Genomic DNA, 576,716 nt, shown 5'->3' with positions numbered 1-576,716 from the left:
GAGATCACAGGGTGGGAAGGCTGGGTGAGCATGGAGAGTATGTCTTGACTATGTTGATAGCATCATGGAAAAGACAGAACCCTGAACTAAAAGGGTGGAGGGATGGGGTGCTGGGAAATTTGGGCTATAGGTACACATTTTATTGAGTACCTACTATGTGCCAAGCCCTGTTCTGGGACCTGGGTGTTTTCAGAGAAAAACGTGTGATGGAAAGAAAGTTAAGAATTCAACATCATAGAAACCTGGACTTCAATTTCAGTTCTATCACTCATTACCAGTTTGATCTTGGATGGTTTATTTGGGTCGCCTCATTTGTAAAACGTGTGTGTCCTTTTGTCCTTTCATGTTTATAAATAGCCTACTATGGGATTCAGACACTATGCTAGGCACTGGACACCCAAGAGTGAACAAGACAGATATGGTCCCTGCCCTCCCAGAAGCTTACTGAGTAAGGGAAGAGACTGACAAGTTATTAGAATAAGGCATTTGCTGTGGGACCATTAGCAGGGCTGAGATAACACTTGACATACAGGACTACTAGGATTAAATAAGATTAAGTATTTGAGAGCCCACCACATCTTTGATAAGAGCACAGGACAGGACTGGAACAAGACTGCCTGGGTTCAAATCCCAACGTGGCCACTTATTAACTATATCACTTAAGGAAGTTACTAAACCATTTTCCTCATCTATAAAATGGGGATAATGACAGTACTCAAATCATGGGGTTGTTAAGAAGATTAAATAAGTTAATATATGTAAAGAGTTTAGAACAGTATCTGGCACACACTAAATACACAGTTGATATTTATTAATTATTGTTTTTGCCATTGTTGTTTGCACATGCTGGCCCATGTGGGTGCTCACAATTGCAAGTTCCCTTCCTCTACTCCATTGCTCTTCTGAAAGTCCACGGCCCTGGCAGAGAACAGAAGTCCATGTTCATGTTCCATCATATATCAAAGACTCAGACTGGGAACTACAGAAAGGATTGTTCTCAGTATAATTTGTAATTTATTCCTGTCCAAGCAATTTGCCTTGTTGAGCCTTTGAAGAGCACAGAGTTCTTTCCTGTACTTGGCTGAACCGAGCACAAAAGGTCATGGTAAAATTAGAGCTACAGGGATGAGAGCGCCTGGAAAAGAACTTGGGCCCCAAACGGATGACAACTGGCTCCTTCCCTCGGAGCCTCATGGGAGAAAAGGCCACGTGTTGATGTTCAGCCATAAGGGGCCTTTGAGTCTCACACACTTGTGAACGATGCTTGGCTCTGCAGGTACAAGCTGTGCAATCTCCTGGGCCATGTCTACATCTTAGGATCACCGTGAGGATTATATAGAATGACTAATTTTCAAATGCCTGGCAGTCGTCCAGCCTTGTCATCAAACGATGTTCATTAAATTCTCAGAGTAAGAAGAGCTTGCTTCAGGGAGATCAGCTCAGTGCTTTGTGTCCACCTAGAGGGGTGGGATAGGGAGGGTGGGAGGGAGGCTCAGGAGGAAGGGGATATGGGGATGTATGTATATGTATGGCTGATTCACTTTGCTGTACAGCAGAAACTCGCACACCACTGTAAAGCAATTATACTCCAATAAAGATGTGAAAAAAAAAAAAAGAAGAGCTTGCTTCTTCTCAGCACTGAGTGGTGGTTGCGGCGGGGTTACGGTTCTGCTAGTCAAACAGCTAAACAGCTTTCCTCCTCCAGTGTCTGAAGATCTGGTCTACACCCTCCTGGGCATGCAGCCTTAGAATTAATGGTCAAGCTCCATGAAGGCAGGCACTGGTGAGTCTTGCTCTGCGTTGTGGTCCCAGATGCCCCCTGGCATGCAGCAAGAATGCAAAGAATACTTGCTGGAAGGATAAACTGTCAGGACAGGCATAGAAATGTAGCACGTTTGGAAGGAGGCTGGCGTGGTGAAGGGACTCAGCCAAGCCACTGTGCAAGGAACATCTGTGGAACTAAGGCTGCAAAACTGGAGAAGGAAGGCTGGGGAGACAGAGGTCTTGTGAAAGGTGATTGAATCAGTCAGAGTTCAGCCAGTAGGAGAGACAGATAACTGAGATAGATAGGTAACAGATGACAGATGATAGATAGATAATAGATTCATTAAAGAAAAATTAATGTGTTTTTTATATATATATATATATATATATATACATATCTCAAATCATCATGTTGTACACCTAAAACCAATACAATGTTATATGCCAATTGTATCTCAATTTTTAAAAATGTTAAATAAATAAATAAAAGGGAGCTGTTTCAATGACACTTGGGAAAGTTAGGATCTGTTGTGTCAATACCAAGAAGTTCATGTGCCTGATTTTTGTCTCTTTCTTGCTTGATTTTATTAAACAATAGCACTCCAAAAAAAGAAAAAAAAAAGTGAGAAAATTTACAATCCACATTGTTACAGGAATAGCACAAGTTTGCTTTTTAATAGAATACCAACTAGGTGAGGGTAAAATCTTCTATAACCGCAAATCCCATCAATTTTTGTCTGAAAGCAAGCACAGCAAATCAAGGAGAAAGCAACTCAGTTTATTTATAGATTTAAAAACTCCAGTCATGTTTCATATATTCAATGAACTAAGGGCTTTTGATTCACGTATAGGAAGCATATGCAAACAAATTGAAGAACAGCCTTAAACTCTGAGGAAAACCTATTACATAGGGACTCATTTGTAGACCAACCCCCGAAATAAAATTTAGCAAGAAATGTACTAAGTATTCACATTTTTCTAAGCAATGCATTAATAATCGATTTTATATTATCTGTACAACAGATTAAAAAAAGAGGGAAATCTTTTAAAAGGAAATTTAGTAATTTACAATTCTTATTGTTATTACAATTGTTGTTAATGATCCTGTGTAATCTGGGGAGCTGGCTAAGCAAACATGTCCAGGTAAGCAGTCAGGAAGGGAAGACCCACAGGGAGGTGAAGCCACTGAAGACCCTGCCAGCTGTGTGGACCAGGAGAGACTTCCTGGGGAGTCAGGGTTAGAGCAGGGACTTCAGAGAAAGGTTCAGACAAACAGAGAGGATGGGGAGGACATTTCAGGTGGAGGAAATAGCAAGGCAAAGGTGCAGAGGCGGTGGGCTCCTGATATGTTCGAGGGGCGTACAAACTGTGGGAATGGGAAGGCACCAGACTTAATTCAACCCTGGGGGCTGCGTCTAGCTGATATCACACAGAGGCCGTGTGGTTTCCCTGAGCTTCAATTTCCTCCCTCGTGGACTGGATGTTATATATTATCTGCTTCATCTGCCTCTCAGGGAAGAAGATTTGGACCCAATTGAAGAAAGAAGTTCCTAACAGGTGAGAATGGGTTTCTGAGTCCTTGCTATGGGCAGGCTTATTGGGAGGGTGACCTGTGAAGACCGCTCCCATGCCCACGATTTTGTGATCCCACGAGTCAGAGATGCAGGCCCTGCTTCTGACGTTGCCCCTCACACATCAGCCTCGTTCAAATATTCAGTCAACATTTGTTGCTGGCCTGCTCTGCACCAGGCTCTGCACCAGTCAGGTCTGAGAGGCACTTAGATGAAATGACACCTGCATCACTTCAGTTTTAACACCCAATAAATCTCTTCCTAGGAATTGAGAAGGTGCCACCGACAGCCTTAAAATTACATCACAACAAAGACAGGACAGTTAAAACCATGTACGTCAACTTGTGGGGGGAATGCCAGATTTGTGGATCACGTGGCCTGGGGCAAAAGCTTCGACCTCACCCCTCGGGCAAACACAGTGGTGGCTACATTGCACACGTCGGTCTGTAGTGAATCAAGACCTCGAAATTCTACATGAGGATATCGAATCTCTTCAAATTGCAAAAATATTTTAGACACTCTTTCACCTCTTGAAACCCCTGCACCTATTATTGTATCCTCTTCCTGAAACCCTTACAGCCTGTTTCAGGTATATAATGCTGCATAACAAAGTGCCCCACACATAATGCTTTACAACCACAAAAATCTTTATTTTGCCCCCAAATCTGCAATTTAGGCTGGCTGAGAGGAAACAGTTCACCTCTGCTTCACTCAGTGTCAGCTGGGTGCCATGAAGCCTGGGGGCTGGAATTAGCCAAAGGTGGGCTCCTGGGCATCTCCTTCTAGTGTGTGTGGCTTTTCCACGTGGTGTCTACAGCATGGCAGCTTCAGGGTAGCCAGACTTCTTACCAGTCAGCTCAGGGCTCCCGAGGCATGTATCCCAAGAGAGAAAGAACCAAGGAGAAGTTGTATTGCATTTGGGTGACCTGGCCTCAGAAGTCATATGCATCGCTTCTCTGCCCTCTCTGGGTGGAAGCAGTCACAGGCTGCCACCCAGATTCAAGAGCAGGGAACACAGAACCCCCTACTTCCCCATGTGAGGCATGCCAGTCCCATTGTGAGAGGAGCACGTGGGACGGGAGATATATCATGGTGAATATATCTCTGAAAAGTATAATCTGTATCCACTCTTTTTCTGTCTGAAAAACTCGTGCTTCAAGACCCAGCTCAAATATCACCTGCTTTATAGAGCTCCCCGCCCACCCCCGCCATCTCCCTGAGGGCTAGTTACCTCCTCGATGGGGCCTAATTGCACCTGGTACATCTGCCTTCAGAGCACTTAGCACCCTGAAAGGGTGCTGTCTGTCTCTTTCTGGAGACTGTGAACGGTGAGTTCTTCAAGGTCTGGAGCTGTGACATGTATTTCAATGCTCCTAGCTTTCGGTCCTGGGGAGGTGCTTAGGAAATAGACGTTGCTACAAGCTAGACGGGGGTTCTCATACCCTGGACTACCTGCAGCAGAATGCCTGGGTGCTTAATCAAAATGCAGACTCCCAGATCTGCATCAAACCTGCTGCACTGACTCTTGGGGGCGGGGCCATAGAAGCTACATTTATTCAACTCCTTGGATGACTCCAATGGGTATCAACCTTTGCAAGCTATTGTATCCCCAATGCCTAGTATCATGCCTGGCACGTGCTTGCCACTCAATAAATACCTGCTGAATGAATGAGTGAATGAATAAATATTTTTAGACTCGACTAGGTACACAAGAGTCAGTTTGCTCTTTTGGCTAACATGACATCCAGGTCTGCCTCCAGAGTCAGATAAGCAGACATCCCTCTAGGTTAGGCCCAGGGGACTCAATGCCCCCACTGCCCCTTAAATGGGCTGGCTTCCTGGAGGAGGTGGCTGAGCCAGTAGAAGGGAGAGACTCTTGGCAGGTGTAAGGCTGGTGCATTATCTCACCCTCTACCGTTAGGCTCCTTTCCCACCCCCATCTCCTGCTCATCTCCCCACCCCCAAGCATCCTGTCACATCCCAGATCAGAACCATGCTGGAAGCAGTATTTGCTCGTTTGACATTTCAAAATAGCATCGAGGAGGCTAAAGATAGCTAGGTTACAAGGGAGGTTAAACAGCTTGCCAAACGACGCGGAGCAAATTCGGTCTTCTCCGCGTCGTCCAAAGAGCGCTTTGATGTTTTCCCTGTTTGCGGGAGTAGAGTACTGGATGAAGGGGGAAGAGGATATGAGCCAGGAGCCGAATTCACAACCTCGGTGTGAATTCAGTGAATGGTAAAGGAGTGTGTATTTCAGAGGTCTAGTTAACAAACTCTGCTTTCTCTAGCTGTCTGGGACAAAAAGCCTGACATGGTAACACCCTGCTTGCTGGGCTGCCTGCATGGCCCCGGGTCTACCTATGCATCTGGTTTCCACTGGGACCAACACACCATGAGGAAACGATTTGTCCATTTGAGATAGTAAAATTTTTAAAATGTCACTAGCCTTTTATTTCCTTTTCATTTCTTCCTGGCTCGCTCCCATTTTAACTCAATTGCCCCAAGCCAGGACTACGTGACAGTGGATGTGGGAAGGTGGAGGCCAAGAGCGTGGTGACAGCGCGGAGATGCCGTGTTCTCCAGGAACCAAGTATCCACAGAGAGATCGGCGCGTCCAAATAATAATACTTCCCATTTATGGACTGTTTACTGTTTGCCAAGCGCTCTTCTAAGTTTCTTACATCCTCTATTTCATTAATTCTCACAACAGCACTATGCCTTAGGTAATATTGTGGCCTCCCTATAAACGAAGATCTGCCAGTGCTGTAGAGATGGGATTCCAATCCAGGTGCGTCTGACTCCAAAGCCAGCTCTCCTCCCAACCATGTTACAGCATCTCCCTTTACAGAGACGGACAAGGTCCATCTTCCCCCACAGGCCCTGCATTGAATCCATTCCAGAAATCACAGCAGCTTCAAAGAGCAGACAGGTGCCCCTTGCGATGGGCGGGCCACCATGGCAGAACGGTGGGGAGGGACACTCACACCCAGTGACTCAGCAGCCCAGCCCACTCGTCTGACCTTCTCCCATGTCACAGATATCTAAGGAAAGGGTCAGCCCTGCTTGCGCCCTGCAGCCCCAGGGGCAAGTGGCAACCTGAGTCACAAGAGACGGACTGAATGTCAGAGTTGAAGTGCGTGTCTCTGCCTCACCCTCTCTAAATGTGACCGCAGCTGCCCATTCAGCGGTGGCAGTGGTGTCACAGACAGAACATGCTGGCAGAGAGGCGGGCAGGGTGCCTGAGGGGGCAGGATGCTGGTCGTCTGGCTACAAAAGACGGGGCCGGGGGGGGGGCGGGGGAGGCGGCCCAATCATGCCTGGCTTTGGTTCCAAGCTCTATAATCGGATTCAGGTGCTTCCAAAAGCTCCTGCCTCTTCCGAGCAAATTCAGTGAAGGGCAGGGGGAGTGTGCGCTAATGGTTTCCACATTGGGGGCCCTCAGCAGCGAGGCCTCTCGAGCTCAAGGGCGAGGAATCTGACCTCGCCTCCTAGTAAAGCCCTGCTCTATGGAACGCGAACGTGTTCGTTAAGCACCTCTTAGGAGCGAGGGTCTTCGGCCTTGTGGGCTGGACTCTGGGAATATGGTAATAAGCACACGCAGATGCAGCCCGCCCGGAGCTTACAGCTGGCGGGAGAGACAGAGGATGGACCAGAAAATTGCACTACAGAGTGAGGAAGCCTGCAGGCACTGCAGGAGCCAAGAGAAGGCCACCTACCCAGATTTAGGGGTTCAGGGGAAGGGTTGGTTCCCTGTGTGAGTGGCTGAGGCCGTGGACTGAAGAGGAGTGCATCAGGGAATCTGGGGGTTCCAGGAGCAGGGAAAACAGCCCATGAGAAGAACATGAGGTGGGGGAGGTGTAGGGCAGGCCAGAGAGTAGGTGCAAAGGCCCAGAGTGTAAGGGGTTAAGTTAGGAATGCGGAGTGGTTGGTAAAAACTTTCAGCAAGGGGAACGACTGAAGGATTATAAGAAGGCCAGAGATATAAGGAGATCTGTTTAGAAAGGTCAGTCTGGCCAGGATGGGACAAGCTGCGTGCAGGGGGGGCAGTGAGGAAGCAGTGGGGGTGATTCAGGGCAATGCCAGTGATGTCCCAGACTCGGGCGGAGAGGAGGGGAAGGGTACATCTAGTTATAAGGCCAAATCGACAAATTATATGGTCCTTGCCTTCAAGGAGAAAACAGTTTTAGCTGAAAAAACATTTTCTCCCTTAATTCATCCCAGCCTTATGTGACCGGAAGGGAGCTTAGGGGTCACTGAGTTCAGTCTCCTTTGGCAAGAAGTCCAGTGGTTTTCAATCTGGGTTTGAACTCCTTCAGTGCGGGGAGGGAATGGTGGAATATTGGGCAGCTTGGGAAGAGTCTGGGCGGGCAGCTGGCCTGGACACAAGCTTTCTTGAAGTTTCAGAAACCCTTGGACCTGAGAGACTGTATATCCTCCTGGCAAAGCCCCTGGTTCCATGCAATGGGGCAGTTTTGAGGAGACATCTATTCTGTCAGCTGTGATGGCGCACGCTGCTGCCCTCCCCCAGAAGAGGGGGGCCGCGGAGGTTGGTTGGGGGCTGAGGCCCCTTTTCTGCCAATAGACCTACCCACAAGCGCTTGCTGAGTGACTGCCCCGTGCCCAGCCTTGTTCCTGGAAACTGCTGTGATAACACTCTTGGGTGAGAACCAACACTGGCTGACCTTTTACATGGGCAGGATCCGCAGGAAAAAGTTGTTGAAAATTTAACGACAGCAATTCCTGAGGCTCGTAAAACTCTTTTAACTTTCTCTAAGCACAGATAACAACATCTTCTCTTACCCTGAGTCAGGTTCTACAGCTCTAAAGCACTCAGTCACTCAGGGTCGTGCTTGATCCGCAGACAACCCAGGCAGAGGCAGAGATCCTGGGCCCTAGAGCCCAGTGACCCGGACTCAAATCCTCACTCTCCCTCACATGACAGTGTGACTGTGGTCCTTACCTTACCTCTCTGAGCTTCCTCTTCTGTAAAATAGGGATAACACACCTATTTTGAAAGGTTGCTGGAAGCATTAAATGAGAAGATACTGCCTAGCCCAGTGCTTGGGAAAGGCTCATTTCCTCTGCCTTATTTCTCTCCCATTCCTATATTCCAAACAAGGGCATATCCAAGGGTGCAAAACTAGAAGAAGTGGTGCCTGGCATACACTGTCTTAGTCAGCTCAGGCTACGATAATAAAATACCATAGACTGGATGGCTTAAATAACAGACATCTATTTCTCATGATTCTGGAGGCTTGGAAGTCTGGGTGCCTACATGGTCAGGTCTGGTGAGGACCCTCTTCCTTGCTTGAAAATGGCTGCCTTCTTGTTGTATCCTCACATGACATAGGGAGGAAGCTCTGATGTCTCCTCCTCTTCTTATAAGATCACTAATCCTATCACAAGGAGCTCCACCCTCATGACTTCATCTATACCTAATTACTTCCCGAAGACCCTACTTCCTAATGCTATCACCTTGAGGGTTAGGGCTTCAACATATGAATGTAAGGGAACACACAATTTGTCCATAACACAGTGGGTCTGAAATAAACCTTAGTTTTCCTTTTCCTCCACTTCAAGGCCCTGAACTAGGGCTATCTCTTCTCCAGCCTTCTTTTTATGCGTCCTCTTGTGCTTCCCGGCAACCCCCTGTGAGAAGGTAATGAGAGCCATGGAGCCTCTCTCCTGAAAATGCACATGTGTATAAATAGGTACCATGCACACCTTCTTACCTACCCAATTTTGCTTACAATTTTGCAGAGGTCACAGATCCCTGAAGCTCATTCATGAACTCTAATTTAAAACCTGCCAGAGCGCCCACATGACACAAAGTACCTTTTGCCACAAATTGTGGTTCAGTTTTCTAATTTCCCCAGGTGGATTATAAACTACAAGAAATGGGGGACCAGCTATTCTTGTTCAAGTCTGTATGCCATATAATGACTAGAGAGAGGTAGGTATATAGTGAATATTAATTGAATGCTTTGGTGGATAAATGGATGGATGGATGGATGGATGGATGGAAAGAAGGATGGATAGATGGATGGAAAGGTGGCTGGTGGGCATGTGGGTGGGTGTGTAGACAGATAAGATGGATAGATAATAGATAAATGGGTAGATGGATGGCGGGTGGGTGGACAGATATGTGGGTGCTTTGGGTGGGTAGATAAGTAGAGGGATGGTTGGGTGGATAGATGGGTGGATGGATAAGATGATGAGCATGTTGTCATGCTCAGAGAAGGGCCCAACCAAGCTCTCCTTGAGAAGATAAATTCATGGTGGGGGGGACCTGAATACTGGAGGACATTGAAAGCCCTGGCTAAAGAGCTCTGAATTAATTCAGTAGAGAATATAAATATAAATTCTAGAGGGATCAGAAGCAGAGGATGCATGGAGGGAACATAGCAGCCTGATAGCAGGCTGGGTCTGAAGCAGGGCTTTGGGCTGAGGTGGGAGAAGAAGACCCTGAGTCAGAAAGCCAAGTAGGAAGATGGACAAGAGGTGGGGGAACCTCTGATGGAAGTACTGAATGGAAAGCAGAAGCTGCAAGACCCATTTCTAAGGCAAACTGGAGAGAAGGCAGGACCCAGTAGGGAAGGGAGAGGGCTGAATGGAGACACAAGAATTCATCGTCCGTCCGTGAAATTCTCTGAGCCATTCATTCAACGATCGTTTGTTGAGCCCCTCCTGTGTGCCAGATTGTTGTAGGCACTGAGGAGAAGTCCCAGTCTTTGCCGTCAGATAAGAAAGACAGAAACACTAGTAAAAGTTAAAATTTACAGAGCACCTACTATGCACCAGCCACTATTCTGAATGTTTAAAGTGACTCTCCTCAACAACAACCGTACGAGGGAGGTATTATTATCATCCCTACTGAACAGGTAGGGAAACTGAGGCACAGAGAGGGTAAGTTACTTCCCAAAGTTAATACAATCAGTTAAAAGTGTGAGGGTCAGGATTGGAACCCAGGTTCCAGAGCCTATGTGCTTCATCACTGCGCTATATCGCTGCCTTAAATGAATGATGAAGCAGTAGTCGTAATGCAAGGTGATGAAAGACATGTTGGCAGTCTGAACTGGTACAGTGGGTTATAGAAGGGGCGGGGGGTGGGGTGATTGACTCAGGTTGGGTGAGTCCAAGAGGATTTGAGAGAGGAGACCCTTTGGAGCTGGGCCTTGAAGAATGAGTAAGGTTTTTTAGGCATCCTGCAAGTAAGGGGTACAGGTGAAGAATGAGGGGAAGGGCATTCCAGGCAGAGAAATCAAGCTGTGCAAAGGTGAAAGACACTGAGGCATGAAACAGCAGAGACCCGTGCAGGTGATCGTAAGTAGTTCTATGGGACTGCTTTGCAGGACTGGGAGTTGGGAAAAGGGGAGACAAGCTGCATGTTGGAAATAATGCTTGGGGATGTTCCCTCATACTTGTGTGAAGATTTACGATGTTCAACACATTGTTCTGTCTCTTTTGATCACTCTGAACAACCCCAACGAGTAAGCAAGTCAAACAGTAAGTCTATCCCTGTTTTGGAGATAAGGAAACAGGTCAGAGAAATTACATGACTGGTCTAAGGTTGTATCAGCATGTAACAGAGACCAAACTAGACCCTCTGACGCCTAACTTGAATAATCTGGGCACTTCTGGCACACAAAGCATTTTGCTGAGCATTGGTAAAAAAGATGAATACGATTGAGTTCTCTTGTGTTTTCTGCTACAAAGGGAAAGATAAGGCAACTCAGATCACCAAAGGACTGGATATAAAGCCTTGAGAGAAAAATAACTACCAAGAATAATCAGCATGGGCACAGTGCTTCACAGCTGCAAAGCACATGAACAAACAGAACCTTACTTGTTATCTAGGAAGACAGTCTGTGGCAGATTGTACATATAATATTTTTGTTCCCATTTTTTAGTTGAGAAAACTAAGGTTCAGAGATAGTAATCGATTTGCCTAAGGTCACACAGCTTGTAGGTGATAAAGCTAAAGACTCGAACATAGTTCTTTCTAACACCAAAGTACAAAACCCATGAGATCTGTTAATATGATAATAGCCAGGATCCTTCCTATGATTACTATGTGCTAGCCACTAGGTTCAATGCTTGTCATTTCATTTCTGCAAACATACCATGAGATAGATGCTGCTGTTAAGCTCATTTTAAAATAAAGAAAATTGAAACTCAAAACAGCTAAGGTCCTCCCATCACTAGGATGATCAACCAACCACCACACAAAGCCCCTGCTCTTTGGCACCATGCAATACTGTCCTCACTGACTTTGGACTCTTGTCTAGCCCACCTGAACTAAGGAAGAAAATGCTTTGAGCTTTGCACAAAACCTCTGTGAAAGCAGGTACATTTGATGATGAAAAGTTTCTAACTATTCTATACAAAACTATCCCCTTTGTGGGTGAGCCAGTTAAAAAGGCTTTGACTGAAAATCCACTGGGTTCCAAGACTCCTGGGATATCCCTGGTTCCTTCACAATCAGGACTAGAGACCATGACTTTCATTGCTCTGGGAAAGAAAGGGCTTAGACTGGGCAGGAGCCAGGCACGAGATAGGCCTGGGCTGCAGGGCACTGTGTCCCTGGCCTGGGCGAAGAAGTCGGCAGGCTAGAGCTGGGATAACAGAAGAACCAGCTAACATTAACTGGGTGGTGACTTTGTGCTAGATACCCTTCCTAACCTTTAACAGAAATCATTCACCCTTTCATCTGCCCAGTGAGGCAGTAACCATGACAGCAATCTTCCAGATGAGAAAATTGAGGCCCAGAGAGCTTAAGTGACTTGTCCAAGATGATACAGCAAATCAGTAGTGGAAGCAGATTTCCAGCCCAGCTCTTCTGGCCCCAGAGCCTATGTGCTAACAACCTACATGTTACACCTGGAGGAGGCTTTTGTAGCCAGCAAGCGGAGCTCTCCATTTAACCTTTAAGGAGGGCCCAGAGAGGTCATAAAACTTCATCAATAACACACAGCATCACCCAACTCTCAGTCCAGTACTCAAAAGTTTCCACTCCAGAGCCATTCCACTCCTCCTTCCTCACCTCCCTCTTCTTTGTGGTAGCCTTGCCTCCAAGCTGGCCTTGTAGGTTAATGGGAACCAGCTCAGGAGTCAGTCAAACTGGGGGTTAAATCTTGGTTGTATAACTTACCAGTTGTAGGTACTTGGACAAGCTGCATGGTCTCTCAGCCTCAGTCTTCATATCTATCAAATTGTTATATAGTCTTATTCACATAGAAGGGGGATTGAAAGGGTTAAATGAGGTACTGTTGGGTCCTTCTGCATCATTGTGAAGAACACCACCTATTGGACAGCGCTCATCCTGAACGACGTCCAGCACAGACTAGGTCCTCAATAAATCACTGAATGCATGCATACACGTTCTTGAATAAATGAGTGTCCAGCACAAAGGCCAACGTAGGTAAATAAACAGTTTCCCTAGGTGACCTCAGAGGATCCGGCTGTCTGCATTAGGCTAATAAACTAATTTTGGTTGAGGTGTCCATGGCTCCTAACAGTTGAAACTAGTGTCATTCTTCAAGATCAGATTGACATTTTAACTGCAACTTTCTAGTAGTCGGACAAAAGTAGCCTTTTTAGTCCTACCATGGGACCTTCCGGAAGAAAAATTCCTTGAGATACAACAAGGAGAGGTAGAGGGAAGAACAGCAAATTCTGGGAGGGCAGGGGAGAGCTGGGGTGCAGAGGGAGCAGCAGAAGATGGGGAGAAACAGATTAAAGGCCCTGTAAGCCCCCTGCCCGCAGGTTCCCTTGTTTCCACCGCTCACTCCCCATAGCCTAGGACCATCCTGGGCACGTCGTGGGCGCCTCATCACTTTTTGTTTAAAAAAAAAAAAAAAAGCGGGATGAGAATGAAAAAGGAAGAGTGGGGGCCTTCCCTGGTGGCGCAGTGGTTGAGAGTCCGCCTGCCGATGCAGGGGACACGGGTTCGTGCCCCGGTCCGGGAAGATCCCACATGCCGCGGAGCGGCTGGGCCCGTGAGCCATGGCCGCTGAGCCTGCGCATCCGGAGCCTGTGCTCCGCAGCGGGAGAGGCCACAACAGTGAGAGGCCCGCGTACCGCAAAAAAAAAAAAAAGAAAGAAAAGGAAGAGGGGGCGGGGAGAACAAATCGGGCAGGGGGAGACCAGAGATGAAGAGAGAAAAATCAGAGATGGAGCTCCAACAAAGACCCGGAGACTACAGCCAGAGGCAGAGAGAGGGTGACAGGCGCCGGGCGGGCAGGCGGAGGGCCGCCGCGAACCGGAGCCCAGCGGCGGAATCCCACCAGCGCGGCCGAACCGGGCGGCGGCGGCGGCGGCGGCGGCGGCAACGCTCCCGAGCGCAGCACTTCCGGCCGCGGGCCCCCGGCAGCCTGCAGTGGGACATAGCCGGCGGAAGGTCATGGCTGGGCCGGGGCGCTTTCCTGGCGTGGGGGTGGAGGACCTGGGAGTGCTGACCTTTAACTTCCCAGGTCAGACCACCCCGCGCGGCCTCTGACGCAGGGAACCCACCCGGTGCTAGCCCGCCCGCTGGGACTTGTCCTCTGGCGTGACCTTTTAAGTCCCTCCCCTCCTTTAAGGTTCAAAGTCCCTCCTTTCCCCCAGCCCAGAGGTTCTCCAACTTGAGCGCATCGCAGTCACCGTGAGGCTTTGTTCATTAATTTAATCGAACGATTTAATTAAGTCCGTTGTTTAATTGTTGTTGAACCCATTGTTGCCCGCTCACCCCACCCTACTGTTTCTGATTCAGTGGGTTTCGGGTGGGGCCTAAGACTATAAATGTCTAATAAGTTCCCCGGTGATGCTGAGGCCTCTGTTCCAAGGCTTGAGAACCACTGCCCTGTATGGGACAATTGTCTCCCTCATTTTCCTCCTTAGTCCAGAGTACCTCGTTCAGCCTCCCACTGAGCCTGCAACCCTTGACAGCTAAAGAAACAGGCAGGGGAGAGGGGATCTGCATTTGGGCAAAGGCAGGAGGGAATCGGGGAATCCCAACTCCCAGCCCAAGAGGCTGGCCCACAGCATCAGCTGTCTCTAGGGAGACATATGCGTGGGATCCAGAACAGGGCAGAGCCCTGAGTAGTAAAAGCTGAGTGGAAAGCAAGGTTAATCAAATCCCGCCCCAGGAAAAGGAGAAAGAAAGTCCTTTTCTTCAGGAGAGGAGAGAGTGCATGGAGGATGCCTATCCATCAGCCAATCGTGCCCCAAGCAGTGCCACTGACACTCAGTTATTCCAAAAAATGTTAGTTGAGCAGCTACTCTATGCCAGGCACGGTCTGGGTATTGGGGATAATGGAGGAAATAAAACTGAGGTCATTGTCTTTAGGGAGAATGCTTTCTGGTAGGGAGATTAACAATAAACATAGTAAAGAGTAAATTATTGAGTATGTTAGAAGGTAATAAATGTGATGAAAAAAAGAAAAACAAAACAAGAGTAAGGTATGGGAGTGCCAGTGGGTACAATTTTAAACAAGATGATCAAGGTAGGCCTTGTGGGGAAGGTGACAGTTGAACCAAGAGTTAAGGTAGTTAGCCATGTGATAGCTGAGAGGAGAACTTTTCGGTAAGGGGAACAGCCAGCGCAAAGGTCCTGAGGCAGGAGCATGCCTGTGTGTTTGAGGCCCCACGAAGAGGTCAGTGTAACTGGGGTGGAGGTGCGGTGCAGGAAGAGCTGAGTTGGAGATGAGGGCAGAGAGGTAAGGGGCAGGCAGGAAGATATTATAGGGCTGGGTGGGCCATTCATAGGGGCTTGACTTTTACCCCAAGATGTTCCTCCATTTTTCTTTACTTTTTTGCCCTGACTGTTCTTGCCTCTTCCATCTACAATACCGGGTCTAAGAATAGTGTTAATCTGGCTCACAGCTGGAGCCGGTTCTGAGAAAGAGACAACTTTCAGTAAGTCAGTCAGCCCCACCTTCTCAGATTGGGGGCTTACAAAGTTTGTAGTAATAGAAAGTTAGAAAGAGTAATTAGATAGAAGGATAGAAGGTTAGCAGTTCACGTTTGCCTCAGCGTCCTCAGCATTCTCTTCTCCCATCATTCTCCACGCCTCCTCCAGGTTCTAGTTTCCCTGATGCCCCTGCTCCCTGACTCTCCCCAGCCTTCTACATCAGCATTGTCCAATCAAAATATAACATGAGCTGCACATGTAATTTAAAATTTTCTAGTGCCCACATTAAAAAAATAAAAAGAAATAGACAAAATTAATTTTAATAATAGATTTGATTTAACCCAATATAACCAAAATAGCATCATGTCAACATGTAATCAGTACAAAAATTAATGAGATGTTTTACTTTATTTTTTCCTATGCTCAGTCTTTGAAATCCAGAATGTTTTTTATACTTATATCACAGCTCACTTCAGCCTAGCCTCATTTCAAGTAGTCTAAAGCTTCATGTGGCTAGTGGCTACTTGGACATCACCACCCAGACTACACTCCTGATCTTCCCTGGCCTTCCCCTCCTCAACATAACTCCTCCTGTTTCCAGAACAAGCTGACACTTCCTTCAGGAAGACTTCATTGATTTCTTCACTTCCCTCATTGGTCTGTGAGAATTAAATGAGTTAAACTCTATGAATATAGAGTACTTAGAATAATTCCTGGCACAAAGTAAATTCAATTGAGCTTTTAGCTATCATTATTATACCACTTACTGCAACTGTATGTAATACACTGATTGTTGTATAACTCTTATTTCCTGTTTTCCTCTCCCAGCTACACTGAAAGCTCCATGAGAAGAAAATGGCTGCCTTTTTCACTGCTCTACCCTCAGGACCTTGTGTCTGGCACAAGTAGATGAACAGTCAATATAAATGTATTGAATGAATGAATAAATGAATAAGAAAATATGCTTGGAGTTATGATTAACTATTTTAATTCTAACATTACAGTAGATAATCATAATCCTGGACGACATGATATCAGGTTCCATTTTTACAGAAGTTCAGACAGTAGGTACTAAAGAGAAATGAAGTCTGGTTTCAAAAATGAAAAAAAAAAAAAAAAAAGCAGGGTGGTGTGGTGAAAGGGTCCAGACTCTGAATTCAGACAGACCTGGGTCTGAAGTTCTGTTACCTCACTCACTACTTGTATGACTTTGGAGAGGTTAGTTAATTTCCCTGTGCCTCAGTTTCCCCATCTGTAAAATGGGGATGTGAGCACTTCTTTACGTTATGTACCTACATGCATAGTTAGTTTGTAAGTGGCAAGAACACAGGTTCCAATCTCAGCCCAGCTACACTTTGGCATGTTATTTACCCCTCTGTGCAGCAATACCTGGGTGTAAGTGTTTGTGTGTGTATTGTTAGTATTTCATGAGATATGATACTATACATACAAAGGTTTGATACACATTAGATGCCCACATTAGGGTCTTTAGTTTTTCTTTCATTTCCCACCAGAGGCATGGGATCTTTCTATTCTCCTTCTCCTTTTCTTCATCAAAGGAGAAAAGGTCAAGCAGTTTATTTACTATTTTGGGGAAATTTCACCATCCTGCCTAGTAGGTAGTGTGAAACAGGTTCAAGTTAAGAAAGGCCCTTTGTCAAAACTGTAAAACATGCCACTTTAGTCTCCCTGCCCTTTTGCCTCTTTCTTCAGCCTCCCTACTTCCAGAAAGTCCTTCTTTTGTACCATTTTGATTCCTGGCATTTTCTTCTCTCTCTGGCTCCCAGAGACAAAAGTAATTCCCACCCACAGTGAATTTTGCTGCGTGTTGAAGAGGAATTCCAGGCACCTAGAAATGGTTGCTACTCATTCCTCAGCATTCTCAAAGCTCTCTCTAGCTCTGCTACAGTGCTTTTTCCATTACTTCCTAATGTCTGTTGAATGCATTCTCCCCCACCAGACCCCTGAACGGTACAGGCAAATACAGCCACGTCTCTCAGGATCCCAGCCCTTAGCAATCAGCTAGACACATAGTAGGTGCTGGACGAACGTGTGCTGAACACATACGTGCACGCATGATGTCTGAGTGACTGTTTCTCATTACCTCCCCTTGGAAATGCCCAGAAGACTGATTGTTGTGTGCAGTGAGAGCTGTAACAGGAGGAGGTTGGCTGCTTGTTTAGAAATGAAATGGAACACGCCGCAAAGCTCAGCTCCACCGTCTGCTTTCCTTTGGTGTTCTCTGGGGACGAAGGGGAGGAGGGAGGGGGTGGGGAGCCCAGGAGGGCTGATAAGGTGCCCTCTTCAGCACTGAGTCAGCAACACCCAGCCCTGTGGACAGAGGAAGATCCCGCTTTCGGGGGCTGAGTCACATGAATAACTGGAATAGTTGTTGTTTGGATCATAATGAATTCCCAGAACCTTTCCCGGCCAACCAGCAGGCACTTGCTCTCTCCCTACCCTAAGAGCTTTTCAGCTTTGTGACTTAGCAGAAAGGAGCAGCCAGGCCTGGGGTTCTGAAGCGGAAGGGCAGCAGGGGAGTGGGGTACAAGCATCCTTGCCATTCCCATCAGCCGGCACTGCAGGTTGTTTCTGGACCTTTTTGTGTTTCCAAGAAGGTGTAGAAGGAGGTTGGCATTGCGGGCACAAGTCCTGCACAGTCCACACAGCTGTCGTGTCAACTGGGTAAGGTGTGGACCAGAGGCCCTGGCACCTCTCAGTAAGCCGTTAGGGTGTCAGTGGATACTAAATGCCTCAGGAGTCCAGACAGGTTATCCTCTGCTGAAATGTCATTAGAGGTCTGTGTACCTTGGATGAAACAAGATATCTATCTGCAGCCCTAGAAGAAAGTGTATGGGGGAGGGGAGAGGTCGGCACCCCAGGCATTGTGGGATTGGTGCACAGGTCCACAGGGTGTATCTTCTCAGCTGCAAGTCCCGAGACCAGCAGCTCCCAGAAACGCCTGTTCTGAGTGTCACAGAAGCTCTCAGGGAATGCCTCATCCAAAATATCGGCCGAGTTCAAAGCTATGTCTCAGTGTTTCCTTCCTGAGAGCATCCAAAGAAGATCTCAGGCTTCCAAAATTTTTCTCTACCTTCTTTGATACCATAACTACTGTGAAAGTCCCACTTAGGCCAGCAAACTGCCCCTAATGCTGTACCACTCATGCTTATGCTTGTGCAAGGGCAGTGGTTCTCAGACTTGAGCATACATCAGAAGCCCTGGAAGACTCATTAACACAGAGTTCTGGACTCCACCCTCTGAGTTTCTGGTTCACTAGGTCTTGGGTGGGCCTGGGAAGAGGCCTTCCTAACAAGCTCCCCAGAAATGCTGAGGCTGCTGGTCCAGTATCACACTTTGAGAATCACTGCCCTAAGGCAGAGTTCTGAAATGTATTTTTAGGTCAAAAACCCATTTGAGAATCCTTGATAACCCATTTGATAAGACTTGTCACCACTTCCCCGAAAAACAATACACAAATGCTGAAAAGCTTTGATTACAACTTCAGCGTTCATTAGATTTGCAGAAATTCATCCATGAATGTCTAGGTTAAAAGAACTCCTGCTTCAGGGTCCAAACCAGAATTAACAAGTAAAATGCAGATTAATACAGTACAGGAAAGCAGCTTTCATGACTAAAAGCAGAGGCGTTTCTTAGCAAATTGGTTGAGTATTCGTTTTCTAAAACTAGACAACCTGGTTTCAAATCTGGCTCTGACATTTGCCGGCTGTACTTCAGTTTCCTCATCTGCAGATGTGGGTTGATAACTGAACCTATTTCACAGGGTTTTGTAGGGATTGAATGAGTTCATACATGCCAAATGGGTAGAATAGAGCCTGGCACATAGTATACATGCAATAATTGTTCCCAATTATTTCAGCTCAGTTGAGTCCTACTGATTCCGTACTTCCTGACATATTCCAAGTTCCTCTTCCCCAGCCCAACATCCATTATGACTACATAATATGCTTCCTCTAACACTTTAGTGCACATGTACATTCACGAATCTGTGGAAGACACTGCTGGTTATTCTCCCAATATCAGCTCTCATCTTCTATAGTACAAGTCCATTTTCCAGACTTCCCTGTAGATAGGGTACTGAATGAAAATTAAGTTCTACCAATAGACGCACTTGAATGAGATTTGAAAAGTAAAAATGAAACAAAGGAAATCCTGCTGTTTTAGATCTCTTCTGCTAGCAAGCCCAGTTGTGGAGACATGAAGTTTTTCTGCATTGTATTACAGTAACTCATCAACAGTTTTACAACTTTCAAGAGTCAGTTTCAACAGTATCAATAACAGCTTCCTGCAGCTGCCTTTCTGATTCCCTAGATAAAAATATGGGACTTGTTCTAGTTCTAGAAGCTAGAACTCATGATTCAGTTTGGGTCCTCCTGCTGTTCACCTTTCTGACGGGGCAGAGGTAGCAGGTCTCTCTGGAAATTATCCCGGAGCCTGCACTCCTCCAGCCCTTGCAATGATCCTATGAGCCTCTAATCCCCATGTTGAAAGCCTTTCTGCTCAAAATACCGAGACTGGCTTCCATTTCTTGAATTGAACACTGAATAATAAAGTCTATTTCCCTGGCCCTGTTAAGAGCTATTACGCTAAGATCATGTCTCATTCATCTTTGTATCCTTCATGTCCAAAATTGTCAAGAGAGGCTTCTGGAAAATGAACCCCTTAAAGAAGTGGGTGGAGCCACTAACCTAAGTTAAAAAGGGGCTCGACTGCCAGTGGACTGAGGCAGGTCATTTATTTGTATTCACCAAATGACCTTTGAGGGCAGAGCTGCTATCAGACCAACCAATGAACAACACACTACCATCACCAAAATAACAAAAGGCAGGGGTTGAATGAATAGCTGAAACAGCAGTGCCAGCTTTGAAACAGGAAGGTGCAGACCTTCCTTGCTCCTCACTGGGGGGCAGTTCTCTCCTCTGCAGATGCCCCCGGCCCCTCAGGAGCCCAGGGAGATGTCAGGAGATAATAAAGGGGAAGAGACTGTGGGTAGTTCCAACAGCCGGGCTTATGAATATGCACCAGGAAAACTGCAAAGAATCGAGAAAAGAATAAGTACTGCTGGGCACAACCCCAAGGTCTGAGGCCCAACATGGCTGGAGACCAGAGGGGTTGCCTGTGTGGGGTACAGGTGCGTGGAATGAGGGACATAGTGCAAAAACCTAAGACGCGTACAGTGACAAATCCATGCACTTTGGAAATCCGACTGACTCATGATCCAGTCCCAGGTCCGTTGCTAATCTCTGTGTGACCTGAGACAAATTCTTCCAGCTGCATGAGCTTCTGCCCCTCACTCCTAAACTGAAGATTATAATCCTTATCCCAGGGGATTAGCACCCCAGCAGAGGGAGCACCTGGCGCACAGCCCTCCCCAAGACCCTTCAGATCCTCAATCTCTGCACATCCCTCAAACCCAGTGTGGTATTCTTTCTAGTGTTAACACTTTGCCCTATAAAATAACTGATTTAGTGTTTTGTTTTCTAATGATGGTGCCTGAAGGTAAGTCACTGAGGTTTGTGTGAAGGGCAATTTCTCAATCCACTCATTTTGTCTGAAAATGCTTAAGGCAGGAAGTAAGATTCCCGGAAGTTTTTAAGTGCAGAAAGGATGGAAGGTAGGAGGGAGCTGTTCCAAGAAGATTGCTCCTGCCAGCTGGGGAGAGAGTGCAGGACTTGGCTTTGCTGTCCCTGTGTAATCATGTTGTCCACGCTCATCAGTGGGGCTATTAGCATTTGAGTGTAAGCCAGTCTTCCTGTGGCATCCCGGAGGATGGCTGCCTCCTTCCATGTACACTTTGTAATCTACTGCAGGTTTATTGTGATGAATTTCTCTGCCAGAAAGAACAGAATGTTTCCACTTAGTGAGAGAGATGGCTATCTCAGATATCTCACCCGTATTTCCTTCGGGTAGAGAATGTCTCAAGTTCTTCAGGACAGGTCTAAGCCCTAAAACACTGGGAGGACTGTTTATCCTTGTAATGAGTCTGTGATGTTCCATGGGCTCCTTGGCATCTTCTATGAAGCCTGTTGTTGGGTTTGCGGACTGAAAAAAATGCACAACCTAAAAGTTGAGAATTATGTTTTATTTGGAGGGCTAAACTGAGGACTTAAGCCCAGGACACAGCTTCTAAGATAGCTCTGAGAAACTGCTCGGAAGAGGCAAGGGAGGAGCTGGGATATATAGGAGTTTTTGCAACAAAGACCAGGGAGTCGGAACATCAAAAGATTACTGTTAATTAAAGAAAGCCAGATATCTCAAGTTAAGGAATTCAGCGCTTTTCTATGTATGGGAAGATGCAAGAGTTTGGGCTCACTGAAATCGTTCCTTTGATGTGCACATCAGCTATGTGCAGCCAGTATCCTGTGTTTTCCCACCCTGAGTCTCCTCAGGGTGCATCATGGGGGTTGGCTGTAGTGACTGAGGACTTGGCAGTGGGCAGCCCATTTGTCTCCATCCTGAGTTCCTTCAGGGCTCACCATCCGGGTGGCTGTAGTGGCTTGATGGCTGCAACATCCTTTACTTGAAACGGCAAGCAACATTTTTTATTGACAGGTTCATCCACGACAGGTAGGACTAAGGGAATTAGCCTCATAGAAATTGAAGTACCTCCCAGCAGTGAAGACACATATACAGAACCTCAGGAACATCAACCATAGGGAAACTTGGAGAGATGGCCCTGATACCCCTTTGGAAGTAGAAATCAGAATTAGGAAGAAAACTACCATTACTGGGCACCCATTATGTTCACAGCGTTGTGGCAGGGGATTTTGTAGCTCTCGCAGACTGGGCATGAAACAGTTAAGCTGTCAAATTCTAAGCTTCAGCAGCCAGTGGGAATATTTGATGTTACTGCACAGGAAGCTTATCCTAGACTGAATAATTCCTCCACAGGAGGGGAGCCTTTTTGCAGGTTGAACCCTGTCTGGAAGGTGCTCTTTTCTTGTCAAAGAGCCAGGGGCAATAGCTATCATCCTGTTCTCCAGCTCCTGCCCCTCCCCAGCCAAGAAAGTGGTGCAGGCAACTCAGCGCCAACAGAGAAACACACAAAGCTCCAGGCAGAGATCCCCAGAGCTCCTACTGTACTCTGTGCACAATGGAAGAAAACAGACCTCCTTATCCGCTGTTGATGACCACCTGCATCTTTAAGCCCCTGCAGACCGAGAGACTGGGAATCCTCTACCATCGCTTTAAAAAATTACCAAGTGGAAGTGACCATTGTTTTGTCTACCTGAGCAGGATATAGACAAGGAGGAACTCAGAAAGGGATGAGAACAATGTAAAAACAGGATGACTAAGAAGAGCCTCTAGATCAGAGGGCTCCCAGATCCCTGGTGAGAGACTAATACAATAAAATGTATTGGGCTGTGATAGTATTGGGGTGTGTTAGGTGTATGTGTATGAGAAACCTGTTTTGCAAAGTGTGTGTATTATACATACAGAAGGGAAGAAAAGATTAAATAATGAAATAATAAACAAGATGCCATTCCAGATATTATTCTATGTGAATATCTGGCATTGAGGGTATTCTAATAATTCTTACAATTAAAATTCTCATAAGAAGCTTTCTTTTCAGGACTTGACATTAACAAGGGTTATTCTCATTATTTTATGCCACTTGTTTAAAAAGAGTGCTTCAGTTATTCCTCATAGAAACACTGGGAAATAGTTCCCTATATCCATTTTACAGACAAATGAACTAAGGTGCAGGGGTGTTAACTGAGTTGCCAAAGCAACATAATTTATCAAGTAATAGAGCTAAACTGCAAGTCCAAATATACCTGATTATTTACAAACCTGTGCCCTATTTACTAAACCATGCCCTCGTCACCCCCATCTGTGTCCTAATCTGTGGCATGTCCTCTTAGACAAAAAGGAAGCCAACTCCAGGGGGAAGAACTAGGACAAATAATTTTTTTTAATTAAAGAATCCAATAAAAATAAAAGGAACAAAATATTTGTCAAAATAAGCCTTTTGACAAAGGAGTATACGTGGCAAATAAGCACATGCTTAACATCATTAGTCATTAGGGAAACACGAGTAAAACCCACAATAAAACACCTCTACTTGACAGCTAGAATGACTAAGATTAAAAAGAATGATCATATCAAGTGTTGGTGAGGATAAAGAGCAGCTGGAACTCTCAAACATTGCCGGTGAGAATGTAAAATAGTACAACCACTTTGGAAAACTGTTAGATAGTGTCTTAAAACGTTCAACATACACCTCCCATACAACTCAGCCATTACACTCCTAGATATTTATTTACATAAAAGTGTGTGTCCACACAAAGACCTGTACATGAATATTCAATGTAGTTATATTTGCACTGATGTGCACACTGTTATACATAGCAGCGTCCATACAAAGAACAAGGTATTGATATACTCTAAGTCACGGATCTCAAAATAATTATGCTGAGTGAACGAAGGAAGACAGAAAAAGAATACATACCATACGATTCCAATTACAATTCTAGAAAATGCGAACTGATCTATAGTGACAGGAAGCAGATCAGTAGTTACCTAGGGATGGGGGGAGCAGGAGAAGAGATAGATTACAAAGAGACATGAGGAAAATTGGGGGAGGGAGTAATGGATATACTCCTTATTTGAATTGTAGTGATTTTTCATGGGTGTGAACATATATCAAAACTCATCAATTTGTACTGGTTGTTGTATGTCAATTGTACCTGAAAAATATCAGTAGAGATAGACTGCCAAGAAGATACAGCAGTAAGAAATAGGAGAAAATGAAAGCAAAATCAAGCAAGGGAAGTAACCTAAAAATAAGTGCAATATAACAGTTAAGAACACAAGCCATAGACTCAGCTCTCAGCAAGACACTTAACTACTTCTGTAAAATGCAGATGATAATAGTATGTACCTCACAGGGTAGTTGGGACAATGAAATGAGTCATACACATAAAGCCCTAGACCAGTGCCTGGCACTTAATAATGATTCAATAAGCACTAGCTATTATTATTGCAGAAACCATTGTTTTTCATCTAAAGTCAACCCTTTTCCATTGGAAAAATCTTAAAGTCCCATCCAGCTGATAAATCCAGAAATAAAACCAGGGGCCAGTGATTTCCAAACTCAAGTTTTCTGTTGAAGGTCGATTCCTCCTCTTGAACATGGCTCGCTGTGGCTCCTTGAGATTTTGCAAGTCAAGTGCTAAATAATGTATTTAACTGCCCAATACACTCACTATCCAAGCATCAGGGAAATAAAGGATAACAAGACTCCCTTAGTGAGGGTGAGGGGAAGCAACAAGATACTGGGTCACTGGGGTAGAGCATCACCTGGATTCTGTTGCACTCTCATGGATATATATTTGTACCTTGACCAATTATTCTAGCTACCTTGGGTTCTACAACCAGAAGGACTTCCTTTGGCCAGTGTTAATCAGTACCAGAACTGAGAGGAGAATTGAGGAGCATTCCATCATAAGGCACTGTACCACCTTGGTAGTTCATTTCTATTTGAGTCATGAATGTGGATCAAGGGTTGCTTTCAGGGTTGAACAAGCACAGGTCTCTGTTTCCTAGGCTCGAGTCTTTCCTACAGCACAACTCTTTTAAGTCCTTTCTTAGCCAAGCCTATTGATTGCATTGGGTTAGAGGAGGGAGGAGGCAAGGAAGACTCAGTTTGCCGGTACCACCCAATACCAGAAATCTTGCCCAAATTTTACTTTTGAATTTGGACCTCACATTTGTAGCATCGGTTTCTTAATATCAATCTTGGGGACTCTGCACATCTCCCTAAATCTTAGATTATTGGCTTCTGCCTCCAAGTTTGAAGAATAATAGGCTGGAGTAGTGAGGAAAGGCTCATTTTTTCTGCCATGTAGCTCCTGTCTCAACTTCACTACCCATCCAAATGTGCATTTCCAACTTTCCCAGGCAGGAATGCACAGAAGAGCTGCTCAGAAGCAATCTGGGGTCATCAGGCTTCCCAGATTCTGCTGGATCCTCCCAGATATACAGTATCCTAATTGAGGCACCAACAATTAGCCCATATTCTTAAGGCGCTTGTTTATCTGATTCAACAGATTCAAATTCCTAACTACAGGTAGAAAGAAATTAATTCTTTGAACAGGGCTGTAAATCCACCCAGCTATTCTCTGTCAGCTATCAGACGGGCCAAAATCAATAACTTACTTGAAGACGTAGCCAGAGGTGGCAATATTTTGACATTTTTCTACCAGGTTCCTAAAGTTCCTATTTTGTGGACAACACTCTGAGTTCTAGCAGAAAATTGATAATCTTTTAACCAACTGATTTTCTACCACCTAACAAGGATTGCTGGTACCTCAGCCCCGTATGGCAGAGTCCTCACAACTCCCTACTCTATCCTGACTCAGCCAGTTTTATATTAGGGGATCTGTCAGTGGCAACATTCCTGCATTAGTCAGGATTCTTTTGCTTAGAAGTGACAAAAACCCGTCTCAAATGAGCTTGGGCAAAGGGATAACTTATTAGAAGGATTTGGGAGATCCCATACAATTGAAGGAGAAAAGGCTAAGACTTCTGAGGGTAGTGACTTAGCCAGCTTTTGTCACTGTTGTAGGCCCAATACCTGGAATAGATTCTGTTGAAAGTTAAATGAATAAAAGACCAAACTACAGTAAGGGCAAGGTTGCTACTTGGCCTTGATAATAACTAAAACAGCACTTCATGCCCCAGGAAGAGAGAGGAGATGGGACTTTATAATAACCAGCTTTGGGTTGTCTCCCCAGTCCATCTATTGTCAGAACTTCCCTGCTTCTGTCATCTACATGGTGTCCAGGGATCATCCCCAGGAAGCCAAACTCATACTCTGTGATCCTTCCTCCTGGTCAGTGTTGAGTGTTGCAGCATTGGCCACAGGATTGGAGTGTGGCCAATCACATCTGCTCTGTAAGAAACTTTATTTGGGCCTGAGATTCAGTCTCTTTTTGGGTGGTTGAATTGGTTACATGCAAATGTAGATACTGATGGAGGCTGTTATTCAAAGTGAGAGAGAGAAGGTTGACGGAGAGAGGAAGAGAAGGAAGAAGACGAAGAAGAAGAGGAGGAGGGGGAGGGGAGAAGAAAGGAAGAAGAAGAAGGAGAAGAGGAAGAAGAGGAAGAGGAAGAAGAGAAGGGGGGAAGGTAGGGGGAGGATAAGAGGGGATGGGGAGGGAAGAACAAGGAAAGGAGGAAGAGAAGAGAAAAGAGAAGAGCAGATAGCATTAGAGAGAAACAGAGTGCCAAATGCTTTTGAGGTCCTGGTCCAATTCCACTGCCAGGCTCGGCTGAATCCCTGTACTTGGGTTCCAAGAGATGTCTTTTATTCCTATAACAATTTCCCCTCATTCACAGAAGCTAGCTCAAGTTCTTTTCTGATACTTTCAACCAACAGATACCTCCCACCAATAAAAATATGGACACTGGGAATTCAGAAGGATACAGATTTGCCTGTTAGTGAGAGAACAGACAACGAGCGCCATGGCCTTTACTACTCCCTCACTCCTGAAAAGAAATTATTCTGGCTGCAGATAACAGAATACAACTAATAAAAGCTTAAGAAACAAAGGCATTTTGTTATTGAACTAAGCTAGGAGAGGGGAGGCAGGCCACTGACAGGTTTTTTGCAAGCCCCAGTAGTGTCACCAAGCACCTAGCCATCCTCAGCTTACTGGTTTTCTACCTTTATGTTTTCGGTCATAAAAGGCTACCACATAGCTGGGCATCTTGAGCAAAATCCAGTGGCAAATCCAAAGGGACTATGCTTGCCCCCATTGTGTGACAGGTCTGATATCATGTTCCTGGCCCACCATCAGCCTCCTTCAGGGCCCATCCTGTAAGCAGCTGTGATATTAAGAGAAGAGTCCATGATGGAGGTGAAAGTCTGGCACTGGAATCTAAGCCCTTGTTTTTTCTTCTCACTATTTTATGTTGGAAGAGTCACTGAAGCTTTCTGTCTCAATTTCCTCTTTTTTTTTTTTTGCGGTACGCGGGCCTCTTACTGTTGTGGCCTCTCCCACCGCGGAGCACAGGCTCCGGACGCGCAGGCTCAGCGGCCATGGCTCATGGGCCCAGCCGCTCCGCGGCATGTGGGATCCTCCCGGACCGGGGCACGAACCCACGTCCCCTGAATCGGCAGGCAGATTCCCAACCACTGCGCCACCAGGGAAGCCCTCCTCATATGTTTTTTAAAAAAGGAAAATCGTTATCCTCGATGGTTGTGAAAAGTAAATGACATAATATATATAACTGTGCCTAGTTTAATGCCTTGGAATTGACACGTTTCTCAAAGAATGAGACTTTCCTTCCAGCCTCCTAGGTCTCCTAGGGGAGAAAGTACAAGAGCCAGCTCAGAAAAAGCATGGGCTTTGGAGTCAGACAGATTTTATTTCAAATCCTGGCTCTGCCATTTATTAGCTATCTGGCTTTGATAAATTACTTCAGCTTGCTCACTGGCAAATATTTACTGAGCACCTACTATGTGCCAAGCGCTGTTCTGCCTGCTGAGGATACAGGAATGAATTAGAAAGACATACTCCCTGCTCTTTAAAGCTTATATTCTAGTTTGCTCATTTATTAAGGCTAACAATACATTACATTCTATTATTGCCGTAAGGATTAAACAAAACAATTCATGCAGAATACGTGTGAATAGCAGATGCTCTCTAAAAGTGAATTCTCGTCCCTCCTTCCCTTTCTTAGGCTCTATTGGATGCTGGAAAAAGTATTGGCTTGGCTGTTAGAATGCTGGCATTCTAATCCTAACCCTGCAGTTGACTAGTTAGTTGTGTGATCTTAGGCAAAGACTTTAACCTTTCTGGGTCTCAATTCCTCCTCTATAAAATAAGAGGGCTGTTTGAAATAATTTTTAAGACTCCTTTTGTTTGGTTGAGATTCTGTATTTCTCAAAAGTAATCATTCACCTTGATATATTGTGGCAGAATGGGTATATTAGACTATGTGATGATTTAAAGACAAATTTATAACTAACGTTCATCAGGGACTCACTAGGTCCAAGCATTGTGCTGTATCCCTATTTTCTGCTTTAATCCCATGACAACTGTATAAGGCAGGTATTACAATCTTCAGTTTATACGAGGAAATGGAGCCTCAGAGAAGTACATTTGGTCAAAGTCACTCAGCGAGTCAGAGGCAAAAGTGCCATTGATACCCACACCTGTCTGACTCTAAAAGCCATTAGCTTTGTCCTTTACTGCTACTGTGTGGCCACTGAGAACTTGTTATAAGACCAATTGAACAGAGTTAGTGACTCTATAAATGAATCAGGATGTCACGTCGGGAACGAGTGCCTCCTGCACAGTTCATCCATGGGAAGACACAGATATAAGTCTGGGCCCCTTCTGCATCCCAGGTCCTACTCCTGGCTTCCCCTACAGCTGCCTCTCCCTGCCTCCATCTCTGCGGATGGGTCCATGTGATGGCTGGGAAACCAAACATTATTGTTCAGGAATGATGTTTTTCAAATTGGACATCTGCTGCTTATTTGGCTGGGAGTTTGGCAAGTGTTTCAGTTTGTTGTGGTGGTCAGACCTAGAGGAAATAATTAGGTAGTCATGGCAACCAGCATCCCAGGAACACCGCAGTGACGCCAAGAAGAGAGCACTGAATGGAGGGTCCAGATGTCCACTCTGCCATGAATGCTCTGGCCTCAGGTTCCTCAGCAGAGTGTCTGGAACTTCAGTTCTAAAAGTCTCTCAATAGGAGAATGAAATATTTAATTCCATACGGAAAGAGATAGGTCCTGAGATCCAAAGAGCACCTGGACAGGTGGTTCAAAATTCATACGAAGCTGAGAAAGACTAAGGAGGGGTGCAAAAATGCATCTGTGAAGCATCCACTATGTCCCAGGGACTGTGCTCTATGTGTTGTACCATCGTCTCAGTTCATCCTCATGATATCCTTTGGACAGAGGAAGAAACTGAGGCTTAGAGAGGTGACATGACTTGCCTAAGATCACACAGCTAGATAGTAAAGGAATCAGAATTTGAACCCTGGTCTAGTTGATCCTAAAGCTTTGCTACAACACCTATACTTATCAGTGATCAGAACCTTTCCTAAGATCGCTTCTGCTAGAAGTGGAACAGGGGCTGAGTGGAAGGTAAGATGGCATCAGTCCTGAAGGCCATGTCACTTGATATTCTCTCCCCTATGTTGCCCAACTTGGTGGGATTCTGCCCTCTGGCGTAGACCTAAACCATTTTAGCATAGGTTGAACATTTTCTCACCCCAATTAGTTTAAATCCATGTTCTCTCTACAGTATTTCTGTTGTGCCCTAGGCAGTTTGCAGTTGAGTTTGAGCCCAACTCTCTCTCTTTCTTTGCCTTATAGAAAAAAAAAAAAATGACAGAATGTGCAAGATGCTCTCCAATTCCTGAATCATGGATCACCCCTCTGACTCAGAAGTTGGATTGCTTGTTACCTTATACATCTTTGAAAATTCCTGTTCCCCTTGCCAGGTTCAGAAAAATCCCACTCTTCAGTGATTTTTCTTCCTTTTTCCAGCTTCCTCTAATTTTTTTAGAGTCTCATGATATTATTATATACCCTTTTCTTGGGAGGGAAGGTTATCTGGCACTCATGCCTCGTAAGCTCGAGGAACAGATGAAAATTCTGATATTCCTGAGAAGTGGAATCAGAGGACCTGCCTTTGAGTCCCCTTTCTGCCACCAACTAGCCCGTAACTCTGAAGAAGTCAGTGGACATTTTTCCATGTGCCAAATGAGAAGTCAGACAAACTCCAACTGAAGGTGTCTTTCAGTGCTAAGATGTGGTAATACAAGTCATCCTTCTAGTAAACAAAATTTCAATTCCCACTTGAAAGTTAAGATTGTTCAACCTGCTCCTCACTTCAGAATGGACAGGGTTACCTTTAAGATGGATGCAAATTCAATCTCCTCACCTTGAGCTTTGGATTTTTCTACTTCACATTCTCTCTGAGTTCTGAGGAGGTAATCTACGAGTTTTTAAGAGAGCTGTCTTTCTCTCTCCTGATGGGTAGAACACTGAATGAAGGGCAAATAGAGATGGTGGTGGTGCCAGGGAAGAAAGTAAACAAGTTAAATGATACCTTTAAAGAATTGAAGGCAAGGGTTGCCTGGGTCAGGCTGTCCTCACTATTACCATATTTCACTGTGCTTTGGCCACAGTGGATGATGGTGTAATAGAAAGGGCATAGCCTGTGGATCTGGTTCTGTCACTCACACCATCTATAAAAATTAACTTGAAATGAATCAAACACCTAAATATAAGGGCTAAAATGATAAAACTCTTATACAAAAGCATAGGTGTAAATCTTTGTGATCTTGAATTAAGCAACTGTTTCTTAGATATGACACCAAAACTACAAGCAACAAAAGAAAAAAAATGGATAACTTGGACTTCATCAGAATCAAAATCTTTGGCGCTTCGAAGGACACCATCTGGAAAGGGAAAAGACAACCCACAGAATAGGAGAAAATATTTACAAATTATGTATCTGATAAGACACATACCTTGAAAATATAAAGAACTTTTACATCTCAATAAAAAAAGACAAACAACCCAAATAAGAATGGACAAATGATCTGAATACATATTTCTCTAAGTAGTCCCCCCTTATCCATTGGGAATAAGTTCCAAGACCCACAATGGATGCCTGAAATCGCAGATGGTACTGAACCCTATATATACTATGTTTTTTCCTACACATGTATAGCTATGATAAAGTTTAATTTATAAATTAGGCACAGTAAGAAATTAACAACATTAATTAATAATAAAATAGAACAATTATAAGAATACACTGTAATAAAATTTATGTGAATGTGGTCTCTCTCTCTCTGTCTCTCTGGCTCCCCCTCAAAATTATTATACTGTACTCACCCTTCTTCTTCTTGTGATGATGTGAGATGATAAAATGTCTACATGATGAGATGAAGTGAGGTGAATGATGTAGGCATCCTGACGTAGTGTTAGGCTCCTGTTGACCTTCTGATGATATATCAGAAGGAGAATCATTGGCTTCAGGTGGTCCTGGATCTTTGATCCATGATGATGTTGATGCTTGGATGTCAGGAGCAGACGACCTGGAAGCTTGCGGGGTCCTGGGTGAGACGGAATGGGACTGCAGGAGATTTCATCGTGTTACTCAGTACAATGCACAATTTAAAATTTATGAATTGCTTATTTCTGGAATTTTCCATTTAATACTTTCAGATCATTGTTGACTGTGGGTAATAGAAACCGCAGAAAGTGAAAATGAGGATAAGAGGGGACTACCATACAAATGGCCAATGAGCACATGAAAAAATGCTCAACATCCTTGGCAATCAAGGAAATGCTAATAAAAACAACAAGGACAGAATTATTATTAGGGCAGTCAAAATACTCCGTATAATACTATAAGGATAGATATATATCATTACACATTTGTCTAAACTCATAGACTATACAACACCAAGAATGAATTGTAATGTAAACTGGACTTTGGGTGATTATTGTGTCAATATAGGTCCATCAGTTGTAACAAATGTACCATTCTGGTGGAGGAGGCTAATAATAGCAGATGTTATACATGCATGGGGGCAGGGATTACACGGGAAGTTATACGTTCCTCTCAATTTTGAGAACATAAAACTGCTCTAAAAATAAAGTCCTTAAAAAATTAAAATAAATAAATAAAAATAATAAAAAGTGTTGGGGAAGATGTGGAGAAATTAGAATCCTTATACGCTGCTGGTGGGAATGTAAAATGGTGCAGCCACTTTGGAAACCAGTCTGGCAGCTTCTTAAAAGTTTAAATGTAGAGTTACCATATGACGCAGAAATGCCTCTCCTAGGTATATACCCAAGAGAAATGAAACTATATGTCCACTTGTATATGAATGTTCTTGTACACAAATGTCCATAGTAGCAATTTTCATAATGGCCAAAAAGTGGAACTCAATGTCCATCAACTGCTGATGGGATATATAAAGTGTAGTATATCCATACAATGGGGTATTATCTGTCAGTATAAAGAAATGAAGTGCTGATAGATTCTACAAGATGGCTGAACCTAGAAAACATGATGCTAAGTGAAAGAAGCCAGTCACAAAAGACTACATATTGTATGATTCCATTTATATAAAATATCCATAATAGGAAAATCTATAGTGACAGAAAGTAGATTAGTGGTTGCTTAGGGCTGGGGGAAGAGAGATGCAGGGACAGGGGGTGATAGCTAAAGAGTATGGAATTTCTTTTTGGGGTGATGAAATGTTCTAAAATTGATTGTGGTGATGGTTGCACAGCTCTATGAATGTACTACAAACTATTGCATTACACACTTTAAATACGTGAATTGTACGGCATGTTAATTGTATCTCGGTAAAGTTGTTACTCAAAAAAGTAATAACCTAGGTTGGAGTTGTTGGTGGAGAGTAAGTGAGGGAATAGGGGAAACAAAGTTGATTGGCTAGGATTTGATCATGTTGAGGCTGGTGAATAGGTACATGCAGGTTCATTATATTATTTTCCCTACTTTGCTATATGTATAAAATTTTCTATAATAAAAATAAATTTAAATAAGTAAATAAAACAGCAAGACATAATAGGCTGGAAATAAATGCAACTATTACTATTATTATTATATCCTAGAGCCGAGCACTGAATTTAAGAATTTAAGCATATACCCCTAAATAACCCATTATACCTCTCACAGCTTTCCTTTAACTTGCCTTTAGCAGGAGTTAGCTCTTTTCACCATGGCCCCAGAGGAGCAGGAGAACAACTGGTCACAGACATGAAGACAGCATGTAACCCCTGATTTGCCCCCTTCTTTATCTCCCCATGGCTAATCAGTCACCCGCTCTTGCCAATTTTCCTTCCAAATGACTCTTATCTTCAGCCACTCTTGTTACCCATGCCACCTACCTAGACCAAGCCCTTGGCAAATTCTACTTAGGCTACAGCAACAACTCAGCTTCTCTCACAGACTTTCATCATTCCCTCTCCTGAGTCTAGTGCCCATCTCTCCTACACACCACCAGCAGACTCTTCCCATGAATGTCCTTACTTATTCCTTTCCCCTGCTCAAAGATTAACAGGCTCTGCATTGCTTATGGCATAAACTCTTAATTTTTCTATCTGGATTCCTAACATCTGATGCCATCCTGTGAATCCAAACTTATCTCTATTTCAAAATTTGTCCCTATTGCTTTGATTTAGCACTTCCATCCACTGTGTCCTTTCAGGCATCCATGTGCTTCAAGGGCGGTAAATCTGAAATAGTCTTATCCAATCACGTTATTCCATTTTTCTTCCCAGTGACTGGTTTGGGAATGAGCATGTGATGAAATTCTGAGCAGTAATCCAGGAGAGGAGGTCTTTTGGGGAAAGTATATCTTGGGGGAAAAAAAGTATTACTCATAAAAAGACATGGAGGAAGAGACGGGCCCTTTCCATCTGCCTCCAGCCCTAGACATCTAGGCATTGAGGAACAAAATGTGATGCCTGGAATTGCTGCAGCCCTCTTGTGACCATGAAGAGAAGGCCAAGAGAATGAGAGATGCTGTTGAGCTGGAGACATAAACCCACTGAGCTGCTGAATTAAACCAAACCTGGAACTGAGCTACTTCTGCACATCTTATTACATGAAATAATAGATGTCTTTACAGTGCAACACAGTTTTACTTCAAATCCTAAATCTTCTTGAACCATCTCAATATAGAGTCTCCCTGACTCTGGTTTAGGAGACAGCAAGACTCTGATTTCTAAGCCTCTTCCTGTGACTTATTAGCTCCTTGAATTTGGCAAGTTACTCACTTTTTCTAGTCCAGTGCTTCTCATATGTTAGCCTGCATCAGAATCACCAAGGGGGCCTGTTAAAACACAGATTCCTGAACACGACCCTCAGGGATTTATTTTCAGGAGGTTTGTGAAGGAGCTGGAGAATTTACATTTCTAACAAGTTCCCAGGTAATGCTGTGGCTCAGAGGACCACACTTTGAGTAAGAGTGTCCTAGGCCTAAGTTTCTTTGTCCACAAAACAGACATGAGAGCATTCCCTAGTAGGTTTTATGAGGATTAAACATGATAATACAGATACAGTGCTTGGCCCAGTGTCTGGCACAGAAGTAGAGCTCAGAGATGATAGTTATTAATGTTAACTTGGGAAAGTATTAATCCTGCAGCTGAGGGCTCAGTTTGTGCAAATTCCAGGCTCAGAATCATTTCTCTGGAGTTCTGGAGCCTTACATAGCAGGCTTTCCCAGACAAAAGAGCCAAAAGAAACCTGTTGACTGGGGATATTAACTAGGTGGCTGCGGGAGAATGACATGAGTGATTTGCTGGAATGATTAGAAATCATCCGAAGTATGGCTAGGTTGAGAAGGAGTGGGGAGGAAGAATGGCCTTCACTTATCAGACTCCCATTAAAATGGTTTGTAGTGTGTCCCAGCTTTATCCAAATGATTAAAGAGGTGAGACCTTGAAGAGGGGTGGGGGAGGGAACCAGACTGGTCTCTGGCTTTCAAAGAGAGAAGGCAATAAAAGATTAGTTATTAAATAAATGAAGTTCAGGAAATGATCCAATGTCTTGGGAGTGTTCAATCTCAGAAGACGAGAGGCTTCTAACCTTGTAGAGTCAAAGAAAATTCACAGAGACACACACTACCTCAGGCATGCCATTCTCCTGCAGTTTCCCAGGGTAAGGAAAAATTAAGAAGACTGAGAAATCTGAATTAAAAAAAATTTTTCCATGAATTCTTTTCCTAAAATTTCCAATAGATCTTACTTTGTTTTACTTCCCAGCAGTAAAGAAAGGTTTCTATCGCTGTTGTTGCTGGTATGTGGCATAAACACAGCCACTTACTGAGTCCTTAACATGTGCCAACATGATGCTAACATTTACCTGCATTATTTCATTTAATGTCATTTAAGTGTCATTTAAAGTCATCTTCTGACTTTGCTGTGAATTTTCATGTATGTATGAACCCTAGAGAGCCGGAATGACTATATCAGAAATCTTTCTTCTTTTTTGTCCCTATTTCCTCTTAATGAGTCCTCACCACCTACAACTTGCAAAAGGTCAGACATTACTATCTCGATATTAGAGATGAGGAAATTGAGTCAACGGAAATGTTAAAAGCATTTTCTACCACACAACCACACGGCTTTAGTCAGTGTTCTTTCTGATTTTAAAGCCCGCACTCTTTATAAGTCTTTACCTTGAGCTGGCCTGAGATCTGATCTTGAGAAGAGTCAGAATCTGTCCACAATCAGCTTAAGATCAGACTGCTCTCAAGCAAATTGCTTATCTTCTCTGGTGTCTGTTTCCTCTTTTGTAAAATGGAATTTCTGTTAAGTTTGGAGGTAACATGTGTAAAGTGCTGGCTACTGTGCGTATAGCAAAAGACATCAATAAAAGCAGATTTTATATATATGTATATATACACATATATATGAATACATACATATACATACATATATATATAAACTTATAAAAGTGTTACAGTGTTAGCTCTTATGTTTAGATTTGATCCATTTGGGGTTAACTTTTTTTTTTTTTGAGTTAATTTTTGTATATGGTTTAAGATAAGGATCCAACTTTTTTTTTTTTTTTTCACATGAATATCCAGTTTTTTCAAATACCATTTTGTTGAAAAACTATCCTTTCCCCTATTGAATGGTTTGGCATGCTGGCTGAAAATCATTTTACTATATGTGTGAGGGTTTATTTCTGGGTTCTAATTTTGTTCCATTGGTCTATATATCTATCTTTATGCCAATACCTCACTGTTTTGATTACCAAAGCTTTTCAATAAGTTTTGAAATGAGGAAGTGTGAAACCTCTAACTTTGTTCTTCTTTTTCAAGATTATTTTGGCTATTCTGGGTCCCTTGAGATTTCATATAAATTTTGGAATGTGCTTTTCTATTTCTGAAAAAAAATCATTGGGATTTTAACAGGAATTGCATTGAATCTATAGATAGCTTTGGGTCATATTAACATCTTAACAATATTAAGTCTTCCTGTCTGTGAACACAGGATGTCTTTTCATTATTTGTGTCTTTAATTTCTTTCAGCAACATTTTGTAATTTTCAGTGTACAGGTCATTTACTGCCTTGATTAACTTTACTCCTAAGTATTTTATTCTTTTTGATGTTATTGTTTTCTTAATTTCATTTTCAGATTGTTCATTGTTACTATATAGAAATGTAACTAATATTTTGTATGTTGATTTTTTTTAACGTTTTATTTTATATTGGAGTATAGCTGATTAACAATGTTGTGATAGTTTCAGGTGCACAGCAAAGTGACTCAGCCATACATATACATATATCCATTTTCCCCCAGTGCATGTTGATTTTGAATTTTTCAACTTTGCAAATTTATTTCCTAGTTCTAACAGTTTTTGTGGAATCTTTAGATTTTGTACATATAAGATCATGTCATCTTTGAACAGAGACAGTTTTACATTTTCCTTTCCAATCTGGTTGCCTTTTATTTCTTTTTCTTACCTAATTACTCTGGCGAGGACCTCCACTATTATGTTGAATAAAAGCAGCAAAACCAGAGCCTGTCCTGCTCTTAGAGGAAAAGCATTTAGTCTTCCACCACTGAGTATGATGTTAACTATACATTTTTTCAGATATGGTCTTTATTATGTTAAGGTAGTTCCCTTCTATTCCTAGTTTTTTGAGTACAGATTTACATTTTTTAAAGACACTTTTGCTACTCAGTGGAGAATGGGCTGGTTGGGGATGAGCTGATAGCAAGGAGACCCTTTTGGAAGCTGTCATACTAGGGTTTTGTTTTGGTTTTGGCCACACTGCGTGGTTTGTGGGATCTTAGTTCCCAGACCAGGGAATGAACCCGGGCCATGGCAGTGAAAGTGCCAAGGCCCAACCACTGGACCACTAGGGAATTTCCTGTTATACTAGTTTAAGCAATAGGTAATGTCATCCTGAATTCAGAAATTATCAGAAAGAATGAAGAGGAGAGAATGGTTATAAGAAACTTTTAGGAAATAATGTTAGTAGATCTTAGTGATTGATTTGATGTGCTAGAAAGGGAAGGGTCAAGGATGCTTTCCAGTTTTCTGACTTGGGAAACTGGATAAAGAAGAGCCCTTTGAGGAATAATTTTGTGAGGAAAGATGATGAATTAGTTGAAGATGAGGCACTCGGGGACAAGAAGTTAGACGGAAGGGTCAGAAGCTTGACAAGAAAGGCACAAACTGGAGAAGTTTTGATGTATTTCCGTCCAGGTGGTAATCAAAACCATGTGTATGGATGAGTTGAACAAGGTTTACACAAACAAATTCTTGGAGAGGCCAGGCAGGGAACAGCCATAGTGAATGGACCTGATGCTATACTCTAAGGGGCCACAGGGACTGGGGCAAATGACCATGCATGTCCTGCCCAAAGACTTTCCAATGTAATCAGCCAAGCAGAGACTGCTGGCTTGCGTGCAGGTCTTCTTCCACCCCATTGTTCTCCCTCATAGACCTAACAGAATAGGTTCCATCATCTTAATGGAATTTCAGGGAGCGTGACCAACCAATGGGGAGGTAATTAGAGTCCAGAGACACCCCTCGCCTTCCCCCTTGACATCATTCTACAGAGGCAGATGTGGCTCCAGCTGCAATTGGCTCTGTTTTTAGCAGCATTACTCAGAGCAGTGGCTGCCGGGAGCTCAAATTTGAGAGCCTGGGGGTCTTTAATATGAGAAAGCCAAGAGATCTCAAGGCCGAGGCCAGCAGACCTGCCTCCTGTTTCAGGGTCTGGAAGCACAGTTCTTCAAAACATCAACGTATTAATGACCTGCTGAAGGCTTGGCTTCCGGTGCATGGGATATGTGGAAAGAAACGGTTATTTTTGTTGTTGTTTTTATACATAAACAACACAATCTGACTTTTCAACACTACAGATAGGTCTGGGCAGCCAGGATGGAAGACCCCCCACCGGGGTGACTTTCTGCAGCCAGTTCTTACATGAGCCTGAAGCTCCAAGGGGATTTGGGCCTGAGCAGACAGAGGTCAGCATCTCTGTTCCTGTTTTTCCTACGAATGGCAGGCCAACTAGGGCAGGAGATTGAGACAATTGGCCTACATTGTTGAGGCTGATATTTGAAATGCTGTATTGAACAAACTTAGCAAGTCTGTGATTTTTGCCTCTTTGATGGCTATGCGGACCAGGGAGGAGATTTTAGGAAGCTCTTTCCAGTGATAGAAATAATTAGCTCCATTAAGCAACTAGCAAGCAAATACACTCATCTTTAAAATCCTAGCTCAGATGTCACCTTCTGCATCCAAACCTTTGCCCATATCATTCCTTTGGGGCCCCATAACATTTACTTCTGTTTTGAGCCTAACTAGACCATACTTTGGGCTTCTCAAAGGCAAAGAGAATCGTATTTTAATTCTTCATGTATCTGCTCCAGGGACAAATGAGAGGTGCCTCATACACATTGTGTTTGAATGAATTAATGTATGGCTTTACTGTTTCATTAAGGCATTGTTCCTTCCCTCACAGTGCCTACTTCCTGTGGCTCCCACATAACTTTTATTTCTTTTAGCGATTGTATTAGTTTCCTAGAGCTGCCATAACAAAGCACTACAAAGTGGGTGCCCTAAACAACAGAAATGTATTGTCTCACTGTTCTGGAGGCTAGAAGTGCAATAACAAGGTGTCACAGGATCAGTTCCTTCTGAGGGCTGTAAGGGAGATTCTGTTCCATGCTTCCCTCTTCGCTCCTAGTGGTTTGCTGGAAATTTGAAGTGTTCTTGCTTTGTAGGTACATTGCCCCAATCTCTGTCGTCATGTTCACATAGCATTCTCCCTGTGTGCACATCTAAACTTCCCCTTTAATAAGGACCCCAGTCATATTGGATCCAGGGCCTACTCTACTCTAATATGAACCTCATCTTAACTAATTTCATCTACACTGACCCTGTTTCCAAGTAAGGCCATATTCTGAAGTTCTGGAGGTTAGAACTTCAAATTATGAATTTGAGGAAGACACAATTCAACTCCTAACATGTTTTAAACCTAGCAATTTTCACAGCACTCTCCACTCTCATAGCTTTTTCCAGGTCAGGGATTATGTCCTGTTCTTCTCGCAAGGCTGAGGTGTATTAGAAGGAGCTCTCTGTAGAACAAGTCACTCCTACTTCCTGGCCTTGGCTTCCTCATATGTAAACTGCAAAATTAGAATAAATAATCCTTCAGGTGACTCCCAGTTCTGAGATTCTTGGATTTCTCTGGTACTCACTAGCCTCAGGGCCTGCTGTCTTTTCTAGGCATTCTTCCCTCATCATTAACTAGCAGCAGACCTCACCATCTGTATGTGACTGTTACCGATCAATGGCATTTCTCATTTTTTTATTCAATAATTTCCATAATCTTCTATAGCTTGTTAATCTACATTTTTTGCTGGGTGTGAAGGTATACTCACAATGTAATTTTTAATAACCTTAAAGAAGATGTTATCCACACAGTCCGAATGTAGTTCACACTCAGTTGTCCGAATGACGATCTAGCCTTCTCTGAATTCCTGTTGCATGAATGAACAACTAGGTCTGGTATCTGCCTGGTAACCTTGCAACCCAGACACCTATTGTTCACCTCTATCAGCCAGTTCTTTCCTTTATGCACATTTCTCTAGCCACATTATATGTGTATGTCTCTGTGCATCTCTGTATGTATCATCATTATTAATATCCATTCCTACCTTTATGCCTTTGTTTTAGACATTCTTTACTCCTCACATATGGCCTTTTCCCACCATCTCCTAATCATCAGTCAAGATCCTACTGAAATGCCACCTCTTCCATGAAGCCTTCTTTTACCTCCCTAGGCCAAAGAACTCGCTCCATTCTCTGAGCTGCCATTGTACTATATGTGTATTTTCTTTCACATTTAATCACTTTCTACTTTGTACCTGCAGAGGATTCAGCCTCACCACTTTTCAGCTCCAACTCTGAGTAAATCAATTGAACTTTCAAGTCTCGGTTTATCCATCTGCCAAGTGAGAACCATCATGCCCAACATTTAGAGTAGTTATGAGAATTATTTAATACAATAAATGCGAAAGTACTAGAACACAGTAGGTGCACAATAAATGTTAGCTCCCTCTTTGTCATCACCCGTGTCAGGTTGGTGCATTTGTTCATTTCTGTACCCCGCCCATCACCTTCTAGAACAGAACCTGGTATTTGCTGGATGCTTAATAAAAGATGGAGACATGGATGGTAAATTGAAGAATCTGTGAGAAAAGTTGAGAATACTCAATTTGGGCTACTACTTTTATATCAGCAATGCTGGAGTTGAGTCTTCATGGTCCAAAACCAAGCAAAGAAAAATATTTCTGGTCCCCTACATACAGTCCCTCACCCCATGACCCAGCTCCAAACTCACACATTATTTATTTATTCACTCCTATTCAGACACTCAAAATGCTAAAGCTGCCTCTTGGCTGCTATATTCAAGCCTGCCTTTCTCTCTGGACTTGACTTGTTCTGTGTATTAGTTCTTGTTTCTATTTGTCCATCAAAGTTTACATGCTCCCTGTACTGATCACTTAGGATTCCAACTGTCACCAAAAAAAAGTCTTTAATTAGTAGCAGGAAGGGCTTAATGGTAAGGTAGCCATCCTCCAAAATGGCCCTGAATGAGCCTCACTTTATGATATCCATGCCCTAGTGTAGTACACTCTCATGTTGAATAAGGATGACTTGGGTGAGCCTTAAAATATTGAGAAAGTGACTGTGTGTGATGTCCAAGGCGAGGTCATAAAACACATTGCTGCTTCTGCCTTGGGCTCTGGGATTGCTCACACTGGGGGAAGCCAGCCACCATGTTGTGAGGACACTCAAGCAGCCTAAGAATAGACTCATGTGGGAAAAATACTGAGGCTTCCTGCCAACAGTCAGCATCAACTTCTCAGTTATATGAGAGACCCACCTTGAAAGTGGATCTCCTAGCCCCAGTCAACACCTCAGATGACTTTAGCCTAGACCAACATCTGATTCAATCTCATTACAGTCTTAACGTTTGAACCACCAGCCAAGTCACTCCCCAATTCCTGACCCACGAAAACCATGAGAGATAATAAATATGTATTTTTGATTTAGGCCACTATATTTGGAGGGGATTTTTTTGTGTAGCAATAGATAACTAAGACATTGGGTTACCCAAGAGCAATTGATTCCTTATACCCAAAGACTAAGAGTACAATTCCTGCATTCCAGGAGGTACAAGTCCAGTGAGAGAGAGATTGGGAGCAGAGGGAACTATCTTGAGTTCCTACAAATTAAAAGCAGGCAATACTTCAGTTACTTTGTAAAACTTCATGAGAGTATCTACAAAAGGTGAATATGTACAAATCCTAACATTCAGAAATTCCATTCACAGATATGTACTCAACAGAAATGCATTCACTAAAGACACATGCAAGAATTTTTAAAGCAGCGTTATTGATAATAGCCCAAACTCAGGAACCACCCAGATGCCTGTCAACAGTAGAATGGATCAGTGAATTGTAGTATATTCACTGGAACACTGTGAAGTAACAAGAGTGATCAAGCAAGCCACAATTACACACAGTATGGATACATGTCTCAAACATTGTGTAGAGTAAAAAAAGCCAGACATAGTAACATCTATCTGTGATTCCATTTGTATAAAGTATAAAAAAGGCAAAATTAATCTGTAATGTAAGGTAGTAGTCACTTTCAGAGAGAGTAATAAGGGGGCTGCCAGGGTGCTCGTGATGTTCTGGTTCTTGACCTCAGTGCTAATAACATGGGGCAGATTCCCCATTTGGAAAAATCAGTGAGCTATGCACTTATGATTTATGCACTTTTCTGTATGTGTGTTTACTTCAATAAACAATGTACTTTTCAAAAAGGACTTAATTTTTAAAAACAAATAAGTGTATCTGAGAGCAGTACAAATTTAAAAAGATCTTGCTTTATATTAAGGAGGGAGAAGGGAAATTCCTGGTCTGCCATTAACTTGCACTGGGCCTCAGTTGCCTAACCATAATAAAATAACTATTAATACTCATTTTGTATCAACTATACCTAAAGTATTATATCAGAAAGCAAATAAGTATGACATTGTAATTAATTATAAAACAATATTTCAGGACAGATGATATTACACTCATTTTATAAATATGGAAACAGAAGTCAAGAGAAATTGAGAAACTTGCCCAGAATTACACTGTGTATCAATGACATGGGTTGCATTTGAACCTAGATCTCTGGCTCCCGAGACTGCTTTTTTCACCAACGCCATGTGCCTACTGAAAAGATGGAAGTAACTAGGTGTGACTTCTCTTCCTCCAGTACAAGATTAGGATCTATGCAAGTGTAAATCTATATTGCATGTGTATGTAGGTTTGTACACATACACAAACACACCCCCCTATGTGTGGGGGGGTGTATGTGATTGTTCATGTACTGAGTTATGAGGCCAAGACTCTGTCTGCCCAGTGCCAAGATCTAGACAGAAATTGAAAAATGTGAAGATTCACAGGGATGATTCCAAACATTTGATTTTTAGCATTGAATAATTCAAGCAACTGACTAGACCCTCCCTCTGCTGTTCATCCAGATATTTACTCAGTACAGACACTGACTCAGGTTCAGTGACCTCATGGGTGAATTGATCTGTACAACCGTCCTTTGGTATCTGCAGGGGATTGGTTCCAGGACCGCCAACCCCAGCACTAAAACCCACGGATGCTCAAGTTCCTCATATAAAACGGTATAGTATTTGCATATAACACATGCACATCCTCTTGAATACTTTAAATCATTTCTGGATTACCTATAATACCTAATAAAATACAAATGCTATGTGAGTAGTTGCCTGCACAGCAAATTTAAGTTTTGCTGTTTGGAGCTCCCTGGAATTTTTTCCAAATACTTTCCATCCTTGGTTGGTTGAATCCACAGATGTGGAACCTGCAGGTAATGAAGGCTGACTGTATTAATCTCCCTGATGTTTTTCTTGCTTCTGCTATTCCTGATCTTGAACTTAGAATAATAAAACTCCCAAATTGAAGCTGGGCACATGGTCACTAAACTAGAGGCTACATTTGTCATCCTTCCTTGAAGTGGGACATGAATGAGGGTAAATGATGCCTGGAACCTCCAGGTTACCTCCTTGAGGATCATGCCCTTTATGCAGGACTTGCTTTTTATCCTCCCTGCATGCTGGAAAGTGGACGAGACAGCAACCCAGCCTCAACCAGAGATAAGGATGACACTCTAAAGATGGTGCCGAAATCAGCTGGAAGAAACCTGTTCACATCAGCCCAATGTGAGGGCTCTGTTCAGCCTCCCTGACAAGTGTAGCTTTAGAGGAGGGTGTTAATGCACAGAGACACATGAACAAGCACCGTGGCCCATGGCCAATAGCTCAGCCCTCAGAGAGCAGACACTTGGGTCCCCAAGTTGGAGACCACTCTGTGGGAGGCAGCCTCAGAGGAATGGATAATGTCCTCTTTCCCCCGTGGTTGACAACACAGTCCCATCTGCACCTTTTTATTTGATCCGCACCACAAACATATGGGTAGAAATTAACTTTATTCCATTTTGTCGGAAAACTGGGTCTCAAATAAGTGTCTTGGTCACGTTAATAAGTGACATGGAGCCAAAAGCTTTTCATCATTCCTGGTCTCCCTGGAAAAGGAGCTACATGGAAACTTGAGGCCAAGGAAGGGGTTCCTGACAGATGGCTTTTCACCATTCCCACAGAGCCACACAATTCAGAGTGGCAGTCCAGGCCTCCTCTGCAAGAAGGTAAAAAAAATGCAGGAATTTCAGGAATCTGACTCTAAATCAGCCTCGCTCTCTGTCCTTTGCCAGCCTTGGGTATAAGCTGGAATAATTGGAAGCCTTATGATCATAACCTAGACTACGGCACAATCATTCTCACTGGAGCCTCGCAACAAACCTGTATTTTTAGTTTTCTCATTTTTTTATAGATGGAAAACCTGAGGCTCAGAGAGCTTAAGCAACTTGCCCATGGCACCCCAGTGAATAAGTGAGATTCTTCACAGCAGACTCTCAGCTCTGCCTGAGCTCTGGCTCAGTGTCTGGCTCTTTTGAAGTGTACAATAAAATGTGAGTTACTATTTGGAATGGCAGGTAGTGATTAAATTGAAGTCTCCTGGACCTAAATCCACTATTCCACTTGGCCTCTGTCCTGATGCTTTTTCCCTGTCCCTGAGGCTGCCTTGGTAACCTAGCCCGTAATTATGATGGCATCACTGGCATGGTGTTTACTGTGTGCCAGGAACTGTTCTACATGCTTCATTTATTAACTGTGCCCATGCCCTCCAGACAAAGACCACGAGGAACAATCTGTAGTTGAACGTTGGGTTGATGGACTCATTGAAATGAGGGAGCGTTACATCACAGGGAACCATTGGGTGTTTCAGCAGAGGGTGACAGGAAGGACTTATAGGATGTGTACTTAAAGGAACTGAAGTCAGGTGATCTTGGAGAGAGTTCAAGGAAGTAGGGGTTTGCTCGGTATTGGGTGCTATCAAGAAGCAAGGATAAGGCAAAATATTATACATAGGATGAATAAACAACAAGGTCCTACTGAATAGCATAGGAAACTATATTCAATATCCTGTGATAAACCATAATGGAAAAGAATATGTAAAAGAATGTGTATATATATGTATATATATACATATATATATACACATATATGTATAACTGAGTCATTTTGTTGTACAGAAGAAATTAACACAATGTTGTAAATCAATTATACTTCAATAAAATTAAAAAAAGGGAAGAAGAGAAAGAGGCTAAAGAAGTAATGAATAAAGAGGCAGCAGTCACTCACGCATATTAACGGGGAAAGGCGGATGTCTGGTATTTTTGTGGTTTGCATGGTGACCCCGTTCCTGTAAATGTTTAGAAAATATATAAAGTAGCCCTTTTTTGGTCTCATTTGTGAGATGATTTATGTTCAGCAAGAGAACACTGCAGCCTGGCTGCAAGGGCGAGGCCAGCACCTAACAACCTTGCTTTTAGTGCTGGGCCAGTTCACAGATGTCCAGCAGCTTCTTCTCATCTATTTCATCTTCACAAGAATTCTATTTATGACTTAGATCCTATTAGTATCCTAGATGCGGAACATGAGATACAAAGGATGTGAGTAACTTGCCAAGGTCCCACAGGTAACAAATGGAAACACTAGGGTGAGAACCCAGGCAGTGTGGCCTCAGAAATCTTCCCTCCTGACTGGTGGGTGTAATATTCCACCTCTCCAGTTATCTCCCCGGGGCCTAATTCTATCCGTAAACCCTCAGCGTTTGACCCTAATGGGACACTCCTGCTGACTCCTCGACCCTATGCTGTGGATTCCCTCCAATCCCATGGCTGGATTCCACAGATCCTCGGTGGCCCAAACTCACTCTCTGGAAAACAGCTGAAACTCCTGACCTGAGAGCCTGCCTGGACCTTTCGCTCATTCCCACCCCAAACTCTCTGGAAACCTGCTCCGCCTGCTTTGCTGGACAGCCCCCTCATCACCTCCCATGGCTCCCCGATGTCCTCCCCGCCCTGGCGAATGAGGCTTGTTTCTGGAGGGGCCAGACTTAGGGCCTGCCCAACCCCAAGTGCCTGTTGTGACATCCTGAAAGAATCTGATGAAGGCCCCCCTAGGGTGTTAGACGCTGCCTGCCAGCTTGGAGGTGGGGTTGTATAGGAAGCACTAGCTGAGCCCCTATTTAACAGATCTGTGTCCTCGGGGCAAGCTACTTCACCTCTCTGAGGTCCATCTGCTGTCAAACTAAGGGCACGAGGGGCACTAATGACCCCCTCCAAGTGCTGCTGGAGCATCAGATGAGATACAGTATTCTTCTTTTGGTGGAAACTGAGGAAGGGATTAAGTTTTCTTTCTGGGTTGATATGGAAGAGACTGGAGAGAGTGAGCAAGGCAGGGCGACACAAGCTAGAAACCATCCTGTGCAGGGGGAGCCTTCTAGAGCTATTCGTCTTCCCCTCCACTTAGGGGATAGAAGGAGCCCCAGGTTGGGGACTACACCCTAGAGGTTATGAGCACAGACACTGTCACTGGGCCTCACGGTTCAAATCCTTGTGCCATCAGTGCTAGTGTGTGGCCTCAGGCAAGTTGCTTAACCTCTCTGGGCTTTTCTCTCTTCACGTGTGAGACGGGAAATAACACCACTTCCACAATGGTTGTGAATGAGCAGTGGGTCAGCATCTGTGGAGTGACTGGACCAGGACAGGCTTTCGGCAGAGGGAGGTTCCCTCCATTCTCCCACCTTGCGAGGGTGTTTGTATTTGAAAAGAGGCTGAAGGGGAAAGGGCAGTGTCTAACTTCAAGGTCGGAAGGGCTGACACAGCCCTTTCAGGCTTTTGGGGTGGGGGGAAGGAGGGCATCCCAACCCCCATTCAGTGGGTGACCACCTATCGTGAACAGCTCAGTGCAGGGCCAGGCTGCCAAGGTGAGGGTCAGGGGCGGGTTTCAGTCTTTGGTGGGCCTGGGAATGCAAGATATTGAATATAGTGGGAAAGTATTGAATTTAACCTCAGAAATACTGAGTTCTAAATCTGGTGCCACCATGTTCTGGGCTTGGGAGAGTCACTTAACCTCCATCTTTTTCTCCTCTCCCTCCTCAAGAACTGAAGGGAAGTTCCTATAAACCCAAGGTTAAGTACTTGACTTCTACTTTTTAGTCTTCACCACAACGATCTCCAGTATGTAATATTGTTATGCCCATTTTACAGAAGAGAAAACTCAGGCTTAGAGCAGTCAAGGAGCCCACCTTAAAGATACACAGCCAATAGCGGCTGGGCTGTGACGGACCCAGGTGGCCAGACTCTAGAGCCTGTGCTCTCAACCTCTCCCACGAGCACAAAAAGCATCTCAAGTTTTCCTCTTTCTTATCTGAAACCCTGGAAGAAGAACTGCCCCCCTGCTTTCTTCCAGGAAGCTCTGAGGATCAGACAGGCGGATGGATGTGACTGGGACGTGCCCTGCTGACTGCAGGATGCATGGCAGAGATTTGGGGGTGTCCTTGCTCACTGTGGCTTTGGAGGGCAGCGTCAGCCCAAAAGAAGTCCTCAGCATGGATGAGAAAAGCAGATTTTAGCTCCAGGTAAGGGGCAGTCTTTCTGAGGCAGGAGATAGATGGGCCGCAGGCTGAGCAGCTGGAGTTTGTCCCCTGTGGACAGGTACTTCAAGATGAAGACGATAGCAGGAGGGAGGAGAAACTGAGCCCTGCCCAGATAAGAGATAAAGAGACCACATATTCCTCATTCTCAAGGTCAAGGAGACCTTCCCGACTACACATGTGTAGAAAGGCTCCTCAGAGGTCAAAAGGGAGGGAGCACCAGCCCATAGTAGGTGATGTCAACCTACCCATAGCCCTCTTCGCTAGAATCCATCTTGGCTAAGAGATGTGTGCACGCACATGATAGGACACTGAGATAAACCAAATATGGACTCAGAGCCAGGCAAAGCAAGATGATTAGCCAGAAGAAATGCCCCATATAAGTGATTCAAACTACCTCGAAGGCACAAATCTCTCTCTGAGTCCGCCCATGTGTGCCTATTCACATGTACTGTTTTTCCTCCTAATAGACACTTTGTTTCACTACTTTCCACCTCTTTGTGGAAATCCATTTCTACAAAGCTGACGGGCCAGGCGCCTTGTCACTGGCCACTGGTCCCCGGTGGTCACGTGGCTAGGATTCAGCGCTCTCACTGCCGCAGCCTGACTTCAATCTCTGGCCAGGGAACTGGAATCCTGCTTCAAGCCACTGCAGGCCGAGGCTACCCAAGATCATTTCCACAGTGCATGCTTCTGAGTGAGTTGGGCTGCCTCTGAGGCAGGAAGCCTTCCCAGCAAAAGAAGCACCCAATGAGAAAGCAAGGGGGTTCCTTAAACACCTAAGGTAGGTACTGGAAGCTTCTAGCACAGGGCTCTGCCCACGGGAGATGCACCATTCAGTGGAGTTTCCCTCCTCCTCCTCTCATCTCTTCTTGTTAGATGTTCTCCAGCCACCATTTCCCCTCAGATTCTGTGAGTTCTCCTGTTTCCGTGAGGTTGCCTGAGCCCGACTAGATCTGAATGTCGTTTGCCAACTTCCTCACAGCCTCTGGGGCAGGGGTGGATCTGCGGGAAAACATTTTGCCTGAACTCTGGCTCGGACTCCTGCAACATCTGTGGAAAACAAGGGAGTTTACCACACAGCCCTCTCCCAATCACACACTCATTTCATGCTTAGCTCCCCAGAGCGACCTTTCTCAAGAAAAATACCATTTAAAACTTTTTCTCCACCTCTTTCCCTCTTTCTGAGAGGGGGAGTTCTGAGGCCAACGATGGAGAAAGAGTCTTTGGTTTCTCCCTGTAAATTGTTGTTCTAATAGCCTGGGCCAAAGCAGGCAGAAGGGACCTCTGAGTGTACCGTGGTGTGATCTCCACGAGGTCACAAGGCAGCAGTGGCTCCTTGACAGCTTTCCCTGTCACCAGAAGACAGGAGAGCCCCGTTTTCTCAGGAATTCTGGGAGAGGAGGATGAAGATGATGATGATGATGATGATGTGCATGATGAAGAAGAAGAAGATGATGAGAGAGACAAAGACAAAGAGACAAAGAGAGACAGAAAGAAGGAGAGAGAGAGAGAGAAAGAGGCACTACAATGCCAAAAGGAATTTTCCATCCCTTTGAGACCCAAAGCCCTATGACTCAAGGTGTGGTCCACAGACCAGCAGCATCACCATCACCCATGAGATTGAGCTTGTCTGAAATGCAGAATCCCAGACCCCACTCCAGACTGACCAAATCAAAACCTACATTTCATCAAGACCCTCCGGTGGTTTGGAGACACATTAAAGTTTAAGAGGCACTGCCTGACATAAGATTGCCTCCAAGCTTCTAGCTATGTTCCATGGAAGTCCAAATACCTAGTGCACATTCTATGGAAGTCCAAATTCCTCCCCAAATTGTCTGTGAATTCCCAGGGAGCTCACTCTCTGAGAGTCACCTTTGGTAACTCTGGAATAATTGTTATTTCCTTGCATAAGACAGTTTATAGCTTCTTTTGCCCTCTGACATATATCAAACCAGATTGGAAACTGAGTCCCTTTCTCAGTTTCCACTAAAAAGCAACTCATACAGAGCATTTGTGTGAATGTGTAGGAGATTTTCCCCAAATGTGTTTAGTAGTGGGGATGGGGTAAAACAACAACTGTAACCACTTTATACTGAACGCTAGACATCTCTGATCTTTGACTACACAACACTGGGAATTCTTCACTGGCCCCTCACCCCAGGTGTTCCCTACTTCACCTCATCTCCCCAGATCATCTCTTTCTATCTCTCCTCCCTGGTCCCAATCTTCTCTTCTCTCCCCATCCCTTTCAGGAGCTAAGCTTCCCTCATTTTCTCATACGGAGCAATAATGACATCCCTTCTGTTGTCTTCATACTATGCTCCTAAGATTCCCCATCTCTCCTTCATGTCTCAAAACACCCATCTTTATAGCAGCACTATTCACAATGCCAAGAGGTGGAAGCGACCCAAGTGGCCATCGACAGATGAGTGGATAAACAACATCTGGTATATGCACACAATGCAATATTATTCAACCTTAAAAGGGAAGGCAATTCCAACACATGCTACAACAGGAACGAGACTTGGGAACATTATGCTAATAAAATAAGCCAGTCACAAGAAGACAAATACTGTATGATTCCACTTACATGAAATATCTAGAGTAGTCAAATTCATAGAAACAGAAAGTAGAATGGTGGTTGCCAGAAGCCGGAGGGAAGGGGAAAATTGGGAGGAGTTGATTAATGAGTACCAAGTTTCAGTTTCACAAGATGAAAACTTTCTAGAGATGGGCTGCACAGCAACATGAATATATTTAACATTACTGAACTGTACACTTAGAAATGGTTAAGATGGTAAATTTTGTCATTTTTTTCCACAATTAAAAATTAAAACAAACAACAAAACCTCTGGGCAAAGAATGTATCCTTCTGAATCTTAGTTTCCTCACTGGATATTGAGGATGAATATATGTGCTCTCCTCTAAATACACCTCACAGGACTTTTGAAGCTCATGTAAATTGATGACTTTGAAAAAAAAAAAAAAAAAGACAATTCTTTTCCCAAGAGGAATTCTGGTGCCAGGGGTTTAGTTCACTTTCCTTTGTAGCCTGTATATCTCTCATTTCCCTCCCCTGTCCTTCCTAGGATCCACCCCTCCCCTAACCCTGCTCCTCTTCCTCTACCACTTCCCCTCATGGTGTGCCTTAGCGTTCATTTCCTTCCTTCTCTTATGCTTCTGATGCCTCTGGGATTTCACTGACTTCCAAGGCTTCAAGTTGCTCCATGGGTAGATGAACACCAATCTATAACTCCTGTCCAGATCTCCTTCCTAATTCAAACTAGTTTATCCTATTGTCTACTGGACTCCTCCCTTACGCACCTCAACTTGGCATGTTCAAAGCCAAACAAGCCACCATTCCCCACCAACCATCTCCTCCAAGGTTCCTACTCTTATTGAAAGGTCTAAAAGCCATCTCCCTGGTTGCAAAAAAAAAAATCTGGGAATCACCCAATGACTGCCCCCCTCTCCTTTCTACCCTCACTCCTTAAAGGCCTACTCAAGGGAGAGGGTCTCAGATGAATAATTTCTCAAAGGTTCATTTCTCTCTTAGGTTGCTGCCAGAGGACACTGCAGGGTGGCTGTGTCTGATCTGCATGTCTTCCTCATTCTATATCCAAGCTGAAGAGACATGCCATTCTTATGGCAGAGGGGAAAAAAGACATGGCTGAAATTTGCAATGGCTCTTAATATTTCTGCTTGGTCTTGGCCTAAATCACTTCCACTTTTGTTCCATCAGCTAAATCAAGTCATATGCCCACATCTGATGTTAGTAATCTATTTCCTTATTGCACTGAAAACAAAGAAAATAAGGCATGCAATGATGAGGAGGTAAATTTCAAATAAACAAAAGGCAATTCTGTTACCATGGCAGGAGACAGACTCGTTAAACTCATTGACCCAACTGGGGAATAGGCTTGAGAATCTGTAGTGCTTTAATGAAACCTGGTCTAAGGCAACTTCAGACAATTCTCAAGCCCTCTCATTCCAGGGGAATCATGATAACCCACACTCTTCAGTGCCTATTGACAATACAATCTTTTGTTTTTAACCTTAGCTTTGAGGGTGGCATGACTCAATCAGATATGAAATGGGAGAGGGCAAGGAAACTGAGAATGACTGTATGGTCCTATATCATGGGACCTCATGTCATGTTACAGATAGAACATGGGAGCTCCAGGAGATAATGTGACATGCCTTCACTCCAACAACCTGGAAGTCGGAGAGTTAGAGAGTTGGACTTCAAATACAAGTCTCTCTAACCCCGAAGTCCCTGCTTTCCTCCCCATACCTTGAGATGTCTTACAGAATTAGATAGCTATTACTGCTTAACAAATGACCCAAAGTCAATAATTTGAAACTTATTATCTCACAGTTTCTGCAGGCCAGGAATTAAGGACCAACTTATCTGGGTGGTTCGGGCTCTGTCATGAGGTGACAGTCAAGATGTCAGCTGGGGCTACAGCTATCTACAGGTTTGACTGGGGCTGGAGGATATGTTTCCAATTGCCATGGCTGGCAATTTGGTGCTGCTTGTAGATCCTCTCCATGTAGACCTCTTCATAGGTTGCTTAAGTGTCCTTACAGCACGGTGACTGACTTCCCCCAGAGCGAGCAATGTGAGAGAGACAGCATGCCACAGAAGCTATCCTAGCCTCAGAAGTCACATAAAATCACTTCCGCCACATTTCATTAATTAGAATAAGACTGCCCTACATTCAAGGGAGGGAAATTAGGCTTCACCTTTTGAAGAGACGAGAATGATGGACATATTTTAGACCACTACACTTAGCAAATGAGAAAGAATTTGCAGCTCTGGTGTGAGTTGCCTAGGCTTTGTTTAAAATGAATTAGAGGTTTCCAACTTCTCTCAGGTTAAAGATAAAAATCCTCAACAAGACAGCAAGGCCATACACGCCCTACACACTGCATGCCCCCAGCCTCAAACCAGGTCTTTCCCCTTTATGTTACACACCTGGAGTGCTTTCATTTCTTCTTAAATACTGCACTCCCACCTGCCTGAAAGCCTCTCAGAGATGTTCCCTCAGTCCTCTGTGCCCTCCCCCAACCTCCTCTTGCCTTGCTAACATTCACTCATCCTTCAGGTCCTGGTTCAAAGTCGCTTCTTCATCAGATTTCCCTGATCCCTCAGACCACATCAGGTCTGGTCAGAAGCTTTTATGAATCCTTGAGTTTTTTTTTTAATGATACTTTTTATTTGCAGTTATGTATGGATGTGATCATTTGATCCACATCTCTCTTTTCCACTAATGTTCAGTTTGTATTGAGATTAATTTTTTATTCACTGTTGCATCCCCGGCACTTTTCACAGTGTCAGGAACGTAACGTGTACTCAATTACAAATGTGTTGAATAATAAGTGCCCAGACAATGATCTTCTCGTAGCAGAAGGTGTGCAAACGGAGGTGGAACCACCTTGTTATACGTGTGTTTGAGGGGAGGTTCAAGCGTCAGATCAGAGCTGACTGGATGACTTTTAAGGTTCTTTTCCTTCAGGGGAGTCTTTGAGATTCTGTGAGTCCGTGATTCTAGGGTTTCCACTCACTGGGAGACAACTCTGCCTCCCTGGATGACTCACCTATGGCCCAGGTCTCAGGTCTCCTGGCTCCTAAGACACACCCTCTCAAGGGGCAGCTAACTCCAGGCTCATGTGGCAGCCTGGTACTCACATCAATCACAAGGAAAGGTTATGCTGGAAACCTTGGGAGCAGCTGCCTGTGGGCTCTAGCAATTGGACCCTCCGTGGTTCCTTTAAGAAGTTTTACAAGGTTAAGGTTTGCTCTAAAAATAAGCCCACAAGGCTTTTTAAAAAGCTTCTAAAACCATAGGTCCACAACAGCCATTTTTGAAGGGCCAGTGAGCCTTTAATAGCTTCAAAAGCCACTACGTGGCCTGCCTGCCACAGAGGAGAAAGTTCAATATGCAGCGTGTTTAAAAACAGACCTGCTTTTAAGTCTTCTAGAATCTGCACCTGAAACATGCTGCTCCTATCAAAGGGGTTCAAGAGGGAGATCAGTATGTGTGAGGCTTGTTTCCCCGGAGGCCAGGTTCTTTGCACAGTAATCAAGTGCCCCAAATAACCACAAAACTGCAATTAGTTGCCTATAGAGAGATTAGTTCAGGTTTTTCTTTCCTGTTCCCTCTCTCCTCCTATAGGTCTCTTCATATTATGGGGTACTGTGGATTATTCTGTTAAGTGCATACAAACACAGACACACACACACACACACACACACACACACACACACACACACAGGATCCATGGTGTGTCAAAAAGAATGTGCACCCAGATGGAGTGCCTATCAGATGATCGGCAGCAAATGAGGAAGGGCACTTATTTGTTAAATTGTTCTTAAATGCAATGTGTGGCACATAAAAGGTAGGCAGTTATATTTATAGGTATTGAATACCTATATTCAGGTGGGAAGGCAGAGGTTAGAGATGAGTGGAGAGCAGTAGAAAGAATATCTCAATGAATCAGAAATATGTTCTCCCCCAGTATGGAGATTCCTCAGAAAACTAAAAATAGAGTTGCCATGTGATCCAGCAATCCCGCTCCTGGGCATATATACAGAGAAAACTCTAGCAGCACTATTCACAGTAGCCAAGACGTGGAAACATCCTAAATGTCCATCAACAGATGAATGGATAAAGAAGATGTGGTATGTGTGTGTGTGTGTGTGTGTGTGTATATATACACACACATACACAACGGCATACTACTCAGCCATAAAAAAGAATGAAATAATGCCATCTGCAGCTACATGGATGCACCTAGAGATTATCATACTAAGTGAAGTAAGTCAGAAAGAGAAAGACAAATACCATATGATATCACTTATATGTGGAATCTAAAATATGACACAAATGAACCTATTTATGAAACAGTAACAGACTCACAGACAAAGAGAACAGGCTTCTGGTTGCCAAAGGGGAGGGGGACCTGGGAGGGTTGGAGTGGGAGATTGGGACTAGCAGATGCACACTATTATATATAGAATGGATAAACAACAAGGTCCTACTGTATAGCATAGTGGACTATATTCAATATCCTGTATTAAACCATAATGGAAAAGAATACAAAAGGAATTTATATATATATATTTATATATATATATATATGAATCACTTTGCTGTACACCAGAAACTAATGCAACATTGCAAATCAATTATACTTCAATAAAAAAAAGAAAAAGAAAAAAATGTTCTCCCCAAAGACATTTTACAATTTGCAGGGAAATTGGAGAGGGGTACGGGTTACGATGAACCATATTTAAGCTCTTTGAATCCTTCAAGCCTCAGTAAGGAATTCCCTATTGACCCCTCTACATAATGAGGAACCTGAGAAGTTAAGATGATCTCACAGGTCTATCAGCCTCTGTGCACAAATGTTCTTCATTCTGGTATAAAGGGATAGTATGACTGCTCTAGACATAGACTACTGAGGTTTGAATCCTGGCCTCACCACTCACCAATTGTAAATCTTTGGGCAGTTTTCTTCACCTCACAGACCTTCAGTTCCTTTATCTGCAAAACAAAGATAATATCTAACATAGAGGGTGATTAAAGAGATAAATTGCAGTAATCTGTGTGAAACTGTTATCAGCACACCTGGAACATAGTAAGCATGTAAAATACGTTACCTCATATGAGAGGATAATTACTTTATCCTGAGTAATAAAGCATTTCTTCCCTGTTTGGGGGCAGAAAGGAAGGAGCAGAGAGCTCATTTGGAAGGATTACAGCATTTAGGAGTCAGAGATGGCTACAGAACTGAAATGTCTCAGGTGCATTCTGGATTACCACGGAGAGCAGAGATTCTTAGACGTGAGCATGTACCAGAATCTTCTTGAAGACTTGATAAAACACAGCAGGCTGGGCTCACCCCCAAAGTTTCTGATTCAGTGGGTCTGGGGTAGGACCTCAGAATTTGCATTTCTAACAAGTCCCCAGGTGAGACTAATGCTGCAGGTCCAGGGACCACTCTTTGAAAACCACTGTCCTAGAGCTCAACGAGTGGTAAGTAGTAATTTAACAATGATCCTCCCCAGCACTGAGCACATTCATTTTATGTCTTGTCTCAAGCAATCCTCCCAACAGAACTCCAAAGTAACTACTTACTCACTTCCTTTTCAGAAATAAAGAAACTAACATGGGAGTTTGGATAACATGGGAGTTTGGCCCTTTATGACACAGTCCAGTGGCAGAGCTGGATTGGAAATCCAAGTCTGATTGCCCCAAAGTCTGTGCTCTTAATCCCCATTTAGCAAGTGAGTAAACTGAGTCATGGAGCAGTTAAATCTTGCCTAGATCCCCCATATAAAAGGTAGCTGAATTCACTTTCATATCTAGATCTGTCTGACCCCAAAGTCCAAGGCCTTAACTCAAGCTTCTGTGCGAAGCAGGGTATGTTTAAGGCTGTATCCATTCCAGCATGGAGCCCAGGACCTCTTCCCTGGTGCACGATTTTCCTTTGTCCTTTCCTTTTTGCTTGACTTCTCTGGGTAATTGCCTCCTTCCTCCAGGCCCTTGACTGGGTAGGCAGTCTTCGTGGGGATCGAATGACCACAGAAGGAAAATAACTTAGAACAGGCGATTCTTCATTCTTCCTCAGCTGGTGTTTTCCCGTCAGAGCCTGGAAAGAAATGTGGCCTCTGCACACTTTAAATTGGACCATCAATTATTTGTGTCCTGAATATGTAGAGCTCATTAGGGCTGCGCTGGCCACAGTAGAGCACCTGGGCTGAGAAAAGTAAACTTTCCTCAGCTATTTCATTCCATGCTGCCCCTCCAGAGTGGAGCCTGGCCTGGGACTGCCAGTCACTAATGTGACCAATTATTTCTGTCCTCAGTTACTAGGTCATAAATCCTGCCCTGGCACCAAGTCCCTGGTTTCTGGTGGAAGAACGTTGGGTTTTAGGAACGACTCTACCTTCTGGCTGCGGAGTGGTGTGATACTGTGGTTAGGACTCTTGGACTTGAAGCCAGAGTGTTGCTGGGACCTCATTATGGCCTGTCAATAACCAGCTGTCACATTCCTGCTCTACTTGTCAGCTATCAAATGGGTCCAGTGCCTCCCAAGTTTGCTCGTGACACTGTGTTTGAGAAAAGAGGTCAGGCATCTATAAGGGACCACTGGGAATATCTAGGTTTATCTGAAATCTCTGATGTGGTTTCCTAAAAGGAAGGTGCAGAGTCAATCCCAGGCTTCTTCCTGTTCTAGGGCCTTTGCACTTACTCTTACCTGCCCAGAATGTTCTTCCTTCTGCTGTTTGCATACCTGAATTATTCTCACTCTTCAGTTATCTCCTCAAACTTCCCCTCTTCAAAGAGGCTTTCCCCAGCTCCTACCTAAAGTCCCCTTTCCTTTCTGTGCTCCAGTTACTCTCTGAAACATTACCCTCTTTTCAACCTCTTCGGCATGGAACACAATCTATACTTACCTTGTTTATTTCTTTGATTGCATGTTTGTTACCCAATGATGTCACATGCTGCCAGGTTAAGCTGTCTTTGTGCAACATTCTGAATGAGAATTTGCTGTCCCCTCTGTGAACTCCACTACCCCGAGATTAGGAAGCTTGCTCTTTAAAAACTCTGACAATTGCTCATCAGGGCAATTTGAGTTTTTCAAACCAAGCAACCAAAACAAAGTGCAGAAGTAAATTGAGTGCTGAGGGTGACACCTGACTGAAAAATGTTTGTGTTCATTAACTTAGTTTTATTGTTTTTATTGATGGTCATTAGATGTTATAAATTTGATCTGTTTTTAAAAAGGCAGGGAAAACAAAATGGAAAAAGACAAAAGACAATCCCTGCTTTGAAGGAATTCCGTTAAACGGAGAGATACACAGAATAGCAGACCACTGCACAGCCATTTGCTAAGTTTGCCAATCGAGGTAATAAAACCGCATGGAGGCTTGTGAGGTGAAGAAGGGCAGAAAAAACCAGCATGAGTAAAGTCAGGGCTAAGAAACAGGACAACATGTTCAGGGACTTAAAAGTAGCTCAGTGAAGGCTGAATGTGAGCAGAGGGGAGTGAAGGACTCATAAATACCTCTAGTGCTGCCCCACCCCATCCTCACTCTGGGTTATGGCTGTGTGATTATTTGTCTGTCTGTGTATCTGTCTGTAATCTGAATCCCAGATTCCAAGCACGGTGGTACTTGGTGGTCCCTAGTACCAAGCACAGTGCCTTCCCAAAATCAATACTCACTTATCATTTTCTGAATGAGTTTTGAATAAATGGCCAGGTTTCCAGGGCAGTAGAGGTGGCAGGTGGCAGACATATTTGCAAAGTTGCAGACAGGGCTGAGAAAACTGGGGAGAGACAAAGGGAGCCTGGACTTTGGTTGATGTGTAGGTATTTCACAAAGGTTTTGGCCAGCAATTTGGCCAAACTAGAATTGAAACATGGGAAGAATAATTCTAGTTTTATAAGCCATAACCAAATGTCATTAAAATATGGTAGATAATTAATACCCAATAAAGGAAAATTAGAGTTATTATTTTATAATTTCCCCCAAATCTTATTATATATAAGCAGTATCTAGGTTCAGTTGTCTACTTCAACTTAATGGTTTTGCTAATAAATGACTAAAGGAAAAAAAGATCCTTTGGTAATGAAGTTTAAAATGCAGGATTTGAAATCAAATGGATTTCCTTTCTGACCAAAGCTTTGCCACATTCCACATGACCTTAGACAATTAACTTAATGTCTCTGAACTTCAGATGTCCTTCCCATAAAACGGGGCTAAAATTGCAAGTCTTATTGTGGCAATTAAATAATGTGTTTCAATTATCTACTGCTGCCTATCAAACCACCCCAAATTTAATAGCTTAAAACAAAAACTTGTGATGATACCTTACAGTTCTCTGAGTTGCCTGAGCTTGGCCAGGTAGTTTTTGCTTAGAGCCTCTCATCAGTTGTAGTCAGATGTCGGCTGGGGCTAGAGTCATCTGAAGGTTCAACTGGACTGGATGTCCAAGATGCCACACTCATAAGGCTGGCACTTGCTCTCACCTGGGAGCTCAGCTAAGGCCTGCTGATTAAAACACCTAAACATGTGCTTTCCATGTGACATGGAACAGGAACACAAACAACAGCACAGCAACAGGGCTGGGTTCCAAGAGGGAGCATCCCTAGAACCAGCACTACCAAAGCATCTTGTGACCTTTTCCTGGCAGTCCCAAATCATCATTTCTGCTGTTCTCTGTTGGCCAAGTAAGTCATTGAAGCCAGACTAGATTCAAGGAGAAGATAGAAGTGGACTTCACCTCTTGATGTGAGGAGCAGAATGCATGTACAGAGAGGGAAGGAATTGGGGGCAGCCACCTTTGGAGACTATCAGGCACACAGTACATGGCGTAGCTTAGTCATGGATGAACATCTGTTCTCTCCTCCCCATCTTCAATTTAACTCATTACTTTTTCAAAATCCTTTTGATATATACTTTTAGAAAGTCAGAGCTAGGCAAAATGGCACTTTAAAGATGATCTAGGGCTTCCCTGGTGGCGCAGTGGTTGAGAGTCCGCCTGACGATGCAGGGGACGCGGGTTCGTGCCCCGGTCCGGGAAGATCCTACATGCCGCGGAGTGGCTGGGCCCGTGAGCCATGGCCGCTGAGCCTGCACGTCCGGAGCCTGTGCTCCGCAACAGGAGAGGCCACAACAGTGAGAGGCCCGCGTACCGCAAAAAAAAAAAAAGATGATCTAAGAGATTCTTCTCTTATTCTATAGACAGGAAAACTGAAGCCCAAAGAAAGGTAATACTCAATCCATGGCCTCTGTCCTTAGGCTGTGTCCCAGGTTCTCAACAAAATAGATCCTTAGTAAGTGTTTGCTCATGAAGCAAGTGGCTCTCCACACCATATTACTGTTTATAAAGTATTTCCACATAGACCCTCAAAGGCAAAGTGAGGCAGTGAGACGTTACCAGATTTTGGAATAAACAGATCTGTCTTAGAATTCTAGCTCTTCTACTCCCTTTATGATTCTCAGTGAATTGCTGAACATCTCTGAGCTTCAGATCCCCTTAATCTAGAGATAGTCTCATGAAGCATGGGTTTCTAAGACACTGTGAGTGCTGAGGTCATTAATTCAAGTAGCTGATACAAACCAAGTGCTCAGTATATGGCAGCCATGTTTGTTTCTTATTAAGTGTCACAAAAACCCTGTGAGGTAGGCATTGTAGTCCCACTTTACAGATTGGGAAACTGGACCTTGAAAACAGTAAGTGCTTTGCTTAGCACAAACAGCTAGCAAATGGCAGCTCTGGGACCTGAAAATCAGGTCAACCTTGGAAGCACCTTCCTACCCATTACCCCCACCCTCACTGCCCACACATCTATCCTTTGTAGTCTACTCGAAGAAGCAGAGGGGAGATCCTGGGTACCAACAATTTACGAAATTAATGACTACTTAGGACTTTTTTCCATTAGGGGAGGGAAATCTGCAGATCATAGTCTGCTCATATTTTAGTACTTTTTCTAGCACTTTAGAGAGTTTTATTTTTTTTTTTTTAATTAATTAATTTATTTATTTTTGGTTGCGTTGGGTCTTCGTTGCCGCGCGTGGGCTTTCTCTAGTTGCAGCGAGTGGGGGCTACTCTTCGTTGCAGTGCGCGGGCTTTTCATTGCGGTGGCTTCTCTTGTTGCGGAGCACGGGCTCTAGGTGCACAGGCTTCAGTAGTTGTGGCATGCGGGTTCAGTAGCGTGGCTCACGGGCTCTAGAGCGCAGGCTCAGTAGTTGTGGCACATGGGCTTAGCTGCTCTGCGGCATGTGAGATATTTCCGGACCAGGGCTCGAACCCATGACCCCTGCATTGGCAGGCATATTCTTAACCACTGCATCACCAGGGAAGTCCTAGAGTTTTTAAACTTTCCATATTTCTTTGATCTTCAATAGCACATGAGATAGGAAAGGCCAAGATTATCATGTCTATTACATAGATGATAAAATCAAAGCTTACTTTCAGCAAAATGCCCATGGCTTCCCTTCATACTCTAGCGAGAGGAGGCTGATCACACTGTTTGCCACAAGGCAGATAAATTAGAGGGAATAAAGAAGATAAAAAGAAAACTTGGAATCAGAAGATTGTGAATATAGCTTTTTGATCCTCATTCAACTGGTGTCATATCGCCATTTGAAAGGCCAAACGTAAACCTTGTCAAAAACTGTGACATTCCTGGAAGGGCATCATAAGCCGAAGAAAATTAGAACAAGAGTAAGACAGAAACCATGGGGGAAGGGAAAGGGAACCAGATACCCAATGGACAGACTCGGGCTGGCCCCTAAAGAAATCTTCACTTCCTGATCCACTGGACAGGGAAGGATTATAGCCCTGTCCAGCTCCTCCCCACCCACCCCCATCCACTCACCCACCCCGTTTAATTGTTGACTCCACTCTCCATGCAGATATTGACATTTGTGTCAGCTCAACACAGGGCCAGTCCCCGGGATGAAGGCTACACCCCTCTGTGCATGGTACACGTTTTAAAAAGGTTATTTGAAAATATGTGTTCTAGATCCCAAGAGAGAGTGACTTGAGAGGAGAAGAATTATTTTATTGTTTTCTGGGTTGCTTTCCTCCCCAACTATCACCCTTTCCCCTACTATGAAGAAAACTCACTTGAGAATCTTCCCTCTCGCCTCTCCTTTCCTCTCCAGAGCAAGATCAGAATTAGCAACATACTCTCATTTCCAAATGATAACAAAGTGGAATGATGTCTGGGGAGGGGGCTCTCTGGCCTGGCAGAAACCCAGCTTGTGTACAGTGTTTCTGTTCACTGTCACCAGGCAGTCAGAAGACTCAGGTTGGAGGACCAGCTCTACCCCTTTACCAGCTGTTGGCTGGGGACAAATGACATACTGCCTCTGAACTTCACTTTACTCAACTGTAAAATGGGGATACTCCCCAGAAGAGTGAGGAGACTCTTCTGTAAGATGACTCCAGGAAACATGTTTCATAAAATGTTCTCCATGTAAAGCTGTTACAGTGAACTTGGCAGGTCCCCTCTCCTTCAACTCCAGAGCTTTCTTTCTCCTCTCACTGCCAACTTATACCCAGATATACCCATGGAAGAAATGTACTGTCCCAAAGACAATAACATCTTGAAAATGGGATTAGAAGGGATAAGGGAAGGGGAGAACAAGCCTTTCAAATGACAGCAAGTGGGAAGTCTTGAACTGCTTTTTCTTCTTTTTAAAATTACAGTTTACATAAGGGTAAACCTGTTGAAAAGAACATTGTTCTGGAATCCTGGAAAATGAGCTCTGCTGGAATTTACCACATGACCTTGGGCAAGTCACTCTGCTCTGTGAGCCTCACTCTTCTACAAAGGGGGTCCCTAAAGAGGACTGTTGCATAAAATACACTCTAGACACAGACAGACGTGGCTTCAAATCTCAGTTCCTGTGGTTTACCAGCCATATGACCTTGACCTCTCTAAGTCTCAGCTTCCTTGTCTCCTAAGCAAGGTTATTAAAAGTACCTATCTAATATGGTTATCCTGAGGATTAAACAAAGTAAACTACATAAGAGATTTAGTAGCTTGCTTGGTTGATAGTAAGTACTGAAGAAAAGGAAGTTATTATATTATTAGAACTATCATTATTATTATTAGTGTTATTGTTACTGTAAAACTCTTTGGATTTCAAGGAAGTAAAGCTCTATCCCTAAGTTCTCTGCACTCTCTAAGTTGAGGTCAGTCTCAGCAGGGGTATATTTTGAATGGCCCATTCTCTCCAGGGCTCACAGCAATACCGCAAGGAGACGGTGTCCATCCTGTCTGGCACACAACTTGGGAAGGGAAATTAGGCCCTTCTGTGCCCTCTCTCTGGAGTCTTATATTTTCTTTCTGGCCCTGCCCTGCCTGGCCCAGGTCTGATAGCTGGAGTTGCTGTGCTCTGGGCTCCCACTAGTCAAGCAGCCAGTGGGGAGAGGAAACCAGAATAAACATGTTTTGCAAGAGCACAGTCACTTTAAGTGAAAGCAATTTTAAGTAAGGACAATACAGAGCCTTGGCCTCCTGTTGGCAGCTTCCTCCACAGAGGGGTTTGCCGTGAAAAACCAAAGGTTAGACTGATAAGCTGGGGGTGCCTGCAACCTGGCTTGCAGGAAACTCATGACAGGACCTCCTCATTCATCATCTGAACCCATCACAGGCCAGAGGGTGTGGGACCAGGGGTGGGGAATCCAAAGACCCAACTGGAATCCAGTCTCAGCTCCTCTATTGTGATTTATGGCCTGTCCTTTCACCTTGCTGAATCTCAGCTGCCCTATGTATATATATTTTTAAAAAGGAATAAAATCTGCTCTGGGCTCCCATGAAAACTTTAAAAATGTAGTTATAAACTTTAAAGTGATTTGCAAAACTCCGAAGTTTATCAGAAGTAGGTTTTAATCTCAGCTCCATTGTCTGCTAGCCATGTGACCCTGGGCAAGTTAATTTGTTTGTTTGAAACTCAATTTTCTACTTTGTGTGTTTCATACTTGTCCTGGTCTAGTGATCCCAGAGGTCATCAAAGCAGCAAAGTATGCTAAGTTGGTGTAGTTTCTTGTTGCTTAAAAGGTCCAGAGATCTGAAATCCAAAATTAGGGTGTCTCTCTAGAAGTTCCAGGGGAAAATCTATTCCTTGCCTCTTCCAGCTTCTGATGGCTGCCACAGTTCCTTGGCCCATGGCTGCATCACCTCAGTCCCTAGCCCTGTGATCATATTGCCTTCCCCTCTTCTGTGTGTAGTCAAATCCTCCTCTCTATTCCTCTTATAAGAACACTTGTGATTGCATTTAGGGCCCCGCTGGGTAATCCAAAATAATCTCCTCATCTCAAAAATTTTAATTTAATCACATCTATAATGTCTTTGCTACATAAAGTAACATTTACAGATACTAGGGATTAGGGCCTGATACCTTTGAGTTCTATTATTCAGCTACACGTAGGGATATTTAAGTAGTAGTATTCCTACTACGCTTACTAACTTCATTATTAAAGAGATGGAGGGCGTCAAAAGGATTTCACCATTAAAAAATATCTTGTGATTGAAGCTGAGGATTAGGGAGTCTTGAGGTGTACCAGAAATAATGTTGAAATTCTTCATATTTCTATGCTCTGCATAGAAGCCCATCTTAGTTATCTCTTTAACCCAAGCAAGTGACTGAGCAGAGACACTCAGTACAAACTTGATGAATGGATGAATGAATGCATGGAAATACTTGCATAAATTCGAATTTCATTTGAGTATAGAAGAGTATTTGTGTGTGGAGACTAAAATCAGATGACCTGAATGAAACCATGGCCTCCTCACTTACTAGCCATGAGATTTGGGGCAAGTTACCTAGCCTGTCCAAGAAGTTTCAGTGTTCTCAGATATAAAATAAACATAATTAAAGTATCTACCACATAGGGTTTTGCAAGGAATAAATGAGATCCATATAAAGGAATTTTCATCGTGCCTGGCATGTGATAAGAAATTGTATAATATACACATTAGCTATTACTAACTTTTTAAAAACATCTTTATTGGAGTATAATTGCTTTACAATGTTGTGTTGCTTTCTGCTGTATAACAAAGTGAATCAGTTATACACATACATATGTCCCCATATCCCCTCCCTCTTGCGTCTCCCTCCCACCCCCCCATCTCACCCCTCTAGGTGGTCACAGAGCACGGACCTGATCTCCCTGTGCTATGTGGCTGCTTCCCACTAGCTATCGATTTTACATTTGGTAGTGTATATATGTCAATGCTACTCTCTCACTTCATCCCAGTTTACCATTCCCCCTCTCCGGGTCCTCAAGTCCATTCTCTACGTCTGTGTCTTTATTCATGTCCTGCCCATGGGTTCATCAGAAACATTTTTTTTAGATTCCATATAAGGTATCACCTCACACTGGTCAGAATGGCCATCATCAAAAGCCTACAAATAATATATGCTGGAGAGGGTGTGGAGAAAAGGGAACCATCTTGCACTGTTGGTGGGAATGTAAATTGATACAGCCACTATGGAGAACAGTATGGAGGTTCCTGAAAAAACTAAAAATAGATCTACCATATGACCCAGCGATCCCACTACTTTGCATATACCCTGTTACTAACTTTTAAGTTTCCAAGTTTAATTCATTCAATATATCCTTTGTATATGCCAAGAATTGACTAGTTTCGGGGGAAGGGAGAGATGGTTAGTTTAGAGAGAAATAGAGGAACTAGAAATACATCTTCAGACTTACACTAAAGAATTCTAATTGTTTTACTCATCTTCAACCCAGATTACCACAAGGACCAGGATTGGGCTTTGCCTCTAGGTTTTATTCCTTGGTAAAACAAAACAAAACAAAACAAAACTTAGATCAACTGAGGTCTTTCTTTCTTTTAAAAATTCCTTCAACAAGTATTTTCTGAGCACCTATGACTTAGAACCTTCCTGAACTCCTTTCCACTGGGGGCAGGGACTGAACCAGCAGTCGAGAGTTTCATGGTCCAAGGCAACAGCCTAGAGTATGGCATGGCTCTAAGCCATAGCTGTGGCTCAAATGATCGGATGGAATTGGGTAGGGACAAGACTGGCGATTGAAAGAATAATATCTTCATCAGGGAGGACTGGAAGAGATGCCAAAACATAGATACCAAGGCCCAAGAGATCAGAAGGCCTGGGGACTGATAAGGAGTTGGGTGAGAAGAAACGCCCAGAATATATGTTGTTGCTGTGCTTGGCTTTTATGTGTTGCTTTGTTTGGAAGAGCAGACTGCATTTAAAGGACTTATTTTCAAAGACTGTAGGCTCTACCAAGAAAACAGATATGTATACAACAAATTTAAGATGGACTGTGAAAAAGGCAGCTTTAGAAGTGTGACAGGGCAGGGAGATGAAAGGAAAAAATTCAGCTCAAGGACAATGGAAGGGGATGAAACTGGGAAAGTGTTCCAAAGAAAGTGACATGACATTTCAATGGGTTTCATGCTGTTTCCTGTAACCCCTAGCCTTTCAAAACATACTTTGAAGAATCAAACACAAGAGACCAGTAGAGATTATCTGGTTTAGACCTCTGCTTTCAAGGGCCTGTTTATCCCTATTTTATAGATAAAGGTGCTGAGGCCCAAAGAAACACAGGAAATGTTGGCGGAGAGAAAATGATAACATAGATCTTTCTGCTTCTTAATATTCTCTGCTTCTAGACAGGTTAGATAAGGAGGAAATACAATTTTTTTAAATTGTAATTGCTAGATCCCTTGTATCAGCTAAAAGTATGAACAGTTGAGAATGACAAAACTCCAAACAACAATGGGTTAAATAGACAGAAACATACTCCTGTCTTGTGTCAAAGAAATCTAGAGATACTTGTACACAAACGTCTATAGCAACACTATTCACAGTAGTCAAAAAGTGGAAACAACCCAAATGTCCATGAACAGATGAACAGATAAACAAATGTGGTATATACATATAAGGAACTATTATTCATCCATTAAAAGGAACAGAATACTGATATATAATCCATCCGATGTGCATGAATCTCAAAAACATTACACTAAATGAAAGAAACCAGACACAAATGGTCACATATACTACGATTCTATGTATATGAAATGTCCGTAATAGGCAAATCCATAGAGACTGAAAGCAGACTCATGGTTTCCAGTGACTGAGGGAAGGAGGGAAGGGAGAGTGACTGCTTAACGGGTACGGTGCTTCCTTTTGGGGTGATTAATATATCTTGGAACTAGATAGATGTGATCATTTCATAACCTAGTGAATATACTAAGTGCCAGTGAATTGTACACTTTAAAATGGTTAATGGCCAATTTTATGTTACATAAATTTTACCTCAATTAAAAAAAAAAGAAATCCAGAGTTGGGAAATTCAGAACTGGTAGGCAACTTTACGACAACTTTAGGGATCGACACTCTTTCTATCTTACAGTTCTGCCACCTACAGCTTTAACTTTTACCTCATGGTCCAAAATGGCTGCTCAAACTCCAGTAATCACAACTGCATTTCAGCTATCAGGAAGGAGAAAAGAAAAAAGAAGTGAAATAGGGAAGGACCCTGAAGAATGACATATACATTGAGATTTGAAGAATGTACAGGAATCAGCCAGAGGAAGAGTGATGAGGAAGAGCTTTCCAGAAGAAGGACTCAGAGGGTACAAGTCTCGGGAAAGTTTGGTGGAGAAGTCCAGCACAGCTGGCACATGGGGAGTGAGGAGGAGAATCCTGGAGCATGGACTGGATTTCCTGGCCCACCATAGGCCGTCTGGCTCTGGAAATCTGCTATCTTTCCTCTTGCCACCACAGTTCTGGTTCATTTTACCATATCATACTCCTGAGCCTTAAGGAAATTGATTCCATAAAAATAAATGAGAGAAGAGTCTAGAGATGGCCTTTGGTATGCATAAAAGCACACATTTTATCTTCCAGTCAAGGACTTTTTGAAGTTATTTACCTCTCAAAGACAGCCGCCAAGGACCCCATGACTCAAGGGTTCTCTCCCGCCTCCTGAAGGCATGTTTTACTGCTGTCCTTCTAGAGGTCCTCTCCACTGTCTCCCTCCTTCTATGACCTCATTCTCAGTGCCAGTGAGAGCCAAGGTAAATTGTGCGGACTTACAGCCAGGGCCAGCTGCTGAGATGTGATCTGGTTATTTGTCTCTGAAGGTCCCAGGGGAGAGGCCTTTGGTAGAACGAAGAGGAGGAAGCCCTTGCCTTAGGTCACCAGTGTCCACATCTCTCTGTCTTGGCTTTGAATGGAGCTGGGATTGTATGTGCCAAGGGGCACAGCTGGGGCCAACCTGCCCTGGATGAACCTCTCACACCTAAAGAGAGAAAACAGGAAACTGCTGTGCTCAGCTAGGGCTCCAGGACACTTTGGTGTGCCCTAAAGATACCACGGTTTGTTGTGATGACAAGAATGGCAGAGCTGGAGGACCTGAGTCCTGAATGGGTGACAGGATGTTCCCAAGGCAGAATTTGAAGAGTTAACCTGGTCAGCTCAAGGGTTACAGGTTATCTCATTAAATATCTTTTGGTGTTAACCCAAGAAAACTCCCTCCAAACTGCTAGATTTTTGACCAGGAAAGTTGGGGACAGAGAGGAGACAAGAATGCAAAGATTAATAGGGAATGAGAACTTGAATACTGCTGCGTATATGAATGAACTCTTAGCCGGGAATAACTGCTGCCTATTGATTCCTAACCACGTGCTTCACTCTAAGTGCATTCATCACACGTTTAAATTCATTTTATCATTGCTCCAATGCTGTAAGGTGATATGATTATCTCCATTTCACAGGTGAGAAGCTGAGGCTCTAAGAAGTGACATCACTTGCCCAAAGTCACCCAGCTATTAAGAAATAGTGTATGATCTCAAGGTCCAGGATCTTAGTTAATATCCTTCACTGTTTCTCTTTAAACTCTACTAACCAGCATTTCCCTATTCAGGCAGACACGGTGTTTCACAACACAGGAAAAGATGTGAAGAAATCGCCAAGCTCCTCTTCGATTAAAAGCAGAAACAAGGTAGCTGAAGATGTGAGATGCCTGGCTGAAGGCTGGCGATGGACAAAGGGTGGAGGAGAAGTAGGGCCCTCTACTTCCTGCCATCTTGCACTAATCTGCAAAACTCCTGATATAAACTGGGTAGTTTCCATTCACCCTTGCAAATCCCCTTTCCACCTCAGTTTCTCTGGGCCCCAGAAGCCTGGCCTCCACAGTCCCCATCAACCCTCTGGCTTCCACTCGGGTTTGACCAATGGGAGGCAACCTCAAGAGATTTGAGAGCAAGTGAGAAAGGTCAGAGTATTTATTCCCTGCTCCCTCCTGCGAGGCCACAGGTTGGCAGTGGTTGTGCTCCTCTACCAAAGGCCTCAATTCCCATCAGGGAGCTCACTGCTGAAGCTACCGCACAGCTCCTACTATCTCTAAGGGCCCCGTTACCCTTGTTTGTTTCCTTTAATTTCATTCATACCTTTGTTAATAGTTCCTTTGTTAAACTGTCCTCAATAACCCCATTCCAATGAGTCATCTGTTTCCCATTAGGACCCAGGGTAATTCAGTATGAGAGTTTTAGGTCTGGAAGGCATGTCAAGTGTCTACTACTAACCTGCTGTATAAAAAAATAAAATAAAATTCAAAAAATAAAATAAAACCAAAAAAAAAAAAACCAGTCTACTACTCCGGTGGTTTTCAGTTTTTCTATTGTTACCTGCAGAGATCTAGTCAGAACCATAATTATAAAACTGATGAAGTTCTGGAAGGTCACAGAACACTGCCGGCTCCGCAACCCACCAATTCCTCTTCTCTGCCTGCCTCCAACCGCTCCTTGAAATGTTAGGGCTGTAGGGAGCCCACGTCGGAACCAGCTGACCTAATCCAAACCCCTCACTCACACCAGGAGAGAGGCAGTTGGCAAAGTTTCCAAAGTGTCCTTTGTTGGCCCGAGTGGGTCTGATTTATGCCCTGGGCCTTCATCAACAGTTTGCCTCTATATCTTCCAAAGTGTAAAGTCCCGTAAATCTTCCCGGGGAGTGACAACTCGACCGCCGGCCCCTGTTATACAAATACACAGAAATGTCATTAAGGCAACCAAGAGCCCCACTGGCTTTGGCAGAGGTCTTTTCTGCCAGGCTCAAGTTACCTAAAATCAATATTTGAACAAGGACAAAACCACATGTTTTCAAAACGAAATTAAAGGGGTCTAATACCAGGCCTGGAGATGTGGTTACATCACGCATGCTCCAGCAGGCCCTCTGGGGGCTCTGCCATTGGGCTTGACCCAGCTGCGCAGGCTCCCACCCCTCTGCAGTCATCGGACTTACCTGTCCTGAGTGTGTGACTTCACCAGACAGGTGACACCGAGGGACAGACTGAGCAAGAAATAGGAACTTAGGAGGAGAGGGGGAAGATGGTGGAAGAGTAAGACGCGGAGATCACCCTCCTCCCCACAGATACACCAGAAATACATCTACAAGTGGAACAACTCCTACAGAACACCTACTGAACGCTGGCAGAAGACCTCAGACCTCCCAAAAGGCAAGAAACTCCCCACGTACCTGGGTAGGGTAAAAGAAAAAAGAATAAACAGAGACCAAAGAATAGGGATGGAACCTGCACCAGTGGGAGGGAGCTGTGAAGGAGGAAAAGTTTCCACACACTAGAAGCCCCTTCATGGGTGGAGACTGCGGGTGGCGGAGGTGGGAAGCTTCGGAGCCGCAGAGGAGAGCACGGCAACAGGGGTGCGGAGGGCAAAGTGGAGAGATTCCCGCACAGAGGATCGGTGCCGACCAGCACTCACCAGCCCAAGAGGCTTGTCTGCTCACCCGCTGGGGTGGGCGGGGCTGGGAGCTGAGGCTCGGGCTTCGGTCGGAGCGCAGCGAGAGGACTGGTGGCATGAACACAGCCTGAAGAGGTTAGTGCACCACGGCTAGCCGGGAGGGAGTCGGGGGGAAAAGTCTGGACCTGCAGAATAGGCAAGAGACTTTTTCTTCCCTCTTTGTTTCCTGGTGCGCGAGGAGAGGGGATTAAGAGCGCTGCTTAAAGGAGCTCCAGAGACGGGCGCAAGCCGTGACTAAAAGCGCAGACCCCATAGACGGGCATGAGACGCTAAGGCTGCTGCTGCCGCCACCAAGAAGCCTGTGTGCGAGCACAGGTCACACTATCCACACCTCCCCTCCCGGGAGCCTGTGCAGCCCGCCACTGCCAGAGTTCCGGGATCCAGGGACAACGTCCCCGGGAGAACGCACGGCGCGCCTCAGGCTGGTGCAACGTCAGGCAGGCCTATGCCACCGCAGGCTCGCCCCATACTCCGTGCCCCTCCCTCCCCCACGGCCTGAGTGAGCCGGAGTCCCCGAATCAGCGGCTCCTTTAACCCCGTCCTGTCTGCGCAAAGAACAGACGCCCTCCGGCGACCTACATGCAGAGGCGGGGCCAAATCCAAAGCTGAACCCTGGGAGCTGTGAGAACAAAGAAGAGAAAGGGAAATCTCTCCCAGCAGCCTCAGGAGCAGCGGATTAAATCTCCACAATCAACTTGATGTACCCTGCAACTGTGGAATACCTGAATAGACAACGAATCATCCCAAATTAAGGAGGTGGACTTTGAGAGCAAGATTTATTATTTTTTCCCCCTTTTCCTCTTTTTGTTAGTGTGTATGTGTATGCTTCTGTGTGAGATTTTGTCTGTATAGCTTTGCTTTCACCATTTGTCCCAGGGCTCTATCCGTCCGTCTTTTTTGTTTTTACTTTTTTTAAAAAAAAATTTTCTTAATAATTATTTTTTATTTTAATAACTTTATTTTATGTTACCTTACTTTATTTTCTTTTATCCCCTTTCTTTCTTTCTTTCTTTCCTTCTTTCTTTCTTTCCTTCTTTCTTTCTTCCTCCCTCCCTCCCTCCTTCCCTCCCTCTCTCTCTCTCTCTCTCTCTCTTTCTTTCTTTCTTTCTTTCTTTCTTTCTTTCTACTTTTTCTCCCTTTTATTCTGAGCTGTGAGGATGAAAGGCTCTTGGTGCTGCAGCCAGGAGTCAGTGTTGTGCCTCCGACGTGGGAGAGCCAACTTCAGGACACTGGCCCACAAAAGACGTCCCAGCTCCACGTTAATATCAAACGGCGAAAATCTCCCAGAGATCTCCATCTCAACACCAACACCCAGCTTCACTCAATGACCAGCAAGCTACAGTGCTGGACAACCTATGCCAAACAACTAGCAAGACAGGAACACAACCCCACCCATTAGCAGAGAGGCTGCATAAAATCATAATAAGGCCACAGATACCCCAAAACACACCACAAGACATGGACCTGCCCACCAGAAAGACAAGATCCAGCCTCATCCACCAGAACACAGGCACTAGTCCCCTCCACTAGGAAGCCTACACAACCCACTGAACAAACTTTAGCCACTGGGGACGGACACCACAAACAACGGGAACTACGAACCTGCAGCCTGCAAAAAGGAGACCCCAAACACAGTAAGATAAGCAAAATGAGAAGACAGAAAAACACACAGCAGATGAAGGAGCAAGACAAAAACCCACTAGACCTAACAAATGAAGAGGAAATAGGCAGTCTACCTGAAAAAGTATTCAGAATAATGATAGTAAAGATGATCCCAAATCTTGGAAATAGAATAGAGAAAATGCAAGAAACATTTAACAAGGACCTAGAAGAACTAAAGATGAAACAAGCAACGATGAACAACACAATAAATGAAATTAAAAATACTCTAGAAGGGATCAATAGCAGAATAACTGAGTCAGAAGAACGGATAAGTGACCTGGAAGATAAAATAGTGGAAATAGCTACTGCAGAGCAGAATAAAGAAAAAAGAATGAAAAGAACTGAGGACAGTCTCAGAGACCTCTGGGACAACATTAAACGCACCAACATTCGAATTATAGGGGTTCCAGAAGAAGAAGAGAAAAAGAAAGGGACTGAGAAAATATTTGAAGAGATTATAGTTGAAAACTTCCCTAATATGGGAAAGGAAATAGTTAATCAAGTCCAAGAAGCACAGAGAGTCCCATACAGGATAAATCCAAGGAGAAATACGCCAAGACACATATTAATCAAACTGTCAAAAATTAAATACAAAGAAAACATATTAAAAGCAGCAAGGGAAAAACAACAAATAACACACAAGGGAATCCCCATAAGGTTAACAGCTGATCTTTCAGCAGAAACTCTGCAAGCCAGAAGGGACTGGCAGGACATATTTAAAGTGATGAAGGAGAAAAACCTACAACCAAGATTACTCTACCCAGCAAGGATCTCATTCAGATTTGATGGAGAAATTAAAACCTTTACAGACAAGCAAAAGCTGAGAGAGTTCAGCACCACCAAACCAGCTTTACAACAAATGCTAAAGGATCTTCTCTAGGCAAGAAACACAAGAGAAGAAAAAGATCTATAATAATAAACCCAAAACAATTAAGAAAATGGGAATAGGAACATACATATCGATAATTACCTTAAATGTAAATGGATTAAATGCTCCCACCAAAAGACACAGACTGGCTAAATGGATACAAAAACAAGACCCATATATATTCTGTCTACAAGAGACCCACTTCAGACCTACAGACACATACAGACTGAAAGTGAGGGTATGGAAAAAGATATTCCATGCAAATGGAAAACAAAAGAAAGCTGGAGTAGCAATTCTCATATCAGACAAAATAGACTTTAAAATAAAGACTATTAGAAGAGACAAAGAAGGACACTATATAATGATCAAGGGATCGATCCAAGAAGAAGATATAACAATTGTAAATATTTATGCACCCAACATAGGAGCACCTCAATACATAAGGCAAATACTAACAGCCATAAAAGGCGAAATTGACAGTAAAACATTCATAGTAGGGGACTTTAACACCCCACTTTCACCCATGGACAGATCATCCAAAATGAAAATAAATAAGGAAACACAAGCTTTAAATGATACATTAAACAAGATAGACTTAATTGATAGTTATAGGACATTCCATCCAAAAACAATAGAATACACATTTTTCTCAAGTGCTCATGGAACATTCTCCAGGATAGATCATATCTTGGGTCACAAATCAAGCCTTGGTAAATTTAAGAAAATTGAAATTGTATCAAGTATCTTTTCCGACCACAATGCTATGAGTCTAAATATAAATTACAGGAAAAGATCTGTAAAAAATACAAACACATGGAGGCTAAACAATACACTACTTAATAACGAAGTGATCACTGAAGAAATCAAAGAGGAAATCAGAAAATACCTAGAAACAAATGACAATGGAGACACGATGACCCAAAACCTATGGGATGTACCAAAAGCAGTTCTAAGAGGGAAGTTTATAGCAATACAATCCTACCTTAAGAAACAGGAAACATCTCGAATAAACAACCTAGTCTTGCACCTAAAGCAATTAGAGAAAGAAGAACAAAAAAAACCCAAAGTTAGCAGAAGGAAAGAAGTCATAAAGATCAGATCAGAAAAAAATGAAAAAGAAATGAAGGAAACGATAGCAAAGATTAATAAAACTAAAGCTGGTTCTTTGAGAAGATAAACAAAATTGATAAACCATTAGCCAGACTCATCAAGAAAAAAAGGGAGAAGACTCAAATCAATAGATTAGAAATGAAAAAGGAGAAGTAACAACTGACACTGCAGAAATACAAAAGATCATGAGAGATTACTACAAGCAACTCTATGCCAATAAAATGGACAACCTGGAAAAAATGGACAAATTCTTAGAAACGCACAACCTGCCAAGACTGAATCAGGAAGAAATAGAAAATATGAACAGACCAATCACAAGCACTGAAATTGAAACTGTGATTAAAAATCTTCCAACAAACAAAAGCCCAGGACCAGATGGCTTCACAGGCGAATTCTATCAAACATTTAGAGAAGAGCTAACACATATCCTTCTCGAACTCTTCCAAAATATAGCAGAGGGAGGAACACTCCCAAACTAATTCTACGAGGCCACCATCACCCTCATACCAAAACCAGACAAGGATGTCACAAAGAAAGAAAATTACAGGCCAATATCACTGATGAATATAGATGCAAAAATCCTCAACAAAATACTAGCAAACAGAATCCAACAGCACATTAAAAGGATCATACACCATGATCAAGTGGGGTTTATTCCAGGAATGCAAGGATTCTTCAATATATGCAAATCTATGAACGTGATACACCATATTAACAAATTGAAGGAGAAAACCCATATGATCATCTCAATAGATGCCGAGAAAGCTTTTGACAAAATTCAACACCCATTTATGATAAAAACCCTGCAGAAAGTAGGCATAGAGGGAACTTTCCTCAACATAATAAAGGCCATATATGACAAGCCCACAGCCAACATCATCCTCAATGGTGAAAAACTGAAAGCATTTCCACTAAGATCAGGAACAAGACAAGTTTGCCCACTCTCACCACTGCTATTCAACATAGTTTTGAAAGTTTTAGCCACAGCAATCAGAGAAGAAAAGGAAATAAAAGGAATCCAAATCGGAAAAGAAGAAGTAAAGCTGTCACTGTTTGCAGATGACATGATACTATACATAGAAAATCCTCAAGATGCTACCAGAAAACTACTAGAGCTAATTCATGAATTTGGTAAAGTTGCAGGATACAAAATTAATGCACAGAAATCTCTGGCATTCCTATACACTAACGATGAAAAATCTGAAAGTGAAATCAAGAAAACACTCCCATTTACCATTGCAACAAAAATAATAAAATATCTAGGAATAAACCTACCTAAGGAGACAAAAGACCTGTATGCAGAAAATTATAAGACACTGATGAAAGAAATTAAAGATGATACAAATAGATGGAGAGATATACCATGTTCTAGGATTGGAAGAATCAACATTGTGAAAATGGCTCTACTACCCAAAGCAATCTACAGAATCAATGCAATCCCTATCAAACTACCACTGGCATTTTTCACAGAACTAGAAAAAATAATTTTTAAATTTGTATGGAAACACAAAAGACCCCGAATAGCAAAATCAATCTTGAGAATGAAAAACGGAGCTGGAGGAATTAGGCTCCCTGACTTCAGACTATACTACAAAGCTACGGTAATCAAGACAGTATGGTACTGGCACAAAAACAGAAATATAGATCAATGGAACAGGATAGAAAGCCCAGAGATAAACCCACGCACATATGGTCACCTTATCTTTGACAAAGGAGGTAGGAATGTACAGTGGAGAAAGAACAGCCTCTTCAATAAGTGGTGCTAGGAAAACTGGACAGGTACATGTAAAAGTATGAGATTAGATCATTCCCTAACACCATACACAAAAATAAACTTAAAATGGATTGAAGACCTAAATGTAAGGCCAGAAACTATCAAATTCTTAGAAGAAAACATAGGCAGAACACTCTATGACATAAATCACAGCAAGATCCTTTTTGACCCACCTCCTAGTGAAATAGAAGTATAAACAAAAATAAACAAATGGGACCTAATGAAACTTCAAAGCTTTTGCACAGCAAAGGAAACCATAAACAAGATGAAAAGACAACCCTAAGAATGGGAGAAAATATTTGCAAATGAAGAAACTGACAAAGGATTAATCTCCAATATTTACAAGCAGCTCATGCAGCTCAATAACAAAAAAACAAACAACCCAATCCAAAAATGGGCAGAAGACCCAAATAGACATTTCTCCAAAGAAGATATATAGACTGCCAACAAACACATGAAAGAATGCTCAACATCATTAATAATTAGAGAAATGCAAATCAAAACTACAATGAGATATCATCTCACACCAGTCAGAATGGCCATCATCAAAAAATCTAGAAACAATAAATGCTGGAGAGGGTGTGGAGAAAAGGGAACCCTCTTGCACTGCTGGTGGGAATGTGAATTGGTTCAGCCACTATGGAGAACAGTATGGAGGTTCCTTAAAAAACTACAAATGGAACTACCATATGACCCAGCAATCCCACTACTGGGCATATACCCTGAGAAAACCATCATTCAAAAAGAGTCATGTACCAAAATGTTCATTGCAACTCTATTTACAATAGCCAGGAGATGGAAACAACCTAAGTGTTCATCATCGGATGAATGGATAAAGAAGATGTGGCACATATATACAATGGAATATTACTCAGCCATAAAAAGAAACGAAATTGAGCTATTTGTAATGAAGTGGATGGACCTAGAGTCTGTCATACAGAGTGAAGTAAGTCAGAAAGAGAAAGACAAATACCATATGCTAACACATATATATGGAATTTAAGAAAAAATAATGTCATGAAGAACCTAGAGGTAAGACAGGAATAAAGACACAGTCCTACTAGAGAATGGACTTGAGGATATGGGGAGGGGGAAGGGTAAGCTGTGACAAAGTGAGAGAGTGGCATGGACATATATACATTACCAAACGTAAAATAGATAGCTAGTGGGAAGCAGCCGCATAGCGCAGGGAGATCAGCTAGGTGCTTTGTGACCACCTAGAGGGGTGGGATAGGGAGGTTGGGAGGGAGGGAGAGCAAGAGGGAAGAGATATGGGAACATATGTATGTATATATATAACTGATTCACTTTGTTATAAAGCAGAAACTAACACACCATTGTAAATCAATTATACTCCAATAAAGGTGTAAAAAAAAGAAAACAAAAGAAATAGGAACTTAGAGGAAATTAGGTGTGTTCCTTTGTGCATGCCTCAAGCAGTGATTCCGGATCTGTAACAGGCTCTCCACAAAGGTCTGGGAGCCCAAGGGTGAACAAAGTCATGAGTCTCTGCTCCCAGGGAACTCACACTACAGCGTGGGAGGAACAGTAGACGATGGGTAAGTTGTTTTTTAATTGAGGTATAGTTGATTTACAACGTTGTGTTAATTTCTGCTGTACAGCAAAGAGACTTAGCTATACCTAAATATACATTCTTTTTTATTTTCTTTTCCATTATGTTTTATTACAGGATAGATAAACCGAAGTCATTTCCATACCGAAGGACGAGTACCAGGGATTCAGGAAAGTTCAGGATGCCTTTGGAGGCAAACAGCAGGGACAGGTAACCCAGGGGCTGATTAGGGGGCCTGTCAGAGAAGCCTTCCAACAGCAGATATGCTAAAAGGTGCTCTATCTAACCTATTATTCTGGCTTTGTATGTGTGAGGCCCAGGAAAGAAAGGCTGTCAAGGAGAGGAGAGAAAACCCTGCTTTCTCCCAGGAGGGGCAAGTGTGAGAGGAAATTTGAGCTTTTCTCCCTGTTGGCAAGCTGGGGACAGAAATGGAGCACGCCCAGCTCAGCCTTTCTGGGCCCTCTCTATTTTAGAAACAGTCTGCCACAGACACCCCTCACCATCCTTTCCCCAGATTCTCTGCAAGAGTGTATGGTAAGGATGGGCAGGGTTTTTGCAGCTGGGCCAGCCCACTGGTACCTGTTGCTGTGTGGGTATATCTTACTCAGAGGGCAGCAACAAGGCCTCTGGCTGCACAGCTGAAGCCACGTTCTCTGGGTAATAAAGCTTTCAGTAACTTTGCTCTCCATCTGCCTCTTGTGTCCTGAGTCTCTCTTAAAAGGGAAGTGTTCCCAACAGTTTCCTTCCAAAACAAATAACATGCAAATTGGTTCAGGGTATATTATTAGACACAACTATGGGACACAAAATTTTTTTTTGTATTGTACTTAGAAAAATAAGATAAAATACGGCAGTATATGAAGCATGGTTATATTTATGGGTAGTGATACAAGGTTTTCTTATTTTTTAAGGTAGTTTCTTTTTAAAAAAATCAGTATGTGCTATTTTTCATCTTAAGGGGGGAAATAGGTAAGTGTAATGAAATGGCCTTTCAAATTTGATAAAAATATAAGAGGAACTTGTAAATCCTGAAAAAGATATTGAGGATCCTGGATGGAGCAGTCCCAAGTGGCTGTCAGAGCAGGCCCAGCCTGTGCTCACTCTCTTTTAACTTCTTAAGGAACTTTGTGTTCAGTGTGCAGGGCTGGAGTCCCTCTCCTCCTGAGGGTAGTATTCCAGGCAGGAGCCTGTGACCTGTCTATGCTCATCACCTGCCAGGACCCACATGCTGTATGACACGTCTGTCCCTGGGGAGTGAGCTCTGTCACGTCTCCGTGCAGGTGTGCACACCCCATACCTTCGGCTGGAAATACCTTTCCCCCAAGGCACATGATGAAGACACGATCTTCAGTGTCCCCTTCTCCAGGACATCTTCCCTGTTTTGTCTCTATTTTCCCTAGGCAAACTGGACGTGTTCTACTCTCTACGTGTGTTTAGAATTTAGCTGTGAAAGTACCTGGCGCTTTGCATTGGAACTGCCTGTTTTACTTACTGTCTCTCAGCGTCAGATCTGCATTCTGTTCACTCCCTGGCTTCTTTAACTATTCATTTCCTTCAACCAGAACACTGATTATGCTCTACGACAGGCCAAGTACTGGGCACTGGGGGTACAAAAAGGAAAAGACAAAGATTCCGGCTTCAAATGGCTTATTGTCTAATACAAAAGAATTAATATTTCTCTTCCAGAGTAAAGTAGAGCTTGGTTGTGAAGGGAAGGTAGAATTTAGCCAAGCAGATGGCAACAATTTTTAAAAGAAAGAAAGATCAAGGGAGAGTAAATAGCAGACAAGACCCAGAAGCCTGAAATGGCCCATTTTATGTAGGAACTTATAGGTAATTCAGTATGGTTGGGACAGTAAGTGAAGCGAGGATGGGACAGAGGGGGCCGGGTGAGGCGGGAAGAGAGTGCAGAGAGGCCATAAAGTGAGGGGTAGGCCTGAGCCAGGATGTCGAGCGCTGTGTGTGCCATGTTAGGGAGCCTGTACTTTATTCATTAAGGGATCGAGTGCTGTCGGAGGCTTGGCGGGTCCTAGTCAGATTAGCGAGTCAGGAACATTGTTCACCACTGTTTTTCCAGTGCCATGAAGAATAGAATATTAAGAAACATTTGATGCTGAATCAGAACATCCTCGCCTGTCCTCAGACACTCCAGGATCTGAAAGGCCAGGCCATTCTGCCATGGGGAGGAGCAGCCACCTTCTCCTGGTAGGATCAGAACTACAACAGTCCTGGCTTTAACAACTTGAACTCCATTCACGATGGTGCTTAATTCACACCCACCCCCAGGTCTCTCTACTATTACCTACACTGTGTACACGTCTCTCCCTCCCCCACTTGGTCCATCAACCACCAAGACCTGTGATTTCCATCTCACTTTACCTCCCAGATCAGCCCTTTCCTCAGCATCAGGCTAAACCTGCCAGACTTTAGGCCTCTGTGACAGGCAGCTTCTGCAGTGGGTCCCAGTGCTCCCCTGTATTAGCTGGTAGTGCTGACCTAACAAAGTAACACACAAATGGGGAATTTATTGTCTCACAGTTCTGTAGGCTAGAAGTCTGAGATCAAGGTGTTGGCAGGGTTGGTTCCTTCTGAGTTCTGTGAGGAGAGTCTGTTCCAGGCTGCTCCCCTTGTAGATAGCTGTCCTAAAGTTCACATGGTGGTCTCCCTGTAAGCATCTCTGTCTCCAAATTTCCCCTTTTTATGAGGACACCAGTCATATTGGATTAGGGCCCACCCTAGTAGTTTCATTTTAACTTGATTACCTTTGTAAAGACTCTCTCCAAATAAGGTCACACTCTGATGTACTAAGGGTTAGGACTTCAACACATAAATTTTGGGGTGGGAGTGACACAATTCAACCCACAGCCTCCCCCAGTGGTTAGGTCCTCATGTAATCCCCTCCCCTTGAGTGTGGGCCTTTATGCCCCTGCCGTGCTTACTACCAGTGACTGCAGGTGTGTGATTCCAGGTGAAGCATTTTTCTGCAGCTCAGGCTGACCCTGGGGGATCTGACCACACTCCTGACAGCTGGGAGGCATGTCTCTGTGTCTGTCACAATGAGTGGTCACATCACTCAGGTAGGAGTGGCATAGGGAAGACTTCTAGGGGGAGGTGACACTGAATTCTGAAGGATTTTGCCTAAAGGGAGAGCAAAGGGCATTCGAAGTTGAGAGCTAAAATCAGGAGAGACAGGAAAGGAGTAGGAAGGAAAAAAGACAAGAAGTAAATGAGAGGAATGGCTACGCCAGCACTTCTCCACTTTCATGGACCTTCTCTTGTTGTCATGATCCTGGTATGATAAAAGGCTCACCTTTCACATCACACCCCCTCCTCATTAAACTCACAACCATCAGGGCCTCCTAAGTGCTCCCTCAGGGATTTTTGTCCATACAACTCAGGCTTCATGGGTGTTGTGTCTTGAACAATGCAGCAAGTTGGGCAGGCAGGGAGGAGGCTGGTTTTAGGGTAGACCTTTTATGGGTACACAGGTGTACCTACAAATTCTAGGGGGATGTTCCATCTGGTGAGTGGAACAATTAGACCATGAGAGACTGTGGTGACAGCAGCAGGTTATAGTCTAGAAAAGCAAATAACAGGGCCTGGCATTTAGTAGATTCTCCATAAATATCTGTTGATGAGTTGTTCTGCTCTGTGACTTCCTTGACAAGAAGAGGGGTACACTGACAAGTGCATGGGATATGCACTAGGGATATGGAACCCTGAGTTAGGAGATACTAGGAAGTCTGGAACAGTGACCAGCATCAGGTAGGATTCTGCAAATAACTGAATCCCAATCAGTATTTCAGCTCAGGGCCCTGGGATTCAAGACAGTGACCATGCAGGGGAGCAAGCAGAAATATGGTCAGCACTGCAGTACCAGGGACCATGGCCAAACCAGGGCATTTCACTTTTTTATTCATCAACACATCCTGTCCTTCATTTGTTCATTCATCCAACTATCCATCCATCCTTTTCTAAATGAAATCTGTCCATAAAAGTTAGCATTTGACTTCCCTCTCACTTCCTTCTTTTCATGCCATAAATCCTTTGCAGAGAAGTGATTGTTTGTAAGACAGAATAAAGACAGAAGGGTGTGTCAGCACAAAAATACATCGAAGATTTCCTAAGAAATTTGGTCAATATTAGGAATCAAAATGCTGATTTGGCTTTGAATGTTGATGTTCCACTCTGAAGAATTGGAAGACCCTCAAGCTTTATAGATTTACTGCTGCCCCTTCGGGTTGAAGCTGAGATTCTGAGCAGAGGAGGAGGATGTATAGGCAGGAAGTGGGTGTAAGAAAAGAAGATAGACAAGGAAGGAAGAAAGGCCCTAGATCTCAAATATCTGTATCCAGTGGACTCTGGCATGGGGGATGGCAACATGAGAAAATAAACGTTTCAGATCATCTTTATGTGTGCTCAGAAATAAAAAGGATTTTCATTTTGATGATAAGAAATACTACAAGTTATCCTGGTATTTTGTTCAAACTAGGACCAACCTTTCCTAGGCCCTGGGGACACCAACATTTATTACGATACAGTCCCTGCTCTGGGAGTTCCTCACATTCTAAGGGAGATGGCAGACAAGCAGACAGAGCAACGTGACGGAGGATAGTTCTGTTGATAAGATGGGCATTGCATCCAGATTTGGACTTTCAAGAAGACTTCCCACAGGATGTGTGGTGGCTGAGAGGCTGAATTTTGAAAGAAAGGCTGGAGTTATTCAGACAAAGAAGTAACAAGAGTTGTAGGCAGTAGGAAAAGAGCCAGGGCATGAAATGCTGGTGGTGGTGGTTAGAGAAGAGGTATGAGCAGGAAGGAGCAAGGTGGTAGGGCAAGAACTAGGTCAGGAAGGATCTTGTATGCCAGGATAAGCGTTTAAACTTTATTCTGACTGCTGCTGAGAGCCATTTGAGGAATATTCCGCAGAACTGTGATATTAAGTCACTGAGATGGAACTACTGGAATTTCTTGGATGCCTCCAACTGTTTACCTCTGGGTCCTAGGCTCTCATGTCTGGCCTGAAACTCATGCAGCCTTTGGCTTCATCCTGTGCCTTGGGAGCAAGGACTGACACCCCTGGCCCAGAGGATGGGCTCATTTCCATGATGTTGGGCCACTGGGTGGAGCCTCACTAGGTGGGGCCTTCCAGAAATGAGCGGTACACCCATGATGTCAGAGGAGTGGCACATGGGGAATAGAGTAGGGTGTAACTGCTGCTATCACTGTCCTCCCTCTTTCCTCCTGAGAAATTACAAATCCCTCCCCAGGATGCTGATCAAAGAGTCCATGCACTTCTGGAGAAATTCAACCTTCTGTAAAATCCAAATTACTTCTGGAAACTGTAGGATTGTGAAAAGACCTCAAGCTTTGTACTGAAGTTGATCTAGATTTGGATCCTGGCTCCGTTACAAGCTGTGAGACCTTAAGCAAATTAATTACTTTCTCTGAGTCTTAGTTCTTTATCTATGAGGTGGAGATAACAATGCCTCTCTCACAGGGTTATTAGGAGCATCACAGAAGAAAATATTTGTAATTCTCTTTGGCAGCATTATATTAGCTCTGCCTCCAGAGAACTTTCTTCTTGTGGAGTTTTGCTCTTTTATTGGTCATCCAGGGCTCACTCAGTTCAGCTGTTCTGCCCTAGTAAAAGAATTAGGGAAGTATTATTTGAGAACACGGATGCCATTGGCCAAACTGAAATATTTGGCTCATCTTGAATTCGTTAGTAAATTACACTAAGTCAGGCACCACGAATTTATGAAGTGGGAGTGCAAAGAGCTTTGGAATCAAGGTACAAGTCCTGAGCTCCTTTTTCTGTCTATGCCCTTGGCCAAGTCCCCCCTGTGGAAAATGAGGTCCTTTCCGGTCCCTTCCAGTCTTGATGGTCTCCAGAACAAGCTAATAAATGATGAGACTCCAATGAGTCATGCTTATGGGGGAAACAGGAGATGTAGCACCAAGAGTGTCCCTCTTTCTTTGTTTATGTAAGTTCTGTGCATTTCCATGCAGGCCTGCAGCTAAGAGGAAATTCTTCCATGGGAAAAGAGTTAAGAAGTTCATGCTCCAAGGATGAATCATTAAATATTCCAAGAATGTCAGAGAGAAATAATGACCTACCCCAGGGGACCCCCAGGGGGAGTGAGAGAGTGAGTAACTGAAGTTGCCACACTCTGAGCCTGGTGCTTTCTCCAGTCTGATTTTAAAAAGATTAACATGATGCAATGCCAGGATGGGACTTCTCTCCACCTGTCTCTATCCCTGTCCTCTGGATACAGAAGTCCTTTCCAGGGCAAACCCATTGACGCTATCTTTGGAATCAGACATCTGGATTCAAAACCCAATTCCGCCACTTACTGTGTGATTTTGGCCAAGTGAATTCATCTCTGAGCTTCAATTTCTTTACCTGTCCAAAAGAAATACACATATCTATGCCCCAAGATTTTTTAAAGGACTGAATGAAATAACATAATAAAGCCTTTAGCCTAGTATCCTAGGAGAGACTCCATCAATGGCAGTTAATATCTTAAGAAAAGGCAGCTGGGTGGAATGGCCACATGCTGCGTGTATGGCTCAGGCCCTCTCTGAATCACCCTGGGTCTCAATGGATGAATACAAATTATGAGGTTGGTTTGGTTTCCAAGCATAGATCTAGAGGTCTCTAAAGTATGGGGAGGGGAAGCAGAGATTTCTTCCAGCAACATAAAGGGAGAAAGAGAGCTTCCAAGAAGCCGAGTGGCCAGAGGAGCACGCCTGGCTATCTGCCTGAACGTGGACCTGCAGCTGGGCCGATGCTGGGAGGGTGGGGCTCTAAGGGGTGTGGTAAGCCCGATGGGATTCATCCAGTAATCGTTCAACAGTTCTCTGCTGGGCACCTACTATGTGTTAGCCCCTGGTTCTGGAAACCAGAGACATAGAAGAGAACAAGTCATTGCCTCTGCCTTCTTAAAGCTGACATGTTAATGGAGGAACAGAAGTTAAACAAAAATAATTAACTGATATCTTTCAGGTAGTATGTATTTCCCTGATTCAGACAAATTAATCTCAGGTTTCTGAAGGGAGGCAGAAGGGCTGGCAGGGGCCCACACGTTGGCAGCATCCTCTGTCCCCAGGTGGGCAGTGTCTCCAGATGGCAGCAGGAGCGATTCACCGTTACTGGGGTTGAAAGCACAGGTTCGGAAGTCAGACAGCCAAGGATGACACCTCACTCCACCAATTTCACACTCTGGGTCTTGGGTGCACTACTTAACCTCTGGGAGCTTTAGTCTCCTGCTCTATAAAAGAGGTGAAAACACAATTACCTTTGGGGTTGCTATGAGTTTTAAATGAGATGATAGATACAAGGGCTTAGCAAGCACCCAGCTCAGAGTAAATGCTCAATAAAGGTGAACCATTAATTAGACTGTTATTATCCTATTAATTAGCATGACCAGAATGTATGGGTTCATCTGAAATGGATTCCTACAAAAAACAGCAATGGGGTGCATGTGCAAGGAACCCCATGATTTAGGGCAGGAGCTCTGTCCTGGATCCAGCAATGAGTGGGAGAAAGCAGAGGGCACTTGGGGTGAACATGAAGGGGGAAAGAAAGTGGGACTCCAGTGATCAATGCCAAGTATGGAACCTAGGCACATTTGGCAGCAGAGCAAAAATAAAGAAGAATTTGCAGACAACCTGAGGTACAAAGAGAAAGTCGAGATTCAAGCCAAAGAGTAGCTAGTAATATCTCATTTTGACTGAACACTTCCATGTGCCAAGCCCTGTGTGTTTGCTATACCGTTTAATCATTCAGCAGTTCTCTGTGGTAGGTATTATTATCCTTTATTCTACAGATGAGGAAACTAAGACTCAAAGAGATTGTAACTTACCGAAATCAACCGGCCAGCAAATGTTCTTAAACCTGGATTTGAATCCAGAGGTATCTAATGCCAAAGCCCACGTTCTCAGACATAAGGCCATTCTGTTTTTCCCAAACCCACTTGGCCTGCTTTAATCAGGATGGTTACCTTCATTCAACTGACAAACATTTATTAAGCGTCCACATTGTGCTAGCCATATGCCATGGACTGACCTGAGCTAAAGTCCTCAATAACTCTTAGTAGTATGCAAAGAAGGATGTGCAATTGAAGGAGCCCTACTTGGAAAATGGACAGATCTTTGTGACTAGTAAAGGGACAGTTTCTGACAGCTCGATTCCTCAAAAGGTACCTCAAAGGCCACCTAGCTCATGTTCTGGCATGTTGTATTGCACTGAAAATGGTGTTGCAGAATGAATCTGGGTCTCTGAGCCAGAAGACCTGTTGCAGGTCTTGGACATGTCATTTAGCCTACCAGAGCCTCAGTGTCCTCCATTGCAAAACCAGAATTTAAGACTAGAAGCCTAAACAAACCCTGGGATGACAGAAGGACTTTTGGCCTTGAATTAAAATCTTTGAGCTTCAAGGGAGAGCATCCAAATGGTGGAATAGAATGATGCTGAGCTTACCTCTTCTCATGAACACACCAAAATCACAACTATTTGCAGAACAACCATTGATGAAAAAGACTGGTACCTACTAGAAAAGATCTTCTACAGCTAAAGACATAAAGAAGGAACTACAACAAGATGGGTAGGAGGGGCAGACTCATGATACAGTCAAGTCCCATACTCCCAGGTGGGTGACCCACAAACTGGAGAATAATTATATCACAGACGTTCTCCCAGAGGAGTGAGTTCTGAGCCCCACGCCAGGCTCCCCAGCCCAGGCCTCCTGTACTGGGAAGTTGAGTCTCCAGGGCATTTGGCTTTGAACTCTAGTGGGCCTTAGCTTCAGGAGTCCCACAGGACTGGGGGAAATAGAGAATTCACTCTTAAGGGCAAATACAAAATCTCACACACTCTGGGACCCAGGGCGAAAGCAGTAATTTGATAGGAGCCTGGGCCAGACCTACCTGCTGGTCTTGGACAGTCTCTTGGAGAGGTGGGGGTCAGCTATGGCTCACCCTCAGGACATAGACACTGGTGGCAGCCATTCCTGGGAGCTCATTCTATCATGTGGATGATGGTGCTGGTGGGCACCGTTGTGGAATCCTCCCTTAGATCATTCATGCCAAGACCTAGCTCCAACCCAACAGCCTGTAAGTGCCAGTGCTGGGACTCCTCAGGCTAAGCAACTAACTGGGCAGGGACACAGCCTCACACATCAGCAGACAGGCTGCCTAAAGATCTTCTGAGCCCACACCTGCCTCTGGACATGGCCCTGCCCACCAGAGGTCCCAGGACCCAGGTCCACCCACCACTGGGCAGCCACTGGCTCCAGAATCTCCTGAGCCCTGGCTCTGTCCTCCAGGAAGCCTGCTCCAGCCTCTGGACCAGTCTCACTCACCAGAGGGCAGACACCAAATGTAAGGAAACCACAATCTGGCAGCCTGCGAACCCAGCCTGCTGACAGCAGAGCAGACCCTGCCCTGGAACCAGCTGGGCCACGACCCTGCCCACTAGCAGGCCAACACAAGCTTTGAGACACCCCAAACCCCATATCCAACTGCATCAAGAGCCAGCCCCACACCCCCACCAGATCTGACACCAGGGATTCCTGGGCCCTGCAACCAGACTCATAGACCTGGCTCTGCCTGACAGTAGATCTGTCCAGCATTAACCCTAGGACCTGGTTTCACCAACCAGTGGGTGGGCAACAGCTGCAGAGTCTTCTGAACCCTGACTCCACCCACCAGTGAGCCAGCACTAGCCCCGGGGCCTCCTGGGGTTCTGCAGTCAGCCACCTTGCGACCTGACCCTGCCAACAAGCAGCTGGCAACCTCTGCGTAAAGCAAGGCCTGGCAACCAAGCAGACTGGAGGCCAACCAAGCCTACCAGACTGTTTACATAGTCAGCCCAACACAACAGAAGGACCCATGAAGCCCTTATGGGGGAACCCCTGGAACACATAGCTTGGGTAACAAGAGGGGAGCGCACTGCTGGGACGCATAGGATGTCTCCTATGGAAGACCACCTCTCCAAACCTGGGAAATGTAATTAACCTACCAGATACCTAAAAATACAAACAGCAACTTAGGCAAAATGAGGTGACAGAGTAACATGTTCCAGATGAAGGAACAAGACAAAATGCCAGAAGAAGAAGTACGTGAAGTGGAGACAGACAGTCTACCCAAGAAAGAGTTCAGGGTAGTAATCATAAAGATGATCAAAGAACTCAGGAGAAGAACAGATGCACAGAATGAGAATTTAGAATTTTTTAGCAAAGAGTTAGAAAAGATAAAGAACAACCAAACAGAGATGAAGAAAAACTGAAAGGAAAAATACACTAGAAGGAATCAACAGTATACTAAATGATACAGAGGAATGGATCAGGGAGCTGGAAGACAGAGTAGTGGAAATCACTGCTGCTCTACAGAAGAAAAGAAAAAAGAATGAAAAGAAATGAGGACAGCTTAAGTGACCTCTGGGACAACATTAAGCAGACTAATATTCGTATTGTATGGGGTTGCAGAAGGAGAAGAGAGAGAAACAGGCTGAGAACATATTTTAATAGATAATAACTAAAAACTTCCTGGGAATTCCCTGGCAGTCCTGTGGTTAGGACTCAACACTCTCACTGCCAGGGGCTTGGGTTCAATCTCTGGTTGGGGAACTAAGATCTCGCAAGCTGTGTGACAGGGCAAAACAAAAAACAACAAAACAAAACAAATAGCTGAAAACTTCCCTAACCTGGGGAAGGAAACAGTCATCCAAGTCTAGGAAGTGCAGAGAGTCCCCTACAGGATTAACCTAAAGAGGAACACACAAAGACATAATGTAATCAAAATGTCAAAACTTAAAGGTAAAAAGAGAATCTTAAAAGCAGCAAGGGAAAAGCAACAAATAACATACAAGGGAACTCCCAGAAGACAATCAGCTGACTTTTCAGCAGAAACTGTGCAGGCCAGAAGGGAGTGGTATGATATATTCAAAGTGATGGAAGGGGAAAACCTACAATCTAGAATACTACACTCAGCAAGGCTTTCATTCAGATTTGATAGAGAGATCAAAAGCTTTACAGACAAGCAAAAGCTAAAAGAGTTCAGCACCACCATAGCAGCTTTACAAGAAATATTAAAGGAACTTCTCTAAGTGAAAAAGAAAAGGCCACAACTAGAAACATGAAAATTACAAAATGAAAAAGCTCATCAGTAAAGGCAAACATACAGTAAAGATATCAAATTGTTTACATACAAAGCTAATAGGAAGGTTAAAAAACAAAAGTAGAAAAATAATCTATATCCACAATAATCAGTTAAGGGATACACAAGTTACATGTAAAATATGATATCAAAAGAAGTAATCATGAGGGGAGGAGAGTACATATGCAGGGTTTTTAAAATGCATTTGAAATTAAGAGATCAGCAACTTAAAACAATCATGTATCTATATAGATGGCTATAGAAAAACCTCATGCTAACCACAAACAAGAAACCTATAATAGACATACACACAAAAAAGAAAAAGGAATCTAGATGTAACACTAAAGATAGTCATCAAATCATGAGAGAAGAGAACAAAATAAGAAGGGAAAAAAAGTTCTACAAAAACAACCTCAAAACAATTAACAAAATGGTGATAAAAACATACATATCAATAATTACGTCAAATGTAAATGGACTAAATGCTCTAATCAAAAGACATAGAGTTGCTGAATGGATACAAAAATAAGACATGTGTATATGCTGCCTACAGGAGAGTCACTTCAGATCTACAGACATACACAGACTGAAAGTGAGGAGATGGAAAAAGGTATTCCATGCAAATGGAAGTCAAAAGAAAGCCCGAGTTGTGATACTTATATCAGACAAAATAGACTTTAAAATAGAGACTGCTATAAGAGACAAAGAAGGACACTATATAATGATCAAGGGATCAATCCAGGAAGAAGATATATAATTGTAAATATATAAGCACCCAACACAGGAGCACCTCAATATATAAGGCAAATATTAGCAGACATAAAGGGAGACATCGACAGTAACACAATAACAGTAGGAGACTTTTAACACTTCACTTACATCGATGGACAGATCATATGGATAGAAAGTTAATAGGAACACACTGACCTTAAATGACACATTAGATCAGACTGAGATTGACTTAATTAATATATATAGATATACACACAAAAAAAGAAAAAGGAATCCAGATATTCCATCTGAAAGCAGCAGAATACACATTCTTTTCAAGTGCACAGGGAACATTCTCCAGAATAGATCACACACTAAGCTGCAAAACAAGCCTTGGTAAATTTTAAAAAATTGAAATAAAATCAAACATCTTTTCTGACCACAATGCTATGAGACTAGAAATCAACTACAAGAAAAAAAAATGCAACAAACACAAACATGTGGAGGCTAAACAGTATGCTACTAAATAATCAATGGATCAATGAAGAAACTAAAGAGGAAATCAAAAAACACTTGGAGACAAAGGAAAACGAAAACACAATAATCCAAAATCCATGGGATGCATCAAAAGCAGTTCTAAGAGGGAAGTTTATAGAGATACAAGCTTACCTCAGAAAACAAAAACCTCAAATAACAACCTAACCTTACACCTAAAGAACTAGAGAAACTCAAAGTTAGTAAGAGAAAAGAAATCATAAAGATCAGAGCAGAAATAAGTGAAATAGAAAATAAAAAAAAAAAAAAGAAAATATCAATGAAACTAAAAGCTAGTTCCTTGAAGAGATAAACAAAAGTGATAAGCCTTTAGCCAGACTCAAGAAAAAAAGGGAGAGGGCACAAATCAATAAAATCAGAAATGTAAAAGGAAAAGTTACAACCCACACTACAGAAATACAAAAGACCATGAGACTACTATGAACAACTATATGCCAATAAAATGAACAGCCTAGATGACATGGACAAATTCTTAGAAATGTACAATCTAAAATATGAACATACCAATTATCAGTAATGAAATTGAATCAGTAATAAAAAAGACTCACAACACAAAGGTCCAGAACCAGATGGCTTCACAGATGAATTCTACCAAACATTTGATACCATATGAATTCTACCAAATATTTGATACCAAAACCAGACAGAGATACTACAAAAAAAGAAAAGTACAGACCAATATCACTGATCAACATAGATGCAAAACTCCTCAACAAAATACCAGCAAACAGAATCCAACAACACATTAAAAGGATCATACACCACAATCAAGTGGGATTTATCCCAGGGATACAGGATTTTTCAATATCCACAAATCATTCAGTGTGAAGCACCACATTAACAAATTGAAAAATAAAAACCATATGATCATCTCAACAAATACAGAAAAAGCTTTTGACAAAATTCAACACCCATTTATGATAAAACTCTCCAGAAATCAGGTATAGAGGGAACATACCTCAACACAATAAAGGCCATATATGACAAACCCACAGCTAACATCATACTCAATGATGAAAAGCTGAAAGCACTTCCTCTAAGATCAGGCACAAGACAAGGATGCCCACTCTCACCACTTTTATTCAACATATTATTGGAAGTTCTAGCCACAACAATCAGACAAGAAAAAGAAATAAAAAGGAATCCAAATTGGAAAGGAAGAAGTAAAACTGTCACTGTTTGCAGATGACAGGATACTATACATAGAAAATCCTAAATACACTACCAGAAAACTAGTAGAGGTCATTAATGAATTATGTAAAATTGTTGGATACAAAATTAATATACAGAAATCTGTTGCATTGCTATACACTAACAACAAATTATTGAAAAGAGAAATTAAGGAAACAATCCCATTTACAATCACACGAAAAAGAATAAAATACCTATGAATAAACATACGTAAGGAGGTAAACGACCTACAGTACAAACAGATGGTAAGATGTACCATTTTCTTGGATTGGAAGAATTGTTATTGTTAAAATGACCATACTACAGATTCAATGCAATCTACAGATTCAAGGCAATCTACAGATTCAATGCAATACCTATCAAAACACCAAGGGTATTTTTAACAGAACTAGAACAAATAATTTTAAAATTTGAATGGAAACAAAAGACCCTGAATAGCCAAAACAACCTTGAGAAATAAGAACAGAGCTGGAGGAATCATGCTTCTGGACTTCAGACTATACTACAAAGCTACAGTAATCAAAACAGTATGATATTGGCACAAGAACAGATACATAGATCAATAGAACAGAATAGAAAGCCCAGAAATAAACCCATACACTTATGGTCAATTAATCTATGACAAAGGAGGCAAGAATATACAATGGAGAAAAGATAGTCTTTTCAAGTGGTGTTGGGAAAACTGGACAGCTACATGTAAAGGAATGAAATTAGAACATTCTCTAACACCATATACAAAAATAAACTCAAAATGGATTAAAGACCTAACTGTAAGACTGGAAATCATACAATTCCTAGAGGGAAACATAGGCAGAACACTGACAGAAACCGTAGCAAATTTTTTTTGGATCTGTCCTTTAAAGCAAAGGAAATAAAAGCAAAAATAAACAAATGGGACCTAATGAAGCTTACACTTTGCAGAGCAAAGAAAAACATAGACAAAATGAAAAGACAATCTACTGAATGGCAGAAAATATTTGCAAATGATATGACCAATAAGGGGTTAATATCCAAAATATATAAACAGCTAATACAACTCAACATCAAAAAAAACCAAACAACCTGATTAAAAAATGGGCAGAAGACCTGAAAAGACTTTTTTTCCAAAGAGGACATGTAGATGGCCAATGGGCACATGAAAAAGATGGCCAACATCACTAATCATCAGGGAAATGCAAATCAAAACCACAATGAGATATCACCTCACCTCTGTCAGAATGGCTATCATCAAAAAAACCACATATAACAAATGTTTTGAAGAAAAGGGAATCCCAAACACTGTTGATGGGAATGTAAATTGGTCCAGCCACTATGGAAAACAGTATGAAGGTTTCTCAAAAAACTAAAAATAGAACTACCATATGACCCAGCAATTCCACTCCTGGGTATATATCTGAAAAAAACAAAAACACTAATTCAAAAAAATACATGAACCCCAATGTTCATAGCAGCATTATTTACAATTGCCAAGATATGGAAGCAACCTAAGTGTCCATCAGCAGATGAATGGATAAAGAAGCTGTATATACAATGGATATATATATACAACAGAATACTACTCAGCCATAAAAAAGAATGAAATTTTGCCATTTGCAACAACATGGATGGACTTGGAGAGTATTAGGCTAAGTATAAGTCAGACAGAGAAAGATAAATTCTACATATCACTTATATGTGGAATCTAAAACATACAACAAACTAGTGAATATAACAAAAAAGAAACAGACCCACAGATATAGAGAACAAACTAGCAGCTACTAGTAGGGTGAGGGAAAGGGGGAGGGGCTATACAGGTATAGGGGATTAAGAGGTACAAACATTTATGTATAAAATAAGTTACAAGGATATATTGTACAACACAGGGAATACAGTCAATATTTTATAAAAACTATAAATGAAGTATAACCTTTAAAAATTGTGAATCACTATATTGTATACCTGTAATATATATAATATTATACAGCAACCACACTTCAATAAAAAAATAAATAAAATAAAATAAAATCATTGAGCTCAAATCCCACCTCTACTGCAAGTCTACTCTGTGAATTTTGGTATACCCACACCATCCCACATCCTGGGTTTCTCTGTTAAACAGAGGTAATTGATTAATCCACATTCAGTGAATCTTTCAAGTGGTGGCTGTTTCCTCCCCCACATTCTTGCATCATGGGGACGAGACTGGAGATTGATTAGATGTCTTCCTTCTTACACCCAGCCCATTGTCCCACACCCCTCCAAAAATTTACCAGCTTAGGAGCTCATCAGACACCTGACAGCTGGGAGAATGAGTGCCTGATCTGGGGGTACAGCACGACAGTTGTACCACTCAGCTCTACTTGCTTTGAATAATAAGTTCAACTTAACTGAATAGCTCCTCTCGGAGCCTGTTTTCTTTTCCCAGTGAAACTTATGAGAGGAAAATTAGTGGGATGAACTAGTCCCTGCCACTGCAGTTGGTCTCCTGGGGGCAACAGATTTGCCCTGGTCATCATGTCCTTCCTGTCCATTTACTATTAAAATTGGTCACTGGAGTACCAGAAAATGCCTCCGCGATCCCCCTGGGTGTCAAACCACTCCCTCCATGCCCCCATTGTATAATGGCAGCCCCACCTCCTGCTGGATCATCATCCTGCCGATGATCAGAATCAATGAACTCTAAGTGGTGATTCCTTTCCTCGCCTGCTGGTCTTTTGACATAAAAAGCCCAAGGTGACCAGGAGGTAGAGATAGCTTAAAGTTTATTGGGATTCTTAGAGTGCATCCTGGTGGAAGTATTCTTCTTTTGGGAGCCAGTGCCTCTAAATCCACAAAGTCCAGGGCTGTGGGGATTAAAACACAGATTCTCCAAGTGGATCTCTAGGAGCCATGGTAGACAAGACACTCTTGCTTCTACTCCTTTGTTCCTGGACCCCTGAATTCTACCTACTGGGAACACAGCACCATATAGTGGTCATTGATTTAACATGTTTACTGCATCCTGGAAGATAGTGCCCATCTCTGCAAGGTGCCATTTCAAGCCTGGTACTTTAGATGCTTCTTCAAAAGGCCATTCCATCACTCTATCAGGGGGCAGCTTGTGGATTATACAATATATGATAGGACCAATGGACCTCATCATATGTCACGCCTTATGTCCTTTGCTGTAAAGTGGATTCCCTGGTGTAATGTGATATTAAGCACAGTAGACTCTCTTATTAATGGATTGAACACTCTGTAATCTTTGGATGGTGGTCCTGGCCAAAGACTTGCAAGTAGAAAAGGCAAACCTATACCCAGAATATGTGCCACCAAGTGGCCCCTACTATTTGAGGAATCTGTCATCCCCACTGCTATCAGGCAGCCTAGTTCTGTGATACTATCTTCTACCATTAGCTCAGACCCCAGTAGGACAGGCAACTAAGCTTCTCAATAATGATTGTTCTCCTTTGTCCAAATCGTTCCCTTTCGTGTTGGTAAACTGAGTGTCCTTCCACAAAACATGATTAATTGGTGAGTTTTCTAGCCTTTTCTAGCCTTGGTACCCACTACCAAGAAGAGATCTGGCACAAGACAGACCCCCAACAAATAGAAATGAAATACCAAATATTTATATAAACCTACTCCGTGCATCTCACTGGAACTGATGTGAGCACTAAAATCTCCAATGTGTAGGAATCTAGCTCACAGTATACACTTAATACAAATAAATAATACAAAAAAATATAAATGTAAGTAAAGAAACATTTGTGAATATACGCCTTTATATGTGGCCTTGGGATAAGGAAAGGACCTTTCTTCTTTGAGGAAAGATGCTGCAATTTGAGCAATTCAGCAGCATGGAACAGAGACTGAACTCCTTCTCCAGAGCTTAAGGGCAGGACTTTGACTCTCCGTAAGGTAGAGAGATTTAAGGCTAGCTTTTATTTCTTCCAGCACCAGCATTTAATTGCAGACTTAACAGGGGCTGAGGTCTATGAAAGATTCGCCTTGTTTCTCTGAATGTGTACATTATTTACCATAGAGTCTATAAAATATTTACCTTTTTCTCAGCCGACTGCACCCTGCTCAGCCTTAACTACCTCACTGCTGCTCAAAGCTGATGAAATAGGTGGCTGGCATCTCTCCAGAAGTGGATGGAGTGAGCAGCTGGAAAGGAACCATATTTGATGCATTTGTCAGAGCACATAGCAGTCAAGGGTGTTGAAAGCCTTTCTGAAGGTACTAGGGAGAGGTGTGGGTCTTTAATCCCTTCCCACTTCTAACTACCTACCTACATCTATTCAGGGTGCACTTATAGAATAGCTACTGTCAGCTAGAGGTCTTGAGAAGATGGATGGGAGGAACACACATTCCTATGTCCTTGTCGGAGAAGACAAGCCCGATGATAAAGAATCCTGACAAGAAGAACACCCAGATATTGGGCTAACTCTCCATATGACCAGAGTGTGCGAAGCACGTGGCCTTATGAACTAGATTTCTAGGTTGAAATTCCACCTTACTCCCTCCCTTATGAGCATGTAACCCTGGACAAATTGCCTGACTTCTGGTTGCCTGAGTTTCCTCAGGACATTAATAGTCCCAATTTCATGGGGTTACTAAGCATACCGTACCCGACACATAGAAAGCACTCAATAAAGGTTAGAGGTGAGGAGAAAGGGGAGGACAATCACAGGACGGCTCTACGTGGTAAATATGTTACGACCCCCACTTTATAGATGAGGAACTGAGATTTAGAAAATTTAGTACTTTGCCAAAATTTACTTATAAGTGGAAGAGCCAGGATTCAAGTTCATGTCTGCCTAATTCCAAAGACTCTACTTATAATCACTGCTTACACAAACACACACACACACACACATGTACACATTCATACATAGGAAAACATGGCATAATCATCATGTGTACCATGGTTTCGGTGATACTACCAACCAACCTTCAATGAGATAAGATTTTCTTGCTATTTGCCCTTATAGCACCTCTTTCACTACAGTCATCATGATTGTAATAATTTATCAATTTGATCATTATTTGCTACAGTCTGGGTCCCTCCCTAAACTGTATGCAGACAGGTGCTTGTATTTATCATGTATTCCCAGTGCCTTGATGAATATTTCATACACACTGTCATTTAATTTCCACAATAATGTAAGCAATATTTTTCTCCCATTTTATTGCTAATGAAACTGAGGCTCAAAGAAACCAAATAACTCATAGAAGAGCCCACAGCTAAAAATAGGCGAAAACAGCTCAATCTATTCCAAAGCCCATGCCCCTCTATTGGGCCATACTCTCCCCCAGAGGAAGGAAGAAGCCAGTGTTCAAGGGTAGAGGAACAAATTTCTACGTATTAAGTGCCACCATGGCAGGCATCATACTGAAATTCATTATCGACGCTATCTCTTTTACTCCTCAAGACAAGTTATTGTTCAAAACAAGATTTTTTTCTAAGACAAGTTTTTTTGCAGACTCAGGTGCAATTCCTGCTGGGCTGAGCTGGTGTGGGGGGAAGAGGAGGCTAGCACTGAGCATGAAGTGACTGGGGAAAACTAACAAGGCTACAAAGCCCTTCAGTGTAGCTTTGCTCCAATACTTCACGTTCAAAGAATAAGGCCAGCTCAGTTGGGGCTCAGGCAAAGGCCAAGTTCAGGAGCTCAGTCCTGGCAAGGTGGGGTGAGGGAGGGATCAGGAGAGAAGTCAGATGCTTTGACCCCATCATTTTGACTCTGACTCATACAGCACTACCTGTTTGCTATACTAATGCTCTTTCTCCTATGCTTTTAAGAAAGAAAATACAGGTACCATTGATTTTCTCCATCTTTTATGTTCAATTGCTGGTTGATTCTTAATGAACACTACTGGTAGAAGTACTTGGCACAAAACAAAGTTGATAATGATAAAACCACACATAGTATAATGTGTTATTGACTACCAGTTAACAGAAATATCAATTCTTCTTAAATAAGAATAGATTTTCAAACTGAATTTTATAGAATTAATGTTCACAAAAGTAAATTGGCAGTGGCAGAAGCTATAATCAGTTCAACTGAACATGGAAAAAATGATTGATTAATATAATATTCATTTTACAATTCACAAAGAAATATTAGATTCTAATAAAATTTCAGTGGGGGCTTTCCTGGTGACACAGTGGTTAAGAATCTGCCTGCCAATGCAGGGGACACGGGTTCGAGCCCTGGTCCGGGAAGATCCCACATGCTGCGGAGCAACTAAGCCCACAACTACTGAGCTTGTGCTCTAGAGCCCACGAGCCACAATTACTGAGCCCACATGCCACAACTACTGAGGCCCACGCGCCTAGAGTCTGTGCTCCACAACAAGAGAAGTCACCGCAATGGAAAGCCCGTGCACCACAACAAAGAGTAGCCCCCGCTCACCACAACTAGAGAAAGCCCGCGTGCAGCAACGAAGACCCAACGCAGCCAAAAATAAATAAATAAAATAAAAAATTTTCAGTGGGACAGTCAGAAATAGTGAATTGTGCTGTACAGAAATTCAATCAAAATTATAAACTGGCTCAATAGAATTTGCTCCAGAAAACAAATTTTTGGATCAACATGAGTACAATTTTGATGAAAATAGTTGTTTCATATAGTAACAGCTTAAACAACTTTTGGGTAAAATGCAAGGTCTCTGAATATCTTATTCATCTTACCCAGGGTCTGGTGCTGCACTGGGGACCTTACTTAACATTATCTGTAATCCTTAAGACAACTCTTCGTTATAGGACAGCAATCCCCCGGTTTTCAGATAAGGAAACAAACCAGAAAAGGTAAGCAATTTGCCTAGGGTAACCCATGATTTAGTACCAGGGCCAGGATTATTTGTTGATTAAAACAGAATAGTCTCATGGAATAATGGTCACCTGGACCTCCCTTCCTAGATTTCAGGACACTTTGCAAGGGGCGGAGGTAACTCTTTATTTCTTGGCCTCTCCAGAAAGGCAGGTGTGGCTGTGCCACTTTTCAGGTGGAAATGTTGAGACTCAGGAGAGAAATGCACTAGCCTAAAGCTTCACGTTGTATGAAGGGTTTGAGCTTTCCCTGATCCCCAATCCACCATTCTCTTTACTCGATGAAATGACCTGCATTATAATGCTATCTCTAGAGGGGTGGGATAGGGAGGGTGGGAGGGAGGGAGACGCAAGAGGGAGGAGACACGGGGATATATGTATACGTATAGCTGATTCACTTTGTTATACAGCAGAAACTCACACACCATTGTAAAGCAATTATACTCTAATAAAGATGTTAAAAAATAATAATAAAATAAAATAGATAACTAATAAGAAAAACAAAAAAAGTAACTAGAAACAGGGAGCTCTCTACTCCAAGAAGGGTAGAGTTGTATGGAATGTAAAGTGATTCATTCAGGGCTGACAGCATTCAGGGAATTTTGTCTCCCCACCAACCCCCATCCCCCAAAGTAAAACTATCCATCAAAGATACCCAAATTAATACATCTTTCAAAGAACAGCCCATGGTCCCTGTGCTCATTATTCAACACTCAGGCAGTGAAGGGAAGGAGCCTAAGCTGGTCACTTGCAACATATTAATATCAATGTCTTCTCTTATCACTGGTTTCTCCACGAAGCAGACTTCTCCTATCTGTTCAACAGCTATCTAAATTGGGGTTTCATGAGGAAAAGAACTAAACACATTTCAGGTCTCTGGGGAAAGAAATTAAATGTTTCTATTATGATTTCCATTTTTTTAAATCCAAATCAATAAAATCATACTGAACTTTATTTCACATTCCTGGCGTGACACCTTAGTGTCCTGTGATGAAGAAGCAATTTTATAGGACAACTTAGGGGATCACCTGCCCTGGTTCAGGGGATCACCAGACCTTTCAGTTTTAAAACTGAACACAGTGTCAGGCAAATCTGGATGGTTGACCACCTTACTTGTTCACTACTGTATTATCAATACTAGCAACCATGCTACTTCCTGGTGTGTAATGACCCTCTGCTACTCCCACTAGAGTTCTCAGCGTCTTGATTTCTTTCCCTGTAGAATGGAAACAAAGGGGGGTAATACTTGTCCTGTCTCATTCACAGTGTTATTGTTCTATATAGTAACATTGAGGAAGGATTGTTACTGTTATTTTTTACACTTATTATATCTAGTAAAGTAAAAGAGAATTTAAATAATCTCTGAAAAATGCTATCCAGAGTGTCAGCTTTTTGAGACTGGAACAATGTTTTACTGTATTATGGCGTGCAGCACAGTGCCTAGCAGAAAAGATGCTCAAAAACCTAGTCGGATGAATAAAAGAATGAATAAGTGGATAGTCAGATGAATAACTACATGAATGAACATAAAGGGATTAAATTAACTCATTTCATAGGATTATTTTCAGAGACAGAAGTTTAATCCAACCCCTGCATTTTTCAGAGCCCACATACAAACAACAAATTCTTGATAGGGTTAAGATTAAAACTGGGTCATTTTAATATACTAAAATATGGTAAAAAAAAAAACTCAATTAACTGTACTCATTTTCCTCAGTGATATTTTTTTCCCCCAGCAGCAGAAACTTTAATTCAACCTGTAGTTTACAGCTCTTCTTTCAACAGAAGCCTGAGGGCTTGTCTAACACCAGAGCACTTGGGTTTGAATCCCACCTCACATCTACTCTCTGCTCTTATACCCAGATATTGATAAGCTTCAGAGATGGCTTCAGAGAAAGACCTGAGAAGCTGGAGGGGGTTATCCAGGAGCCCAGGTCATCGAAAGACATTAGCATCAGCATCAAAAAATTGCAAGTTGTACCAGAAGCCTGACCAAAGCAAGCTAGCAATCTCAACCTGCTTCCATCCTTTCTTCTACGTTGCCTTTCCAAATCCAATCTCCTTCTAGGCCCCCATCAAATTTCTCCTCTTGTCTCTTTGGCTTCTGTCATAGTTAAGACTCCATTAGACTCTGAGTAACTTGAGGACAAGGACCTACTTTATTCATCTCTAGATTCCAGAACTTAGCAAAGTGCCTTGTAGCATAGGAGCTCAAAAGATATAAGAATGAATAAATGAATTTAATGCCTAAAAGTTCCAGTAGTACCCCAAATTACAACATTTGTGCCTAGCTTGAAATGTGGTTTCAAGAAGTGTTAAATAAATGTGTAAAATAATGAATAAATGATTGATATGAATGACTACTATTAATGGACTATTGATTATGTGCCAGGCACTGGCTAGGAACATTTTGTATGCTATCTTATTTAATCCTTTCAATCATTTTCTCTGTAGTGCTTAGCACTATCTAACATACCATATATTTTAACTTATTTACCTTGTCTACTATCAGTCTCCTCCACAAGAATTTAACCTCCACAAGGCCCTAAATCTTTGTCTATTTTGTTCACTGCTGCTTCCCCTGCTTAGAAGAGTGCTGGTACCAAATTTATATTCAGTAAATATTCATGGTATGAATATTGAATAAATATTACCATCCTTACCTTGCATAGAAAAAGCTAAATTTAGTGGTGCTAAGAAAAAAATCCCCGATCTTGTGTCAGACATTCCAAGTCTTGCACGCTTTCACTGAAAACTGGTCACATATTGTGATGTAGGTAATATCATTATTCTAGCAGGGTGGACACTGAGACTCAGGAAGATAGGATCCCGGCTCGAATCAGAGAACAGTTCACCTAATAAAGGGCTGGGTCACAATTCAAACCCTAGTTCGTGTGGCCTCAAAACTCTTGCTCTTGCCATGACCTCAATCCACCTTGCACTGAGAAGACAACCCATCCCTGAATTAGAATATTCACGGGAAGGTGTTGCAAACCTAGAAAAAATCGAGAGACCCCATTACAACCCAAGTCAATTTAGAAAGACCCCATTGAACAAAGAGCACCCTTTTAACATTAACGATGCAATAAATGCTGAATGCAGGAGATTAGAAAGAAGTTATTAGGAGGAGAAAGACATGCCAATAACTTGAGCTCTTAATGAGATGCCCACCGCATCTAGGACGAAGCAGTTTCCCAGAGGATTATTTGATGTGGAAGGAATAGTAAGCAGCTCTTTAGTGGCACCCAGACACATCCTCTCACATACACACCTGCTCAGGGCTCAGTGAAGACAGTGCGTAAATGTCTGGAATATTACATAAAAGCTGTCTGCCCAACCAGTCAAAGCTATTAAAATCCATCTTGCTGAAATGAACCCTGAGAGCAGGTCAAACAAATCTAATTTTTATTGTTCCTTAAGGAGATGACTGTGTCAGAGACAAAGGAGAGAGGCAGGAGGCCAGTTAGAAAGAAAAAAAAAAACCCTAAGAGGCCTTAAAAAATTAAATGTTCAAAAGAACCATGGCAGGCAAGATAAATGATATATTACAGTGCTGGTTTAAACCTAATTGATGACTAATGTTGTAATGCATCTGAACCTACACTGATCTATTATCCGTCTGGTTCAGGATGAAGGGACACTGGGAGGAGAAAAATTGCTAACTGTTTTAACCTGATGGAACTTTAAAAAAATAACCAGCCCAGTTACTTTAAAAGATAAATGGCTTGGTGGTGACCTCCTAATGTATATCAGGGTCTTGCAACGCAAAATCAAATGTTAATTAAATAGAATCCAGTGCAGGAATGATTTAGAAAGAGCGTGGTTTAGAGCCCAAGAGGCCATAGGGAATTGTGTTGTCGGGTTTCAAAGAAACTACCAGTGGAGAGGCAGTAATGGCAGACCACATAGGAGTAACTGAAAAAAATCAGATGTACACACAAACACCATCTAGATAACACCTACATAAAAGTTATACAGAGTAGCCTGTGGGCACAGCTAAATCACAGTCATTGGAAGGGCAGGGTTACCAACAGAGTTGCTTAAATTCACTGAGGTGGATCAGAGAGGCTTTATTTTCTTGATCTGTTACAGCACAACCTCAACATAACCCTCAGAAAACAAAACAATGCAAGATGTAAGAATACGTCAAAAGGATTCAAGAGACAACTTGAAATGGCTCCAGATGGCCAAGTCTAGGATGCTGTTAGCCACAAAAGAGTGAATGTAATAAATTGTAACAAAAGACTAAAATAAGAGTCAATGAGCTCATACTGATATTAATAAATGAATATATGAATGAATGGATGAATGAATGAATGAAGAGAAGGGAAATCTTGTTGGAGTAGATCCAACTAGTAAGTGTGTAAGATATGAGGGAAATAGAAAAGCATCATTTCACATTCAGCAAGATAATAACTGTTTCAGGCAAAAACCACAATAGAGTCTAAAATTAGTGAGCAAAAAAATGTGAGAAACAGAATATTTATATGTTTCCACTGTATCTCCACTTTGAAGACAGCTGGACCAAGGGACCACAGTTATCACCAGTAACGGTGTAGATGGACATCATGTGCCTCCTGTTAAAATGCACTGAGAATACCACAGTGATATTCTTGATAGAAATGCATAACCAGAACTTAATCATGAGGAAATATCAGAAAAACTGAAGAACATTCTGACCAGAAATTGACTAGTCAGTTCTCCTCAAAGGTATCAAGGTTGTATATCTAGTATCAAGTCAAAGAATGACTCAGGAAGTGTTCCATATTAAAGGAGATCAAGGAGATATGGCAATGAAACACAACCTGTGAGGCTGGGTTGGATGCCGGACCAGAAAAACAGACATCTGTGGGACAACTGGAGACGTTTGCATTAAGTCTGTGGATTAGATACCAATATTGTATCAATGTTCCTCCCATAAATTTGATAGTTATACAATGGTTATTTGGGAAAAAAAGTTAACATTTGGGGAATTAGAGTAAAATACAGACTTTCTTTGTTCTAATTTTGAAACTCTTTTGTAAGTCTGAAATTATTTCAAAATGAAAAGTTAAAAAAATTAATACATAGAAGGCCATCATTGCACTTTCTCTGAGGAACTATACCTAGAACAAGCTGTTCTCCTCAGAGGTGGGGAGAGCTACCACAAAAGCCTGTATGTCCTTGCTCAATTGGGAAAGGAAAGAACCAAGAGCAGAAAGAGGTGATCACTTTGATCAAGTTCATCAGAAAGGGTTAGGTACCTACAAGGCATGAGCAACCACAGAACAGTTTTGCCTGGCTTGCTCATGCCCAGGATGGTATCTGACCCTTTAGGTGCAGGGGTTGCAAACGGGTACACTGAGAACAGCTCTCTACTGACTGTGGCTTAGGAGAGAGAAGAGAGGGAATCATTGTTAACAACTGTAATAATAATTACACCATTTAATTTGCACTTACTGAGTTAGTCTCTGTGCTAATGTCCTTAATATATTATCTAATCTAAGATGTATAAAAGCCCATGAGAGAGGTACTGTCCACATTTTAAGAAATGGGAGAAGAAATATTTGTTTTGTAAAACAGACTTGTTTCACTAAAAGAGAGATTTAGCAGTATTGTTAAAATGACCATACTACCCAAGGCAATCTATAGATTCAATGTAATCCCTATCAAATTACCAATGACATTTTTCACAGAACTAGAAAAAATAATTTTTAAATTTGTATGGAAACACAAAAGAGCCCAAATAGCCAAAGCAATCTTGAGAAAGAAGAATGGAGCTGGAGGAATCAGGCTCCCTGACTTCAGACTATACTACAAAGCTACAGTCATCAAAATAGTATGGTACTGGGACAAAACCAGAAACATAGATCAATGGAATAGGGTAGAAAGCCCAGAAATAAACCCACACACTTATGGTCAATTAAACTATGACAAAGGAGGCAAGAATATACAATGGATAAAAGAGAGTCTCTTCAACAAGTGTTGTTGGGAAAACTGGATAGCTACATGTAAAAGAAATGAAATCAGAACATTCTCTAACACCATACACAAAAATAAACTCAAAATGGATTAAAGACCTAACTATAAGACCAGATACTATAAAACTCATAGAGGAAAACAGAGGCAGGACACTCTTTGACATAAATTGCAGCAATATGTTTTTGGATCCATCTCCTAGGGTAATGGAAATAAAAGCAAAAATAAACAAATGGGACCTAGTTAAACTTAAAAGCTTTTGCACAGCAAGGGAACCATAAAGAAAACAAAAAGATAACCTATGGAATGGGAGAAAATATTTGCAAATGATGCAACTGACAAGGGATTAACTTGCAAAATATACAAACAGCTCAATATCAAAAAAACAAACAACCCAATTTAAAAAATGGGCAGAAGTTCTAAATAGACATTTCTCCAAAGAAGACATACAGATGGCCAATAGGCACATGAAAATGTGCTCAACATAGCTAATTATTAAAGAAATGCATATCAAAACTACAATGAGGTATCACCTCACAGCAGTCAGAATGGCTATCATCAAAAATTCTACAAATAGGTTCAGGGAACTCTACTCAGTGTTCTGTGGTGACCTAAGTGGGAAGGCAATCCAAAAAAGAGGGGATATATGTATACATATAGCTGATTCACTTTGCTGTACAGTAGAAACTAACACAACATTGTAAAGCAACTATACTCCAGTGTAAAATAATTTTAAAAAAACATTTAAGAGAAAAGAAAAAGTTTACAAATAATAAGTGCTGGAGAGAGTGTTGAAAAAAGGTGTACTCCTACACTGCTGGTGGGAATGTAAATTGGTGCAGCCACTATGGAGAACAGTATGGAGGTTCCTTAAAAACTAAAAATAGAGTTACCATATGATCCAGCAATCCCATTCCTGGGCATATATCCAGAGAAAACTATAATTTGAAAAGATACATGCTTATTGAGGTGAGATTGAATTGCTATAAACTTCCCTCTTAGAACTGCTTTTGCTGTGTCCCATAGGTTTTGGGTCATCGTGTTTTTGTTGTCATTTGTTTCTATGTAGTTTTTTATTTCTTCTTTCATTTCTTCAGTGATCTCTTGGTTATTTAGTAGTGCACTGTTTAGCCTCACTGTATTTGTGTTTTTTACAGTTTTTTTTTTTCCTGTAATTGATTTCCATCTCATAGCATTGTGGTCAGAAAAGATGCTTGATATGCTTTCAATTTTCTTAAATTTTCCAAGGCTTGATTTGTGACCCAAGATGTGATCTATCCTGGAGAATGTTCCATGTGCACTTGAGAAGAAAGTGTATTCTGCCACTTTCAGGTGGAATGTTCTATAAATATCAATTAAATCTATCTGGTCTATTGTGTCACCCAAAGCTTGTGTTTCCTTATTTACTTTCTGTTTGGATGATCTGTCCATTGGTATAAGTGAGGTGTTAAAGTCCCCTACTATTATATACAATGGAATATTACTCAGCCATAAAAAGAAACGAAATTGAGTATTTGTAGTGAGGTGGACCTAGAGTCTGTCATACAGAGTGAAGTAAGTCAGAAAGAGAAAAACAAATACTGTACGCTAATATATATATATGGAATCTAAAAAAACAAAATGGTACTGATGAACCTAGTGGCAGGGCAGGAATAAAGACATAGAGAAGGCACTTGAGGACATGGGTGGGAGGGGGAAGCTAGGGCAAAGTGAGAGTAGCATCGACATATATACACCACCAAATGTAAAATAGCTAGTGGGAAGCAGCAGCATAGCACAGGGAGATCAGCTTAGTGCTTTGCAATGACCTAGAGGGGTGGGATAGGGAGGGTGGGAGGGAGGCTCAAGGGGGAGGGTATATGGGGATGTATGTGTGCATGTGGCTGATTCACTTTGTTGTGTGACAGAGGCTAGTGCAGTATTGTGGAGCAGATATACTCCAATAAAGATCTATTTAAAAAACAAAAAAAAACAAAAAAAACAAAAGAAAACAAAAAAGATACATGCACCCCAATGTACATAGCAGCACTATTTACAATTGCCAAGACATGGAAGCAACCTAAGTGTCCATCAAAAGATGAATGGATAAAGATGTGGTATATACGATTCAAAAATGATACAAATGAACTTATTTACAAAACAGAAATAGGTTCAGAGACATAGAAAACAAACTTATGGTTACCAAAGGGAAAAGGGGGGAAGGCATAAATTAGGAGTTTGGGATTAAAATATACAAAATATGATATATAAAATAGATAACCAGCAAGGACCTGCTGTATAGCATAGGGAACTATACTCACTATCTTGTAATAACTGATAATGGAAAAGAATCTAAAAAATAAAATATATATATATATATCTGAATCACTTTGCTGCACATCTGAAACTAACACTACGTTAGAAATCAACTATATTTCAATAAAAATTTAAAAAAAATAAAAGAGAGATTTATCAATTTGGCAATGGATGGAAGTGATAACTCCATAGTCTATGCTTATTATTCTTAACCCTGGTATACTCCACAGCCTCAGCAAGAGTGCAGAGCCCACTTACCAATGACTTTTAAAAAATTTAACTAGATTTGATCCATAGTTTAGGGTGAAAGTTAAAATGTGAAAAGAAAAAAAAATACCCAAACCAAGGAATTTCTTAGCCAAGTATACAAATATATAGGCAAGAGTGCTACAGGGTCATTTAATCTACTTATGACACCTATGATATCCAGCACTTAGGTAGAACTTCACTTGTTTCACAGTAATCATTAATGTGCTAATTGCTAATGATCTTCATCTGTTCTTTTGAGTCAATAAGAATTTAGTGAACATCTTCTTGTGCAAAATATAGTGCTGGGCCTCGAAGGGATAGGAAAAAAGAAGTTACCTATTTGGACCTACTGAGGGCAAGCCATGTTAAGATCTATCATAGCAATATTCCTTCCTCTCCTTCTCCCCCCCACCCCGCCATCCCCCTCCCACCCTTCTTCTTCTCCTTCTTCCTTCTTCTTCCTTCTTCTTCTCCTTTCCTCCTCCTCCTTCTTTTTCCTCTTCTCCTCCCCCCTTCCCCCTTGTCTTTCTCCTCCTCTCCCTTTCCCTCTCCTCCTTTTTCTTTCAAACTATAGAAGCACAGAAAAGGGAGGAATTCCTAAACTGGAAGATTTAGGAAGACTTATGGAGTGTAGAGCCCTGAGCAGGGTCTTGAACAGGAGGCTTTAATATGCAGGGATGAGAGAAAAAGCTTTTCAGGCAAGGGGCTCATTGGAGCAAAACAATATTGGTGGGGGAAGTTCAAGGAAATAAGAACTAGCGTGAGTGGTCAGAGCATGTGTACATGAGATGGTAAGTGTACGGAGGAAAGAGCAAGGGGGTAGGAGTGGTGGGACTGCCGAGGGAGGATGTGGCTGATCCTGAAGAAGCCATTAGTTCCCTCAGGAGGGCTCTGCATCTAGCCTTCTGGACCAATGAATGGTTACTTGTAGGAGGGGGTAAGTGATGAATAAGCAGATTCCTTGTCATCATCCAAGACCTGAATCTAATTCATGAAGGTTAGGCTCAGGAATCTGCATTTACACTCTTGAGAGAGTCTCACAGACACTAAAATGACTATGAGACCTCCACCTGGGCACAGGTTGTTATTATTACATTCTTTTTAAAGAAATGATTATATGTGCTCTTGTCCTTCAAGGTTCTCTGTAATCCAAACTTTTATAATATAAACTGGCTGTCTCTCTGCTTTATAAGAACCAGTAGAGTTTACTCATAAGGGCTCACTTTCCATGATATATCTTGATGGTAGTGGATGATATGAGTGTCCAAAGTTAGGAAAATAAGAAAAAACACTCTTGGGAAGAATTACTAGCTTCCCTGTTAGTGCAGGAGCTGACAAACAAGCTCCCCTATACAGAGGCACTGGCTACTTTCCAGGCTGGCCATGACCACTCAAGCTCCCAGACCACTGGCTAGAAAGGTCAAAGTCGTATTTTATGAAGCTCAGCTACTTCAATGACACATAGTGTTGAAAAACCTCAAGTACTCTGTAAATAGATTTCTAGGTTTTCTTGAAAGGTTTATGAGAACACCATGGCTTAGCACAAAGTTATGTGAGTGAAAGGACCGGAATGCACCTTTGAAGGGATGCATGTCACTTTGTAAATCTGTGCCTAGCCACCCAGATAAGAACACAAGTTTTGGGGTCAGGAAGACCTGGGTCCAAATCACAGGTCTTTCATTTACTTGCTGTGTGCGGAGGCAAGTTACTTAATTCCTCTGAACCTCGGTTTTCTTGGGGCTATAATGCCTAGTTCTCAAGGTTATTTTGAGGGCTGTTCTCTTCCCCCAGATATCTATATGACTCATAACAACATCTCTTTGGGTTTTCACTAAATTGTACTTCTCAGTGGAGATTTCCCCAAGCTCTATATTTTATGCTGAAAGCACCTCCCTACCTGACCCCAACACTTCTTATCCTCTTCCCATGCTTTAATTTTCTCCTCAGTACTTAATATAATACATTATATATTTTACCATTTTTATCTTCTTTATTTTCTATCTCCAACAGTAACATTTTAACAACAGAAGAGTGGGGATTTTTGCCTGTTGTGATCACTGCTATAACCTCTATGCCTAGAATAGTATTTGAAACAAAATAATAAATACTTACTGAATGAATGCTTACTGAATGAATGGATGGATGATTAAATGGTTAGTCAATGGGAAGATTCCAGGGCCAGAACTTTTGGTCAGTATGGCTTGATAAGTTCATGCTTCCACTGTCCTTGAGTGCCAAATATCCAGAAATAAGAGATCAACTACAAAAAGAAAAGAAAAACATTAAAAACCTAACTGTGTTATACGAGAGGTTAAAATTAGGAGAAGAAGCTGGTGGAAGGTATTTAGGAACTTTCTGTACTATCTCTGAAACTCTTCTGAGAGTCCAAAAATTATTTAAAAGTTAAAAAAAACAACTGTGGTTAAAAAAAGAGAAAGATTAGCATCTCTGTGGCCTAGAAATAGAACCAAAACACAGCAATAATCAGGGGCTAAAGGTGTGGCCCACTAGGCTCTTCACCTAGCCCGCCAAGACTGTGGGTAGTTGAATTTCTGCGGCAAGGAGAATCACATGTGGCAGGGACCCAGAGTGAATCTCAAAAGCTAAAATTGAGAATCTGGGCAGGACTCTCCAATCCACAAAGGGAGGCTTAAAGTCATACTACCTGTTGTCCAGGGCTATGGCTTGTGTAGTGCTATGGGAAGGAGACAAACAGCTGTTCAACTAGGACTTGGGCCAAGCTATTTGTTATTGGCCCACTTCTAGACAAAGGTGGAAAAGCAGTATTTGAAAAGATAGTGGATGAGAGTTTTTCAGCATGAAACATAGATCATTGGACTCAGACTGAAACACAAGGAAGGCTAAAGATAAATAAAAATTGAATTGTACTTACATAAAAAGGGCAGAACATCATAGATACCAAGAAAATCTCCAAAGCTACTAGAGAAAGAGGACAGATTGTCTACCACAGAATAACAGTGAGGTGGATGGCAGGTAGCCCATCAGCAGCAATCTCTGCCAGAACTCAATAGATACCTACAAAGTGCTGATGGGGAAAAGGACCTCCCCTAGACTTCTATATTCTGTCTTACTATCAATCAAAAGTATTAACATATTAGTTTGCTTGGGTTGCCATAACAAAATACCATGTGCTGTGTGATTTAAACAACAGAAATTTATTTTTTCACAGTTCTGGAGGTTGGAATTCCAAGATCCGGGTATTGGCAGGTTTGATCTCTCCTGAGGCCTCTCATTGGCTTGCCTTCATGCTGTGTCCTCACATGGTCTTTCCTCTGTGTATGTAAATTCCTGGTGTCTCTTTTGTGTGTCCAAATTTCCTCCTCATATAAGGACACCAGTCAGATTGGATAAGAGCTCAAACTAATGGCCTCATTTTAACTTAATCACCGTTTAAAGGCCCTGTTGCCAAATACTGTCACATTCTGACGTAGCGGGGGTTAGGGCTTTATCATATGAATGGGGGGGCACAATTCAATCCATAGCAGAGTAAGAGAAATAAAGACATATTCAGATCCACAAAAAATTAGAGCATTTATTACCTATAGACACTTGCTTCAAGAACCATTAAATGCTGTTTATCACTAAGGAGAGAAGAAAATACAAACAATACTAGAAATACATCCAAAAAGTGGTAATTAAGTTGATTATAAATGAATTAAATTCATCTGTTGAAAGCTAGAGATTATCACATGGGTTTTTTAAGACATCCTGTTACATGAGTCATAAAAGAGACATATCCAAAACACAACGACCCAAAGATTGAAACTAAGTGGATGAAACAAGATATAACAGCCACATATGAATCAAATAAAGCTGGTACAGCAATATTAGAATTAAGCCAAAACAACTTAAGGAAAAAAAAAATTAGTGAAATAAAGAATACTAGATAATAATGAAAAGAAATTCTGCCAAGAAGATGTAAAAACCGTAACTTGTATTTATCTAAAACCTAATAAAAATATATAGAACAAACACTGACATAGCAGATGTGTAATCATGACTGGAAATTTCAGATCATCTCGCTCAGAGATGATTTAACAATCTTGAGTATATATACATTTATTCTCACACACACACAGATACATGTAAGTTTCTAACATAGAGAATATATATGTTCCCCTTGAAAGTTCTCTCTGCCTTGTTAATCTGGCATAAACTTTTAAAACTTCAAGACTGAATCTTACTTGGGTCTCTTGGGAAGAATTAGTCATTACAACTCTGGGTTCCCTTAATATCGTCCACATATCTTCTATAGCACTTATCTTAGTATTTGTAGAAAGGTACCTATTTGTTTCCACTAGACTCTGAGTCCCTTGTTGGCACTGGCGTGTTGTCCATCTCTGCAACTCCAATTCCTGGCACATAATACATGGTTGGCAATTGCTTGTTGAATGAATGAATCCATAGTTTCTGCCCTTGAGAGCTCACAAGGTAGAATAATAAGCAGCTAACATGCATTGGGAAAGTCTAGGTGCTGAGCACTCTTCTAAGTGCCTTATAGGTAGTATCCCATTAGGCATCACAGCATCCCTACAAGGTTAAGTGTTCAGATTATCTCCCTCTACAGATGAGAAAATTGAGACTAGTGAGCTTTTGTGTTGATAACTTGTCCAAAGTCATACAGCTAATAAATAGCAGAACTAGAATTTGGTTCCAAATTCTCTGATTTTGGGGTCTGAGCCCTTCACCATCATATTATGCTACTCATATTTTATATATGAAAACACAATCACTAATAGAAATGGGTACTGGCCAAGCAACCATTGAACTAAATAGTCAATAAATTCAATGCTATTTTGCTGAAAAGATTAGTTGCACAGATTCATATCTTGACAAACTGTAAAGTGATTCCCACATCTTTCCCTTTCCCTCTTCTCTGGAAAGCACTCCTCTCTCCCACTTCTCTGGAAGGATGTCTTGCATGAGAGATAAGGGAAGAAGTCATGTGGTCACTTTCCTTGGACTCCAGCTCCTCTCTGAGGTCATTCCAGAACCCTCCTGGCTACCCTACAATTCTACAGTCTTGGCAGGAATTGCAGAGTGGTGCCCTGTGACTCTCAAATCCATCTGGCTTGATGTTTCTCCGTGTCCTTAATAGGGACAGGAGAGATGAGTGGTACTAAGGGCCCATGTAGACAACTGGAAAGCTGCTTTTTTCTCTATAATATCGAGAAAGTTCAGCTATAGGTCACTCAATATAGGTCACCCTGGGGTGGAGGGGAACAAGACAACCATTTGCTTCTTAATCCTCATTATCATGAAAACATTATGAACTATTTTATATTTTTGGTGCCTGGATCACATGGGTCATGAACTAACATATATACACATACACATATACAGATATACACCATCGACAGCTTTATTCTCACCGAAGTAACAGTCAAGAAGAAAATACTGCTTTATTTGAGGAGATACGTATCAACTTCTCGAGTTCTGGAAGCCCTCATGCTCCATCCAGTGTCACTGAGAAATTATTATAAAGCTTACGTTGCCCATTGTGTCTGTTATACGGTACATTTGACCACAGTTTATGAGACAATTTACCACCGAATAATTTCCCGCCAAATGTGGAAGCTAGAGGCAGTTTAATTCATGTCTAACTTCAAAGCTGAAGCAATTGAGGGCTGCAGCTGAGCAGTGAAACAGTTGGCAGGTGAACATTGTAAAGGCTTTGTCTACAAGATTTAGAGTGCAAATTTCTGGCCAGTAATTCAACATCAATGATCCCTTTTAAGAAATCATCTTGAAAAGCTCCTCTGGTTTTCAAGGTAGATCTCTTAAAGCCCCAGATTGGTGAGAGAGATAATAATCAAAATAACAATACTCTGTTTTTTGGTAGAGAGGGTTCGAGTTTTAAAATGTATTAACAATTTAGTCCTAATACGGATTTTGCTAAGGCTTTATTCTCCCCCCAAATTAAAAATGAGAAAACTAAAGTTCCCAGAAATGACTTATCTGTGCAAAATCACACAGTTGTTAGGAAGTATTATAGATAAGACTTAAACCTAGATTTTCTTGTCTAATACAACACCCTTCCCCCTATACCAAAGTTTGTCGGTTGTACTTTACTTTGTGGTTATTTTTAACTGCCTTCAGATGTGGGTCCCTTAGCCACAGAGCTAGAATCTCTGCTGTGTTGCACAAGGGAAGGACAGTCAGAAGATAGCTGAGCTGAGAGGGACCTTAGAGACCATCTAGTTCCATATTTTTGCTTTAAGATGAGAAAAGCAAGACCCAGAGAGATGGGGTTACTTATTGAGACGAGACCAGGGTCAGAATCCATCTTTCCTCATCTTCAGCCTTCCTGCTACTCCCTGGCACTTCGTCAGAAATGTATCACCTCCAAACTCTTGAAATTGTATTTATTTATTCAATCTACATTTACTCATCACTTGCTATGGGACAATTAAAATGGTTTAGTTACTGAGAACACAAAGATTTATACTACAGAAACTCTTAGTCCTTTAGGGAAGATAGATACATAAACAGTTATAGTTACTATTGGAGGTTTACACAGATGAAATGGATTAGGCCTATGCAACAGGGGAAGACTTAACCAAGAAGTAACAGTTGAGTTTTCAAGTAAGAGGAGAAGTTTACTATCCAGATCATGGAGAAAGGGTTTTGCATGAAGAGAGAATTATTTGTGTAAAGGAATTAAGGCTGTGAGAAATCACCGAGAAAAACATGCCAGTCCTTAGGTATGGGTAAGTCACAGGAGACTCAGAGTGACAGGAAAAGAGAGTGGAAAGAACAGAGTCAGATGAAGGCTTCATATGTCATAGCAAGGAATGAGGACTCTCTCCACAAGGAGATGAGGAACTTTAAAGCATGGAAGGCAGCAGATTTGATTCACAGACTGACTTTGTTAGGTGAGTATTATTATTCCCAATTTTAGAGATGCAGAAACTATTGGGTTCACAGAATAAATAACATGCTCTCATCATCCAGTGTGTGTGTGTGTGTGTGTGTGTGTGTGTGTGTGTGTGTTAAAGAGCCTCAATCAAGACTCGGGTACTCTGAATCCAAATCCCAAGTTCTTTAGACATCACCATGCTGCCTCTGAGAGTAAGTGCTTTTTAAAGCGAGAGACCGAGTCCTGAGGTCCTTCCAAAGATGTACAGCATGGAGAGTACAGAGGCCCCATACGACTCCTTCCCTGATGAAACACCCACCTGACCACTGCTTACTTCCCAGAGCCTGCTTTACTATTGGTCTGTAGAGCTTAGTTTATCTTTCCCCAGCTTCTGAAAAACAAGTGAATGAAACAACTATAGTTTTCTCTGCCTAAGACCCTTAAGGGTTTATGTTGACAGGCCAGGCAGTAAGATGTTAAGAGGAAGAAGGCACTGCTCTCTCCAGCTCGGCCCTCAAAAGAAGAGCTCAGCCAATGCACAAAATCACTCCACGTTCATATTCTGCCTCTCCCTCCCTCCCTGTCTCTCTTTGTCTCTCATATTATTTTGTCTCCAGACTCCTTCCCAAGAATCAGCATGTCAAGCCTGTGCTTTCTACATGATTCTAGGATGCAAACAAATTTATTTATCCTTTCTGCTCAAAAAATGCATTGATTCTATGTTTCATTTCCTCTGTGATATACTTTCTGCTCTTTGTGGTTATAGAAATGAGAAACAAAGAATCCCAGATCAGAAGAGTTTTAGTAGCAACTCCGTCCAACTGAAGCATCTTTTGTAGCTTTTGTATCTAAAAATCATTTGTGGCCAATGCATTGAGAGTTTGTACCTGACCTACAGTAGACCCTCAATAATTTTTAGTTAAGTTGCCCAAATGCTTGATTTCCTCTCTAGCATCTTGGGTAAAAACTGGAAGAAAAAAAATCATAACAGCCATCTATGTACAGCTGAGCAAATTTCTAAAAATGTAAAAGAATACAATCAAGAAAATAATAATTACCAGGCCAGTCAAAGTCCAGTTAGAAAACCAGAAGCTAGACCCAGTAATTCAATAGAGGGAATTTAATAGGAGAAACTCATTTCATGTGTCTTGGGAGAACTAAAGGTACAAATGGGATAGAGGAGTAACCCAGCAATTAGCAGGAACCCACTGTCACCCTTAAGGATGGCAGGACAAAGAAAAGAAATGGTATCAGAACTGAGAAGCAAAGCCACATAGAGGGAGGGATTGCCAGGGGGAGAAGAAACCATTGCAGAATCACAGCCACCCTGGAAATGCTGCCTGAGTGAGCAGAGTACTGCACTAAGGCAGCTATTCAAATAGCCAGGCACATGAAAAACTATTGGATTTCATTAGTCATAAGGGAAATTCAAGATAAAACCACAATGAGATGCCACATAAAACCCATCAGAATGGCTAAAATTAATGACTAGCTATATCAAGTGTTATCAAAGAAGTGGAGCAACTGGAACTCTCATATATTAATGGTACCATTGTAAACTACTTCAAGCACTTTGGAAAACTGTTTTTCAGTATCAATTAAAACCAAGATGCAGAAATTCCAATACTGGTATTTACTTAAGAGAAATGAAAATACATATCCACTAAAGACATGTACAAAAAAAATTTACAGAAACTTTATTCATAATAGACCCAAACTGGAAACAGCACAATTGTTCATCAGCAGGAGGAATGGATTAGCAAATGGTGAAAAATGTGTACAATGGAATAGGACACAGTGATAAGAAAGAGCAAACTATTTACATTCACAAAAATGGATGAATGTTATAACCATGAAGCATGATGAAAGGATCAATCACAAAAGACACTATATGGCTCTATCTACATGAAGTTCTTGAACAGACAAAATTAATCTATGTACATGGAAGTTGGATAGGGATCACTTCTGGGTATGGGTTATTGACAAGGAAGAGGAAAGCAGGAGACCACTGAGATAAAGGAAATGTTCTATAGCTTGATCTGAGTGGCAGTTACATGGGTCTATACATATATGAAAAAATTCATTGAACTAAACACTTAAGATTTGTGCACATTACTGTAAGTAAATTACACATTTTAAAAGTACCAAAATATTCCCTAGGATAAATAATATGGTAATGTATATCTTTGTGTATAGATCATAACCCACATATCTGTCTACATAAATAGAAGAGGCCACGAAATATAGTGTTAAGCATGCCAACTCTGAAGTCAGACTGCCTCGGTCTATGTTCTAGCTCTGCAAACTACCACATGTGCAAGTGTGGGTGTGGCATGTCAACTCTACTTTTCTTACTTTTTCCCTCATCAGTAAAATGGCAATAATAATAGTACCCACCTCACAGGGTTTAATGAGATTTAGTTGTCCTAATACACATAACTCACTTAAAATATTGCCGGTACATACTAAGTATTTGGCTCTTGTATTCAAATTCTCCAGAGAAACAGAACGAATAGAAGATTGATTGATTGATTGACTTTTAAATTTTTTCTTTTCTTTTCTTTTTCTTTTTTTTAAGGAATTGGCTCATGCAGTATGGTAGCTGCCAAGTCCAAGATCTGCAGTTAGAAAGCTGAAGCCCTAGGAGAGCCAGTGGTGTAGTTCCAGCCTGAACAACAGTAGGCTTGAGACCCAGGAAGAGCAGATGTTTTAGTTTGAGTCCAAAGGCAGGAGAAAAACAATGCCCCAGCTCAACAGTAGTCAGGCAGGAGGAGCTCCCTGTTATTCAGAGGAGGGTCAGCCTTTTTTTTCTATTCAGGCCTTCAACTGTTTGAACGAGGCCCACCACACTAGCAAGGGAAATCTGCTTTACTCAGTCTGTCAACTTAAATGTTAATCTCCCCAAAACACTCTCACTGAAACAGCCAGAATAATGTTTGTCCAAATATCTGGGCACCCTGTGGCCCAGTCAAGTTGACACATAAAATTAACTACTAATAATTAGCTACTATTATTAGTGAAATTCCTGGATTAAGGAATATTGACATATTAAAGATTCTCCATACACATGTCACACAATATCTTTGAAATGGTTTGTACCAGTTTACATGTCAATCACCAGACTACAAGAGGGCCTGGCACACCATTTAATGAAGAAAACTATGTACAGATGTTACAGAATATTAAAAGGAAAGAACAAAGCACTCTGGTTAGGCAGTAAGCACTGAGACTTGCAGCTTTAAGGGGAGCGCAAAACCCTGAAGAAGGCTGGATACGGTGATTTAAAACTAACTTGCTCTTAAAAGCTCCTTGTTTCACAGATTCCATCTTGAAATTACTGTCACTACTTTTGGTACTTGTTCTGCATTTTGAGCCCCACTCCTGTTGACTTGCCTCCCCAATCCCTCTCCAACTTGGCTACTGCCTACTTGCCATCCTCTTGTCTTGCCCTGGCACTCTTAATACACAGTTTCAGCAACTGCTATCAAGCAGCTTTCTTAAACAGATGGTGGAAAAGGGGATTCTAGATAAAGGAATTAGCACAAGCAAAGACGGAGAGGAGAACTTTTATTAAAGGTGAAACATATGTCTACCCCTGGGCTCAGCAATTTCAGTACTAGGTATTTACCATATAAGAAATGAAAGCATATGCTCTAGTGGTGGAAAGAGAGTTTATGGCCTTGAAACTCACGGTGCCTGGGAGGAAGGGTGTCATAACTCAGAGTCATCTCTCACCTGTCCCACCACTTCATCACCTTCTCCACTCGCTCTCCAGTCCCATTCAGTAACAATTTCTTAATGTTCCTGAATCCTGCTCTGCTTTCTTTTGTCTCTGAACCTTTGCATATGCTCTTCCCTCAGCTTGGAACACCATTCTTTTTTTTGGCCATGTGGCATAGCATGCGGGATCTTAGTTCCCCAGCCAGGGATCGAACCTGCGCCCCCTGCATTGCAAGCACGGAGTCTTAACCACTGGACCTGCCAGGGAAGTCCCTGGAACACTATTCTTTTTTTTTTAATACATTTATTTATTTATTTTTGGCTGCATTGGGTCTTTGTTGCTGCGCACGGGCTTTCTCTAGTTGTGGCGAGTGGAGCCTACTCTTCGTTGCAGTGTACAGGCTTCTCATTGGAGTGGCTTCTCTTGTTGCGGAGCACGGGCTCTAGGTGCGTGGGCATCAGTAGTTGTGGCACGTGGGCTCAGTAGTTGTGGCTCATGGGCTCTACAGTGCAGGCTCAGTAGTTGTGGCGCACGGGCTTAGTTGCTCCGCTGCATATGGGATCTTCCCGGACCAGGACTTGAACCTGTGTCCCCGGCATTGGCAGGCAGATTCTTAACCACTGAGCCACCAGGGAAACCCCGGAACACCATTCTTAATTGTTATCTGTTGACTGGCTCCTACTGTCCTTAGGGCTCATCTCTTGAGCATAACCATGCCTATATACCTGTAAGTCAGGATGGCTGAGAGAAATGTACATCCCGAGTAACCCTTCAAACTTGGGAAAAACCTAATTAAAGCTTTCAGATGATTCCTCTTTGCCATTAGGATCAAAATCTGGAAACATGTGGCCCAAAACAATCTGGTTCTGATTGCCTCTTCAGTTTCATCTCTCAGCACTTCCCCTTCATGCTCCAAGGCCAAAGTATACTGGAAGTCTTTCAGACCCTTGACACCTACTGTTGCCTCTGGGCCTTTGCACGTGTGCTCTCCCCACCAGGAACACTCCTCTCTCTGCCACTCGCTCCTCTAGGTGGCTGGCTTCTATTCACCCCCAAGTCTCAACTTAACGGTCACTTTCTCAGGGGAATATTCTGTGGGCCCTAGATTTGATTAGCTACTTCCCCACCCAATCCAAAGCTTCCTCTCTCCTTAAGATAATACTCATTATGCTTTATGGATTATTTACTTTGTCTTTTTCTCACTAGACTAGAAAGCCCATATGGTGAAAACTGTATTTATTTATTTTACCCTTTCACCTCCAAAGCCAAGAACACTGTCTCCAGCAACTTTTATCTCTATTATTTACATAGTAGGTACTTCAGTTTATTGGCTAAATAAATGAATGGTGTGGAGGTGTGTGCATGTGTATGCACGTGTACACACACACATAAGAAACTTTGAACAGTTATAAATGCCAGATGTGTTGGTTAATCTCCATTTACCCTCTCTCCAGATCCATTTGCTGCCCTACTTTGCCCTGCTCTATGCTTTGGGAGGCTGACTCTGTTAAGTTATATCACATTTGCAACCTGGCTTCCAGCTGGATTCAGTCAATGGGAAGCACCAATGGAAAATTAGGAAGCTGAGCAAAGAGAGGCTGGGACATTTCTTCTTCTTCTTGCTTTGGTGCCTTTCCTCTGGCAGCAGCTGTGACCCTCTATGGCTGTAGCCCCTGCTGAGAGGCTGCTCTCCAAGGCTGCAGCTCTTACCAGACTCTAATAAACTATTTCTTCCTCTTGCACCTTTGGGTCTAGAAGAGATACTGGCTTCTCACTGTTAGTATTCTCAAGGTGCTCCCAAATCCATTGTTTGCTCCCATCACTCTCTAAGTAGTCCCTTCATTACATTCTCTTCACTTAAACTATCTGAATGAATCCTGGTTCCTTATTTTCCTCTCCTCTCCCAACTGCCAGCCCTCATTTGCAGGACTCGCCCGGTTGCCTAGCACTTACTATGCTACTTACTGATCTCTTGTCTCCATTGGATGATGAGTGCCTTGAGGGCAGAGAAAACATCTTATTTATCTCTGCATCCCCAGGGTTTAACACAGCACCTGGCCTATACTAAATACTTAATAATAATTGATTGTTGGTCCCCATCTCATCTGTAAAATTGGACTGAACTATGTCTAAAACCATTTTTAAGTCTTCCCAAGCAAAAGAGGCAAAGAAAAAGTTCTTTTTAGATCTCCCCTCCTGGAAGAGCTGCCCAGGAAGATGCAAACACATTTGCCTTTTTTGGGATGATGTTGAAGCTGTCTCCAGTGGGGTAGATGCCTAAAGAAGCCCATCTTAAGCAATTTATGTTGGAGAAAAGATTTACCACAAAATATCACAGTTCAGATCAGATTTAATAGACCAATAAATGGCTGCTTAACAAGGACATTTGGTTACTGTTACATTAAGTTTCCTAAGGGACTTTGTTCTGTTCTACTAAAAGGCTGCAAAGGGCTATAAAAGTACAGGCCTTCCAAATTTAATTTTTTTTAAAAATTCAGTCTTTTTTGGAAATTGTTTTTCTTAAGTGACAGTATGAAAACAAGCCTCAAACGTTTTCTTTTCTAGGCACTTCCTTCATGTATTTTGGAGAAAGTTTGGCCTGACTTACAAGGAAACCCCTTAATTGTCCCTTAAAAGTAGAATTGCGTCATTGTGGATAAGATATGGTGTCCAAATAGCTCCCTGGGGGCTGGACGCTTGGAAACTCAGCATGATTTTAATTGTAAGCAGACAATTTGTTTTGGATTGTATGCAGAGCATGAAAATATAACTGCTATAGAATCTAACAACATATAAGAGGATTAAAGTCTAGTATTTCTCCACTGCTTTACTTCTTGGTCCTAGGCATTTTTGCAAGCCAGGAATTCACCGTCTAAAGTTATTCTGTGTCCTTTTGAAAATCTGAAATGTATTAATTATTAGATCCTATCTCCTTGAGGGGCAATGCCAGTCTTGTTCACTCCCATGTCACTGGTGCCTAACGTTATTGCCCATGTCATCTGTGCCCAATAAATATACTGCATTTCATCGATTCTAAGACATACTTCTTTTCATAGCTTAACAGCTTTGAAATCAGAATGCCTTATATCATCAATGGCATGTCACAGATTAATTGGCTTTTCCTTTTTCAGTGATACCTAAAATCATGATACCTGTTACAACTGATGGTATCTTAGACTCAGTGAAATGTGGAATGCCGAGTGCCTATGCTGAGCCAGATTCTATGTCAAGTCCTTTAATGCATTTTTCATTATACCTTGTGATAATAACTCTTTAATGTAGGTACTAATATCTCCATTTGACAGACAAGGCTCAGAGTAGTGCAGTCAATGGTCTAGAGTCACAATTTCTGATAGAGTTGGCCTCAAACCCGAGCCTGATTTCCAAAGCCCATAATCTTCCCATTATATTGTGCTGTCTCCCAGTGGAGACTTCAGATAAATGTATTTTAGAAACTATATATGTTAAAATCTGGGATGCTTCATTGCAGATTTAACTTTCTCTACCCTGGTTATCCTTAATTCAAGCAATGATGCCATCTCAAAGAGCTCTCAAAAGAGATCAAGATGTATTAATTAGTTTGTATTCTTGGTGACAGAGTGAAAGAAATATTGAAAGTATCCATGGATATCTCATAGCTCCAAGGCTAGGTGAAGGTTGGATATAGTTGGGACTCAGGAACTACTGGAACCAGAGACTCCAGGGCTGACAGGACAGTATCTTGTCTCTGCTTCTCTCTGTGTACAGCTTCATTCTTCTCTTTTACTGGAAGTCCATGATTTACACAAAGCAAAACAACGGCCCTTGACAGCTCCAGAGTCATACATCTTAGAGCTTCAGCTAATGAGACAGGTTGAAAGAACCCGTTCTAACCCAAACCTAAAAATCACAGAGCATGGGCTCATTGGCCCAGAGTTCAAGTATCTGCCCCACTCACCCCTGGAGCTGGAGTCTTGGGTGTTGTCAACCTGGACTCATGTGGCAGGTCCCACGGCAACTATGTGGCTGAAGTTGGAGGACAAGCAGGGCAAGTCCCAGAAAACAACAGTGGTAGGCAAGAAAATCCTCTGATATCTGTTCTACAAAGCCACCAGAGATGTCCGGAAACCATATCTGCAGATGATCAGAGAAGAAGGGCAGAACTATTTCCAGTCAAGGAGATTGGTGGGAAATAGAACTCCAGATGGACCTGGAAGGATGGCTATGATTTGGGTGTGTGGAGATGTGAGGGGAGGGCTTTTCAGGTAGGGAAGCAACGTGACAAATCCGTAGTCTAGTTAGGAGCAGGTCATATAGTAACACAAAGACATAGCTGTAAATTAAATCTAGTGGCATTGAGGAAAGTATATAAGAAGATGTGATAAAAGAGACCTGACTCTGTTTGAGGAATGAGAGGCAGCTTCCTTGGAAAAGTGAGATGTGAGCTGTGATCAGAAGGATGAGCAGACGAAAACAAAGTGAAGACCAGGGATGCTGGAGGGAACACCTCTAGGCAGAAGGAAACATATGTAAAAGAACCTGTGGTGGGGAAACCAAGGCAAGTTTGTGGAACTAGAAGGACCAGCTGCTTCGGATCTCTTTCTGGGTCTCTGTTAAAGCCCACTGAGGGGGCTTCCCTGGTGGTGCAGTGGTTGAGAGTCCGCCTGCCGATGCAGGGGACGTGGGTTCGTGCCCCAGTCCGGGAAGATCCCACATGCCGTGGAGCGGCTGGGCCCGTGAGCCATGGCCGCTGAACCTGCGCGTCCGGAGCCTGTGTTCCGCAACGGGAGAGGCCACAACAGTGAGAGGCCCGCGTACTGCAAAAGAAAAAAAAAGCCCACTGAGGGATTCCCTTATGCAAACCTAACCAGGTCATTTACCTGCCTAGAGCTCTTCTACTACTTTCCATTACTTTCCAAATGGCTTACAGTGTACTTGAGATACTGACCCCTCCATCCCTGGGCCAAGCGTCCTCCTCCATTTACTCCACTGTGCCCTAGGGAATAAAATATACTCTAATTTTCTATGTACCATGATGAGACAAAAGCTGAAAAGCACCAAAGAGAATAAAGTTCAAATATCTAGCTTACAACTTAGTTCTCCTCTCTAATTTCACTGCCAGGCACAACCATCACAGTCTTCCAATTTTCACCTCTAAGATATAAGAGACACATGTGAGGCTTAAGGGGGAACTGGGACAATGTAATTTCCGTCCACTTTCCCTCCCTACTTGCTTTCAGAGTAGCATTTGTAGGTGCCCTCATGAAACTGATTCCTGAGGATTAGGCCTTTCTCTGCACTCTCCCCTTTTCTATGCATATGAGGCATACAAAATTTCTTTAATATTTTCCCCCAGCCCTCCTCCAACCACAGCCCCGTCAAACAAAATTGTTTCACACCTCTGTGACTTTGCACTTCTTTGGTCTTCCTGGAATGCCTTGATCCAAATCCTTTGGAGCCCTAGTGCTGAGGGATATTAATAAGTATCGCAAAAAAAAAAAAACAAACAGACATGATTGCATCTGGGAGCAAAGAAGATGAGGAAACCCTGGCTGACCAGAGTTAGAGGGTGACTTCACCACAGGATTTCTCAGAGCTCTCTGCATGGTGAGTTGCACTGTGAATTTCTAGGAAGCGTAGTTATTTGGGATCCTGGGTTTCCCAAAACTCCTTAACCAAACAGCCATTGTAGGTGGGACATCTGTGGGATGAGGAAATGTTCCCAAGGTCACAGAGATGGGAATATGAAGAAATATGGGGTTTGGGTTTAGGATGGAGAGAAGTAAGGGTGGAGGAAGAGGGTGAGACAGAGAAGGCAGAGGAGAAAAAGGAGGAAGGGGAGGAGACATCTCTACCAGAATGAAGGCTCCCCTTCAAACCCTGGAGATGTGCCAGATCGTCCCTTCCTACAAGTGATTATTTTCCCCTTGGCTGAATCCTCCAGGGTTGGGCTGTGTGGGGCATAAAAAAATAAGCAAGCAAAGCTGCCTCCTGCTGCTACTCAGGGACCTGGTAAATAACCAGCCCTAGACGGTGAGGAGTGTGCCTCTCCTTTTTTTGTCAAGGTCCCAGCTGCAAGAAGGATGGTCATTGCTTGCTGTTGGGCTGTGACGATGCCTTCTGCTGCAGCCTTTCCTTCCGTATCTCTAACAATAGCTCTTCATGCTCTGGTCAGAGTTCACTTAAGGAATGAGAGTCAAAAGACAGATGATGTGGCATCACTACTTAATTATTCTACCAGGACTGTACTTTAACCACTTGAACTAACAATATACTAATATTAATAATAATGTTATTGATCAGAGTTACCATACACTCAGCATCTTTTATGTATCAGGAACAGTACAAAACGATGTGCATAATGAGTGTTCAAAGAATGGTAGCAGGATTATTATAAATATGCCTTTTTTTGTCCTTGTAACTGCATGAGCTGCTTCACCAACTTGGGTTGCAATTAAGGTCACATTTTCATGATTAAAAATTAAGATGAGCATGGCTCTGGCTCCCCTCTCTCTTTTTGCTTCCTCTCTTTGAATTGCTTTCCTCATCCAAACACTCAGTGCTATTTCTAATAACTCTCAAAGGGAGAAAAGGAGGCTTTGGTCCGTGTATGAGTGGCTCTACTCAGCTTCTGACACTACTGCATTAGGTTATCACCACAGCCTGGTCCCGCCTAGTTACCTTCATGCTCACCTCCTGCCTTAGTGCCATTCTTACTATTTTAGACCCTTTCAAAGCTGCAGAGTTTTTTTTTAAGGAAGGACAATACTATCTTCCCAGGGTTATTCTTGGCCAATGTTGCTCCACATATGTGGTTCCAGCTATCCTCGAAGCATTCCCACCAGCAGAATCACAGGCCGCACACTTGACTGAAATGACCCTTCCTTTGCACCTTCTGAGGGCTAATACTGAACCTGGATAATCAGTTCAAAGATTTTTTCATGGGGTGTATTCTTTTAAGCATCCCTCAGTGTCCTTTCTGCCAGTAGAGTTTAGTTGGACCATCTCTAGTCATTGGAAAGAGCATAATGCAGTTGAATATCCAAAGGAGAGTTCAGATCTCAATGTCTTGAGTCTCTATGCAAATATTCCTACATCCACCCAAGAGATCCACTTCAAATATGAAGGGAGGGAAGTCTCCCAAAGCCACAAATAAAAGGCTTTGTTACAGAATTCCCTCTGGCACTGTGTGCCCACTTGCCTTATGTTTGTGCAACTAAAAAGGGCCACCCACCGTGTGAGAGACTCCTTTCAGATCAAAGAAAGATGACTCCACTGGTGCCCAGGCTTTCTCCTAGACAGAGAGGCAATTTCTAAATGGCGGCTTACTTTAAAAAAAATGTTTTGGACCCCACTCAGGTACGCCACTACATTTAGGCCACTGTCCTTTCTCTGTCTGCTTTGCTGGCTCTTTCTGTTCCTCCTGCGCTCTAAATGTGAGTTTATAACCCTCTGCTTTTCTCTTTCTCTTGACATCTAAGTTCCAGCTTCAGCATCCACCATGTTGGTGACTCTAAGATTCTCATTTCCTTACCAGAGCTCTGTTGGGTACCTACCTAGAGTCTGGCACTTACATGGTGCCCAATAAATTCCTTATCTCTAAATGCCAAAGGACATCTTCATTTATATAGCCCCTTTCATCAGAAACTAAACCTGTCTACAATTGAGTTTTTCTTCCCATAGAAATTGACGTTCTCCAAGTCCCCTTCTCTTAGTGATGCCACCGGCTTCCCAATCAAATTTCAAGTCGGTGGGATTATCTTGGTCAATTTCTCCCCTCCACTTGCTGCTCTATTTTGGCCCATTTCCACACTTGTAAAATGGGATAATAATAGTGCCTCCCTCATAGCACCCAGCATAAGGAGGCAATAAATGCTAGCCATTATTATTGTTTATATTCAGGAACCAGAATTACTATATTTGGCGTGACCAGGAACTTGTCATGATCCCCTGAGGATGGATCCCCACTTAAATTGTGGTTCTTAGTGTGATGACACTGTACACACACTAAGAGGGTTATTATAAAAGGTGTATTACTCACATAATGAGGCTTTCGCGGAAGATCAGAGTGGCTGGCAAGTACATCCAAAAATGGCTTGAGAGAGGGCAGGGGCAGGAAACTTGGTTGGGTTTTTATGGTGGTTGGGGTGGTGAGGGTTCCCATGCATGATTTAAACTTCCCACTGGTGCCAAAGGAGGGAGTACTGGGCTTTCTTACCAGCTTGGCCAGATGTGGGGAAGAAGACGAAGGAGAGGGAGGATGAGGCTTAAAAGCATCCAAAAAGTGGAGTCAGACTTTATTATAAAGCTGGGGGCTTCCCTGGTGGCGCAGTGGTTGAGAATCCACCTGCTGGTGCAGGGGACACATGTTCGATCCCTAGTCCGGGAAGATCCCACATGCCATGGAGCACAACTAAGCCCGTGCACCACAACTACTGAGCCTGGGCTCTGGAGCCCACGAGCCACAACTACTGAAGCCCGTGCTCCTAGAGCCCGTGCTCTGCAACAAGAGAAGCCACCGCAACGAGAAGCCCACGCACCGCAACGAAGAGTAGCCCCCACTCGCTGCAACTAGAGAAAGCCCACGCTCAGCAATGAAGACCCAATGCAGCCAAAAATAAATGAATTAATTAATTAAAAAAAATAAAGCTAAGAGGGCAGACCTCAGCCAGTCAGCTACCAAATCTTCTCAACTTTTAGTTTGAATTCTCTCTAATATGCACCTCTTCTCTCCCCTCTTATGAACCTGAATGAATGAAGGCTCCAATAACTTTTTCAATTCAAGTAGCACAAAACCTCCTTTCTGGCTTCCCTACCTCTGTGTCTTTGACCGCCTCTTGCCATCTTTGTCCCAGCCACCATTTTGCTAATGTAATATCTCAAATGTGAGTTTCCTTAAGTGGTTCCCCATGTAACTTTTTAAGACATAGTCAGAAAATTCCTTGACACTTTGCCTAAAAAGAGGTGGGGTCTATGTCCCCTTCCCTTGACTAATGAGGTACAGCAGAAGTGATGCTATCAACTTCCAAGACTAGGTCAGTAAAGGCCATGCAGCTCTACCTGGTTTTCTTGGAATGCTTGCCCTGAGAAAGCCAGCCACCATCTATGAAGTCTGGCTCCCTGAGACCACCATGCTATAGAGGCTAAATACAGGGGCTTTGAGGTATTTGTTTGGGAGGCTATATACAGGGGCTACTGTTGATAGCTCCAGCTGAGCTCCCAGCCAGCACCCAGCTCAACTGCAGCCTGAGAATGAGCCATCTTGGACACCCAGACCAATCAAGACTATCGCCTACAGCCTCAGAAGACATCCGACTCAAATGGTATGACAGACCCCAGACAAAAACTTCTCAGTAAGCCCTTCCCAAAGTTCCGACCCACGACATTGTGAGTAAATTAAACGGCTGCTGCTTTATGTCACTAACTTTAGGGTAGTTTGTTATGCGGTAATAATGGCTAGAAAACCCTCATTTTGGGCATTAAAAATTTGGACTGTCAAAGTATAATTTTTTAAGAATATCAACAATTATATATGTGTAACCTAAAAAAAGGGTACAAATGAACTTATCCACAAAACAGAAATAGAGTTCCAGATGTAGAAAACAAACTTATGGTTACCAGGGGATAAGGGGGAGGGAGGGATAAACGGGGAGATTGGGATTTATATAACACACTACTGTATATAAAATAGATAACCAATAAGGACCTCCTGTATAGCACAAGAAACTACTCAATACTCTGTAATGAGCTGTAATGGGAAAAGAATCTAAAAAAGAGTGGATATATGTATGTGTATAATTGATTCACTTTGCTGTACACCTGAAACTAACACAACATTGTAAATCAACTATATCCCAATAAAATTTTTTTTAAAAAGAGTATCAACAATTATAGAGTGAGCACAAGAGTAATCTAAGTTATTAATGAGGGAACCAGCAGATTACTAAAAATCATTCACATGTGAGACATGTTTTATGTGCTGAAGAAAGTACGTTGGAATAAGACTGCTTGGTTAAACACAAAACTGGTTAATGTTCTACAAGGCAATAAAACCATAATCTTTGGGGTTATTTTTCTTCCAAACAAAAATTATTTACATCTGTACTGGAAAACAAATCTATAAGTTATTATCTTTCTTCACAGACTCTGGGCCTTAAACAATAGTAAATCATGTGCCAAACATTAGAAAATTAATAATCCTACAGTAGGCCTATTAGACAGTGCTCCAACATGATACTGAAAGAACACACAGCTAAAGTTTTGTCTATGTTTTCAATAATTTTTCTTACTAGGACCTACACTAGATCTCACCTTTTCCTACAAGCTTTTTGAAGGTTGAAAACAACCAAGGCACAAATGGAGGAGTAGTGGAGCTTCCGTCTCTGTGGCAGACAGTGGGAAAGAGACATTAATGGGTGAAGATGTTCTAGCACCTTCAAACCACATCATAAAATCACCTGCCTCTTTCTTGTATTGCAGCTGTTATATAGCTAAATCTGTGGTTTGCAGATATTATATGGGTTAAAAAGCTGACTGAGTTTTTTTTTTTTTTTTTTTTTTTTTTTTTTGCGGTACGTGGGCCTCTCACTGTTGTGGCCTCTCCCGTTGCGGAGCACAGGCTCCGGACGCACAGGCCCAGCGGCCATGGCTCACGGGCCCAGCCGCTCCGCGGCACGTGGGATCCTCCCGGACCGGGGCACGAACCCGTGTCCCCTGCATCGGCAGGCAGACTCTCAACCACTGCGCCACCAGGGAAGCCCTGACTGAGTATTTTTACTTTGGAAATAATGGAACTCTTAGTAGTGAGGATGATGTTGGGGGAATGGCCTGAACATCAGGTTTTCAGACTCTAATCCTAAAGTCTTTAGCATAGTGTGATATATTTAATCAAAGTAGGAGATATTTGTACAGAAAAACAGAACAGGCCCTGGACTAGGAGTCCTTTTTACAAGCCACCATTTACTAGCTGAATCACAAAACCTGGTTTCCTGGTCTGCAAAACTGGGCTAACAGTACTTATTTTCCTAACTCAGAGAGAGTTTTGGAAATGGTACAGCTCTTTTTACAAGAAAAGGATTATTATTATTATTACTACGACTACTATTATTGTTATTACCCAGTTGAGGATACAAATGGGGGAAAGGAGGATATCCATTCTAGTAGGTTGCTGGGCCTGTCCAAGCAGCTGGCAGAAGTTCTTAGTGCAGCTGACTACTACCCATGGAATTGTCTGAGTGAACAGGATGTTCTGACATATATTGACAGGGGCAGCTCAGGAAATCCCCTCTTCACCCCAGCAGTGACTCACGGGGACTCAGAAAAACCAAAAGTGAGCTGAGGGAGTCTCCTGAGCCTTTAACACACTGGATCGAGAGAAGAACTGGTCCTCCAAGGAAGGGAGGAAGTACTGCTGCAGGCTTTTGATTCACAGAGAATTGGATTAAACCCTGGCTCTGCCACTGTGTGGCCACGTGACAGCAGGAAAGTTTCTTTTCCTCTTTGAGTGTTAGTGTCCTCACCCATAAAGGGAAGATAATAATACCCAGCTCAAAGAGTTGGTGGGAAATTTGAAATTGGAGAGAGAAAAAAAAATCAAAGAGTTCTTCATAGAGTAGGTAATCAAAGAAAACCCCCAATCCCCACTGACAGCAGAAAGGCTAAATACATGGTGATCTAGCTACACAATAGAAGATACTCAGCAGTAAAAGGAATAAACTACAGCCATATGCACCAGCGGGGGTGAATCTCTGTAATATAATAAATGCAAATGTGTGTGTGTATATGTGTGTGTGCATACTGTATATTAAAAGTAGGGAATAAACATTGCAAGAGTCAAGAGCGTTTGGAAAGTTGTTAATTTGGCTGGCGGTAGAGGGAGAAGGAAAGAAGAGGAACACGTGGGTAAACACCAACGTTCCAGTTCTAATGTTTGGCGGCAGGTTCAATAATATTTTAACTTACTATTAACAATGATGATGGGAGTTTACTCACTGCTAACATGATAAGAGCATATCATGAACTAAGGATTACAATTAATTCAGTTTTTTCAACAACAACACAGAACAGGCACTCAATACATACACCTTCCTGTCTCCTGGTCTCCTTCCTAATCTCCTCCTTATTGAAATTTTTATTTTAAGAGCAAAGCATTTTCTTTGTTGTATTTGTTTGCTTCACACTGCATACAGAGTCCTTTGTCCCACACATCTTTAATTAAAGCTAGAAATTATTGGTATAGCTATGCTTAATTGCTTCCATCTTTGGTAACTGTTTTAATTATACAGTTGTCTGCTTCTCTTCTCTATAATGCCTTTTCTAACTTCTATTTCTCACTCATGTTTGTAATATAATAAGGGGGACATGCAATAAGATATTCAACTAATTTAAAAGAAAATGCTATAGTGCAGACAAGCTAAAGCCAAGACCTCAGAGCCGACACATAAGGCCTTTCACAGTCTTGCACCAAACTCAAGACTTAACCCTCAATACACATCCCTTCCAGTCAAACCGAAAGACTGTTGTTCCCCAACACATTGTGACTGTTTACACCTCTATGCTGTACCCTTCTCGAATGCCTTTAGCACCATTTTTTTTTCCCCCTTGGAAAATTCCTGCTCTTCTTTCACAACCACACTTAAATATCACCTTCCCCATGAAGGCTTCCTGAGCACTCCCAGGGAAGTTGTTTCTATCTCTTCTACGCTGCTACATTACTTGAAAAATACCACTACATTAGCCCTTAACACGGTGATTGTAATTATTTCTTCACACGTAGTTCCCCTACCACTCGAGAGGAGGGACTATACCTCGTTCACCTCAGACGTGTCTGGTGCATTACAGACAAGAAAAGAAAAATGTGTAGGAGTGAGTGAGAGATTGTTATATCAAATATTTCATACCTCCTCTGCTCTCAGGCAATTCTTCAACTGACTTGGGGGTGCTAAATAGATCAAGTGTCCATCCAGGGAGGCTTCTTGGAGAAGGGATTTATCTGGAGCCTGGAAGGATCAGGAAGGATCAGAAATATGGAAAAGGGGGTATCTTCTCTGAGGACTCCATCAGTCCCGAGTTGCTGTCTTTCTCGGTCTGCACCTGGAAGACCCATCCCCTTCCTGGTAACAGAGCGCCTGAGAGCCCCAATAAGGGAGATTACTCTCTTGTGACACAGTTTCACAGGAAGCACACAAACACTTGTGGATACAACTTTGGGTGGCCTGGAAACAATTTCCAGAGGGGGAAAGTTGTAAGATATTTTTGTATTACTCCTATTTGGTGAAATATGTTCCATCTTCTGAAAGTGTCCATCAGGAAGGGAAGTTGGTGTAACCGAGCTCAGACTACAAAGGAGGTCAGTCAGACAGTGAACACTATAGCAGTCCCTGGTAAGTGATATGAGTGCACATCAGCAAGTACTACAGCCTACCAAGAAAAAATAGTATGGTGTAGTGACTAAAGAAGAGGATTTGGAACTAGAATTGGGCTCAAGTTCAAGTTTCATCTACCCAGTCAAATATCCTTGGACAAGATACTCAACTTTTTTGATCATTTAGTTTGTCACTGATGACACAGTAAGAAAATAACATTTACCTCACAAGATTGTTGTAAGATCAAATGAGTGTAGAAACAAGGAGCATATCAGAAGTGTTCAATAAATGGTAGCAATTACTATTATTTAAACTCTCTGAGTCTGTTTGCTTCGAGAAAGAAAAAAGGTGAGGGGCAGGCAATGTTACCTACCTCCCAAGAGGTAGGTGACAAAGCATTCAGTACAAATATTTAGAAAAGTGTTTAGCACATGGCCCAGCATTCAGTGAATACCTGAATCAAGAAGAGAAGAAAGCTTAAAATGAGGAAGTTGATCTAAGATTTTTTAGTATTTTTTTCCAGAGGTGTAATCAGAGACCCTCTTTAACAACCTTAAATAGCTATGAGCCATTTCGCCAGGAAAAAAAAAATCTAATGTCTGTATATACTTTAAAATTCTAATAAAATTGTAGTGACCCTCTGAATCCTACTTAAAAAATAGAGTGCTTGGATCCCCAGGTTTAAAATCCCTGGTCTAAATAAAGTTATAAAATATAGGCCAGAGGAAATGGGAACTACACTGTAGATTTTCTTTTCCTTGGTTTTAAATGAGTGGGTCTATTATTCATTTTAAAAACTCTTGTTAACTGAGGCAGGCAGACTGTTAAGTATAAATTAATAAACTCTCTTGGTGAAAGAAAGAGGAACCAGTGGCAAATATTTAATCTTTTCTCTTCGAAGTTGGAGTGGTTTAATCTCTGCCCTTTTTGAGCATGCTATAGATTTTAATCCCCTTTTGGCCTCTTCTTTTGATTAGAGCTAATGGAATTGTTCCCACCTTATGTCCTCATTTTCCATTCCTCAACCTGTCTGGACTTTTGCCTCCTAAGGTTAACATCACTATGAAGTAATGTAATCCATCTTTACTAGTTAGACAGATTTATTCAGAGCTCTTTCCCCACAGCTGTCTGTAAGCACGGTGAATCCGACATCCAGGATCACCCACTGGGGTTGGATATTATATTTATAGTATCTAAGCCCAAAGCTAAGAAGCAAAGTACACTCAAAATGCCCACAACTTTAGTGAACTTCGTTTCAATTAATTTGCCTCACTTCAGAGCACTGGAGTTAGCCTTACCAACATTTCTGGGTTGGAGAAAATGTGCAGATTCATAGATTCACAAACATTAAAGTTTAGAAGGCTGTCTAAGGGACAGCACCATTTCTTATGGAGCTTCCCCATGAAAAGCTTCTCAACAGAGGCCCGGGTAGCTACTATCAATTAGTTGGAAGTACCTTAGGACCAGAGACCTCTTTGCCATTTCTGGTATTCTAGGGAATGCCTTTGGGGAATATCCTTGTCATCACCTCCACACTTGAGTCCCTCTTTGGAAGGGGACCTCCTAACAGCCTTTTCCATGGTGGGGCCATAGAACTTTCTTATACCCAAGAGTCAAAACCGGTCTACCCCGTTGGAACTGACTTCCTTCTTGAGGAAAAAAAAAAAACACATCTAATCCCTCTTCCACTTGACAAACGTTCAGTGAACTGTTTAATTGATTGCTCCACTTACTATTTGTTGAGCAGTAACTATATCCTAGGCACTGTGCCAGACACTTGGGGTACTGTGGTGAGCAGGATAGACCCCGGCTCTTATAGAGCTTATATCTCAGCAGGAAAGAGACTTGATGACAACTGTGATTCTTCTGATCATCAGGCTAAACACTCATAATTTCATAAACACTTGTATGCAGTTCCTTCACCATCCTGCTCAGCCTCCTCTAAATTCGGTCAAATTGGTCTAGGACCCTCTCAAAGGTGGGACTAAACAGAACACCAGGAAGAAGGCAGGGGAGAGCTTGGCCTATCATGACTACCCTGGATTAATTGCTTTTCCCTATGAGTCTCTGAAGTTCAAATGATTATCAACCTTACGTCTGAGTCCCCCCAGCTGCCCTACGGGCTAGGGGATGAGGGCAGTGCCTAGACAATCTGAATGACCTGGAATAGCTGTCAGTTTCATTCTGATCTTGGGGCACTCCCACTGTAGGGGTTACTTTGCATTGAGACCATGGACTTCTGGATCAAAGAGATCTCGGTGTTAAGTCTCAACTCTGTCACTTACTAACTTAAGCAAGCTGGGCCAACTTTATGGGCATGTGACCCATGCAGTCATGAGGGTAAGGGAAGGGAGGAACCATGCTCATAAGGAGTCTGAACTTGGTTTAGTGCTCTGCTGTCACCATCTTGAAATTCTTAATAATTTCTCAACATGGGGCCCTGCATTTTTACTTTGCACTAGGTCCCACTAATTATGTAGCTGTAAGCAAGTTATTTAACCTCTCTGAGCTTTCACGTCCTCGACTAAGACACGGAAGATGATGATATCTACTCCACAGGTATCTGCGATCTTTACATGAGACAGTGTGTGTACCATGCATATTCCATAGTAAGGGCTACCCCCAACCAGTGTAAGTTAATGGCATTGTTATTTAGAATATCTCTTCTGAATTTATTATCTATGCTGCTAAAGTGAGCACTTCTAACTTCTATGTGCCCTTAATTATCCTATTTGTACCTCTTCTATTCTTCTAACTTAATAATACCTGCTTGGGAAAGGGGAGTTAATGTGGTTTTCTTGTTTGTTTGTTTCTTTACTGGGCATCTGATTTTTTTGTTTGCAAATACCACGTCTGCGTAGCTTATGCAAAAGGGAATTTTTGGAATGATAACATGATCTCAAAACAAACAAAAATGATAGTAAGACTGGAGAATCAGGCTTGGAAATGAGTAGGAACTAAGGCAGCTTCACTCCCAGGCAGAACAGTTCTGAAAAGGGTGGAATGCATGAGCTCCTACCATTTTCAGTCTGTGTCACTCTGCTGAAGTTTCAAATTCCAGAGAGAGCATGGCCATGACCTACCTTGGTTCACAAGCTCACCCCCAGGCCAGGGAATGGCAGGGCATCTGATTACAGTATGTATCATAGATTGGAGGTGGAGGGGACTCTGCAAATTAAAAATGAGGTGCTAGTAGAAGGGGGACATTGGTTTGGAAAAATAAAAACAGAACAACAAAATTTCCCCGGAGTGTCTGCTATGTACCCGTCACAGTGCTAGGGTCTTTTGCATAGTATTCATTTGACATTACATTTACTAGCATGAGGTAGGCACTCTGTAGATATTTGTTGAGTAAGTGAATAATTGAGTGAACTTATTTACCTCTCATACAACTCTTGGAGGTAGGTAACAATAGTTCCATTTTACAGAAGAAGAAACTGAGGCTCCGAGAACAGTTTGCTCAAAATGACACAATCTACAAGTGGCAGAGTTGAGATTAAAACCTGATTCTGTTTGATTCCAAAGCTTATTTTTGTGCCACTGCATGCTGCCTGCCTTCCTTGGGGTATATCTGAGCGACCGTTCTAAACCTCAGGACCTCCTGCAGTGCTGCCCCAAAACAGAGGAGCTTGATGAATTATCGTCATTGATGGGTTCTAAAAGGTTTATCTGGGCTGGGAAAAGTTCATTTTGTGATTCTCCACTAATTACAAAAAGGAAGTGGTGCAAACTCTTTAACCTGGGGCAGGATCTTTCAGTCTCTTCAACATTAAAAGGGTATGATAATGGTGTCTCCTACAAGGTTATTGTGTGATAACTGAGAGGATGTTTGTAAAGCCTTTAGCACAGTTCCTATAACAGAAAGCCCTCAGAAATGACACCTTATCTATAGGCTCCAAAAAGTATAGAGAAACAGGAAGAAAGTGCTGGGGAAGGCATGAGGTTTCAGTATCATATTTCATCAGTTAAGTCTTAATTTACATATCTCTTAGAAAGAAAAAGCATTGCCAATTAAGTTGTGACGATGCCTTCTTATGATTTCAAGTTTTTTAAACTTTTATTAATACTGAGAAAATCTCTTGTAGACACAATTAAACATGATTTAGATAATTTTTAATGAAAATCTCTTTTAGACTTCTTTGACATGTTTTTTAATCACATATTGCTCTTTTTAAAAAATTTATTGAAGTATAGTTGATTTACAATGTTGTGTTAATTTCTGCTGTACAGCATAGTGATTCAGTTATACATACACACACACACACACACACACACACACACATATATATATATATACATTCTTTTTCATATTCTTTTCCATTATGGTTTATCACAGGATATTGAAGATAGTTCCCTGTGCTATACAGTTGAACCTTGCTGTTTATCCATTCTGTATATAAAAGTTTGCATCTGCTAACCCCAAACTCCCAATCCATCCCTCTTCCACTCCCCCTCAGCAACCACAAGTCTGTTCTCTAGGTCTGTGAGTCTGTTACTGTTTTGTAGATAAGTTCACTTGTGTCATGCTTTAGATTCCACTTATAATTCCACTTATAATTGATATCATATGATATTTGTCTTTCTATTTCTGACTTACTCCACTTAGATAATCTCTAGGTCCTTCCATGTTGCTGTAAATGGCGTTATGTCACTCGTTTTTATGGCTAAGTAGTATTCCATTGTATATATATACACCACATCTTTATCCCCTCATCTGTTGATGGACATTTAGGCTGCTTCAATGTCAATCACATATTGCTCTTGTGTACATGTAAAAAGGAAAATTTAAGCAAAATACAATGGTTAAGGTATTCGTAAGACTTCACATTCAGAATGGTTCGTCTCTTCTGAAGCACTTTCCTCTCAGCTGTTGATATGTTTTTCCACACAATATTGTCAACTAAGCCACCAAGAGAGTTGGGGAACGCAGCATTTCTTAAAAGAGAGCTACTCTGCTGTCTTGGAAGTTTCTGTCAAGCCACCAGTACCAATTTGCCAATTTTGATGCTGGTGCTATTTTCTTATTCTACTAGAAGGTACAAATAGAAGGTTTCCAGACAACAAATGGAATTCATATTTGATCCTCCAAAGGACCGCAGGTGGTTTGTTGATTAAAACGTCAATGACTGTGCTTATCCAGTCATTTTGTCCAGGAATAATAACCAAGTACTTCCAGGCAGGCAATGCAACTATGCATTGCTGGAGCCTAGTTATCTGACATCATCGATTGTAAGGCGTGCCCTGATTTCTGTGACGTTAAATGTTAAATAAGAATATGCGTCTTAGAATACATGAAATAGAGCATTAAGAAAGTTCTGGGAATGAGATGTCTTCAGACCTTTGTTTTATTCCTTGATTTGTCACAACTAGCTTGTGACTTCACAACTAGCTTGTGAAGCACAGTTGTGCTTCACAGCTGTGAAGCATTTGAAGAGAACTTAGGTATAATTTTGTTGAGTCCTCTCACTTCACAGGTAAGAAAACTGAAGTGCAGAGAAGCGTTGTGACTTAGATCATCCAAGGACACTCTGAGTGGGAAATCCTAACTTCGGTTCCTCTGCCCTGAGCACTCCACTCTGCTGACTCCTATGAGAAAAGGGTTATTTCAGAAGAGTACATATCATTGGTGATCCAATGTTGTTCTGTCACTAGAAGTACCACAAGGTTCTCTAATGGGCATCTATTCTGGGTATTTCCAACTGCTTTAGTCTTCTTGGCCTTTAAGTCCCAAATCAAATGTTCTCTCTTCTGCAACGTCTTTTCCAAGAGTCACTCTCAGCCCCCTGTCGCTACCTCCAAATCCCTAGGCAGGTAATTGCTCCAGGTTTTCTGGTTTTACAACACTTACTTCCTGTTCCTCTCATAGAAGTCATCATATTGTTAGATATGAATTTATTTGATTAAAAAATTTTTTTCACATGGAATATTACAAACATACACAAAGTAAACAGAATAGTTTAATGAACCTCGATGTACCCATCATCCGGCTTCCACAATTACCAACATCCTGTCATTCCTGATCTTTCTACACCTCCCTAGCACTCTCTACACTCTAAAAATTTTTTCATTTGATGTAAAATTCACATGTAATGAAATGCACAATTACAAATAGAGATGCTCATGTAACCCACACCCCTAGCAAGGTTTTGAGCATTTCCATCACCCCAGAGAGTTTTCTCATATCTTTTCACAGCTAGGCTTCCTCCTAACCTTCAACTTTCCACCCATCAGGCAAATGCAGGTAAGTTTATTTTCCATAATAAATTATGATGAATTTTACATAAATGCAGTCATACAGTGTATGTTCTTGTATGTCTAGCTTCTTTCTCTCAACATAATTTCTATGAGATCCATTCATGTCATTGTATGAATCAGTACTTGATTCTCTTTTATGACTAGTATTCCATTGTACGGATATATGACTGTTTATCCATTCTTATGTTAATGGACATTTGGGTTGTTTCCAGTTTGGGGAATTAATAATAAAGCTTCTGTGAACATTCATGTACAAATCTTTTTTATAAATATGTATTTCTATTTCTCTTGGGTTAATACCTAGGAATGAATTGCTGGGTCACAGTGTAGATACATGCTTTTGGAAAATGGTTCTACCATTTTACATTCCCACCAGGAAAACAGGGGAGGTCCTGGTGCTCCACATTACCTCCAGTATTCATGTCAGTCTCTTTTTAATTCCAGCCATTCTAGACGTTATGAAGTGCTATCTCATTGCAGTTTGAATTTGCATTTCCCTGATAGCTAAAGATGTTGAGCACCTTTTCATGGGTTTATTAGCCATTCATGTGTCTTCCCTTATGAAATGTCTGTTTAAGCTTTATGCTCATTTTAAAATTTGGGATTTTAAAAAATTATTGCATTGTAGTCATTCTTTATATAATCTTGATTAAAATCTTTTCTCAGATATGTGTATTTCTTCCTACTCTGTGGCTTGCCTATTGATTGTCTTGTGTCTTTTGATGAAGTTTTATTTTATCACAATTTTTATTTTGTGGTTATTGCTTTCTGTGTCCTGTACTATTGGCTTACATGCCACCTCCATCACTAGGCTGTGGGTTACTAGAGGGAAAGAGTATAAATATTTTTATCTTGTGCCCCAGTCTCCAGCACAGAGCCTGACCCATGAGTGCTGCACTAAGGCTTCTGGAGGTAGGGAGGAAGACATACGTATTCTCCTTCCTGTCTGACATCTCTTTGGGGAATAATCCCCAACTCTCACTATTCAGTCCTGCTGGTACAGGTTCAGAAGCTCAGCTTTTCTGAATCCATCCCTAGGAATGTGCACTTGACTAAAAATGGGCCAATCAAACTTTGCTCAGCATTCTTGCAAGAAATAGGAGCATGGAGATACCCTCACCCTCAGCTTCCAAGATTTAGGAGAACATTGTAAGGCTAAAGCAATTGCTAGCCATCTTTGCTACCACATGCACTGCTCTTAACTTGAATATGAAGTAAACATGGGAATTAAGAAATGAAAAATGGAGAACAAAAGACCCTTAAAGACATATTTGAATCCCTGGACCCAGGTTTTCCTAAAGTTCACCTCCCTTCTGAACTGCCCAAGTACACGAGACAATAAATTGCCTTTTGGTTTATTTGTTGTTTATTTAATCAAGCTTGATTTGTATTTTTATTTCTTACAACCAAAAGTCCTATTTAGCATACTCCTTAACGTTACACCCTTGCCTTCAAGTTCCCGTCTCATTTCCATAGCTCCAGAGGTCCTTTGGGAGGTGAAGGAGATGGAGTGGAGGCTGATATTTTTAAGTATCTGAAAGTGTATAAACAATAAAACAGGAGTTCTGGATCTATATATTATGTAGCAGTGTTGAAAGTCACAAATTTTTCATTATGATAAAAGCAAAATGAATTACAAGACGTATCATGGAAAGACCTGCCACTAATAGGTCTGAGTGTACCCCACTTCCTACTATCATTTTATTTCAACATATTGTCATCAAACATTTGATCAATAAATGAATTTTAAAAAATCCTCAAAAAGAACAAATTCTTTTAGTAGTGAAATGTTTGTCACATAAAAATTTTGAAAATAGCATTTATCATGTAAAATTGATAAAGTAGAGTTGTTCTGGTTAAAGATGTATGTATGTGTGCATATCTGTGTATGTGTGTGTATATCTGTGTGGTTTATGTGCCTGTGTGTTGTGTTTATGCATCTATGTATGGATGTGTTTGTTTATGAGTGTGCAGTGTATAAGTGGCTACGAGACTGTGTGTGTATGTATGTGTCTTTGTGTGGCTTGTGCATCTGTGTATCCATATCTGTTTGACTCTGTGTCTGTATATTTGCGTCTATATTTCTGTGCATTATATTGTGGTCTAATTTGCATTTGTGTGTGTCTATGTGTGTGTACTGTATGATATATTCATGTGTCTATGTATATGTCTGTGTGCTCTTTGTATAATGTATATATGTCTGCATGTGTGTTTGTATAAATATGTATACATGCTTATGTGTAAGTCCTTGGGAATGTCTGTGTGGCTATATGGGTGTATGTGTGTGCATGTGTGTGGTTGGGGGCAGCAAGAGGGCAAAGTTACCACTATCCTATTCTGTACTTTGTGCAAATTAGGAAAATTTGCCCTCTCTGCTGGGGCAGAGCAGCCTCGCAGGCCCAGAGTTCAGCTGGCAGAGTGGGGACGGGGTTTCAGCCCCCACCAGCCCCCTCCTCTGGTGTCTTGAAGAAGAGAACAACCTGGCAGGGGAGGGGGCATTGTGGAAAGCCTGGGAGCCCATTCAGCCTCTTCTTTGCTGTGCAGGCACCTTCCGATAGGATCCAGTCTGAAAACTACTCAAACCAATGTTCTTTTATGGTTTCCAAATGCCATGATTCTCGAGAAGTGAATGGCAGTGGATACTGCACAGGCTCCAGGGGCCTCCTTTGATTCAGCCCCTGAGGCCTGGAGCATGTATGACCTAACAGGCCGACTCCCACCCCTCCTTTGGCCTTGTCATCATCTCATGGCCCTGGACTCTCTTCTTCCACCTGTTCCCTCGTTGTAGAAAAACAGTCATTGGAGTTTAGGGTTGCACATTGTTGTCATGGTTCATCACACAGTTTGCACTTTTGTTGAAATGGCTCATGGCCAAGAGGCTGTGGGGTTGAAACTAGGCAGCGTTAGGGGAGAAGGATGTACGTGGTGTGGAACTGGTTAGGATGGTGAGGTTTGGGAACTGGGGAGTGGGTGAGCAGCTCACATATGGAAGACAAAGTTGGTGTTGCAGGGCGAAACCAGTGAGATTATTAGGACTTGCATTCATCCGAAGCCTTATATCCAACATGAGCATCTCTGCCCACTTTAGCTTCTCAGCAGAAGCTGCCTCTTCATTTTGGCCTGTGGCGTCTTTCGGTAGATGACTTCCGGCAAGTTGCTCTGCCTTTCTGAGCCTTCACTCCTGCAGCAGGAATCCCTACTCCCTCAGGTGCATGGCTGGGAGGAATCACTGTGACACTGCATGTGGAAGTGCAGAGCCAGTGCCCAGTAAATGTTAGCACAGTCTTTCCTTTCTCTTTGTACCCAATACCCGCTCTTCTTCTCACCATGGGTTGCCCCTAGCTCTTTCTCTGTGCTTTTAGTATAGCAGCCAGCTCTGGCCCAGCACTTAGCAAGTACTCAGTACATGTTTGTTAACTGAAGAGATGAAGGAAGGCAGGCAGGCAGGCAGACAGAGGGCAAGTAATAAAGTAAGATGGAACATTCCCCCATCTTTGGAAATGAGCTACTGGCATCCTTTAGAGAAGAGAGTTGAATAAACTAATGATTTTGCATACAAAATATGGCTCTAGGTGATGGCCAGGATGGGGAGTTTGGCAGCCTTTCTGGTCAGTGGTTTCCCCTTACGGACCATCTGTTGGGTGTCCAGTGAACTATTTCAGTTATTTTCCTCCTGAGAAGACAGTGTGGATTTGGAAGAGAGAGTGTATGCAGTGGCACCTGTTTCTGACCGAGGATCAAGTTTAAGGGAGGCTTAAAGGAGTATAAGTTGAGAAAGAAAGAAAGGAAGAAAGACAGGAGAAAACAAGTTGGATTAGGAGCAAGGGACCCAGGAGGCAGGTAAAGGCTGTCACCGCCATAATTATGTGCCAATGATATACCCACTATTACAGAGCACTGTGCTAGTTGCCGAGATTATAAAGTAGAAGGCATGGTCCTTACCCTCCAGAGGCTTTCTGATCTAGGGAATGGAATTGGGTAGAAGACTAAGAAGTGTGGAACACTTACTATCTGTTCAGCCCTGGGACACATGTTTTAAGATCTATCTCAAGAAATAAATATTACTTTTCTCCAAGGAAACTACAGAGAGGTTAAGCAACGTTCTCCAGGTCACTCAGCAAACAAGTAGGAACTAGGAGAAGAACCCAGGTCTGTCTGCTCTCATGACTTCGTGCTGCCCACAGGACTGGGAGCAAGGTCACCAGTGCAGGCATGTAAAAAGGAAAATGAACTTTACAAGGTGTCCCGGGGCCGGTGCCGCATGAGTAATACATGATGATTGTTGCAGAAGCTTAGAATACGAGATGTGCTGAGGCCTCAGATAGAAGAGGAAACTTTGCCGAGAAAGTAGGCCCTCAACTAGACGCTGAAGGCAGACTATGAATCCAACAAGGGAAGGAGGGCGGGGGAGGCTTTCCAGGTGGAAGGAGGCATAGTGTGTGCAAAGGTGGGAGCTGGGAAAATTCACACCCTCTGGGTTTGTGTTGTGCATTGTGGAGTATGGGAAAGAGCCCAGCCTGCTCCAAACTTACTCACAGTGCAGCCTTAGGCCAGTCACCTAATCTTCCTAAGCCTCAGTTTCCCTATCTGTACAATGGTTGTGATAGTAGTCACTTTACAAGGTTACTGAAGACCCTTAGGTCTTCAATGCATGTAACGCACCTGGTTCCTCAGAATCACCCATCTCAGTTAGACCTCAGTCTAAATCACGCCCCCTCTCTCATAAGATCCTATGTCTCTTCCTACTTGCAACTGAATCCATATATAGATACAGATAGATATATTGATATATGCTTAACCTCTCTGTACTTTATACACACACACACACATATACACACACACACATATACACTTGCATGCTTATTTACTGAATGTCAGTTTCGTGACTGTCAGTTCCACGATGACACGGACAATATCTGTTTTTCTCAACACCATCTCTTTATAGAACAGTAGGCACTCAATATATCTTTGTTAAGTGAGTGAATACATAAATGTCTGAATGAATAAATGAATTCATGAGTAAATGAATAACCACACCTATTTCTGTGCCATGACTCTAAGAGTCTCGGGGAAAATAAGTCTTTTCTCTGGTGAGGGGCAAGTTGTTAATGTAGGAAAAGCATTCAGAGAATGCAGTCAGAGTAGCAGAAGGCCTCCACAGGTCCCCAGGGAGAAGGCCAGAACTCCTGTCTGCCTCCTGGTGTTTCATGAAACAGTCTGTGAGCAGGAAGGAAGTGACACAACGTCCAGTTCAGCTGGTTCCAGGCTTTCACAACCTAGCTCTTTCTGTCTCGTTTAAGCCTGATGTGCTGCTTCACGGGTGTGACTTGTGACCTGTCTACTGGACAATGACCGCATGACACCCACGCTGCCCGGCAGCGACCTTGAGTGGGCATCTAGACTTTCCAATAATTGAGTCTTTTAATCCAATGCAACACAATAACCCTTTATATCAAGTTAAGGACGAGGAGTGGGGATAAACGGATTCACTAATAACTACTAGGCATTTGATACGTTCTAGGAGTTCCATGATAGAGGTAAGGACGGGGGGCTGAAGGATACAGAGGAGGCTATATGGCCCTGCCTAAGGTGAAGCAGTGAACACACAGTTGAATAACATTTATAGCTTTCAAAATATGGTCTGTATATCATGTCATCTCAGTCTCCCTGTAGCCATGGAAACTATGGAAAGTAGGGATGATATTTGCATTATTTGCTCCTAACATATAGGGAACTGAGGCACCTGGGGTTGGTTCAGGATATAGATCCTGTTTCAGGGCAGATATGAACTGAGTGCTCAGATCTCATGATTATCAGTTTAGGGATCTTTCTTTCTACTGGACCTCACCGTCACACACTGGACTTTATATTGGTCAACTGTGTGAGGGTGCCTGCAAAGTCACAATCCCCCTACCCCCTGTAATGTATTTCCAATGCACTTTTGTGATGGGACATCAGAATCTAATAAATCAGAGGTTGGCAAGCTAAGGCCCACCGGGGCACACTGGCCATTGTATGCTTTTGTAAGGTTGTATCGAAACACAGTCATAGCCTCTCGTTTACTTTTATCTATGATTGCTTTGCCCTACAAAGGCAGAGTTGAGTAGTCGCAACAGAAACTGTATGACTCACAAAGTCTAAAATATTTACTGTTTGGTCCTTTATAGAAAAAGTTTATCACCTCCTAGAATAAATGAATAGAATGGAAGTAAGTGGAAAAAAAATAGATTCATTCATTCACAACAGGCATTTTCTTTCCATTTAAAAGAAAATGAGAATGGGCCACAAAATTACGCCTCTGTCACTTGGCTGGATGACACCGAAAAAATCATTTATACTCTCTGAGTCTGTTTCTGCACCTATCACCTTATAGAGTTGCTGTAGGATTTCCGTGAGGTAAGGTATATGTATCAGTTATGATTAGGTTTGGCCCCATGGACAGAAAACACAAAATTAAAGTGTCTTGCACAAGAGAGCAGCTTCTTTCTTACAAGTAGAAGTGGGCAGTGGGTGTTCGTCTGGTGCTGCATGGTGTCAGAAACTTAAGCTCTTGCACCCTGGGGCTTTTCTGTATGTAGCTTTCATTCCTGAAATCCTCTCATGGTCCAAGATGGCTGCTGGTGCTCCAGCCACTGTGCTGTTGCTGCTATTACCACTAATGATAGCATGATGATAAGAAGAAACAAATCTCAGATCAAATACAAAATGCCTAGTAACAGAGATATCTATAAAGACCAGGAACCAAATCCATATTAATTCAAGTTTAGCCAAGATGAGACCTCCTGCCATAGTTCCTAAGGCAACCAGTATATTTCATTTATTCTATTCCTGAGGTACAATGAGGAGGGTCTGGAAGCTGTCTTACACGTAGCCAGCATCTAACACTTTACAAAGTATTTCCATATTTGTTACCTCATTTACTCATCACAATACTCTGGAAAGGTAAGATGAATAGGTCTTAATATTATCATTCCTGTTGTACATGATGATTCACACAGGTGCCAAGTAACCAGATCCTAGTACCTCCTACATTCCCGAAGAGTCCATGGTTAGATCTCCGGATATTTGTTGGAAATGAAGGTGAACAGTCATGGTGTGGAAGAAAGAAAATGACCCTGTACAGGAGCAAAACTTGCCACCCCAAAATGTCTCTTTGGCACGTGAATTATTTACAGCTGAAAACAATCAAGGCCCAAAAAGACTCAGGAAGAAACTCGGATGTCCTCCTTAGCTGCCTAAAGAATGTAGACAGAGGACCTCTTCCAGGAAGACAGCTATCATTGTACTATAGTATGAACTAGATATGGTAGACCGAGAGGAATCTAGGAAGGTTTTTTTGTTTGTTTTTTTAAAATTCCTGTGTCCCACTGTCTTAGCACACCCAGCAAACATTTGTTTACCAAACATTTGCTTTTCCATCTTCATGTAAACTGCCTTCCTCCCTTTTGAAGACATAAACCATTACCCCCTACATCCTTTTTTTGTCTTTAGTGGAAGATGTCTTTACAGAGTTACTCAGTTTTGCTGGGTCTCTCCCATGTACACGTGATTAAACTTTCATCTGATTTTCTCCCGTTCATAATGTCAATTTAATTCTTAGACCAGCAGAAGAACCTAGAAGGATAGAGGAAAATTTCTTCCTCCGGCATCCCCAAACCAGGGCCCCTAGCAGATGCAGCTAACCACGTAGCCTCAGCCCCACTGAGCTACTATCCTCGCCTGTAAGACCAAGATGAGAGCATGTATTTGGGGTTGTTATGAGGATAGCAGTGTGACTATCATGCACATGGCCCATATCCAGTTCTGTGAAATCAGTTATTACCGAGGCTTACCTCTCATGACCAGTGTGTCCTTCGAAAATCACTTCCTTTTACTGCACCTCAGTCTCCTTTTCTAGGAAAATAAAGAGTTTAGACTTCTTAAACTATCTTCCAAATCTCAGTCCCATCAGCTTGGGAGCCTGCCTTTTTAATAGACATGGCTTATGTTTGAGCTCAGGTTGGAATCTTCCCTCCTGTTACTTATTGTGAGTCTCAAAACAAGCTAAAAAACGTTTCCTACTCTTTGCATCTGTAAACTATGGACAAATAGTACCTAGCTAACTGGAAAGGTAAGGATCATGAAGATTAAATGACATAGATGTGTCCAGGACCCACCAGACTGTAACTTCCTTAGCGGCTGAGGTTCATTTGTTTTGTACATTTAAAAAATGACACCTTTTCAGAAGGTTGTTCACAAAATTGGTTGAGAACATTTTCGTAAAGTATCTCGGGAACAAGACCTCATGCAAAGTAAGCATTCAATAAATATTATTATTATTAATTTCTTTATTTTAACACCTGTCTGCAAGAGTCTTGGTGTTCAGTGCATGGTTGAGAAGCGAAGTTACAGGATACACGTCGGACACATACCCAACAGCGGCTGACGGGAGTCTGCGTGGGTGAGTTCTGCGAGAAGAGCCCCCAAACTAGGAAACTCTCGGCCTGAGAGGACAGAGCCCACTTCAGGCCTTTAAAAGCTCGGGGGAGGCCTTCCCTGGTGGCGCAGTGGTTGAGAGTCCGCCTGCCGATGCAAGGGATACGGGTTCGTGTCCCGGTCCGGGAAGATCCCACATGCCTTGGAGCGGCTAGGCCTGTGAGCCATGGCCGCTGAGCCTGTGCGTCTGGAGCCTGTGCTCCGTAACGGGAGAGGCCAGAACAGTGAGAGGCCCACGTACCAAAAAACAAAACAAAACAAAAAAAAACCCAAAAACCTCGGGGAGGCGGGAAGAAACCGGAAGAGGATGCAGTCCACTCCAACCGACAGGCGACCGCCGCAGGAGGCCACGGCAGGGCGCAGGCGCGGGCCAATCCCGGGTCCCGTTCAAAGGGCCAATCGGGGCGAGTTTTACAGGGGCCGTGGCCGGCGGGGGCGGGGGCGGGGCCGCGCGGAGGGCGGGTCGGACCGCCCAACCGAGGCTTGGTGCGGTTCCGCGCGGTTATCGGCAGGGCCGCGCTAGCTAAAATGTAATTTCAGATTGGACAAGTAAGTGACCCTCCGCCCAGTCCCACGTGTGTATCAGGGGCTTTAGCAAAAGCGCAGGCTCGTAGCGCGCACGTTCTCCAGCTCGAGAGCGCACCCGGGCCCAAGCCTCCCTCCCCTTTCCCGCAGTCGCTGCCTCCTCTTCCTGCTCTGGCCGCCTGAGTCTTAACGCCAACGCCAGCGGTGCGTTGGCCCCCGAGACCTTGTTGAGTCCACTGTGTCCGCTCCTGGGTGAGGCGTACGGCCACTTAAGAGAAGGGTGGGCCTTTACTGCATCCCCAACGCTGCCTAGGAGATGTCTGGAACCCGGGGTCCCCTGTCATCACTATCCAGTTAACTATGTTAATTTTCTCTCTCCCCCCTTCCCACCGTATTTTGGGACATTTCCCCAGGCATTTTTGAACCTTTTAATTCCAGTCTGGCTACCTAAGGCATTTTAAGGCCAGTGCTGCTTGTAGCTTTCAGCAGCTTATGGTAATGTTTGAGGTGCAATTTAGTTTAGATGGTATAATGCTCTTTGGCTACAGTTATCCTGGGTAGGAAAGGCCTAGGAGTGTCCATTTTTATTAAAGTCCTTTTTTTTTAAGCTGAACAAGATGCAAAATGGTGAATTCCCCTAATCATTGGCTATTTTCCACTAAAGCACTTCTCATGTCTTAACTAATTTTGTCTCTAAATTAAAAAGTCAAGTCATTTCCAAGATAGGGAAGAGCAGTCATTATTAGGTTACTTTTTAAAATAGGATATCAGGAGGGAGAGAGTGATTATGCTTTTGAACCACAAGTCAGTAAGAAAGAAGGCAAGCCTTCTCTTAGTTTGTAACTGGTATATAGATGGTAGAATTCTGCTTTGTTTTGTTTTGCTTGCTTTTCCCCTCTTTCCTATGATCCACCGACTGCATATCCTGAAATTGTACTTTTTAAGTTGCCAGCTGGGTCTTCCAGCCTTTTGACTGCCTCCTGGTCTTCTGGGAATCTCCTGTTAATGAGGTCCTGTGGTTGGCTTTTGACTTGGTGGCCACTGGCCTGGCTCTTGGAGGGAGCCAGCTGAGGAGGGCCTCCTGGTGGGAGGCTCCAAGAACTCTTATTAAGGATGATTGAGGGAACAGAGAGGGTGAGAAGGGCCTGGAGATTGATTTTGAGGGGGAGGGAGGTTGGGAGCCTCCCTGCTGGATTTGGAAGTCAAAACATGTGTATTGGGAGAAAGGAGTAACCCAGAGGGTGGAGATCTGTGTCTTTCTGGATGAAATTAAGAAGTTTACTGGGAGGAGACTGAGCCTTCTTCCAGGCTGTGTTAATTTTTACTGTGGGCCTTGTCTTTTCCTGGAATCTGGTTCTCTTTCCCTAACCTTTCACTTGGTTCAAATCACAGTCAATTACCAGCTGGTTCTGAAAACAGTTTGAGGTAGTGAATCCTGCCCTTAAGCTCACGGCCGGAGTGGGACCACCGCCCCCCCACGCAAAGTATTTGAAATAATTATTTTACCAGAGTGTACTACAGAGATTATTCAACCTCTTACCTGCGCATATTTTTATAATGTGGAATTTAGAGTCAACCCAGCGGATGTAAGAGGCGGTCATCCAAACCAGCTCTTGTGTTCATTCGTTTGTTCACTAATTTGGGAATGTGTTCTTAGCCTGGCATTGTGGTAGGCTCTGGGAAAGCAAGGATGAACAAGACTTGGTCTTTGCTTTCAAGCTTTCATCCAGTCTGCTTCTGTCTAGTCTGGCAAGGGAGATTATATGATAGTGAGCTTAGTGCTGTAGCAAGGTAGAAGAAGATTCTCCTCTCTAATGGGCTGTATGGGAAAAGAATCTAAAAAAAGAGTGGATAGATGTATATGTAGAACTGATTCACTTTGCTGTACACTTGAAACTAACATAACGTTGTAAATCAAGTATACTCCAATAAAAATTAAAAAAAAAAAATTCTCAGGAGTTGAGAGAAGTCCAAATGGCCCAATATAGGCTTTTATTGAAAACTTCTCAGAGGAGTTAATACCCAAGTTGAGTTGCAAAGCATCGGTGTGATTGGGTTGGAGAAAGACAGAGGAAAGGGGATTATCTGACTTGGAACAGCATGGGCAAAGCTATGCAAGTCTGGTGCATTGTTGATTAGTATGGGCGGACTGGAAAGGGTAAGGGGAAATCACCAGAAAGGAGGTTCGGGAGAGTGAAAAGCCCAGATCAGGGAAGGTCAGGTGAATCAGGTTAAGAGAGTTTGAAATGCATCTCCAGAGCAAGCAGCAGCTATTGAAGTGACACTGTCAGATTTGTGTTTTAGAAAGTTAATTCTGGCTGCAGGGTGGAGAATGAATTGGAGTGGTGAAGATTGGAGAGAGGCTATTATAATGCAGGTGAGAGATGGGTTAGTGTAGTAGCTATGTGACTAGAGGAGAGAGATTAGAATAGAATGGTTAGGAATTAATTACTGATTGAATGTCGGGGATGAAGAAAGGGTGTAGCAGTCAAGGTACCACAGGAAAGAAAAGGCATTCCCCACTAGGATATTTTTCAACAGCTTTATTGAGGTATACGTGACATACAGTAAACTGTACATATATAAAGTGTCTAATTTGAGAAGTTTCAACGTATGTATTTATCCATGAAACCATCATTACAGTCAAGATAAAGAACATTTCTAATACCCCCAAAGATTGCTCATGCCCCTTTCTAATCCCTCCAAGAACCAGTGAGTTGTTTCTGTCACTATTTAAACTCTTTTAGGATTTTATCTGTGGGGTCATACAATATGTATCTTTTGTGTGCGGTGGCTTTTCCTTAGCATAATCCTCTTGAGTTTATCCAGGTTATGTGTGCATACATAGTGGTTTTTTTTTTTTTCTGAGTACAACTATACCATATTTAGTTTATCCACTAACCCATTGATGGACATTTGGATTATTTGCTGCTTTTTGGCTACTACAAATAAAGCCGGTGTCCATATTTGTATAAATGTCTTTGTACAGCCTTCATTTCTATTAGTTAAATACTTAAAAGTGGAACAGCTAGTTCACATGGTAGGTGTATATTTAACTTAAGAAACAGCCAAACCGTATTTCAAAGTGATTCCAGTTGCTCCAACTGGTGTGATCACTCTTGTAAATTTTAGCTATTCTAATAATGTGGAATCCTCTCATGGGGTTGTATTGTGCACTTCCCTGATGACTAATAATTTCAAACTTCTTATCATGTTGCTTATTTCCCTGTGTATATTTCATATATCTTCTTGGCTGAAGTGTTTATTTCTTTTGTCCACTTTTTAAAAATGGGCTGTTTGTTTCCTTATTGACTTTCAAGAGGTTTTTTTTGTTGTTGTTTTTTGCGGTATGCGGGCCTTTCACTGTTGTGGCCTTGCCCGTTGCGGAGCACAGGCTCCGGACGCCCAGGCTCCGCGGCCATGGCTCACGGGCCTAGCCGCTCCGCGGCACGTGGGATCTTCCCGCACCGGGGCACGAACCCGTGTCCACTGCATCGGCAGGCGGACTCTCAACCACTGCGCCACCAGGGAAGCCCAAGAGGTTTTTATATATATTCTCATTAATAAGTTCTTTATCACAGCTGTGATTTGCAAATATTTTATCCCATTTCGTGGCTTATAGTTTCATTTTCTTAGCAGTGTCTTTTGAAAAGCAGAGTTCTTAATTTTGCTGAAGTCTAATTTATCAATTTGTAATTTTGATAATGTAAATTTTATCAATTTATTCCTTTATGGATCATGGTTTTGGTATCTTAGAAATCATGCCTAGCCTGAGATCTCAAATATTTTCTCCCATTTTTCTTTTAAGAAGCTTTATTGTTTTTTATTTTACATTAAATCCAGGATCCATTTCATGTTAACCTGTAGGACCAGATGTGGACAAAGTTTTTTTTTTTCATATGGTATCAGTTGTTCCAGCACCATTTGCTAAAAAATCTATCCTTTCTCCATTGAATTGTCTTTGTACCTTTGATCAGAATCAATTTACCATTTGTATATGTGGGCCCATTTTTGGATGTTTTATTTTGTTCCATTGATTTCTTTGTCTGTTTTAATGCTAGTACCACTTAGTTTTGATGACTGTAGTTTTGTAATAAGTATTAAAATCAGGTAGTATAAGTCCTTCAACTTTGTTCTTTTTAAAAGTTATATTGGTTATTCTGCATCTGTTACATTTCCATTTTACAGTCATTTTGTCAGATTCAAAATAAAGGCCTGTTGAGATTTGAATTGGAACTTCATTTAATTTATACATTAGTTTGGGGAGAGAATTGACTTCTTAAATATTGAGTTTTCTGACCCATGGACACAGTATATCTGTTCATTTATTTAGGTCTTCCTTAATTTCTCTCAGCAGTGTCTTTTAGCTTTCAGTAGATGGGTCTTTGTCAGGTTATCTGTAGGTATTTCACATTTTTTGACGCTATTGTAAACAGTATTGTCTTCTTAGATTTCAACTTTCAATTGTTTGTTACTACTTATATATTGATCATGTATCCTGCCATCTTGCTAACTGACTTATTAGCTCTAATAGCTTTTTTGTGGGTACCATCAGATTCTTTATGTGATCATGTTATCTGTGAATAAAGACAGTTTTACTTTTTCCTTTCAATGAGGATGTCTTTTATTTTTCTTGCTATAATGCGCTGGCTAGAATCTCCGCGCAGTGTTGTGTAGAAGTGATGAGAGCAAATGTCTTGCCTTGTTCCTGAGCTTAGGGAAAAGCATTCATATCTTCAGCATTATGATTTATGATGTTAGTTGTATATTTTTTGTAGAAGCTCTTTATCAGGTTTAGGAAGTTCCATTCTATTCCATCTTTGCTGAAAGGGTTTTAGGAAGTTCCATTCTATTCCATCTTTGCTGAAACTTTTTTTCTTTGTTTTTTTTTAAATGAAGAATGGGTATTGCATTTTGTCAGTTGCTTTTTTCTGTAACTATTGAGATCATAATTTTTCAGAGTCTTAATATGATTAATTACATTCATTTTTTGGGGGGGGAATGTTAAATTAACTTTGTATTCCTGAGATAAATCCCAGGACCTATATTATCCTTTTTATATTTTGTTGGATTCTGTTCTATTTGCTAAAATTTTAAGAATATTTGCATCTGTGTTAATGATGGGTATTGATATAGTTTCTTTCCTTGTATTTTAAGTTTTGTTATCAAGATAATTCTGGCCTCATAGAATGAACAGGCAAGTATTTCCTTCTTTTCAGTTTTCTGTAAGAATTTGTGTAGAATTGCCATTATTTCTTTTCTAAAATATCTAGTAGAATTCATCAGTGAAGCCATTGGGCTTGGAGTTTTTTTATGGGGGAGAAGGAGAAGTCAAATGATTTAATAATATAGGACTATTCAGATTATCTGTTTCTCCTTGAATGAGGTTTGATAGTTTGTGTATTTCAAGGAATTTGTACATATCATCTAAGTTGCTCATAATATCCCCTTATTATCATTTTAATATTTATAGAATCTGTTGTAATTTCATCTCCTCATTCCTAAGACTGGTTGTCTCTTTTCTCTTTATTTTCTTGATCATTCTGGCCAGAAATTTATTAATATTATTGATCATCTCAAAGAACCAGCTTTTGGTTTCATTTATTTTCTTTATTGTTTTCCTTTTCTTTTTTAACTTACTGATTTCTGCTCTACAATTTATTATTTCCTTTCTTCTGTTAACTTTGGGCTCCTCTTACTCATTTCTTTCTAATTTATTAAGGTGGAAATTAAGGTCATTTACTTGAGACTTTTCTAAGATAGGCATTTGATGCTGTAAATTTCTAAGTATTGCTTCAACTGCATCCCACAACTTTTGCTGTTTTTATTTTCATTCAGTGAATATACTTTCTAGTTGTTTTTAATGTCTGTTTGACCTATGGTTATATAGAAGTGTGTTATTCAGTTTCCAAATATTTGAGGATGTTCCACATATCTAACTATTATTGACTTTTAATTCCGCTGTAGTCACAGAGAGTACTTTGTATGACTTGAATCCTTTTAACTTTTTGAGACTTGTTTCATGGCTCAGAACGTCTGTCTTGGTAAATGTTCCGCGTACACTTGAAAAGAATGTGTAGTCTCCTCCTGTTGGGTAGAGTGCTTTTTACATGTCAATTAGGCAGCTTCATTGACTACTCTTAATGTTTTATATACTTGCTGATTTTCTGTCTATCTGTTCTAACAATTATTGAGTGACATATTTAATTCTCTCATGATAATTGTAGACATATGCATTTCTCCTTGCAGTTCTATCAGATTTTGCTTTATGTATTCTGATGCTCTGTTATCATGTGCATTAATATTTAGGATTTTTAGGTCATCTTGGTGAATCATCCCCTTTATTATTTCATAATTTCTGATGATATGTTTTGCTCTGATAGCTACTTAATCATTATTCCTGATAATATTTTTGCTTTAAAATCTACTTAATGTTATGTTAATACAGCAAACTTCAGCTTTCTTTTGATTGCTCTTTTATGGTATATCTTTTCTTCCTTCTGCTTTTTAACCTATTTGTCTCCTTATATTTAAAGTGGGCTTCTTTTAGGCAGCATATAGTTAGACTGGGTAACAAAGCAAGGCCTAACAATCTCTGCTTTTTAATTAGGGTGTTTAGACTATATATAATGCAATTCATATGGTCTGTTTTAAACATATCATCTTGCTTTTTTTTTCTGTTTGTTCCATCTGTTTCTTGGTCTCTTTTCTCTCTTTTTTTGTCTTCTTTTAGATTAATTTTTTTAAATTCCATTTTCCCCCTTTATTGGCTAATTAGGCATATCCTTTTTCCAGATATTATTTTAGTGGTTGCTTTAAGGTTTATAGTGTACATCTTTAATTTATCAGAGTCAACTTTCAAGTGGTATTATACCACTTCATATGTAATGTAAAACCATATAACAATGTATTTCTAATTCTTGTCTCATAGCCTTTGTGCTACTGCTATTTCATGTTGTATATTTTACTTCCATATATGTTTTAAACCCCACAATACATGGTTATTATTTTAGTTTTAAGCAACTCTCTTTTTAAGACATTCAAAAAGTATTTAGAAGTCTTTATATGTACCACATAGTTACCTTTATGCTCTTCCTTGCATTTTATGGATCCAGATTTCCATGTGATATTATTTTTCCCCACTTCTTGTGGTGCAGTTCTGCTGGTGGTGAATTTTGGTATGTCATTTTTGGTATGTCTGATAAAGTCTTTATTTCAGCTTTAGTTCTGAAAGATTTTTTCACAGCGTAAAGAATTCTAGATATAAAGTTTTTTTCTTTTAGTCCTTCAAAGATCTTGCTCTACTGTCTCATAGCTTGCATTATTTCTGATAAGAAATCCATTGTCATTCTCACGGGTTATTTTTCTTTGTTGCATAATCTGCCACCCCCCACCCTGACTGCTTTTAAGTTTTTCTCTTTATCATTGGTTTTGAACAATTTAATTATGATGTTTCTTGGTTTAGTTTTCTTTATATTTCTTGTGCTTGGGGTTCATTGATATTCGTGATTATATGGGTTTATAGTTTTCATCAGATTTGGAAAATTTGTGTCCATTATGTCTCATATATTTCTCCTGGTCCCTTCTTTGTTCTCTCTTTCAGGTATTCCCATTTCACATATATTAGGCCACTTGACATTTTCCACAGCTCACTGATGCTCTGTTTATTTTTTCAAAATCTTTTTTTCTCTTTGTTATATTTTAGATAGCTTCTATTACTGTGTCTTGAAGGTTACTAATCTTCTGTGTTATCTAATCTCATATAGTTAACTTTTCATCTCAAACATTTTAGTTTTCATTTCTAGAATTTCAACTTGAGTCTTTTTTGAAATCTTGCATGTGTGAACTTTTAAGTTCACTCTTTCCTTTAGCTTTTTGAACATATGAAATTCAGGTATGATAGCTGTTTTAATATGTGTCTACTAGTTCTATCAAATGTGTCAATTCTAGGTCAGTGTCCACTGATGTTTCTCATTTTAGTAGTATTTTCCTGCTTCTCTGCATGCCTGGTAATTTTTGGTTGAATATCAGACATTATGTATTTTACCCTTTTCAGTGCTAGATATTTTTTGTATTTCTATAAATACACTTGAGCTTTGTTTTGGGGCATGAGTAAGTTATTTGGAAACAGTTCTATCCTTTTGAGTCTTGCTTTAAGCTTTGTTGAGTAGGGCTAATTCTTCTTCACTGCTGAGGTAAAACCCTTCTGTGTACTCTACCCCATGCCCTGTTAATTATGAGGTTTTCCACACTGGCTGGTCTGAATAGGCACTATTCATGGCCCTGTGTGAAATCCACTGATTGTTCTCTGTGATCCTTTTGAGTGCTTCTGGCTCAGATAGTTTCCTCACATACATACAGTGATTGGTACTCTCCTGAATACTTCAGGAGCACATCCTCCTGTGCATCTCTCTCCTGTCTTGTACTTTGCCCCAAGAATTCTAGCCTCCTTGTTCTACTTAGACCTCTAGCTCTGGCTCCTCAATTCGGGAAACTGCAGGGCTTGGTATGGATTTCCTCTTCTGTGTCCTCTGTCCCAGGCATTAAGCATGAGCAGTTTTAGGATACCTCATTTTTTCCCCATCTCTTTGAGATTACTGTAGTTTTTTGCCTGATGTCCAGTGTCCCGAGAACCTTTGTTTCCTGTATTCATTATTTTAGTTGTTTTAGGTGGGAAGGTAAATATGGTGCCTGTTACTCCATCTTGGCTAGAAGTGGAGGTCCTCAACTGGAATTTTTGAAGAAAATTTTAAAAGGGACTATTTGAGGTTATGAGGAAGGGATTTATATAGGACCCTGGAGGTCCTATAACCCCTTCATCAACTTAAATTATTTAGAAAGTTCTTAACAACATGGATGACAAAATGAAGCAGAGTTCATACAGCAGGTACATATGCAGTGCTGTGTGTGTGGGCTGGGTTTAGGCAGAGTGGAAAAATAAAGTAGAAATCATTCAGGCTAAATGTCTGTGTTGCCAGTCCCTTGGGCAATCTGGATTTTGGGCTGAGTTACACTGAAATCTGTTGCAGACCAGGCTGAGGGCTGAGTATCTTGAATTCTGCTACACTGGCCATGGGATGAAGAGATTAAGAAAGGACTCAGTTTCTGGTCGGCTATGGGGGATGAAAGTTGAGAAGGCAAATTATAAAATCAAGCATGATTTATATACACCAAACTCAATGTAGTTTACCAAATTCTGGGATTGTAGAATTATGTGGCCAACTTTGACATTAGAGTGTGGCTATTGGTCAGCTGTTTTAAATCATCATGTGACATAGTGGACAGAGCATGGGGTTGAAGACCCTCTCTGTTTTTTACCGACTCTGTGACATTGGGCAAGTGACCTAAATGCACAGAACCTTAGTTACCCCATCTCTGGGTTGTGGACCCTCCAAAGTTGTTGGGAGGATCAGCAAAGCTGTCTACTAAGTCACTAGTACCAGTCCTGGAAGAGAGAAAATGCTCACGCAAAATCTGTTGATCCAAGACGAGGGTTGGTACAAAATATGAGTTTGAGAAACATTGCGATTCATGTGAAGGTACCTATTGACAGGACATATTAATAGATAACACTGATTTCTAGGGACCTATTAAAGGAAGAGTAGGGTATTTGAAGAGGGCTACCTCAAAGCCCACCTTCAAAGGGACTTTGTGAAGACACCCCAGGTCCCCTTCCCTTTTCTCCTGAACAAGTTGTTCTGATGTTAGTGTCCGAGATTGGGTATTGGGCTGGATGGGCTACTGATTTGTCCCAACATGTGTTGCATCTAGGGGGCCTCCAGGAAGGTAGAGAAGACCTGCTGTGTGCTCACGGTGGGCTACTAGCCCAGCTTCCCTCATCTCCACACAGCATCATGTGGGAACATGGGTATCTGAAGATCATTCTTGTTAAATGTACCAAGTGCCCCGTATCCCTTCTTCCTCCCTCTTTATTTTAGGAAAAGCCACGGCATGGAGGGGTTATAGGAGCTAAAAGTATATAGCAAAGAGGAAAGAAAACTCAGGAGGTCGTGAGAGTCATCTTAAAACGTTTGAAGGGATAGCTCACCCAAAGGAGGTTAGGTGGCTGATCCCGTGGGATAAAAATGAGGACTAGAGGGTGGAAGCCATATAAAGTAGAATTCAACTCAGTACGAGGATCCTTCTTCTTATTATAGTACTAGCTGCGTATTGTGAAAATTCAAACAGCACAGAGAGGGGAAGTTAAAAATTGCCCTTCAAGCTTCCACCGCATTTCTTTTCCCTAGATGTCACTGCAGTAAGCAGGCTTTTGCATATTCTTCCTGAAGTTTTGTATGTTAGGTCCTTATACAATACAGTGGTTCTCAAACTTTAGCATCTGTCAGGGTAGCCTGGCAGATGTGAGCCGCACTCCCCAGAGTTTCTGAATCAGTAGATCTGGGCTGGAGCCTGAGAATTTGCATTTCTAACATGTTCCCTGGCGATGCTGTTGCTGCTCCTCTGGAGATCACAGTTTGAGAACCACTGTTGCTTTTCCTCTTTACAGAGTTAATACAAATGCGTTCATACTATGGTGTCTAAGAACTTGCATTTTTACTTAATAAAATATAATTAGCAATTTTCTTTAGCTTTTCATTGTTTTTAATAGCTGCTTCTGTATCAGTTTTAGCAATTCCCCTATAAATAAACATTGAATTTGTTTCCAGGGTTTTTGTGAGTGTGCCCTTGCCTTTAAAAAAAAGAAAGTTGAAATGGACATTTTTGTATACATCTTTTAGATGAGCCAATCTTAAATGCTTAGAAGTTCAACTCTTGGGTAAAAGGGTAGATTTTGAAAACAGAAAGGAGGTTGAACCAATTATTCTCCCACTAAAAGTGTCTGAAACTGCCTTTTTCCCCAAACTCTTGCCAACGACGGGTACTAGCATTTTCATTTTCTTCCCATTTTTTAAGGTGTACAATTATATCTCAGTATTCTTTGGATTTGCATTTCCCTCCATTATTTGTGAGGCTGACATGTATGCATTGTATGTCTTTTTCTGTGAACTGCAAGTTTTTATTTCCTCCATCACAAGGAGGAGAGAACAGTATGAACAGAGGCACCAAACCTTCATTTGAGGGACTGCTAGTAGCTTTGTAGAGTTGGAGCCTCAGGGGTTGCAGTCAGGGAGGAGGCAGGGAGGTAAGGTGAGAGGCACAGGCAGAGCCGTAGCTTTGAGGGCCTTGTGGGCCAAAGAAAGAACTTGGGCCTTACTTTGGGCAGAGGCAGTACTGATGGTGTTTAAGCTTACGGTGTAGCTCTTGGCAATTTTAACAGGGCGTGTTTCTGGAGGGGCAAGCTGTCCAATAATCTTCCAGTAACTCATTCTTTAGGCCTTTCACCCTGGGCCTTGAAGCCACCTGGCCATTCTTGATAAACAAGTAAACACAAGACTAGACCAGAGGCCTCAGCCAGCCTCAGGCTGGGCGCTGTCTTCAAGGGAGGAATTTTGCAAGATCGTGCAGGGACTGGGTTTTGTTGCTCTACCTAATACTGTACTGCCCTGAGCCCTTCCTGAATTTACTGACATCTGACAGCAGTCATCAAGGTTGGTGGGTTCTTCTGTTGTTTTTATTTGAGTGACTTTCTGAGAAAAGCTGTGGATTTGGGCCAATATGCTAATGATATTGCTTTGAAGGTCTGATTAGTTCTGTAGAATATTATTTTATAGTTAATTATGTCAACAAATCAACAGCAGCCTCTTGGAGAAGAAAGTGAAAGAGGGAGATAAACTACATATATATTTAACAAATTGTTCAGAACTCCAAGAGAGGTAGGAATTCATGTGTTACAAAGAAGAGTCCACTTAACAATAAAAAATCACTAAGTTTGCCTGTAATTTTCCCTGTTATGTGCATAGCTTTGTCATTGGCTTATGGGGTTAAACTATAATAACTTTGCATTTAGAATCAGGACACCAGCCCTGGCTCTCTGTGTGTCTGTTCTGCCACTTTTCTGCTTCCAGGGTCCTGGCATGAGAGTAAGAGGCCGTCAGATTCAGGCTTTGGCTTTTAGTGAACTCAGGCTGTGAATTGGGTTTGTGAAAGATAGACCCCATCTTTCTTCTCCCCTCCGTGCATGTGTCTGTGGGAATGGGGCTCTGGGTCAAGGAGGATGATTGACCTGGGAAGGGGTGCAGTGCTTTACACACAAGAGAGGCTTGCTGATGGTGCTTCTAGAACTCTCCAGGGACGGAGAGTTTTTAGAGGCTTTTTATTTCAAAAGGTATTTGACTATTTTATACATTAATAATTTCTCCCTCCCTCACATCCCAGGAATTCCCCTATTACTGCATGACACACGCTGTGCTTGTCTCCAGGTAGAAGGAAGTAGGGGGCCAGAACATTCTCAGTTAATATCTAATGTTTCTCACAGTAGCATTTATAGTGACATAGGTGGTGGTTATTAATCAGAGCATGGAGGGGGCGTTTCTGATGGTTGAGTGTCTGAGAAGTTTTCACAGGATGAACAGACTTGTAATTGTGTTCTGAGTGTGTCCAGGATGAAAGCAGCTTGGTTAGGGAAGGAAAGCCAAGTCATTTCAGGGATGGATAAGAGTCCTGCTCTGGCTTAGGCAAACCTGAATTTGAGTACAGCCTTCTTCCTCTCCAGGCGTCGTGACCATCCGCCGGGTATCACTCCTCTCAGGATTTGAGTGTCCTCCCCTGTAAATGAGGGAAGGGTGGGTGTCATAAATGTGGGCCCCCCTCTCCCTTTCTCTGCAAAGAGAATAGCTTGGAAGGGCTATTAAAGGGCTTGGAAGGCATTTTAACAAGTCAGGAGCTGCTTTATTGGCTCACAAGTATTGAAGAGAAGAGAGCGTAAGCAAGGTTTTATGGAAGGGGACATGGGAGACTCAAAGTTTAATCTGCTTTGAGGTGGTGTTTGTTTTTGGAGTTTGGGGATGTCCTTTGATGCGTCAGATTTTCCATCCATGATTTCGTTAGGGCCTATACTGTGCATTTGGCCTCAACATGGTTGGGGTTTGTGTTTTCTTTGCGTCAGCTGTTGTGCTGTTGCCTGTGTGGCTCTTGGAGGGTGGTGGGTTTTGGCTACCATCCAGGGCTGCCTCAGAGTTGATCCCTGTGGCTGCCACATTGTGAGGCGGGCATGAGGATTTGGGGAGTTTTGCCTTTTCTGCCTGTTGGAATCCATCTTTGCATTTAAAAGGACAGCCAGCCGTTCTTCTGTCTGATTTAATAACACATCCCTCCCCCAGTCACCGCGTATTTGTCTTTAAAAATGGGCTCAGTCCAAAGCATGAAGATCCTCAACATCCTGAAAAATACTGGGTTTCTGATCCCATGATTGGAACAGTGATGAAAACAATAAACTGGTGCTTCTTTTACCAGCTAACGTCTCTGTATTCTGCAGAGAAAGGTGGAGTTGGAATAAGATGCTTGGCTTCAAGAGTATAGCTGAGATTCCGATGGCAATCTGGAGCCAGCTTACTGCCATGTGTAATATTACCAGGTGCATTAGGTTGAGCTTGAAGTACATCAACAAGGCATAACTTGAGGCATCACCATTTGACTTTCAAAAACCAGCTTCTTACATTAAATTGTCAGCTCTTTAAAATCAGAAATGATATATTTTTCAGCTTCCTATTCCTAGTGTCCTGGCACAGAAAAAGCACTTAACATTTGTTTACTGGACTTTGAGCTGTTAGACATGGTGAGAATACCTAGGTATAGATCATGCATATTAAGTAATTGCAGATGTCCAGAGGTGATTTGATGGTGAAAAGGGAAGGTTGGCACATGTTAATAGTCCTAATAGTTGCTGCCGTTTACTGAGCATGTACCATATATCAGGCACTGTGCTGGGCACTTCGGTTATACAATCCTAGTTCATTGTTCAAAGAATACAATGAGATTGGAGCTGCAGGAGACAGCCTTTCACTTTCAGAGAAGTACCTGTCAAGAAGCTGTACATTTTCTCCCATGAGTATTTTTGGTAAAGCCAGTGGAGAACCAGATATTATTGCCAGATTAGCGCTTTCCTTCCCATCCCGAACTTTCTCTCCATCTTAGAGCATGTGTGCATTGTTTAAAGTGGTATTTAGTTCCTTCTGTCAAGGAGACTAAAGTTGACCAGTGTACTCATTGCTTACCTTTTTCTTCCCAAACCTACCAACCCCCTGATTGCAATATAACTAAATAAAAGAAAAAACTTGTGTGGGTCTCGTGTACTTGAGCTCCCAGCCAAGACCAAAGATCAAAGTCAAGAGAGGATATTGAGCTCCCTCCCAGGTCCCTGGGACGCTGTATGTGCAGACACTGTTTCCACGTCAGTCCTGGAGGAGTAGCCCTTTGAGAAATAGGACTGCAGGTAAGCTCATCCACTTTGGAGCCTTGTAGTCTTAGGAAACATTGTTACCGGTCTTTGGTCACTTAGGGGAAGAGAAGGAGGAAAATACAAGAGAACAATCCCCAGAGGTTGGTTTTCAGCACTGGTATTTGAGCATGACCCCTTAGAATCTCTGGGATAGTTGTGCAGAGAACAGCCTCCCTTGTCTGTGACCCTCTTTCCTTTTCTCACGTTGCCTTTGAGCAGCTTGCATGTTTGTTAAAGAATCAGCCATGAAGCCTCTGGTTTTCTGTGGCACATTTCTAATAATATTTGTAAAGGCTATTATTTAATGAACCGCATACATATTTACCATCAGAGCAGTCTTTTGATGGTGAACAGGGGCTAAAAGCCAGTCCAGTCTGCGCTGGGGACTTGGCTGGGAGGCTGTTTCTGCCCTTCAGAGCCTCCTATAGACTGAAAAGTTAGGTAAGGCTCGGGACGTGTGTGCAGCCAGCTTGAATTTCTCCCTGTAGCTTTTCTTTGCCTTGGCCTTCACAATCTATGTCCTTATTTCTCCATCTGACCAGCCTCCCTATATTCCCTATTAGTTGTTTTTGTTTTTAGAGAATTTATCTTTGACTGAAATGAATGAATTGGAACTAATGTTCTGACTCTCAGCATTCATCCATTGGGCTCTGGAGCCATACCGTCCTGGCCTGGAGTCTCAGCTCCTCTGGTTTTGTGCTCTATGACGTTAAATAGCTTTATTGCTGAGAACCTCAATCTCCTAAACTGGAAAATGGGCTCATAGTGCCAACCACACGGGATTGTTACAAAGGTGAAGTGAAATCACAAGATCAGGTGGGCGGTTTGCAGAGCAGAGCTTAATAAATGCTAGTTGTTGCTGCCTTTGTTGTTGATATTGATATTGAAGAAGTTTTTGAAGGATTTGTTTTTCACTTTTAGGTTGGTGTGTAGAAAGAGCCCTAAACTTGCCTTAAGAGGCCAGGGTTCAAATGCAGGTGCTGCTGTTGTTTGCTGTTTGTGGTACTAAGGGCAAATTTCCCCATCCCACCAACATATAAAATGGTGATAGGGTTACCAGCTTGACTGGGTTTCAGTCAGAAGATATGAACACATGTGTAAAAGTGCCAGGCATGCGGGAGGATCCTAATCCTTTTCTAAAAAAAGAACAAATTGGAAGAGGGAATAATGTTTTCCACTTTGCAGTTACTTTATTTCTTGAGGCCAAGAGGGACTGGAATACAGCTTGGAGTCTAGGACACAGCCGAGAGTACCTATGACCCAGGAACAAAGGGCACAGAAAGGGGAGACAAGGAATCTGAGTTGCAGAAACTCCTCTGGCAGAGTTTTTATAACTCACAGGGTTGAGTTTCAGGGAAGCTGCCTAAGGGCTTGAACTTCTTTGTTTCCCTTCTTTCAGGGTCCAGGTGTGGAAACAATCATAAAGAGATCACTTAAAACTATAGTAATGGGAAACATGGTGAACTTGAAATATTTAATTAGGATCTATTTCTTACAAAAACATGAACTAGGAGGTCTGTGCGAACAGTGCAGGGAGGGTAAGATGCCCTTGTTCCCGTGGGTTTGACTCTCTTCCCAACTGATGTCTTAGTTAAATGGTCTAGAAATGGGTAGTTTGCCAGAGAGAGGCCACCTGGTGTTGAGGAAGGGTCAGTCTCTGAAGGTGGTCAGCCTGAGTTCTGAGTTAGCCGGTTGTAGACAGAGTAGGCAGGAATACCTAGCAGAGTCCTTGGCAAATGGGCATTTACTGAATGGAGGGTATCAGGCAGTATATCATCCTGAGAATGGTTAGGGATTTGGGAGCCGGAGGGAATGAGATTGCTCTCAACGCCATCACTTGCGAGTTATATGACATACTGGAGCAAGTTATTAACTAGTCTAGGACTCGTTTTCCTCATCAGTAAAATGGGGATGATAACTAATTATCCTCAGGGGTCGATGTCAGGATACAAAGTGGATTAAGAATGTAAGCAAGCTGCTTAGCAAAGCATCGGATACACAGTACATTTGTACCTTTTATTATTTCCCTAAAGATAGGTTTTAAAGGTGTCCACTGAGTCTCAGAGACTTGGTGAGTTCGTGCTATGTGCCAGGCACTGGGCTAACACTGGGGATACAGCTGTGGTCCAGGCAGCACTGGAGTTAATGTCTAATGGCAAAGCTCCACTGTCCATACGAGTGTGTGTGTGTGGGCGGGGGGTGGGGTGGTGGTGGTGGTTCTCCCAAAGGATGGGCTGTTTCCTGTTTAGCCAAGAGATGGGTCCAAAACCCAGAGCTGGGGGAAGCCCTGAGTCAGCTGCAGAGTGGAAATCTGCCTCTTTGGACTTTATTGGAGGTAAATAAGGATGTCTGGGTAGTGGGTGGTAAGATGAGGAATTCCTTGTAGAGGAAGACAGTCAAAAGTGAGGGAGCCAGGCCTGAGGAGCTGGGCCAGCCCCCTGGGGGACTCTTTTGTCACTGGCACTGGCAGGAGTACAGAGAAGCCTGGATGATGGCTGGCCAGGTCTGTGTAATCCAGAATGTTTGTATAGATTCTTCATTTCCTGTGTTTTTCCCCTTGTTTCTCCCTCCAGTGTTTAGAATAATCTTGGATAATTCTAGCCAAGGACAGAGAGTTGTTGGCTTGTCAGGATCAGTGTTGGGGAGCAGCATCCCTGGGCCCTTCCAAGTGGTGACAGGGGGAAGCTAAGAGAAGGAACCCCGAGTACAGCAAGAGGATGTGTATGTGGTCAGTTCGGGGAGGTGGAACAGCGAGCCCGGTCAGGCTTCCTCCTCTTTGCAGGTAAAGAGACCGAGGAAGATCTGAGCCATGGCACTGTCCCGTTTTGTCCTTCACTGTATCCTCAGCTCTTAGCAGGGTGCCTGGCACAATCCGCATTTCTTTGAATATCAGTCATTGATTGCAAAATGCATCATTATTTCATGTACCACTAAGAAGGAAAGAACATGCTACTGATCAGTCGTAAGATGCCATTGGTTGCCCAGTCACTAATTTTGAAGACGCTAAATGTGAAAAAAATGAGTGTCTCCGAATTAATAAAATGTAGTTGTAAGCATCCAATAAATATTTGTTAATTGGATGGATGAAGCATACAGAGATTAGAATCAAGGAAAAACACTAGTGCAGATAAGTACAAACCTAGGAATCCAACTATTAAAGCATTAAAGCCCGAACCTGTTCATCCTTGTTTTCTGTGGATTCACTGATCTAGGTGTTCATTCCGTAAACATTTATTGAAAACCAGTTATGTACCAGACACTGTACTGGTTTGGGGATATAGAAACTGTAGGAGCTGGGGATCCAGAAATCAATCAGTTCCTTTCTTCAGGTTCAGGCCAGTAAGGGAGACGGACACAGAAACAAAAAATTCACAGTCAGAGTGGTCTTCAAAAAGTTGGCAAAGAAAGTAGGGGCACAGTACTCTGGTGGCAGCAGGGCGTGGAGAGAGGCAAGGCAGTCTTTCCTGAAGAGGTGGTGGTTTAGCTGGATCTTGAAATGGAAGTCAGCAGGCACACAAGAGAGGAGGGAGGTAGCAAGGGAAGAGAAGCACGAGGGGAGACAGTCCCGTAGCAGTGCGGTACACCTGCGGTCCTGCGAGGGGTTCAGGATGTCTGGAGCTTGGTGTGAGAATGGGCAGGACGGAGGTGGATGTGGCTGGACAGCAGGCAGAGGGCAGCTCCTGGAGGGCCTGGGATGCCGTGCAGAGGGCCTCAGCCAGTGGTTTTCAGCCATCCTGAGTCCTGAGGAAGGACCCAGCAGAGCGATTGCTGGGGGCAGGCTAGAGGGCCAGGCAAGGGTGATCTTTGCTTCAAACAGAGCAGCTCTGCTTGGATCTGTTTTATTTCAATTTTTCCGAGTAATGGCTTGAAGGAAAGATATCCCTTTTGGATGCTTGAAGGAATGCATGGTTTGAAAACTGGTGCCACTGGTCATACGGGCGAGGAGATGAGAAGGCACTTAGGCTGGAGCCTGGGAGTTGCTCTGTGAAGCTCAGACAGAGGTAGCACATGCTCTTAACTACAGATTCCCCATTGGCCTCTACACCTGCCTGTGAACCACAGGGGGCCACACACCTTTGGGAAATCTTCGTGATCAAGTCAGAAGCTATCACTTGTAATGAAGCTGGTTTTGACTGGGATAAATAGCCAGGAAGCTGTAATGGAACATCTGCTGGCTGACTTCATTTTAGAATTCCCAGGTGTGACCTTGCCAAGGAAACATTACCTTTTTGAAGTGGAAGGGTGCAGAGCGCTGCTGCGGTTGAAATGAGACCCTGGGCGCTGAGGCCGCCCCGAGCTCACCTGGGGAGTTGTAGCATGTTCACCAGCATGGGTATCTTGGGGGCTTGTTCTTATTCTTTAAAAGGCCAATCTGGAAAATGAAAGCCTCTGTGAGATGTCTGTGTCATGGGGGCTAATCTGACCAGAGGGACTCAGAGCCGCAGTGCAGGCCAAGGAATTCCTGAGTGTTCTCTGGTCAGATTTCCTTGTAACTCGCAAGGGGTCTGTAAAGAAAACAGATTGTTTAACAAGTTCCTGATCCTGTCTCCCTCGAGGCTCCTTCCCAATTCCCAGTCACTTCCTGACATGGCTGCAGTATATTTGCCTCTTCTCCAAACCTGTATCGCAAGCTGCTAAGAAGGAAAGGAAGGGACATGAGACAGATGTGGGACCTCGGGTCCAGGCTGCTCTTGAGTGGTGCTGGCTAAATCTTTTAACTTCTGAGAGACCTATTTGCCCATCAGTATAAAATGCATCAATGTGCATTTACTGTTCTTAAGTGTGTGGACCTAGCATTAAGAGAAAAGTTACATATCTCTTGGCGTCTCATCTTAGTCACCTGTAAAATAGATTTTTAACTATACTCACCTTCAGGGGGAGAGGGGAATTGGATGAAGGCAGTCAAAAGGTACAAACTTCTGGTTATACGATAACTAAATGCTAGGAATATAATGTGCAACGTGATACATAGAATGAACACTGCTGTATTTATATATGAAAGTTAAGAGAGTAAATCCTAAGATACCTCATCACACAAATTTGTTTTTCTGTTTCTTTACTTTTAAATCTCTATGAGATGATAGATATTCACTAAGCTTATTGTGATAATCACTTCTTAATGTATGAAAGCCAAATCATTATGCTGTACACCTTAAACTTACACAGTGCTCTATGTCAATTATATCTCAATAAAACTGGAAGAAAAGAAGTAGTCTCACCTTGTAGAGTCGTAGTGAGTAGAGGGGCTGTATGTACTTTTTACAGTGCTTGTTGGCACATAATAGGTGCTCAGTACATAGTTTTTTGAATGAATGGCCGCCTGGGCAGATGAGGTTCCTTTTCAGCGCCATGGGCATTGTCCTTGTTTCGATTCAAATTCACTGAGAAGAGAATGCATATCTATTGCCTCCAGATTCTCAGCTCTATAACCCTTTATTTATCCTCATAGCACTTTTCACCCAGTGTCAGGACTTTGCTTGAATAATCAATGCAGTTCGTAAATCCTCACCATCTGACTCCCTTCCAAGAACAGAAACTCCATATCTGAGGCCATGCCTGTCTGTTCACCCACTACCTAGCTCAGTGCCTGTTAGCACACTGGCAACAATGAATGTTTTGTTGGATGAATAAATAATCAATGGCTACCAGTTCATCAGCTGCATCCCTTCATTTCCACTTTCAAGTTGTGCCATGCTTGGCTTTGCAGACCCACTTGGTCTTCACGTGGTTTTGCCCTTGATACCCGCAGGTGGAGGGACGGCAATGCCCGGCGGAGATCGGGACCTCGGGAGCTACTACGTGGGTGTGGACGTGGGGACAGGCAGTGTCCGTGCAGCTCTGGTGGACCAGAGGGGTATCCTCTTGGCTTTCGCAGACCAGCCAATCAACCAGTGGGAGCCTCAGTTCAACCACCACGAGCAGTCCTCCGAGGACATCTGGGTTGCGTGCTGCATCGTCACAAAGGTATGGCCTCAACTCTCGCGTTCTCACATGTGTTCTCCTGCTCCCACCTGCTGAGTGTGTATAGTGTGTCCATCTGGTGCCAGGGACAACGTCGGGGTAACTTTAGACACAGGCTTTGCCTTTAGGGAGCTCATGGTCTATGGCAGAGACCAACAGACAGCTGGGATGTAACGTGATATGTGCTGGGAGCAAAGTGACTGTGGCTAGAGCTGAGGAAGGGGCCAACACTGAGGGGCTCCAGGTAGACAGGATGGAGGATGCAGAACATGTAGACAGAGGATTCAGTCAGATGTGACCGAATGTGAAGATGTCACTGATAACCATAGATGACCTCTACTGCGCCCTCAGGTGTGCCCAGTGCTGTGTAAAACATGTTAACATGCATTATGCAGTCAAATCCTCACAACGACCCTATAAAGGTACCCTCATTTTATTGAGGAGGAAACAAAGGCATAGAAAGATTAGGTAACTTACTCAAGTTCATGCAGTTAGTAAGTAGGAAAGGCAGTCTGACTCCAGTGCTGCACCCTTAGTCACTGGACTCTCCTGCCTTCCAAGTGGACAAATGAGGGGAACCTCATTTTGTTCAGAGGGAACTGCATGTGCAAAGGCACAGTGGCCTGAGAACACGGTGGGTTCTGAGAAAGGAAGGAAGTCAGGCAAGACTAGCGCATCTCTGAGTTGTGCTGGGTAGACGTTTATCTTGAGTGGCCTTGGTTTGCGGTCCGCTTGCTGGCTTGGGAAAAGGAGTGATGCTGGTTGAGAATTGTTCCCTTTTAGTTTCACTTGACTGGTTTTACATCCTGGTGATCAGGAACGACAGAGGTGCTTTTGTAGTTTTTTCCAGAGGGAAAAATAAAGTCCTGGGTTCTCTCTTCTCCCTGTTCCTAGTTTAGTTCCTTAAATATTCATGAAGGGCTTGGTAATTTGCAGATGGACAATTCACCATTCTGTCCGTATTGATCAGTCTGTTTAAACTTTAATGAGCTCTGGGCTGATGTTAGTGCCCCTGGAGAAGAAGGCAGGGAGCGAAGGTGGGGGTGGGAGGCACTGGAGCATTATTATATAGGAATAAAAGGGGGGCACATCTTCTCTTCTGCCTGTTTAATTTTCCTCCTCCCTCCCCCGCCCCGTCCCAGCCCCGCCTTGGTGAGAATCTTCTACTCTTTGCCCTTGGGTCTCCTTTGTTCTTCCAACATATAGCATTTCTTGCCATTAAGGAAATTGTCAAGAAAAAATTTTATCCCCTGATGAAAAGCTACTTTAAAAACAGGTCTGCTCTAAGTACAGCTTGGTTTAATGTTGGATTTTTTAATCATCTCCCGGTGGCAGCCACCTCATCATCTGCTTGCACCCCATTAGCCACGTGAGTGCTCTGGGCATTTGTCCTTAGCGAGGATGTCTCTCTGTAGCAAACCTGGATAAAGCTATTGGGTCTTAGGCTGTTCCCCTCGCATGGGGTATGGCCATGTGGCCGCATGTCAGAAGCCATATGATAAACATGACACACCTACTCACAGCTATATTGCTATGTGAGGTTGAAGGAGGGGAGCATGTTTATATTAGAGAGGTAACACACCAGAGAGCACAGATTCTGGAGCCAGACTGCCTGGATTGACATCCCAGTTTCAACATTTATTAGCTTGTCTTCTTGGACAAGTTACTTACGGTGTCTTGCTTGAGTTTCATCATCTGTAAAATGGAATGATGACTGTACCTATCTGCATTGGGTCCTTGTGAGGATTAAATGAGTTAATACATATAAAATGTCGTAACAGTGCCTGGAAATGAGTAAGCACTATGATTCCTATGGCGATGATGATGACAATAACAGAAATGAGTAGATTATGGAGGGGAGTGAATTTCTAAGATGAAATACTGAAAAGTCAATGTCAGTAAGGGAGGCACCTCATGGGAATATTCACTCCTTTTGTCGTTAGGGTTCTTTCCATGTAAGATTTTGAGAAGCAATGGTCTGGGGCAAGGGGTGACATAAAATACATCCCGAGCTGTCTTGTCTTTCTCAAGGACTTAAGGAAGTCAAGAGTTTGAGAGCAGTTGTACTTACTGCTTCCTTTTCCCTAAGTTGCTCACATTGCCTCAGACGCTTTCCCCTTAGTCAAGTTAATGAAAACAATAAGAACAACAGTAACAATATGATGATGATGATGGCAGCTAACATTTCTTGGGCACTGATTATGTTCCAGGTACCATGCTGAACACTTTATACCAATCACTTCATTTTATCCACACAACAGCCTCTTTTTTTTAAAAAAAAAAAAACTGAAATATAGTTGATTTACAATGTTGTGTTATTTTCAGGTGTACTATTTTTTTCGGATTCTTTTGTCTTATTGGTTATTAAAAAATATTGAGTAGAGTTCCCTGTGCTATACAGTAGGTCCTTGTTGGTTATCTGTTTTATATATAGTAGTGTGTATATGTTAATCCCAAACTCCTAATTTATCCCCCTACCCTTTTCCTTTTGGTATCCATAAGTTTGTTTTCTGTGTTTGTAGGTCTAGTTCTATTTTGTATCTAAGTTCATTTGTATCTTTTTTATTAGATTCCACGTACAAGCAATATTATATGATACTTGTCCTCTGTCTGGCTTAGTTCACTTAGTATGATAATCTCCATGTTGCTGCAAATGGCATTATTTCATTCTCTTTTATGGCTGAGTAATGTTCCATTGTATATATGTACCACATCTTCTTTATCCATTCCTCTGTTGATGGTCATGTAGGTTGCTTCCATGTCTTGGCTATTGTAAATAATGCTGCAGCGAACATTGGGGTGCATGTATCCTTTCGAACCATGTTTTTCTCTGATATATGCCCAAGAGTGCTGGATCTTATGGTAGTTAAGAACCTCCATACTGTTCTCCATAGTGGCTTCACCAATTTATTATGAACTCTGTTTTAGAGCTGGAAGAAATGAGCTGTTAAGAGGTAAAGAAACCACCCAAAGTCAGGGGTTGGGCTGCTGCTGTCTCCCTCTTGCTCTGTTTTTGTCTCTCTCTTCAGCCTCATCTTATTCCACATGCCCGCATCTTGGAAATCGTATTAAGCTACCTGAATTTTTTTTCTAAATTAGCACTGAATGGAGAACTTTGAACTTATCCTGATTGTTATATTAAGCATTCTGAATTACAAGTGCCTTTACCCAGCTGTCTGCTTATGTGGAAAATGTGTGCCCCCCCCGAGCAGGGGTCATATCTTGTTTACCTGTATTTCCTTAGAGTTCCTCACTTGTAATGTGCCCCATTCATGTCTGTTGAGTACGTGAATGAGTGAAATATCTGTTGTTTTCATTATCTGGCATGCTCTTCTCTCATCTTTTTTTTAACCTGCCCAGTTCCTGGGTACCTTTTAAAGTAAAATTAAGCATTACTTCCCCCTGGGAGCCTTCCTCTGGATGACCTCTGACAGTCCCTGCCTGCCCTTGACAGCCTCAGAAGAAAGAGGGTGAGAAGTCCCTCTCTGCTGCCCCAGAGCCCACGTATTCACCTGTATCAGTATCTGGTCCTTACCAGATTGTGTTTTAATTGGTGACTTGTTTTAACCATGAGCTGAACTCTTGGAGAGTGTCATCTCTGTGTCCACAGCACCTAACACATTGCTTGGCACAAGTTTGATGCTCAGTAAATGGTTGCTGAATAAGTGTTACTTAGAGCTAAAAACAAGCAAACAGAAAACATTCTGACATCCCTTATCTTGTTCAAATGTTGCAATAACTCTATGACATAGTTTTCCATACTTCCTATTTGACACGTGAGGATATTAAGGCTCTGAAACTAATGAGTATTAGAGACAGACGTAGACCTCTACTGAGATGGCTCCAAATCCTCTTCTCTGTTCTACTCACCACTGCCCCTGAAACTGTCAAGTCTTCATTGGGTTGATACCCACACATCTAAAAATCTCTATGGAAACGCACAAGTCCTAGAGCTTATGTCGTCCTTGATTTTAAGAGTTTATATCCCTTTTTGGAGCCGCAAATCTTAATCACCTCAACAAGGCAAGAACATTGCAAGGTAGTGTCTAGTAACAGCTTCCATTAGGAAGAAGATAAGCTGGAGGTACCATTCAGCCAGCAGGTATTTGTCAAGTGTCATTAGTCTGCGAATATTTATTGAGCACCTACTATGTGCTGTGCTCTTTGCTAAGCGCTAGATTATATATGGGCGTGAGGGCTACAACAGGTTCTCTGCCCCTAAGGATGAAATAGTTCAGTTGCATGGAAAAAAATAATACCCATGAAGCCAACGAAATACCATTTTGTTCTAAATTGTACCAGCTATGTGAGTAATGGTTGGAGAGAGAAGGAGCGGAAGAGGGAGTCACCCGTGTGGGATTGAGCAATCATGTCAACCTCCTATATTTATAGAACTTTTATGGTTTACAAAGTACATTCCTATCCATTTGATTGTCATACAAGGTAGGTAGGGGAGGGGTTGTTACTCCCATGTTAAATTGAAAAGAAATACTGAAATCCAGAGAGTTAAGTGACTTTCCCTAAGTCACCCAGGAAGTGGGTGATAAGCCTGAACTCAGGCCAGATCTCTGCATTCCCTCCATCTCCAACACCACATACCTTCATCTTTTGTCTGGATTAGCCTTGGAATGTAACTGACCTCATCTATGTCTGTGCACTTCCCCTCTCCAATTGTGCTCCTTCTTGAGCTGGAATGATAGATATCTGTTAATGCTAACTTGATCAGGTCACTCTTTTGCTTACAGCTCTTCTGTAGCCCCATACTACTGCTTGGATAGAACTCAGAATCCTTAAATGGCCTGTAGGCGCTGTGTGGTTTGGTTTCAGCCTGCTCTCCTGGCTCATCTCATGATGCTTCTCTCAGCTCTGCCTTCCACCCATATTCTCCTTCTGTCATAATCCCACACATGCACTGCTCCCCTTGTCCTCTGGCCGGGCTTTTGCACACATTCTTTCTTCTTCCTGCACACTCTTCCTGCCTTCTGTTGACATATTTCACTCCTATTCATCCTTAGATCCATACTGTCCGATACAGCAGTCACTAGCCACATGTCACCGTTTAAATTTAGTTAAAATTAAATAGAGTTTAAAATTTGGTTCCTCCATTGCAGTAGCCACGCTTCAAGTGCTCGGCAGCCACGTATGGCTGGTGGCTGCTGTGCTGGACAGCACAGGTACAGAGCATGTCCATCACTGCAGAAGGTCCCTTGCATAGTGCTGCACTGGATCTTAGTTCAAAAGGCAGTTGTTCAAGGAGGAAGCCGTTTCTCGCCCAATGTTACCTCCCAACTAAGTCCTATTTTACTCAGTGTTTTCACGTCTCTTGTACTTTTTTGTCATAGAACTTCACATGGTTTGTGAATCATTCATTTTTTGATTAATATCAAATAGTAAAATCATTCTATAATCAAGGAATAACATAACAAAATAAATGAAGTAAAATAAAATAATTCCCATTTGTGGATTAATAGCTGTCTTTTCTACTAGATTTTGTACTGCAGGAGGGTAGGAACTGTAGTTTGCTCACCCAGGTCCTCACGTATAGTAGACCCGGGAAATGTAAAAAGAATGAATGGCTCAAGACATTGGGACCTCCCTACTCCCAATCAATGAAGAAAGCTTGAGGAAGGATGTAGGGTTAAAAGTGAGACTGGAGAACACTAAGAGTGGTTGTTCAGGAGGAATATTACGGACAGAAGCGCTTAGGTGGAAAAGTTAGAGTCATCCCTGGCTGGAGCAGGTGGTTTCCAGTAGGAGGAGGAAGGGAAGCTGGAATTGGTGTTGGGGGCATACCTGGGGTGGCGGGTTCTGAGGCCAGTTGGGAGCTCTTCTAGAATCATCCTGAGTTTCAGACTGACCAGCAACAGATTCAGGATGGCTTGGAGGAACAGAAACTAAATTCAAGGATGCCAGTTAGGAGGCAATTTCCTTCTTCTGATAAAGGTCTGGAAGCTGAGATTTGTTTGAACCATAAGGTCTGGGAGGCCTGGGGCTATGTCTCTCTTGTTGAGCATGTGTCCTCTGTGGTGGCACATGTAGGTGCCTAATACTATCTCTTTAATAAATGAAGGGCTGGGTTAGGATGTTGGCCGAGGAATAAAGAGGCGGCACAAGACTGAGAGACTTTGGAAGGAAGATCAAACAGGACCTGGTGACGATGGAGAGGAAGGAGGTAGAGGCAGTGTCAGAGTTTCTGTCCTTGGAGGAATGTTGATGTCACTGACATAAATGGCAGTGTTTGGCCTCTATCTCTCTACCTTATGTTCAAGGGAAAGTACCACACCTGAGCTAGGATGCTGTGTAGGTAATGGACCAGGACTGGATTTGTTCATTTTACTGGTCACTAGAGTAGATTTTGTAAAGCTGAAGGCCTCCAGGGGCCTTGCAGGTAACATACACCCCACACAAGCTGTATTAGCCTTGTTGTTATTCCCACCTTAGGGCCTTTGCACTGGCTGTTCTCCTGCCTGAAACACTTTTTCTGCAGTTTTCTACAGGGTCAGCTCCTCAGGTCCTTCAGGTGTTTCCTCAAATCTCACTTTCTCAGCAACTACCTTCCCCTTCTCCGGCATTCCTGATCCCCCTGACATCACTTTCTAGTATACTGTACATACACGATATAACCTTTTCGGTTTATTGGCTGTTGTATATACTTACAATGTAACCTCCAAAACAGTAAGGAATTAAAAAAAATATTTTGCTTTCCATTGTTTCCCAAATACCCAGAAGAGTGCACAGCTTGACCTTAGAAGGGGCTTGATTGTATTTGCTGACTGACTGAATGCATAATCGAATTGTGTAGGCAACAGGGAGTGATGGGCCTGAGGGAACTGGGGATTTCATAACCTCATGCACACCCCCAAAGCTGACAAAGGCATTCAAATCAAGATTTAAAAGAATACAGTACCAGCCACATGGAACTCTATTGCAAGCTGGATTCTGTGAGGCCCCAGGCTTTGACGCTTGCTCCAAATACAGCCAAAGATAAAACCAGGTATGCCTCTGACCCTCCCGTTCTCAGTTCGGAAGATTTCTGAGGAACGCTGTCTCCCCACCCAGTAAGGCACAGCCTGCTGATTTAAAACACATGTGGAATTGAACTGGTTCCCACAGTCAGAACAAAGCGATGCACAATCCCTTCCCCAAACATTTGTTTGCTGCCCCATAGCTACGAGTTGACAGTTGCGAGACATGGACCAGGTTACCGAATGAAGTTGCAGAAGTCTCCTTCTCTGGAAATTCTTTAGCAGAGCAATGTGCTTTCTCTCTAGCTGAGGAAATTCCCTTGATGCCAAGCTGTTGGGGTGAGTTTACTAGCCTGCTTTCTTCTTCCATTAATGAGCATATAAAAAAGAATCCTCAGGTCAGCAGGTCGAGTCCCAGGGGCCTTCTGGGTAGTGTGACCCTGACAGCCATCTCTCTGAGATGATTTAGATGGGGGTGGGGTTGGGGAGTGGAGGGGGTCCTCATGATAAGCCTGATGAGCATGGTCATAAGGCATTTCCATATAAGGTTGGGGAAATGACAGTGGCTGCCCAACCAGATCAGGTTTAAATGCATGTCACAATTATTCCTCCAGTTCCTGGTGATAGGTTTTCGTTTTAGAGATGGAGACACTGCACTTTTGAGGCTGAAAGGCCATGGTTAGAATATAGAACTCTGTAGGTCTTCGAGGGGATTCATAAAGTAGATTGTAGAGAATATTTTCTTTGCTTCTACTGGAAAGTCAGTCCCACCATAATTCTTAGGAGGATTTGAGTTTATCCAAACTTTTCAGTTGTTTATCCTGTCATTTTATATGTGCTTACATGACACACAGAGCATGCTATGCTTCATACATCAGAGAGATTCCATGAACACAATTAGTAAGGCAGCGAGTGAGTTTTCCATCCTTCATATTTCCTACAAAGGTTTATCGGTTCCAGAGTACTTTCAAACCAATTGACAGTCTTGATCCTTACCTAGGAGTTCTCTCTCTCTCAGGAACCTGAGGCTCAGAAAGGGGATGAGATTAGTGCAAGATTACCTGATCCGGAAGTGGTGGAGTTGGAACCAGAAGGTGGCTCTTTTGACACTGTAGCCCATGCTTGTTTCTACTCCAAAGCTGCCTTGTGGTATTGAGTTTTATTGCATCTTCTACATGTTCCCTCCCAGTTCCTCTCTTGACTAATTGCAGGCCTGTGTGGGGTGGGCTTGCCCAAGTCAGGCATGCACTCTCTGGGCACAGAGACCAATAGGGCCTCAAGGCAGGTAGACGTTAGGGCTGGCTTGTTGATTGTTAGATTGATGCTCCATGAGTTCAAAGAAGATTGGAGGCAGCTAATTTCCTCAAATAGTGGCTGCTACTTATTGCGCACCAAATGCCAGATGTTGGGCTAATCACACCTTATTTTGCTGAATTCTCATAACGTCATTAGGAGATGTAGGTCTAAGTAATAGCTTTGTGTAACCAAGGAAACTGGTTTTCTGGCTTCCCAAAGTCACATGACTGGTTGGTGGCAGAGCCAGGTTTCAAACTCAGGGCGTCTGCACCCAGTACCTTTGATCTTAGCCACTACCCAGGGATTTCCAAGCCAAGTTGGAAGGACATTCCAGGTAGAGGAGGCCATGCTTATAAATGCTACAGAGACATGATCCAGCAAGGCAAGGGGGTGATTAGAATGGCTGGAATTGTGTAACATGCCCTGGGTCACATAGCCAGAGTGACAGAGCTAGGATTTGAAACCAGGTCTTTGTGGGTCATTGTCATGAGGCCATGCTGACAGGCACTTGGGTTTGCGGCTCACATTCTTCTGAGTCTTGATGGATCAGTGTAGTAAAGGTGTACGGGGCGTTCACCTGGTGATGTGGGGCAGAGGTATTGCCAGGCATCACAGATGGCTGACTAGCGATGTTCTTGCATACAGCACTTGCCCTCTCTGCAGGGTGAGTCTCTTGGGCAGGCAGGCAGTATGGTGGAGTAGGAAGAACACAGACTCTGAGTTTGAATTCTGGCTCTGCCATCGACTGACTGGCTGTACGACAGGATTAAGTTCAAATTCTCAATCTTTGGAGCCCACTTGCTGTTCCCTTCCCTCCCCAGTCTTCCACTTATTTTTTTATGAAATGGAAATACTAAATGTTTCCTCAGTGGGTTTTGTAAGGATTAAATAAGATGATGTTTGTAAAGTACCTGACACTCCATAGGTGCTCAATATATGGTGACATTTTATAATTTATTGTGGTTATTATTTGAAAAAATTAATGCTTTTCTTTGTTGAAAAATCTGTAATAATTGTGTGTAGCTCTTATTTGAGGAACCCATTAAATAGTAAGAAACAGAATCCTAAATGACAAGTCCAACATTCCAAAACAGGAAAAAAGAAGACTTGAGCATTTTATTTTATTTTATTATTATTATTATTTTTGTGGTACGTGGGCCTCTCACTGTTGTGGCCTCTCCTGTTGCGGAGCACAGGCTCCGGACGCACAGGCTCAGCGGCCATGGCTCACGGGCCAGCCACTCCACGGCATGTGGCATGTGGGATCTTCCCGGACCGGGGCACGAACCCATGTCCCCTGCATCGGCAGGCGGACTCTCAACCACTGCGCCACCAGGGAAGCCCGACTTGAGCATTTTAAATGGTGATGGACACATTTGAGTTGACTTTTGTGGTATTTAAAAGGTTATTGTCATGTTTTAAGTTGGCAGGAAATGTTAATGAGTATGATCACTCATGCTTTTTCACAAAAGGAAACCATAGAAACAAAAATTAAAAAATAGAATTCATCAATAAATCTGTTATTCTCCAGCTTAAAAAATTACATGACAAAGTGAAAAATCTCCCATCTCCTCCAGCTGTCATTTCTGTTCTCAGAGGCAACCACTATTATCAGTTTGTTGTATATTTTTTTTGTTTTTTTTGTACCTTATTAGTATATCATGGATGTATTTCCATTTCATCTTTTATAGCTCAACTTTGTAAAAAAAAATTTAACAGCTTGAGGTATAATTTACATACCATAAAATCATCCATTGTAAATGTATAATTCAGTGATTTTATTAAATTTACACATTGTGCAATCATCACCATAATTCAATTTTAGAATAGTTCTGTTACCCCCCAAAAGTTCCCTTATGCCTGTTTGTAGTCAGTCCCCAGCCCCAGTCATAGATAACTGTTTTCTGTCTTTATAGTTATTCCTTTCTAGAAATTTCACATAAATGGAATCATACAACATGCCTTCTTTTGTGTCAGACTTCTTTCACTTAGCGTAATCTTTTTACGGTTCATTCATGTGGTTGCACAGATAGTACTCTTTCTGAGTACTATACTTTTGTATGGATATAACACACTTGGTTTCAACATTTGGTTAAACCATGGTGAACATTTGATTTGTATAGATTTTTGTAGATGCTGTTTATCAGGTTGTAGAAGGTCCCTTCTATCTTGGTTTATTGAGTGATTTTTATTTTTTATTTATTTATTTTTTGCATCTGTTGGTGTTTGTACTTTATTCTATTAGTATATGTTATACATTAATTGATTTACGGATATTGAATGACTCTTGCATTCCTGGGGTAACCCCACATGGCCATGGTGAAAAATGAATGTTTTATATGTTGCAATATTGGTTTGTTAATATTTTGTTAAGGATTTTTACACTTAGGTTCATGGCAGTTATTGGTCTACAGTGTCCTTTTCATTTGATATCTTTGTTTGGCTTTGGTATCAGGGTAGTACTGGCCATGAAATGTTGGAAAATGTTCTCTCCTTCACTATATCCTAAACAAATTTGTATAGGAGTGGTATTGTTTATTCTTTGAATGTTTCACAGAACTTCCCAATGAATCCATCTGGTCCTAGAGTTGTTGTTTTGTGGGAATGTTTTAGGTGCAATTTTATTTTTCAAGAAAGACTGTTTCTTAGTTTCTTGTGTAGCTTTGGCCAAGTTCCATAGCCCCAAAATGGTTGTTTTTGATGATGTTGTTCAGTTTTATGCTTTTATTTTGCTAAGAAGATTTGCCAACCTCTTCATACTATCACACCCAGAAGATACTTCTCTATCTCTTCATTTTATTTTTATTTTTTTGGCGGTACGCGGGCCTCTCACTGTTGTGGTCTCTCCCATTGCGGAGCACAGCCTCCAGACGCACAGGCTCAGTGACCATGGCTCACGGGCCTAGCCGCTCCGCGGCATGTGGGATCTTCCTGGACCGGGGCACGAACCCGTGTCCCCTGCTTCGGCAGGCGGACTCTCAGCCACTGCGCCACCAGGGAAGCCCCCTATCTCTTCATTTTTAGTGACTGTAGAAAATTCTGTTTTACAGGTATACCATAATTTATTTAATAAAAATAATTTTTCCAATTTTTAGGTATATTCTTAAACAGTTAACTTTTGTTTATATGTAATTTTACTTACTCATGCTAATAATTCACTAAGATAGGTTCCTAGAAGTAGGATTGCTGGGTCAAAAGTTATGCATTTTTTAATTTTAGTAAATACTATACTATATTCTTTAAAATTTGTACTAAATTATCACACTGTTAGGATAATATAAAAGAAGGTCCACTTCTCCCTGTCTTGCCACTACTATATACTCTTAATTTTTTAAATTTTTGCCAATAAGAAAAACAAAGATTGGGATATTTTTATTTGCATTTATTTAATTTTAGTGGAGTTGGGAATCTTTTTATATACTCTTTGACTATTTCTTTTTATTTTATGAAGTGACTTGTCATGTCCTTTGCTTAATTTCCAATTAGATTGGTTGTCTTTTAAATTAATTTATAGGATCTTCTGATATTTTAGTGACATTGAACTTTTATTTGTTTTCTGTTGTAAATACTTCATTCTGCCATTCATTTCCTTCTAGTCATAACTGTTTTCAGTCTTTTAAAAGCCTGTATTTTAATTTATGTTTTTTTTATTTGTTTTTAAAACAGAAAGTTGTACAAGGGATTGATTTAAACCAAATTCGAGGGCTTGGGTTTGATGCCACGTGTTCTCTGGTTGTTTTGGATAAGCAGTTTCATCCTTTACCAGTGAATCATGAAGGTAGGACCATTTCTCTCTCTTTTCTTGGTGGTGGGATACTGGCCGGGGCCCAGTTGGAGCATGATATCAAGTGTTATCACTGTTAGTGAGATTTACAGGTGGAGCATGGAGCCCCAAAATCATGTCCCTAGAGGTTAAAGCTTGGGCAGCAGTTAGTAGGAGAGGGATGACATTGGGATTAGGTGGATTAGGAAGAGACTTGGCTCCATAATGCACAGGAGCCACAGCAGAAAATCTGATGTAGGATGAACATGGGATCATTAGCTCAGAGTGAGTAGCCTTGAAACAGTTAACTGGTCTGGACCTTTTCAAGGAAGGGAGTGTTGTCTGTGCCTGAAATTGTTTTGCATATGAAGCTCCTCCACCACATTCATTTGAGTGGGTGAATCAAGTTCACTTAAAGAAAATAGAATAAGACAGACAGGACCATATATCACACAAAAGCTGGAAACAAATGGCTTCTCTATTTTCAATAGCCAGACCAAAGACATTCACATTTAATGACGTTGTTCTAATACACTCTCATTACACTCTCATTGCACTCTCTCATTACACTCATGAGTACTGTAACGAGCTGTTTCAAATGTAAGTGCCAACTTTTATCCACTGTCAGAAATTTCTCATGGGTGTGTCTCTTTTGGGATACTCTAGCCAGTAGTGCTAGCACCAAGGTTGCAAACCCAAAAGTCAGGTAGGTAATGTAAATGAATACAGCGTGCCAGATTTGAGAAAAACAACAGCACATGTGCAGAGATAAAATTCAACTGACATTTAACCTTTTGATGAGTGGCAGACATTTGGGAGCAGTGGAGACTGTGGTGCACTGGAAATTGCAGGCTCCATCTAAAGGAGTGTGACTCTGCATTTTCAGTCGGTTGTTGCCAACATAGGTATCACAAGCAAGGCTCGCCTTTGGGCGAGGCTGTATTAAAGAATCCTTGGAGGTGGACACTGCTGTAGCAGCACCTTTCTTAACTGGCGGCTGTGGATACTGGGGCACAATGGGACACCCTGGCATTGGAGTCAGGCAGTCCCAGATCTTAGCCCTGCTGCTGTTGAGCTGTGACACCTTGAGTGAATCACTTAACATCTGCATGGCTTGGTTTCTCGTCTGAAAGAATTGGAATAATGAAACAGTAGCTTTGCTGTGAGAATTAAGTGAGAGCCGGACGCCTGAATGCTCAGAAAAGTTTCTTAAGTCCGATTATGAATTCCTTAAGTTAGGAGAATGTGTCTTACTTACTCCTATGGACCTAATGCATGGAACAGTGATTTTTATAAATGACATGCCCTGCAAAAGTATGCAAATGGATGAATGATTAGAGCACAGTGGTAATGGTGACCATCTTTTACACATACACACACACACACACACACACACACATTTTTTTCTATTTATGCCACATTAACTACCCCCCCCCCGTGTGCCTATCCCTGTCTGATTAAGTGTTGGGGCTTCAGAGACGAATATGAGTCGTCCTTGTTCTCAGTGGCTGACCACTGGCTCAGCTGGCATTGTTCCAGCCCAGGAGGGCAGGGCAGCCCCCGTCTAGACCACTTCAGAGAGCAGAGACCCAAGGAATGGGACTGAACCTACAGACCTCAGCTCAGGAGCAGCAAGCCCTCTCCAGCCACGGAGTGGGCTGCTTGGGGAGGCTGCCAGCACTTCTTTGTTGGCTTGTTTTAAGTAGTGGTCAGGTGATGGTCTGTTAGGGATGCTGTGGGAGGAATTCTCATTTTGGATGGGACTTTAGATGTTAAGAGCCCTAAGTTCCAAGGACTCTGTACCTTCTAATCTGCTAAGACACATGGTTTTAAACTGGTTAGCACATTAGAAACAACTGGAGATCTTTTAAGATTACCAATTCATGAGCCTTACCCCCAGGGTTTGTATTCAGTTGGCTTGGGGTGAGGCTAGGGCATCAGTGTTTTTAAAGTTTTCTCGATAATTCTAGTATGTGGAGAATTACTGGGTGCAGATGAATGGACAACTAAAACATTAGGAATAAGAACATCTGAAGTAGAGGAAGAGTTCCTTGTTAAACCTGCTTATACCAGCACCCTCCCGGATGCCATCTTTTTTCTCATTGTAGAGAGAATTGCCTGCTGTTGACAGTTCTCCTATTAAAAGTGTTACCTAGGTTGCAACCTGAATTATAAGTGTTGAAAAAACTGTATTCCACCTAAAAGGTTAAAATGTACCCATTCATCAAATGCATCCAGCTGCAGGTGCCCTCATCAGTTTCTTGCCTTTCAACAGGTTCTATTAAGGTTAGATTTTAACAACAATGGATTAGCCTGTACTAGAAAATGAAATTCAGATTTTAAGGATGAATTAAGAGGGTCTTTAAAGACTTCTGTTTACCTGATAATGACCCATTCTTGACTGGTTAATTGGAGTAATTGTGAAGAGCAGGGAGCGGGGTCAGGAAATTAACCATCACCATTAAAACCAAACCCATAAGACCAGCGAAACTTACTTTCTTTTGATGGTAACCAAAAAGAAAAAGGAAAAGAAAAAAAAATCCCAAGGAAATTAAGTGCACTAGTTTGAGAACACTGACCTACATGATAAAATAGTCTCATTGTTTGCCTTTTCTTGTTTGGTCTTTCTTCCTTTTCAAGATCAGACCAGCGCTGGGTTGGACAGAGGTGCCATTGCTGTGTGCTTCCTACCTCTGCAACCCACCTAGCTCAGACCATGACTGGGTGAATCATTCCAGCCACAGGAGCTCCTGGGAGGGAGAGGAACCAAGGGAGATAATTTAGGGTCAGGGAGGAAGTTACTACCTAGGCTACTCTGTAACAGAAACCTAATATTTAGATGGTTTTCTGATTCACAGTCATTTCCTTCAAGTACCCCGGAACACCTCCTGTGAGGTGTTGACAGTATTAATTGAATGAGTACAGGGATAAATAATCTGCCCTAAGGTAAGCTGACTATGTAACCCTAATTCTGCTCTACCAGATTATTTCCAGTTCTCTTAAAATATGATGCCTTTATGGGTCTGTGCTCTCTTGGTTTCACGTGCTGTTTCTATTGTGTAGCCCCTCCTCCCTCACTCTGTCTTCACCTGCTTATCCAGTGGCCAGTCATTTTCAGAATTAACCTAAAGCTTTCCTGCGTCTTGGAAGCTCCCTGTGCAGCCTCGGACTCGGCTAACTGGGGGCTTCTCTGTGCTCTTCCTTCTCTCTGTACCATGTCCAGGACTTCTGTCATCACTCCATACAGACGTTTTTCCATTTACCCACGTGTTCCGTAAGGGCAGAGACTGTGGCACATTCTTCTTGGTATCCCAGCACCCAGCCCTGTGCCTGGCATGTAGCAGATGCTTAATAAAAGATGAAATGAACTTTCAGTGGAGTCATTTATTTGTGATTTTCTACAGGCACTGAAAAAAAGATTAACTTCCAGGTTGTTGTCTGTAATGAACATTGTTAATTAATAATCATAATAAATATAATAAAGTAATTGATTCTACACAGTGCTCAGTGTGTCATTCTGAGAGCCTCTTCATGTAGAGGTAGTAGTGGCTGATCGGTCTATCTTTACAGTAGAAAGTTTAGCAACAGGTGTTTTTGTCTTGAAGCAGCTGCAGACAGATTCTATACAACATTTAAGATGCAATGCAGATATTGTCCCCCCCAACACCCACACACCCACATTGTGTGCGTGTGTGTGTGTGTGTGTGTATGAATGTGTGCCCACATACCCACAGTCTGATTCCGTGATGGTTCTGGAATAGGACCTGGACATCAGTATTTTTAAAGCTATCCCAGGAGATTCTAATGTGAAACTAAAACCAGAACTTTAAGCAGTTTTGTCATACAGTAGAATCACTCAGCTGTTTAAACAAAATCTTAGATGTACCTATGGAAGGTTTCATGTACTTTCTCTTATTTTAAATGTATTACTGTTGTTTGAGGAGTTTTTGTGGGACCTGAAATCTCTCCAGGCAGGCAAACCAATGAGTGAGTCCTTGACTCATTACGATGATGACCTAATTTAGATGTATCCTTAGGCTGACTTTTTTGGTAAGTTTTAAAAATTCTTTTTCAAATATATGGAAGAGTAAGGAAAATAAGATAACAGCCTCCTATGTATGTATGAGGATAAACAGATGAGGTTTTGCCACATTTGCCACAAGTCCTTTTTTTTTTTTAAAGAAAGAACCACTTGAAGCTTCAGTCCATGCCCTCCCCCTCCCCCATCCCTCTGCCCAGCAGGTAATGGTTCTGCCATAGCTGGTGTTCACAAACACATTTCTTCTGTGCTTTTACCACATGTGTGTATACCCACAACAACAAACAATATATACTGTGTTTAAAAATACCCCAGCTGGTGTCATTATTCATGTTGATGTGTGTAGCTCGAGTTTAAATTGGTTTTACTAATTTATTTATCCATTCTCTGCACAGATCTACTTTCAAAGAACACTTTGTGCTTTTCCCAGCTGTGAGGTAGTAGGCATGTCTTCAATCTCGGAGTCAGATTGTCGTTGAAAACGGCCTAGATCTCAGGGTTGTTTTAAGGATTAAATGAGACGATGTGTGCAAGAGGTTCAGCACGAGGCTTGGGACACACACACGCAAACGCGCATGTGCAGCTTTATAAACATGCATATCAGCAAAATTATATAATTGCTGCAGTTATTTTGCCAGTAAATAAAATAACATGTGAAGTGCCTATCTCAATTACTCTTGAGTCCCTTTTATCTTCCCCGTTTATAATCTCCCAGGTATATTCCTTGCTGTTCTCTGCATTTTGCCATCAGAGGAAGCAGAGGACTGTGAAAAGAATACTGGCTTGCCCATCAGTGCAGGATGAATTAGCAGAGTCTGGGGAAGGGGGAAAGGGGCAACTAGTTTCTCTGTGGGCTGCAGGATGGTAGAGGTAGGATGTGAGGGGCACTGCCCATGCTCCTTTTCCAGCTGATTTTAAATTCTGTTTCCTGTGATTTATTCCTCTTGAGGGCCTACTATGTGACAAGTACTTGCCATATCCTTTATGCACATTATCTTTTGTTCAATGAATGAAAAATCTCAGTTAATCCTTATATGCTACATTTTGCAGATAAGGACATTTAGGCTAAGAAAAATTAAATAACTTTCTCAATATTTCTGCCTATACTGAAAGAACGTTCCCCATTAGGTCTGCCTGGTTCCAGAACGGAAAAAAAATTCCAGTGCTTCCCACCCCACCAAACAAACCAACCGAGTGAGGAAAAACACTTAAATTAACTAATTTTAATTAGAGTAACTAGAGGAAGTGAGAATATAGGCAAATAAAAGCCATTATGTAACTGTATATGATATTATACCTAAAATATTGGTCCATATTTCAAGGAGACATACCTTAAAAAGCTGAAGTATTGTTTTAGGCTTATTTCATTGGCTCTTTTCTTGAGTATGTATCCAGAAAAGTTTTTCTAGAATAGGTGAAATAGGAAAGGAAGGGGAAAAGTTGAGAGAGAATGAATGGTAATATAATTAATTAGTGGATCTTGACTGGTTTTTCCTTTAGACGTTTAACCCTGGGACTATATTCAAAGAGCACGTCTCTTCAAGGGTCCAAGATATGGGTAGGATGTACCTAGTCAGTGTTGGTGGTGGTCCTTTCACTTGTTTCTTGTTGATGTGTGAAATTATACAAGCAGTTGTGCAGATTTTTGCCCTTGGGAATCCATAAGTGCCCCCTTGAATTAGAAGGATAAGGATGCACCTGTGTCCTCATCTCCCTTGTTTTTGCTAGGGGATTCTCATCGAAACATCATCATGTGGCTGGACCACCGGGCGGTCAATCAGGTCCACAGGATCAATGAAACCAAGCACAGTGTCCTGCAGTACGTTGGGGGCGTGATGTCCGTGGAAATGCAGGCCCCGAAGCTTCTGTGGCTAAAAGAGGTAAGTGCATAGCGTTGAGGAGCGATTACTCATAATAGCAGAGGATTCCATTTATTGAATCTATTGGTACCAGGCACCCTGCTCATCACGGCTGTTGTATTTGATTTTTGCAGCAAGTCTCAGGAAGGTTGATCCCATTTTATTGATTCGGTTGTGGTTAAGTCATTCTGCTTAACTCAGGCAAGGCACTGAAATAAGTATTTGATGCAGATTATCTCTTTGAATCCTAACGGCAACCCTATAAAGTAGTTTTTTTTCTTTTTCTGTATTTGTAAAAACTAAAGCTAATAGAGATTCGTCAGCTCCCCCAAAGTGACTCAATAAGTATGCAGCAGAACCAGGATTTGAACCTAAAAATGACTGAAATTGATTTTCTTAATATCCACTGTTCTATTGAAGTTCAGAGAGGTTAATTACCATTCCAGTTAGAAAGTGGCAGAGCTGGGATTCAAGTCCAAATCTTCTGACTGGAACATTCTTTCTCTACATACTTTTAGCCCCCAATGATTAATTTTTGGCCTTAGTGGCATTTTATGGAATGCCTTTCTCATCTCACCTGAACTTGAGTTTCCATACCCTTTTGTGATAAGGTGATCTCTGGCTAAGGCACTTGCAGGTGGTTCCCATTTCCAGATGTTAGAATCATTTATGAAGTGTGGAGAATGGTGATGTCAGCTTAATGGTTCCCAGTAGAGATGGATGTGTGAGAAAGTTCAAGTCCTCTGGGAATTGCAGGAACTTGAAAACCCCTAGGTGGTCTGGTGAGGAGAGAATCCATCTAATGATAAGACCTGCCGTGATTCATTTGCTGGCCCTGAGGTTTCAGGTGGATTGAGTCTTCAATTACTCAGATGTGGGGTTGGGGAGAGTTTAAAGGTGATGAGGAGGTGTCCTTGGATTGCCACCATGGGGCAGAAGGGAGGTAAGTAAAAAGGGCGTCAGTAATCAAGCCAGGCTTGGCTTGTTACTTGTTTAGTATATTGAGCTATTTTGTAAGTTTTAATTTGCAGAAAGACTTCTATATTTGCTAAGAGTTTGAAAACACAGAGTGTTTTAGGAGTTGGGGGTTTTAGGATCCTAATTCTGACTCTGTTTGCATCACACTGTGTGACTTTGGGCAAAGCGATTCTCATCCCCAGGGCTCACTTTTTCCATCTCTAAAGTGAGAGAGTTGGACTGGATCAGTTTGGAAACTTCATACAAAAATATCCTGAAATACAAAGCAGTGTATTGATTTGTATTTGCACTGCCTCCACACTCTGCTATGTGTGCTATAGACTTTAACTGATCTCATCCTAACAACCTCTGCCTGGTAGATGGCATGGGAAACTGAGGCTCAGAGAGAGGGTTATATGACTTTCCCAAACAGACGATACAGCCAGAATTTAAACCTGTGTCTCCTGGTCTCCAAATCCCAGCTCATCCCATTAGTCATGCAGTACTAAAATCCTCTGTGAAGCATACCACTTTGGGAAGGACCAGGAATGAGGGTGGTGATGGTCTTTAAGCCAGCCTAAACATGTGCAAAAGAACAAATGGGTTGGCTATGTCACCCTTCTGGACCACAGGTGAGGAATAGCTGTTCTGAATTAAGTGAGGAGGATTGAGCAGGTGGTCATTGGTACAATACCAGAGCCTTATTAAGCACCTGCTTCATAGCCAGCTCAGGGCTGTATATCCCAGGAGATCTAAATATACCTTTGGTATGAACCTGTCAGGATATTTACCTGTGTGCTTGAGATCTAACTGCACTAAATAAAGCCCATAGAAAATAATTAAGTTCTAGATTTGTGTGGCAATGATTATGACCTAAGACTGACCATCCATTCATCCATCCATCCATCCATCCATCCATCCATCCATCCATCCATCCATCCATCTAATCAATTCCATTTCAGAATTTTCTGAGTAAGGCTCTAAACAGTGCCTCACTGTGCATTTAACTACCTGAAGGCTGACCCTCAAATCTGTTTTTCAGACTTTTTCAATTTTTTTTTTGTCTTTTTGGTAAGCATGCCCAGGAATCCTTGCTGAGAGTTCCTTTGGTTTTACTGTGATTACAAATTCAAAATCAAAACAACTTCTAAAATCATGTTTCGTACCTTCTCCTTAAAGCCTACCAGCATGGCTTACAGCTGGCTCTTCTCAGACTTCAATGTGTAAATGAATCACCTGGAGAGCTTGTTAAACTGCAGACTCTAACTTAGTAGCCCTGTGGTGGGAGCTAAGAATTTGCATTTCTAACAAGCTCCCAGGTGATGCTGATGTTGCTGGCCTGCAGACTCACAAAACCACTTTCAATGCTAAAGGCTCTACCTTTGTATCCTGAAAAGCATCCATGTGTGGAGAATCGGGAAACAGTACCTTCTTTTTATTGGGCTTGTGGGAGACTGAGGCACAGGGAAGTACAATAGCTTGAGCTGCTGTTCAACAGCACATTCGACGTCAGAACATGAGAGTCTGTGCCAAGTTTACTGGGCTGCCATTTGTTTACTCTTCATTCATTCCTTAATTTGCCAAATCTTACCTGAGGTCCTGCTGTGAACCAGCACTGTGGTAGGAACTGGGGACATGGGCACAAAGAGGACTCGGCCTTACCCTCAAGCGGCACAGTGACCACTGGGGACAATGGTGGGGGAGCATAAGGAGAAGAGAGGCACGGAACCAGAGCCGGCAGAAGATGCACTGAGCGCCGAGATGCAGGCATATGCAGAGTGCTTTCAGGGAAAATAATTTGCTTCTGCACGAGCTACCTGAGATGAGCCTCAAGATATGAGTGGAGGTTTTGCATAGTAGAGAAGATAGGAAGGATACAGTATTCTAGAGAGAATGAGGTTCATTATGGTAAGGTGTGTAGGCCCTAGGACAGGAGCCTGGGATGCTTCCCTGAGTGTAGTAGGAAGTGAGACCAGGTAAGTAGCCTGGGTTCAGTTTGTTAAGGGCCTATTTGGTGAGAGAGATTAGTGGATGGTTGTTAGGCAAGGGGGAAAGTGTCTTAGATACCTTTGGCAGGGTGAAGGGATTGGATTAGGAATGAGAAAATGTGTGTGTGTGGGGAGTAAGAACCAGTTTGTTTATTTATGTTTTTATTAGTACATGTGCATTTATTTATTGACCATGCCGTGCGGCTTGTGGGATCTTAGTTCCCCTACCAGGGATGGAACCTGGGCCCCAGCAGCTAAAGCACCAAGTCCTAACCACTGGACAACCAGGGAATTCCCCTAAAACCAGGTTTCTTACTTTCCTCATTATAGCACTTAGTTGGCCTTGCTTTGCCCTTAGGATAAACTCCAAAATTTGTAACCTGGCTCAGAAGATGGTGTATGACGTCATTTTCACCTCCCTCCTCTGCTTACTGTGTGTCTCTCACTTTGCTCACTCTGATCCATCCACAGGGATCCACTCAGAGTGCCTCAAACACACCAGCTCTTTGCCACCTCAGCCTTTTGACTAGGGGTTGGCAAACTAGGGCCATGGGCCAAATCTGGCCTGTTGCCTGTTTTTGGATGTCCTGGGAGCTAAGAATGATTTACATTTTCAGATGTTTGAAAAAGAATCAAAAGAAGAGTCATGTTTTGTGACTTGTGAAAATGGTAGGAAATTAACATTTTAGTGGCCATAAATAAAGTTTTATTGGAGCACAGCCATGCTTGTTCGTTTATCTACTGTCTGTGGTGCTTTTGCCCTACAGTGGTAGAACTGAGTATTTGAGATGGAGACTGCATGGCCTGCAAAGCTGAAAATATTTACTCTCTGGACTGTTAGAGAAAAAGTTTGCTTACCTCTGGTCTTAATGATGCTCTGATGCTGTGCCTTCTGCTTGAATATTCTTCCCTCTTCTCACCATTGATTCTAACTCATCATGTAGGTCTCAGCTTTATTGTCACATCCTTAAAAAAGCCTTTCCTGACCCTCAAATAAATCAGAGGTCTCTTGTCATTGTACTCTTAATTTTACTTCATTGTATCTTTCATAAATTGCAATGACACGTCAATTTGTATGATGATTTGTATAAAAGCTCACCCCCTCCAACCAGAGTAATCCACAGGAGGATGGAGATGATATCCATTTTGTTCCTTGTTGTGTCCCTATCCCTAATTAAATGCCTGGCAGATAGTAGGTACTCAGTAAATATTGTTTGAATGATTTGAGTGGGCCAATGAGGAGCTAGTGCAGTTTTCCAGGTGAGAAGTGATGAGACCTGAATTAGGCACTGTGGGATGGAGAGGAGGTGGGTTCCAGAAATCGTTAGGGGTTAATGTCAGCAGGACATTGGGGCTGATTGGCCATGAGGGGCGAGCTAGGTGGAGGAGTCAGAGCTCACCGCTCATCTCGGTATTGCTGTCATTCATGTGCTCCTTGTCCTTAGCCTGGAATCAGATGTCAGAGGGAGTTGGGCAGAATTTGGAGTTCAGACTTCTCAGAAGACAGAAGTGGTATACTAGGACCACCGTACCTTTTGGGCAAAGCCTTTGCTTGGGTCCTAGTTCTGCAATATGGAATTTTAATCATGTCCTTTACATATAAGGTTTGTGTGTTTTAGGTTGACGTACGTCTCCTTAATGAGAATTGTCAGATAAAAGGAAAAATGCCATTTGATTTTTTCATAACCCCCAGCAGTCTGGCTTCTCCATTTGGTCTCAATGATTCTGACTCTCATCTTAATGAAGGCCAAATGTAAATTAAGTTCTCTCAGGCTGGAACAGCTGGAGTCTCCTATCTTTATAAACATGAAACATTGTAGGGTAACAAGGTGCAGGCTGAGGAAGGTCAAGCAAGTTAACAGGCTGATGCCGATCCTGACAGCTCAGTGTTAATGGAAGATAATTATCTGGCTTGTAGCGGATGCATGGAGATATTCCAGTCCGTCTTTTAACTCATTTCCTCTTTTTGCTATTGTCAGCAGAACAGAAAACTAATCATTTTATAGTTTGCAATTTTCATTGTTCATTCCAAAGTTCTGGAAGCAGCTGGCTGGAATGTCAGAGGATTTTGTTGATGGGTTTAGAAAATATATCTGCCCCTTTCATCTCCCCAGTCCATGCCCTTCTGCTTCTGTTGCCCTGATAACATATTGGGAAAATGAGTAAATGATTCTCTGATTGGCTCTAATGTGCTTTATCCTGTGTATGTAGATTCTTGGGAGGAACCTGGGAGTGTGGATAGCCAGAGGGGTGGTTTGATAACTTCCTGCTAGCTGTGGAAGGTGCTAGCACACTTAGCATTGGATGCTTTGCAGTAGGAACTCTTGAAAAGAAAACTCTGTTAGACTTCAGGAAAGCCTGGTCCTTGTCCCTTCTGTACAGTAAGAGACTGGCATAGTAAGGGCCTCGACTGGCCTTATTCTTTCATTCTTCTTGATGATATAGTAACAATTATTCTCTTCTCTTTAGGTTTCTCATCTTGAAACTTTATGAAAGATAAACAATGTCAGTTTCTTTCTTGGAAACGCACCATTTCTTTTTTTTTTTTTTTTTTGCGGTACACGGGCCTCTCACTGTTGTGGCCTCTCCCGTTGCGGAGCACAGGCTCCGGACGCGCAGGCTCAGCGGCCATGGCTCACGGGCCCAGCCGCTCCGCAGCATGTGGGATCCTCCCGGACCGAGACACGAACCCGTGTCCCTTGCATCGGCAGGCGGACTCTCAACCACTGCGCCACCAGGGAAGCCCACCATTTCTTTTTGGATGGCAGTTTGGTGGAAACTATAGTCTTTTTCTGTTAGTTACTCTGGCTTTACATTTTGTGCATAGGTCTGATATTATTTACCTACATTCGTCAGATCTTAGCAGTACAGCTCATACAAGATTGGAGCTCTGGGAGATAGAACACAGTTCTGTAACAACAGAAAAAGTACAGGATTTGAAGCCAAACACACTTGCATTTAAATCTTTCTCCACCATTTACCGATTTTGCAACCTTAGGCTAAGTCAGCATCTCTGAGTTTCAGCATGCTGAGCTGTCAAATGATGATAATAATATCAGCTTTGTGGAATTATTATAATTTAGTCAGATATTTGTAAAATATCTTATTCAAAGAGTAGTCTAATTCTCACTTCCACTGTGCATAAAAATGTTTGTCTATACTGATGGGCATGTCAATAACATTCTAGCACCAATCGAGAGAATTTTAAACACTAGAATATCTTATTTTAAGTAGCTGAGTGTAATGAGTGGTATGCTTTTCCTGTTTGAATAATAGCTATGGAAACCACCTAAAAATGACCACAGAGTTGTCAGAGACAATCATAGAAAATAGTAGAAGAGTATAAAGCATATTTTCAGAGTCATTCATTTATTTGAATCATCCACATCCTATGTGTAATACCTATACCAGAAAGCAGCCAGCTTTGAATTGCAAAGCTGATTGACTTACTGAATACCTTCTACTTGTTTCCCCTAAAATTCACCAGTGCCTCCAGCCCCAGAATTATTTTATTCCACAATGATTATTTAATCTTTACACTAGTCTTGTGGAGTAGATATTATCTCTTTTTATAAATGAGGAAACTGAGGCTCAAAAATATTAAATGTCTTACTCCTCGTCTCGTATCATGCAAGCATACGTACATCAAGAACCATACAAACAGTTCCATCCCCCATCCCCCTCCTGTGGAGACCTGTGCACTTCACTGTGGGAACCCAGAGGTGGTCTCTGTCTTCACAAAATTACAGCCTTTTAAAAATTAAAAACACACACACACACGTATATGTATATGTATTTATTTATTTGGCTGAGTCGGGTCTTCGTTGCGGCATGCAGGATCTTTTAGTTTTGGCACATGGGATATTTAGTTGCGGCATGGAAGTCTTAGTTGTGGCATGTGAAATCTAGTTCCCTGACCAGGGATCAAACCCGGGCCCCCTGAATTGGGAGTGCGGAGCCTTAGCCACTGGACCACCAGGGAAGTCCCCAAAATTACAGCCTTTTTGGACTAAGCAATAACAACAGAATAAGGAATTAGATGAAAACAGTAGCTAAAATGTATACAGTGCTTATTATATACGTAGTACTTGTCTAAGCATTTCATCCATGTTAAACTCATCTAATCCTCACAACCACCCTATGAAGTCAAGTCTCATATTTTACAGATGACAAAACAGACTCAGAGATGTTAAGCAATTTGCCTAAGGTTATTCAGCTAATAAATGGCAAGGCTGGGGTTTGAACCTTGGCATTTCAGACCCATAGACTCATTTCAGAGCCATTTCACTCTACTACCTCTTCAAGTGTTTGTCTTGCAGGGTTTGAATAATCTAGTTCAGGGAAAAAACTTGGAAGTAATGACTTCAGGAGAATCTGAGGCTGGGAACAATGGGTGGTAGGTTCGTTTTTTTCATTTAAAAAGTCTTGGCTGAGTGTCTCCTGTATGATGGGCACTGAGGTTGCAAGGTGAGCAAGACAGATGAGGGCCCTGGGTAGCCTTCTGGGAACTTAGATTCTAGCATAGAGCAGCAGAAAAGAGACACGGAGACAAATACATAGGCAAAGTGATTTTGTTTTCTGGAAAATGCTATGAAGGAGAATGGCAGATGAACAGATTTGGCATAGCTAGTGTGTTCTCTTGGGAGGTTTTGGTTGACAAGAATGATGAGACTTTCAGGAAGAAGGAGCAGCAGATTCAATGAGAGGAGGAAGGCACCTGAGAGATCAGCATAGGAGGTCAGCAGGGCTGGCCAGGTATGAGCAAGGCAGGGAGTGGCAGGAGGTGGGTAAGAGAAGTGACCAGGGGCCAGATCCTGCACAGCCTTGAGGCCGTGGACAGGAATTTCGATTTTATTCTAAGACAGTGAGAAATGGTTGATGGATTTTAAACATGCGTGTGACATGATCTGTTTTATGACTTCAAAAAGATCCTTCTGGCATATGTACTGGGTAGATAATAAATATTTGTATAGGAACAACAAAGTTTACACTATAATGTGAAAGGGAAAAAAGTTATGAGGCTGTGCAGTCTTATAAATGCATTTGTCTTAAGAGACTTACAGTATAGAAAAAAAATGGCTGTATATTACAAAAAACAATAATGAGACACTATCCGTGGTTGGTATAGTTTGCTAATGTTACAGCACAAAGATCATGCTTTTATTACTTCTTTGTACTTTTCCATTAAAAAGTAATCTTATAGTCCTAGCTAACCTTTCTGGTTGACAACACTTCGTTATTTAGCATGGGATTTTTTTTCTTCTTCTTGGGATTATTTTCCTAAACCATCTGCACTGTATGAGGGACTTTACATGCAGTATTTCCTCTAAGCCCCTCAGTGACACAGTATTATTATCCCATTTTACAGATGAGGAAAACAAGACCCAGAGGGCTTAAGTAGCTTGCTTCCCCAAAGCTATGCAGTAAGTGGTAGAACCAGGATCCTCACCAAGTCCAGCCCTCCTCCAGCCCCTGGGCTATATCCGTTGGCCCTCACTGCCCTGTTGCTCATTTCAGCTCATGTGTAGGGTTACAGGCTGGCAGCCCACAAGCTGAATCTGGTCCCCAGATGGGTTTTGGTGGACCCACCCTGTGCTTGAAAAAATAATTCTTTTTTGAATTAGTGTCCAACACTTAAAAACTAAGAAATTTCACATAAAAATCCAGATTTTTCTGCTTCTCTAGAAAAAATAACAAAAGGATTTAGCAGTCCTGGGTTCACATTCCCATGTGGAAGGAACTGGCCAGAGTTGTGCAGGAGCTGCCCCTCGAGAAGGGGCGAGTGTCCTTCATTTCACAGTGGTCCCCACCCAGCCTGCCTCACCATTTCCTTTTCCAGCAACTACCCGTCTAGGCACTTGGATTTGAGACCCAGACTGCGGGAATTTGTTCAAGGAATCCATCATTACTTTTCCTATAACAAAATGCTTAGAGAAATGGAAAGACTTTCCAGTTGGGGAATTTCTTGGTCAGTGGATCTAAGGATACCATACTCATGTTCTCTTACACCTCTGGGTCTTTGCTGAGGTCTTCCTTCTGCCTGGCAAACTTAAAATCATTTCTTTTCACTTGGGGAAACTTATACTAATTCTTCAAACTCCAGGAAGCCTTCCTTGACTTTCTCTATGTAGATTGGGGTCCTGCCCTCTGTCCGCTATGGCATCCTCCCCTTACCTCTACCCTGGAATTCATTAAACTATATTGCACCTCACTTATCTCCATGTCCCTGGTGTCTAGGGCATTGCTTAGCATCTCACACTGATAACTCAGTACATATTTTAATGGATGGATGCATGAACTTATCAAATCATTTATCATGCCATTTTTGATTGCTGGGTTTTGTCTGTCCAGATAGTTCCATTCCAAAGTAAAGATCCACTGCAAGTTGAGTGTACTTTGATTTTCTCTTCCCTGTTGTGGAAAAGGAAGTTTGGAGTATTACTACTCCTTTCTACCCCAGAGCCATCCCTTGGCTGCAGTCTGTTACCTTGAGTCACTGCTTATTTTGTGAGATTGATGCAGTAACTCCTCTGGGCCTCTCTTCTGTGTCTTTGTGCTCTGAGGGGACTAACCCCTTTATGTTGCTCCCTTCGCCCCCAAGAAAATCCAAGACACATCAACTGAATCAGACAAGCTCTCTTTAGAATGTTTATACTAGGGCCGTTTTACGTTTGGACCAGATTCCTCCCAGCCTTTGAGCACTGCGGACGGTACTGTCAGCTGATGTTAGGGCATCTGTTGTGGATTTTCTCTCCAGGGTGGTCTTCCCATAAACTGGGCTCGTAACTAAAATATATGGAGTGTTGAGGCTGATGGCCTGCCTTCATTTACCTGGACAGTGAATCCTTTCCTTATCCCTGCATTTGCATATTTGATTTATGCCAAATATATGCTGTATTCTTTTACTTTTATAGTCCAACAGAGTAATTTAAAAAAGCAGGCCAAAATTTTAAAAAAAAAGAAGGACTTGGCCTGATACCTAATAACATTTAATAAATGTCAGCTATTGTTATGATACTTCATTTTGTATTTTACTTTATAACTTCTGTGACTTGGACATATGTTTTCTTTATTTGATTGGTGACATGGCCTTGCAAGTTAAACGTTACTATTTGTTACATTTTATAGATAAATATAGTAAGCCTCAAAGAGATGCAGTGACTTGTCCACAGGTATCAGGCTTGGGTCTTTATGAAGGTCCTTTTGGATCTAAATCCTGTCTTGTTTTTCTCGTTTGTTTTTTTTCTGCTGCACCATGTTCCTTCCTCATCTGGATTGGTGGATTCTTGGCTCCGTAAGAGGAGGGACCAAACCTTTCTCTCCATACCTGACTATTGTCTTCCCCGACCCAAACACAGTGCTTGTCATTGAAAAAATATTCAATAAATATTTGCTAAATGAATTCTTGTTTCCTGGTCCTTTCCAGACTTACGGCTGTAATAGCATAGTCCACGTGCCCAGCTTCCTTGCTGCCAGCCTTGTCCGACCACTGTGTAGGGGTGTCAGCTACATCTAGGAATTTACAGTATAACCAGAGAAGAGAGAGAAAGATTGCTAAGTTTGGCTGGCCTTATGCTCACATGGTATGATTCGATGTAAAACAAAAAATGAAGAAAATTCTTTCCTCACAGTGGTTAAAATGGAGGTCACATCTATTGGAGGAAAATACTGTCTTTAGAAAAGACACTAAAATATACAGTGCAGTTAATGTGTGTTGTGATACAAGAACTCATTAGCATGATCAGCTGCACTAAGGTGGACTGTTAGCTTGGAAATCTGGGGGCCCAGGATAGGTGGATGTTAACTGGGGAAAGGGAGGAGGGAGGCCAGAAGTCTGACAAGATGCAAGTCACAGCATTCTTCTGGAGGGGTAAGTAAATCTCATTTCTCTGAACATATGGGTTGGTTTTATTCTTTTTTTTTTTTTGGTTCTATTGTCTTCAAAATGAGAATAACTGTGCTGCTATTGTAGGGATATATTCATTTAATCAGTGAAACAAACAGTCGTCTAGTAACTGCTATGAGGAAGGCGTTGTACCTGGTGATGGGGAGACAAGGCGGAAGCCAAGAGTATCCTTTAATCTCAAGGGGCTCCCAAGTCTAGGACCAAATGTAAGAGGCTGTGAAAGCCATTTTTTCCCCACATTTTATTATCAGAATTGTCAAACATACAGAAAAGTTGAAAGAATTTTATAGTGAACACTTAGAACCATCACCTAGATTCTGCCATTAACATTTTACTGTACTTGGTTTATCACATATATATCCATCTATATGTCCTTCTATCCATCCAATCAATCCACCTTAAGTTTTTGGAGTAAGTTGAGATATTGTTACCCTTGTGAAAGCAGTTTGAAATAATATCTTTCCGAGATACTTACTAAATTCTATTTAAGATATTGACTCTGTTTGATTGCTGTCTACAAACATCATCAACACCAGCACTAGAATTTATTAACTATCTACTGAATTTATTAACTATCTATCTATCTACCTTTTAACTCTGCTATCTTGCTTAATTCTTTTGAAAATCCTGTGAGGTAGATGTTAGCACTTACTTCACAGATAAAGAAGATGAGGATGGAGGGAGTTAGATGGATTACTACCTACTGGCTGTTACTTCTGGCAGTGTTGGGATGCAAAAACCTGGGTTTTCTAACTCTAGGAAATGAATTTAAGGAGTCAAAAGTTAGCTGGTCAACTCCAGTCTTTATCAGGGGCAAGGTGCCCCGGTCTGTCCTACAGATGAGATACCTGGTTCTCTTAGTTTAAATTTCAGATCCCAGATACCACATTTGTTTGGCTTAAATTTTGAAGATAAATATGAACTCTAGAATAAAAAAGTTACCTAAGTTAGACTCACAGTTAAAGAATCACGCTTGAGAACGGGTGAGGTCTAAGATTCCCTCCACTACACAAACTCCAACCCATTTCTATTTCGTCTGTGTTCCAGCACAGGGGTCTCCAACCCCCAGGCCGTATACTGGTACCTGTCTGCGGCCTGTTAGGAACTGGACTGCACGGCAGGTGGTGAGCGGCGGGCGGGCAAGTGAAGTTTCATCTGCTGCTCCCCATCGCTTGCATTGCCGCCTGAACCATCCTCCTCCCCGCCCTCGGTCCGTGGAAAAATTGTCTTCCACAAAACTGGTCCCTGGTGCCAGAAAGGTTGGGGACCGCTGCTCCAGCACGTTAGAGTTACCTCCCAAAGAGCTGGCCTCTTCCTCCTCTTTGCATTTACCTCCTCCTGAAACATCTGCAGTTGGAAAAAATGAATAAATGATCTAACTAGTTCCTTAGCTCTTCTGAACCCCAGGGTCCTGGCAGTACTTCTGCAGCTAAGACCTCACTGGAGGCCAGTCTCTGTGCATGAAGCTGTGTCCACTCTGCTGGTTGAATGACAAAGGGACTCAGGGATCCCCATCAAAGCCTACATCTCTCTGAATCCTTCCTGTATGGAGAGGCTGTGGATTAGGTGAAACTTGGGAGTGACCTCAGTAGTAAAAGGAAGTCTGATCTCAGCTCTACAGCCTCATCAGTACCCCTACCCACACCCTCTCAAAAAGCTGCTTTAGTCTGGCTTCCAGGCTGTGTCATCTCAAGAGTCAGTGTCTTCTGGCTCAAAAATGCAAGACTAGGGAGTGTTCGGAGGGAATTAGAAGCTGCCTGGGTAAGTGGCTCTGCCCCCTCTGGCCTCTGTCTCTCATTCGGGCTTCGCTTAAGGGTCTGAACTGTGGCACAGATAAATGTTTCCTTCCAGTAATGCTGCATGTGCAGAGTATTAGAGCTTGCCCAAGGAAAGCAAAGCAAGCTACCAGGACGTAAGATCTTTTTACCAATTAATTATTCATAATATTATTAATAATAAGGGTTTCATCTTCTCTAGTATTATTTGTATTATTCACCACTGATTAGTGAAAATGACCAGTCATGGATGAGCAGCAGTTCAGGGACTGGCATTTGGGAACAGCCGTAACTCCTGAAGTTCTCTTTCGGTGCTGGCATTCTGTGAGCCTAAGATAGAGGAGAGAATCAGGACCAGAGTGAAACCTACTGCAGTTGTCTTGGCATGAGGCCGTGTGGTCTGGCTTTGACCGGGGGTCAGAGACCAGACCGTGGACCTGAGAAAGGGAGTGAGTCACTGTGCAAGTATTTATCAAGCACCGCCCATGTGCTGGGAAGCAGCAGCCAGGCAGCAGTGAAGGAGTATTGGGTTTGGAGTTCAAGTGGCCGAGGTTTCACACCAGGTTGTTCACTTAACTGTCTGCATGATCTTGGGCAATTCATTTCACTTAGGCGCCTTAGTTTCCTGTTCATGAAATGGTATTGACAACAATATTTTGTATGAGAAGTTATTTGGTAAGTTGTAGGGTGCTGGTGGTAGGGATGTATTTTCAGGTGATGATTAGGACAGAAGTTGATTTCTGGGAAAAAGGTTAGTGAGGTCTATTTTTCATATACTTAACTCTAGATGCAGTTAAGAGAGCTAAGAGTGAAGGGGAAAATCCACATGGTCTGAGGGTAGGCCCTTTTTTTTTTTTTTTTAACCGTGCTTAATCTTGATGGACAACTTGGGGAGTAGGTAGTAGTATTTGTGTTTGAGCTTGAAACAGGCTAGGAGTGAGTGCTAGAGCAGGGCATCTAACTCAAATCTAACTCAAGCCTGTGCCCTTTCCACAGCAGCTCACAGGCCCAGGGTTGTGGAGAGTGGAGGAATCAGGGGGAGAGTAAATCCATCCTCTGATGCCCCAAGTGACTGTTTACAGAGCAGTTTCACTTGCACTGTTATTAGTAGCTTATGGGGCACTGTCTTCAGTAACCAGCATTCTCAGGATGATGGCTGTAAGAGGAGAGGTCTTTAGACCTCAGAAGAGGTCTAAAAATACTAGCATGATACCCATCGGTTCCTGCCAGAGTTGACCGAGGACATTCATTCATTCAGCAAATATTTATTGAAAATTTATTTTATTTCAAGTACTTGGTTAAATGCTGGGCGTATAGCAGTAAACCAGAGTCCCTGTCCTCAAGCAGCTCATATTCTAGAAGAGGGACAGAAATAAAGGCACAGTGCTCTGTAGGTAGGATGGAAATTCAGTTCTTTATGGAAATATGCCCGGGTTGGGGGAGAGGAGCCAGGAGGAGGTGACATGTAGGTTGGGGGCTAATGGAGGTAAGCACTCAGTGGGGTGGATGGACTGGCGTGGGAAGAGGTCTGGCAGTCCGAGGAAAGGAGGCCTCCGTGGGGCTGCAGAGAGAGCGTGGTGCGAGCCTAGAATGTGAGAAAGCAGTTCTAGCTCGGTCTAAAGGCACCTTTGGAGGCCCTTTTGCGTATTCAGTACCGTTCATTATGGGAATTTCCTTTTTGGACATCATGGGATGGAGCCCTAGCCCCAGGCATAGAAAAGCCAGAAGCTTCTGTCGCCCCTGTTCTGACCATCGCACCTCAGGGCCTGGATCTGAGAACCCAGTGATGACAGGCTTGGCGTGCTTCTGTGGCGGCAGTGTCCTCCCTGGGCTCAAGGAGAAGCCCTCCTCATTTCAGTCCTCTCAGGACCAGACTAGACAATGTCCCGGAGCGCAAGGCAGAGAATGAACCCCTCTTGTCCAGGAGGGTGGGACGGAACCCCGGGCGGGGCCTCCTCCTTCTCTTTGGTGGGCGTGTGACTCAGAGGTGGTGACATCAGCCATGACTTCATTCACCCAGAGGAGAGGCTGGCTGCAGACCGCGAGAGGGGCTCTGCCTTCTGCCCTTCCTTCTCCATGTTATGTCTCATTGTCGGGACGTTGTCATGGTCCTGCTCTTGTTTTCCACATGTCTTTTTCATTTCTTTCTTTTTCTGTCATCCTCACTTTATTCCCTTCTCATGTTTAAACTATTCTTTCTCTTCACCCCATCTTCCCTTTCTCTCTCTCTTCATCTTTTGCTTTTGTCTTTTTCTTCTCATTCCTTCGCCACTTCTCTCTTCCACTTAATCTTTGTTTCATTTTCTTTCTCGCTCATCTTCTCTTTTGCCTCCCTTTTCCTTTCTTTCTTCCTCTTCCTCTGTTCTGTCTCTTTCTTCCGTGTCAGAAATATGTATGGAAACTGGTCCTCCTGCCTTCCACCTCTTCTCCCCTCCAGATTTCCCACCATGTTTTTTTCTGTCCTAACCTTCCTAAAAGTGGAGTAACAAATCACCCCCTGCTCAGACCTCAAGGTCCCCCCATTCTCTTGTGGCCTGTCTAATGAATTCAGATTTGCTTCCTACTCCACTTCAGTGCACATCTCTCAGGCTGACATTCTCAGGGCTCCTTTTCCATGGCCAGGGATGCAGGTGCTGCTTCTTCCTGCACTTTTGTTCAGGCCCGTTGCCCCAGCTGGACTGCCCTCCATCCCATCTTCCTTAGTCTTTGCCTTCCCTCCACAGCGAAGTCAGACACTACCTCCCAAGTAATACGTTTCTTCTGCTGCCTGCCCACAACAGTGCCTTTCTTTCATGACCATGCAGCATCCTTAGTTTATAAATCAGATATTTTCAAACTTGAATTATTCTGTGCTGCTTCTGTATCATGGCTGGGTGTTTCCTATGCAGACTCTTTGCTATACCTCACCAGTAAGCAACCTGAGGATTAGGACCAGTATATTCCTGCCTTTCATCTATGGTTACCGTCACATGTAGCACACACCTGGCCACAAACCAGGACTGATAGACAAATTATTGCATGGTCAATAAGTATTGCATTTAAGAAATAGTTATTTCATGTTAACTGTAGGGCTACAGGTGAGTTAATTATGGTCCTTCCTTAAAAGGACCTAAGAGTCTAATAGGGAAGATGGATAGGCCCCATATAATTTGAGAAGAGTAAGGATTGTGGGGGAAACTAACATTTACTGGGGATGTGCCAGGATGAGCGTTGTAACATGCATAACCTCACTGAATTGAATCATACTATCAATATAATGAGTTAAACACTGCTGTCAGTGAACAAAGGGAAACCCAGAGATATTAGGTGACTACTGGCCAGGAGTAATGTAATTACCAAGTAGGAGAACCAAGGTGTTATTTTTTTTTTTTAATTTTATTATTTTTTAAAACTTATTTGCTTTACAATTTTGGGTTAATTTCTGCTGTACTGCATAGTGATTCAGTTATACATACATACACACACACACACACACACACACACACACACACATATACACATACACATATATACATTCTTTTTCGTATTATTTTCCATTATGGTTTATCACAGGATATTGAATATAGTTCCCGGTGCTATACAGTAGGATCTTGTTTATCCATTCTCTATATGATAGTTTACCTCTGCTAATCCCAAACTCCCAGTCTATCCCTCTCCAACCCCTCTCTTTTGGCAACCACAAGTCTGTTTTCTGTGTCTGTGAGTCTGTTTGTTTTGTAGATAAGCTCATTTGTGTCATATTTTAGATCCACATATAAGTGATATCATATGGTATTTGTCATTCTTTGACTTACTTCACTTAGTATGATAATCTCTAGGTCCATCCATGTTGCTGCAAATGGCATCATTTCATTTTTTTATGGCTGAGTAATATTCTATTGTATATGTGTACCACATCTTCTATACCACATCTTCTTTATCCATTCATCTTTTGATGGACATTTAGGTTGTTTCCATGTCTTGGCTATTGTGAATAGTGCTGCTGGGAACATAGGGGTGCATGTATCTTTTTGTTTTTTGTTTGTTTGTTTTTTCTCTCCAAGCAGGTATAATGCTCATGATAAAAGCAGTAAAATCATCACAAACACACCTTGGAAACATTATGCTAAGTGAAAGAAGCTGGTCATGAAAATACCACTTTTTCCATTTACGTGAAATGTCCAGAATAGGCAGATCCATAGAGATAGAAAGATGAGTAGATTAAGGACTGTGGGGTCAGGGGAAATGAGGAACATCTTTCTTCTAAGGTGATGAGTATGTACTAAAATCATGGTGATGGTTGCACAACTTGGAGAATATACTAAAAACCATTTAATTGTACATTTTAAATGGATAAAATGTATGACGTGAATTATAGTTTCATTCGGATGTATGACCAGGCGTGGGATCGTTGGATCACATGGTAACTGTATTTTTAGTTTTTTTAAGGAACCTCCATACTGTTTTCCATAGTGGCTGTACCAGTTTACATTCCCACCAACAGTATAGGAGGGTTCCCTTAGGAGAACCAAGGTCTGAACTGAAGTGTGTCAGTCTCCAAAGCCCCAGCTCCTTCCTGAAGTTGGAAACGTGGCGGGACTGACATTCTAACTAATAAGAACAATCATTTAAGACGTGCTCACTCTGAGCCAGCTGGTGTTCTGCACACTTCACATACACTTGCTCGTTGTTCTCTCAACAGCTCTGTGGTGAAGATGGTACTGTTGTCCTCTGTAATTCTCATAGGACAGAGAAGTAGAAGTGAAGAGTATTTCAGTTGCTTTCTGAAGGTCACACAGCTGTGACGTATTAGAGCCAGGATATGCACCCTTGCGGTCTGGCTCTGGAGAAGAGGCAGTGGAGTGTGCAAAGGCACCTCCATGTAGAGTAGCACGTTGTGTTACTAGAACTACCATTGCATCAGTCAGTTTGAGGAATCGGACAGGGGAGAGGAGGGGTGCTGAAACGCAAAGGTGTTGAGCGGTGAGGCTAAATGGAAGCCTGGAGCCAGACACAAAAACCTTACAGTGTTCAGTGCCCTATACAAGGACCCTTCACAAAAGATGCAGAAGTGTTCCTTAGAAAGGGATGTTTTCTGTGACATTGGACTGTTACACATCCATCATACGGAAGGGTTTATGAAGTTCTGCTCTTCTACTAGTTGAGTAGTGAAGGGATTTCTCAGTCGTGGACCTTGTCTGTGCCCTGCAGGAAATGACAGTGGTATAAATAAAGAAGGAGATATATATACACATATATACATATCCAGATGAGCCCCCGAGAAATGCCAAATGGAACCGTAAAGTACACCCATTCTTTATGTGTTGGGGGTAAGCAAAGTTTGGGTTGAAGGAAATTGGGGAAAGAAAGAAGAGGGCCACCACTGGGAGCCAGCCTGGACTGGACACCAGGTTGTCCTCAGATGTCCCAGAGCACTCGACATTTGATGGAGCGCTTTTCCCACCTCAGCCCCCTCTCCAGTACGCTTGGAAGCCATTCAGCCTGGTGCTGCACTGACGCAGGAGTTCCAGCCAGGAAGTGAATGAATCCATTTTCCAATTAAAATGAAACTTCTCCAAGGGACCTGCTCACCCTAAGAAGAGAAATTTATCTTCCTGGCAGTCTGGCTTGGCTAGGATATGTCTCTGCCCCTAAGACAGATGGTGAAAAGCCATTAACTTGAATGAGAAAAGAGAAACTGGGACAGTCCTTATTCACAACCTCATTCACTTATCCATTCATTTCTTATTTCCATTTACATAAACTCCTGTTCAGCTTGCACATCTCTGCTCATTCATTTATTTGTTCATTCACCTAATGTTATTCCTTGTCTATAGATCAGATACAGTGCGAGGTCCTAGGAACAGCGAGACTGAACAAAAACACAGTCCCTGACTCTTAGAGATTTCAGTTTAGGGAGAGAGATAAACATGTGAACAGATGATGGGAAGGGCTATGATGGGGATATTCACTGAGTATTATGGGGGCATAGCACAGAACACCCTACCCAGCTTAGGGGAATCAGAGAAGATGTCATGGAGTGCGTAACACTTGAGTCCTAAATGATGAGCACATGTTGGCCAAGTGAGGGAGGGAGGGTATCCAGATAAGGAACACTATGAATAAAGATGTAATGGTGAGAAAAAGGACGATGTATGTGATTTTAGTGCAGTATCTCAGATCTATCAGAGACGAAGCTGGCAAGTAAGACATGGTTTGTACATGCCACGTTAATAAATTTAATCTTTAACTCCAAAGGTAGTAGAAAACTTTGAAGGGTGCAAAGGGTACTACATTGAAAGCTCCCTGTGGGTGGGGCTGTGTCTATTGTTTGCTCTCATTTCCCTTGCACTGAGCACAGTACCTGACATGTAGAGGATACCAAATAAGTAATGAAGGAATGAATGAATGATTTATATAGTCAAATATTCATTTTACATAGGCCATTACATTCTAACTGGCTGTGTAGAGGGAGGGAATTGAGGGGGTTAAAATTTGAAAGAGGCTGTATCAGTTAGGGTAGTGACAGGCCACCTCAACACTTGATGGAGTAAAAAAGCAACCATTTATTTACCTTGTAATTACGCAGGTTACTGATTAGGGATGAGCTAAGCTAAATGGATTTTCTTGTCTCTGCTGAATGTGTTCAGGAGTCTCCGGAGGGCTGCTGGGTTTCCTGATCTTAGCTCTATTCGGCTCTCTTGAATGTGTGGAGCCTTGGCCGGGACGGTTGGTTTTTGCTCCACGTGTCCTCTCATCCTCCAGCAGGTCAGCCTGAGCTGCCTCACGTGGCAGCTCTACATTCCAAGAAGACAAGAGCAAGGTCTTCAAGAGCTCAGTTCAGAAGTAGCACAGTGGTGTTTCTGCTTCATTGCATTGGTCAAGCCAGGTCCTAAGCCCAGCCCCAATTCAAGTGGTGGAGAAACAGATTCACCTCTTTTTTTTTTAATTGAAGTATAGTTGATTTACAATGTTGTGTTAAATTCTGCTGTACAGCAAAGTGATTTGGTTATACATATATATATATATATATATATACACCATTCTTTTTTAATATTCTTTTCCATTATGGTTTATCATAGGATATTGAATATAGTTCTCGTGCTATACAGTAGGACCTTGTTGTTTATCCATTCTGTATATAATAGTTTGCATCCGCCAACCCCAAACTCCCACTCCAGCCCTCCTTCAGCCCCCTCCCCCTTTGGCAACCACAAGTCTGTTCTCTATGTCTGTGAGTCTGTTTCTGTTTTATAGATAGGTTCATTTGTGTTGTATTTTAGTTTCCACATATAAGTGATATTATATGTTATTAGTCTTTCTCTTTCCGACTTACTTCACTTAGTATGATAATCTCTAGTTGCATCCATGTTGCTGCAAATGGCATTATTTATTCTTTTTTTTTAAGGCTGAGTAGTATTCCATTGTATATGTGTACCACATCTTCTTTATCCATTCATCTGTCGATGAATATTTAGGTTGCTTGCCATGTCTTGGCTGTTGTGAATAGAGCTGTTATGAACATAGGGGTGCATGTATCTTTTTGAATTATAGTTTTTTCTGGATATATGCCCAGGAGTGGGATTGCTGGATCATATGGTAATTCTATTTTTAGTTTTCTGAGGAACCTCCATACTGTTTTCCATAGTGGGTGCACCAACTTGCATTCTTACCAACAGTGTAGGAGGGTTCCCTTTTCTCCACACCCTCTCCAGCCTTTGTTATTTGTACAGTCTTTGATGATGGCCATTCTGACTGGTGTGAGGTGGCACCTCATTGTAGTTTTGATTTGCATTTCTCTAGATTCACCTCTTAATGCGAGGAGCTACAGAGTCATACTGCAAAGGGCATGAATACAGGGTTGGGGAGAGTTCTGGCCACTTTTGTGGTATACCATAGACAGGATGGCAATAATCCAGGTGATAGAATGTGATGGACTGAAAATAGGATAGTGAAGATGTGGTGTGATGGGTAATTTTATGTGTCAACTTGACTGGGCCACAGGATGACACTTGTTCAAACATTATTCTAAGTGTGTCTGTGAGGGTGTATCTGGATGAGATTAATATTTGAATTGGTCAGCTGAGTAAAGCAGATTCTCCTCCCTAATGTGGGTGAGCCCCATCTAATCAATTGAAGACCTGAATAGAATAAAAAGCCTGAAAAAGAGGGAACTCCTCCTACCTGACTGCCTTGAGCTGGAAATTGGTCTTTTCCTGTCTTTGACTGAAACCTTGGCTCTTCTTGGGTCTTGAGCCTGTTGACCTTTGGACTAGAAATTACACCATCAGTTCTCCTGGTTCTCAGGCCTTTGGGCTCAGATTGGAACCCCTGGGTCTCCAGCTTGCCAACTGCAGATCTTGGGACTTCTCAGCTTCTATAATCGTGTGAGCCAATCCTGATAATAAATATACATATATGAAGAAATATACAAATGTACATAGATGTCATATATATGAAGGAGATATATATATATAGGATATATAAGATATACATATTATAAGATATATATTTTATATATAAGGTATATATATATATATTACATAAGATATATATATGTAGTCTCCTATTGGTTCTATTTCTTTGGAGAACCCTGACTAATACAGGGGGGGTGAAGAGGTGGGAACCTCTTCATGGATTAATTGGGAGTTTAAATTAGAAGGATGATTGGATGTAAGCAATGAGAGAGAAGGAGAAGATGACTCCTAGGGTAACTGGATCCCCTGACACAGAAAACCAAGGAGGAGGAAAACATTTGGGGAAAATAACAGATTCTGTTATGAACGTGTCAAGTTAGAGGTGCAGTGGCGCATCCAGGAGACGTGTCTCAGGAGAGTTTAGAGTTTGAGATCGTGCATGTTACTCAACTAGTAGTTGGTTGGAACCTTGGGAATAATTAAAATTGTCCAGGAAGCATGTGAAAAGTGAGAAGAGCATTTGGATGAATCAAGAACATCTCTCTGCATTTAAAGGGAAACTAAGGAAAAGGAGCTCAGGAAGGAGATAGAATAGCAATGATGAGAAGGGCATGAAGGGATCCAAGAGAGTGAGGTGGTGAGGAAGACCTCCTCACTTCTCTGTTTGTCCAAGTCTCCCACTTTATTTCACGTCTGTTGCAAGACCTTACCCAGTCCAAAGCCCTCTCTTCTCTTAGAACCCTCCCTTCCACAGACAGTACCACCCACGAGGAACTGTGTTATCTAGGTTACCATGGCATCCTTCTTTCCTCCTTCTGCATTTTATTGTGCTTTAGGGAGGCAGACCCCTGAACTAGCACTGGGCTGGGCGTTAGAGGTCTACATTTTAGTCTGTCTTTCCACTTACGTGTTGTGTAACCTTGGGACAGTTGTGATCCCTTTCTGGGTTTTACTTTCTTAACCTGAAAGGTGAGGTTTATAATTTCTTACCTTTCCCCTATTCTTTGCCTTAAAGAATTATACAGGTCGGATGAGATCATGCATGTCAAAGCACTTTGAAACACGTGAAGCTCTGCAGTAGTAATTAGAGTGAAATCCGTTGACTTATCAGGCACTCCACATTATTTCATTTAACCCTCCCAACGTCCTTTGAGGTAGATGCTAGTAATGTGGCATTTGAGGAAACTGGGGCTTAGAGAAATTAATTTGCCTAAAGCTACACAGCTGGGAAGTGGTGAAGACAGTAATTAAACTCAGGTCTGCCTGACTCCAAAGTTCTTAGGGCCCACATACCAAAGCCTTGTTTTCCTAATGCATGTGGTGTATCACATTCCTGGGCAAAGTCAGCTTTGCAGAATACGATCCGTTTTCATGCAAATGATAACATTTTTATGGTTGGAAAATCTGCTCTAGTGTGGATTATAAATTTACCTTTCTGTAGAACAGTAGAGCTCTAGGGGAGGTGTGGGGGGAAGATGCATATATGTATCCAGTTCTTGAAAATTAAATAATTTAAATTATACAATAGAATTCTTTCATTTTATAAATAAATTCTGTGAAGGTACAGTACAGTTAAACAAAACCTTCTCTAAAGGGGGTGATCTACCTTGTCATTTTAGAGTTTTGTTTTTTGGGTGTCATTCTCAGCAGTAGCATAAATATTTATTCTACTTGACCTTTAGGCTTCAGCTCAAATCTATCCTCCATGAAGTCTTTTTTGGCCACCCAGGCCCCAAAGCCCTTTCCCTTCTCTGAACCCTGTTTGTGGTTACTCATTAGAGGCAGATATAGGGCCACACGAAAAATATTATGAGAAAGTTATGAGGCTGACTTACCAAACCTTGGTATCAGGCTCATTATATTATCATCATACATCATCTTATTAATTACCATTTCCTTTGCACACATCTTTCTCCAGCTTCATTGTAATTTTACTTTATTTTTATGTATTTATTTATTTGCGGTACGCGGGCCTCTCACTGCTGTGGCCTCTCCCATTGCGGAGCACAGGCTCCAGACGCGCAGGCTCAGTGGCCATGGCTCACGGGCCCAGCCTCTCCGCGGCATATGGGATCTTCCCGGACCGGGACACGAACCCGTGTCCCCTGCATTGGCAGGTGGACTCTCAACCACTGCGCCACCAGGGAAGCCCTGTAATTTTACTTTAAAAGAGTTTGACTTTAAGTTTCTTTATACCTCCTGAAACTTTTTGCATTTAAAAAAGTTAGCGGCTTTTTGCCCTCCAGGAGTTTGAAATTTTGAGATGGACTTAGGCACGTGAATATATAATAAGGACACAGCAAGGGATGGAGGGATTCACTGAAAAGGTGATATTTGAGCTGCATTTGAAAATCGAAGGTAGATGTTTGATCATGAGAGAAGATGGGAAAGTCAATCCAAGTAGCAGCATCAGCCTCAACAGAGTCAGGGAGATATGAAAGAGTACAGTGCGTTTGGGGAAGAGAAAGAAATGAGGTGAGATCAGGGTGGGGAGTGATGAAGACAGGGATAATGGGCAGTGAGCCAAGAAGGAGTCATAACAAATAGTGGCCAAGTTGGAGCTAAGTTACGTGTCCTGAGAGCCATGCCAAGGAGATAAAATGTGATTCTAGGCCGCAAGGAACTGTCGAACCATTTTAAACAAAGAAACGTCATGGTAAGTTTTAAGTTTTTAGAAAGATGTCACTGGTAGCACAAACCTCTCAGCGTATCTGTCTGACTTAAAATATCTGCAGTGTTTGGTCTTTTTCTCTGTGGATGGGAGTATGAAACACAGTTATTTCATTCATTCTGGGAAGTTTCTGTTTGCGGATTATGACCCAGTCCATGTTTTCAGCATCATTTTTTTTTTTTTTTAAAGAATGAAGTTGAGGATTAAGTTTCTTCCTGAAACATCTCTCCTTTCTGGGCCATCAGCCTGTGCCCTAATTCTCAGTTGTGAATATAGAGTGAGGATAAGGTTTTGCTTTTTTAGGGGACGTTGTGCTGGAAAACAACATCGTGAGTATTTGGGATGTTCTGGCAGGACCATTTACTGGGAGGGAATTAGGGAGCTCTGTTCTTCCCTTTCATTCACTGCACACAGCAGGGAGCCCAGATAGAATCCCACTGCAAGTCGTGATAAAATACTTAGTTGATCCTTTTTTAATTGGTCATCCCTACTTTCCCATGCTGCTCCTAGACCCTCGCATCTCCCAACATACATTACAGCGTCTGCTTCATTTTACCCTCAAGTTCCCTTGGCATCTAGAAGCCAGCAGAGACCTCACTGCCTCCCTGGACATGGCAGTGAGAAGGAAAGGGAGAAAGCTCCAACTCTCTGCCCCAGGCTGGTGGGGTGGCTGCTGCCTGGCCTTGAACCTCAGATACACTACTCCACCTCCGCCCTCTGCCAAGACCCGCAGCTGTGTGTGCTTTGAGTGTGGTTTTATGAAGTAATAGATGATTAAAAAAGAGATTTGTTCTCTTTGGTGGCTTTCAAGCCTGAGGGATTGCTTAGCTCAAAGGATTGTTATTGGAATGCAGAAGCCTTTATTGCCAAGTCATACACCCCAATCACTGCTGATTTCTTTTTTTTTTTTTTTCCTTGAAAGGACTACTTTTTGTTAGTTGCTTGGTAACTGGAGGAGAGGCTTAACTCCTTCAGCACAGAGAGCTCCTAGTTTGAACTGGATTCAGTACCCACATTATGAGATGCGCCTAAAGTTGGCTTGTGTTGGGGACCTGCTCTGTGTTTGCTCTAGCCCGTGTACCATTTGTGCATGGAAGTTGTTATGAGGGATGTAGAAGTTAAGTGAGTTGCCCAGGATTGAAAGTGAAATCTCTGAAGTTTAATAAAACATTAGAGGGCTTCCCTGGTGGCGCAGTGGTTGAGAGTCCGCCTGCCGATGCAGGGGACATGGGTTCGTGCCCCGGTCCGGGAAGATCCCACATGCCGCGGAGCAGCTGGGCCCGTGAGCCATGGCCGCTGAGCCTGCGCGTCCGGAGCCTGTGCTCCTCAACGGGAGAGGCCGCGACAGTGAGAGGCTCACGTACCGCAAAAACAAACAAACAAACAAAAAACATTAGAAAAAATGTGTTTTGGAGGGCTTTTCTTCTGTAAAGAATGGTAATAGCTTCCATCATGATGCTTCCAAAAGGCCAAAACCCACAGCTCTGCTAGATCTGGGAGCCTCAGGGTGGTGACTGTGGCCTGGGAAGGAAGGAACGCTCACTTTAGAGTGGGAAGCCCCATGTGGCTTTGGGTTAAGGCCTTGTCATCTGAACCTCAGTTTCTGCATCCTTCACGTGCAGACTGTTGTGTATCACCTACAACCTCTGAACCATCCTGAGAATCCAATGAGATGAGGAACGTGGGGGCACTGTTGTAAGCTGTGGAAGAATCTAAGAGGACAGTCGCTGTGCCTGATGCAGGCCCAGTGGTTCCAAGGATGGAATTAATTCAGTAAGATTGAGGCCCTTGGCTGGGACTCCGCTGGTTGGGGAGAGGCAGGGATGGAGAGATTTTCTCATAGAACTGGATTAAGAATCCATCCACGGGGGCTAATAGGCCCTTGGCCAATCTGGCATTTGATGACTAAGCATTTGTGAATCATGTAGCCCAACCTAAGTACACCATGGGAACCTCATAGGTGATGTCAGCATCTCCAAGTAAGGGATCAGGCTTCTGGAGACATCCCTCTCATCCAGGCAAACGCTTTCCCCGTCTCCTTTGCTGGCTAAGCTGCAGACTTTGCTTGTGGAGAAGGCAGGGAATACTACTGCTGTCTTCTCCCCCAGGACCATGTGCGTTTTTAAGGGTGCCTTGCACTCCTTATATGATGCCATTTCTGGTCACTCCTTCTGTGGAGAGTTTGAGCCAGGGTCTCTGGCTTTGTCCAGTGAAGCCGGCGTTGTCTCAAGAAAAGATGGCGCCGCCAGGCTGCTTTGTCCCTCCTGCCCCCGATGTGTCTCTTTCTGGCCAGAGGCCTGATGCTGTCTCTGAGACATTCTGCCTGGGTTCCGTTGTCCACAGAGGCTGTCTGCGTGGCTACAGGCTGAAAGCTCTCATTTTGCAAGGTCTGTAATGACTGTATACAAGATCTAACAGAAGCAGTTATTTTCTGAGTTCAGGAAGACTGCTTGGCTTTGGCTGGTAGCACTGATCGTTGCTGCAGTGGTTTCGTGGTTTATTTCTGATTGGCCTTGGATTTCTGAAGTCTTTAGAAGGAGGATGCCTTTTCTCCCTGAGAACTGATCACCGAAACCACAGAGCACATGGAAAGAGATTTGGGGGACTACCCAGAAGACATACTAGTAGCTTGACTCATAGTTTCAAAGGCTACCATGTTCTGACTGATCTATTAGCATATAAAGATACTGCTAGTTCAGAGCTACGTTTGGCATACTTAGTCAACTTTAAGTGTTGCTTTGTTTAACATTAAGACGTATGGGTGTTCAAAGGAAAGTTTAGCCCTTTCTAGATGTAAGCGCTCCCCCAAATGCTTAGGAATTTAAAATAAACAACCAACAACAACAGAAAATGGGCTTGACACTGCCTTTTACATCTGAGCCCTTTTGATGTTATTATTGTTTTAATGGGACCCTGTTCCTGGGTTAATACTCAGTTTCTCTGCTGTGCGTGGATGTCTGTGTTCAGAGAGTGGTGATAGGGGAAGAGAAAATAGGAAGAACTCATAGAATTTGAGGCCAAATATAGATAAAGAATAGTTGTATGTCTATAAAATAGATAGAACAGCACTCAGGACTTTTGTGGTGTTCTAAGGAGGTAACACATGTGGAAACCCTTTGTAAACTCTGAAGCGCCTCTCACCTGAGAGAGATTGGAAGGTGAAACTGAGCAGTTTGTCTAGTTGTTGAATGCATATTTATCGAACGTCTGCTATGTGTCACCTGCTAGCATATACTAGAATATGTCTCTTTTGGATCTTCTGTCTTGTTGCCTTTAGGTTCCCAAAGATACCCATGTACTTAGGATACGTTCCTTTTTGTTGTAGCCTCTTGGGGAGGGAATAATTGAAACCAGGACGTGGAGAGTTGCCTGGGTGGTAGGAAACCTTTCTTGCTGCTGCTTCTGTCTGTATTGCTCTTCTCTTTTTGAAGTCCTACTTCTCCAGGTCCTTGGCAAAAAAATGGCCACTTCACAGTTTCCAAGTTTATCTCACCTCCAATTCCATTCAAGGGCAGAAGTTAAATGACTCCATTTGGATCCTGATTCTAAATTCCTGGGAGAAGGAATCTGATTGGCCCAGTTAGGTCACATGTCCACCCCTAGTCCAGTTAAGTGTGTCAGGGGGACTGGAGTCATGTGATTTCTACCTCACAGCTAAGGGTCCAGTCCTGTGCCGGGGAGGAGAAAAGACAGTTGTGGGATATTATGGTGCATAAAACTGACAAGGTCCTTGACCTCATTGAGCTTACAGCCTAGCAGAAGAGAAGGACATTATACAACTACTTGCAGGGTGATATGGGTTATATGACAGCCAGACCTCACCTGAGGAGATCCTGAAAGACCTCCCCAGGGAAGGATGGATTGGGTTAACCAAAGTGGGCAGAGCAGCAGGGTGGTGGGTGAGGAAGGAGTGTTCTGGACAGAGGTGGCAGAGGAAAGAAAAAGCCCAGTGGCAGGAAAAAAATATCTGACCACATTGGCAGTGTGGAAGAAATTGGAAGGAACAAATATTTTAAAAAGTTATAAGAATAGCTTGATTCCGTACCATTCTCTCTGGCTTAGATTGGAAGTTCTTTGTGGACAGGGACTATCATTCCTGTTGCATTTGGAACCAGTCAGCCTGGGGAGACTTTTTCATGGCAGGACACATTGCATTTCATCGGGTAATTTCGTAGTGTGGTTTTTCTCCCCAGTTCACAGCTGTTCAGCTTTGAAATCTTTTTATGTGTCTTGAAGAGTATCCTCTTGCCCTTCACTGGGAAGATGGATTGCGTACCCTTGCAGAATGTACTTCCTCCTGCTCCAGGTTGGCAAAGAGGAATAAAAGGGAAATTATAGTCATTTTTGGAAGGATCAATAATTGCCAATTTTTCTTTCCTGTATAGTACTGCTTTTATATCACTCACCATTCCCAGCCCCTGAACAGATGTTTTATTGGGCATTGTTGGCTATGCTTTTGTTTTGAAAATTTTGAAACATTATTGAAAGAGGAGAGGGGGAGAAAAAATAGCCCATAATTGATTCTAATATGTATTTAATTTGGCAGAACTTGAGAGAGACTTGCTGGGATAAGGCGGGACATTTCTTTGATCTCCCAGACTTCTTATCGTGGAAGGCAACAGGTGTCACAGCACGGTATGTTAATTATGAGTTGGATTTTATTTGTGTTCATCCATTCTTGGGTGTCTGTATATATATATACACACACACACACATATATATATATATATATATATTGCTTTCTTAACTCGCTTTGACTGGATGTACTGTTTGTACATCTGCATGCGATTTTGCATACTTGAAACATCTTGAATCCATCTTCCACTTCCACTGCACATGCCCAAACACCATTGTTCCTATGAGGCCTGGAATGTGGGTATCCAAGGTGAAGACCATTCATTAAAATTGGACACATTTAAAGGAGACGTGAATAGTCCATTGTGAAATGTGACTATTTTTCCAAAGGCGCTTTTTACGTGATGAATAAAAGAAACATTTTTTGGCCCCTAAAATTAAGGCAAGAGTTATGTTTTTCAAGGAAGGTGATTTTAACTTTAACTAGATGGGTGTGTTAATGAAGCTATTTTGCTTTTTATATCAACGTACCTGAATCATCCCAGAGTGTAGAAGTATGTATGTTGAAGTCAACAGTATTTCTCAAGAAATTACAAATATTATAAATAAGTTATGTGCTACACATCAGAGACAGTTTTAAAAATACTCATGGAGTGTGATTGTGGCTGCTACAATGGATGTGTGCACAGATGTGCATATATATGGACAGATTGGACATGTACTCTCAAAGCATGCAAACCTGTTGTCATCTTGACCTCAGATTTCAGGGGATGCACAAGGGGAGGGGGCAGTAGGGCAGGGAGGGGTCTTCTTATCTTGGAAATGATTTAGAATTGCATATGAGAAAGGGGATCATTTCCCAGAGGACCGAAAAACCTGCATGAGTATGTATATATTTAGGTATATCTTAAAGTCATCTCTTTTAGAGAGCGCTAAATCCTCCCTATTTTCCCTTTTATTTAAACTCATGAGAAGCTGGGAATGGGAGTACCATTTTCCCTGTGCTCTTTCTGTCTATCTCATTTTGTATGATTTGGATTTTCCTTGTAGAGAGTTGATGAGAGTGTGATAGTTCATTTGGCAGCAGGGGCTTCCAGAAAGGAGATAGTAGAAGATGTATTTCACAAGCACATCATTCATCTTGTTGATTATTCTCCCCTCCCACTAATGAAATGCTAGGGTGGAGGGGATTCACGTGCATATTAAAATGGCCTCAGTAAACCTCAGGTACTCATCCCTCTCTGGGGAGAGGGCTCTGGAGGAGTGGTCTGAACTTTAACCCAGAAGGTGCAATTAGTCACCATTATATTGTTATCATCAATGGGGAGGGGGTTGTTTGGGTGAAGATCTCATCTGGACATTCCTCTTTTCGTATGATATTAGTTGTCTAGAGTTATTTCTGGCAGGACCTTTCTCTAGTTTTTTTCCCTATCTTTGTGCAGTAGTGAAGGAAATGTTTTGATTATTTTAGCCAAATGGACCTAGGAGTCAAAACAGTGCTAATAGTGTGGGTATTGGTAACAATCCATTGGCCCCCACAAGCCTTGAGAACTCAAAAGCAGAACTACAGATGGAGGAGGACCTTGATTTTCCTTCTCTTTTTCCTTGGATGTTAATCAATCCAGTTCACTGATGTCCTCCCTGTTTTTCTGATAGTGCTAGATAGTCCACACCCCCATTTCCAAGTGTCTAATGCCATATTAAGACACCAAGAAGCCAGCTTTTTGAAGCTAGCTCTGGCTCAGATAGATTTAAATGCATTGCTTTGCTTATCCACTGTGGAGTTACAACACGACTTATCCTCAGTTCTGCCATGCAAGAGGTTGGTGACCTTGGGAGTGGCCTTACCTTCTTTGAATCTCACTTTCCTTATCTATAAAATGGGGATTGTGATACCAAACTAGCCTGATTATAGGAATCAGCCGAATCATTTATTCAAAGCCCAGATCCTCAGGGCTTCCAGTTTCAAGCCTCCTGAATCAGAATCCCTATGGGATACCTGGGAATTTGTGTGATTAACAAGTGCCCCAGGTGGTTATATGGTCCGGTAAGTTGGGACAACATTGCCTAACAGAGTATACATGAAAGTAATATGTAAGGTGGTCCATACCTGTGAAGGATTGGACGTATTTTGAAAGGTCGGATGGATTTGGTAAATTTAAAGGTGGACAGCTTCTCGTTGGCCTATCAGAACATGCTTGGGGGCTTCCATTGCCCACCTGTGACAATCTGAAATCCTGAGGAAGCAGAAAGTTTAGTGCTCAGAAATGATTTATTGACTGTCCAGTCATCCCTGCCATTTTTTATTGGCTGAGACACTCATGACTCATTCTACTTTCCTTAGCGTGTATTTGCAGTCCCCTCCTCGCCCCTTGCCCATACTCGCCAGCACCTTCAGAGGCCTCCCTTCCACCTTTGCTCTTCTGGAGAGCTGAGCCTGTGGACCTTGGGCACCAGGCACCAAGTTCCTCTTGTAAAGATTGTTGCCCTCTCCCAGGCACACTTCTCTCTTACATCTGTCTTTCTTTTTTGTTGTTTCCTCAATCTCTTCATTCTTTCTTCTCTATTTCAACTTGCATGATCAGGCGAAACAAGTAATCTCAGAGCTTTCTCAATTATAAATATAATTGGGGTAATGACAATACTTACTCCATGGGGTTATTGTATGGACTGACTGAGTAAGGTGACAGAAGAACTTCCAACACAGCGCTGAGAAAGTTTTTGAAGGAATTAGCTCTTTTATTTTTCTATAAATTTATTTATTTATTTTTGGCTGTGTTGGGTCTTTGTTGCTGCACGCGGGCTTTTCTCTTGTTGTGGTGAGAGGGGGCTACTCTTCGTTGCGGTGCTTGGGCTTCTCATTGGGTGGCTTCTCTCGTTGCAGAGCACGGGCTCTAGGCATGCAGACTTCAGTAGTTGTGGCACTCAGGCTCAGTAGTTGTGGCTCGCGGGCTCTAGAGCGCAGGCTCAGTAGTTGTGGCACACGGGCTTAGTTGCTCCGCAGCATGTGGGGTCTTTCCGGACCAGGGCTTGAACCTGTGTCCCCTGCATCAGCAGGTGGATTCTTAACCACTGCACCACCAGGGAAGCCCTAGCTATTTTATTTAGTTTCCTTACTGTATCGATTTTGGCAGGGAGTCTTTGCATTAAACTTCTGGCCTAGCGGAAAGAGGGAAATCCTTGTAGTCAGACTGACCTGGGTTCAATGTCTCTGCTATGTACTGTCTGTGAGCAGCTGGAGTAAATTACCACCCTCCCCCTCCCCCACCCCCTGCCCAAATTCAGGTCCTCATCTGGCAGTCCTGTCAGGGTTAGAGGTACTGTGGATAAAACGTGTAGCACATAGTATTTAAACAATTCATAGTTCTTTTAATGAAAAATCCCCATTGTCTTTCCATCTTCTAGAATAAGGAAGATGAGGGTCTGAGTTTGAATGTACGAATGCCAAAAAACACTCTGGACAGTGGAACATGAACTTGGCATCCTCTGGGCCAAGGAGAGGTTCAGATTTGGTGTTTATCTGGCTCTTATTATGATTGTTTTGGGAGGCTTTGGGGAAATGGGTGCCAAAAAGGCTAGAGGGTGTTTTTTTCCCCTTTCTTTTTTTCTTTTTATTATTCTAGTGGAGTCATGGCTGAAAAAGTGATCAGATTTCACCTTGTCTTAAGCCTTCAGACTTGTTTTTGGCAGTGACGGTGTGTAAGAAGTCTTCCTCCTCCTCCTCTTATCTGTTTTTCTCTCTTCTCCTGCTTTCCCCTCCCCCCTCGCTTTATTTATTGTTCTTATCTTCTAAACTATGGCAGCTACTCTTGTTTTTCTGGGTCACTGAGAAAATCACCACTTTGGCCTATGATTAATTTGTAATTCAGCTCCATTCTTTTCATTATATTGATGAAAATAATTATTGCTATTTTTTTAAATAATAATTTATATAATCATCATAGTCATCATTTATTGACTGCATTCTCTATATCTGTGCTAACTTTTTAACAAATGTGAACCCCATTAGTCCTCCCAACCATCAGTTAAAACAGGTGGTGGTATCACCATTTTGCAATTCAAGAACTAAAGCTCAACGTTGTAGTAATTTGCCACATCCTAGCCTTTAGTGGATAACTGTCCAGAATTTTGGTAACATGAGAAGTGGGAAGTCAGAAATTTGAGTAATAAAATTTTGTATAATCAGACAAAAACATATTCATATGTATAAATCCTCCCTCTAAAGAGATTTGATGTGACTGATAATAGAAGATAAAAGCAGTGATAAAAATATTAAAAAGTCACAATGGAGTGAAATATTAATAGAATAAGATAAAGCCAAGAGCTTCATAGAAACTATATGGTTCATCATAATTACTAATTGATTTGTTTCCAAGCTTCCTAGTGGCCAAAGAAAAGGTGAGAACATAATCAAGATTAACTAAGTGAACACATAAGAACCCAACTGCTGTTCAGGAGAAGAACTCCCTATAACATTGCAGTCTGAGAGCAATTTCTCCTAGATTATCAAGGGTTGCCAATATTCTGTAAATTGTCTAAAAGTATGTCCTTTGAAATTCAGTTATAGCTTCAAATAGACTTTATTTTAAACCTAGTTTTAGATTTACAGAAAAGTTGTGAAGGTAGTACGAGAGTTCCCATTTACTTGACACCTAGTTTTCCCTATTATTAACATCTTATGTTTGTGTGATACATTTGTCAACAATTGATGAACCGATGTTGATATATTATTATTAACTAAATTCCATATTTAATCATATTTCTTTAGTTTTTACCTAATGGCCAAGATCCTATCCAGGATACCATATGCAATTAGTCATATCTCCTTAGTCTCTTCTTGGCTGTGACAGTTTCTCAACTTTGTTTCTGATGACCTTGACCGTTTTGAAGCGTGGTCATATATATTATAGCGTGTCCCTCTAATGGAATTTGTCTGACGTTTTTCTCATGATGAGACATGGGAAGTATGTTCTGGGGAGGAAGACTACACTGCCTATTGCTATTGAGTACCGTTCTCATCATGTCATATCATATCAAGGGTACATACTAGCAGCATGTCATCACTGTTGATGTTGATCTTAATTATCTGGCTGAGGTATTGTTTGTCAGGTTCCTTTCCACTTTCTATCTTGTATTATTGGAAGGAAATCACCATGCACAGCCAACACTAGGAGTAGGGAGTTATGCTTCAATTCCTTAAAGATGGAGTTATCTACATACGTTATTTTGAATTATTTTTATAGAAGATTTGTCTATTCTCAATTCATTTATTTTTATTTCTTTGGACAAAAAGAAATTGATTACCAAGTTCCTTATGCACAAGAGACAGTTTGGTTAGTTTGCTTTAGAAGTTATATGTTAGAATGTCTGAGTTTTCTATGGCATATGGGGAAACAGGGCTGAGTTTCTAGAATCTCAGGTTTATTTTTCCTTACATTTTGTATATGATATATTACTCCCCCCCACTACAATGTACAATTCTGTGAAAGTTGTCAGTAAATATTCTATTTTCTACTTTGAGATGAATTTATGTTCTTTAGAATTGTAATCCTTTTAAAATAGCAATTATTTTCCTGATTTGCATGGTTCTCTATGTGTGGGGTTTATAAGGGATATTATTATTCTGTTATTTTTCTTATGGTTATTTGCTAATCTGTCAGGAGAAGATTATGGCAGGTTATTGATCCAGATCTATAGTCATTTTCCAAATATAATCTCCAGGATCTCAAAAATAGTATCATTATTTAATGACTCTTATTACTGTATTTCATTTTTTAAATTATAAATCTACTTTATACAATTTATTTTTTTTACTCTATGTATTATTGTATTTTCCCTATCAAATATTATCTGAAAACATGTTTTTGATACCCGTATAATATTCTATCTTATGTCTGTATAATGTCTGTGTTAGTTTTGCCAAGTTTTTAGGCTTAAAATGATCTCTTATTTTAATGTGCATTTTTATTATTAAATGCAGTTACCTTTTCTTATATTTATCAATCACTTGTTTTATTAATTTATGTCAATTAATGTCAATAATTGTATCTATTAGTATTACATGTATTAATTGCCTATTTATGTCAACTACTAATATTTATATTGGATTTCAGTGTTTTCTTAAATATTGGTGAGAATTCATGTTTTTGTTTGTTCATTTTACTATTTTCCCCAAGGTGTTATTTTTGAAAAAATTTTAAAGCTACAGAAAAGTTGAGAGAATGGTATATGGAACACCATATCTTTACCTACATCAGCGGTCTCCAGCCTTTTTGGCATCAGGGACCTGTTTCGTGGAAGACAATTTTTCCATGGACTGGGGTTGGCGGGGGGTGGTTTTGGGATGATTCAAGTGCATTACATTTATTGTGCACTTTATTTCTATTATTATTACACTGTAATATATAATGAAATAATTATACAGCTCACCATAATGCAGAATCAGTGGGAGCCCTGAGCTTGTTTTCACTTGCCACTCACTGATAGGGTTTTGATATGAGTCTGCAAGCAGTTGATTTATTATGGTCCCTGTGCAGTCAAACCTCTCTGCTGATGATAATCTGTATTTGCAGCCGCTCCCCAGGGCTGGCATCACCGCCTCAGCTCCACCTCAGATCATCAGGCATTAGATTCTCATAAGGAGCACGCAACCTAGATCCCTCGCGTGCGCAATTCACAGTAGGGTTCTCGCTCCTATGGGAATCTAATGCTGCCGCTGATGTGACAGGAGGCGGAGCTCAGTAGCGGTCCGTGGCCCGGGGGCGTTGGGGACTCCAGACCTATAATTCATCAATTAACGTTTTCGTTACATTGTGCTCAAAAGTATTCTATCTCTGACATGCATATGTGTTTATTTTGCTGAACCATTTATAAATGAATTGCAGATACCACCTTCTTTCCTCATAAATTCTGCAATGTGATCCCCAAGAGTACTGTCCTTCTCCTGTGTAACCACAGTGCTGTTATCACACTTAGGACCATTAACATTAATCCTCATTATTTAAATTCCTAACAGGTACCCTATTGTTAACTGTTCAAAGTGCCACTCACTTTTCCTTGCCATTGGAGTTCTGACTGATAGAGACTACATACAGAGCATATTAGCTAGATGAAGAATGAAAACCTGCCTCATTATCTTAGAAAATACTTGTTAACCTTTAATGTATAGAGCTTCTGGTATACTGGGTGGATAATGCAGCTCAGAAGTGAGGCTAAACCAGCACTTACATGTTCAGGTGTATGTGTTCTTATATGGAGGAAGGCAGGCCCGATATGCCAACCAGATGTCATCAAGTCAAGTAACTGAGTCAGCAACATGAATGCAGATCCTGCTGAGGTGTGCTTACCTAAAGCCAGTGCACACTGGTTGCACCTGGGCATGGAGAGTGAAGGCGTGGGCTCGATGTTATTCTAGGAATGACTTAGTACCTTATCTTTAACACAGTGACCCCTTCAAACATGGCTTAATATATTCCAGTGTCACAACAATCAGAAGGATTTCCCTTACCCCCTTGGAGAAAATTAAGTGAGGGGATGGGGTGCAAAGTCAGCTGAGCTTCCTCTGGTGCTGCTCTTAGTGGAGAGAGCGGGCAGGGAGCAGGCTCATCCTCCCTAAGGACTGAGGCAGCAGCAAGGGAGGAAGAAGGGGTAGACTTCCACGATAATATCTGCCTCTGGTGGCCTGCCTGCAGTCCACATCCCTTCCTTAGTACTTGACGTCCTGATTACCTCACTCAGTTGCATATCTAAGATAAGACTTGATTAAAAAAAAAAAAAGCTTTATTGAGAGAGAATTCACATACTATACAAGTCACTCATTTAAAGTATATAGTTCAGTGCTTTTGATAGATTACATTATTTTTATGAATTTTAGTAAAATATCTATAGCATAAAATTTACCATTTTAAGTGTCCAATTCAATGGCATCAATTACATTCATGGTGTTGAACAGCTATTACCACTACCTATTTCCAAAACTTGTTACCCCAAACACAAACTCTGTAACCATTAAGTAACAACTCCCTGTTCCTGCCTTCCCCTGCCCCGTTAACCTCTAATCTACTTTCCGTCTCTATGAATTTGCCCATTCTAGATACCTTATATAAGTAGGATCTTATATGTCTGGCTTATTTCACTTAGCATAATGCTTTCAAGATTCATCCATGTTGTAACGTGTAAGAATTTCCTTCCTTTTTTACGGCTGAATGATATTCCATAGTATGCATATGCTACATTTTGCTTTTCCATTCATCTGTTGGTGGACCCATGATGGATAATTGGGTTGTTTCTTCCTCTTGGCTATTATGAATAATGCTACTGTGAATATTGATGCATAAGTATCTGTTTGAGTCTCTGCTTTCAATTCTTGTGGGTATATATCTAGGAGCGGAATTGCTGGGTCACATGGTAATCCTATGTTTAGCTTTCTGAGGACCCACCCACTGAACTTTTCCATAGCAATTGCATCATTTAACATTCCCACCAGCAATGTATGAGGATTCTAATTTCTCTACAGCTTCACCTGTTTTTTTTTTTTTTTTAATTATAGTCACCCTCATAACTGTAAAGTGGATTCTCACTGTGGTTAACGACTTGATTTTTTGTTAGAAATCTATTGAATGAAAGTAAAATTTATTGAATTTAGGTCATCCTAGAGGTAACATTTTTTGGCCAGAACTTGGTTGAAACTTGACAAGGATTCTGAAGGTAGTGTCATAAAATTAAAGAGTTCTGGGGAAAAAATAACAGTTATTTCTGATATGATTGATGCTAAAACTCTTTGATATGCATTGTTTTATGGTTGTGTTGAAGGATGATTTCTCAGAACAATGGTATAAAACCGTTCTTCTAGGGAGAATGATTCAGTCATCCTCTCGCGTCAGCTTATTTTTTGGTATCTTTAATAGTGCTGAGAAATGGCCTGTAAATATTAGATTTCCTTTACCCTTATTTTGGGGAAAGAAGAGTGCTCTCACTCTCTACAGAAGAAAAATAATCCTTATCTCTTCACTGATGAGTAATAGAAAAAATAGAAAATTAGAAATCATAGTGGTTTGAACAAACAGGCGTTCATTCTCTTCTGTAAGTAAATACAGATGTATAGAGTTTTGGGCTACTATGACAGTCCCACAGACTCATCAAGGACACTAACTGTTTTGGCATTTTTACTTCGTTATCTTCAGCCCTGACTTCCATTCTCAAAGATACCTCATGGTCCAAAATGGCTTATGGAGTCTCTGTTTTTCAGCCCACATTTCATATAGCAGGAAGAAGGAAGGTGGGAGTTGCATAAAAAGGATATACACACCTGAGTCAGCCTTCTTTAGAGAACCTTCTTTGAAGAGCTGCATAATACTTCTGCTTGCATGTCATTGGTTTATGCTCACACGCAGCTAGAGCCTGGATAAAATAGGCTTTTAGTTGGTGCGTTGCGTTTCTCTTACTACTAAAGAAAAAAAGCGAGAATTAATACTGAGCAAATAAAAAGATAATCACAAAATTGTAATTTCTCAGTAAGTTACACTGACCGTTATCCCAGATACTAATTTATAATCCTTCTATAATAGTGACAGAGAGAAGGGTGAGCACAGGACAGGTCATAGGGGTGGTGATATATAGTTTGAAACAACTGTAGCTCATAGTTTCCTTCCTTCATTCATTTCACTTACTCATTCATTTATTCTTTGCATGTATGTTAATAGAGCACCTAAGTGGTCTCTTCTCTCTAGTCTAGCAGTAGGTAGGTACACATTTATTTAAACTATTCAAATTCCTGTAAGGGCTGGAGCCAAATACTCCTTAGCTCACAGTTTTGCTCTGCCATTTATCAGCTGGGTGAACATGGGAAAGTCATTTAATCCTTCTCAATCCCAGGTTCCTTTTATGGTTGAAGGGGGACAAAAATTACATGGCTTTGTTTTATGGAGAAAATGGAGCACCCTGGGTGAAACCTCTAACCAGTTTGCAATACAGAGTAGTACACAGGAAGTGCTACTTTCATTTATCTTTCCCTTCAGTGTTTATTTTTTAGTTTTACGTTTTAAGGTGAAGCTAAATTCAGTTAAACAGCTTACAGGTGGGGTGGGGACAGTGGGCCATTTAGAAACCAAATAACCTGTTGGGCAACTTCTCTCCCCTATTGGGTTTTGTCTTGCCTTCCTGTAGGGTTCTGTGAGTCAGAGGGTGTGAGAGTGTCTCCAAAGGTCTCAGAGCTGTTGTGGGCGTGAAGAAATGAGCAGATGGCAGGAGACCACAGGCCATCAGTATTCAGAGGCTGAAAGTCCAGGAAGGGCAGGAGAGAATGGAATATGCCAGGGCTGTCGGGGCAGGAGGGGAACGGAGTGTTCATATCATGGCTTCTCACCCATGCCTACAGTTGAGGCACAGACCCCCAGTGACTGGGAGTCCTGCTGCTGCCCTGCACTAACGCTTAACTATGGGATCATCAATGACTGTCCCTCTTTATCTGCTCCGTTGAGTCCAACCCTGGGGAAGGTTGAGGTTTCTTCTTTCACTTTTCATCAGTAAAGCAAATCTCGATGGAAAAGGTTAGGAATCCCCACATCTGTCCTTTGGGACAAAGGTGGTAAAAAATGTGTGACCTTGGGTGGTTATGATGTGCACCCTTCAGTAAGAACCACTAGTCTGAATTTGCTCAGTTCCCATACTTAAAAAAAAAAATAACAGCCAGTTTGTATTGAATACCTGCTGTGTATCAGGTACTGTTCTAGGTCTTTTTTTTTTTTTTTTTTTTCGGTACGTGGGCCTCTCACTGTTGTGGCCTCTCCCATTGCGGAGCACAGGCTCCGGAAGCACAGGCTCAGCGGCCATGGCTCACGGGCCCAGCCGCTCTGCGGCATGTGGGAATCTTCCCGGACCGGGGCACGAACCCGTGTCCCCTGCATCAGCAGGCAGACTCTCAACCACTGCGCCACCAGGGAAGCCCCTCTAGGTCTTTTGCTTAAGATATATGTGTATATGTGTGTATATATATATTGAAGTATAGTTGATTTACAATGTTGTGTTAGTTGCAGGTATACAGCACAGTGATTCATATATACATATATATATATACATATATATATATATATATATATATATATACTTTTTCAGATTCTTTTCCCTTATAGGTTATTACGAAATACTGAGTGTAGTTCCCTGTGCTCTATGGTAGGTTCTTGTTTGTTATCTATTTTATATATAATAGTGTGTATATATTAATCCCAGCCTCCTAATTTATCCCTCCCCCTTTCCCCTTTGGTAACCATAAGTTTGTCTTCCATGTCTGTGCATCTATTTCTGTTTTGTAAATAAGTTCATTTGGATCTTTTATTTTTTAAATGCCACATATAAGTGATATCATAGGATATTTGTCTTGTCTGGCTTATTTTACTTAGTATGACAGTCTCTGTGTCCATCCATGTTGCTATAAATGGCATTATTTCATTCTTTTTTATGGCTGAGTATAGTATGTATGTGTGTGTGTGTGTGTTTGTGTGTGTGTATACCACATCTTTTTTATCCATTCCTCTGTCTTTTTTTTTTTCGGATCTCATGTGCTTATCTCTAGACATGAGTTCTATATGCCTGAAAGGTAACGGCCAGTATGACTAATTTTCCAATTGAGCAGCTATGTAGCATTTCCTTTACTTAACAGTTTTCTCTGAGACCTCGAATCACTTTTAGAATTTAGTTTTGTTTGCTCTTTAATATGGTAAAGTGGAACAATCTTGGGATGGGGTTCCTCATTTACAAATAGTATGATGGTAGAGTCTTTGCCAAAAATGTTTTGGAACTGTAAAAGTGCTAAAAAATAGAGATCTCATTTTCCAGGTGATATGACAGACTCCCAGAAGGGTCTCACCCTGAAGGTGAAACTAGTAAGTGAAGTATGAGTTAGGTTTTAAGGGGACATCCCCACATCATACATTGTTTAGGGGTCCTTTCTCTGACCCGAGAAGGCCTCCCTCGGGATGGACAGGACATCTCAGTCTTGGTGGCCTCTTAAATTAGTTTGCTATCCAGGATGGCGGTCACTGTAGGTGAACTCTTGTGAACCTAGTTATTGGGCCTTTTGAATATGATGTACCTGTGCGACTCTGGGTAGCCTCTAAGTTTCATTCACTCTGATTAAAGGTATCAGTATTCAGTCTTGGAACCCATGATACTGTAAGGGCTGTGAGGCCTTGGCGGGTGGCGTGGTTTGAAGCTTGGAAGATGTGTGTGGTCCAGCCAGGTAACCTTGGGCCCCTGGCACTTGGTCTGTCTGCAAGATTTGGTGATTGAGCTAGTGATCCATTTAGCCCCTCCCTGGACTAAAACTCTGAGTCTGAGAGGTAATGGTGTTGACCAAAGTCTTGCTGTGGCTTCTTTCTTACACCTCATTTTTTGGAAAAAGTATTGTAAAAGTCTAACATTAAATTCAACCTTTGGGGATGTAATTTAGTGTCAAAATGCTATACTCTTTCCTTCTTTTTTTCACCTCTTCCAGTTGGTTTAATATCTTTTAGTATACCTTCCTTTTTTCTTGTTTTCTTCCTTCCTCTCTCTAAATTATCGTCAAGGACCTTTGAAGAGAATTCTTAAATGTTATTGAGAAATTGCAGTCAGGGAGTCCTTTGTTCCCAAGTCATTTAGAAGATTACCTTTCCTTTTGTTAAATACGAAAAATTGTCAACCTGTATTGTGAGAAGGTGCCAAAAACTGCATTCACCAGTAAAAAGCGTCAGCTCTCATTATTGCCCAGATATTATTCTTTTCAAAAGCTGAGTGCTCTCCGCAGGCTTTCTAAACAGTCTTCGGCTCATTCATCTTCCTGGTTTCGTTACATTTTGAACCTCTCTGGGTCTGTATAGAGTGGCAGCCTGTCTTTTAAAAATTAATGGGTTCCAAATGCCATTCAAGACTATTTCTGCCCTCAGCCTCCTGCTCCCTTCTCCAGCTCTGCCTGTTAGGAGTCTTATATTCTGTATAAATATTGAGCTGGAGATAGTTTCTGAAGAGGTGTTTGGACTTTTAATTAGCACTGACAGCCTGTCTGCTTGGGCTTTTGCTCTGCGGTCTCCATGGAAAAGTCAGGCAGGTCAGTATGGAGGGGGCGGGGAGGCCCGCAGTGGATATGTTCCTGGCGGCTGGCCCTAGAGACACTGAACTCTGAGCCAACCATGAAGTCATTTTGAATTTAAGGAGTCTTGCTAATCCAAGGCAATGTGTCTTAATTTGACAAAGTAAAGACTGCCCGATAAGCAACCCTAACTACAAGTTCTGTGAAACTGGGGGTGTTTGTAAGTTTAGATTGTGCTAGAGAAATGTGGTGATGTGGAAGAATGGGTTCATTTTCTTCTCTTTACTCCCTTTCCCAGCCCCTCCCTCCTCCCCCCTCCCCTCCTCCTCTTCCTCTTCCTCTCTCCCTCCCTCCCTCTCCCTCTCTCTCCCTCTCTGTCTGTCTGTCTGTCTCTCTCTCTTACTTACTTTGGCCCAATTCGGCCCTGCAGTCTGGCCTCTGCAGTGGCTTGATGTGAAATTTGAGAAACATATGTAGTTTTCTATTTCAGGAAAATGATCTCAGGAATTGAATGTGTTTTTTTGGTTGGCTGTTAAGCTCTGATCTTGCCCAGTGTGGTTTTTTGATGATGGGAAAGAGGCTTCAGAATGCTTTTTGTCAGAATTTCGTGTCATAAACCTTACAGCTTGGTTGCTTTCGCTGGGCCCCCACCCCGTCCCCAGCCCACGACACAATGTCATCTATTCTGTCAGAAGTGGGAAGAAGTGCGCGTTGTTCGCATTACAATCAGTTCATTGCTGCGGGCACGCACATACACGAAAATGGCCGCCGTGTCTGTCCTTCACAAAAGCTATTTTAAATGTAGTTCAGTGGAGGACCAGGGGTCTGCATACTGTTGCCCATAAAGGAAAAGGGATCCGTGGGGGAGAAGTTGGCCTTTGTTTTGCCTTGTAAGGGCCAGTATTCTTCTTTGTTCTTGAGGTGAGAGCCAACAGTGGGCCCAGTGCCCTGCACACTAAACTTCAATGATCTAGCCATGCGATGGATGTGCAGACCAGCAGCGTCACTGGGACCTGATGAGAGTGGAGCTGAGCGAGGGGCTCAGGCGAGCGAGGCTGGCACAGGCACGGGCTGAGAGTTGGGTCTGACCTGCCCCATGTCCAAGGGTTTCCAGTGGAATGAGGCACGGCCCCAGCCCGAGAAAGGCTCCCTGACCTGTGGTTCTCCACTAGACGTGAGCTTCTTGAAGATGGTAGCATGTCCGTGTTCATCTTTGTATCCAGGGAGTACTTGCTGAATTACTAAGACAATCATGTGCTCAAGTGGAGGTCTCTGCAGAATATGCTGGGAGTACAGAGAAGGGACTGACCTCCCCACCTCAGAAATTGGGGTGGGGTAAGGGACACAAAGGAGGAGAAAGTCCAGGAAAGGCTTACCCCGAGGAAGGGAGCTGACATTCCTGGGCAATATGCAAGTTATCCTATTTGATTCTTACAGTGTATCATTTTTATAGATGAGGAAGCCAAGACTCAGGGAGGTCAATGAACATGTTCAAGATCACACAGCTCCTGAGGAGCAGAGGCTGGATCTGAACCTAGGTTTGCATGGCTCCAAAGCAGTGCCCCTTGCAATGGCCCATCCTTCTATCAGGGGAGCAAGGATGGGAACCCTAGTGCCTTTCACACTGCACTTGTCTCCTCCTCTTGTTTGGTCTGTAGTGAACTGATCACCTCCTTCTGGCCCTAACATCTGACCTTTGTCTAAAGGGTTTGGGAAAGTTTAAGAGACTTTGAGGCGGTGGTGGAGGTGGGCTTCCCAGGAAGTGAACGCACTGAAGCTTAAGCTTCAGGGACCCTTGCTCGCATGGCCCTGTGAATGCAGGTAGTTGTTGGGAGGCATAGAATGTTCCAGGTGGAGGGGGGTTGCAGTCAGGAGGCATTTCTACGTAGGCATTTCTGATCTCAGGAAAAGGGAACCTAAATCCCCAAGGCTTCAGGTATTTGTTTTAATTTTTTTCTTATTGTAAATATTCATTACTGTACGTGATCTTGTATTCATAATTTTGTATTCCTTTCTTTACGAGTTCCCCCATATAAAAGCTTCAGGCCCTTCAAGATGTGGATTTGCCCTGGAAGTGGTGTGAGAGCACCCTTCACGGAAGAAGGAATGTAAACTCAAGGTAGCCACTGAGTTTGGGCTCCGGGGTAACACACCAGCCCTGGGACTCATTGTGTGACCTGGAGCAAGCTTCTTACCTTTTCTGCACTTCATTTTCCTCTTTGTACCCTGTGGGCTTGCTGTAGAGATTGTAAGCAATCACGTGTATAAAGCTTGTAGGACAGCGTGCTTAGGATTCAACAGATGTCAGCTTCCCCTGGTGCTGTGATTGTTATTTGTTACTGGTATATGAGACCCACGTAGATGGAGCTGAATACCCATGTCTGCCATTAAAACATTGACCTTCTGAGAGGGATAGTGCAAGGACAACTTCAGACTTACATTAAAAAGCCCACAGACTATCCCTTTATGCATTGATTTCCTTATCATCTTTGACCATCATCCAAATGGCTTCAAATAAATTTCATTATGTGGAAAACTGGTGATATGTTCACAGAGCTGAGACAGGAGCTGTCTTCATCTCCAGCCACTCTTCATCACACACCAAGATTCCAGCCCTGTCAGACGTCTTGCCCAGTCCCTGGGCCTTTTCCTGTCTTCTTTGCACATACTGTTCCTCTCTCTAGAACATCATCTGCCTGCTTTTCTCCTTGCTGAGCTGTTGCTCATCCTTCAGAATCCATCTTCAATGTCCTGTTGTTTGTGAAGCCCTACAGACTCCCCGGGGCAGTTAGACACTCCCTCTTCATTGGTCCTCTAGTTTTCTAGCACTTCTCTCGTTGTACTGTAATTATTTCTCGGCACATGTTTTTCTTGTACTAGCTTCGGAACCCTTTGGATGAAGAAACCACAGTTTATTCACCTTTGTAGTGTGTATGACGCATATTAGGTGCAGAGAAATTTGGGGGGGATTGGAAAAAGTGTTTCTTTTCGTGTCATTACAGTATGTCCTTTTTACAGATGAGGAAACTGCGACTCAGAGAGATCAAGGAACACATTCAAGATCACACAGCCACTAAGGAGCAGAGAGGCTGGATCTGAACCTAGGTTTGCATGGCTCCAAAGTGGTGCCCCTTTCTGTGGCCCATCTTTCTAGCAGGGGAGAAAGGATGAAGACCCTAGTTCCTCTCACACTGCACTTGTCTCCACCTCTTGTTCGATCTGTAATGAATTGATCACCTCCCTCCGGCCCTAAGATCTGGCCTTCGTTGAAATTATTTGGAGAGTATAGGACGCATATTAGGCGCAGAGAAGTTTGGGGGGATTGACTGGAAAGAATTTTTCTTTTCATATCATTATATTTTAAAAGCCACAATCATTTGTTCCAGAAGAACTGTATGGTATGATTACACAGAATCATGTTTTCCCATTGGTTTTTACTCCAGTTTAAGAAAGGTTCTTAATGTCTGATTGATCTTCAATTTGAAATGACTTTGTAGCGTTTTCCTTGTTTCCCTGCTTCCAGCCCTCTGATTTAAGCAGATGATGCTCTGTAAATAATTACTTGTGTCTTCCTTGCTCTAAACTGTAACTTGGTGAGTATAGGACCTTGCATGTTTGGTCTGCAGCTCTATCCCCAAGACCTAATAGTTCTAGAAGAACTATTATTACCTCTTCTAGTAGAAAAAAGTATAATAATAATTTTAGTGGTATTTTATATAACAACAGTATTTAACACATGCTGGCACTGTTGTGTGCACTTCAGACATACGAGCTCCTTCAGTCCTCCCAGCAGCTTTGTTTTATATGTACTATCATTACCATGCATATTTTACAGAGAAAAAAACTGAGGCTCAAAGAGGCCAAGGACCTTGTCCAAGACCACACAGCTGATGAGCAGCAGAGCTGGGATTTGAACCCAGGCAGTCTGGCCCCAGAATGCAGGCTTTTTACCACAATGGTGTACTGCCTGTGATTAGCACTAATTAGCTCAGCACTTATTTGTTAACAGATTATTAAGGGAATCCCACAGAGACCTATTTTTCTAAAGTGAAGAGTTCATTTGTTAGGTGTTTATTTACCGTAAACCAGTGGTTCTCAAAGCATGATCCCCAGACCAGCAGCATGAACGTTACCTGGAAATATATTAGAAATGCAGATTCTCTGGCTTCACCCCATCTATTGAATTAGAAACTCAGGGAGTGGGACCCATTAATCTGTGTTTTAACAAATCCTAGAGGAGCTTCTGATGAGAACCACGGCCCAAGACTAAATCATTTTCTCTGGAATTTTACTTCCTTCTTTTGGCTTTTCTTCTTCTTTTTCTTCTTCTTTTTTTCTTTCCCTTTCTCTTTCCCTTCCTTTCCTTTCCAGGGTAGAAAATAAGAAAATTTTAATTTTTCCCAGGTTTATTGAGATATAATTGACATGTGATATTGTGTAAGTTTAAGGTATGCATTGTGTTGATTTGATACACTTATATATTCAAAATGATCACCATGGTAGCATTCAAGATCTGTTCTCTTAACAACTTTCAAGTATATAATAAAGTGTTATTAGCTATAATCACCATACTGTACATTGGATACCCAGAACTTATTCATTTTATAACTGGAAGTTTATATCTAGACACCCAGAACTTATTCATCTTATAACTGGAAGTTTATATCTTTTTACCAATGTCTCCCCATTTCCCCCACCCCAGCCCCTGGCAACCACCATTCTCCTCTCTGTTTCTATGAATTCTACTTTTCCAGATCCCACATGTAAGTGATATCATACAATATTTGTCTTTCTCTGTCTGAGTTATTTCATTTGGCACAATTCCCTCAAATTCTGTCTGTGTTGTTGTAAGTGACAGGATTTCCTTCTTTTTCATGGCTGAATAATATTCCACTGTATACCTATACCATATCTTCATCCTTCCATCCATTGACACTTAGATCATTTCCATTTCCATTTCCAATTTACATTTCCCACCAACTGTTTAAGCCGTACTGGTTGTATCTGTGATGAGGGAAGTAGTAAGAGCTGGAGCTATTCACTAGCATCCTTGCCAGAGGGTGTCCTAAGAAATGGATTGTAGGTTTTGCAAAGCAGCAAGGACTCCATAGTACTCCAGAGAGTGACTTGTATTCCTAGGAATGGAATTCTGGGAGGTCCAATTCCAGAGAAAACCAGGCACCAGGTGAGACATTTTATGTTTTAAATCTCCTTGTTTTCAAAAAGGTATCTAAAAGCGATTTAACAGTGTCAAGATTTAGTCTTAAGGTTTTTTTTGTGTTAAAGAGGCCATTGGTGCAAGTGAAGACCTAAGGACTGTAAAAATATTGATGCAACTGTCAGAGGTACATGGTATTTGACCTCCTATTAATAAAGACAAATTACCGCATTTCTGTGATATTTGAGTCTGCAAGAACGTCCCTTAATTCTGCCGGTATTCCATTCCACAGCTACTGGGGCTGAGGGGACAAGGGACACAGGCTTGTGTTTCTGATTTATGAGGTGGAATAGTAGTCTGATTTACTAAACTGAAAGTCAGAGAAGGTTCAGATAACAACAGAGTGAAACTTCATGAATGATAACAGCCACAGCAACAACTCAAGTATTTGCTGGTATAGCAGCAAGTTTTGGCCTGAAGTCATCTGTAGAATAAAATACAAGCTGGGGGGAGTGATTAGTAGGGGAGCACAAATAAATAGAGGGCAAGGCAAGTACTGAGCTGATTAAACTGGAAGCAGGAGGACTTTGAGGGAGGTTTTCTCGTGGAGCTTTCCAGGATGTAGGGAGTGGGGTGTTCATCCTGGCTGTTTGCTAACACCATCCCACTTCAGGGATTGTTCCTTTTCACCCAGATTTTAATGGCGGGTCATGCCAGCATAGCAGAGTAGGGTAGTACACCCTGAGTTACTTAAAAGACGTCTCAGCGTACGCAGGGCAGCGTTTTTATTTTTCACCCTCGTCTTTGCTTCGTTGAAAGAGAGCACTTCAGATTCGGTTCATCTAAGCCTCCAACTTCAAAGGGAGCTCATTCTAGTTTGACAGCAGTCACATCCATTTTTTGCCAATTCTTTGACCTTTAGAACAACATGCACTCAGGTCTGACCTGTCAACTGTCTATAAAAATCCATCCCCATCAAGGACTTAATATTTTCAAGAGCATATCTAAAGGATGGGAACCCTTCTAATTTTGTTCCTGCAGGACTTGTTTTGGGAGAAACCAGCTGCTGCTTCTAGTCTTAATGAGATGTGACTTTAGAGGGGGCCTCGACTTACATTATGGTCCTGTACCCTTTTATTACAAGCTACGCATGATGTTTTTAGCCATTCACGTCAGCATTTTTCTCCAGCTGCAGTCAATTTTATCTCATTCTTGTTGATCATGATCATTTGACTGTGAAAGTATAAAAAGAAATTAAAAAAACACAAGTGTTTCCAAAGGCCATTTGCCATGGGAAAATAGAATATGGTGACCTTTCCACTTATGTCCATTTGGGGGCTTTTGGCCACGAGGGTCAGTTCACATGTGGCTTCTGGGACCATTCTTTGGTGTGTTTCAGGCAGTCCAGATGTCTTGAAATTCTGCAGAATGAGAAAGAAAAGCCAGAGAGGAGTCTGATTCGATTCAACTAGAACCTGATTGGCTAATTAGGATAATAAAATTCCTGATGCATCTTATTCATGTCTCTGCAAAATAGTAAAAATAATATTACTTTATGTTTAAATAGTTCCTGTCCTCTTAAAGAACTCAAGCAGGGTCCCTTTCGGTATTGCCCTCTGTTCCCAAAATATATCTGAGATGTTGTACGTGGTTTCAGAATGCAGGCACCTCATCATGAAGGATAAATGACTGTGGTGTGGGGAATAATATATTATTGGAATTACCTAAAATCGGGGCTGAGGAAGCCTGTCAAGCTTCTAATAGCTATGAGGCATTTTTGTATCTCAGTTTCTTTATCTATATTGTAGGGATAATATAGTATCTTCCTCATAGGCTTATTAAGACCGTTGATTGTGTTAATACGTGTAAAGCTTTTACATAGTAATACTGGCACATGGTAAGTTCTCAGTAAGTGCTGTCGTTCGTGTTGGTTTTAGAATCAGTCAAATATGAATTTAAATGCCCCCTCTGTCACTTACTGGTCACACAGTCTTGGGCAATACTGATAACGATCAACATGGATGCCATTTACTGAATATAACTTACAATGCCAAGCATTATATTAGGTACTTTATGTACATTCTTTTTCTCTCAAAACTTACTTTAACTTTCCAAGGTATGTATGATTATACCCACTTCATAGATGAGTAACTTAAGGTTTAGAGATACTAAGAAGCTTGCCCAAAGTAACAGAGCTAGATTAGTAGCAAAGCTGACTCTCTAAAGTTCTTGTTCTTAGTTAGCTACTTAGTTAGGTTCCCCAAGCCATAGTTTTATCATTTCTAATAGGAATAACAATAACTCTTTGTCAGGACTACATACTGAACGTTAAGTATTTGGTACCTACTGGGTACTCTTGACATCATGCACTGTGATATTATTATCACCTCCTATTACAGCTTTCCATGCAATAGAATTTTCCTTTTTTCTGTTCCTCATGTCATGTATATATCTGTAGGGATTGAAAGAAAGTTCTTAAGTCTGTGTTCTTGCATTTCTGAGAACTTCAGAATCACATGTATGATTTGGTGCTATATTTGGTGTCTGGGTATCTGTGTGTACATGTACTTTCTATCCAGTCTAGAAGTAGATGGATGGGTACTAAATCTGGGTGCTATGTAAAGCAACTCACAAATGTTCAAAATCATGGACTTGAACATGAAAATGTCTTGGCTCGACATTTTGCTTTTCTGTTTATTCTGAAAGTTGTTTAAAAAAAAAACTGGCTCAGCGGAAGCCAAGCATTTGGGAACCGAATCAGTTTGGATCGGTAGGGTGGAGTCAGCATTATACATACATATTTGGCACTCAGAAGCAACAACAATCCTTATACTGGTATGTAAAGATATAATATATTCCATGATGTTTTAGCTTGTGTTGCCTGCCTTAGTAAGTGAAAACACTTTGTAAAATTGGGCTGCAGACTACTGCCCCATTTCTCACTCTCCTTCTGGTGTCAGATCCTCCATATGAAGGATCCTTGCCCATTTTCTTCATTTATTCAATTACCCATTCACTCCTTAACCCTCAACAGTATAGTTTCACCCTTACTACCCACCTTTGGATCTAAATCGCTTACCTATATTTAGAAGTGATATTAAGATATTAACATTAAATCCCAAACTGCCTCGTATTACTGATATGGATAGAGAGGATGGAGACCTCACTGTGGTCATTGTCACTGATCACACAGAGGTTAAGTGATGCCAAAACTGGGGTTGAAATGAGCGATGCAAAGACTGAGGCCAAAGACGAAAACTCGCAGTGCTTTGGGGTAAGTACTGTCGCCATGCTGAACTTCGGTGTATTCCTGATTGATCCCCACTTTAGAGATGTGGAAAATGTCGCGGGACTGAGATTTTAATAACCTGCCCAAGGTCACTTGGCTTCTAAGTACTTGCCAGGATTTAAACGATAAAACTCAGACTCATGACCACTACAGTCCTGCAAGCCGCTCAGTAAGTATTTGTCAATTAAAAAAGAATCAGTTCCCTCAGTTCTCAAAATGAAGATAAATGATCATGTCATACATTATGTTTCACTGTGAAAAATGTTGTAACTGCAGAGTGTACAGTACAATGAGAAACATGTGAGGCACAATGAATTATGGTGGGCTTGGGGGCAGAATGAGGGAAGGAATGGGGAGACGAGCGTCTCAGGGAGGAAGCACCAAGACCGGGTTCCAGGCCTTTCCTTTGAGCTACCAGGGCAGCCTGCATTTCTCCCCCGCCCTGGGGCATACTATTCAGTGTTCTCGTGTGTTTACTCATCTTTACCTCCCACTGGACTGTAAGCTCTCTAAAGGCAGGGCCTAAATCTTGTATCTTCATCACTCAATACAGGAGCTGGTACCTAACAGCTGTTTAATAAATACAGAATGACGAGTGAATGAGCTGCAGGGGTGAATACAGTGCACAGGTGGAGACAGGACATTACAGCCAAAGACTCGAACATGGATGAAGGTGTGAAAAGTCATTGCATGTCCAGAGAAAAGTGGGTGGTGTGGAGTGGACAGGGCATGGAAACGTAGACTGGGGTCTTGTGAAGGGTTGGGTCTGTCATCTGTACCTGTGTGTGCCATGATTAAGGGTGATATCCTTAGATTTCTTGAGTGCATGCCTTTCTTCAGTACCTCTTCATCTTTTCAAGGACAAAGACAAAGGACCAAAAGTTGGGGTATATCGTGGGAGTGACAAAGATCTATTTTCATATCCCACTTCTGCTACTCATCATCTGTGTGACAGTGGGCATGTCACCTAGCTTTGTTGTCCTGCTTATTATAGAGTAGGCATTCAGTGAAGATTGGTTGAGTGGACTAATTAGTGTAATTATATCTTTTTGAAAGAAAGCTTTGAGGAATTTGAGACAGAGCTACATAGAAGACCTAGTGCTGTGCCTGGTGTTTGTTCACCTAGTGGAAGACATGGCTTAGGAATTTCTAGGCATGAGGGACCCTGGGCGTTTAGACACAGTAGCAGCGGTGTGGTTCACAGTGGCTGGTCTGCCTGGAACAGAACCAAGCTAGTGGCAGGGTAGGCTAGGGGCAGTCAAATCCCCAGGGGGAGGAACAATTGGGCGAAAGGAAACAAGGTTTGTCGGGGCTCATCAGGTCAAGGAAAAGGCTCCAGTCTCAGTGGAACCCTGGATGGCAAATCAGGTAACAGCTGAGATGCTCAGTGGTTTAGACCTCGGCTGGTAGAGAAGCCAGCGTTCAGGGAAGCCTGGGAGTGGGGGCCCTGGGCTCCTGAGGCCTTGGACTCCAGGCTAGGACATAAGTAGCACAGTCAAGTCCAGACAGCCTGGTGTGGCTGAGCCTAAGCCTACTGTTTGCCCCCTGCTATGGTCTGGAAAGGGCTCATCTTAAAGGTTGTAGGGCCACGGAAGAAAGGAACTCATGCATTTTGATTGTCAAAAAGTAAAACAAGGTACACTTTATCAGTGAGCTGGACGCTTCTGGAAGAGTTTTATAAGTGTTCTTTGGATTTATAAAGTAACATGATTTTTCTTTCCTTTCTCTCTATAAATCATACCAGAGAGTAACATTTTTTTTTCTCTAGACTAACTTTGACAAAGACTGGACCATGCTGTGTGTATGGCCAGTGTATAGATTTAGAGAATGCTTGGTTTCTTTACTCCTCGCACATTTATCAAAGCCCTGTTGTGTGCCCTGCCTTTAAGGGACGCTGAGATGAAACCAAGGCTCCCCCAGTCACATTGCAGTGCAATTAGCACCATAATGGAGGTCCTGTAGATTCTAGATTCTGCAGCCGCAAAAAGGGGAGTGATCAGCTCTGTCCAGGGAACCAGCACAGGCCTCACAGGATAGGAAAGGGATGAACAAGAATTTACCAGGTGGATGACGAGCGCCACCTGGCAAACAGGCAGCAGGTGAAAAGCCGTAGGTGTGAAAGACCACGATGCGTCTGCAAAGGTGGAGCTTGTTGGCATAAGCAGAACATAGGGCACATGTCAGGAGCATTTGGAGAGAAGAACAGGATGTCCCCATGTGCTTTACTCAGGCTTTGGGCTTTTGGGCGCAGACTGGAGTCAGACTGCATGGCTCTAAACCCTCGCCCCGTCGCTTCATGCCCCTGTGATCCTGGGCAAGCACCTCGATTTTCTGTCCCTCCTTTTCCTCATCTGATGTAATCATAGGACATACCTCACAGGGTGGTTGTGAGAATCTGAATAATAACATAAAGCACTTCGAACAGTGTCTGGCGTATCGATTATGATGGTGATTATATGAGCTATAGAATCATATAATTAACAATGATCATTGTTCTTAAATTGTAACCTATAGTCCGGGTGGAACAACCTGATGAGAGTGATGCTTAAAAAAGGTGGAGTGGAGTGTGGATTGGAGCAGAGGACTGGGGCTGGCAGTGGACAAGTATTGCAAAATTCCCAGGGATGTTGGAGGGCTGACCTAATGTAGTGGAAGAAGAGATAGGTCTGGAAGATGCTGGAAAGGTAGGCTTGCTCGAGTCTGGTGAGCGATGAGATGAGGAGGGTGAGAACCCTTTTCTCTCAGCATTCAGGAGTTGTGGTAGAAAGATGCTGATGTTCAGGGCTAGCATGTCCATATTTCAAGGTACCACCGTGGTTTTTATGAAAGTTCTGCTTCCTGCATTGCCACTGAGCTCACATCCATACTGTGCATGCCGGGCAGAGTTCTCTTCATGATGTTTTCAGCCGACTTAAATGTAACCCATGATGATGACCATATTTACATAATGTGTGGCTGGTGAAATCATGGAAGATTGGAATTTCCCATTTTAATTCCATTTTAAAGATGCTTGTTAAGCAGAAGGATATAATTCATTTTTCAAACTGCTGAAATGTTATTTTGGCCTCTTGAATCAAAGGCATTCCGCAAGTGTTTTCTTTATTACATGCCTTAAACTTTAATTAGAATTTAATTATAAGATCCTGATGGCATGAGTAAGAGGAGCAGATGGGACAGTAAAAGCAGCTTCGTGAAGGAGGATTAAAGATTGAAAGTTGCTCGCTAATGGCATAAGGAATGAACAGAGAGCTAAATTACTATGCTTTTCTGCTATTCTGATGCTTTTTCAATTCTGCAACTTAGTTTTATTCCTGGTTTGAAGCTGAAGAATCTCATAAAATAGATTTTTTATTTCATTTTTTCAGTCACTGGAGTAGGTTTGTGCATCTAAAGTAAACTCAATGGACACTTTATTTGAATCTCCATTCTAAACTCAAAAGGATCCTTTACTGTTGGTAAATATTTTTGAACATCAAGATAGAAAGCAGTACCAGGGTACAGGCTTTTTCTCCCTCTCTTGCTTTATGGGTTAAGAAAAAAAAAAAAAAAAAGATGGATAGATGTTCCAGTAGGTATTGTATGCAATTGTGCTTCTAGAACTTGGCTGGACTGAAGTCATTTTTATAACATGCACCCTGTGGGATGTGTCAGCTCTGGGACAGGGAAGGAACACTGTGTGTGGGGTCAGGGTCAGAGCCTTCATAATTTGCTCTTGGACAAATCACTTCATCCCTCTGATTCTCTTCCCTAACCTGTAAAAATTATTAAATAATTCCCACTTTAGTGTTGTTGTGAGGATTTCATCTAAACACAATAATTCTGTAGTGCTTACTGAGGGCCTACTAGGTCAGTGCCTGTCCTCAAGAAGCTAGCTCAAAGACTAGAGGGGAAATGGACCAATAAATAAATCAAGATGATGTAATATGTCATAGGAGAGGTATACATACAGTGCCAGAAGGATGCAAATCACTAACACGGACAATTAGAGCCAGGTGATAATGTATATATAAGAATGCTATTAATATAAAATGCTTTACAAATATAAGCCATTTATCAGTATAAGGTGATGACGTTAGGGGTCCAAACCTTCTGATTATTCTCAAAGCAGATAGAACATTATTTACAAACAGGTAAAACACAAAACTGGTAAAAGACGTGGCAAAATGGTGCTTTATTTCTTCTGGCACCTTGTACAGCAGTTTGTACATAGCTCACACAGCTTGGGCTCAAATCATATTTGCTGAATTGATCTGAAAGAGGCTCACGTCTTCTCATGAGTAAACTTAAAATGAGCATAAGAGAGATTTTGCTAGAGGTGGATGGTGACGGTGTGAGTCCATGAAGCCAGGGTGGGTTTTTCCATGGGAATGTTGGCTGTCTACTCAGAAGGTAGCTCATGTGCCCCTCCTGCCCTCAGCCTGTCCCACTATTGGCCTTTGCAGCCATCCCCCTCACTCCTTGGGTCGTTGGCTGGAGGCGTGGTAGAGATTTGGAGTGGGGGCACCTTGGGACTTCCCCCCACATCACAGTGAGGATGACCCATTCTGCTCCCGGGGGTATATCTAGCATGACCTTCTGGTCGGCTAAATGATTCCACTTCTTAAATGCTTTTGCTCCTAGTTTTTCTTTCTCTTTGAAATCTCAAATTTTGAATCTCTCTCCTCCCCCCACTAATTACAAGCTTAATGCAGGCCAGGAAACAGTTGAAAATAAAGAGGAGGGAAAATTACATAATGAAACAAAAAGCATTTCATCTCCTACCATCTAGGGACAACTTTTTTCTTTAAATATTTTGATGTCTGCTCTGTTCTAATTGTTTGCAAATTCTGTATTTTCAAACTCACCTACTCACTGAAATTTATTTGTAACTCCCAAATTAATACGGAGTGGTGCTTTTGTGGTCATTCTCAGACATGCACGGAGCAGCAAAAAAATTTCTGAGTTGCTCCGACGTGCTCATTCCCAGCGGGGTTTGAGCAAGGTGACCCTCTGCCCTCATGTTTCTGTTATCGTGTTATAAATGTGTCCTTTTTGTGGTCCATTAGTGCCCCATTTTTCTCATTTTTGTGCTTCTTGTTGGTGATTTTACTGTTTAAATGAGCCCCAAGCATAGTGCGGAAGGGCTGTCTGTGTTTCTAAGTGCAAGAAGGCTGTGTTGTGCCTTATGGAGAAAATATATTAGATAAGCTTTGTTCAGACATGAGTTAAGTGCTATTGGCTATTGAGTTCACTGTTAATGAATCAACAATATATATTAAATGGCGTGCTTTTAAACAGCAGCACACAAAAACAAGGTTATATATTGGTCAGTTGGTAAACATGGAACCAGAGGCTTGCAGGAACCTAACTCTGTATTTCCCCTAGGAGCGATGAGTCTGTGTTTGTGGAGACTTTGTAGAACCTAATACTGAGAACCGCCTGTGTATCTTTCTGCTCTTCTTGCTGTCTCTTCCATCTCACAATAGCTCAGTCTCTGTGTTGTGTGCAGTATGTATACATTTGCTTAAATTACATGTGCATATATTTAGCAGTTATGGTGTCACATGACACACTGTTCTGTGACATATCTTTTAACTCATCAATGGTGTTGGCCTTTAGCCTGTTTGCACCCAGATCCATTTGTTGCCCTGTCCTGCTCTGTTCTGCATTCCAGATGGTTGGCCCCTGCCCCCTGGCAATTTGACACCAGTGGGAGATGGGAGGATAGGAGAAAGGGAAGCCAGAGCATTTGTCCTTCACTCTCTGCCTCGGACAGCATCGCTGGCAGTGGCCACATCCTCTGCATGGCTCTCCCACCCACAGAGTAGGTTCCCATGGCTCCAGCTTCTGCTGAGTGAGCCCGGCTCTTGGGCTCCAGCAGCCATACCTCCTCCCTTTGTCCTTTCAGCCAGCAGGTGGGAGCAGCTTCCTGCTGCTGCTAATCTCTGAGTTTCTTCCCTGTCCCCTGGGTAAAGCATCAGATTCAAACACCAAAACAAGACCAAAAAAAAAAAAAAAAAGAGAGAATAATAGCAAGGGTCCAACACCATATGAGAGAGACTGAGAAAGGAGTGGAGAGAGTCATCAGCACCAGAGCCATACGTGCTGTGTGGTGCTGGTCTTTGCGTTGTGCACAGGTTAAGCAGCTGAGATGCCATTGGTGGTTGGAAAGCAGCCAGTGCCTCTGGTCCCGAGCGTATTTGTCTGGAATATGATGCCCCTTAACCTGACTAGCTCATCCACTGAGGGGGAAAAAAATCCATTCTGATAATTATACTGACAGGGTTCTACGAGGGCCTCATTCCCTAGAATATATATTTTTTTCTGGCCTCCTTATTCCCTTCTTTACTTTAGGACCCTATCCCAAGAGTATGAGGTCCCTTGTGGGTCTTACATTCCATTTTGAGCCTCTCGTGTTGGCACAGTCCTTATTAAAAATGTATTTTCTCTGAGCCTTGGCCACACCCGTTGAAGTGTGGATTCACAGAAGGGTCCTCAGAGCTGAAAGACATTTTTGAAGAACCACTATACCAAGCGGCATTAAATATTTGTCACCTGCCACATGTAAATTGTTCATCTATTTGCTTTACCTCTTGGACCAAAAGGTTTCTTGTCTCGTTTCTGCTAAAGTGGAGATCACAGAAAAGCTGCCTTCTACCTTACTTTCCTATCCCTTTTGGTCTTTTCCTATCCCAGGAATATGGGACTTTTCTCTGTCCTCGTAGCAATACTGGGAAAGATTGCTTCGACCTTTCAGTATTTCATTGGAGGGAAATGTGGAGTGATGATGGAAAAAGCCTCAGATTCTGGGGCAAGCAGAATGGGCTCTGCAAGCTGTGTGGGTTTGGGCCTTTGATATTTACAGTTTAAGTCAGTTGGGCAGGTAAAATGGGACAGCACGTGAACAGCACTTAGCACCATTCCTCGCACCCAGTGGGGCTGCCATAAAAGGAAGCTCTCTCTTCTCATTTTCTTAGCTCCTCTATCTGGGACTTTCCAAATACATTTTTAAGCAGCCTAGAATAAAATATGCTATTAATAATAACCAAAAGCATGCAGTTTAATCTTATTAAATAAACCTGAAATGTTGCTCAGACACCCTTCACTATTTATGGAATGCCGTTGTAAAAAAAATTTTGGTTTTGCTAAAAAAAAAAAATAATAACTTACTGCAGCTTAAAGGCTGGTTTCAGCCTTTGTTATTCACACCTGGAAACATACAGAAGTTTGGGTAAGTTTGGCATCCGCATGTGCATGTATATATTTGTATATATCAATATTTATTCTTTCTTTCTCTCTCTCTCTCATTCTTTCTCTCTCTCTCTCTCACTCTCTCTACATATATATGTATGTATATGCAGGCACACATATAACTCTTTAAGAAACGTTCTTCTAGTGTTTTATTTTCTTAAAGTCTGTACTTCACATCATTTTTTTCCCCCAGAACTGTTTATCCTCACTCCAGACATGACCTTTGGAAAGGTGGCAGAAAAAACAAACGACTTGTGTGTTTTGGGGCAGTCTGCATTCCTTTTAACTCCCTGAAACGGGGCTTATGCTTGGGCTTTCAATCTATTTGTCCTGGGGCCCAACCCCTTTGATTCCTGCTTGAAAATTAACCTGTTGTTCAAGCTCACATGAGAGCTGCCCCAGAGCTCTCTCGGGTTCGAGAACTAGAGATCTATGAAGTGTTTGACTTTATTTGTAACTTTAACCGCGGCAGCCTTAACCGGGCTTTTGTTTTCTTCTTTAACTTTATCCTTGTAACCTTAACCTGATTTTGTCTTCAAATTTCCATCCTCCCCCATCCCACAATTCCTAATCCCTCTTTTATCCTCAGATTTTCCTCCAAAGTCAAGAGTATGACATTTAAATCCATCCTTTAGGAAGTGTCTAAAATCTAACACAGACATAGAGTTAGGTCTTTTTTTTTTTTTTTCTGGGTTGCTTAGGAAGATTAAATAAAGGTTTTAGAATGTAGAATTCAAAAAAACACGGGCAGAAGTTGTGGTGTGGCCTGCGAGTAGGAGTGTGGGTTTTAGAAAGTACCATGATGCTTCACTTGGCCTTGGGGAGACTGTTTTTTCCTCTGTGAGGAGCCAGGAGCCAGGGCTATGGATGGTTTAGGCAGAGAAGGATTGAAGGGATAACTGCTTCCAGACCCTGAGCCTTGAACTCTCAGCGATGGTTCAGGCTCTCGAAAAAGGGAGCAAGAGGCGTTAAGAGGATGGAGGAGTCTCCACGCAACTTCCTTTAGCCCCAGCTCGTGTGCATTCATCTCCCAGCGGGTGCCTGGCCCCACGGAACATACTGCCATACCTCCGTGAACCCTCACAAGCCTGCGAAGGAGACCGTAGTGTTTCTCTTTTACAGTGGAGGAAACTGAAGCTCTTCAAGGTACAGGAAATTTAGGGTCTAACCAGGATTACAATGGGTCTGGATTGCCCAGTTTGTGGATCGTCTTTCTCTTTCCCCCAGTACTTCTTCCTCCTTGGTTTCCACGGCCCCTCTTTGGAACTTACTTTCTTTTAATATTCCTGCCAAAGGGAGGGACTAAGATCTGTGCAGTATCTATGATGCGTCAGGCACTGTTTTATGCGATATACATCCATGCAGGGTACATTCTAATCAGAATCCTATGAGAGGGTGGTGGTCTCCCCATTTGAGACAGGAAATCCCTGAAGCTTTGAGGGTTAGGTCATTTGCCCAAGATCACATGGGACAAGGAGGTGACTCCCTGGAGACTAGGTATGACTGCATAACCTTTGCCATGCCCACTACAGCAGCTCCCCACATTAGGACAACGTCCCAATATTGGAGTAAAGCCACTCAGATTAGAAGTGGTAGATGTGTGGCCATGAGTGCAGAGGTGTTGTGTGTCATGCTCTTTTGCAATCTCGTTTTATTTCTAGAGATTCAAGGCAGAGGTAGGCTTGCTTTCTCAGTCTCAGTTTCCTTAAAAACAAAGGTAGCAACAATAATGATGAATATTGCTCAGACGTGAGTATCTGTGTGTATGTACCAGGCACAGTTACTTGGTCTTTATTTATCTTTTATTCTTCCAGGTCAACCTTATAACAATTTCAGAGTGTTCTCTCATTTACAGATTTGGAAATACTCAGGGAAATGGAGTCACTTCCCTGTCCCACCTCACACTACTAATTAAGTGGAGGAGTAGGGATTTGAACCTACACCAAAACTATTTCTTACACCAACACTATTCTCCCTCCACTCAGCATATGGGACACACATCCCTGGGAGCACGTGTGGGGACCTCAAGGGATTCATAAGATGACTTATAGTAGTGGAAGGATAGGGGTTAAAGAACACTGATTCACAGAGTTAAGAAGTGACACGACACGCCCCTTTTCAGCTGTCATATAAACCACTGGATTACATCAAGAAGAAAGTCTTAAGTGTAAGGATGCCTTTTATAACTTCCTAATACTTCATCCTTTTTTTTTTAACCAAGAGAGAACAGGGCTCAGGCTCTGAGCCTTAGGCAACAGAACCTAAAAGAACGCAATGACATTTGTTATGCTTTCATTGTACTTAAAATTCTTCCCTATTTAAAAAAGTATTATGGCATGTTTATACATGCAGAATTATATAATGCACATGTAAGGTATAAAGAATATTATAATGGACATCCATGTACCTGTTACCTACTGAAAAATGACACTATTTTCAGGTACTATTAGAAGCTTCTGTGTATCTCTCCCCGTCACATTTTCCTCCTCTCTCTCCCACCAACATCTTTCATAGTCATTGCACGATTGTCAAAATCAGGTAATTAACATTCATACAATACTGTTATCTGATGTATAGAATTTATTCTAGTTTTGCCTGTTGTCCCACTGATGTCTCTTTTTCTGGACCAGAACCTAATCCAGGATCACGATGCATATAGTTGTCAGATCTTCTTTGTCTCCTTTAATTTGGGACAGTTCCTCAGTCTTGTCTTTTATGACCATGACATTTTCGAAGCATCCAGCCAGTTGTTTTGTGTCATGTCCCGCAATTTATGTGATGTTTCCTCAGGATTACATTCAGGTTTTGCGTTTTTGGCAGGAAAACCATAGAAATTATGTGCTCTTCACAGTGCACCGTATCAGGAGGCACACGATATCAATTGGTCCCATCACTGGTGAGGTTAACTTGTGATGCCACTTGGCTAAGGTTGTGTCTTCCAAGTTTTCCACTGTAAAGTTACTACTTACCCCTTGGTAATTAACATTACCTTGTGGGGAGATAACTCTGAGACTGTGTAAATATCATGTTTCTATCATGTTTCCTATCATACTTTGCCCACTAATTTTGGCATCTATTATTAATTCTTGCTTGAGACAATTATTCCTGTGATTTTGCCAGGTGTTTTTCTATGTTTATTATTCCTTCTGTACTTATTAACTGGAACTCTCCTTAGGTGGCTCTCCCCTTGTCTCCCATTTATTTATTCTTTCAATTATTTATTAATATCAGTATGTACTTTTGAGTTCTTATTTTATTCTATTGGTTATAATCCATTATTATCATTATTTTGTTGCCCAAATAGTCATCGACTTAACCATTGGGAAGCCCTTCATTTTGGCTTCTGTGTCCTTTAGACTTGTCCTCATCTTTGGTTGAGCACGCGTTTACTTTCGGGCACTATAGGCTGTCACTTAGTACTTTCCTTGCCCAGCCCTGGAATCAGCGATTCTCCAAGGAGCTCTTAAGAGAAGTCGACTCTTGCTGTGCTGCTTCCTTTCCTCCCAGTCGCTCCTTCATCCACTATAATATGATTTCTACTCTCCCCAGTGCACTGATGCTGCTGTTGTTACAGGCAGTGGGTATTCTTGGTTCTTATGTTACTGTGTATCAGGCACCTCTTAGGCCCATATCAGGTCCTCCCAGGAGGATGGTAAAGAAAAGTTGCATTGTTTCTTGTTTCAGCTGCCGATGCAGCACCCAGGTGTGCGTGGGCTCTGAAAGACATCCCACAGGTATAAACTGACAGTGCCTCACCTGTCCATCCGGAACCATGGGGCTTCCCTGTTGATGCCACCTCTGAATCTCCCTCTGTACCCACACGTACACAACCTGGATGTGTAGGGGAACTGATGCTCTGTCTCTCCCCATCGTGGATATTCTGAGACAGTTTATATGGCTTGGGGGATTGGAGTGTGGAGGTTGGGGGATAGTGCTATGGGATGGAGAATCAGCCTCTTTTAGAGGGGCTAGCTTGCTAATGCAAATTCATCTTGCCTCTCCTCCTTATGTGTTTCACTCCCTTTGTTTACCCTTCCCTCCTGCTCCCTGAGATTGCACTTCCTGTTGTAGTGTCGGTACTTAAACCTCTTGCTCAGGCTCTGCTTTCTGTGTTTAATACTCATTCTCTATAATCCCTTAACTTCCATAATATCATATGTTCATGCATTTATTCCAATTCATTCATTCATTTAAAACTTACTTCTTGAGACCTTCTCTGTGTGAGGCATTATAAACAGGTAGATAAAGACCTTGGTCACATGCAGCCTATTATAGTGGAGAGACAGAAATAACCAAGTAACCAAATACAAATAATTCACCTCAATGACAAGTGCTTGGAAGAAAATGCAACAGGGAGGTGGTAGAAGGGTGGTCAAACAAGGAATGGCTTGGAGAAGGTTAGTGAGTATTCTCTAAGAAGGTGACCTTGAGCTGAGAGGGACTAAGGAGAAAAAGTGAGCTCCAGAAAGAGGAGGAAAGGCAAGGACTCCCAAACCGGGATGTACACTTGACCTGTTTGAAGAGCACAGCAAGGAGGCCAGTGTGACACAGTGAGCAAGGAGCTAGTTGTTGGAGTTCTGGCCAACAGAGGTGGAAAAGGACCACTCCTTGTAGGACCTTATAGGGTGTGCTTCGGAGTTTGGAATTTTTCCAGAAGTACGGGGAGGCCACTGCATAGTTTTGGCAAACCAGTGACATGATGTGATTTACATTTTAATGGGCTCTTTCTATGTGCTGTGTGGAGAACGGATTGTTGGGAGATAAGAGTAGAAACAGGCAAGAGGCAATTGCAATAATCCAAGTGAGAAATGACTGCGCTTTCGACCAGTCATAAAGATGATGGAAAGTGTTTAGGTTGAGGATCTAGTTTGAAGTTGGTGCTGAAAAGACTTGCTCGTATGGGGGAGGGGAGGTTTCAGGCAAAGACTAGTCAAGGATAAATCCCTGACCCTTCTCTTCCCTTGAACTTGATGATAACACACGTGCTTACACCTTTCTGACACTTCTGTCCGGGTCTCATTCACAGGTTCCTCTTCGAGAGTCTCTTTACGTTAGTTTTCAGAGGCTCCTGACCTTTGTTCTTTGCTCTTTTTATTCTGCCAGGGGTTGTACAGCAGAAGACACAAACTAGCCTTCCTGTAGGATCCCTGGAGGTAGCAGATAAGAGGTGCAGGCTGAGATAACTGCACATGCTGACACCATGTGAGTGGGGACAGCCATGGTGAACCGTGTAGCAGGAGCCTGGTCTCAAGGGGGCTTCCTGAAATGATCTCAAGAGAGGGCATGCTGGCCCTGTATTGCAAAGCCTTTTGGTCTTTCAAGGCAAACCAGAAATCCAGATTTAAAAAAAAAAATTTGCAATCTTAGGAGTTTTATACGTTGGCTGAAACTTTTTTTAGAACTCTGTGGGGGCCAAACAAAACAAGTCTGTGTTCCAGATGTGGTCCATGGGCCACTGGTTTGCAACTTCTGCCGAAATATTCTTTCTGGGGTAACTCAGTGTACATGGCTTGGTTTTCTTGATTTAATTTCTAAGCCAGTGACTTCCAAATCTGTATTTCCAGCACTTTTCTTCAAAATATAAGTAGCCACTGGACATAGCTACATAGCTTTTTTTGAAAATTTTTATTGGAGTACAGTTGATTTACAAAGTTGTGTTAGTTTCAGGTGTATAGCAAAGTGAATCAGTTATATATATGTGGAGATATATATATATATGGAGATAGATATATATATATATGGAGATATATATATATATATATATATGGAGATATATATATAGATATATATATATCCATTCCTTTTCAGATTCTCTTCCCATATAGGTTATTACAGAATATTGAGTAGAGTTCCCTGTGCTGTACAGAAGGTCCTTGCTAGTTATCTATTATATATATAGTAGTGTGTATTGGACATAACTACATAGCTTTCCGCAGTTGTCTCCTACCAGAAGGTCCCAGGTTCACATTCCCCACCAACCTGCCCCTTTCCTGCCTGCTTCATCCTAATGACTTGCCATCTTTTCTCAGAGGTCCAGGCTGAAACCTGGCTTCAGTCTTGACGCCTGCCTTTCCGACCAACATCATATTCAGAAGTCCATCTCCATGTCTTGTTTGTGTTACTTTCTAAATATTTTTCAATGTGCCTTCTTTTCCCTTCTTCTACAACCTTAATTCGGTCATTCAGGTAGCTTTGGAAGCAATATAGCTAAGGCTCCATTATTATACCCATTTTACAGATGATGAAAACTGAGACTTGGAGAAAACTTGTAATTTGTCCAAATCACACAGTAGCAAGTGGCAGAGTAGCAGTTTGAACCCAGGCAATGTTAATTGAAGAATGTGTATTCTTCATCAGTACAATATAATGAATTGCTCATCTATATTATAGGAGATGTAAGTAACAAGTGTGTGATCTTGGTACTCATTCCACAGTGTATATGTATGTCAAATAATCATTTTGTATACTTCAATATATACACAATTATATTTGTCAATTATTCTCAATAAGTTGGAAAAAAAAAGAACAATTCTGTGGAAAATAAATAAATAAATAAATGGAAAGTGTGTAAGAAGTGGAATTGCCTAGATTTGCTTATAGTAGACCTCTTCTAGTAAGTTGATAAATTTATATATTTTTGGTTACAATATCATCTTGATATAAAATGGTGCTTGATAAGTACTCGGGGGTATTTGAAAACACATCTTTCCCTTGCAGATTTTTAGCTCCTTGTTTTAGATACATTTTCTTCATGCATGAAATCAACTGAATCACAGAGAAGTTCAGTGCAAATTGTGAAAGTTCAGTGTTCACACTGAAGACGCTTTAATGTCATTTACACATATGATATATAAGGGAGTCCAGGTGTCTGAAAGTAAACAAAATTGACCCCCTGTGACCAGGAGCCTGTTGCCTGCTGTCTCTGAGTCCCGTTTTTGGGTGGGTTCTCTGTAGGTCATCTGCACCTTCTGGCAGCCTTCTCCCAGCTGTCCCCAACAGACAGGCCTGGCCTGGGCTGGCTCTGGAAGGCGATTCTGCCTGCCTCCCCTTTCCTTGGCATTTTCTAGAGAGTTTTATTTTGTTTTGTTTTAATGGAGAGCTGCTGGCAACTGCATTATGACCATGTGGCAATACCCAGTTGGTGGTCAGTTCTCTGCTTACTTTAGAGGGTAGATTTTATTTTGGACAAATTTTAGTCACCCACAAGAGAGCAAGCTTGTTCCTTGGTACTCTGATGCTCTGAGTTCAGATACAACCAAAAGCCTTTGCAAGAAACCCTCGGGGATTTTTCCACCAAAACAATGTAACTGTGGTGACTGAGAGCTTGAACTTTGGATTCAGACATTCCTGGGTTTGAGCCCTACCTCCTTTCTCTGAGTCTATTTTTTAGTCTGTAAAATGGGAATAATAATACTGCATAGGATCCTTATGTCCACTGAATTAGATAATGTCTGTGAAACCCTTAGTCAAGTACTGGCCTATAATAAGCACTCAGTAAATGTCATTTATTACTATTATTATTGTACTAGTTGAGTAATTATTATATTAGCTCAGGTAACAGTTCTTCAGTCAGCTCCTATAATGTATTCCCCTAGCATAGCTGTCCCGTTGAAGGAACGGCTTAATTATTGTTAAGCCGTGCTTGGTTAGCATTTCTTCCTGCCCAATTTTGAATGCATGAATGAATTAAACAAACACTTTTTGAGTATTTTCTAGGTGCCAAGAACTGCACTAAATCCTGCATGATTAAGAATGACATGCTGTGAAATTTCGCCCCTTTTTACTCCCTGTTTTAAACCAGAACTGCATTATTGTGTTTCCTCAAATGTGCCATCTCTCTCCTACCTCCACACCACTGCGAAGATTGTTCCCATGGCCTGGAGAGCTCTCTCTCTCTCAGTTATCAAGCTGGCAGATTTCTACCCTTTGTTCAAATCTTATCTGAAGCCAACTTGACTCCCCCAGGGAGATTTAAGTGCTTTTTCTGTTGTCTGTGTGCCATGCTTTGAGTACATTATTCCTTTGTAATATGAGTGTGTGTATTACAATTGTTTGCCTGTGTCTCTTCTCACTGGACTAGGAACACTTTGAGGGCAGGGACCGTTCTTTCTACTTTTGCCTTCTTAACAAAGTGCTTACAGCACGTAATTCTATTTATTGGTGAGTGGGATGGATGAATGGGTGAGTAGATGGAAGAAAGAAGAAAAATGATATGTGAATTAAAACAAATGAATAAATAAATGAAAGAACCGATGAAAGACACAGGGACCTGACCTTAAGACCTTAAGATATTGTCATGCTTATAGAGGAAACAGGAATGTAAACACTCTCAGGGTGCAGTGGGAAATGCTTAGAGGTCCTTAGAGTATAAATAGCAAGTGGTAGTCAACAGGTTCTGCCTGTAGACGTGTCTTGTTTCAGCTACTCCGTGTTTGCTTATTTATTTAAAAAAGTAATTCAGGTACTGAATATAAAAATCCAGACCTCCGGCTTCTCAGATTTGGCAACACTGGGCCGTTCATTCTTTGTATGGAACAGTGTCCTAGAGCTTAGGGAGCTGAGAGGCAGGGGCTGCCTTTAAGTGTAGGTGAGCGCTCTGCAGTCCCCTCAGCTTTACTCATTTATGTTACCATCCTGACCTTGAATGCACTTGGGTTTGCAACCCCTACTGTAGAGGGAGATTGGGAATTTCTCTAGGTGGGAAGTGAGAAAAAGGACAGTTTTAGTGTGGATGGAAGGAAGGAGTGGCCGTGAGTAGAAATGCCTGGAGATGTGAAAACTCTGTGGGATATTGGCATAATTCCCATCCACCTGAAGCACACAGCTGGTAGGGTACTAAAGGGATGGCTAAGGCCAGGGAAGCCTGCGGGGGCCCAATCAAGGGTCTTTTTTGTATTTTTTGCTAAGGAGTTTGGCTTTCAACCTAGGGTAAATGGGAGGAATGACATGGTTGTCCCTTGTAAGGTGGATAAATTCCAAAGGGTGAAGAGTAGATGGAGGTGGACCTGATAGGAGGCTATTCTCTAATTCCGTGGTTCTCAGCCTGGGTGATTTTGCTTCTCAGGGGACACTTGGCAAAGTCTGGAGACATAACGAGGGGGTATGGTGTTGGCATCTTGGGAGTAGAGGCTAGAGGTGCCACTAAACATCCTACACTAACAAGACATCCTCCACAACAGAGAATTATCCATCCCCAGATGTCAGCAGTGACAAGATCGAGAAGCCCTGCTCTGTCCAACTGAGACATCAAGAGGTCATGAGCTCCTTAGTGACAGAGTGAAAGGGATACAGTCAGTGTATCTGGGACGTAAAATCAGTGGGCCTAAGCGACTGATTATTTGATTGCGTTTGTTTGAGGAGAGAAAAGGAGGATGAACAAGTAGAGAGAAAAAGCTGAGCAGGATTTATTTAGCAAATAAAGAAGAAGCCAGCCTTGAAAGGTAACTGAAAGTGCTATGTTGTCAACACCATCGTTCATGCCTATTGATTAAACAGCACAAACAAGCACTTATCTTTTTTCATCTTTAAGAACAAACTGATATTTGTAATTTTATTGGGATCTAGCAAACTTAGCCTATTTGGGGAAAAAATATAGAAAGGTTTCCATTTATAGTCTGGTGCAATTTTTGCAAAAGATTTATACTTTAGAGTTTTGAGATAAAGTCATGAGGCCAAGGTCAGTTTAAGTGTGGTCCCAGGTCACTTTCCTGATGTTTTTCTCCCTCTAGAAATTCGTTGATCCTTTAGTACAGCGGTCCCCAGCCTTATTGGGACCAGCAACTGGTTTTGTGGAAGACAGTTATTCCACGGACCGGAGGGTGGGGGATGGTTTCGGGACGATTCAAGCACATTAAGTTTATTGTGCACCTTATTTCTATTATTATTGCATTGTAATATATAATGAAGTAATTATACAGCTCACCATAATGCTGTCAGGAGGCGGAGCTCAGGCGGCAATGTGAGCGATGGGGAGCGGCTGTAAATACAGATGAAGCTTTGCTCACTCGCCCGCCACTCCCCTCCTGCTGTGCGGCCTGGTTCCTAACAGGCCACGGACCGATAGTGATCTGTGGCCCAGGGGTTGGGGACCCCGGCTTTAGTTTGTATCCCTTACAGAAATTCATCGGAAAATGGGAAATTATGAAGGTAACTCTATCAAAGCGTGTCTGAATTTTTCTTCTAACATGACTATTTTGACACTTGTTTTTACTAGTTAAGGGAAAATGGAGCTTGGAATTGACAGCTCTTAACCTTCCTTATGCTAAAATTGATCTCTTCTGTTGGTGCAGGAGATTCAGCTTTTGAAGGGCCAGGAAGAGGACGGGGTGGGGGGGAAGGAAAGGTTGATTAATAGTGACCTGGCATACCACTCAGTCTTGGACAGAAGCTTTTTTAAAGTCCCAGATCTTCACCTCAAATAGTGCTTCATCCAGGCTCTGCTTACCTGGAAACATCTTATGTCCATTCAAGGTATATAGATCAGGCAGGATTATGAGGAATGAGGTGGTGAGTACACTTAACCTCCATCTTCACATAATCATAGCTGCTCTTTGTTTTCCCTCTTTGGAAACTGCCATTATGAGAAGAGTGAGAAGGTGGGAGAAGGTTCCACTGGTATTCATCCAGTCCCCACTGGAACACGTGTGTCCATTCTGTTTTGTCAGTGTATCGGCCAGAGTCCCTGCAAGAAGCAGGTGGCACACTCCAGTGGGGTAATTGGAGAAGAATGGGCAAGTGTGGGGTAACCACAAGGGATAGTGTGCAAGACCCCTGGGCTACCAAAAGTGGAGCTGGTGCCAAGGGCAAGGGGCGGCTGTGTTACCAGGTCCTGGAGAGCTTGTGTACGGAGAGGCTCAGCAGTGTGACCTTTGGTAGGGAGCCACAGCCAGGCCACACTTCCCTCTTGCCTGCTGATACCCCTCAGTGTCCCCCGCATTGGCCAAACCCAGGCCAGAGGGCAGAGAGCCTTTTGGTGTGATCCACACCATCAACATCCTGGGTGAGAAAGCAGGGTGGAGAAGGAGAAGGAGAAGGAGAGTGAATCTGGAGAGGCAGATGGAATGTCTAGGACATGGGGACATTCCTTCTGATTGCTTGCTTCCTGTGGTCAGATATTTGTGGAAGAGTTGGGTGGTGATGGAGGCTGTGCTTTGGAGTCAGAGAGTCTGGCCCAGAATTTTATCTGCTCCACCTGCTAACCGAGCGAGTTTCAGCTCTTCAGAGTTCCCCAAGCCCGTGTTTCCTCATCATATAATGGGAGTGAGGTTAATGCTACACCAAAAGGTTTGGGAGAGCCTCAAAAGAGAAAATATTTCAGTGCTGTTGACTGGGACTTGGAAAAGGCTGGAAGAAGCTATAGTAAAATGTGAGCAGTGTATCTCGGTGAAGTTGTTTTTCTATGTAAAGCAGATACAACTGTGTTTTGAGCTTATCGTTGCTTTCTTTGTTCATTGTATTTTTCTGTATTTCAGATTCCCTACTGTCGGGAAAAGAAAGACATCCATAAGGGCTATTAATAAATATGTTGGTACTGCCCTTCAGATTATGATTGTTGGTATCGTGCTCTCTGCCTTGCTGAGGTGTGTGAATGAGCAGCCACAGCAGAGCTGGCCTGACTGTGGACAGACCGTCGTATGTCATTTCTTGTGATGTGGCCATAGGCTCAGTTCTAGTGTTCCATCCCCAGGAAGCCTCTGCTGGGCACCCCCCACCCCCACCCCAGTGCTTCTCCTCTGAGCACCTATAGCCCAAGGCTATTCCCAGCACTTAGCACATTGTGTTGCAATTACTTCCTGTACTAGACTGGGACCTCCTTTAGGTCCATGCTATCTTTTATTCATCTCCATATCACCAGCCTTGTCTCTTATTTGTAAATGCTGCCTCCATTCCTGTTGCTCAGGTTCCCCCACCTCTCTACAGGGAGTCCTCAGCCTCACATACCATAGCTTCTACAATGGAGAACAGCAAATTCCAAAATCCCGGGAAGAATTTTGATTATTTTCATATGGGTCAGGTCCACCCCCTTTATTGAATCAACTATACCCATGGGAGTGGTATGTTATAAAGGTCTCAGCTTTAGTCAAGGATCTAGTCCCAGGGGAATCTGTTGTGGCCAGTGGGGTGGGGTCTATACAATCATGTCAGCTCTTATTTAAATCCATTGGTCGCAGTGGAGGAGGATGAATCAGTTAGGAATGCATTCAGCTTCATGACAATACCAAGAAGCTTTTATTTAGATCAGTGGGTTGCAGTGGGGAAGAAACATGGATCAGGAATATATTTGCAAGAGTGCAAACATTGTTTTCTGGAGGGTGAAAGAATCTTAGATATTACAATGGTTTGTGGCTTTCTAAAGCTCGTCCCTACCTAACAATGTAAACAGATATACAGGTATTAAAATTTCATGGGGGCAGGGATAAGGAAAGGGATGTCTAAAAAGTCTCTTTAGTGGGGTTGATGGAGAAAAAAAGGTTGAGAAACACTGAGTTATAATGACAATAATAATACCTAACACTTACGGAGTATTTAACAAGTGCTAGGAACTTTTTTGGATGCCTTATTGTATATTATTAACTCGTTTAACAATGTACCCATTTTACAGTGGTTTAAACAAGTAGACTTGATTTCCTACTCCTGCACTCCTAAATAAAAGTCCAAAGGGGGTTTGACCATGTCAAAGCCAGTGTGTCTTTAGTTCTGTAGACTTTTCCTTCATGCTAATTACCTCATGGTTGCAAGATAATTGCTGTAGCTCTAGACGTTACATCTACCTTTAATGCTAGAAGAATGGGGAAGAAATGGAGAAAGCTGTATCTCCTTTTTTCTTTTTCTTCTTCCTCTTCTTCTTCTTCTTTTTTTTTTTTTTTTAATGAGAAGCATAAGAACTTTTACACTCCCACTGGACTTCTGCTTAGGTATCATTGGGTGTAATTAGGTTGCATGGCCACTTGTAACTACAAGGGAGACAGGGATAGGGAGAATAAGATTGTCATGGTTCACTTAGGTCTACATAATCTAATCTGATAGCCAGCTATGACTATTTAAAATTTTTTTTTTACTGAAATATAATTCATATTCCATAATATTTATCATATTAAATGTACATTTTGGTGGTTTCTAATATATTCACAAGATCATGCAGCCATCACTACTATCGAATTCTAGAAGATTTTCATCATCTCCAAAAGAAATCCAATATCCATTAGTAGTCACTCCTCATTACCCCTACCCCCAGCCCCTGGCAACACTAATCTACTTTCTGTCCGTATGGGTTTGTCTGTTCTGGACATTTCATATAAATGGAATTATACAGTCTGTGGCACTTTGTGTCTGGGGTCTTTCAGTTAGCGTAAGTTTTTCAAGGTTCAGTTAAGTTGTAACATGTATCAGTACTTTTTAAAAATCAGTTCCTTTTTATGACTTGTTAATAGTCAACTACTTGGATATACCACATTTGTTTATCCATTCATTTGTTGATGGACATTTAGGTTGTTTCCGCTTTTTAGTTGTTATTATAAATACTGCTGTGAACATTCATATACAGGTTTTTGTGTGAACGTATTTTCAGTTCTCTTGGGCATATTCCTAGGAGTGCAGTTACTGGATTATATGGTAACTGTGTGTTTAACCCTTTGAAGAAATACCAGACTGTCTCCAAAGCAGCTGCAGCATTTTATAGATCCTGATGGAAATGAATCAGTTTCTCCACATTCTCACCAACACTTGTTGTTTTCCATTTGTTGATTCTACCCATCCTAGCAGATGTGAAGTGGTATCTCATTGTGGTTTTGATTTGCATTTACATAACAACTACTGATGTTGAACATCTTTTCATGTGCTTGCTAGCTATTTGTGGATCTTCTTCGGAGAAATGTCTATTCTGATCTCTTGCCCTTTGTTTCCAAATGGGTTGTCTTTTTAATTGTTGAGTTATAGTGGCTGTTTTCATTTAAATCAGTTAAAATGAAATAAAATAAAAATTCAGTTTCTCAGTCTCACTGACCACATTTCAGGTGCTCAGTCACCATGTGTGGAAAGTGGCTGCATTATTGTACGGTGCATGCGTAGAGCACCTCCATCACTGCAGTGTAATGGACAGCACCGGCTTAGACCATCAAGACTGGTCAGTTGGAGGTGGGGACATGGCCACTGTAAACAAAATCAGAATTTTCTTATGCTGAGGGAAATGGCTTAAACGTTAGAACATTCTTCAGAAGGAGGAAGATGTCCTGGTCCTCAGAGATAGGGAGATACATATTTAGTATAAATCTCCTGAAGGTGCATAGAATTTTTCCAAGGGAGGAGCTGGGGCAGGGGGTGAGTGGGAGGCCAGAATTCTAGACCAGGGATTGGCAACCTTTCTCTGTAAAGAGCTAGATATTAAATATTCTTGCCTTTGCTTCTACATGGTATCTGTCACAACTATTCAGCTTTTTCGTGAAAAAGCATTCGGAGACAATGTGTAAGTGAATGGGCATGACTGTGTTCTAATCAAATTTGGTTTACAAAAACAGGTTGTGGGCTGGATCTGGCCCAAAGGCCATGGTTTGTGAGTAACATTATGTAGAAAGGTATGGAAGTTTATAGAGGCCTACCATGCTGCAATAAAGGGAATGGTAAGATATTTGGCTTTAGAAAATAGGCTTTAGGGATAGTGGTATATAGAGAAGGCTAGGAAGAGAGACAACCAGACTGTAGGTATCCTCAGTGCATGTCAAAGTTGTTTTGTTTTGTTCTGGCATTTTTGTTTGTTTTTTAAAATATTTTTAGTGACAAGAAACCATCAGAGGTTTTTAAGTTGGAAATTACACAGTTATGTTGGCTTTTTAGACAATCCTCTGGCACCATTGTGAAAAGCAGATTGGAGCAAGGGAAGCTAGAGGCAGAGAAGACCAATTAAGAAGCTGTTGAAGAGCCTGAACAAAAGTAGTAGTATAAACCAAGTCATTCTGTTAATGAGTATACATACGTGTCTCCCTAATCATGTCAGGCTGTTTACAGAATACCCATGACAGTGACACAGGTTAAGCTTTTGTGTCTTGGGTACAAATAAAGATCTGCTAAATATCATGCTAATTGCATCTGTACAGATATTGACAACCAAGCAGATAACTTGTCCCCACTAACTTCTTCACTGTGGGCTGGGCAAGAAGCAATGTTGATTTAAATGAGGTGTGAGAGTGGGACTTGGACATGCTCTTTTCATGTCCCAGGAGAGTCACCTGGAAAGCCAGAGAATTGGTGCTGAATATTACTCTGAGAACATTGGTGGCCTTTGGAAAGCTGTGAGACGGGAGTCGACTGGGGAGGCTTATTGTGGCCTTGGAAGAGTTATTTCTAAATGGGGAAGTGAGCTCCTTCGCCATGGCTCAGTTCTGAAAGGCCCTTGGAGGGGAAAAGGAAGCCTTGCTGCACTCCTCATTTATGAAGTTGGGTCCAGAGTTGAGCACAATATGGAGGTTTGCCTGGGAGTGTCTGCCATCAGCAAAGATGAATAATCCACGTGGACTTCAAAAATAGCAAATGCAAATTATGTGTCCATGGATTTTTTTTTTTCAACATAGTAATCCTTCCCTGTGAGTACACAACATATTTTCAAAGCCAATTTTGCAGATTGAGGGAGGAGAACTCTACAATAAATGTTGCTAAGCTGTTGCTAGGTTGGTTTTCCTACTTGTAAGCATATTAGTACAGAATCCTCTGAAGTTTAATTTGGAATGGGATAATGTGTAGTGATTTTTGAGAGTCTTTATTATGTGACCATACTCATCAAGAAAGCATCTTGGCTTGTTCACTAGTTATATCATCACTGATTCCTAAAATTATGAAATATAAATTAAAATATAAGAAACAGCTTTGGGCTCTTCACAAAGCAGAATTATACCTCACCCTAGGAATGAAAATGAAGGAATACCGTCCATGCACAGCTATTTTTCTCTCTGGGTGTCCTGACTTCAGATACTGTGAGCATCAGAAAAATGTCTCCTGAACCTGATTTTGAGTGGCCAGACCTACGTCCAGTGGGAATTATGAGTAGTTCCAAGGGTGGAGTGGACAGAGGTGATGACATGAAAAGAGACTGCCCCTTTGACCAGGCCTGGTTCATGAAGTCATCTTTCCGAGAGTGGGTGGTGGGTGGGTGTGTACCTGTGCAGGCCCCTGTGGAAGCAGAGGTCCGCTGCCTCTCCAGTAACACTCGAAGGGCAGAGGCTGTGGCTCGCCCTGAATGTCAGTCTTTGATGTTCTATGGAGGTCTGATGAGAGGAGTGAGGGGACCTCATCCATTCTCTGAGTCCAACACCCTTGAACAGAAGGGACAGACTGAGTCCAGGGCATACAGTGTTCACTGAGTTTGTCAAATTATTTTTCAATCTTGTAGGGTTTGGGACTTCCCCAAGTGTATTTTGCCAAGTGTTTGTATACTGGTGTCTATTAAGAGCAGTGCACTCTGTACATGTCTGATTCGTCTACCCTGGAATTTTCAAAATACTGTAGTTTGGAGATATCTGATGTCCAGAAAAGGTCTTCTGAATTTTTAAATGTCCTTTTTGCTCTTTAATGAGACCAACAGAAATGGATGACTCCAGTGATCACAAAGAGGCCCAAATTTGCTCCCAACTTCCTGGCCACCAAGGAGCTTTGGGCATGAGTGTTTTCTGGGATATTTGTGCCAACAGTGCTATTCTAGGGCATGTTTCTGATTGTTTTACATACACCTGCTCAACAAAGCTGTTTTTGAGGGATTTGTCCAGCAGTCATTAACTTTTTCTTTTTTTTTTTTTTTTAATGAAGCTTCTCAAGTCTTTTCTTAGAACAGGGAAATCTCTTTGTGACAAAGAATAAATAAACGCTAGCTAGTTAGATGAACTAGTTCCTTCAACAACAACAAAAAAAAAGTGCAGAGAGGGGAAAAAGAGAGAGGGAGGAGAAACTATAATGAAAAAGACTTAGGAAACATATGGACCACTCCTGATATATGGTTCTTATTTGAACCTTCACTCAAAAAACAACTGTTAAAAGAAGAAAGTAAAGTAGTAGGAGAAGTAGGAACACAGAATGGACATCTGGTGATATTAAGGGATTATTTTAAATTATGATACTATTGCAATTACTTTTAAAAAGATATCTCACATTTTATAGATGCATGCTTAAATATTTGCAGAAAAATAATACAAAGTCTGGAATCCTCTTAAAACGAACTGGAGTGAGGTACTGATGAAACAGGATGGCCATGAGTTGAAATTACCTGAAGCTGGGTGATAGGTACATGAGAGTTCACTAACTATGCTTTCTAATTTTGAACATGTTTATAATTTAACATACTAAAAAGTTTTAAAAACTTAACAGTTTGGAATCTCTGAAAGTCTTGGGTTCCTAAGGGAACTTCTTTTGGTTGCCTTTGCTTCTATTCCCACCTCCCTAAACCTCAATGGAGGGATATTTTCCCCTTTAGTTGTGGCTGTTTCCCTCTGTCTCTTTCTCCCTCCCTCCCTTCTTCCCTCCCTCCCTATTTCCTGTCTGCCTGTCTTTCTGTCTCCTCCCTTCCTGTCTGTCTTTTCTGTTTTCCTGTCTATCTTCTTTTCTTGCTTTTCTTTCCTTTCCTGACCTTCACTGGGGCTGGGACAAGAAGACACATGTTTCGTATCAAGTTGCAAATATACTTGGGACATATTATCATGGCAATACAGAGGCCAGGCACTTTCTGGAGACTCAGATGAAAGAGGCAGGCTGCCAGTGCCTGCCTGACCTCTAAGTGGTCTTACTGGGCTGAGGACAAAACTTGACTAGGCCACCCTCCCCCCACATCAGTCACTGTAACTGGTTTGTAAAACTGTTTGCCATGATGAGAAGGATTGGGGTCAAAGTTAACTTCTTATCATTAGTGTGGATTTTCAAAGGAGACGTTGGGACCCCAGTCTTACATTGTCACTGTCTGTGACTTGGAAGGAGTTCCTGGCTTTGAGGTTTTGCTATGAGATTGGTCTGATTTGGTCCGTGTCTGAGCAGACAGAGAGATTAGATTATTGACCCCCAAACTAGCCTCAGAAAGTAAGTCATGATGGCAAGAATCACCTGCAGAGATTTTTAATTCTTTAAAAAAACCTTTTAGTAAAGATAGTTGAGCAACCTGCTGGGAATTCTGATACAGTAGATCTGAGTGGAAACAGAAGCTCAAATCTGTAATTTTGTTAGCTTCCCATGATTCTTATGATCATTCGGTTGGGGATCTTCTAGATTCAGGGTTTTTTTTTTTTTTTTTTTTGATAGATTGGAGGGATTCCAGCTGCTCAAGGAGCTGATTGAGATTGTATTTTCATATAGTTCTGCTTTATTACAACGGATGTGGCAAGTTTTCCATTGGTGTTACTGTTTTTAATTGTTTTCATTTAAGATGACCTGTTTCTGAGCAAGGCTTTGCATCTAGTAGTTATTACCATAAGCATAAGGTAAATAAATGGTGAATACAGAAAGGAAAGTCAGGAAAAAGAAAGATAACTAACACTTATCGAGTGCCTGGTATTGTAGTCGAGTTGACTCATCATTTATGTTTTCTCCTTTAATTTTTGCCAGAGCCCTGGAGAGCAGTTATTACTACTCGGTTTTGCATTTGATGAGATTAAAGTTCAGAGAAGTTCAGTATTTTACCTGAAGTCACACAGTGAACCCATGCCTGAAGGAATATTTGAACCCAGATTTGTTTGTCTTTTGTGCCACGCAGCCTTTCTGAACTCTGCCGCCCATTTCCCAGTCCTTTCTTGGCCCCAGAGGATTGTGTAACAGGAGGGGAAATCTGTTTAGAGGTCAGGAAACCCTACCAATGGGGCAGGCTGCCAGAGCTTCCTTTGCTGGGCTGTACCAGAGTGTTTGTTTTTCTTGGTCCAGCACTGGGTAAAGGTTCCACTGATAGCTTTGTCACTGCTCAGAACACCAGGTGTCATCACTGGGAACTGTTTGGCAAAGGAACATGACAGCTGAGGGACAGAAGCCTCTTCTAGGTGGTTTGCCCATATCTGAATTTGTGTGTGTGTGTGTGGTACCTTGTCACAGGCCTGAGATGTGGGAGTTTTGTGAGCACCATCCAGCATCTTGGCTTTCTCTGACAGTGTGAAGGTCAGAATGTCAGATGGAAAGAAAAAATTCCCCCAGTGGATTCCAGGCACTCCCTGTCACTCAGCTAGTGTACTGCACACTGGTCTTCTTTCCTGTGGCCTGTTTTCCAGGTCACTTTCCTCAGAGGAGATCCTCCTAAAAATGTAGGTCTGATTATGCTCCTCACTTGTGAAATCCCTTCAGTGACTCCCCATTGCTTGAGCCCCTCAGCATAGCAATGAAGACCCTTCCTGGGCTGGCTCTGTCCCTCCAACTGCATTTCCTACTCCTCCCTGCATCAGGAACAGCCCGAGTCCTTGCACTTACAGCTGTGCAGCCTATTCTAGACACAGAGGGGAAAAGAACCCCAAGAAAATGGATAGAATTGAGTTCTAACTTGCATGGTGCCTGGCAGTATTTGACTTTTCCTTGTGATTGTGGCCTGTCTCTCCCACTGTACTGGAAGCTCCCTGAGGGCAGGGCCTTTAACTTGTCTCCTGTTGTATCATCACACGGGGAACAATGCCCAGTACATAGGAGGTGCTCACAGGATGGAACAGATGAATGGTAGTCACTATGCAGTGCTGTTCAAGGTCAAAGGAAGGCTGGCTTATTGGCTGGAGTGTTCAGGGAGGGCTTCACAATACACCCATTGTGAAGGAGTTTGGCTTTGAGGAATCAGCAGAACTGGTTGTGGCTTTAGTCTTAAGAGAATCAGAATTTTTTGTAGGGCTCTTGATGTATCAGAAGGAAGATGGGTTTTAGAACCAAAGAGATCTAGGTTCAAATTTGGACTCTTTCACTTACCCGTTTTGTGACTTTAAGATCTCTGAGTTTCAGTTACTTCACCCATAAAATGAGATTGATATTACTTTCTTTATTCTGAGGAATTAAAGTGTTATCATATATAAAGCATGCAGCATAATGTCGAGCATGTATTAGGCTCTCAATCAGTGGTACAGATACAGTGTGACTAAATGTCTGGGAAACGGGGATTATTTAGAGGAGGTAGTTAAATTTGATAAAAATGGCACAATTGTTAAACTGGCACAGAAGAATCAGAGTTAGATTTCACAATTTTGTGGCTATTTTCATGTTCTTTGGAGATTTCTCTCACATTGCTATTCATTTTTTTTAACTTTGAAGAATTGGGGGAGGGGTGTGTGCCTCCAGCCTACCCACCTGATACATAGATTCCCTCTGCCCTAGCACTAGGGACCTGTTTGAAGGGAAGGCTCTTCTGGCGGGGGGGATCATGATGAGAAGAAGAGGGGGATGGGAATCAGCTATTTTTCTGAGGTGGAAAAGTTGGAGCTACTCTTCCCATAAGAAACAACATACACCTGACTTTCCTTCTGCCGTGTGTGTGCACGCGTGCGCGCACGCATGTACACTTCTCTATAGACCTTGGTGTGAGAGTTTTCACTGAGGTCATGATCCTGGCCTCTACCTAATTCTTCCCCTCGTCTTATGCCATCCCTCCTTTCCTCACTTTGTTCACACACATCTGCTTCTCTTGGGCTCCTAGAAGATGCCAAGTTCTTTTCTGCCTCGGGTTCTTTGAGTCTGCCAGTCCCTTTGACTGAAATTCTTCTCCTCTGGCTCTTTTCATTTTTCAGAAGATCAGCAGGGCCCTTCTCCTGCAGTAGTATTGGAGCAAAATAATGGAATTGGTTTTTCAGTGTTTATTTTACGTCATACCAAGGAATAATATTTTAAGAGTGTTTGCAATTCTTAATTTTTTTTAAACAATGACATTTAATATATTTCAAATACAAAAATGTAGGCACATGGTAGGAAGCCTTCCTCTGGGCTCTACTGCTGGTCCTACTCTTGGTGTCAGTTCCCGCTCCCCTGGGCTCCCTGTAAAGCTACTGTCTCTTCAGGGAGGACGATTAACATCACGCTCCGCACCCTCACCCTCACCCTCACCCTCACCCTACTTGAGCCTTCAGAACCACAGCCTCCGGGCAGTTCTTCTGCCTTCGTCTGTTGCAGGTGGTTTTGTCCCTGTCCCTACGAATCCGGTAGGTGGCCCTGCTGGGGACCCAATTCCTCCCCCTCCCCAGTGGGAGATGGGTGGGGGCAGAGGGGTTACCAGAGTGGAGTGGCAAAGAGGGGCCAGGAGTGCTTGTCATTAGGGTATCCAGGAGGGGAAGGAGGGAACAGTTGGACGGGAAGAGTCAAGAAGGACAAAGTTGCTGATAAACGTCTGACATCACAGTATCATGCCAACAAAAATAGCAGTAATTCAGGACTCAAAAACACAGCACAATGTGCTTTAATACCAAAACGTGGTGGTGTATTCACAATTCTCACCTTAGAAGTTATCTCCTCAGGGAGACCCCCTCAACAGGGACTCTTCTACCTTCCACATTGAAGTCCCCATCGCACTTACTACTCTCTGGAAATACATTGTTTCCCCTTTTGTATTGTTTAGTCATCTAAATATATTGTTTAGTCGTTGAAATCCCCCAAATGTAATCTAAGCTCCATGAAGGCAGGACCCCTGCCTGCTTGCTCCCCAGTGCCTAGACCTGTGTCTAGAACGTACATAGTCAGTTCCAATCAATATGTGTTGAATGAGTGGACGGGAACAGCTTTGGCAATCCAGGTTGCTTTGGGTGAGCTGAACATTGAGGAAAGGGGTGTAGTTGCCTACAGTTCTCTAAGCAAGGTCAGGCAATGCTGATACAGGCTTGGTTATTATCATTACAATTATTATTTTGTTTCAAAAACTTTGAGGATGCCAGGCATGTTGTGGAATTGAGGGAAGTAAAAATCTTGCAACAGATGGTACCACCTGCAAAAGAGAATAAGTCTAATTTTCTACCCCACCCTCCGTTCCCTATCACAGATATGAATAAACACACACCAAATTGTTTTTAATGCTCCCTTTGGAGGGAGGGCACGTTTAGTATTCTGAGTCAGGCTAGGAGAGTCTGTAGCCACAGGACAGCTGGGAACTCAGGTCCACGGAGGGCGCCCGGGATGGAGGTGAGGAGAAGGCGCCTCCTTGTCTGGTGACAGCAGCTGGGGCCTTCTCTGCTTCCCTCCCCACAAAAATCCAGTTGGAACCAGCGCATGCTGGGATCCTGCCTGCCAGACAGAAACAGATGGCCTCAGGCCGCCGCCGATCTGGTGGCACCAACTGCATAGCTGCTGCTTTACTCACGGTCAAGGGAGACGGAGATGGAGATGGTGGAGGTGAGGGCCGGTCACCTTGCATTCCCTCAGCAGCTGAAGTGACTCACTTTGCCGTGGCTGAAGTTACAGGTCAGGTTCTGTGGGCTGTAAGAATTCTGTCTGCTCACGCCAATGAGAAGCAGACTTGGCTAGGAATATTTGTAAACCTGTATATCTTCAATCAAAGTGTTTGAAAAAGATACTTTATTTTTTCCCCTTCATCCTTCACCTGCCACAGAAAGGGCTTGTTGGAGTTAGCTTAGCAGTCATTTGTTAAGTGCACTGCCCACCCCCCCCGCCCATGCAGCTTTGAGGAGGACAGCAAAGAGGGGGTCAAAGAAGCTTCCCTCAAGCAGCCGCATAGCACAGGGAGATCAGCTCGGTGCTTTGTGACCACCTAGAGGGGTGGGATAGGGAGGGTGGGAGGGAGGGAGACGCAAGAGGGAAGAGATATGGGAACATATGTATATGTATAACTGATTTACTTTGTTATAAAGCAGAAACTAACACACCATTGTAAAGCAATTTTACTCCAATAAAGATGTTAAAAAAAAAAAAAAAAAGAAGCTTCTCTCACATCCCTGAGGATGTATGAGCAACTCGGAAAGGCAGAGCGGGAGATGTAAGTAACATTGCATGAGGAGTTAGATGGTTTACTTTCTGGGGCCAGGATCATCACCCACTAGAGGCGGGACCCTTGGCAGGTCCCTTAACCGCCATGGCCTCCTGCTGTCTCATCTCCCATACGGGAAGGTAGGACTGGATTGGGAACATTGGATAGATGAGCTCTCATGCCTGTTCTTATCGATTGGAAATTGCTGTCTGGAGCAGTGTGTGGGATGACTGGTAAGTCAGTCTCAGCTAAGCGACAAAGAAATATCCACTCTTGATGTTCTCCAAGTGTATGGACCCAGGGATAGTGGCTCACAGGCCAGATATTACCTGACTTGATGGTAATTTCTGCCCCTGTTATTTTATGATTCCATGTGTCCTACAGGGATCATGTAACATTTTCCAGTTTTAATCATTGCCTGAGACTTTATTAATGAAGGTGAGGAACATACACACAAGCTGACTTTTATTGAGAGTTTGAGATTCTGTCATTTGACCCTCCTCTTTTTTCTTTTTTTTTTTTTCCGGTACGCGGGCCTCTCACTGCCGTGGCCTCTCCCGTTGGGAGCACAGGCTCTGGACGCGCAGGCTCAGCGGCCATGGCTCACGGGCCCAGCCGCTCCGCGGCATGTGGGATCTTCCCGGACCGGGACACGAACCCGTGTCCCCTGCATCGGCAGGCGGACTCTCAGCCACTGCGCCACCAGAGAAGCCCCTTGACTCTCCTCTTTTTGGAGAGAGAAACTATTAAAATGACTTGCCCAAAGTCATTCAGCTAATAAGTGATAGAACTGGAATTCAAACTCAGATCTGCCTGCCTTCAGAACCCAAGTGCTCAACCACCACCCTGCACCACTCCCCAGTTGGAGATTGTCATTAAATGTCCATGGGAATGGCACTGGATGTTAAGGACACAGAGATCAGAAGGGTGCTCGAGAGATTTGTTAACTGCTATCTGCCCATCTCTTTTGAGCTTACAAAGCACTTTCAAAATATTGTGAACATATACTGAGTGCTAAAGACCCATACAGAATTTTTTTTTACCTGGATTATTTCATTTAAACTTTCAAAGCTATTACTGCTTTTTTTCAGGGGAGATAACTGAGGCTCAGAGAGTTAGGCAACTTGCCCCCGTGGCTGGGACTAGAGCTGAGGACCTCTGGAGTCTCTGATGGCACCTGTTAGTGCTGGCGAGTACCGAGTGGACCACTTGGCAACATTAGAGGTGCTTTTGAGTATGAAAGGTGGGGTGAGTATCCCCCTCGCTTAGGTCTCTTCTGTCCTCTAGAACTTGGGGAAGATATTGCCCTTACTTCCCAGTGTGAGCAGGGAAGGTTCCCGGCTGCTCTTCTGGGCCCTGTCCCCTGGCTGGGGCCGAGGGAGCTCCTCTGGTCCAGGAGTGCTCAGCCAGCGTCTGAGTGGCTGGTCACCATGTGACTGACCTCATGCAGCAGGAAACTTTCTTCCCCTTCGTGAAAACTGAAAACACTAGGGCTTTCCTGGTGGCGCAGTGGTTGAGAGTCCGCCTGCCGATGCAGGTGACACGGGTTCGTGCCCTGGTCCGGGAAGATCCCACGTGCTGCGGAGCGGCTGGGCCCGTGAGCCATGGCCGCTGAGCCTGCGCATCCAGAGCCTGTGCTCCGTCCGCAACAGGAGAGGCCACAACAATGAGAGGCCCGCGTACCACAAAAAAAAACAAAACAAAAACAAAAAATAAACTGAAAACATTAGACCATCAGATGTATGACTGCACTGAATGCAAGAGATTAAAAAGAGGTGACCTGCCGAATAGGTGACCTGGAGTAGACCTTTAGAAAAGTGAATCTCCTGCTGGCCCTGCTAAATTTAATTTCAATAATTCTGTTTTTGTTTTTTAAAAAACTATCTTAGAAACTTAAAGGTTAAAGAATAATAAATACACATACCTAAGTATATATAGAGAGATTTAAAATGTGTATGAAAATAGGGCTCTTCAGAGGGTAAGTGGAATAGTACTTTTCTACTTCAGTAGTCTCTCCACTTGATTCTTTTGCTTGGGGAACTTTCTGTCTTTCCAGTCAACTCAGTTCATTTGGTGCTGTTGCTTTCCTTTTATGAAAACGATTAATTCTGGAGATTCAATCAAAATAGGCTTGAAAATACAACCCTCAAATTGCAAATACCAGGGAATCTGGAATTTGCCTTTTCTGGGCTGAAGTTGTTTGTGGGTAAGTTTGCTGCCTCGCCTCTGCCTCTACCCAACAAGAAGTCTCACTCTTTTCCAGGTCCCCCCTCCCAGTTCGTTTCCAGCAGACATGCATAGGCACCCATGCACACCCACGTGTGCCTGCATGCTCACACACGTTTTTGACTTTGTGCTAATAGGTAAAAAAGGCCAGCATCAGCAAGGCTGGGCCGCAGGCCTGTCTGGTTTAAATCTAAGCTGCCTGGGAGATCTGGGGTAATAAGTGAGTGACAACAGGTGCAGATTTTGTTACACCCTCCTGAGCTCAGCCCATAGTTCTTTCTTTGATTCTTTTCACCCAACACCCTTGCCTTAGTTGCGTCCGATAAATTTTATAGCTGTTTGATCCTGTTTCAGAGCGAAAGGGAGATTTTTCTCTCCACTTGGCTGAATGGTGCCTAAGTCAAAACCCCACTTCCTGCCCCCTCGTCACTTCTTAAGAAGTAGTGGTAAGGAACAACCGCCAGCCAGAAGCTGCTGCTGGGTCCGGTGTCTGCAGTCTTGCACGTGAAGAGCTAATTTTCGGGTCCTGTTTTAGAAGAGCCAAGAATTAACTTGCAGAGAATTAACCATTTGGGGAGAAAATAATTACTGGGCTTCTTCTGCCCTGTGATAACTGGAGCCACCGGCGGATCCTTCCTAGTGGTGTCAACGCCCACTTCTATTTAAAACAAAGTATTGCTCTAGGGGCCTTGAAAGTACTATCTGGATGTGCTCTGTGGCACATTTTTGTGTGAGCCACACTGAATGTTGGCGTTACAAGGGGATTTGTTTCATATCTTTTTGGTGCAAAGTCCCAGGGCAGTGAGACATTTTCTTTTTTTTAATTTTTATTTTATATTGGAGTATAGTTGATTTAACAATGTTGTGTTAGTTTCAGGTGTACATCAAAGTGATTCAGATATACATGTATCTATTCTTTTTCAAATTCTTTTCCCAATTAGGTTGTTACATAATATTGGGCCGAGTTCCCTGTGCTATACAGTAGGACCTTGTTGATTATCCATTTTAAGTATAGCAGTGTGTACATGTCAGTCCCAAACGTGTATGGCTTCTGCAGGTGTCAGATGTGTTCATGGGCCCTGCATGCAAAGTTGTGGTGGGGCCCCATCAGGGTTCCTTCAGAAACAGGCTGTGGTCTGAGAAGAGCATTGTTTCTGATATGGTCCAGTGTCCTCTAGAAATTTTGAACCTTGCCCAGCTGCTCTGTTCCCCAGTGTGTGGATTTTTTTTTAAATATACTAGCCCACAGTACGTTTGGAAAGGAGATGGTGGACTTTTCCATTGGTTATTGGAGGGGACCTGAATACAGCAGGTCAGATGCCTCAGTCTGATCAGAGTACAACAAAATGTCACGTGGTCTCATGATGTAAATACCCACTGTCCGCTGCCAACTTCACAATCTGGATGTCTGTCCTGCATTCTCTCCTGACCTCCAGACTGCACAACGAGCTCATCATTAGGTATCTCTACTTGCTGGCTCACAGGCACCTCAGGCTCCACTCCTTTTCCCTGAAATAATTTTGCTTTTCTTTCAGTGTTTCCTGTCATAGGGAAGGTGCTATCAGTATTACCCAAACCAAAACCCTTGATATCATACCTCCCATATCCATTACTGTTCACTAAATGAGGGGCAAACACTATTATATTGCCCCTTAACTACCTCCGGGATCCGTTATCCTCCTGACTGGGCTCCTTGGCTCCCGCCGTCCTTCCTGCCTTTCCCCCAACTTGTATCCCACCTCACCTTCTCACTCCTCACCTCCCTCCCCGAAACCGATGGTCCGTCCACCTCTAGTCTTATCTTTGAACGTGGATCTATTACTTCTCCATTTGAAACCCTTCGGTAGCATCCCATGCCTGCAGTTTTCAAGTCTTACCTCCCTAGTGCGGAGTTCAGGCCTGCTGTGATCTCGCTATCCCCTGATGTTCCCAGCTCACCCTCTGCCACTCTCCTGGTGGAAGGGATCAGAAAACCTGGATCCCTTCATTCTCTTTCAACTCTTTGTATTTTTGCACATGCTATCTCCTCTGCTAGCAATGCGCTTTCCTTAACTGGCTTAATCAACTTCTGTACTTTTGTGTTATTAGGTTATAGTCCTATTTGTGGCTTATATAAGATGGCATCTTTCTTTCTTACATGGTAGTCTAGAGATGGATGCTTTCCGTGAGATCCTCCAGGAACCCAGGTGGCTTTGAACCATCCTTACGTGATGCTCTTGTACGCATGATCTGAGGTGGCTTTCAGCCTCGGTCTCCTTCCAGGCAGCAGGATGAAAGATGGATGAAGAAGAAACATACGTTTCCCTTTAGGGGCACATTCTAGAAGCTGTACATATCTCTCCTTCCCAATCTTTCCTGCCTCCTGGCTGTCTGGTACTCTACTTCTGTGGTAGTAGAAGTAGTAGCAGCAGCAGCGACAGTGATGGTGGTGGTGGTAGCAATAGATCTCTAGCAGAAGTCGTAATAATAGTAGCAGGGGCAATGATAGTAGTAGGAGTAGAAACAGTATCATTTCCCATTCAGAGTTTCAGAAGAAATTGAAGGGTTAAGTGGCCTTGGTCACAAAGTCACACAGCTAATGCATAGACAGCCACGTCAGCATTCGAACCCAGAGCCCTCTTACTCCAGAGCCCACCACCAGCTTTCAGTCCAATCACACTGAGTGACAGTTGTTTCTTTACATGATTATCTCTCCCGCTAGAATCTGAACTCCTTGAGAAAAAGGACTTTTCCAGTCCTTTTGTCTTTTGTAGAGCTTTGTCTTTGTAGAGCTTAGCATAAGGCTTGGCATATAGTCAGTAATCAGAAAGTACTTTAGACATATAAGTCAGGTTTCTTAACCTTGGCACTCTTGACGTCTTGGGCCAGATAATTTTCTGTTGCAGGGCTGTCCTGTGGGGTGTTGTAGGATGTTTAGCACCATCCTTGGCATCTACACACTAAACGCCAGTCGTACATCTCTCTACCTCCCTGTCAGGGAGACCAAAAACGTCCCCAGGCATTGCCAGCTGTCCCTTGGGAGGCCAAATTCCCCTGGTTAAGAACCACTGATTTAAATCAAGTGATGGCCAAGGAGCCTTGAATACTGCTCACATCCAGAAAGGACGTCTTCAGGATTGGTAAGGCTGCTGCGTCTCTCAAAGATGATGATTTGTTTTCCAGGCCTCTGTGTGTCTGGTGTACAGAGAGGAGGCTTGCTACACTCAGAGGGTGTCTACGGAGGCGGCTGCAGTGATCTCCCTGAGTATGCCAAGCCTTCTTGGGAAATACCAGAGAGGGTCCCTCTGGAGGCAGATCTCCCTGGGCCCTGCAGATCTGCTGTCTGGCCTGGCACCATGTGGCAAAATCTCATCGCCTTACCCAAAAATATGCTTTTGTAACTCTCCTGGCAATACAGGGGCCGTGTTCTGTTTCCTGATTTCTCTTTTCTATTTCCAGATGTGTTACTGGTGACATGTGGAGCCCATGGAGAACTCTGTTGCAACCCAAGTCTCTTATTCTCTGCCAGCCCCGTTGTCATAATTTTCCCGCCGTCTAAGCCAGTCTAAGTTATGTTACCATGTGGTGGTCAATGTCTGGGTATCGTTGTCACCTATATTATTCTCGGGCCTGTAGCATGTTGCAAGGAGAAAGCTTTATAGGTTTTTCTACAAAGGGAGTTAGCCCTTCTGTGCTTGCATCGCCTTTATTGATGACAAGGGACAGGAATTCTAAATCTGCCATTTATTTGTTGTGTCATTTTGGACAGTATACTTAGCTTCATTGATACTTTATTTGTTTACAAAATAGAGTAACCTATTTGTCCAAGCTACCCCTACAGAGTTATTATAAGAGCAGAATAAGATAATCTGTGCAAAAGGCTTAGACTCCCCAGTGTTATATACTATTAGTGCACTTTTTGCACCCAAGAAGACTGCAGCATCCTCGTTCTTTGGTGCTGGTTGTAAGTTCAGTTAAGGTAGACTCTATCTCTGCCTTTTTCTCCCAGTTCCTAGGACCTAGAAAGTATTCAGTAAATACGTGATGAATGACTGTACGAAGAAGAGTTGGAAAGTCAGACCCTGTGGTCCATTGCTCCACTGGGGGCTGGAGACAGGGGTAGAGAGTTGAGTTATTGCGTGGTTTACATGTCACTTACATTTGTGAAAGACGTTGCAAGCAATCACATTTTTAAGAGTTCACAGAGTATTTACTAGAGGTCACAAACTTGAGTGCCTGCAGAGGCGGTACACACGTAAGACACTGGCAGGCATGAGGTAAGACAGGTGAGGAGGGACCCAGGAAGCTGGGGAGAGCACCCCCAGCCTGAAGACATTCACAGTTCATGTACTTTGAAGTCTCTGCATCAGCCAAACAAAATATGTCTTTGGGCCCATTTAGGTCTTCCGGCAGCCATTTGTGACTCCTAATTTACAGTGTACCTAGGATAAACCCTGGCGCAGGTGCTGGGCAGATAAAGATGAGGCGCTCAGAGTCCAGTAGCAGAGGTGGACAGAAAATGAACAGTGAAAGAATGAGAGTAGCTAAGGTGTATTGAGAGCTCCGCCAAGCTCTGTTCTGTGTCCTTTACAAATGACAACAGCCCAGTGTGAGGTAGGGGCTCTTATTGCCCCTGTAAATGAGGCTAGTTAAGATGCAAAGAGGTTGAGTAACTTGCCCAAGGTTATGAAGCCAGTAGCTGGCTGGTGATGAAATGTAATGTGCTGTGGCCAATGGTGGAAGAGCACAGCAGCCCCCTTCTAGATCTCATCCTTCCACTCTTGCCCGCTTCCTGTCCATCCTCCACACATCAGCCTAAGTGGTCTCACAGGGTCACTGAGATCAGGTCCCTCGCAATCTCCCAGTTGCTCACGCAGTAACGTCCCTGCTCCGAGGAGGCCCCGTGCCATCAGGTCTGCGCTCAGCTCCGCTTGCTCAGCTGCACAGGCCCCAGGCCCTTACGGTCACTCTCCCCTCTGCCCAAGTCTCTCCTTCTTCTGAAGGACCGTTGTCATTCCTCTGGCCTCAGCTCCAGGGTCCTCTCCTCAGAGGCCCACGCTGCCAACCCTGTCCAAAGGCAGCCTTCTGCGTCACTCTCCTCCTTGTCATTCTGCTGGTCTCCTCCCTGGCACGCGTGTTTGCCTGGCTGACTCCCCCACTGGGATGTGAGGTCCAAGAATGCCAGGACATGTCCTGTTCCCTGTCTCATGCCATTGGTGACACATGGCCTGCACAAAGTAGACACACGATAAAGACATGTCTGTTGACTGAACGAGGCAGCAGGTGGGAGGAGGCTAACTTCACGGTGCAGAATCAGAGGGATTGAGACCCACCCGACGTCATATAGGTTAACGATGGCACAGTCGAGATTTGAGCTGATCGTGACAGCGCCTTGCTTGAAACCCGTCATTGCCTCCCCATATTTCTCCGGTTAGCGTCCCTGGCACTTGGCATGGGCCACAAACCTTGATGTCTGGCCTTGCATCGCCTCCAGCCCCATGGCCCCCGGTTCTCTGCACACCCTCCCTTCCTGCTGTAGCCACGCTGACTTTGCTGCCGCCTAGTCAGTCCACGTTCTGGCCGGTCCAGCCCTTTTCACATTCTCTTCCCTCAGCTCTCATTATCCTTCAAGTTTCATCTTAAACACTCCTTCCCCAGAAATCTGTACCCAAGCCCCCGGACCAGATTAGATGCCTCTCAAGTACGCTCCATTGCATTGATCACAACTGTCGCTACAGAGTCATTTTTGTGATTCACTGTCTGATTCTGATTCTGGCTCTTCTGCCCAGGTCCCCAAGAAGGGCACCCGGTTCATCTCACTCATCTCTGTGTACGCAGGGTCGCTTCCTGGGCCTGTTAGGTGGCAGGTGCTACGTAAACATTTGTCCAGGGACTGAGTGAATGAATCACTGAGTGTCAGTGAGTGAATGAAGAGCACCTGAATCTACTGTACCCACCTCCCTTCTCTGGGAAATCTCCCTGATAAGATTCCACAGCCTGGCGGGCGCTTGCCCTTCACAGATGTCTGTCTGTATCTGGTAACCAGAGAGGTCGAGCTACAGGGGTAAGGAGCCCTGTGTTTGTCTTGTCCCAGCGCAGGAACGGGAAGAGCTTTGGCTCTGACTGTTATAATGAGGACTAAAATTAGCCCTTCGGGGGTGATCTTTGTTTACCACTGCCTGAGGTCACTGTTCTTGGAGAAAGGTCAAGAGAACCGGACAGGAGGTGGGTGTTTACAAGTTCTGGCCCGACTAGCCCACGATACCACGCCTCAGACCCTCGTTTCCCTGACCCCTCATTAATTAGATCTGAAGAGGCGACCTCAGACATGGATTTTGTCTTTGAAGAAGGATCCAGAGCCCAGGATAGCGTCCTGAAGGCTTTGTTCTCCTCCTCCCCTCCACGCTCAGTCAGTCTCTCACCAGGTCCTTGTGATTCCAGCTCCTCAGAAGCTTCTCTTCTTCCTCGGGGGATGGGCAGGGGCATGGGGGGTGGGGTGGTCAGAGTTCTGCTGTCGCCTGAGGAGCCCTGTGTTTTAATTTGCATTACGTGTGACGGTACCTCCCGCGACCTCCAGGTTGGGCGTTCTTCAGGGTTGGTGGTGGGAAACCAGGTCTGTACAGAGATGCAATCAGAAGGGAAAAGTGTGGGGCAGATAAACCTGTTTTGCCCTCAGAACAACTATCCCCCCCACCCCACCCACCCCGTAGTGGAGCTCTGTCTGCAGGCCAGGCACTAGCTAAGCATACAGTCTGCATCACCCTGGACTGGCCCGTTCTCAGTCATGGTAAGATCCAGACATGGCTCACTAGCTCATCTCCAGGACTTCTGTACCTATTCAAGCCTAAGGACAGCACATCAACTCTTGCTTTTTTAGCTAATAACACTATTTGAGACCTAGAACTTCACTGGTGTCTCATCCCACCGACACAGCTGCCTCGTGTGTACACATCTCGCTGTATCATTGGTTTCTCATCCCACCGACACAGCTGCCTCGTGTGTACACATCTCGCTGTATACACATTCATAGGGACTTGGAAAATGGTGGGCAACTGATATTTGTTGAAGAGGATCTGGAAGAGAAATCGCAGTTGCTAATATTAGTAATTTTGGCTCTGCAACTTTGAGTCAGTTACTTAGTTTAATTTTGTTTCTTTTTACCAGGACTGTCGGGAGGCAAAAATCACATGTGTCAAAGGTGCCTAACCATTTTTTCTTTTGATCAGCATGGCTGTCCTCCTGGTTGGGACACTGCCCTCTCCCTCACGCCTCACTGGACAATGCTTGTTCACCCTGCGGGTCTCACTGAGATGCCACTTCCCCAAGCAGTCCTTCCCTGACCCCTAGGGTAGATTGGGGCCCTCTTAATTATAAGATTTCAAAGTACCCTGCACTTTTCCCACTTAAGACAGCTGTAAGTATTGATATAATTTTATGTTAAATGCTGACCTCTTCTGCTCCCTCCAGGGTACAGGAGGGCAGATACCATATCTATCTTATTTTCTTCCTTGACTGGCACAGAATTGGCATTCAGATTGACTTTCCCTAAGGTCAGCATTTAGACCTCCATGTCACTAAATCCTCTTTCACTTGATTTCACTTTTTATTCTGGAAACCTTCAAAGGTATACAACAGTCAACAGAAAAGAAATTTCATGTACCCATTACATGTAGTGGCTGAGAACGTATTTGTCCTGCATCCCACTTCCTAAGCGATGGGTCTAGTGACTGCTTTGGGGGAAGTGTTAGGGAAGTACTTAGTACATATTACACTGATGTTACAGATGTGTCAACATGCGGCTCACTCTGGAGAGTATGTCCGTGTGCACATATGCATGTGGCAGTGATTGGTCTAATGGACTAGGATGATGGTAGATATTTAACTGAAAATCTTCTGGTTTGGAGTTTTCACGTAAATGCCACTGAAAACATGAATATTTCAGACCCTTTCTGAATCTAGAGTAGTTATTAAGCTCAGGGGAACAGACTCTGTTTGGAGGGAATCTGAGCCAATTTATAGGCTGACAAGAGAACTGTGTGTTGATATAAAATCCACCCTCCCCATGTGGTCTCTGCACCAGTTGGGAAGAGATCTTGGGGTTTCAGAAGAGACCATTTAATGGGGAGATTTTCCATAGGTTTGATGGACAGATTTCAGGAGAAGTATATAGTACTTGTGTGTGTGTGTGTGTGTGTGTGTGTGTGTGTGTGTGTGTGTGTGTTTAAATGTGCCAAGTGAAGCTGAAGAAAAAGGAGTACTGCTAATACCAGTTATTGTTAATGAAGGCCTGCCCAGGTCAGTTGCTGTGCCAGGAGGTCCTTTACAGTATATCTGTTCCTCACAGCAAGGTTTTAAGTTCAATGTCATTACCCCACCTGAGATGTGAGAAAATGGAGTGGTTCAGAGAGTTGCCCATGCCTAATCACATAGCAAGTGGCAGAGCTAGAATTTCAATCCAGGACTACCTATTTCCAAAGCCTGTGCCCTTTCCATTACACAACATCCTGAAACATTCTTTTGTTTACTTGAGAGGTAAGTACCAGTTGGGAACTTATTCACTTCCTCCTTTATTCATTGTAAACCCAGAATGTTTTACAAATTCTGCAGCAGCAGCCAGCTCTAAGGTTTAGGCATGTCATAGATTTTTTTTTTTTTTTCCCCAAATGGCTTATGTTGGTGTTTCTCTGCTTCTGGTTTGGAAGATTTTTCAGAGTCAGATATCTATTGTGACAATATTTTTAAACCCTTACTGAAAGTGCCAAGGCTGTCCCATTAGCTGTTCTTCCACTAGGCAGTCCAATCCATATTGGTGCCTTATGGGTGCATTACAGTGGCTGGGAAGTCCAAGACTTTGCATGTGTTTAGCAGTTATCAGTTAATTGCCTAAGTTGTAACTTTTCAGTGTTAGGATTTCTGTTAAGAAACACCATAATAAATTTGCTCTGACTTATTCCAGTTGAGGGGGAAATAATTAGGAAATGACTTTATTTTGACCCAAGGATAATAAATATCTCTTGCCTCACCTTTAGAGATTTAACATACTGGGTCATTTCCATGACCCAAGCTAAGTTTCAAGTTCTTTTTTTTTCTTATTACTTCCCAGCAGCTACCTTTGTTCAGTTTAAACGAGGCCATTCCTTGTTCCCAGGCATGATTCAAGTATTCATACTTCTGTGTCTTTGTTTATAATGTGTATAGCATTTACCATCTTACGACTTTTTAATACCAACTTCATCATCTACTTCTTTCTCAGATTTTTTTCCAGCACTTGAAAGCACAACTGCATATTGCCTTTCTATGTTTTGTTTCTCCATGGTTTGGATTTCGGTAAGGCTGCTTATTAGTGTCACTTACACCACAGTAATGAATGGGCTCATTTTCCCTCCTTCACTGGACTGAGGACTGGGACTCATGGTTTATCTCCATTGCCCCGTCACCTCCCACAGAATCTGCACTGCGTAGCCGCTCAGCGTCTTTTACTAAACTGCAATCTAAAGGGAAACTTGTGCGCTTTTATTTAAATAAGACCATAAATTGGGCACAACTGTTTTCATGACTTTGAAATTCCCAGAAACGTTATTCTTCAGTACTGTTCTTTTGTTGAGATCGAAGGGGTTGGCTTTACAGTAAATCAAACGAATTGCAGAATCTTAGGACCAGAATAACAATGATAATAATGATAAAAACTAGAAGTCACCTGCATCATCCATTCTCTTCTCTTCAGGCCAGTTCCCAGCCATCTTAAACTGACATGGCCGTCCTTTCTTAAAGATCCCTTTGAAGAAGAATGTCGTCTCATGCCAACTCGTGTCTTCTAGTCTTGTAAGTTAGGCAGTTTTCTCTCAGTTAATCTGAGTCCTCCTTTACTGAAATTTATGCTCGTTGCTTTCATAGAAATGGAAAACAGTTGCTTTCAACTGAAGATATTTCCCTTCCTAAAGATGATTATTCCATCATTCCATATCCTTCTCTTCCCCTGGTGTAATTTTCCCTTCCACCTGACATTCTTTTCTGTTCTCCATTTCCAAACTATTGAATGCTACACTCTTTTTTTTTTTTTTTTTTGCGGTACGCGGGCCTCTCACTGTTGTGGCCTCTCCATTGTGGAGCACAGGCTCCAGACGCGCAGGCTCAGCGGCCATGGCTCACGGGCCCAGCTGCTCTGCGGCATGTGGGATCTTCCCGGACCGGGGCACGAACCCGTGTCCCCTGCATCGGCAGGCGGACTCTCAACCACTGTGCCACCAGGGAAGACCTACACTCTTAATTTACTGGTCTTTTGCCTAAAAATACTCAGGCTAGGTATGATTAGTAAGTGATCATTGATTTCAGGTGTATCTAGAAATATGTCTCACACCATTAAAATCAGTGGATCCAGCCAGGTTGGTGAGTAACTGAAATACCGTGACCCTCTGAGATCTATGGTGGTTTCTTTCTAAGCCTGCCATCAGTCATTCCCATCTCAGTTTCTCCGGTTGCCTAATTTACAAGACATGATTTGTTTGTTGTAAACCTTACTTTGCAAGGTTCAAAAGAAACAGAAATGATGCCACAAGGGAAACAGTAAATATAGGCCATGGATTTTTTTTTTTTCAGATCTGGTTTATAAATAAGCCTTTCTCAATTAGAAAAACACATGATCATTTTAAAGGAGATAAAAAAGAAAAGACATGGTACACTGTAAATGCACTTTTACCTTTTTGTATGGTTTCTCAATTAAGAAACCCCATGAGCTCCTTTGTGCTAGTTATTAGAAAGAAGAGTAAGCAGGCAACTTCCCTTCCTTATTTAGTTTAGCAAGGATATTGACTTACACTTGAGCAGAGGCCTCTGGGCCCTTTTGTTGGTTGGTTGTTTTGTTTTTAATTTGAATGCATTTAAAAACTCAGCCTATGGACTGAGTTGCAGTGGTAGAGCTCCAGTTGAGCCCTAGCCCTCAAAGCCGACTTCCAGTACAAGAATAAAATGGGTATGCTTGCAGGTTAAAGAAGACATCAGTGACAGGTACTGAGTCAACAAACATTTATTTAATGTCTTCTATGTGTTAGCCTTACTGGAAAGTCAAAAAAGCAGAATGTTCATCTAGTTTACAGTTGAGGGTGGGAGACAGTTTAGCAGGCAATCATAATGCAGCGCATGCTAGGATAGGGACCAGTGGAAGCACCATGGAGGGGGGATGAACAGCACACCCTTGGACAAATTCCCAAAGGAATCGACACCTGAAGGTGATTAAGATTTACCAAGGGTCAGTAATGTAAGGGTGTTTCAGACAGAGGGAACTGCATGATGAAGCACAGAAGCGAGTGGGAGCAGGACCCATTCAGGAAGCTGCTGTTTGTTTCGACCAGAGAATGGGCAAACCACCAATAACTTAGTACTGCTCACCCTAGTTTCCCTAGGATGTGTATCTCAGGCACGTTTTTCATTTTTTCTCTGGTTCACGAAGTTAATTTCTCAAGCCTTCTGTGCTCCCCTAGAGCTTTGTATTTGCTCGCATTAAAACCCTTCTTAGGGCTTCCCTGGTGGCGCAGTGGTTGAGAGTCCGCCTGCCGATGCAAGGGACATGGGTTCGTCCCGGGAGGATCCCGTATGCCGCGGAGCGGCTGGGCCCGTGAGCCACGGCCGCTGAGCCTGTGCGTCTGGAGCCTGTGCTCTGCAACGGGAGAGGCCACAACAGTGAGAGGCCCACGTACCAAAAAAAAAAAAAAAAAAAAAAAAAACCCTTCTTACATTGATTTTTTGCATTCCCCCCGGTACCTACGACTATGTTCCCTTCCTCCCTCTGAGCTACTCAAGGGTGGAGATCCAGTACTCCCCTCTGTATCTCTGTGACGCCATGCTCAGTGCTGGCAAAATTGTGTCTGAGAATTAATGAATCACTCCATGATGCATGAAGTATTCTGACTGGTTTTGACCCTAACTTTGCTGAGGGGGCACAGTTTGGGCCCAATATTGGTATGCCAGATATGAATCAAGAATTTGTTTTTTAAATATTGTATATTAACGCATGTATGTGGAATCTGAAAAAATTGGTATAGACGATCTTATTTACAAAACAGAAATAGAGACACAGACGTAGAGAACAAACATATGGATACCAGGGAAAGGGGGGCGATGGGGTGAATTGGGAGATTGGGATTGACATATATACACTGTTGATACTCTGTATAAAGTAAATAACTAATGAGGACCTACTGTATAGCACAGGGAGCTCTACTCAGTACTCTGTGGTGACCTAAATGGGAAGGAAATCCAAAAAAGAGTGGATATATGTATACGTATAGCTGATTCACTTTGCTGTACAGTAGAAACTAACACGACATTGTAAAGCAACTATACTCCGATAAAATTTAAAAAAAAGAATTTAGTTTTTAACTCAATTTTACGTTGAGTTGAGCAAGAGTGAGCTGGGTTGCTTAGGTTATTATTTCATTTAGTTCACATAATGGTCAACTCAGAGCTGAAAACCCATCTCATTTCTCTGCAGTGTTCTTAACATTGTCTCAAAGCAAGGTTTCATTTGAATATTTCTTGCGTTAGTCTTTCCTTGATCAGAGGTAGCTATGGTACGGTGATGATGACGACGATGATGAATGAAAACAATGAGAACAAAAATGGCTACTGTTTGTTGGGCATGTGCTGTGTACCAGGTGCTGTGCTACATGCTTCACATGCTACATGTGAATTAACTCACTTAATGAACTTATGAGGTAAATACTACTATTACTCTCCTTAAGGGATGAAGAAAATGAATGCAGGGAAGCATCACCGTGTCTGATCCAGACTCTGTACATGCTCAGTAATGCTTTCCTCATAGCAGCAGTGAAATCAAAAGACTGAAGGAGCCCTGAGGAGGCTGGGTATTTTGTCTCCCATCTGGAGGCAGGATCATGCTTGAACTGAATGCCTTGATACACACACTATGCCTAAAACATCTCGTCCACAACCTCGGTTCCCCTGGTGAACTCCTATTCACATTTCAGGACTCACAGCTCAAACTACTCCTCTAAGGGAAGCTTCCTTAGTATCCCCAGGTAGGGTTGTCCTCTTCCTGCATTGTTCCTCTTAAATACCTTGTATTTCACCTGTGAAATCCCCCCATCAGTGTCACACAGAGGGTATGCTCCTAGAGGCAGTGTGTTTTATAGTGAAGGACATGGCTCTGAAGCTAACTGTTTGGGTTCAAACACTTGCTCTCCCCATGTGAGCTGGGTGATCCTACGGTGCTCTGCTCCCCCAAGAGACTGTTAACGCCCTGAGGCTAGAGAGATGATATTTACTATAAATGCTTAAATGGCTAAGTCACAAAATTGCCATTTTCTTGCCATTAATAGCAAATCTGACTGTATCCTCCTTCTGAAGAGCTGATGTACTGTTTCTTGATCTTGATCCCTGAAGGATATTGAGAATTGAAATTGTTGTTGTCATTGTTTTTAATGGACTATTTTTTAGAGCAGTTGTAGGTTTACAGCAAAAATGAGCAGGAGGTACAAAGATTTCATATCCCCCCTGCACTACACATGCGTCTCAACATCCCCACCTAGAGTGGTGCATTTATTACGATGGAGGAACCTACATTTACACATCATAGTCACCCCAAATCCATAGCTTACATTAATGTTCTCTCTTGGTGTTGCACATTTTTATGGGTTTAGACAAATGTAAATATGTGTCCACCATTATAGAACCATACAGAGTAGTTGCGCTGCCCTAAAAATCCTCTGTGTTCTGCCTGTTCATCCCTTGAGAACCTAGGTTTAAGGCCATCTTTTTGTTTGCTTTTTCTTTTTCATTTCCATTTCATTTTCCTGTTTTTGTTCCTTTCCCTTCCTTCCTTTTTTTAGAGACAAGATATCTTGAAAGTTATGAAAACTTCAAGTCTATACTTGTAGTTCACCAACTCTTTTTTTTCTTAAGTTTAATTTTATTGGAGAAGAGTCGATTTACAATGTTATGTTACTTTCAGGTGTACAGCAAAGTGATTCAGTTATGCATATACATATATTCATTCTTTTTTAGATTTTTTTCTCTTAGAGGTTATCACAGAATACTGAGTAGAGTTCCCTGTGCTCTACAGTAGGTCCTTGGTTATCTATCTTCTATATAGTAGTGTGCGTATGTTCATCCCAAGCTCTTGATTTATCCCTCCCGCTACGTTTCCCCTTTGGTAACAGAAGGTTTGTTTTCGATATCTGCAAGTCTGTTTCTGTTTTGTAAATAAGTCCATTTGTATCACTTTTTAATTCAATTTCACATATGCGTGATATCATATGACATTTGTCCTTCTCTGTCTGACTTAAATTAGTATGGTAATCTCTAGGTCCATCTGTGTTGCTGCAAATGGCATTATTTAATTCATTTCATGGCTGAGTAATATTCCATTATATATATGTACCACATCTTCTTTATCCATTCCTCTGTCGATGGACATTTAGGTTGCTTCCATGTCTTGGCTATTGTAAATAGTACTGCAATGAACATTGGGGTGCATGTATCTTTTCGGATTATGGTTTCTCCGGATATATGCCCAGGAGTGGGATTGCTAGATCATATGGTAGCTTTATTTTTAGTTTTTTAAGGAACCTTCATGCTGTTCTCTATAGTGGCTTTACCAATTTACTTTCCCACCAACAGTGTTAGGAGGGTTCTCTTTTCTCCACACTCTCTCTCTAGCATTTATTGTTTCCGGACACCAACTCTTTCTTTTAATGTTTTCTTCTCTTTGTCTTGTTTGAAAAGTCTTAATCTGGCTCTCTCCCCTTTGTGCTAGAGAGATACTACTTTGTGTTAAAACTCTCGGCTCTGCAAGCTAAGTAAGCAGGCAGCTCCTTGGTTGCTAGAACAGTTGGCATCATAACTGAGAAGGGCACTGGCATCACCGTGGTGACCTCCACTTATCATTATGGCCATCCTCATATTGGCATCCTCAGTACCTGGAGTATAGTGAGTCCTGACAAAGGGAGAATAGGTGAGGGAAAGAATTCTCCAAGCTCTTGTGCATTTTGCACCATGGGAGAAGAATGGCATCATTTCTAGAGACCAAACCAAAATTGATAGAGGAAGAGAACTAGAACTATAAGATCTGCTAAATATTCTTAGTAGCTGTAAGTATTGAATGCCTGCAGGTGGTATCACTGGACAAAATCAAGCATAGCAGTTTGGAATGTTTATTGTAAAGGAAGTCACTATGTCTTCCAAAACAGTTGAAAGACAAAAGAACAGTTGTCAATGCCTCTTAAAAGATAAAGTAAAACATATTTGTTGAGTGCCCACAGTATGTTAGGTACTATGCTAAACTATAGCATAGTATAATTCTTATTATAACTAGGGGAATTTGTAAAGGTAACCCCAGCTTATCAAGGATGTGTTGGTTTTATAACTTGTTTATGCATTTATTTATATTGAAGAGTATTCTTGAGTTAAGGTGATGTTTGTTGGGTGCTCCAAAGGCCTAATATCCAAATGGCCAAATGGAATAAAGGAATGCATGGGGCCAATTGGCAAGAGCTATTTGAATCTGCCCCTTTCTCACCCTCTGCCAGGAATCCTAAATTATCTCTTCAAGGCAGACCAGCCCTAAATGATCATATATTAATATAACTCTCTTTTCCTTGCTCCCCACCACAAGTAGTTGCATTAGAATAGCTTTGCTCTTTTTCATATATTTCTTGTCTGTAGCATTAGATCCCAGGCTTACTGATGTGTACACTTTAGATAACGTTGGATCAGGCCCAGTGCTCAGCTTGACAAATGGCACATTTGGGATGCCATTAGGACTGAAGAATGTTGAAAGATAAGGATTGTATAGACACCACTGTCTCTGTTGATGCACAGTGTGTTGTCCTGTAATAGGATAGGCCAAGATGAGCTGACCTTGGAAGAGATATTTTAATATTGGAACTCATAAAATGTTTGGGAAAGTTCTCCCTTGTGATTCAGACTGGGATAGGTGCATATGTCCTAATCTCTTCTAAGTTATACTAAGATACAGCTATGATTGGGAATAGGTCTTGGTATGAATAACCTCATATTCATACTAGGGTAGACCTTGCAGAGGAAGCCAGCACTGGAATGTGGGACCTTAAAGACAAGAGGTTTGGAAGAACTAGAAGGGGGACCAGTGGTGAATCTTTGGATGACCAGAGCCAAGAGGCTGAGATCGAGGCTCATGTCCAAGAAGTCAGAATAAGCCTGAAATGATTGAGTTAGAAACCCAACATCACCAGAATGGAGAAGGAGCTAGGGCAATGGCAGAGGCAAACCAGAGGCAGGGGCCGGGGGCGGGGGGTGAAATCTGAGGATGTTCCCATCAAAAGGCAGCCCCAGCAGCCCCATTTTAATGGCCTTTAGCTCTGGGGTCTGCCACTGGAAACCCTTGGGCCCGTAGCCCTGCCCACTTAGTGGAAGAATCTAGGGCAGGATATAAATTCTTGTCGTTCTCCATGTCTTTTGATACCGTAAGCTCTATGAATACCCTGTAATGCCCTTCATAATATTTATTAGAAATTCGAGTGAGCCCTTCATGGATTTTTCTCTCTTGCTAGATTCTAAGCCCCATGAGGGAAGAGACAATATCTGATCTTGGTACACATTAAGAGCTTACTGAATATTTGTACTGAACGTAGGACGGAGGGAGTGGATCGCTCTTTTGTTCCTTTTTCCTCATTTGGGGAAAACGCTCAGCCCTTGAGGTTTGCAGGCTCTCTCTGAGACGTGCTTTGCACTGTACTGTTTCCCACTGCCAGCCCCTGGCACGTGTGGTTCTTTCCACCTGAAACTTTCTTCCCTTTCCCCACTGACAGTCATCTCTGCCTCTCTGTCTTCTGCTCCCGCCTCTTCCTCTGCTCATGTAGACCAACCATCCATCTGACTAACATATTTTTTCTGTAGCCATCTTGATGCTGTCAGTCTGGTTACTGGGAGCTCTGAATGTCCTGGAACCCATTTAGTCTTTTTAGGCTAATTTTGCAGATTTCTACTCTTATTCATGACAGACTGACATTACAGCTGAAATCTCAAAGGCGGTCTTAATGTCCCCATCTTGAATGAGCATTTCATTGTCCCTGTGTCCCCACCTACGGTGTGCATCCTGAACAGCTTGACTTTTATCAGACCATCCTCACAGGAAACCTAAGGCAGCGACTCATTTGCTCCCTAGAGCTCTGTGTTTCTTGAGCTCTTCATCTCTTTTTAGTCTCATGTTTTTTTCTTTATTAAGAAAAGGAAATCACAGACAAGGTCAACACAAAGAAATCAAATATCTCAAATTTCTTATCCTCTTCACATGCTCTGATTTGCCTTTGCAGTGATGTGTAAATAGCCTTTCATGAACTGTCCTGAATACGTGCATAGTTAACAAGTGTGGACTTTTAATGGATCAGACCAGGGTTTGAATTTCTGCCTTGCTCCTTCCTAATGCTTGACTTCAAATGAGTTACCCAACCTTACTGAGCCTTAGTGTCCTGCTCTATCAGATGGGGATACTGATAGTATCCTTACCAGTGGGTTGTGGGAACAGTTGCGATAACCTCCGTAAAAGTCCTGGGTACGGTGCCTGGCGTATAGCAGGGACTCAGAAAGCTCTCTAGTTCCTTTCTCTTTCGCCTTTATTCTTCCCCCTTCTCTCATAGTCCCTCTAATTGTTACCATCCTTATAGTTTAGGAGATAAATCCAAACCCCTGAGTCCAGGGGCTTTAGCAAGATCTTGGAATGTTTTGGCGGCGATGTTAGAATCCTTTGTTTTCTGACTCTTAGTCTCGTTCTCTTTGGAGCATGGGAAAGCTCCCTGGACTTGATTACTTATTCATTCCTTTCATGCTCCCCATATTGTCACGGCCACCTTCGAACCATGTTATCGGCAAGCCTAACTGAAAAGGCAATTTAATATTGCCCTGTGTTGCATCATGGCATGTGTTATTTCGGTCCGTCTTGGACCTGTCAGCAAGTCTTGATGAAGTACAGAGTCAATAGTAACAAGCCTGGAGCCTGACAGCTCTTTAACAGGAGCAGCTCTGATGGGTGCAGTGGTATTTCTTCAGAAATAAGACCCTCTTGGTCTCTTTGTTGATACAATTAGCAATCCTATCCAAGTCATATCTCCCCACGAGCTGTATCTTCAGTGCTGGTAATTCGGTCTGTTGTATGGCTTGGAAAAACAGAGCCATCATAGGCCTGGGGTGTACTGAATGCCATAGCCAGGAATACGTTGGTAATTTATCCCTGCTCTCAGCTCCAATCACTCTGTTATCCACTCACTTGTTCGATTGAGACTCTCCAGGTTCTGCCTTCCCCAAGCAGAGAACAAAAGGTTTCCCTTGAAAGTGGGGGCCTGGCAGTGTCAATACAGTGAACTGCTTATAAATAATGCAGCAGTGCTGACTTCATTTTTATAAAATCATGTTGGAGGAATATGGGATAATGATCAGGCCCCTGGAACTCAGCAGGCATGCGCTTTTGATGTGTGCCTTGCTCTGGGTAAAAGCAGGAAAGTCAGAAGTTCTCCTTGTTCTGGCTGCTTCATGGTTAGAATCTTGGTGACACTTTCCCTTTGTCTCTCCCAGAGTTTGGAGGCTCCCACCAGCCTAGAAAAACTCTGATATGTACCTAGTGGGCCCATGGTAATACTTTTTGAATTAATGTGTTTTTTTAAGGTGATGATGGTAATTATAGCAGTTACCACTATTGATCATCAAAAATGGTTTTAGATTCTGTCACTTTAATCCTCCTAAGACTAGAGTCATCTGGCTGGCCTGTTCTCTCTACACCCTCTATCTTCCCAACTACCCTTAGGCTTTTTCTTTTGTCTTGCCAGATTCCCTAAAAACAAATCCTCAGGGTATAAACCTAGCAGCCAGAGCTCTGGGAATTGAGTTGGGGAAAGGACCTTGAGGGCCGACCTGTGAAAAGGCAGGCCCTTACTTCATCTCTCTGGTCTTGTCAAGATGCCTCTACTCTTGTCTGAGCCTTGGACCCCACTCTGTCTGAGGGTAAACCTGAGTCTTCTTCAGGGTGTGGGAGAAGGAGTGTCCAGGTTGCTCATCATGAGGGCACACGGGGGGGGGGTCTAGTTTCTTCTACATGACTTTCAACCATCCTATTGACTTTAGCCCCACTTTTATTCCCACTTTCCATGTCCTGAACTTTTCTGGGTCTGTTTAGGGTAATCGTTGTTTTTTCTACTGCTACTTAAGTTTTATCTTTCCATGTCTACCAAGAGAGTTACTACTCATCTGTCCGTCTTTTCTGGCTTTCAGATTTCTGTTGCTGTCATCTTCTATCCTGTCTTCTTTGACATTGTGGGGTTTTGTCTTTTTGAAATTTTCTTCCACTGCCATTTTTTTAGAATTTTTAAAGGGAGCAGAGGTCAACATGTCTAGTCAGTCTGGCATCTTTAACTGGAAGTGTCTTTGTTTTTCATTTTTTAGAAAAGGAAAGATGTGTTTGAGATTTGGCATGTTTTTGTGTCTGGGGAAGTAGGTGATGGGAGGTACGTGAGGTAGGCAAAGTGCATCTTCAGAGCTGTCTTTGTTCTGTTTAGGGGGATGATCTGCTCAGGGAGCCCAGGGCTCTACTGCTGCCCTTGGACACTCCAGGGTTCTAACTCCTGTCTCCCTTAGGGCCTGTGCAGAGGGAAATAGCTGAAGATCTGGGCCTTAGAATACAAACAAATAAAAAGTGATTGGGAACCTGAAAGCTTCCTCCTGTAACTGACATCCTAGGGTTCTCATTCATTACCTAATAAGCATGCATTGAGCTCTCAGAATTTGCCAGAGAGGCACTCTGCTTGTTGCTGGGGAAAGACATGATAGATGAGGCAGATATGGTCCCTGCTGTGGGAGGTCATTGACAGGGCTGATATACTGACATTCCCAGAAGGCCAGATAGAACATCAGGAAATGAAACAAAATAAAATAATAACATTCTGTTATGATGCGGAGGTAGATCCTTCAGTACCTCCTGGCCTTACCCACTCACACACACTCTTGCCTAAGATAGTATAAAATTCAGCAAGCCCACAGTTCTAGACTCCTCCAATCTGTCAGGTCCTTTAATCAAGGTGGGCCACTGAGACCACTGAATTTCAGGCACACCTATATAAAGAATAAGGGCAACCCTAGGCGACCACATCCAGTTATACCATCATGAATCCTTGATTTCACTTGTGTGTTTTTACACTGCTTGTTTGTCAGTTCTGAGTTAAACAAAGAAAAAAGAAATCTGACTTTAGTTGAATTCAAGTTGCCTTTCTAAAAAAGTATGATTTCCTCTTTAACCCACAAGTCTTCTTGGTGAATCGATCCTTTTATCACTATGTAATGGACTTCATTTTCCCTGGTAATATTTCTTGTTCTGAAGTCTACTTTGTGATGTTTGTATAGCTACTTCCACTTTATTAGTAGTAGTATTTCTATGGAATATCTCTTTCTGTCTTTTTACTCTTTAACCTATTTGTGTCTTTATAGTTAGAATAGGTTTCTTGTAGACAGCATATAGTTGAATTTTATTTTTTATTTTTATCCAGCTTGATGATTTCTGTCCTTGCATTAGAGTTCTTAGGCCATTTACATTTAGTGGTTGGGTTTTAATCCACCATCTTGCTATTTGCTTTTTACTTCTTCGATATATTCTATGTAATTTTCCCCTTTACCTGCCTTCTTCTAGATTGCTGAAATATTTTTTAGTATTCTGTTTTATATCCCAAATTGGTTTATTCATTTTATCTCTTTTTTACTGGCTCTTCGAGGATTTTTAATATGCATTTTAACTTATCACAGTTTACCTTAAAATTATTTTATACCCTGTCACATATAATATACTTTCATGTCTCCCTATTACTTGTGCTGCTATTGTCATATGTTTTCTTTGTACATATAAGTCCCACAATGCACTGATTTTTTTCTAAATTCTCTTTTCAAGATAAAGATTTAAAGTCAATTATCTTTTAGAAAAATTTTAAAATAAAAAGTCCTTTGTATTTCCCACATATTTCCTGATTCTGATATTTTTCATTCCTTTGTGTAAATTCATATTTCCCTTTATTATCATTTTCCTCCTGCCTGAAGAATTTCCTTTAACATTTCTTACAATGAAGGTTTCTTGGAAATGAATTTTCTCAGCTTTTCTTTGTCTGAAAAAGCCTATGTTCCACATTTCCTTTTGCTGAACATAGAAGACTATGTTGATTTTTCTCTTTTTAAATTATTTCAGTGCTTTAAAGATGTCATTCCATTTTCTTCTGGGTTGTGTTGTTTCTGGTGAAAAGTCAGAAGACTTTTTTATCCTTGCTCCTCTGTAATGTTTCTTTTTCTTTGACTACTTTTAAGATTTTCTTTTTTCACGTTAAAAAAAAAGAATTTGATTATAATCTATCTTGATGTGGTTTTGTGTTTATCTTGCTTTGGTTTCATTCAGCTTAGCTCTGTGGATTGATAGCTTTTATCAAATTGAGAAAAATATGTGGCCATTGTTTCATCAAATATTTTTTAACTTAGTTATATTTATTCTTTATACAGCAGGTCCTTATTAGTTATCTCTTTTATACATATTAGTGCATATATGTCAATCCCAATCTCCCAATTCATCCACCGCCCCCGACTTTTGCTCCTTGCTGTCCATACGTTTGTTCTCTACATCTTGTCTCTATTTCTGCCTTGCAAACTGGTTCATCTGTACCATTTTTCTCGATTCCACATATATGCATTAATATCCTATATTTGTTTTTCTCTTTCTGACTTCCTTCACCCTGTATGACAGTCCCTAGGTCCATCCACGTCTCTACAAATGACCCAGTTTCATTCCTTTCTATGGCTGAATAATATTCCACTGTATATATGTACCACATCTTCTTTATCCATTCATCTGTTGATGGGCATTCAGGTTGCTTCCATGACCTGGCAATTGTAAATAGTGCTGCAGTGCACATTGGGGTGCATGTGTCTTTTTGAATTATGGATTTTCTCTGGGTATATGCCCAGTAGTGGGATTGCTGGGTCATGTGGTAATTCTATTTGTAGTTTTTTAAGGAACCTCCATACTGTTCTCCATAGTGGCTATATCAATTTACATTCCCGCCAACAGCGCAAGAGGGTTCCCTTTTCTCCACACCCTTTCCAGAATTTGTTTGTAGATTTTCTGATGATGCCCATTCTAACTGGTGTGAGGTGATACCTCATTGTAGTTTTGATTTGCATTACTCTAATAGTGATGTTGAGTAGGTTTTCATGTGCTTCTTGGCCATCTGTATGTCTTCTTCGGAGAAATGTCTATTTAGATCTTCTGCCCATTTTTTGATTGGGTTGTGTTTTATTTGTAATATTGAGCTGCATAAGCTGTTTATATATTTTGGAGATTAATCCTTTGTCTTGCTTCGTTTGCAAATATTTTGTCCCGTACTGAAGGTTGTCTTTTTGTCTTGTTTGTAGTTTCCTTTTCTGTGCAAAAGCTTTTAAGTTTCATTAGGTCCCATTTGTTTATTTTTGTTTTTCTTGCCTTTACTCTAGGAGGTGGGTCAAAAAAGATATTGCTGTCATTTATGTCAAAGAGTGTTCTTCCTATGTTTTCCTCTTAAGACTTTTATAGTGTCTGGTCTTACATTTAGGTCGTTAATCCATCTTGAGTTTATTTTTGTGCATAGTGTTAGGGAGTGTTCTAATTTCATTCTTTTACATGTAGCTGTCCAGTTTTCCCAGCACCACTTATTGAAGAGACTGTCTTTTGTCCATTGTATATCCTTGCCTCCTTTGTCATAGGTGCGTGGGTATATCACTGGGCTCTCTATCCTGTTCTGTTGATCTACATTTCTGTTTTTGTGCCAGTACCATTTTGTCTTGATTACTGAAGCTTTGTCGTATAGTCTGAAGTCAGGGAGTTTGATTCCTCCAGCTCCGTTTTTTTCCCCCAAGATTGCTCTGGCTTTTCACAGTCTTTTGTGTCTCCATACAAATTTTAAGATTTTTTTGTTCTAGTTCTGTAAAAAATGCCACTGGTAATTTGATAGGGATTGCATTGAATCTGTAGATTGCTTTGGGTAGCATAGTCATTTTCACAGTATTGATTCTTTCAATCCAAGAACATGGTATATCTCTCCATCTGTTTGTGTCATCTTTGATTTCTTTCATCAGTGTCATATAGTTTTCATAGTACAGGTCTTTTACCTCCTTAGGTAGGTTTATTCCCAGGTATTTTATTCTTTTTGTTGCAATGGTGAATGGGATTGTTTCCTTAATTTCTCTTTTTGATCTTTCACTGTTAGCATATAGGAATGCAAGAGATTTCTGTGCATTAATTTTGTATCCTGCTACATTACCAAATTCATTGATTAACTCTAGTAGTTTTCTGGTGGCGTCTTTAGGATTCTCTATGTATAGTATCATGTCATCTGCAAATAGTGACGGTTTTACTTCTTCTTTTCCAATTTGTATTCCTTTTATTTCTTTTTCTTCTCTGATTGCCATGGCTAGGGCTTCCAAAACTATGTTGAATAACTGTGGTGAGAGTGGACATCCTTGTTCTGTTCCTCATCTTAGAGGAAATGCTTTCAGTTTTTCATCATTGAGAATGCTGTTTGCTGTGGGTTTGTCATATATGGGCTTTATTATGTTGAGGTAGGTTCCCTCTATGCCCACTTTCTGGAGAGTTTTTATCATAAATGGGTGTTGAATTTTGTCAAAAGCTTTTTCTGCATCTACTGAGGTGTCATATGGTTTTTATTCTTCAGTTTGTTAATATGGTGTATCACATTGATTGATTTGCATATATTGAAGATTCCTTGCATCCGTGGAATAAATCCCACTTGATCATGGTGTATGATCCTTTTAATGTGTTGTTGGATTATATTTGCTACTGTTTTGTTGAGGATTTATCCATCTATATTGATCAGTGATATTGGTCTGTAATTTTCTTTTTTTGTACCATCTCTGTCTGGTTTTGGTGTCAGGGTGTTGGTGGCCCGGTAGAATGAGTTTGGGAGTGTTCCTTCCTCTGCAGCTTTTTGGAAGAGTTTGAAAAGGATGAGTGTTAGCTCTTCTCTGAATGTTTGAGAGAATTCACCTGTAAAGCCATCTGGTCCTGGACTTTTGTTTGTTGGAAGATTTATTTTTTTTTAACATCCTTATTGGACTATAATTGCTTTATAGTGGTGCATTAGTTTCTGCTTTATAACAAGCTGAATCAGCTATACAAATACATATATCCCCATATCTCCTCCCTCTTGCATCTCCCTCCCACTCTCCCTATCCCACCCCTCTAGGTGGTCACAAAGCACTGAGCTGATCATCCTGTGCTATGTGGCTGCTTCCCACTAGCTGTCTGTTTTACATTTGGTAGTGTATATATGTGCATGCCACTCTCTCACTTCATCCCAGCTTACCCTTCCCCCTCCCCATGTCCTCAAGTCCGTTCTCTACATCTACGTCTTTATTCCTGTCCTGCCCCTAGGTTCTTCATAACCATTTTTTTTTTTAGATTCCATATATATGTGTTAGCATACGGTATTTGTTTTTCTCTTTCTCACTTACTTCACTCTGTATAACAGACTCTAGGTCCATCCACCTCACTACAAATAACTCAGCTTCGTTTCTTTTTATGGCTGAGTAATATTCCATTGTATATATGTGCCACATCGTCTTTATCCATTCATCTGTCGATGGAGACTTAGGTTGCTTCCATGTCCTGGCTATTGTAAATAGAGCTGCAGTGAACATTGTGGGACATGACTCTTTTTGAATTATGGTTTTCTCAGGGTATATGCCCAGTAGTGGGATTGCTGGGTCATGTGGTAGTTCTATTTGTAGTTTTTTAAGGAACCTCCATACCGTTCTCCATAGTGGCTGTATCAATTTACATCCCCACTGACAGTGCAAGAGGGTTCCCCTCTCTCCACACCCTCCCCAGCATTTATTGTTCGTAGATTTTTTGATATGGCCACTCTGACTGGTGTGAGATGATACCTCATTGTAGTTTTGATTTGCATTTCTCTAATGATTAGTGATGTTGACCATCGTTTCACGTGTTTGTTAGCAATCTGTATGTCTTTTTCAGAGAAATGTCTATTTAGGTCTTCTGCCCATTTTTGGATTGGGTTGTTTGTTTTTTCGTTATTGAGCTGCATGAGCTGCTTATAAATTTTGGAGATTAATCCTTTGTCAGTTGCTTCATTTGCAAATATTTTCTCCCATTCTGAGGGTTGTCTTTTGGTCTTGTTTATGGTTTCCTTTGCTGTGCAAAAGCTTTTAAGTTTCATTAGGTCCCATTTGTTTATTTTTGTTTTTATTTCCATTTCTCTAGGAGGTGGGTCAAAAAGGATCTTGCTGTGATTTATGTCATAGAGTGTTCTGCCTATGTTTTCCTCTAAGAGTTTGATAGTGTCTGGCCTTACATTTAGGTCTTTAATCCGTTTTGAGTTTATTTTTGTTTATGGTGTTAGGGAGTGTTCTAATTTCCTTCTTTTACATGTAGCTGTCCAGTTTTCCCAGCACCACTTATTGAAGAGGCTGTCTTTTCTCCATTGTATATTCTTGCCTCCTTTATCAAAAATAAGGTGACCATATGTGCGTGGGTTTTTCTCTGGGCTTTCTATCCTGTTCCATTGATCTATATTTCTGTTTTTGTGCCAGTACCATACTAGGATTACTGTAGCTTTGTAGTATAGTCTGAAGTCTGGGAGCCTGATTCCTCCAGCTCCATTTTTTATTCTCATGATTGCTTTGGCTATTGGGGGTCTTTCGTGTTTCCATACAAATTGTGATATTTTTTGTTCTAGTTCTGTGAAAAATGCCATTTTTTGTTTGATAGTGATTGCATTGAATCTGTAGATTGCTTTGGGTAGTATAGTCATTTTCACAATGTTGATTCTTCCAATCCAAAAACATGGTATATCTCTCCATCTGTCTGTATCACCTTTCATTTCTTTTAGCAGTGTCTTATAGTTTTCTGCATACAGGTCTTTTTTCTCCTTAGGTAGGTTTATTCCCAGGTATTTTATTCTTTTTTTTGCATTGGTAAATGGGAGTGTTTCCTTAATTTCTCTTTCAGATTTTTCATCATTAGACTGTCGGAATGCAAGAGATTTCTGTGCCTTAATTTTGTATCCTGCTACCTTAGCAAATTCGTTGATTAGCTCTAGTAGTTTTCTGGTAGCATCTTTAGGATTCTCTGTGTATAGTATCATGTCATCTGCAAACAGTGACAACTTTACTTCTTCTTTTCTGATTTGGATTCATTTTATTTCTTTCTCTTCTCTGATTGCTATGCCTAAAACTTGCAAAACTACGTTGAATAATTGTGGTGAGAGTGGACAACCTTGTCTTGTTCCTATCTTAGAGGAAATGGTTTCAGTTTTTCACCACTGAGAATGATGTTGGCTGTGGGTTTGTCATATGTGGCCTTTATTATGTTGAGGTAAGTTCCCTCTGTGCCTACATTCTGGAGGGTTTTTTAATCATCAACGGGTGTTGAATTTTGTTGAAAGCTTTTTCTGCATCTTTTGAGATTATATTTTTTCTCCTTCAATTTGTTAATATGGTTTATCACATTGATTGATTTACATATATTGAAGAATCTTTGAATTCTTGGGATAAATCTAACTGGATTATGGCGTATGATCCTTTTAATATGCTGTTGGATTCTGTTTGCTAGTATTTTCTTGAGGATTTTTGCATCTTTGTTCATCAGTGATACTGCCTGTAGTTTTCTTTCTCTGTGACATTTTTGTCTGGTTTTGGTATCAGGGTGATGGCGGCCTCATAGGATGAGTTTGGGAGTATTCCTCCCTCTGCTATATTATGGAAGAGTTTGAGAAGGGTAGGTGTTAGCTCTTCTCTAAATGTTTGATAGAATTCGCCTGTGAAGCCATCTGGTCCTGGGCTTTTGTTTGTTGGAAGATTTTAAATTTCAATTTTATTACTTGTGATTGGTCTGTACATATTTTCTGTTTCTTCCTGCTTCAGTCTTGGGAGGTTATACCTTTCTAATTATTTGTCCATTTCTTCCAGGTTGTCCATTTTATTGGCCTAGAGTCTCTTATGGTGCTTTGGATTTCTGCGGTGTCTGTTGTAACTTCTCCTTTTTCCCTTCTAATTTTATGGATTTGAGTCCTCTCCCTCTTTTTCTTGATGAGTCTGGCTAATGGTTTATCAATTTTGTTTATCTTCTCAAAGAACCAGCTTTTAGTTTTATTGATCTTTGCTATTGTTTTCTTTGTTTCTATTGCATTTATTTCTGCTCTGATCTTTATGATTTCTTTCCTTGTACTAACTTTGGGTTTTGTTTGTTCTACTTTCTCTAGTTTCTTTAGGTGTAAGGTTAGATTGTTTATTTGAGATTTTTCTCGCTTCTTGAGGTAGGCTTGTATAGCTATAAACTTCCCTCTTAGAACTGCTTTTGCTGCATCCCATAGGTTTTGGATCATCGTGTTTTCATTGTAGCTTGTCTCTAGGTATTTTTTGGTTTCATCTTTGATTTCTTCAGTGATCTCTTGGTTATTTCGTAATGTATTGTTTAGCCTCCATGTGTTTGTGTTTTTTACGTTTTTTTCCCTGTAATTGATTTTTAATCTCATGGCATTGTGGTCGTTTAATATGCCTGATATGATTTAAATTTTCTTAAATTTACCGATTGTGATTTGCTTGCTTTGTGACCCAAGATGTGATCTATCCTGGAGAATGTTCCATGTGCACTTGAGAAGAAAGTGTAATCTGCTGTTTTGGGATGGAATGTCCTATAAATAACAATTAAATCTATCTGGTCCATTGTGTCATTAAAAGCTTGTCTTTCCTTATTAATTTTTTGTCTGGATGATCTGTCCATTGGTGTCAGTGAGGTGTTAAAGTTCTCTGCTGTTATTGTGTTACTGTCGATTTCCTCTTTTAGAGGTGTTAGCAGTTGCCTTATGTATTGAGGTGCTCCTATGTTGGGTGCATATATATTTATAATTGTTATATCTTCTTCTTGGATTGATCCCTTGATCATTATATAGTGTCCTTCCTTGTCTCTTGTAACATTCTTTATTTTAAAGTCTATTTTATCTGATATGAGTATTGCTACTCCTGCTTTCTTTTGATTTCCATTTGCATGGAATATCTTTTTCCATCCCCTCACTTTCAGTTTGAATGTGTCCCTAGGTCTGAAGTGGGTCTCTTGTAGACAGCATATATAGGGGCCTTGTTTTCGTATCCATTCAGCGAGCCTGTGTCTTTTGGTTGGAGCATTTAATCCATTCCACATTTAAGGTAATTATCGATATGTATGTTCCTGTTACCATTTTCTTAATTGTTTTTGGTTTGTTTTTGTATGCCCTTTTCTTGTGTTTCCTGCTTAGAGAAATTCCTTTAGCATTTGTTGTAGAGCTGATTTGGTGGTGCTGACTTGTCTTACCTTTTGCTTGTCTGTAAAGCTTTTGATTTCTCTGCCGAATCTGAATGAGATCCTTGCTGGCTAGGATAATCTTGGTTGTAGGTTCTTCCCTTTCATCACTTTGAATATATCATGCCATTTGCTTCTGGCTTGTAGAGTTTCTGCTGAGAAATCAGCTGTTAACCTTATGGGAGTTCCCTTTTATATTATTTACCGGTTTTCTCTTGTTTCCTTCAGTAATTTTTCTTTGTCTTTCATTTTTCCCAGTTTGATTACTGTGTGTCTCAGTGTGTTTCTCCTTGGGTTTATCCTGCCTGGGACTCTCTGTGCTTCCTGGACTTGGGTGGCTATTTTCTTTCCCATGTTAGGGAAAGTTTTCAACTTTCCCATGTTAGGGAAATTTTCTGTTTAAATATTTTCTCAGGTCGTTTCTCTCTCTCTTCTCCTTCTGGGACCCCTATAATGTGAATGTTGATGCGTTTAATGTTGTCCCAGAGGTCTCTTAGGCTGTCTTCATTTCTTTTCATTCTTTTTCTTTATTCTGTTCTGCGGCAGTGATTTCCACCATTCTGTCTTCCAGGTCACTTATCTGTTCTTCTGCCTCAGTTATTCTGCTATTGATTCCTTCTAGTGTATTTTTCATTTCAGTTATTGTATTGTTCATCTCTGTTTGTTTGTTCTTTAATCCTTCTAGGTCTTTATTAAACATTCCTTGCATCTTCTAGATCTTTGCCTTCATTCTTTTTCTGAGGCTCTGGATCATCTTCACTATTATTATTCTGAATTCGTTTTCTGGAAGGTTGTCTATCTCCACTTCATTTAGTTGTTTTTCTGGGGTTTTATCTTGTTCTTTCGTCTGGTACGAAGTCCTCTGCCTTTTCATCTTGTCTCTTTCTGTGAATGTGGTTTTTGTTCCACAGGCTGCAGAATTGTAGTTCTTCTTGCTTCTGCTGTGTGCCCTGTGGTGGATGAGGCTATCTAAGAGGCTTGTGGAAGCTTACTGATGGGGGCGACTGGTGGTGGGTAGAGTTGGGTGTTGCTCTGGTGGGCAGAGCTCAGTAAAACTCTAATCTGTTTGTCTGATGATGGGTGGGGCTGGGTTCCCTCCCTTTTGGTTGTTTGGCCTGAGGTGACCCAACACTGGGACCTACCCTGCTCTTTGGTGGGGCTAATGGCAGACTCTGGGAGGGCTCACACCAAGGAGTACTTCACAGAACTTCTGCTGCCAGTGTCCTTGTCCCTGTGGTGAGCCACAGACATACCCCCCCACCTCTGCAGGAGATCCTCCAACATTAGCAGGTAGGTCTGGTTCAGTATCCTATTGGGTCACTGCTCCTTTCCCTGGGTCCTCATGTGCTCACTATTTTGTGTGTACCCTCCAAGAGTGGAGTCTCTGTTTCCTCCAGTCTTGTCAAAGTCCTTCAATCAAATCCTGCTAGCCTTCGAAGTCTGATTCTCTAGGAATTCTTCCTCCCATTGACAGACCCCAGGTTGGGAAGCCTGACGTGGGGCTCAGAAACTTCTGTCCAGTGGGTGGACTTCTATGGTATAAGTGTTCTCCAGTTTGTGAGTCACCCACCCAGCGGTTATGGGATTTGATTTTATTGTGATTACACCCCTCCTACCATCTCACTGCAGCTTCTCCTTTGTCTTTGGATGTGGGGTATCTTTTTTGGTGAGTTCCAGTGTCTTCCAGTCGATGAATGTTCATGAGTTAGTTGTGATTCCGGTGCTCTTGCAAGAGGAAGTGAGTGCATGTCCTTCTACTCTGCCATCTTGAACCAGTCCCCCAAATATTTTTTATTAGATATTAACAGGGTCAGTTTTATGTTGTGAATGTCTTGATTTTATTGGCTTCTGTTAAGGATTTTTGAACTACTTTGCGTGGGAGGCTATTAATGTACTTTGGGCCTAGTTTTATCCTTTGTAGACTTCTTTTTAAACTTTGTTAGTGCAGGTAGTGTAGTCACACTGCTAAGGCATGTGTCTTTTAGGGTCTCCACTGAATGTCTCAAGTGATCGGTGAGGATGTTCCACTCTTAATTTTAGTAACTCAAGTGACTCCTAGCTCTTCGTGAAGTCAGAACCATTCCGCTCTTAGATTTCCACTCATTCCTTCATCAGACCTCACGGAGTGTCAGTGTGCATATCTACATCTCAGTAGTCAGCAAAGAGTTCATGGGACACTTGTGCAAATTTTCAGGGCCCTCTTTCTGCATTGCTACCTCCTCTTAAGAAGTCTGTGCTTCCAGCTACCTTAAATTCCCTGGATTCTGATCTCAGTGCCCTTAGCTTCTTGATACTGCTGTATTTTCCTTGGCATCCCTCTTCCTGCTTTGTGGTCTGGTGTGTGCTTCCAGGCAGAAAGCCAGCACCATCTTAGGGCTAACCCCATTGTTTCCTTCTCTCAGGGATCACAGACCTGTGCTGCCACTTGTTCAAGGTCTGAATACAGTTGCTTCTTATGTTTACTTGGACTTTTCTAGTTATTTAAGGCATGGGGGTAAAATCCAGTCTCTCTTACTCCATCATGTTTAGAAGCAGAAGCTTCTGTTATTGCCACTTTAGTGAGTTTCTGTCTTTTTTTGTGTGTGTGTGTGGTATGCGGGCCTCTCACTGTTGTGGCCTTTCCCGTAGCGGAGCACAGGCTCTGGACGCGCAGGCTCAGCAGCGGCTCACGGGGCCCAGCCACTCTGTGGCATGTGAGATCTTCCCGGACCGGGGCACGAACCCATGTCCCCTGCATCAGCAGGCGGACTCTCAACCACTGTGCCACCATGAAAGCCTGAGTTTCTGTCTTGATGTGGCATTTAACTTCATCAAATATTTTCTATTCTTCAATATGAGTTGATCATTTTTCTCCCTCTTAATAAAATCCTGTGGTAAAATACATCCATATATCTTCTGTTATTAAAACATTCTTGAATGTTGTTCTTGATGTATTTTTTCCACATTTTTATATTAAATTTGGTCATGTCTTATTTAGAATTTTTGTGTTCTCATTCATAATGTGAGAGCGGCCTCTGATTTTTGTTTCTTATCTCTACTTGGTTTTTGTAACATAGTTATCCTACCTTTATAATTAACTTGGGGGAACATTCCTTTTTTTTCTAGATTCTGAAATATTTTGGAGTACTCTGTTCCTTGAACATTTGTTAGAACTTTCCAGTACAACCATCTGGGCTTGAAGTTTTATTTGAACAGTGATTTTTAACTGCTGACTCAATTTCTTTAATGGTAATACATTTATTAAGGTTTCCTGTGTTTTTGAGTCAGTTGCGATAAGTTCTGTTTTTCTATTAAACTGTCCATTTCATGTAAATTTTCAAGTTTACTAGCATAATGTTATTCATGTAATTCCTTTTTTTTTCCTGTTAATGTCTGCCTTATCTGTAGTTATAGCCCCCATTTCCATTCATGATATTTGTTATTTTTACCTTCTCTTCTTTTCTCTTCCTCAGTTTTTACCAGAGGCTTTTCTGTTTCATTTGTCTTTTCTTAGAACCATGTTTTGACTCTGTTGATTCCCTGAATTTTATCTTGCTATTTTATGTCTTTCGTCTGCTTTTATCTTTACTACTCCTTTTTGATCTTTCTTTCAGTTTAATCTATTGCTGTTTTTCATAATTTCTTATGTTACCTTCTTAGGTTATTAATTTTCAGACATATTTATTTTCCAGTAAAATATTTTAAACCTCTCAATTTCTTTGTGAAATACCAGTTTACCCATCTGGTCTCTGCTTGTATTGTAAAACATTCTTCCTTTCTCTCCCCCATATGAATATATAGAATTGAGTTTGTTGACTGCATTGGAGTCTTTTAATTCTTCAATAATAGTAGTAGTATTCTTTTGGTTTACCTGTTTCTTCAAATTCTCAAAGAATCATAAAAGCTTTAAATAAATTGTCTCTCTTTTCAAGTGCCTTTTTTTTATTTCTAAGAGCTCTTATTTTATATGTTTCACATTATGTTGTTCAGTTCATAAAATTAAATGAATGGTAATATTCTTCTTTGAGTGTTTAGTCATTGAAGTCATCCTCTTTGTTTTGCTAATATTTTTGATCTTGTATCCTACTCGGATATTTATGTTGTCATATTTTTAAAAATTTGTATTTGCCATTTCTTTGCTGCCCTTTTTTTTTAAATAAAAAAGCAAAACCTCTTTATCACATTTTTAAAAACCTGTATTGTAAGCAAGATATCCCTTAATTTTAACCCCAGTGTGATTATTATCTTTCAACCAGTTGTAGAATTCAGCTCATTCACGTTTGTTGTAATAACTGTAATAATTGATTTTATTCTTTATATTTTATTTTTGTTTTCTGTTTATATTACATTACTTGCTCTCTCTTTTTATTTTAATTGGTTTAGTTTGGTTTCACTGTTAATTCTCTCTTTATTACCTTTTTATTCCTTGTTAATTTGAGCATTCTACTAAGCTTTTTTTTTTTCCACTAGTGATTACCATATCATTTCTTACAACCAACATTAAATTTATGTTCTGCCCACACATACAAAGTCCTTTTCCTGCGTACCCCTTGTCCAATGTCTGACTTTGATGTTTTGCTAACTTAATATTTTCAGTTCCAGGCTATCATTAGATTTTCCTTCTAATATAGCATACCTGTTGTGTTTCAAGAAAGCTTAATATTACAAGTTTCTGTTTACATGATCATCATCTATTTAGATTTAAATATGTATGTACCCATATATACATGTGTGTGTATATATATGTATGTAGACACACTATGGAGAGAGAGAGAGAAAATATGAATTAATATCAGGATTCACCACCACTGCTTCCTCTAGTCTTTGATTTCCTCTCTGTTGAGATAGCTGCTCAGAAGCAATTGTTTTTTGGTTATGTTCTTTTTCAAGTATTGTCCTCAGAGAATGTATATGGGAAGTTTCCTTTTGAATCCTTGCACATTGAAAATCTTTTCCTTTCCCCAACAGCTGAATAATATTTTTTCTAGATATAGGATTTTTGGATCATTTTTCTTAATGGTTGTACATTTTTCCACTGTCTTCTACATTCCAGAGTTGTAGATGAGAATTCCTTAGCTAGGCTGAATCTCTTGCCTGCCTCTGTAAGTAACTTATTCTTTCTGCCTGGAAGCTTGTATAATTTTCTGTTTATGCTTGAACTTCAAGTATTTCCTGGATTCACTTCCTGGACTTAATGAGACTTTTCACTGCAGACTTAAATCTTGCTTCAGCCAGTTTAAATAAATAAATAAATAAATAAATAAATAAAAACTAGTACTCTATTTCTTTAATTAGAACATCTCCTTCATCTTTTCTTTTTTTCCTTTTCTTCTTCTTTAAAAATCCCTTCTGGAATTCCTGTTATTTTCATGTTAGGCTGCCAGATCTGCCCTCCAAGCCTCTTATTTTTTCCCTCATTATTCCTTTGTGTCTTTGTTACAGGTAGTAAGATATTTCGTTCACTTGGTCTTCCAGATAATTAATTCAATTTTTAACAGTGCTAGTGTTTTGTTTTGTTTTTTTAATTCTCCTATACAGAAATGTTTAATAAAATTGAAAGTTAGTGGTTTTAATTCAGTCTTTCATGCTGCCTTCTGATTTCGCATTGCTTTCATTATTGATGTTCTCTTCCAATTGTTTTCATCATTTCTACCTCACTGAGACCTTCCTCTTAGAGGTGTTCTGTATGATCTTCTCTCTCAGGTAAACTAGTCCCCTAAGTTAGGTATTATTTTTGTTTTGCCTACTCTTTAGTTTATGTTCTTTTGACTCTCATATAGGCTATATAGGCTTTTATAGTCTCGTTGACATTAACAAATCTGAAAGCAGTGAAAGTTACAGCAGTTTCTGCCCTGGTGTTCTTGCTGGCAGGGAACAAATAATGAGTGACCCTTTTCCCTGGGTGGACTCAGCTCTCCTTTCCTGCTGCCAATCTTTGAAACAATTCACCCTGCTAGGATAACCCCTGTCTTTCTTGGGCTCCTATCTTGAATTCTGATCCTACAAGTCACTCCTCCCACCCGTGCTCTCACACACGAGAATGTAGGTGCACGTGAACACACACACGCACAGGCTGATAGGTCAGCTTGCCTGAGGGTGAATAGCTATCCTGAGAGTGCAGGTTGTTCACTAAAACACCTGAGGGAATGACAACAGTGGTCCTAATAGAAGCCTCAGAGGGAGGCAAACCTTTTGTTCTGCTGCTGCTAGCTTGCCTTTACTTACTAACAAGACAAAGTCCTGTACTTGCTCTCTCTCTGCTGAAGCCTTCTGGAGAACCTGTGGCCTCAGATGTACTCTCTAAGTATTGCCAGTTGTGCTGTGCTTGTATATCCATATTACCCAAGAGTTGATTTAAAGAGACCCAAATGGGAGGGACACTCACAGTGTCTGAATAACCCTAATGTAGGAGGGACTTACCAGAGGCATCTGCAGCTGTAAAACTTCCTGCCTCCTGGGTTTGGTCACCTTCACTCCAAGCATACTCTCTGGCCACTTATTCTAACTTTCTGCGAGAACTGGACATCCCTCTCCTTGCCCTTATTGGGGATGGGGAGGGAGAGTCTGCCTGGAATAGCTTAGTCATGCTGTAAAGTGTTGAGCTGTTTAACTATTGCTCTGTTATAAACCACAACCAGTGCTCCGTAGTTCAACACAGTAATCATTTATTTGACTCACAGGTAGCTCATTTAGGCTGTTCTCTGAGGGGTGGTTCTTCTGTTCTCAGCTGGACTCACTCCCTCCAGTCTTGGCTCCCTGGAGATGTCTGATCCAGGCTGGGCTTGGTGGTCATTGCTCTGCCCCACATACCTCTTATCCTCCTCCTGGCACCAATGGGCTAACCCTGAGTGATCTTCTCAGAAGTTCAAGAGAGCAAGCAGAAACACATAATGTATCTTGAAGCTTAAACTTGAAACTGGAATGCAGTCACTTCTGCCTCATTATTTTGGCCAAATCCAGTCACATGACCGAATCCAAAGTCTAAAGGTAGGAAAGGCGGCCCTGCCCACAGTGTGAGGTTGGGAGGAGGAGGGTGTAGCCCTACAAATTAAGTGGCAAAGTATGTGGATACGTAGAGAGCGGAAGACTTGGGACCATGAACTCAACCTGCCTCAGCATTTAAGAATTGCAATGAAACATTTCCAAGTTATAATGCTACTTCAAAGGAGACAGCCATGAGGTTAGCTTGGAGGTAGTGAGGAAACTTGTGCAGAGGACAGACACATTGGAACTGGACCATAAGAACAACATAGAGTTTTCCAAGTAGACAGCGTTGAGTGAAAGGAGCAAAAATCAGTCAAGAGGGAAGGGACAGAATAGAGGCACAGAAGTCTGCAAATGAATGGAGCGTTTGGTGAGTGAAGAGTTTTCCTATGTAGATCGATCCCTAGAAGCAATCCTTCCACACAGTCTTTTGTCTCATTTAATTGTTCTTTCCAGTGAGCTATCATAGCTTCTAAAAAGTTGGAATTTCAGGCGTTGTGCCAGGAAGAGTTATCCTATTGTATATTCTTCAGAACATGCTGCATAGATGGCTGCTTTCTTTATACCTCAAAAAATTATTTTGCTTAAATAAGGTGAAGGGTTTAGCACATATATATTAAGTTTCTACTGGGACTAGTGTTCCTTCAATATATAGGTGCCACTTAACTTAGCTCAATGTGTTCTGCCATATATTCCACATGTGAAAAAAATACTGAGAAATAACATTTGTTTGCTTTCAAAAGACATTTAGGTTTCACAAAATGTGAGCTCTTCTGTGGAGCCCTCCCTGACACTTTCTCCCCCTTTCTCCCACCAGGTTCTCCTGCTAAAAGTTCTCATTTCTCTCTCTACTTTCTACAGAACATTTTTGTTAGGATGTGATTTTAGTGTGATTGTTTGATCACTGTCTCCTCAATTAAATTGTCAGCTTCTAGGAGAGCAGTAGACCAGGTCTTTTGCATATAACTGGTTCCCCAGAGCCTAGCATAGTGCCAGGGTCATAGTGACTGAATACTAAATATTTGTTAAGTGAGTGAGTGAATGAGTGAATCACTGTGAATGACTGAATGAGATAGGCCTAGACTATTGGCCCTATGAGATAGGTAGGTTTTGGTTTATCTGTAAAACTGCAAGCGTTCCCCAGGTTTATCACTTACCTGTGGTGAGGCAGACAGACCATATTCATTCTCTAGAGCTTCCATTCAATCAGTATTCATCATGGCTTGACATATGGTAGAATGTGGACTAGGTACTGGTGATGTGGAGATCATTAGGGCTGGTTTTGCTCTGAAGGAGTTGCTGGTTTAGTGGCAGAGATAGAGAAGGAAAGGGGCAAAGGCAATCATTGTGTTAAGTGTTAAGATACAGGTATGTCCACATTGAACTTGGAGAAGAGGCTTTGGACTCAGCTGGCCCTCCACTGGGGCTTTTTGAAAAGGGGCAGTCTGAACTGAGTCACGAAGGCTAATCAGTGGTTAGACACGTAACAGGGAAGAACATTCTGGGCAGAATGGAGTAAAGGTTTCAAGGTACAGGGAAGTGAGCAATCATGGCCACTATAGGATACTTCAAGTAGTTCAGTGTTGCAGAATGGAGAAAGCAAGGGTGGGGATGGCAAGCGAGGAAGCTGGAGGTCAGCATGGTCATGTCACAGAGGGTTGCTCAAGCCCAGCTAAGGACGGGACTTCTTCCTGAAGGGAGTGAGGAGCAATTGAAGTGTTTGAATCAAGGGTTGGTGTCATCGGGTTTTACCTTATGAAGTTTGCTCTGGACACAAGGGAGAACAGATTGGAAGGCATGGGACTCTTGGGAAGAAAATATATAAAGAAGCAGTTAATTATACAGTGTGATAAGGTCTGTGTGAGATTTGATTCCTGCGCTGTGATCTCAGAGGAGGAGCATCTAAACTAGAACTGGAGTCTCAGTCTAGTCTAAAGGAAGTGTTTCAAGTTATCAGGGCTAAGAAGCTGGGAAGAATTTTCCAGGCACCTAGAAGTAGGGTAGAGGCACAGAAGTGTTCGAGAATGTGACCTTTTCAGAGTGCTGCAAAGGATTCTTTATTGCTGGAGTGTAGAATACTAAGAGGGAATTGATGAGAAATGAAGCTGGAGAGTAAAACGCCATCCAGAGCAAGTCTTCCTTCTGTTAAATATTGCTTTAGACTGCAGTTATCACATCTATACCAAGAACTTTTTTTTTTTACTTTTTTATCGTAGAGAATTTTGAACCTGTACAAAATAGAGAAGTATAGCGAACACCCATTTAGCCACCCTCAGCCCTACAGCCGTCAACCTGTGGCTGGGTCTGTTCCATCTGCAACACCATTCACTTCCCCTTCACTTGCTCTTTTAAAGCAGATCCCAGATAATATATCTTTTTTTTTTTTTTTTTTTTTTTTTTTTTTGCGGTACGCGGGCCTCTCACTGCTGTGGCCTCTCCCGTTGCGGAGCACAGGCTCCGGACGCGCAGGCTCAGCGGCCATGGCTCACGGGCCCAGCCGCTCCGCGGCATGTGGGATCTTCCCGGACCGGGGCACGAACCCGTGTGCCCTGCGTCGGCAGGCAGATTCTCAACCACTGTGCCACCAGGGAAGCCCAATATATCATTTTATACATCAGTGTTTCAGTATGTATCATTTAGCTAAGAAGCCTTTTGCAAAACATAACCACAATTATCAGTTTCACACCTAACACTTAATAATAATGCTCCGTATCATCAAGTAGCTAGTCATTGTTGTAATTTCTGTTTATCTCACAAATGTCATGTAAATATGAACATAGATATAAATACAAATATTTATATACATTGTTTGATCCAGACCTAAATAAAGGGCTGGGAGCCTTTTGAAAGAGAAAGAAGATGCTCTCAGTCATTAACAGGTGTCAGTGGGGACTTTTGATTTAAACAGGGATGTTTATTCTACTTTTTCAATACTATTGAAATATTGAATAGTATTTCAATACTATTTCAATACTATTTCAATTTATTCTACTTTTTCAATACTATTGCAGATATCTGGACGAGTATTAGGCAAAATATAAAGGAAACCAGGCTCATATTATTGGTTCTACCTTTCTCCCATTTTCTTAGGTCTCTCTGCTCCCTGGTGTGCAAATGGACATACTCTGCAGAGAAAGGCTGGGATGACAGTTTCTGGAAGATGGTTGGTTTGGAAGACTTGGTTGCAGATAATTACAGCAAAATAGGTAAAAAAAATAATTTTTTCTGATTATGTGTATGTACACATGAATATATTGGTGTTTATTTTTTGTTTGTCTTTGTCTGAATTAAAATATAGGAACACAGCTCTGTTTTTCCAAGAGAAGCGAGTAAGTTATGATGGGTAGGCCATGACTAGTAGGCCCTTGCATTGGGGCTTATAGGAACTGAGTTATGAAAAGCTGCCTTGAAATGTAGACTGTTAGACGTGGGGCTAGACTGAGGAAGATACTTGCATGGAGCAACTGGGAATAGCATAATCGAAGGGATGTGTATGGATTGTCTCCAGTCAGACCTAGGAAAATGTCTTGTGATTTAGGTTCAAGGAACCAGGCAAGGCCATACAGAAAAAAAATAATTGAAGAGGTCAAAATTGGAAGGATCAGGAGCAAGACATAAACTGGAACGTGAGCCAGTGGTTCCTGACTAAAGCCGTAGGGTTCCTGACTTCCAGTTTTATGTGACACTAACTGGGTAGTAGAGGTGTGGATGATTGGTAGGAATTTACCTGGTAAAAGAATTCAGATACTAGGTACATATAATTGTAGCTGATATGTTAAAGTTTCAGGTTTACATGTTCATGTCACAGAAAGATGTTTATTTCTTATAGTTACTACCTACGATTCTAGTAAGCTGTCATCAGGTAGGCAATTATACCTGATTAAAGAGAAGTACTTCTGTATTGTTTAGTGTGAAGGCTAGGAGGTTGTAATGAGACAATTTAAAAGTACTGCAGATTAAACAGGATGGCAGAGTATTTCCCTTTTATGTAGTAGAATAGAGGTAAGTGATTATAAGACAGCTCTGCCGTTCTCATAACATGTCCTCCAACTTTGGGTCCAGATTAGCCACTTCATTTCTCATCAGTTCCCAGCCAGTTAGTGGGAAGAATATAAAGGACCAGAAGAATCCATCCACATTCCTTTGGAGGAAGCATAACGTGGAAATGGGCCACATCATTTCTGATCACATCCTATTGACTGGCACTTGTTGTTTTTTTTTTTAACATCTTCATTGGAGTATAATTGCTTTACAATGGTGTGTTAGTTTCTGCTGTACAACGAAGTGAATCAGCTATACATATACATACATCCCCATATCTCCTCCCTCTTGCGTCTCCCTCCCACCTTCCCTGTCCCACCCCTCTAGGTGGGCACAAAGCACCGAGCTGATGTCCCTGTGCTATGCGGCTGCTTCCCACTAGCTATCTATTTTACATTTGGTAGTGTATATATTTGATCGGCACTTGTTAATGAGGCCTCATGAGGCTGTAGGGGTGGCTGGGAAATGTGGTAATTGGCCAGGCAGTCAGGTGACCATTCATGTGACTGGCCAGAAGTTGAGAGCTGTGCTATAAAATTTGAGTGAACAACTAGTAGTGTCTGCCATAGTTTCAACCCCCCTGATAACTGAGTCACTTAGTAGGTCGTTTCAGTCCAGCCTTTCTCTGGTGGAGTCCTCATGACTACTCTCTTAGATTGCAAGAGTATAAGAATAGAAATATGAAAGATCCACGTAGCATCTATGCTGCTATGCTGTGGACAACATAGCTCAGTTGTCCATGGTCTGTTCAACTACTAATAGCTAAATCTGGGGTAAAGAACAGAGCCAGGGTAGTATGCAGAAAGAACCCTTCTGGACTTTGTGTGGCTCGACTGAAACCGTCATAGGATCTGAGCTGGTAGAGAAGGGGAGGAGCTTGGGACCAGGGGAAGGGAGGAAGAAAGCAAAGCAGCAGTCATTAGTCATCAGCTGCATTCTAAGTCCTTTGGTCGGTGATTTGGTAGGTGATTCATTTATCTCATTAGGCCCTCACAAACCTATTTGTCTAGCTATTTCCATTTTACAGATGGGAAAACTGAGATTCAGTTCTTTTGTCTGCTGTTTAGTTATAGGGTCAATAGTAGGACTAGGGTCTCTGAGTCTACACTTTTCTACCAAAGCAGACTTCCTCCTTGGGATATCTGGGACCTGAGGGAACTGACGTGGCTGTATGGCTGGCCTCCAGCAGGATTAAGCAGAAGTCCAACATTTAGCACCCAAAGCCAGTTTGAGCTTGACTGGAACAAACATCCGTAGTCCACACCTAGACAGGAGTCAGAGTGTGATGGGCTCTCAGCTGATGAGTGGATATAAATTCACAGGGTATAAAAAGTATTAATACTTTAAGTCATATGGTGGTTAGTTTTAAAATTCTGGGTATTCAGACCTTCTGGAGCCAGCAACTGAGATAGCAGCTGGGGAATAGAGTCAGTCTTTTATTCTGGGGGCTGAGGGATCCAACCAGAGGATGGCGGGTCAGGACTCCAGCCAGCCAGACTGGAGTTTTGGACAGTGCCTCAGGTCCAGCAGGGGAAATGGTCAGCCAGACAGCAAAGTGATACTCAACCAAAAGCTTCTGGAGGGCAGGGACTGTATCTGCCGTACCCTTGAGTATCTTGGCATAGAAGATGTTGGTAAATATCTACTGAAAGAATGTGTTTGACTTGAGCACAATTGTTTGAATTGAGACGGATTGGAAAGAGTTAAGAGAAAACGGTGGCAAAGAGATATCTCAGGTGTCTTTATTTGCTCTGGCTGCCATAACAGCATACTATAGACTGAGAGACTTAAACAACAGAAATGTATTTCTCACGGTTCTGGAGGCTGGGAAGTCCAAGGTCAAGGTGCCAACAGGGTAGTTTAATTCTGAGGCCTCCTCTTGGCTTGCTGTGTGTTCATGTGATCTCTTCTTTGTGTGTGTGCAGAAAGAGAGCTCTCTGGTGTCTCTTCTTATAAGGACACTAAACCTATCAGATCAGGGCCCCACCCTTTTGGGCTCATTTAACCTTAATTACTTCCTGTTGACTCTTATCTCCAAATACAGTCACATTGGGGCTTAGAGCTTCAACATAGGAATCTTGGGGACACAATTTAGCCCACAACCCCAAGGTACTAGTGCACTGGTCATTAGAGCTAAAGCAGGGCCACTAAGTCCTGAGTCCCCAGTCTGGTGTTCTGGAGGCTCCCCATGAGCTCCCTGCCTTGAAGAAGAAGCATCAGGACTGAGTACTAGGGGAGGGACTCTTGTCCTGTAATTGAGGGGTTCAGGCAAGTTGGGTCTAAAACACTGAACTGGGAGCAAGGGTAGTTTTAGTTTTAGCACTGATGGTATGAACTTAGACAAGTCTCATAATGCTGTATATCTTTATAGTCTTGCCTATGAAAGATATAGTTAATGGTAGAATGAAAACTAATAGTTTACTGTTTCTGAGACATGATACTATTGCATTACAACCAGTATCCTTTTAAATTTTCAAAACAGTGTAACAGAGTTATTTTTATTTATCCTGTTCTACAGCTGAAGAAACCAAGGTTCAGAAAGGGGAAGGGTGTCTAACCTATGCTTGCACAGTTTGCAAATGGTAGAAGCAGAATTGAAACCTATGTTTGGAGGATTCCAAATCCTCTTCTAATCATTTTGCTGTATTGACTTCCAAATAATGTTTATTGTGTGTGTATAGTAGGCAACAAATAAATGCTAATCCTCCTTCCCCTTCTATATTTCAAGCACATTTCTGTGTGCTTTCACGTACCTTGTTGCATGTAATTCTTAAAACCAGTGACAAAAGTACTGTTACCTTGTTTACAGATGAGAATCAGAGATATAAGTAACTTTCTATAACCACATGCAGAACCAATAAATGATGTCAGGATTGAAACCCTTCCTGTGGGAGGCCCTAGAAGGAGCTAATATTTTACTGGAACACAAATTTCAACTTCAATTGCTTCATTGTTTAAGTGATTTTTAAAATTTATGTGTCCACCCTTTCCCTCAAATTTAGTGTTTGTCCCTGAGTATTCCCATGGTGTGTTGGACGCAGATTTATTATAGTACACATTGATTGCCTGTTTACATGTCTTGATTCTACTGTAGACTGTGAGCTCCTTGACCTGTGGATTTTCACTTATTTACATTTGTATTCTGGCCCCAGCACAAGACATGGCACATTTTAGCAGCTAAATTACTCTTTGATTAATAAGTGGGTAAATGAATGACTGGGGTGGCTGGTACTGGGATGTCCACACTTTTCGCTTTTAAAAGCTCTAGTGATGTTTACTGATTTTAGCAGTTATCTTAGGTGACTTGGGTTCAAGTTCAACTCTGATTTTCTGATTATTTTCATCTTTTTGTGCTCCCCTCCCTTCCAACACAAGACCCATGTTTAATTAGTATATTAGCTCTGCTAATAGAGCAATACCTACAGGAAATATTCATTAAAAGTCCATAATGCTAATCTAGCAGAAAATTTCCAGAATAATTTTATTAGATTTCGCCTGTTAATGGATTTTTAATGGATGTCCTAAGGAGCCATATCATTAACCAGAATATTACCATACATGAGTTAAAACTTACCCAGTCGTCAAAATTAATTGTATGATGTTTCCTTTGATTTTCATTTCTGGTGACTTGAACTTGTAGTTTCAGTCTGAACCAGAAGTGGAGGATGTTAAAGAGGACATGCACTCTCAGTTGGGACTTTCAGAAACTCCTCTGGAAGCTACCTCCAGGCAGTCGGAGCAATTCTTGGAACTATGAGAAATGAATCTCGGAAGCCTCCCTATGAAGTGTTAAACATTTCCAGTGGACTCATTACCCATCAAATGTGGACACTACAGTGCAAAACCTTGTAACAGATTTGAACAGCACATCATGGATTTGAGCATTAATATAATTACCATAATTCGCTCCATGTGGGGCTTTTAGCCAAGTCTTTACCAGCCTTCCTGGGCTCATGCAGTAAATAAATGCTTTCCCTGAAAACTGAACACCTCAGCAACTGATAGTCTTATGGAGGGACATTTTTGAAATAAATTATTTATGAAGTGTAAGTTAAGGATCAAATGCAATATTTATATGGTGCATTTCAAGGACAGGGGAAGAAATTTACAGTGTTTTAAGTAACTACTTGCAAGTTTCCAAAGATAAAATGTTACTACCTAATGCCTTCCTTAAGGAGGTATTTGGATGGTTTGGTTTGGGAACATTATACAAAGTAAAAGAAAAAAATAGTTTTGTGAATCAAAAGAATATAGTAGACATTTTTTTAATATCTTTATTGGAGTATAATTGCTTTACAATGGTGTGTTAGTTTCTGCTTTATAACAAAGTGAATCAGTTATACATACACATATGTTCCCATATCTCCTCCCTCTTGCATCTCCCTCCCACCCTCCCTATCCCACACCTCTAGGTGGTCACAAAGCACCGAGCTGATCTCCCTGTGCTATGAGGCTTCTTCCCACTAGCTATCTATTTTACGTTTGATAGTGTATATATGTCCATGCCACTCTCTCTCTTCGTCTCAGCTTACCCTTGATATTTCTTGACAATTAAAACTATACTAGTTGATTTCATGTTCAGAATTGATGGAGAAAACCCAAACCAGTATTTTGTAGGGAATTATATACCCATAGACCAATTAAATGATCTGTGTCAATAGATTTTGACCTTCAGTTCTCTGTGAATCATTCCCTGGTTACCCATCTAATCCTAAACATGTATCAAAAGCAAACAAGAAGGAAGAGATCAGCAGGGAGGAAGGACCCTTAGGAAGAGAAGCAACACCCCACCTGTTCTAATTGATTATCCAGGCTCTCTTTCAGCAGGTTCCATTGCTTTTTCACTTCCTGGGAAAAGTGCTTCGTTGTATTGTTGGGGCAGGCCACTTTATGCGTGTGTACAGCATGGCTGAATTATAGAGTGACTATCTGCATTACAGAAAGAGCCTTGTTACATAAAAAGGTACAGTGTGTTAGCTTATAGATCATGCGTTTTGTGGGGTCAGGGAAGCCAGGCAATGCAGGAACTAACTGTTAAATGAGAGGCAGAAATGATGATGAAGCCAATGTAAACGGGACCATTCCTTAAGGGGAGGGAGACTGCATTTTTTCACTGGGTTTCTCTCCCTTTATGAGACCACGTTTTAGACGTCGGACACTGTGGGCCCTTCACCTGGCACATGGTACATACTGATGAAGTATTTGTTGAATATATGTTTAAATGAAGGATTTGATTAAATAGGCCCCCCTTTGGCTTTGATTATTCCTAATAGTTAATGGACCCTATAACTTCTTTTGAATTAAATGATACTACAAGTTGATAGACAATGTTTTTGTTTCATAAATTCAGTGTTCACAGTCATTTTTCACTAACCTGTTTACCACTGAAGAAGGGCTCCTGTGGAAGACACTGCCCCCCGTCTCCCCCCCGAATGAGAGCTCATTTCTACAAGAAGTCTCTCAGAGATTTTCCAGACAGGAAATGTTACAGACTCCTTCACAAAAAAAAACCCAAATAACTGAAACAACTTATTTTAGGAAGATTGGGAATATCGCTTTTCCAAAGAGTAAAATAGACCCTGCAGTTAACTGAAGCTGAATTTTAGATATTTTTGTCCTGTAGACTTAAAATTATAGCTAAAGAATCTTGACTAATGACATGTATGTGTTTGGGACATAGATATGTCAGAACTCACCACTGTCCCTCTCCAGAGTCCAACCAGTTGAGAACATTTCACAGAGACACCTGAAGCAAAGCATGATATTGACTTTGGTTAGACTGAATTAAAGAGCAGTGGGGGGAATCCTACCCTCTTTTCTGAACCTTGGGACCTGCATGGCACTGACTTGATCCATTCATTGGCAGGCCAAGGAGCTGAGACAAAGAGACAAGACACCTGGCTGGGCTTGCTTCGGCACTTGATCTGCTGAATTTAAACTCCAACTCCAAGAGCTCACTGGCCCTCAGGTGGTTTAAATCCAAAGAGCCCCCAGGTTGTTAAAGTAGACACATGCCAAGCCTGTACTGACCCCATTTCAAGGTTGTTGCTCCACTTCCACATGGCCCCGTAGGTGTTGGTTTTTTCCAGAGTCTCATGGATCAGCTAAACGATTCCTACTCCCAGGCTGGAAAGAGTAAAGAGTATAGAAGCAGGAGATGGGAGTGTGTATACTAGGGCTACTCCATCCTCGGGGAAAGAAGAGGAAATGCCCCTGTGGAAACATGCCCAAGGGGTTTTCACCAGCAATATTTATCAGGACCAGTGTTGGGAGCCTGAGTCCAACAGTGTCATCCATAGTTGTGGGGATTATAAAATCCTTTTAAGCTGTGAATACTCAGTGTTCTGAATTTGCCCAATAGAACTGGACATGTTTACAAGGATTTATCCATTCATTGCTTGGAATGTGAAACTTGTTTTTCATTTAGAGGTTTGCTGAACTGCTGCACCATCTTGGTATCACAAGATGCCAGTGCTGTTTTTAGTAATTTACATTGGGAGGTCTGGAGAAACCTTTGGCCACAGGTAATCGCAGTATTTTCCAGGCTCTGTTGGGGCCAGTTGTACGACCTCTTCCATGTCCTGAAGGAGACCATCCCGTGGGTGCTCTGGACTGGGCTTTGCCCTTGACCCTGGGCCTTTGATCTTATTACCCTGTCTACTGTTAACATCCTTCTCATTCCTGCCCAAGTGGCAGAACACGGTCTTTCCAGTACTTGAGGCAAGAATATATCCTCTGAGTATCGTACTGTCTTACTTTACCCTTTAAAATTAAACTTCTGCCTGATGGAGAATGACCTAGAGTTCTTCCTGTCAGTTAGTGACCTATCCAATCATGCATCCATCCCTCCAGCCATACTACTGAGTGCCTCCTATGTGCTAGGTGCTGGTCTAAGTTCTGGAGAAACAAAAATGAATTCATCATGGTCCATCCTCTTGAGGATCTCATGTCTTTGGGGGTGAAGGGTGGAGATAATTGAATTACTAATCTCAGTGTTTTTTGTGTTTTTCAATAATCTAAAGATGTCCAAATTACTTGAGTAAGCAGAGCATGAAGTCACTAATAACTAGAGGCTGTATCAAAGAAGTCTTTGCATGAGCTAGCATTTGAGATGTGTCTGAAAAAATATGAGTAGTAGTTTACCAAACAAAGAGGGGAAATGATTTGTAAGGCAGAAGAAACAGCATAGGCAGAGGCATGGAGGCATGGAAGAGTGTGAGTGTCTGTGAATGGTTGAGTGTGGCTAGAGCAGTGGACCTGGGATGGGGTGGGGATGAGTGGCAGAGGATGGGATAGGAAAGGGGCCTGGGTTTAATCTCCAGTGGGACTTTTATCCTTCCTTGAAGCTGGGGCCGCTGGTAAGAGACTCAGCGTCACAAGATTGGCTTCATTGCTCTCAAGAGATGGTGCCGTTACTATCCTGCCAATGCTGTAAATAAAAGTGAAGGCAGTTTTAGGAGTTTTTTAGCTCCTATGAAGACGAGAAAGAGTGTGTGTGTGTGTGTGTGTGTGTGTGTGTGTGTGTGTGTGTGTGTTTCCCAAGCCCATTTCTTTCCTTTAATTACATATGGTACCCATTATGTACCTTCCTTTCCATCAAGATTTGTTGGGAGGCTGAAATGACATATCAGATCAGAGGACAATGTCTACAAAGCCTGTAGACATGTTAGCTGTTATCATTTTTGAGTGTACCTTGGCACTGGAGGACAACAGTCTTCACTCCCTGGATACTCTATGTTTCCTACCAGTGGGCCTCAAAGAAGTACCTGTGCTCCCCACTCTTCACCACCCTTAGATTCCCAGCAGTACTATTTCAGCTGCTGGCCCTTCCAGGAATAGTCCTGCAGAGCCAGAAGGGCAAGGGAACAGTGATGACCACATCATGTTGTAAGGTAATGGCTTTCAGAGGTTTTGCTGTATACAAGGTTTCATGTAGCTGCTCCTCCTTTCAGTATGGCACCTGGAAGATAATTGGAAGCCTCCCAAAAGTGAGGTCAACCTCCAGCTTCTCTTCCTACCACTGGACAGCCAGTGAATACTGGAGCCAAAAGGGATCATGGAGATTTTGCTCTAATACATAGATGAAGAACCAAGACTCAGGGAGGCAGGATGAATTTCTTTGTCTTGCAGCATCTTAGTGACAAAACTGAGATCAGAAACGAGGTCTTCCAACTCCCAGTCCTGTTGCACTACTATCGCACTACTACTATTTTTTCAACCAGTTTTGGGCATTTAGCTAATCTGGATACTGTCACTTGAAGGGGACTAAGCACTAGGAGAATGTCACTGAGGGAAAGACTTAGGTGAATTCACCCAACCCGTTGTCCAGTCTTCAACCTTGAACATGAAGGAACCGAACTTTGCCCAAGCAGCTGGAAATGGTTGCATCTTGGACTATATCAAGCAAGCTTTTTAGTGACTGATGTAGATAAAGTAAAATAATTAAGTAATATATTAGCCATTGCCTATTTTAATAGTTAAGGGTTTGGTCACCAGAGTCAGACATTCCTGAGTTCAGTTCTGGCTCTGTCATATGTATTGCTGTATGTGGTACTTGATTTTTCTGAGCCTTAATTGGTATATTTTGAAGATTAAAGAAAACATTGCAGGTAATGTCCCTAACACATACAGAGTCTTCAGAAAATGTTACTTCTTAGTATCTTAACAACTTTCTGCTCTCCTGAACACAAACTCCTCTCTAAGTTATAGGTCATGTACGCCAAGGCCAGTTCCCTTTGAGTAATCCCATGTAATTATTACCAACTTCTTCTGACCTTGGGGAATGTCTTTTTCTGAGCTCCACCTTTGTATTCACACAGTTTTTTTCCCAAGTTGGATATAATAAAACTAATCAGATGTCTGCTTCTAAATCATAATCACATTCTTAATTCTTTAAGAGGTTACCTTGGGCTTCCCTGGTGGTGCAGTGGTTGAGAGTCTGCGTGTCAATGCAGGGGACACAGGTTCGTGCCCCGGTCCGGGAAGGTCCCACATGCCGCGGAGCGGCTGGGCCCGTGAGCCATGGCCGCTGAGCCTGCGCGTCCGGAGTCTGTGCTCTGCAACAGGAGAGGCCACAACAGTGAGAGGCCTGCATATCGGAAAAAAAAAAAAAAAAAAAGAAGAGGTTACCTTGATCTGAATTACAGGTTTCCCTAAATTCTTCAGTCCCCAAAGTGGCAATCTTTAGTTTTTTCTCATGAACAAAAGAGCACATATCCACAGGCAAATAAAAAAAATACAGGATGCATTCGTGATAATTAACTGGGAAACTCAGTGACTAATGTTCCTACAATGCTTTACAACTTTAGAAGAGTTTTTCTTTTCATGTACTATCATATTTATATTTCCCATCAAATTCGAAAAATAGGCTTTAACACAGATTTACATTTGGGGGAACCAAAAATCATGAGCTTTAAAGTCAGAAAGACCGAGGATCATATCCCAGATTTACCTCTTGTCTGTATAACCTTGGATGAATCACTGAACCTCTCTGAGACTGGATTTCTTCATCTATTAAACAGGTATAGGAATACCTACCTTGCATCGTCCTTATGAAGCAGTGATTATATATATATATAAAAATATGAAGTGTCTGACTTTTGGTAAGACCCCAGTAAACAGTAACTAAATTAACCAACAAAAGAAGATTTGGTACTCTATATCATAGTGGAGCTAACATTGGGCTCCCCTAATGCCAAATCCTATGAATAACTAAAAAGGATTTATGATAATTTTGTTCAAAGGAAGGAAAACAAAGAAGGTTGGGCTAATGGGGTGCAAAGACAAGATCATATTAATGACTGAGTAAAAAAAAAGAGAGGAAAGACTCTTATTTTCCTTCTTTGCTCTTGTTCATCAACTTAACAGTACTAGGAATCATGCTGCATGCTTTAGAATAATGGTGAACCAAAGCCAGCAGGGTTCCTGCCTTCCTAGAGTGTTTAGTCTAGTGGAGAGAGCATTAATCGACCGAGAACAAAATTGCCACTGAGGTAAATGCTACAAAGAATGGGGAAAAGGGGCTTCAAGGGTATAAATATAAGAAGGGGTATGAACTTGTCAGAGAAACTAGGAAATGTTTGAGGCAGTGATGCTGAAAATAGGTTGATATGCATCAACTCTGTGAAGAGGGGTGGGAACAATGCTTGAGGCAGAGGAAACAGCATTTGAATGACTCTGGCAGGAGGGGGCATGATGAAATGAGGCTAGTGTGGCCAGAGCTGAGAAAGTTGGAAGCCAGCAGGATGCAAGAGGATGCTGAAATCGTTATCCCAGAGAACCAGCTTCATTCAGACCAAGCATGGCTGTAAGAAAACAAAACCTAAGAAGAGTATTTAGACCATCTCAGTCAATTTTGTATATTCATGCCTAATCAGGCATCCACAGTGAAGAAAATAAGTTGTAGATATGATCTTGGAGCCCCTGAGAATAAGACTGAATTGCTGCTTAGAGGTAGGAAATGGTCATACGTTATCCCAATTTTCCAAAAGTTCGGTCCCTCAAAACTATTGACCTGTGTCCTTCATATTAATGATATGATATCTTGGTTTTGATTATTAAGCCTATAATTGTGAAAGAAGGTGTCATCAGGAGGTAGTCTGGGTTCACTATGAATAAGTCCTGCTACCCTAACCTTAGGTGTTGCCTGTTCTTGAAATTCTTTTCTCAGTTACACTCCCTGTCTGGGTGGTTGGTGCATAGACCAAGCTCCAGTAGCACCTGGTGCTTCCATCGTGTCTGCTTTTATATCCTCTTGTAGACTCTCTGTGTTTTCAGACTCTTTGTTTCCTCTTTGTGTCCTAGCATCACCACTAAATGAATGTTTGATAGAGACATAGATGGATAGGGAGGTTGAGCTCCAACGCAGAACTCTTGATTTGCCCACACAGCCCAGCCGCACAACATGCTGCTCCTGTGGGCATCTCCATCTCAGTAAAAGGAACCACAATTCTCCCAGTTGGGCAGGACCCAAACCTAGAAGTCATTCTTGATGCTTCTTTTTCTCTCACACCTTACATTCAGTTCATCAACAAGTCCTTTTTGCTTTGCTCCAAAAGGAACCGGAATTAAGCTATTCCTACCCCTTTCCACTGTTACCCTCCCAGTTCAAGGTACTTTCATCTCTTGCTGGGTTAGTGCACCAGCCTCTTCATTGGTTTCCTTGGTTATGTTCTTCCCTCAGATAATCCGTTTTCTACATGGCAGCCAGAATATTATTTTGAAAATGTAAATCAGATCATGTTACTCTCCTGCCTAAATTCTTCCAGGGGCTTTACATTACAATTGGAAAAAAAAATCTAAATCCCTTGCCATGTTATACAAAGTCCTATGTGATATTTCTCACCCTCTCTCTCTTTTTTATTGCTTACCATGCCCCCATGTAGTCACTGTCCAGCCACAGTGACCTTCTTTCTGTCCTCAAGCATTTCTAGTGTATGTTGCCTTTGCATTATCTCTGCCCTCTGTCTGGCTTGGCCCTTCTCAAAATATTCACATGGCTGTCTCTTTGTCTCTGTTCAGGTCTCAGCTCAAATGTCATTAGAGAAGAGCCTTCCCTTCCCACCTGTCCTAACATCCCCACCCCCTGCTCTAGCCGTATTCTGTTTCTCTGTTGTGTTTTCTTCTTAGCACTTGTCACTATCTGAAATTACCTTATTATTATATTTATTTATCTGTTTATTGACAGAACAGCTGCTCATTAAATATTATTTAATAAATAAATGATTTAATTAGAATTTTGAGAACACAATAGATCAATAAAATGGCATAGAAGAGAAGTATCCTGCATGCTGCACATTTTTTGAGAATTTTTAAAGTTTTCTTATAATGAAAGGAGAGACATTTGAAATGAATATATTCAAGAATGGATCCCAAAATGGCTGAGAAATGATCTCAAAGACTGTTTGTAAAGGGCCAAATCTCAACCTATTTGTGAGTTCCTGGTATGAAATGCAGAATTGCGTTTTAAGTTGCCCTTGTCAATATTTTCAATCAACAACTTAGATGAATACATAGAAGACTTCATGAATAAATACGTAAATGATACAAAACAAGGAACCGTAATTAATACATTGAATAACATAGTCCAAAAATTATTTTGAATATCAGCAGACTAGAAGGTAGTCTAAACTTAACAAGGTGAATTTTTACCAAGGATTTATAGTCATGTCTTTTCGTTAGAAAATACAAGGAAGGAATGACAGAAGATATGAATAGACGTTTTTCCAAAAAGACATGCAGATGGCCAGCAGGTACATGAATAGATGCTCAGCATCTCTAATCATCAGGGAAATGCAAATCAAAACCACAGTAAGATATCACCTCACACTCTTGAATGGCTATTATCAAAAGGACAATAAAGTGTTGGCAAGGATATGGAGAGAAGAGAACATTTATGACTGTTGATAGGAATTAAATTGGTACAGCCACAGTGGAAAACATTATGAAGGTTCCTCAAAAAATTAAAAACAGAACTACCACAGGATGCAACAATTCCACTTCTGGATATTTATCTGAAGAAAATGAAAACACTAACTTTAAAAGGTGTATGTGCCCCCGTGTTCATTGCAGCATTATTTACAATATCCAAGATATTGAAGCAGCCTAAGTGCCCATCGAAAGATGAATGGGTAAAGATGATGTGGAATATATATACAATGGGATATTATTCATGGTTGCCAGAGGCCAGGGGTGATGGATGTTAACTAGACTTACGGCGATGACCATTTCACAGTATCTACAAATATTAAATCATTGTGTTGTACACCTAAAACTAATATGTTATATGTCAATTATGCTGCAATAAAAAAAATACGAGGAAGGAAAACAATGGTGCATATGTAAACTCAGTAGTAACCTAGATTTATTAGAGAATACTTGGTTGCTAAGGAGTAATGAACCAAGTAAATATTTGTTGAGTACTTACTATGTACCAGTCACTTCTAGGTGCTTTATAACTATTAACTTATTTAATACCCTTAAGCAGTCTAGGTAGGTACTATTATACTTATTTTACTGATGAATAAACTAAGGCCAGAGAAGTAAGTTGCTCAAGGTCACACAGTAAGTAATACAGCCAGAGACAGGTCTTCTCTAGAGCCTGCATATCTGACCACAAGGCTGCAGAGCCTCCTGGGGCTGAGCTGCACTAATACAGCTGCACTATTCAGATCAAGATAGGAAGAGCCACTTCTGGTCGGATTAGATCTGAAATCATGTGTCCCATTCTAGGCCTCACATTTATAAAGGCCACTGACAAAAAAATTAGTTTATCTGCAGGAAAATGACGCAGATAGAAAAATATAATTTAGACCCAGTGAATGCAAGAAACAGTTGAAGAGTCTGGGGTTGTCTGATTTAATGAAATCACCTGCCCAAAGTCAAAACATTAGTAAATCATGGAGCTAGATCCTAATCCAGATCTGCTGGACACCAAAGCCCCTTCTCATTGCTGACTCAAGGAGATTCCTCAAGAAGATCACAAAAGATGCCTGCCATCTCAGAGGTTCCTTCTTCCCTTTCTCTGAAATAGCATAGGGGAAGGAGGCCTAAGGATGTGGCTCCTAGATGAATAGAACTATCTCGGCTCCTCTGAAATTCCAGAAGAACAAGTGAACAATATGACGTCTTACAAAGCAGCATGTGTTTTAATCACATTAAAATGTACAGTTCAGTTTTGGATTTTTTCCCCCCTTCTTCTGAAAGTTATTAGCTTCTAGATCCTGTTTGGACAACTGAGCTCATGCCATGATTGTCATCCATTTAGAGGACATTTAGTTCAACGTTCTTGAAAGGCAGCCATTTCCAGTGGTTGCCCTTCTCCATCACGTGTAACACGTCAGCTGCTGCCTCTCCTGCTTAGCTTCTCTTGGTCACGCAGTGGATGGGTGACGACCTTGGCCTCTGAGGTGGCCCTTACCTCTGACTTCCTAGCTCCTCTGCTTTGCCCTTTACCCCAGTTATGTAGAGTTTTGATGGTGCGATACCCATGACCTTTTCAGTTTCCCAGCACGGGCTAACCTTTCTGAGAATCCACATCAGAAGGCTGCTGTGGTCAGGTTGGCGGGTCACCGGTTGACTAATGGCCTTCTCCAAGGTTTGCTGGCAGATATCACGTTGCCGTGAACTCTATTGATCCTAGAAGTTTGCCTGCTGCTCAGACAACCTCTGTGGGCAGGAGGAGGCCCCGTCACCCATCTGTTCTTGTGGCGAGGAGAATGAAGATGATCCCTTTGTGGTATCGTAAAATCTAGAAAGACATTAAAAATTCCGTTAAATTTTCATACCCTTTTAGCTGTTGAAATGTACAATCTATTAGGAGGGGAAAAAAACCTCCTGCAATTTTATTTTCCCCGCTGCCCTTACTTCAGAGGCTACTTAAGGGACCAGGTAATGATTTTACGATGTTTATTAATACTTCATGTTCTTCCCTTCCCGCAATCTTTTCTACCAAGGGCTATGCATTTCTCTTTAAATTGAAAGTACAGAAGCTGCCAGGGGTTCTTTAAGATACAGAGCTTTTGCAATATCATATGTTGTCCTGTTATGGACATTGTATGTAGATATCTGGTGTCTCAGAGATGCTGGGTGGGAGACATTTATTTTTAAAACGCACTATCAGGGAATGGAAAGAACATGGGTTTGGGAGCCATACGTATATGAGTTTGAATCTTGGCCCTGCCATTCCCTGGCTGTGTGACTAGTATGAAGCAAGTAACTGAACCTGAGTTCACCCACCTGCCACATTGAGAAAGTAATTCCTGAATAATATCTGGTCATTAGAATGACCTCATACAGAGACCTCATAATGCAGGCCTCACAGAAAAAAACCTTGTCCGATCTGAGTACTCAAATTATTTTTAGTTTCTCTTAGTTTTTCTGAATAATTATTTTTATTTTCTCATGGGCATCCTATTGAGTCACTGGCAAGATATTCCTCACCCCTTTAGCTGCTTGAGAATTTAAAGCAAAATTGAGACTCCTTTTTGGTGGATTTTAAAGCCACTGTTATATATGTTTAGGCCCATCTCAATTCATTTTGTTCCTATCTTTGGCTTTATTTAATCTTTAATCCCACTCCCCTTGTTCTGTCTTTGCCTACTAGTTATAAGCTCTCTCAAATATTTTCTAAGACAAAATAGTATACAGAAAAAACTTTGGAACATAGTAGGTACTCAATAGATATCTGGTAAATGAATGGATGTAGAAGTGTTAGAAAATACACAAAGAAAGGCTTCTGAGGAGAGTTAAAACAAAGGAAAGAAAGTTGAGATCATGAGTCCTGCCTCTGAGATATCTAAATGAAGACAAGGAGTAGGCAGTTGGGTCTATGCTGAGACGAGAGATATGGTTAGAAATAGAGATTTGGACATCATCAGCATAGGTGATATTTGAAGCTCCTGATATGTGTCAGAGACTCTAGCAGAAGAAGACAAATGGATCTGGGGGAAAGGAAGTGCAACACTTAAAGGCCAGGTAGAGGAGGATGTGCCTGCAGAGGAGGCTAAAGAGTAATGAACAGGGAGCTAATCAGACCAGGAGAGTTGAGAATGGGAGGGAACAGTCTCCAGGGAGGTTGAGAGAGGAAATGAGATTAGGACTCTAAACTATCCATTTGATAAAGTGACTTTATTATACTAGTGGGGGCAGGTGATAAGGGTTGAGAAATGATGATTAGTTCAACAGCTACAACTAACGTTGACCGGATGCCAGACACTGTGCTACGTGCTTACTATGGATTATTATACTGCAGCCCGTAGTCATCTTATACCTCCCCCAACCTTTTACAGAAGAGGTAAATTGAGTCCAAAGAAATTAATCACCCAGAGTCACGCAGCTGGCTAGTGTGGATTCAAGCCACATGTCAGACATGTAGTCAGATATGTAGTCTGAGATGGCAGACTCAGAATAATAGCTGAGAAGACAGAGCCAGCAAGTGTAGACAGTTCTTTTTTTTTTAAATTCATTTTTATTTATTTATTGTTGGCTGTGTGGGGTCTTCGTTGCTGTGTGCGGGCTTTCTCTAGTTCCGGCGAGCGGGGGCTACTCTGCATTGCCGCGCGCGGACTTCTCATTGCGGTGGCTTCTCTTGTTGCAGAGCACGGGCTCTAGGCGCGCGGGCTTCAGTAATTGTGGCTCGCGGGCTCTAGAGCGCAGGCTCAGTAGCTGTGGCACACGGGCTTAGTTGCTCCGCGACATGTGGGATCTTCCTGGACCAGGGCTCGAACCCATGTCCCCTGCATTGGCAGGCGGATTCTTAACCACTGTGCCGCCAGGGAAGTCCCCTAGACAATTCTTAAGAAATTTGCTTGGCAGGGAAAGAAAGAGAAATGGGGGCAGTTGCTAGAGGAGGAATAGCTGAAAGTGGATGGAGTTTTCTGTTGCTTGGTTGGTTGAAGATGGCAGAGGTTTGCTTGAGCAGGTCTACTTGCTGATGGGAAGGTTCCAGTAGTGAGTGATAGGTTGGGGATACCAGAGAGAGAAGGGAGAATGGGCACTGTAAGTTCCCAGGGAAGGCAGGAGGCATTGGCTTCTAGACAGGAGCAGGGATATAGCCCTTCTACTGTAATAGACAGGAAGAAGATGGGGAGACCTGGGGGAGTGTAGGCTCAGAATGGGAAATTGACGGAGCTCCCTTCAGGTGACTTCTGTTTTCTCTGTGAAGCTGGAGATGAGATGATCATCTGTGAGTGTGGTAGAGAAGTGGGGGAGTCAGAAGTTTGAGAAGAGTGGAACAGGTTTAAATAGAGAATGTGGGAGCAAGATGATTAGAGAAAACCTGGAGGATTGATGAATGGTACTGAGAGCCTGGGTGAGGGGTGGTCATGAATTTATTATTAATCTGCCCTGTTGTGTAATTTTCTCCAGCAGCACTCAGCATTCTGGTTGCAAGCACAGAGGGCAGGATTGTTCATTTGTTGTTTTGTTAATCTTAGTGAAGAGTAGCACCACCCATCCAGTTCTGCAAGCCCTTGACACCTCTTTTTCCTGGATTCCCCGTGTCTACTCAGTTACTAAGTGCTATCAGTTTCATCCTCCAAACATCTGTAATTCATGCCCTCTCCACCAAGTTTATATTCCTGGAATCTCCCATCTGGGCTATTCAACAGGCTTCTAGCACTTGTCACTGAGTGGAAACTTGCTTTCTTCAACCCATTTTGCATACTGCAGCCTGCATGAACATTTTATAATGAAAATGTAATCCTGTGACTTCCCAGCATAAACCTTCCCAAGTCTTCCCAGTGCTTTTGGGGCACAAAACAAAAGTTCCACCATGGCCTTCCCTTCTGGCACCATTTTTCCCTCTGATGTCTGTCTTCTGGTCCACTGCCCTTCTTTCAGTCCTCTGCACATCACACCCTTTTCCTCACCACCGAGCCTCCTCTTATGGTCTTACTGTCTTGCCTCTAGTGTCAAGTCCATGTTCTAGGCAGCAGAGGAGCAGGGCCAAGGGCAAAATTGTGCATGTTCAATGAGTCTGATTCCATTTTAGAATGTTCTCTTTGACAACGCACCAGCCACTTCTGCTTACATCTCATTGGCAAGAATCGTATTACACAAATACAACTATCTGCAAGGGAAGCTGAAAAAAGATGTTTTTCGCTTGGTTGCATAGCAGCCTCCAATAAAATCAGAGTTGTGTTATTGAGAAAGAAGGGAAGGATGTGTGACTAGGTAGGCAACTCTTAGTCTCTGCCATAGATGAGAAAGTGTTTTCCAGGTGAAGAGTTTAATGAAGGGTATTGCTGATAGAAGCGAGAGCATACATAAAGGTTCAGAGCTGAGTAATAGGGTGTGTACAAGGGAGAAATTGCTGGAACATTGAGTTAGAGGCCAGAAAAGGGGAGGGATAAAACTGGAAAAGTAGGCAGGGACCAAAGTATAATGGCCTTTCTATGCACAATGAGTTACTTAAGCTTTATCCTGTATCTTCATGTTCTCAAAATGGTATCTTGTACCCCAAATGATGTCAAGCAAGATGGTCCATTGAGTATGGAAAGAAATTTAGAATTTCTATTTCTATTTATTTCTTTTAAAATTCCATTTTTATGTATGTTTCATAATGCACACATGTAATGCATAAATTCAAGAGCATATGTATGTAATTTATAAGTAATAAATACATATTGGGAACTGGTGCTAAAGACTTAGTGGTATGCACAATCAAGATGTTAGAAACCATTGCATTAGGCAACAGGGAGCCGTTGAAGGATTTTAAACAAGGAAATAATGAGGTTCATTTTGCCATTTCTTTCCTTAACAATATAAAGTTCTTTAAATTAAAAAGATATGTTTTTAGAATGTTAGTACTTGGAAAAGAACATAGAGAGCATCTACCTGGTTTTACAAGGGAAACAACTGAAGCCCAGGGAGGTGAAATAATTAGGGACGGTCTCTGATTTAGTTTGAGGCAGATCCTGGGTTCAAACCCACATCCTGTTTCCTAATGGTCCTTTGTGTGTTTTCCCTACACAATTCTTCTCTTCCTGATTCTCATCCTCTTTCTTCAACAATTACTCTCCTCATCAGAACCGCGGACATGTGGGAGCCAAGAAGGGAGCAAAGGTGTACATATCTATTAAACATGAACAACCAACAAAATAGAGTTTTTGTGAAAGTAAATTAACCAGTTTAGCCTTCAATTCTATTGACTGTTTTGCTCTCAACCTAGAAGTCTCAAGGCACAGATTCCTAGTTTCTGTTTCCATGATGCTGAAACCGTCTACAGTTCGTTCAGCTCACTGGAAAGAACTTTGACATTGTATTTGCAAAGCTAAGGGGCTACAAGATTGAACTGAACAGCTTTCTGACTTGGAAAGATAGTCTTTCTGAGAGGTGCGCTGCTCCGCTTTATCTCAGCTCTGTGCATATGAAGAAACATGTGTTCCCATGGGAATGTGTCTGTGTTTGGATATATTTCACAGAGAGTATCTTGTAAAAACTGATAGGGAAAAAATCTGATTTATAGAATCCTGTTTCCTGATGCTGTGAATACTAGTTCAGGTCTATGTTAACTACTTCTTGGCCAGTGTAATTGATTTATTTCCTCATGCCATCATCAGCCGAGCTATGCAAGTGGGGGAAGCACAGGGCTGATAACCAGATGGTGAACACGATCTGTACTCTCTCGGGTATTCTAAACTATTCAGAAACTTCAGTTTATAGGGGTACAGACCAAGGGTTAGGTGTCTCTAGACGAATGTGTTTGTCAAGTTGATGATCGTGTTTACCAAGATCCTTTTATCACCAGCTGAGTCCTCTTTTAATGGCTTAGGTCACCCTGGAATTATTTCAAAAACCAGCCTGATGTTAGAACCTCCTGTGGGCTTTGCCAGACACAAATCTGAAATGAAGTCTGTAGTCTTCATGGTAGCAAACTCCAACCTCAAGCTCAATTATATGAATCATGTGCAAATGTTTTCATATTTGAGCAAGTTCTCGCCCCTGCAAAAATGACCATTTATTTAAAAGAGAGACCCTGCTTAAAAACATTAAAAAGTTTGGGGATATAGGAATCTTGACTACATTTCCCAAAGGGGAAATTTTATATATATATATACATATATATATATATATATATATATATATATATGTATGTATGTTTTAATGTCTTTAAGCAGGCTTGCTCTTAAATATATATAATTTATTTGGGATTCTATATAGAATCCTATTTCATATATATATATATGAAATATATATATATATACACACACAATCACTAAACACACTTATCTGTAGTTTTAGGCCCAGATAACAGTTTTTTTGTTTGTTTGTTTTTGTTGTTGTGTTGTTGTTGTTTTTTGCGGTACGTGGGCCTCCCACTCCCACTGCCGTGGCCCCTCCCGCCGCGGAGCACAGGCTCCAGATGCACAGGCCCAGCGGCCACGGGCCCAGCCGCTCTGCGGCATGCGGGATCCTCCCGGTCCGGGGCACAAACCCGCGTCCCCTGCATCAGCAGGCGGACTCTCAACCACTGCGCCATCAGGGAAGCCCAAGATAACAGTTTTTATTTGACAGTCCTGCATAGTCTGAGATTTAGTTTGTATATTGAAATAATTGCCTTTTATGGAACATTCTAACCACTTTGGGCACAACAAGAAAGAATCCAGTATATACCATATAATTTTATGGTCATTTCTGAATGAACATATATATGACTAGAGTTTCTGATTTTTATTACTTAGAATGTAGGCTGTTGCTACAATAAAATCTCAAATTACCGTGGCTCAAACAAGAAAGGGTTCTCTTTCTCTTGGTCCAGGACTGTACTGCACCTGAATGGATTCAAGGATACAGGCTTTTCAACTGGTATTCTGCCATTCACAGGGTTTTTGACCGTATGACTGAAGGAAGCCCATTCCAGCCCTCAGGAAGGAACAAAGAGGAGGGGGAACATATAGTCCTCTCCTTCAAGGTCATGAACAAGTACTTACACAGATCATTCTTACTCTCATCCCCTTGACCAGAACCTCATCACAAGGCCAGAACTCGCTGCAGGAGGGGCTGGGAAATACATTCTTTAGCTGCTGGTCATGTGCCCAGCTGTACTATAGAAGGGACAGAGAATGTATATTGGGGACCAACTGTTAGTCTTTGCCATACTAATTAAGTTGATGTATGTTTTCCAACATCTTTTTTTCTATCTTCAGTAGAAATGGATGTCAACTCCTATGAGACTGTTTCTCAGTCTACCCTAAAGCGTGAGGGAACAGGGTGGCATGAGAACTAAACTTAGTTGAACATGTACTCTATTCTATGTCCTTTATTTACGGTATTATTTAATTATTATAACCACCATGAGTAAGTATTATTCTTCCCAGGTTACAGGTAAGGAAACTGAAGCTCAGAGAGGTGGAATAATGTCACAAAGCCAAGTGGTAAATTTGGCACCTTTTAATTTTCTAGTTATTACAAAATTTGATTCTGGAAAAACAGCTGATTCTCCCTTTCTGCGCCTCCATTTCCTCTCCTATAAGCTGAGGGGATTAGACTATATCAGCTCTTTTCAAACTGCAGGCCTTCTTAAAACACTGATTGCCAGGCCCCCTGTAGAGTTTCTGGTTCAGAAGATGTGGAGTGGGGCTTTTCCAGCGAGCCTCCAGCCATACTTTGAGACCCATTAGAGTAGATGATCTCTGATTTCTTTCAGCTGTTTCCTACTGGAGGACGAGTGACCTTCATCTCCTGTGTTGGTGGGTGATCAGAAACATTACTACTTCATGCAATGACTTCCCAATGGCTTTGGCCAAGTTTAATGATGATCCAGGAAAAGTCTCAGTATTCATTTACGGATTTGTTCAACCAATATTTATTGAGTATTCCATGTGCCAGGCATTGTGCAAAATACTGGAGATAGAGTATGATGAAGACACACCTGGCCCCTGCCTAAGATGTGCACATAGACTATGGAGAAAACAGATTATTCATTTACTGTTGTTATTGAAAAGGATGTGCAGGGCCCTATGAGGATAAAATACTCTTCTCCAGAATTTGCGATGATAGCTTCAAACTTTAACCTAAACAGGTTTACTTTCTGCCGTGGTCTTAAATTGTCTGTTTTCTATATCTAGTTTGAATTTTGTTCTTTGCTTTTTGAGGTATTTCTGTCGTGCCAGTTCAGTAAGTGGCATTTTTAATTAATTTTTGCCAATCTTAACGTCGCCTTCCTGTCCTAGATGAAACCTTGGCTTTGTTCAAAATTTGCATTTTCATTTTTAGCAGATAGTGACAGTGTAAATCAACAGCAAGAGCAGAAACCCTTGTCTAAAGCAATTTCCGCACTATTATTCCAACTTCAATGAAGTTAGAAGTCCTAGGGAGATGAATTCAAATAGTCATCTCTATCCCCATCCGTACCTCCAGCAGTTTGGCTTTTATAAAGAATAAAAGTTGAAGGATTCAGAGTTCTTGAAGGGAGGATGTCTAGTATAAAAAGAGAAGGAAAGGGAATAGCGTCTTGATAACAGTTATCGTTTGTTGAGTGTGTATTATGTGCCAGTAACTGTTGCCAAACATCTTACATGAATTATCAAGTAAACTTTCTGACAAACCAGTGAGGTACAAGTTCTATTATTATCTGCCTTTATAGATATGGAAATCAAGGCTCACAGAGGTTACATAACTGGCCCAAAGTCTCATAGTTATTTGCTGGAGGAGCAGGGATTCAAAACCAGGCCTTTCTGACTCCAAAAGCTCATGCTTTTTACCAGTAAATTACAACCCCAGTCATTTCAGTCCATGCATTTTTCATGGGGATGGTGCTGAGTCATTCGGCGTGCTGGTTTTCTGACTCATCTCACTGAACAGGGCCATATCTGATGTGTCGTCTGCACTTTGCCTTGTATCCTCTTTCTTCTTGCCCATTTTTCTAGCACAGTGCACCTACTCCATCACCTTCTTTCTTTCCATTGGCCGTAAAGCAAAAGCTTCTTATGGACTGTCTCTGTGATACTGTAGAAGTCTGGTAAGCTTGCCAGGGGGTAAAAGTGCATTTGTTCAGGACTGTAATGTTTATTTGAAAGGGATGTTCAATCACAGGTCTGACTTTTTTATGAGCCTCATCTATATCCTTGTGATTGGAAAAATGCTTCAGTCAGTAATGCCTCCATGAAATTTCACTATCACATGCATTTATTTTTAAAGATTTGGCAATAAAAAGCACTCGAATTATTGATAATACATAATAAATATGAAGTAAATAATGTGTGTTTTAAAATGAAATTTACCACGATAGTGATGAGAATATGGGCTTTTATTTTTTGTAAGTCAAAGACTTATGAAAGGTGGGTTATCCATCACTAAGGAATAGGTAAGCCCATTAATCTGGGGGTTCAGTTTTTCTCTTTTTATTGGCAAAAACATGATTCTACTCTTCAAAAGAAAGAGTTAGGAGTTTTACTTTTTAAGCTCATTAAGATGGTTCCAAAAGTCTTGGCTAGCAAACACCTTTTTAAAAAATCAATTTTTCAATAATTTAGAGTGAAGCAGACCCATATAGTTACATTTCCCTTAAGGGAGATATGCTTTCAAAATAATTAAAGTAGAGGCAGTTTTATAGATCTTGAGAAAATGTGCTCAGAAAATGTCCTTTGATTTGCTATGAACCCCGAAGCTTTGATAAAACTGGACAGACCTGGGATCAACTTCCCACCTTCATCACTAGCTCATGGCGCATGACCTAGAGGTACAGAGAATGCTACCTGCCCACCTCATCTGTATACTCTTATCCCTTTTCTTAACAAAAGTCAGGCTTTCAGCTGCATATAGGGCTCTTTAAAGACTACATTTCCTGGCTTCCTTTGCAGCTACATATGTTCATCTAAGTTTTGGCCAATGAGATATAAGCAGAAGTGTTCTGTGGGATTCCTGAGAGGCCTCCTTTAAAGCGAGGTGAGGGGGCTGCTTGGAAAGGCACCCTCGTGCATACCTGAATCAGGTAGGTTGGCTGGAGTTCTTGCAGCCGTTTTAGATAAGGAAGACAAGGGCCATACCCCAGGGTTGGCAGAGTAGGGAGCTTTGGTGGTGCTACCATACCTGCCTTGGATTTGCTATCTCTGGACTTCTCTGCAAGAGAAATTTATTTCTGGCTTTTTTTACTGTCACTATTTTGTGGGTTTATAGCTACATTTAATCATAACTAATAAAAATAGTGACTCATCAAGTTTGGGGAAACAGCAGGAACATTAACATAATAAGTTTAGCTGTCATTATTGAGCACCTTCTATATGCCAGGAACTGTTCTGAGAGCTTTATTTGTAGTAGCTCATATAACTCATTCAACAGTCTTCTAAGAGACCATTATCCCCATTTTACAGGTGATGAAACAGAGGCATAGAGAGGTTAGATAACTTGCCTAGTGTCATACAACCAAGCCAGGAGTTGAAACCAGTCTAGCTCTAGAACTTTCTCTAAACCACTGTGGGAAGGTGACTTGACAACATTTTCAAAACAAGCAAAAGCTAGACTCAGACTCCAGCTTTTCCCTGTATAGGAGATTTATCCCTTACACCTGACTTTGTTACTAATTATGTTGAGTGTCCTCTGTCACTTCGTTTAATTCCCCTTGTGCCTCGGAGTTTCCACCAATAAGAGACATGTAACAGTACCTCACCATGTGTATTGGGCATCCACTCTGAGCCTGGCGCTCTGCCAGGTACGAGAATACATTAGTGACAGTTCTGCCCAAAAGGAGTCCACAGATTGCTCAAAGAGTTGAGACCTGAACCTTTGAGTAAAACTGAGGAACAAGGGAAATGCAGAACAGCATTACCACGTCCAGGGAAGTTTTTGCTGCTTGGCATATAGTAGGCAATCCATGAATATTTCTGGAACTGAAGTGACAGCACATGATTAAGTGCCGTATGAGCAGGAGGAAATAAATGTTGTGAATCAAAAGGAATGGAGACCTTTGGAGTCCAAAATGCTCAGGCGGTAAGTGTCTTACTAAGGGTAAATTCTCAGTTAATGTTGGTGGGGTCAGTAAGTGAAGGAGTCTTGCAGATTTGGTAAGATTTGGGTCGGTGGTAGGTAAATTGGGCTGCTCTCTCCTTCCTGCTCTTCCCGTATGTCAGGTTTAGTTCCTTGAACACATTCCACGCTTGCCTGCTTTGGTACCTAATACTTTCCTCTCTTCTGGCCACGCTTTCCCAACCTCTCTTCCTAGAGAAGTTCTGCTTGTCCTTCTGGTCTCAATGACCTACAGGGAGCCTCTCTTGAGTAGACCAGATCTCTCTAACATAACCTCTAGATGTGATAGAACCCATCAAAATGGAAGACTTGGTTCTATAGGCAGTATATATTGTGAGAATTTTGTCAGCCAGAATTATCCTTGAAAATCCCATAGAAAGTGAGCTCCACGGTGGAAACTGACAAACCAGCATAGGCAATAATTACAGTATTTATTTCTTCTTCCTTTGAGACACTGGCCTATTTTAGGGTCTAGGTTTATGAAAAAATTAGATCACTTTCAGCCGAGCACCCCTAGGGGGTTACGTAGTAGACCATGATATAAATGGCGCCCTCTGAAGTTGTTCAGTGCCTGCAGAACTGTACACAGTGGGCTTGTTAGAGTCACATGTAGCAATAGGAGACACGTGCACTATGGGAAAATCAGAGCTGAAGCCAACCCAGCTGGGTTCCCTGAGTGGGATGGTGAAATAAATCACTTGCATTATTTATATTGTTTAATTTCTCTCTGCATCTCTCATTTGCTTCCTGAATCCTGGGTACAGTTGAATTCGTGTGTCACATCTATGAAAACCACAAATCTTCTGCACTTCCTTTTATAACGCTCATTATGTTTGAATTTTTCATGGATTGTTTGTAATTATGGGTTTAATGTTCCTACTCGATTATATATTCCATGAGGGTAGGGGCATGTCCACCTGCTGTGGCCCCAGCACAAACACAGTACCTGGCGCAGTTTTTCCAGGCAGTTCCTTGCCAAACATTGATGTGGCTTTCCACTCCCCGGCCTTCAAGACGATCCACTGAACTTCTTTCTCACTTACTCAGGGCCGAGATCTGGAGCTGCTGAGGCACTCAATTAAGTGTAGGGGGAGATAAAACCTGCCTGGGCTGGTGCTGCACTAATGCTGCAGAAACTCCTGAAACTGATAATTATCCAGAGACACTTGATATATGAAGGGCCTTAGGAGCTTTGGACCACCTCGGCTCATCATCACCTCATTAAGCCCCCCCCAATTCCCACTGCCAACGCCAGGCCCCAAGGCTCCTCCCCAGCCTGACTTTGAGGCCCTTTCACAAGTGAACGTCACTGAAACATGACCTTGAGCATATGTCAATATTGGTTTCTGAAAAGACTATCCAGTAACACCAGCATTATCTTCTCCCTTTTAATTTTTCCTTTTATTTTGAAAAGAGTAAAAGTAAAGGCAACTAAAGAAAAGTCAGAAAGTAAATGAAAGCAGAAAATAATCTTACCACTCTAATACCCCAATACAATTTTAATTAACTTTGCCTTTTTTCTGGCCAGTGTAACACAACTGAAACTATATGCTATCAATGGTTTATAGTATACTATATACTATCAATTTATATACTATATACTATCAATAGTTTGTGATGTGCAGTTTTTAAAGTAACACTATTACATATTCATATTTCCATTTTTCCATTATGCTCTTTATAAGCCTTTTTTTTTTTTTTTTTTTTTTTTTTTGTGGTACGCGGGCCTCTCACGGTTGTGGCCTCTCCCGTTGCGGAGCACAGGCTCCAGACGCGCAGGCTCAGCGGCCATGGCTCACAGGCCCAGACGCTCCGCAGCATGTGAGATCCTCCCGGACCGGGGCATGAACCCGTGTCCCCTGTATCAGCAGGCAGACTCTCAACCACTGTGCCACCAGGGAAGCCCCTATAAGCATAATTTTAATTACAGCATAAACTGTAAAATTTTCCACAAACTTGAAAATTTTATGTATCTAATTTTGCTCTCGTAAAGTAATAATAGACACTTACGTGTAGTCACTATTGGAGGTAAGCAATCAGGCTGTGTCATTTTCTCAGATTTCATCTTCCCAGCTCTGGAATTCTGTAAGAAAAGGCTGAGTACACTTAGGATGATAAAGGCAAAATATAATATCTCAACTCTCAGTTGTTTAAAGGCCAATGGCTAGGTTAGTTCTACCTCTCTACCTATCCTTTTGATAATAATTATTGTTCATTTATTTTGTGTGTGCTGTCTGGTCCCACACTGTAGTATGTGCATCAAGAGAGATGTAATCTCTCTGCAGAGTCTAATTCTGCTGTTTCCTCCAAATTTCTGTTATCTTTTGAATCTGCTTGCCTATTTGGGTTTCTGTCTTTCATGTTAGAGCCTGCCCTCAGAGGGTCAGGTGATCCTTGGCTATCTGTTTACGTTCAAGAATGGTGTACTAAATAGCTGATTGAAAATTCTGTACAGGGCTTATCAGCACGGTCCTTACTGTAGGGCAAGCTGGATGCTTTGCTTAGTAAGAGAATCTTTGGGTCTCTTCTCTTGCTCTCATTGGAGTCCCCAGAAAGAGTATCTTCCACTATTTTAATATCCTGTAGCAGGGATATAGGCCTGGCTTCTTGAGTTCAAGAAGGCAGGGTAGGGAAGAGGTTGGATACCTCCGTATTCATTATGAAATCTTTTGCTGTTTCTTCCCCTTTTTCACTTTAACTTCCCCACTCTTAATTGCCTGGTATCCTGTATCCAGATGCCTCAGTTTTGCTTTTTCCAGGGAATAAGCATCCAGTCTTTGGCCAGGTTGGGGAAAGGGATGGTCATGACGCCAGTGTAAAGTCACTGTTGAGTTTACCTTTTTATTAAATAGGCTTTCAAGCAGACCTCCTATTTTCAGCCACTCTTTAACCTCATTTCTAGAGAGAACATGTGCCACTAAATTCCTAAGCCTTTTGGGGTTCTGCAGGGCAAATTGTGTTGCTTCTTAGCTTTCCTTGCAACCAATTTAGGATTCAGGTAGCTTAGGATTGGTAATTACCATTCATGGTTCTTCTTTCTAGCCTCCAAAAGTTTGTTGCTGCTATCACCTTTTACATGTTTTTGGCCTTATTTCTTTTAAAAGACATACCTCTTCCATCTCATACTCCTCAGGATGACGACTATCACAAAAACAGAAAACAGCAAGTGTTGGCAAGAATGTAGAGAAATTGAAAGTTTTGTATATTGTTGGTGGGAATGTAAAATGGTGTATCCACTATGGAAAACAGTGTGGTGGTTCCTTAAAAAATTAAAAATAGAATTATCATATGATCCAGCATTCCATTCCTGGGTATATACCCCAGGTAATTGAAGGCAGAACTTTAAGAGATATATATGTACACCCATGTTCAAAGAGCACTATTCACAATAGTCAAGTGTCCATTGACAGATGAAAGAATAAACAAAATGTGGTATATACATACAATGGAATATTATTCAGCCTGAAAAAGGAAGGAAATTCTGACCCTTTCAAGGATGAACCATGAAAAGATTATGTTACGTGAAATAAGACAATCACAAAAGGACAAACACTATATGATTCCACTTATATAAGGTACCTAGAGTAGTCAAATTTAGAGACAGAAATTAGAATGGTGTTTGCCAGAGGCTGAGGGGAGGGGAGAATGGGGAATTATTGTTTAATGGGTACAGAGTTTCAGTTTTGTAAGATGAAGAGAGTTCTGGAGACGGGTGATAGTGATAGTTACACAACAATGTGAATGTACTTAATTGCACACTGAACTAAAAATGGTTAACATGGTAAATATTATATTATGTTTAGTTTACTACAGTTTTTTTAAAAAAGGAATACCCCTTTACTTTTATCTCATGCCCATTGTGAGAGAGAAAACTGATTAATATGTTCAATCTATTACTTAAATAGAAGTCCATTGTTCCCTGTTTTGTTTTTGTTTTTTCTTTTTGCGGTATGCAGGCCTCTCACTGTTGTGGCCTCCCCCGTTGCGGAGCACAGGCTCCGGACGCGCAGGCTCAGTGGCCATGGTTCACGGGCCTAGCCGCTCTGCGGCATGTGGGATCCTCCTGAACCGGGGCACGAACCTGCATCCCCTACATCGGCAGGCGGACTCTCAACCACTGCGCCACCAGGGAAGACCTGTTTCCTGTTTTATAGGAAGACTTTTGGAAGTTAAATGACTTGCCCTGGTCACAGAGCTAGTCATAGGCAGGCGAGGATTTGATCCCGTTCTGGGAGGAGGGCTGGGGCTCTTACCTGCTGTGTTACATAGATCAATTCATTCTTTCAGTAACCAGCAAATATTCATTAAGCCTTTTCTTTGTCCCATCACTCTTGACAGTAACAGTGAGCAGGAATGTTTAGCTTATATTACATTACAGTGTGAAGAAGGGATTCCATACAATAGCAAGAACATACATAAACAAGACAGTGGCAACTACTGATCTGTGTTACGATGGAAACAAAGTGCTGACAGCATTGTGGTGGGCAAGACTTTTGAGTTGAGACCTTAACGTGTAGATGGTTTCAGCAATGTGAACATGTGGGCAGGAGTGTTCCTGGCATGAGAAACAGCATGTGCACAGGCCTAGGGAGGGGAATAAGCCTGGCTCCTTTGAGGAATTTAAAAAGACCAGTTTAGCAGAATGTAGTCAGAGGGGGATTGGTAAGAAATGGGGTAAAAGATGTGTTAAATGTGGAGCCTCATGAGCCTTGAAGTAAGGCAGCCAGAGTTTTCCTCGGGGTGGTAACAGAAAGCCACTGGAGGTTTTTCAGAAGGGAAATGATGTGATGATTTTGCTTTTTAACATGCGGTTGGCTTTCACCAAGTATCTACCATGTAGCAGGTGCTTAGGTAGACACCAGAAATGCAACAACGAGCAGACGCTTTTGCCCACAAGGAAATTATAGTCTGGTAAGGAAGGAAGAGCAGACAATGCCAGTAACACACAGCAGCATAGCCCACAGTGTGCGCTCTGGGACTAGAGATGAGTTTTAGGAAAAAGTGTTCCATGATCAGTATAGAAACGTGTCTAACTTAGTGCAGCTCGGCATTTCCCAAATTTACTTGCACCAAGAGCTTCTTTTAAATAACATCTTCTAACAGCTCTTTGAACTCATGGAGTGTGAAACACACGCCGGACAACACTGAATTTAGGAAAGACGACAATTAAGTTATACGCTGGTGGGATGACTCTGCTGAGAAGGGAACTAGCACAGTTCAGGGCGTGGAGGAGGCAGGCATTCAGGGTGGCCTTCCAGGAGGAGGTGAGCCCTGAGTTGCTTCCTGAGGGGGGAAGAGAGGTTAGCCACGTGAAGAAGCAGGGACGAATATTCCGTAGAGGAAGAACAGCCTGAGTGCAGACATGGAGACCCAAATAGCGCCCTCATCATCCTAGGAAAATAGATGTACTAATTTCAAGCAGGACAAAGATCCATTTGCTGGTTTCGCTCTGTAGTGGAAAGAGTTGTTTTAAAATGGAGACAGTAGAATGCAGTTTTCCTAATCTGGATTTTAATGTGAACTGCCAATTTCTGCTTTCCAGTAGGCCTCTGTCCTCTGCTGCCACGTTCGGCCTGTCTGAACCTTCACCGTCTCCTTTCCACACCCTTCTCTTCCCCTGCCCTGCACACTGTGCAGCTCTGTCTTGGGAAGGCCAGACAGAAGCCCCTCGCTGTGTACCTTTCTTGCCTGTGTCAGATGGCGGAGGCTTCCTGGAAGTGTGGATTTCCTGTTAGTACCTACAGCTCTGTTGGCACCACTCTTTCTGTCTTCACATTGTTTCTGTATTTTCTCACACTGCCGCCCAGTTTTCCCTTCCACATTCTTCCAGGTTCATTTTGCATCTGATTGGTGTAAGGCAGCGTAATTAGAGGATGTCACATTTCCGCCGGAGGGTCTTCCCTCCTGTGCGCCCAGCCCCTTCCACCTGATAGAATAGAGGCTCTTTACATGGGTTATGTTTTCTTCATTGTTATTAAGTGATTAATAAAAATAGCTTCCACTTATTAGCACTTAGTAGGTACCAGACACTATGCCAAGCACTGTATATTACCATTTAATTTTCATAACCCTAAGTATGTGTTATTAGTTCTGTTTTACAAATGAGGAGAAGGGGATTAGAGAGTCACTTGCCCAAGGTCACTCAGCTGATCAGAAGAGAGGCCATTATTTAAACCAAGGGCGCAGTTGTAAATTTCACGCATCCAGTACACAGTGTCATTGAATGCTCTAATTGTAAACATTTATTTTCTGGGGATTCTGTGGTTACATCTGCTGTGTTTCAAACTCACCAGGAAGCTTTAAAAAGTACGGATTCTAGGGCCCCACTTCATAACCACTGAGCAGAAGTCAGATGGGGCCCGGGAATTGCTGTTTTCGAAAGTTCTCTGTGGGATAATGCAGTGGTTCTCATCAAAATGGCTTGGAGGGCCATTGCTGAGCCCCACTCCAGAGTTTCTGCTTTGGGAGGTGTGGAGTGGGGCCCTAGAATGTGCATTTCTAACAGGTTCCCAAGTGCTTTTCATGCTGCAGTTGGGGATCCCACTTTGATAACGTTGGTCTGATGCAGTAGGTAAAAAATGAGGGAACAGAGCCAAGCGATAAGAACAGGAGGGTTAGCATTTGGAAAGCAAACGCTAATGCATTTTTCTTTTCTTTTCTTTCTTTAAGTCCTTGAGGCATTATTTGGTTCTGACCAAACATTTTAATTAAGAAATAAGAAGGGAGATATGTTGGAGTGGGATTTGGAGTCAGACAGCTGGTATCAATTCCCAACTTCACCACTTAGGAAGGCTCTGGGCTTCAATTTCCTCTGCTGAAAAATGGTGATGCTAATATCTGCCTCCCAGCCATTTCATAAATGGCATTTCAGTCTCCATCTCTTCCCTTTCCACTTACCTCAGGAAAGACTTGCGAAAATCCAAAGCCTTAACCGTTAGTCTTAGGTTCAGGAAGTTTTTCGGGCTATGGAAGCTAGCTATAGTGTGATTTCATTTTTTGAATTATTTAGACCTGATATAGTTGGTTTCTCTTCTGACTCTTTTGCCTGCTCCTTCATTGTTCCCAAGAGCATATGCGAGGTGGAAAAACGGTAGTATCCTGGAGCATCTGTTGGATAGTACGCTAGTTCATGGCCTGCCGCATTGGCTCTGGGGAGAAAGCAATATCACCCTTCCACTGGAGAGGGAGACTATAGGTTACTAAGCAGAACCTCACTGAGGGAATTTGCAAGTATGTCTGGAAGACTATCATTTTCCCAGGAGGAAAGAGTAAATCTAAAGCAACACCTGAGCTTTGGGATATCGGTGTTTTTACTCACTGGCTGACAGAAAGGCTTTGCAACCAGAGCAACTAGATCCTAACTCCAATCCTGCTATATACATGAAGTGGGACTCAGACTAAGTTACAAGTCCATCCTGTATCTTGGTTTCTTTATCTACAATATGGGGATGACCTCCCCTCCCTCACAGGCTTAATAAGAGTTCAGATGAGATGAGAGCTGTAAGGTGCATTGTACCATGCCTGGATCACCACTGGTGCTTAGTGCAATGTGGCCTCTTTCCTTTGTACCATGATTTGCTTCTATGTAACTTCCTCTATAAGGGAGAAGAAAAGAGGAAAATAAAATACTTATGGAAAATCAGTTAAGTGCCTTGCGGTGTGCTAAGCTCTTTTATATTCATCATCTCGTTCATTTTTTTCACAGCATTCCTTTTGTGTACTACTCTTCCCAGCTTATACAAGGAGAAGGCAGCAGTTAAACACATAACCCAAATTCTTACAGCTGGTAAATGATGGAGTGGATTTGGACCCAAGTGTGTCTAAATTCAATACTTGGGCTCCTTCCATCCTATCTCACTATTTGAGCAAGGAACCTGGGACAACATCCATCTAAGGAAGGAGATGCAGGGTTTCAGGTTTGATTTTTCTGGCTGGAGAAAAGTATTCATACTTTTGCCTTGTTTTTCTAGTTCCTTAAAGATGTGAGCTACTGGAGGATATTAGACATTTATGGCTTCCACTTCTAAGTGAGGGATAACAGAGGTGCCATTCCTAAACTCCTCAAGTAAACCATGTTGCCATGCATTCAGAGATGTTCTCGACAGTATTATTTATAAAAAGAGTGGTTAGAAATGACAGTGTTGAATTTTATCTGAGCCCTGTGCTCCTGGAAAACAGTGAAGGCTTATACATGTCCCCAAGCTTTACATTCCAGGAAATGGCCTACTGCAGAGAAGTGTCCTTCCCCATGTGACTTGGATAAGACTCCTGGATGCCTCCTTTGTTTACTTCTTACAGAGGCCAGACACAGACCCTCCAGATTCCCATTCTTTGCCTTATGAATGATTAGCTGCACTGCTTGTCCCCACTGATCAGTTGGAACAAAATGCATGTTAACCAAACTTCGTCCTTCCTCAGGCCCCTGAACTTTGGCCCACCCTCAGCCTGAACCATCATACAGCCCTCCTTCAGAGTCCTGTATTAGGGTTCTCTAGAGAAACAGATTGATAGGGTGTGTGTGTGTGTGTGTGTGTGTGTGTGTGTGTGCGCACGCACGCACATTATAATGAATTGGTTCATACAGTTGTAAAAGCTGGCAAGTCCCGAGATCTGCAGGGTGAGGTGGCAAAGTGGAGACTCAGGAAGAGCTGATGTTTCAGTTCAAGTCCAAGGGAAGGAAAAAAGCCCCTGTACCAGTTCAAAGGTTGTCAGTCAGGAAGGATTCTCTGTTAGTGGGGGTTGGAGGTTGGTAGAGCAAGACATAAGCCTTTTTGTTCTATTCATGTCTTTAACTGATTAGATGAGGCCCACCCACATTAGTGGGGGCAATCTGCTTTACTCAGTCTATTGATTTAAATCTTAATCTCTTTCAAAAACCCCCTCACAGAAACACCCAGAATAACGTTTGATCAAATATCTGGGCACCCTGTGGCCTAGTCAGGGTGACATATAAAATTAACTATCACAGGTCCCTCCCCCAAAATAGTCTTGCCTCAGGGTAAGATGCTCTCTGGTCTACTATCCAGTCACACCACTCTTTCACGCCATTTCTCCACATTTTGTTCTTTCTATCCTTGTTTACTCTGTAAAAGAAAGACCCTTTTGTCTAGCTCTTGGGACACTTGCAGATCTTGTGGTCACAATATTCTCCTTATTGCAATAATTTTCCATCCCTTACTGCAAATGCCCCTTTACCCCCTTACAGTAATCCTTACTAAGTCTCTCCTTACTAAGTCTGGATCTGTTTTTAACTTGACAGAAACAAATTAAGTGTCTGAAACTAAGGGATTAGTTAAGTAATATGGCACATCCATACTACAGAATATGATACATTTTCAAAGAGAATGTACTCACTGATGAGTAAAGAAGTCTGTGATGTATCACTGAGTTAAAAAGGCAGACTATAAAATTGCATACTTGTAATATCCCTTGTATCAGTACATAAAATTAAATACTTGGGTATCTTCATATTTTGGAAGGGTATTCTCTATTAATTTCAGTAGTAGTTATCTCTAGGAGGAGGAAAATAAGGGAAAGGTTTTTTTTTCTCCTATCTTTCTGTATTGTTTGAACTGTCTGTAATGAAGTTGTATTATCCTTGTAAACTGAAGAAAAACCACTGTGCATAATAGCTTTGTGATCTTGATTTTTGTTTAAAAAAATAGTCAATTCTGGTTATTCAAGCCAGGGCCTGGTGGACTGGCCTCATGGACACCCCCCTCCATGGATGTCTACCCTTGATCACCTTCTAGAGGCTGTACAATCCCCAAAGTCTCTCCAAAAGGCAGAGTCCTGAACAGTTTGTCTGTTTCTCCTCCCAGCTGAAGGCACTGAAGTCTGTTGGAGATCTGGGCTGGCTTCCTCTGCCCTCGGTTCCCCCTCTGGGAGCCGTCCCTCTGGCCATTGTGAAAGGATGAGAGGGCTGGTGACACTTCTGGGCTTTGGGCCAGCCTTTTTCATTTTGCGCAAGGTCTGTTCAGTCTCCCAGGTCCTGTGTCCAAAGAATGAGACTTTAAAATGGATAAATTACATTTTGTTTTATTTACAAAGGTTGATCTTCTTATCACTTGAGCATTTTTCCCAAAATCTCCATGAGCCTTCTCCCTCGGCCACATACATACTGGATGACCTAGATGGAGACTTAAAAGACATTAAGTTAGAGCGTCATTTTTGGACACCACTTCTGCTGAATTCCCATGGCAACATGGTTGAGGGCTTCAGGGATTTTACTCTGACATTTGGCTCAATGCCAGCCTGGCAAATTCCACTCCTCCCCGTGGGTCCTGCAGTGCCAGCATCCTCCTTCACTCAGAATGAGGTCATTGTCTTTGTGGTTAAATAGTGGACACTTTCTGCTCTTCAGCTTTTGTTCTACAGTACAGCCTTAGAGACTTACAGTTTTACAGCTCCAAATTACCAGCCCTCCCCTCTAGAATGCCTCCACACTGGCAGCCTCTCACCACAGATTAAGTTCTAGATTAGAACCTCCGTTCCTCAGCCCCCCAAATCTGGATGTCTCTTAGGTGTCAGGGCTAGGGCATCGTCACTTTGGGGCGTTTCCTTTTCTAGTTGAACCAGATGGGATTTATATACTGACGTCATTTGCGGGGGGGGGCAGTTCTGGTTCTTAGAAAGAAGTTTAACAACCATAGCCACATTCCATTTTTTTTCATATATTTGAGATGTTTCTGGGCTTTGGTGGTGAAAGAATCTAACGTCTTAGGATAAACAACAACAACAAACTTAGCCCTTTTTGCCTTTATGTTCAGTATTTCTTTGTAGCTTGGCTATTGAAACACAACAGCTATTAAACAGCTGTTAAACTTAGTTCTTCATAGCAGCCTCTCCTTGCCCAGTTGAGTTCCCTATACATTTCCCTCTCCTCCTTTATATGTATATTTGTCTGTCTGTATCTGTGTATTTATTTCCCTTTTAAGGATCTCAAAACACAAAGGCCCTGGTCTTTTAATATTGTCTCTGTATTGTTGAGTTTTGCTGTTAAACCTGACCAAAAGGGACACACCGTAGTCTGCTTTCCATATTCTGTCTAGTAAATGGTTGGTTGTCAGGACAACGGCATAGAAGGTGGAGGGTCATTGATAACCACATGAATTCTTTAAACAAACATGATGAGAGCAAATTCCAGTGTGTGCTTGAAAGCTGCAAAAGAAGAGGAAAGGTTTCAGACAGGTCCTTCCTTTTACAAATTTGATACTCTCTTTAAGAATTAGCTTCAGTTGGAGTTGCTCGTACTTTCATTAAAAACCCTGAATCTTGGCAGTGCCCTTGTTGGACAGTGTGCTTGTCCTTCCAGCATGTTAAGTGGGACTTGAATAGCACCCCGACCTGAGCACCTGCCTGTGCTCTTGACAGAGCCCCTAGCACAGCAAGGTGGTCCTCCACGGTGTCTCAGGAACAGACACAGAGTAAATGCCCAACACACATTGTAGGAATGAATGATCTCAAGTCTTCACAGTGTCCCTTATAGATGCATTTATGATTTATATCTGCAAAGAAACTGAATTCAGAGACTTTAAGTAACTTTTTCCAAGACGCTTAAAAGTGTGAGGGTGGGGATATGCACAGAACTAGAACCCAATTCATCCTGGCTTCTAAGACCCCATTCGTTTCATTATAGCACACTGCCTCACTATAAAAAAATAATAACAATAAGGAAGAGACATTTTAAAAAGGCAGAAGACTCCTAAGATGAAGTATATGCTTTTCAAAACAAAGGTGGAAAACCTTTTTCAAAGGTAAAATCGTTGGGGAAAAAAGAAAAATAATATGTAATTTAATGTTCATTGAGAATAAGCAATTAATTCTGCCCTCCAGGGGTGAATTTATGTCTAGCTTATTTGCACATGAAAGTACAAGATTGGCTTCATTTATATGAAAGTAAGACATCTGGTTGGGAAGCAAAAAATTTGGTCAATTACCTGAATCATGTTTGGTCTACATGATAGAAAAGCCCCAGATGTCTTCAAATCACCAGATGTTTGGCGTTGTGCGGTTAACACCAGACCCACCATCTGACTTTGTCATGTGAGAGCTTGCTGTTTGATTCCCCCATTGTTAGAAGGCTGTTATCATTTTGTAAACCAGCAGTTTGCAAACAGTAGTCTAGACTAGAGGCCGACACTGGCCCCGACAAAGTGTTCACTGGTGTGTGATAGGATGAGAAAATAAATTCATAAAAGGAAATGTATTTAAGTGAATGTCCTTTATTTTGAGATCATCTCCTTTCTCTTTTTTTCAGTGATAGAACATTGTGTCAAATGATCTTTATTCTAGGATTTTTTTTTTAATGAATCTAGGGGACCAAATAAAAAATTGAGAAGCCTATCTCAGTCCCCAGTTTTCTTTATGTGATTTTTATATTTTACTGGATTGTGCAAAAAGAAAATAAAACTGGAGAGACCACTGCTCTAAACCTGGTAATATCTTCAGCACAATGACAGCTAAAATATTTTCATATATTTCCTGAATTTGCCTTCCCCTAGCAGTGGGGGAACTCTCCACGGCAGAACTGTTTGTCTGTTTCTTAAAAGCATTGGTCATCTTAACAGTCAAGGGTTTTGCTGACAAAATCATAATTTTTCCTTTTGAAGCAAACATTTGGTCCTTAAAATAACTCTGAAGGGAACACCTTCAACGTTTTAAAACATTTCACTCTGGAGACATGCCATGGAGACACGACCATGGGGAGACACTTTTTGTGCTGGAAAACTGAATTCCATCACTGTGACTATTTTAACAGATTTTCACAGTTTCTGCAGTTTGCTCTCATAACCCCCAAAGCATATATCTCTACATGCCCTAACGTTGAGGATCTCTCCTCAAGCTTTATAACCTCAGCCAGAATGTGCCAGGCAATATCCCATACACCAGCAGTATGGAGTCATAATAACCATGATATCCCACATTTATCAAGCATTTGCCATTTGGCAGACAGCATCCTAAAGTGCACTATATGTATCATCTTGTTTGATTCTCACAACTCTTTGGGAGAAAAATAGCATTATTGTAGCCTTTTTGAAGGTGAGGAAACTGCAGCAGGGAAATTGAATCAATTGAATCACCCTGCCCAAGTCACAAGCCCTGTGATTGGTAAAGCCGGGATCCCCACCCAAGCCTGCCCACCTCCTGACCTGATCTCCTGAGTGCTCTGATAAACTGAAAGAGCTCTGCCCTCAAGGCGGTTAGAATCTAAAATAAAAGAAGGAGGCACAAGGAAAAAAGCCATTATGTAGAACAGAATGATGTAATTCCAAGAAACATGCTGTGGGATGGTACAGGCAAGACTGATTAATTATGAGCTACCCAGGAAAGGCTCTTTGGAAGTGGCCTTAGGCTAGGTGAGGACAAAATAGGGCATCAGCAATTAACTAGAGAATTAGGTCACTGTGGGTGTCAAAGTGGATGATTTCAAGCTAAAAAGACTGCACTTTATGCTCTGTATAGTTCAGAATTGGCCACCTACACCGCTGGAACCCACTGGATCCTTGCCACCTCTCCTGTTCTCCCTGTGACTTAGACTGATTTAGGTGAGCTTCCTGCTCCCGTTGGGGGAGGGGGCAGGATGGCACTGTCACAGCAGGGAGTATAGAGAAGTGGAGGATGCCTGCCTCTAGTTGGGAGCCCTAGGGTTCAGTCCAGACTCTACTACCACAGGGAGTGGCCCCAGGGAACCCACCTTTCTCCTTGGTTCAGTTTTCTCTGCTGTAAAAGGAATACACTGAAGTTGATGGTCCCTAAGGGCCATTTGAAGTCTGTTTTTGAAACCTGCCTAGGAGAGGAAAGGAAGGAGCTAGATGATTCAGCATGCTGGGATTTCATGTTCCTGGACATGACCCACCATGGGAGCCTCTTGTAAATGAAGCTTCCTCCTTTTGTATCCATGACAGTCAACACACACTTGAGATCATTCTCCCTGGCTCCAGTATCTACCCCCTTGAATCTATGTGGTATAGTACAAAGATCTCAGACTTTGGAATCTGAGAATCCTGGACTGAAACACAGACCATGCCCCTCATCAGATAGGTGACTTTGAATAAACTGTGTGACCTTTCTGTTGTGTTTATTTCTACAACTGTAACATGGTGATTCTAATACTAGCTTAATGGATTTGTTGCTAGCATTGAAGTGGATAGCAACTAAACAATGCTAAGAACAGTGACTGAAACTCTGTAGGTTTTGATAAGTAGGCACTATTACTATTAGGATATTTATCTTCCTAAAATACAAGTTGTATTGTATACAAGCCACTTGTATTGTATACAAGCGACTCCTCTGCTCACTGACCTATAGTGGTTATCAGTTGCTTGTTAGAACAAGTCCAAACCCCTTGGCCTGGTGTCCCTCCTTAGTGATAAGACCTGGGGCTTTTCACCTATAAGTTAACCACCGTCCACTTCTTGAATCAGACTTGATCAGGCAAAGAGAATTTGAGAGCCTCTATTTCACTAAGGATGATATCCACAATGTCTTGTCACCAGAGCATCACTGTACCTAGTGAGAGGCTTGGGCCTGCTGGTCAGCCATTTTCTAGGCACGTGCATAAGCCTTAATGCATTATATTGTGCCCAAGTTAGAGAGATGAGAGTGTACTACTGGTGGGGATTATATTAGGAAACATGTTCCTTGTCTCAGCAGCATTCAAGAGTTAAACTTGAATCCAGTCTCTGCTCTTGACTCCCCCAACTGCTGATATTCAGCATCATGGGTGTGTGTGTGTGTGTGTGTGTGTGTGTGTGTGTGTGTGTGTGTGTGTGTGTGTGTGTGTGTGTGTGTGTGTGTGTAATCTTTTTGTCTAAGTTAGTTGATCTGTACTTTATGTTCTTTTCTTTCTTTTTTTGTTTTTTAATTTGTTAACATCTTTATTGGAGTATAATTGCTTTACAATGGTGTGTTAGTTTCTGCTTTACAACAAAATGAATCAGTTATACATATACATTTGTTCCCATATCTCTTCCCTCTTGCGTCTCCCTCCCTCCCACCCTCCCTATCCCACACCTCCAGGTGGTCACAAAGCACCGAGCTGATCTCCCTGTGCTACGCAGCTGCTTCCCACTAGCTATCTACCTTACGTTTGGTAGTGTATATATGTCCATGACTCTCTCTCGCTTTGTCACACCTTACCCTTCCCCCTCCCCATATCCTCAAGTCCATTCTCTAGTAGGTCTGTGTCTTTATTCCTGTCTTACCCCTAGGTTCTTCATGACATTTTTTTTTCTTAAATTCCATGTATATGTGTTAGCATACGGTATTTGTTTCTCTCTTTCTGACTTACTTCACTCTGTATGACAGACTCTAGGTCTATCCACCTCATTACAAATAGCTCAATTTCGTTTCTTTTTATGGCTGAGTAATATTCCATTGTATATATACGCCACATCTTCTTTATCCATTCATCCGATGACAGACACTTAGGTTGTTTCTATCCCCGGGCTATTGTAAATAGAGCTGCAGTGAACATTTTGGTACATGACTCTTTTTGAATGATGGTTTTCTCAGGGTATATGCCCAGTAGTGGGATTGCTGGGTCATATGGTAGTTTTATTTGTAGTTTTTTAAGGAACCTCCATACTGTTCTCCATAGTGGCTGTATCAATTTACATTCCCACCAACAGTGCAAGAGGGTTCCCTTTTCTCCACACCCTCTCCAGCATTTATTGTTTCTAGATTTTTTGATGATGGCCATTCTGACTGGTGTGAGATGATATCTCACTGTAGTTTTGATTTGTATTTCTCTAATGATTAGTGATGTTGAGCAGCTTTTCATGTGCTTCTTGGCCATCTGTATATCTTCTTTGGAGAAATGTCTATTTAGGTCTTCTGCCCATTTTTGGACTGGGTTGTTTTTTTTTTGTTGTTAAGCTGCATGAGCTGCTTATAAATTTTGGAGATTAATCTTTTGTCAGTTGCTTCATTTGCAAATATTTTCTCCCATTCTGAGGGTTGTCTTTTGGTCTTGTTTATGGTTTCCTTAAAAGAAATCTATAAATTCAGTTGAATGAATATTACTGAGAACTTATGTTCTGGACACTGCTAGGTACTAGGGGGAGGGGAAATGAATGCAGAGATAAATAAAATTGTCTTTGAGCTATTCTCTGTCTAGTAGGAGAGAGGGAAAGAGATAGACACAGGGAAAAAACAAAACATAGCATAAGGGTTATTTAAAATTTGATTTAAAATATATGGTATGTTTATTGATTGAACACCTACTACAGGTCAGAAGAGAAGGCTAGGGATATAAAAATATAAAAAAGAGAGTCCAAATCACAGAAGAGCTTACAAGATTATAATAGTTACAAAGTATAACTCAGAAGAGGTATTGGCTGGGAATAGTGTCTACTGAAAGTAAGCCCTATGAGGGCAGAGACCCTTATCTATCTTGTTCTTTAATTCATTGTCAACACGATAACAGTGCCTGGCACATAGTAGGTATTCAGTAAACATTTCTTTAGTGAATGATGAATGCTAAAGATATCATCAGAAAATTATTTACTCAGTAATTTAAAATAGAATATAATTCCTAGTTAAAACAAGATTATTTTTAGGAGGAAAATGAAGGGAAATGAACAACTTAATGTTTTGGAAGATGTCTTTCAACAGGTGGCAGAACATGTCAGGTTTGAGTTTTTCACTACTTTTTCTGACTGAGTGAATAGTTCTGGGTATGTGTACCTCCCATTCGGAGCAAGAATTACTGGAATGTTTTCCAGTCAGTCTTGTATCCGTTGTGGTTCCAGGTCTAGAAAACTCTGTGAGCCAACCTGCCCAGGTGAGATCTCTGTAGAGGAATTTAGGTGCTAGGTATGCATCAAGCCCCTGATTCTATAAGTTTTTTGAAAAATAAGTTTCCATAGCCAGTCTACTGGCAGCCATGAGCACACAATAGTATTTTGTTTTGTTTAGTTGAGGGTTTGTGGTTCACGTAACTTTCGAGCTCTACCAGAATTGGATCAGGTCTTTACACATCTTTGAAACTACCCCAGCACATAGTATGCCCGTGTGAAATAACAAACTCATAGAAACCACCACATTCTTTTGAAATAACTCCAGCCTATTGTTTGAAAGTTAGTCTTGGTTTCCGTTCTCCCACCTTGAAACCAGATTGAAAGTGGATTCAATCAGAAAGGACTCAGAGACCCACTCTGCAGGCAGGGCAGGATGTCACTTAGAACTGTCCCAGCTGATCCAGTTGGCCTGCTGACCTTGGCAGAACTAAGCGGGGACAGGGGGGTCCAGTGCCAAACAAGGAGGAACCGGGTTGCATACCACCCACGCCCAAACCTCTCTCTGACATTTCCACGGGCTTTGAGCCAGCTCTCCCCCTGGGTTTCATCTCATGTTTGTAGGAATACAAAGGAACACTGAACCTTCCAGTTAATACAACACCCCGCCCCCAGCTCCCCCTTCCTAGAGGGGATAACAGTTCTGTTGACCATTATAATGCATTTTCTGTCTCCCAGCAATCCCCACAGTCATTAATTTCTGCGGCTGACGTCAGGAAAGAGGATTATGTGTGTGTCTGAAACTGTTCCCAAAGTGCTCATTAGTCATAGATAATTGAAAAACTGGTAGGGGAAGATTTGGTGTAATAGAACCCCCGCCTGTGAAGAGCGCCTGTAACCACCGGCTAATTGTAGGCCCCAGCTTGTGACCCTCACGCCAACTCTGCCCATCAGAATGGGAACCAGTGGACAAAAGCCCAAGAGCCCTCAGAGCAGTTGCTTTTCTACACCCCAAGGTGAGAGTGTGTTCACAGGAACAGAAGCCAACCAGATCAAGAAAATAAGTGAACTCGCTTTGGGCCTCTCCCCTGCCTTCAGGCTGAGGAGCAGGGTTTGGCAAAGGCTTGTGACATTCTCCTTACTTTAATTTTGCTTTTATTTTAACCTAACTAGTTTCTTTTGATCACAAAAGGAATACAAGGCCAATGTACAGAAGAAGCACAAATGACAGAGAAGAGCACCCTGCCCTGGATCCCATTCCCCGCTGTAACAATATTCTGCGTATTTTTCTAGGACTTCTCTGAAAGCGTATGTGCTTACATTTCTGTGTCCTCTAACAAAATTCACAAATGGGATCATGCTCTGAATGCTACTCTGCATCTTGCCATTTTCACTTAATTTATTTTGGACTCCCTTCCAAATCCATACTTTAATTCTTCCTCATTCATTTTAATGGCTATGAAGGATTCTGCTGAATACATGTGCCCTAATTTATTCACCCTGCACAGATTTAAGGGGGAAAACACCTTCAAAAATATTACACAAGAAGCACATGTTCAAGGTAGAACAATTAGAAAGTATAGGTTGGGGACTTCCGTGGTGGCACAGTGGGTAGGAATCCACCTGCCAATGTAGGGGACATGGGTTCGAGCCCTGGTCCGGGAAGATCCCACATGCCGCAGAGCAACTAAGCCTGTGCACACAACTACTGAGCCTGCGCTCTAGAGCCCGCGAGCCACAACTACTGAAGCCTACGCGACTAGAGCCCGTGCTCTGCAACAAGAGAAGCCACAACAATGAGAAGCCTGCGCACCGCAACGAAGAGTAGCCCCCGCTCACTGCAACTAGAGAAAGCCCACGTGTAGCAATGAAGACCCAACACAGCCAAAAATAAATAAATAAATTTATTTTTTTTTAAAAAAAGAAAGTATAGGTTAGTAGCAAGAAAAAAAAATCATAATTTCACTATCCAGAGAAAACCTGTTCTCTGTATTTTTTCCCTGGGACTGTGTTTTTACAAATAAGTGCATCTACATCTTTGTTGTTGTTCTTAAAAAGAAGTCATCTCCGGGTCTTCCCTGGTGGTCCAGTGGTTAAGACTTCGCCTTCCAATGCGGGGGAGGGGGTGGGGGTGGTGGGGTGGTGTGCAGGTTCGATCCGTGGTCAGAGAGCTAAGACCCCACATGCCTCGGGGCCAAAACACCAAAACATAAAACAGAAGCAATATTGTAACAAATTCAATAAAGACTTTAAAAAAATGGTCCACGTCAAAAAATCTTTAAAAAAAGGAAGTCACCTCTACATAATGTTTCACAGCCTGCATTTTTCAGTTGGCTCTGTTGTTTTAAAAATAAAAATGATTTCCTTTTCTCGCCTTTCTCGCTGCAGGCTTATCTTCTTAAATGATAAACAAAGAGCTCAAAGCTGTTGGTCATCAGGCTACGTGGCCTTAGTTGGCCCCGCCTGAGGTCCCCTGCTGCCTCTCTTGTCCAGGAGGCCACAGGTCTCCTATCCTCCCTGGTGCCCTTTTTGCAAACATACGAACGCCTCAAACACTGTGTCCCTTGGGACTCCCTGCGGTGAACGCGCTTTTCACTCTAATGGCATCCATCTCCCCGAGCGCTGAAACCAGCAATCTGCCACCTGTCTTTCCAGACCAGGCTCAAATGTCCCCTTCATCTTGATTACCTGCTCTCCCCCGGGCCACCCTCACCGTCCCTCCTCGGTGCTCTGGGATCACCATGCACATTCCCCTTTGAGAGCGTTTCATCTACGGTCTGAAGAGCCTTGGTTTACACAGACCACTGTGTGAGCCTTCTGAGGTCAGAAGCTCCTCTTTCCCTCGTTCGCCAGCACCTAGATCTGGGCACAGGGTAATCGAAAATATCTGGGGCCATCCTCATTACCACTGTTCTTGAAATGTTTGCTAAAATGCGTGAATAAATGGTTGAACGAAGAAGGGAAGAGACTGAAAATGCTGAGGCTGTGAAGTTCTCATTAAGTCTGGGAAAACCGATGCTGTGATTAATTTAATTTTATGGTGAAAGAAGAGCGAAAGGAGGATTATTTCCGGAAAAGTTGTCAAGACACACTAAAGCCTGCTCTGACAGCTCTTCTGGTCCCCAGTGCACTTCTGGCTGATAAAGTGTGATTTCCTGGGATGAATTCTCAGAGATTCCCGCCTGTTTCTATCATCCTCTCTTATGCCAAGCTGTTTCCCTTCGGGCTCTAGCTAAACAAAGCTTCTTCCTGCTTGGGGTCCAGATAGATGGTTCCTGAATGCTGTGGTTCCAGTTCACAAGAGGGTGTTAATCTTTGTGCATATTTATTTTTGTTCCTAGATGACTGGATTGAGGAGAAAGCCTGGCTTACTGCCCTAGGTCGGGTTCTTTGGAAGCAGATGCTGAGACAGATTTGGGGGTATAAGATGGTCATTAGGGGTTGCCACCTGTGAAAGGAAGGGGGCTGGAGTAGGATTGGGCGGAGGGAGAATTCAAATGTGATGAAGTCCCACGAGACCTTGGCCGACCTGGCAGAGTATTCTGGAGTGAGTGGTACCCATCAGAGCCCTCTGATCCCACTCTGCTAAGTCTCTAGGTGTGGCCACCCTGGGAAAGGCATCACCTCATCAAGATGATCTCGAGGAGCTGGCACCTGTCTGCTGACAGCTGGCAGCTGACCTGACTGCCCACCGGGCAGCAGGGCCATCCTTAATGGGGATCCCGGTGGTGATGGCTCCCTATCTACCATACTCCCCATATCCAAGCAACCACCGCGACCTGCCATTTCTGGTTTTTTTTTTTTTTAACATCTTTACTGGAGTATAATTGCTTTACATTGTTGTGTTAGTTTCTGCTGTATAACAAAGTGAATCAGCTATAAGTATACATATATCTCCATATCCCCTCCCTCTTGCGTCTCCCTCCCACCCTCCCTATCCCACCCCTCTAGGTGGTCACAAAGCACCGAGCTGATCTCCCTGTGCTATGTGGCTGCTTCCCACTAGCTATCTACCTTATGTTTGGTAGTGTATATATGTCCACGCCACTCTCTCACTTTGTCCCAGCTTACCCTTCCCCCTCCCCGTGTCCTCAAGTCCATTCTCTACGTCTGAGTCTTTATTCCTGTCCTGCCCCTGTGTTCTTCAGAACCTTTTTTTTTTTTTTTTTAGATTCCACATATATGTGTTAGCATACAGTATTTGTTTTTCCCTTTCTGACTTACTTCACTCTGTATGACAGACCCTAGGTCCATCCGACCTGCCATTTCTTGCTCCACAAAATCTCTCCTATCTGCCTCTGTTTCTGCATCTCACTTGCCAATAACGTTAACAAATGCCCTTCTCTTTTCTCTGGTTACTGAGATAGCTTCACCACTGCTTTTCCTTACCCCGTTCTGTCCTCTGCTACAGTGCTGCCAGAGAGACCTTTAAAAAGATACAAATCCATGTCTGTGAGTCTGGGTAGTATATTCAATATCTTGTAATAAAGGATAATGGAAAAGAGTGGAAAAAAAGAATCTAGATATATACATATATGTATCACCAAATAACTTTGCTGTGCACCTGAAACTAACACGATATTGTAAATCAACTCTACTTCAAAAAAAGAAAAAAAAAAGATGCAAATCCAGTCACCTCACTCCCTGGCTTAATGCTCTTTCAGAAGCTTACAGTGATCTTTGTGATAAATTCAAACACCTTAGTCTGGATTTCCCTACTTTTCTCTCCAACCGTATAGGCCTCCTCCACCCCATGCTGGGCCCCACCCCAGTTTATGTGCCAGTTCAGTCAGCCCGGTTGGCCATCTCCCTTCTTTCTTGGCCTTTGCTCAAGATGCTGCCTCTGCTGGGAAATCTACCTGTGCTCCTCCAGCATGTAATTTGAACCCAGATCTTATGGCTGCAAGCCCAGGCCTCTCTCTACACTTGGCCAGCCAAGGCTTCTTTCTAGATGACTGTCCAAAAGGCTTGGAAGTGTACCCCACCCTGCTAATCCTTTTTCTCTTCTGAACCTTTTTTTTTCAGTGAAAATGACAGCCTTTATGTTTGTGAGGATTGGGGATGAAGATGGAATAGAAGTTTCCATTTTGACCTTCCTGTGAAAATTCACCCTTAAAAAAAAAAGAATCTGAATGTAGTGGGCAGGATTTCTAAATGGTGCCACTTTTTAAACATACATAATGTTTGTGCTACAAATACATCTCTTGATTCCTTCATTCACTCAGAAGCTGCACCAGAATGTAAATGTAAAGAATAAGAGCACAGGTTTGGTATCCATCAGAGTGGAATCCATGCCCTGTGCTCCAACACTTTAAGTGACTTTCCCCATCCATCTGTGCAATGGGGACAGATTAGAATAGTACCTACGTAGGGTATGTTCCCACAGGGTTATTGCGACAGTAAAGTGAGAAAATGCATGACATGTCCTTAGCACGGTCCCCAGCATAGAAGTGCTCAGTGAATGGGAATGCTGCCTTGTATGTGCTAGCTAGTAGACATAGTGACATGATTGAGACAGTGTCCAGAGCCAGACTGTCCACAGCTAAGGGTGCTGCTCTCCTCCAGGTTTCTGCTGGTTGTGCTTGCAAAGCAGACAGACTAGAGGCTCTCTGTGCTCTCCACCTCATCATTTGAGCATCTGGACCTTATCCTCCAGTCCAGTGCTGTCCAATAGAAATATAATAGAAGCCAATATGTAATTTAAAATTTTCCAGTAGCCACATTAAAGTAAAAAGACATAAGTGAAATTAATTTTAATATCTCATTTAACCTAATATATCCAAAATATCATTTCAATATAAATTGATCTAAAAACTATTAATAAGATATTGTATATTCATTTTCTCATGTGAAATCTTTGACATCTGATGTGTATTTTCCACTTAGAACCTCTCAATTCAGACTCTCAATTTTCACTGTAAATATTTGACTTAGATTTCTTAAATTAACGTTGAAAAGGTAGATTTGCACGCCCAAGTTGTTCCAAATGTACTCAAAAGTTTTTCAGTAACTGAACTATCAGTTTTGAAATTGAGCTGGAAATGAATTCAAATGAAATTAATTTAGCACCTTGGTTACTCCGGCCACATTTCAAATGTTCAATCCACATGTGCCTAGTGACTCCCATATTGGACAGTGGCACTCTAAGAAGCCATGCAGCGGGTTCAGTCTTCTGCTGCTGCTTTTTCTTAGCTAAACTTTTTCCAAATTGGATAGAATTTGATAAATGGATAAAAATGGAGGAGCTTTGCAGAGGAGCTTTGTTTTCAGTTAGGGGAGGTCATGAGCCATTTGCCCTCTGCCTCCCTTACTAACCCCCCCGCCCCCGCTGCCCCTCCACCCGCAGAAGTCCTGCAGCACCTCGCCGCATCCCTGGAACTCCATGGAACAATTAACAAGTGGTAGGAATCTTAGCACTGAGCAAATGGCACACATTCAGAATCTTGGACCCTTGGAGCTCAGAGGGATCTTAGCATATATAGAGGTCCAGCCCTACCCTTCTTACAGTGCAGAAATACTTATGATAAGTTCCTTGGCTGGGGTGGGTGGAGGGCGTGACTCAGCCCCTGCTGAACACCTGGGAACAGATGGATCCCTTCATTCTCTTCTGACTTACATGGTTCTCTGTGTCCTGATCTCATCTCCCTAACTAGGTTGGAGGCAAGGAGCGCCTCTTACAGTGACACAGCGCCCACACAGCACAAGACAATCAATAAATTCTTAACTGAAGGCCTGACTGACTGCAGGAATTCAAGGTCACCCGAAATATCAGGGTCACTGCATTGCACAACTCCGAAGAACACCATTCAAATTGTATTCTGTGGTTGTGCAAGTAGCAGCCTTGTAAAGTTTGCAGAGTTTAGACTGGGCTCTCTTTTCCAGCTGAGAGAAACTTCTAAGAAATTCTTTGTTGAAACAAAATAATTCCCTCCCTTATCTTCTGATAGGAAGCAACTACATAAGTAAATTTTCTCAACTTCTTTAGGAATATACGTTAATCAGGGAGTGTGTATGGATGTGTGAATATGTGTGCATGCGTGTGTGTGTGTGTGTGTGTGTGTGTGTGTGAGGTATGCTGGTAGAGCTGCTGTGTTTGGAAGCTCATTTGGAACAGTTTGACCATTTCAACCTAGGCTCCAAGAGGCCAATGTATTTGTAGCTTTTGGAATTTCTCATGAATGGAATCTTTCTCTGATTTGAAAGATGCCGTAGAGCTCTTGGCTTTGTAAAGCACCCCAGAGCATGACCTATGGGAACCAAGGACATATACCTAAGTCACCAAATGAGTATAGGGACTCTTTGCAGCTGCATGGTTTCCATCTTCATGAAGCTGAGAAAAGGCAGAGGAGAGGGGAGGGGGCAGAGAGGTTCTCTTAAGAAAGCCCTCTGTTTGCTTTTGTGTTTTTCAAACTGACAGGTGTTTATTTTTTCTTCTGTCTACCCAGGAAACCAAGTGCTGCCTCCTGGAACTTCTCTTGGAAATGGGCTCACACCAGAGGCAGCAAAGGACCTTGGCCTTCCTGCTGGAATTGCAGTGGCAGCTTCACTAATTGATGCCCATGCAGGAGGACTAGGTAATCTCGTACTCCATGTCACTACCAACACTGTGTTCAAACTCTCCTCAGAATCAAAGACACTCCTTTTCTGTTTTTAAACCAAAGACTGAGAGCTGGTGATTCAAGATACAGTAAAGAAAAACCTTTAACAGTTAGGCATGTGGGTAGAATTATAGAACTTTTCATCAATTATAGGATTCATTTATAATTTTATTAGTTTCTCCATAAAATAATAGAAAAAATGATGTGAATAAATATCTGGGCGGTTCTTTCCTTTACCGAAAATTTGATAAAGATACATTAACTTCCAACTAGCGTGGATGATGATGGTGTATTAACTTGTACTTCCTTTTTTTTTTTTTTTTTTTTTGCGGTACGTGGGCCTCTCACTGCTGTGGCCTCTCCCATTGCGGAGCACAGGCTCTGGACGCGCAGGCTCAGCGGCCGTGGCTCACGGGCCCAGCCGCTCCGCGGCATGTGGGATCTTCCCGGACCGGGGCACGAACCCGTGTCCCCTGCATTGGCAGGCGGACTCTCAACCACTGAGCCACCAGGGAAGCCCCTATACTGCTTTTTTCTACAGATACTCCGAAACCCTTACAATTCTAATTTTATTTTCATATTATATTTGGCTTATATGCTATGTCCAATTACTTGGGTATATCCCTGATTTCATCTTCTAAATAAGTCTCCAACCTGGCATTCTTGTGTTCATTTATTCATTCATCAAAGACCCATTGAACACTTAGTATGTCCCAGGCATGGGGCTGGGGGACAGTGAAGTTAATTTAAAAAAAAATAAACAAACAAAATCTCATCCCCAAATGGAAGACAGACAATGAGGCAAGGTTTACAGTAAAGTGTGATAACTCTGTCCTCTTCTTTATCCTTATTGCAGTTTTTTGGCAGGGAGGGAGGCATTGTTCAGATCCTCAATATTTTTCACTTCAACTATAGCCAAATCTTTTTTTCCTAGCCTTTCTTTCTAAGAGTGTTTCTTTTTAAATTATGGTTCAAACTTCATGAGATCAATTTAGTAGATCATGACCATTGGATTTTCAGAATAGAATGGACCGACCAGAGTAGAAAATCTCAGAGTATGTCTAGCACAGTAAGGGTAAGCACTTTTTTGTGGAACTTATGTTTCCACTTCCATTTTATGTGTCTGTGCATGTGTATACTGGGCCATGATGAACGTGAATTTCTTACCATGGCTTACAGTCCAAAAAACTTTGAAAGATTTTTTAGTCCCTACTTCATATTACAGACAAGAGTTATCTATTTAAATGCTTTCATCAAGCTGCATTCCCAGAGCTCTGTCCATGCATATTCACCTCCATGTCTTTGCACGTGTGTTTCTCTGCCTAGGATGACTGGTCCTCCCCTTTGCCCACTTGCTAACTTTTACTCTAAGTTGAAGACCCATCTTAGATGCTTTCTCCTCTGTGTAGCTTTCCATGGAAGACACTTCCATTTATGTTGAAACTCTCTAAGCTGTCCTCCTTTCAGCACTTTTACCTACCCCTATGGAAGAAATGACTGTGTTGTAATTGCTCTTTTATCTGCTTGTCTTTTCCACCAGACTATAAGTTCCTTGAAGACAGGGGCATTGTATTACTCATCTTGTGTAACCTGTGCTGAGCTATGTCTGGTTCTTATAGGTGCTTGATAACTTTATTAAATGAATAAAGTCACATTAAGGCAAGAATAAGATAAAATAGCCCTACCCTGTAGAGTGAAAGTTAATCTGTTTCCTTATACAGCAGATTATTAAGCAGTGGCTAGTTCTTCTGCATGGTCTCTGGATTTTCAGAGCAGGATAGCTCTCATCCATCTACAAACATGTCCGTCTTATTCATCTTTATGTGTTCAGGATCTAAGACAGTGCCTGAGAAGTAGTAACCAGCCAGTAATGCATGTGGGTTGGAAAATACTGCTTATAGACAAAGGTATTTCTTTCCCTTTTCAGTGTGGACAGTGTCTGCTTTTGATTGGAATGTCATGATTTTGGTTTTTAAGAACAGGTACAAAGAGAATTTGTGGTCTAGACAGACATGGAATGTTCCTGTCTCCTAGTAATCCTGACCTCCCATAACCTGCCTGAGGCCCGGGAAGCTTCCTCCATCATGCTTTTCCACTTATCCCTGGGCCAGCAGTCTCTGTCATCTACCTGCACCCAGGGGACAGGCACTAGGCTTGGACCACCACATGCTGAAAGTAAGCAGGCTGCACCTTGGGAACTTTCAGGACTCTGGTTCCCTTGTCAGTTTCCCAGACCTCCCTAAGGAACAAACCGAAACACACCTTCTCACTTCTGCCCAGGACTCGCTGCATCCTCTAGGAGGGGAGACTGTGTCCTTACAGGTGCCTGGTACTTGAAGACACTCAGAGTTGTAAGTTGAACCGCACTGAAAGGAATCCAGGCCATGAAACGACCCCCCTCTTTTCCTAAATCAGAGATGGTCAATGGCAGAAATTTTTACCCTTAGAAGCTTTGGCTGAGATTTTTTTTTTTCCCTTTAAAACACAAATGCACGAGACTTTCCTGGTGGCACCGTGCTTAGGAGTCCACCTGCCGATGCAGGGGACACGAGTTCAATCCCTGGTCCGGGAAGATCCCACATGCCTCAGAGCAACTAAGCCTGTGCGCCACAACTACTGAGCCTGCACTCTAGAGCCCGCGAGCCACAACTACTGAGCCCGCGTGCCACAACTACTGAAGCCCGTGCACCTAGAGCCTGAGCTCAGCAACAAGAGAAGCCACTGCAATGAGAAGCCCGTGCACTGCAACAAAGAGTAGCCCCCGCTTGCCACAACTAGAGAAAGCCCGCACACAGCAACGAAGACCCAATGCAGCCAAAAATAAATAAATAAATAAATAAAAACAAAACAAAACACAAATGCACTTATGTTAGTGAGTTTCCCTTGTGTTTTCCAAAAGTAAGTTCTTTAAGTGGAAAGATAGCCTAGGACCTTGGCTTCTCAAAGGGCTGAGCCTAGGGGCCAGCAGTGGCTGGGGAGGGCCCAGGCAGGCGACAGTAAATACCTACTTAGCAACTTTGACCAAGTTTTATCCTTCTTATACCTCCGTCTCTCCCCTTCACCTTACAGCCAGTTTAGGGTTAGGATGTCTGGGAAAAAGAGGAGGCCTGGGAGCAAATATTCCCTCTTGTTTCCCATGCCACCTATGCCCCTTTCAGAATGTAGAAGAGAAGAGAGTCCTGAAAATCTTAAAAAGGTCATCCGCCCATTCCAGCCGTGCAGTTACTAAAGATAGCTACTGAATGTGTGTAAACATGGTGGTTACTGGTCTAGGCACTGGAGATTATAGCAGTGAACCGAGCAGCCAAAGCCCCACACCTTTTGGAGAGAAAATTCTCATACTCTCCTGGCCTGCATGTTTGTAACTTAACAGTATCGGTTTGAGACAACTAACCCCTGAGACATATCATGATGCTGTAATAAGGGCTCTGAACATGGAATCTGAAGATCTGGATTTAAATTCTTACTCTCTCTACCTGTGTACCTTGGGCCAAATATCATACCTCTTCACACTTCCGAATTTCCCCTTCTGCCATACAAGACAGTGATGCCCTCCTCACAGACGTGTTATGATATAAACAGGTAAAGCAGCTGACGTAGCATCTGGCACATAGTGGGCACGCAATAATGAGGTATCTTTCTTCAATTTTTCTCACTCTGGAGTGACAATACCTGGCACAAAGTAGGAGCTTTATAAATGGAAGTTCCCTGAGTTACTATCCAGGAGAACTGTCTTCCCTTTGCACAGGCAGTCGGAGAAGAACCCCAGGCTTCTGGACTTTATCTGCCGTCCATGGATCTGCCCTAAACTTCCTTCCCCGATACTCTTTTACAGAACACAGGATTCACTGCTTTAAGATTCTGTACAGATTGTGGTCAGAAACAACCTCATGATCTGGTTAGATGAACTCCATGCTACGAGATTGTCAAGTGTCAGGTTAAGAATCTGGCTTTGGAATTGGATGCCATCCAGGCCTCGCACAGACAAGCCGCTGACAATCACAGCCCCTTCAAGTGCTGACCTGGTGTGACCTACCCTGGACCCCACATTCTGACTGTTACAGGGGTCAGCATTCTGCTTTGGAGAAAGACTCCTGGACTCTCAGTCTCCAGGGAAGCCTGGAACGGGAGGATAAAGATCAAAGAAGCGAGTGGAACTCAACTCATGATTTTTCCAGTTCTGGAAAAAGAGGAGGAAGCACTTGGTGGGAATAAAAATCAAAGATAAGAGAACATTTTGTACTTAAGGTGCTGGTTAGTAAGTTCTCCAGCGGATAGCCAGAAGATGGGAGGAGCTGTGTTTGCCCTTTGTGGGGGTGGTTCTCTCCAGGGCTCCGGCCGCTGCTCTCTTCCTAGCTTGTAAAAATAGTGGTAACTTTGTTCCAGGTCTTTTCTTGGCTCCAGCAGCCCAGCTGTCCTGAACTGGCAGTAACAACCTGATTTCTGTCTCAGGCCCTCCCTCCTAGTTGTTCTTCTTTATCAGACCAGCTTCTGATTCTCCATCACATCCTGAAGCCGGGCTGTCTCCTCCAGGAGCCTTCCCTGACTCCCCCAAGCTGACTTAAACCCTCCTTCCTCTCGCTCCCATGATGCCTGGGACTTGCCTTGTTTACAGTACACGTCACCCAGGTTTATGTGCGCAACTTTGTCTCATTTACAAGTTTGTGAACTCTTCGAGAGTGAGCCCCGTGCCATTTCATTCTTATATCCCAGCAACCAGCACAGTGTTTTGCGTGTGACACGTGCATATTTAGTGAATGAGTGAATGAATGGCATCCCCTGCGTGAGGGATGGATATTCAACTGAGAAGTAGAGTAACCTCTCGTTGCAGAGGCGGCTGCCCTGTACATTAGGTGTACCTGGCTCAGTTCTCCATGAAGCGAAAGAGTTGTTCTGAGCGCTCCCTGATCCAGTCCTGGGTGTCTGGAAACTCGTGTCCTTTGTGCTCCCATCATGTTAGCAGGTGTTGGCCAAGAGCAAGCGTTGTGCCTAGGTTTAGCATCACTCTGATTCCAGATACTGGGTTCTTTGCCAGATGTTGATTTGGCTTAAATTGCTCATCTGAGTTTCAGAATCAAACCAAATTGAGGATTTTGAATTTCTCCCTCCCCTCCCTTGCCCTCCTCTCTCCTCTTCCTTCCTTCCTTATAGCAGAAAAATTGGTTTAGCCCGTCTTGCAAAAGGAGCTTCTGGTTCATGCCCTCTTAGAGCAACACATAGTTAATTCCAGTGAGCAATAAACCTTGCCAACTTTTCATCTCACCATTGTCAGTGCTCTAGAAGCAACACTGATTCTCAAAGCAACTTTATACATACTATTATTTTGTTCCATTCGTTAAATGAAATAATGAGGCTCACAAAGACTACCTCACTGACCCAAAGTCACACGATTAGTAAGCGGTAAATGCATGATTAAACCCACACTGTCTGATTCCAGAGCTCACACTTCTAATCACTATGCCTGATGGAATGCGTATTGGTTACAGTGTGCTCCAGTCTACTCTTGAATTTGACACTTAAAGTAGCATTTGAGCGAGTAACAAGTATTAAAAAAAGGAAGTCTTTCAATAAATATTTATTGATGACCCACTTTACTAGTTGATGAGAGTATAAGGTGAATATGAGAGAGAACTGGACTTGTGGGAACTTGTAGTCTAGTAGAGAAAACAAACATTAAGTAAACAATGCAATTATATGTTCCAAGTATATAAGGCTTTGGAAAAATATGGAATGGGCCCAGAATTGAGACTTGAAGAATTATAAAAGGATTCCTAGAGGAAGTGATGTCTGTAATGTAACTGCAACATTTCCTGCCCTATTATTGCTTCCTGGTAAAATGGAATTCATTTACTTGTTGTAACTCTCCAACTTCAGTTAGGCTTTATTCCTAATAATAATAATAACAATATCACTAATAAAACAAGAATCACTACCCTTATTGGTACTACCTTTCGTGTGCCAAGTACTCTGCTGGACACTTCCTATACTTTATCTCTTGCTTCTCATGATGATCCTACAAGGCAGAGGTTATTTCCCATTCTGTACGTGAGGAAGCTCCATCACGTAGCTAGTATCGTGGCAAGATTTGAACCTGAGTCTGACTTCAGAGCTCTTGTTCTTTTTCTTTGTACCAGTGGTTCTCACCCAGGCGGGATTTTAACTCCCCATCCACAGGACATTTGACGCTATCTGGAGACATTTCTGTGATTGTCATTTGGAAAGGGGAACTGGTATGGCATGTGGTGGGCAGAGGCTAGGAGCGCTGCTAAACGTCCTACAGTACTCAGGGCAGCCCCACAGCAGAGAGTTATCCTGCCTTGAAGTGCTGGGAATGAGAAGCCCTACTCTAAACTGAAACCCTTCCAATGATAGTATTTCCCTTCATCAATTCAGTTTATTTCCATAGAAGCCAAAACACAGCCCCAAATAAGCGACTTACTGATAAATTAGTACTTTGTCGAAATAGACTTTGTGAAATTAACTCTTCAGTGAAAATAGTTGTGAGATAAGCCAGTAGAGTGAAGACTTCAGACTAAGGAGTATAAGATGATTCCTGCCCCTTCCGTCTTACCCAGAGTCTAACACACGACCACTTGTCCAGCTTTCAGCACATCATATACACTTGCCTCCTCCTTGCCTTTGGTCACGCTGTTCGCTCCGTTCGGGCTGAGCCCCACTCCCCACCTAGACAGTCCTACTCATGTGTCAGCAGTCAGGCTGAATGTTACTTATACAGTGGAGCTGTCTCCAAACTGAACCCTGCTCTTAGAAACCAGGATTCACTCCCTCCTCTGTGTTTCTGCCACACTTTCACCTATTTCATTTTTCCCACCAAATCATGTTCACTCTGCCCATCTTTCAGCATGGGACCCACAGAGTCAGTCCCCCGTGAATCAGTGAGTTAATTAAGATAATAAAAGTGAGAGGATTTTGAAATATCCAAAACAAGGATTGCTAAATCCAGGTAGGGGAGCCTTTAAAAAATATATAGATACCTACGGCCTACCCACGAAGGATCCTGAGTCTGAGTGTCTGGGGTGGGGCCGGGAAACCGATTACAGGAAGGAAGTTGTCACCTGGTGCCCAGAGGAGACGGTTTGTGGGACAGGTTGGCACTGGGCACACAGGTCAGAAGCAGAAGCGATGTGCAACTCTCAGGTAGACAAATCAGACCAAACCACAACTGTGCTGAGAAGGAGCCAGGCCCAGACTCAGACCGGAAACTGGGGGCAGGAGGGACTGTGTCCAACAAGAAAGAGAAGCTTGGATCCAAAGAGGCAGACGGTCTGTAAGGAGGGGGATTAGAAGAGCAGATAAAGTCTTGCCGGGGAATCTGGAAGGAGAAAAGCGGTGTCAGTGCCCAAGCAGATAGGGCGAGGATGACTCCGGGAGTTCCTGGATGTGAATCAGAAAGGGGGAGGAGGCGTTGGTTGGTGTGATTTTAAGGTTATTGTGTTAGGCTGAGGTTTGGTTTAATGAGAACCACTGTTGCCTGAGACCAGAGCAGTTGCATGAGCCTTGGTGAGGGGCAGAGGGGATGGGGGGAAGGACGGCCTTGGGTTTCCTGTCCCCAGACCCCAGGGCTTTCCTGGAACACTGTGCTTCTCTGGACTGTGAGGGATGAGCCTTAGCTGGGAGACCGGTCTTTTCTGTGGTCAGAAATCAGGGCTAAGTGCAGCCCTGCGGGGCTACAGCCCCCTCCTGCTGTCCTACCCCTCTCTAAACCTGTGCCACACAACCCAGGATATGCCGCTATGAGCCTACCCTGAAATGGTTAACTTCTTTATTTTATATACAGGCTCGTGTTTGGATAATGAGTGATCGTAGGCTTAAGAACTAAAAGGTTGCTTAAAGACTTTCTGTATCAAATTCTTCAATATGCAGATGAGAAAACTGAAGCCCAGAAAAACAGTGAGTCATCCAAGGTTACCCCAGCAAATTACCGTCAGAGTTGAATTTAGAAACTGAGCCTCCTAATTTATTGGTCAGGGGCCCTGCCCCTGTTATGCCACACCATCTCCAAATTAGGAAAAGGGAATGGTTTTGGGTATCTGGAACTCTATCCATCGTGGAAAATAAGAACAGGCAAGAAGTGGGTGTATTCACACCTGTGCTTATGTATATGTGCAGCTGTATATGCATTGCATGTATATACATGTGTATGTGTGTATACATCCCTGTATGTGCGTGTATGTTATTCCATTCTACCCGTTATGTCCCATTTAATGGCTGCAGTCAGGATCCTGGCTGGCTATCAGATAGGTAAACTAGTTGTTCTAAGCCACTCATGAGTAAGTCTCTTCCATTTTGTGGTCACAGTCTGCATTAAGGGTCTCCCTCAAAAGCTGGTAATAATAAAAATGCCTGGCATTTCAAGTTCCTTCTGAAAAGTTCAAAGCAATTGTTTTTGTTTCAGTCTGTGCCCAGCTTTGCGCTGGGCACTTAAATAGTCAGTGTCATCAGCTCACAAACACACTGTTGGCTGCCATTGTTTTCTGCATTTAATATACAAGGATATCAAGGTTTAATAACTTGTTTCATTGTGACATTTCAGTAAATGATAAAGTTGGATCCTAGGTCCAAGTTTTTTTTACTCCAGAGCCTATGAGCTTTTTCCTGCTTGCCCTTCTAGTATATTTATGTATGTCTAGATATGTCTATGCATTTACTTACCTTAGCCTATAATTACACAAACTTATGTCTGTATCTAAAATGGAAGGTAGAGCTTCTATTAAACATTCTTCCAGGTAGGTATGTTTCTAGATCCAATTTTTTTTTTTTTTTTTTTTTGCAGTACACGGGCCTCTCACTGTTGTGGCCTCTCCCGTTGCGGAGCACAGGCTCCGGACGCGCAGGCTCAGCAGCCATGGCTCACGCGCCTAGCCGCTCCGCGGCATGTGGGATCCTCCCAGACCAGGGCACAAACCCGTGTCCCCTGCATCGGCAGGTGGACTCTCAACCACTGTGCCACCAGGGAAGCCCTCTAGATCCATTTTATGGATGAGAGAGTTGAGGCCCAGATTGGGGAAGGGACTTAATAAAATATACTTCAAACAGCACACATGTTTGGGGCTCTCCCAGCCATGGGGAGTAAGACCAGGCTCATTAGACCAGGCTGGCTATTTTTTGACTGTGGTGGAGAGATCAGTAATACTAAAGTTGATAATAATTTTGTTGATTATTTTTGTTGATTAATGTTGAAATGAATGTTGATATTAAACTTATCTGTGTAGTGACTTGCCACTTTCAAACCATCATCCTGGTATTTTTGCTTCCATTAATGGTTGAGCAAATGGACACTCCAGTAGGTGAAGGGATTTGCTTAAGGATACAGGATGAGGAAGGATTGGATCCAAGACTGTAATGCTGATCTGTCTCTCCCCGTCATTTCACATTTACTTTGGTGAAGACATTTCATCAAACAGTGGAACAAGTGCTTCCTTCTAAACAGAGCAGAGTGTGTTGACTCAGTGTGAGTTCCTGTGCCCAGAGGGCCTGATTTCAAGCAAATCTCTGACCAAACTCATCAGCTTCAGAACCTTATCTGGTATCCAGAGGGAACTTGTAACCAGAAGGTTCTACTTATTCACTCATGTATTAATATGTGACTGAAAAGATGAGCTGCTGTTTTCCTTTGCTGAGCTTGGGAACAAAAACAAAAACACAAAGAATAACCCAGCCCCAGGTTCTGATACTGCCAACCACCTGTTAGGAGGACTTCCCACCCCAAGTTCAAAAGGTAGAAGACTGCTGGAAAAGTGTTTGTTTGGGGACCCAAAGTCTAAGATTGCACTTGCGTCACTGGCTGTGAGAGTAGGCTTACCCCAAAGGTCCACTGTTTTTCATGGCACAGAAACTCAGCACATGGTGCTTCACATCCATGTAATAACCCTGAGCGCTAATGTTTACTCTGGGGCTTGCACATCCGCAGCTGTTGGTGGGAAAATGCACATCTCCAGTCATCGCCCCTCCGCGGCAGCCTCACATCTGAACTGCTGTCTGCTTCCTTATCATCTCCCCACGGGCCTGGGTAATTTCCTTGTTTTCAATTTTCTCTTAACTAAGCATTCATATGAGTCATTATAAAGGGTGAAGAGAAAAAAAGATTGTTTTTTCCCTACACTGGGGATCTTGAGGATTGCCTCCTGGCATCCTGCAGCCAGTATAGATGTCTAGAGAAACTAAGAAAGAAAAATCATGCTGTGTGCTATGATGTAGGAATGTGACTTCTAACGACAGTGAAAATGAAAAATCTTGAGGTAACACAACAGTAATTAAGAACACATAACTGATTCAAATCCTGATTCCACTTCCTGTCCATGTGACCTTGGGAAGTCACTTGACACTTCTTGCCTCAGTTTTTTCCATCTGTGAAATGGGAATAATAATCGCACCCACCTCATAGAGTTGTTTGAAGAATAAATAAGCTAATATCTGTAAAGCACTTAGGACAGTGTCTGGTAGTGCTATGTGTATTTAGGTATGACTAATTGGATCTCAGCAGATTTACATTATGAATGATAGCAGTGAGCAAGAGAAATTCAAAGATTCATTCCTTTATTTACCAAACATGTGATAGCTTCCTTTTACGTGCCAGGCATTGTTGTACGGGTGTTGGATGTAGTAGTAAATAGAGACAAGTTCCTACTCTGTACAGCTTCTATCTTGCTGCGGGTGTTCGTAACCTTACATATAAACATATGTGTGTATATTTTTATATGTGCTGTATGCATGCATGCGTGTGTATGCACACACATGCACATGTATGGGCGTGTTTGTGCCTGTGCTTATGTGTGTCCACGTGTGTGCATTTGTTATACACTTCTGTATGACCATCCATGTATATATACATGTGTGTGTCTGTGTATATGTGTGCACAAATGTGCCTGTATCTGCATGCTCATAAATGTGTATGTATGTCTGAATGCTTGTGTGTATCCGTATATGTGTGTGTGCCAGTATACACACACACACATATACATACACACTTGGGTATATGTGTTTATGCATGTGTGGGTATATGTGTGTATATATGTACGTGTATAGGCATGCATGTGTGTTTATCAGGTACTGCTAAGTGTTATGAGGGACAGGTCTGTGTAAAGCAATGGAGAGTGCCAGGAGTTGCTGCCAGTACAGAGAGTTCTGGAAAGTTTAATCCAGAGTGGTGACATTTGAGGAAGCAGACCTCAGTGAAGTGAGGGAACATTTTATGGTTTAAGAAGCAAGGTAGCAATTAATTCAATCAGCAGATATGTGTTAGGCCCATACTTGTATGGGCCTCAGATGCCATACAGGGCACTGGGGCTACCAGAGATGACCCAATCCTCTCTCTAGAGGAGCTTAGCAGCTGGTGGAGAAGGCAGACTTGTCATCAGAAAAATCTCATTGTAACCTGCATGCTGCTTTTCCCAGATGAGAAGGAAGTGTCACAAGAGGGCAGGTAATGGATCAACTAGCTCTGCCAGGACAAGTGAGAGAAGCATCACCTAGGAGGTGGAAACGGGATAAGCATTTCAAGAGGCAGGAACAGAATGTGAAAAACTTCGGAGTGTGGAACGGCCTGACTTCATCAAGGAGCATTTCAGTATGGGAAGCTTGCTGTTCACGTGTGAGGGGAACAGTGAGAGATGGCCGGGAAATCAGAGCCGGTACTGTGGTGTGGGCTCTGAGCTCCCAGCTTTGCCACTGGTTATTAACAAGTTACTTAGCTGCTCAGTGCCTCAGAGTTCTCCCCTATAAATGGTAATGACAGCAGCACCTCGTCCGATGGTTGCATTTTATAGACGCCTTCTCCTGACATATGGTGAGCCCTTAAGTGTTAGCTCTTCCAGGTCAGAAGCTCAAATGTAAAAAGCCTAGAATTCCAAGTTAAGGAGGTTGGATGCTAAAATTAAGTTGGATCAACCCTATCTATTCAAATAGCTTCCTCAGCACTGATTGTCATGTGAAAACTATGTCAAGTGTTCTACATGAAGCATTTGCCTTTGGGAGTGCAGCTCTGATTTGTAATACCAATGGGTGATAGTGCAAAGGAACAGTTAGAGCAGTAAAAAAAAAAAAAAAAAATGCCAGCTCATTTTAAGCTTAGAACAAAACTGTTCACTTCAATGGAATGAAGCAGATGTTTATTTTCCCAGGCCCTGGGAATTCAGAAATAACCCACTTGCTGCCAGGGCTTTGCCCTCTACCTTTGCAATGTCACTTACTCAGCCTGCAGAAGCATAGCTGGAAGGGAAAGTGCATTTCCCCACCTCTCACTTCTGTATCTCAGCATCCTTTTTACTCATCCATCAGGCCTGAGGGTGAGCACTGCTACTTTTCACTGTCTCCTACCCACTCTGATCTTGGCCACTGTCTTTGTGAGAGGAGATTTTTCTCTGGTCCTGTCATCTCTCTTCAAATCCAAACACAGAATGTACAAAGTCTGCCCATGCTCACTGTAGTCTGAGCTGCTGAATATTCTTCCAGAGCCCTTTAGGATTTCTGTGCCCATACTTCTTTTTCTTTTTTTTTTTTTTAACATCTTTATTGTAGTATAATTGCTTTACAGTGGTGTGTTAGTTTCTGCTTTATAACAAAGTAAATCAGTTATACATATACATATGTTCCCATATCTCTTCCCTCTTGCATCTCCCTCCCTCCTACCCTCCCTATCCCACCCCTCTAGGTGGTCACAAACCACCTAGCTGATCTCCCTGTGCTATGCGGCTGCTTCCCACTAGCTGTCTGTTTTCGTTTGGTAGTGTATATATGTTCATGCCACTCTCTCACTTTGTCACAGCTTACCCTTCCCCCTCCCCATATCCTCAAGTCCATGCTATAGTAGGTCTGTGTTGTGTCTTTATTCCCGTCTTGCCCCTAGTTTCTTCATGTCATTTTTTTTTCTTAGATTCCATATATATGTGTTAGCATACGGTATTTGTTTTTCTCTTTCTGACTTACTTCACTCTGTATGACAGACTCTAGGTCCATCCACCTCACTACAAATAACTCAATTCTGTTTCTTTTTATGGCTGAGTAGTATTCCATTGTATATATGTACCACATCTACTTTATCCATTCATCTGTTGATGGACACTTAGGTTGCTTCCATGTCCTGGCTATTGTAAATAGAGCTGCAATGAACATTTTGGTACATGACTCTTTTTGAATTATGGTTTTCTCAGGGTATATGCCCAGTAGTGGGATTGCTGAGTCGTATGGTAGTTCTATTTGTAGTTTTTTAAGGAACTTCCATACTGTTCTCCATAGTGGCTGTATCAATTTACATTCCCACCATCAGTGCAAGAGGGTTCCCTTTTCTCTACACCCTCTCCAGCATTTACTGTTTCTAGATTTGTTGATGATGGCCATTCTGACTGCTGTGAGATGATATCTCATTGTAGTTTTGATTTGCATTTCTCTAATGATTAATGATGTTGAGCATTCTTTCATGTGTTTGTTGGCAATCTGTATATCTTCTTTGGAGAAATGTCTATTTAGGTCTTCTGCCCATTTTTGGATTGGGTTGTTTTTTTGTTATTAAGCTACATGAGCTGCTTATAAATTTTGGAGATTAATCCTTTGTCAGTTGCTTTATTTGCAAATATTTTCTCCCATTCTGAGGGTTGTCTTTTGGTCTTGTTTATGGTTTCCTTTGCTATGCAAAAGCTTTGAAGTTTCATTAGGTCCCATTTGTTTATTTTTGTTTTTATTTCCATTTCTCTAGGAGGTGGGTCAAAAAGGATCTTGCTGTGATTTATGTCATAGAGTGTTCTGCCTATGTTTTCCTCTAAGAGTTTTATAGTGTATGGTCTTATATTTAGTTCTCAAATCCATTTTGAGTTTATTTTTGTGTATGGTGTTAGGGAGTGTTCTAATTTCATTCTTTTACATGTAGCTGTCCAGTTTTCCCAGCACCACTTATTGAAGAGGCTGTCTTTTCTCCACTGTATATTCTTGCCTCCTTTATCAAAGTTAAGGTGACCATATGTGCATGGGTTTATCTCTGTGTGCCCATACTTCTGAATGTTCCATCTTCATTTTGTTGGTGGCAATGACAAATTTTCCCACATAACTTCCTTCTGTTCCCATTTTGGTTAGAAATTACTATTTACTGAACACTGAGAATGGAAAATTGATAGAGGGGCAACGTGAGAAAATACGTTATTTACACTATTTCCAATTACCCATAGTAAATCGAATCATAATACAGATAATCCAAAAAAATGAGTATTTTAATTTGAACATAGTTAGGTTTTTGCTTCGCTTGTTTGTACATCTGATTTCTGTCCTTATTTACGTATTGTAGTGGTTTTCAAATTTGAGTATGCATAGTCAACTAGGGCATTAGTTAAAATGCAGATTATTGGGTCCCTGCACCCACCACTATGACAGATTCACACCAGTAGGTTTGACGGGGGCCTGAACATCTGCCTTGTCTCCGGTGCCCACATGATCCTAATGAACTTCACCACTAATGCCTTAACAGATGTGGGAGGGCTGGTCTAAACTCAAGTTGGTTACAGTCAAAAGTCATCCGTGTGTAATCCAGAAAGAACAAAACTGAGTCCAGGCTAATTGAAAGACTGCATTTAGAAATTTTTTATTTCAAAAGCAGAGCAATAAAGAGCTCTTCCAATCTGGTACACTTACCATGAGCTGGGTGCCACTTAAGCGTTTACCTAGACAGCACTTGATATGGGCAACAACTATGGCTGCGTACATTCTCCCCACCCCCACGTAAGGGCCACAGTGAGACTTACCTTGGTTCAGGCATGTGGGTGGGATGGGAGGAGAATCTCGAAGGTCTGTCTGACTCTAGGTCTCCTGTTCTTACCCTCAGATAGCTTCAGCCAAGCCTCTGTTAACTGAATTAGCCATGGACAGTTTGTTTTAAATGTTCAATAAACAGAAAACATGGAGCATCTTCGGATCAAATGCTCAGGTCTAGGGAAAGCTGTTTGTTTTAAAGAGATTGTGTTAGGCTGTTAAGCTGTATTGTTACAGTTTCCTGGGCTGAATTTAGCCTAGAGAGTTAAAAGTATGCCAGCCTTGTGACTCACCACTGTGAAAACTGAGGGTGGGTGTGGACTCCGCCACCAGTATCAGTAACATGAGTGAAGACTCTATACACCTTTTATATTCAGGCCTCTCACCACTGAAAGTTGTAAAGAAAAACCCACATAGTTCAGTTCTGCTAAATGCATTAAATATTCTGGAATAATTTGGCTCTTATTCACAAAATGTCTGCTTTACTGTGGTGTAGCCTTATTGCCCAGCCTAATGCGTGTGGGCTAATAATTCTTTCCCCATGTGCATATCTCTAAGTGTAACACATAGACAATAACATTTAGACATTTAAGTAGATGATTATATTACTGTCTCCCCCACTTAGACTGTGAGCTTCCTGTGGGCATTGTATCTGGTCATATTCATCTCTGTAACTTCAGACCCCAGCACTTAACCCAGGAAGCATATGCATGAGTTAATGTTTTTGTCTATAAGCAACATGCTGTAGCAAAGTCAATGATATAAAGAAATAGAGATATAACATGACGACTAAGTTCTATAGGAATTTGAAAAAGGGAGAAGTCTCTTTCAGTAGAAACATTAAGGCAAGGGAACAAAGATACTAATATTCCTTGAGTGACTTCAGCATGGCAGGAATGTGCTGGGTAGGCTCCTTGTATGATCTTCACATCAACCCCAGCCGCTTGTTCAAGGTCACACAACCAGTAATGAGAACCCCAGAACGTCAGCCGCCAGGGTCCTTTGGGGAAGTGGGAGGGGTAACCTGTGAACTGTACCCAAAGTAATGGGTATCTTCTCCACTGGAAGCAATGAAATGTAGAAGAGTCTGGTTGGAGAGAATAGCAATAGCATATGTGAAGGCACTGAAATGTGTTCAGAAATGGTAAGCGTTTCAATGTGGCCAAAACCTGTGATATCTATGAGAGGTTCCTGGAAGATGAGGCTGTCAAGGTCAAATAGGTGGGGAGAGAATGGCAGTACCTGAGCACCATGTTTCAAAGTCTTTGCTGCCCTGCTCTTTTCCCCAGGCATTGTCAAGCCACTGAAGGTGGTTTTAAGCAAGAGACTTATTCCACGCAGGACTTATGTATTTCTATTCACAATAGTTTGGGAAGAGGAAAGTGTGAAGGAGAAGGGGTAGCCTGAAATAGGGTTGAAAGGAAGACAGGGAATTTGACATCTTCTTCTTCCTTCTCCCCCTCCCATTCCCCCTCCTTCTTCTTCTTTCTAAATCCATTGATTAGGCAAGAGTTGTTTAAAATTTTGGATGCTCTTTATATTTCTTCTATCTATTACTAAATTAAATGTATGAAAGTATCTTTTTAAATTTGAAATAAAATTTCTCTCATATTTGGCAGTAAATAGTAAATAACTTTTTAACCTTAAAGTCGCAGAGTAGTTAATCCAGTTTCTAAGCTGGGCTTTCATGAAAACCTATTGTCTTTCACGGAGATATCCACTTGACTTGAGGGGCCATAATCAAAAGAGAAGCCCAAAGAACTGGGCTTGATACTTCTACTGCTTTACACGCTGGACATTTGCTGATTTGAAATCTGCAGCTGAGACTCTGGTAAGGGTAAGTGAAATAACAATTTGGTAATCTCTCCAGGCTGGAAAGACAACAACCTGAGTTCAGGGATCATTAAGGATGAAGAGTACTGATAAACACTCTAGGCTTTTAGTTGGGACCATAAGAGTAAACTGAAAAAGACAGACTTTACAAAGGCTGAAGCCCGGCTTTGAATGAGCTCAGCACATGATTAAATTCTGTTAATCTGTCCCTACTTCAGCAAACTGCAAGAAGGAAAATTATATTTTTTCTGGAGGAAGATAACATAATCAGAGGTTCAACTTATAAATAAAATTTTTCATATACAATTTCTCTGTTGAACAATCTAGTTATACAAAGTATAAGAATTTTCATAAAGCAAGGGAAAAACCAAACCCACAGAAGATCCAGATGTTGGAAATATTATACATGGACATTAAAGTATCTTTGAGTAATTTGTTCAAAAACTTATAGGAGAAGATGGAGAATTCAGAGAACTGGGAGGTATAAAAACAACCAAACAGAAATTGTAGAACTGCAAATTCAATAATTGAAATTAAGAACTGAAAAGATGGTATACAGTTAACAGCAGACTCAATATAGCCAAAGGGAGAATTAGTGAACTGGACAATAGGTGGGAAAAATATCCATGCACACTAAAAAATATCTGTGGAAAAATATCCATGTATATCCATGCTACAACACAGTATACAAAGGATAGAAAAATACACAAAATACACAGAGGAGTATGAGAGATGGGCATGGTAAAGGGGTCTAGTAGAGATATAATTGGAATCTTAGAATGAGAGGAGATATATAATAAAGCAGAAGCCATATTTGAAAAGATAATTTCCAAAAGTTTTCCAAAACTTGTAAAAGAGCTCAAGTGAATTATTTTAACATTGGAAAAAAACTATGAATGCAATTTCATATTTAAAAAAAGAGGAAAATGATATGACAATTTTAATAGTTGTTTAAAAAAAGGCCTTTCATAAAAAAATTTAAGACCGAGTCATGACTTTAAAAAAATCTTGGTGGGCTTCCCTGGTGGGCGCAGTGGTTAAGAATCCGCCTGCTGGGCTTTCCTGGTGGCGCAGTGGTTGAGAGTCTGCTGCCGATGCAGGGGACACGGGTTCGTGCCCCGGTCCAGGAAGATCCCACATGCCGCGGAGCGGCTAGGCCCGTGAGCCATGGCTGCTGAGCCTGTGCGTCCGGAGCTTGTGCTCCGCAATGGGAGAGGCCACAACAGTGAGAGGCCCACGTACCACCAAAAACAAAAAAGAATCCGCCTGCCAATGCAGAGGACACAGGTTCAAGCCCTGATCTGGGAAGATCCCACATGCCGTGGAGTAACTAAACACATGCACTACAACTACTGAGCCTGTGCTCTAGAGCCCACGAGCTACAACTACTGAGCATATGTACCACAACTACTGAAGCCCGTGCGCCTAGAGCCCGTGCTCCACAACAAGAGAAGCCACTGCAGTGAGAAGCCCGTGCACCACAACAGAGTAGCCCCCGCTTGCCACAACTAGAGAAAGCCCGCGCTCAGCAGCAGAGACCCAGTGCAGCCAAAATTAAATAAATAAATAAATAAATAAATTTATTAAAAAGATAAAAGAATCTTGGCAAACAAAGAATAGAAAGGAACTTTCTTATTCTGATTAAGGATATATAGAAAACAAAACAAAAAACCTAATTCAAACATTAGACTTAATGGTGAAATAACACTTTCCCATTCTCACCACTTCTATTCCACATTTTATTGTAGGTCCTAGCCAGTGCAGTAAGTCAAGAAAAATATAAAGATTAGAAGAAACAAATAAAACTAACATCATAGGTGACACAATAACACACATATAGAAATTTAAACATTTTATAGATAAAATATTAAAATTTATAGATAATTTAGCAGGGGTGCTATTCAAAAAGTCAAGACAAAAATAAGTTTCATTTTGTAAAGAGGAAACATTTAAAACATTAAAATTTTAAGTAGCATAATTAACAATAATATAAGAAATCTAATACCTAGGAGTAAATTTAATTGCACATGTGAGAGACATCTATGCAGAAAGCTATAAAACATTATTGAGAGAAAATGAAGAAGACACAAATAAATGGAGGGATATATGATGTTCATTGATTGGAAGACTCAATATTACATAAATGTGACAGTTCTCCCTAGTTTGTAGTGTAGACTCAATGAGTCCAGTTCAAAATTCTAGCAGATATTTGTGTGAGGGGCTAGAAATTGATGATCAGATTCTGAAACTTTTATGGAAAGAGCCAATCATAAACAAGACAACCTTGGAGAAGAGCAGAGTTGGGAGGACTTAATACTAACAGATATAAAAAAAACTTGTTATAGAGTAATTAAGGCTGGTATTAGGGCAAGGTAGACAAACTAGAGGAAAAGAGATGAAGGAATCTAGAAACAGATTCACAGTCAATTTATGACAAAGGTAGTACTGCAGAGCTGTGAGGTATGTTAACTGGATATCAATATGGGAAAGATTGAATGTTGCCCCTTGCCTTACACCATACAGTAGAGTTTATATACAATTTATAGATAACGGAATATTATTCAGTCATTAAAAAGAATGACATCTTGCCATTTGTGACACATAGATGGACCTCAAGAACATTGTGTTAAGTGAAATAAGTGAGACAGCAAAGGGCAAATACTGGATGACTGTATGAGCTCTCTTACATGTGGAATCTAAAAACAAGCAAACAAAGAAATCCCAAGGTCATAAGCACAGGGGACAGGTTGGTGGTTGCTGGAGAAATGGCGGAGGGGGTAAGAAGGTACAAATGAAAACTGAGAAGTGAGGGGTGGACACCAAACCTTCCCAGCTAAGTCCTGATACTTGACAATGGTTCGGTACTTCAGTGAACTGTGAAAATGCCTTTGAACCCTTGAATCGTTTGCAGTTTTTACATGTTCCTCCCTCTGCCAGGGTAAGAGCAAAAGCAAAAATTTACTCGTTTTCTGTTGGCTTTTTTTCCCACTAGAGGTTTTCTTTTCTTCCCGCTATTATAGTTTAAGTTTTATCCTGACAAATTCCAGGACACTAGTCAAATTCTTTTTCTTTTTTAATGAAATGTGGTTGCATTACTTGATTGATAATAGCCCAAATGGACTCAGGCCACACAGCGCCATAGAAAGAGGATGGTATGAAGACGGAAAGAACACCTGTGGACCTGCCAGAATTTCGTCTGTAGGTTGGCACGTAGATGGCAGGATGTGGGGAGGATGTGGATGATGAGGACCAGCAAGCTTTGGGGCACCGTGCCCAGTAACAGCATAACAGGTGTGCCGGGGTGACACAAGGCTGGAAGGCCTGGCAGGTGGAAGCTGCTTCATGTTGTCTGTTCGGTTGCTGCCTCTGGTCTGCGCTGCGGGTGGCCTCCTTGGGAGTCGTCTCTCCAAAGAGCCCACAAGGAGATGCGCTGACATGGACACACTCCAGAGGTTTGCCAAGAGGTGCTTCGAGAAGATGGACTGAGTGTTATTTTTTAAATCACTCCAGAATTCTTCCCTTTGGAATACAGAATTTAGAAAGAGAGCAAAGGACGAGTGAGAAATAATATGAATATACAGCATATATCCAACGGAAGTGTTGGATACCAAAAAACCGCCCAAGAATACCCACAACTCCATTTCTACAGTCTCATGGTTGGAAAACATGATCTCCAGAGCCAGACTGCCCGAATTCCTATTTCACACCATCACCTGCTGTCTGTGATCAAGGGTCAGTGACTTACCTGCTGGCTCTCAGGTTCTCATCTCCAAGATGGGCCTCATAACAGTGATTGTGAGGATCCAATACCACGGTAATTTGCATAAAGCACTTAGAAGAGCTCCCTACATATGTATTAACTGTTATGATGATGGTGATGTAGAGAAGACCTAAGGCTTTTGAGGTAGGCTGCAGCGGGACCCAGGGTGAGTGGCCACAGCCAAGGTGGAAGAGATCTCTGACCATCAGCTCAAAGGGGAAAAAGGTCCTCAGTGGAGAAGCCTGTTTGGACCCACATGGGGTGAGTCATTCCTCCTGCTAGAGACTTGCTGTGCCCCTGTGACAGCCGTGGTTAGGCTGCTGTGTACCAGTGTCCTTGGCTCCCAGGAGACTGTAAGCCCTTTGAGGACAGTGATTATGTTTTTTCAAGTATTATTTCTCCTGCAGTGCTGAGCATGGTGTCTCACGGAGAGCTGTGCTCAGTAAAGGTTTGTCGAATTGGATCCTACTGAACAGAGGAGAGAATGAATATTATTCGGGGCCTAACATGTGCCAGCACTTTTCTTTCAAAACAAGATTGTATTTTTACATTTTACTTTGAAATCCTCACTTCCCTTTTACAGAGGAGGTACTAGAGGCTCAAGGAACTCCACTCATTTGCCTGAGGTCATGTGGCTGGAAATGACTCTCTGAAATCCAGTGCCCTTTCCAGGCCATTCCCCTGTCCCCCAGGGCCTGGGGCACAGGCACAGAGAAAAGAGAGCAGAGCCCGGCTGGAGAACAGAGCCCAGGGCTGCTGTCCTGAGAACGTGGGTGTCAGAAGCAGGTGCGTAGGTGGAAAGGGAGGGCTGAATCTTTATCTCTGCTGAAGCAGCAATGTCATGTCAACTACAGTTTTTGAAAAATGCCAACGTATTCCTGTGGGATTTGCTGTAATTCATTTTTGCTCTGTCTTCCACACTATTTATTTACCTAAGCCTTTGTTCTCTTTGAAACTATTTGAGCCACATGTCATTCATTGTGTTAAAACCCTGGGCCCGTTATCCTGCTCAGGTTTTTTTCCTCTCTCCAGCTGCTCTGCATAGCACTTAATTCTCTGACTCTGGCCTGACTCTTATCCGGCAGTAGGTCGCCTTACACTCCCACCCCCATTCTCCCAGGAATGGGGGCCAGGAAAGGAGGATCCAGCTTCAGACTCTATTTTTCTTTTCTGTCTCCTTGTTGTCTAAAGCATGAGCCAAGGTTAGATCAATCAGTCTAGGTGTGGTGAAGCCCCGTGACCCTCCCCAGGGGAAATCCTAGCCCCATAGCAACTTGGCTGGTTTTGGCTCTGGGAGTGAATTCCAGGCTTTGAAGAATCTGTCAATGTTCAACTAACCCCACAAAACCTCTGGAAGTTTTTTGATGGAACCGAAACTCACACCAAGGGAGGAGGCCCTGAGCGTGGCATCAGAGGCTGGGGAGAGAGAGAGAGACAGGGAGCCAGCTAAGATCTTTTCCTCTGAAATTTCAGGCCTCTTCCCCGGGTTCAGGTGTCCTAAAGAGTCTGTCTGAGCAAGTCCCAGCTCCCCTTAACATTTTCCTGAAACCTCTCACTGGCCTGCTCTGTGCCTTTAAGGGGATTGTCAGGGTGTCTAGTGCCTTTTTCACCTGCAAGGAGCCTTCAGATAATTTTATGAATGAGACCATTTGTCTAGGGGCAAGACAAGATTGCTGAAGGAAACCTAGTCCTGCTGTCTCCTGGGAGAAGTTGGATACTGATATTTATTTAGCAGTTCTTCTATCTAGCCTTATGTGTAGGGTGACCACGTATTACAACTTGCTCAGAACTTGGTTTGGTGCTTCCTGGGACACTAGGAGTACAGTACTAAAAGCAGGAGTAATGACCCTGTAAAGCAGATACCATTGCTCTCACCTCACACCTGAGAAAACTGAGGCGCACAGAGGTTAGTTAGCGTCTGGCAGGCCGCACAGCACACTTGGGGTGGACCTGGGAATCCAGTACTATAAACTGTCCGACTTCAGGCCCTGAGCTTTGTCCAACCACGTTCTTCAGGATACAAGGCTGCATCTCCATCAGACTGTGCAGCCCAGCAGCTCGCATCATCTATTTCTCTCTCCCGTGTCTTTGTTTAACTGTCTCTTTTGTCTCCAGGGCTACCTGAAATGCCTTTTCTCTGCTATCCCCTTCCCCTGCTGACTGAGGAAGCTCCTGGCTCACCTCCTTCAGGAAGCCCTTCCTGACCATCCAGACTAGGTCAGGGGTCCTGGCTCCACGCTTTCATTAGTCACATTCAGCTCTGAGTCACTGGTTGTTCCATACTATCTTTTTTTTTATATATATATATAAATTTATTTATTTATTTTTGGCTGTGTTGGGTCTCCTTTGCTGTGTGTGGGCTTTCTCTAGTTTCAGTGAGTGGGGGCTACTCTTCACTGAGGTGTGTGGGCTTCTCATTGTGGTGGCTTCTCTCGTTGCAGAGCACGGGCTCTAGGTGTGTGGGCTCAGTAGTTGTGGCACACAGGCTCAGTAGTTGTGGCTCACGGACTCTAGAGCGCAGGCTCAGTAGCTGTGGCACACGGGCTTAGTTGCTCCACAGGATGTGGGATCTTCCAGGACCAGGGCTCGAACCTGTGTCCCCTGCATTGGCAGGCAGATTCTTAACCACTGTGCCACCAGGGAAGTCCCTCCATACTGTCTTTTTTTTTTTGCGGTACGCGGGCCTCTCACTGTTGTGGCCTCTCCCGTTGCGGAGCACAGGCTCTGGACATGCAGACTCAGCGTCCATGGCTCATGGGCCCAGCCGCTCCGCAGCATGTGGGATCCTCCCGGACCGGGGCACGAACCCGTGTCCCCTGAATCGGCAGGCAGACTCTCAACCACTGCACCACCAGGGAAGCCCCATACTGTCTTATAAGTGTCTGCCTGTATACCTTTCCACCCCTCCTAGACTGAGATCTTGTAGAATAAAAGGAAGCAACTTTCATCTTTAGCGTTCTAGCTCCTCACACAGTGCCTGGCTTATAATTGGGGGTCACTAAATAGGTGGTGAATTAATTAATTTATATAACATCGGAAGACAACTGTGTGATTTAGAGTCACAGTTTGAGATCTATGTAAGGATTTATTCCATAAGATACATTTGTGGTACTTGGATCAGTTCTCTTATTTTAATTTTTTTTTTTTATAGTGCTGCAATGAACATTGGGGTGCATGTGTCTTTTTTTAATTTTTAATTTTAGAAAGTAATTTTTTGTGAGTTAACTTGCCTGTTTGGATTTCAACTTGACCCTTTACCATGTCTAGTGCCTGCGAGTGAAAAATTGTCTTTTATGAGGTCACAGGTGAGAATGTCCAAGTAATCTAGAGGCCGTGTTGAGGTTAGGAAGAAAGGAGTTTCTGAAATCAAGTCTTCACTTTGTCTTTACTGTGGATTTTGCTAGTGTTCTCTGAGTCTCAGATTTCCAAGTTACTACCTATTAGCCTACCTTTGAGATTCACTCTTTCTGGGTAGAAGGGAGGAACAGAATAGTGAGACCCAGTTATCTGAGGGTTTATGCTTTGTTCTCTGACCCTCCCAAAGCTCTTGTATTGACATCTGATGGGTGCAAGTCATGCATGAGTGTAGCACTTAGACAGAAATGACATTTGCCATCACCAAGTTGAATTGCAGGATGAATGGTGCCACATGTTATCATGGCTTCAGGGATATAAACAGCTTTTGGGTTATTATCAACAATGTTTAAAATGTTAGCCTGGATCATTCCTACTACCTGTTACCCCATTTTCTTTATTCCCCTGAGCCCCCCATTATACTGTCATCAGTTGTATACTCAAGGACAGAAAACAAATGTTCCAGTCAGTCTAAGTAAGCCCATATCCCTCTGGCAAAGCACGCACCATGCTAAGAGGGAATGCCTGAACTGTCAGGCCAAGCCCTGCTCTTAACACCAAAGACAGAGTGGTCAAGTAATGACAACAATGGCACAACTATATGGAGTAAACTGTGATCCAGGTACCATTCTCCTCACCTCATCTTCACAGTAGCCCTATGAGCTACATTCTATCCTCATTTCGATTTTATAGACAAAGGAACTGAGGCCCAAGAAGGTTAAGTGGCTTAAGACTTGCGGCTTGCGGACTTGAAGTCAGGCAGTCTAATTCTAGAGCCCTCTTTGTTCACCATTATGCCCTAAATAGTGCAAATATCTAGTAAAGTCTGTTCGCATCTCATTTAAACCAAGACCTTCCCTATTATGTTTCCAGCTCTGTGGTGAGGTGGAGTGTAGGGGACAGGGATGGTGGCAGTGTCAAGGAGTGTAAAATTTCTTTGTAGACTTTTTACATAGGATTTTTTTAAAAGGTATACCTACTTTAGGATTTAGATTGGATGCATTCTAAATGGCATTTCTTTCAAAGCCAAGGCGATGCTTCATTAAACGCTGGGATCACAGAAATCTTTTCAGCTGTTTCACTCCCTTTCATTTGTTAGGATTGAGATGAACCCTTTGGGCTTGCTTTAGTGGATTATAACAATAAATCCTGAAAGAGATCTGAGTTCAGCTCTGCTGTTTGAGTACTTAGAATTCTTATAAGTGGTTGTAAAGAAAGGAACTAGTTTCTGTAGCTCCATGAGATTTAAAGTTGGGTGGATCTGCCTGTGACACCGTCCTCCCCACTGTAACTCTGGGAGACCTTGGACAAGTTCCTTGAACAACTTTTGGTCTCATTTTCTGAATTAGTAAAACAGTGTGATAATAACTACCTCCCAAGCTTGTTATAAGAATTTAATGCAACAATATTTGTAAAGTGTGAGGCACAAAGCAATCTTTCAATAATCAGAAAGACCATAGGACCTTTACTCTTTACCAGTGATTTTGACAGTTCTAAACAAGGTGTGTTGTGAGATTCCAGTAAAAGTTTTACCGTCACCCATGAGTTGTCCCTCAAAACTCTTCAGTATCTTTCACTGTTAGGCATATTTAAGACATGGAGTATTTGCCCATGATTAAATCTCCTACCTTATCTAAAAAATGTCTTGTGTTTTACTAGTACATGCCTTGTGCCACACACATTCATTCCTTTGTTAAACAACAGCAACAAAAATTGGTGTCTGCCCTGGCCTCCGTCGGCTCACAGTATGGTAGAATGAGACAGCTGTGCAAACAAATATGTTACAGATACAATGATCGAATCTGTACCGTGTCAGAGAGTGGGGCATAAGGAAAGAGGCTTGGCCAGTTCTCTCTGGCTGGGGTGCCCAGGGGGATGGGGAAAGACACGGTCAGGAAAGGCTTCTGACGAAAGAGTTGGGTCTTCACCATGGAGTTCGTGTTCCCCAGGGAGATTGTTTGGGGATGGAGTGTACTGTAGAAAGAACATTCTAAGAGGAAGGAAGAACATGAGGAAATGTTCAGTGGCCTGGCCAAGCAAGGCCCATTCAGGAATAAGTAGGAAGTCTCTACACTTATGCCAAGCACTCCTATAGATCCCGGATTTCATAGTCCCATTTACTGAGTACTGGTAGGTCCCACATACATCTCACTTAATCCCTACAGCAATTTTGTAAAGTAAGTGTTGTTATCCAGAACCTTCAGATATGGAAGTTGAGGTTCTAGAGATCAAGGTATTTGCCCAAGAACATGTCAGTGAGATTCAAGCCTAAGTCCGAAGACAGTAATAGTAACAGTAATAAAAACAGCAAGGATTCCTGTAGTGCTAGGTACACTCTAACCAGTACTGTCCTATACAGCACCCACTAGCCACATGTGGCTACTGAAATTAATTAAAGTGGAAAATTCAGTTCCTCAGTTGCACTAGCCACATTTCAAGGGTTCAGTTGCCACCTGTGTCTGGTGACTGCTCTATTGGAACATGCAGATAGAGAATATTTCCATCATCTCAGAATGTTCTCTGGACAGCGTTGGTCTAAGCACTTTACATATGTTAACACATTTAATCCTTATAACAGTCCTATGAGGAGGATACTGTTATTCAAATTGTACAGATGTGAAAACTGAGGCATGAAGGAGATAAACTTAACCAAGGGCCCATGATGAATGAGTCCAGGTTTTTAAGCACAGCAGTTTACTGCCAAACCCATATATTATTTTCTATATAAAATGAACGAATATTAGTCAAAAGAATAAATTCAGTATCTTCTTGTGTAGAGACTGGTGTTTGGTCCTCTTCAGAGAAAATGCCTTTGATGTGACTCTTACCATCCCGGGAGCTTACAGTTATTGCAGCAGGCTTGGCATACGTGAGGTTTTGCATACATGAGGCTCCAGAGAGCCTTCTCCCCAGGGACCCTATAAACCTCTAGGCCGGCTTAGTCAAACAACTCATTTGATGCAATTTATCAGTCAGTTCATTCCTCCAAATGGTCGATTCAAGAGTCTTAGGTAATGTTCGAAATCCTTCGTGTCCTTTCTTCCTTCAGAGAGGGTATCTGGGGTTGTTATTTTAAGAGCACCTTTCTCAAGATACCAGTGCATCCAAAGCAGACCTTTTTTGTTTTTCAAACATAGGGAAAAACCCTCAGACTAGGAGACTAAAAATCCTAGTTTGAGCCCTGCTTCTGCCTCCAAGTAGCTAAATAAACTTGAGTAAGTTACTTTACCTCTCTGAAATTCAGTTTCTTCAACTGTGATCTCAAAATAAAATAACACATATTATAGGATTTTTTAAAAGCTACATGAAGGGTACAGTGTTTAAGGATGCTTTGCAAGCTATAAAGTACTTTTTATAGCTGTAAAGTATGAGATAATTATAGCACAAATGCTAGAGCTTGGGATGTTTTTCTTCTATATAACCTTTTAAAGTTTTCAAAGCAGTTGTGGCTTGATAAATTACAGGATAACCCACTCTTAATCATAACATTTGCAAAATCTCTTTCTTCTTTGACATAAATAGATATTCAATAAATGTTTGGATGGAAGGATGGATGGTTGGTAGATGGGGCAGAGGGAGGGAGACAGCACATAAAGGAAAAGAAGTTTTAATTTTTTCTTTTTTTCCTCTTTAATTTTGTGCTTTTAAAACATATTCCTTGATATGAACTGTGTTCTTGTATATGTGGAAGGGGAGGAGTCATTAAATAAAAGGCCCTGAATTGATTCATTGACTCAGTATGCTTGTTTTTCTGTTATTTGTTTTTCATTCAACAAAAAAATTTACTAAGCAACTACCATTAGCTGGTCATTGTGCAAGTTTCAGGGAAAACCCAGTTGAACATCTCACAATTTTATTTTTTTTTTTTTGTGCCTATTTCTTCAGCTGCTAATTTTGCCCTTTAAACTTTCTGAGGAATGCTGAATTCACTGACACATGAACAGTCATGTGAAGGGCCCCAGCAGTGCTGAGGGCTGCGCTTATCAAAACCCCGTCTTAGGAATTGTTTCCTGATGTACACGTGAGGCCCATGATCCCTCTATGGATTGTGAAATGTGTTTATGCAGAAAGGAGAAAGCTCCTCCTCCCCTTTGTTGCTTTCCCTACTTTGGACCTCTTTTCCCCGGCTCGGCCCCTCCGCACTCTATGTGGCCAAAGGAAAAATGAGATATGTCAGGGCTGGGATTCATGTGGTCTCACAGAGGCATCAGCCCTGCACCACTCTTGGATCAGATCAGTTAGGCAGAGTGTAGAGAACCTCTCTGGAGGGGAAATTGGGCAAGACCTGCCTCTCACCAGTGCTGTACCAGCCTGGCCAGAGGTTTTCTAAGTCTCCTCAGGACTTGAGAATATAGGATCTTGGGAGGGATTTTTTTTTTCCTGCCCTCCTGTTTCCAGGCAAGGAGACAGTGGACTTGGTATTTAAAAAGAATCACTGTGTATATTATGTACTGAAAATGGCTGGAAAAGAACCTCAATTTGTGATCCATTTCTCTCCTCGTGGATGTGAGGGAGCAGTTTAGACTTTCAGGTGGTTTGTGGCAGAATCAGGGTTCAAACCCAGATCTTCAAACTCTAAACCCATGGCTCTTGCTAAATGTTCCCTGGTGAACTGACACTTCCAAATATATTTCCTTTGTATAAGACAAGTGTCACTTCATAAAGTGAGGGAGTCTAGAAAGAACATGGGTTTTAGGGTCAGACAGAACAAGGTCAAGGGGCCATATCCTGGCACTGGTCTTACATCTCTGTGACCTTGGGCAAGTTACTTTGTTTCTTCTGTGTATGTCGAAGGGAAGAAAATATATTTTGTAGATGTTGCAAAGATTAAATGAGACAATATTTAAAGATTTTAATGCAGTATCCAGCCTATCCTAGCTATCTAACATGTTTTCTAAAAATGTGGGAAGAATACAACTGTCTCTTGAGAAAGAGTTCAGATGATATTGGTAATATCGATGGCGATAGTGATGGTGGTAGTAGTGACATAGCAACCATTAATTAATCATTTAATTTTAAACATTCCCTCTGTATCAGAGCTCCCATGTGATATTGTTATCTTCTTCATTTTATAGCAGGTCTTTCTGTCTTCAAATTCCATTCTTTTTTCATTGTAACACACTTGTTCCCAGATTTTAAGGCTAGTAATATCAACAATGAATCTGCTAACCAGAGAAGAAACAGAGAAATATTTTCCACAAATTTCTTTTTTCCCATGTTTAACCCCCTTTCAGGATTGAAGTACCCTGTAAAATAAACTTTGTCCATGCTTTACATACGTGGGACCAATAAAGGCAGTCACCATCAGGGATTCCTTGAACTTACATATAACACCGTGGACCCGCAATGGCCAACCCCTTTTCTGTCAAGGATCTTGGGATCAATATATTTAAGGCCACAATATTTTGAGATATGCAGATGAGTAAACATCATCCACCTGGTTATTGGGTTTTTATCTTAGAGAAAAACCTGAGACCCAGCAGTTCGGAATCAGACTACATGGATGTGATTCCCAGCCCTGCTTCTGGTGAGCTGTGTGACCTTGGTTCAGTTACTTCTCATTTCTAAGCTTCAGTTTCCTCCTCTGTAAAATGAGGATAATAATAACACCAATCACGTTCAGTGGTTGTAAGAATTAAATGAGACAGATGCAGAGAGAGAGCATGCAAATAGAGCTCAATTAAAATTATCTCATATCTAGGGTTTCTTCCTGTTCAAAAGCCTTTGTTTCCTGGGTGGGGAAATTTATCACCCAGGACTTCCCAGAAAAATGTAGAGCACTCTAAGTACATAGAAAAGAGGGAATTTAATACACAAAAATGGTGACCCAGTTATGAAGGAGCCGTGAAGGGCTATATTCCCTGTGAAGCAAGCCAGGGGTCAGCAGAATGGAAGCTATTGCCACCCCTGGCTGGAGGAACATAGGAGGAGGTTGTGTGACCAGAGACGAGGGGCGGTGAACACAGGCCAAGTGGGAGCATTGGTGGCCCTGTCAACAGAGCTGAAATCATGGAGGAGACGCAGCCACCTGACACGGGGGAAGCGAGGGAGATGCACTCTGGCTTTCCAGTGCCTTCAGCCCTCAGACCTCCTGGCAGGGCTGACCTGGTGTCTGGGAACCATGGGCTGCAGGGGCAGCCCCACGATGCCGAGCAGAGCAGGGGACTTGGTGAAAACTTCAGGTTGCTTCCATGTCTTGGCTCTTGTAAGTAGTACTACAATGAACATTGGGGTCCATGTATCCTTTCAGATTATGGTTTTCTCCGGGTATATGCCCAGGAGTGGGATTGCTGGGTCATATGGTAGTTCTGTGTTTAGTTTTCTAAAGAGTCTCCATGCTGTTCTCCATAGTGGTTGTAGGCCCTGCAGTTTTTCTTGTCCCATCCTGATCCCTGCATTGAAATGCTCCGTCTAGGCTTCTCCCTCCCTCCCACAAGACCGTGAGCATCCCAAGGAAAAGGGACTGTCGTCTTACCCTCACAGCCTCAAGCGCTGGTACTTTCACTTTCTACTCTATGCTGGCCACTGTGGTCGGTGCTGGGGGACTAAGCACGTGGGCGAGACAGTGCCAGCTTCCTGCAGCTTTTATGATCAAAGGAGAGGCAGACGGGCTGTGGTAATTCTGTAAGTTACCAGTGTCTTGTATGCTAGCGAAGCCCAAGGGGAACTGGGAGCCGCATCTTTCCCGGAGGAACAGGGAAGCCTTCCGAGGAAGTAACATTTGAGTTACGAAGGAATTGGAGTTCACCTGGCAAAGAGGTTGGGGAATGGCATTTCAGGCAGAGGGCAGAGCGAATGCAAAGGTCTGGAGGTGGGAAGGAGCACTGAGGATTGGAGATGGAGAGCGGGGAGGCACAGCCCGAAGCCCATGGAGCCGGAGGGAGCTGTTCTCTCCCGCGTCCGGCCTCTGTGCTCTGCCCTGATGCTTCCCACCTCCTACCTGTGTCCTAGCTGGGAATGTTTGCGTGTTTTCGGCTCCTACATCACACCCAGTATATCGTTTTACGTGTACAAAGTGCTCGTTGGATATTTGAATAAGTGACAGACGACTCAAGGCTCTAAATGGTCTAACTCTCCCCTCGCATTTATAACTTCACTCGCCCAGCAAATATCAAGGAACACAATCTGTGTGGAGAAGCAGCCTGAGCTTATACCATTTATGGGAAACTCTCTGCCACCTGGCATTCTTTCAACAGAAACTCACTGTCAGTCACTCTATCCTTTATGCCGAGAGTTCTGGGATGAGTAGCACTAAGAATGGTGAGCCAGAGATGCCGAGAAGATCCAGTCATCAAACGATTCTTTTGCCTTCGTTGAGACTGAAATGTGATGTGTTAAACCAGATTCCCTTCAGCCCTGCTGCTTACTAGCAGTGTGACCTTGCACGGGTCACTCCATCCATAGGTGGGCCTTCCTTCCTCCACTGATGCGTGGGGTTAATGATATCAACTTGACAGGCTCAATATAAAAGGAGACTATATATATAACTATTCAGCATGGTGCCTGGTAGTTCGAGAGCAAAAACCACTGATGGCTGTTGCTTTTATTATTCGAATTGCAGTTACTATTATTCTTCCGGTGTTCGAGGCTGTACGCTGAGGAGGGGAGAGCAAAAGCACAACGTATTTCCCTGCTCCCCTGGCAGAGGCCCGTTACGCTCTTTTGGTTTCTGTTTGAGACTGGCCTGCACGTGGAATGCTTTCTCAATGTTGTTTGGTATTAAAAAAAAGAGTATTTTATGTTTGTTTTAGTTTTCTTTCCTTCTTTTTTTTTTTTTAAGAGGATTTTGTTTTGTTTTGGTTTCTCACAGGAGTGATTGGAGCAGATGTGAGGGGGCATGGCCTCGCCTGTGAGGGACAGCCGGTGACGTCGCGGCTGGCTATCATCTGTGGAACATCTTCTTGTCACATGGGGGTGAGTCTGCCCAGCAAGCAAGCGAGGGCGGGGCTGCCACACTCCAGAGAGGACGGCCTGGCCAGGGAGGAGATCTGAGCTGTTCGCCCCTCCCCACCTCAGTTCCTTCCCTTCCTGCCCCCCACCCCCACCCCTGTGCTGTGTCTAGCTGAAAGCTCAGCCCTCCTTCCAACAGCCTTGCTTAGATTTGCCAGATCTTTTTCCAGGGGCCAAATTCTTAAAAAGTGTGAAAAGGGTTGAGTCTGCCTTTGACATCACCCTGGCCAGAGAGCCGAGGTGGAAGGGGTGAAATCAGATCCAGAGATGGCCGAGCCTCGCTCCCAGACGATCTGTCCCTAATGGGTAGCTGAGTCTTCTCTGCACAGGGGTGTCTATTTTCCTTGGCCGCTGAGCTCTCTCTCAATCAATATAAATCCATCTCCCTGGGAGCAGTCTGATGATGTATAGAATTAGGCTGCATATCATGACTTCAAAAGAACACTGATAAGCAGTTTTCACTTTGTTAATTTTTCTTCATGAATTAGTGGAAAGGCTTTCTCCAAGATTGCAGTTAAAATTTAGTGCCTGCCCTAAAATTTATATCTTCTTTAAATGCATGAGTCTGAAAGCATTCCATTTCGATAAGTACCCATTTCTACCATATTTTTATTTAAGAGTTGTTACTCTGTTAAACTAAGATGGACGATGGACGACTCCTTGGATTTTCCCCAGATGAGTAAAATAGAGGGGAGGGTGGGGGAGGAGGAGGAAGGCAAATGGGAGAGTAGCGGGGACATGCGTAAGGATTAGAGTGGGATCTGGGATACAGTCCAGGGCAGAATCTCTACGACGATGGAGGGACTTATGTGCCATGAGAAACTGTGTTTAGTTACCGTGGGGACCAGTGAGCCTTTTGTACCATGAAATATTTTGGTTGAGTAAATATTGATACCTTTACTTATCCAGTGATCCTCTGCTCTTGTGTCCAGGGCTGTGCTAAATCCTGGGGATGTAGGGATGACATAGGGCCTCCCATTGTTGAGATAGATGAGAACAGGTATTACGGTACAAGGCCTCACAGTATAGATTCAGACTGAACTCGAGATACTGAGCATCTAGTATGTGCTAGGCATGGTGGCAGGGGTTCTCACACGTTTCATAAAGATGATGGGACCGCCCGACTGGTTTCCAGTCCCAGTTCCTCCACTTCCTAAGGATGGGCCCTCAGGCAAGGCACTTAACCCCTCTGGGCCCCAGATTCCTCATCTGTGAGATGTGGAGAGTTGTAGTACATGTCTCATAGTATTGTGAGGATGGATCGAGGTGACACTGCCAGGGTTAGCTCTCCATCACTTGCACTGGTGTTGCTGGGCAGAAAGGACACAGTGGCTGCCTGGGGAGGGTCCAAGATTAGGGACAACGTCCTAAAGGGACAGTAGTGCTGGACTTCTTGCACCCCCTCCAAAAAAAATTTCCTTCTGTTTGTTTCCGTGGACGAACTCTTAGATGGAACTTCTTAAAGTTTAAAAGCCCTGGCCTCTTTCTTCCCCTCAGCAGCCCTATTGTAAGGCTTGGCTGTCACTGAAGGGAGAGATCAGTGGAGGCCTAAGGCCGCCTTGAGCCGGAGGTGCCCACCAGGGCAGTCAGCCCTTATCTCCCCCGACATGAATCTACACTTGCTAGCTTGTCTTCACTGAACACTGTTTTCAGCCTTTTTAAATCACCTCCCATTTTCACAGGGACACGTCTGATCTGGTTTCTCCTGTAAAGCCTACATTTCAGGCATTTTTACCCCACTCAGTTCGGATTTATGAGCAAAAGCAAATCCATATGAATGTGAGTCTGTGACATCCCCATGTCTCAGTTTCCTGGTCTCTTAATGAAAATGATGCTGGCTTGTTGTACAGCATCCATTTTAGAAATTAAGCAACTAAGGCCTAGAAAAGGCCAATAATTTTCCCAAGGTCACCAGGCTATTCAGCTGGAGCTGAAGACTCAGGTCCAGCTCTGTCTGCATCCCAAGTGCATCCCCCTCAGTGCCTTACTGTGTTGTGCATGATTACGATGTGTCCGTACAGGAATGGAGAGAGCGTGGGCTTCAGAGTCAGACGGGTGTAGGCTTGGACATCTGCTTATGTACTCTTTGGGCCTGCGACCTAAGGTGAGCTACTTAAGTTCTCTGAGCCTCAGGTTCTTCATCCGTCACACTGAGGGTGAGGATGCCAGTCTCACAGGGTTTCTGGGTAACATAAGTTATGTACATACATCCGTAGTACACAGTAGACACTCAGAAATTGTGGGGATTCTTATTACACTTTCCTAGTGATATAAAAGGCTCACATGAAGCAACTGTTGGGCTTTAATGAGTTTGATGGGCAGCTGCAGTTGGTTGCAATGAATGAAGGCCATAAAATGCCAGTTTATTATGGTTGTGTTGTGCTGGAAATAAAGTCCCCACTCCCACCCCGCTTTGTACTTGGGAGTGGGAAGGGACCTTCTGGGCCAAGGGGATTAATCAGCAGCTTTATGTTATGTGGTGAGGGCGAGACTGTGGTCATGCTGGCGTCGGAAAATGCCTTTGATCTGGCTCAGGTGCTGGACACCCAGCAAGCCAACAACAGTAACACCTCTGTGAGATCTCGGAGAGGTGCAGGTCTGAGGAAACGCTCCCAGGGAAACTTAAGGACCCTCTTTGTTGTGGTTCTGGCAAATAAAACCACCAACTGTCAGGAAAAATTCACCGAACAGAACACAGGGACCAGAGGGGTCTGTGGGCTTTTCAAAAAAGTGACTTCCAGCTTGGTCTGAAGGATCCTCTTTCTTCCTGTCTGCTCACTGCTGATGTTCCTAATTCTGTAGGTTGATTGGGTCAAAATTCCCAGGAATATTTTGTGTTTGATCCTGGTTGCTTCTTTCTAGCTCACCCAGAATGAATGAAGGAAGGAATGTAACAAGTATCGGTACTTAGGAGTTGCCTTCCTTCACATCCCTGTTACTTCCAGGAATCTGGAGAAAAAGCCTGAGGTTGAACATAAGCTTTACTAATCAGGCCTTTGATATTTTACAAGATACAAGTGTGGGCTGCACATTTATCTTCCTCGTAGATGATTTAATTAACAAGGAAAAAAAATACTGTTCTTTTTTTAACTGCATGAAAGCAGAGCTGCTTGTTCAGAGTTAATTACTACCAACTCACCAAAACCCAAGATCATACACAGCAGGGGTGAGCCAGAGGTTGAAAAGTCACAGGGTCAGATGGAGCTGATCCCTGCCATCGCTCCAGCACCCCTTTTCTCAAGCTGTCAAGTCAGGTGGTAACTTGGCAACTTGTCTTTAGTCAGCATGACAGATGGAGAGGGGACCGTGGGGAGGGGGTGGGGAAGACTGAAGAGGTAAGGTTTGAGCAGCACGATAGTTGGTAAGAGCTGGGAATTACATCTGCATCTTAAATCACTCAGAACTGAAGTTTTCTCAAAGTTTTAGAGGAATGTAGGCATGGTGGCTCTCTATCACACAGTAGGTGTGGAATTTCTAAAATAGGCTTTTACAGAAAAGCTGGCTTCACCACTTACTGTGTGAGTTTAGGTAAGATACTTTGTCTTTCAGTACCTCAGTGTCTTCATCTATTATATGTGGGCAGTAGTGTTTACCCAGAATGTTGTTTTGAGGATCAAATGAGGTAATCTTTGTAAGCAGCTTGGCACTGTACCTAGCACCATATACCAGACATGGTATTATTGTTAGAAATGATTCATTAAAGCTAGAATGATCCATGTGACAATGGATTTGAATTAAAGACGTCAGGATGAACTCAGGTTGAGCTTAATGTAGATTACAGATGGATACATACAGAAATATTTACAGATGTGCAGGTATACAGGTTAGTAAACATACATGTATTTCCTAGCTGTGACAGAGGAGGGGGCCTAGAAACAAAGACACCCTAGCAAATAGTTGCTACAAGCACTCCTGGTGCCCAGATCTTGGTTTCTAATACCATTCTCCAATAAAAGGGTGAGGGCTTCTTGGAGAAATGGTTGATCCTAGGACCAGGGCTGGAAATAGACAAGATGAGCCTAGGGTATCTTGTTGTAGCACCAGAAAGTAAGATAGCGCTCAAAACAAAACAAAGTAAAAACAAACCCCGCCTCCCCCCAACCCCACAAACTGAAGGAATTATCAGGAGCCAACCAAGGGGGCTTCCAGTGGCCAAAACTGTAACAATTTGAGCAGAATAATAAAGTGTATTGGAGTATAACCCAAAGTATAACATAACTATTGTGAGTCCATGCTGATACCAATAAATGAACAGAAGAGACAAATCTATCATGCAGGAGAATTGATATAGATATTCCCCCCTTAAGGAAGTGGAGCATACCTTCCTGTTCCCTCACAGCAAAGGAAACCATAAACAAAATGGAAAGACAGCCCACAGAATGGGAGAAAATATTTGCAAATGACGTGATCGACAAGGGGTTAGTCTCCGAAACTTACAAACAGCTCCTGCAGCTTAATATCATCAAAACAGACCAATCAAAAAATGGGCAGAAGACCTAAATAGACATTTCTCCAAAGAAGACATACAGATGGCCAAGAGGCACATGAAAAGATGCTCAACATCGCTGATTATTAGAGAAATGCAAATCAAAACTACAATGAGGTATCACCTCACACCAGTGAAAATGGCCATCATCAAAGAAATCCACAAACAATAACTTCCTATTCCTTAAGCATGAGCTGCACATGGTGACTTCCTTTCAAAGAGGAGAGTACCAAAAGGGAGAAAAAGCATAACTTTATAGTGGGGAAATCTGACACACTAACTTCAGCCAGGTTATCAAGGTCAACACCAACAGTGATAAGTCATGTTGATAGTATGTACTGCTGACATGGTGTGAAGAGAATGGCGCTTTATCTCTGTTATCTTCCTCCCGAAAACCCATAACCACAGTCTAATTAATCATAAGAAAAGCACCAGACAAATTCCATTTGAGGGACATTCTACGAAATACCTAACTGGCACTCTTTGAAACTGTCAAGGTCATCAAAAAACAAGGAAAGCCTGAGAAATTATTACAGCCAAGAGGCGCCTAAAGAGATATGTAATGTAGCATCCTGGATGGGATCCTGGAACAGAAGAAAGCTGTTAGGTGAAAACTAAGGAAATCTGAATCAAGTAAGGTCTTTAGTTAATGATATCAATATCTTTCTTTAGTTGTGACATATGAACTTAATGTAAGATATTAACGATAGACAAAACTAGGTGTAGGGTCTATGGAACTCTGTACTACCTTCCCAAGTCTTCTGTAATCTAAAACGGTTGTAAAATTAAAAGTTCGTTTTAAAAAATTATTCATTAAAGCATTCACTCATTACCAAAACATTTTCTTGTATTTGCATGGCCAAATACTCAGGGTATTAAGATAAATAAGGTAGCATGTCATGCCTGCCTTCATTGAGAAAGACAGACAAGAAGGAGATGACTACAGTTCAGAGTGGTAACTCCGATGGTAAGTTTAGGACTGAATATGGAGATAGGGGACGACTCAAGCTTCCAGTAGACAGGGAAGCTTTCCTGTAGGATGTGCTATTTGTAGGGCTGTAGTTCCCACCCCCCACACTGGGATGCTATTCCTGCCCAGTTTCAGGCACTAGACCCTGGCCTCACCCTTCTCTTCTTTCTCTTCTGTGTCCACATCACCCACAGCAATACCAGTTTGCTGCTGGGTGGGATGTGGGTATTGCAGGCCCATTGGGAGAGCACCACAGGAAGGGAGACTATCACAGCTAAGAAGAGTGTGGGCAGGTTTCTCTGTCTTGGACTCTTTAGCAAGTGGCATTGGCAGAGGTCACTGAGAGAGGTGGAGAGGGAAGGCAGTCCATAAGGCACAGATAGGACCACTGTTACACCTCCCAGTGAAAGAGCTGAGCTACTGTGCATGACTCGCCAGGACTCGCTGTTGTCAGCCTCTGGGATCCGTGTTCTCAGGAGTCAGTCTCTCCATACTGAGGCTCGCCCTGGGCCCTGCAACTACATGTTTGGAAAACAGACTGTATGCTAGGCATCGATTGGCAAGGAGAGGTTTGATGTGGTTCCATGAGCAGTAAGACAGCTTGTGCATTCAGGAAGCTCAGCGTAGCGCTTCTCCTGGCATTTGAGGCAGGACAGTTCTACACTGCGCTGGACAGAGGATGTTCAGCATCCCTGGTCCAGCCTCAGTCATTATAAGGAGACGTTAGCTGCTACCATCTATTGAGCACCTACAGTGCACCAGGCACTGTGCTAAATCCTTTATGTCATGTCATCAGTTCAACAATCCTGTGAACTGGGCACCATTACTCTCCCCATTTCACAAGTGAGGAAACAGAGGCAAAGAGCAGTTAAGTGGGTCACACAGTGTGACACACAAGAAGCGGGGACGCTCATCTGAGCCCCCTAGGGGACTGACCCTAGAGTCCTTGCTCTTCCCTTTCAGGTACACAGCTTCTCCCAAATGCCTAGAGGAGAGGGAGAGCAGACTCGATTGGAATATGGGCAGATGTTGGTGCATACATCTCACCAAAGAAAAGGTTTGAATGACAAACACCTGAGAAGATACTCAACATCATTAGTCACTAGAGAAATGCCAATTCAAACCACAGTGAGATCCACTACATGCTTGTTAGAATGGCTGACACTGTGGTGAAGATGTGGGAAAGTGGAACTTATGTGCTGCTGGTGGGAATGTGAAATGGTACAACCACTGTGGAAAATAGTTGATCAGTTTCTTACAAAGTCAATGTACACCCACCGTGTGATCCAGCTGTTCCACTCGTAAAAGCATATGTCTGTACAGAAACTCATAGCAGTTTTATTTGTCATAGCCCCAAACTGGAAACAGCCCAAATGTCTATCGACAGTGAATAGTAAAGTGTTGGTCCATCATTAGAATGGAATACTACTAAGCAGTAAAAGGGAATGAGCTATTAATATAAGGTACAACATGAATTAACCTCAAAATAATTATGCTGAGTGGGAGAAGCCAAACAGAAAGAGTACAAACTATGTAATTCCATTTATTAAAAATTCTAGGAAATGCAAACTAATATATAGTGACAGAAAGCAGAATGAGTGGTGGCCTGCAATGGGGCAGTGGGCAGGGTAGGATTACAAATGGGCACAAGGAAACTTTTGGGGGTAATGGATATACTTACCTTGATTGTAGTAATGTCTTCACTGGTGGGTGTCTGCTGTGTCAAAACTTATCAAAGCAAATGTTTTAAAAATGTGCAGCTTATTGAACGCTAATTATAGCTCAGTAAAGCTTTTTTACTATTAATTAATCAATTTATTTATTTGGTCGCACCAGGTCTTAGTTGCAGCACATGGGCTCCTTAGCTGGGGCTCGCATGCGAACTCTGAGTTGCGGCACGCATATGGGATCTAGTTCCCTGACCAGGGGTCAAACCCAGGCCCTCTGCATTGGGAGCACTGAATCTTAACCACTGCGCCACCAGGGAAGTCCTAATAAAGCTTTAAAAAGAAAAAAAGAATACCAGAAAAAATAACAATAATAATAGTGTCTGCAATCACTTATATAGTGCTTACTGTATTCCAGGCACTGATTTAAATCTATCTCTAAAAATTGTTTGGTCCTCATTTAAAAAATAGTACATAGTAGGTGCTCAATAAAAATACTGGTTGTCACTTCTTTCCTTCTAACCCAAGTTCATTCTCTAGCTACTCTGACTTTTTTTTTTTTTTGCGGTATGTGGGCCTCTCACTGTTGTGGCCTCTCCCATTGCGGAGCACAGGCTACAGACGCACAGGCTCAGCAGCCATGGCTCACAGGCCCAGCCGCTCCACAGCATGTGGGATCTTCCCGGACTGGGGCACGAACCCGTGTCTCCTGCTTCGGCAGGCAGACTCTCAACCACTGTGCCACTAGGGAAGCCCCTCTGACATATTTTACTGTTCTGCTCTTTTGATCCCTAGCACGGACCAATAGGTATGGTTATTTGTGTTTTAATGGTAGCAGTTTGTACCTCAGATGAAGCTGACTTGCCTAGTGGGTCCACATTAGTGGGTCCATGTCTCCATTTCCCCCCTTGACCCATGCTGTTCAGTTGAGAGCTGGGGCATAATAGATGCTTAGCAACCGTATGTCTGGATTGCTTCCCACCCACACCCTTTGCTGACAAGTGTGCAAGCGCTTGGATTTTCCTAAGTCTCCTTTCACTCCTTCCCAGTCCACTGGGGCTGTGTTTCAGCATCTGACTCTGCTGAGTGGGGACCAACTAACTGGGAGAAGCCCCCCGTGTCTGAGGTGCTGTCAGTCTTGTTTCCCACCCCACCTTACCGGGGACACCTGCGAGTTCACTCGGCCTCTCTGGGAAGTGAGAGTTTCACTGAACAGCTTTACCTCAGTGGGGCCTGGGAGATACAAACCAGCCACACCTGCCCTCTCTTCTTTCCTCCACCACGCAGTCCTCCGGAACTCTCCATTCCCATCCATCACCCCTGTGCCCTTGGGGGGAGAACAGGATCCATTCCCAGCAGCTCTTCAGGATGCACTTTGGCTCGGAGTGGATCTGCAGCCTGATCTCTGTTCTGTTGGGAAAAGAGGGTTGAGGCGCCCTAGCGTCTTGGGCTCTAACCAGAGAAAAGCCACCCTCAGACCATGCCATGTCGTTGGAGATGCATTCTTTGGGTGATGACTGTAGCAGCTCTGTGTTCCACCCAGGCCCGAGCTAGAGCAACAAAGGATGCTGTGCATCGTTCCTCACAAGGGAAATGCAAAGGCAAATGCAAACCCCAGTGAGACCCACTACACGCTTGTCAGAGTGGCTGAAGTCCGGCAAGGATGGGGAACTGGAATTTCACACGCTCCTGCTGGGAACGTGAAATGGCACGGCCCCTTTGGAAAACAGTTGAGCAGTTTCTTACAAAGAAACTCTCATACCTACTGTGTGATCCAGCCGTTCCACTCCCATAAAAGCTGGGCAGGGCTGTCTGGTCCCATGTTTCTGGAAGCCCACCAGGAACGCAGCAAAGCCAGGTGTAACACAAGGCCTTTCATAAGGTCAGAAACAAAAGCCTCTGATGAGAGTCTGTCAACTGGCCTGAGCTCAGTTTTCCACAAAAGACGGCAGCTTGCCTGGAAGAATGGTAGAAGCAGAGGGAAAAAACAAGATTAGCAGCAGTAACAATAGCAGCTAATATTTACTTCATGATTATCATGGGCTAAGAAATCTGCATCTATTATTGCATCTAACTCTCATAATAACCTTATGCAGTTATCAGCATTATCCTCCCATTTTACAGGGACTGAAACTGGGTCTCAGAGAGGCAAAGTACTTACCCAAGTCATATAGCTCGTAAGTCCTAGAGATAGTTTCTAACTCAGGCTGTTTGATTCCAGAGCTCACATTCTCAATTCTTTGCAGAACGATGAGACTGGGGCCATAGCATGGGTTAGTCATGCACACGGGTGTTTTGCAGAAATGGGTTGAAGTGATTACAAGGCAGATCTTTTCCAGAGGCTGGTGAGAACTGCAAAGTGAGGGCTGGATGCAGCTTGACCACAGTGTTCTCATTTTCCCTCCTTCCCAGTCTTTCAAATCTCTGCCTTTCAAGGGGCCCCCAGTCTAACGATAACAATAAAAATAAATAGCATCACTTGTCACCATCATCCCCTGGGCGGAGAGTATTTATGAGACTTTTTATTTGTCATCTTCCCTGTTTCTGTGCTGCTTTGTGGTCAAGTACTGAATTAGGCAATTTGAAGACATGTGGCTAACTTCCCAAATCACAGAGATGTTTTGTATTCGTTTGGAAGAGCATGAAATGAAAACCACATTGATTTTTTTTCCCCCTTTTTCTATTTACCACTCATCTGCTGTATGGGTGACTGTGATACTGTGGCTGCTGAGGACGACCTAGCAGTGATGGAAGTGTTTGTGCTCTTCCAGCGAATGAGTGAGGATGAAAAGGAGGCTGAGACAGCCAGGGCAGAGCCCTCGCTAAGTGTCAGCTACTATGCCACGGGCCTCAACACACATCAGCTCATCTAGTTTATTAAACTACGTAGTCACGAACCGAACGAACTTTTTGGCCAACCCAATGCATACGTTTAGTTCAGGGGTTTCAGGATTTTCGCCTTGTTGCTTCCCTCTTATTTTTTCATCCCTATCTCCCACTCTCCTTGTGCGCTCCACCAAGGGCCTCTTTTTTCACCTTAATTAAATTTTCATATTTTTTTGTCCCCCAGAGCTATCAGAAGTTTGGTGTAATATTCTGTTCTTCTACTTAACCAGTGTTAGAACACCAGGAGAAATAACATCTAAGAGACCAAAGATCCCAGAAGAACCCATGAGAAATTTTTTGAGCAATCAATGCTGAAGGATTGAGGTTGAAAGTCTCCTTCTAATGAACAGTCAGTGGCTCCCTATTGCTGATAGAAATAAAAAGGTTCAGTGTGAAAACTGAGTAGACATTTTGGCCATGTTATAGATTTGAGATATATTCAGTTGAAAAAGAATGGAAGTCTTAAATCCCAAGGAGGTGAAAGTTACTGCAGTGCTGTGATGCATTTTTTTAACTTTTTTTACTGAAAGATAATTCACATACCATAAAATTCACCCCTGCCATGTATTTTTCAAACCTCTAGAGAACTGAGTATAGTGATGTTTGAGAAAGAGAAATTCTCAGTGCCCAGATTCTAGGTTACACTGTGGAATGATACCAGCACGGGATCTTTATTACTTACAGAGATAACAGAAAGATACCACAAAGCAGTAAATTTTCACTTGCTTGCACTTAGGGTAGCACCTGACACATGGTATGGGTCTAGTAAATATTGGATTGATAGATGGGCAGAAGGACAGACAGAAATATACTGGGCAACCATCAAGGTTTGTTGAAGAATAAATCGTGCCATAACAGTTTGATGTCCTTTTTTAAAATTTTTTTTCTTTTTTCTTTTTTTTGATGTGTTGACAGGCTGTGTGGTGAATGAAGGGACATCCAGCATGTCAGCTCTCTGGTCTTCAGGAAGGATTCAGGTTCTTTCTTGATGAACTGACCCTTCCCACTTGACACAGCAACGTTGGTCCATTCAGTCACAAAATTCCATCCACCTGAGAATTGATTTTTTTCACTGAATTATACCTTGAAGCAGGCCATAAGCAAAATCATAAGACTGATTGAAAAGTATTTGTATCATCCAATTGCCAGATTTGTGTTTGGGCCTCCAGCCTTGTGTGGAGCCAGGCAGAGACTGAGCCTTGATTCTGTTGGTTGGGGGGGATGTTTAACTGGAGAGTGCTTTTGAATGATCGGTCAGCCGCCCAGGAGCTGCTTGACATAGACAAGTCAGAGGCCACCCTGACTTACGTACCTGCCATCCACCTTCATGTTAAACTCCACTGCAAGTTCCTCAGGTTTCTATGTAACTCTCAGCTGAGAGATTAGCTATGATCTTCAAAGGCAGGGCTAGGGTTCTCTGGAATTAGGGAGATGGCCCACGAAAAAAAAAGAGGGAGCCCACAGAGAAGATGGCCAGTTATATTAATATAGGTACTCATTCTTCTGTGATATGCAAGACCCTAATTTGCATGGACCTACTTTGACAGACTCATAGTGAAGATGGTCCTGAATACTAAGTCTGATGGCTTCACTCTCCCGATTAAAATCTCTCAGTAATTCTCCTGAATTGTAGCTCCACGTAGGAGATCTCGCGTGATCTGAGCCCTGCCCACCCCTGGCCTCATCCCCTGCTATCCCTCACTTTTCATCCTGTATTCTAGCAGGTACATCTCATATCCTTATATGAATTCCATGGGGCCAAAGTTTGAGAATAGAGACTATCCAGATTTTAGAAAGTTAATACTGTACGTCTACAGTATATTACATAACTATGCCAGTGAGATCTGGGGTAGCACCCATAATCAATCACATTTGTATTTCTGTAGTAAAACTTGCAAATATTCAGACCAAGTAGGTTAAATAGGTTCTAAAGAGCAAGATATTTATTCATTTTGCCATCCAATGAATCATGAAAAAACTTGGGTATTTGGAATGCTTTGAACTGAAGTGTACACTTCTTGAAAAGAGCCTGTGCTTTCTCACTTGGCCTTAAGGCATATTTTTCTCTCTGCCTGGAGTGGCCACATCTCCCTTCTACCTGGTGAGTATCATTACCACCAGAATCATCATCATTATTATAATTCACATTTATTGAGCACTTACTATGTTATTTGATACTCCCAGTAAACTCTGGGATGGCCCTCATTGTATTATGATCCCAAATGTTCAGATGAGGAAACTGAGGCTTGGGGAGGTCACAAGGCAAGGAGGAGGTAGAACTGAGGTTGAACCAAAGCCCAGGGACCCTAGAATCTGTGTTCTTAGTCACTACAGTATCCTCAGTATGTGTCTTCCCCAAAGGTCAGGTGGTACTTCCATGCAACCCTTGTTCCTTTCTCCAGCTTGTCTGGTGAGTTGTACCTCCTCAGAGGCCCTCAGAGTTCTTTAAGCCCAGCTCCTGGGCAGCACTTACCACTCCCTGTCTTCCCCACAAGGCTGAGCTTAGTGAGCAGTCAGGGAAAAGCCTGCTTCATGCTCTTTGACCGTGGCACATAGTAGGCACTCAACACATCGTATGTTCTCAAGTTCACCCAAAGAGGTGTGCTAACAGATAGCAAATAATTTGTATCCCCTGCGAGGTTAGATGGTAAACACCATCACAATTTCAAGGATAAAAAATTTGGATCTAAAAAAGGAAAAGAAATATTCACCAACAAAAAGGCTACTCAAGTTTATGTGTGGTATATGTAAAGAAGAGGAATTTGCTGGGGACAGTATTTTAGGGATGAACAAGGAACATGTTTATACTTAGGAAACAATAGCTAGGATTTATTAAATAATTACCATGTGCTGCTTTCTCTGCTAGGCAGTCCGTATATAGAATATCTAATCCTCACAATAAATATGTGAGATTAATTTATGAAAGAGAAAGATGTAGTAGCCATGTTTTGGGTCAGAATAAAGAGTAATACAAATATATTCAGATATAACAAAAGTCAAATGTCATTAGAGGGCGGTAGCCTAAAATGACCCAATAGGGTATATTTCTCCATCTAAGAGATGATAGAATTGAGGTCAGAAAGATTACAGAGCTAGGACACGGCAGGGGAAGCCAGGTCTGGCTGGTCTCCTGTCTTTTATATTCACTCCTTGAAAACGTTAACACGGTACCGAAGTATATCCCACTATCCTACCCAAAATTGGGTCCGGTTTCGAGCTCTGCTTCTGGAAAAAGCTGCTGGAACTTGGAAGGAAGCACATAATACACAGCTACCATGTGTAAGGGAAAGTGAGCCCCACGAGCGAAGTTTGGGATGGTTAAGACATGGGCTAGTTCTGACTGCTTAAGAGAAACCTTATGGGTTGGCTTAATTTTCTTGTTTATTAAAGTTTTTGTGATCATAAAATGACTAACTCTTTCTTGGTGCTTTAGAGTTTGTAAAATGCCTTTTGGAATGTAATGCTCGGAATTACTAAGTGAGGCAGACAGAGCAGGTGTTCTCTTTTTTTAAGTGAGGCTCAAAGAAGCTAAGTGATTTGTCCAGAGTCCCACAGCTAGTGAGGGTTAGGGCCAAGACTCAGATGCATATGTGAGCAAACCCCAAGCCTTTTCTGCCACGTGCTTAGTTGGTTCATCTTTGTTTACTCAAATTGAAGGATCCTGCAGTTGGGGAAAGCCTGGTTCCTCACAGGAAGGGCTCTCGATTCTGCATCGCTAGTCCCCATTTGTGACTGTAAATTCTCCGTTGACCTGCCAGCCAGTGGTTCTCGATTACTACCCATAAAATGTCCCTGGAAACTCCTTACAAATGCAATTCTTCAGGTGCCACTCCCACAGGGGGTGATTTATTGAGTCTTGCTGGGAAGGAGTATTTATGAATCTGTCATTTTAACAAGTGCCCCAGTGATTCTAATCAGGAACTTTCAGAAAAATGGCTTTAAGCTCCTTCCGAGTACCAGTGATATCTTTCCGTTACTGTTTCCTCAGTGCCTAACAGAGCGCCTTGTACATAGAAGGTACTCTAAATTCACTTCAGTGAATTATGAAGTAAATGAATGTAAAAGTAGTATAAAATGTAGTAAATTAAGTTGGATGGTCAGTCAGTCCCTGCTGGTTTGGGTCACTCTTGGAGGTTCCTTGAGTCTCCATCCTTTCAAAGAAAATCTCTCTTGGTAGGCTTAGGTCTAGACAGATTTAGAAGTCAGGACTTGGAGAGAGTACCTCGTAGAATCTGCCAAAAATTAGAGATTGTAGAATTCTTATTTTTTTATGAAAAGCAGGGTGAAGTGAAACCATGGGGGACCCCATTTGCAGCTCTGTGCAGACAGACTCAGAAACCAAAGCATAGACACACCAGGATGCAACAGGAAACCACAGGGGTCTAAGATCTTTCAGTGTAAATAGGAAGTCAGAGTTTACTTTTGAACACGCAAGTGCCAAGTTGAAGTGCAGTGTGTAATCCACCTCTCTGCCCAGCCCTTCCTTGAGCCCGGGCACAGATGAAAAATGATTCCATCTGGGTAAAAGCATTTTCAAATGTTTGTTCTGATCAGGGCTTGGAGCAAGCTTCTTTTGTTTGTGCTGGTGAATAATTTGGGACACAGGTGCAGTTTGGACTTGAAAGCATGAATTGCTCTCCCTGGTTTTCCCTGTAGTGATATCTGAAACTCCCGTCTTCCTCTACAAAGTCATCTTAGTTCACATACGTTCATAAAGCATTTGCCATTGACAGTTGCCTTTCATATACCCCATCTGCGGACCTTTGTGTCGAGGTGCGTAGTAGTGGAACGTTGGTGGACACTTAATAGGTACTCTGTGCCAATCGGGTTGACGTCTGTAATCGCATTTGATTGCTACCATTGCATTGGAAACTGATAAGTAGGATACAAATGATCATCACTGTTTTGAGATAAGGAAAATGTGAGAGTGATAGAAAAGACATGGGTTTTGAAGTCAATCATGAATATACTTAAATGAATAGTTATTCATTTAAGTATATTCACATCCAACATACTTAAACTTTCTTACCCAGGGTGCCTTCTTTTATTCAGCCAGTTGTTCTCGAGCTTCTACTGTGTGCCAGGCCCTGCAGTGAAAATGGTGAGCAAAAGTAGACACAGACCTTACAGTCTAGTGGGGAAGAAGGGTTCTAAGCAAACAATCACAAAAATAGGTAATTACAGACCTTGATAGGTGCTTTACATTCATACCCTGCTGCTGGGAGTACAAATTGGTGTACTCACTTTGGAAAACACTGAAGCGTTGTTTGAACATGCACATACCCTGCCCTCTACCAATTCCATTCCTAAGTAAAAACCTGGAGAAACTATTGTACCCTTGTACCAGTGTGTACCCAGAGACAAGTACAAGAGTATTCATAGCATTATTTTTCATAATAACTCCAAATTTGAATCAACCCAAATTTCTACCAATAATAGAATGAATATACTTAATTGTCTTCTATTCTTACAGTGGTACACATACTTAAACTGAAGGAACTACAGCTACATAAAACAATGTAGGTGAGTCAAACAATTTTAAGTGAAAGAAACAGGACATGAAAGAAAATACAGAATTATTTTATTCATATAAAATTCAAAGAGACAAGAGAGTCAATACATTTTAGGAATGTATGTATAGGTGCTGAACCTAGAAAGACAAACAAGGAAATAATTTTTTTGCCATGAATATCAGGACACTGGTTACTTACATGGCGGTGGGTGGGGTGCTGGTTGTTGAGGTTAAAAAAAAAAAAGGTGCCTTCCCAGAGGGGCTTTGGAGAAGTGGCATTTACTGGTGAAGGATGGATGAGTCTTTATTATCAGTCTTTGAATTGTGCACATCTGTTTTATACACTCTTCTGTATGTATGATATGTAAGTGCTGTGAAGCAGAGGAACAACCGTGGGAACGTAAAGCCAAGTGACTGATAAAGTTTGGGTGGTCGACTTCTGTAAGGCAGGGATGTTTGAGCTGAGATACTTTGATTAGGTAACTAAGCAGAGCCTAGTAGGGAGCGAGGAGGGTTATATGTGGCGGTGGATAAGAGGAAAGTGGTCCAGGAAGAGTACAGCAGGATAATGGGAGGGAAATTGTCAGATTGTGTGTGGGACAGGAGAGAGGCGTGACACAAGTTAAGGCTGGAGAAGCAAAAAGGGTCAGGACGTGCTGGGTTTATGAGCCTTATGAAAGATGTTTATCTTAAGAGAAACTGAAAGGTTTTAATCACAGTGGGTAACATAAGTAGATTTACAAAGGATCAAAATAACTACAGTTTGGAGAACAGATTGGAGAGAGACCAGAGTGGATGCTAGGAAACCAGATAGAAGGAGATTGGAGATCGGGTGAGAGATGATATCGCAGTAGCTTGTCTCAGATTATGGCGGGGGAGATGGAGAGAAGTGGATATATTTGAAGGATGGTTTAGAAGGTGAAATTTATGGTACTTTTGGCAGTAAAAATGCCGAGCTTGCAGGGTGGATGCAATTGGGGCTTCCCAGGAGAAACCTTCCTGGTTAACATGGATGTTAAGGAGACAAAAGAAACATGACATATAAAGGCAGTGTATGATCCTAAATTGGGTCCTAGACTGGAGAAACTGTTTTTCCTTTTCCTGTAAAAGACGTTTTGTGGACAACTGATGAAATTTGAATCAGATCTACAGATTAAATAATAGAATTGTATCCATGTTTATTTCCTGGTATGATCGTTGTACTAGGGTCATATAAAAGAATATCCTTCTTTTTATAAAATGCATACTTAAGTATTTAAGAGTAAATGGGCATTATATCTACAACTTACTCTCAAATGGTTCAGAAAAAAATTTTTTTACATACACACAATGTGTGTGTGTGTGTTTATGTGTGTGGATGCATGGATGGATAGATAGATCAGACAGATAGGTAGATAGATAGATAGATAGATATTCTTTTTCATATTCTTTTCCATTACAGGTTATTACAAGATAAGTAATATAGTTCCCTGTGCTATACAGTAGGACCTTGTTGTTTATTTTATATATAGTAGTTTGTATCTGCTAATCCCCAACTCCTTATTACCCCCCTGCCCCTTTGGTAACCATAAATTTGTTTTCTATGTCTGTGGGTCTGTTTCTCTTTTGTAAGTAAGTTCATTTGTGTCATATTGTAGATTCCACATATGATACCATATGATATTTGTCTTCCTCTGTCTGACTTATTTCACTTAGTATGATAATCTCTAGGTCCATCCATGTTGCTGCAAGTGGCATTATTTAATGCTTTTTTATGGCTGAGTAGTATTCCATTGTGTGTGTGTGTGTGTGTGTATGTGTGTATCACAGTTTCTTTATCCATTCATCTGTCAATGAACATTTAGGTTGCTTCCATGTCTTGACTATTGTAAATTTGCACTTTATTAAATTATAAAATATGCATGTATTATACACTCTCTGCAGGCATGATAGCTTTCACAGTAAATTTTAAACTATAGAGCCAGGTGATCTTTGTGGTTTGGATAGTCAAGGAAGGCTTCTGTAAAGCAGTGATGTTAGAAGTGTCATATTTTGGTTAGAGAAGAAAGAGGTCCAAGCAGAAGGGACAGTATGAGCTTCATCTGTGAGATCATTATCACCTGCAAAATTTCTTCTCTCTCTTCCCTTCTTTATACCTTTTGTTGTGGTCAATTTTTGTATAATTGTGTTTGTCAGGACCTCCAGTATTATATTGAACAGTTATACTGATTAAAAAGCCATCTCATCTTGTTCCTGATATTAGAGGGGCTGTGTCTGAAATTTCTCTAGTGAATATGATATTTGCTGGAGGTTTTTTAGATCTATAGATATATCAATAATTATAGATATAGATATTCATTTTGTGAAATTGAGAAAATGATCTTCCATAGCAGTCAGGACAGATGACCACTAAAGTTGATTTTATTTGACAGTTCCCTTCCAGGGCCAGGGAAGAGCATCACTGTGAACTTCACAAAGGCAGGGACTGTCGACTCTCCATTGTATCCTCTGTGTCTGTTCTAGTGCCTGGGACTGAGTTAGGCATTCAGTACTTATTGAATGAATGAATGGAAGATACTTGTTGAATGAGTGAGTTAAAGTTAGAAATTATTTTTTTAAGGGGAGCCAAAAACCTCGCTGCTCTCTACAGCTTCCCCACACACACACAGTGTGAACAGAGTCAGTGGTGCTGCCGTCCTTACGTTCTCGCAGCACGTGGCACAGTCAGCTGGGCATTTGACGTGGGGAGCAAGAAATGAATGATCCGGTCACAGAACATTCCGTTGCTGGCTATTAGACTTTGCCTCTAATGATTCACCTTTATTTGAACTGGAGCCAGGTGGTTAAAGATGATTTAATCAGGACAAACATAAAATACTCTCTTTAATGGAATAGTTGCTTATTTCATTTTCTCCTTAAAGTTGGCCATTCATCTCATGCCAGTGTCTTTCAATTTATGTATGTTGCCATGAAGTATTGAAAGTGATTGTTCTGAATTAAGTCAAAAGTACTCACGAAGAATTGTCTAAGTGTGTTAGCAGAGGGTTCAGAGTTCCAGTATGAAATTGGAAAGTGGTTGGTAGAGTGGCAGGCTTACGTCCAAAAAGATTTGAATGCCCTAGTAAGGTTATATACAGGTTTATTGGTGAATAACTGAGGGAAGTTGGTTGTCATAAAACAGGCAGTTAGGTAAGAATATCTTAGTAGTTTTGAATACTTTATGGTGGTTCTAATCGTATATGTACTTCTCATTTTAAAGGGGATTTAATTTAATAAGTTAGTTAAAGTAACAGCCAGTGTTAGAATGTCTAGTGTCCAGAAACTGATGACTTTTTCCTGACTTGGGTCTCTGTTCAAAAAGCCTTTGATGGGCTTCCCTGGTGGCGCAGTGGTTGAGAGTCCGCCTGCCGATGCAGGGGACACAGGTTCGTGCCCCGGTCCGGGAAGATCCCACATGCCACAGAACGGCTGGGCCCGTGAGCCATGGCCACTGAGCCTGCGCTTTCGGAGCCTGTGCTCCGCAACGGGAGAGGCCACAACAGTGAGAGGCCCACGTACCACAAAAAAAAAGCATTTGATGACTCCAGAAAGTAACCGTTAATTTATGGAGTCCTAGCTAGCTCTGTCCACCTCCTCTCCCACGTACACTCTCCGCTCCAGCTACCTGTAACGAGATCTTATAATGGGGGTCTTCCTTTCCTCGAGCTTTTGGAAGAGGCCCTAGAGACAGACCACCTACGTAGGGCTTCCTAAAAGGCTATAAAACTAGTGTTAAAAGCCACCCTGAGGGCTTCCCTGGTGGCGCAGCGGTTGAGAGTCCGCCTGCCGATGCAGGGGACACGGGTTCGTGCCCTGGTCCGGGAAGATCCCACATGCCGCGGAGCGGCTGGGCCCGTGAGCCATGGCCGCTGGGCCTGCGCGTCCGGAGCCTGTGCTCCGCAACGGGAGAGGCCACTGCAGTGAGAGGCCCGCGTACCGCAAAAAAGGATAAAAAAAAAAAAAAAAAAAAAAAGCCACCCTGAGGATGTAAAACAGAAGTAGAAGTCCGAGGAAAGAAGCCAAGGTTGACTGTTATATCTGAGGTAGTAAGTCAAAAAGTGAGGGCTGCTCTGGGAATGGGCTGTATGTCCACTGAAGACAAGGCAAAGGTGTGTGTGGGTCCAGCACAAGGGATCCAGCTGGGTATGTCGTAAATGGGACCCCGTCCAAAAGGAATGAGTGAGGAGCAGTTGAGTTTACCCCTGAGGTCCAGGAATGAAAGGGAGCCACGAGCAGAGCAATGGAGAGATGGAGAGGGATAGAGAGAGGGAGAGAAAGCACACTCCAGGCATACTACTGTGGGATTATGGGAGTCCCCAGAACCGCATCATGAGAGTTCATATTGGACCTGCACCCCACCCTGAGGACATGTCGGAGCCAGATCACGATCTGGCTCCGAGGCACCTGCCCCGTGTGGAGCAGACTGAGCAGCAGGCAGCTAGCCAGCAGAGGAGAGGGTGGAGGAGGACAGATAGAAGCACCCTGAACCCCACGCCCCCTGCCCCCAGGTATGCTTCCAAGTCAGCTGTAGCCAAAGGAGAGAGACATTTTCAATTAGATGAGATGGGAGTTTTAAATATTATTGATAAAATGGAGTGTTCACATTTAACGTTGAAGGTGGACCGAGGACTTTTTATTATTTGAGGGTGTAGGAATAGTATTGCTCTACCTGAAATTTCATTCCAGAACTAGGAAGAAGAGTTCACAGAACAGATTTTACAGAGAGTAGAGAAGTGAACAAAGTGGTTTTCCTCCCGTACGCCGTAACTGTGTGGGCCCTTCCATAAACTAGGACATACTCCAGGCTCTGGCCGTTCTTCCCTCTCTCTCCTACGTTGACAAATCTTTTTCTACTTATTCATATAAGACGACAACATGCTGTAATAGCTTCTTTCTAAAGAACTGAAGAGAGGGAGGAAAAGAAACTCTCTCAACCCCATGTCAGACTCCTGTATCCCCATTTATCCGCTATCTTTACTTTTCTGCCCTCATCTATCACTTTTCTCTTTGTTCACACCACTCCAGCTGCACTGATTCTTTGTTGTTCATGTAAGATAGCAAGCACACCCCTGCCACAGGGCCTTTGCACTTGCTCTTCCCTCTCTGCCTGTATCACTCCTAACTCCATGCTTCCCTCCCTCATTCCCTTGCAGTCTCAGTTTAATGTAACCTCATCGTTAAGGTCCACCCAGATCACCCTGTATTAAAATAACAACACTTGCCCTCATGACACTACTTAACCTCTCTTTCCTGCTTTACTTTTCTAAAAAGCCTTATCACAGCTGACAGATTATATATTTGAATTTTCCTGTATTTTTATCACCCCATTTTCCACCACACCATATAAATTCCATGAAGGCAGGACTTTGTTTCTTCCCAGCTATATCCCTAGACCCTTGAACAGTGCCTTGAATGTGGTAGCCACTTACAAATACTTCTTGAATCAAGGAATGCTTCCTGACTTGCTTTGGCCTTTCCGTATGCTATTTCTTCAGGCAAGAAAGCTTCTCTTTCCCTTCCTTTTTTACACCTCCGCCCCAATGAGCCTGCGAAAATCCTGTGCATCCTCTGAGACCCCATTTCCGTACCACCTCCTCTGTGCCTCTGTCCTAGTCAGATGTTATCGCTCTCCCCAGAACCCTAAGCTCTCGGTTATGTTTCACTTTAGTCTTCACCACTAGATCGTCCTGCCTCAGGCTCATGTTCTTTCTTGATGTTTAGGTTTCAGAGATGACTCACTCGGCAACCGCAGGTCCTTCTCATGTTGTAGAATTGTAGAGTAGCTGTCTTTAAAGTCCATACAACAGGATAAATCCTAAATCTAGACTTTCTAATCCCTCAGCATTTTCCTTTCTCTTCCTCTTCCTTATTTTTCCTCTTCTCTTCGTCATCATAAAGTCCCAAGCACATATATGTAGGTCATTTTCTTCAAGCTTCTTTCATTTACTGGTCAAGGAGATAGCCCATCTCTTCCATTGACTGGCCTTCCCTGTGACCATGCTACGTAAGGAACCCTTCTCTCACTTGGCCTATGGAACAGTTGAAATGCCCCCAACCATTAATATTATAAAGCGAAATGGTGTCTCTCAATAACGGCTTTGGTAAACTGGTCATCTAATTTTTTTTCAAGTGTACAAATTTGTTTATATTTACAATACCCTACAAAAATGGAAATTTAGAAACTTTAGTTTTTATTAACTTTTTAAATAATTTTAATTCATTGAGTAATTTTACTGTAAATTAATTTATACATGGGGGAAATGATATTGGGCTGTTGAGCACATGAAATCATCTTCTGTCTTCCCTGAAATGGTTTGGGAGATGAGGCTGGTCAGTCATTTTAGCTCTGTGCCTCCCTCATAAGATCCCATTAAGGTTTTGACCAAGAAGATGGTAATATTTCATGATGAAACTTGGAGAAGTTAAAATTTTATAGATGAGCTTATGCTTTTTCTCACTTTTTTTTTTTACTTCCTCCCTATTTTTATTCCCTGAGACCATTTGCTTGAGGAGGAATTTCATCAGAATCCCTAGCTGAGAACCGCTATACTGGACAAAATTGGACCTGGAGATAAATTCTCTCACAACTTTTATGGAGTGAGATGCATTGAACAGTAGATTAAACAGCTTGTTTATAAACTATCGGTCACCAGCTTAAACAGCACCTCACCTGTATTAACTGAGCCTCCTCCCATGATTCCAGGCGAAAGTCATCACAAGTTCCTTTGTGTTACTGTAGCACTTTATTCATATGTATGTTGTTGCACTCATTTTATTTTATAAAAATGTAGCAAATGGGTGTCTCTGCCACTAGACCTTGAGCTCCCAAGGCCTGGGACAGTGACGCATTCATCTCTGATACTCAAGGTCTAGCATGTAAGAAACAGTGAAAGCTGAAAGGATATACTGATATACTGAGCTACAGTCTGCCCAGTCCCATTAATAGTCGGTGGGCATTTCTTGAGTAACTGCTATGTGCCAGGTATTTTGAAATACTGGTGTTCTTTATTGCTTATAGTGACCCTAAAAAGCTTTGTTATACCTGTTACAGATGAAAGAGGGTATAAGTGATTTACCCAGCCACAGAGTCAGTCAGTAGCACACCTGGCCCTGAGCTCAAGTCACTGGGAGCCAAATTCTGTGTTCTTTCTCCCTTCTCAGAGCTTAAAAGACCTTTCAGGCACCCGTTGATAATGCTTAGCTACCAACTCTATAACAGCATGAAAAATATTTCTAGAACTGTGATCATCCATTCAGAGAACCGTTAAGAGACCCAGAGGGAACTTTAAAGATCACCTAATTGCATTCTCCCATTTATAGGTGACAAGGTGGGGTCCCAGAGAGGACAAAGGTCTTGGCCACCATCTCCCCTACCAGCTTGAATCATATTATTCTTCCCCTTCCCAACCCGCCTGCAGTCAGTACTCTTAAGTTCTTAGCAAGTTTGATGACCCTGTGTATGGCGTAGCCCACGCTGAGCTCTCTAACCCCATGTTGCACTCTTCTCCTTCCCCTTCTCTCTCCTCCAGCCCTGCTGTACTACACTCTCTGCTTCCTCTCCTTCTCCCTGAAATGCCCTTTATTTCACTCCTCCTGGCTAACTCCCACTTAGCCTTTAAATTTTAGTTTAGGCGTCATCTCATCTAACGTAGCTTTCAGACTACATTAGGTGGATTTCTGTGTGCCCCCATGGTACATACCTCTATCACAGTGCTTGTTGTGTGGTTTGTTTGTTGTTAGTTGGGTGTATGTTGTCCTTACCCAGTGGCTGTGAATTCCTCAAGGGCAGGTATTGTGGCCTCTTCATTTCTGTATCACTAATGACTGGTATAGCCCCTGACACAAAGTTGGCTTTCAGTGAATTTTAAATGAAACAGTCGCTCGCTTAGGATTCAGGTCTGAAGTGGGACAAGCATTGAAGATGTGGTGGTGCTGAATGCTCACCTTTTTTTGGTGTCTTGAAGGTGTTCTTGAAGGCTCTCCCAGTCTTGAGGATCCAAAAAGCCCACCCTTCCATAACGCCCAGGTGGTGGTGTTGGACTGCACCAAGAACTTCTGTAGAAAGGCCTGGCATGGCCTGTGCAGCCTCCTCGCCCAGTTCTGAGGCTCTCGTAGTATCTGTTCTTCACTGCCACTAAGGGAAAAAGCGCTTTCAGAGCAAGGAGAGCTGGGGGAGGCCACCTAAGCCAAAGTTGTCAGGAGGAGTCAGGATATAGAAGACTAAATTCAAAGGCCAGGCCCTTGAGATCAGGCTTGTTATGAGTGAGAGATGGAGATGAAGGTCTTGGGTGAGATGTTACCTGAATCAAGGCAGCAGCGGGTCTGAAGTGGCTGACAGTTTCCCCTGCCCCTTGGAGATGTCCAAGGCTCACATGTATGTGTCGGCTTTTCTGCCATTGCTGGTCAGGTGGTTTAAAAGTCCAAGGTCAAAGGAGCAAGTTTGAAACATTCAAAGCATGGAGTGGCAGAAGGTGGTAGAGAGCACAATTTGGGTAAGCGTAGATGGATTAAATGAGGTGAGGCAGTGAAGGGCTTTCTGGAGAAATATATTAGAGGCAAAGCCTCTTTTCCCCTGCCTAGAACTGTTGACTTAGCAAAGTACAAGAAACCACACATGCTTACACACCAGGAGGCTGATCCAGAGCTTGGAGGCTCCAGAGGGCCAGGGAAGGCCCAGCTCTGTGTGGAACACTTACGTAGCCCGTGACCGCAGGAACTTTTGGGCAACATAACAGATAATTATCATTCACTATGCATTCAGTTGTGAATCAAAACAAACCAGAATGAACCACTGTGCAGTTTCAGCCTCTGGTAATCCAGAATATGTGTGCTTGAGAGGGGCATCAGTGGGTTTGTGGACTTCTAGCTACAAAGCAACCAAAACATACATGGGGATTATTTCTCCCATTGCCTTCAAGAAAAAAAAAAAAAAATCCCTGCTCTTTAGCATGTTGTGAAAGGATTTTCATCATCTGACCTCTGCCTGCCCTCCACTCATAGGTCTGACATTAAATATTTGCATGTCCTGCACCATGGCTGCCTGACCTTGGGCAAGTTATATAACCCCTCCGAGCCTCAGTTCTCGCATCTGTAAAATGGGGATATAGATACCTATCTTACAGGCCTGTCATAATTATTACATGAGATAGTGCAGATAAAGCCAGTAACCCAGGCTTTTGCTCACAGTATGTGCCAGTTCAACATTTGTGTGATTTTACTGTGCATTCTACATTCCAGCCAAGTCATAACACCTTCTTCAAGCCATTGTTGTGCTAAGAACTTATACCTTTATTGAAGTGCTTATCAGAGTCTCTTGCCATTTTGGGATTAGCAGTCAGACATCATGATGACACTGAAAACTAGGACAAGGACAGTATCTTTTTCATCTTTGTTTCTCCAAGGCTTGACACATAGTAGGTGTTCAATTAAATGTTTGCTAAAGAAGTGTGTGAAGTGTCTCTGCTCTAGAGAGTCTTGATTCTCCACAGGCCCCAGATGTTTCCTGGGCCCTCCTCTGTTCGCCTGTCTTAGGGACCTGCTCGGTGTCAGAAACCACACCAAGTGCTTTGCATGCATGGTCACAGCTAATAGCCCCACAGCCCTAGAAGGCAGCTGTGGAAACTCTTCACAGATGAGTGCAGAGCCTCAATTAACAGAAATGCTTCAAGTGTAAACATTAGATGTGTTTTTTACCATCAACCCATTAGGGACACAACTTGAGATCCAAGCCATCCTCTGGGTCTGGCATAAAAATGAGACACATTTCTTCCACCTAAAACCTACCGAATCTCCAGCCATCCGCACCCTCTGCCGGCACCTCTGTTATTTGCACATGAGCAGGATTAACCAGGCTGGTCTGCACTCTTCACTCAGAAAAAAGTAGATTAAACATTGCCTGGCTTAACATTTCCTGGTTCAGAAAGTTAAATAATCAGCTGTCACTTGTTGATTATTTACTGTGTGCAGGCAGTGTGTCAAGGATTTCTCTCTGTTGCCTCTGATCTTCCCAGACCTTCTGGAAGGTGAATACTCTTGTCTGTCACTGACATGGAAGAAACCGAGATTCATCGGGCTCTCATAACGTGCTGCATGGGCTGTGATTCCCAACCTGGCTGAAGCGAAATGCCTCTTCTTCATGGCACTATTCAGCTTCCAGGAAGCAGTCTCACCGCCCCCCAGGCCTCGTTAACCAGCACTCCCCTCTGTGTATCCCCCAGGGGCAGGTAGAGAGGGTGGAGGAGTATTTCCCCCTACCATGGCTGAGTGCTCAGTCACCACCCTCCGAGAGCAGGCCAGTGAAGTGGAAAAATAGCTCTTACTCCTAACCTTGACATCTGTCCCTCAGGTGAGAGCCAGATTCTCAAATTGCTAGGCCAATGGCACCTAAGCGCACACCACACACAGAGGGTATCAACACACAGAGTGTTCTGCCAGAATTCACACGTCCTGGAAGCCAGGCTGGCCCTGGTGGCCAGTTTCATTTAATCTTGTGTCTGATTGCTGCATGATGAGTGGAGAGAGGGAGAAAGGCAGGACCCTAGGGAAGCATACTGAGCTCCAGAAACCAGGCTTGGTTTGCTCTTTAAGGGTACTCTTAGGCAGTGCCCTTACCCTTGCAGGCACCACGAGCCCCTTTCTGTCAACCCACAGCCCAAACTAAAACCGGGAAGGAGAAGGGCTGGTTCCACCGACCCCCTTACATTCATCTGACTTTTCTGGTTCCCAAACATCCAAGAAGCAGCTAGCTATCGTAGGAAGAGCTTTTGGAGTCAGACAGACCCGGATCAAATCTCCATTCTGCCACTTGGTACCCGTGTGGCCATGAACAAGGGCTTTGAATTTTTGTGAGCCATGGTTTCTTCATCTGTAAACCAGAGGAAATGGCAGCGTTCTCATGAAGACTATGCCTGAGAATATGTATGAAACCATCAGCACGTAGTGGCAGCTTGGCAAGTGTTAGCTGGCCTTCCCTCCCTCTTTCCCCCTTGTTCACTTGCAATGCCTTTAAAAAAGAATAAAAACCATTGTAATTGTCATTTGTTATGTTGTAAGCCAAATACATGACTGATTAATAACACAGAAACTCTATTTAAACCACTCTCCCAGAACCGTAACCCTGTCCTACATCAGGTCATATATTTTATATTTTACAGATAGCTGCTTTTTTCCCTTTTCTAACCCCACCTCCACCCGCATTCTTTTTTCTAAGGTAATCCAGATGGGCCCTGGTCCGTTCTCATACACTAAATAGCCTATAGCCTAGCCAGGGGTTAAAATCAGGCCTGCCTCACATGCAGAGGATCTATTCATAACAAAAGCTGCCTCCTGGCCATTGCCTACAGCTGAACACTGTTACTCTGAAGCCCCATTTCACTTGTTTCTGATTGTTCTGCAGTGTTTACATATCGCCTGTATTAGCCCGGTCTTTTATAAGAGTACAGGCACAGGGCATACCCTCTCAATCAACTTCCCCTCTGAGCATCCTTTCTTCTTTAGTCCCCTTGCCTCTGTGGTACAAGCCATTTCTCTTTTATAAGAACTCATTTAAATAGAAAAACAATTTTTAAGTAGTTTCTGTTTTTTGGGTTTTTTTTTTTTAAAACATGAGTCTCCCTTAACATTCCTAAAGAACTGCTATTGAATATGGAGAGTATGAAAAGATACACTGGAATGTGTGAGTTCTCTCTCTTTCCTCCCCCACAATATAGGAAAATCCCATCATGTCTGTTGAATTTGCAAGGGACATATTCTATTTAAGGTCCAGGAGGAGCTGGGCTGGCTCCAGACCAAACAGTGAAGAGGGTGCTCTCTGCCTGCTGTGTCCTTACCTCTCCTTTTGACAACCTTTTTTCTCTCAAAAAAAAAAAAAAAAAAAAAAAGTGTCTCAGAAAAGATACGGACTCTTTGGTCTGATTTGAGTTTAAATCCTGATTCTGCCTTGTTTGGAAGCTGGGAACTTGGGTTAATATCTCTGAAGTTCAGCTCCCTTTCTCATCAAAATCAAGTGTGGCACAGGCTTGCCCAGCCATCTTAGGTGGGGGAATGTATGTGAAAGTGCCCGCCATGGGGTGACAGAGAGGTGTCAGGGCATGTCACTTCATTTGACTTGACGGCAGTGGCTCTCCAGCACCCTGGATGCCTCGTCCAGAAATGGCAGGACGGAGGGCCACGATCACTTATCTGCCGTGGACATGCTGTTGCATGTGCCACCTGTGTGCTGTCCCTGGTAACACAGTAGGTAGCCAGAGCAGGTTGGGTTTCACAACTTCTCTTCCTATCTCCCTTCTCCAGGCCTTCTCCATCCAACCATCACTGTATTTTAATGTTCTCATCAGTCTCCTTTGTTACAGAGAAAATGTATGGGGTAAACCCCTTTACCTACGTACTGCATAAATACTTCTCAGTTTATAATACTTCTGCAGTCATTCATTGAGGGAGCTATCCATGTAACTATGGATAGTTTTTAGTTCTCTTCGCCCATCCAGACTGGCCTTCTCATCTTCTGTGAGGCCAAAAATGGAGAGAGGGTTCTGCAGATGAGGATTCTTCAGGCCTAGGGACTTCCCTGGTGGCACAGTGGTTAAGACTCCGCACTCCCAATGCAGGGGGCCAGGGTTCGATCCCTGGTCGGGGAACTAGAGCCCATGTGCATGCTGCAACTAAGAGTTCACGTGCCACAGCTAAGGAGCCCACCTGCCGCAACTAAGGCCCAGCACAACCAAATTAATTAATTAATTTAAAAAAAACAAAAAGGATTCTTCAGGTCTAGACTTGTATGGACTTGGCCCAAATTCCCCTGAGCATTCCCTAATTAGCAGGAGTGGGGTCTTTAGGGAGTACTTCCAAAAGGCAACGACTGATGCATGTGCACAGGAAGTCTTTTATCAAAAGAGGCCCCAGTATAAATCAGCCAAGGCTCTCTTTGCCTTTATATAGTATGCTATTAACAGGGTAAAGCCTCACTTGTATTTAATCCCAGTGATAGGTCTTGTCAATAGAACTGAACCCATCTGAGTGATAGTTTGATTCTTGCTCTCTGTTCTCTAGAGCCAGTACAGCCTCTGTACCCTACTTTAAAATTCTAGTCAAGAGGGTGTCAGATCGTACTTTTTAAAATTAAACAGCCACATGTATGCCAATCCATAAATAAGAAGTACACTTTGGCCAGTATGGAGGTGATGATATTAATACGGGCTTCATTTCCCTGGGTCACTGAATGTACCAGGCACTGCACCAATGCCTATAATAGACTGTGGCACATGTAATCTTTACAGATGTGTAAAAAGAGGCCCTATGTGCCCCATTTTTCAGATGAACACCCCAAGGGCCAAGGTCACACAGAAGGTTAAGACAGAATGTTGAGAGTTAAACCAGAAAATCAAAGTCCCTGGTGAGATTTATGAGATGATATCTGAGGCCAGACACGGGTATTAAAGCAAACAGTCTTAATAAGGGAAATGCAGAAACTGATCAGAAGCAGGGCTGAGAGAGAAGTGTCCACAGCTTAGCAGTTAAAATCAGAGCATGTCTGACAGAGCGCTGTGTCATAGGTGCCAAGGGCCTGTTACAAGGGAAAAGACTGTGTCATCCTCCTCTGTACCTGCTGATCAGCCTCGGCTGAGAAACGACTCCCAGGCATCTTTTTAAAGGAACCCTAAATTCTGTAGAGGGAGCTGCTTTTCCTAGCAGCTCATTTAGAATCAAAAGAGCCTTGGTTGAGCCATGTTTGAGAACCGCTCAATAGTACTGTGCTCACTCGTGGAGGGTGTGACAGAAATAGAAAATATGGTTCTGATTCTGAGGGTCCAGTTTGCTATGTGACATCAGAGCAACAGAGCTAAGAATCCGTCTGATGAATAAATACTGTGCAGAGCACCCCTCCTCCTCTTTAGCTCCCTCCCCGACACCCCACGGCCCCCTCCCCCGTTACAGAAGAAACCAGTCCTTGTTTACCCACCACAGATTGTTTGGGCTGTGAAAAAGATGCAAGGTATGATTTTACATCTTTGGGGTCATACAGCTCTCAGAGCTTCCAAAGCTGAAGGCAGTCCAAGCTCCCTGGAGCCAGTCAGGCATTTGTATAGGGAAGGCCAAGTGTAGCTAAAGGGGGGAACTTTAGGAAGACCCCAAAGTTTCCTTGGTTGTTTAGTCTCTCTTGCCATCAACTTCAGTTGCGTTAAGTATAAGTGGATGAGAAACATATGAATGACATTTCTGTTGTGATCACATGTGGGTTTCAGCATGATGAAGAGTGAGGCTTAAGGAGTCCAAAATCCTTTGCAAATAATTCAGGACATTGCAGGCAGTATCTGGCAGCCTCCCTCCATCCCAAATTTGGGAACCATTTGGTTGGGTGATACACCTGCTCAGTGCCCTCTCTGCCCACTTAGGCTGCTAAGCCCCAGGGGATATCTGTGAACAGGTTTCATGTGTTCTTGTTTTGCTCAAACTGAAATAAAGGAATTGGTTTCTAGGAAAGGCAAACTCTTTACTGGAGGACTCTGGACCTTTCCAAAACCTCCAAATAGAGGAGAGGAAAATTTGGCAGGCCTGAGCTTTATTAACCATGGGTCACTTATAGGTGATTGGACATATGTTATATTCTATTGTTCTTAATGCCAGTGAGATTGTTACGTTCATAATAATTTTAGCCATGCTCTACATTTGTGTGATGATTTCATTTTCAGAGCATACTATGTACATATTGCATATCAAATACCTATTATGTATGTATTTATAGATCTAGGTATATACATTCACACATGTAACATGTGTTAGGACAGCCTGCAATATGGAAGCTAAGGGAAGATGCAGGGAGGCACACTCAACCCAGCAATGGCAGAGAAGTCAGAGTTTAGAGAAGGCTTCCCAGGGCAGGTAATATGGAGCAGAGTCTTACAAAAGGACGTGTAAGAGTTAGTCAGGGGAAAGCGAGAGGGGCTGCCTTTCAGACAGAGAGAGGAGAATTGATGAAGACTCAGAGATGAGAAAGAAAAGGGGAATTGGGGGAATTTCTAGGGCAATTTCTCTCTTGGGGAATTTCTGGGCCTTGGTGGGCTTGCTGCAGTAAAAAATGATGGGGCAAAGGGCGGGGGAAATGGTCACATGTATGATTAGGCCGAACAGATCAAAGCCAGGTCAGAAAGGTCTCATATGCCGTGGGGAGCATCTAAAGGATGTAAGTAAGGGAAGTGATATAATTAGGTTTGTGTATTAGAAGGATCATTGGGGTGCAGGTATGGAAGTTAGAGTCTGTGAGTGGGGCTTGTGGAGGTGCAGGGAGAAGGACAATATTTGGGGCAGGGATGCCAGTTTAACTGCTGTTGCAATAACCCAAGCAAGAAAAGGTATGGGACTGACTAATGTAATGACAGTGGGGAGAAATGCAAAGGCTTGTGTTTGAAAAATAGAGTTGATAGTCCATGTGACCTACAGTAGAGCAGATGAGTGAGATCAAGAAGGGAAGAATGATATCCTGCTGGATGGGTAAATAGGGTACCATTCACTGAGACAGGGACCCCCCGAACAAGAGGAGCCCCAGGAGGAAGGATTTCAAGGTCTGTTTTGGACATGTCGATTAGACGTTCAGGTCAAATGTCTTGTATGGAACTCAGGAGCAAGTTCGGAGTTTGGGATAAAAATTTGAAACTCAACAGCATAAAAATTGTCATAATACACATGGGAGTGTGTGAGCTGACCCGGAGAGTTGTGGTAAGTAAGAAAAATCCAGGAGGGAAGAGAAAGAAGAGCCCACCAGAGAGACAGAGCTGATATGGGGTAGGGTCTGGACCTGACCTCGGTCGGGTCTTTGGACTCAACATCTTTCCACTTTCCCAAAAAGGAATAGAATTAAACCATCTGTGTTTCACGTTTCTTGAGAGCATGTTATGTCCTAGGATCATTGTATACTTTATACCATTTCAGACTGGCACAAAACTCTAGTAGGTGAGATTTTATCTCCATTTATAGATAAGGAAGCTGAGACTCAAAGAGATTCAAAGGTTCATGGCTAGGATGCGACCAAACCAGAATGGAAAACCAGGTTTTCCTGACTCCAAGGTCTATGCTCATATTATTGTACTAAACCATGTTTATTTACTGCCTTTAAGATAAGAGGTGGTTCCTCACCGTTTCATAGGAGAGGCAAACAGCTCACTTCAATTCAATCTGAGAAGTACAAAGATAGAGGTGAATGCTAAGAGCCCCCATTCATAAACAGAATTCTCTGTGCTCTTCTTTGTACTGTGTAGTGAGCTGGGAGTTGTCTGGAATGTGTATAAATGGTTTTTTTTCTAGTAAGACGATAGCACAGTCCATTTGGAGGGAGAGATGAGCCACCACGGAAATACCCACCGGCCCCACACATGCCTGTGGCTACCCTCGAACATTCCCAACCTGGCTGGAGACACTCAAAACAAATCCTCCTGTTCCCTCCCAGGACCACTGGCGCCTGGAGCCTGCCTCCTGCCCCTGCCAGAGGCTTAGGCCAAGCTTGGGATGATGGAGTGGGGGAAGGCAGAGCGGACGTCTCTGGAGTAGCTCCCTGCCCTTAGCCCAGTCGACACTCCCAGAAAGAGGTGTGAGCAGGCGCCTGGGTTTTATCACCGCAGGGAAACTCAGCTGACAGTAGCATAGCCTTAGATCAAAGTCAGCCAGTGGCGTCCACTCATGGATCCAGCTTGGGCACAGACATGAAAAGAGGCAGGAGCACATAGAGAGAGACTTCTAATGCCAACTCCAGCATTTCTGATCCTTGTGATCCTGGGTGGTTTGCTTACTGTCCCCGTCCCTGGGTCTTCACCTGTAAAACGGGCTGTGCGTGCTCGACTCCATGTACTCTTAGGGTTATTCTAAGTCTGAATGCAAATGTACGCTCAGAAGTCCCTTGGTACCTGAGTTACTACCCAGCCCATCCTGCCCTCCAATACCTACTGGATTGTAAACTTCGAGAGGACAGGGATTATGTCATTTATGTGGCTCTGGACACCCATCTTTCCGTCTTTTTATATTTAAAATAGTAGTTTGAACTCAGTCTGTATCCAATAAGTATGTGCTGAATATTTACTCAGCTAATGTAAGATGTTATAGATAGTAGCCATTGAATATAACCCGTGAAGTTGGCACTCAAGAAAACCCCTCAGTAATCTTGGCCACAGGTCAGAGAGGCAGTAGAACAAAGTGGATACTTACAGAAGCCCCAAGAGGTAACCCCATGCAACCCCATGAGCCCCAGGGCATGTGAGGGCAGAGTCTGTGTTGAAATAGCTTGCTGTAGAGTTCTGATTGGCCAGCTAGGGGAGAATGACTCAACTTCCCGGAATCTTAGTCTCAAAGACAAGTGAGATCTTAAACATCTCTAGTCCAATCCATTTATTTTATAGATAAGGAGAGTCAGATTTAGAGAGAAAAATAAGCTGGTAGATAATAACTTGGATCCTGCTTGTATCTTGTAATTACTCCTCCCATATTTACTAGCTATTTGACCTCCTTCAGCTGAGATGTCCTCATTTGTGGAGTATGTATAATAATAGGACCTCATTGGGTCCTCACTGGGTCTCATTGGGTCGTCATGCGTATTAAATGTGATAATGTCTATAAAGAGCCTAGAAGAGTCTGGCACATAATAAGCCCACAGTAACTGTTAGCAATTACTATTTGATTTCTATTTCTCCTTCTTCTTCTTCTTCTTTCTATATTATAATTTCTTCTTCTTACTGCCTGGCTTTGAGGGTGGTTTCACTGAGACTTTTTTTCAGCCACCGTATTTTAAAAATTGAATCTTTGACAAGCAGTAGGATATGTTGATGCAAAAATATACCCATCCTTCAAACCGTGTGAACTTTCATATAAAGTAAAATGCAGAACTTTAAGCCCTCATGAGAATCAAGATGCTTGCACAGCCTCATGACTCTGATCGTTGCTGCCTGGGATGCCCTCCCTCTCTACCTAAAGAAGCACTTATTCGTCCTTCAAGGCCTGGCTCCCATGTGGTCACCTCTGTGAAGTGCTCACTCCTTTCCCAGGCAGTCTGGGCTTCTACCACACTTGTCACCCACCTCACTGTAGCACTTGGCATGTTTCGTTGTAATTTTTCTATTTCCACTTCTGTCTGCCCAGCCTGACTAGGAGCTCCTTGAGGAGGAGGGGCCGTGCCTTATTGTTAATTCTTCTCCTCCAGCTCCTCCTTCCTCTTCCCCCTCCCTCCTCCTCCCTCCTTCCTCGTCTCTCTTCTTCTATTATTATTGTTGTTGTTATTTTGCCTTATTATTTTTATAACCTTGTTGCTGATCTCAGTGCCTAGCATATAGCGTGCAACCAAATGTTTTGTTTTTATTTTGGTTTTCTAATTATTTATTTATTTATTTTTGGCTGCATCGTGTCTTAGTTGCCACATGCAGGAGCTTCCTTGTGGCATGCAGGATCTTTCATTGCGGCACGCGGGGTCTTTCGTTGTGACGCGTGGGCTCTTCCTTGCAGCCTGTGGACTTCTCTCTAGTTGTGGCATGCGGGTTTTCTCTTCTCTAGTTGTGGCGTGTGGGCTCCAGGGCACGTGGGCTCTCTAGTTGAGGTACGCAAGCTCAGTAGCTGTGGCGCACAGGCTTAGTTGCCCCGTGGCATGTGGGATCTTAGTTCCCCAACCAGAGATCGAGCCTGCATCCCCTGCATGGAAGGCAGATTCTTTATCACTGGACCACCAGGGAAGTCCCAAATGTTTTGTTTTATTGCAGGTTTTTATAACTTTATTCATATCACACATAATTAAAGAATGTGTCAAAGGTCTACATACACTTTAAACAATACTAAATTGAATACTCATGTACCACGACCCATGAAAAAGGATATTATGGAAGAGAATATTACCAGTACCTTTTATGTGCAGAATTTTAACTGTATGATCAAATAAATGTTAACTACTTTCTTGCTGTATTTTGCTTAATGTTCTAGTTCTTAAAGTAAGTTTGAATCTTGTTTTGGGCATGGCTCACGATAAGTAGTCCTTCCAAGTTTATACCATCTGAAAATATAAACTTTGCTTCTGTATTGTCATCTTCTACTTCATTATTAAGACCATTGGCTAAATAAAATGAAGAATGACTCTAGAGACCTCTTTAATGGTTGCAGTTACTTTTGGCTGTGGCCATTCATCCCAGTCACCTGACTATCCCATCATGCAAGCCTCATTTCAAGGAGAACTAATGTTTACTTGGTATTTAACATATAATAAGCTGTTTATATGTGACAGCTTATTTCATTTTCACAAAAGTCCTCCCACATTTATGTCATTCTTCCCATTTTGGAACTGAGGAAACTGAGGCTCAGAAAGATTACCTTTTATAAGGTCACCTGGCTGGAACATGGTAGTCAGGATAGAATCAAATAGATCTTTGACTCAACCCTTGTTTTCTCCTCTGCTCTTCACAAGTGTATGGGGGAAAACTGATCAAAAGCCTTTTGCTCGTGAAGATTCCCTAACCTACTTGTCATCAAGGCTAGGAGGTTGGTTCAATCTGAGTGAGTCTATGTTGGCTCTAATAACCCTTGCTTTCTGCCCTTGAAAAGTAAATGAAGGACTCAAAGAATCAATGGTAGCCTAAAATCAAGGGCATACTTTGGCAGAGACAAATACAGAATCTATAGAGCCTGGCTGCTTTGTATTTTTATAACCTAGGGCATGCTATTTAAGTCTCTGCTTCAATTTACACATCTGTACAATAGGAATAATGGTAGACTCTTCCCTTTAGGGTCGTTGTGAAGATTAAGTGATTTAACTCCTGCCATGTGCTTGGAATATGGCCTTTAGTAAGTACCCAGTCAATCGTAGCTGCTGTTGTTGCCAACAGCACATTATTGCTGGAAAGTCAGTGTCCTGTAAGGACACCTGTCATTAGTGGAGTCAACTGTGCTCCTTCCTTTTGGATCACAGAGCAGCCTTCAGGCCAGGATAGCCATCAGCATGGAAAGAGCTTTCACAAAAAAATATTTTTAAGTATTTACGTTTATTGCAAAGGATTAAAGCACACATAAATACATGAATGTGCTCACTCTCTCTCTCTGTCAAAACAAACTATTACTTGTTTTCTCCCAGAGCTTGGGAGTGATTGGAGGTGCTCTGGGGAACATATTTCTGTGTCCCTGTCCATCAGAGTCATGATATCTGATGAGAAGCGTGTACCATTCCAAATGAGTGAGCACAAGCAGGAGTCAACTCAGAAATTTCTGGACAGAGCCAGGCAGAGCCTTCACCTGCCATTTCTGAGCAGCAGAGCCCCAGTCTGCCAATGGAGTTCTGCAAAAGCTGATGCAGGAACATCTTTAAATCGTGGGGTTTGGGGTTTGGGTAGGGGGAGGTGATGCAAAGCTCTCCTAAGCAATTTATGTATACAAGTTTTGCTTGTTTGTTTGTTTTTTAAAAAGCATATCCTGGGATTTGAGGCCAGTATCTACCTGAGTTCAAGTCCCACCTCAGCCATTTACTACCTGTGTGACTGTGGACAATGTGCAACCTCTCTGAAACTAATCTGTCTGATGGTGCTAGAAGAGTTCTGGAAGAGAAGGGGTGCAGGGCATGAAAAGAGATGGCTTGACTTTGGTGGGTATCCATCCACCTGTCCAAACCCTGGATCCCAAGTGCTTGGCATGGGCTGTCTTATTTGCCCCAAAGCAGCTGGGGCATGCAGTATAGGGCAGTAGTTTCTAGAGTTGGCATGTGATAAAATTTCCACTGGCAAAGACAGAGAGACAAAAATGAAGACCATTTAGTGTGTGCTTCTTCTGTCTGGAACGCTCTCTGTATCATATATCAACACAAACACACACACACATATATATACAAATACAGACAGATATACATATACTCACACCTGAATAATTTCTATGTATGTTTTCATCTTAATTCAAATATCACTTCTTCAGAACAGCTTTATCTGACCCCTAGATTATATTAGGTCCCTCACTTATGAGCTCTTATAATACCTTTTGATAGTCTTTCATTTATTTATCACAGTTTGTATGTATACATTTGTGTGATATCCATCTTAGGGTGACCAGTTGTCCCTTTTGCCTAGTACTGAGAGTTTTCCAGGCCATAGGATTTCTGGTGTTAAAACTAGGAGAATCCTGGCCAAACCTGAATCATTGGTCTCCCTAGTCTGCCTCACTCTGAAGAGAACAGCTCCGTGAAGGTGGAGACTATGCTCTTTTGTTTACATTTGCTTTCAGTGCCTGGATCACAGTAGGAGCTCAGGAAACATCTGTTGAACCCATAAGGAAATGAGTGAATATGTCAATGAAAGCTAAACTGTCTTCTCTTGCAGGAAAACAAACAAACAAACAAACCTTTTTTTTCCCCCTGAGATTATTCTTTTTCCTTTAGGTGTTAAATTTACCCTTTTATAAATTACCTTTATTTGGCAAAGTTTAAAGTTGATAATATTGTATAGTCTCCTGCCTTCCCTCACCCCCTTCCTCTTTGGAGGGTGGAATTCTTGCTGATTTGAGGAATCACTCATTTAGTGAAAAGAGAACCAGAATAGTTAGAGCTCAGACATTTAAAGAAGTGCTGCACTATAAACTTTATGAGGGCAGAAATTATGGTTAGATTCAGTTCACTTCTATATCCCCAGGGTCAGGCGTAGTAAGGGCTGAATAAATATTTGTAGAATAAATGAATGAGTAGATTCTCTGCCCAGCCTCAAGACATGCAGGAGTAGACCCAGTGTGCCTAACTCCTTTTTCCTCCCTACCTTTTAATACACCCTTCCACAACCATAATATCACTTCAGCATTCATCCCTGCTGGGTGGATGAGAAGCTCGTGCCATTCCAGATGAGTGAACACGTGGTCCATCCCTGCCTGTCCCAGTCCATCTCTTGATGTCCTTTCCTAACACCTAATGGGCTTCCATGGTCTGCTACCAAAAAAAGACGTTGCCGTATCTTGAATAATGAGAGCATCTCTCTCACCTGCATGTCTTTGTTCAAGCTATTCCCTTGACATGGAGTGCCTGTTCTAATTCATCTGGCTAAATCTTACTAGTCTAAGCTTATGTCCCATTCTCTCAGAAGCCATCTCTGGACCATTTCATTCCTCACCCACTGTGCCCCTCCACAGTATCCTATGTTTTGTCTTTACCATCCCATGGACCACACTGTTTTCTATTTGACTATTTACTTATCCAACTACCCTGAGATGAGGAGCTTCTTAAGACAAGAACTCTTTCTGATTCATCTCTGTGTCCTCAGCACCCAGTTGAGAGAAATGGTATGCTATTAGGTGTCTAATAAGTGTTTGTAGAAGGAGGGGGATATATCAGTTTTTTCGTGCCATTAAAATGCTAGGTTAGAAACAAACATAAAATCCCAGCGGTATACAAAAGGACATGTATTTTTGTTCACAAGTCTATCGATTGGCTGGGTGATGCTGGTGATTCGGGCTCGCCAGTTGCTGGAGGACTGCGGGGATTTGCCGATCCTGTTTGGGCCCTCTCACGTATCTGAAACATCACGTGTGAGAACTGAGCTGACTCAACTTGCTGCGTATCCATCCAGCAGGCTCACTGGGGCATGTTCTTGTGGCAGAGGGAGAGAAGGAAGAGCAGAAGCACACAGTTGTCGAGGCCTAAACCTGGGAAACCGGTGCACAGTGTCACTTCCGCCTCATTCTGTTGGCCAAACCAAGTCACAAGGTTGACCCAGACTCAAGGGTTGGGAACCCCACCTCTCAACAAGAGGTGCTGAGAAGTCATATTGCACAGTGGGTGGAAGCAGGGAGGGCTAGAAAATGGGGACCATTATTACAATCAGTCTACCACAGAGAGGGAGTTGGCCAGGAGCTGTCACATCAGTTTCTTTCCAAAATGATCTCTTTTGCTACCTTGACGCCTGAATGAGTTTATCAGAAAGGTTTCCAGAGGTGAAGCCAGGCCCGTCCTTTGTCAGGACTGACTTCCCCACCGTCAAAGGTATTTAATAAGAAGCTGGTCATAGAAACATCACATGGGAGGAGGATAAGGCTCCTTCTAGCCTTGAGGGACAATATTTTCACATACTCTGCCCCTTTCTTTCCAGATCAGCAAAAACCCGATCTTTGTACCAGGAGTCTGGGGCCCTTATTTCTCAGCCATGGTCCCTGGGTTCTGGCTGAATGAAGGTGGCCAGAGCGTTACTGGAAAATTGGTAAGTTGACACTTTCTTCATATGGTCTTTACTGTTTTTACACCCTTGAGTAGTCCATTTTGTCACATTCCCCGTATACCCAGGATCCGGAAGGCTTGCAGACTCCTACATCAGAAGAATTAACTTTCTCTTAGCACAAAGTCTCACATATGGAGCATATGTGGCCCGTGTTTGCCAAAGGAATCAATGTTGATCCAGGCATTGATGACTAACCCATCTTCTCACCTATCTTTCTTTCACAGAACAACCCATTTTTCTCACGGCAACAGGGGTAATATTCTACTTGGTAAAAAGGACTATGTTAATCTCCAGCCAGAATCCTTCAGTGGTTCCCTGTAGCCCTTGGGACATAGCTCAGATAGTTTTCTGGGCACATCATTCCCTTTGTGGTCTGCCCCCTCCAGTGTCACCCATGTACTTGTCACGAAGGCCAGATTGCCCTACTCACAGCTTCCCCATGGCTCCTGTTATTCTGCTCCTCTGTGCCTTTGTATATGCTTCTTTCCCTACTCGGAGAGTTCTTTATCACTTGCTAGTTTTACTTGATCTTTAAGATGTAACTCCAGTTCTTAGCGCATTCTGCGATAATCTGTCTTTTCCAGAAATCTACGCACTCTTTAAAGGCATGGGTTATATCATACTTCTCTTTGTATTTAGCTCAGTGCCTGGTTCGTAGAAGGTGCTTGGAGAAAATGTGTTGAATTCATGGGGTCATCTCATAGGGAAGACAGAAGATCTATAAAAGTGAGATGAGTACTATACCAGAGGTACAAGGCACAGAGTTCGCACAAAGCTAGATTAAGGAATTCTTTTCAGGGGAGAAAGCATTTGTACTGCACCTTAATGATAAATAGGGACCAACCAGACACAGAAAGGTAGGGATATTCTTCTAGGTATGAGAACTTGCATAGGAACAAAGACATGGGAGTGAAAAATAGCAAGGCGTATTTGAGAGTAATTGCAGAATTTCAGTTGTGGCATAAACTGTTCTTAGAAGAATGACTTACGATAAAAGTTAGAGAGCTGGGCAGGGACCAAACAGAAGTCCCTGTAAAACATGCTAAGGAGTTGAACTTCAGGTAGTAGACCACAGAGAGTAGGTGAAAGATTGGAATAGTGATGGGTGTTGTCAGATCTCTGTTATAAAAACTGGCTAGCAGCCGTCAGGAAGAAGGCCTGAGGGTGCACGGCTGGGTGAAGAGAGACCGGCTTTAATAGGTTAGTCCACAGACAAAAAGCCATGAGGACTTTGGCAATAATGGACAGTGGCAATAATGACTGAGAATTGAGGTCAAGAGATCAGCAGACCTTGGAAGGATTAAATGTGGAAAGCAAGGGACAGTAAGATCCAGGCTCAGTTACTCAGCCTCACATTCACTATGTTGTATTGAAATCATCTGTTTATGGTCTGCTCCCCTACCAGCTTTTCTAAATGTCCAGCCAAATCAAAAGTGATCTGATCTCAAGCTGGATATGGATACAAATAACCATTAATTTTCCATTTCTTCATGTGTTTCTCTTTTATTCTTAGCTGCCTCAAGTTCTCTCTCAAAGTTGATGCACGCATAGGTGGGTGGCTGGATTCAAAGAGCATGTTTTGTGCCTTCACTCTTGTGCCAGGCTGTAGAGATACCTGAATTAGTCCCCCCATTAGTCCCTGGTTTTAAGGAGCTCATCGTCTAGTAGAGAAGCACAGTGAGTATAAATTAAATAACGTCTGATAGGTCTTAATAACCAATTAGACTTTTCTAGAAAAGTCAAGAAAAAGACATCACTCTATGCCTAAGGTACAGTGGGATTGAAACTTTACAGTCTCCTCTTTAAACTAGTGTTATGTACTTACACAACTTTCCACTTAAATATCCACTCCCTTTCTATGACACATAGAAAACCCATTACTGAAACATAGCCCTTTTCAAGCCCACATCATGGTATAATTACCTTCAGGAGAACCAGAAGTCATAACAGACACAACCCAGAGTCTTTTTTAACAAGGATAACAATCCAGTAAACTAACTCTTTGTGCAGGGTGCATTGTCCATGAAGCTGTCCATCAACAGGTTTTCAGAGAGTTAGTTTACTAATTGACCGTCTGTGTCAGTCTAGAAATGCTTTTACCAGTATTTGACTCAGAGTTGGCTCTGTTGCTATGGATATAAGCCATCTTTGCCCAAACATTATGACGTATCTTGGTGGACAAGAATTCGTTATGCCTGTTTCCTAAGCCTGAATTTAAATTTTAAAAAATGACCCTTTTCTGACCATTAATAAAATCTTCATAATAGTCCACTATGGTTTTTGACAAGAATCATGGGACTTTCTGGCCTTTATCTAGCTAGTTGATTTTGCATCATCAACCAATGAAGTTGTATGTAGAGTTACACTTAGGGCAGTTCTATGTATAGAGTTTCATTAGACATAGGAATGGGGTATGACTGACTTACCCATGGGTTACAAAAAGCAAAATCTAAGGAAGTCGAGACGTTAGCATAATGGGGCAAAATCTGAATCAAGAACAAAACAGACCGTCCAATAAATCGTCAGTCCAGAGAGACCAAGCAAAGAGACAGAAACCACCTATAAAATAAAGAGATATAAAAATAATAACAATGATGATGGTAATAATAATAAAAACAACAATTGTCCCTTATTGAGTACATTTTCCCGTGGGAAAGATTTATATATATATATATATATATATATGTGTATATATATATATATATATATAAAATCGTGTTAATCCTTGAATGATACTCATAATAATCACAATGCCTAATATTTATTTTGAAGACTTATGTCCCAGTCTCAATTCCAAGAGCTTTTCATGTCCTATTTTATTTAATCCTCTGATACCCCTATAAGTTAGGTACAGTTATTATCCATATTTTACACATGAAGAACTGAAACTCAGGGTAGCAAGCACAGCCTGGAGAGATTCCTGATGCACTGTCAATGGCCTTTTTACCTGTTTCCGTTGGTACCCACCTTTCCTTTCCATTTACTTTTTCTGGTTTATCACGGGTTTTACAGCCTATTGTCATCATACAGAACACCATAAGAGGAAGTTACATTGCTTTTATTCCGTGTTTCATATGTACATATTCTCTCATAAGCTATGTCTGAAAGTGGCTGCTCCGTTATTACATTGTCCAGAATATATTATAAACATGCAGTTGTAAATATATCACCTAAAGCAGAAGGGAAGAGATAGAAGAAGAGGGAAGTAAAGAAGGGGAAAGAAGAGAGGGAAAAAAGAAAAAAGAAACAAAATTTAAACTCTAGATTTGGAAAAAAGATATTTTGTTTCATTTTTACAATTAAATACAGATCTTCCATCACAAAGCAAAATCCTTCATTCCAAGTATATGAATAGATTGGTACTTTAAAAAAAAATCTCCATCTGGTTAACTTCAGGATGAAGAAAAAAATAGGATAGGATCTTTTCTGGCTCTGGAGCCTTTGCAATTTCATCTGTCTGAGATTTGGGCTTGTTTTTCACTCATTTCAAGCTTGTGCTGCTGCTATTTATTTCCTCTTAGAAGGGCACATACCCCATTCCCATGGATGATTTACTTCAGTTCACCAAACACCCATCAAAGATTGTCTCGTGCTTGTTGATACACTCTCCAGAAAGTTTTGCAAAAACCATCACTTTTTGCCTAGGCTTTTTCCACAGAGCACCAACTGGTACAGTCACTGTGTCCAGATGCTGAAGCTTATTTCCAACTGGACCTCAGCCATCCCTCTGTCCAAGCACTCTTCTCTGTCTTACTTGAAGTCATTTTTCTTGGGGGAGGCATCGGGTAAGAGAGCCTAAGACAGTTTCCTAAGCTGCCCCTATGGTGAAATTGGCTTTCTGGGACAACTGGGCTTGGTGGGGAGTTACCTTTGGATTTTTTGAAGCCAGAATTTAAATTTATAAATTTGGGCCACAGGGTCATAATGTTTGCAGGGTTCTAGCTCTTGGAGTTTTAGAATCGGCGCATTGCAAGTGCCTATCTGCCTCCTTCCTTGTCACCAAAGCCCCTCAGCCTGGGGCTAGCCTCAGGGGGGTCAGCCAGCTCTTCCATATGAAGAGCTTGCCAAGTACTCAGTGCTGTCCAGGTTAGAGGTAGTGATGCCATCCCTTCATTCAGTCACTCTTTCCAGCATGTTACAGAGATTTCCTGAGGGATTACTCTGGGCCAGGCAAGAATATGGTCACACATGATTCCTGTCCTCCAGTGGCTTATCATCTAGTGGGAAAGCTGGATATGGAACTGGCAATTATAATTTATTATAGCACATAAAAGTAGATTGCACTACCCCGACTGGGAGAATCTGTTCTATGCTCAGCACATTGAGGCCCTCATGAAGATTCAGGATTTCATCTGATCTTCACAGCATGTCTATGTGGTCAGTTTTACTAGTGACTAAGGCTCAGAACAGTGAGGTAACTTGATCAAGGTCTTAACAGTTGTAAATGGGAAGAGCCTTGATTCAAACCCAAGTCAGCTACTGGAAGCCCCAGATCTTTCCAGAATTGAACCTGACTTTTATAGGGCTGCCTTTCTGAATTTTTCTTACAGTTCTCTTGTAGACTTCCTTGAGAAGCAATTATTGCATCAGTTAGTGTGACTTTCTTATCAAGTGTATTAAAGCACATATAGTTGGCAGGCTTTGTAAGGCCATGAGAGAGAAACTTATGTGTATCAGCCTTGACAGGATCTAGGTATATAGACTTAGGTGTGTCCCCAGCATGTCACATTAGCTAATTGGAATGACTTCATGGATACAAAGACCAGCTCTGCATAAACAGATGCCTCCCTGTTCTCTCCTCCTGCCCAGGCTTTCACTGTATTTTTTGTACACCCACCTGGATTCCTGCACATCTTCCTAATTACCTTACTCTTCCTATAAGGACACCAATTCTATCAGATCAGGGCCCCACCCTTATGATCTTATTTAACCTTAATTACCTCCATAAGGTCTCCATCTCCAAATGCAGTTGTATTGGGGGTTGGGCTTCAACATCTGAATTTTGAAAGGATACAATTCAGTCCATAACAGTCATACATATTTCAAACAAGTTCTGAGAAACAAAGCATAATCTTTTGTGTTTACCTACATATTTACCATTTCCATTGTTTTTTATTTCTTTATGAAAATTTAAGCTTCCACCTGACATTTCCCTTCAGCGTGAAGAACTTCCTTTAGCATTTCTTTAGTTGTTGCAGGTCTACTGGCAAACAAACAAACAAACAAAAACACACCTTCTTAGTTTTTTTTTTTTTTTTTTTTTTTTTTTTTGCGCTACGCGGGCCTCTCACTGTCGTGGCCTCTCCCGTTGTGGAGCACAGGCTCCGGACGCGCAGGCTCAGCGGCCATGGCTCACGGGCCCAGCCGCTCCGCGGCATGTGGGATCTTCCCGGACCGGGGCACGAACCCATGTCCCCTGCATCAGTAGGCGGACTCTCAACCACTGTGCCACCAGGGAAGCCCCACCTTCTTAGTTTTCTTCTTTTTTCCTTCAACACTTAAAGATGTCAATGTATTGTATTCTGGCACCATTGTTTCTTATGAGAAGTCAAACATCATTTATTTTGTTCTTCCCCTATGTACAGTGTATTTTTTTCCTCTGGCTACTTTTAAGATTTTCCCTTAATCTTAGTTTTTATTATGGTGTGCCCAGATATTGTGTTTTGGAAATTTATCCTTCCTCCCCCAGGTTTGCTGTACTTCTTGAATTTGTAAATTCCTGTCTTTCACCAAGTTTGGGGAATCTTTAGCATGTATATATTTAAATGTCTTTTCTGCCCTATTTGCTCTTACTCCTCCTACTGTGACTCCAATTACACATTTTTAAGACCTTTGGCTATTGTCCCATAGCCCCTGAGGGCTTCTGGGGTTTTTTTTATTCCCCCCAGTATTCCTCTCTCTTTCTCTCTCTGTCTCTCTCCTTCTCTCTCTCAATTAGACACTCTCTATTGGTCTTTTTTCAAGTTCACTGACTCTTCTGTCTGCAATCTCCAACCAGCTCATGGACCCATACATTTCAGATATTATATTTATCAATACGAGAATTTCTACTTTTTAATTATTTCCATTTCATTGCCATTTCCTATCTGTTTGTTAGTTATGAGAGTGTTATCCTTTACATCCTTAAGCATTGTTAAATTACTAGCTTTAAAATTCTTGTCTTCTAATTTTAACATCTGTGTTATTTCAGGGTTATTGTCCATTAAATGGCCATTCTCTTAAGTAAGAATTACATTTTCCTGTTTCTTCATACGTCTAGTAATTTTGACTCATATCTTGAACATTGTAATTGATGTATTGTAGAGACAGTGGATTATTCTTATTCCTCTGAAGAGTATTTTCTTAAGCAGGTAATTTAATGACAACTCAAACTCCAAGTTTTGTCTCTCCTTTGTTGAGTTCTTTAAGCCTTAGTTGGGCTACTTATTATGTAATTCAGAGATCATCCAGAGATTAAGGTAACCTTTATGCACAGTGTTGAGCTCCCTTTCTATGTCTCTCTCCTTTCTGAGATCTCCCTACCTTTTATTTTCTAGTTGCTATGGTGGCCTTGAACTCTGACCTCTAATTTCTTAGCTATGAAGACTGCATACTTCTATCTATCTGAGTATTAGCTGTCCTGCGTGACACTGATTAGGGCCTGCCCTCAGGCAAAAATCTGTAAAATCAAGAAACACATATAAAACTCTTTTTTCTGGGGCTTCCCTGGTGGCGCAGTGGTTGAGAGTCCGCCTGCCAGTGCAGGGGACATGGGTTTGTGCCCTGGTCCGGGAGGATACCACATACCACAGAGCGGCTGGGCCCATGAGCCGTGGCCGCTGAGCCTGCATGTCCGGAGCCTGTGCTCCACAGCAGGAGAGGCCACAACAGTGAAAGACCTGCATACCGCAAAAAAAAAAAAAAAAAAAAAAAAATGTTTTTTCCTTCAATGTGTCTGTTCCTTCTCAGTTTCTACCTGGCTTTGGTCACTTCCCAGTATCTTCAGAGAATTGTTTGATATATTTTGATCAGCATTTATAATTGTTATCTGGGAAAGAATTCATATGATAAGAACTATTTAGCCATTTTAAGAAGTGGAACTGGGCAGAGGGGTGGTGGTGGTGGGATGCATTGGGAGATTGGGATTGACATGTATACACTAATATGTATAAAATAAATAACTAATAAGAACGTGCTGTATAAAAATAATAAAATAAAACTTTTTTAAAAAAGAAAAATATTTCAGATGTGATAAAAACAATATACTGGCTTCAGAATTTTTAAAAAGGCAAAATTAAAATGAATAAACATTTAATCAGAAGTCTCCAAAAAAAAAAAAAAAGTGGAACTCCTGAATGATTTCTTTTAAATCAAATAAGATTATGTTTCTTCCCTGATTAAAACCCTTCTGTTGGCAATCTGTATGTCTTCTTTAGAAAAATGTCTATTTAGGTCTTCTGCCCATTTTTGGACTGGGTTGTTTGTTTTTTTGATATTGAATTGTATGAACTCTTTGCATATTTTGGAGACTAATCCCTTATTGGTCACAATGTTCGCAAATATTTTCTCCCATTCTGTAGGTTGTCTTTTCATTTTGTTGATGGTTTCCTTTGCTGTGCAAAGGCTTTTAAGTTTGATTAGGTCCCATTTGTTTATTTTTGCTTTTATTTCTTTTGCCTTGAGAGACTGATCTAAGAAAATGTATTGCTACGATTTATGTCAAAGAATGCCTATTCCTCTTCTAGGATTTTTATGGTGTCACGTTTTATATTTAGGTCTTTAAACCATTTTGAGTTTATTTTTGTATATGGTGTGAGGGAGTGTTCCAATTTCACTGCAGTCAGGATAACTATCATCAAAAAGTCTACAAATAATAAATGCTGTAGAGGGTGTGGAGAAAAGGGAACCCTCATACACTGTTGGTGGGAATGTATTTAAATTGGTGCAGCCGTTATGGAAAATAGTATGGAGGTTCCTTAAAAAGCTAAAAATAGAGCTACCATATGATCTAGCAATCCCACTCCTGGGTATATATCCAGAGAAAAGAAAACTCTAATTCAAAAAGATACATGCACCCCAATGTTCATAGCAGCACTATTTACAATAGCCAAGACTTGGAAACCACCCAAGTGCCCATCAACAGGTGATTGGCTTAAGAAAATGTGGTATATATATATATATATATATATATATATATATATATATATACACACACACACACATACAATGGAATATTACTCAGCCATAAAAAAGAACGAAATATTGCCATTTGCAGCAACATGGATGGACCCAGAAAATATTATACTTCTCAAAGTAAATCAGACAGAGAAAAACAAATACTATATCACTTATATGTAGAATCTAAAAAATAATACAAATTAATACATATACAAAATATAAACAGACTCACAGACATAGAAAACAAAGTTATGGCTACCAAAGTTATGGAGGGAGGGACAAATTAGGAGTATGGCATTAACAGATACAAACTACTATAACCTAAAATAGATAAGCAACAAGGATTTACTGTATAACACAGGAACTATATTCAATCCTTGTAATAACCTATAATGGAATATAATCAGAAAAAAAATAACTGAGTCACTATGCTGTAAACCTGAAACTGATGAAATACTGTAAATCAACTGTACTTCAATTTAAAAAAATCTTTCTGTATCCTCTCATAGTACTTAGAATAAAATCTAAAGCCTTTGCCATGGCCTGCTTGATTTTCTCCACTTTCTACCTCTCTATCCTCATTTTGTACAACTTTCCTACTTACTTACTCCAGTCTAGTCTCACTGGACTCCTGTCAATTCCTAGGACATTTGAAGCTCTTTGCTACTATAGAATCTTTGCATTTGTCATTCTCTTTACTTGGAAATTGTTGTTTCTTTTTTTTTTTCTTCATGTCTTATCTTAAATTTCACCCTCAGGTCTTTCCTGAACCCTCTATCTAAAATCAGTGTTCATATTACAGTAACTTATCTATTTCCTTCAAAGAACGAATCACTATCTTTAATTATTATATGTATTTGTTGACTCTATATGTCAATAGAATATCATCTCCGAGTGGACAGAAAGTACACCTGCCTTAATTGCTACTGAATCCCCTGTGCTTACTATGACCAGAACAGAGTAGGTGTTCAATTAACATTCATTAAATCTATAAAACCTTATCAGGCTGGACTATATGTGAATATTGGGATACCCAGTTTCCCTTCATAAGTCAGAGCTTTGTGAAAGCGACGACTTCTATTTGTCTTTGTATCCTGAATTATTAGAATGATGCCTAGCACAGAGTAGAGATGTATCACATTAGTTTAATGAATCAGTGAACTAACAAACTGTAAAAATGAACAAAGCTACCAATTTTGATGGTGAATGAAATTGACTAAACTAACCCTGCATTAAATCAGAATTGATCAACTTGTAAGAGAAATTGTCCTATGTAAAGCTTATATGAAAAGTTGTAAAAAGAAAAAAAAAATGAACACATAGTTTATATTTTCCTCTCCAGAATGTTTGTTGTTCCTAGGAACTGTTCAGTATTGAAACTCGCAGTCCTTTCCAGCAGTATAAAAAAAATTGTCTAGATTGGGCTTGCTTCTTTCATTAGATTTTCATGAGAATTTCAAAGCTGGGAAAAATCAGGCAAAATGTTTTTGCTTTGAGATAAGAAGATGAGGTAAGCAAAGAGTTGAAATAGCTTAGATGAAGAAGTGACATTACAGGTAAATACAAATGGAAAAAAAGCAGTTGTCACAAGTGATGAACATTGCTCTGAGCCTAATGATTGTTTTACCTGTAAAGAAGGAAAAAGGCAGCCTCAAGACTAATAGATAGTCTTGGTGGCGCAGCGATTAAGAACCCGCCTGCCAATGCAGGGGACACGGGTTTGAGCCCTGGTCCAGGAAGACCCCACATGTCCCAGAGCAACTAAGCCCGTGCACCACAACTACTGAGCCTGTGCTCTAGAGCCCACAAGCCACAACTACTGAGCCCACGAACCATAACTGCTGAGCCCACGAACCACAACTACTGAGCCCATGTGCCTAGAGCCCGCGCACCGCAACAAAGAATAGCCGCCTCCCCCCCGCTGCAACTAGAGAAAGCCCGCGTGCAGCAGCAAAGACCCAACACAGCCAAAAATAAATAAATAAATACAATCTTAAAAAAAGAGCAGATGCTCCATCTCCTATTAAAAAAAAAAAAAAAGAAAGAAAAGACTAATAGATAAAACTGATTTTAATAGAGAAAAACCCATCAAGCAATAAGATAGCTTTGTCTTAGCAAAATGATCATGGAACCTAAAATTCTCAAATTTTAAATTTGCCTTTGTGATGTGTTTTTCTTGCCTGTAAACTCTTTGCCAAAGGTTTTGCTATCTCAGGCGGTGCAGTTCTCTGTGTAATTTTACAAACTCTTGCCTATTTGTCGTATTAACTTATTCAGGGTTTTAGAGAGAGAATTAGAAATGGTCTTGTCCAAGGTCATGCCCTGAGCCAGAGTTGAGCTCAGGTCTCAGGAGTCCTTGTCTGCGTTCTCTCCGTCATATCAAGGGTCAAAAACGCAAATGCTTAAAGGAGTCAGGCAGCATAAATGAATAAACAGACCAGGCAATGAGGTATTTTTTACTTCTACAGAGAAGTTTCTCTTTTCAGCTCTCAGTACTCTCGGGCTGAATTCCATGTTCCCTCCTTTGACAGAGAGATGGGCATAGAGAAATAGATTGCTACTACAGGTAAAACATTAGTGCCATCATGATGATAAATTGAGTGGTGGTGCCTCTCACAAACTGGAGGGTGCAGGCCTGTCTGAAGGGATCAGTCACCACTCAGCTCCAGCTGACCCTTGCCATGGGGGAGTATGGTGACCCAGTGTTTTACATTCACCAGTTCTTCAAGAGAAACCAAAATCTGGACTTAAAGTGAAATCTCCCAGTTTTAAAATATTGGCTCATTTTTAAACACATTATATATCCCACGTAAAATACATCTGTGGGCCAGATGCCACCTCGTACCACCCATGTATGATCTCTGTGTTATACTGTATTGCATTTCTATTTTTCCCATGTTCCAAATGCAGGTGTCACCTTAATAAGGAAATGCCAAAAAGCCCCACAATTCTAGTTATGTATTGTAAGATGGCCTTTTCCTCTTGATCCTGACCTGAAAGCCATCCTGAGGAAGATGTGACTCCACCCAGCTTAAGCTTCCTACCTATCCAAATAGTTTGTAGCCTTTTCTGCCTTCTCCTACAGCTGCCAGCTCTCAGAGCTGACATCTCAGAAGATGGAGGAAACAAGCAAAGAGTCATAGAGTCAGGATGGTTCTGTCTATATATTTCTAAGGCAGCCACTTGGAAAATATAGTTATCGTCGTCACACTTGTTATTGGGAAACAAATAACCACTTAATGGGACGCTGTGATCTTCTATACTGTGCTAAATGTATTAGAGAACAGAAGTAGAAGGATCAACCCTTGCAACAGGCACTCCAGGCTTTTGAAATGAGTACTCAGTTATTCGACAAACTGGCTCCTTCTTTGTTAATCAGGGTGGGCCTTTGTCATCAGATGCTGTGGGAAAAAAAAAAAAACTGCAGCTGACCTTTTAAGGTCTTGTTCTTCCAACCATTTTTACTCTTTTGGTGGTACTTCCTTCTCTTTAATAATAGGCGTTACGATCTAAAAGCCACCTGTATATCACTCACTGCAACCTTCCCTGCAAAGCAAATTTTACTGTCCACATTTTACAGTTGTAAGAGAAGAGGCTCTGAGAGGTCAAGTAACTTAGGTAGCAGAGAGTATAAGTATAGACCATGAGTTTTGAACCTAAGTCTGTTTCCAAAGCCCGTGTTTTCAGCTACTGTCTTAAAATGTAGATTTTATTATTATTCAAGTATGATGAGGCCAGCAGATCAGGAGATGATTGCCACTGAAAGGATAGTTTGTTACTCACAGTTCTCCAGAAGAGGGGGCCGGCTAAACCATGCAGGGCCAAATGGGAAGCACTAAGGTTGTCCCTAGTTGTCTGGTACCTGGCTCTGGGGTGATTAGAGCAGGGAAATAGAGGAGGTGGTGAGGAGGTGTGCTCTGTATTAGTCAGTTTGCATATGAAAGGCATGCTTACAGGCCAGTGGAGTCCTTTACTATCTCTAGGAATTGGCTAGCCCTGGAAAGGGCAGTCTCTCCAGGGTCAACAGGGCCCCAGATCCCAAAGCATCACAAATACAGAAAAATAAAAAGACATGATTAAAATGCCCACATTTCCTTTTATTAGACCCAAAAGTTCAAAGCCATCCTTTCACTCTGATTTTCTTATGCTCTGTAACTACTCAGTCACTAAGTTTTGTTTTATTTTCTTCAAAATGTGTCTCATTCATTCTTTCGAGATGCCAGGCATTGTAGGCACTGAAGAATGGGAAATAATGAGGTTTTTGATTTAAAAGAGCTCAGAGCGTAAGGTAAGAGATAGACATATAAACTAATCGTTATTGAAGAACTTGATAAATGCTGCAATAGAGCAAGGACAGGGGATATTCGTGCCTTGTATTCCCAGTGTCAGCCTCTGAGCCCTGTCTGTGTTTCCTACCCTCTGTGCCTAGTCATCTCCCCATTGTACATACCCTACTGGGTTAATTTTCCTTAACTTGTCATTATTTTGCTCCACAAATCGAAATAATTTCCTGTGGCCTACAATTCAGTAAAACAATAGTCACTTATCTGACTTTTAAGAACCACTGTCTGTCCATACCCTCCTCATGCATCCGTATTTTCACCACTTCATTTATTCTCTAATTTAACATACAGTTACCCTCTGACCAATGTGTGCCCCACACAAACAGACACAAATATAAAGCATGGTAAGTGCTCCCAAGAAGTACATGGTATTCTGTGGGCATGTGGTCCATTATGGTTTGTACATCCCACATTTATCCAACAAATACTTATTGAGCATCTATGATATGCCAGTCTCAGGGCTAGACCAGCCTTCTTACTGTCTATACCCAGATTTGTCTTTCCATCTTCATATCTCTACTCATCACAGCCTCCTTTCTGGTATCCCTTGCCTCTAGCCCTTTACTCCTCCAAACTGCCTGTTCTTGGCAATTATTATATATACAACTATATAATAATTGCCAAATATTATATATACAACTATACAGTAATTGCCAAATTATTGACTTCTTGCTTTATGCTCTTGTATGTATTTCTTATTTTCCACTCTATCCCAGAGCCTAGTCCCAGTACCTGGTGTATTAGGCATTCGGTAAATACCAAATAACTGCATTCATGCATGTGGGACACATGCTAGCTTCTGTGCTTCCTCCGGGAAGCTCATTTAAATCTCCCTTCTCTGACCTCCTAAAGCACTTCCCATAGAAACTAGCCTCAAATCAAGTAATGGCTTTAATTATCCATTATTGATGCCAGTGGCTTCATTGTGATGCTCCGACTGGACTGCAAACTCTTTAAGGTCCAAACCATGCCTCATTGCAGTAACCCCAAACTGAACCTTCAGCAAGTAAATATTCAAAACCTGGATGATTTTCTTTCCGTTGAAATCACCAGTTGCTTTGGTATTATTTTGACACATTTCTACACAAATGGAATTTGACAAGTTATACCTGGAAGTTGAGTAGACAATGTGACATGGTAGTTAAGACCAAGGACTTTAGATACAGAGAGACCTCAGTTTGAGACCTAGATCTGTCACTTAACTCCCCTATGACCTTAGGCAAGTTACTTAATCTCTTCTAGTCCTGGTTTTCTCATCTCCATGGTGGCTAATAGTATCTTCTTCACGGGAATGTTGTAAGAAATAAATGAGATAATATATGTAAAATGCATAGCTTAGTATTGGTATATGGTAAATGAGTCAATAAATTTTAGGTGATATCATTTATTCTGTTGTTGGCATTATGGTAGGCACGCTCTGTGTCGCAGAAATCCTGTTTTAAAAGGAGACTAGGACGGGGTAAGGGGGAGAGGAGGTCGCTGAAGCTCAGAGCAGATAAGTGACTTGCACAAGGTCGCATAGCTAGTTAGTATCAGAGCCAGAACCCAGACCCAGCCTCGGTGACTCCAGAACAAAATCTCGTCCTCTTTACACAGACCTGACGCTCAGGAAGCATGCTCAGAGAAACTATCCCCGTGAGGCCACGATAACCGGTCTGTCCGTAGTTTGAATGAAAATAAATAGATCAGAATGGTTGTTTTGGGGATTCACGTAAACGTTGAGACAAAACACAGATTAGGTTCAGGAACTCAAGCCCATTGTTGGGTGTGGTTTAGCAAGCAGAGTCACAGCATGGGGAAACACATCCCTTCCTGATGCATAGTGCATATTATTTTGTTTAGAGCCACCAAGTGGATTAAGGAATAAATCCTAGACGTGGAATTTCAGATGAGAAGATGGTTGTCTGCAGAGCTCAGACATTTCTGTCCTTGGAGAGAGAGCTCTGTCCCAGTTTCCCATGCGATAACTTCTAAGTCAGGGGAGATTCTCTTGACAGCTCTGGGGCAACTCTTTTTTGTGTTTTTTAAACTGGGACTCCCTCCTCATAGACTCTTACACTCAACTTCTCTGTTAGTAAGACACAGAGAATAATTCAAGGTCTGACATTGCCCTGGGGTAACAGCGTGGGGTAACCGGAGGGGGGATGATGTAATCCAGAGGCCAGTGCTTTTAACACCCAGGCCGGCCCCCCTCTACCTCATTTACCTTGAGTTACACCTCCTTCTCATGCCTCTGTCAAACCTCATTCTTGGACCTGATACTACCTGCTGCTACCAGTTCAGCCTTGGGAGTTTCTTTTCCTGCTGTTCTTCTCTTTAAACTTCTTTGTTTTTATAAATCCAAGAGGCCAGCAGTTGGTTAAACAAAGCTAGATTTCTGAAAGAGCTGAGACACTCTTGCTGAGTTAGCATTTTAATATTCTTGGATCCTCTGTAGAGAAAGAATTGAAAGAAACAGACATTTTAATATATCTTCTTCTGGCTTCAACATAGACTAGAGAAGCTATAAAATTGACCCCTCTCTCTTGTTTTTCAGATAGATCACATGGTGCAGGGCCATGCTGCCTTCCCAGAACTACAAGCCAAGGCCACAGCCAGGTAACAGCTCTTTCTGTTCTCTACAGTTTTCCATGCCCGACCACATTAGGGGCACTGACTTTAGGCAGCTGCATGATTTTCAGATCCTGTGAGCAATGAGAATGCCTGGCAGTACTTGGTTATAAGACAGTCATCTGGATGAGCCAGGACATACATGTATTAATTTTCAAAACAATCTAAGAGAATTCACAAAAAAACTAGAGATCCTCCAAGAATATGCCAGTAATCATGGTTGAGAAGCTCTGACATAGAAGAAAGAGCATGGATTTTTTGAGTCAAAGTTTCTTGGATTCAACTCCAGTTTTTCTCCTTAATAACTATGTGACCTTGGGCAAGTTATTCAACTTCTTTAAGCCTGTCTTTTCATCTGTGAAACAGGATAGTAACTGATAGGAGTGATTTCTAGAATATATTGTTAAGTGAAGAAAGCAGAGTATATTATTTATTTATTTATTTATTGGCTACGTTGGGTCTTTGTTGCTGCACGCAGGCTTTCTCTAGTTGTGGCGGGCGGGGGCTACTCTTCATTGTGGTGCATGGGCTTCTCATCGTGGTGGCTTCTCTTGTTGCGGAGCACGAGCCCTAGGTGCGTGGGCTTCAGTAGTTGTGGCTCACAGGCTTAGTTGCTCCTTGGCATATGGGTTCTTCCCTCACCAGGGTTCGAATCCATGTCCCCTGCGTTGGCAGGTGGATTCTTAACCACTGCACCACCAGGGAAGTCCATAAAAGAGTGTTTATAATATACTCTTTTTTATGTAAAAAGAAGGTGATATAAGAAAATATATGTGTACCTACTCATTTATGCAAAAGAAATATAGGGAAGTTAAACTAGAAACTCATGAGGTTGTTACCTATAGGAGGTGGGGTAGGAATGGGATGGAAATAATGGGGAAATGGGAACAGGGTAGTAGGAGGGAGCGACACTTCTTTGAGTATACCTGTTTATATAACTCATACTCTTAGAATCATGATGATGCTTCATGTCCCCCTGAAAATAAATAAAAGATAGATAGATAGATAGATGATAGGTGGATGTGTGTGGTGGGGGTGAAATACAAACAGTGAAAAAAATGAACCTGTAGTATTAATAATAAATAGTATGGTCATTAATGGGGGTTTGGGAAAGAAAAGAATTAACCTAAGTAATTTCTACAAAATTATTAGCCAATATGCTTCAAAGATTAGGAAGCCTAAGGAATTACTAGAGAATTGTCCCAGATTTGAGGAGACTAAGATGCTACTACATCTAGAAACAATGTATGATCATGGGTTAGATCTTGGCCAGAAAAAAGCACATTAGTGGGGAAAACTGTCAGCATTCAGATAAGTATGGAGATTAGTAATAATACTGTATTTATGTTAATTTCTTAGATGGTGGGTATAGGGGAAGTCTGTATACTATTTTTGCAATTTTTCTGTAAATCTAAAATTATTTTGAAATAAGTTTGAAGAATAATTATTGAATGAATTTCATGATAATAATGCTTAGTAGTTGGGCTTTTTAACAAACGTAAGGTATTTTATAATATTTTCAGAGAAACCCCATTCATGTAGCTAGTACCTGGCAAAAGGGAGATAGTCAAAGGTGGAGGTTACTATCCTAGATCCTGGAGCCAAATTGCCTGTCTCAGCTGCACCCTTTAGTAGCTTGTTACCCTGGGCAATGTACTTAACCTCACTGTGCCTTAGTACTTCACTGTACAGAAAAATAATAACAGTAAACACCTCATAAGGTTGTTGAGAAAATTAAATGAATTCAAATAGTGTCTGGGATATAGCAACAATTGCTGAGCTGTAATAAATATTCAGTAAATGGTAGTGGTAGTGATAAAATTTGTAGTTACTCGTATTAGACATTTCCATTCCACCAAGGGACGTCTGTTCTTATGGGGAGGCACACCTGCACAGAGCAGAATGAAGTACATACTGACTAGAACATAAACTCTGTGTCATCAGGGTGCAGAGGAGGATTGATCCCACCAAGGAGTTTGAGAAAAGTTTCATAAGCTTTCCCTTCTACGAGTCTCTAGTTACAATGTCATTACCATCTACAGGGATCATACCACTTAGCCAATAACTAGCACTTTAGTTGGCTTAGAGACCACATAACCTAGAAGAGGAATGCCTAACCTCAGATCACCAGGGAACCCCTTAATTGTGTGCAGAGTTTTGTTGATTATATACTTATGCGTACATTTCTGGGAAGAGGGGCCATAGCTTTTATCAAATTCGTGAGGGGATCCAGCATTTTAAAACCTCTAACCCAAAGGAAGGAGCACAGATGTAGAATTTAGAGATCTAGATTCAAATCTCAGCTCCCACATAACGTAGCTGTTTAAACCTTAGTTTCCTTATCAGAACATAGGATAGTAGACATGAGAGAACCAGCCATGGATAGCTCTGAGAATTTATTTTGAGTTTACAGAAGCAATGTATTTGGAAAGGCTTCGTAAACCGTACGATGACAATGACAACAACCACTACTACTACTTCTACTACTATTACTAATGATTATAAAAGAGGCGGACATTTTGGAGGGGATTGTTCTAGGGTTAAGCAGCAGATGTCATCACCTGCCTGCCTTCTCATGGAGTAGCAAGAACACTGGACTGAAGTCTTGGCTTCTGGTACCAATTCTGCCATCAATGTCTTGGTGACTCAGTTTCCTCACCTATAAAATTACAATGATCCCACCCTGCTTAATTCATTTTCCAGGTGTTATGAGGATGAAAGTAGACCGTGGAAATGCCAGTCTCTGAAGATCTTAGACATCAACGCAAATCTAAGGGATAGGTTAGACTTTGCAATGAAATACTCAAAATGTCCAGAACTTTCTTCTGTAGCTGAACCTCATGTGAGTAGTTTTGATTGAAAATAGGAAGAAAGGGAGGATTTATGGATTAGCATGTAAACCCAGAGAAACAGCAGCACAGTGTGGTCCAGAAGCAGTAATTTATAGAATTCAATCTTAGAGTCAGACTGGATTTACATCCCACGTCTCTTCACATGCCAGCTGACTTCATCCCGCTTTCCAGCTACCTCTCTGTATTTTTCCCTCTCTTTAGAGCTAAGTTGCTCCAAAAGCATTGCCTGTACTCTTGGTCAGTTTCCTCACTCCTCCCTTGCCCACTCCAGTTTGATTCTGTCACCATCGGCCCCTGAAACGTTTACTGTTCAGGTCCTCGGCGACCACAGGATGTCTTCCAGTCCCCTTCCTTGAGCTCTCAGCTCCATGTGGCACCAGTGATCACTCCTTCTCCTTCCCACACTCTCTTTTCTTGGCTTGCCAGAATGTCACCCTCACCTAGTTTTACTTCTGTATCTCTGACAATTTCTTAATCTCCTTTTCAGGCCTATGATCCTTTTCTCTGTCACTAACAACAAAGTTCATCACAGCTACATTCTTGGACCTCTTCTCTCTTTGTGGTCTTTTCCATGATCCCATCTACATTCTTGGCTTCATTTCCTGCTGTATTTTGATGACTCTCAAACTTTTATCTCCAGTTTGTATATACTTAGTAGGCATTCAATATTGGTTCTCTTCCCTTCCAATTTCTTTTTATTGTCTTGCAAAGGAAAATGTGTCTCTATCTTATCAGATCTATAAATAGACTATATCAAGACTAGCACTCACTATGCTTCAGATCTTAGAAATAGGAATAGTTGTTACTAAGTGAAGTTAGTTATTTGGAAGGGACAACAAATCCCTTGGATTCAAAAACTGTATGCCTCTTACGGTGCGACTTAGTGCTGTCTGCAAACAGCAATGCAGGTCACCCCTATCTCAGAGCTTAGCATCAGCAAATCCTATTTGAAACCATAGAAACAAGTGTTGATAAACAGATTGAGTATTTTATACTCTTGATTTACTGTAATCCTTCTAGGCTTCAACCTGAAGAGAAGCCTTCTGTGAGCTTATGAATTAAGTAAACAATAACTAGATGTACCCATGCATGTAAATGGCAACCAGCGTCTCTTTCTATGTAGGGCCAAATATCCAGAGATGTTACTCCGTAGCCAGAGATCACCTTCCATTGATTACAACTTCAGCTCTTTTCCTCTAAACTGCCCATTATTGTCTTACTTTTCTTAAAGAATCTTTACCAGTGGTTCAGAATGAGGTTATGGTGATGGCACAGTTCGATGGGAAGATGTTGGCATAATCCACAAGTGCAGGATTCAAGGTTGACAGCAGAGCCAAGGTTAAAATCCAGGTCCTCTGACTGTCTGATGAGTGTCTTATGAGCACTTATGGTATAACGGTGAACAAAGAAAAAAAAAATCCCTGTTTTCATGGAAATTGTGCTCACGCACATACACACACATATACCTATATGTGTGTGCGTGTATGTTTATGTTTGTATGTATGTAGAGAGAGAGAGAGAGAGAGAGCACATACTCCAGGAATTGGTAAGCATTCTAAAGAAAAATAGAGATGAGTAAGGAGACATAGAACGACAAGAGGTGTTGGAGTGACGGATGGGAACTATTTCAGGTGAAGAAGCCGTCCTTGATGAGGTGGCACTCAAACAGGACTCTGAACTGAATAAAGAGAGAGATCAAGCCATGGTTATATGGAGGAGATCCCTTTAGCCCAAAGGAACAGCAAGTCCCAAGGCCGGGAAGCAGCAGCCAGCTTGGCAAGCTCAGTGGACATTGTAAAGGGCACTGTGACTGACCAAAGTGTGAGGGAATGGGGGACAGATGAGAGGTAAAAGTTAACCAAGGGTCAAACCATGTGGGTCATTGTAAAAAGCTATAAGACCACTGCACTTTTTTCAAGATTTTTGTTTTTGAGCAGATGGAAGACACAGTCAGATTTACCTTTTAAAAGGATTACTTTGGCTGCTCTGTGGAGAATAAACCAGACCATTGGTGGGGACGGAGGGTCAGTGGAAGACATGACTCCTGACCTCAGCAAGTTTATGGTCTACTGGAGGAGGACTGGAGACAGAGAAGCCCAGCCTGTTCTGAGCTCCTTTTTCAGCGGTCACTGCAAGCAGTGGTCATTTCTCATTGTGATTCTGTGAATTTCCGGTCTCTCGGGGGTGCAAGGTTCTGCTAATTCCCATCCTCTCTCTCAATCTGTCTTTCTTTTTTCCCACTTTCCCTGGAGTGTTTTGTTATTCCTTTCAGAACAATCAACTTTTCTTGATATGATTTATTCTTCAAACCTCTTTTGCTTCTGTGATTTCTATAATCCCACTGAGGATCACTTTAAAAATGTACTGGTCCCCCATATGCCAAATCTCAGAATATATCTAAACCTTCCCATTAAAATCTGTATAAATGCCCCCGCCCCAGAGCAAGAAAAGGAGAAAGAAAGACCAAGAACATTTTTTAAGAATTTTCAGTGTGCCTGGCACTGTGCTTAGTGATAGTTTTATATATATATATATATATATATATATATATATATATATATATATATATAATCTAACTTAATTCTAGTTGAGGAAATGAGTATTATAGGGACTCCACTTCTAAACATTGTTTCCACTGTGCATTCTACTCTTGTGTTCTCAGATTGTTCCCTTGGCCTTTATGTCTTCTTCAACCTTGGTCCCTCAGTCTGACAACTGGGGCCATCAGTCTATCCACAAGTATTGACTTAGGCTCCCCTGAGCTAGGACAATCATAGACCCAGGGTGATGATATTAACACCTTTCATCCCCTAGGGTGTGCCAGGATAAACGGTAAATTCTTGATGTCTCTTGAATGAGAAATGTTTTTCTAAATAGACGTAAGCTGGGTATTACAATGCCTTTCTTTGGCTTCTGTTTTACAGGCAAGGATAAGAAAGTGTTCAGGGCACTGGGGTCCTCTCAAGAAGACTGAGGGCTGTGCTGACTTAGGAAATCAGTTCTTCATTTTCTGCCTCTCGGCAGATTCACTGTAGCGCAGCATAGTGCCTGGCACATGGGTGGAAGTGCAGGGTGGGGTGTCACAAGATGCTTATTCCTTTTCTACCCCCTTCTGTGGGGTATACCAGCACGCCTGGAAGGTTGTGTCCATATGCCTCCAGAGATCTACTCTTTTGGCAGCTGTACTACAATGAGAGGGAGAGGTAAAAATAACCTCTAACAGTCCATGCGGGATCAATATTCATATATTCTACACTTCAGTAACCGTGTTGAGCACCTGGTGGGATGCATAAGATGTGACTCTTTCCCAAAAGGAATTCAGATTCCAGCAATGGATACAGATAAAATTAAGAGGCAATTATCATACAGTGGAGGAAGGGCCATTCATTCATTTGATGGCTACTCTTGGGTGGTTCTCTGTGCCAAGTTCTCTGCTAGATTCTGAATGTATACTGGTAATGGTCTGCCTTCATGAAGCTTAAAGTCCAGAGAAGGCCATAGGCAGTTAACAAGTAAATGAACCCATAAATAAGTCTATGGCGACCAAACATGATATGAAAGAAACTAACAGAGTACGATGATAGAATATCAGGGAAACCCCATTTAGATGAGGTGGTCAGAGAAGCCCTAGCTGATGGAAGCACAGTTAAGATCTGAAGGATGTAAATGAGCTAACCATGTGAAGAGCAGAAGGGAAGAACACTAAAGGTTACCAAAGGGGAGAGGTTACTAAAGGGGAAAGGGGGGTCGGAGGGATAAATAAGGAGTTCGGGATTAGCAGATACAAACTACTAGATATAAATAGATAAACGATAAGGTCCTACTGTGTGTGTGTGTATATATATATATATATATATATATCTGAATCACTTTGCTGTATATCGGGAACTAACGCAACATTGTAAATCAACTATATTCAATTAAAAATAAAAAGATGAGTCTAGAACAGTGATAGCCATAGGCAGGTAAAGAAGATAAGGAAGAGAATTCTAGGCAAGAGGGCGAAGGATAGGCAAACATTCAGAGGTTAAGACCTGCGTATTTTGAAAAATTAGAAGTAGTTTAGTGTCACGAGAGCATGATGTGTACAGTGGTGAGGAGGGATGCAGAGTGGAAGGCATGTCTGTAACGTGGTACAATGCAGGGAGAGCTAGATAATGAAGAACATTATGCCAAACAAGGAAGCTTATACTTTATCTTGAGGACAGTGGGGAGGAATCACTGAAGGTTTTAGCTAGGTATGGAGTCATCATCAGAGTTGCATTTTAGACGAACCACCCAGGAAGGAGTGCAGAAAACCTAGTTGGAGGGGGCACAATTTCAAGGCAGGAGATAAGTTAGAGGGCCAGTCCTCTAATCCAGACATTTGAAGAGGGCCTGCATAAAGTAGTAGCAGTTATGAGGGAGAAAAGCGTGCTGGTTAGAGGAATATTTAAAATAATAAATTGACAGAACCTGGTCCAAAATTAAATTTGGAAACTGAGGGAAGGAGAGGAATCAAAAATGATACCCACTCTGACTCTGCCCCCAAAATGGTTGCTTGAGCAGCCACTTAAATGAGTTTGCCTTTGGTCAAACCAAGGAGCATAGAAAGAAGAGTGAGTATATCAGAAAAGATGATGTGTGTCATAGTAGACATTTTTTAATTGAGGTCCGTTTGGGCATCCAGGAGGAAGCATTTGATGAGTGCTTGGATATTTGACATGGAACTCATCATAGAGAAATGAGCAGGAGATAAGGGCATATATTTGGAAGTCTGCAGCAATAGCTAGTTAACTGGAGCCCTGAAAGGAAGATGGGATCATCCAAGGGTATAGAAAGAATGAGAAGGGGGCCAAGGACAGGTCTCTGGGAGTCTTCATATACTTAAGGGACAAAGAGAGGAAGAGAACCAGCTAGAAAACCAAAAGAGTATTGTCGCCTGGAAGCAAGGGGAGGAAAACAAATTAGTAAGAAGTGGCCAAGTGGTACAAAATGCAAAAGACAGTTCAGGTAACATAAAGGCGAATAATGGTCCATTGGAGATAGCAACAAAGCGGGGATTTCTCCTCATGGTGGAGCCAGTCTCAGCAGAATGGGGCAGGCAGAATACCTATTGCAGTGGGTCAAGGAGGAACTGGAGGTAGTGTGGAAGCTTCTTTTCCAAGACTTTCTCTTACTCCTAGAAAAGGCACAAATTCTTCTGTTAGACCATGTGTTCTGATTTGGGGTTTGAAAGTACGGTCACCATACTTTGGGGCATCCTGTGAATCCAAAGAATTAAATGGTTTATGGAGAAGGAAAGTAGAGATTCCAGGGGTGCGGTATGCATTGAAGATTGTGAGCCATGAAGTCTGAAAAAAATCTTCCCTGACTCTAGAAGTGCATTTCCTGTGATGGAAAACAAGAAGGAACTATTTATTGATCAGCTATCATTTTATAGTACTCAGGACTCCATATTTAATCTTCATAGCAGCCTATAAGGTAAAAGTATTAACCCTGATAGCAAAAAAGTAAACTAGCTTGGAGAGGTTTAGTGTACCTGGTCAGCCACCTGGTATACAGTGAAGTCGCTTTGTGATTCTTGAAACTGTATTTTCTTCTTCATACACAACAGGACTAGGAAAGCAAGGATTTCTCTCTCTAAGAGAGGATAAATGAGTCTGGAGTTCATGAAAAAGAGGGAGACCTATCACTAGGAACAGTTAATATGTGATTCCCGAGCTGGAAGAGGGCAGACCGCCATTTGAGAAAGAATTGATAAAACATACAAACTGAAACAAAGTCAAAACCAAAAAAGGCACCATGCAAGGTTAAAATTATGTGAATAATGATGTGCATTTGTTATTTTAATGTTTTCCAAGTGCATTTCATTTTGAATGATATACTCAGATAGCGCACATGGTAAGGGATAATTGAAAAAACGTGCAGAAGAATGGCTGCATTCAAAGAATAAACATACAGCTGCGAGGAGGTTAGGAGTCAAAGGGGTAAGCATATGCCCCGTCCCCCAGGGATCTCATTAGTGCACGAGTGACCGTATATGTAGAGGCTAAATGAATCTCACTGTTTGCAAAGACCCACAGTAAATGAGACAATGACAAATCAATAGTAATTAGGCCGACAGGTTCTTATTGACCCAGATGTCTGAAACCAAATGCCCTGCTCTGAGATTCCTTGAGAGACAAAAGATTTATAGACATGTGCTTCTTCTTTTTTTTAATCCCTTTACTCTAAGTGCAGTGATGCTCTTCTGAAGTTCAGTGTTGCTAGAATTAGTGCAGACTCTTGACTTCTGGCTGGAAAGGATGTTCTTGTGGCCATCGTTGGCCATGTGACTGTGTTGGACCAGGAGCAGAGAGAGCTGGGAGATAGAAAACCAGGGTGTGATCGTATTCTCCCCACATATGTGGTTCTGGCCCTACCTTCCATGGAGACCTCAGAGGATCCTTTCTTAACAGTATCATAGAATCATTCTAAAACAGAGTTTGAATGTAGGGCTTTGACAAATAATTCCTGGCTGGGGATACAGAATCACAGAGAGGGTTTAACTTTGGACTCCGTCACATGTCTACACGCCTTACTCATCCCCTCTGTAAAGGGGTGTTAGCGGTACTTGGCTCACTGGGCTATGTTTGAAGGCCAGAGGAGCAAGGAGCAGCAGTTAATGTTACTCTGGTCAGTGAGCCTTTTCCCAAGAAGATCTTCATCTTCTAATATGATGTAGGGCCGAAGATTTTTACAGACGGGAATGAGGAGTCAGGGCAAGAAGCAAGGAGAGTGCCTGGTAGGCTGGACTGCCCTTGCCTCCGCCCAGCACACTTCTCACACTTACACACGTGTGCACACACACATTCTCACACTTACACACACACACGCACTCACATAGAACAGTTTTGTTTTTCTATATTTTCTATCTTGGAGTTCCACATAAAGTTTTTATTTAATAGGTGTTTGAAAACCACTACTCGTTTGTTTCTTTCTTTACACTTAGTTTAGAAAACTTTTAGGAATTTCATGGGATCCGGAGGGACACTCACAGTGTCACAAAACTAGAACTAGAAATCGCTGAGCTGCACTCCTAAAACATTTTAAATGTAAATAATAAATATTATCTTATGTATCTTAGATATCAACCTCCCTTGGTCATTGATCTCCTATACTTTTTCCCTACCATTATTCAAGCCATGTTTAAGGCTGTGGTTCCAAGGACACCAGTGGGAAGTGGCATGGGATGCCAACCCACTTTCTTCTAGAATTGTCAGTTCAAGAGAAGGAAGCACCTTTAAAGAGGGGAAGGGTAACGAACTTTTGTGTCATGCAGTGAGATTTCACCCAGTGAGGTATTTTATACCCATTATATGCATGGGAAAACTGAAGCTCAGAGAGGTTAAGTCACTGGCCCATTTTACCCAGCTAGGACAGGTAGAACCAGCATCTGAATGCAGGACTGCCTTGACTCCCAAGCCCATCATCTCTGTCTCCCTCTCAGGTAAATAGACTGAGAGAATGAGAAAGGTCATCTGGCTCCCTCATTCTACATGTGAAGAAACGAAGGCTTAAAGAGAGAAAGAACTAGTGCAATGTCATTTGGTAGGTTTAGGTTGGAAACCAAGCCTTCTAACTCCTGATCCTAACTGCATTCACTCCATCATATCACTGCCCTTAGCAAACTCCTATCCTGAGTCGGGGAACCATCTCCATTCACCATCATATTATTATTATAATTAAGAATACTGATTTTTAAAAATCCTTGACATATGTCCAGTAGTGTACATTTTGCAAAATCCTGTATCTTCATCTACATAGTCTCCTTTGATCTTCACAAAACCCTATGAGGTCAGTTGGGCAGGGATTATGATGGTTGTTTTTACAGATGCAAAGAGAGTGGTTCAGAAAGTTTGAATAACTTCCTCACAGTAGTGGTTACACACCTACAATGGAGTAAAGCCATTCTTGGATCTGGTCTTCTGAGTCCAAACCTTTCCACCTTCCACCAGGACAGGCCTCCAATCCTTGACGAGAGTACAGCGTGATTTGAGAGTGTGGTTTGCTGATTTCTATGGGTTGGGGTGGTTTTTGTGCTGAAGCTTTTGGGACCCTGCTTACTTTCTGGATTTGATATGGGAGTACAAATGATTTCTTTCTACAGAGCAATTTGCTCCCTGACCCTACCCACCCACCCCCTTTTAAAAACAAAATCCACTTCTCTTCCAGATGCCAGAGTATATATGCATATTTGAACAGTCACCTGGATCTGATTAAGAAGACTCAGCCCGTGGGTTTCCTCACTGTTGATTTACATGTTTGGCCAGATTTCCATGGCAACCGGTCTCCCTTAGCAGATCTGACACTAAAGGGCATGGTAAGTAACAGTCAGTCCTTGCACGAAGGTGAAGGCAGGCCAAAGGGCTACAGAGTTTGAAAGAAGCAAAGTGAGGAGAAGGCAAAAGAGGAAAAATAAACAAAGCTGGCCAACAGCCCACTGGCTTCTTGCAGATGCATTGCTGTTGGGAAGGCTCTTGCCGCTCCTCAGGATGATCTGCTGGAAGTTCTCATTGTTTCTGAGCCACCCTTGAGAGCGTTCGAAGCAGGATTTCTTACATGTAGCTACTGCTGCCTCTTTGTCCCACGGAGCGGCTGGAGGTCGCGAGCCCCTGCCTATGTAATCTTTGTATTTACATCAGTTTGAAGAGTCATGTTCTCCATCTCCATCTCCAGGCTGCCGGGTGAGTAAGTGGTAAATGTTACGACCTATGGTCTAGCTTACCGCAGCCACCCGTCTGCCTAGGCCCTGAGTCAGGGCTGCTCAGAATGCATGCCAACATTATTAGGGTTTCAGATAAACTTTGGTAGAAGTAAAATAAAATTAATAACTTACGTTGGTGGTGAAATTCAGCTCTTAGTGACCTTCAGAGTCACTTCTAGTGCAGATATTTGGGGCCGGAGGGGCCAGGATGACCTTGGTGGAAGAGCTCACAATCACCTAAGCTAAGAGGTAACATCCTGATGGCCAGGTGAAACCGGTTGCCTAAGAATAGCTTAGACACAGAGAATTGTGTTTGAGGATGGATGAAGCATGTGAAAGCTAGGGAAAAAGAGCTAAACTACAGTTCCAAGAGGCCAGGAGAGGCCACAAACAAGAAAAGAGGCCATGAATTCAGAACTCACATGTCAAGAAGTGGAGAGCAGAGGGTGAGGTGCATCAAGGCGGGGGTTTAGAATGGAGGCCATGAGCAGTGCAAGGTTTATGCAGTGCGTGACAGTGGAGCAGGCCTGCTGGCTTGAGGAACTTCAAAACTTAACAGGCTTTGGCTTTGTGATTAATTCTGTTGAGAATATTTTAAATATTTTTATGAGGCCAACAGAAAGACCCAATCTTTATTTTCATTACCTACTTGACATAAGCAACTTCTGCTAATAAAAGGGAGTCATGGTGGAAAGAAAAGAAATTGGACATAGCGAAAGTGATGTCTGTCTGGAGTCCATGAAGTGCGGCCCACACAACAAATAATGGTCTCGGCCTCCTGTTTGGCCCATGGAAGCAGAAGAGGAATGTCTGGAGAGGGCCACGTGGCCACAGGCTATAGCTAGAAAGCCATACTTCCAGGCAACTGGCTTTCTGGGTACAAACAGAGGTTAGGGGAAGCACACATTTTGTATGAGTACAAAAATCCATGTCTTAATTAGAGACAAATATCTAAAGCCAAATATAGGAGACACTTAAAATGTTAAAGAAGTGAAGAAGCATGACCAGTTCATAAAATGACCCCCAAACAAAGCAGGGTTGTATCTTAAAATGATTGCAGCTCTGAAGTCCAGGGCTTGGATCTGGAGTCCTTCCTTTGGGGTCCTTTCCTTGCCAATACCTGCTGTACCAGCTTCATCATCCAGCATGGCAGGTGCCATGGCTTCCTAGTGGCTTTTGTCTGTGTTAAAACCAACCCTGACATCCAGAAACTTAAGAATTACCGTCATTAGGATTCCAATAAAGGTAGCCCGAACACAGACTAGAATGCCAAAGGAAACAATGGAGTGCTTTTAAGACTGTCTGTCTCATTAGAATAAGTATGAATAAGTATGTAATCACCGAAGGAGACTTCTTGCACGGGGACATATGCCCAATGGTATTAAAAATGCTGGTATATTTATCTTTTTAAAAGTTCTGTTGTTTTATAAACATACCTTATACATCACCTGATGTTTCTTAGCAGTGATTTCCCTTAATAACTGCCCTTGGGTTAGCCTTACCTTTGAATAGCTGTCATTTGATGAATTTACCTCACAACACTGGAAGGAGAAGATGACCTAGATAAGATAGAAGGAAGGAAATTCTGGGCTAAAAATTTTCCCCAGGGCTTCCCTGGTGGCGCAGTGGTTGAGAATCCGCCTGCCGATGCAGGGGACACGGGTTCGTGGCCCGGTCCGGGAGGATCCCACATGCCGCGGAGCGGCTGGGCCCGTGAGCCATGGCCGCTGAGCCTGCGTGTCCGGAGCCTGTGCTTCGCAACGGGAGAGGCCACAACAGTGAGAAGCTTGCGTAACGCAAAAAAAAAAAAAAAAAAAAAAATTTCCCCCAAATCTCTCTTTTTTTAAAATTTTTATTTTATATTGGAGTATAGTTGATTTACAATGCTGTGTTAGTTTCAGGTATACAACAAAGTGATTCAGTTATACATATACATATATCTATTCTTTTTCAGATTCTTTTCCCATTTAGGTTATTACAGAATATTGAGTAGAGTTCCCTGTGCTGTACAGTAGGTCCTTGCTGATTATTTTATATATAGTAGTGTGTATGTGTTAATCCCAACCTCCTATCTTGCCTCCCCCGTACCTTTCCCCTTTGGTAACCATAAGCTTGTCTTCCAAGTCTGTGAGTCTGTTTGTTTTGTAAATAACTTCATTTGTATCATTTTTGTAGATTCCACATATAAGTGATATTGTATGATATTTGTCTTTCTCTTTTCAACTTACTTCACATAGTATGATAATCTCTAGGTCCATCCATGTTGCTGCAAATGGCGTTATTTCATTCTTTTTATGGCTGAGTAATATTCCATCGTATATATATAACACATCTTCTTTCTCCATTCATCTGTTGATGGGCGTTTAGGTTGCTTCCATGTCCTGGCTATTGTAAATAGTGCTGCAGTGAACATTGGCGTGCATGTATCTTTTCTAATTACGGTTTTCTCTAGGTATATACCCTATATATCATATGGTAGTTCTATTTTTAGTTTTTTAAGGAACCTCCGTACTGTTCTCCATAGTGGCTATATCAATTTACATTCCCACCAAAAGTGTAGGAGGGTCTCCTTTTCTCCACACCCTCTCCAGCATTTATTGTTTGTAGACTTTTTGATGAAGGCCATTCTGACTGGTATGCAGTGATATCTCATTGCAGTTTCAATTTGCATTTCTCTAATAATTAGCAATGTTGGCATCTTTTCACATGCTTTTTGCACATCTGTATGTCTTCTTTGGAGAAATGTCTATTTAGATGTTCTGCCCACTTTTTGATTGTGTTGTTTGTTTTTTTGATATTGAGCTGCATGAGCTGTTTGTATATTTTGGTGATTAATCCATTGAAGGTTGCTTTGTTTGCAAGTACTTTCTCCCATTCCATAGGCTGTCTTTTTGTTTTGTTTATGGCTTCCTTTGCTGTGCAAAAGCTTTTAAGTTTAATTAGATCCCATTTATTTATTTTTGTTTTTATTTTCACTACTCTAGGAGGTGGATCCAGAAAGATATTGCTGTGATTTATGTCAAAGGGTGTTCTGCCTAAGTTTTCCACTAAGAGTTTTACAGTGTCTGGCATTACATTTAGGTCTTTAATACATTTTGAGTTTATTTTTGTGTATGGTGTTAGGGAGTGTTCTAATTTCATTCTTTTACATGTAACTGTCCAGATTCCCCAGCACCACTTATTGAAGAGACTGTCTTCTCTCCATTGTATATTCTTGCCTTCTTTCTCATAGATTAATTGACCACAGGTGTGTGAGCTTATTTCTGGGCTTTCTATCCTGTTCCATTGATCTATATTTCTGTTTTTGTGCCAGTACCACACTGTTTTGGTGACTGTAGCTTTGTAGTATAGCCTGATTCCTCCAGCTCTGTTCTTCTTTCTCAAGATTATTTTGGCTATTCAGAGTCTTTTATGTTTCTATACACATTTAAAATTTTTTTGTTCTAGTTCTCTGAAAACTGCCATTGGTAATTTGATGGGGATTGCATAAAATATGTAGAGTGCCTTGGGTAGTATAGTCATTTGGACAATACTGATTCTTCCAGTCCAAGAACATGGTATATCTTTCTATCTGTTTATGTCATCTTTGATTTCTTTCATCAGCATCTTATAGTTTTCAGAGTACAGGTCTTTTGCCTCCTTAAGTAGGTTTATTCCTAAGTATTTTATTCTTTTTGATATGATGATAAATGGGATTGTTTCCTTAATTTCTCTTTCTGATGTTTCATTGTTGGTGTATAAAAATACAACAGATTTTTGTGTATATTAAGTTTGTATCCTGCAACTTTACCAAATTCACTGATGAGCTCTAAGTAGTTTTATCATAGCCTCTTTAGGATTTTCTATGTATAGTATCATGTCATCTTCAGACAGTGACTGTTTTACTTCTTTTTCAGTGTTGATTCCTTTTATTTCTTTTTCTTCTCTGATTGCCATTGTTAGGACTTCCAAAACTATGTTGAATAAAAGTGGCGAGAGTGCACATCCTTATCTTTTTCCTGATCTTAGAGGAAATGCTTTCAGCTTTTCACTGTTGAGTATGATGTTAGCTGTGAGTTTGTCATATATGGCCTTATTATGTTGAGGTAGGTTCCTTCTATGCCCATTTTCTGGAGAGTTTTTATCCTAAATTGGTATTGAATTTTGATGAAAGATTTTTTTGCATCTATTGAGATGCTCATATGGTTTTTATTCTTCATTTTGTTGATGTGGTGTATCGCACTGACTGATTTGTGGATATTGAAAAACTCCTTGCATCTCTGGGATAAATCCCACTTGATCATGGTGTATGGTCCTTTCAGTGTATTGTTGGATTTGGTTTGCTAGTATTTTGTTGAGGATTTTTGCATCTATGTTCAAATCTCTTTCCCTCAGTCCAATTTTGGATAACATCAAAATAATCACCCTGAATCTATTTATCATGTTACGCTTTTGCCAGAACCTACAATGTGACTACTTTTTCCAACATTCATTCACAAAATGTGTATTTGGTGCTTACTTTGTAGCAAGTACTGCTGAAGTATAATCCTTACATTCATGGAGCATATTTCAAGGGAGGGAGGTGCTTGATAAAATGTTAAGTTAAAAAAATACGTAACATCTAGAATGTCAAGAAAATCCCAGTAGGGCAAGAACCATATGTGATTTTTTCTTTGGGCTCCTGAAATATTTCTCTGAGCACATACTAAGTGCTTAATATGTACTTATTGATAATTGATAGTCAACATGGAGATAATAAGAGGTCATCTGTTGGCTTAGAAAAAATATACATGTGAACAATTTGCTAATTCTAAATGAATTAGATTGCTACTGACTCGTACTATCCCTATGATCAGTAGCTAAAACCAGTCATAATGTCCGGGTAAATGAAGATAAGAAGTTTCCATTTTATTATAATTATGAGTGCCTTTGTTCATCGATGAATTAACTAATTATTTTAACAAATACAGGCCCTGTTATAGTTGGTGGGGGATATAAGTAACTGGACACAACTCCAGCTTTCAGGAGCATTAGTGTTTTGGTGGGGTCGGGGAAGAGAGGCAGGCAGAATATATAAACAAGCAATGAGGATACAGGGTCAAACTCCAGGTGCCACTCACTGCCCAGCGCTCCTTAGACGTGTGGTAGATGATAACCTAACATGGTCTCAGCACTCAGATAGGAGGCTTCAAATAGGAGGTGACATTGACACTGTGTGAAATAGGGAACGGGGTCTGGGACCAAGGGAATCATAGTATGTGCAGTGCTCTAGAGGGAGGAGAGCATGGCGTGTGAATGTTCACGATTTTTTTAATATCATTGTCTAACCAGTGATAGATTGCATTTAGCATTTTATCTAGGTAATTAAAAAAGGCCTTCTCAGAGAATGACTGGCCACTCCCTGTTCTCCTTCTGCTTCAGCAGCATCACACTCTCCCAGTTCTTTTCTCTCCCCTCGTTCTCTCACCCTTGTTAGACATTCATCCATTCAGAAAATGCTGATGGGTCACCTACTATGTGCAGGCCTATGCCAAGCTGAGGGAACACCAAGAAGAAAAGAAACTGTACCTGTTCCAAGTTCACATGAAAATGGGGGAAATAATATTGTACATGTGTGAGAGTGTGCATATGTGTGTATGTACATAATGTATGATCCCTGTAATGCAGACATCTATACAAGCCGAAGGAGGTGCTCAGTAAATATCTGATTTTGAATTATTTTTTTAGGTGGCATTTGGGCAGCAAACCCTGATGCAGCCTTTCTCTGCGTCACTTGAAAATACCTGTGAAGATAAAAAAAAATAAAAAGCGTAAACTCATTCTGACTTTAACAATTAAGATGACTTTCAACTAGGAAAACTAGAATTGACAATCTCAGAGAGAATCTGGGAAGATCTTCCAGAATCTAAAAGACTAAATGTAACTTGTTTGATAATCATAATATCTGACATGAAAACAAAATAAACCACCAGGCTTGCAAAAGTTGGGACCTCTCCACTTTCCGGTCCCTAGCTTAAAAATGCAAGGTCCCTTTAAGCCTAAAAACAGAGCAGTCATCCCTCTCCTGTGCTGCTGATGGTTAAGGTTTTTTGTTCTGTTTTGTTTTGCTTTTTGGAAGCAGCCAGTGAGTTTAATTTCCCAGAACTCCTCCGCAACCCGGACCTTACCTTCCCTTTCACTTCAATCCATTAGAAAACTGCCAACCCAAGTAGACAACTGGGCTGGAAGTCTGATTTAGAATGAATGGTGATGCACTGCAGTTCTAAGGACCCTGAATCAAAGTCTGTTAAAGGGGCAGAGATAGGGAAACCCTGTGAATTTGAAGGAGGGGTGTAGTTTTGCATGTCTACCCTCTGTCCTAGGATTAGAAAGCAGGGCAGTGGTGATCCACCTCCGGGCAACAGAGGTACACAAAATAAAAACTGCTGAACTCTGGGAATTGGCAACTAGCTATAGATCTAAAGAGGCAAATCCAAGTTACAGTTAGCGGGGCTGAGAGTAAATTGTGTACTGTATGCTGGGAAACACTGAATATGTATAGCGCTCTTGTTAAAATGAATTTAAAAGGTAATAAAGTGAGTCCATTAGGAAAAACATGTTGCACACAAAGAAAAAGAAATATCATTTTGAACACTTAAGGGAAAGGCCTCTTAAAAATTACTTACTACTGAAACCAAAAGAAAATATTTTAAAACTCCTTTGCATATTCAATAGGATTTTTTTTTTAAAGCACATCTCTATGAAAGAGAGCAGAAACTTATCAGGAAAAAAAATGAGTTCAGATGGAAAGGCAATGGAATGAGGGGAGAAAAAGGAAATGATAAAGACAGCTAAAAATACAAAAGCAGAATTAAAACTTGCATTGAAGGTTTTAATGCAAAACACATAATTTTTCCTGAAGAAAATAAGATCAGAGCTGTCATAAGACATAGTATATATTTTAAATTTTTTAGAAAAAAATTTTGATGTAGGGGCTATGGCTTCTTTTCTTTTTAATTTCAACAGTGCTTAGGTCAAAGATAGGCACTGAATAATTGCCTATGGTTAAGCAGTTAGTTCAGTCTTCACTTGTCAAGTGAGGAATGAACAGTGATCTGTTCAAGGTCACAACACCGAGAAATAGCAGAGCTTAGATGAAAACAGGAATCCCGACTTTTAGGATGCACACTCATGAGCCTCCCTTAACTCATACCTCTGGACTTCACGGAATGCACTGACTGTAAAACGTGAGTCCCCACAGTTCCATCATGCCTGGTTTCACACTGAACCACACTCTGCAGCCCGGTCCCTGCTCCCCTGTCTTGCCCACCAGCCTTCTCACTCGTTCTCCCATTTTTCCCCTTACCCTGATTCTTGGATTTAAGCTCTGACCCTGTCTCTTCTCAGTAATAGTTCTCTTTTTCTCTCCACCCTCACTGACTCAGATTTCAAAAGTAATCACCACTCCTGGTTTGACCTGGCTCTAAACCCTTCCGCTTTAGGTGCCTACCCTTATAAGTAGGAACAGGGCATACCCCAGGAATCCTTCCATTAGGCTCGATAGAATCATTTTCTTTTGTCTGGTAAGAGTTGGCTCCCTGCCATGTCCCTAGATGTTTCATTTCTCCATTGGTGATGCATATGTTGACCTGCAGCACTGGGCTAAAAAGAGGTGGCGGTTATGGGGTGGGCAACTTAATAGTATGCTTAGACCAAGTAGCCGGCAATGTAAATATTTCTCCTTGCCACTTGATAAATGAGGCACGGAGAGGTAAGGGCTGTACGTATGATGTTTGAAAGAAGCAGAGGCTTGGGTAATAGCAATCAGTCACAAGACAGTTAACACCAGTGATTCTACATTCTTTACAAACGAAACAAAACAATGCTTTTTAAAGAAATATGACGTGGTCACACATAAAGAGATGAAGCTAAATACCAGGAATGGTTGCATGCTTCAGAGAGTTTGTGTATGTGTGATTGTTCTTATTCTGAATGGTTGGTTAGATAACTTTTACTCTAGTGAAGCAGTAAAGTGAGCCCAGGATTTGAAGCCAGACCTGTATTGGCATCCTGGCTTGAAAATGTGCCAGTTGTGTGACCTCTGAGGTTAGCTCTGTGAGGTCTGTCTGCTCATCAGTAAGCAGGTGCGGCACAGGCTTCCTTGCAGGGTCGTTGTCAGAATCAAATGGAGAGACTGTCACACAGCAGACAGACAGCAACAGCAGCTGCTTTTGAACCTGTAGCTCCTGCTGAGTGGCCCTTACTTGCACGTTTACAAGATGGCCTTTGAACCCCGGGCAGCCAATCATGAGCCGCCCACCTTAGTCCCAGGACCAGTGGGGCCTTCCAGTCACGGAGGTCACCAGCCATGAGCAATCCGCTAGAGAGGCTGAACAATCACTTGGTCCATCACAGGAACCAAGTTTCATACAGGTGTAGAGATTAGTCTTCTCTACTTAAGTATTTAAGTCTTTGGCCCTCAGTTTCCTCAGCAACACAGTAAGCAGCTCAACTCTGGTATACCTTACAAAACAGCTAGAGCTGGAGGAGTTGTGAAAGAGTCCTTGCCTCCTTGTATACATGACCAGTTTTTATTCTCAAATTAATATGACCTCTTTGTTATGGTGGTGTTTTTTGAAAAGTTCTGTTCCTGAAATGCCCACTCAAAGAAATAAATTACCTCAGAGATATATCAGGCCGTGAGAACACACCATATTCACCAATTGGTTGAAACATGTTTTTCCTGCTTCACTTTGCAAGTACAACACTACCCAGAACAGAAAGTTATTTTCTGGTTCTTTGAAGAGCTGTGATTTCTAACATAAGGCCATATGCCGCTCAAACTGCTAGAGAGGTTGAGTGCTGTTCCAAGCGTTCTTCAAAGCAAGTACAAAGCAACGTGCATGTGGAAAACTGGGAGAGAGTCAGGAAAGAAGCGTTAAGAGATCTTAGCCAGTTCCCAGAGTGACTCCCAGCTAGAGACAGGCATCACTAAACAGTCAGACGCGGTGGAGTCAGCGACTCGGATGAGTATTTGCAAGTGCTCAGGAGAAGTCAGGGGCTGAATCCCTGTGGCTTCCTCCGGTGGGGAGATGCATGATGGAGCTGGAAGCTCATGGGCCAATTAAGCAGCCTCTGAGTGATATATTTTAAGCCTTGGAAACACATGGACTCTTTGATACGAGTTTGTTGATGTTTCTGTTATGATATAATGCTGTTTTATGTACCATGTTTTACATATTGTTTTTCCCTATGAAAAATTGAATCCTATAATGAAGCTTAATTTCCTCAGTATCGTTTAACTGGTTTTGGATAATGTATTTTTTTATTGAAGCAACTAATTTACCGGCTGGTGTTGTGATTTGTAATACGTGCTGTTTTTTCAGGGACCATGATGTACCAAACACCATGGTAGATGCTTTCCAAGCATCATCACCAACTTCCCTTATAACCCTGCAAGACAGTGTAGTTACTGCATTGAAAGGAATGGAGAATCTGAGGGTCAGAGAGTCTAAGTAATTTACTCAGAGGAGAAAAGAACAGAACTGGTAGTAGAACCCAGTCAGTTCAAACCGAGGTCACCGACATTCTCTGAGAGGAAAAAAATGAAAAACTAGATCTTTATATTTTTGGCATTCCTTCGGCTCTGTTTTCAATATGTCTGAAATATTTCTCCCTCATTTTAGTGATTTTTTTAAAAATGATTTTGCATTACAGAATCAGACTTTTCTTTCTTAGTGCTTTTTATCTTCGTTGTATACACCAAACAACAAATAAAACTGGGGGTGAGAGGGGTGGTGTGGACTGTGGACAGGAACCCTTCCCAAGGTAGTGTATGATGACAAAAGACTGAGGAGTGGGACTTCCATGGCAGTCCAGTGGTTAAGACTTCACCTTCCAGTGCAGGGGGTGTGGGTTCGATCCCTGGTCAGAGAGCTAAGATCCCACATGCCTCGTGGCCAAAAAACCAAAAAAAACCAGAAGCAATATTGTAACATTCAATAAAGACTTTAATAAAATGGTCCACATCAAAAAAACTCTTTAAGAGCTTCCCTGGTGGCGCAGTGGTTGAGAGTCCGCCTGCCGATGCAGGGGATACGGGTTCGCGCCCCGGTCCGGGAGGATCCCACATGCCACGGAGCGGCTGGGCCCGTGAGCCATGGCCACCGGGCCTGCGCGTCCGGAGACTGTGCCCCGCAACGGGAGAGGCCACAACAGTGAGAGGCCTGCGTACCGCAAAAAGAAAAAAAAAAAAAAAACTCTTTAAAAGGAAGACTGAGGAGCAAATCAGGTGGAAATCTGCCAGGAAGACCCCAGGAGATAAATAATGAGAAAGAATTAAGGCAAGAGCACCAAGGATGGTATCCAAGTTGGTGTGTAAGTCCAAGACAGGGTTAGATGACGGCAAGTGTGGACCAGGACGGTTGACCAAAACAGCCTTGGTTACACTGGTGCAAACGTGTGTTAAAATGACTTAGATTTAGAGCATCAGAAGCAATGCAGACAAAAGCGTGAAGTGCCTGGTACATCTGGAAAACAGCAAATGGACCCGTGTTAAATGGTGTAGAGTTCACCAATAGAATAAAGTTGTGAGGGAGAATGTCAGTCCATCATGCAGTCGTCGTATGTATATTAGTTGTCTGTTTCTGCTATAATAAAATACCACAAACTTAGAGGCTTAAATTTATTATCTCACCGTTCTGTAGGTCAGAAGCCCAAGCTGGCTCAACTGGTTTCTCTGCCCCTGCTTTCACAAGACCAGAACCAGGGGCTTTTATCTGGAGGCTCTGGGAATAATCTGCTATCAAACTTCCTCAAGTTGTTGGCCAAATTCAGCTCCGTGCAGTTGTAGGACAGAGGTGCCTGTTTCCTGGCTGTCAGCCAGGGATCCTCAGCTTCGAGAGGCCACCCACATTCCTTGGCTTACTGCCCCCTTCCTCCATCTTCAAAGCCAGCAGTGGTGGATCAGGTCCTTCCCATGCTTTGAATCTCTCTGATTTCCACTTCTACCTCATCTCTCCTGCTGTATTCTTCTGCCGTATCTCTTGACTGACTCTTTTGTCTTCCTCTTCTGCTTTTAAGAGTTTATGTGATTACATTGTGCCCAACTGGATAATCCAGGATAATCTCCCTATTTTAAGGTCAACTGGCTAGTAACTAGTTCCACCTGCAAAGTCCCTCTACAGCAGTGCCCAGATTAGTGTTTGAGTAATCAGGGGATGGGGACCTTGGGGGAGGGGGAAACATCTTTAGAATTCTGCCTATGACATTGTATTAACACATTTATGTGCATTTCCCATTTCTGGGTGAGTTTTCGGCAATGTGTCCATTCCTGATACTGATACCTATAAATATTTTCAGGGAAATTTGTCCCCCTTTCTCTTCCAGGCTGCTGACTATCTCAGACCTGTTCTCCAGTCCCTGGCCTCTATCCAGAGGTTTTCCAGAAATCTCTCTGATCCTCCTCATTTCCTTGCTATCCGGTCATCAGCGCCTCCTGCATTATTGACTAAACAGACAGCATTTTTTTTGCCCCTTTGTGTTCTGAAAAACTTTCAATCAATTCCCTTGAGCCTTGGATACCCCCTCAAGCTCTGATGACCTAGAAAATCTCAGGATAGGGAATCCTGTTTTCTTGTCTTTTGTAATCTTTAGAAACCCCTTGAGATCTATTTCTAAGCCTTTTTTTTTTTCTTAGCAACATATATAACTACTTAAATTCTTTTAACAGCTAAGAAGGGAAAAACTTAGCTAACTAAATTACTGATATATTTGTTTATAATCTCAACTACTCCAGGGCATATGGACATATAATTCACAATACCCAGGTTTAGGGCAATCATTTCTGTAATTTATTGTGCATTAGGACCTTGTTAAAAATGCAAAATTCTGGGCCCACACCAAAAGTTCAGTAAATCAGGAGATGGATCACAGGAAATCTGCCTTCAACTCAGATCCCGGGAAAGAGTTAAGAGATGTGCCTAAATTCGCACAGCTGCCAAGTGGCAGCAGGATTTAAGCTGAAGTCCAGGATGTAGATCATCTGTCTTTCCCGTTCACAGAGTAAATGGAAGTGTGTAGGTTGATAAGGACTAAGGCTTCTCCAAGGAGTCCTTGCACATGAGTCTCCCACTGTCCTATTCCTGGGTGCTCATCAAGGGCACACTGCTTCTCCACACTCCTAGACATCCAGACCTTTCTCCTATGATCCTGATGCTGATGGCCAGCACACTTTCTACCCTACGTTCCCCACCCTGTACAACCACTGGTCTTCAGTCCCCATCGCTAATACCCTGACAGTACCCACAGCATGTTGCAGGAGATCCTTTATTGCTGTATCCCAATTAATGAATGGGGTTGAGCCCCTCATTGCACTTCAAGAGAAAGGGAGTGAACATTTATTAAGAGAAAAGGAAAGAGAATGAACATTTATTAAGCACTGCAAGTGTCTAGGTCTTGTCGATTTGGTACAGCTTGCTGAAAAAGTAAGGCGCCGTGCAAACGGTAGCTCATTTTTTTTAATTAATTATTTTTGGCTGTGTTGCATCTTCGTTTCTGTGCGAGGGCTTTCTCTAGTTGTGGCATGCGGGGGCCACTCTTCATCGTGGTGCATGGGCCTCTCACTATCGCGGCCTCTCTTGTTGTGGAGCACAGGCTCCAGATGCGCAGGCTCAGTAGTTGTGGCTCACGGGTCTAGTTGCTCCGTGGCATGTGGGATCCTCCCAGACCAGGGCTCGAACCCGTGTCCCCTGCATTGTCAGGCAGGTTCTCAACCACTGCACCACCAGGGAAGCCCAAACGATAACTCATTTAATCATGAAGCACCTTGAAGTATTATTATTCCTATTTTACAGATGAAAAAAAAAAATGAGGCTCAGAGTGGTTACAAAACTCACAGTGTCCTGCAAGCAGTTAGAGCGAATGTTGAGATGTAAAGCCATGTGTCTTACTCCAGAGCACATCATCTTTCTGTTCACCTACACTTCTCTTCTAAGCTCAGACATCCCAATAGTATTTACATAAACATTTTATAATCATTATCTAGGAGGTTGAAATTGTCCATTGCAGTTCACATCTCTTTGGCCACCGTATGCCACTTTCACACACCTCTAAATATTAACTATGAGTGTTTTCTATTACAGTCCTCTTTTCACAATAGCCAAAATAAATAAAATGTGCTTACCATTGCAGCTCTCCATGGGGCTTCCCCACACATTTCACTCTCTCGCCCAAGCATTCGAAAGAGACACGTGCACATCTATAAACAAATTCCTTCCACTTATGCTTCCTTCCCAGTTTTTCTTACTGATAGAACCATTCAGCCTTCAGCCAAGGGTATAGGCTTCTCTGGCCTATCCCAACTTTCTCACTGGTTACAAAGCTGCACCTCTCCCAGGACATCCCTGACATTCTCAGGGCACTGCCACCTGCATACCATGACAGCTCCCTGAGGGTCCTCTGTAGCCTCCTGAGTGGTCCACATGGCAGGCACTCCTTAGAAAGTTCCTTCTTAAGCTGACTGCCATTTGATTTTTGTCAGGGTGGGGCTGGGATTCCTGATACTTGAGGGAGAATCAAATGATGATCTGCCCTTCTAGTGTCTCCATTTGCAAATCAGGTAAGATGTCAAGGAAGTAGGGATCCTGGACCATAGTAATTTCACAGTTTAGAGAGGTGTCTTTCACTGAGTCACATTTCAACTCCATGGCCCTGGTGTTAGTGGTGAGGGAATGTTGGAAAGAGCTATGGGAGAACCATGTTTGCTTGTTTATTCCCTTTGGATGCTGAATACCTTCCATATGGTGGTCCATGTAATAAATTCCTTCTAGAACTTCTTCCCAGGAATAAGTTTGTCTCTCTTGAAGCATAGGTATGTTTCATTTGTCATAAAAGAAAGGCTACGTCATCCATTATATGTCCCTCTTTTGCCATAGCTACTAGTAAGCAAGCTCAGGAGTTAAATTTAGTGCTCATTTACACTGATGATCTCATTCTCAATTTCTGAAGATAAGAAGCTATCTTCTCTTTCCTTCCTATGATTTTGAATCTCTGAAGGCACTAGAAATTTAGAGAAGGGCCCTTGACATCTTTTTGCTTGAATATCAGTACTTTGGGGAAGTTCTCATGAATATTTGCTGGGATTAAGGAAGCAAAATCTAGTGATATTTTACCCCTCCTCTCTTATGGGTTCTTACTAATTGAGAAGAATATCAGAGCCAGTTATTGTCAATACAGAGCCCTGGGGTTCCTGATAACTTAATAGGAGAATGACTCTTTTTTTTTTTTTTTACATCTTTATTGGAGTATAATTGCTTTACAATGGTGTGTTAGTTTCTGCTTTATAACAAAGTGAATCGGTTATACATATACATATGTTCCCATATCTCTTCCCTCTTGCGTCTCCCTCCCTTCCACCCTCCCTATCCCACCCCTCCAGGCGGTCGGTCACAAAGCACCGAGCTGATCTCCCTGTGCTATGCGGCTGCTTCCCACTAGCTATCTACCTTACATTTGGTAGTGTATATATGTCCATGCCACTCTCTCACTTTGTCACAGCTTACCCTTCCCCCTCCCCATATCCTCAAGTCCATAGGAGAATGACTCTTATATAAAAAGTCAAATTCCTCCCCTACCCGCATCACAGTTTATCCACCTCTGGCACTCGGGACCCTCCTGTAGATGGATGTGTGTCTGCCAGGCAGACACACACCCAACCACGTGGAGGGTCATGGCTTGATTCGCATCTCATTGATGACCAGCGATAGGAGGCCAGAGGCAGCCTACCTTCTGGGCTGGCTCTGGAGGAGAGCTCTAAACTGTGGCCCAATCAACTTTCCCAACAGACCACCAACAGAGATGCTGTTGAGGCCAAGCCAGTTTTGGAGATGAGTTAAAGAGAGACCATTTATGACTAGTGATCTTTACCCAGGACCAATGCTCGCCCTGGGGCTGGTTGCTCACACAGGGTGTTCAGCTGAGGGGGGCATAGGGCAGGGCTGACATCCTGTCCACTCTGCTCCTTTTTAAAATTCACTCTTCCAGATGGGATGCCTTTTGCATTTAGTCCATCTGGAGGGAGCACCTTTTTCTAATTCACACGAAGACTCCATATGAGCTACAGGGTGACTACTTTTACTCCAATCTCGTACAAGCCACTCCTCTGATGAGGAAGGGTAAGTGTGGAGTTTGGGGGAGCGGGTAGAGCGTGCAGTAAGCAACTAGAAGTGATGGTCCAGTGTTTTTCTCTCTTGGGGCATGGAGGAAATATACCCCTCCACCTCTGTGAATATATGAGGGGCTGAGGTAGTAAATACTGTCCTCTCATAATTGTATAATATGACAGAGAAGGATAGGATGTTAGGAGAGAGAATTGTGTTCAGAAGGAAAAAGGAGCATTGAAGTGTCACTTACACATTCAGCAAATATTAACTTAGCGCCACTATGTGCCAGGCGCAGTGGCAAGCATGGGAGATACTGTGGTGAGTAACACAGTCTGTTGGGACACCTAGGTTTGGGCTTCACGAACCTCTGGACTCTCTCTTAAGCAAATTATTTTCTCCTCTGTGAAATGAACTTCTGTGATATCTGTGTTGCTCGTGTTCTCCTAGTTCTAACATTCTTATTGTGCATTTAGGTCTCTAGGGACCTTTCTGAGAGATGTTCCTTCACAGAGTTATTGGCTGGGGAACATGCATCTTTAGAGCTCCTTTCTGATTTCTCATTCAAACCTCTCATGCTCCTGTGTGTTCAAATCAAAGCCGTTATTCTCACTGACTGACCCCATGATTTTCCAAAAAAAAAAAACACCTATCAGCAGGTAGCACTACTGAATTTAGGAATACCCCCTTCCGCCAACTTAGATGAGTAATCAGAACAGCTGGAACACAAGTTGCTAAGTGAGGACAGGAAAGACTAGACACTGGCGAAGAAAGCAGGGCTGACCCCGGGGAGAATCACTCATAGAAGACAGGGAAGGTGCTTCTGCTTCAGAATGAGGGCAACGGGGGGAGAATTTTTCACATGATCAGTTTGCATTTGAGAATAAGCACTAGCTCCCTTGTAGAGAGGAACAAGCACCATTAGAAACAGGAAGGTTTGATCAGGAGCTATTTTAGCAATCGGGAAGGATACGATGGAGGCCTGGATTAAGGAGGTGAGTGACAGTGAGGACAAAGAGAGGGGATGGCTTCAAAAAAGATTCTGGAGCTCAAATGTATAGGACTTGGAGACTGATTAGATCCTGGAAGGGAGAGAAAAGTCAGGGGAAAGTGTTCCCAGGTTTCTGGTTTGGGCAGTGGAGTGGTATCTGTGCCCTGTAACAGGCCAAGGCTGACCCCTTAAACCCCGCTGGGGGTGGAATCTGGAGAGAATAATAAATGGGGCTGGAGCAATGAAGGACAGGGACCTTGGTAGACCACTAGGCTCTCCTATTTTAGTACAGACTGCATGTCACCTCCTCATTGAACTCAGGACCATATACACTGTAGGGCCTGAGAAAAAGTATGTTACATGAATTAATTTTGTAATGAAAATCTAAAGTGAACTCTGGCATTGATGCCCACCAACTTCAGACTAGGCTTGAAGAAACCAGCAGTCTTCACCCTCTAGAAATGTCCCAAGCGGACACCTTCATGCATGGGAGACATGAAAGTGAGACTGTGAACAAGTCTTGAAACCACCCAAATCCAACATCCTGTTCAGTTCTGGAATCTCTCAGAAATTGACATACTCCATATAAGCATGTGGTTCCGATTGACTCTAATGGGATTCCCTGGTAAACCACAGATTCTAAATTATCCCCTAGTAGATATCACATTTATAGTAGACATGTTATTTTACTCTGAATACCTCCTGGATGCTGGTCCACTGAATTCTGACAGTAGCAGAACTAGGAATAATCACCTTTTACTAGAGTGCCACTACTACGTGTTCATCTCTATAAGCCAAAAAGAATAGGTGTTTGTAATAAAAGAATGTTTTTAAAGAAGAAACATATTTAATTCCATGCTAAGAAATATCAAACACAATCTCCTAAAAAAAAAAATCTCCTTATAGTATTTGTTTTATTTTTCTTTAATCCAAGGCAAGGCATTTTCTTTGGGGGAAGAAGGGATACTTTTTCCCAGGTCTGGAGATTAAACAATTCAGTAGTCACTTCACGTTCAGCTTACAAAAAGGGGATTTGCATATGAACTTGTTTCGGCAAGAAAACACATCTGAACGTGTTTCATGGGAACTATCTCTAACCATGGCGCCATCTCCTTCTTTTCTTTTCTTCATCCCTACAGGTCACCGGATTGAAACTATCTCAGGACCTCGATGATCTTGCCATTCTCTACCTGGCCACAGTTCAAGCCATTGCTGTAAGACAATTTAATGCCATTTTTAAAGAGACTTAAATCTGTTAACAAACTTTAGACCACATACTCCCCAAGATACATCATATGCTTTTGTGACAAACATTCTAGGGAGCTTGCCAAAAATAGATGCTTGTCTGTGCAGAAGGAAATTCTAAAGGTCTTTACCTGCTTTACTAGTAGCCTCACATAGCTGAAAGCTAAAAGGGGTTAAAAGCTTTGAACATCATGCTTACCATCTATCTAATTTGTCTTCTAAGTTCATTAAATAGAAGCAAGGAAGTAGATGCCATGTATGCTTGCATTAAGGAGAGCTGGCATTAAGATGGTCCAAATTTATAAAACACGTGGTATTGTTCACTTTGCAAAAGGATCCAGTCTGGGGTTCCTTTAAATAGTAAGCTTCCTTGGAGCATGAAAATGTTTATTTTTATAATTAGCTGCTCAAATGAGAGGTTTGGTTGGTTAGGGAAGGAGAAAGGGGGGAATTTAAAGTGTTAGAAGCTTCTAAACTGAAGATCAATCAAAAATGAAAACAAACTCCTAGAAGCCCAAACATCATTGTCCAAGGACTCTTATTCTCTAGAGGTGATCCATGAGTGAGCCACAGAAGGGTTCTAAACCCTGAAATCACACACGAAAGTTTGCACGTGTGTGCGTGTTAGAAATTGCATTTGAAGGGAGTGGGTCATGCCTTTCAGGATCTCAGAGCTGGTAGGAACCCCAAGATAACAGTTAATCCAGTGAGGCTTAGCTGATCTGGAAAGAGAATTGGGGACCAATAGAAAGGAAAAAATCAGTTCACTGAATTCAGAGTCAAAATTTATTTTTCAGAAATATACCTATTTAAACAAAGTACTTTTGTTTATTCATGCTATATGGACATATTTATATGCTATTCTGTCTCTTTCTCCACATACCACTTTCATATCCTCATTGCTTCAAATAATAGAATTACATGCATTTTTTTCTGTATATCCATGTCATCAACAAAATCGCTTTTCTTATGTTTAGATTTATCCAGGTACCAAGTACACACAATAAGAGAGCAGAACTGGCCAACTCAATTAGATTAAACAGTCCTTCTTAGCTTATAGACCAATTTGACTGTACCTTCCTGAAACAACTATCTTATTAACAGCCTGTCCAGTTCAGTAATATCAGTCAGCCTGCTTTATTTATGGTAACTTGGTCAAAGAAAGACAATTCTGACATCTATCAAAATGGCGGGAGTTGACTACCATGAAAAAATGAAAATGGAGAACAAAAATACGCATCAGTAATAAAGACAGTTATTTAGCAATCCTGCTTTACAGTAAAGATAATAATAATATTGATAAATAATATAGTTTGGGGATATTATGTACCAGGAACTATGCCAAATATTTTACATACATTATCTGACTTTACCTTATGAGGGAAGTATCATAATCCCCCTTCCGAAGATTAGAATCTAAACCTCAATGAGGTTAATTAACTTGATCGGTTTCATACAGCTAGTAAGTGGCAGAGCTGGGATTTGAACCCACAGCTTTCTAAAATAAAACTAGGTACACGATGAATTGAGGAGCTTTTTTTGTTTTTGTTTTGTTTTGAATTTTTGAATTTTATTTATTTTTATATAGCAAGTTCTTATTAGTTAATCTATTTTATACATATTAGTGTATCTATGTCAATCCCAATCTCCCAATAATTGAGGAGCTTTTATATTCTGATCTTAATATCACTGTGTGAAAAGTCTTACAGTGGAATGAGCCACTTGCATTAAAATAAATAATCCTGGGAAATCAGAGCTGTGTGAGGCTCTTCCTTCTGAGTCCATGCTAAGAGGGGGACATGAAGAATGAGACCACACAGATGAGCCAAGGGGCACCATTCTGTGATGACAACCACTGGTCCCTCTCACTGACACCCACTCTCTGTGCCAGGCACCAAACAGGGTACTACACCCACCTGTGAGTAACCCAGTCAGTAGGTGGGATTGTCTCATTTTACAGACAGAGGGAACACTGCTTGCCAGGGTCAAACAGCTAGTGTATGGTCGAGTCAGAATCGGAACCTCTGTCTACTCCTAGGCTTTTGCTCTTTCCACGTTACCATGCTGCAATTTTCTTTGATCGCTTTGTAAAAGCTACATGATTGAAATAAGCCTTCAGGCATTCCTGAGAACAGTTTTGATTTGACACATCTTAGACAACATCATTAATTTGGCCAGGATTGTCTCACAGAGGTCCCCTTACTGGTAAGAAGTCCAAGAATGTATAAATTAGGTTAAACCTAATGCAGGCTGAGGGCTGGGGAGGGCTGGGATGGGAGAAAGCCAACTGCATTTTCCCAAATACTACACACTTGGAAAATCAATTTTGTATGTAATGGGCCGTACATATATTAAAAGCTATCATATTTATTCTGTCCATTGTTTTAATGACCTTTATAATACCATGAAGAGAAGGCAATTTAAGACAGATTTTTCGATAAGGCTATGTTGTATAGTCAATTGAGCTGTGAGGAGTTCAGTCTGTTTTGCAAAAGTATCTGGGCATTCTGATCTTTTAGTGCCTTTGTGCATTTTAATGTGCATTTTAATGAAGCATTCTGATAACAGATATTTTCCCATGATGTTCACCTTGAAAAAAAAAATGTGTTCATTGACTCTGAATATAGCCTTTATACCTATTTGTTGTGAAGTTAAAGTTAAGCAAATTCTTTTCTGTAGTAATATCTACGGTTGATATTTTGTAAGAATGGGATGAAATTAGAGATATTGTAATGAAGTTAACTTGGGACTATGCAAAACCCTCCATGAAGTGAAATTCTCTCTTGACCAAGCTTAATTGAAGGAACTGTCAAACACCCAGTTTATTCATAGCCTGTTCATCTATAGCTTTCTTTGCAGAATAGACCCTTAAAAAGTACTATTTGCATTTGAAGTCTCTCCATTTGCATTTGGTTCTGTACATTCCCAGTGGAATAGCCTAATTTTAATTTAAATTTCTCTGTGAAAACATTTTTTCCAGAAAGGTGAGCACAAAATCATTTTAGCACAAAGCCCTTTGGTGGGGCATTTAAGGAGGGTGGAGTGTTTCACACAGTGGCGTCTGGGACACCGAAAGGGAAGGCCCTGTAACTAACCGGGCAGCCCGAGTGGGAAATTCCTGCTGACAATGCCACATGGGAGAGAGACAGGCTGTCACAGCCCCTCTGGAGCGAGTGCCTCTTGTTTGGATTGCTTCTTGCCTTTTCCCAGGGAATGTGCTTTGTGTTACTCTCCTCTCAGGCCTGCTAATCACATGAGCCCTCAGGTCTCTGATTTTAGAAACATCAGAAATATCAATTTTGCATGGCATTTCCACGCATATTGGGAGGCAGCTTCCCCTCCCCTAAGGCAGATTGCATGGCTTTAGGCAAACTATAGAAATCCTAAATGGGGATAATAATATGCAGTTTTTGAGTGTTTCATGAAATTAGAGGTGATATTAAGGAGCATAGCAGAATGCCTAGCATAGAGCTAACAACCAGATTAGCTCTCATTTCTAAACACCCTCCCTGTACTGGACACTCCTATGAGCTTCAGATACACTGTCTACAGCAGCAAACTTGTAAGATAGATGTTACTGTATTTCAGCAAGTGTAAGACCACATTTTAAATTTTTGTTGCATGTTAGCATTTCAGACAATCCATGGAGTTATCAAATGAAAAATATGGTGTTATTCTTCCCATTTTTAAAATGAGAATTGAGTCATGGAAAGGTTAGGTATGGATTTGATTCAAGAAATAGGTGAAATGCCTGAATGCCATCCCAGCTTTTTTTAAATTCAAAAGCCATGCTCTTATCTCCTGCAGATTCATGCCCCTGGAGTACACTAGGGTTACCTGGAATCCACCGACACCAAATGATCCATGGTAGATGTAAGGGCATTTGTAGAACGCCTGAAATTAGTTATAATATTATTTTATATATGACTCTTTTCTGGGGAGGTCAGTAGGTTTTATCATATTCTCAAGAGGGTTCATGACCCCCCAAAAGCGTAAGAAAGAACATCTGGGGGTAATCAGCCATGTTCAATAAGCAGGGTCTGGCCGCATAGGGTACAACATGTTTTAATTTTTTTTAACACACTACATCTGTGGAGGATCTTTGCAGGCCCAAGTTTTACCTAATCCATATTCTTACCAGATTCACTAATAACTTCAACAAACCTGAAGTCTATGGGCTGGAAATCTTGGTTCTGGACTGCCCCCATCCCTCATCATTTACTACACAGCAATCAGGATTTCACACACCCCTGGTCCCCAGATCACCCTCTAGCGCTGCCTCTCCCAGAGGCACCCCCTGGCCCCAGGGAGACAGCTCTCCGGAGAGTCCTGTGAAAGAAGATTCTACATCCCGCCGCCCCCCCCCGCGGGGGTCAGGGGAGCATCCTGATAACTTCCCAAACCCTCTTCCTTTACTTTGGTTAAGCCTCTGGTGCTGCATGCCCTCAAGCTGAACTGTCTTCTCCTCCTCTGTGCACCTGAACACCGTCTTCCCAGCACCACTGTCACACCTTCAGCGAATCTGTGATACTCTTCTGTCCAGCCCGAACCCCGCCTTCTTGGTGGTGGCAACATCTCTGGCCTCCCAGATCCTTGACCTCCGTATTCTCTCTTGACCTCCTCCTCCCCCTTGACCTTCTCCTCCATCCGCTTCAGCCCCTCACTCCCATGTGCACACCTGGGACTTGGTCATCCCCCAAAGTTGCTTACTCCCTGAATATCTTAAGGGCTATCTTGCCACCAAAAAACCCTCTCCCTCATTTCTCCCCAGAGCCACTTTCTCAATCATCGCCATGCGGCTGCCTCCTGAGGTCATATCACAGTTCATCTTTTTTGTTTTTAATCCTTCTCTCAAAAAAAAAAAAAAAAAAAGATGATTTTTGGACTTCCAGTTTTCGAACTTCCTAGGAAATTATGATTTTTTAGATACTCGAATACCCTAGCTAAAAGTAATGACTTATACATTAAGATTCACCTCAATGACCCTGTGGTAGCGGTCTCTTGTCAAGCATCAGTAATTTTTACTTCAGTGAACTGAGCAAGACAAGAACGATAGGTAACACATTTTCAGAAGAAAGGAAGACACAAGGGCTGAAATGAAAATATGGTGAAGCCATAGCATATGGCATGTGGTTTCTGCATCATCCGAGATCACTAAGGACTGACTGGGAATGGATTCTGGCACTGGAAGCCTCCTTATTAGAACCACTACCTGGTTTCAGGTGGTAACAAAGGTTCTTTTGCCAGCCTGAAGTCTTGTGTCCTACCTTCTTTGTGCAATTCAAGCCCTCTTTCCATGTTTCTGCTGCTGAGTTTGTTGGTGCCATTTCCAAGGAACAAACTTCTTTAGTTCCTCTTTAGGGAAGGGAAACTGACTCAGAGATCTCCAACTGTTATCATTGGAGTAGAGCTGCCAATGACTCCATTCCCCGTACCTCATGGAGGACCTGGGCCATAATGGACACTCATCAAATATGTATTTGAACGAACTGTGTTAATATGCACCGTGTTAACATTGTCAACATTGTATAACTACTGATAGAAGCAAATGGTGCAATGATTCAGAAGATTTTGGAGTCAGGCAGGCCCAGGTTGGAATTCCCGCTCTGCAACTTAATATAATGGTGTGATCACGGGCAATGTAATCTTGAGTCCTGACTTTCTGAGGTAGTGTATCTAGAGCTCCTAGTGCGGCATCTAGTACTGGGTAAACACTTAGTAAATGCTCCCGATCAATTTACCTTTGCTACCGTACTGATGCCTTCTTCTGTTCTTCCCTTTAAGTTCGGGACGCGCCTCATTATAGAGGCCATGGAGTCAGCAGGGCACTCGATCAGCACCCTTTTCCTCTGTGGGGGCCTCGGCAAGAACCCCCTTTTTGTGCAAATGCATGCGGACATTACCGGTAAGTCTAAGAAGAAGGAGAGAAAGTCATTGTAGGCTTGGCAGCAAATGGGCGTGGCCAAGATCTAGACAGGGTAGAGAATAGGAAGATATAAGTAGTGTGCCAAATTATTTTGAGTATTTATGTTAAAATGTATTTTTTTTCTTAAGACAGCTATGGTTGTCACAGTGGGGAAAGTGACTTCTATGTGTAGCTAACTATCGGGTCATGGTAAGAAATGAGACACGAGAGGTCAGCAAGGACTAGATCTTAATTCAAGTATTTACTCAACAGTCTTGAGTACCTCTTCTGATCCCCCCCACTGCGGGACGTATTGAAAATACAGAGATGAAGACATGATCCCTGCCCCCAGGGAGCTCAGGGGCTATTGAAGAAGGCAGACAGCAGACATGTCAAATCCAGTGTGGCAAGAGCGCTGAGTGAGAAAAGCACAGGGTATTGGGGAAACACCATGGGCCACCTCGCCCTGGTTTGGACCTGTGACGGTGCACAGCAAGTGACTGGAGGAAGTGATAAGGAAACTGTTTGAAGAAAGATTGCAGAGCCCAGCCATGGTGGAAGCTGCGGGTGTCTGGCTGCAGATGGGGGTTTGGACCCTAAGACCCCAAGATCCTGTGATTCCTTCTCGGCTCATCAGAATCAGGGATCGTGACACAGATGGAGAGAATCCAGGGTAATGGGCTGATCTCTCTGTGATATGAGCAGACAAAAGCAGAGCAGGATCTGTAGTGCAGACCCCTGGGCCCCAAGGAAGGGGCCCCACAGGCAGGAGGCTTGCTGCTGTCCCAGAGGCTGGCCTGGGCTTCCATCCCTCTAGACCTGTGCCCTCATGCCCCTTGCTCCTTTCTCTCCCTGTGTCTCCTGGGGACTGATGTCCCCCCTCCCTACCCCATCCCGGGGTGGCCAGGCACCAGGGCTGGCCAAGGATAGGGAAGTAGGAGAGAACTGGACCCTGCTCACAGCCCCACCTCCAGTCTCATCTGAGCCCACCCTCCACTGGCCTCCATTCATCATGATCTCTTGCTGTCCCCTGTCGCCTGGATTCCTTACCTCTGACAGCTGGGTGGGTCCAGGTTTCTGCCCCTGACTCTCCCTTCCCCCTCCAGGCCATGCAGATCCCTGCAGGTGAGAGCTTTCCCAATCATGATGGGCAACATTTACCCCCTGCACATCGTGAGATCAAACTAAATAAGTTACTGATCCCCATCTTAGAGGTACGGAGGCTGAGGCACAAGCCAGAGAACAGTATCAAAAAGCACACAGTCTAAGGGTAAACATATAAAAATAAGTATAGAAATGACTGCCATTAACCACGCTCCCGCTCTGTGTTGACATGAATCACCCTATTTACATTTAAGCCGCACACACCACCAAAAGGTAGAAATTGGTGTCCCCATCTTACAGACAAGGAAACAGGGTCAGGAAGGTGACTTAAATTAACTGTCCAACGTCAGACACCCAGTAGGGGCAGGACCAGGATTGTCCCAGGTGTGTCCAGGCCCAGCGTCCCCTACACTATGCTCTGACCCAGGTTTCTTAACTTTTCTGCCCGGTTTGTAACCATTTGATGATGACGACTCCTTTCCTAAAGTGTCCAGAACCTATGGAAGTAGGCCATTCTGAGGCAGAAAGAAGAAAGACGTAAAAAGGAGCTCAGATTACCTTCGATTTTCCCTAGGAGAAAAGCCATGACTACATTTTATCTCAAAGTCAGCTAGCTTGTTCAAGTACGGTTCAGACTTAAAATCTGATCTGTGAGTGACTTTTTAATTTCCAGCCTCCAAATAGCCACCAAAACTTCCTACCTGGATTCAGGAGGGGAGAGAAAATCAACCTTGGCTAACACATCACCCAAGGGAATGGGAAACAGGGCCCCCAAGAGCAGGGTAGCCTGTGTGACCCAGGTCCTGACTCTGCACCGCTGCTCCAGCCTTTATGAAAGTGAGTTCTCTTCCAGGCCTCACACCCCTGAGCTGACTCAGAAGCAGGGGTGCAGTGGCTTCAGAGAAAGTTCTGCTTTGGAAACTGTTCTCCTTCAGGCTCATGAATGAAAAGGCTGTTAATCGTTATTTGGATTCCAATTGAAACTGGACCCTTTGTCTCTGACTATGGACCAGTTACAGTTCCGGACAAAGGGGCCTTTTCTTTGGCCTGAAACTCCTCTGCCTTGGGAAGCCGGTGATTGACAAGTGATGGCAAAGTGCATCTGCCTTTAAATGCTTTGGGTTCTGCTAAACTCATTAATGCGTCAGATAAAATAGTTCACATTCCAGGCAAAGCTGCCTTCTTCCTCTCCTTCACCCAGCATTCTGAGAAAAGAACACATTTGCATTTGTTTCTGCAAAAGATGGGTACACAAGCCGGGGGTGTATAGGTAGAGTGTTTGGTGCCTTTAAACGTTGTAATTGCTCTAGTTTTCCTGCAAAGAAAGCTGTAGAAAGAACCATAGACCTGGTACATGATTCTCAGGAATAACATGTGAAAAACACGGTGGGATTTGGGAGATGCTTTGGAGATAGTGTGGAGTAATGGAAAGAGCAGGGGACCAGCTCTGTGACTTTGGGCAAGTTGCTTTACCTCTCTGAGCCTCATTTCCCTCTTCTGAAAGGTAGAGATAATATTATTTCCCTCATATAGATCATGCTGAGGAATACATACTCACACGTTTGTGGGCACCAATCTCTGTGCTTCACTTAAAATAGGTGTTCAATAAATGTTAGCTCACTTCTTCCCTGAAGGCAGCCCCACGCCAGAAAGGTGGTGCATTTCAGCAAAAAAGAAGTTAAATATTTTTTAAGCAAATCTTTGCCATTTGGGGAACAGTCTGCTCCTGCTCTGGGCAAGCAGGGAGAGTAGGGTTTTGCCAGCTTGGGGAATGTCCTCTACGTGAGGAGGAAGAATCTCGTTGTACCCTGGGCATATAGTTAACTGTGGTTTCAGGAAATGCTTGGTGTGTACTAAGTAATTGTAGGTTTCCCTCACTGACTTGGGACTAAATGTTCCTCCTAAATTTTGTTTTGTAGAATTCTGGCAGTTTCCTTAGGGGTTTCCCTCTTCCCGCCTTATTCATTATTTCACTCATTTACTCCTTCATGTATTCATTCTCTGAGTACACATGCTGAGCTTGGCGCGAGCATGCAAAGAAGAACAATAACGTCCTGCCAAGAGGGCCATTACAAACAGAAAAGTGCTCTCGTGCTCTGACCACTGTCCAGCGAGGACGGGGTACCCAGAGGACGTTGGTGGCAGCGTGAGTCAGTTCCAGGCAGAGAACAGATGACACACTCAGATTGGATTAACTGGAGAACAGTCGAATAAAGGGTCTATTTACAGAGGTGTGGGCAGGGTTGAGGGAAACCCCGGTCACCAGGCGGTACCGTGGGGCTGCCCGCAGTCTGACCACCCCTAGGCTTGCAGGGGCTGGGGCAGGAGGTGACCCACCTGAGACTGAGGGGCTATGTGAAGAGGGGCCTCGTGGCTGGAGACGAGCTCAGTCCAGGATGTGGCCGGAGGACAAAGGGGCTACAGACTTGGTCCACACGGCAGTGTCCCAGGACCCAGAACAGGTGTTGGGGCCGAGGTGCGAAGAGGGTGGGAATAACTGAGATACGGTAAACATTAAGAATCATAATAGCTAATGCCAATTTAGTGCCTCCTCTAAGCACTTTTAACCCTCACAGCAACTCTGTGAGATCAATGGAAGTTTAACCTCATTTTGCATCTGGGAAAACAGGCACAGAGGGGTTAAGTAACTTGCCTAGGATCACACAGCTAAGGCAGGGAGGAAGCCAGAATTCAAACCCTGGCAGCTTGGCTCCAGAGCACTTTGGGCTGCAACTGGAGAGCTGATGGGGGATCCACCCGGCTCCTCTGGTTGCCCGTTCCCAAGGAGAGGGGCCTGTGAGTAGTTCCTCCCTGCTCAGAGCAGTGAAGCTCTGACAGGGTAAGGAGGGCTAGGAGGCAAACAGCATGTGGAGTGCTGTCTTCTAAAAAGTCCCAGGGCCATGGGATGGTCATGGTCACACCCCCATCCCCATGATCCCCAGACTCTGCAGAGGCTTGCGATGCTCTCTCCTGATGCAACCAGCACAACCCTTCCACGTGGCCTGGTGTCTTTCCTGCCCCTCTGGATGGTTGATGGGCAACCTACCCCATCCTTTCCCTGTGGTCCACTTTCCAACCCAGATGGAGTGCATGGAGGAGGGCTTCACCCCTCACTGAGATTCATCCTAACAATAGAGGCCACCACTCTCAGGGGCTTATCATAGACCAGGAAATGTGTTAAGCCCCATATGTGCCCTTTTTCATGGATCCTCACAGCAAACCTGTTATCATCCCCATTTTACACAGGGAGAAACTGAGGCTAAAGGGTTTAAGTGACTTGCTGAAGGACACAGGGCTAGTGGAACCAGGTCTGCGCTTTTCCCAGAGACCCCACCCCACCTGATACTTGTCAGCAAAGTCTCCAGTGCTGGCCCTGCAGTATGGGGCTGGTATTCCTAAGTCCACTGGGATATGTGTGGGAATTCTTCCCCCCACCCCCTTTGTCTGGGATGGCTGGGGCAGCTGCCCCAGCCCTGGAGTAGGACAGTGAGTTAGGAGATGGTGGGAGCACAGAGGAGGATGTGTCAGGGAACTCTTGCCAGAAAAGATAGGAAGAGAAATCCAGTCTTTGGAAAAATAATGTCTTGAGTAGAGGAAGATCTCACAGGTCTGGCCACAGAGCTTACCTCTGTGGAGTTTGCTGCCATCTCCTGATTAGCAAATATATTTATATTTTATGTACGTTTCATTTCATATACACACACATATAAAATACTAAGAATTCTAAATTATTCCTATTCACCTTAAGTCCACTGTGAACCTTCAGCCTCTGGGAGTTGTCATGTGGAGTGTTCCTCCCTGCCTGGTGGACCCCTACTCATCCTTCAAATGCTTGTTTAATCCTGAGCTCCCCTGCTCTGACCCCCTTCCCCATCTCGAAAATTCATTCGTTCATCACGTAAGCAGTTACAATGTGCTAGACACCGCTCTCAATTCCAGGGATTCAGCAGTGGACAAAGAGTCCCTGCCCTCATGGAGCTTAGGTTCTAGCAGGCAAGACAGACAGTAAACAAGAGAAGTAATAGCACGGTGTTGGAAGGCAATGAGGAAATCATGAGGCGGGTAAGGGATGTTGTGGGTAAGTTGTCATTTCACTTCAGATGGTCAGGAAAGCTGCAGTGGGGAGGGATGTTTGCACAGACTTGCAGGAGGGAGTTGCCATGGGGACATCTGGAAGCAAGTGACCCAGACAGAAGGAACAGCACAAGCAAGGGCCCTGAAGCAGATTCAAGAAAGGGCAAGGAGGCCGGGCAGTGTGGCCCAGAGGAGTGGGGAAGCCAATCAGGGTGGGAGAAGTGGCACGGATCCTGGAGGGCCTTGTCAGCCTTGGTAAGGGCTTTGGCTTGTACTCTGAGGCCCCTGAAGGAAGGATTCATCACACCCTCTCTCACTACTTCCCTTTCCTTAGTGCATCTCAGTTGGAGACCCAACCCCCTGTGTGGCCTTTATCTCTCTCTCATCCATCTCCCCTTTGAGACCTGAATAGCAGGACAGTCTTATTCATCTCTGTATCACTGGCCCCGCAGAGCACTTCGTAAATGTTTGTTTAACTGCTTAAAATGGCAGGTAGCAGCTAGCAGAAGCCTGGAAAACCTGGGCAGAAAGGTCTCCTGAGTTCAGATACGTATAGATAGATAGATAGATGATTGATAAATAGATAGATAGATAAATATAGATATAGATACAGATATAGATATAGATATATGGTGCTGGCTTCCAGGGGACCCTTGGCTACTGCAGCAGCAGGCAGAGGCAGTGAAATCCTTTAGAACCAGGTAATCCCAAAGAACAGGGAACTGCAAGGGGGAGGGGTGGAGCACTGCTGCTGCCTCTGCATCAGGTGTTTGTGCTGCTGGAGCTGCTGGCCGGCTCCCCGCGTGGCCCCTGGCCCTACTACTCCCTAACCAAGGTGTGGCCTTGTCCTGCGCAGGCATGCCTGTGGTCCTGTCGCAAGAGGTGGAGTCTGTTCTCGTGGGTGCTGCTATTCTGGGGGCCTGTGCCTCGGGGGATTTCGCTTCTGTACAGGTACGTGAGGACCAAGGGGTGGGCCATGGCCCCTCCCCTGTCTGGGGCTGTCCTTCCTCTTGACAGCAGCTCATGTCTTGCAAAGCACACACAGGATATAATTAAGAAATGATAGGTTCCAGCCAGGGAAAGCACAAACACTTCTAGCCTCACATATTTTTTGCAGTTTTCATTTGACTTGACCTCCATTACTGTCAGTTGTTCTGTCTTTCTGTTGGTTTTCTTTTTTTCTCCTTCAAAATAGCTCTTATATTATTTCATTTGAATTTCCCCTTGACCATTTTTCTTTTAGCAAGCGAAGCAGGTAAGGTACAAAACAAATTTTTCATGTGAATTTCTGATTTGTATTTGCTTCTTTCATCTCCATCCACCACTTTTCAAATACCTCTGAGGTCTCTTTCAGCAAGGTACACAAATGAAAATGTTAGTAAAATGGAGTTAGAAGAAAAAATAAGGAACAAAGATATAGGAAGAAGGAAACAACTCGATGGCAATGATGGAGCAGACAGTTTGACTCTGAGCTTCCTGGCAGCCGAGACAAAAAAGAACCCATGATAAGTTACATAATTCTTATTTTCAAAAAGAGGAAGCATACTAGTTTCTTTAGGAGACAAAGCTTTTCCTACCACTGAATTGAAAAAGACATTTCACATGTGGGTTTTATGGAGAGACTTTGAGTGGTAAAATAATAGGATTAACAATAGGTTTACAAAAAGGTAGAGAAGCAGTATAGTTTACGGCTGAAGGCACAAGCTCTGAAGTCAACCCTCACTTGACTTCCAACTAGTTCTGTAACCTGACCGTTCTGCTTCCACTCCATTTCTTTATCTGTAATAATGATCAGGAGCACATTATGAGTTCTTTCTCTGGACCGGGAATGTACGTTCAGTCCCGCAGCAGCTCTATAATTCCCATTTTATAGTTGAAGAACCTGAGGCAAAAAGAAGTTAAATAACTTGGCTTACGTTGAAGCAGCTAGTAAATGCCAGAACCAAGAAGTCTGGCTCCCAAGTTGTAACTGAAAGTTGAAGAAATATTTGTTCAGCTGAGTCACCAGAGAGCTTAAGTGACTTGCCCATGGTCTCAAAGTCAGGACTAGAAGCCAGGTTTTCCACCAGTAGCCCAGTAATGAGAACCTTATTTATTGTGACCCTCTTATGTACCAAGAATTATGCTAGGTGCTTTTCATATAACCTTCCTGCTACCTCTCACAACCCACACAGGCAACAGAGATCCAGAAAGATTACGGAACTCAAGTGTACACTATTGGAAGTGGTCACATGCAAGAGTCTGATACCAATATCTGTGCTCTTTGTGCCACATTTTGGGAAGTGTGGTGCACGGCACCCTGCCAAGCCTCTCAAATTGATGCTTGTGAAATATCCCTTCCAAAGAATTGAACCCACTCATGAATGCTTGTGGATCTTAACTGGAGTTTTTAAACAAAGATGGTAGAGTTGAGTTTTCAACTTTTTTCTGGATTTTCTGGTGCTGTCTCAGAAACATCACGTGGAGATGTTTATTTATTGTTGAAATGTCAGTGACTTGTCAGTTATTATTTTAATGTGTTGATTTATGAAGATGTTCTCATAACTAGTTGCCTTGCACTTCCTGGGACAAAGCATAATTGCCAGAACAAAACAGTAGAGATGCTTACTAAGGCCCTGCGTAGGTTAATGCATATTATGGACTGGAAGTTTCTGTCCCCTCAAAATTCAAATTTGAATCCCTAACCCCACAGTGTGATGGTATTTGGAGATGTGGCCTTTGGGAGGTGATTTCGATTAGATGAGGAAATGAGGGTGGGACCTTTATGGTGAGATTAGTGCCCTGATGCGATGAGACACCAGAGCTTGCTTTTTCTCTGCCATGTGAGGACACGGCAAAAAGGTGGCCATCTGCAAGCCAGGAAGGGAGCCCTCACCAGAGCTCAGCCATGCTGGCACCTTGATCTTAGTGCCTCCAGAACTGTGAGAAAATGAATTTCTATTGTTTAAACACCCAATCTGTGGTATTTTGTTATGGCAGCCCAAGCAGATGAAGACACCTCATTTTATCTTGACAGTCTCCCTGCCTGCGGGAATAAGGCTTTCTATTCCTGTGTTATATATGAGGAAACCCAGGCTCAGAGAGTTTTTAAGAAGTTTGCCCAAGGCTACAGTTAATAAGGGGCAGAAGCAGAATGGAAATCAAGATCTCTCTGGATTATATCCTCTGTTGGTTTTCATTCTTTTTCTACTTTAGTCTAATTTTTTTTTCTTTTTTCTTGAAAAAAAAATTTGGCTTCTTAAATATTCAAAGGTGAATTTTCTGAAAAGAAATGTCATTGGTCACAAATCAGGAGACAGTCTGCCACTGAAACAGAGTAGTGTGACAAGATCTGGCTGCTTTATCAGATACTTCATACCATGCCTTGTGGCACCTCATTGACATCTTAGTCAAATCTGGAGTTTCTAGCTCTGAGAAGTTTCCACTCACTTCTTCTCCTAAGTGGAAACTGAGCTTCATCCCACACTGACATCTTCTTCACTACATAATATTTTCCCTTAATATTCTGGAACAGGATCTAAGATATGGTAGATCAAAAATTGGAATTGTTGACTTGAGTAGCAGCTGCAAGGCCCACAAAATCTTAAAGACAAGTTCATGTCTCCTATTCAACCCGAGGAATTATGTGCCTCTCCTGACTATTTTTAGGAGACACTGTAATCTAGTAAAGAAAGCCCCCAGGTGCCAGAGACCTGAATCTTACCTGTCATCACATGCCTGAGGGAATCCATGTGGTCTTAACCTCTGTGCATGGTTGTTGTACATCCTCAAACAATGTCACTTGGCCTCTCCAGGTGCTCGTTTCATTTGTTTGTTTTATTTCCTTTCTAAAAAATGTTTAAATAAGAATTGCCATTCATGTGGAACTGCTGAGATAGAGCCTTTGAAAGATTCAGTGACCTCCGTGAAGCCCAGGTATAATTGTCAACATTGTAATAATGATTATGTTTGGAAATGTAAATGCATGTGAACTTGGCTTCATTCACCCCTCTCTAAAGAAGAGGTGCCAACCTATGTGCCCCAGGCCTGGAGACCAGCTCAGGATTCTGGCAAGTTGAGGTGAAAAAGAATTACTTCCTCCCTGTGATTCATATTTTTCAATCTGAACTTCAACACAGTTTTTTCTTTGAACTTCATAGATCCTAGCTTGATCTTCAGGGTGCCTGCCACTCCTTCCTGTAAGAAAGCTGAGCAGAGCTTGCCAGCAACTCAATGATTCCAGCAGGCCAGATGTTTTGTCTTCTCATAGACCACACATCTGGTCGTTGGATAAAGGATTTCACTTCTTATCTGGATGGGCAGACTTTGGTAGACTCAGTTGGAGTCGTCTCCTTCAGATGAAGGAAAGGCTAAGAAGACTCCAGAAGACCCAGGCTGCAGACCTAGGGAAGAGTCCTACGTGCCCAGGGAGACAGGGTTTCCCAATGTCTTAGGCCCATGAATGGATGACTTCAGCCAGGGGTAGAGCGCTATACCTTCCTTTGGCAGTACCAACAGATCAGAAGGACTTAGAATTGTGGATTTTACTTACAGCTATTGCAAACTTCTATATATTTGAATTCTGGGGAAAGTTTATCAGCTGGAGGGAGAGGGATAGTGGATGGAATTATCTGATGGGGGTATTAATGGAAGAGATTGGTCAAGTACAAGGTCCATTGCTATTCCAAATTTTGAAGCCTGCTGACAGTTCCTGCTTCCACCTCTTGTTCATTTATCCATTCATATTCTCATCCTCAGAGTCTCTCTCTCCCTCTCTTCCTCTGCCCGTTCCTACCCTCCCTTCCTTTAGACAACTAAAGTCTTCCTGCTCCTGTTCCCTTTCCAAATTAGGATCTCACAAAGGGTAGTTATAGCCATCCATCTGCATTAAAGAATAGAATGACTAATAATATCTTAAAGAATTGTCCCTCTCCAGAAATGGTGTTCTCCTTTTAGTAGTTTTCAAAACTATTCTTCCATTAGACAGTGTGACAAGTATCACGTCACAGTTGTCTTTGTATCTGCAGCTTAATAAAATGGAATCAAATCACAGAGATGCCATTTTCATGGTAGAAGTTCAGCTATTGAGTAAGTGGGAGGGGATGCAAGGAAGGAAGTCTTCCTCCCTCCTTAGAGTTATCCAGGCGGTCTTGGCATCTGTGGCCTTTCCACCTGACCACTCCCCCATCCCTAGAATGTCACCCATTGCTCCTCTGGCCATCAGTGTGATCAAAGTGATCAAAGTGATCCTCTCAAATTCTGAATATCCTGGAAAGCAAATAATTATCATTAGAAGTTGGGAGCATCCCATAACAATCCTCTAGGCTCCCAGGCCCTGGGAAATTAACACACTGGAAAAAAATCACTTTATGAACTATCAACATGCTTACACTTCCTAAGTACAGACAATAGAGAGGTTCTAAGAAATGCAAAGGACACATAAAGCAAGAAAGCGGTTTCAAGATGCCGTGAGAGAAAACTCAATCCAATGGCAAAGAGGCAGAAATACAAAATGGCTTTCCACTTTCTGCTTCCTTCAGCCCCTCTGCAGATGTCATTAGCTTCCTGTAATGTCTTATCTTAAAAGAAAGCTTTTTTCCCCCCAAGACTATTTATATAAAATAAGCTTTAATTCTAACTGTGCTATTGATATTTATCTTGACACCCACCCTTGCCCCCCCCCAAGAAAGCAGTAGAGGAAGCCTCTGAAGCAAAAATCAGCAGAAGGAGACAGTGACAAGAGATCAAAATGAATTCAGCCATCATTTTAATGGTAGTACCAGGGTAAAGAAAATAAGCCATTGGAATCAGCCAATTAATCAAAACCTTTTTTCCTCCCACGGTGTGAGGGTTGCCGCCTCTGTAAACCATTGACTCCATGCGTTCCCACCATCAACTTTCCCTGTCACGTTCCAGACAGACTCCTGTGTCTCGCAGACCAATGCATCTAAGTGGCCAGTGGAGAGCGGTGATTACTCACCCTTTCTGTAATGTGTGCCCACAGGATAAACTATCCGCGCTGACCGCAGTGGTCTACCCTCAAGGTCAGTCCTTGCAAACATCCTCACTGCTTAGCTGAAGCCTCTCCTTCTGTTCTTTTTCATGACATTTCCTTCATTTAGAGCCAGTTTCTATTCATCACCTATTATGTGCTTCAAAGCCTGTTATTTTTTTATGCTATACAATACGTCTCCATATTGTTTTGTTTTGTGAGAGTTAACTTTCTGTGTTTTTTAGTCCTGTTTGGCTTCCTGTCACCGTAAATACCAGTTTTACATTTTGCAAAGTAAAGTTGATTACCATGATCTTGCTTTCTGGAGGTTTGGAAAGACTGATATATAATAGATGTTCAGAAATATGAAACCATGCCATTTCTTGGCACATTCAGTCTTAATTTGCTGGGTTTCTTTCCTTTTTCTGGAATACAACTACTAATTCATGTTCATTGGGAAAAAATAAGAAAATTCAGTTAAGCTGAAAGAAAAATATGAAAACACTGATATTACTGCCCTAAAACAACCACTATATTAGATTCTGGCTTCTATCTTTGTAATCTTTTTGTACATACTTTTAAATTATTTTATACTTTTCTAAATTACAAAACTGTGTTCATACAATGCATATTGTTTTATAGCCTTTTTTCCCCCACCCAAAAATACATAGTAAACATCTTTATTTATCATATTTGTAGGCTGTACAATTTTCTGCCCCATAGTAGAGCAGCGGTCCCCAACCTTTTTGGCACCAAGGACCGCTTTCGTGGAAGAAAATTTTTCCACAGATGGGGGTGGGTGGGGAATGGTTCAGGCCGTAATTCCAGCGATGGAGAGCCACAGATGACGCTTCGATCCCTTGCCCGCCGCTCACCTCCTGTTCTGCGGCCCGGTTCCTGACAGGCTGCGGACCAGTAGTGGTCCGAGGCCCCGGGGGTTGGGGACCCCTGCCATGTACCGTGACTTATATCCCCAGTCCTCTAGTTTTGAATACTCATGTTTTCTCCGTTGTTTTAAAGAATGCTGCAACTAACGTCTCTGTATCTGAATTTTTGCCCATACCCTAAATTATTTACACAAACTAAATGATGGAGGTATAGTTATTTGGTCAAAAAGTTTGCCTAACTTTTAGGATTTTGATACATATTAGCACTTTATACTCCCACCAATAGTGTGTGAAAATTCAGGGCTCACATTCCTCGTGTATAAGGCATCTTTTGCTGTGAATTTTAGTTTCATTTGGCTTTCATTCCCAGGTCTCGTAAAATCCTATTTATTTCACATATGGTCCTGATACTATCAGTTCTTTTTAGTAACCTTTTGCCCTTTGCTGCTTAAGCATGTGTTTCATGAGATATGAGATTCTGGTTTCTAATTAAATGGATTCAGGTTTCTGATTGGATTTTCTGTATCCTGTCGCATATGTGAGTGCCTCACAGAAAATCAACAGAAAACCTGAAATGGTAGTTAATAGTTTAAAGAAGGGTTAAATTAAGAATGTGATGCTGGTCCTAACATTCTTTATACTTACTGCCATACCTGGTTAACAGTATATTCTTATCTTTTTGAGAATTGCTCCCACTCAAAAAAAAAAAAAAACCAACAACAAATTCAGGTTCTGATTAATTATACATCTCCTTGTTCCAATCCAATTGGCAGAATGGCACCATGGATATAAAAGTCAAAAATTAGCGCAAAATTAGTATTCTTTTTTAGGAAATTATTGCAGTTTGTAAGAGATATGACATTGGACTCTCCTGTTCCTTACAGGGTGATCCTGGAACAGGGCCTGTTACTTTCCATCCTTTGTCATTCATAGAATCCTTGCATCAACCAGTGGATGTTAACAGTCCCCACTGTGCAGATGAGGACAGTGAGGCATGGAGAGGTCATTATAACTTTGCTTGACACAAAGTCCATGCTCTTTTTGTTCCATCAGACCATGTTCTTTATATTCCAGTAAATATGTATCTGTTGCTCGGAAAAAGGAAAAAGTGTAGATTCCAGTATAGCACTTTAGCTGCGCTTCTACGGGGTAGTGTGGTTTATAGAACATATCAGCAGCACATGTTTAGCCTCACTGCTTGGTTGAGTATGGGACATAGAAATAAAAAGAAGAAATGTACCCTCTTTGGTTTGGAAAGTTTCTAATTCCTTTGCCTGGAGAAGGCTTCATACCATACTCCCAGTAGTGTTTTGTTTTATTTATTTGTATTTAATCATAATCTGTCCATTTACTTTTTATACAGATATATATTAAAAAGCACTTTAATTAAGAACTTTAATTAAATGACACTTTTTATAGTATTGTTATTAACACAGAGATTTAGGCTAACAAATATTTTTTTCCAAATATCTCCTTCCACTTGCAGTTTTTACTCAGGAACTTAAGATTTGGGCTTTTATAAAAGAAAACAGTGGCCAAACATCTACTGAGTATTTTAGAAACTTAGAAGGGTTTCAGAACTGTATTTCTAAAATAAAGTTTACCTACCTTTTTTTTTTTTTTTTTTTTTTTTTGCGGTACGCGGGCCTCTCACTGTTGTGGCCTCTCCCGTTGCGGAGCACAGGCTCCGGACGCGCAGGCTCAGCGGCCATGACTCACGGGCCCAGCCGCTCCGCGGCACGTGGGATCCTCCCGGACCGGGGCACGAACCCGCGTCCCCTGCATCGGCAGGCAGACTCTCAACCACTGCGCCACCAGGGAAGCCCTGAGTTTACTTACCTCTTTGACTTCATTTTGTTCAAGACAACATTTTATACTGGTGCAAATCTGAAAAAATATGTTAGATTATTTAGTAGAAATGAATGCCTGTAAGTACTTGATTCCTCATTCTAATGATCATTTATGCTTTTCCTTTTTATAATAAACGTCCTTGTTGGAATAAATCAGAAATGAATAGATAGGACTTTTTTTTTCCTCCCTTTACTCTAGGATGTCATGAATAGATTATCCATGCTGTATAACTTTAATATTCAACACAGTAAATTAGGGTATGGAACCAAATAAGAGATGAGGGAAGACAAGACCTTTAGTTAAATCAGGAATTGTCTGTAATTGGGAAAAAGTTCTGAAAAATGACTACACACACACACAGTCATATACACATACATACCACATGCCACTGGACAAAGTTTGATTCAGAGTCATGGAATGTTTAGAGGTCTTACTGAAGTATATGAAAGACTTTTGGTTCCATCATTGAGGCAAATGATCAAGAAGCATGCAAAAGAAGAAATACCATTATTACAGTTGCTTATTGGAGGTGTTTGATACACTGCAATGAACCATAAAGTACCACATGTGTAGAAACTTGGATGGCATGGCTCTCATCACATGCATATCAAAGAAATTTGAACATTTAAAAATTTAGTACCATGTTAAAAGTTATACATAAGGAAATTTCCTATACTCTTATCATCATAATTTTACAAATTAAGAAACAGGGTAGGAGGGTTTAAGTGACTTACCAGAGCCCATGGCTAGAAAGGTATGGAGCCAGAATCCAAGGCCTAGCCTAGGATTTCAAAGCTGAGGATTGTTCAACTTGGTCATACATGGGAGTGGACTCCTCTGGGGCTGAGTGTGATTGCCATTATTTAAAAAAACTAGTACCAGTAATAGACAACTAGAATTTTTAAAACTTATTTTATGGAAGTATAGTTGATTTACAATGTTGTGTTAATTTCTGCTGTGCAGCAAAGTGATTCAGTTATACATATATATATTCCTTTTCGTATTCTTTTCCATTATGGTTTATCACAGGATATTGAGTATAGTTCCCTGTGCTATACAGTAGGACCTTGTTGTTTATCCATCCTATACTAGTTTGCATCTGCTAATCCCAAACTCCCAATCCATCCCTCCCCCACTCCCCCTCCCCCTTGGCAACCACAAATCTGTTCTCTGTGTCTGTGAGTCTGTTTTTGTAGACAACTAGAATTTGAATGTACATTAAAATGTCCCTGTGTTAGTCAAGGTCCCCACAGAAGTTACCTTCAAATTAGGATAGTTTTAGACAGTTTAGTAGAGGGACTATTTACACACTGGGGACCAGCCCTGGAGAAATCACAAGGGAGGATATAATATACTGGGGTTTGTAACAGCTGGACCTTAAGAGGTGAAGGGAGAGCACAGTTACTGGAACCCCTGAACCCCAGAACAGAGGGCTGTGTGGAGGCGACCGAGTCAGCTGGCTTGCCAATGACCCTGGAAGTGAAGAGCTGGGTTATTGACCCCATCTTCCTCCCGCTCTCTGACTTACTGTCAGGCTCCCCATTGGCTGGAGTCAAAGTCATAGGGCAAGAAAGCTCATTGATATAGTCTGTACCAGTGAGCCTGGCTCAGCCCAGAGAAGGGTGGGAGGGGGTCTTTAGGAGCGAATGCAGCTGTCCTCCGTAGTCATCCAGACTGGGCTGTGCAGGTCTGTCTGCGACCAGAGGCCAAGCTGTGAATGGTTTGTTACAGATTGGCAGTGAGATAAGGGACTTGCATCAGAATATAAATCAATTACAACATTTTGTTCGTAGCAAGATGTTCTCAGTGAGAGAATCAGGGTGTTTGTTTACTTTCTGGAGCAAACTCCTTATGTCATTATGGACGGGCCCTCTGAGTAACACTGATCAGATCTGTCAGCTCTGCAGATGACAGGCTAGGGTGCTCAAAAGGGACCCGCTTATCCCTGCTTTCCTTTTTCTGCCTTCCCTTCTGCCAAAGACAAGAGAACTGTGCCTCTTCTGAGCTGGGCACTGTGCTACGGTACTTGAGATGCCATTTGATTCTTGCAAGGTAGGTTATTCACCTCACCATTACAGATAGGAAACTGAGGCTCAGAAAGTTTAAATAACAGATCCATCATCTAACAAGTAGCAGAGCTGGCGATCAAATCCAGAGCTGACTCCAAAACCTGTGTTTTTTGTATAGGCTGCCCTAGGGCCATGCTTAAAATTATCTGACATTAATACCCAGGAAACAATGCAGGGTTCTAGGGGGGATTGCCTTGTTTGGAGACCTATGGCTGTGTTCTCTGCTTTTGGTAACAACAACCAAGCCATGGTTTCTGGGAATAGACACACCCCAACTGCCAAAAAGTCAGACAGCACCATTTATGGGTCCCATGTTACTTTGCTTTACAAGGCCTTTCCCAGCCTAGCCAGCCAGATCAGAAGGTGAAGTCAGTTTGTTTCTAAGTGGCTCTTGTCTGTTTCTATCTCTTTTTAAATCTGGGAGGTCAGGAAGAAGATGGGGAGAAAGAATTCATGACAGGGATGCATTTCCTTAGAAATGTTATTAATTGGCTGGGCAAAACAAGAGAAGGAAATAAAATAGCTGCTCCTTACTAAGTAAAGGCATCTTCTTCCCTTATCTCATTAAAAATTAAAAACACTCTTGGCTTAAGCAGGGCAAATTAGTAATTAAGTGCTATATAATCAACTTGTGTAAACATAATATCGAAGGGGAGGCCAAATTAATCACTCTGCTGGCTTGTTTTTGCCCCCATCAATGCACCTTTTACCTGGGTCCTTCCTGTGATGTCAGGATGCATTTCCTGCTCTCCTCTGCAGCTGGAGATAGGGTGGGCTGTGATAGCTGGGCTGACAGATGACAGTGGGCTACATCTGGAAAAGGCATGTGTCTTGGCCTTGATTCAACTAGGTGATGAGGCTCCCTATTTAATCTTTTGAGCCAAGGCTCATCAGCAAGAGGCTGCCACGTGACAGGGACAGTCCTCGATGGTAGCAGGACAAAGAAGATTTAAACACATCTTGGGGCCCGTGGAGTTCCAGTCTGGTGGGGAGGAGGTAGACACAGACAGATACAGTTATGAAAAAATCAACACTAAATGTAATGACAAAGACACAGCGCCTTGGCTTGGGCTCAAATCATGGCTCTGCCACTTACCTTAAGTGAATTACTTAATTTCTCTGTGCCTCAGAGCTCTCATTAGTAAAACATAACAGTAATATCTGCATCATTGGTATATTATCTCACAACTCGTGTTGTAAGAGGTCAACACGTTCGTACATGTAGAGTAGAATACTGTCTATTTAATGTTGGCTCTTATTTGTTTAACTACAGTTGCTATACAGTGGATAATGGAGCACCAAGGAAGGAGTGGCTTCCATTGTCTTAGGGCTAGAAATAGAAAGGCGCTTCTGAGAAGGCAACATTTGAACCAGGCCATATAGGATTAGTTGGTGATAGAGCTGGAACTCTGTGTGGAGAGGCATGTGAACCAGGCTGGCTCTTAATCTTCGCAGTAGAATACCTTCTCTGAAAGCAGAGGAAGGAGCATGTGCCTCAGTCCTGCACAAATCTCTCTCCGTTTCAACTCAACACAATAAATATTAGTAATAACTGCTGGAGCTCAGTCGTGTTATGGCAACTGCCTGCCAAGTCTTGGGGGTGGAAGAGGGTAAATGAGCTGAACCTGTTGTGGACGGAATAAGAGGAAATCAAATGAGGCCAAAGAAAGTAGCCCACTAAGTCACCTTGCTACGCTCAAGGTGATGGCATCTCCTTGGCTTGCTAGCTATGTGAACCAGCCTGGCTGGGCAAGGTACTTAGTTTCTCTGATCCTCAGTTCCGTATTAACCGACCCCACTGAGTTACTGCAAATATTCTATGCATGAAAGCACAGTTAGCATAATGCCTGGCATGCAGAAAAGTACTATTATTAATATTTCCTGTATTCATTTGATCCTTACCCCAAAACCAGTAAAGTAGGTGGTAGCATTGTCCCACTTTATAAAGCAGGAATTTGAGGCATCAAGACTGATAAGCTAAAAAAAAAAACTGATAAGCTGACCTGAGGTCACATGGATGGCTAGTGGGGGGAGGAGGGCTGCAATTTAGCTGGTCTGGCTCTAGGCCCACTCTCTGCATATCGCCTGCTGCCCAGTGTCTCAGAGGGCACCTAGAGCTGGCTTTACATATTATATGCTAGAAATAGGGCAGAGGTCACTTGATTATGTCCAGGCCCCTCAGTTGCTAATGAGGAAGAAATCCTTTCTCCTGTTTAAAGGAATGATAGGGTTGAGCCTACGACAGTGGTCACCCTCTAACAGGTGGGGCAGGTGGGGCAGGCCAGAGTGACTCACCAGGAATGATCAGCCCTTGGACGCAGTGGCGATGCAGCTGCCTGCACCGAACTTGGCAGTTTTGCTTAGGGAAGAAAACAATTTGTTTATTTTTTTATCATTCATATTCCTCTTCCATAAAGGATTTGAGGAAGCTTATAATACATGACTAAGCAGAATAAAACTAAGCAAAATAAAACTCACAAGTTAGAAACTATGTAGGAAGATAATATACCAACTACTTAGACTAGGGGGTCCTCAAGTATATATATGCCTGCAGGCCATACCAGGTAGGCCATGGAAACAAGCAGAGAACAAGATGATTTCATTCTGTACCAGATTGGAGAATGTATACTCTGCCTAAGGACCTTGAAATTCAAATTGTTTTAACCCTGCGTTGGTGAGTGTCAGACCAAGCAGATGTGTGGGACAGGTTTGGCCTATGGGTCTCTGACCCATAAATAAGGGGATTACTTTGAGCTTCCCAGCAGCCAACACAAAACTGGAAATATGTCAAGTCATATAGTGTCCACAGAGTCAAGGAGGTGTACCAGTTTTCCAAAAGAGACCACATTTTCCCTGGTACCAAATTCTAAAATGTCCATTCCTTTAAAAACAAACAAAGAAGTCATTCCATGGAACTTTACAGAAGAAGCAGAAGAATTCATCCTATACTACCTTGCTAAAGGTCCGGAGCAGGACATTGAAACTTGACTTGAGGTCAAGAATTGCCCGGGCTTATAACTTTCTGGAGCTGTCACCTGCCCCAGGGGTAGGACTGAGAATACCCGGCATGGTGGATGGATGGCATGTGCCTTACCACTCTTCCCTGAATATTCCTTCCCTCAGGCAGCTTCACAAACAAAGCTGCGTCACTGACCTAGGAGTGTCTTAGAGGACCTCAGTACTAAAGCTTTTTACCCGCCTGGCATCAGGGAAGTGCTAAAATGAAGCACCCATCCATCGAGAAGGGCAACAGATGTCGAAGCCTATCAAATGTCAGTAAACAGCAAGCCTTCAGAGGCCACTGAACTTGGCATCCTCTTAGCAAAAAGACACTGTTGCCTTCAAGAGGTAAAGCCATGGACTTTTATAAACTACATTAAGTGATGTATTTTTTTTCTTAATCTCTACTTTTTTTAAGGGCAAATTTAATGTTCCCAGAGTGTTCTAGGCTTTCAGTCCTGGAAATGTAGGTCTTCAAAATATCCTCCCAGTAATTATGAGAAGTTTCATGTTCAGCTTATCTAGTACCCTCCCTTTTACTGTTAGCAGTATGATTCATATTATAAGCAATAAATAGGACCATAGTTAAGAGCACAGACTCAGATGTCACATAAATCTGGGCTCCGATCCTGAGTTCAGCTGCTAAAGCTGTACATTAGGTCAGTCCCTTTACCTCTCTAAGCTGGTTTTCTCACTGTAAAAATGAGACTGTTAAGAGTGCCTGCCTCATAAGATTGTTGTGAAGATTAAATGAGATAATATGTAGAGAGTATTGAGCACAGTTACTGGTGTGAATAAACTTTCAGTGAGTTATACAAAATTAGAGTAATATTTATGATACCTATCATTATTAGCTGACTGTAAATCACACGTTGTTCTAGCGCTTTATGTATATTATTGAGATGGCTGGGCCACTCATTTGCCTGTTTGCTCTCAGATAGCTTATTCACACCTGCCCTGCCGTGTATTACATTTCTCAGGCTCTCTGGAAACTGGCCACTGAGTAGATTTGGCCAATGGGAGATGCTGATGGAAGATGGACGTGCAGGAAGCAAGCGGGGAGAAGTCAGGTCATTTCTCTCTTTCACTGCAGCAGCAACTTCATCTCCTGTGTGATTCCAGCTCCCAGCCTTTCCCTTCAGGTCCCAGGGCTGACCACTCAGCCATTCTTTGGTTTCAGCTCCAGCCTGACATGGCCAGCCCCCGGCTCTGGCCACACCACTACCTCCCATCATCCCTTGATCCCTAAGAGGAGCAGCAGCTTTTTGCCGTCCCCGATCTCTGAGTTCCTTCAATATCATCTGTTTGGCTTCTTGGTTTCTTGTGTCATCAATGAAACCGATTTCTTGTGCTCAGTTCCTTTTGTTGAATGACGTAGAGTGGTTTCGCTTCTCCCGACTGGACTCTGATTGATACCGTCACTTTTAAGCATTAAGAGAAGTCAGTCCTTATGGCAAATCCACTTCCCCTCCTCTCTCCCTGTCGGAATGAGCTAGGCCAACAGGAGAAAGGGTGGCCACTTATCATGGAAAGCAGTTCACTTTGACTAAGTGACACCCAAAAGACAAGAAATTGACGTTAGCAACTTTAGTGAATACCCAGCTCTGAATAAGCCCACTCTTGAGTCAGGCATTGAGGCCAGTGGCCACAGGTAGCTCAGCACCTGTCTCAGGAGACACAACTTGATTACAAGTCCGAGCCAGGCACAGTTCCAGTAGTGTCTAGTCAAAAGGAATAGAAACTCCTCTTTCTTGAACCAGAACTCTGGACCTTTCTAAGTGAATCACTCTATTACATGTGTGATTATTCTCATCACCCAAATGAGGAAATAGAGACTCAGAGAGGGCAAGCGATTTGCCCAAAGTCACATAGCTATTAAGTAATGGCATTAGGAGTTTAAGTCTGTATGTCTCAGAGCTTATGTTTATTGAGACATATCTTTTACTCAGGGTTTTCCAAGCTTTCTTCCTATCTCAAAGCAAATTATAAGAAAGCTACATGCATAAGTCATATTGCTCTGGCCTTCTTGTAGATGTTTCCTTGCAGAATCAATATTTAGCCTTTCTCACCTAACTCTCACAATAGGTTTATGTGCAAAGTCTCTTTTTTTCAGTTTTACAAATGAGAAAACAGACTCAGAAATTAAAAGAACTTACCCAAGGTCACACTGGGTGTTAATATTCAAGCTGGAATTTGAATACAGGTTTTTGTGTCTCCAAGCACATGCTGTTTCTATGGGTGACCTCAAAGTTGTGGATAGTGTAATAGAGGACCAGATGTTTTACAATTTTAAAAAAGAAAAAGAGGAAAAGCAAGGCCAGGTTCCCCACCTTCAAGGAGCTGACAGGCTAGAAAAATAAAAATGAAGTAACCTGAAACCGGAGAGTGCCATTACATAATCTGCTCCCTGGTAACAGCTACAAGCAGGAAAGAGAAGTGTGGCTTTGTATAAGAAGTAGGGCTTGAAGTGGAAATGTTAACTTAGGATGAGCAGAGAAGCAGCAGGAAGTGGGCTTTTCAGGTAGAGGTGCTAGTGAAAGCAAAGGAGTAACACAGACAGAAAGACATCAACTCAACTCCTAGGAAAGCATCCCAGTTCGGGAGTAGCAGAAGAGAAAGCTCGATATATAAGGACCACAGTTGATAGGGAATGGGGGTTGTCAACTATGAACAAATCATTAGGAGTTTGATCAGGAGTCTTGGGAGCATCCTTTGCCCAACATCCCCTGACTCTATCATTTTTTATAAAAAATGTTTCAGGCTAATAGTCTCATTTACTTAAAGTCAACAACATTAAGTGCTTCTTAGATAGTAATACTGCTTCCTGCTTAAGCAAAAAGCCTGTAAGTTAATTCAGCCTGAGAGTAACGACAAAGATTTATTATTTATCTCCCAGCAGTTTTGAAGCCTCCCTGAAATATAAGGCCACACTCTTTAAATGCCCCTAGAAAGTTATCCTATTTCACTAGAGTGCATTTGTGTATAGAGTATAACATATCAGGTTTGAAAATTTCAGGATGAAGAAGGCACCTTCTGAGACAAGGCCACTGAGATATGGGAAGCAAGCAACCCACCTCACCCCACCTCAAAATCTGCCCCCTTGCCCCTCCCCCCGTCCTCAGCTGACACCTTGGCCGAAGGAGCCTGTGTGTTGCAGTTGATCAGACTGAAATTCCTACCAAGTTGGCCATGTCAGTTTCACCTGTCAGCATCTCTGATGAGGAGGGATCCTGACAAACCAGACTGGTTTAGATAATTGGATTATAGCAGTTGTCTTCATCTTAGTAAACTGACTAACTACTATAGACAGACGTTTACAGAGGAGAAATTTATAGACAATCCTAAAGTGGAGATTCGAGGAAGTGCTTAGACGACTGGGAAGCAGCAGGCTTTAGTGAGTCCAACATATTGTGATGTGGTGGGGAGCTGTGACCCCTCTCTTCAAGGCGCTCCTAAAAGGATAGCAAAGGGTATTCATGTAGTTTCACCAGTCATCGCGTATGTGACTTTGCGGATTAACTCACTTAGTCCTCACAACAATCCCATGAGGTCCTGATATTCCTTGTGCTTTGCAGATAAGGAGATGTTTGCAGATAAGGAGATGTTTGCAGATAAGGAGGCCAAATTACAGAGAGGTTCAGTACTTTCCCAAGGTCACACCCTAGTAAGATATGCTCGGTTAATGTTCTGACCCTGTAGTCTGTTCACTGGGAGAATATTGGAACCCATCTGTAAAGTTGCCTTGGGACACTTCCTCATGGTCAGGCCTCCCTCTACACTTCCCCCACCTCCACCTGTGCTTATCTCTAGCACTGCCCTTAGATGTTTCCATGTCTGCTTACCCTACTTGGGTGTGAGCTTCCAGGGAAGGATCCCAGAATTCCTCACCCTTAATCAGTAGCAGGTGCTGTGTAAACGTGTGTTGTACCGAAGTGGAGGTGAAATTGACAGGGAATTTGTCGTCTCCCTGGAGCTGGCCGAGCAGACCGGTTACCCAGGGCGCCAGCCACTAAAGCAAGCGTGCTGCTGTGATGGATGTGGACGGAAAGCCCATAGCAGGTAAAATCCGACCCAAGACCACCTAGTTCTTAGCTCTGTCTCTGAAAACAGCTTTCCCTGTTCACACTGGCACTCACTCCAGACGGTCCCCGTGCTTCTCAGTTACTCTCTCTTTTTCAAAGATGAGCTCCCCATCCTCAGTGTCGGTTCCGTTACTGAACAACTCGATATATAACCTGAGACACGAGATCTACCTCTCTGGGCCTCAGATTCCTCATCTTTGCACTGAAAGAATTAGGTTCTGGTCTTCAAACAGTTTAAAGTAGCGGATCATTTGGGAGCACACTGTACAAAACAGATAGACGCTGAGCCGTGTCTTCCTGCTCACCGTGTCACGCCCTCCCTTTCCCCATGGCAAGGTGTGACCCCTTAGAGGGTCTCAACTGAACATAAGAAGCACTGGACTCGATCGCTTCAGAGGCAGTAACCCAGAATATATTAAGGTAATGAACACGAATACGTAATAGTATTGTACAATAACAAAATAGCTTCAAAATGGAAGATCCAAGCCACTGAGGAAGGCGGGTTCGAGGGCTCCTGGCTGGACCCCTGCGCCTGCTCGTCTGTCAGATGCCGTGTGCTCCTGGAGGACTTGTCGGCTTGGCCTGATCGGGTACAGTGGGTTGGGGAAGCTAAAGGCTCTGGGCCCCATCCTCCTTGGCTGGGAACAGACCGCGTGTCGTGGAATTGTATCCAGCCACTCTTGGAGATTGATTTTCCATCTGAGGATCTGACCTCTTGCTTCACCAGCAGAGGGGGTCAGACCATCCTGGGAGGGAGGTCAGTGAGCTAGCCCCCTGAAAGGCCTTCCCTTTCTTTCTTTTTTAACTGTCTGTTTCAAAGGGAATTTCCGATTACTCTGGGGGCTTAACACCACCGGTTTGAATCTCTCTTGGCATTGAGAGCTTTGAGATAGCCATATCCCCCCCCATCAGTGCTTTGTGCTAGGAGATTACTAAAGATTTAATTCCATTTATGTCATTGGATTTATTTCAAAAAAAATCCAAAAACCTTTTGGAGTCAGGGATGAATGCCCCATTTCCTTTATTTGTTGTCAGTCTTCACAGATTCCTTATGTGAATGCCTCAAGGGTAAAAATCTTGCTTTAGTTATTTCCGTATCTCCAGCGCCTAACACAAAGACTGACGTTGACTGCTTGATAAATATTTGTACATCATTCAACAACTATACCCCCAGGTACAGTGATGTGTGAAATAACCATTGTACTAATTTTCATCACATTTACAGTCGAGTGTAAGAGACAGTTAAATACAAATAAGTATATAGTGTATGTTGGGTTAAGGGCTGTAAAGAACAAAGAACAGTTTCAGTGGAAGAACAAATTTGAATGATTGATGAATGAATGAAAGTAAAACGACCTCAGCTGCCAACCCAAAAGCTGTCTCATCTCATCTCTTTGTAAATAATTATTATTGCTATTATTTTACTTATCACAACTGCTACCACTTCTTGAGTATCCACCACGTTCCAAGCTCTGTGCTAGCATCTTCCTATTTGGTACATCAGATTCTCAGAAGAACCTTGCTGTTTAGGCCTTCTTATCCCTTATTCCAGATGAAAAAATAAGGCCCAAGGAAGGTAATTAACTTGTTTATGGTAAGAGAGCTAATAAATGTCAGAGATGGATCCAGGTTGGTCTGACAGAGCCTTTGCATTAAGCAAAACGGAAAAAATTCCAAAGGTTATCGCCAGGGATCCAACAGGGTGTCCCCGTTTGAGGAACACCACCTCCTACCTTGTTACAAAAGATCAATGATGTTAGGTGAGAGGAGGAAACAAAGAGAAAAATCTATGCTGGAGAGTGAGAGGGAAAAGAAGGAAGATAGTATTCTTGAATTGGCCATCTTATCAGCCTAGCAATAATAAACCATCACCATGGGAACAGGAACTCTAATTAATGACAGATGTTGAGTCACTTTAAAAACCACACCATCTGAATGCCGAGCTGGTGCCGTAACCCTCTCTCCCCTGCCGCAGCTGGGAGCATGCTATGAACTTGTTGGAGAGACCCATCTTTCATGGGTGGAGCAAACTCTGGACTTGGCATCAGAAGACTTACATTTGAGCCCCAAATCTGCCTTTCTGAGCTCTTTTGCATTGAACAATAAGCTCACCAAAATTGAGAGGTGGCTATCATTAATTTTGTCATTATTATTATTACTAGTAGTAATAGTAGCTTTCTGAGACTCAATTTCAAGATCTATATAATAGTAAGTAATATCATTTCATCAGTTACTGCAAGAAGTACACTTACAGCAATGCCTGGCATAGACAGTGTGCCATCGTATTTAACCATGGTGATGCTGACGCTGGAGGAGAAAAAGAGGAAGGGGGAAGAGAAAGAAGAGCAGTTGCAATGATGTACGTGCATAGAGCTATGAAGTCTCTGAGGTGTGATACAAATGAGGGCATTCTACTCATTGTCAAAATATTTTTGGTCAGTTCCTGGGCTGGTAGCCCATTCCTATGTTTAGTTTTCTCAAAGGTTCTATTGTCTGTGTTGCCTTTTTGTCCGGCCCAATATGCATGTCTCTCCTGCTTCCGGCTGTGCAGTTTAACTGGGGGAAGGACAACCAGGACAAAGAATTGACAGAAACCATGAGAAAAATTTACTCAGAGCCCAAGTTCTCTATAGGCCAGGATTTTCCAAAGGGTGTTCTTTCATACATTAGAAGGTATTCCTGGAAAGAATTCATTTGGAAAATGCTACGCTCAAGTTAACTAGGTATCTTTATAGCGAGACTTTGCATAAACCTTTAATATATAAACTTGTGTTGTGAATCTCCCGGGTTGGGGAGGCATTTAGAATATAGACTTTCATAAATTTACTTGACCAAAGAATTAGTCTTTCATGGAGCATCTTACTTTGCTAAAGGACCAAACATTGGGAAATGCTGCCATAAGCCGAGGGTCAGACCATCAGGTGTACAAGTAGTACCACATAAACAAGTTTGAAAACCTCCACCAATCTTCCCATCAATTCATGTGTCTATTTAACAAACTAAAGGAGCACCCGTGCTATATTTGGCAGTGACTACATGCTAGATGGTGGAGAAGCAACAGCAAGATCCTTGTATTTTCCACTCTTACCCTCTCGGAGCTCTTGCGTGCCTATTGAGGTGAGGGAGAAATTGCCTAGCGGTAGCAATGCAGTGTGACAGCGAACAGATGGAGATCCCAGGGTGGCATGGTACCAAGGGAGGGGCTTCTTATCCAACTGAGTGGGTCAGGAAAAGTTTCCCGGAGGAAGGAACTTCCAACCTGAGATCCAAAGAACAATTAGAGCTCTGTAACACATTGTCAGTGCACTTTCCCACGTGTTGTCACAGTGCATCCTCACAGCAGCCCTCCGGGTCAGACACAATGAGTGGTAAAAGGAAAGTCGTTAAGTGCTGCTTAATGAGCTCCTACTACAGGTTAGGGGCTGTTCTAGGCATTTTATACACTTACTGCATTTAATCTTCACAACAATGAGTGGCCTCAGTTTACGGATGAAAAATTAAGGCTCAGCTTAAAGTAGCACAAAGCTGCACGTGTAATTTGTATAAAACGAGGATTGAACTCAGAACTACACGATTCCAAAGCCACCTCCCATTGCATCTTCCACCAGTGATGAGCCCAGCCAGTGGCTAATCCATGACAGCGTTTATACCAGAATGAGAAATGTAGAAAAGTAAGCAGAGCATCATAAATGTTTTCTTCCTAAATGATTTATGTTGTCCTGAGAAGTACCCTGGTCCCAAATGTTTGGTGTAGAAAGTCCTATGCTTTTTTTTTTTTTTTTTAATATTACCTTGTATGAGAAAACCTTTTTTTATTTTGAGTTCTTACTTGGCAAAATAAAAACTTGCTAACCATGTGCCATTCTCCAAAATAATTTTGGAAGTATTAGTGTCCATGAAATTTAAAAATCTTGGAAATATTCTGTATGTATTTTATTGAACGTACTCATTCTAAAGATGAGAGGAGTGTGAAGCTTCACATTGCTTTGGGTTTGCTGGTTGGAACTTGGATGAGTTACTAAACTCCACAGACTCAGGTGTCCAGCAGCCATAAATGGATACAAAGTAGAATAATGTGGCATCTCCCTAAATGCACACATATGCCACCGGTGGCACTCAGGATGACTTTAGCTGGCATGTGGACACTCTTTCTAATAGTTATATATTGATTTTAATGTATATTAGGAAAAAGGTAACCAACACCGTACCTATGTTTTCATAGACATTTCTGCTTAGAACAAGGCAGTTTGAAAAAAGAACAGGGAATTTATTTGGAATTTAGAAAAAGTATTACATGTATAATACTACAGATGGTACTTGGATATGGAAACAATTATGAAGATGGTATGTGAGTAACTAAAATTTGTGAAATAATAAGATAACATGTGTGAAAGTGTCTCATGCATAGAAGGCCCCAGTAAACGCTTCCTTCCTTTCTGATTCATCTGGCCAGCAAGTGGCAGAGCGCAGGACTAACCCTCATAGCCTCAGACTCCCAGTCCAGTGCTCCTTCCAGGACACCTTTAACTCTACTGCTTCCTATCTGCCTGCCTCACCCAGCATCCTACCCCTCGCCACTCATCCCTCAGGAAAAATGCAGTGAGTAGGTATTTCAGAAGTGACTAGTTGGCTTTGCAGAAATGTTCTGATGAATGTCAATAATAAATAAAGTATACCTAACAGCATAGACAGTGTTAGCATTTGGAAAAACAGGAATTAGATTCTGAGACTTGAAAGGGCCCTCAGAGATCATCTCACCCAACCCTGCCTTTTACGGATGTGGAAGTTGGGACTCAGGGAGGGGAAGTGCTTTGTTCAGAGCTCTTAGCTGATCAAACCAGGATGAGGATTCATATAAAACGTGCAGATATAAAATGTTACTTTTTTTTTTTTTAAAGACCTGTTTCCTGCTTTCCAGAAAAGTAGCAGGGATGTACCACAAAAGGACTTTTACTTCCACAAATCTAAAAATGTGGAAAGTCATGCTTCATACTGTGCCCATCAAGAAAACATTGTAAATGATCACTGGAGAAGGCATTCCTGGTGGTATTCTTTTGTCTGTTTGCTTGCTTGTCTGTTTTAATTGTAAAGTACACGACATAAAATTTACCATTTTTGCGTGCCCAGTTTAGTAGTGTTAAGTATTATTCACATTACTGTGCAACCAGTATCCAGAACTCTTCTCATCTTGCAAAACTGAAACTCGGTACCCATGAAACAACAGTTCTCCACCTCCCTCCCCTCCAGATTCTGACAACCACCATTCTGCTTTCTGTCTCTATGAATTTGACTACTCTTGGTACCTGATATAAGTGCCATGATATAGTGTTTGTCTTTTTTTTTTTTTTTTTTTTTTTTCTTTTTTGCAGTACGCAGGCCTCTCACTGTTGTGGCCTCTCCCGTTGCGGAGCAACAGGCTCCGGACGCGCAGGTTCAGTGACCATGGCTCACGGGCGCAGCCGCTCCGCGGCATGTGGGATCCTCCCGGACCGGGGCACGAACCCGTGTCCCCTGCATCGGCAGGCGGACTCTCAACCACTGTGCCACCAGGGAAGCCCAGTGTTTGTCTTTTTTTGTGACTGGCTTATTTCACTTAGCATAACGTCCTCAAGGGTCATATCCATAGGCGCACGTGTCAGAATTTCCTCCCTTCCTGGTTGTTTCCTTGATGCGACACAGCCTGTTCTCTGTGGTCCCCATTTGTACCTATCATCACCGTGAAGACTTTGGCACGCTTAATATTTTAGTGACTTCTCTCCAGTGGGGAAATATGGGGTTGGCCAAAAAGTTCATTCAAATGGAAAAGCCCGAACAAACTTTTTGGCCAGCCCAATATCCCCGTTGGGGATGACAGCAGCAGTGAAAAGCGATGTCGGAAAAGAACTGAAACCCCCTTCTCCCAGTCTTTTCTAAGTAGGTGACAAGGGAGAGAAATGAGATTGCATGCTGCATGCCCCCACCCTCACCCCCAATTTCCTTCATTGCTTCCACCGCAAGTCTTCAGTCAGCCGTAGAAGAGCAGTGGGGCAGTGGGGTTAGTGGTTTCAAAAGTGGATTTTCAAGAAGAATAGGCTTGCGTTCCAGTCTAACCTCTGTAACTTACTAAATCTAGGATGTTGGATAATACGATTAAGCTCTCAAAGCCTCATTTCTATTATCTGTGAATGGACAGAATAATACCTGTATCCAAATTTAAAAAAAAAAAAAAAAAAGCTTGCTTTTTTTCTCCTTCTGAGTGGTGAGATATTATTTTCTGGATACTATATTTTAGTTTCTCAAATTAAAAAATAATAATACAGTGACCCCGTCCGCTGGGTTGTTCAGAGATGGGATGTGATGTTATCTGACATTTTGGCCATTGAGATGTCTTGTTCTAGGCTGAGGACTTTAGGGGGAGATGATGCTCATCTATTATGCAGCATCTGTATGTCAGATACATTACCTTTTCATCCAGAACAGAGTAGAACTCTATTATGGCCCTGGACTCTTTGCATCATTAACATTTGCTGTCTCCCCAGCTTGCCTTAACCATCCCTGTTCCCGCAACTCCCACCCTTGAACAGCACCTAGCATAATGCCCAGAAATCTACAGATGTCCCCCCTCGTTTAAAAAAAAGAAAAAGTGTTTCTTTAATGCATTGGGAATCACTCAACATTTGCCTGTGTTTATTTGGCCACTAATACAACCCCATATCTTAAGATACTCTCTTCCCACTCCGATACCCCCATGGCCTCATGATAAAAGGCACCATTCATTCGACCTCTCAAGGCTGGCAAAGAAGGAATCCTGGGGTATAGAAACTGATTTTGACTCCTCTCTGAGCACTCCTCCTTGCTGACCACTCAGGAATTTTTTTTCCTGGCTTTTGACCCTCCCCTCTTCTTTCTTTTGATAAATCAGACAGCTGTCCCCAAAGGGATTGCATCCATTACCTTTCACTAGAGTTGAGTTCACTTTCCGTTGCATGTTTCTGTTTAAAAAGAAAGCCTTTTAAAAGGGTCGAGCATACACTGAGTGTGTACTTAATTTTTAATATGTGTGTGCCCACAGCCAAGAGAACAGAAGAGAAGCCTTAAATAACAATGAGACTGAATAGTACATGTGCGTTTTATGTGGCACTGATTCCTAAATATATATATTCTTAGCAGCCAGGTATTATTTAATACATCCCCATTAGTCAAGATGCCAAATCTAAATGAAAACCATGTTTAAATATATTTAATAATATTATGGCTTTTGGTTGACTGTCAAACTAACATAACTGTATGTTTTCCCCAAGCCAACACTCAGTCACTGTCTTACATTTTTACTCTGAGTGCTAGTTCTTTTGTGCTATCAAGCCAATTTTGATCATAAAACAATATATACCACAGACTTTCAGCATCGTTTTCACTGGGCCCTTAAATGTAAATGTTTTAGAAAGAGAACAACCCTGAGTTGTTTGTTTTTTTTTTTTTTTTCTGGCCGAAAAACGAAATGTCTCTTCTTCGTGGGGTGAGCCTCTGAATTTAAAAGGAAATTAATAAATGTCTTAGAGATACTAAATTGTTTGTAGTTTCTGTAACAAATGGTGTCTGCCTTTTGAGTTGTTATTGCTTTTAGTGTTTTGTACTAAATGTACTATGTTCATTATTTTTTCTTGCGATGATTCAGACTTCTGTTAGTTTTGCAATAGCGCCACCTAGGGGTTCTGGGGAACATTGAATGTGCTGCTAAAATGTTCTCAGTACCTTTTAAAAAAGCAATGCCCCTGCTCTTTGAGATGCACTGACAAAAGGCTTGTGGGTCTTGGGGTTGAAGAAGAGAGAAGGCAGTAGTAGCCTGACGAGATAGGTTGCTAGTTCCACCCACCAGGTTTCCAATCTGGCGGCAAACCAAAAAGAGCTATAACTAAAAAGAGTTCTTTTTATAAAGAACTAGCCAAACTTGGAGTAAAATATTCTGTTCTAGCAGATATTTTTAAACTATTAATAAAACATCATTGCATTTATTTAACATGTTTAACTCTTGTTCTTGTTTTCAGTAGTTTTCTTGCTGTTTTCATCCTCCTGATAGGCATTTCCTGTAGAGATTGCAGTGAAATGATTCTTGCATGTGGTGCTTTGATTTGCTCTCTTGTAGTAATTACTTTCCTCTCACATCTCCAAATGTTCTCCTGTTTTCTCTCTTCATTGTTCTCTGTATTAGTCCTTACAAAGTTTTATTTCAGCCTATTTATTCTTTCCACTAATGTTTCATTATCGTTTCTTCTAGTTTCTGGGTTCTTACATGGTTCTTTATGTTTACATCTTAAGGCTTTTTAAAACCTGATTGAAAACTATCACAAATGTGTTTATTAAAAACATAATACAGGGCTTCCCTGGTGGCGCAGTGGTTGAGAGTCCGCCTGCCGTTCCATGGGACACAGGTTCGTGCCCCGGTCCGGGACGATCCCACATGCCGCTGAGCGGCTGGGCCCGTGAGCCATGTCCGCTGAGCCTGCGCGTCGGAGCCTGTGCTCCACAACGGGAGAGGCCACAACGGTGAGAGGCCCAAGTACCGCAAAAAAAATAATAATAATAATACAATTCTTTGATTATATAAATGCTGATAAGTAACTCTTATAAAACTTTTTTGCACCATATTAAATTCAAAATAAGGAACATGTGTTTAACTTCGTACACTGTAGACGTTCTATGATTCATTTTAAAAAGTAAATATAGTGCATAGCAGTACATAAAATTCTTATAAGCAGGTATTACCTATGTGTCATATCTCTTTGTAGATGATGATGACAATGACGATGATTTTAGGCAACATGTGTTGATGCTTTCTACATGCCAAGCACTGTTCAAAGCACTTTACATGAATTAACGTATTTAATCACCACAACAATATCATGGAACTGGGCTGAAAGTATTCCCGTTTCACATATGTTTACAGAATGCTTATGCATTCCCAAAGGGGAAACTTCAACAAGGTAATGTATGAGCCCGCCATAGTTAGTGTGCAATAAAAGAGTTAACATTATTAGTTCTTTCTTGCACTTTGGGAGTCAGTTTTGGTCACTTTTCTTTGTCCCATTAACCAGCTTTCCCTTTGGAAGCTTGTGCTTCCCTTCACCCTTTGATACCTGTCTGCTTCTCCTCACTGTGTGCCTCCAGCTTTATCTATTGAAAAATCACTGTCTGCCCTCACAGAGCTTATATTCCCACTGGGAGGTGTCCAGTAACAAGTAATTCCAGGAACAAGTAACCACCATAAATAATACGATTTCAGGTAGCCAATAAATAAATAAATGAATGAAAATGCTGTGAGAGAAAGTAAAGCAACGTAAGGGAACAAAGAGAGACCAGGCAGATGAGGTGGGAAGGACTGGCTGTGTGAGAGGTGGGAAAGGCCCTCCTGAGGAAGGATGTTTGAGCTGAGACTGGAATGGCAGAGAGCACAGGGAGTGCAAAGGCCCTGAGATGGGAATGAACTGAATGTATCTGAAGAAAAGCAAAAAGACCAGGGAGGCAGTCCTTGTTCTCAGGTTTCTTAGAATCTTGCAGGGGAGAAATACAGTAAAACAGACAGCTGTACTAGAGTTGGCTGTGTGCTGTCTTAGGTGATGTACCTCACCCAGCCTTCAGGAGGCAGAGAAAACGCTCCAAAGGAGTGACAGTGGATTCATGACTTGGAAGTGTTAACTGAACAAAGGTGTGTGTGTGTGTGTGTGTGTGTGTGTGTGTGTGTGTGTGTGTGTGTGTGTGTGTGTGTGTGTGTTGAGGGTCTGAGATGGGAGGAGGGTGTACAGAATTCTAGATCTTGGGAACAAAGGATTCACAGACCTAAAGGTCAACTCAGTAGGTATTGGATGAAAATGTGAATTTGAGTGAATAAACGAATGAACAAATTAATGCTTTTGTCTTGTAGCGGCAGCTCATAAGACAGAAGTATAAAGCCGAAAAGCATTTTGTTAGTTCACCTTGATAAATCACTGTTCCAGATTCTGCCCATCATTTCCCTGTAGGCAGACTCTTATGAAGACCCGTTTCATTATCAAAAGGCTGCTTGCCTAGTAGGTTATTCAGGGATTTATTGGGAAAGCGAGCTAAGCAGTCATTTTAACCTGGGGACTGGACATATCCAAAGCCCAATGGCCAGCATTCTTGTCTTTCCTGAGCATTGCTTGGATGAGAACTATGGGATGGATAAATGGTTGAAAAACGAAGTCATAATCTCAAGGCTGTGCATAGAAGGGAGAGTGGCTGTTCGTGTTCGAGACCCCAGAGCTAATTGCTGGCTTGAAAAGTAGGGACCTGGCTTCTGGTCTTCGCTCTACTCGTGGTTGCGGCACTGGTCTCTAACCTGTACAGTGGAATGGTGCCAGGCAGTGGCTAAGGTCCCTTCCAGCTCTGGAATTCTGTGTTCATCTTACTCTACCTGATGAAGAGAGGGAGGGAGTGAATGTGTATGGGCACCAGCCCTGTCCTGGGGTACTCGCTCCCCCAGAAGCCTGGTCATCTCTTGGCCCAAAGCACCCTAAGAAGCTGTCCTAATCTGCCACACTCATGGGTGGGTTCTGGCTGTCCACCACCTGTGTTCCTGCAGAGCCATGAATGACCACATTCCTGATGGCCTCCTCCTTCCCCTGTGTCTGTTCTTCTGCAGTGATCCAAGAGCTAGGTATTCCTGATGTAGCCTTTTCTTAGAGTCCACACAGGGATCCTCTGGTCTGCCCATTTTCCCTCTCCCCTTCCTGCTCTAAAGCCATATCATAAGCATTCAGATCTCAGCCCCTCCACTAAGCACCTGTGTGGCCTTGGTCAGGTTTCTTAATCTCTCTGTGCCTCAGTGTGGATAGCAAATAACCTATAGGGTTATTTGTAAAGATGAATGAGATAATTCATATAAAGCAGTTAGCACAGTGCCTGGCTCATCATAGTGCACCATGCATTGCTGCCTTCCTTCCTCAAATGTTTTCTGACCCGTTCTCAGGCAAGCAGGAAGGATCCTGAGGTATACAGGACACCTCTGCCCTGAGGAGTCCAGTCCAGTGCCTCCTGTGAGGCACATGCTTTCCCTAGGTTACCTCATTGAGTCCCCACCGCAATCCAGTGCGATGCTTATTCTCCTCAGAATTCTTTTCAGACTGCAGCCCAGAGACCAGAGAAGTCATGTGACATTCCCTGCAGCATACAATTTGTAAATGGCACAGTTGGAATCAGAGCTCAGGTCTCCCAGACTCCAAATCCAGTGCCCTTTCCCCCACTTCACCCAGGCCACCATCGCCTGGCTTGTTTTGAAGGGAAAAAGCAGCAGTGCATCATGGGAGTGATCATATGGGAAATCAGCTCTCCTTCCCAGGACATCCACTACCAGCTTTCAAAAGAGGGGGGACCACTAGGCTCGAGAGTCCAGCTCCCAGCAGCCCTTGGGTCAACCCATCTGAAAAGGATCCGTCTTTAAAAGCAAGGAGCCAGAAAAAATAATTCATACTAAAAACAAACTCTGTCATGAGTCATTTGACTTTGCTTTCCCCCGAACACATAGTTTATGTCTTGGGCGAGCTAAGGCTAAAGGAACATCTGATACGTTTTAAGCTAGCAGAGCTATTATTTAAGGAGCTCTACATCCAGTGTGTGCCCATTGGACCCATGGTTTAAATCAAGGCTTGTGCTAAGGGAGCCTGACAGTTCGTTATTGCTGTTGTAGTTGTTTCGGCGTGTGACTGTGTACGAGTTTTATCAAGGTAACAAGAATCGGTCCATGATTCAAAAGTTCTCAGGTGGTGAACTAACCTACGCAGTAGCTATTCTGAGTGAGTCTGTGCCTGAGAGGAATGTGTATAATGTGCATGTGTTGAGATGCGTGAGCCCCTTTGGAAATGAGAGGGAGAGAATAGGGGAGGGCAGCTTCTGAAGGAGCTGCTTTCTGGTTGCATCAGCAGAGGAGGGAGACTCAGCCCTGGGTCAGAGTATTGCTGGATGAACAGGACATAACCCAGAAGACAAGGCAAGTGTCTCTGTCTCTGTGGCTGACCCGCTCCTCTTTAGATAACAGAAAAATGATGGAAATCGACTTACATTGTAAAAACTCAAACATCAAAGAGTAAACGGGAAAGGCACAAACCTCTCCTGATCCCAAAGGTAATCGCTATTGTCCATTTTATATGTCTTTCTAAGCTTTTTAAGGCATTCATAGACATATATGTGTATGTAGGGTCATATAGTAAAACTGTTCTGCAAGGTTTTTTTTCACTTATTAGATATTTGGAGTATGTCAGTGCATATAGAGCCACCGCATGTCTGTTACATGTTGGTAGTAATTCCACAGTCGGCACATATAAAAAATGATTTAAACAATGTCCTGTTGATAGACATGTAGGTAGTTTCTAGTATCTGGCTTTTGCAAACAGCAATCAAAGGATCATCCTGGGTATGGTTCTTTATACACAAGTATGAAAAGTTCTCTTGGAGAGATACAAAAAAGTGGAATTTCTACTGGAGGGATTTATGCCTTTGAAATTATGTTAGCTGTGGCCAAAATGTCCTCCAAAGAGGCTGTCCCAATTTGTATTCCTGCCAACAGTGCCCCTGTTCCTTTGCCAACACTGCACATTGTCAATCGTTTTAACATTTTTGCCCATTTCTCGGGCAGAAAATGACTGCTCATTGTTCTTTTCCTTTGCCTCTGCCCTGTTGCTAGTGAGAATGAACATTTTCTTTATATCTTCAGTCTCTTAATTTCTGTCTTCTGTTAATGGCCTATTAACATCCTCTCTTCATTTTCCTCCAGGGTCGTAGGTCTTTCCCTCGGGGATTTGGAGAGGTTCTTCGTGTGCTCTGTGCATCAGTCCTTTGTCATTTATCTTGAAGACTTTCTTGTAATAAGACCTTCAACATCCACCTTTGCTTACCGTGTCTTATACAGGAGTTTTAAATTTTCATATACACACATCTGTGAATCTCCTTCTTTATGGCTTCAAGATTTCTTGGAAACTTTCCCTGTAAACTGTTTCTTTTCCTGGAGCTGTGTTTTTCAGAATAATAACATTTTAGACTACAACACCGCGGGTTAGCAGAATGGTCTCTGTTTTTGCAGACATTCTTGGTAATTTCACCATTAATTATGGGGAAATTTTGAAACCATGTGGATCGGTCCTAGGCAAATGAGAGGCAGCAGGGAACTAACTAGGAGCGGGCAGCCTGAAGTCATATATATGGACCTTGGACCATATCCAGGCTCCTGTACTTACCACTTGATTTGGGGACCTCACTTTGCTGCTCTGAGCCTTAGTTTATGTCTCTGTAAAACGGGGCAAATCACAATTTCAAAGGGTTACTGTGAGGTTTAACATCTCCCATGTCTCAGCCTACTCAATACATGTTTGTTTCTGCCCCTCCTGATAAAAGGTCTTTTTCTCCCCCCACACATGTAAATGTAACTGGTCACTTAAGACTGTTGACTTTCATCTCTTCTGAGGATTTTGTAGCTGAATCGTGGAGTCACAGCTTGCCCAAGAGTCTGAGGCAATTTCCTCATGATGCATCTCTGTGGGCCTAAGGGAAACTAAACACCTACACCATTGCTCAATGCTGGAAAATTCTCCAGGGTGGCCGACCCCTCTTGGCGGAGAGAAGCCAGGGCTCTGGGGGACTACTGCAGTCCATGTGGGTGGAGAGCTTTTGTCGTTCCTGGACTCACTGAGCCTCCTGCTTGTGCGGGCACAATTCCCTCTCCTTTGAAATCTCTTCCCCTCCCCTTGCCTGGCATCCTTCACTTATAGCAACACAACACTCGAAGTTGAGCCAGACTGCCTGGATTCAAAATCCAGCTCTGCCACTCTTACTTGTGAAGCCTGGAACAAATGTCTTCATCTCTCTCTACCTCAATTTCCCTATCTGTAAAATGGAAATACTGGTATGACCTACCTCATAGGGCTGTTATGAGAGTTGATACTTATAAAGCCCTTGGCATATAGTACAGTGATCAAGGAGCTACAAAGAAATCATATACAGTATCTGAATCCTGGCTCCTCCTTTCACAGCCAGTTGACTTTGGATAATGTACTTATTCTGACCTCAGCTCTCTCATTTGTAAAATGGGTATGAAAATAGCTATTTCATAGGATTGCTGGGAAAGTCAAATGGGATAATGTATGTCATGAGTATAGGGCTTCAATTATTGGTGGCTACTGTGGTGATGGTTATTGAAAAAGACAGGAATGAATATGCAGGGAATACCTACAACTCAAAAGCAGAGAGGCTGGTGATTAAAAGAGAAGGTTCTGGAGTCAGACACACTGGGTTGGAATTCAGCCTCCACTACCCTTGGCCCTGTGACCTTGGACCTAAACCTTTTTGGCATTCAGCTTCCTGATCTGTTAAATAGGATTGATAGTGGGGCCTACCTCTAGGCTTGTAGGCTTGTTATGAAGAGGAAATGATGGTAAACCAGGAACATAGGAAATGCTTAATAAAATTAACTGCTATTGTTCCTCATATCTCCTGCCCATCAATGGGAAGATTCTCGTCTGCAGTCAGGAGTCCCTGGGTAGGAGAAATGGCATCACAGCCAGAGCCCCTGCCCAGTCCATTCTGCTGGGTTTGGAGCACAAGGTAGGAAAGAGGATCAAAACTCAAGAAGGGAAACTGAGGCAGAAGCCTGGTTTTTACGGATCAACCAAAATGATTGAGGTAGAGAGAAAAAAAAACACAATTAAGGATGTCCCTCAAGATTTATCTGCAATGATATATTTCCTTTTAATTCTTAAAGCAGTCCTATTGGGTAGGTTCTGTTATTTCCAGTTTTCACCTGGTGAAACTGAGGGTGAGAAAATGCAAGTGACTTGCGTAAGATCACACAACTAACAAGTGGAGGAGCGGGGATTTGTGCCCAGAACCATCTGGCTCCAAATCCCTAATGCTACGCTGTCAGTATCTGCCCCGCCTCTGTTGGGAGCAGCTCAGAGGCCAAGCAGGATGGGGCTGGGGGGCCCCTGTTTCTCTGGGAGAGCAGAGGAGGTGGAGACAGGGGCAGTGGGCCTGGAGCTGACAGCCTGCATGTAAAAGTTTGGAAAGTTTGCCCTGAAAGGAAAGAGAGTGTTTTCAGCTGAGGCCATTTTCAGCTGTACCCTGTGTACTAGGCCAAGGGTAAACAAAAACACAGCCATAAACAGTACTCCCCAGAATTCTCGTCACAACAGCCCACTGTGCTCTTTCTGTTTGGAGATGACTGTCGAAGCGCTTCGCGTGAAAATGTCTGAGTCTGTTACTGTTCACCAAGTCAGTCACAGCCCATTCGAACAAGGTGCCTTGGGTGTGAGTAGAGATGCAAGAGTCATCAGGTGACCAGCCATTATGAAGTCTCAACAAATGGCCTGCCCGGGAAACCAGCATCCCTGGACTAGGGCCAGGCCTATCCTAACGCCACTGCTTGGAAGGGGCCCATCCTAGTTCAGAGGGCCTGTCCCAGCTCGTTACAGAATATGTTTTTATAGCTATCCTTTCTCTAATTAAACGTAAAGTATCAAAGCTGGAATCAACTGAACAAGTCCTCTAGTCTAGTGCATTTAAAAGTTGGAGACATTTGGTTCCCAGTGGGAGGTGACATTCCCAAGGTTATAGAGAGAAAACCTGCGACTGGAATCCAGGCCTCCTGATTCTTAATCTAAAACACGTCTAACGCTGCCCTCCTGAACCTTTCCAACACAGGTGCAAAATTCCTGCCAGCCTCTCCAAAGGGCAGGGCTGGAAGGTGGGAGAGGTGGGAGGGAGGTTGTGTTTGTCCTTGATACTTTCTACCTTGCCCTCTACATCTGTTCCCTCATTTCAGTGTTTCCTCTCACCTGCCAAAACTAACTAGTCCTGTGAGCCCAAATCTAGATCCTTGAGAAGCAGCTTCTCGGGTTTGCAGAGTCATTCCTGCTCCCCTGTCCAGGGTTTTTTCCTGCTGTGGCAGTGCTGCCTCTTGAACAATGGACAGGCCCACAGACCAGGAGGATGCCTGGCTCAGCCCCTCTTGGGGGTTTCCCAGGTGAGATGTGGCCTCCCCAAGTATCATTCCACATCTCCAGAGGCAGGCCAGGAAGAGGAAAGGGATGAATGTTAATTGATCACCTGGGAACATGCTGGATTATAACCACATTTAATCTGTAACTGAGGCTCTGTGAGGTAGGTAGATGTTATCATCTCCGCTTGCAAACAGGAGCAAGAAGTTAGGAAGGCAAATCACTTGTTCAAAGCCACACAGCCAGAAAGTGAGAGAGTTGGGACTTGAACCTAGACTTGTGTGAAAATCCAAAGTATAAGCTCTTTCAAGTTCACCAAGCTACAGAAAGTGAGATTAAAGTGTGTGTGGAGGGCTGCCCTGGTGGCGCAGTGGTTGAGAGTCCGCCTGCCGATGCAGGGGATACGGGTTCGCGCCCCGGTCCGGGAGGATCCCACATGCCACGGAGCGGCTGGGCCCGTGAGCCATGGCCGCTGAGCCTGCGCGTCCGGAGCCTGTGCTCCGCAACGGGAGAGGCCACAGCAGTGAGAGGCCCGCGTACCGCAAAAAAAAAAAAAAAAAAAAAGAAAGTGTGTGTGTACACACGCACACAAGTGCGCACACACACAGTGGAAAAGTGCTTTCTGAACTGTGAAGAGCCACCTACCCGTGCAGGATGATGAGGATGACAGTTAGCACCCAGTCCAGGCCAAGCATGAAATGGCTCCTAACAGGCGGGTGCTTAGCCTCTGGGGAAACTCGCCTTCCACGAGGAAGTCTGGGGAGCACAGCCATTACTCACAGAATCTTCTTACAAGGAGGGGAGTGGAGGGGCTCTTTAGGGGCAAGGATCTCTCAGCTAGTCCAGTAGTTCTCAGACGTCATCAGAGGGCTACCACAGGCAGAACCAACTGTGTAATTTATGGGATCTGGTACCAAATGAAAATGTGGGCCCCTGGCCGGGGGCAGGGAAGTCACTCATGGCTGACAGGTGACCCCCCCAAGGGTTTCCAGCTTCCCAGTTGCCTACCCAACCCTCCGTGGCAGTGGGGAGTGGCGGGGAGAGACACTGCTTGCCCGGCCCTGAGACACTGCAGGCTCACAACCTGGCCTGGCTCTCCCCGCAGCTGTGCTTGTCCCTACACTCCTGCCACCCCATGCCACCCTGTCATCACCCCAGGAGTGCGTGGTCAGCAGTGGAGAAATGGGGTAAGGTGCCAGGCAGGGAGCAGGCTGGTCCTGGACAGGGAAAGGCCCCACATCCAGCACGTGCTCTGCTGTCCCATCAGCCTTCGTCCGCAAAGTACACATTCAAAGATAAAATTAAGAATTTCAAAACAGGGACTGCAGATCACTAAACCCCAAGCTTGAGCCTTCCTGGCGTGGGACCCTGGATGACTACACAGGTGACATACCCGTGAAGTTTGCCCTAACTGCAGGTCCTTAGCAGAGTTTCACTAGTACAGAGGAAATGAAGAAATAAGGGTAGTATGTCGAGTTTTTAACAAAGCTGTATGTAAACAATTTAAATGATTTCCCTGTATTCTGAGATCACGATAACTTTTTTTTTTTTTTTGCTTTGATGTTAAAAGCTTTTTTGTTATGACATCATGGTCAGAGTAAACGTTGAGTAGGTTTTTTGGTGTTTTTTTTTTTTTAAAGGTTCTTGTTTGGCAAAATAAGACGCTGACAATTCTTTGTAGGTCTCCAAAAGGTTTGGAGATTGTATTGGTCCAGAGATTGGAAACTCCTGAGCTGGGGCTTTCGAGGAGAAAGCCCTTCCTGATTGTTGGGGAATGGAGCCTTTTCCCAGCTGCTGCCATCAGAAAGGCATACAGTTAGTAATTGTGGTATATTTCAGTATTTTCTAGGTACATCTTTGCTTTTGTGAAGTCTAAACTCTGGTGGAGTCTGTGAGAAGAGGGAACACAGAATAAGGGCATCAAAATCAAAATTCAAAGTCTGAAACTCCCAGTTCCCTATGACCCTTGAGAGATCATTTCTGCAAATTTCCCAACCATCAGGAGCTCCACAGAAGTAAATTGGAGAGGTGATAACACACCCAAGGACAGACCCAGCCTATGTCTTATGTCCTGGTCTAATTATTAATAATCGATCATTAAACTGTCCAGGACTCAAAGGAGAATTTATTGGGATAATAAACTATGGCTACCCTTATTAAAGGCTCCTTCACCTCTCCTGAGGCAACAAGCCCCACAGAGGCTGCTGTTTCCCTGGGCAGGAACCCATGGTGGCCAGTTGAAGGGCTGCATTTGTCCTGCCAGAGGCCTGGGCTGGTTGACAGCCTGGGGCCTGGAAGATCCCCTTGTGGTGGTAAATCTGTGTGACTCCCAGCCCAGCGGCTCCCACCATTGTATTTTTTTGTATCAAGTCGAAGGCCAACCCACTTTCAATCCTTTGATGAGGGAAAATATGTCAACACAATGGTCCACTGAACTCTGGGCATAGACAACATGCAATGCTTTTTGGGGTCTGTATCCTAAATGGTTTTGCTCCAGAAGATGTGGAATTAAAGATAAAGCAGACAGCTAATTGCTGTTAAACCCACATGCTCCAAACCAACCATTATGGTCTCTTCTCAGTTACAGAACCAGAGAGGCTTTCCCTAGAATAGGCGTTGGTAGACTGGGCTTTGGGGTGAGAAGCAAGAAGGAGGAAGAAGGGGAAGAGGAGGACAAGAGAGAAATAACACGTCACAGAGGGGTACAGTTCTGAAATGCACAAAGTCTGTGCCGTTTAATTGGGATTACTTTTGCTTTTTATCCCATGTGGATTTCTTTTTATCCATATGGAAAGAAATCTTTGACAATACCTGCTTCAGAGTCTCAGGTTTAAGAAGCCAATCACTGACCCGAGGAAAAAGAGACATAAATCACTTTCAAGTTCTTCAGACAAAGAACAGCTCGAGGCAAGCTGGAGCGTTTGCAGGGCATTTTTGTGACATTTCTGGATGCCCTTTGTTTCCCCCTTTCAAGAAAAGCCCTTTCTTTGCTTGCCTTCTCACATAACAGCCTGGGATTCTTGTCCCCCCCAAAAATGCATTTGAACTTGTGGGTTTGTTAAGAGTCAGGGCATGAAGCATTTTTCCATGGTAGAAAATTCTGGCATTCCAAAGCAGAACTAATGTGAGATTTGGGAAGGCTGCCCTATTTGTGCACTTAATTAGGGCTCCCCAAAGGCAGCTGATCCATTGGTGTCATAGGAAACCGACGGCAAGGCCGGCGAAGGCTGCAAATGTGTGAGTACCCAAGAGGGGGGCGAACGTAGATTCCACACCTGTTCCCCACTGCCTTGGATCAGGACTCAAGGGATATAAAGACAAGGGCTTGCCTGAAATGCTCATTTGGATCCCAGGCCTGATTTCATCGTTCTGTGTGTCAGCAGTGTTTGAGTCAAGTCCCAAAACACTTGGAGATAAAGGATCAGAGTTATAGGTTCTATTTGGATCTGTGAAATAAGGTCTTGGTTCTGAAGATCCGTGAAGTTGACAAAATTACAGTGGAAAAATTATAGACTTTAAAGACCAACCAGCCTGTGCTTTGAGTCTTACTCTGCCACTAGTAGATGGTGTCAGTTTTTGAAGAAGTTATCCAGTTATTTCCGAGATTTAGTTTTCTTCCCTATAAGAGGCCATACTAACACCTCTTCCATGGGTTCATTATCGTAACAACAGCTAACATTTGTTGAGCAATTACGGTGAGTAAGGCACTGTTCTAAGAGCATGAACTGTATTAACTCTTCCATCCTCCGTAGACCGTATAAGGTAAAGTCTGTATTAGAGGTTGGCAAACTGCTCCCCATGGGCCAATTTTTGCCCACTGCCCATTTGTGCAAATAATATTTTACTGGAACACAGTTATGCCCATCTGTTCGTGTCTACTCTGTGGCTACTTTCATGCTATAGCTCCAAGGTTGAGTAGTCGAAGCAGAAACTGTATGTCCAACCAGATCTAAAATATCTACTATCTGGCTTTGTACAGAAACAAATTTGCCAACCCCTGCTTTAAATTATCCCAATTGAAAGATGAAGAAAATAAACCATAGGCATTTTGGGGGGGCTGTGCCCCATAGCATGTGGAATCTTAGCTCCCCGACCAGGAATCAAACCCACACCCCCTGCATTGGAAGTGCAGCGTCTTAACCACTGGACCACCAGTGAAGTCCAACCATAGACATTTTAAATAGCTTAACTGAGGTCTTACAGCTGGTGACAGATAGACCTAGGATTAGAACCCAGTATCCTGACTCCAGAACTTGTGACCTTCACCAGTATCCTACGTGTATAATAATATACATGAATTGCCCAGTGCAGTGCCTGACGCATAGGAGATGCCTGACACATCTGTTTGCTTAAGCAATCCTTTGCATTCCCCCACGGTTCTCCTTTTCCTTCTGCCTCCTTTTGCAGCTTCATATCAATTTCTATTGCCTTTTCCTTCTCTTCTGCCAGATTATGTTTTCAATTCTGCAGACTTCTGGGCAATTTTATACCCATTATCTCAATGCATCAAACAACCCTGTGAGGTCGGTATCATTATCTTCATTTAAAAGATGTAGAAACCACTCCCGACCTCTGAACTCTCAGGAGTTTTTACACTTCATTTGTTAACCCTCAGAGGAAACGTTGCTAGGAGCTTTGGGAACGTTTATTTAATGCTGAAAACTAACATTAGAGAAAAAATCTCGACAGTTACTCGAGAAGGGATTACAATCTAATTGGGGTGAGAAAATAGTGTAAAATATTGGAACAACAGCAGGCATTTTTAAAGTTAAGTTATTTAGTACAGATCGTGCGTGGGTGTGAATTCAGGGAGCTGGGACAAGAGGATGGACCGGGGGTGTGGGGTGCAGGCAGGGACGGTTTCCAGGAGGCGGTTCAATGTGAGCTGGGCCTCTAACGTGGGGCAGGATCTTAAAAAGAGAATCTCAGATTTGAGTATCATGGGAGTGAGGAAAGGAACCACAGAGAGAAGACATAGAAATGGAAATGTCTCAAAGGGACAGGCCCAGCAAATCCCAGAGAACTCTGGCAAATCAGAATGAGTAAATAGGGAACAGGTTGTGTTTGACTTTGAAGGCCAGAGAGAGGGCCTTAGAATAATAGTAGTGCTAATTATGATAACACTTAGGTGCAGGATTGCTGACCCAGGCACTCTAGATTCATACTCTCCTTTAACCCCACCAACCCTGCAGTGATATAGGTATTGTCCTATTTCGCAGGTGAGAATATTTGAGGCTTAGATTGTAGCAATCAAATGTTAGTGGGAAAATTAGAACTATTCCACAGGCCTAGTTCAAGAGCACAGGGCTTTTTGTTGTTACTTTTCTTCTGTGGATACACGTGCTTGCAGGTGGGGTTTTAGATATGCCCATACAGTATAATCTTAGGCTCTGCTGGTTAAATTGTTCTTGCTTTCTCTGATGCTATAATCTATCATCAATTGCTCGTGGACTCAGATGGAGAACACCAGGAATTAGATGCTCTACACCTGGACCACTATGATACCTCCCATCACAGGCACTAGGGAGCCATGGAATGCTTTTGAGTGGGAGATGCCATGATGAAAGGAACTACTCTGCCAACGAAGTCAGGCTGGATGAGAGCTGGGAAAGACAGGAAGAAGGAGGTAGTATGAACTCACAAGTGTGATATGCAGTTGTTAGTTCACCTTGGATTGAGCCACAAGAGCTAGGGTTTGGGGTGACTGAAGAGGACATGGCAAGAAGAGAAGGGTAGATTTATGGAGTCAGAGGGCCATGACCAGCACTGCTTAGACCTTACTACTAGACAGCCATGCTTGATGAACAGAGGACTTGGAGTCTGAAGATTTAGGTTCACATCTTGGCTCTACTGCTAAAGTTGCACTGTGTGAAGAAAGAGGGAAAAGGGAAGAATTATATGCTGTTTGAGTTAGACAGCATCTCATATGTCTTCCCATCAACTCTGGGAGGTGGTAATAATAAGAGCAATAGGTAACATGTAAATACTTCTGTGTGCCAGCACTATCTGTGTTCTCTTCTAGCCATTTCTCTATATTTTTAATCTTCATAGAAACCCCATGAGATAAGGGGCATTGTTATTCCCTTTGGATAGATGAGGTGACTGAGGCACAGAGAGGTTAAGTAACATGGCTGTGGTCACACAGCTGGTAAATAGAGGAACTAAGCTTTGAACCCAGGCAGTTTGGCCCCCAGAGTCCATGCTCTTAGTCATTTTCACACTGTCTGTAAGGCATGTTTCACCTCGAGGAGTGTTCTGGGGGTAAGGTTATTCTATGTCATCCTGTAACCTGCACGCTGACAGTCCTGCCTCTGCACCACAGGGTCAGGGACCTCCCACTGAGAAGGCTTCCTGCCACAGCCTGGTACTTCTCACAGCTGTCTGGAACCTTTCACTCCATCCTCCACCCAGACCCTCACACCCTGACCTCCTGGCTCCTGGCCACACCCATTGCCCTTGATTCTAGCTTCCCACCCCTGTAGGACTTGTGCCCCTGTACCACACCTCCAGCTCCCCTTCTCTGAACAATTTGTTTTTGTCCTTTGGACACTTTTACCTCTTTGTTCAAGGTAAGACTCTAGCACCGAGGTTCCTCCCCCACTCCATGCCAGCCCACACAAGTGGCATCCCCATCAGATTTGTACCAGCTTCTGGGAACAGGACCGGACAACTTATTCAGCCACTTTCTCAAGGGCTGGTCACTGGCAGCTATACCGGTCCCACCTGTTTCCGGCCTGGTAGCTGCCAATCCAACTAGATGGGGCTATTCTGGGAGCAGCAAGAAGACTTAGTCACCCTAGTTGAGTCTTCCTTAACAAAAGAAGTCGAAAGGCCTTTTGTTGTTGTTTGTTTGTTTTTGTTGTTGTTGTTTGTTTTCTTAATGTGCATTAAAATTCTGCCCAGGATGCTATAGCAGTTAAGACATGGCCCCTGAAATCAGAAGGATACGGGTTCAAAATCCAGTTCTGCTGCTTGCTAGCTGTGTCATCCTAGGAAAATTGTTCCATCTTAGCTCTTCGTTTGTAAAGTGGAGCTAAAAGAAGGCCTATCTTATGGGGTAGTCACAAGAATTCGGTGAAAGGATGTATGTGAGCATGTATCACACCACCTGACCGGCAGTGAGTGCTCAGTAAGTGGTAGTTACTATCAGCATTATATTAAGTATCATTATATAAAGTATCATTCAAGACTCCCTGGAGATAGTTCATTCAGACAGTTATTTACTCAGCGGACATTTATCAGGAGGCTGCTGTTTGCCAAATCTATGCCAGGTACAAATATAGGATGTATGTTTATGAAAGGAAGGAATGCATGTTAATCACTTATTATAGGCCAGACACTGTTCTAGGCATTTTAGGGACATACTTCATTTCACCTTTTTTTTTCAAGTACATATTCATTATTTTACTTTTTTAACCTTAGAAAGTATATATATATATATATATATATATATATATATATATATATATATATTTTTTTTTTTTACAGTAAGTCCTTGTTGGTTACCTGTTTCAGATATAGCAGTGTGTACATGTCAATCCCAAATTCCCAATCTAACTGCCGCTACACTCCCCCATAACCATAAATTCATTCTCTAAGTCTGTGAATCTGTTTCTGTTTTGTAAATAAGTTCCAAAACAAAAAGATACAAATGAACTTATTTATATTTCATCTTGATAAGGGCTTTGCAGGCAGACATCGTAATTGTCATTTTACAGATGAAGAAACTGAGGTTCATAAAGGTTAACTCCCCCAAAGACGTGGCCAGTGATTGAGTGTAGCCATAAATCAACCAAGATATTCTGAGATCAATTCCCCACTATTGAGAGATCCACATTTTACTCTCATACTCATGCAATCGAATGCCTTTATCTATGCACCCACCTTTCTGGTTAAAAGGAAGTACAAAGGAATGTGTTTTTTATTTCATCCTTATTGGTACAAACCTCTGAAAGAGGTGAGAGCTCTGCGCCTATCTTAGCATTCCAGTGATGAGCCTGGTGGAGACTGCCCTCCAATGATTGGGGATTTCGTCATCCTTCAGGATATCTTCTCTCCTTACATGGGACTAGAACTAGAGAGGGAGAAGGCAGCAGGTAAGGAGCTTATACTGGACTCACCCAAGGCATACTTTGCAAGTTATTTTGTTTTTTTTAAATCAGTCCCAGTCATAAGCTTGCTTTTTGGATCCATGCCTTATGCCTCTAGCCATTGAAAGCCAAGTATGTCAAGGGAAAAAAGGTCCTTCAGTTAGTTGAAATTTTATTCTGTTTCTACTTTGGTGGTTTGAAACTAATTACAGACTCTGGGTTGTGCCTATATGTCCAAAATGAAATGAGAGTTTGAGCCAATTGCTCTAATAACGAAGAGAGGAAAATCCACTTTTCTCTCCATTATCTAAAGATTTCAGGCATATGTGAGTTTTGTTTTTTTTTTTTTTTAAATCGAATTATGTGAAAAGTTGGCCTCAAGCCTTCATTTCACTTTGCCTTTCTAGAAACTAGTCTGAAATTTTGTTTTGGAAAGGAGATGACATGCCTTAGACTGCTTCGGCGGGACTAGAGGGTCTTGTTGGAGCAATCGCAGGCTAAGAGATTTTGGTATTGTTATGATAAAATGTTTGTGTATGCTTGGGGGAGGGAGGTGTATTGCAAAGGATGACTCTTCATTTAAATTTTTTTTGAAAGGCTGGAGTACCTAAAATAAATTTCAAGATGAACAGTTTCCATTCATCTCACTTATTGATTCATTTATTTGGTCCTCACTGTTGCCTAGAAGGCCCGCCCGGCCTGGCTCTTCGCCTCGTGCCCAGGCCGCTCCATCTATCCTGGCCCTTTCACTCTCTGTCCATATACTAAACACACTCCCACCTCTGGGCTTTTAGACGTACAGTTCCCTCTCCATGGAATCCTCTTCCTTAGATATTTGCATGATTCATCCTCTCATCCCCTTCAGATCTTTGCTCAACTATCATTTTATCAGAGAGATGCCATTCCTGCCACCCTATACAAACTGCCTTGTCTACTCCTGTCATTCTTTATCCCTTATCCTGCTTGATTTTGTTTCCTTAGTACTTATCGCCATCTGACATAATGTATCTGTATATGTATATACATTAAGGTTCAGTCTTTGTGCTGTAACATTCAGTGGTTTTGACAAATGCATAATGTTGTATATACACAATTACAGTATCATATAGAATAATTTCAGCACCCCCCAAAAAAATCCCCTGTGCTTCACCTATTTAATCATCCCTCCCTTCTCCCTGAGCCCTTGGCAACTACAGATCTTTTCATTACCCTAGTAGTTTTCCCTTTTCCAGAATGTCACTTAATTGGGATCATGAATAGGTAACCTTTTCAGACTGGTGTCTCTCACTTAGTAATATGCATTTAAGATTCATCCACGTCTTATTGTGACTTGGTAGTTCATTTCTTTTTATTGTGTAATAATATTCAATTATATAGTTGTACCAGTTTGTTTATCCATTCACCCACTGGAGGACATCTGGTTGCCACTGGTTTTGGGTGACTATGAATAAACATTTGCATACAGGTTTTTGTGTGTTCTTAAGTCTTCAAATCAGTTGGGTAAATACCTAGGAACACAATTGCTGGGTTGTATATTAAGACCATGTTTAGATGTGTTATAAACTACCAAACTGTCTTCCAAAGTAGCTGTATTATTTTGCATTTCCACCAGCAAAGAATGAGAGTTCCCATTACTCCACATCTACGTCAGTGTTGACATTGTCAGTTTTGCAGATTTTGTCTATTCTAATAGTTATGTAGTGGAATATCATTACTGTTTTAATTTGTAATTCCCTGACGGCAAATGATGTTGAGTATCTTTTCATATGATTATTTGCCACCAGTCTGTCTTCTTTGGTGAAGTTCATATCTTTTGCTCATATTTTCACTGGGTTGCTTGCTTTATTATTGTTGAATTTTAAGTATTCTTTGTATATTTTGGATATAAGTTCTCAGATATATGTTTTACAAATATTTTCTCCAAGTCTGTGGCTTGTCTCTTCATTCTCTTAAAATTGTCTATCACAGAGCAGTTTTTAAATTTTAATGATCCAGCTTATCATTTTTTTCTTTCATGGATTGTTCTTTTGATGTTGTAGCTAAAAACTCGTCATTAAACCTAAGGTCACCTTGATTTTCTCCTGTGTTATCTTCTAGAACTTTACAGTTTTACGTTTTACATTTAGGTTTATGATCCATTTTGAGTTAAGTTTTGTGAAAGGTGTAATGTCAGTATCTAGATTTTTTTTTTTTGCATGTGTGTGTCCAGTTTTTTCAACACCATTTGTTGAAAACACTACCCTTTATCCTGTTAATCGACTTTGCTCCTTTGTCAAAGATCAATTTGAATGTGTTTGTGTGGGTCTACTTATGGGCTTACTCTTCTGTTCCATTGATCTATTTGTCTGTTCTTTCACCAATACCACATTATTGTGATTATTATAGCTTTATAGTAAGTCATGAAGTCAAGTTATGTCCATCCTCTAACTTTGTTCTCCCTTAGTATTATAGTGACTAATAAGTATTTTGCCTTTCCATATACGTCTTAGAATCATTTTGTTTTGTTTATGGATAGCTTGCTGAGTGTTCAGTTGGGACTGTGTTGAATCTATTGATCAGGTTGGGGAAATTTGTCATCTTAACAATATTGAATCTTCCAATCCATGAATATAGAATATCTCTCCATTTACTTAAATATTCTTTTTCTTTCATTAGAGTTATGTACTTTTCCATGTATAGATTCTATACATTTTGTGTTAAACTTATACCCAAGGACTTTGGTTTTTTACAGTATGCTATTGTAAATGATTTTAACTTCAAACTCCAATTTTTCATTGCTAGTAATTGGTGGGATGTAATTGACTTTATATATTAACCTTGTATCTTGTGACTTTACTATGTTCCCTTACTAGTTTAAAAAGGTGTTTTGTTTTTTTTTTTTATTCTTTGAGGTTTCCTACATAGATAGCCATGTCATCTAAGAATAAAGATAGTTTTATTTCATCCTTCTCAATCTGTATGCTTTTTTATCTGTTTTTCTTGTCTTATTGCACCAGCTAAGAGCAATACAATCTTGAATAAGAGTGGTAAGAAAGGACATCTTTGCCTTGTTCCCAGTCTTTAGGTGGAAAGCATTCAGTTTTTTCTCATTAAGTATGATATTAGCTGTAGAGTTTTTTGTAAATGTTCTTTATCAAATTGAGGTTGTAGAGTTTTTTTGTAGATGTTCTTTATCAAATTGAGGATGGTCCCATATATTCCAAGTTTGCTGAGAGTTTTTAATCATGAGTAGGTGTTGGAGTTTATCAAATGCTTTTTCTGCATCTATTAATATGATTATATGAATTTTATTCTTTAACCTGTTTATGTGGTGAATTACACTGATTGATTTTTATAAATGTTGAACCAGCCTTGCATACCGAGAATAAATTCTATTTGGTTGTGGTGTGTAGTTCTTTTTATACATTGTTCAATTTGTTCAATGAAAAATCAGTTTCATTGATTTTTTCTGTATTGTTTTCCTGTGTTCAATTTCACTGATTTGTGCTTTTTATTATTTAGTTTTTTTTCCTTCTTTTTTTTCTTTTTTTCTTTGCTTAATTTAGGCTTAAATTGCTTCCCTGTCTTTGGGCTTCCACAAGAACTCCTCCTTAAATAGAGCCTGCATCTTGTAGCTCTTTCAGTTGTCATCCACTATTACTACACTGGAGCCCTGTTTGTATCATTTTAAGGTGTAGGGAAGGGAAACAGCCTAGAATCTTTTGATTGAATCCTGGGCCTATGTCCTTGGGTTGTGACCTTCACAAATGTTTCTTACCTTTTTTCCTCCCTTATAGGTGAGAAAGGGAGACTGGAAGGAGCTAGAGTTGGAGGGATGTCCTTCCCCTGGGTGGGGTAAGGCTCTGGTTAAGCCTTTTCCCCTTAAAAGTAGGCCTTTGTTATAAAGAACTCTCTGGCATATTTTCACAGTGTTTCCTCTTTTTCACTCCTGCTGGAGCCAGTAGGGGATCATTCTTGCCTCTTTACAGTGAGAATCTGGTAGGCTTCCTGGAGGTAAAACCCATGAAAGGGTGGGCCTCCCAGTAGACTGAAGCCCCAGAAGTTTCTCAGTCTCATGCTAGTCCACGCTCAGCCCCCAGCACTTTATCAAAATTATCAATTAAATGTCCCTACAAGTTTGTGGCTCCAGTGGCTTCTACTCTAGGTAAGAAGATCTCAACTGCAACTCTCTAGAATTATCCTGTTTCTCCAGATCTCAGGGTGGTGGTTTGCTCTGTAACCTCAGTTCTCCAAGCAATCCAAGACAGATCAGTGATTTTCAGTTTGTTAGCTCTCTTCTTGTTATAGGAATGGGGGTAATGACTTCTAACTCCTTTACACAGTTGAGCTGTAACTGGAAGTCTCTCTGTGTATTTCCTTAGTGTATTTCCTGATACTCTTACAAGGATGTAAACTTATGAAAGCAGGAGCTATGTCTGTTTTATTCACTGGTGTATCTTCAGTAGCTAAAATAGTACCTGACTCAGAGTTGGTGCTTAATAAATATTTGTTAAATGCATTGATTAATCAGTTGATACTCACTGAGCACATCAATATACTAGGCACTGTGCTTGGTATGGAGATAACAACAGTGAAAAAGGAAGATCCCATGTGTCTACAGTCATTATTACAGTGGCGGTAGGGGCTATGGTGGGCATATAACTTAAATGGAAATAACAATAAACTACGGATTAGAGGATAGGGAGGTACTGAAGCATAGAAGACACCTACCTAAACTAACCTAAGCAAGAGGGAGGAGGAAACCACCAGAGGAGGAAACCACCATGTGAGTTGACTTGTAAAGAATGAATAGCTTCTAGCCCATACGACGGAGGGTGATCCTGGCAGAGGGACAGCATAGATCCGATGAAGTCCATGTCGGACAATGTGCAAAGTGATTTTCTCCCCCACCTCATGTAACGTTTAGTGCTCCACATAAGGCAGGCACCATTAACTCATTTCACAGATCAGAGAGTTTAAGTGATTCGACGGAATGTCACCAATGCTGAGTAATGAAGCAAGTCCCTTTGAGTCGAGAGTCCACTTTCTTCCTGCTACAAAGATGACTAAAGCATGAATTCAGAGCCTGGTGGAGGAGCCAAACACATAAACAGATCTTTCTGGTACTAGTGCTCCCTTTGAATTTGCTTCATTGTTGTTTCTCTTTAAGACTGCAGCCCTAGAAGTAGTGAGTTGCAAATCAGGGCTGCTTTGCAAATGCCCACAAACCACTGGGGGGAGTTTTGTCAAAGAAGGCGGGAAAGAAAAATAAATGTGAGTTTCTGCTCTTTAAACCTCAGCCCAGTGAGGCAGACTTCCTGGAATACTTCAGGCCGCTTCAAAGGCCTATTGTGGGAAGTCTCCAGATGTGCGTGAAAAACCTCACTGGGGAGCTTCCCAGTGAAGAGGCCTTTTAAGCTTGAACTGAGATGAAGGAAGTTGACGTGATGAGTCCTACCAGGTGGCCCGTTTTCTGAAGGCGCCCAGATTCCACCATAACCTTGAGAAGGCGGGGGGGATTAGCCAGTTCAGATGCCTTTGCCAAACAGTGCATCTTTTTTGATTGTGGGCAGCAGGGCTCTTTTTTTTGCTGGAATCAGGGGTGGGAGGCATTCACCAAATGATTTATCTACCTTTAAATTGTTAGTGACAGCCTGGTCATTCCTCCGGCATATCTTGGGAGGGCTGAGAGGGATTTCAGGATTGGAAAAAGTCGAGGCCCTGAGTGATTTGTGCCAGTTCTTACAAATGATGCCTCTTGCCATTCTGAGAGCCAGCATCCTCTGGGTTCTTGCTCAGAGGCTCTGCCCTGAATCTATGCTTAAGCTGTCTACCCAGTGCACTGTCTGGCCTCGGTTCGAGACCCCATCTTCTTCTTGCTAGACACGGTGGAGTCAGAGAGACCCACGTTTAAATCCTGGCTCTCCGGCTCGCTTTGTCATCTTAGAGTAATTTCAAATTTTCCAGGTCTCAGTTTCCTCAGCTGTACAATGAGGGAAACCTAGTCCCTGCATCATCCTCTGGCTGTGAGGAGATGAAAGGCTGAGGTGATGCCCTCACGGCACCCGGCACAGAGCCTGGCACAGAGTAAGGACCCAGTCTGTTTTTATTCCCTTCCTCTTCCCTCCAGTCGTAAGGGAAGATGGGGGCTGTCCCATTTAGCCTTTGAATGTTCCTTCTGTAGCTCTTTAAATCCTATCCCTGCCTGGTCCGTATGAGCTTAGCTAAATATTTTGAGCTCACAGTGTATTTAGGGGGAAGTTCTTTTGGCTACAGCTAAAATTAGGCCTCTCTTTTGCTCCTCTGTTTACCACCCCCCCTTCCTATTTTAACTAATTAGAGGCATTGACACCAAGAAACACTTGAGAAAAGTTGGGAGAACAGCTGGGAGTTGTTCTGGATACGGGCAGCTGCTCCCTCTCAGCGTGCAGGCACGGAAGAGGATGCTCCTGATCGGGAAGCAGGAAGGGTGCCCTGGAGAAGATGGAGGAATGCCAAAGCCTGCCTGTGGCTTGGCAAACAGCAGGGTGTGCGTGTGGGGAGGGAGGGAGTCTTATTACTGTGTCCTCTACCTTCTGCTCAAAGAAGGGGGGAGGGGTGGTTCAGAAAGAGCAGCAGAGACAGAGCGAACGAGGGGAAGAAAGAACCGAAGGGAAGGAAGGCGTTAAGAAGTTCAGCTAGGTGGCTAGTTATTTAGTTGTTTATTTCCTGCAGAGGGCTGTCCTCCCACCTGGATTACTACTGGATTCTCCCAACTGGTCTTCTCCCGACTGCTCTCATGCTCCAGGTTGCTCTCCCACTGGAACCAGAGAGGGTGTGGGAAAGTGCAGATCTCTTCCCCTAAAACTCTGCAATGGGTTTCCACTATGGAATTAAGGAAAAATTTCAGAACCCATCACATGGCCCCTGAGCGCCTGGGATGCCCTCCCCCTCCACCCCTGCCACTGCTGCATCTCAGCCCTCTGCCTTTCCTTCATCTCCCTTCTCCAGGCCTTCCTTTCCTGCAGACAGATTATCTGACTTTTATCCAGGTGTCTCTACCTTCTAGCTGTATGACCTTGGCTGGGCAAGTTACTTCACTACTTTGTGCCTCATTTTCCATATCTGAAAAATAGGGACAGTAACAGTAATTGCCTCAGAAAGTTGATGTAAGGGGTTAAATGAATAAATGGTTATTAAATATTTAGAATAATGACCGGCATGTAACTGCTCAATATTGCTTTATCTATTGTTGTTGTCATTGCTATCATTGTTATTATTTCTTTTCTTCCCGTGGCTGTAATTCTGCCCCTCCCCCAACACACAAACATTTTCTTGACCCAGGTTCTCCTTTTCCTTCAGCCATAAGCTTAAATGTCACTTCCTGAGAGAAGTACTCCCTGACCCCCCCCCATCTAAGCCAGCGTTACTCACGTAATATCCTGTAGCCCCTTCTGCTTCCGTTCCACAGTACTTAGTGTAATGCATTGGTATATATTTTTGAGAATATTTATTTACTGTCTGTCTTCCCCTGTAAGACTCTTAAGTTTCCCAAGGGTGAGGACTGTGCTGATTTTGTTCACCAGTGACTGCCAAAGCCTAAAACAGTGATTGGCAGATAGCAAGTGTTCAATAAATGTATATGAAGGGGAGGGAGGAAGGAGAGGAGGAGAGAGGGAGGGAGGAAGGGGGACAGGGGAAAAGAAAAGGAAGATTATTGGGAAAAAAGAAAAAATACTTCCAAAGCTCACTCTCCTTGGCATCTAGTTCTCTCCCACTCCTTAGGATATCCAGGGCTGCAGAATACTTCTTGCCACTAGCTCCCACTATGCTCACTTCTCTTTCCTGTGTCCCACCCCTTTGGGACCTGCTCTAGGCATCTCCATCATGTTGATATGACAAAGATACCTTCCAGTATACTGACTATTCCACTAATCCCTTCTTGTTAAACACAATGAATGGGCAAACATTTGTCTTCTGGAGATACTGTCTTCATTAAACTCTTATAGGATGAAAACTCCAGGTAGTGAGCCATAAACATGATCAAGCTTTTGGTGTCACCTGTTCACTGGGGACCTTACTTTTGAAGGCTCTTCCTCCAATATCACAGAAATTTTCAAAGCTATCATGGTAGAATTTGGGAGTCAGGAGACTTTTCATCTGACCTCATCTTTGCCTTACTCTATGTTAAATTCTGAGCCCTTCCGTTGGTTCCTGCCCATAGCCAGCTGTGACACTCGAGCACCTATGCCCCTGGTGTGTCCCCTCCTGGTGTAGTTCACGCAGCCTCCCTCCTGGGTGTCCAACATGGGGACTGACCTTGCCATGACCCATCTGTCAGAGGAGACCTGGCAACTCTTGTCTCACGGGTAGACCACCCAGAAAGGTTGCCTGCAACATCATTTTATTTTTAGGGGAAAAATACAAAAATATATTTTAAAAGATAAAAAAGGAGGACATGATAAAGCATGATATCGAGGATGTTTTACAAAGGAAATGGGCTTGAAGTGACCTGCTGTGGGGATGCTGACTCCATAGTGCTTTAGCAAAATATGTCTTAATTTTTTTTTACATGATCTTTCTTTTTCTTTCTTCCTTCCTTCCTTCCTTCCTTCTTTCTTTCTTTCTTTCTTTCTTTCTTTCTTTCTTTCTTTCTTTCTTTCTTTCCTTCTCTCTCTCTCTCTCTCTCTCTCTCTCTCTCTCTCTCTTTCTCTCTTCCTCCCTCCTTCCCTCCCTCCCTCCCTCTCTCTCTCTCTCTGGGTCTTACTTGCAGCACACGAGATCTTCAGCTGCAGCATGCGGACTTCTTACTTCTGGAATGCGAACTCTTAGTTGCAGCATGCATGAAGGATCTAATTCCCCGACCAGGAATCAAACCCAGGCCTCCTATGTTGGGAGCGCAGAGTCTTACCCACTGGACCACCAGGGAAGCCCCTGTCTTAGTTTTAATGAACTTATAAACCAACATGCTTCCATTTTGAAGTAAAAACAACATCCCAGGTCATAGAGATGTTTACAGAGTTATTTATCAAGCAAGTGAGAAACATGCCAGAAACAAATTTCTCTAAGGAACATACTGGGATTTTTTTTAAATATCTAGATCCTCATCAAGGATTGTGAAGTCCTAAAGATAATCCAAAGTCTATGCCTCAGTATAAATAGTTTCTGGCCTTAGAGAGGTCCAGTAACTATTAGTTCTCAAATATCAGTCTCAAAAGGGGTGTCTTCTTTTCCTGGGAAGGGTGATTCCATAAGGAGGAAGTGGGGTTCCTTGCAGCTCAAAGCTATACTAAGACCCACACTCATCATACCTGGCAGAGAACTTCCTGGGCTGCCATGGAGGCAAGAAGGTCCCAGCCCAGCATCACAGCTTCCGCCAGCATCACTCACACTGCCTTCCTCTCTGAAGAGCTGGGTCCTTCTTCCCTTCAGGAAAACTTCCTGCAGGAGGTGGCATTTTAGATTGGCCATTTCCTCACCCATCCATTCATTCAGCAAATATTTATTGGGTGAGCACCACCAACAAGCTAAGCCCTGTGCTTCAGCATGACCTATAGGCACAGTCCCTACCCTCCAGGAGTTGTTGGTCCAATGACAGAGTCAGAGAATAAAGAAATAATTGCACATATAACCAATATACTCATTATGAGCGCTTAAAGGAGAGGTACAGGGAGTGATAGGAGTGTTTAAATGGGATTTGAGATCCATAAATGTGACTAGTGATTCCTGCCTTCTAAGACAGTCAGCTTATGAGGGGGGCCAAGTTTGCCCTGGAGGGGAGATTTGACCACGGACATATTGCCAGTGCATGTGATAGTAAAACCAGACGGACCTTTTAACCAGTCTTCTTATTATATTTTAGTTCTCTAAAGACAGTGCACCCTCCCACCCACACTGTCCACACCCGAGGTGAATGGCTCACGCCACCCTGCCCTTTGATATACCACTGAGTTAAACACATGGATTCTAGCTCCGGGGCTTGAATTCTGGATCTGCCGTTTACTAGCTGGGTGATTTTGAGCAAGTTACTTAACCTCTGCTTACCTCTCTTTTCTCCCCTGTAAAATAGGGATGATAATGATAACACCGATCTTACAGGGTTGCTGCAAATATTGATGAGATAAGGCATGTACACTCTTAACATGGTGCCAAACGCATACGACACCAAAAAATGTTAGCCATCATTCCTAAGGAGTGCTTAAGGAGTGGTGATGATTCTTATTTCCATGTCTTCCACAAGAGCAGAAGTAAGATCTGGTCCCTAAGCAGGAATCTGGTGGGGATGTGTGAGAGAGTGGGGGGGGGGGGGGGGCGGAGGACATTTCCTTCCAGTTTTCCTATTTAAAACCGGCCTCCCCATAGCCATTCCAGCCTTGAAAAGCTGCTGAGCTCCCTATGCCGATCGTGCTCACACTCACTCCTGGGTGGAGGCCCCCACCCCGTGCACCCCCACGTCAAGGCTTTGCAGTTCCAGGCAGCCGTAGTTTCTTGCTCCAAGATGTCTGTGCATAAGGACACTAGCATTTTCCATGGCCTCCTGTCTTCTATCTTGACACGCATTTTCCTGTCCTCCCATCTCCTCCTCACCACCCTAAGGAAACCCAGGGATGCCTTTTTGGGAAGGTCTCGGCCATAGGCACTGTGTTGGGTGTCCAGAGGTTGCACTTAAACTCCCAGGTCGTCTAGAGCTTCTGCTGCTTTTGAAAAAAAAAAAAAAAAGGGCTTTCACATCTCTGGAGTAGGGGCCAGATCTTGCAGCACTTACTGGGACAAATCCATTTCTTGCTGAATAATGGAGCTTCAAACCCTCATGACTGACTGATGGAAGCTTTGGCCAGGTCTGTGAGGAGTCTTTGCAACATTATTTCTCTTGATGTTCTTTTCTTATGGCTGCTGTCCTCTGAACAGGAGGCGGGGCCGAGGCTCTGCGGCTCCGTTACCCCATGGCCTTGAGTGAGCCTTTCAGATCTAAAGAAGCAGGCTGTGTGCAGGCGGCCCTCCATCCCAGTCCTCACTCTGCCTCCACCTAAATGGGCAGATGCCTAAGCCCAGAAGCCTAAGAGTTCTTGAGCTACTTCTGACAACTCTTGCTCCGTGACGCCCCCATCTGACCCATCAGCGAAGCCTCCTGAGCGCCTCCTGTATCTGTGTGCGTCCCTCTTGTCCAGCGGCACGGCCCTGATTTCCCCCAGGACCCATGCACCTGGCCCCTGCCAGGCTGAATACACTTCTGGCTTCCCTGCGGCCCAGGGAAGGAGACTGCAAGCAAGGGCCGTGTGGGGACTGCCTGCCTCTCGGCTCTGTCTCATTCACCCTTGCCTGCGCTCCGTCTGCTCCAGACAGGCTGGCCTTCTCATGCCTCAAATGTGTGATTTTTCCTTCGTCCATGTGGTCCTCTCCTCTGCTGGATGCATGTTTCCCCCATCCTTCACCCAGCTAAAGCCAGCATATCTTTGAATGTCAGCCAAGCCGTAACACACAGGATGCGTACACACATACATACCATATCGTTCATACCTGCACGCCATACACAGCAAGAGGCAGTGGACCAGTCCCTGGGGGAGGAGGGAGCCCTCATCTCTTAGATTCGGCCAGCTCTCCGACAGAGAGAGGGAGGATCTGAGGAGACAGCTGTCTGAGGTGCAGGCTTTGCAGTTCCAGGCAGCCGTAGCTTCCCTTGCCACGCTGCTCGGCCTCATGCTTCTGAGCAAGGCGTCCGAAGGGGGGCTGTGGACAAGACCGCTGCTTCTTCTCTACTTGCTGCAACCTGACAGACCACTTCCTGATTACCTGGCAGAGATGAATCTGACTTCTGCAAACAAACTATCAAAGCTTTTCTGCCCAAACTATCAAACACAGTCTCACCTGTCCGTCTGGCTGCATCCAAAACATTCGTGCCAAGAATTTTTTGTCCTTTTGGGCTTCACTCTCCCAACCACAGAGACTAGGCAGGAAGGGGGAGGGGGAGGAACGGGGTGGGGGAGGGAGAGAACGTCAGATTGACTTGAGGACATTTACAAAAAGTATTCCACTCGCCCTCCTCCACTCCCCATACACATTTCTGGCCCCGCTGGGACTCTCTTCCACTCACCAGCCCTCCCATTTTTCCCCCACCCAGAGCTCTTCAGCTCATAAGAAAGATCTGCAGCCCGGGAGTCAGGAGTCCCAAATTCTAGTCCTGGCTTTCACACCAGCTGGTTTTGTGATCTTCTCTGAGTATCGTCAGTTTCCTCCTCTGAAGCATATTCAGCAGCTGGATTTCACCCCTGAATCCACTGGGCGCAGAGGTAACCAACATTTGTGAACACTTGCTTTATGCAAAACACCAGGCTAGGAATTAATGATTACTTATCTACTCGCAATCCCTATGAGGCAGATATATTATTCCCATTTCACAGAGAAGGAAGATAAGACGTAGGAAAATTAAGAAACCTGCCCAGGTCCACAGGTTGGTAGAAAGGAGGCAGCTTTCAAACCCTGATCTGCTCTTTCCATCACACTAATCTGAGTCCCAAGTATACTGCAGGAAAAGAAGTCATGGTGACTGTTTACAAAACAAGAAATAGAATTCACCCTTTTCATTCATGCATTATGCAGAAGATGGGATGCCTTTGTTGCATTTTTCCCCCATACATACCTCTGCCTGGGAGCTAAGAAGAGGAAACACACACATCAGGACTTCACGTACTCATCTGTAAGAGCCACAGACCCAGTACCAGAGGAAGATGAAGAAACAGGAGCGGGAACGCTGGGTGCTGTGAGGCTCTTAGGTGTCAAAGCAAACCCAGCCCAAGCCTTTGGCTACATGATGAGCAAACTGAGGGCCAGAATGGTCATAGAACTTGTTTGAATTCACCCCATTGGAGAGCAGAGCCTAGCCCCCAGGTCTCCTGACTCTTTCTACAGAATCTCCCAAGTCAAATAGTCCTCCTCCATTCAAAAAGAAGAACCTTCAAGAACATTGATTTTGCACCCGTCTAAAAACCACTCCGAGCTATGCTAAAGGTATCGGGCGTTGCAAAGGTGTTCTCACAGAAACGCCCAGCTGGACACACAAAGAAGCAGGTCTCCAAGGAACAGGGTAAGGATTGTCCGAAGGGATCTGTGCTGGTGAGATTACAAGAATCATAATATATGAATAAATGAACATATGGAAGAGATCAAGCAAAGCCCTCTCCTTCTTCCCATATGTAAACTCAGCCTTTGCCTCAAGTCATTAAGCAAACACAGATGCAGCCAGACCAGGCACCAGATGGCAAACGAGAGCTGGAAGAAAAGGTAAAGAAAGCTTTCGGTGTTTATTCAAAGATGGGAAAAAAGCCATGATCCAAAATGCTGTGGTTTCCACAGAATGGTCACCTAGGGTCACCAAGACCCAAACCAAGGCCCAAAAGCAACCAAAACAAAACAACACAGAACTAGAGTAATCGTGATTGGTAAGTTGTAGGAAAACCACCACTGTCTTCTGTCAATGGAATACAGTGTCAGAAGAAAGGGATAATTCAGGGAAATGAAAGAAAGGGTTAAATAAAGTAGAAGGACCAGAGAGGAACCGGAAAGTGGGAAGAATGGGCTTTTGCTGAGTACTTGCATGTGCCAGTAGCTTTGCACCCTTGGTCTCATTTAATCTTTACAACTACCCATTTAGGTATTGACCAAGTTTTACAAAGGAGATTTCATAAATGGGCCAAAAGAGATTAGGTTCCAAGGTCACATCACAGGAATTCCAACCTAGCTATTTCCAGTGCTGTATGTGTACTGTTCCCAGCTTTGCAATCAGAGAACTCTGATTTCTAATCTTATATCCTGCTGTCAGATCATGTAATATTTAACACAGAAAATATGGTCCTTGAAAGACTCCATTTACCCTGTAATCACTGAGCATTTGCCACATGCCACGCCCCTGGGGATACACTTGGGTTATAGTTGTGTACCAGACACACAGGGGGAGTCATATGGCGCTCTCTCGCCCCTTCTGCCCATCCCACTAGGTGTAAGGCAGAAAGTGACCTCATCAGCTACTGCCTAGAGGGGAGACCAGAGGAGATGCAGACTGGGGAAGAGAGCATGCCTGAGAACTTGACTTCACTTCTATTTCACAAAAGACACCCTTGCACATTCCTCACCCCCCTCTTAGCTTGTACATTGGGGATGAGCATCTGTAATGACAATCCAAAGGGCATCCTAGCTTTTCAGTGTGCATGAGTTTATGTATCCAGGATAGGAAAATTCCAAAAATGCTTCAGTTTCAATGAAAAGTTTAAAGGAACGTGAAAATGTACCCCCTCTCCCCAGATCAGTTAGAGCACTCCGTAGCTTGCAGGTGGACCGGCAGGGCAGAAGCTGCTTGCAAGCTAGGCAGACCAATCTCCCAACTTCGCTAACTAACCTTGCTTCCTAGGCAAGCCACACAACTGCTTTCGTTCCAGTTGCCTTGTCTCTAAAACAGAGTTAATGTGTACTTTGAAAGGCTGTTGTCAGACTTTTTTACTTTCCTCTTACTCCTCTCTTCCCACCTGGCCAGTCTCTTTACAGCCATTTCATTTTTTTCATTTTTTCCCATTTTCTTCTTTTACCAAATCCCAATCCAGATGAATCCAGATTTCTACCTTATGCGTGCCTAAAGGCCCCTGAACACTGTAAGGAAATACTATACAACAATAAGGCAGGCTTCTAACATTATGTAGTAATGATCCCCAGATAGCCTCCCTCATCCTCTAGGTTCTAGGTGGGTTTGGCCACTGGGCACCAGAAGGAGCCTGGAGGATAATGAAGCTGTTTGTTTCCCCAGCTCCGTCCTTGCTGAATTGCCACAATTTAGCTGATCCACGTACCATGTATCTAGACCATAGGCCACAATTCTGGCATGTGGTCCTCTCCCTCTTCCCATCTTCTCTCGGGTGGTAGGAATCACTCCCTCCCCTTGCTTCTTCAGGCCAGGAGGCGGTAATGGTTCCCCACTGTTGCTAGTCTTCTCCTAAACCTTCTTTTCAACAAACCCTTTATTAAGCTGTACATCCGCTACCCAGTGTGAGTGTCCATCTGTTTTCTCACAGGAACTAGACTAATGTGTCAGATTAATTTCTCATTTTCTGCAGTGATCATATCAAACCTCCCCAATTCCCAGCCCCATCTTTCCTCCCACATTCAGACATATGACCTCCTATTTATTCTCAACCACCAACTACCTCAAAAAGAAAATAATAGCCATTAGAAGGACATCTGCCGTCAAACCTACATTTCTCATATCCAGTGGAATGCTGGAGCTGGCTCACACTTGCTCCCAAGAGCCAACTGTGGGCATCTCTGCCCCGCTCCACATTCAGTGACATCACATTAGCAGCTTGAAATTAGCCATAGTGGAAGTCTTTACACCACAGAAATTGGCAAACACTACAAATCAGGGCCTTTTGTGTTTTGATAGAGCCAGTTGTTGAGCATTTATCAGCACACCACTGCTTCCACCCAGATGCTGCCTTTTTCTCCTTTACATTTGTTACAGTGGAGAGATCGATGCCCAACCTATCATCAGAGGCTCCTCCATCTCCCACTGCCTCTGATAGTCCATTCGATCCCTTTCCCTGCATATTTAGCCTCTCCTTCCATACTGACTCCTTCTCTCATCAGCATTTCAACCTGCTCTAGACTTGTGCTGTCCCATACAGTAGCCACTCATCAGATATAGTTACTGAGCACTTGAAATGTGGCAGGTCCAAATTGAAATGTGTAAAAGACACACCAGATTTCAAAGATTTAGCATGAGTACAAGAACGTAGACTATCTTATTAATAATAGGTTAAATGAAAGATTTTAAAATTAAATTCACCAATTTCTTTTCACTTTTTTAAATGGCCTCTAGGAAATTTAAAATTACTTATGTAACTCACCTTATTACTGTTGGGCAGTGCTGCCATAAACTCTCATCTTAAAATAAAATCCCCTCTTCTACCTCTCAGCCCCTCCAGTTTTTGCCTCTTACAGGCAAAAATGTTTGAAAAAGCGGCCAGCCTCACTGTCATGATTTTCTTAGCACCATCTCCCTCCTCCTTAGCCAAGGATGATCTAGCTTCCACTTCCACAAATCCACTAAAATAATGCTAGTCTAAGTCACTAATGCTAACCTAGGCCATTGCACAACGCAAAGGGCTTTCCAGGCCTTACCCTGCTTTACCCTTAGCAGTATTTTGCAATATGGAGCACTCCCTTCATTGAAACACGTTTTTTTTTTATTTATTTTATTGAAGTATATTTGGTGTACAACGTTGTGTTAATTTCTAGTGTACAACAAAGTGATTCAGTTGTACATATATATACATTCTTTTTCATATTCTTGTCCATTATGGTTTATTACAGGATATTGAATATAGTTCTCTGTGCTGTACAGTAGGACCTTGGTGTTGAACCATTCTCTATATAATAGTTTGCATTTGCAAACTTCAATCCATCCCTCCCCTACCCTGCCTCCCGCCTTGGCAACCACAATTGTTCTCTACGTCTGTGAGTCTGTTTCTGTTTCATAGATAAGTTCATTTGGAAACACTTTTCCACTGACAACATACTTTGTTGATTTTCCTCCCGCTGCTCTGAATGCTGCTTTCCACATTCCTTTGCCAGCTGTCCTCTCTCCTCTACCTAGCATTCTCCGTTGGTCTTCTACCGGGTTTTGTCCATCTCATCCACTTCTAAGGATTCATTTTCTGTTTATATGGCAGCAGCTCCACAGCTGTGCACATGACATCTCCACCTAAAAAGTCTCACGGGCATCTCAATTTAACATGTTCAAATATGAACTCAGCATCTCCACCTTTGCCTGCAAAACTGGCGTTAGCTTAGGACAGGGCACTATTGGCAAGGGCACCACATCTACTTAATGGCTCCTGCCAGAACCTCAAGGACATTCTGAACCCAGCCTCTCTTTTCCCTCCACTTTGGTGTCTCCTGGTCTCTTTCTAAACTATACCTCGTGTCTCTTGAATTCTTCCACTTTGCTTTAATTCCACAGTCACCATGCTAGTCCAAGCCACCATCAGCTCTTGCCCAGACTGCTCCAAGGGCCTCTTGAATGGCCTCCACCTTTACCACTCTCTAACCCGTTCTCTACACACCAGCCAAGGTGACCTTTCACAAACTTGGAATAGGATGGCTTTGGCTTAAAACTCTCCAATGGCTTCCCCTTAACGTTGGCATAATGTTGGAAACCCTTAACGTGATATTAAAATGCCACCCAAAATCTATTCCTGCCTTCGTTTGTAGCTTCGTCTGTTATCACTTTTTCCCTCTGTTCTATCTACTCCGGCCATCTTGGACTTCTTTTTGTCTTTTGAATGTGCCACATTATCTTGACTTGGGGCCTTCAAATGTGTATTTCCTTTAGCCTGGCACCCTCTTCATCACCTTTACCTGTCCAACTCCTCTTTAGCCTTCAGATAGTTCCCTAAGCCCCCAGACTAGTTTTGTCTCCCTCTGGCACTCTCTTATAGCACCTGTGTTTTTCTAATAGACTCTGAACTCCATAAGGTCAAGGATCAGAGCTGTCTTGTTCACTGACATATCCACAGTGCCTAGCACAACATGTGGCACACGACAGGTACTCAATAACTAGTTGAACAAGAAAACATTATCTGATTCAAGCTTCCCATTTTAGAGACGAGGAAACTAGCATCTAGAGAAAGGAAGCAACTCATTCAAAATTGCAGAGCCTAGACACAGATTTGTACAGGGCCAGAGCCTCCTGATTTCCAGATCAGTTTTCTTTCCAGTACATCATGTGCCTTGTCAATAACTTAGCAACCAGAGGGAAGCAGACTGAATTCCCTATGTCTTGTGAAAGCCAGAGCAAGCTCATCTTCATAAACACAGCTGACATAGGTGTTGTTTTCTTTGTTTGTTTTGTGTAAAAGGCCTAGAAGTCCAACCCAGAAATAAACTCCACATTTCTAAACCTACAAGCTCCTACAACTTCTATTCCCTACAGCCCCTGTTCTGCTCATTTTTCATCTTTCTTCCCCCCATTAACCAGAAGCATCAGCTGGCATCCCATGTTGAATGGTTCCTTCATTCCATGCTCCTTGTCACTCCCCTGCCCAGGCAGCATATTACATGTAGCAGATTAGGAAGTGCTGTCTTTAAATAGCAGCACTTGAGAAAACATTACAAGATCCTGTGTAATCCTGGGGTGCAGATGGGTGTAATAATTATAAAAATAACAAATTTTTAAGCTATTACTTGTGCTAAATTAGATGGTTTACATGCCTTTTCTCTTATCTTTCTAACTCTATGAGTAATTATTTCTATTTTACAGATGAGTAAACTGAGGCATAAAGAGGTTATTAAATTGCCTAAGCCATTCAGTTAGAAGAGCCAAGGTTCTGATCTAGGCAATCCAGAGCCCATGATCTTAACCATGTGACATCTGACAATAAAAAACAGGTTGACCTGACAGTTAGGAAATACTAAAAAGTACAACTGAGGGAGATCCCAAAGTTGCTTTATACAGATATCCTACCCCTGATTTATTCATTCATTCATTCAATCATTCATTAATTCATTGATCCATCTACTCATTCGTTCTTTCATTCTCTCAACACTGTTTATTGAAAAGTCACATTATATCAATTGCTGGGAATACTGATTAAAATTAATGACCTCTATCCTCTGAGCTCTCACCGTCTAGTGAAAGAAGCATATAAGTAAACAGACATTTATCCTACTGTGTGGTAAGTGCTAAGATAGAGGGAAACCAGGAAGCTTTGGGAACACAAAAAAAGATTAGAAACCAACTTAAAAGGACACTGCGATGATTTATCCTGGACTTGCCTTCCATGCTGTCCCCTCACTCTGTCTGACCTCTGCTCCCTCCTTCCTTCCCAGTTTCCCTCCAGCCTTTCTCATGCTTTTGGTGCTTTGGTGCCATCTTTGGCCTTCCCAACTCCTGGTTTCAGACTCAACCTCTCTGCTTGTCTTTTTCCTCCTGCTGTTGGTTCGAAATGCATTCTGGCTTAGCCAAAGGCTCTTCTGCACCATAAACCAGTCTGAGGCTGGCCCCAAAGACTAGACCAGTGTGTGCATGCCCTACTTCTAATGTGGCTCTAGTCTAGGAGAGTTGGAGATCCAAAACAGGCAGTTTAAGGAGTATGGAGGGCAGGATAGATGTGTCTTAGATAATTTGTTTATTTATCAGCCTAAACACAGAGAAATTGATTAGTGACTACCCAACATCCCTTGAAGCTCAGTCATTATGTCCTGCATGTCCCACACCACTTTTTCATTACCCTGTAATATATTGGTCTCTGTGCAGTAGTGGAATCTTCGGTTTTGCATCAGAGTAAAATAAAATAAACCCATCACACTTGGAACATAAGGAAATGTTAATACCATCACATTTTGATTCTTTGCTGACAATTATGGTTCCCGATCTGTTGACCAAAGAATCTTCCCAATACAAAATTAATGTTGAAGCAGGAAGTGTAAGTTTCCAAGGTGTTCAGACCCTGAGAGCTTTCAAGATGTTGCGTTTTCTCGAGTTGCAATCTCCTGTTGGCCCACTCCATCCTAAACAAAGTTTCTCCCCTGCAGTCATAAATGAAGCATATCCTGGCTAAAGAATTTTGTGGATTAGAGGCACCAATTGAATTTGGCAACTAAGAGAGAATTAGTGGTGATTCCTATTGATCGACATGTTTGATTTAATAGATGAGGGACTCACCCCTATATATGGAAGAAATCAGAGTCAGAAGAGGTATATGGATTGAAAGAAAAAGAAGGGATTGAGATTCTGGAAATAACCATGAGGTGGAGGGGGACATTTGATAGGAATGATGGGGCAAGCGAGAGAATTGGATTAATGGGCAATTGAAGTCAGAAAGTGGCAATTAGAATATTGGAAACACTCTGAAAACACAAGACTCAAGTATTGGATGGGTCTTGTAAACAGATGCTGAAGTCTTACATGATGATGACAAACCTCCAGATGGATGGGGAGACTCAGATCTAAGCCTTGGCCTCATTTAACAGCAGCAAGAGGCTGATGATGACAGCACTGAGATGCAGGGGAGCTGAGGATGATTATATCTCTATCATTAGGTGGCATAAACTTCAGAGTGAGTTTTTTTGCTTGCTGATGGAGGAGTAATCATCTGGAAATGATAATAAGGAGACATGAGAATATTGACACCCACCACCTTCCCCAGCCCACCTACCCCACCAACCTGAAACATATACCCAAGTAATACATGTTAACTCTTACTTTTAATGAAGTTTCTGGGAAAATAAGCTTTGTTTCAGTTGATGGGTAAATAGTAGTAGTAGTAGTAGTAACAACAACTATAGTTTTAATCATTTATTCCATAACAATAGACCTATAATATAGGTGTTAAGATTCCCATTTTGGGGGCTTCCCTCGTGGCGCAGTGGTTGGGACTCCGCCTGCCGATGCGGGGGACACGGGTTCGTGCCCTGGTCCGGGAAGATTCCACATGCCGCGGAGCGGCTGGGACCGTGAGCCATGGCCGCTGAGCCTGCGCGTCCGGAGCCTGTGCTCCGCAAGGGGAGAGGCCACAACAGTGAGTGGCCTGCGTACCGGAAAAAAAAAAAAAAAAGATTCCCATTTTTAAAATTGAGACTCAGAGTGTTAAGTGGCAGAGCTAGGATTTGAATTATGGTCTCTATATCACCAAAGCCTTTGTCCCACAGTGAATGGTTAAGAATAGAATTCCAAAACTGTGTGTCTCCTCATCTTTCAACTGGGAATATGAAGTAGGTAAAGTGTTCAGTACAATACTGGGCCGTAGTAGTACTCAATAAATGTTAGCTGCCATTATTATTGTTGTTGTTGAGTTATTGTTATTAGTATTACTTTTATAGCTCACTGCATTACCTTCTATTCTCAGCCAGAAATATTAGTAGGACCATTTCTTTTTCAGTCAATAACAGATTATTAGATGGGTGATAGCTTGCAGTTTTGAAGTCTGTAATCTAATGCTTTTAGTAAGAAGCTTGATATTTTGGCTTTGAGAAAACCCGTAGGAGCCAAGTCAAACTCATGTAAGTAAGATGAATAGTCGTTCAACTGTTCATTCTAGGACCCAGCCCCTTAGTGGTCAGGCCATGTATTAGGACCACACTTCAAAATATCACAGTGGTAGGTAGCCTTACCTATTGTGGAACCTCTCCCCTCTGCCATGCTCGCATGACTGAGTTGGAATGAAGCTGTACCTTGCTGGGGAAACACAGTGGGTATAGTCCCTCTTAGAGTGAACCTAGTTTAACAAAACAAAACAAAAACCTAATAAAATGTACCATTGGGGGTAACTGGTTCATTTGTCAACTGAGAGTTAATCAAAAAAAGACATGTACATGGAACCAACAGATTGCAGAGCTGGCAAAGACTTCAGAAATAATCTAATCCAACCCCTTTATTTTGCTGATAAGGAAAGTGAGTCCCAGGAAGGGGAAGGGTCCTACGCAAGGTCATACAGCTGGCAGTAATTTTGTTTGCTTCAAAAATTAATATGAACAATCTTTCCATACATCACTGAATCCATCTTCCTGCCTTTGTAAGCACAATGTCATGACTATAATTGAATTTATCTTTGATGGTGGAGAAAGCAAGCTTTCAGGGTTTTACAGGGCCCTAAAGTCATCAGAGCAAGATAAATTGTCATGAACTGACGCTGAAGATCTGCCTATTGGCTGTGAGCTCCTCAAGGATTAGGCCTGGTCTCATTCATGAGTTAAAGCAAGTTTCAAATCCTAGCTAAGCCATTTACTAGCTTAGGAAAGTCACTTAACCTCTCTCAGCCTCTGTTTCCTCATTATAAATTTACATAGTAAGACCTTCGTTACAGAATGTTTGTTAGCATCAAATGAGGCAAGATATAGGTTCACAGTGCCTCACCAAAATAGACATTTAATAAGTGTACACTTTCAACTAACCTTTAGCTAATGTCCTGCTAAAAGCTACGGACACATCAATGAATAAGAAAGCCAAGGACCCTGATTTCACAGAGCTTAGGTTCATGAGGGAGGAGTAGAGGTGAGAGCCAAAGGAAGAAGTAGACAGCAACCAAGGATGCAGATAAATTAATATAATTTCAGGCCATGCTAAGTGCTATGAAGGGTTATGAAGACAAGAAGATAGGATCATGTGGTAGAGGGTGTTCAGGAGAAGTAGAATGTTTCAGCTAAGAATGGCCCAAGTCAGTCTCTTTGAGATTATATTTGAAAAGGACCTAAGTCATATGAAAAAGCCAGACAGTCTAAGATTCAGAAGCACACTCCTGAAAGAGGCAGGAAGGCCCCCCAGCAGAGGCAAACTTGCCACGTTCAGTCAACAGCACCATAGCCATTGCGTTTGCAGCACAGCCAGCACAGTGAGCAAGACCTGAGGTGAGGTTGGAGACATCCACCCAAGTTCGACCTTGCAGTTCTAGGCCATCTTATGAAATTTGAATTTCCTTCAAAAAGCTTCCATTGCAGTTTTCACTCCCACTTGGTGTCTGCAGAGTTGGAGAATTGATTGGTGTGAGGAACCCACGTATTTGGTGTCAGAAATATTGTGGGTAAAAATAGCTCAGAGAAACAAAATCTAATTTACTTCATTCGATGATCCATCCGACAATTTTTTTTTTTTTTTTTTTTTTTGGCTGTGCCATGCGGCAGGTGGGATCTTAGTTCTCCAACCAGGGATCGAACCCATGCTCCCTGCATCGGGAGTGCAAAGTCTTAACCACTGGACCACCAGGGAAGTCCCATCCAACAAATACTTATAGATCACCTATTCTGGCCAGGCACAGTTCTTAGTGCAATGAATGAATCAAATAAAAACCCCTGGCCACATGGAACTTGCATGCTAATGGAATAATAAATATGGAAAGTTTATGGAGCATTTATTAGGTGCTGCACTATTCTAAGTGCTTTGCCTGAAATAACTCACGTGGTCCTCAAAACAGTCCTACTAGAGGCATACTGTTCTCATCCACAGTTTTAGATGAGGAAACAGGCATAAAGAAGTTAAGTCATTTGTCCATGATAATGGAGCAAGTGGTAAAGCCTGACTTCAAACTGTGGCAGTTGGTGATAGTCGGAGTGTCGTTCTGAAAAATCACTCTGACTGGTCCTCACTGTTGTTAGGGTGCCAGTTAGGATGTTGGTCAGAGATTGGGATACTTGAATTTTTAACAAAGCTGTGAGTAGACACTATTATTTCCACTTTATAGATGGGAACACTGAGGCTTGGCTCACACATCTGGTAAGTCACAGGGCCCAGATATGATCCCAAGCCTATTTACCTCTACAACCTAACACCTTTCCACTAGCATCTCCATTTCCTGCAGAATTGGAGAGTGCCACACCCCTACCCCTCCTTTATGATCAAGAGACTAACCCAAGGTGTATTTTAGAGTGAATATTGGAGAAATAAGCATTTGAAAATTTTTATTTCCATTTTGTAGGCATTCTACAATGGAAAATAAAATATAAATATACCAACACATACTTATAACAAACACAGTGTTTTTTCTTTTACATTCTTTTACATTGAGATACAGTGTACATAAAGTGAAATTCACAGATCTTAAGTGTACAGTTTGATGAAGTTTGATAAATGTGTACACCCGTGTAATCAACACCCTAATAAATAAGATATATGTATGTGCGTGGATGTGGGTGCGTAGGTAGGTACGTAGATTGATACCATGTATTTAAAATTATAAATGAGGTGTGAGTCTTCACGTCATGATTAGTGATGAAGACCTACCCCACTCTTTCCTTTCTCTAACTACTTCCTGCTTCTCAATTGACATTGTTGTCATGGAGGTTACACAGAATACCAGGTGCAGGTCAAACGATGACTGTGTCAAAAGGAAAACAGAACAAAACAAAACAAATAGCAGAACAACTAGCCATTTCTTAATGCTGTTGGAGGAGAATCACATTGCTATACTTTGTTTTTCTACGGAGGGATCATGTGCCTCCGCCCACACATCAACATGTGAACTTGTTGTTCCAGTAAAATGAGTCAGAGCCCCTCAAGAAGTCAGATTCATGTATTTCAGAACTATGTGTCAGCATCTCTGAAAAGAGGTACAGTGTACTGTATTGGTGTGTCTTGCACACGCACACACACTCATTCTCACCCAAGGAGATGGCGCAGCTAATAAGCAGCAGAAGTATGATTTGAATGCAAGTCCAGGGAACGCAAGCATCAGGCTTTTTGCATTGCAGAGAGGACAGGAGTGTTGGGTCTGAGTGTAGGGTTAAGCAAAGGCCTGGAGTCGGAATTCTGGCTTTACTGCATATTCGCTTTCTGACCTTGGGCAAATTCCTCCTACTCTGTTCACTTCTTGGTTGATAAAGTGGGGATAGATGATGATATCTGTGTCATGAAGTCGTTTTGAGAATTTAAAGGGTCATGTACATAAAGCAGTTCGTACAGTGCACAGCACAGAGTGAGCACCTGCAAAATGTTGGCTAAACCAGTAACCTAGCAATGGCCATGGAAGTTGGTTGCTGGGCCAATGGATGCCTTGTTTTTTGGATCATGTGCTCCATCAGTTAAAAAAATTTTGAGCTTACATGCTAAATACATGCAAACTTATTTACGATAAAGCATATACATATTCTACTGTGCTTGTAGATCATTTGCACTATAAAACAGCTGAAATAAAATGTTATTTTATAGTGAGGTCATCATACTAACATTATGCAGTACCTAAGGGTACACTGTTTATGGCCAGGTGAGTTTTTAATGATTTTTTTAAGTGATTATTGATGATTTCTAAACGATTTTGAATATGTCTCTGTATTTATATCTCAAACACTATTCTTTGTTTTTCTTCTTTTTAATTGACATATAGTTGCTTTACTATATTATATTAGTTTCAAGTGCACAGCATAGAGATTCAGTATTTTTACAGATTATACTCCATTAAAAGTTATTACAAGATAATGGCTATGCTTCCCTGTGCTGTACAATACATGCTTGTTGCTTATCTATTTTATATATGGTAGTTTATTTCTCTTAATCACCTACCCCCATCTTGCCCATCCTCCCTTCCCTCTCCCCACTGGTACTCACTAGTTTGTTCTCTATATGTGTGAGTCTGTCTCTGTTTTACATATACATTCATTTGTATTATTTTTTAGATTCCACATATAAGTGATATCATAGAGTATTTGTCTTTCTCTATCTGACTTATTTCACTAAGCATAATATTCTCTAGGTCCATCTACATCGCTGCAAATGGCACAATTGCATTCTTTTTTTATGGCTGAGTAATATTCCAGTGTGTGTGTGTATGTGTGTGTGTGTGTGTGTGTATAAAACATCTTCTTTGTCCATTCATCTGATGATGGACAACAAACAGTATTCTTGATAATTTTGATTTTTTTCCCAATTCTTGTCTTATCTGACTAGATCTTTATCGTTTTTACCTTATAATATGAAGAGCTAGCACCAAGTTGGTAAAAGTATCATCATTTTTTTGTTTCCTTGAATCTGAATTATCACCATTGCCTTTAAATCCATTGGTTGAATCTTTCTCAGCTGCTTGCCCATTTTGTGAGGGTTTATTTAAATAAAATTAGATAATACCTAGAAACCTACCAACCTGGCACATGTAAATGATGATATGTAGCAAAGCCCTGGAAGCTGGGGACATAGAATGGAGTGCCATGCTGTCATCCCTGGTGTTGGAGAGCTCTCACCCTTCCCTTAGGACACCTCACACATCTTACTCACTCATGACTGTCTGATGTGTGGACCAACTGATGGATCTGGTGACAATCTGCATATTAAGCTTGAATTAATTTCTTTAGACTAAAAGTCATATAAATGGCACTTCCAATATTTTCTTCTGGAATCTTAACAGATCATCTCCGGCACTCCTTGGAGCACATGTATGCCATTTTAGAAACACCGTTAGATGATCTCCCATCGCCTCTGTCGTGAAAGTCGTCACCCTTTCATTCAGCAGCTCAGCAAACATTAACCAAGCAGCTGTTAAGTGCTAGGACCGTGTTAGGCATGAGACCCTCAGTAACATGGTTCCTGCCTTCAGGGAGTTGACAGTATAGGTCCCACCAGGCCAGGTCCTGGTTGTTCTTCCCTGTAGACTGTGACTCTGGACATGGCCAAGCTTGCAGTGAGTGCCCTTTGGTGCCTTGGTCTAGACTGCCTGCCAGCCTTCCCAAAGTCTTAAGGCCACTGTTCCCCTCCCACTGGGTGGGAGAGAAGGTATCAGATCGCCTGCTCCCCAAACTGCCAACATTCCTGTGTCTGCCACTCGTGGAATCCCCATCTTCTCCACGGGTGAAGAGCTCCTTTCTTTCTTGAACCTAACTTCCCTGGGTACCTCACCCAGTGTAGCCTAGAGCCCTTTGGTGGCTCCCAATCCAGGCCGTTAACACGTGAGAACTGGGAGTTCCCTGTGCCCACACAGGCCTGGTGTCTGCCCGTGCTGCTCCCAGGGAAGTGGTGAGCAGCGTGTGCGGACTGGTATCTCGGCCTTGACACGGCAGCAAAGGGTCAAACCCCATGAATGCAGTCTTTCATGGCCTTGGTACAGGGCTCCTATTTTTTCCTGCAGAAACTCTTACACTTGCTTTCAGAAGTGACAATCAAATGTGAACTTTCATGGTTTATTTATAGCTCGGCCTTATAGAGAGAAAGAAAAGAAGTGATTAAAAGGCGATTTTACCAAATATTTTGTTTTTAAAAGCTTTCATTGTGTGGGCAAAAAGGAAAGAGAAAAGTCCCTGTCTTCGTTGTGCTGTCTAGACTCCCAAAGAGCGTAGTGTACTACAAATCCAGATTGTCCGACTCCTGCCTGCTGACAAAAAGTATGAAGTTTGAGGCCAACTTCAAATAAACCCTTTGAACAGAAATATATTGTGGGGGGTGACTATATTTAGCACATGTCAGCATTTCCATAATAAATTCATATTGTTGTGCTATGGTAATTTCCAGATTTACTGCAGCCAGTGGGTTCATGAGGTTTCAGTTTTATGTTAATTATTTGGAGAAATGGGAAAACTCAGCAGTGCTATTTCTGATGACAGCACTGATTCTCTGGGCATTCTCCATATTGTGTCAAATACCCTTAGTGAGCCCTGTGTCCCAGGAGAGAGGAGAGTGAGCACAAGTCATTTTGACTGCCTGTAGAAGCATAATTTTTTAAAATATAAATTTATTTATTTTATTTATTTTATTTTTGGCTGCATCAGGGCTTCATTGCTATGCATGGGCTTTCTCTAGTTGCGGCGAGGGGGGGCTGCTCTTTGTTGCTGTGCGCGGGCTTCTCATTGCAGTGGCTTCTCTTGTTGCAGAGCACGGGCTTTAGGCGTTCAGGCTTCAGTAGTTGTGGCTCGCAGGCTCTAGAGCACAGGCTCAGTAGTTGTGGCGCACGGGCTTAGTTGCTCTGTGACACGTGGGATCTTCCCGGACCAGGGCTTGAACTCGTGTCCCCTGCATTGGCAGGCGGATTCTTAACCACTGCACCACCAGGGAAGCCCATAACTTTTTTTTAGAGTGCAGTACAGTTTTATTTTCCTTCAAATGATCAAATCCCTATATGCCGCTATATAAAGTTTAGAAGACAGAAAAAACAAGTTAACAATAGAAAAAGCTATCACCCATGCTCTTGAACCTGTTAATATTTTAATATATTTTCTTCCATTGTTTATTATACATGTGTAACACAGTTTCTGAGATAGAATTGAAAAACAACTGTTTTTTTTACTCTCACTGTCCCTTTACACTTGTGCAGTGGAGCTAGTTTCTCTCTGCCCTGATTAAAAATTCTGTTAGTTCCATTACTTTCTTAGATAGGTAGAAAGTTACTTAGATAATACAAGTTTTATAGTCCCTTTAAGTCATGAGACATAACCAAACTTCAAACATTAGAATACCAAGGAATATATAATAATCACCACTTATTTTTTTTTTTTTTTTTTTGCTGTACGCGGGCCTCTCACTGTTGTGACCTCTCCCGTTGCGGAGCACAGGCTCCGGACGCGCAGGCTCAGCGGCCATGGCTCATGGGCCCAGCCGCTCTGCGGCATGTGGGATCTTCCTGGACCAGGACACGAACCCGTGTCCCCTGCATCGGCAGGCGGACTCTCAACCACTTCGCCACCAGGGAAGCCCCACCACTTCATTTTTTATCCAAAGATAAGGCAACTCCTCACTCCTCCAGCTGGGACTGTTGCAAATGTGAGGAGTTGGCTGTGATCAGATTCTTCTTTGTTCCTCATCCACTTTCTCTCCAGTATATATTAGCTTTTTTCTTGTTCTTCTGAGGTGGTTGGAAGGTGTAAGGGAAGAGAGCACAGGGGTGTAGGAAAGTTCTTATCTTGATCAGCGTTGTCATAAATGGACTTCATGCTAAGTTTAATAGATGTTTACAGCTAGGCTCCATTGTAGATTTTTTTTGGGAGACTTTCCACTTCTGGAAACCTCTCACTGTATCCTGTCCTTGTCCTTCTCTATTCTAGTAGATTGCTTGCTCTTTTAATTCCTTAAAAATCCAGTAGGGGACTTCCTTGGTGGCACAGTGGTTAAGAATCTGCCTGCCAATGCAGAGGACACGGGTTCGAGCCCTGGTCCAGGAAGATCCCACCTGCCGTGGAGCAGCTAAGCCCGCGCACCGCAACTACTGAGCCTGTGCTCTAGAGACCGCGAGCCACAACTACTGAGCCCATGTGCCACAACTACTGAAGCCCGTGTGCCTAGAGCCCGTGCTCCTCAACAAGAGAAGCCACCGCGATGAGAAACCCGCACGCGCACTGCAACAAAGATTGGCCCCCACTCACCGCAACTAGAGAAAGCCCGTGAGCAGCAGCAAAGACCCAACGCAGCCAAAAATAAATAAATAAATTTATAAAAAAAAAAAATCCAGTAGTTTGCCTCAAGCTTCTTTATGCAGGCTCCCTCTGCCTCATTAGGTGGCCATACTGGACAGGATCTGAGGCAACCCAGGAAGCCCTCTCACCTGTGGCCACCTCAGGCTCATGGGAAGCAGTCATCCCTTTTGGAGTCTGACACGTTCTGGCAGTGCTGGCTGATCCCAGGGCAACACTCCTTCACTGCTACACTGAAGCTGCTAGCCAGCGCTTCTGCTCCAGACAGGAGCCGCACTCAACCCACCGTATCTCACATCCTCAGGGATACACAGCCAGATCCCTGTGGCGTCAGTGAGGCCATACTCTCACCTCTCCCCTAGAAGTCCTGATGCTCAATCAACACACAGCTGTCTCCTAAAAAATCCATCTCTTTTTCTGACCTTCCACATGGATGAAAGGTTTGAGTTGATTTATGGGTCCTCAACTATGCTTTTTTTTCAAATTCTTCAGGGTGGTCTGTTTCCAGCTCACTTTGGTATCTCATATCTGTCAACTTTAGATCTCAGAGAAAACTTCCATTTCAGCATTCTTTCACGTGTACGGTCCTTAAATTCATTTATCCCGTAGACTATTCGCTGAGCGCATACGATACACCAGATGCTGAGTTTGTCAGTAGAAACAATTATAACAGTTCCTGCCTTAAGAAGCAGGAGTCTAGTTGGGGCAGCTGATGTGCTAACAAAGAATTGTGGTGCCGTATCATAAATACTGTGATAGATGGAAGCACAAGTCGCTTGGGGAGCAAGTAACTCATTCTAGGTGGGAGGCAGGTAGTGGGGATGAATCAGGAAAAACCTACTGTGGAATCAACACCTGAGCTAAGTTTAATATTTAACTCTGTACTTTTCTGAGAAACAAAATAACCTCTTTTTAAACCTTTGAAATGTCTATCACTGTTATTTCTCAATAATTTATTTTAAAAATAAGCAAAGGTAACGTGAAGAAAGGAAAGAAGAATTCCCTGCTATCTGCCCTGTGTCCACACATCTGTTACAGTGGGAAGGAAAGTGACATTTATGGAGCTCCTTCTCTAATACGGGTTTCCTGGATCCCACCCATGAAGGCAGTCCTGGAATGTGGGCTCCAGTCTGAAGCCTAAGCACAACCCGAGGAGTATTCCCCTAGGGAATTTTCAAGCTTCAGAGGAGGCAGGCAGGAGGAGGCGGGGTCCTCCCTAAAATAGGCAGAGCAGAGCACCGCTATGAAGGAAGAAGCAATCCCAAAACAAGAGAACCAGTGGCAAAGTTGGCGATGGGGATGGCTGAGACCATCTCAGCAAGACATGGGGCTTACTTTAAGGGAATCAGAACTTAATTTATGAAGGAAAATGTTATGACATATGTTGGGGTGAGCAGAGCTCTTAAAATATTCTTGTTAAGTGGAACGGTAGTGACCACACTAAGATGTTTTTGCTGTTTTGCAGAGTGGCCCCAGTCTGACCTTCGTTGGTTCTTATCCTTTCACCTTGATTCCCTTTTCAATAATTTTTCATAATTTTTCAAATCTCCTCCTGAATAAGCCTGCCATTTCTTTCTGCTGTCAGTGTGCTTGCTACTCTCAGCATCTCTGATCTCCCAAACAGCACTTTTAAATCCACTGGGGGCTAGGAAACCAGATAACTAGTTCAGAATGTCCATGGCGTCCTTGGGGAAGAGTTGGTAGGACATCCTGGCCAGATTGGAAATATGTGTAAGTGATTAGCAGATGAAAAAGTATCAAGTTTCTTAATCCTTGAATAACTATTGAAAAGAAGTTTATCTGCTTCTAGCATAGTATTTGTCACACTCTATTTTGATCACAGTAAATGTCTTTTCCATTCTGTGGTGAGCTCTTTGATGAAAGGACCCATTCATTCTTCATCTCTGTATTCCATATATATTGGATGCTGTGCTTGGCACATAGAAGGGGCTCAGTACATTTTATGAATATTCTAGGTACTGAGATTAAGCAGCAAATAGACAAAGCTCCCAGACTGTGTAGCTTACATTTTGGTTAGAACAAGGAATGGAGAGGGAGAGAAGGAACACATAAACCAATAAGTACACGGATTGTCAAAAAGGAATTAGTGATAAATAATAAATATATTATTTATATAATTAAATATGTGTGTGTGTGTGTGTGTGTGTGTGTGTGTGTGTGTATAAATAAATAAATCGTAAGTAAGGCGGTAAGGATGGGCAAGACTTGCATACGTTTTGAAGGTACCCAGGGCCTTTCACATTCTGTGTGGTAGTCAGCTCTTTACATTTCTTTCCTCCTCTGCTCGTGTGTGAGTTTCTCCAGGGCAAAGAGTATATCTTATGCAAATTTGTATCCCTAGCACAGTGTCTGTACATATTGAGTAATTAATATAGAGAGAGAGTAAGAAGTTGTACATATGTGACCTCAGAATGACTACATCCTTTACAATAAGAGTTCAATAGCTGTTCCTAAGACAGGACCTATTCTGAGGAGCTTTGTCATGCTGTTGCTTGCAATCTCCCCAGGTAAGCCTTTGGAATCCAAAGTTTGGCTTTACTCCATTCCCCCTAACTTTCCCATAAACTTAATAGCATTGGGAGACTACCCGAGGAAATTTGACCTCTCCATTCATATGATGGAGCCAACACAATCTATGGCTGATCTTGCTGCTGTTCACTCTGACTGTGTCCACCAAGACACTGCAACTTGCTGACTGCCCACTAACCACATTGTAAAGACAAGAAAGACCTGAGGTCAAGTCCATTAGACTCAGCCCAGAGGTCTCACATCTATATAGGCACAGTTGAAGAGACTACTGGAAAAAAGAACTAAAAGTGAAATGAAGAGGTCTTAAACATTCTGTCTTAAAGTACAGGCACAGAGTGGCTTCTGTTCAGTTACTGCTGTTGTGAGTTAAGCAGACAACATGCTCAGTGGCTGATTATGTTGCCTTCTCAAGCCCTTGTGTCCAGGTAATGCAAGGGGGAAATAATTCCTTCCCACCACACCCTGCAAGCCATAATAAAAGTGCTTTGCCTTCCAGGTTGTTTATGCCCTGGAGGTCTCAATAGGCAACAATTTATTAAGCCCAGGCTGTGTGGTCCTAGATGTAACCTTTAATGTTCATTGGATTTTAATCTTATCACCAGAGAAAGTAAGTTGAAAAAAAAAAAATGGACTCACCAAATCTCTTAAGGGAAGTAAATTCTAATTAGAATGTTCTTGCTGGGACTTACCTGGTGGCTCAGTGGTTAAGAATCCACCTGCCAATGCAGGGGACACGGGTTCAAGCCCTAGTCCGGGAAGATCCCACATGCCGCGGAGCAACTAAGCCCGTGTGCCACAACTACTGAGCCTGCACTCTAGAGCCCGCAAGCCACAACTACTGAGTCGGCGTGCCACAACTAGTGAAGCCCGTGCACCTAGAGCCCATGCTCCACAACAAAGGGAAGCCACCGCAATGAGAAGCCCGCGCATCGCAAGGAAGAGTAGCCCCCCCGCTCGCCACAACTAGAGAAAGCCCACGCTCAGCAATGAAGACCCAACGCATCCAAAAATAAATAAATAAATTTACTAAAAAAAAAAAAGAATGTTCTTGCCTGTGACAGGCCTCACATTGGTATTAACTTTCCAACTTAGTTCTGTGTGTTCTGTTTTCCATTTGACAGGAGGCAATGGCAAGAATGAGCAAAGTTGGGAAAGTTGTGTTTCCTAGACGTGAGGATAAAAGGTAAGTTTATATGTTTTCTATGCACAGTGCTGAGGAGTGAGGACAACAGACACATGCAACTTTAGAGCCGGAATAAACCACAGGGGTCAGCAAGCCAGGCCTTTCATTTAATAGTTGATAAAACTAAGTCTCAGAGACGTAAAGTCACTTTCAGTTCCCCAAGATCACAGAGCTAGATAGGGCCAGACCTGGAGGTCAAATCCAAACTTTTGAACTCTCAAACCAATGTTTTTTTCCCTAGGTCATTAGCAGTAAATCTGGTCTCCTCTGTTCTAAAATGGGGATCTCTTATGTCTTCCACACGGTAGCATCTGTCTGTTCCTCCACCCTTTGCATCATGTGACTTTGAGGGCTACAACATGACTTTTATTTTAAATTGAAGTATAGTTAATTTACAATATCCTGTTAGTTTCAGGTATACAGCAGAGTGATTTTGTATATACATATATATATATATTTTATATATATATAGAGAGAGAGAGAGAGGGAGAGATATTCTTCTTCAGATTCTCTTCCTTTATAGGTTATTATAAAATATTGAGTATAGTTCCCTATACTATACAGTACGTCAGCATAACTTTGATTAATGTTTTAACCCCAATTCACAAACACTAATTTATTGAGTGCCTGCTGTCTTCAAGGCATTATGCTCTTTGGCATCTAGGCAGGATTTAGAAGGGAATAAGACAATCTTATTTATGCAGTAGATCATTTCGAGCCAAAGGGATAGGTTATATAATAGAAGTATTACCAGGTGACAAAGTAACCCAAAACAGAAAAGAATTTCACCCTGTAGGAGTGAGGCAAAGCTTTTGAGAGGACGTTAAGTCTAGCTGACTTTAAATGCTTAAAAGAAATTGTCAGGCCAAAACCGAAAAGCACTTTGTCAGTAGAGGAATAACACAGGCAAAGTTATAAAGGTGACAACAGCATCGTATATTCAGGAAACTATCAACAACTCATAATTCTGAAATGCAAAGTATGAGATGGGAGATGGCAGGGAATGAAATTGGGTGTTGGGGGGAACAGAGTGGGTCCTCTCATAATGAGCTTTGAGGCCGTGCTAAGGACCTCAGACTTCATCCTACTGGTGAAATGGAGATACTGAACTTTAGGCAGTGGTGGGACCTGGTCAGATGCAGATATTAGAAAAATCCTCTTAGAGGATGCGTTAGAGGGCCTAAGGGTAGGAAAGACCAGATGAAAAGTTTTTCAACAATCCAGCTGAGAGAGGAAAAGGACCTATCTTGAGTCACTGGTAGTGAGTTTAGAGACGAAGGAACAATTGTGCAAGTGGCTTTTATCATTTTAGGAAAGTATTTGAGGTTAAGACATAAAAGCAACTTCTACCTTATACAGTGGACAGGCAAAGGTGCTGATCCCACCAAAGCATAATCGACATTTAACGGAGTGGAAACGTCCACGGAAAGAGCCATCCGGTATCCTTTTATTTTCTTGAAGCAAGTCTCCAAATGGAGCTGGGCTCTTAATCCTCTGAATATAAACCCCTCTCTAAGTACCAGGATGAGTGGAGCAGGCCCTTACATGGGGGAGCTCAATGCAGGAACATGGAGAGAACTGAGTTCCCCATGGCAGTGGGAGCCCTGGCCTAGCAGCATCTCTCTTTTGTTGAAATTAGAAACAGATTATTCTTCTCCATCTCTTCACTGACCCTCTGAAGACTCTTGAGGGAAGTCTGTTTTTAAGTTCTTTGAGTAGATTCCACATGTTCTTTTTTTTTTTTTTACATCTTTATTGGAGTATAATTGCTTTACAATGGTGTGTTAGTTTCTGCTTTATAACAAAGTGAATCAGTTATACATATACATATGTTCCCATATCTCTTCCCTCTTGCATCTCCCTCCCTCCCACCCTCCCTATCCCACCCCTCTAGGTGGTCACAGAGCACTGAGCTGATCTCCGTATGCTATGCGGCTGCTTCCCACCAGCTATCTATTTTACTTTTGGTAGTGTATATATGTCCCTGCTACTCTCTCTCTTTGTCACAGCTTACGTTCTTTTGAAAAGAATCCTTGGCGGCTTGCTGTCAGCCGCTGTGAGAGAGGCGCACACGATGCTCTAGCACCATCTGCAGGCGGCCTGAAGATTTGAAAGTGGAAAGAGCCAGTTTCCTTCTGAGCTACACTCAACATCTCCTTGACTCAAATCACGTTCTTGTCTGTATAGAACACTTACTTAGGTCTGTGCCACACAGACCTAAGAATGGAAGGAAACATTTATATATCATATATCTAATAAAAGATTAATATCCGTATACAGAGAACCCCTAAAACTCAATAACCAAAAGGCCAACGACCTAAATCAAAAATGGGCAAAGGACTTGAATAGACATTTCTCCAAAAATGATATACAGATGGTCAATAAGCACATGAAAAGATGCTCAACACCACTAATCATTAGGGCAATACAAATCAAGACTACAATGAGATACCAGTTTATACCCATTAGTATGGCTACTGTCAAAAAACCAGAAAATAACAAGTGTTGACAAGGACGTGGAAAAATTAGATCCCTTGCACACTGTTGGTGGGATGTAAAATGGTGCAGCCACTGTGGAAAATAGTATGGTGGTACCTCAAAAGTGTAAGATAGAATTACCATATAACCCAGAAATTCCACTTCTGGGTATGTGCCCAGAAGAACTGAAATCATGGTCTCAAAGAGATATTTATGCACCCATGTTCATAGCAGCATTATTCACAGTAGCTAAAACATGGAAGCAACCCAAGTGTCCATTGACAGATGAATGGATAAAGAAAAAGTGGTATATGCAACAACAGAATATTATTCAACCTTAAAAAGGAAGGGAATTCTGAAATACGCTACAACACGGATGAACCTTGAGGATATTATGTTAGCGGAAAGAGCCAGTCACAAAATGACAAATATTGTATGATTCCCCTTACATGAGGTACCTGGCATAATCAAATTCATGGATACAGAAAATAGAATGTTGGTTGCCAGGGGCTAGGGAGAAGAGGAGAATGGAGAGTTATTATTTAATGGGTGGAGTTTTAGTTTTGCAAGGTGAAAAGAGTTCTATGGATGGATGGTGGTGACAGCTGCACAATAATATGAATGTACTTAATGCCACTGAACTGTACACTTAAAAATGGCTAAAATGGTAAATTTCATGTATATTTTACCACAATTTTAAAAGTTGGAAAATAAAAAGCACAGGGAAAGAAGCACCTTGGACCTCAGCTTCCCATGTATAAAAAAGGAAAAATATAGTCTCTCCATCTTTTGACATTTCAGGATAATAGAAGGATGTAAGAACATTAGCTCACATCGTGTAAGCACTTGACAGTCCGCATAATATTTCATGTTCATGTTTAAAATTCAGTCACTCTGTGACGTAGGTACTGTTATCATCCCTCTTACAGCAAGGAAACTGAGGCTCAGACCATTTAGAGAAGTTGCCCCAAATCACCTAGGCTTCTCTGCCTGGAAAAACGATGCTTTTCCCACTGTACAAAGAATAAGGCCAATGAACAAAATTGCTGCAAAGTTGTCAGTATTAAAATTAGAAATCGTCAAGTGTATGAGAAAGAGTACTGACCCAAGCTTCCTTCTAGAAGTTTCCCAAAGTCAGAAAATCCAACTCATATAGTGAAAAAATTGCTTGACGTTAGATTGTCAGAGAGTAGCATTTGAAGAAAATTGCTGTCCCCAAAATCATTCTATGATTAATAAATTTGGAGGCTCATAGAGTGGGTTTTAGTATAATCTACATATAGTGAGATTGATGGTAATTTTGGAATGTTAATTTTTTAAGTAGTAACCATAACTAGCATTGATATCACTTGCTGTGAGTCAGGCACTGTTCTAAGTTCTTCTCAAATACTACCTCATTTAGTTCACATAACAGTTCACATTACCTCTATTGAGGTAGGTCTTGTAATTTTTCTCATGTACAAATAGGGACATTTAGGAACAAAGAGATTAAGTAAAATATCCATGGTCACACAGCTAGTAATGGGGCCAAGCTGAGATTCAAACCCAGGCCTCAGAGTCCACCTCTTAACCCTGTGTTTGGCCCCATCACGGCTCTTAAGTTACCAGAATTGTTAAGGTAGAAATGCTGGGCAGGGGTGTTCCTATTAATCTGTTTAGCTCTGCATGTTACAGGTAGAAGTCCCTGTGTGCATTCAGGGTTACTCTTACACTCTCTCTCTCCCCCAATTCCCAAGCTTGCACCAATGCTCCTTCACGAGTACTTCTTTTCAGAGAACCCCAGAACCTACCAAGACATGCTAGACAGGGTTCATCAACCCCTTACCTCACGTCAGCTCCTCCCAGCCAAGAGGAATAAGGGCCAAGCTTCCGTCTCCAAGTATAATTTGTCTTAGCTACTATTGTCCTTTTCAAGATTGTGATGCCAAGGTAGCTTCAGCTGCTCTGCCTTCTAACTCACGGCCAACACCAGTTCTAACAGGTCTTATCTGAAGACTCAGTTGGATAGTACAGGAGAAAAGGGTCCTCTGTGGGATGCCCAGAAGGCAGGGCACAGCTCCAGGAAAGGTGTTAGTCACATTCTCATGGGGTTTTACTCCCAGATAAAGGAGTCTGCAAAGGAAATGTAGGTGTGGAATGTGCAAAGGGTGATTAAAATGTTCAGTCGCATCCCTGGTCAGGCTGTGACATTAAACCAGTCGCTAAACTGGTCAGGGGTGGGGGGGTTGGGTAATCATATATGAAATACTTATTGAAGCTGGGAATGTGAAAGGCCCTGTGTCAAGCCCGGCACTTCCACTGTGTTATAGTGGAGGCTTTGAAGTCGGATAGCCCTGAGTTTGAATTCCAGCTCTGCCGAGTCTTAGCAATACTATTTTAGATTTGCCTCTTTGAGCAAATCTCAGCTCTAAAACCTTTACCTCTAAAATGGAGATGTAGGTTCACCCATGGAGGTTAAAGATAGTGAGTGTGAAACATGTGACTCAGGATGCTGTCAGCATCCAAAAAATGGGAAGTGTCTGCAAAACTGTAACAGATAACACTTCTGTTCTTCTAAATGTCAGGGGAAGCAGCATAACAGTCTTGCTTGAGATCATCCAACATATTTATTTTTCTCCTGCAGATATTATGACAAGAAATATCAAGTATTCCTAAAGCTGGTTGAACACCAGAAGGAGTATGCATCCATCATGAAAGGGGACTGAACTGAGCTTGCACGGGCGGATGCCAGGTTTCATGTCATTGCATCAGGGGCCTCTGTCATTTCACCTTATACTTAAGACCCTTAGGTATCATTTCATCATATCTGTATTTTCTTTTTAATAAAGAAAACTGAGACATGTGCAACCAGAACTAGAGTCTTCCATTTCACAATACCACCGTTATTTACTTGGTAGTTTCCACAGGCACCATCATGGAGACAGAAACTTCACCAAGAGTCATAGGATCTCCTATGGGACTAGAACTTGGGGATCATTCAATCCAGGAGAAACTGTCCTTGGTAACTGATTCAATGTCAGCCACTAAAGACCTAACTTCAGGTAGGGCATCTAATGTTTATTCTATAGGTGGCTAAAAACTTACTAACTTTTTATTTGGAAATAATTTCAAACTTACAGAAAAACTGCAAGAATAGGAATAATACCGGGAACACCCATGTACCTAACTTTTTCCTTTGAATGGTTATCCTGTCTGCTTTCTCATTTATATGTTCTCTCTCTATATGTGTGTGTGTGTATGTGTATATATATATATATATATTTGTGTACATATGAATACATATATACACACAAATTTTTATGAATCACTTGAGAGTAAATTTCAGTAGACTTAATATTTATATAGCACTTTTATTTAATCTATTCATATTCAAGTTTTGTCAATAATTCAATAACGTCTATTATGGCATTTTTCTCTCCTGAGTAGGATCCAGTTTAGACTCAGATACTGCATTTAACTGCAGAATAGTCATCTTGCAAACATCACTTTAAGATAGGGGCAGGCAGGGATCATCAATGGATCCAGGAGGAAATTATTTTTCTTTTTTAACATCTTTATTGGGGTATAATTGCTGTACAATGGTGTTTTTGTTGCTGCTGTACAACAAAGTGAATCAGCTATACATATACATATATCCCCATATCTCCTCCCTCTTGCGTCTCCCTCCCACCCTCCCTATCCCACCCCTCTAGGTGGTCACAAAGCACCGAGCTGATCTCCCTGTGCCATGCGGCTGCTTCCCGGTAGCTAACTATTTTACATTTGGTAGTGTATATATGTCCATGCCACTCTCTCACTTTGTCCCAGCTTACCCTTCCCCCTCCCCGTGACCTCAAGTCCATTCTCTAGGTCTGCGTCTTTATTCCTGTCCTGCCCCTAGGTTCTTCAGAACCATTTTTTTTTTTTAGATTCCATATGTATGTGTTAACATACGGTATTTGTTTTTCTCTTTCTGACTTACTTCACTCTGTATGACAGACTCTAGGTCCATCCACCTCACTACAAATAACTCAATTTCGTTTCTTTTTATGGCTGAGTAATATTCCATTGTATGTATGTGCCACATCTTCTTTGTCCATTCATCTGTTGATGGACACTTAGGTTGCTTCCATGTCCTGGCTATTGTAAATAGAGCTGCAATGAACATTGTGGTACATGACTCTTTTTGAATTATGGTTTTCTCAGGGTGTATGCCCAGTAGTGGGATTGCTGGGCCGTATGATAGTTCTATTTTTAATTTTTTAAGGAACCTCCATACTGTTCTCCAGGAGGAAATTTTGATGAGTAACAGGATATATGCATGGTCTTAAAATGTCTCCTCACAGATTGTTTATCAGTTACAAGAAGAAAAAGAAAGTTAACCATACAGGGAAGAAATAGGACAGCATCTTGATTGGGTGATCAAAATTAACTTCAGATGGGTAAATAGACATCATGGGCCTCCAGATGTGATAGCCTGAAAAGGACATAACATCATTCTGGCTGGGAATGCATAGCCTCGATCTAATCATAAGGAAACATAAGACAAAACCCAAATTGGGCAGCATTCTGTTTTTTAATGGACTATACTCTTTAAAAATATCTCTGTCATAAAGACAAAAGTGTATGGAAAAGAAACATGGTGGCTAAAAGCTTTTGATACAGACAAGTATTTGAAAACACAACTACAGTTACCTTAGTTGATACCATAACACACACATACAAACACAAACATACACACATGTACGTACGCACACACACATACCATTTTGGACCCAAGAGTAACGGCTAGTTTTGATTCTAGAGCTGTCATCATTCAGATGAGTTTGAATAGAGAACATATGGAACTTCAGCAACATAAGTCAGCAGGTAGAGAAGAAAAAGCCACTACAGCTCAGTCTTCAAACCTCTTTTGGAGTACTTATTCTGTGCTAGCTATTGTGCTATGCGCTGGAGTACAGGGATAAAGAAAACATGGTCCCTGCCTTCAGGGAGCTCCCAGTCTAAAGAGAAACAGAGACAAGTAACTTGATCACAGTACACTGGAAGAGGTGCCACATTAAAAGACGGCACCTGCCGCCATAGAGCACATCCAACAGCAAGAAAAGGAGGAAGCAGTGGAAGGTTAACAGATTGGATGGAAAGCATTATGATGTAATGGCTGTGAGCCCTGGCTTGGGATTCTAGGCCTGGCTCCACCTCTGACTTGATGTGTGACTTGGAGAAAGGCCCTCAATCTTCCTAAGCTTCAGATTTTGAATGAGGATATTCACAGTACCTACTTTACCAGATCACAATGAGGATTAAGTGAAATAATACCTGTAACGCACCTAGCTCAACTGTCTGGATCATGCCTGTCTTTTTGCAGGACCTGGCATGTAGGAGATGCTCAGAACACTAACAATAAAAATTTTGAGTAGAATGACCACACCCAGTTGCAAAGGCCAGCTCTGTAATAACATTCTACAGTATCCAAAGGATATAGAGATCTTGGGCAGGGACTAGAGTGTGAAGGTAGGTGTGGCTGTCTAATCCAGCAGGCTCTGGCAGCAGGAAGAAGCCCAGTTCATTCACCTAGACCCCAGCCAGAACTTGAGCTATGGGTGAGAAGGATTGAGGAGTCAGACTCAGCACCTCAGAGGAGAAGTCAGGTATAGCAGGACCTAAGGCAAGATGTCAGGACCACAGTCAGACAGACAGGCTCAGGCTGCTAATACTGATCAGCTCTGACTTAGACACCAGGTCAGGCCTGGGCCCACTCGAGCAAAGCAGCGGTGAATGCAGAAGTTGTGCCTGGCTAGGAACACAGAGGTGGAAGAGTGAATAATTAGCAACTATTTGCCAAGTTCTTCCTGTATGTTCTCTGCAATTCTTACCATAGCATAACTTACGGTAACATTAACTCCATCTTCCAGTTAAGAAAGCTTAAGACTCAGAAAACATAAACAGCTCGCCCAGAATCCCTCAGGTGGCAGTGGAGACAGGATTCGAATCCAGATCTGTCGCTTTGGGTGTTACCATCTTGTAACAGCTGCAGAGGAATCCAGCCCCAACAGCCTGCTCTTTAGTTAGAGTACTCGTGCCGTGGGTGAACAGCGGGGCTGCTGGTCCTTCTCTCAGGCAACTCCTATCCAAACCAACCCTGGCTTCCCACTGCTTTATAGAGAAAGGAAAACACACACAGGTGAGGCAAGGAGAAATCCTCTGGCATCTTAACAGTGAGAAGCACTGTTAGAAGGGCTGAAAAACCTTGGGCAAGATACTCAACCTCTAGGCCTCAGTCTCCCCCCTCTGTCAATGGTATAATCCTGCTACCTACGGCCTAATGTTGGTCATAAGGGTTCAGTGAAGAAACTCTATAAAGGCCCAAGCACAGTGCTGTGTGGATGATAGACACTCTACAAATACTGTTTCCACAGTGTTCTCTGGTGTCACCTGGCCAGATGGTTAATCCCTAAGAAAATAATTCTGTTTCCTACTATAAAGCCAGTGTTTTAGGAAAATGTAAATGTCTATACGGATTTCTTTAACCATGTGTAGCTGGAGAATAAAAATTTTAATGACTCCAATACTCACCTTCTTGCACTGGGAAGGGGGGTTTATTTAATGCACACATGTAAAGTATAAGTGTATTTAGCTTTTATGAATAAGAATTACAGTGTGGCCAGAGTGGTTTGTGGGATCTTTGTTTGGTTTGGTTGCCTACTAAAAGCTTTTCTTTCAAGTTGAAGCCAGCCTTGTTTCGCAAATCATTTTGCTAAGGAACACATTTTGGGTTTTTCATTTTGACCAAAAATACTTCCCATATGTGAAGAACATAAATGTGGCTTTCCAAAGAGCCTGAGAGAATAAAAGCTGGGAGAGGGAAGTGGAGAGGAAAAGACAAGGACAGCGGAATGGGTGACATGGTGCAGAGCGGCAGTAAATGACAGGACCCAATGCCAGAGTTTGCTGGAGTCCAAATGCAACAGCTAGAAGGGATACCCTCTCTCAGGGAGACCCCGACTGGGTGGTGGTCTTTATATTCACACCACAGTCTATGTTGTTGCCAGTTGCACTGGGGAGCAGAGGGATAGAGAGTATGCGTTCCAAGGGGAGTGGTGAAAATAATGTAGGGCATTCCTGGAAACACCCAGCTCTGAGGAGGCACCAGATCAGCAGGTAAGGGTAACAAGCTGAGCATTAGAGTCTTAATGTTAAGGTGACCCTCTGTTTCTCACAGGCCAGAGGATAATCAGGTTATTCAGGTTTAAGTTTGTTGCCCTGTCACTGACCTGGTTGCTCTTGTCGGAAACTAAGACTCTCAGGGCCTGTGTTCTCAGCACCTAAATTGTTCCAAACACATATGGGTGCTCAGTATATAAATAAATACACAAAGATGAGACATTTTTCTGCACAAAGAAGGCAGGTAGAACTAAAAATATCTCAAAAATGTCTCACTTGCAGATCAAACAATCTAAGATATGTGTTAGCGAACCTTAATTTAAGCAACATTGAAAACTTTAAAATGTGACATGGTCATTAATGGTTAAGAAAATCATGCCTTATACCTAACGACTTGCCTTTAGTTTTTTATTGCGCATGTGTGTGTGCACACACACACACACAACACCACACACCTCATTTTGGGTTGTACTTCAAGCTCAGAAACCTTTTGCAAATTTTCAGTATTGGGCTTCCCTGGTGGCACAGTGGTTGAGAGTCCGCCTGCCGATGCAGGGGACATGGGTTCGTGCCCCGGTCCGGGAGGATCCCACATGCCACGGAGCTGCTGGGCCTGTGAGCCATGGCCGCTGAGCCTGCGTGTCCGGAGCCTGTGCTCCGCAACGGGAGAGGCCACAACAGTGAGAGGCCCGCGTACCGCAAAAAAAAAAAAAAAATTTTCAGTGTTGTTACAGACCATTCCCTGTATGATCTTTTATGGGAAACCAATTGCATCGTAGTCCAGAAATACCCATTGTTCACCAGGACTGCAGTACACATGCTTTCAGAATTCAAGGGTGTAGTTACAAATAATTACCATCAAAGGATTTAAAATGAAGGACATTGTCACTAAACAAAAACTAATGACCAAGCAGAGCTGTGTAATGTAATTATTCTTAAGATGGGCCTTCTGATGAATTACAGAAGAATCTTTGTGCTGTCTCATGTCTCCATAAATGCACTTAACTGTTATTGACAGTAATAGGAGGAAGTCTTGAACATAAAAATCTTTTTCTTCCTTTTCTAGTTTCCACAGAGAGAACTTAAAAAGCAGTACATTTTTAAAAAGGATGTTTCTCCCAGTACTTCTAAATATTTGACAATTATATAAAATATATAAAACAAAAGTAACTTAAATAAAAACAAAGACCACTGCTAATAAATTAAGGTTTTCCAATTTATTATTAGCTCACCCATTAATCTTACGGTCAATCTCTATTCTGCGCAGAAAATCATTTAAAATTACATATTAGAATAAATGCTTCTAAAGACCTAATTTTATTTGCTTAAGTCATACCTGAAGTCTTGATTAGAAGTGTTTCCTTATTAAAATCTAGGGTGAGCCTGGCTCCCTATTCTACAATTTTAATACACTGGAGGTGGAAAATATTTTACTTATTATTGTCTGGTATTTAGGCAAAGTCAATAATGATGCCTTCCATTTGAATATTTCTTTGCAGTATCCACGTTGACTGCATGCATGTAATCTCAGCTGCTCCTCATAATAGATTGGTGAGGGGAGACCTGACAAAGGGAGGGATCTCATTTTATAAAAACCACGTCTCCAAGAGCTTAAGTTACTCGCCCAAGATTGGGTAGCTGGATCACAGAGGCAGGATCACTCCAATGCTTCTTCCTAAGTAAATTCAATTAGCTTATTTGTGCAACAGAGGATGATTCATTAGTTAGCTAATTGCTCTCTCCTCTGTGGTCCCCCTCTTTAGAAGATGTATGAATATCTAGGAGGCCCCTTCTGATGCTCATTGGTTGATCAAAGTACTGCGTTATTTCTATTGGCAGCAGAGTGGTGAAGCGATAAAGGCTTGAGCCACGGCGTCACTGAGTCCTGCCTTCGGATCACAGCTTCACTGCTTACTAACCCACACAGTGTATGAACTCATGCAAGCTAGTAACCTGTGAGTCTCCATTCCTTATCTATAAGGTAAAAGAAATGAAAATCTGCCTCACGGCTGATGTGAGAAGTAAATGGGATGATGTTTTGAAGTGCCTGGCCCAGTGCCTGATAAAAATAGAACTGCAACGAACACCAGTTTTTCTCCTCAACCCATCCATTTTTACATTATAAAGTAAATGCGTTGTTTCTAGAAGCATCTAGAAGCATTGTTTCCAGTAACGTTGGATGACTTTATATTCATTTTCTATAGGTGAAAGTTCTGTGTTCTATCCATAACAACCAGCCAGTACTGGGCCCTTACTATGTCAAGAGTGCTGGAATAGTTCCCGTCAGTGCGTAAAGGGGCCAGCTGCAGATTGCAGAGAAAGGGGACACACATAGAAAGAGATTTAACAACCCCAGAAATGTCATACTAGATGCCCAATGCACACCACGGTTGATAGGTTCTACAAGAGGTCTAAGGATGTCAGTAATGCAGGCCTGTCTGGAAAGGCTCATCTGTAAGTGATGAAACATCCAGCCCTGCCTTTCTCAGCTCTGCTAAGCTCAGGTACTGAAGGTCTTTCACCCGAAGATTCAGCTCTGCTCCATCCCGAAGATAAGCCAGGCTGAGGCAGGCGGTGTACACCCAATTCCGACCAGCTGCAGCTCTTCCCCAGCCAGTGAGTCTGGAATTCGTCTTTCTGCCATTAGGCCCTAGGCACTGGGAACCTCACTAAATCACAGGCTTCTCCCCAAGGGACAAACATGTTTATCCAGTCTGGCATGACCCCTTGAAATTGCTCAATTCTTCTTATGCTAGGCACAAAGAAAGAAATGTTGAGTCCACTCACATGGTTCACTGCGTTATTCCTAAGCCATTTGTCAAAGTCCATGCCTCACATTTTATTGCATTCCGCATGTAATCCTCCTGAGCTTTGTTTACTTATTCTCTTATTTCTGGCCTCACTAATCCCTTCAAATATGACTTTTGAAACTGTCTCCCTGGGTAGAACCTTGGCTCTCCTTCAACCATAAGTTAAATTCACCTTCCTGCTACTCTGACTTATAAATCGTCTCTCCCATCCCACCTGGCCCCAGAAATCCCTCTCAAATTAAACCATATGGAAGGCTTATCTACCTGAACTCAGCAAACAGAAACTAGAGGTAAGCACCTGGCCCTCCAGTTTCTCTCCCGGGGCCAGAGTCCTGCTTGGATTTTAAGCAGTTTGATAGAACCCTGATACATTATCTAGCACTTATGAGCTCTCTGCCCCAGGGCCAAATGCAGTTCCCTGTAATTCTCCAGCCACCAACCCAGGTCTTGCTTTTGCCCATACAGACCTCCCAGAGAGAATCCAAAGGCCTCAAGCATGCTTTCTGGCAAGAAACTTCTATTGCGATGCCAGCTCCGCTGACATGAGTGATAGCCAGTGAAGATGTTCTCCGAGGGCTTGCCGTTCCCGATCTCTTATGGTTGAGTGGAATCTTGTAACCAGTTCTGTTTAATGATCTGTGAGAAATGATGGGTGTGATTTATGGACCAAGTCTTTGTTAAGTGAGAATCCCCAGAACTTTCTTTTCTCCCGTACGACAGCCAGCACTGTTCCAGTGTTCTCCCTCCTCCTGGGCTCCAGAGTAAAGATGAGTCAGAGGAGAGCCCCCAACCAACCCACAGTGAACATGCAGCTTGAGTGAGACATAAGTTTTAAGGTTGTTTCTTCCCTCAGCATAATCTTTTCTACCCTTACTGATGCACCTCACAATTGATATACCTCAAACTATTAGCACCACCCTGACCCATATGAAGCCAAGTTTGCCATGATCTGAACATCAGGCTCAGTCTTGTTAAATTAGTGCCCTTGGTCCCAGCCCTGAACAACGCTTCTTGCTTCCTTTTCCCACTAGTGTGTGTTGAGTGCTCAATCTCCCAGGAAATCATCAGGACACCCTCTTATTCTACTCCAGGGTTTCCCGAGAGAATGTTTGTCACTCGGGATGGTGCTGAGCTGCAAGTGATAATAACCCGAGAGTAGCTTATATAAGATTTTTTTTTCCTTATTAAGAAATATGGAGGCAGGCAGTCATCAAGTTGGCGTGTGGATTCAACAATTCCATCGAAGATCCAAGCCCGTTTTATCCTTCTGTTCCTCCCACCTCAGCCAGCTGGCTTTTGACCTTAGGTTTGTTACTTCCTGATTGCCAAGATGCTGTCACTTTCAGAGGCATCTCATTTTTCACATAACAGCATCGAGGACCTTCTCGCAATGCCACCGTTTTTGATCAAGGAAGAGCCTCCCAGCAGACTTCTCCTTAGGTCTCGTTGGCCAGGTTCTGCATCACAGATCTGCCCCTAGGGATTCTTAAGACTGGCTTAGAGAACTCAAGATGCACTGGGACTGGGCATATTGCCGTTCCAATGAAATCATTGTTCTGTTAGAAAAGGGGAGGAGGGAAGAGCTGTTGTGTAGGCAACCAACAGGGTTTGATCTACAGGGTTTGCCAGAATAATAGGTTTTCCTTGGAAAAGTGAGCCAGAGCCAACTAAGTTTGGGAAACGCTGAGTTAAACAGGCTTTTGTTATTATAGGATATCTTAGAATAGTCTAAATATGGTATGTGCATTGTGAATCTCCTAGAGAGAGATAAGTTGTGAGACATCTTCCAGACTTATTCCATTTTTGTATCGAGCATTTTATTGCACTCATATAGAACTACTATAGTAATTTGAACCCAATGAACCAAGAATCCATAATGTTTTGACCTGAGTCATATGAATGTTTCTTTCATGTTATCTGTGAATAAGGTTTATTCAGCAAATTAATGGTTACTAAGTGCAATTTGGTTGTTTCAGCTAATTATAGAAACAAAATGCTATTTACTACATTACTGTATCAATTTACTATATTCACTACTTTACTATATCAAATATTGTCTTACAAATGAATATTATTAATTATCAAGGTCTAAACTAGTCATTAAAAATAGGCTTAAAGAAGATTTTTATTTAGAAACACATTATAATAAATCTTTCAATTCAATTAAATTGCCCTTTCAGTTAAATTAAATTGTAGCTCTTGAAGCACCATAGATCAAGCCATTGGGATAGCTAGTGTCAAATACTAGCTGAAAATTCAATCCTGCATTTCTTGGTGATCTTTTTAAATTTAGTATTTCTATTTATTCTAACTTTAAGTCTTCCTCCCCTCTATTATATATTCCAGGTAGGAACCTCTCTAGTCACACACAGCAGCCTGAGGACTTCTCACTCTTATCTCCCCTTCCTGTGCACACCCTAACCCTAAACACATGTACATACCTACAACATGGACAACCTTAACATAGTGTTAGATCTTCGGCTAAAAAGGGCAGAAAGCTCTTTCCTTGAGACCAAGAAGATACCAATGGGAAATATATCTAACATTAGCTATTTTGTGACACATTGAGTTTCTAATACTAAATTTCATGAGTTGCATTAAAATTGAGCTGATTTAAATTCCAATATTGTATAGAAATTTTAATATCATCCTTTTGACAATAGGTTTCTAAGACTTTTGGTTTATTATACGTTAATGATTTTAGAAGAAGTTTTGGCATATCCTAGAAGATTTTAAAAATACTTGTCACAGTTAAGAAAGATTTGAAGAAACCATACAGTTGAGTTATGTTAATAACAAACTTTTTTTTTACAAATGTGCATTTTCCTTTTTGACATCTACATAGTAATTTTTAAAGTATAATTTCTGAAACATATGGCTTAGCTGTTCTACACAGGTGTTATATTGCGCTGGAGAACGTATTGTGCTTCTGTATATTCAAGCATATGTTTCAAACCTACTTTTCTTAAAATAAACACTTTATAGACTTCCTGCTATTTATATCAGAAACATATACTTGACCTTGATATCACCTGCTCCTTTTAATACAGGGTCTTGCCAGGAAACTTCTGGGAGCTTATGAAATCTACAGGAAGTAAGTACAATGTTGACTTTATTCTAAAGGTGATTGAGTTGGTGAGGAAGTGGTTAAAAAGAACACCTTTATGACTGTAAATGTAGAATGAGATAACAATGTGTTACCCTTTTAAACCTTTCCTTATCGTTTTCCTCTCCTCACAACCTTTTGCATTTGTACTTAATTCAGTGTTCTAAAAATTATTGTTTCTCATACTACACTTTAATCACAGCTCTCACTTTCAAATATATTATAGTTTATGTACCAATAAAAATAGCTAATAATGATAGTATCTTACACTGGATAAACTCGAAGAGTTTCCACTGGCCAAAACAGGGCAATTGTTGCATCAAAAAAAGAAACAACTATAATGGATTAATAGGTATATATCAATATATAAGCATCCATGAGTGGTCCCTAAATATGAACATGACTTAATTTATATTTATCCACTGGATAACTGCAACATACTGCTCATCAAGTCATACTTTTGCAAGTAGATTGAGTCGAATCCTTCCACCCTGGACCTGAAATACAGGGTGATATTAAACTGAAATTGTCTCTTTTAGGAAAATGAAGGTCCATGTTCCTCATAAAAGAGGAAGAATAACAGGTAGTCTTCTCAAATCTGGAGAGCACAAAGTATCATAAGAGCGTCATCTGTATTAGACTTCTCCAGAGAAACAGAACCAACAGTGTGTATATATGTATACACACACACACACACACATATATATATATATCTGTGTGTATGTGTGTGTTTGTGTGTGTAGATAGATAGATAGATACTTGTTATAAGGAATTGGCTCACAAAATTATGGAGTCTAAGATATCCCACGATCTGCTGTCTGTAAGCTGGAGACCCAGGAAGTCCAGTGGTATATAAGTTCCGAGTCCAAAAGCTCAGGAAGAGCCAATGATATAAATCCAAGTCCAAGGGCAGAAGACAATGTCCCACCTTAAGCAGTTAGGCAGAGAGAATTCTCCCTCCACCTTTCGGTTCTATTCAGGCCCTCAGAAGATTGGATGATGCGCACCCACATTAGGGAGGGCAATCTGCTCTACTTATTCTACGGATTCAAGTGCTAATCTCATCCAGAAACACCCTCACAGACTCACACAGAACTAATGTTTAACCAAATATTTGGATACCCCATGGCCCTGTCAAGTTGACACACGAAATTAACCATCACACCATCCAACTTCAGATCTATGGTTCCTCTAACCTAGTGATTCTCACTCCCAATTGCATTATTAGAAGAACTTGTTTGGGTTCCACCTCCAGAGATTCTGACTGAATTGTTCTGAGATGTGGCCTGGCATTGGTTTATTTGAAAATCTCTGCCAAGTAATTCTCAAATGCAGCTGGCATTAAGAACCATTACAATCTAACTATAGCGGTAACTTCACTTTTTCTCTGGGAGAGAATAAGAGAGACGATCCTTCAGGAAATACACTTAAAAACACCATCACCAGCAATAACAAGCCACTAAATGCCAGACATGCCAGGTCAGATAGTAATACTCATTTAATCCTTTAAATAGCACTATAAGGGGCATATTACTATCCTGATTTTTGTGATAGGAAATAATAAATGGTAAGTGAACTGAAGCACAGGGAAGTTAAATAAATTACCAATAGTCACAGAGCCAGTAAATCGTGAAACCAAGGACTCAAACTAACTCTGAATGCATACAAAACCCATACTCTTCACAATATCACACTTCAGATACATTTTCTTCCTGGATTCTTAGCTAAAAATAGGCTGCTGTCTAGGCTGAGTAGGTAACTTCTCAGTATCAGCCTGTGGTGACAAACATTTTCATTATTTTTCATCAAAGAGCCACCTCTGGGGAAGTGAACACTGCCGGGCTCACCTTTACAGGAGAGGGAAAGAAGGCATGTATGAGCCTGGTTTGAATGGGAGTGCACGTGGTTGTTTAGAATCACTGCCTAATGGTATTGTTTTAAAATAAAGTATAGATTTTAAGTGCCGTGATCAATCTTTGATAGCAATAAACTACCTTTCTGTAGAGAACTGAGAATTTCTATATAGGAATTGCTCTGGGCACTCAATTTGGTGGAAAGTAGGAGCTACCAGACTTCACAAAAATGCTTTTGCAAAGTCCTTTCCATAAGAATGAGAAAACGTCAGCTGTCCAAGATCAAGGAATTAAAGGGGAAAACCAGTGGAAATTGTGGAGAAGCAAAAGCCCACTCACCCTAACAACCCTACTTGTCACTGCTGCTGTCTCTCAGACAGGCAAGGATGTTTATGGAACCATCTGACTGAGGCTAAAAGGAAGAGATTAGATACTCTGTGTCTTTATAATTAAATATTATTACTATTATTATCTTCCTTTAAAGAAATCTCTTGGATTTCCCATACATCTTCACCTCTTCCACTCTGAGAGTCTAGGTTCTAACTACATCTAAAAGCTTCCTAGCTAACTTCTTGCCTCTATCTCTCTTCCCTTTATTCTAGCCTGACTTGTTGCTGCCAATCTCATCATCAACTCTCGCATGCTGTCTTTCATTTGGTTTCCTATTTTTAAGGGTAAACGGAAATAAAAGGAAGACCCTGGTAAGGTCCTAAGTGGGGGTGTGGAAGGAGAATCTTCCATCACTGTGGTGGGGCTGTGAGGAGCTGGGAGACAAATGCCAGAATGACCTTCTGGAAGGGATACCAAGGTCAAGGTAGGGCAGCCGGCCAAGCCAGGTTGTTATTCCCAAGGGTGAGGTGAGGAATAAGTGTGAGAAATGGAGCCCAAATGAGGAAGAAGAGAGCAAGAACTCACGTGAGAGGCAGTCTAAATGAATGCTGGAGACACAGTGCTGGTGATAGTAGCATCTTTTTGTATGAAGTCCCAGCATGACTAAGCCAGGTTTATTTAAAGGACCTGGAATGGTATGGATGCCCCTGCTCTGGCTCCAATACTCTGGCATACTTCGTTTCTTAAAAATTATTATTATTTTTTAATTAATTAATTTATTTTTGGCTGCGTTGGGTCTTCGTTGCTGCGAGCGGGCTTTCCCTAGTCGCGGCAAGAAGGGGCTCTACCCTTTGTTAAGGTGCGCAGGCTTCTCATTGCAGTGGCTTCTCCTGTTGTGGACCGTGGGCTCTGGGTGTGCGGGCTCAGTACTTGTGGCTCACAGGCTCTAGAGCGCAGGTTCAGTAGTTGTGGCTCACAGGCTTAGTTGTTCCACAGCATGTGGGATCTTCCCGGACCAGGGCTCGTACCCATGTCTCCTGCATTGGCAGGTGGATTCTTAACCACTGCGCCACCAGGGGAGTCCCACTGTGGCATACTTCTGAGCAGGGGAGCTCTTTGGCCCGTATAACCCCTGATGGATCTATCATTGGGGCTGGCTGTTGTGTCACTGTGATTCTGAAACTTCCTCCTCCCATCAGATGTTTCCTATCTGTCTGGGACTGTCTGGAAAGCAGTGGTGCTTCAGTAATCCTAAACAGGCTCTCCGCAACACCTCCTTCTTCTAAACCTCACGATACCTGAAGCCCAGGATGGTTCACAGCACATTGACTATAATAGATACTTAGGAAAACAACCAGTGTAGCAGTGGGAAACCTTGCCCCAGAGTTTCAGTCGGTCTGGAAAACAGGGAATTTCATCATGACCTTTGTTTTTGTCAGAATCTAATCAGGAAGTAGAAACCACCTGAGCATTCATAGTAGCGATTCCAAAACTGGTAAAGTTACACGGGTAACGGAGGAACTGAGAGCCAAAATGAGGACAGGGAGGCAACCCAAGAGTCATTGACAGAAGGAGGCCATTAAGACCCTAGGTTACAGGGACAGAGGAAGAGGTGGTACCACTGGCCTCTGGGCAAAAGCTGAGACCATGGCAGGACTGTTCATGGAGATGTAGCTGCTGCTGGAGTCATTGCCCCAGCCAGGGACTCCAATCTCCCACCCTCCATTGTCTCACCGTTGCCTCCCATTTGGCCATATTCAGCTGGAAACCATCAGAAGTGGGAGGCTGAGAAATGTATGCTTCAGGGGTCAACCCTCTGCAAATACAGAGCAGAGTGCGGTTCCAGTGAAGAACCTACCTAAGGCAGCATGCCCCAGAGAGGCTAATCGCTCTTCACTATTAATCAAAATATTGATACAAGGCCCTCAGACATACTTCCATACCAGTACTGCTCCTTGCTTCACTCTCCACAATTTATACTTCTGCCATCTTTACTGCCAACCTACCCACTGTGCCTCATGGAACCCCCATTTCATTCATACTACTCTGTGCCCCGAACCTTTTCTCCAAACACTCTCTCTTTATGACTTTAATAGAATTGTGACTCTTTCTTAGCAAAAACCTTGTGTCATTCTTTCTGTCATTCAACAATGATACATTGAATGAGAGTTATGTCAATGATAACTAACCTTGCACTGTTGTTTGTGTTTTATACACAGTAAGCCCTGCCGTTCTCGCAACCACCTTATCTTCCTCTTTATAGATGAGAACACTGAGACTGGAATACTTAAGAAACTTGCTCATAACACAGCTCATAAGTGGCCAAGACAGGAATTAAATGTACAGCCGGGCTCTAGAACCAAAGTCTTATCCAGCATACAGCCCTGTTCTAGGAATGGACATATAGTAGTGATCACTACAGGATGATTCCTGCTAACAGAGTTCAGTGGGAGAAGATATTTTTAACTTCTCATTTTGAAATAATTTTAGTTTTACAGAACAATTGCAAACAGTATAGAGAGTTCCTATATGTGCTTCCTGCGTCTCCCCTAGTGTTAATGTGTAACACAACCAAAGCATATTTATCACTAAGCATTAACGTTGGTACGATACTCCTAACTGAACTACAGACTTTACCAGCTTTTCCACTAATGTTTTTGTCCCAGGATTCCATGCAGGACACCACATTGCATTTAGTCGGCATGTATCGCTACTCTCCTCCAAACTGTGCCAGCTTCTCAGACTTCCTTTGTTTTTTATGACCTTGACACTCTTGAAAATTACCAGTTAGGAATTGGGGTTTGTCTGATGTTTTCTCACAATCAACTGGAGTTATGGATTTTTTGGATGAATAATCCAAAGGTGGAGTGTGCTTCTCATCACATTGTGTCAAGGATACATGCTATAAACATGACTTATCACTAGTGATGTTAACCTTAATCATTTAGTGAAGTGGTGTTTGTCATATTTCTTTACTGTAAAATTACTACTTTTACAGTAACTGCTTTCATATTCTATTAGTTAGAAGGGAGTTGACTCAGCCTAGCCTACACTCCAGGGGAGGGGAATTAAGCTCTACCTTCTGGAAGGGGGAGCAACTGCTCTTATTATTTGTAATTCTTCTGTAAGAAACATTTGTCTCTTCTCCTCCAATTATTTATTTATTTATTCTATCATGTATATCATTATGGATTCATAGATGTTTGTTTTATTCTTTAGGTTATAATCCAATACTATCATTATTTACTTTGTTGCTCAAACTGTTCCAGCTTTGGCCATTGGGAGCTCTTTCAGGTTGACTGCCATGTGCTTTTCACATATCACCATTTTTTTTTTTCGGCACGCGGGCCTCTCACTTTTGTGGCCTCTCCTGTTAAGGAGTACAGGCCCCGGACGCTCAGGCTCAGCGGCCATGGCTCACGGGCCCAGCCGCTCCGTGGCACGAACCCGCGTCCCCTGCATCGGCAGGCGGACTCCCAACCACTGCGCCACCAGGGAAGCCCCATATCACCATTTTTTAAAGCACTTCCTTGTCTTCTGTCACTGCGAGATGCTCTAGGCTCATCTTGCATTCTCTCTGCCCCTAGAATCAGTCATTTCTCCAGGGAGCCCTAGCTCCTTTTATTGGAGAATGATGTTAGAAACCAAGATCTGGATGCTAGATGTGCTTCTAGGCCGTCTCGGTCCTAGAAAATATACGTATGTCTGTATCCTACCCCATGTATATACATATAAGAAGAATTTAAGTAAATAAAAGTCCAAATAGGTTGTTAAATAAATTAGCTATGAAGAAAAATGCCACATTCTGTGTAAAAGAATTATAGATGTGATTTAATACAAATGGGGCGAGGCAGTGGTCAGTGTGGTCTTCTTTGTAGCAGGAATACTTAAGCCAAAATCTTTTAAATGAGCAGGAATTAGCCAGGCTAAAGGGCAAGGAGAGAGCATTTCAGGCAGAAGGAGCAGCCTCTGAAGAAGCACTTAGTAGGACGAGCTCAATGCATTTGAAGAATTGGAAGGGATCCATCATGGTGAGAGCAGAGTTATCCAAGGGAAATGCGACTGCAAATGGGTAGAGGCGGGATCATGTAGGGCCTTGAAGGCCATGGTAAGGATCTCCTTTTATCATGAAAGCAATGGGTTGCCACTGAAAGGTGTTAAATAGGGGAGGGGGTACGTCCTACTTCACATAGAAATGTAGGGTTATGTGAAGTGGGAACCTCCCCAACTGCCTCAGCTCTCCTGTCCCACCTATTAACTTTTCTCTGCTGGCGCCCATCCCCAGGAAGCCATATCACTCTGGTCCACACCACAGTCTTATCTTTCCCGTTTGTTTTGGATTTCACCAAGGCCGTATCTATAAAATGTACTCATGTGAGGGATATGTGTATACTTTTGTTGTAAAGTGTGCTCTCATTTACATTATTTATGTAAAGCCTTTTCTAAGAACAGATTTGAATCCAAAGCCTCACAGAACTCCAGGCTCTGCTAAATAGTAAGAATAATGTTTCCTTCTTTTCCTCAGTTGCTAAGAAGTTCATGACTACATATGATACACACTCAGTTGTATTTTCCTGTGAATTCCTGATAAATTTTTTCTCCTTTCCTCTTTTACTGATTGGTTGTTTTTAGTGACTTCGGATTGTTTATTTTATTATACCTGTACTTTTGTTGTAAATAAATTGAAGACCTTTCTTGAAATGAGGACAGTTACAATTTATTTTAAAAATTAACAAAGAAATAAGAAGCCCATCCTACAACTGGATGCTGGAATTTTCTCTTTGGCACCCCTACCAGCCTCAGCCTGAGGATTTCAGTAAAATGTGGAGCTCCTGAGTTGCTCTGTCTCTCTGAGCAGCTCTAATTACTGCAGAGTTATTGATGTTTATTCATTGTTGGGCCAAATGAATTAACAATGGTCTGTTGTTTTTGTTAAATAATGAGGCACTGGTTGTTTAAAAATGTTCATAGTGCCTTACATAAAAACTAAAGCGTTACTAAACTTAAAATACCTTAAGAAAACAATTTGTTTATTAAAATCATAGATTTAAAAATGCATGGACCAAATGTAACTATTAAAATGAAAATAGTAGGTTCTATATCATCTATAGAGTAGTGTTGCTGGAATGCAATAAAGACAAACAATTATCCCCAGAGGAACACTATTACAATCATTGCTTAATTACGGTTTATTTTTCCTTTCCTCTTGTGATAATTACTCACTCCTTCAGACTAAGAGATACTGACATTTCACTAACAGCATGATTGTTTTTATTCCATATACCCCGTGGTTTCCTCTCATTTTAGTCCTAAGACAATGTGTTCAATTATTTGCAGGTTCTAAATTTGTTTTAATGGTGTCTGTGTTTATTTAGATTAATGACTCTAATTTAAAAAATTAGAAAAATTTTATTTTGATATTTTACAAATATATTGAGTGCCACTTGACTTGTTAAGGAATTCTCAGTCCTCATACCATATATTAACTTAAGTTTGAAAGTCAAGTCAGAAAAGCGTCGGGACTTGGAATTGCAAGACTTGGATTTGAATGACAGCTGTATCACATACTAGCTGTATGTGAACTTAGATGAATCAATTAATCCCTCTGAGTTGTTCTTTTCTTATTTTTAAGGTAGAGTTGGTAGTCATCCCTCTATCCAACCCACTAGGCTGTTATGAGGTTCCAATGGA

At 42.4% G+C, this 576,716-nt stretch overlaps 1 protein-coding gene across 8 annotated transcripts; it reads left to right on the top strand.

Annotated features, from left to right (window-relative positions):
* Window positions 1-144,726: 144,726 nt before the first annotated feature.
* On the top strand, window positions 144,727-558,636 carry FGGY (FGGY carbohydrate kinase domain containing). 8 transcript variants are annotated; one of them, XM_030870319.2, is made up of 16 exons: window positions 144,727-144,859; window positions 164,923-165,137; window positions 177,062-177,173; window positions 182,926-183,077; window positions 211,296-211,384; window positions 303,571-303,686; window positions 353,171-353,299; window positions 384,835-384,938; window positions 423,580-423,687; window positions 438,742-438,803; window positions 449,864-450,011; window positions 467,642-467,716; window positions 473,532-473,652; window positions 479,687-479,781; window positions 553,244-553,305; window positions 558,407-558,636. In XM_030870319.2, exons 2-16 carry the CDS (start codon window positions 164,937-164,939, stop codon window positions 558,486-558,488), a joined length of 1,656 nt encoding a protein of 551 aa, XP_030726179.1. In that variant the 5' UTR covers window positions 144,727-144,859; window positions 164,923-164,936; the 3' UTR covers window positions 558,489-558,636. The 8 variants fall into 8 exon arrangements, with proteins under 8 accessions (XP_030726179.1, XP_069902710.1, XP_060143899.1 ...); XM_060287916.1 differs by lacking the exon at window positions 144,727-144,859 and adding an exon at window positions 144,906-145,039; XM_030870321.2 differs by lacking the exon at window positions 144,727-144,859 and adding an exon at window positions 144,968-145,087.
* The last annotated feature ends 18,080 nt before the right edge of the window (window positions 558,637-576,716 follow it).

The sequence above is a fragment of the Globicephala melas genome, chromosome 1 (assembly GCF_963455315.2).
Source record: "Globicephala melas chromosome 1, mGloMel1.2, whole genome shotgun sequence".
NCBI classification, from domain to species: domain Eukaryota; kingdom Metazoa; phylum Chordata; class Mammalia; order Artiodactyla; family Delphinidae; genus Globicephala; species Globicephala melas.
The sequence above is the reverse complement of the archived record's forward strand: the minus strand, read 5'-3'. Positions and strand labels throughout refer to the sequence as shown.

Excerpts from the sequence above, each read along its gene's own strand:
- FGGY (XM_030870319.2), top strand. The coding sequence starts at position 164,937 with ATGCCCGGCGGAGATCGGGACCTCGGGAGCTACTACGTGGGTGTGGAC. Across the intron at positions 303,687-353,170 it reads AGATAATTACAGCAAAATAG|GAAACCAAGTGCTGCCTCCT; the intron begins GTAAAAAAAATA and ends CTGTCTACCCAG. Across the intron at positions 438,804-449,863 it reads CAAGCCAAGGCCACAGCCAG|ATGCCAGAGTATATATGCAT; the intron begins GTAACAGCTCTT and ends CTTCTCTTCCAG.